A 460968-nucleotide genomic window follows, 5' to 3' on the forward strand; every position below is an offset into this window, starting at 1 on the left:
ATTGCATGGAACTATTTTTTAAAATGAAAATGAGGGCCGCCAGTGTTCACTATAACCTTCAAATAATCTTAGTAATCATTTTAAGTTGTTGGATGTGTCCCATTTCTAAGCTTCAGTGATGTCGACTATACAACGAGTTTCAAGCTTCGACCGGATTCGAAAAAAAACAAACTGTAAGTAGTTAAAAGTATGCTAAAAAGAATGGCCTGTTAATAAAGCTCTACTCTTACTCCTGTGAGGACTCATTTATTTATTTATTTTCTATTTCACAATCATCGTTCCAATTTTCTGTTTTTATTTAACTTCTTCTATAACCGGTGTTGATCAGCCGAATTCGATTCTGAGTTTACAACTATCAATGCTCAACTATAGTGCCTTGTAATTTTGAGCCCAACACAAAAGACAACTCCAGGATCAAGCATCGGGACAAACTTGCCTTCGCGTGGACTTTTTGCTGTAACTAACCCGCATATGCGTACATGGAGAGGAAGACGGTGAAAACCTCTCACAGTTAGTCCATCAGGAAGGGGATTTTATTTTATTTTATGACCGCCGTTGAACAGCCGACCCAATTTTTGGGTTTACGACTACTAATGTTCAACGCCGTAGCCTTGCAATTTTGAACCAATCCAGAAGACAAGGAAACTCCTGGATCAGTACCCTCAGTGGTATTGATTTGTTATGGGAACATGGAGGATTTTGAGACTCGACAGATTTAACGACCATCAGTTACCATTTACTACACGGGGAGTCTTCGATCGGCGGGGACCGAACCGACGAACTCTTAGATATGGGCCCGGCGCCCCTCCGACTAGACTATCTCGGCCTAGTAGCGACAATTTATCAGAATGATTGTTGCACCACATCTGTGGACCTGTTACAAGGGGAGTATTAATTGATTATATAGTTGGTTATGGCAGTAAATGGAAATCATTCGTCATGATTGGATGTTAATCTGTCAAACCATCGTTGCTTTGGTTAGATAATGGGTTTGGTGTTTACCAAGATCTTCTAGTGGTTCCATCATGGTGTTGTTCATCGCCTGTAAACTATTGAATTTGAAAAATTAGTATCATGAGAAACAAACTTTCAGGAAGGGGATTGTAACCCATAATCAGTCTACTCTTGAGGATATTTTACGTCAGCACTGTGATCGGTGCGAACCGAGAGAAGAATTCGCATCAATCAGCCACTGCTAGGATTTGAATCTGGGTCCTTCATTAGAAAGCGAACTCTCAATCCTCTGAGCTACCTTGGCTCTGCTGTTTTTATTTAAATAAATCATTAAAACTTTTTAATAAGGTATGAAAACTCAAAATAAAATTTTATTATAACTTAAAATAATATTTTTCTGGCAACTAATGCTCAGATATATGGTCCAAGACACGGCAACTTTTGAATAATTTATGCCTGGTAAAAATAGATAAGAATATATTCGTTACTGGTAAGTTAAAAGTTACTCATGATATTCATTCTAACATTCATCATTTTCTACTTTTCTGCACAGTAGCTAAATGATTATTGAGAATAATCAGAGTTATTTCGATTTTTTAAGGACATTCATTAAAGCGGGATATCATTTCGTATACAAGAAGCTGTAAATCGAGCTAGTGGATGCGAATGCAATTTACACTCTCAAGATTTACTAATATAAAGATCAGCTTTAGTTATATAATTGAGATAAGAATTCGAAGAAAAAAAAAGATTGTGATCATTTTCGTACACTGTTAGAAATTTCTCGAAAAAAATAGAAGAATCGCAATTCATTTGATTATTATTCTATCATATTCAACAAAAACATTGAAATAGCCACAAAAAGAGCGGTACTCAAACTGTAGTGAAAATCGTTTACTGACTATTTTCATCTAATATGGAGTTTAACCAGAATCAACCAGAATTTTATCCACGCCAACTATGCCCACCATATGAAGCCAATTAGTTTCTTGCAACTGTTTACACACTTTAACCGTGATGACCGACTGAACTGGGGATCGAATGCCAGCGTTGACGCCACAATGTTTCTTCAACACATAGTTTCCAGTGCCTTGCACTCAATTGATGATCTTGGACTATTGGAATATACAATTCTCATTCAAGCATAGATGGCAATGCCACAGAGCTGCTTATACAAAAAGTTCTGTGTTTTCAATTTCTCAAGGTAGATGGCATCACCAGATAAACTAGTTAAGTTGACACTTTATTTGTCGAAATACAATTAAACAGCAAAGTAACTCCAATGTTCAGATAATTGTAATTTTCATGATTTTGAAACCATGCTAGTTGTAACTGGCTACGTGCCGTATAGTTTTGTTTCCATGTTTTTTTTTTTTTAACCATAACGATTTTCAACGGTTTCAAAACTGTAAGGATAAAAAATGTTCTGTACAAAATATTCTGTGTCAGTAAAAGAAAACCCATCTATGGTATTTAGTTCCCAAAATTGTAGCATTAGAAACAAGATTAGATGGTATGAACAGTAAATCTTAAGGGAATCAAAACACTGACGCAGTACCAAGAAAGCCATATATAGTACTTAGTTCCCAAAACTATGACATTAGGGACAACAAGGGTTATTTAAATTCAGAATCAATTTCTATATAACATATAAATTTGAAAACAATAAAAAATAAAATTATAAATATCTTAACTTCAATTACTTTAAGACACTAAATTAATAAATGCAGTATACATGATTATTTAATATGCTTACAAAAACATGCATGTTTAGCAAACGAAATAATTGTTATTGTTGATTATTTTTATATTGAATTTTATACTATTGATTATTGTTATTGTTGATATTGAACCTGCTGGAGCTTAACAATAATCAACAATAGGGAAGTAATTTTGCACAATAACGTTAGTAAAGGTAATAAGGCAGTAACCTATTAAAGTTTTCATAAACCAATTTTTATTTTAATTAGCTCACTTTTACCAGGGATCCAAAATTCTGAACATTTTTACAGGACCTGCAGTACAGTTTAGTCTGAAAGATACATCACCGACTGAAATATTTACATGACCGAATATCTCTTTCAATTGCATATCAATGAAAACATGAATATATCTACTACTAGCTTGTACGAAAAACAATATTACATATGACAATAACAATACATCGACACCTTTATTTTAAGCATGTGCTTGAGGGATTTAAATAACTAGGTCCGTCATGGAAGGATAAAATGTGCTCGCCCGATTGGAATTTTATGCGCCCAGGTCATGCCAGGGAGTATTATCGTCTTGCCCAGCTAATTATGCAGCCTTCTTTAGGTAAACATGTATATTATATAAACATATTAGACACACATATTGGAGTTATTTTTACTTCCTTGTGTTTAAATACTTTAATTTTCGTAAAATGTTGATATATTTTTAGAAAATATTTTTCTGCACAGGACAATTATTACATTAATTACAAACACAGGTAATTACATTATTGATTTTTGAAAAGAAATATTTTGAAATTTATGCATTACAATTTGTTGTGGAGATATTGAGATATTAGCAAAATATAAAGAATTTGTGGTATAGCAGCTCAAATTTGACCTTATTTTGAAAAATAGTTTATAAATTTTTAAACTTCACTTTAAATTTATAATATTAGGATCCCTAGTTACCAAATATAAAATAAAAATTTTAAATTAGCCTTTTTTTAAAAAAAATAATTTTTTAAACCAGTACCTAACTAACCAGTATCTGTATCTTAAGAAGCAATTATGGGCTTGTTTTAAATTTCTACTAAACGTATAACAGTATTAGTGACTGTAATTGAATAATTTTAATCGACCTGTTTGGTCAATAAAATAATTGTGTTACGTAAAAAAAATATAAATAAATGGCAAAATAAAGAAAAGAGAGGAGGTATTTTGGCGCAAATTCAACAACTGTATTTCTTCGATACTTAAAAAGTCCGTTCAATCACATTCAAAAGCGTTGAAATTATTTGTGTTACTTGGGAAGCTTATAATAGATTGGTTTAAAATACTGGTCAAGACTCAAAAGTAATGGAAATCTACCTTTAATAATTGCTAGTCTTTTCTGTGCAAATACATTCTTCAAAGTGGTTAAAAATACGAACTAGAGCTGATTAAAACACAACTCGATTTTTTAAAAAAAACTGCCAATGCCAACGTTAAAAAACTTAAAAATTTTTAACGAACATAACAGTGATAACAAAAAAGAACATTATACCAATAAACAAAACAGAAGAACATTAGTGGCCCAACAAGATCACCCATGGCTTTTTAATTTATTGTCGTTTTCAAATAAATGATCTAGTTCATCGCTTTTAACATCCTCCCACACTTTGATTATGCCTCATAATCATTTTGTTTATTGGTAAATCATCATACCAATAAACAAAACAGAAAAACATCAGTGGCGTAACTAGATCACCCATCGCTTTTTAATTTATTGTCGTTTTCAAATAAATGATCTAGTTCATTGCTTTTAACAAAAGTTGCATGTGCATCGATATTCAGACTCTTCGCAAATGGTACTCATCAAAAAATAGCTGAATTTCATATGATCTTTTATATGCTTTTTCAGCTTTTTTTTCTTTTTTTATGCTATATGTCGTAGATACAAAATTGCTTTAAGTATAATCTAGTGAGGTACATATAGAGTGATGATATCAGTACCGGTTCAGGCAAATCAGTCGTATATTTCACATGGAGAAAGAATTCTGATGTAATTACTGCACTGTATGCTAATGAATGACGTTTATAAAATAAAATAAAAACATATTTCCGGTTAATAAAACCAAAATATATGACATTTAAACCAATTATTTGTTAGTTTTTCCGTACGTATGGTAATAGTTTACCGGAAATTTTGGTTTTCAAAATTATAGTTCTTATTATCACACATTTAGTACCAAATACAAAACTGAAAAGTAAATAGAACCGAATAAATGGTTTTTGTGCCATTGCTAAAAGGTATTATGATTAAATTTCAAAATTTCACCATATTTACTAAATTTAATAACATTGTCTGAAACCATATTTTTTAATTATTTTAACAAATTTATTACCAAAGCGCTTTGGTAAAAACTACCTAGGTTCTTATTCTTCCCATACAGACAGAGACACGGTAAATTTTACATTATTCATGTAGTTTTGACCATACTTTTTTCTCAGTTTAACATTCACTGCAAAATAATTACTAGTTATAAAACAAAAAAATAAACACTATTTAGTAATTTTTCCGTTTATGGTAAACCGTTATCTTAGGACCACACATTTAGTAAAAATACAAAATTGAGGAGTAAAAATCTTATAAATGGATTTTATGCCATGTTCTAAGGTATCATGATAAAATTACGAAATCCTTCCTCATTTACCAAATTTTATCACATATTATGAAACCCTGTATTTTTTTTAAATTTTTCCAAAATCATTACAAAAGCACTTCTGTAAAAATTATGGATCTTTTTTTGTTCCCATAGAACCAGAGACACAATAAATGTTATTTCATTCAAGTAGTTTTGATCATACTTTTTTCTCACTGAAACGTGAAGGACACTAAGTTTCGATTCAATTATTGTAATTTTTATTACGAATTCAAATTTTTTCATAAATAACTATTTTAACGAACTGTATTATATTATGTATATTATGTAGAAAATAAGTCATATATATTATGTAGAGAATTACAGACATATTTTTTAAAATTTTGGATCGATAAAATTTGTTATAAAAATTAATAATTTAAATATTATTTAAGAATTAATAATTAAATATATTTTAAGGAAATAATAAATCTTTTAACTCAATTTTTTGCGCATATTTACAAAACAATGGGTTTGAAAAAGAGATTTGTAATTTTATGGCTGTCAATACAAATTTCTTTTTCTTTCCTTCAAAGGAACTAAATTAGATTTTTTCGCCGTGATTACACAATTTTTTCACTCATCTAAACGAAGAGTTATCTTCTAACTTCCCCACACCTCTGTTGTGTGACACTGTGAAGATATAAACACAATTAGTATTTAATAAGAAGTATTCAAGTATTTTATGAGAATCTTGGTAAACGAAAAGTGTCTTCGTTGGGTCACTCTTAACGGTTACTTTTAATTGTCGTTCGTGAAATCCGAATTCAGGGTTAGTTCAAAACATTTAAATCTGATGTTCGGTTACTTTGAAGAATAGTTCATTTTTATTTTCTGAATGACGCAGATTTTTTTGTTGCATTTATTATAATTATGGACCAATTTTTTTTAGAAAATATGAAAGATTGGTAATGTACTGTGCGTGTTTTATTAAATTAATTTACACCACTTCTAAAAGTATTCTTTGCTTCTAAAATTATTTTGTTCTTTAAATCCGAAAATGATTTAAGAAAGGAGTGATGCTAAGAATACTTTTTTTTCTTTCTAAATTGCACCTATGTTTTTTTTTTGTTTTTATTATATTTATGGACCAATTTTTTTTAGAAAATATGAAAGATTGGTAATGCACTGTGCTTGTTTTATTTAATTAATTTTCCCCATTTCTAAAATTATTTTGTTCTTTAAATCCGAAAGTGGTGAAAGAAAGGAGTAATACTATGAATACTAAGAATACTTCTTTTTTTTCTGAATTCTCAATTCTTCAGATTTTTTTTCCGCATTAATTATAATGATGTATCAACTTTTTTTTTATATAATTTTAACCGATTGGTATTGTTCTGCGGGTTTTTTTGAAATTATTTTTCACTTCTTCAGAAATTATAATATGCTTCTAAAATTATTTGTGCTTCTTTTATCCGAAAAAAAAGTGAGAAAAAAGTAATCCTTACTAACACATTCTTAAGAATGTATTCAATGAAAGACTCCGTTTTCTTCTCTCTATCCGGAATCTCGTTAACTACGAGTTCGTTTAAAAAAATATACTATTAAAATAGAAAGTAACTTAAAGTATTCTGTTGATTTTGTGGATTTTTTTTATATTTATTCTCTAAATTAATTCCGATGAATTGACTCGTTTTATTTTTTACTTCTTTCCATTTTAATAGATTTTTAAAAAAAAAACTAAAAATTATTGATAAAAAGTTTCATTTTTATTGGTTTATTTATTCATTTATTTATTATTACGCACTCTTTACATAGACAACGAAACATGGATAAACTAGGTACTAATAAAATCGGCTTAAAACCGTTAGTTAAGTTAATTTTCTTTAATAATGTTTTACATTTTAACATCAGTTTTCCAAGCAATTTTTGACCATTAAGTAGCGCCATCTACATTTAAAATGCTAAAAATATATGTCTTTTCACAAGAAGTTTGAAAAATTTACTGTCAGAAATTAAAGCATAGAAAACACAGAAAACGTAACGTTCATATTAAATCAGAAATAAATTAAAATTGCAGCGATGAAGTTTGTAGAAAATATTCATTTTGTTAATACATCAAAACGCAAAAAACTTCTCTATTTTAATGAAAAAGTAATATAACATAAAAAGGATGTATTTGTTTTTTTTATGAGAAAATTCGCTTACACTTCTAAATATAGAAAAAAATGACACCGTTTAATAAAATTTATAGTTGAAGTCTTTAAATACAAGAGTTTCGTATTTAAAAGCATAGTAGTAAAGTTGCTTCAAAATATGCATTCAGATTTACGTAAAACACAAGTAAAATGATAAATATAGTAGTAAATACAGAACAATTTTCCAAAAATAAATTATGAACTGGTTCAAATTTAATTATTGATTATTATCTTTTTTTACATCACATCAATGAGTTATGCTTGTATTAACCAATTTTTTTATAATCAATTACCATATTAAAAAAATGTAAACACACAGAAATGAGTCTGCTCAGGTAGCAAAACTATATTATTTTATATTAGAAAGTGATAATACTGCCATGCTAGAAAAAAATAGACTCCTGAATCCTAGCTACTAATATTATAGCTAATATTGTTTAAGATTAAGTAGTATTTCTAACATTCGATCTAACTTTCGAACTTTTAAAATTATCATCAATTTCATTAATTTAGGATTGGGGCCACTTTTTGGGGAAAGGGCACTTCAAATTATTACTGAATAAAATTTTATTTGCAGAAGAAAACAATAAATTGAAATTTTTAATAAACTATTGTTTTTCACTTATGCAATTTTATGCCAAATAACGCCAGAAAATCTTGGTGAAAGTAAATTCGGTTCACGAATAATTAACCAGAAAAACTATTTCGACTGTAGAATTTTTTTATGATTGTTTGCATCGCTACTGCATCTAGTATGAATCGCTTCAACTTCAAAGGTATTTATAGTTTAGTAATTCTTTACTAAACTTTAGAAATTTCAATAATCGTTACATAAGACATTAAATTAGTATCGTAGATGGGTAGTGTTTCTCCTTCAGTTGAAAATCAACTAGAAAAGTAACGAAAAACACTTCAAAGTATGAAGTGTTAGAGAGGATGATATTATAGAAACATCCAGTGTACTTAATACTGCTTAATAAAAGCATTTGCTTAATCAAACTGTTTAATCAAAACAATTGCTTAATCAAACATTTGCCTAATCATCTTGACTGCTTAATCAAAACATTTAAGCATTAATTTAATGATCATGTCTATATTAATAAGTATATAAAGTCAGTAAATATTATGAATTGTGTTCATTATTGACAACGAGTAGTTCGCGCGTAGTTGTTGACTTCTCTGTTAAAATATATAGTCTAACTATAAATTATAAGTACTGTAGTTCGTTCAGAGTAGGCTTGTAAAATAATGTTTGCCTAGTTATCCGCCCGTAACAGAATTTTTGGAGTTTTCTACTAAAAAGGGTTAGAGGGTTTTGTGAGATATTTTTTTTTAAATATGTGATTGCTTGGGAAGATTTATTAGTTAAACTCTTTTAGTCAATCCCCTTTCCTCTGTGATGTTTCTTTCTTCTTGTGTAACACTACCGGGATTTTTTGATGCACGTATTGATACGGGAATCAACCACTGAATTTCATTGTAAAGGATATTATGATTTTTTAAAAGCATTTTCGATTTAAATAATTTTGTTTTCAGATAAATATTCGATGTTTAATAGTTTTAAATTTACTATGAAGGAACTACTTTTCGCTTTCAATGTCAGAAATTTTAATTTTCGGGGCCGATGAGAAGAGCTGTCGGTCACTGCAAATGGAAATCGCACGCTCTGATGAAAAACTAGAAGATAACAGTTCGATTCTGACTTCAAACTAAGCAACCAGTGTGTATATGCAGCAATGTGCACTTACAATCTGCCGGTGCCAGAAAGTCCTCTTGTTGATTGTAATGTGGAGGTTATGGTGTGTAAAGAGGGGTATCCGTGAGATTCATCCCAGTTGTGTGGGCACACATTGTTAACTGTTGCTGATCATTTCATAAAAACTTTCAAAAAACGTTTAAAGATTGAATGGAGATATAATTTCAAGTAAACAATGACTTACAATTGAAGGAATTAACTCAAGCTCTACCAAATGTTCTAAAGTCATTCAAAGTGCTCTATTTAAAAATAATAAAATGTAAAATCAAAGCACTTAATCCAAAGGGACTTTTTTTAAATAAAGAATGGAAATTATTTTATTTACTAACAAACATGTAATTTTAATTTGTTTTTTTTCTCTCAAAAGATTATCGCTTTGTTTATTTTAAGCAAAGAAGGAGAGAATGTTTTGCATTTACAATTGGAAGAAAAAAATTAAATTGAAAATAAAATAAAATTGAATAAAATTGATGTGAAAAAATATTAATGTTTATTATGATTTTCTTTAATACTTAATTCCTGTAGAAACTAGCAAAAATAATTCTCTAAACTGTTAAACGATGAGAAAACTTCCCATGGGACAATAAAATGAGATTTATAAACTATCAAATTGTAATCATTGGTAATTTAAATGAAGAAAATATTATGTAGATAATTAAACGTCTGTAATTAAAACTATTCTTTCCAGAACCATCTAACTTAGTTTTATGTCAGAAAGTAAATGGATGATGCTGTCATCTAGGATCGAGAATTCGGACTAAATCAAGATTTCATCCGTTAATTCTACGTTTTGGTCAATTTCAATTGTAACATTATACACAGGGGTGTTCATAAACGGATATCAAGTGAAAAAACTCATCATAGTCATTTTAAGGAGGGGGAGACTCTTCTTTTTATTTTAAAAACATTTTTTAAAAATTTTTTGAAAAAGGTTTCGGTAGTTAATTTTATATTTGAGGTAGTTAATTTTAATATTTGATATTTTTAATTTTTTTTCTTGCGGGATGAAGTATATATATATATATATATAGGTAATATTATACTGGATAATTTAAAGAAGTTAACAATAAATAATTTTAGAAAATAAATATTTATTTAAGAAAAAAAATATAAAAATAGAACGAAATAGAAAAGAGGAGGAATGCCTATATATATATATATATATATATATATATATATATATATATATATATATATATATATATATATATATATATATATATATATATATATATATATATATATATATATATATATATATATATATATATATATATATATATATATATATATAAAAAGTTCAAAATGTAGAGAAGACAGGGGGAAAATTACAGAACAATGAAAAAAGGGGAAAAAAGAGAAATAATAGTAAAATTAACAAAAAACCGGTAAAAAAATGAACAAAAAATTTCAAAAAATCCGGAAAATAAAATATACAATCCTTTCATCAGCTCACACGATTATATCCGCAAGAAAGAGTGCTTTCTAATATTGCATCAATATAGCCATGGCAAAATATATCAATACAATAGTGCGAGAAGCACTCAAAAAATTTTACAAAAAAATTGCAACAAATAAAATAAAATAGAACACAATAAGTAAAAATATCACGTAAAAACAAAAAATAGAAAATAAAATATATAGAAAAAGCAGAATATAACATGAAATGAAATCTATAAAGCGAGCAGCGAATTCAAATGAACTTACATGAACGGGAAATTTTTCAAGAATGATTTAAAATATTGCCAGATTGTAAAAATTGAAAACAGAAACGTAAATTGAGCGAAAAGCGTAACTAGGGAAGTTTTGTACTAAAGTACGTTCTTGCTGCATTACTGTAGTGCGTTTGATTTGTTAGTTACCAAGGATGGGCCCGAAAATGGATGCGCGTAAGGTAATATTATACTGGATAATTGTTGACAATATTATACTGGATAAAAATGTTGACAATAAATAATTTTGGAAAATAAATATTTATTAAAGAAAAAAATATATAAAATAGAATAAAATAGAGTAGATATAAAATAGAAAAGAGAAAGAAACATGAATTGCCTATATATATATATATATATATATATATATATATATATATATATATATATATATATATATATATATATATATATATATATATATATATATATATATATATATATATATATATATATATATATATATGTAATACAAAAATTAAATATATATATATTTAATTATTTCTTGACAAATATATATTTCTATATATTCTATATATTTCTTGACAAATAAATCCACCCCTTATATTAGATATATATATATATATAAACACAAATTAACATGAAAAACATGAATAAAATAAAAACTAAATGGTAGAGAAACAAGAATGGTAAAAGCAAATAGTCGTTGTCAAGACTCATCTATTGCTATAATTTATTTATATATATATATATATATATATATATATATATATATATATATATATATATATATATATATATATATATATATATATATATATATATATATATATATATATATATATATATATATATATATATATATATATATATATATATATATATATATATATATATATATATATATATATATATATATATATATATATATATATATATATATATATATATATATATATATATATATATATATATATATATATATATATATATATATATATATATATATATATATATATATATATATATATAAATAAATTGACTTGAACTTGAACAGCGTTGGGGGGAGGAGGTTCAGATATCATTGACATGATTTGAGACGAGAAACTTCGAATCGAACGTTTTTGGATAGATTCGAAGTGTTTCGTCTCAAATCATGTCAATAATATCTCAACCCCCTACCCTGTGCATGTTAATTCATTTTTTACCATTGCACATAAGTTAACGCTATAAATTGGACTTAAGATAATTAGGTGAAGAAGCTAGAGTTCCCGATTTTTAATTTCGTTGCGGGTAACATTCTCTGATTGGTCGAGAGCCAAAATTTAACCGATATAAAGCGAAACTAACTTTTTTGTATGCTTAACATGGAGTGACGGATGATGTATTTTTATTTGGCAGAATCTCAAAATTATACATTAGCTCCCAAAAAATTTTGGTCAACCGGTGGAAGACATTTCGGCTTTCCACCGAGTTTCTTTTCAGTTTTATTGTTCTTATAGCTCTTAATCCAGCCAACATACATGTTACACTTGATTTCGGAAATTGTTATTTTCTTTCTATTTATTCGTAAATGTAATATTCTTCGAAAAACTTTGAACCTTTGCACGCTGATATATTAATTCATGTAAGAAGAGATTCTACGAAAGCAAATGTCAATATTAAATAAATAATACACACATAAAATTACAATTTTGACTCAGTAATTGAATAAGCAATATCTACACAGTGAAAAATTCCGAATTAAATTCCGGATTAAATTTACCGAATAAAAAATCTGATGTATCGGAATTTTCAATGAAATATTGACTGTGAGCCTATGTAATTAAATAAATTTTACTGCCAAAAATACGGAATAAAATATTGCGGTAAAAATGAATTTTACGGTAAAAATTTTTTGGGTGATGCACTCAGGGTTCAAATAATTATTTCCGTTACTTGATACGAAAGTTTTAACAGTTTATATAATTTGCTGAATAATATATTTTATCAGAATAATATTATTATAAACGAAGAAATTCATCCTAAACTTACCCTATGTACGAATATCTCTAAACATAGAAAAAACTGTACATTTAATACCTGGCTAATATAAAATGTTTTTATTTAAAGTGTCTTCAGAGCGTTGACTTTCTTTTCATGTTTGATAAGCATACTAAGCGAGTTTAGAAATAATATTATATATTATTTTATATTTCGAATTAATAATCAATAATATTGAGGTTGCTAGTTAGACTTTTGCGCATAAGTGCTTATATACATACTTTTTATTGTCTGTAGAATTAATGTTAGCTTTTAAAGTACCTATTATACGTAAAGATAATGTTTTATTTTATTTTTACTCTATAACCGTCACTGCACAGCAGACCCCATTCGGAGTTGTCGACAACCAATGATCCACTCTGTAGCCTTGAAATTTTGAACCCAATGTAGAAGACAAGGAACTCTTTGATCAGTACCCCCAGTGTTATGGATTTGTTATGGGAACTTGAAGGACTTTGTGAAGATTTAATTAGCACCAGTCACCATTCAATGCACTGGGATTTTTCAGTCAGCTGGAATCGAACTCCCATCCTCTCGCACGTGAGTCCAACGCCCTACCAACTAGGCTAGCCCGGCCCAATGTTTTATTTTATTTAATTTTATATCCGTCTTTGAACAGCAGACTCAATTTTTGGGTTTACGACTGCTAATGTTCAACACCGTATGCTTGTAATTTTGAACCTAATCCAGAAGACAAGAAAACTCCTGGATCATAACCCTCAGAGGTATGATTTGTTATCGGAGCATATGTAGGACTTTGTGACTTGACAGATTTAACTTGCATCTGTCACCATTCACTACACCGGGAGTCTTCGGCAGGCAGGGATCGAGCCCACGACCTCTTGGACATGGGTATGTTTTATTTTGTGAAAAATTAGATTTTGCAAATTATCATAGTTCTACTTGTACCTTAAGTTATTTATGTCATCAAGTAATTTATGTTATTATACACCAAGTAAATTGTTAAATATTTAATAAAAGTTAGTTTTCTTGCAAAAAAAATATTTCTAAAAGAAAATTTTGCAAACAAATAAAAATACAGTTATATTTTCATGTTTAAAGAGTTCATCTTCAATTTGCTATTCTTTGGCGTAGTTTTGTGTCTCTTGGCTAGAAGACGGAAAACGAAATGAAAAGTATCAAAATATTGGTGCTATGGCAACAAGGAAATCGTTATATTTCACTCTACAGATTTTCGAAAGATAATGTTTATCAGTTAATTCTATTTAATTATGATAATTTCTTGTCGTTTTGATTTATTAGTATTAATTACTGTTTCTATTTTTCTTTTCCTTTGAGTAGTTACTTTTAGTTAGTTTTTAGTTTTAGTTAGTAGTTAGTTTTTAAGTATTTTCTCGGTGCCACTATGCGTTCATAGGAATATTGTAGTTTTTATGACTGTTATGTTAATTGATATTGCGTCTTTTTATCGAGATTTAAACTCGTTTTTTAAGGCAAATTTATTTTTAAGTTTAAAAGCAATTGAATTAAATTTTGAATAAACTATTTATGCATTATTGAATTAAAAAGTGCTATTTATTATTTTAAGTTTTAATTAAAATATAAAAACTTGTATTGGGCGCATTTTCGAAATTGGGATAAAAATCAAGATATTTTATGAAAATAAACATAGAGATGCTGCATTAAATTTTTCTTTAACGATCAATTTCATGATACTTTGCTGTACTATAAAATTATTTTCTATCCAATTCACCAAAATTTCATAGTAACTTTTATACTATGTCAAGAGTTGTGCAAATATAAATTTTTTAGAGTTACTAAAACTGTTGAATATAGTTGTTGAATATAACTGTTGAATATAGTATGTTGAATATAGAATAATTGTTGAATATTTAATATGCAATATCAATATTTTTATAAAGAAATAGTTTCTTTGTTACGATCTCTGCTACAGGTATTCGACTAGTTTCGACACCTTTTTTTAAATATTAATTTGAAATTATTAAAAACTAGCTTATTTGTTTGATTATGAACTAACAAAAAATTATTATCATTATTTTTTAAATTTCCATTTTTGGGTAAAAATTAGGCCTTTTTTGCATCTACGCTAAACACTGTAAAAATAATTTATCTCATAAAACAGAATATCCTTTGAGGAGTTTATTTAGAACGCTATCAACTCTGTTCTGAAATATTATTTTAAAAACAAGTACATATATTATTCAGTAGGGAATCAATGTTTAAAAAGTAAATTTTTAAAAAAATTTCTCACTTGTCTTTGCGAAAAAATATGCATAAGAAATGAAATTCTACTTTGTTTTTCTTAGTCAGCAGTTCAAAACATGTGTGCTGTAATCATAAACACTCATGAAAAATTGTAGATAATTATTTTGAAAGCAACATGAGATATCGTTTTTAATGTGGTGATAAATGTAAAGAATCTGAATTTGTGATAAACGCGTTTAAAGACTTAAAATCATTCGTCTATTCACTGTTATCACCTACCGCAAAAACTGCTATAACTTTGTGAATAATCAAAATACAATTAAAAGTAAAGTATTTTTAGAAAGCTAAAAGTACAGTTTTAAATTTATAATAAGCTCAAATTCAAAAATTTTTTGCGAAATCATGTTTTTGTACTAGTCAGATAATAATAATTGTCAAAATGATGATAAATCTTCTATATGTGACGTATTAAATATATTATTATAATCGAAACTATTATTGAAAAATGGAATCACTCTGAATCTAAATTAATGTTTTTCACAGTACATATTTCTTATTATTTGTATTAAAAAATAAAAAAAAGTATTGTTACTATTCGTTTTATCTGAATTTAAATGTTCTTTTTTTTGGAAATGAGAACCATACAAATATTTTTTTCAAAGAGAGGTACCTATTCAATAAGTAACGCAATATGAGAATTATGTTGCTTCGATTGAAATAGAAATTTGTGATAAAACGTCTTCTAAATAATAAAATATCATAATAATTTTAAATTTAATTTTTCCAAGGAACTAAAAAGAAGAAATCAATTTTAAAGTTTGCCACACCTGAACCACATCACCTCTCATCAGACGATGCTGATTAATCGGTAATGATAGATGTGTATTACGAGAGTGATGTGCTCCACAAACACAGAGATTATGTTGAAATTTGAGCACTCTAGCCAATTGGCAGGAGGCAATAAATTTATTTGGTTACATAAATTATTTTTAAGAATGATCAATTATAGCATTACCATTATTACTTTTAAGAAGTTGGAAAAAGATCTAAAATTTCGATTGTCGGAAAATTATTTTCGGTAATAAAATGGTTACAAGATTTGTATACAATGACCAAGAAATTATTGAAGTTTGAGGTGTCATCCCGTTCCATTCGCAATAAAAGCACTCTCGCTAATCGAACAGTAGTCGAAATTTCTATTAATCATAAATGTCCTGCTGTAATAATTTTGGCGATAATTCTGCTTGTGACAAAGTTGAAATTTGAGCACTCTAGCCAATTGGCAGGAGGCAATAAATTTATTTGGTTACATAAATTATTTTTAAGAATGATCAATTATAGCATTACCATTATTACTTTTAAGAAGTTGGAAAAAGATCTAAAATTTCGATTGTCGGAAAATTATTTTCGGTAATAAAATGGTTACAAGATTTGTATACAATGACCAAGAAATTATTGAAGTTTGAGGTGCCATCCCGTTCCATTCGCAATAAAAGCACTCTCGCTAATCGAACAGTAGTCGAAATTTCTATTAATCATAAATGTCCTGCAGTAATAATTTTGGCGATAATTCTGCTTGTGACAAAGTTGTCAGGAAATAATAATTATTTATTTTGTCATCAGGACCAGATGTGGTTTGAACACAACAGTTTTTTTGGAAAGTGGTAGAAATTTTCCCCAGTGGTCATTTTACTTTACGATAATACGGTGAGAAAGTCCGGTGATCAGGAAATGTTTGAAACTTGCATTTTGGCCCGAGGTACCTTTGTAATGCGAGCACTCTACTAAGTTATGATGCAACGTCGATATTAGGAAGTCAGGATTGGTGGATATCTCTTTCGTATTTCTTACCGTAGTAGATTTCAATCATCAAAAAAAAATGTCACACCTTTATATTCTAACATATATTTTTTTTTTCACTTTACGCTACACTCTGAAAAGAAACGTTTGTTTTTTCTATTTTTCTAACATTCGTTAGATTCATTAACATTCGTTAACACATTAAATAACATTCGTCTAAATCTATGCTAAAAAAAAAATACTAAATTGAAAGTTTGAATATAAACATTCCGATTTTTTGTTTGTCAATTTTAAGTTTATTAAGACAAAACACATTCAATTTTTTACGATTAAATGATATTTTTTAAATTTCAAGAAAGGGTCTTATGATTTTTTCCAAGCACTCATATTATAAATATGAGAATTATACAAGAAACGTTTGTTTTTTCTATTTTTCTAACACTCGTTAAAACTTTATCTAAATCTATGCTAAAAAAATACTAAATTGAATGTTTGAATATAAATATTCAGATTTTGTGTTTGTCAATTTTAAGTTTATTAAGACAAAACACATTCAATTTTCTATGATTAAATTATGTTTTTTAAATTTCAAGAAGTGGTTTTATGATTTTTTTCCAAGCACTCATATCATAAATTTTTTGTTTTCATTTTTATAAAAAAACTATTTTACTTTTCATATTTTTTAAATATATTCTTATGCAGTTAACGATTTCAAAGCTCGAAACATTATTTTTTGCAGTAATAAAATTGTATATAAAAAATTATGTGGTGATCTTAAACTTTTCTCTGTCCTGTACCGCCAAAAATCTAATATAAATTTGTTATCCAATGTCGCTGATAAATTTAAATAAAATTAATGTTAGGGATACTCGTATAAAGAGTTATTAGCGGTACAAATTGTAAAATTATTTTAATTTCTTTTAAATTTAAAGTGTCAAAAATATCGACAAATACATATGTATAGGATAAAAATTAAATAAATAAATAAAATGAACACCTAAAAAAATTATTTTACTATGTTTCACAAAACAACATTCTTAATTTAAATTGCTGACAGAAACAATATTCAAATTATATTACTAAATTACATTCGCAGAAGTTATGAATAATATTGATATTGAAAAGGATACCGAGCTCTTTATACATAAGTCATTTTTCCCAAATTCAACAATGTTAGAAAAAAAATACAGTGCATGGTTTTATTAATTACCCATAAATTTCAATTTGTAAATAAACTGTACTTAATATAACAAATAACTTTTTATTAAGTTTTGTTCAGATGTATTTAGATAACAAATACTTAATATAATAAATAGCTTTTTATTAAGTTTTGTTCAGATGTATTTATAAAAGTAACTCTTTATAAAAAAAAAATTTCAAAAATGAGCACGCTAAAAACTCTTCAAAAGCTTTTAATTTTATTATTTTTTCATTGAAAAGTAGGTCAATCCTAATTGTGTTATCTAAGTTTCATTATTCATGTAATCTTTAAAAATAAACGTTTTTTTTCGAGAATAGCATTTTAAAACTTTTTACGATGCATTTAAAATTCATGAAAATTAAACAGAAAAAAATGAATGAAGAAAAGAAATGAAACAAGAAAATTTTGTGATTCATTTAGTGTGTTTAAATAAACCCTTACAATCTTCTGAACTTATTTACGTTTAATTAAAGTCTTTTGTTTAGTTAGAATAGGAAGAAAAGAACAGAGCAAACAAACTGAACTAAACAAACACAGCTATTAATTTTATTTATAGATCTATTCATTGGCTGTTTAACTCTGAAACGTTAACAACAATGGATTTTGTCTAACATCGGGGTGCGCATAAGAAATAAACATTTTACCAATTTATTTATGAATAATAGTGGAAATAAAAAAAAATTATTTTATTTTTCTATCAGAGAGTTAAAATGTGTTTCCGTTTGTAATAAAATTTGAATTAAATACTTACAGTTTCAAAGTTATTTAGTAAATAACTTTGATTTTCGGCCAAAAACAATCTTTAGTTTAAATAATCTTATATTTTATTTTATTCCTTAGCTTCTATTGTTGAATTAAAATTGATTATATTCTTAATTTTTGAAGAAATCGACAATTTTTTTTCAAATGCTTTTTTCATTTCGTTAAATTAAAATAAAAGATAATTGCTTTTTAAATCTTTCATTGGTGTTATTTGTTAGAAGCAAACAAATGAAAAAAATGGAAAATTACACATTTCATAAGTTTAACTATTTACTAAAGCTCCATACGAATTGTCAGAATTTTTTAGGATCAAGTAGTTAAATAACAATTCAGTTAATTGTTATCTATCTATATATATATTTCTCTTACACGGCACCAAAAAAAAGCCTCATTACAACTCCCCGAATGGCAACGTTAGAAAATCGACCAATGATTGCTGCTAAAAATGTCACATGGCGAATCTAGATGAGGTGGCTCAACATATAGCGCTTTTTTAAACGGAAATAATAACCAGAGTGAGCATTATCAGGTTGTTCAATTCAGATTCATGCCCTAAAAACATAATAATATTTCATTTAAACTGGCTCAACATATAGCGCTTTTAAAAACGGAAACAATAACCAGAGTGAGCATTATCAGGTTGATCAATTCAGATTCATGCCCTGAAAACGTGATAATATTTAATTTAAACTCAATTAGGAATTAATTAATTAATCGAAGTGAGAATGCTTTAAAAGGCCGCTGTTGAATTGATATGTTTCTACTGGGAGCTACCTAAACGTCTAAAAAACGTCTAAGTGTTTGTATTGAATGCATTGAATCTATATATATATATTTCTCTTACACGGCTACATAAAAAAGCCTCATTACAACTCCCCGAATGGCAACGCTAGAAAATCGACCAATGATTGTCGCTAAAAATGTCACATGCCAAATCATGCTGAGATGTCTCAACATGTAGCGCTTTTAAGAACGGAAACCGAAATAACCAGAGAGAGCATCAGCATGTTGTTTAATTCAGCTGCTGCAATCTCATACTATTAAGCTAGGCAGAAGTGAGTAATCTTTGTCGATATATCTCTATTTTAGTATTTTGTCGAAAGCGCTTTTTTTCACGAATTTATATAGACTAAACCAGTTGTTAGTCATGGACAACTTAATGTTGGCCTCTCTAGGGTTAGGTCATTTGACAGCCTAACAATGATAGCTCCAAGTCCGGAAATTTATAATTGTGTGTTTAAGGAAGTTCTTAATCTTTAATAGTAACTATTTTTTTGCTAAGCCCTTAGCATTTAATATTTATTGCAAATTAATGCTTAGTTTCTGCAAGTTTTTCTTTTGTATGTCAAACTTCTAAGACTTATACTTACGTTTTCAACAAAGTTGTGAATCGTTCATGGTTATTAACGTTTTGTTTATGCAGGTTTTTCCATTGCAATTCACTTATTTCAATTTTTAATAGACTTAATTATAGCCAAAATTTTAACATTTTTGAAGAGATATCAGTTTTAGAAATTTTATCTTAAGATTTTATACTATAGCACATTTCTAATAGGTTTAGCGAATTACATGTCATTTATTTTAATTCAAATTTATTTTAATGACTTAGTATTTACTAAAAAGATGTATTTTTTTTAAAAAAGAAAGTTGTTATATGGATTTGAATGATTGTTTTGAATTCTTAGAATTTTGTGCATTTGCAATGTACCTAAGTTAGTAGCGAGCAAAGCGATCTTGGTTTGTGAAGCAAACCATATAAGATTGCGTAACAATATTTGGGGGTTGGAGAGCGTTAGCCAGCAGGGGGCGCAGCCCTCTAGTATTATATATTATACCACTTATTGTACCATATTTATCCAAAAACAGTCGATAATCCTAAAAAAGATGGCATTCAAACTGTTGACTGTGAGAAAAATTGTTTATTGACTGTTTTCTCCTAATAAGGTTAAACAACCAGAATTTTATCTGCGCTAACTAGGCCCATCTCATGAAGCCACTTAGTCCTTTTCAGCTAGGTGCATACTATCAATCAAATGGCTGGCTGAACGAGGGTTCCAAACCCAGATCTGACACCACAATATTTTTGCCATTCTTTAGACTCATGAAGAGTTATTGCACGAACTTATAGAATACGAAGCACTTAGTTGCGCATAGCACCACAGAGCTGCTAAATACAAAAAAGTCTAGTTATTCTCATTTCACCCGATAGATGGCACTACCTGACAAACTAATTAAAAAATATTCCATGGTTCATTAGGAAACATTAGACCACAATCTAACCCAAATGTTCATCACCTAACAAAAAGCCTAACTCCAGTGTCTATTTAATTTTCTATTTAAAAAAATATGTAACCATGATAGTTGTAAGCGATTTCAGAACCGTAAAGGTAAAAAATATTTCCAACCGTAAATTTTACGGTTAATTGGATGAACAAACTACTACCATTTATTTTAACGTAATTTTGATTGATTTTAACTGTGAATTTAAATTTTAACTGTGTGGTTCATACATGTTATAATTATCACCAAAATCATTTAGTTACAAAAAACGATTTCACAATTTTATTTTTATTCGAAATAGATATAAAATTCGACATCAACTTCAACTAATTAGATGAGAATATAGTTAAAGAAAAAAAAACGTATCTAAGACTTTTGATCTAATTATTGGATTTTCCCTTTAATTATGTCATAGAATTAGTTTATTTCATAATTTTAAAGACAAGAAAAGAAGTTTGTTTCCTCCGTGTTTACATAACGAGACTTAAATGTCCGGAATTTCGTTAATTGTGTAGATAATCAATATATTTGAATATTTTTGATAATCAATATATAAATGTTCTCTATTTAACTTAATTGCAAAATTAAATATTAAGGTTTTAATTTTCAAAACCTTCTCAAAATTCAAGTTTTAAAAATACTCGTTACCTAAAAATCGAAAGTTCGGTAACTAAGTTTAATAAAACACATCTCAATGAATAAATGAAACAAAAAAATGCTGAAATGTATTAATTAGTAATCGATTAAGTAAGAAAAATCTGGAAGAATAATTCTCCATGGGTTAACAGACACAAAACACACATTCTCTGAATATATCTATTCATGATACAATTAAAGCCAAAATGAAAGATTCATATTGGTTTAACTAGTTAAGGTGAAAATTACCAACTTTATTACAGTCGGTTAATGCCCAAGGTATCTTCAACACTTCCAAAGTTAGTCGGTTAAATCTGCGAATAACCATTCATAGTCGGTTTAAGTCAAAAGATACATATAATGATAAAGCAATATAATATTGCACAGTGCATAAATAAGCCACTATAGCACTTACAAGTCCTGTGCAATATCAGGATTCACTAAGCAAACTACTTTTTTTGTTCAGAGATCATTGCTCGGTATTACTTACACAGATTTTTTAGATTAAAGTCATTGTCTGGTATTCCTTATACTGATGTTTTCCTAATAATTCCTTTTGTTTTTAATGGATTCTTATTTCTAAATTTGAAAATATAAGGCAGCATCACTCTAAAAAATATTGTCCTAAACGTTAAAAGCCATATCATTATTTTTACTTTTAAGTAAATATTCGAAATTAATAGCACGAATTTAAATATAATTTAAATTTTTCATTCCGCTTGTATGAGATTGGGAACTATTGATGTCTTGTATCTCACAAAATTTGGTAGAAATGATAAATAATATCAAAAACTTAAGAAACCTTATCGCCTAAACGTTAAAGGTTTTATCAGTTTAAACCTAAATGTCAAAAGTTTCATCGCCATTTTTACCTTTACGCAAATCTCTAGAACAAAAGCGCAAATTTGAGCATTTTTTAATTTTTTTATTTCGTTTGTGTGACACTAGAAGCTGCCGATGACTTGTATCTTATAAAGGAGGTTAGAACTGGTTAATAAAAAAAAACTTTTAGTGCATAAAAGGGAAGAGTTTTGAATTAATATAAATTAAAATACAATTCTATTTAATACTAGAAAAACTAAAATTTTATTTCAAAAACCACATTAAATTTAAAAAGAATACTTAATTAAAACGATCGCCTTGGTTCTTCCTAGTTCCAAGTTTTTAATGCTATATCTGTAAACCAAACTCATTTATCAAAAAAGCTTTCCTTGCTCCTATGAAATGGTATTTATATTTCTCATTCTAAAGAAATTGCAAATAATTTGTGTAATTGCCTCTTCTAAAGTTTCTTTACCTTAATAATTCTTTTTAATTTTTAACTGAATTCGAGAAAATATCATAAACATAATCACCAACTTTCGTTTCAGAAAAAATTTCCCTATAAAAAAAGCCCCGTCATTATCTTAATATTTAATGAAAGAGATATCTATGCAACAACGACAGTTAATCAATAATAAAAAAAAAGAAAATTCTTCATAAGCGAAAGAACTTTCTTCAGTATATTTTTAAATTGATGTTGAATTGCTAGAAATAAAAATTTTTAAAACATAAAACTAGCATATTTGGAATTTTGTATTTTCAAAACGTATCATTAGTTTCATTTTGTCGTAAAAAGAGGTTCTGAAAAAACATAGAACTGGAATAGTTACTTCGAGAACTTGCTTTAATTTAGCTTTCTTAATATTGTTAAAATAAATATTCTGATTTCTGAAATTTGTTTCAAGCGCAGCTCAGATTTTATTTAATCAATTAGCTTTAGAAACAGATATAGTTACCAGGGTAGATAAAAATCTTTTTCTTTCCGAAAAAATTTAAATCAGATTTTTTTTATTTAAATAGGATTTTTTTTTAAATATTTTTACATTTACCAATCAAAATTCACATTAAATACTGAATATTATTTAAAAACAGTATTATAACTAAGATAGTTAAAATTTCCAAATAAAATATTTAAAAACCGAAAAAATGTTAAATTATTTAAATGTTTCTACGTGCAGACTGTCAGAAATTTTTTGGAAAAATTGTTAAGTAACAATTTATTTAATTGTTATTTTACCTTATTCAACCAAAAACAGTAAAATTATCATAAAAAAATTGTCTACAAGCTGTTAAATATAAGAAAAAGAGTTAGTTGACTGCTTTCAGACAATAAGGTTGAATAACTGGAATTTTAACCATACTGACTAGGCCCATAGACAGTAAGAATAAAGCTCTCGTTTTTCGAAAGCTGGGAAGTTAAGCCATGCGATAAGAATTGAATAATACTTTTATTTTCTATCATTGGATGCCTAACAAAACCAAATAATCTTATATTAATAAGTGTGTGGTGAGCACCTAATAAAGCAACTTATCTTTAGCGTGGTACATACTTTTTCCAAAAGGGCTAATCTGTCAATTGCATGAACAGAACAGGAGTCCCTACCCAATCAATGACACTACAATATTTTCTCAATTCTTTCATCCTAGGAGTAGTTTCCACCGTCCTGTACTTTTCAGTTGGTGACCCTGAACTATTCTCATTCACACATAGATAGTAGTACCCCAAAGCTGTTTAATACAGAAAGTCCAGTATTTCCTATTTTGCACAATTGGAGACACTACTAGATAAACAAATTAAGCTACATTCCATGGTTCACTTTAAAAAACACAATCGAACCCCAATGTCTATTATTTAGCGAAAAGCCTAGCATAGCATACTTCTATTTGAATTATTTACAATGTGTATTTTATATGTGTTTGAATAATATAGAATGTATGATATGTTAAGTTAAGTTTGTCTCACACTGCCAGTGGAAAGTTTGAGATAGTGACTTTGATCCTGAAACCACAGAGTACCACAGTAGTATCACAGAGCTGTTTGATATAAAATCTCTAGTATTTCACATTTATCACAATTGGAGATACCACTAGATAAACAAATTAATCTACATTACATGGTTCAGATTAAAAAAATACACAACTGAACCCTAATGTCTATTATCTAATGAAAAGTCAAACATAGGTTACTGTTGTACTTCTATTTGAATTATTTGCAACGTGCACTTCATATGTGTTTGAATATTTTAGAATATATGATATGTTAAGTTAAGGTTGTCTCGCACTGCCAGTGGAGAGTTTGAGATAGTGACTTTGATCCTGAAACCACAAAGTACCACAGTAGTATCACAGAGCTGTTTGATATAAAATCTTTAGTATTTCACATTTATCACAATTGGAGATACCACTAGATAAACAAATTAATCTACATTCCATGGTTCAGATTAAAAAAAAACACAACTGAACCCCAATGTCTATTATCTAATGAAAAGTCAAACATAGGTTACTGTTGTACTTCTATTTGAATTATTTGCAATGTGTACTTCATATGTGTTTAAATATTTTAGAATATATGATATGTTAAGTTAAGGTTGTCTCACACTGCCAGTGGAAAGTTTGAGATAGTGACTTTGATCCTGAAACCACAGAGTACCACAGTAGTTTCACAGAGCTGTTTGATCTAAAATCTTTAGTATTTCATATTTATCACAATTGGAGATACCACTAGATAAACAAATAAATCTACATTCCATGGTTCAGATTAAAAAAAACACAACTGAACCCCAATGTCTATTATCTAACGAAAAGCCTAGCATAGGTTACTGTTGTACTTCTATTTGAATTATTTGCAATGTGTACTTCATATGTGCTTGAATATTTTAGAATATATGATATGTTAAGTTACGGTTGTCTCACACTGCCAGTGAAAAGTTTGAGATAGTGACTTTGGTCCTGGAACCACAGAGTGCCACAGTAGTATCACAGAGCTGTTTGATATAAAATCTCTAGTATTCCATATTTCTCACAATTGGAGATACCACTAGATAAACAAATTAATCTACATTCTATGGTTCAGATTAAAAAAAACAGAACTGAACCCCAATGTCTATTATCTAATGAGAAGCCTAGCATAGGTTACGGTTGTACTTCTATTTGAATTATTTGCAATGTGTATTTCATATGTGTTTGAATATTTTGGAGTATATGATATGTTAAGTTAAGGTTGTCTCACACTGCCAGTTGATAGCTTGAGCTTGTGACTTTGATCCTGGCAGTCAACTAAGCAACCAACGTGAATACGCAGTTTGTCGCGGCTGACTCCGTAATCGCGATAGGTCTTATTGTTTCACTCCGCTATTACGATAGGTCTTATTGTTTCACTCCGCAATCGCGATAGATCTTATTGTTTCACTCCGTAATCGAGATGGGTCTTATTATTTCACTCCGCAATCGCGATGGGTCTTATTGTTTCACTCCGCAATCGCGATGGGTCTTATTGTTTCACTTCGCAATCACGATAGGTCTTATCATTGATTGCGGAGGGAAAAAATGGAAAGAGGAGTACCTACTATGGCTGTTAAGAGATACAACCCTAAAATAGGCTAGATGCTTGGCCAAGGTTGGGTGATGTGCGTAAAATCGAGAGTATTGAGAGAATTTTGAATACTCGGCTCAATATTTTTAGTCCAAAATAGATACATTAATTTTTTCCACACTCCAATTTTCCGAACATTTCCAATGAATTAGTCAATTTTGAAACATATTAAATTCAGAAATATATGATGTTTTTTCCCGCTTTTCTTACAAAAAAGATGTAGTTAAATCACATAATTAGTTAACTGGTACACTATTTTTTCTGGTGGTTCTGCTTTTTGCGTCTAAAAGTATTTATTGTACCGGCTTTGGTAATCAACAATTAAATTTCTACAGACATGTAGAAAGAAACTCTTGTAATTCTGTCGAGTGGTTTTTATAGTTTTTTGAAAATGAAGTTTTAATTATAATCACCCTGTATACAAAAACGATTTTCAATAGTAAGTGATTATTTCTAAAGGATACAAGATTCTGTTTGAATTATAAAACAGAAGAAAAAAAATACAGTATTTGGATAAGCAGTCAATAACGAAAAATAAAAAAGCACATTTTTTGATAAGAAAATAAATATTTTGTAATGAAGAGCGTCAGAATAATATTGCACTTCCAAAATTCATGTACGCAAAATCCATGTGTCATGTCAATAAAATGCAAATTATTGCAGAATACTTTCGTCCCCTGTCGTTAGTGTTATAATTTACATGGTGCAAAAGATTCAAATTTGTATTTAATTATTCATAAAAGAGTTCTATTTCCTATTCACTAAAAATCGTTTTTAATAGAGGTTATGAAATATTTGAGTATGATTAGCTATACAAATAACTCATTAAAAAATTAATCAGTGATGAACTTTTATGAAGGCTGCAAAAGCAACATGTTAAGCAATAATGAAAAATTAAACTTCTTGATAATAAACCTTAAATGAAAACAATGGAACAGGCTTGTGGTGGTTAGAGTTTACATTATTTTAGTACTTATTAACATCGAAAATGTTAAAGTATAACGAAAAGGAATATCCACATCAGCTTAGAATCATGCCACAGAGACAGCTTAGATTGTTCTGACGAATGAAAAGTTAGAGTTCAAGTTCTTGATCTTAACTGCCGCGATTACGATTAAGTTGAGTCGCAGCAAGCTTTACACTGATTCGGAGTTTGTTGAAATATAATATCACTCAAATTTTCTGCGTACATAATATAGTACTAAACTGTACCATTTCATACTTGATTAGACAATTCACTATGGCTCAACTTGAAGAAAAACATTATTCAATAAAGCATCTTCTTAACTTTCAATTAGTATTCAGCAATCAGCAACGATAGCATAGCATTTAACAATTAGTATTTATCCATTAGCATTTAACAATTAGCATTCTGCATTTAGCAATTAGCATTCAGAATTAGCATTTAGCAATTAGCATTTAGCAATTAGCAATTAGCAATTAGCATTTAGCATTTAGCATTTAGCAATTAGCATTTAGCTATTAGCATTTAGCAATTAGCATTTAGCAATTAGCATTTAGCAATCAGCATTAAGCAATTAGCATATAGCAATTTTCATCGTATTTGCTGCAAATTAGTAGGATAAATTCATTCCGAAGGATTTTTTCTTCCCAACTCAAGCTTTAAATGGTCTTGTCTAAATAGCGGAAGTGACAACTCTTTATGTTTTAATGAATTTACTTAACATCGTGCTCATAACTAATGTAGTGTTCATTCCCTAATTGCTTTTAATATTTTTCAATTATGCACATTCAGCCACGACAACGAGTTGTTTAGGCACTTACCTGTCATTGTGATGAATTGGAGTTCTACATCTAGCGGTAGCTTGAAGCACACCCAGCTTCAATCAATAAAGCTTAAAAGGAAAGTAAAAGCAACTGGTGTGCAATGCTGACCCCATTGCCGTCATCATGCTGTTGGTCAAAAAATTGCGGAGCCTCAATCTATGCACCCTCTGCCCAATGTCAACTTTGGAGTGCTTTACACTTCTAAATGTATTGCTACTTCAGCTTTTAAATTGTAATATATATTTTTATAAATGTCATATTTAATGCATAAATGTATGCTCAATATTCCACAATTTTTCTAAAAGTATTCTTTAAATATTCATGGGGTGAAAACTAAATTATGCAAACTAATAAATCGGATAAAAAACAATAGGATACATATTGTTCGTCATTTTCAAATGCTTTTGTGAAAAAAAGATCTTTTATTATCCCTCATACGGGTGTTTCTTTTTCACTATTTATTTTTATAACTGTTTTAAATAAAGTTTTTACGAAATTTAGTCTTTTTTATAAGAAAATTGCAGCCGTTTTCTTCCTCTAATTTGTAAGCTGTAATTAGAAAACGAAAATGTATCATCATATTCCAGTTCATGTATATATTTTTTAATTTTACATGAAATTGTGTTGCACTTTCTTCTTTTGTAAAAACTCATATTGCAACTGAAATATTTTTTCTTCGAGTACCATGTGAATTCAAACACTATCGTTTCTCATCAATAAAATATCTAAGCTTAAAACCTTCTTAAATATTTTAGGATATGTTTTTAAACATACCCGTAGCATGCCTGAAAATATATGTTGAATGCCTAAAAATTTATCTGGAAATAAATTAAAAATTTTCATACGGGAATAGAAATAATAAACTCATAAATTCAAGAACGTGAATATACGGATAATTTAGCTTTTATCTAATTTGCTAGCTTTTTAAATTCTTTGCAATACTTACTATTTTAAAATACATTTTGTAGATGTATTTATGTAGGAAATAAATATATCAAGTTTAATGATGCGTTCGAAGATTTTAGGAGACAACTGATATTTTCCTTTTTTTATGTAGACGTGACTTTGGAGATGCATTTATCAAGTTTCTTTTGAGGTCAAGTCAAAGATAAATTTACTATCGATACTCAGATGATGCGAGCACAATATTGCCTGGCTATAAATTTGGCACAAGAAGAAAAAGAACATAGCAATCAGGGTTATTGAAAAATAATGCTCAAATTGTGAATATATAACTACAATTACACTATTAGAAATTTCTTTAAAAAATAATTAATTTACAGTTTATTTTATTGTTATTTTACCATACTGAAGCAAAGTAGTCAAATAACCGTAAAAAAATGGTATTCAAACTATTGACTGTGAGAAAAATGGTTAATTGACTGTTTTCACTTAATACTGTTAAACAACCAAAATTTTATATCCAAACACCTTATGAGGCCACTTAGTTCATTGTTTCTCGGTACATACTCCATCTGAGAGGGCTAGTCTGTCAATCTCATGAACGGGGGTGCGAACCCCAGCGTTGACACCCCAACATTTCCTTCCTTTCCTAAATACATGAGAAATTTCCAGTGTCCTACGGAGACTGATCTGATGGAAAACGAAACTTTCCTTCATGCAAAAGGCACCACAGAGCTGCTTAACGCAAAAATTTTTTTCCCTTGATAAATGTGCCACTAGATTGACCATTAAGCTACATTACAAGGTACACTTAACAAAAAACAATTCAACCACAACCAAACTCCAATGTCCAGCTAAATTTCACTTTTACAGTTTTGAAATTATGGTAGTTGTAAATAGTTAAAAAATCCGTATAGTTCATAATAACGGTTTTTTTAACTATATCAGTTGTAAATGGTTTCTAAGTCGTAAATGTAAAAAAAAAGTTCTTTACCTTCAAACTTTATGGTTAATTGGAAGGACAGACTGTTGCCTGTTATTTTACCGTAATTTTAGAATGAGAATTCTAACAGTGTAATACCAATGTTAAGATAAATAACATGCTAGAATCTAAAAAATTTATAGTTTCCAGATACGGCTAGTGACATCAAATAAAGAAGACGAAAACAACATTATTATTGCTGAACTTAAATAAAAAATTCTAGAGTTTTAGGAAATTTGTAGCCATACTATTGTTTAAATTTGCTATGATAAATTGAAACATGTTATGGCACTTCTTAAACTCGATCGAAAAAACGTAGTTTGAAGTAACATCTCTTTGCATTTGCAGTAAATGTTCAGAGAATTATAGTTTTTTTTTTCTACTAATTCTAATTTTTTTAATTCTAGCTATATTAGAATTGTTTCTATGTTTTTTTTCTTTTCAAAACGTCATTGAGTCAATCATTTAAAATTTCTACCTGTTCCTTTTGCTTCCTTTTAGCAATTCTCTGTAACTACTGCTTCAATTAACTCAAAACTACAAATTGAAACCCAAGAAGAATATTTCTTCATAACTACAGCTCCAATTAGCCTAATATTTATTACTAATTAGTTATACCTAAATTAAACTGACAGGAGCAGCATTTTGTAAAAAGGGAAAAGGATGAGGATAAAAACAAATCCTTGGAGTAAATTTATGAGACATGAATACATTTTTAAGACAAGGAAATAGTTTAATTCTTAGAGTTTTTCATATAAAACATTTCCGAACGATGGCATTGCAGATAGTAAAATCGAAAACTCAAAGAAAAATAATTGAAAATGACATCAAAAAGCTTGGAAATTTTTAATGAATGGATCAAATTATATTTTCAAATCAAATTATTATATTTTCAAATATTTTATAACAAAGCGTGACCACTGGTTTTAATTGAAAAACGGAATAAGCAAACGCAACAGAAAGAATAGTAGAATCGACTTGCAGTGCCACCTACCGAAGAATTTACAAAATACTTTACATTAAAAACACTTGAATAACTGCCACAGACTTTATGAAATAGTATTAAATGCAATTAAAAGAAATTAAGCACTGTTACATAAATTTACTCCCTGTATCGTTTTCTTAATCATTTATTTTAGCCTTAACTGTTTTCTGAATACCATTTTTTTAATACCGTCAGTCTATTTTAGGACACTCTTTGTCTTTACACCATAAGAAAATGCTAATTTTTTTCTGACTTTCCCCATATATTTGACTGGTTAAAAGTTGTTTTGCTAAACTGATAAAACGGTTTTTAATGTTTTCAACTTCAAGACTTTCAGTTCCAATTTTAGTTTTCGCCATATAGTTTCGTTTATTGTTCGATAACTTTGCCTTTTTTCAAATCATTTTATATTGTTGTTGTCTTACTCTTACTTTTCAGCAATTATTTTATGAAAATTATATAAAATATTGAATATCATATAAATAAAACAGTGACTTTTCTTTATTGTCAAATTGATACTCTACTAGAATATTACCTTACTTTAGAACCAACTTTATTGAAAGTTAAGTTTATAGTTTCTAATATAAGACTATAGTTTAAGACATTTATACAACTAAATATCATTTCCAGTATTAAAGCTTTTAATGGAAACCACTTTTCCTCATAGCAAACCACTGGAACTGTGGTTGCGCAGAGGACACAGTGCTCATCTCTCAACAAGGTCCAGGTTCAAAACCCAGCAAAGACTGGTCGTTACGAATTCTAATTTCCGTTCGTACAGTGATAAAAAATCAATATCTGGTGCAGGTAGAGATATACATCGTAACTTTTCTAGAGGAAAGTTATTTCTGCATCTTCAGTTGTGACTACGGATTTCCTTCTTAATCTTTACAGAAACAAAACTTGATGTTATGCTTAAAAACCAGCCTGTCGACGTATTTTCATTGCAATTTTTAAGCAACAAACTTCCTTGGGTGTTGTGAAAAACCATTGAGGCTACTGACTTATTTTATGAGTTTTATGATTTTGAAAGATCAACCCAGCTGCTGGTTTAAAACTGAAAACATAACTTTTTTTTTACAAATTTATTTAAGAATTTCTTTTTCCCTATAAATAGATGTTTCCTTTCTTTTTTCAAAAATCCTGGACACATATTTTTAAATCAATATTTTTCAAACAGCTCTCAACAAATTTAAAAATTTTAATTTTTTTATTTCCAGTGGCAGACATGAAAGACAACTTTGTAGCTGAGAGTAATATAAAGAAAGAACAAAAAACGGAAACAAGAGCTACAAAAAGAAGGAGTCTATAGGTCTTAAATAATGTATCTCGCTCGCCAATAACGTTTCCACAAGGGCCCAGGAGGAAGTGCAGGGCAGCGTCTCAGACGGTTAGCGTCCATTTCTTCTTGCAGACAAAATTAAAAATAGAAAGTATATACCTATTTTAAACAAAATATTTTTTTTTTCGAATGGCAGGCACTAAACTTTATTCGTTTCGCCTTAGAAGATGCCAGAGTTGTTACTCATTTCGCGTTACCCAGTGGGCACCTGTGAACCAAAGTCATGGAGGCGAGTAACATTGCCCACGCCACACTGCCACAAACCCGTTCAGAGGGTGGGCCACAGAGGACAACACAAGAGAGAGAAACATCCTTGCCCAGAGCGGGATACGAAGTCGCGACCATTGGCTTCGCAGTCAGGTGCACTAACCGCCCACCTGGTCGGCTTTAAACCAAATATATATAATATGTGTTTAGTCACTTCTATTTTTTTAATATTATGGGAATTATTTTAATCTTCAGCTACCTGAAATGATTCCTTTAAAATTGCAAGGTTAAGGAATTGCAAAAAAAAAAAAAAAAAAAAAAAAAGAGTTCTTGGCCCTATTTCTTTTTATAGTCTTAAGTGACTGGTGTTAAACAAAATAAAATATTGCTCGACTTACTTTTTTTTCACTATTATAAGAAAAAATAGATTCGTATACAAAAGTCTTAAAAATAGGGGCAAAAATGCAGAAAATAGCCGTTTTCGTTTGAATTATCTTAAAATACTGTATGACATTTTTCTTATCATGAATAAATTTGCAGTTTATAAAAACGACATTTTTCAGAAACATAAACTAGGAATAAAAAAATATAATTAAAAAATGCTTCCCAAGAGATAGTAATAAAAACAACCTAAACTATTTTTTTAATAAAAAAAAACAGAAGAGGAAAAAATCTTAGTAAACGAGATTCTTATGCAAATTAGTATTACGAGATTTATATGACTGCGAGTTATGATAGAGAAATGAATAACGGAAATTTATGGTTAAAATAAACAAAAGTTTTGTGACTGTTGATAAAGAGTTCGGGAACTGGATGAATTATTGTTCCAGATTTGTTTTCCTGGATTTTTTTCCTATCTATTATCGATTTAAAGTTTTTTGTTTGTTCCTGTTTCAGTCAAAGATATGGAATTCAGATATTTTTCATGTGTTGTTTGAAATACCAATACATTTTAGTTCAAAAATGACTGATGCTTTTTTTTAAGATAGCAAATTCTTAAACGTATAAATTTAAAAATCATGCATGGATAAAGCAGTTCTGGTAAAATTATGGCATTGTATGGTAATGATATTTTTGGGAGAAAACAACAACACAATTTTGGTTGATAAAACCAAAATATATGGTATTTGAACAATTCATTTGGTCATTTTTCCATTCGTATGATAACGGTTCTTTGAGAAATTCCATTTTTTAAAATTATAGTTTTACTACATTCAGTTCTTAATATATTTTAAATTTCTGGTCTTAATACATTAAGTAAAAAATACAACGCTGAAAAGTAAATTTAACTGAAAAAAATTGCTTTTATGCAATTCTCTAAGGTATTTTGATAAGGTAATCAAATTTTACTACATTTCCCAAATTTTATTACACATTATAAAACTGCATTTTATTGTTAATTTTACCAAAATCATTACCAAAGTCTTTCGGTAAAAATTAGCAAGATTTTTGGCGTTCCCATAGAGCCGGAAACACAATAAACTTTACTATATTATGTTAGCTTTGACCATACTTTTTTTCTCAGACAGAATAAATTCGATCTTCTTAAAAAAAATTATTATTTACTTATATGATCTTTAATTTTCGTCGTATAAATACTGCGTTGATTCCACTGTATAATATTGCACGGGAAATCCTGAAATTTTTAATTAAATTAATTTTTAGATTTGCGCTGAATTTGTATTTTTTAAAATTTTCGATTGAATGGCTTAAAACTTTTAGGACAAATTTAGCTTATGTGATCTATTACCATCCTGTGAGCAAATATGTATCAATTCGAACAAATTCTATTCTAATGGTCGGGATTTCAAGCGTTAAATATCATTCTGAATAATTTAAAGTGTTAGCTCAATATATTAAGTAATTTGTGAAAACTATAAGTGATGTGTGCCTATAAATGTGCTGTTTTTAGAGGGCATTTTTCATCAAAGAACGGTGCAGCAGCAATCAGGAAAATATGGTCTAAATAGCCTAATTGGGAAATCAGTTCTTTGTTTGGGCCACCTAGTTTTATGCAAAATAAAAAAAAATTTCACAAGGAATATTAAAAATATTATTTGATAACTCAAAACTCGGGAAAGGGTTGAGTCATAAATGTTTAATTTCTTAGTATTTTATATGTTCACTACTCGATTATTTCACATTTTGTATGCCTCAGGTAAAACCTTTTAGAAACTTTAATTTTAAAGTTTTTACGAATTAAATAATTCTTATCGTTAAAACAGTTTCAGCAAGAACGTTCATTTTCTCAACTTCAAAACTTTACGTAAAAGAACAATATTAATCAGAAAAAACAGCTATAAGAAAAACACAGAAAAAAAATCAATATTAGTCAGAAATTTAAGATTTAAAACATCCAGAAGCTAGAAAGGAAAGCTCAATTGAATTAAACTTATTCTCTAAATGAAGTTTTGGACTACTTTTGCAAAGTTTAAGCTGTCTTATCTGGAAGCTATATTCAAAAACTTATTCAATCAATGGGACGCATTTATCTAGAAGAAATATCCAAACATCTATACAGTCCATGAAAAATATTATTTGACGGCAGTACAGAATATTAAAAACAGTAGTTATTATTAAATGCATTTCTTTTATTAGCCTGAATTTATATTTAGCTTAAATTGAAATTCTTTTCAACTGAAAATATTTTTGACTTAATACTTAATTGAAGGTCAGATTTACTTTAAATGCTTACATTTATGAGCTTAGTTAAGCTTAAGCTTTAATTGAGCTTAAATTTAATTGGCTTTACACTAAATCTAATAAAAAATGGTAAAAGAACTAGCTACTCTGTTAAAATTTTTGGGACATGTTTAACCATAATATCGTTTACATGCCATAATATGCGTAATTGTGATCGAGCTTTTTAAACTTGATTACACAATAATATGGCTCAATTTGCGCTGAAATACGGTTCAATTTCACATCGAATCAAATCAGTAGAACATTCATGTAACAGCGTGCTCAATTTCACTGCCTTCTGCTGCTAAAACAACACGTGTTCAATTTAACAGCGTGTGTTGAACCCTAATGTTTGGTTTGCTGCTTTTTTTTTAATATGATACTAATTTGAATCATATTACTGTGCTTTTTTAACTTGATTACACAATACTTCCTAACAACTTGAACTAAAACGTAGTTCAATTCAACGTCACTTCAATTTAAAACCGAGTTCAACTTGACAGCGTTCAGATCCTAAAACAACACGCTTACAATTTAGACACCGGCTCAAAATTATTGGAAACATGTCTACATGATATATGAACAAAGTTACTTCCACTTTAGTTTAAAGGTAAAATCGTTTTCAGTTTTAGAACTAGCTACTTTTACTGATATTGTTAATATGACGTGGTAATTAAAATTTCCTATTTAATTCAGAAATCGGTGAAAATTATCATAATTCTACTACCACTATTTTATTTTTCATACAACGTTTACAATTTTAACATTTAAAAATCAATTTTTTATTCTTCTCTTAACCGAATCAGTATCATTCCTCCATTAATTTTGCTTCTAAGTACGTACCTTGATTTTATTTCAATTTGAACCTATAACTGAAATTAATTAAGTATTGACGTCAATAATAGAATGGCAATTATTTACGGTTTCCTTAAACCAATAAGTAACTTTTTTCCATTAATTTTGCTTTTAAGTACGCACCTTAATTTTATTTCAATTTGAACCTATAACTGAAATTAATTAAGTATTGACGTCAATAATAGAATGGCAATTATTTATCGTTTCCTTAAACCAATAAGTAACTTTTTTCCATTAATTTTGCGTTTTAAAACATACCTTATTTTTTTTATTTCAATTAGAATCTGAACCTATAACTGAAATTAATAAAGTATTGACTTCAATAATAGAATGGCAATTATTTACGGTTTCCTTAAACCAATAAGTTCCTTTTCTCCATTAATTTTGCGTTTTAAAGCATACCTCATTTTTTATTTCAATTATAATCTGTTACTAAAACTAATTAAGCTATACAGACGTCAATTATAGTATGAAAATTTTTCATTTTTCTCCTAAATGAATTTAGTAGCAACCCCAATAATTTCACTTTTTAGTAAATTACTATTTTAATTCAATAGCTTTTTTTATTTCAATAGCTATTACCAAAATTAATCAAGAGTCACTTGCATCAGTACTACTATGGCACTTTTTGAGTTTCTGTTAAAAGAAAAATTGGTATCGTTTCTCGATCAGCACACTCCTGAACTTTTTTGTTTTATTTACCGTTAATTTTAATATTTGTGCTTTGTTTAAAAAACAAGTTTCAAGCGAATAACAAACAAAATAAACACATGGTTTCAAACAACTTTAAAAATTTAAATTTGGCGATAGTTTGAAAATACATCATTTTACATTTTACTCGCCATCTCTAAGTATTCCAGACACAAATGGTGATCTGGAAAGAGAAAATTTCGCGTTATGTAATAATTAACCAGTCATTAATAAGAAAATAACTTATATAAAAATAGTTAATACAATCTTAAAACAATGAGCGAAAATTCTGCTATCAATGCTGTGATTTAGAGCAATGTAAATATCTTATAGTTATTACGAAATACATGTAGTTCTATTTGCACCATAAACAATCTAAATTATAAGAAGCTCGTGATCGTAGTCAAACTATAGTGTCTTCGATTCAATAAAAATGCATAATATGGAGTTATGTTTTTTTAAACAATTTTAGAAATATTTAAACCAAAAAAGATTGAGTTTCAAAAATACAAAAAAAAGAAACAAATAAATAATAAAATACTTTCTTTAAATCATTTTGATCTTTAGAAAAAAATATTTTACATATCTCTCCTATTTAAGTCGATCTTTTTAAAAAAAAAAACATTTTATCCGATAACAACATTTCCCAAAAATTCACTGTGCACTTAACTATTTTCTTACTAAGGATCTCCAACCAAGAAATTTGCATATTTATCAAGTTTCTCTTCAACTTGATATCATCATTTTTTAAAGTTTTGGAATCTTTTGATCCAAAAAGATTATTTCTAAATTCCGCTGTAAGTCCCTTTATCTATATTTATGGATAAAAGAATAGCGTTTAGATATATTTATTGAGACGCTAGAATTTTGTCTTGCTATTTTCTCTTCATAAAAGTAGAGCAGCCTTATTGTAAAAGCAGAAAGTTTATTTTAGAACCCAAACAATGGCTAGTGAATAAATAGATTATTTTGAATCTTTACTTTTTTTTAAAAAAAAACTGAGTAATAGAAAAACAATTAAATTATATGAGTTAGATGGACCATAATTAATCCTAATTTAAAGTTTTGGTGAAATTAATGGCATCCTGAGTGCGAATTTCGTAAAATACATTTTACCGTAAAGTTTTAAACCATCATTTTACCGTAATATATCTCCTTAATTAAAGTGATTCAGTGATTTTGCAGTGAACGAAATTATTACTACGAAAATTATGATATAACAGATTTTTTTGTTTCGTAAAATTTGATTTGATGATAAAAAGTACCGACACTCTGAATGTCGGTACTTTTTACCAATTTGGTTAATCAACTTGGTGTATGTGCTGTTTTTAATCATTAAAATAATTATTATTATGAAAAAAGAACAATAATTTATTGAAAATATATAGGTGAATAAAATTATTTAATTACAAAAATTTCAAATCTTTACTTCTGTTCTTAAAACATTTAATATTGCTGCACAAATTTTAGTATTTCTTTTAATTTCCATTTGTCAAACTTTCTTCATAGTTGACCAAATTAGCCTTTAGAAGACATTATATCACAGGAGAAATCTATCAGAGCAAATTCACTTTCAATTAAAATAGTAATTTAAAATTTTAAACATCGCAAAAACGACCTTAACTATAAAATTCAAATTCCGAATTCATTTTTTCAGAATCAATTTTTCTTAATTTTCAAAATGTCAAAACAAATTTTATATATATATATATATATATATATATATATATATATATATATAAATCGACTCACCACGAAGGAGTTGTTCGATTCGATTGAAGCGAAAATTGGTGGATAGGAAGACAATGTACAGAATAGTAAATGATTAAAATTTCAGAACAATTGAATAATTTGTTGCGGAGTTACAATAACAAGTTCAATAAGGTGTTGACCCGCCTCTAGCCTGGATACAAGCTGCCACACGGCTTGGTATAGACCGATAAAGCTCCCGAATGGTCTCTTGCGGTATTTCCTGCCAAATTCGATCCAATTGTCGAACGAGGTCAGCAACATTCTGTCCAACAATCGCCTTCCCATCATATCCCAGACATGCTCGATGGGAGAGAGATCTGGTGATCTGGCAGGCCAAGGAAGAGTTTGACAAGCTTGCAGACAGTTCACAGCAACACGTGCCGTATGTGGTCTGGCATTGTCCTGCTGAAAAACCAGCTCAGGGCACTTCAAAAGGAACGGTAGCAAAAAGGTCTTAGGATGTCGTCGACGTACCGCTGCGCAGTAAATGTACCTCTAATGACGACCAAAGGGGTCCGGCTGTCAAAGGAAATTGCACCCCAGACCATAATGCCTTGTTGAGGGCCGGTGTGGCGTGCAATAGTGAAGGCAGGATCCCTCCTCTGCCCTGTGGGTCTCCAAACACGTCTTCGATGATCGTCAGGACACAGTTGGAAGCGGGATTCGTCGCTAAAGACTATACGTCCCCAGTCTGCATCATTCCAGCTATATCTGTTCAAAACATTCATGCATACGAAATTTCAAAGCAATCGGATGATTGCTTCTTGGTGTGTCGATTTTTTTGTCATAGAGTGTATATATATATATATATATATATATATATATATATATATATATATATATATATATATATATATATATATATATATATATACTTCAAAAGAGAAGTTATTTTAAGATCTTTCACTTCCATATAAGGAAAGATTAAACGATTTGCTATGAGTAATAAATAAATTTGATGAGGCGTAAGAATACAAAAAAGGCAATAGTGACTGGCCTCTTCACAACTTGCAATCATCCTATAAAACGCAGGACCGAATGTTTTTGCGTGGCTTTTTGGTTGTTTATCATGCTTAAATAAAATCCGTCAGTTTAGACGGGACATGGGTCTCCCCCCCCACCTTCAACTTAGAGGAGACCAGCTTGGATGTATGCTTTCTTTCACCAGCACTGCTAAATAAAAAGATAATGCACAACTGGACTCTTTAATCATGCTGCTTTCACGTAATTAACTAAAAAATATCGGTGTGGAAACACCGAATATTTCATATATATATATATATATATATATATATATATATATATATATATATATATATATATATATATATATATATATATATATATATATATATATATATATATATATATATATGGGATATAAAATACTGCCTGCATCAATTACTTTAGTCTTATTTTTTCAAATGACCCATATTATTCACCATCTTATGAAGTTATTAAAATTCTTTTAATTTTATAAAAATTGTAATAAAAGAAAGATTAATGTTTTGAACAAAATTGGTCAATTGAAAACAAAGTGTAATTTTTTGAAATCAATAAAGATTTATTAGTTAGATTACTCTCACAAACAGTATTATAAAATAATCATCATAAGTTCATTTTAAAACCATAAAAATGATAAACACCATAAAAATGAAAAAAAATGATTGTTTAGAATACAAGTAAATATTAAATTGAGAATTTTTGCTTCGTTAATATGGAATTGATTCATTTGTAAATTGATTGATTTGCAGTTATACATCCAATTGCCTTTAAAAAAATCTTTTTAAATAATATTATGAGAAGACATTAGAAATGACAAAAAATAAATATTAAAATAATTTTTATCAGAAACGCTGTAATGGAATTATACATAATAACAACGCCAAAATATTATTTTTCTTTCATAAAAGTAACATATTTTCGGTACTAAAACAAATAAATTGCATTTCCCGTCTTCGAAGTAACTCTTGCATGAAATTTCTAAATGCTCCACAGGTTTTTCTGTTGGAGACGTTTAAAAAAAGACATTAAGTTTCTTATCTTTTCCAGAAACTTACATTAAGCAGTCAGATGCCTCTCCTATGCCTCTAGACTAAATAAGAAAACTTATACATAGTTTGATAATCGGATGCCTATTTCTGATAAGCAGTCACCCGTCTATAATTGATCTGACATTATGAACCGGTTAGACCACGGAGTATCTAAATTGATTGTACTATCTCTGTTTTGGATGTTTGGATATATGCCAGGGAAAGATATCTTCACCGCAAAACCATTTGTATTAGTTCACATCAGTGTAGTTTAAGCTGACTAAAATTGTTCAACTAACTAAGTTTTTGTTTTGAAAGCATTAAAAGATTTTTGAGTCTGGGTTAATGGAATGGATCTTACTCTTGGTGCCAGGAATATAAATGTGTTTTCTGTTTATATTTAATGAGTGAACTATTTGAATATGGCAACTTTATTAATTAAAAGCACAGTAATGTTAAAATCCAAGTCATGATTGTAAAAATAAAGTGAATGAATTGGTAATTTTTTTAATAGACAATTTTATTAATTACAAGTTTTTACAATTTTGAAGAAATTACAATTTTTAAGAATTTTGACAAATTTTTAATTAATTTTAATAATTAAATTTACAATTTTTAATTAATTTTTAAAATTTTTAAGAATTTTTTTTAGAAATTTAAAAACGTTTCAATTTACATGGAAGAATATATAAATACTAGTGGGCTGTGCCCCCTGCTCGCTAACGTTTGCCAACCCCCCGAAAATTGCTACGTAATCTTATATGGTTTGCTTCGCAAATCCTAGCTGGCTTCGCTCGCTACTAACTTAGGTATATTGCAAATGCACAAAATCCTAAGAATTCAAAACAATCATTCAAATCCATATAAAAACTTTTTTTTAAAAAAAATTACATCTTTTTAGTAAATACTAAGTCATAAAAATAAATTTTAATTCAAATAAATGACATGTAATTCGTTAAACCTATTAGAAATGGGCTATAGTATAATTCGTGATAAAAATCAAAAATCGTCAAATAAATTCGTAATATATTAATTTGTGAAAAAAGCGCTTTCGACAAAATACTAAAATGGAGATCTATCGACAAAGACTACTCACTTCTGTCTAGCTTAATAGTATGAGATTGCGGCAGCTGATGCTCTCTGGTTATTTCCGTTTCCGTTTTTAAAAGCGCTATATGTTGAGCCACCTCAGCTAGATTTGGCATGTGACATTTTTAGCTGCAATCATTGGTCGATTCACCATGTAAGAGAAATAGTAGCGTACACAAAACAAAGCAAACGTTTCCACTGGCGGAAAAGAAATACAGCCAAAATTTGGGAACCACGTAAGAGAATTATATATATTAGATAATATAATATATAAATGATTATTAATATATGAATGTTTATGAATATATGAATGATAATGAATCTGTAAAAGATTATGAATTTATGAATGATTCTGAATATATAAATGATTATGAATCTATAAAAGATTCTGAATAAGTAAATTATTATGAATATATGGGTGATTTAAAAAGCAAGAGCCGTCAGTAATCATTTGAATGCATTTTTCAAAAACTTGCTAATTATGTTTTGACTCTATTCATGTGTTTAACTTTATAATTGATAATTGGACATCGAGAGACATGGTGATTCATGGGGTAGAGTATTCACTTCCCAGCGAGGTGCTCAAGGTACGAAAGCCAACGGTGATTGGTTTATATGAATTCTTCGTCCGGCTCGCACCGACCACAGAGCTGACGTAAAGCATCTTTAGTTAAAGACGACTTATGCAGAACCTCCGTGTCTCCGGGATAACCTAAAAAGGCTTTCGCGTTTTTCTTCCTCACGTAACGCGATCATGGGTTAGTTTCATCAAGAATTCCACCACAAAGGCAAGCTTGTCCCAATGCTTGATCAAAGGGTTTCGTTGTCTTATGGGTTCTGTTCTATACTACCATGTTACGCAGTTCAGCAATGATAATCATTGATATTCTCAGAATTAGATTGGTTGTAAAACGTAATTATGCAATGCTCAAAAGAAAAACACTCTGAATTATCACAGTAGAGTTCAATTCTCATTTTCTCGCAGTAGAGTTTAATTCTTATGGTTCATAGGCTTTACCTAAAATATGCTTATTAATTAGTACAGAAAATCATCAGAACAACTTATCATATTCATTAGTACAAAAACTACGCAATTAGACAGTAAAACATACCTTTTTCCTGAATATTTAAGACATCTTTAGGAGTATTTGTATTCTCACCTCAAAATATGGATGATATGTAGCTGCAATCTTGAAAATATAGCACCAACAGTTTGAAAAAGTAAGCTGACGAAAGTTCACACCACTTAATGCTAATTTCCCTTTTTGCATGTTTAGCAATCTCAAAGTATTTTTACTCGTACTCGTAAAGTAGTACTCTTATTTTTAAACTGTTATCTCTTAAAAACTAATCTATTGATTCCTCTCAAATATTGGATTTTGTCAATAAAAATAACGAAGATAAAAGTGATGTAAAAACTTAAATATTTTACTTTTCAAAATTTTTTCGACCACTGATAAATTTAACAGATAAATAAAAAAAGATTTTTACGTACAACTTACTTTGCTCTGCTAGAATTTTCATAATAAAATTACTGAAAAATAACCGGCAAATGTCGATCCCTTCAATTAACCATAAAGATTATACTCAAAGAAAATTGTAAGAAAAAGCGAAATTGATCTGAAGATTGGAGTTAAGCTTTATGTTAAGCTTTTTGTTAGTTCCTGTTGATAAAATCACTCGTGTCCTTTAATTAAAGCTTTACGAGTACTCGAGGTGGAACATGGCCTAGAATTTATTATCTGCGTCGAAAACCTAAGCGGTATACCACTTACCATTTATGCAGCTTTAAATTTTTGTTTGACTTGCACTTCATCGTAGGACAAGGGTGACTGCCTGCCTTAGTGCCAAAGCAGAGAGCATTAGACCGAAGACATCTCACTCAGCATGCAGCTTACCTTTTTTTGAAGAAAAAAAAAGTTTGCATTCATTTCGTCTTTGAAAATTTATATTTTTTAATGGATTTTGGGGGTAACTTGGTGAGCCAATGAGAGACAGTAAACCAAAAGACTTTGACTCCTAATTAGATGAGTCGAAGTCTTTTGGTCTTCCCTTGAAGAGCAACAGAAATCGTGCGCAACCTTAGCAACTTTCCTAAGCACTGTAAAGTAGGACACTCAAATTTCATGAAACTTTCTGGTCCGAGCGAACATTTTGTCGAAGTGACATGCACAATTTTATTACATTTTTATATAACGTGCGTTTAACAGCCAACCCAATTCTGAAAATATCAATGACTATCAATTTTAAATTTCGTAGCCCTGTAATCTTGAACACGGCCCAGAAAGCAACGGAACTCCTTGATCAGGTATTGGGACAAACTTGCCCTCGTGGAGGACTTCTTGATAAAACTAACTTGTTTCATGGAGAGGAAAACCTCGGAAACCTTTTTCGGTTATCCCGAAGGCAAGGAATTTCTAAGCATTAGTCATCTACGACTGAGGATACTTTACATCAGCTCTGTGGTCATCTCGAGCCGGACATTCCGCTCACAGTGGTTGCCACAAAATAATAAAGATTGCTAGACCACGTTCGCTATGCGACACGATGGGCATACTGCTGCTTTCTTCTAACATCAAATCGCATAAAACTGGCTTCTGAGCTGATATGTATATTTTTTCGAATTCTGCTTCTTCTTTATAAGCTGCTCTTCTGTCAATTCTATTTATCGATGCTAGCTTTCTTTACATATAATCGGACGTCACACGTCTCCCTAACATATTTTATTTGATTTTGAAATGATTCGCACTACGTGATAGGATGACTAAGAGGTTAGTGAATTAATTTGTTAAGCAAATCCCACGTGTTTGAATGTAAGAAACAACAGACAAGTCTATTGTTCATGCTTTTTCTATTTTTTCTTCCATATTTTTTCTGTATAAATTGGAATGGAAGTAAGAAATACTAGCAAATTGAATGCCTTTAATTTTTTTATTAAACTTTCAGATTTTTTTAACAGAGAAAGAAAAGCAACCGAAAATGGTTAACAAAGTTCTTCCTGTGATTAATGAGTTTAATTTTACTTTTCAAAGAAAATATTCAAAAGAGAAATAATTTACAGAATTTTTGGTTTTGAATTTCACTTAACGCATTAAATATTCAAACCCAGATAGATATTCCGTCGGGAGCAATAAAAATAATAGAAAACGTTGTATTGAAATATTCTCTTCTATCGTTCTCTTGACAACTACTGAAGCATGCATTAAACAGACCATTTCACGTTATTTTTTCCTTTTCTTAGCCCCCCTCGCAACTCTTGCCACAAAATAAAAACGATACTAAGATCACGTCCGCACTACGATACAGCGCTTCAACTGAAATGTAGCTCTCGTCTAACATCAAATCCCATAAGGACCTGCATTCTGGGCTTATATAACTTTTCTTCTTTCCAACCCTGCTTCTTCCCTGCAAACTGCTCTTCTGTGAACTCTATTTTTGGTCCAAAGAAAAATCTTGAATTTTTAATGCGTTCAAAAACGTGCTTTTTGGGCTTACCGAGCTGAATGCTGATGAATCACTAAAAGATCACATGACAGTTAAATGGAAGAAGAGAAAAAAAAGAAATAGAGTACAATGAAACTGGAGATACTAAAGTCTCTATGAAATCGGTGGAGTGTTACGGTTTGAGATCAAAGAGATGTATTTCTCTTTATTTTGCTTGAGTTTGCCGATATTATAATGGGAAATCTAAATCGTTTGTAATGTATTTGTTTAATGATTTTTGGTTGTTATGGCAACGAGTTAAAATTAAAGAATTTTAAGTTTTGATCTCAGCCATTTTAATTTTTATGTTTCCAAGGGGAAAGAAGTATTCTATGTAATAGTTTATAATTTGTATCAGAATAAAGAGTTTATGCCATATACCTTTAAACGTTTTTATATATAGGCATTATTTTTCAAATTAGATTGTTTTCCAATACTGAATTGCAAAATAATTAAAGAACAGCAAAATGTATCAAATTTGGCGTTAGCTGAAATTCATATTTCTCTATATATTCTAAAAACAATGCCGGCGGTAGCTTAGCTACTGGCAGGGTCACCCAAGCCGGACAGGTCCGAGTGGAGACATCAGACAAAGAGGAACACCCTGGCCTTCCAGCTTGGGGGTTTGGCGTGGGGCCAACTACCCCACACTGTAAAAAACTTCCAGTTCAGAAACCTCAACAATACGTGGAAATCAGTCGAAAAACTCAAATTGAAATTTTTAAGACTCTTATTCTACCTGTATTGCTCTATGCAAGTGAAACATGGACACTAAACGCAGACACTCAGCGTACTCTTGGTGGTTTTGAAAGGAAAATCTTTAGAAATATTTTTGGCCCAGTACAGGAAAGAGGCTGTTGGCGAATCAGATACAACTTTGAATTATATAGACTCGATGGATCGCCACAGATAGTGCAGGTCATCCGAAGGAATAGATTCAGATGGTTTGGCCATATCTGGAGAGGTCCAGAAAATAATGTTGTCCGAAACGCCACCTTTAAAAATCCTTCGGGATCTCAGGCTAGAGGAAGACCTCCAACTAGATGGCTGGATGACACTGCTAAAGATCTAAAAGTATTAAAGATAAACGACTGAAAGAAGTCACCAGCCTGGACAGAAGGCTTTGGAGGCTATGTGGGGTTGAGGTAGCCAAGGCCTGTAAGGGTCTATCGTGCTGAAGAAAAAGAAGATTCCAAAAACAATTGTTGTCATACTGTTTTGTGTATTAGCATATCACATAAAAATATCATGAAGTGACCCTTAATCTACAAAGAAAGTTGCAGACCTACCGTATTTTCTTTCTTCCAATGCCAACCTGTAGAATGACCTTTCGTCACACATGCATCTGAAAGGCAGATTTGTTGACCCCTCTTTCAGGGCACCATATAAGATGGGCCAACGTTGCTCCCACAGTAAGGATAAATAGTACAGAGAAGGAAAAACATCCATGCCTTGCCCGGTATTCGAACCCAGAAACTTTCTGGCATAAGGTTAGTTCCCTGACCCCTGCACAGGAGGGTCGGCATACCTAAGTGCAAAACTAATAAAAGTTATACCGGTATTTACTTTGAAATTAATGACACTGTAAAAGTTTTCGTATACCTGATTTGCGAAAATGGGGTGGCAACCTCCTTACACCACGTGGTGTTTCACTGAGTGTTCCACAGTAGAATAGATCCTGTTATTCCTAGAGAGTTCCTTTATTTTTATATTTTTAAGTAGCAGCCCCCATGTTTTTTATTCAGTTACACTAAAATTTATAGTGAGAGCAAGATGTGTCTATATATATATGAGAAACAGTAAAGTTACTTTCAAAATGCGATGTAAAGTAATAATCATACATTTACGATTCGTACACACGAAATTCCTTAAAATAAAATTAGTCTGCAAATCAAATACACACGAAGTACAGACACATTATTAATATGAATTTGAACAAAACTGAACCGACTAGAAAATAAATATTAAATAAATTTTTTACAATTTACATATTTATGTAAATCTTAGAAAAACATAAATATCTTTACTATACAACTAAGAACATACACGCACTTTATAACAGTGTATAAGAGCAGTTCGTTAAATCAATCCGTAACGAAAAGCAAATTACTTGGCAGGTAATCGTCAACAATCAATATCTATTATCAATTAGTAAAAAGGATTGAAGCATGCTTGGTATTAAACATGCTATGACCATTTTGAAATTTCTATCTGAAAAGAAGAACTCATATTTCTCCTGTACATTTCATGTAACTAAACCGTCATCTTGGCCGCCATATTGTACAAATTTTAAAATTGTGAAATTGTACATTTGTTAGCCTTCAGACTTCTACTAACGACCCAAAAGCATTTCTTTTTCGTTTAAAATATGTCGTTCCATCATTTAACATAAGAATTAAGTTAAAATGTTTAATTATAAAATAATTGTTCATCAAACTTGCGGATCACTGAAAAATACGATGTTCTACACAAAAATAAATACGATGTAAAAATACGATATAAAAATACGATGTTCTAACGAGCTACATCTTGATATGAGTTACATCAGCTTTTGGTGTTAAGATTTAGCCCTATCCTTTGAAGTGTGTAAGAACTCTCGATTTGATATTTACTTGAAATAAAGTAAACATTTATATAATGTTCAAAGTTTTTGAATATGAAATTGAGATAGGTATCACACCATAGTTTTTACGGTGTATTTATCTCTTGTCTGAAAGTATTTACAAGCAATATTTACTTACCACCCTATCTTAAAATTATTCTCTAATATTATTACGTTTCGATTTCGTTCATTTTTCAAAAATTTAAAGTTTAAAATCAAAAGTATTGGTCCTTTAGTTAGTTATGAACAAATAAAATAACATTACCTTAGTATGCAATGTCTCAATAAATGGTTCGCACAATAGTTTTTCACTGTCAATATATTGAAAACCATCTTATTTATGATTAATTGACTGTTTTGCTTGAATATTATGAAATAAAAATTAAATAAATTGTTGTTTAACCATTTTTTCCGAGAAATTTCTAACAGTGTATGATGAATAATTGTTGCCGTGTTTTAGCAACGCGACCAATAGTTTTTGTGATGTTCTTATTTCTTTGCTTGTTTTTGTGTGCACATACGAAAACGGTTTCTTTTTTAGGCAATAAAAAACGACTGCTTGGAATTTCTTTCAAAAATAAGGATTCGGTTTTATAATCATTTGTGTCACGACATATGTTACAAGAAACTGAATTTGGAAAATGGAATATTATTGTCTTAAAGGAAATATAGTTACAGCATACATTGCATTTCGAAAAAAATTCTTGTAAAATTACCGTTCAATATTGTAATGACATTTCTGGGGAAACACCATAATTCTGTTTAATGAAACCAGAATGTATGGTATTGAAACCATTCATTTGGTAATTTTTCCGTTTCTAAAGAAATAGTTTACCAGAAATTCTGGTTACCAAATTGTATCTCGTATTTCCAGACATTTAAAAATAAAAATAATAAAAACAGAAAAGTAAACTTAAGCAAATAAATTCTTTTTATGAAACTCTCTGGTATCAAGATAAAATCACAAAATTTTACTACATTTTCCAAATTTTACCACATAGAAAATCATATTTTATTGTTCATTTTACTAAAATCATATGAAAAGCTTTTCAGTAAAAACTGCTGAGCTTCTTGATGCTTCCATTGAGCCAAAAACATGGCAAAGTTACTTTTGACTATATATTTTTTTCTCTTCGTAGATCAACTGTGGAGAAATATTTTAATTTTATAAATTTATACTTCAATTAGTACGATATATCTTTGAAATTATTGAATGAAGTATATAACAATGCTAAGACAATACTTGGAAAACTAAGCGGCATAGTTGCATGAATGAAGCAAAAAATTCTCACATGAGAAGTAATAATTGTTAACTGCATTGATAAGCTCTCGCACTAACGAAAAGACCCGAAAAACTTAAAAAAGTACTTTGATAATGTTAAAATCCTAAATTTTATCAAATGAAGATGAATAAAGATGAAGATGAAAGTTTCAATGTATTGAGTGAAAGTATAGGAAGTTTATATAAAAGACTTCTGCAGCGGGTTTATCTTAAAGAAAAGTATTGACAAGATTTTGAGAATTAAAAGATAAAATAAGAATTATTATATGCCAATATGCACTTTCGCTATTACGCACTCAGAAATTAAATATCACAGTTTAGATTCAGAAAATGTGTATCTAACATTTACTTTTAACTTATTTCAATGAGCTCAATACAACGGACAACGAACAAGTATCACTATTACAAGGGTACAAAAAAATTGAGAACACTTTCCTAAAAATAAATTATGTGCAGATAATATTGAATGCTTTCCTAATTTGCATAATATTTTACTGGACAGTAGCGCTAATTTTTATAAAAATGGAAAAATTAGTTCGGTCCTGCATTTATCAGATCTAAAACAGAGAGAAAAAGAAGAAGAAAAAAAACATCGTTTGAATATTTTCTTGTTCAAAAAGAAAAATTGTTTTGGATCCAAATTTTTTGAAGATTGCGTCCGCTCTGTACTTCCATTTAAAAAAAGAGAGAATCAAGGTTATATGTCGACCGACTCTCAATTGAAACAAAAATTTAGTCGAGTTGACATTCTGCATTTTTGTGTTGAAATAAAAATAGAATATCTAAAAATTGTTAAAAAAAAGCTTCGAAAAATTCAGTATCATTTGTTTCTACTAGTGTATTTGAAAAATCTTTCTCTTTGAATATTGCAACAAAAACAAAATACAATAACAGATTGGATGTGTAAGATGATATTAGATTGCATATTTCGATAATGATTCCATATATAAAAATAGTTAGCAATTAAAAGCAATCACCGTCAATTCAATAAAAAAATTCCTTTGATTAATTTATTATAATTTAAAGCATTGCTGTTTCGTCATAGAATAAATTTTAGAATACCAGAAATTATCCCTATTAGTTACATTACCATTAATTTTTTTAAGATGCTTGAATAGGGATAAAGTAAAGATGCAGCAATAATATTAATATAAAGCTTTTGAATAGGATAAATCTTTAAAATCCAATTTTTTCTTCTCTTTGATGAAGAGGATCTTTAAAGGAAACGGTAAACTCAAAGGGTTCCCCAAAGTATAAGAAATTGAATACCACTAACTTAATGTAAAAAAATAATCAAGCAAACAAAACAATTATATAATATCAAAGAATTCCATAAGTAAAGAATTTTAAAGCAAAAAATTGTTTTCTAATTTTCCTCATAATTTCTTGATGTTGAATAAATGAACATCGATTTGCATATTGTTTAAAAAACAATCTATTCTGTAGCAATATTTTTATTTTGGGAAAAATTTGAAAACAAATAAGTCTGTATAAAATATGTTTCGGAAAATTTATGAAAATAAAAAATGCATGCAGCAACACATGCAATTTAACAGTATATGAGCACGATCGCAACGCTTGAGTACACCCTCTAGCGGGAGCCTGAAAATATCTGGCATTTATTTATTAAATTTTAATTTAGTTCCATCAGAATCATTGGCAGAATCAGACGCCATTTTCTAAGCAGCAAATAAGAAGCAAAATTTCTCTAAGAAAAAGGCCGAAGAACTTGAAAAAACTCTCTATAACATTGGAAAATCTTTCAGAAACAGAACACAGAAACATTTGAAGAAAAATTCCTCAATAGCTTTTAACTTCTATTATCAATAAACTTGCAACTGATAACTTCCGATTTCGGAATCGCATACTGTTGTTGTAATGACGGTGATTGTTGTAATGTTACAGATGTGTGTATTACGGTAAAATACATTTTTTCTATCTCACTTTAATTCATTACAAATTAAAGTGATGTCAACATTGCTTTCTTCATTCCAATGAATAAATGTGAATTCAGAACGTACAGAGCTGTAATAGTTATAGAATATTCTTCTTCTTTATAGAATAGTATATATTTCGGTAACTATATAATTCGGAAAACAACAATAAGGAATCATACGAATTACTTGAAATAGTATCATCTGTGCTGATTATTAATGCATTTTTATCGTTTTCTTGGTAAGTATTTTTTAGTTTTGAAGGAATAATTTCAACTAGAATTCAGCTATTCTGTTTTCAAGTTACATATTGAAATTCATATCGAGATCATACAATTATAAAATTTTGCTGCGTGGTATGTTATCTAAAAGTAATGAAAGGATAATCTATGTATATATTATTTGAAAATTAAAGTTTCAAACGAAGAACATTTCATTTGGAATTCTCCAGATTTATAAAGCAGGTGAGTGTTGTGATTTTTAATTAAAAATTTGCTTGTAAATATTTTTTTTCCTTATTTGATCACAGTTCTCTGCAGAATAGTTTTTTACGTCAGACTGAGAAGTATAAGAATAAAAAAAGAAACAATATGAAAGTTTTTTATTTCAATACGAGGAATTTTTTAAATCATTTTTTTATCCTAAGAATTCTTTATTTTACGTATTTTAGTTTATAATTTTTTGATAAAAATTGTTATCAAAAAACTTTTTTTACAAAATTAAATTATATAAAATTATGAGGCTTATGTATACTTTTTGATTGTCTTAATGTTTGAAGCAATATGATTCCTAAAACTATGGAATGTAAAGTTTAAATAGGCCCTTCATGTTATATCATTAAATTTAGTAGAACTATTTCCCAGGCATTAGGTTTTAACTCTAATAGGAAGATACATATTTTTTTCTGTTTGTTTACAAATATTTTTCAGATGTGTTTTGAATGTTCCTTCTCCAGAAAAAGAGATACCATTTTGTTTTCGTTTGCATAAGAAAGAATATTAAACATTTGTCTTTTTTAAATTTAATAAGCCACAATAAAGAAGGAACTTTACAATGCTACACGCTACGTTAAAGAAGTCTCCAGAGTAACTGAAGGACTGGTCATACAGAAATCGCAGGTATTCGTCTCATACAACAACGCCCCCTATAGTTCGTTGCGATCACGAATTACATTGTTAATCTTCAAATTAAATATCGTTCTTTTAAACTCAAATGTTTTAATTTGTTTGGTATAAAATACTGTAATTGTTATCGTCTGCTACATTTTAAATTCAACTGAATCATTTGATTACATAATCGTAACCGTTTTTTTAAAAGAAATACGTTTTCTGTTATTCTAGATTTGTCACAATTTTTGGCTCAAATTATTTTTACACATATATTAAGTTTTGAAAAACTATTTTACTATTTGGCTAAATTTGACAGTTTCAGATGGTCGGGCATGGTAAGCAACTGGACTTGGTTTTTGAATACGTGTTATCAAAAGTTCTATCTAGAATTTTCCTTCTTTATGCACAAACAGTTCAAGACATTTTTAAGAATTTTTGAATACTTTTGCATTTAGAACAGCTTTAGTTAGCGCAAAACCTCATTAATTCAAATATGGTAACTATTTGCTTGATTTTTTATACATTTTTTTCACCTTACTTGATCTTTTGTAACTGATGTTTTATTCATAAATATAATGGCTACGTTCTCAGAAAGGATAATAGTGGCACTTGCCAAATTGCTTTGTTATTTTTAACCGGATGAGCTTTTGTGAACTACTACGTGTATACAATGTTCAAAATTGCAGGTAATTATCATTCGCCCCAATTCAATGAACTCGGCATTTGACATTTATCTCTAACTATGTTACCAATTTCTTTGTAATGTAAGATTTATTATAATTTAATTCTAAACTTTTTAGCATAATGCATTTCTGGACAAGATTTGTAACCTGGTTTTTTTCCTTGCTTGAATTGCAATCAATATAGTCGCATGAGTGAATTACTGGTGGTTATTTTTTTCAAAAATGACAGTCATTAGGAATTTTAGATACACACGTTCGGTACGAAAAAAAATGGAGCAGGCTGAATAATGAATTTTCACTCATTCAGCCTGCTCCATTGAATGCAAATATGCAAATGAGGTTTCGAAACTTTTTCTGACCTAATCTTAATGTTTCAAAGGATTGACCTTAAATAAGTTAATTAATTAGTGTAAACAATAATTTAAGTTATGAAATCACATACACATACTTTCTTTGACTAAAACATACCTTTCTCTCCACTGATTTCAAAATTATTTTAAAGATTGTAATTTTAAATATCAAAGACGAAAATTTGAACAAGATTGTTAGAATTATTTCTAAGTAATTAAATTTCGAAAACGTATGTTTCTTCAATTTCTCCGAAACGTTCAAATTTGATTTCGTTCAAAATTTATATTTTCCGTATAATATACGTTCTAGAAGATGATTTTGAAATTTATATTTCCAGAATGAACAGTCGATGCAATATTTTTTGACTATTATTAAATAAAATAAAAAAATAGTTATTGAAAATCCTTTTAGGCACCATTTTTGGATAAACATATTTCATAATTATGAGCAAAAATTTCTCAATCTGCTCAAAAATCTTGAAAGATAAGGTAAAATACTCCTAAAGTGAAATCAACTTTAATTAGTCTAAACTTTTGGCCGCACTACTGACCTAACTATTGGGTTCCAAATTAATTAAGAAAAAAGGTATGTTTCAGTAGAGAAAGTGCTTTATTGTGTGGGAAATTAAAATATCTGCACTAATTAATTTTCATTGTCGCTGAACCATTAAGGTTGAGTCCTAGTATGTAAAAATTCAATTATTAAATCAAAAGTTACTCAGGATCTTCCTTTTTTCGTGCAAGATTTATTTTGATAAAAATATGAGCTGACTGTCTGAAATTGATTTTAATTATTTAAATCTATAGTGAGCATGATAAAACTTTAAACTCTTAGTGGCATTTTCTATAACAATTTTAATGTTATTTTTTCTTTTTCTTCTTGTATAAGTTATGATAAATAAAAGCAGGAAATATTTAATTAAATATTTAAATAAAAGCACAACCTAATATTTGCAATATTAGATTATGTTCCATAAATTTAAAAAAAAGAAAAAAGAAAAAGAAATGAGTTACTATAATGTGATCCTTTTTTTACACGATTTTAGATGATAAGTTGTGAATGATTTCAATTAATAATTCTGCATGATTAATTTGTTTGAGAAAAAATTAATTTACGTTTTGGTAAGCTGTCATCCCTGAAATATTGACTAATTATTACATTGTTTTGGTGTTTTTTATGAAATATTAGATAAATGATTTATATGTTTATTTAAATTTTAAACATGTATTTTACGTTGTGGTAATGGTAATTAGTTATACAACGTAAGACAAACCCTACCAAGGTGCAATACCTAAAATACCTAGTTTCAAATAATAAAGAACTAAATTTAGAGTACATTTGTTCAGTAATTATTGTTTTAATTATTAATTATTTAAGTTTTTTTATTATTTCATAAGAATGATATTCAGAATCAAACTTAGATAATATATGGATCTTTTCCAATTAATGAAAACTTATTACTAATATCTTTCTTCAAATTATTTTACTTTTGTTTAGAAATAAAATTAAAAAAAATTTATTTAAAATAAAGTGGTGGAAAAGTTGCAATTACATTTCAGAATTTCGTTCATTAATTGAGATGGAATCAAATTAAAATTATAATGAAAATAATTTTTAATTAAAAAAGTTACATTTACACTCACATAGCTAGACTTATTAGAGTACAGGTTTTTGCAAAAAATTACGAATTATGAGTCGAAAAGAATGGATTTTTTTTAATTAAAAATATTTCTTTATAAAAAAGACCTTTTTTATTTTCATAAATCTATAGCTTCGACTGTTTAATTGTTAAAGTTATAGCACTATTGGAATTTTCTTTTTAAATTTACGGATCTATTGCAGTCTATTCATCCAATTAAAGTGCACGGTCAGAAACATTTCTTTTTCTTTGCGGTTTAGAAACCTTTTGCAGCAGGGGTGGTTTAAGAAAAAAACATGAAATTGAAGTTTAACTGAACATAGGCGTTAGGTTTTTCGTTAGGTAATGGACATTTGAGTTAGGTTGCGGTTGAGTTGTGCCTTGTCAAACAGTGTTATCCGTGGGATATGGCTTATCTGGTGTTGTCGTCTATTAAGAGAGAGGGGAAATTTTATACATTTTAATGGTTAGAAGCTGTGAAGTGCTGGCATTTATGGGTAAAAATGAGAGTACAGTATTCTAATTGTCCAGAATAGGCAATTGAAAAGTTAAAACTTTTCAAAACTAAAAACTTTTCATGTATAAAAGGGATGGAAGAAACATTGTGAGGTCAGCACGGGGATTCGAACCCCCATTCAGCTGATCATGAGATTGAATGCCAAGCCCTCTTGGCTACTAAGGAGTTAAGTGGCTTAATTAGCTTGCCCACCCAAGTTGGTGGGATAAAATTTTTGATTGTTTATCCGTGTTATGTGAAAACAGTCAACAAACGACTTTTCTCACAGTTAATAGCTTGGATGTCACCTTTTTTACTATCATTTGACTGTTTTTGTTAAATAATCTGAATAACAGTTAAATAAATTGCTATTTGCAATTTTTGTTTCGCGAAAATTCTAAAAGTATAAAGACCAAAATATTTTTTAACTTCATTTAACTTTTAAACTGTTGCAGTTAAAAATTCTTTTGGCAAATCTAAATTAAAAATAATTAAATTGCAGTGAAGTCTTTGAAAAGTATTTTTATCATACTCCTATCTGTTATGAGAATAAACGCATTTTAATTCATTTATTCAAATATTCACTCAATTTGAATCCGGCGCAGCAAAACAAATATGAATTCACGCTTCATTTAATATGTATGGAAAATATTTTCATCTAAACTCATCTGTCCAAATGTGGTATTAGTGGCATTAACAATTTAAATCCTATTCCATAAAAGCTGAATCATAGTGAATAATTTAACTTAATTCATAAATATTTATTTGCATAATATCTGGGCGAGGTGAATTTTTCCAATAGTAATTTTAAAGATGTTCTTCGTCAAAGATTACACATTGAGGATTAAAATGCATTTAGAAAGGATTCGGTATTTAAAAAAATATTTCGTCTCAACTAACGCAGTTTGCAATGGTAAATTTATCTGTGGGATATCTGTATTGCGTGATACCTCATCATTTGGCGGTTAAAAATGGATATATCTAGGGATACTTTTATAATGTGTGGTTTTTTATTTGGAGAGTAAATTTAGAACCTTCTAAGTGTAAAAGTGTGGAGAGTTTAATTTTAATTTTTTATGTTGAAATTTATAGTTTTGATATTAATGGTTGCTTGAGATAAAAAAAAATTATAGTAATATTATCTTATTATTCATTCACTCACTCCGTGGAGCTGCAACTCCTTGGAGCTACAACCCCTGAAAGATGTTGTCCTCTCTCACTCTCTTCTTTGCGCTACAACCCATGAAGGGTCTTGGCCTCACTCACTTATTCCTTGGCGCTACAACTCATGAAGGATCTTGGTCTCAATCACCACACATTTCTAAACATTTCCGTCTTCAGCTTTCTTTTTATAGCTTTTAACCTTCAGGGTTTCAAGTCTCGCTCAACTTTAATATCTAGATAATGCGTAAAATATTAAATAGAAATAAAAACTATTTTCCTCTTGCTAATGCTCTCCAGCCCTAAAGATTAATCCTTATAAACACCTCTAGTCCTTCATAAAAATGTAAATTGTTAAATTTGTGCATAAGCAACAAATGTTTTTTTTTAGCATTTGTATGATAAAAAAATAAGTACTTTAGCTCTAAATGATGATATATTAAGAAAGAAAATCAACTATTTTTCTCAGCAAGCACCAATTCTTTTATTCTCTTTATGATAACTCAAATTTGAAAATAAAATTCGGCCAGGTTTTTTTTCCTTTTCTTTTCTTTGTGAACTTGCAATTCTTAGAAATATCTCAAAAAGTTCTGATGCCAATGTTGGAGTGGTTTTTGTTTAGCAGATAACGTCTACTAAAATCTTATAATTCAATTTCGAGGTTGAAAGATTTATGTTTGATAAGCTCTAAACGAAATAAATAAACTTTATAGACAAAAACGCTGATTTAAGTGACAAAAATTATCATATAAATGAGTTTCCAAACTTCTGAGATATAAATGATAAAAAATTCACGAATTTCTCATACCAGAAAAGATCAATACATAGTTAAAACATATTATAGGTGGAAATTTGCGGCTACATCAATAAAATGATAAATTGAACTCTGCATCTGTTCAAGTTGTCAAATTTAAGATTCACCGTAGTATCTAATATCATAAATATGATGATAGAGTCAAATTTAAAATTACATTAATATTGCAGCAAATTTAATGATATAACGGTTCAAGAAACTTCACAAATTCTCGAAATGTAGAATCGAATAGGGGTTTGTTGGCTGATCGGAATAAATTTGTCAGATGCATTATTTCTGTTATTTACCTTTCAAAATTTCTTCGTAAGTTTTGGAAAATTCCAAAACTGCACTATTAGGCATTTCTCGGTAAAAAAGGTTAAATAACAATTTATTTAATTGTTATTTTTCCATCTTCAAACTAAGCAGTAAAATAACGATAAAAAAGTTATTACTTAAACTCTTAACTGTGAGAAAAATCATTTATTGCCTGTTTTCAAAAAATACGGTTAAGCAACCGGAATTTTATCCGTGCCCACTAGGCCCACCTTTTTAAATTATTTATTACATTGCAGCCGGGTTGATACTTTAGCCAAGAGGACTGATCTGGCAACCTCGTGACAGACGGAATTGATGTTTGAATCCCAGGTTTGAGAACACAATATTTCTTCACTTCCTTCAGTATATAAAGAATTTACAGAGATCTGCCTTCCACAATTGGTGATCATGATCTACTGGAATACGAAACTCTCAGTCACGATTAGATGGCAGCACAAAGCGCAGCAAAAAATTCCTGTTTTTTTACAGACTTTCTCAGTATATTTAACTGTTTAAAGATATTTTTCACAACACACTTATTTTCTGTTTTTCTCCCTAATCATAAGAGTATAAATATTGTCAATTCAGATTCCTGTTTTTGCCAAGCAGTTTTGCTCACCGTTAAGTAACTTCAACTGTTTTCAAATTATTTTACGATTAGTTTCTGTACTTCCTTTTAATATTCAGAAATTATTTTATTGTTGCGCTCGTCTCCCAGTGATGTAATCCGTGTTCGACATCCAGAGTTTATTCGTCACGAGAATTCTGCTCACTGGTTGCTCCGACCACAATTCTGAGATAGTTATTATTTGTTCGTTTTTTATTAAATTAATAGAGTGTTTTTATTAGTTAAAATAGCAGCATTTATCTGCTTAAAAATCAGGCTCCCATTTTTAAATAACAGTGTTTTTTGTAAATTAAACGATTTTGTACTAGCATACCAGTTGACAGTTATTTTCTATAAATTTAACAGAATTGTTTTACAGTGTAAAACATTTCCTACTTAGTTTTTTTATAAAGTTTTCTGTTTATTCACATTTTTTAAGCATTTTATTAAATAAGTTCGATTCATTTTTAAACAGTAAAAAATAAAAAATAAACAAATGATAAAATGCAAATTTTTTTTTCTAATTAAAAATGCTGATTTACTATGAAATTTTATTATTTTCATCGAAGCTGTGAAATGTTTAATTCTATTACATTTTCTGTTGCACAATTAAAACATATTTCAATTATTAGTTATAAATAAATATATATTGATATTCTGTATTAATTAAAATAAACTTTGCTAAGATTTTGGTTTGGTAAGTTTCACTTTTTGCTATTTTTTAATTAGTTATATTTCTTGTAATTAGCGATATTTTTCATTGTGGACTAAAAAATTTCATGCTGGTTAAAAAAAAATTTACCGAATAGCGCTTTTTCAAAAAAGAGAAAAGGAAGAAAGAAGAAAAAGAGAAAAGGAAGAAAGAAGAAAAAAAGAAAAGAAAAAGCAAATTTTTTTTAAAATAACTTATTTATTATAGAAAAAATCTTAATAATTCAGTATGTTTTTTTTAATTCAAAATGAAGATAAACATAGACTTTTAGTTAAACTTTTAGTTTCAAAACATGCAAAATCTTATTTCAAACATCTCAAAATGTAAGCTATTTAGCGCGATAACAAAATATCAAGCAAAATAATAGACACGTACATGTTTTAGTACAAAGTAAAAGCCTCAAAATTTAAATAACAGAAAAAAGAACAAATAGCAGAAAAGCAAAACATTTATTTTTATATTCTTACCCCGAGAAACCAACTTTTATACCTCACATTTTTCTATTTCTGTCCCCCAAAAAAGAATATATATCACTCGTCGAGCCAAAATCGTCAAAACAGGAGTTTTTCACTTTTATCCCGAAAATAAGACGAGGAAAATGCATTTTATTCCGGGTATCCTTGTTTAATCGAATGGAAAACGGAATGTCTTTCGGAGAATTTTTGGAAATTTATACTTCGCATTTGGAAAAGGCAATGTCGATATTAAAGAGGTTTACTAGTGATTTATTTCTTATATTTTGAAGCTACAACAAATCTGTAAATCGCGTACAGAATTTCGCTCACGGAATTACTGTTTTCTATCGATTTTAATGAAATGAAGTCGGATTTATGAAGTTGATTTGTTAAAGCAAAGCTTTTCAGTTTTACAAGCTTAACTTACGCTTTTTTTCAAAGGCAAAATTCTCTTCTAAATTTCTAAATGTTCTCCCCCCTTACAAGAGATTCTATTTTAAACTTTTGGGGGGAAATGTAGAGAAATTTGTTCTATTGTTTTTCTTAGTGTAATATGAATCATAAGGAATGCAAACATACACTTTACTTTTGAGATGAATTCAATAAAAAAGTACCTTTTGTGAATATTTTGCAACTATTTTTGAGTTAAAAAGCAGAAAACGATGCAGTTATTTCAATTATTCCTGAAAAATATTCCGAATCAAATTATGGTGAAAAGTCCCGGCATTCAAGTCGACGTTACTTTTTACCAGATTGTTACGGAATAAAAATTTAATATACTGCTATTTTTCCGGAAATAATTACTGTAAAATCACTGAATCACTATAATTAAATAAATATTACTGTAAAAATTACGGTATATTATTTTTAAATGAAGATGGATTTTACAGATGATGTACCCAAAGAGCTGGTACTTCATACCGTATTTTGATGCAGAATTTCTTACAGTGCACACTGTTGTCAAAGTACAGATATTAATAAAAATTTCTACAAAAAAAGACAAAAAACATTCATTATTCAAAAGACATTCACTCTACAATTTACATTGTAATGTTAGAATTTACAATTATCACGAACAAATACTTTATTGAAATTTTATTAATCTCTAAAAAGGTTCAATTTCTGTCCAGATAAAATTTGAGAATGCTTAGTTCTAAACTATTATAAAGTACGTTATTTTAAACATTTTTAAAGAAATATTTAAGATTAGAGGTTTGTAGTTAAGCAGTAGTGAATATCTAAAATAAAAATCGCCTGATTTTCTGCAATTGAAAAATATTTTATTCTCAGTTTTTATTTACACTATTCACACTTCAGATCTAAAATTAATTATTTTCCTTAATCTTAATGAACATTTGCCTAAAGCACTCACTATTTTAACAATTATAAAGTCATTTCACATAGAATCTAGTTTAAGGGTGAACAACACAGTAAAAGATTGAAGAAAGGAAGTATTCGTTAATGAATTTTGAAACGATTGAGATAAACTGAACTTAATACATTGCTTTTATCTTATTAAGCTTATTTTAACCTTCCTTTTATCATGTTACAAATACAAATATATAAAGAATTACCTCTTTTATAATGCAATGTTTATAACTTATCTCTTAAACTACCTATAACTTTCTGCACTAATAAGTTGAAAAAAAAATAATTTTAAGTTATTTCCTTTTGATTTTTTTAAGCTATATGAATATAGTTTTCATTCTAATTAGGAGTCTTAAATTTTTTTTTTTCATAAAATGGTGATGTTTTAAAATATTTAAAAAATGACATAAAATAAGTTACAAATTCGGGTATTACTCAAAAACAGTTCGCCCAGTAAAAAAATTCCTATGTGCAATGAAAACCATAATTAATGCGAACATTGTGTCAGAAATTACATTATTTAGAGATACAACAATTAAGAGAAACATAATTTCAGAACAATTGTATTTAGCATTTAGTGATATGTAATCTTATAAATACCTAAAATTTTGCAACAAACAATAATGCATCAATACCAGGTCCATAATATGCCTCTTATATATCGTTTTTAGCAGTCTGAAGTTCAAGTCTATCCCTTTTTCTTTCAAACCTACCATCATGTGACACCTCATACGTTTTTAGAGTAGCTACCGAAATTATATGGTCATCTTCATCTTGCATATTGCTTGGTTGCTGGGCCTATATTTACTTCCAATTGTACAAAACTCTCAATAATCCATAGCAGCATTCATTAAAAATACATCACCATGCATAATAAATACATCACCATACATAGAATACATAAACATCACCTTTAATACTTTTTCTTTCATAATTTAAAAAAAATATTTCAACTAAATAATTAAAGTGATTGAATATACTAAAATTTTTTGATAGATGTGAGGAAATTCATTTATCATTTAAGCACACAAATTCACTTGTACATATATGTCATAACGTGACCTGCACCACGCTCAACACATTATGCTGCAGCTTTTACATTTTTACAAAATTTAAATATTTTGGCACAATAGGAAGAATAAACAATTGAAAAATGAAATAAATGATTTTTTTTAGAAACTTTGTTGTTCATCCTTTAAAAGTCTGGGTGGTTTTTATTTCATTCAGAAAAGCATCAATGTATATTTTATTTGACTTTCTTTTATTTAAAATTTAATTTAGGATTCCAATTTTTTTACAGGAGTTAAATATTAAGAAAGAGACCTTATTTAAATGTAAATATCTTTCTGAAACGGTACAAATAACTTTTATAATTTATTTTTAAAGCTAAAATCTGAGGGAAAAAGGAAATACCATGCTGTCCTGCGCTCTTGATAAAAGTCATAAAAATCTGAAATAAATTTTAATGGGCAGTCAAAATTGCTCTTTTTAAAACCATTCTATCTAGAAAGAAATAGGAAGTAAAAAGTATTTTTTTTTTATTTAAAAAAACGTAATTTTTCGGTTTATACGAAATAAACTTATTCTTAGCAAAAACACTTTAGCCAATGAAATAATTTGAATTTTCACAACATATTATAATCGCAACTAACTATCAAGTTTTGGCTTAACCGGATAGTTGAAAGTCAATTAATCCTGAGTGCCAGGTTCAAGTTTGCTTAGAAAAAAGACTAGTCGTAATATATTCTTTTTCAAAAAGAAAAAAGAAAAATCAAAAATTCTGTTACGAAAAATTCTCTAGTCTCTTTAAATTTACTCAAAAATCTCTTCAACCCTCCAGACTTAAAATATATGAAACATAATTTTTTATAATTTGTTTTTCACTATTTTGGAATAACTTAGAACTAAATAGGTGAAAAATATTATATTTAATAATTTAATAATTTAAGCTTAAGAAATACACAATGAAACACCAGTGTCTTTTTCTGGATAAATGATAAAATCTTTCATACACTTCTTAATGATAAAATCTTTCATACACTTCTTAATGATAAAATCTTTCATACACTTCTTAATGATAAAATCGTTCATACACTTCTTAATGATAAAATCTTTCATACACTTATTAATGATAAAATCTTTCATACACTTATTAATGATAAAATCTTTCATACACTTATTAATGATAAAATCTTTCATACACTTCTAAACAATAATTTTCAGTTTGCACTTATTTGCAGTCATTTAGATCTAAAAGAAACTGTTAGTCACCATTGAAAATTTCTTAATTTGCAAAATCAGTTATTGATACATTTTTGAATATGAATTTGAATAAATTTTTGAATATGAAAAAGAAATTTTTTCCCACTACTTCTATATTTTATCAAAAATACAATTCCGCTAATCCAAAAAAGTTTTTCTAAATGTTAGAGTTTTTTCCTATTAAAAATACTAAAATATAATTTTGTTTGTAACTAGAGGGTCAGAGAATGATACTACTGATCAAATGCTTAAGAAATGTAACAAGCTATTTACCATGAATTTTAAATAAACAAGCTAATAAATTAAAATTTTGAAAAATCTTTTTATTCTATATCTCTAAAGGTTTTTAACATGATCGATTGAAAACTTTTTATATCTTTTATAACCTAACAAATAATGGAACGAACTCTCTTTTAAATAATGAAACAACTGCATTTTTTCGTTGACGAGGAGGCATGATGTAATTTACCCATTTGAATTTCAAGTGATGGTGACACTTCGAAAGCTTTTTTTCACCTAGATCATTTTTTCATGTTTTGTACAACTTTAAAGCGATGTATTTCAATGCCTATTAAAGAAAGATAAGAAATATTTGAAATAAATGAATTTTAGCCTATTTACTTTAATTTGTATTCAAGTAATTCGTCACACATATTTTGAAACTTAGTTGATTTCTTTTTTTTTATAAAAAATATATTAAAAAGTAAAAACGCGAAATTTTATTTTCGAAATTTTTACTTTCCATACTTATTGGAAGTAAAAAATTCTGAATATAAGTTAAGATATGAAGATTTCTATTCAAAATAAACCATAAAAGTACTGATATTCAAACATAATATTTTTAGTTCAGCAATAAATGAGAAATATCAATTTTTATAATTTTTGTATTTATGTTTCTTTCAAACTTTCTCATGGAATATTATAGAGTTTTTTTTGTGTGTATTGATTGTATTTTAAATCAGACCAAAAGATTTAAAAATACATGCATTATTTAAAAAAATTCAGTTATGTATTCTTGAAAAAATTGAACAATAATAAAAATTTTTAATTTTCAGGAAACTGAAATGAGTTTTTTTCTGAAAATCGTAATCATTTAGAACTTTTTTCTTCATAAAAACATCAACGAGCAATCAAAAGTAATTGCATTTAATTTTATCATCTAAGTATTTTAACTTTTTAATAAATAGTTTTCAACTTACTTTATCAACATCCACAAAATGCTTCGAAATAAAATCAATTACGTAAATTTTCCTGTATACAACAAATCGCTACTAAATCAAATAAAAGTATTTGCTGCAGCAACAAAAATAATAATAAATTTTATGTTTCAAAATATATTTGATTTATAGTTCCATATTCAGAGGAAAAAAGCAATTTTGATTTCTCATAAAAATTGATAATGGTTTTAACTACAACCGTATAATAAAAAAAATGCTCTCACCAATTTCCAAAGGCGTTCTCACTTTAGAATAAAAGAAAATTCAAACCCATCATATCAAAGCGCTAATAATTTCATGCATTCCATACTTCAAAGAAAATCTGAAATAAAAATGATAATTTCTAATTAAAGCGTTAAGTGAAAAATTAAATTTATGTTATCATCTTGTTATTTCTTTTCTATTTTTAAATCTTCTTAGTAACACGATTAAAAAGATATTGGCTTGAAATAATTCCCCTGTTATATATAAAAAAAGATTAATAAATTTTGTTCGTAAAAGATTCGATAAGATTAGAAAGTTAATCTCTTTTATACATATCAGAAGGAATGAAATATACTTTTAGTTCTTTTTTCATTAAATCCATTTATCATATCCTTAAGATGGCGCTCAGAAACGATTACGGAATTAGCCTCGTGAGCAGATTGCTTTTAAGATTCCTGGAAAAATTTCCATCATCAAAGTTTACAGAAGCTATTAGTATCTATTAAAGAAAACAGCCAAAAACAAGATCAGTCGATTTTAAATTCAGTCCAAATATTCTTTGTTCCTTTTTTTTAAGAAAGAAAAAAAAAATGAGGTAGAGATTTACGTATTGAAATGGACAAGGCACAAATATATTTGTTGATGTTTTTGGGCCCAAATCGTTTTTCTTGAATTTTTATTCCTGGTTTTGTGAATACTTTTGGAGAAAGGAAGATTTCATACATTCCTCCCACTCCCTCCACTGATTCGTAACTTCTGCGTGACGTCACAGTTTCCGGGGCAACAATAAAAGAATCGAGCTGGATGGAAATTCGTGCGTTTGTTCTGGCTATGTTCCCATATACAACTCTTTTTCATTTTTTTTTTCATGTCTAAAAATAATCTCACAAATATTGATATGATTCCAATTGATTTTTCTTCAGAAAAATAATTTTTTTTTTGAAGTTTATAGAATTTGTAATATATAAATAAAATACTCCTTTCATTTAATGCCAGTTTTCTGCATGCATGTTTTTTTTTAATCGAAGAGTTGCCACCGGATTTTCACATGAAAAATTATAATTTTTTAACAGCAATGAAATAATTTTATGCATTTAAAATTTGAATATTAGTTGAAAAATCCTCTTTGAATAAAGAAAATGTTGGCGGCAACCTTCTTTTTTGGCAACTAAATTGTGTCTGTAGTCCTTTCGACGCCGATGACGTAAAAATATGATTTTTTTTTCAACAATGAATATGTTTCGAAACTTTCGAAAACACCAAACTTTGGCAACTGAAGAGTACATTTAGTTGTTTCGAAGTCATGGATATCAAAAGGAACTGTACTTAAACTTTTTGAATGAAAATTTTCGAGCCACCAATTACATTCTTATCAGCGAACCTTTGTTCAATAGCAATTTAATTATTTTTTTTAATTAAAATTTTAATCGTTTTCCTATTATAGTATTTGGGATTACATTTTTAAGAAAAAGTTTTTAACAAAATAACTGTGCAAAAAATACTTTAGAAATAAGACTGTTTTTAATTAACCAAAAGCTTAAACCAAGATAGTTAATAACCTTACTGCCAGCAAAATCTGCGTTAATATGCATTTAAATATTTTATTTTATTTTATTTTTATTTTTATTTTTATTTTTATTTTATTTTATTTTATTTTATTTTATTTTATTTTATTTTATTTTATTTTATTTTATTTTATTTTATTTTATTTTATTTTATTTTATTTTATTTTATTTTATTTTATTTTATTTTATTTTATTTTATTTTATTTTGTTTTGTTTTGTTTTGTTTTGTTTTGTTTTGTTTTATTTTATTTTATTTTATTTTATTTTATTTTATTTTATTTTATTTTATTTTAATTTAATTTAATTTAATTTAATTTAATTTAATTTAATTTAATTTAATTTAATTTAATTTAATTTAATTTAATTTAGTTTAGTTTAGTTTAGTTTATTTTATATCATAATCATCGTTAAACAACCGACCCAATTTTGAGTTTATGACTACTAGTGTTCAACTCTATAGCCAAGTAATTTTGAACCCAATCCAAACACAAATGAATTCCTGGATCAAGTATTTGGGATTAATTTGCCTTCATAGAGGACTTTTTGATGGAACTAACCTGCATTTGCAATAGACAAGAGGAAAACCATTAAAGCCTTTCACAGTTAACTTGATGGCTAGTGAACTGTAGCCCACAATCCTCGTTCCAGCCAGGTCGGTCCAAGCCAGATGCGGAATTCGTATCGATCTGCCAACGCTGCTTCACGAACCCGGGACATTTCATTAGGAGGAAAGCACTCAACCTCCTGAGCCACCACGGTTCTGCAATTAAATATTGAAACAAATTCTCGAAACCAAATTTCGTCACCTTTTTTCGAAATAAACTGCAGTTATAGTTATTAAAAACAAATGTTCTAGTGATAAACGTTACTTTTAAAGGCGCTACTCGACGCTTATACTATGTAAGAAAATTCCTTCATTTTCCCTATTTGTCAAACGATTTTAAAATAATACCATTTTTTGAAAATGTTGGTTTCATTTTCTGAGTGAGGAGAATGAAACAAGATTAAATGAACCATTTGGATTCATGTGCCTAAAGCAAGTTATTACGCTAAGCGACCACTTGATTGCAATGAAGAGAGCTCATTTGGGACATTTTAGTAATCCAACCCCTCTCCTATGAATGGATTCACGACGTAGCTATTTAGAGAATTAATTGATGTTTACAATTGCTTGAACACGACAGGACATGACATTTTAGAGAGCAAAAGGATTTTACATAAATTACATATGGTTAGAGAAAAGCTGCGCTCTATTGTGAAAGAAATTTTACGAATTATAACACTGAAAACAAAATTATTGTTGCTACTAAGTCTTGTGGATATATTAATAAAAATTTCGATTGAAAACTTTTTTTCTATACAACTTGTGTTTTTCTTCCTAGTATCCAATAATAAAATAACTAAACTTTATGTAATTTGGGTGTGCTAATTAATTGGTCGAATTATGGCTGTGAAATAATAAGAAAATACGTCATTTTCGCTATATATATATATATATGTAATAACAGGGCTCCAACCCTGTTATTAATGTTGTATTTAGCTTGAAATAATTGCAGTCATAAGCCATCAGACGTTCTAAACAGGTTTATTTAAATATAGCTGATATCGATAACAGTCACGTCCCCACTCCTGCAAAGGAGGGGGAGTGGACAAGACTCCGGACAATTCCGGCACAGCTTATCAGGATCACATTATGATGAAAAGGACACGCAAAACTATGCGTTCTTAGGTTTTATACCAACATAGATTTTAGGTAAAAAGGCACACTGTCGTACATTCCTTGTAACCTTACGCATTAAGGAAAATCATTTCTGCTTCCTTATATGGAAGTGAACGAGGGAACGATTCTAAAAATAACTCTTCCCTTGAAATATAAATCTATTTATATTTCAATGGTATGTTTTCAGCCTTGAATTCCCAAAATAGAATCTCTCTACGCTTATTCTTTAACAAAGACATTTTATGAAACCGAAAGAGTTTTAATTCTTTTATTAATACAAAGGTATTTATTATTTTTGTATTACATCCCCCCCCCCAAAAAAAAAATTTTGGTGAGCCAAAAAAAATTTTGAATACTTTAAATTTAAAATTTTTAGGTTGGTACGATTGTTCCTTTTCCCTACTACAAACAACATTTCTTCAATTATGTAAAGAAGAAAAAATATTATTTACAATGACAAAAATATGAAAAACATGATTATGCAATTTATCTATTTAGTAACTAAACAGAAAGAAATATTAAACATTTATAAACTATTCTACTAAAATTTTCAAAAAAATTTTTCACACAAAAATATACAACTTTCTATGGAAAACGAACTGGACAACATGTGTCATTTATTCAGAATTTAAGATTCTGTGTGGTTAAATGATTATTTACTTGATGAAATATAACTAGTCTACTGAAATTTTCAAAAAAATTTTTCACACAAAAATATACAAAATTTTTATGCAAAACGAACTGGACAACAATTGTCATTTATTTAGAATTTAATTTCAACATTTGTGGGTTGTGATATTTCCTAAGCTTGGATACATGTACTTTTTCAAAATTTTGTTTACTTAAATTTCTTTTTATTTATTTTGTTTTTGTAATCAGTTTCTTGGTCATTCTTTCCTTTTCCTATTTTTCCTTTTATTTTTTGTTTTTGTTACCCTTCACATATTTTTTTCGTCGATATTAACCTGATAATGAACGCATCCATTACCTAGATCTATCTTCGAATCATTTGAACTTTTTGGACATTCTTTCTTTCTATTTTTTGATGTTTACTTTTACTGAAACATCCTTAACATTCATTTTTTCGATGCTTATTTTTTTGAAACATCATTCTTTTCTTTTTTCAATGTTTACTTTTTTTGAAACATCTTTTTCACCATTTTTAACCTTAACATTTTGAGAATTCTGCTGTTTAATGTGCAAAGATAAGTTGTCACTTTTAGAATTAGCAGAGATGATCAGTCTCTTACCAAACAGAATAACAACTGGCCCGACACAATCAATAAACAAACAAAAATCCCTGCAAGTCTACAACCCTACTAAAGCATATGGTAAATCAGTATCAAGTATAAAAACTTTGCTGATTAAACAATTTCGCCTATCGTAATAAGGGAGTCTCACAAATTTTGTTAAGTGTTAACTGTCCGTTTGTTTGGGTTTCACATTTTTTAAAATAGGAATATTTATTTTTGACCAAGTCCGAAAAAGTAAAAGAATTTCTTTAAGTTTATTTGAAAACTCTTCATTGTTTGGTTCAAAAGAAAGTTTTGAACAATTTAATTTTTAATGTGGTTAGATCTAGAAAAATCAGTAGGAAACGAAAGTTTGAGAAAAAAAAACTTAATTTTGTTTGCCGTCACTAATTTAATTGACGTTTGAACCATAAATTTTTTTTTTTCCAAAAAAAAAAAAAAAAACATTTTAAATGCACTAAAGACCAATATTATATAAAAAAAATATATTTGAACACAAGAAATTCAATCTAATCATTAATAAAACTCTATTCCATTATTCAAAATAAAATATTTAGATTACTACTCATATCTAATATTACTAAAATTTTTAATCACAACATTGAGAAAGAAAATAAAAATGAGAGAGTAAAAAAAATATATCTACAGTAAATCCTTTCCATTTGACCTTCATCTATTTTCGTTGACGAGAGACACAAAATATATCACTTTTTTTTTTCTTTTTTCTTTCGCGCACTTAAATCTTAGCAATTCATGAATATTCATGATTAATATTCGCGCACATTCACTTTTTAATTCACAACTTGAGTAGTAAGAATTGTAGGGTCATCGGATGGGACACTCTCCAGCATTCCAGGCGCGACGAGGTACCAGTAGTACGGGTGGAAATCGCCCTTCCTTCCTTCAACGTTTTTTTCACTGCCGATTTTTTTCTCTTCTTTTAGGTCCAAGGGGGGAGAAGCTTTCCGGATGGGATGAGGTTTCAAAACGGATGGGATGAGGAAAATTTCAACGTAGCCGTCACAGCCGGTCCAAAGATTTCCTCAGCAAGCAACTATGCTGCCGGCTTGTAATATAGGCTGGTATTGATGCCAATTCACGTCCCCACTCCTGAAAAGGAGGGAGAGTGGACAAGACTCCGGACAATTCCGGCACTGCTTATTTGGATCACATCATTATGAAAGGACGCGCAAAACTATGCGCTCTTAGGTTTTATACCAACATAGATTTGGAGTAAAAAGGCACATTCGTACATTCCTTGTATCCTTACGCTTTAAGGAAAATCATTTCTGCTTCCTTATATGGTAGTGAAAAAGGGAACGATTCTAAAAATAACTCTTCCCTTGAAATATAAATCTATTTATATTTCAATGGTATGTTTTCAGCCTTGAATTCCCAAAATAAAATCTCTCTACGCTTATTCTTTAACAAAGACATTTTATAAAAACGAAAGAGATTTAATTCTTTTATTAATACAAAAGTATTTACTTATTGTATTACATCCTGCCGGCTTGTAATAACAGGGCTCCAACCCTGTTATTAGTGTTGTATTTAGCTTGAAATAATTGCAGTCATAAGCCATCAGACGTTCTAAACAGGTTTATTTAAATATAGCTGATATCGATAACAGTCACGTCCCCACTCCTGCAAAGGAGGGGGAGTGGACAAGACTCCGGACAATTCCGGCACAGCTTATCAGGATCACATTATGATGAAAAGGACACGCAAAACTATGCGTTCTTAGGTTTTATACCAACATAGATTTTAGGTAAAAAGGCACACTGTCGTACATTCCTTGTAACCTTACGCATTAAGGAAAATCATTTCTGCTTCCTTATATGGAAGTGAACGAGGGAACGATTCTAAAAATAACTCTTCCCTTGAAATATAAATCTATTTATATTTCAATGGTATGTTTTCAGCCTTGAATTCCCAAAATAAAATCTCTCTACGCTTATTCTTTAACAAAGACATTTTATAAAAACGAAAGAGATTTAATTCTTTTATTAATACAAAAGTATTTACTTATTGTATTACATATATATATATATATATATATATATAAAGATTATCTGGTTTTCATAATTATGATGAATGAAATCGAAATTTTCTAAACACTACTCCTCATTCATACTAGTTAGTTACAATAAGTTAAGACTATATTTTTTTCACAAATAATGCATTTCTACTAGTTGAGTAAAATAAAAAGCAATTTACTGCACAAAATTACAGTACTTAAAATTGCAAATTACTCCTTACTATATCTCTATCCATCGTCCAATTTTTCACCGTCCAATTTTCATTCAAACTTCGTTTTAACTTTTGTTTTGCTATGAAAATCACGTTCTGAGAAAAAAAAGTAATTTATTCTGTTCGAAAACTTAACAATTTTGTCATTAAAGCCTCAACCGTGGAAAATCTAAGAGTATATAATCCTATATAAATCTTAATATAATACAATCCTACATTCAAAACCAGGATTATATATCCGTATATAATCCTATTTTTGAATTTATTCTTCAAAATAAAAATTCCGTTTCGTGCTCACCAAGGGATTTAGGAATATTGACAAGATCCCTTTTATATTTAACCTGTATATAAATAATGTAGAACGAGAAATAATTTTCAACATACGAGAGCTGTAAATAAAACATTTTTCATGATTAAGCAAAATAACATTACATCCCTTCATTATTATTTAACAGAACAGCCAAGTCTTTTATTCTTTGCCAGATGTGGGGTACCATTGGCAAAGTGTTGTTAGTTGATGTCAGCAACGGAATTCCTTACTGCTCGGATCACCGAATTAATGTCAGAAAGCTTGTTGTTTGGAAAGCTATTTCAGCTTATGAAGGAGCTCATTGTGATTAGGGATACATATCAGTTGAGTAAGAAGTGTGTTCTAATATCTTCCAACTCCAACGTCATATAAAAATATTCACGGATTGCACAACTTGATATGACGCTTTGACTTATCGTACAACCATCTTATACGATTAAACATTGCCCCAAATCCTTGATAACATTCGCATGAATTTTCGCTATGAGAAACGACTGTTTTAATCACCAATCGTTGATTACTTTTTATAAGCAAAACTTAAAGTGATGAATTTGACATTGTCCATTTCAAAGCCATCTTCTGGATGGACCATTTTATGCACTCCATCCACGGACAAGAGCGCCTTATCACGGATGCCTGATATTTTGCAATTTTTTTGGGGTCACATTGCCACCATTTTGTAACACCCTGAGTGATTAATGGGTGAGAAGAATTTTTAAAACAAATAGCCATTTCTCCATAAAAGTTATAATGTGGTTGCGAGTTACCGGGACAATTGAAGTTAAAATTGCTAAAATACGTTTTTAAATTCTTTCCATAATAATTCGATTATCGAGATTTCCTTTATGCGCAATTAAGGATTTTACGAAAATTGTTTTTAATTATAATCTCTTTGGACAATTGTTCTTTTTCAAAGTAAAATTTTCTGTTAGTTTCGAAAATAAATTCGTTATTTAATTTAATATTAAAGAACCTAATCTGCTTAATAACAGTTTGAAATAAAACTTAAAAATAGCTTATTATAAAACAAGCATGCATCTTTTAAATTGTTTTGCTACATTAAGTTTTCGAATCCTTTGAATAATAATCCAACTTCTTACTACGTAATACTTAATAAGATATTCGTCTAATAGGATTTAAATTAAAACTAAGCTTAAGAATTCATAAGCCGAAATGCTTTCTAACTTTGTAATAATATTTTTTAATTTATTTATTAAAAGGAAATTATTAATAAGTTTTGCTATTTTCTTTCTTCATCTTCTTCTTTTACAACTAGTTCTTCATTTATATTTTACATTCTAAAATAGAAAAAAACAGTAAGTTCCTAATTCAAGGAACATTTGACATTTGATAATTCTGAGAAAAGTTCTTATTCTTCTCAATTTTCCAAATTTTAAAATAAATCAAATTTTTCAATTGATTTTTATAAAAAAATTATATTGTAACAAAATTCAACTTTTGGGGATAATAAAACATAATTGTTTTGCAGGCATTGCACATACGAAACTATGATTTTGACATTTTTTGTTCAATATAACTGCATTTATTTACTTACTTTTTTTAATTTTCATTTTAAATTAAATTGAGGTTTTAATTCTTAAGGAATCCATTTTTTTGCTAAATTTTGCATACAAAAATAAAACTTTTTGTTTCAATTATTTGATTTTCTTTATTAAATTAAAGAAATCTTACTCTTTTGGACAGTTTAATTATGGAATACTTTCGAATTGATTTTAGATCCTTTGGTGAGGGAAATGAGTTTACATTTCTGCAAAAACATGCTCATTATGTCTTGTTATATGCAACAATTTTTAAACATTTCTGCAAATCTTGTTCAAATGTAATACTCAATATTTAATAGAAAAAAATATAGAATTAAATAGCATATAGAATTACATTTAGATTTATTTTATTAATTTATAATTGTTTATTGAACTAAGTTACCAAATTTTAAGTATTTAAGTATTAAGTATTAAGTATTAAGTATTTTTGAAACTTGAACTTTGAAGTTCAATTTGAACTTGAAGATTTAAATTGTATTTATAACGTAAACATTTAAAATTCGAGAACAAAGTTCAATTAAACATATTTCAATGAATAAAATAAAACAAAATTTTAATAGTTACTGAATAAATAGGAAAATTCCTAACATAATTCTCAATACGTTAGCATAGAGGAAGTAAAAGAGGAGCTTTAAAATCTGAACTTTTCCATTATAGGTCTCTGTAATGGTACATCAAATTAAGAAAATATTTTTATTCACTTAAGCATTAATTTGTAACTCTTAGTTTGCAATCTTTTTTTACCGCAATTTGACGGAAGGGTCGTGTATTTTTTACCGAAAATTCCATTTTTACCGGAGCATGTTACGGAACAAAAAATCTGATATATCGCAATTTTTACTATAATTACCCACAAAACACTGAGTCACTTAAATTGAATAAATATTATTGTAAAAATTTCAGTTTAATATTTTGTGGTAAAATTTACATCAAGTGTCGGCCCTTTTAAAGGAATTTCATCCGGTTTTCTTACAGTGTAGGAATATTTGCTACTTGTAAGGAAAAGTAGGGTAACACCGGGTAACTAAGTTTCAAAAGTTTTGTTGGAGCTAATCTGCTCGACGAAGAAATTGTCAGATTTACTCAAGATATTCATCGTTTAGTTGTGTGCAATACGAGGCTCATCCAGAGAGTATGTTTCCCTAATTTATAAAATAAAAGAACTCACACTTTCAGGAACATATTTATTGGCAAAAGGTACAACAATGTTTCAGCTATTTCTCAACATATCCACCGCCAGAATTGAGACACTTATCGTGTCGTGGGATCAACTTTCGTATCCCTCTGTCGTAGAACTCTGCCGCCTGTGAATGGAACCAGAGTGTAACAGATGTCTTCAGCTCTTCGTCGTTGCCAAAACGCTCACCGAAGAACAGGAATTTCTTGAGGTGCAAGAAAAAGTGAAGATCGCTGGGAGCAAGATGAGGGCTGAAGCGACCAAACATCTCCCAGACAAATTCCGTCAAAACAGCCAGCTGCTGTGCGTCGTGCCGTATGCGGACAAACATTATCATGGAGGAGCGCAACACCTGCAGTAAGCATTCCACGACTCTTGTTTTGAATGGCACGTCACAATTTCCGCAGTGTTTAACAGTAACGGTGAACGTCTGTCACACGCTGGTTCCATTCACAGGCGGCAGAGTTCTATGACAGAGGGATACAAAAGTTGATCCCACGATACGACAAGTGTCTCAATTCTGGTGGTTGCTATGTTGAAAAATAGCTGAAACATTGTGTACTTGTTGCCAATAAATATATTCCTGAAAGTGTGAGTTCTTTTCTTTTTAAAAATTTGGGAAACTTACTTTCTGGTTGAGCCTCGTATATCATTTCTGACACAGATATGTCATATAGATGATATGCATTATAAATGAACTACTTTTTCATAAATGATTTTGCCGAATCGCCTGATCTTAGCTCACTTGGATAAGACCTCTATATATAAACTCTATAGAAAATTCCCAATTCTGCAAGAAGTTTAGAAATACTGGAAATTCCTTGATAAAGTAGCTGATTTTAATATTTTGTAATAGAATTTAAGAACATTATAAACGAAAATCGCATAGAAAGTAACTATCATTTTCCTACTCTTCCTGAGCCTAGGAAATGCACTTTCCACATTTAAACCGCCTTTTTTTATCTTAGAAAATACTCCATTACAATGTAATCAACTGATGTGTTTTTATCGTCTTCATCAGCAAAAACCTCAATCAACGATTAAGGTTTTTTCGATGAAACTGTTCTGTTATACTAATTCTTCATACACTTTTCTTTTTTCATTATAGTCATTTTGTTGCGACGTTTTCCTTTCTTTCTTTCTTTTTCTTCTTATTTACTGTCTTTCTCTCTTTTTTTCTGAGTCCCTGGACTGTTTCCTTTTTCTTCCTTGATACCACATTTTTCATATTTATTTCCTTTATCCTAGAGCTCTAAATTGGCCTTATATGGTGATGATAGTAGCCAACCATAGCCCCAACTTGCCGGTCTTACCCTGAGAGCAGAGGTTATCGAAGCGAAACGAAACCATGCTACAACTGGACTAAATCCTTTCTGTTTGTTAGAGTATGAATTCTTAGTAAACACATAATATGATGGACTAAAGAGATTTTTTATAACTATAATGACCAATAAATAAGAATATTTTTTTTAAAAAAAAGAACGTTATAGAGTTGACTTTGTAAAACAAACTTAACTACCCAGACGCTATGAATTTACCATAAGCCAATACGGCAGCACCGTCTTCTTACTTAGAAGAGTGTAATTCAGAGTCTGTTCGCTAAGAAGTAGAACTAATTTCACCAGAATTAAGGCACAAATTTTTACTCCACTACCCGATTATACCCCACATTTCCCTAATTTATTTAAAATTTATCATAATGTAATTGGGCTGTAAGATAAAAACAAGCATTGAAAGTTATTTGGGCCACAAAAGATGAACGGCACCTATAAATATTTAAATAGAAAGTTTAATACACAACTACTGTATTAAGAAAAAAAATCTTTCTTTGGATACCCTCTCTAAATAGATCGGCTTAAGATTTTTCTTTTTCCGAAATCGATCACAATTCGCTTGAATCTCCCCTGAGATCGCTTATTTCTACAGTTTTGATGCGTCATCAAAATTTATCAACTTAATTTTCTCGAGTCTCGCTCGATTTCAAGTTTAATGAGATATCACTTCATAACGTTTCACTTGATTTTCTTTGATATAGAGCTTCCTAAGTACACACTTTGGACCGTTTTGGGGGAGAGTTTCGATTGCATATGAGAATGAAAAGTACTTTACTTTTCGCTTTTCTTTATATCTTTGAATGTTGAGAAAATATATATTAATTTAGAAATAAGTAAAAAGTAATTATAATTCTGTCAATAATATAATAGAATTTACATTACGAAATATAAAAAACATGGAAAATATGGTTTATATTTTCAAGATTATTGTTTAGGATATAAAACATATAAATAAGTTCTCACTTCGGACCATTATTGTGGAGAGTTTCGATTGCATATGAGAACGAAAAGTACTTTACTTTTCGCTTTTCTTTATATCTTTGTTGAGAAAATATATATTAATTTAGAAATAAGTAAAAAGTAATTATAATTCTGTCAATAATATAATGGAATATCCAACTACGAAATAGAAAAACATGGAAAATAATGGTTTATATTTTCGAGATTATTGTTTAGGATATAAAACATATAAATAAGTTCACATTTCGGACCATTTTTGTGGAGAGTTTTGATTGCATATGAGAATGAAAAGTACTTTATTTTTCGCTTTTCTTTATATCTTTGAATGTTGAGAAAATATATACTAATTTAGAAATAAGTAAAAAGTAATTATAATTCTGTCAATAATATAATATCCAACTACAAAATTGAAAAACATGGAAAATAATGGTTTATATTTTCGAGATTATTGTTTAGGATATAAAACATATAAATAAGTTCACATTTCGGACCATTTTTGTGGAGAGTTTTGATTGCATATGAGAATGAAAAGTACTTTATTTTTCGCTTTTCTTTATATCTTTGAATGTTGAGAAAATATATACTAATTTAGAAATAAGTAAAAAGTAATTATAATTCTGTCAATAATATAATAGAATATCCAACTACAAAATTGAAAAACATGGAAAATAATGGTTTATATTTTCAAGATTATTGTTTAGGATATAAAACATATAAATAAGTTCACACTTCAGACCATTTTTGTGGAGAGTTTCGATTGCATATGAGAATGAAAAGTACTTTATTTTTCGCTTTTCTTTATATCTTTGAATGTTGAGAAAATATATATTAATTTAGAAATAAGAAAAAAAGCAATAAGATAATAGAAAGTATTCCATACAGCTAATAGATAATAAGTTCTGTCAATAAGATAATAGAACGTCCAATTACAAAATCGAAAAACCTGGAAAATGATTATTTATACTTTCAAGATTATTGTTTAAGATGAAAAAAATATAGGTAAATATATAAGTGCACACTTTGGACCATTTTAGTGGAGAGTTTCGTTTGCATATGAGAATGAAAAGTACTTTATTTTTCGCTTTTCTTTTTATCGTTGAATGTTGAGAAAATATATATTAATTTAGAAATAAGCAAAAAGCAATAAGATAATAGAAAGTATTCTATACAGCTAATAGATAATAAGTTCTGACAATAAGATAATAGAACGTCCAATTTTAAAATCGAAAAACATGGAAAATTTTTATTTATATTTTCAAGATTATTGTTTAAGATGGAAAAAAATATATGTAAATATATATACATACTTTGGATTATTTTAATGTAGAGTTTCGTTTGCATATGAGAATGAAAAGTACTTAATTTTTCGCTTTTCTTTTTATCTTTGAATGTTGAGAAATTATATATTAATTTAGAAATAAGTAAAAAGTAATTATAATCCTGTTAATAATATAATAAAATATCCATTGCAAAGTAGAAAAACATGGCAAATAATGGTTTATATTTTCAAGATTATTGTTCAGGATATAAAAAAAGTACATAAGTACACACTTTGGACCATTTTGGTGGAGAGTTTCGATTACATGTGAGAATAAAAAGTAGTTTACATTTTGATTTTCTTTGTATCTTTTAGAAAATATTTATTAATTTGGAAATAAGTGAAAAGTAATCGCAATTCTGTCGATTATATAATACAATATTAAATTACAAAATAGAATAACAGGGAAAATAGTGATACATATTTTTAAGATATAAAAAATTATCTTGATATGACATGCTCTTATATCTGTCATTTAACTTATGTCTAATGAATGCAATGTGTAAATTTCATGCGAATGTTTCAGTTAATCCTCTAATTGATTTAAAATGCATTGAAAAATGATTTTACTTAACATCTTATTAGGTTTTCGAAAAGTGCGCAAGATAATGTAGTTCGAAGTTCCAATTTAACATATTTTTCTGAGATGGTACAACTGTATGTCGAATGTTGCATCATACAAATTGTAATAAACTCTACATTGCATATGAAATTTAAATTTTTAATATTTATGCACGGAATCGCTATTTTCCTATTACAAAAACTTTTATATCATAAAAATGTTATGGTCAAAGTACGAAAAGTAAAATTTGGAACCATGCCATCATATTTGAATGCTAATATTTTACCTCAGAAGAAATTAAATATTTTTTCTTCACACAAACTCCATTACTCAGCGAAGATCAGAGAATGAATATTTCATCATTTAGCTATCAAAACCAGCTGTTGCAAAGGACTTGCTACTTTATCACTTTCTTCTAATGTAGTTTGCTTTGGGTAGTTGTCGTCTTGTACCACGGACACATTTTAATTTTAAAAATAATATTTTTGAGCAGTTAGCGTTTTAACTTTTACCTAGAAGATCTTTTTAAAAATAAATATTCATCACTAAGTATCATTTTACTGCTTTAAGTAACTGGATTGACGTAATTAATAATTTCTGTCCCAATTTTTATTTATGGGTTTTCTGATTACTTAATAAATTAAAAGATTTAGGGAATAATTATGTTTACATTCAGAATGTATGGAAATAGAGACTACTTTGGAACGCCATTGTTTTGATAAAAGATTACCGATGACTTTTTTTGTCTTATCTTCGCACTGAATAATTCTAAATTAATAACAATATCCAAATAAGCTTTAAATATATATGAGAAGATTTAGAGAATAATAAATTAAAAGATTTGGAGAATAATATGTTTAAGTTCGGAATATATAGAAATAAAGACTACTTTGGAACATCATTTGTTTTGATAAAAGATCACCGATGACTTTTTTTCTTATCTTGGCACTGAATAATTCTAAATAAATAATAATATCTAAATGAGCTTTAAATATATTAAAAGATTTAGAGAATAATAAATTAAAAGATTTGGAGAATAATATGTTTAAGTTCGGAATATATAGAAATAAAGACTACTTTGGAACATCATTTGTTTTGATAAAAGATCACCGATGACTTTTTTTCTTATCTTGGCACTGAATAATTCTAAATGAATAATAATATCTAAATGAGCTTTAAATATATTAAAAGATTTAGAGAATAATAAATTAAAAGATTTGGAGAATAATAAACTAAAAAATTTGGAGAATAATAAATGAAAAGATTTGGAGAATAATACGTTTAAGTTCAGAATATAGAGAAATAAAGAATACTTTGGAACACCATTTGTTTCGATAAAAGATCACCATTGACTTTTTTTCTTATCTTGGCACTGAATAATTCTAAATGAATAATAATATCTAAATGAGCTTTAAATATATTAAAAGATTTAGAGAATAATAAATTAAAAGATTTGGAGAATAATAAACTAAAAAATTTGGAGAATAATAAATTAAAAGATTTGGAGAATAATATGCTTAAGTTCAGAATATAAAGAAATAAAGAATACTTTGGAACACCATTTGTTTTGATAAAAGATCACCATTGACTTTTTTTCTTATCTTGGCACTGAATAATTCTAAATGAATAATAATATCCAAATGAGCTTTAAATATATTTAATGTAATTTTTTTAATTTTCTAATGGGAAGAGGATGGAATGTAACAAGATAAGGAATTGGATAAGGTGCACAACGTAATAAAATAAACCATGACACCTCCCAAACTATATTTGAGAGTTAAAAACGCAAATCTCTCAATTAAAGGTATATTTTATTTTTAATGTATTTCTGATAAAATTTCTGATAAAATTTTCTAATAATATTTCTGATAAAATTTTCTAATAATATTTCTGATAAAATTTTATTTGTGATTATTCCAAATTTAACAAATGTTAACCTAGTCTACTTCAAACTATTTATAAACAACAATAAATGTTGATTAATTCTTGAATTAACACATCCAAGTGTGTAAAAGATTTATTAAAATGTAAATTTTTTATATTATTGCAATTAAAAAAAATTAGATGGCATTAACTAATTTCATAGCTGTTGCTCAAGGGATCATGGATGTTAAAATTATACACGAAGAAAAGGAATTTACGCAAAAGTACTGAAATAAATGTTAGTGACATTTTTGGTAAAAAAAAGGAAATGACATTTCTGGTTTATAAAATCCAAATATATGGTTGTTAAACCAATCATTTGGTAATTTTTTTCGTTCAAATGATAACAGTTTTCCGAAAATTCTTGTTTCCAAAGCTACAAAGCTGAAAAGTAAATTTAACAGAATAAATGGTTTTAAAGCTATACTCCAAAGTATCCTGATAAAATTGCCAAATTTTACCACATTTACCAAATTTTAACACATATTATAAAACTACATTTCATTGTTAATTTGACCAAAAGCATCATCAAACCGCTTCTTTGGAAGTTACCGTTCTCTTTGGCGTTCCTTAAGAACGAGAAACACGGTAAATTGTTCTGTTCCATATTCCGGTAATTTGGACCTTGTGGTTAGCACTGCTTATCAGCCGTCAATTTCTAATGAAGCTGGTACTCATCGATTTGAAATCTGGATATATCTTCAGCACTTAAGAAGGGTAGAATCTCAATCTTAATCAAATAAAGCTCAATACCTTAATCGCTGCGTCATTAAAACTCATATATAAATTCATAGACATTATTAACTTAATTAATAATTAAATCTGAAAATAATTAAGTTAAATAGGCGATAGCAATCTTCTGTAAAAAAGTTGTTAGTTAATAATTTTGATTATATACGCAATTACACTGTTAGAAATTTCTCGGAGAAAATGACAGTTTATTTAATTGTTATACCAAAATAAAAAAACTGCCATATAACCAAAAAGATGATAATAATCAAACTGTTAACTGTGAGAAAAATAACTTATTTACTGCTTTCAATTAATACGGTTAAATAACCAAAATTTTATCGCATTAACTAGGCCAACCTAATAAAACAACTTTACAATTGCGACAGCATGTATGTTATAACAAAGAGGGCAAATTTGCCAGTCTCATGATCGACAGAACTGGGGTTCGATTCCCAGCAGTGACATCTCAATATTTCATCCATTCCCTTCAATACATGAAAAGTATCCAGTGTAGTTCACTCCTCATTTCGTATTCTGCACTCTCCAATACCCATTATCTAATGATAGGTTGAATTTTAATTTTTGTGAGCTATATTTTTTCAACCATGCTAGTTGTAAATGGTAAAAAAAATCTTTATAGTTTTGTATTCACCGTATTTATTGCATAACCTTATTAGCTATTAACGGTTTCAAGACCGAAAAGTTAAAAAATGGGTTTTACCGTAAACTTTACGCTGTTAACCGGAGGAACAGACTTCTGCCGGTTATTTTATTATAATTTTAGAATGAAAATTCTAACAGTGTATCTAAGCAAACCAGTTTATGAAACAATAAAAAAGAATTTTAAAATTTGAATCAAAATACAAAATTTCATTTGAAAAGACTTCATAATTTACGCAACTATAGATATAATAAAAAAATAATGCTATTTTTGAAATAATAGTTACAGCGATAGCAGTCTTAAAGTGAAGTTCACGAATAGTTTGCTGAAAAACAGAATTCAATTATATATCTTGTCATTCATTCACAAGCCTTAATTTCCGTTTTCTTCCTTTGACATTATGATATTATGAAAATGTAATGAAATTGTAAGAACATCCTGAATTGACAAAAGCTTTAAATAGAGGTTAGATTCTAAAAATAAGACGATTATTTCCTTTTTTTATTATTCTTTTATTTTTCCAAACAGAATTTTTCTTTTACTTTAGTGATAGAACTAAAATTGGTAATTTTACGAAAATGCTGATAAAAAAACAGTTAATGAAAATATTTTATTATTTATAAATTTTTATATTTAACTTTTTGTAATCGTGAAGAATAATCAAATATATTTAATAACCCTCACATAAGTATAAATTAGTATTTTTGAGAAAAATACTGGTAAAAACGTTATTTTGTACACAATCTTTTTTAATCCTTTTTATGTTCAGAAAAATACACTAAATAGTTTTGATGTCTATTTCAGAAGCAACTATAAGTATTTTTAAGAAAATACTTACAGATATACTGAAAAAATAACAATTATTTCATAGAGTTTGTATACAATAACTTTTATATCTTATTTCTTTTTATGTTAAAAAAAGCATTAAAGTGGTTTTTAAATCCATTCCATTATCATCCATAAGGAATTCTTTTTTATAAAAAAACGCTGATAAAAATTCACTGAATTTATTTTGTTCACAATAAATTTACATATTTTCTATGCGTCGAGAAGGACATTAAAATATTTTTAATGTCTATTCCGTAAATAACCATAAGTATTTGTTTAAAAAGATCTTGATAAAAAACAACTACAGAATGAATTTTGTTAACAGTAATTTTCTCATCTTGTTATTAATTTTATGCTGAGAAGAGCATTAAAACGGTTTATAAGTCCATTCCATTTTTATCCATTTGTAATTTTGCAAAAAATACTTATAAAATGTACCAAATATATGTGGCAATGTATTTTATTCACAGATACTGTACTTTTACGAACGCTTTTGTGATAGAAAAAACGGTAAAATATATTTAATTTTTATTACAAATATTTAATTTCTTTTTTTATTTTTGATAAATAAACAAAAAATACTAAGCATCTGAATATTTTTTAAAACAACTTTCTATTTGGATAGGTTACAAGTCGACTTCGAAACAATATTTCCCCATAGAGCAAGTAATTCATTCATTAAAACTGAGCATCTGGATACTTTTTAAAAGAACTTTCTATCTGAATAGGTTACAAGTCGACTTCAAAACAACATTTTTGCATAGAGCAAGTAATTCATTCATTAAAACTAAGCATCTGAATATTTTTTAAAAGAACTTTCTATTTGGATAGGTTACTAACCGACTTCGAAACAACATTTTCACATAGAGCAAGTAATTCATTCATTAAAACTAAGCATCTGAATATTTTTTAAAAGAACTTTCTATTTGGATGGGTTACAAGTCGACTTCGAAACAACATTTCCACGTAGAGCAAGTAATTCATTCTTTAAATACTAAGCATTTGAATATACTTCAAAAGAACTTTCTATTTGAATAAGTTGCTAATCGATTTCGAAACGACATTTTCTCATAGAGCAAGTAATGTATTAATTCTTTTCTTAATAGAAAAAAATAAACGAAGAAAACCAGCTTAGATAAAATCTGTGGTTAGGAGAAAAGCAGTATTGTTTCTAACTTAAGAAAAGGGAGTTAAAAGATTCCAGCAGCATCGAATCAAAACTAGGTGTGAACTGTTTAAACTTATCTAACCTACCTTTGTAAGTGGTTTAAAACTTTTGTAACAAAAAAAACCGGGACTTGTTTGCGTTAAGTTATCTATCTATAATCAGAATAATTTAATCATATTCAAGTGAGAAAGTAACTTACTAGAAAATTCTTGAATTCAAACAAGAAAGAAAACTATTTCGCCAAATTTTAATTCCTGATGCTAATCTTGGAATAATTAAACAAATCTTAAAAAAATTACTTACTAAATTCGTTAAAAAGGAGAAGTAAATGTTTTGAGAGTTTCACGGCACGAAACATTTTTGATAAATACAGTAAAAAAGAAGCATACTTATATCCTTAGATTTTTCTTTTGTTTCGAAAAAGCCCGAAATAATTTAAAAACTTTATATTTTCTCGAACAAATGTAGACATATGATTATGTTTTTTTTTAAAAAAATTTCAGTTCAAACTGTTTTTTTTTAAACTTTTTTTACGCTCTAGTTACTTTTGTATGGTTAGTTACTGCTAAGAAAAAATATCCTGTGAAAAAGTTTCACGTGTTTTTTTTTCTATGGGACAAATTCGTTGATTGATGATACTAAAATATGTTTCTCTGTCTATTATTGGAGTATTTAAGAAAACGCATTTTTTAGAGTTTTGAGGAAACGCATACTTTTAAAAAAGTTAGTTGCTTTTGAAGCAGAGAAGAAGTGTAAATAGGATTCATATAAATATTATTCACACTTTTTCTCTTGAACAAAAAATACATATTCTGAATAAGTACTCATATAAAACATATTACTCATACCACTCTTAGAAAAAAAGAATGATCAAAACTACCAAAATATGATAAAATTTATAGTGTTTCTGGCTCTGTGGAAAAAATAAAAAAATCATAAATTTTTGACGAAGGTAAAATTAACAATAAAATATAGTTTTATAATATGTGATGAAAGTCGGTAAATTTTAAAAAATTTGGCAATTTTATCATGCATTGCATTGTAATGTTACCATGCATTGTCTACAAACCATTTTTCGGTGAAATTTACTTCTCAGTTTTGCAGTTTTTACTAAATGTGTGGTAGTAAGAAATAATTTTGAAAGCCAGAATTTCCGGTAATCCGTTTCCATATGAATGGAAAACTTACCAAATGAATGGTTTAAATATCAAATATTTTGATGGTTTTTATAGAAACGTCATTACCATACCATGCTGTACTTTTTCTAGAATTTTTTCCCCGTGCAATATTCATGCAACCAAAATTACACAGAAACAAAGGTTAGCCTTTAATATAATGTAAATAAAATTTGAAAACATTCTTTAATAGGAAATATCTTAATTCAAAGACTGAGTTCAAAGTATTTAATTTGTAAAATAAAATAAAAGTTTTTTCGTTATCATTAAAATTTGAAGCTATGTATTAATTTTTAGATATGATTATACAATCCCAGCAAAAACATAAGTTCTGGCCATCTTCGAAATTACTGACGGTACTGATTGAAAAGTGAAGGTGCATATTACTGTCAGCTGGGTTGATTGCTGGGCCACCCTATGAACTTTTGCCAACATTGTAGGAAGTGTTGGGCCTGTACATTACAAACACCCGCATCCCGTCAGTCTGAATCTACCCAATGGGCCACCAAGTTAAAGTTGTCTGCTGCCGCCAGTGAAGCGGTCGAGCGAGTAACGACTGTAACTGTGAATTTATTGTTTAGAAAAAGAAGCACGTTGGATTCTTATAATTTTCAAAAAAGGTAAGGTTTTATTTTTTTCTATTACATTGAAGTTATTATGTTAATCATTTTTGATTTACTATTGTTCAAATATGTTTACGACGTGCAGATTTCGGTTTACAAAGAACCGCGTTTGAAGTGCTGTTTTGGCGCTATGTTTTAGATTGGCAATCATCTTTATTCAATTAATACATCATAATTAACACCTTTCTAAGATAGAATAATAAAAAATATTAAATTTAATTCAATGAAAATGTACAGACAAATGTTTTATCAACACCAAGATCGCCGCCAAATTTTTAGCGACAATCGAGCAGTAGCACGCCAAAAACAAATATAAATTCTGTTGTATGATGACTCTTTAAGTGCAATTCATAATATGTTGTAGCATATGATATAAATCAGGTTTATCTAAGTATATTATGAAAATAGGTTTGTATAATAATCAAGAATTTTCATTAAAACTTATTTCTTTATGTTAAATAATATTTAGATTTTAGTTAACTAATTGCTGTTAGTAATATTAAAAATTGTTTCTGTTATATGTATTTCATTTTAATGAAATTTTTGAGCTAAATTCAAGTGTAAAAATAGGTAAAGGTTTAATAATTTATACTAAATAGTTTAAATTAAGATGAAAAATTTATTTGTACATGTTAATATAAATAATTGCGAAGAATCGTGCTGTGAATTCTTAAACAACCTAAAAAAAATATAGATTATGGAAAGTTTTTTAGCACGCAGTTGCTCATACTTAATTGTATATTGGCTAACCCCACTTATACAAAAAAAAATATTACAAAATTCTTTTATATTTTGAAATCAATGTTAAGTTACTTCATAATTTTTGTTAAGAGTTAAGTGAATAATGTTTTTATTGTGAATTTCAAGTTAATATTCATATAAAATAATGCCCAATTTTTATAGGGATTACAAAAATATATAAAAGTTCAATACAATATGAAAACAAAATTCATACTCAATAAAAATAACAAACAACTCTTTTTCTATTAGTTTTAAAAATGTTAGAAAACCTGTTAACGCTCTCCATGAATTTCTATAGGTTTTCTTATTTCTTGCTGTGTTTATTATTAATTTAATGAACTCGCACTCGTATTGGTAACATGCGATCAAAATTTCTACTTTTCGACTAGTTAGAGTACTAAAATCTACAGGAGCTCTGTACTTGTTGACAATTTAAATTACAATCATTTCCTGACTGCTATAGACAGAATATAATACCATTTTATTTACAAGTACAACTTCTTAAAAGGATGTTTGACCACTTTCGAAGTAGCCGAGGTGCTTCAAATTTAACTTGTATTCTATTGAGAAGACAAGTTATAACTGCTTCCAAATCACTGAAAGCTAAATTTATAATAATTTTTTGCAGAGAATCTTTCAGTGGAAATAAAAGTTTTTCAATTAACTCCTTGAAAGATTTTCAATGCTAACCTTATATTTTGTGATCCTAGAGCCGAACTTAGAAAATTTTGTTGTTTTATTGTTGACAATTCTGTTAAGAAAATTTCCTGACCTACAAGTTATTTTTCTCATTCTAATTTCTGAAAAATATTATTCTAATTTTCATTCAAACGTTTTGAGTGCCCGTTGTGTAATGCTTTTTAAATTTTTGCTGAAAGTTAAGCGAAATTTTTTTTACTGTATATCTCAAGTTAATATTCACATGAAAGTAAGACCTTTTTTTTTCTTTTACCTCTTTAAATGTTAGAAAACCTGTGCCAGTCCTCCATGAATTTCTGTAAGTTTTATTACTTAATATTATTTATTATTTATTGAATTATCTCGCTTTCATGTTTGTAACAATGGTAACTTGCAATTGAAATTTCTACTATTTTCCAACTGAGTGAAGTACTGCGTCTCTGTTCTCATCAACTTCACTTTCCAAGTAGCTGAAGTGCTCCAAATTCAACTCTTATTCCATTGACAACTTACATCTTATCACTTAAAGGAATTTTTTTTTTCTTAAACTAAATATCAAATCCTTATATTGAGCTTTGTATGGAAGTGCTAGACTAATATAATTATTAATAATAGTTTATTAGACACAATATGCTTTAATATTAGATTCCATTGAACACTAATTTAAACGTAAATTTACGAGTAGTTTGAAACACGGCTTAACGAAAAAATCTAGCCGCTTTTTTTTATTGATAATTTTCTTATTTTATTTTCATAATCTGTTTTGGCTTGAGCAAAATAGTTGTTGTTTGCCTGTCAGTCTGACCACAGCAAAGTGAGGGTTTAAACGCACATATTTTAAATTATTGTACTAGGGGGCGAACCATATGGAAACGACAAAAATTTGATTATAATCAATTTGAAAAGTTATTTTCAAAATAAATTAAATTTCAAAAATGACTTTTATGTGAAACTGTTCTATTTTACATAAATTAAATTGAGAAAAGCAACTATTACCAACCAATTCCCCTGATACAAATTTTTAAATTTATTAATAGTTAAAATGATTTATCAATTAACTTATTTTTTTTTTCATCATCTGCAGAATCTTTGATGTGCATAAATAATTTAATATTATTTTGAGAAGTAATATTTTAATTATTATTTGAATTATGATTTTAAAGAAGGATTAAGGACATTTTAATGTATTAAGCGAATTCATTTATAAAGTACAGTGAATTCTCACTTATGCACCAGTCTTTGGGACCAAGAGAAAAAGCGTATAAGATTTAAAAAACAGTAAGTTCATGCAAATAAGAAAAGCTTCAGATTCAGCAAAAGATAAATTTACAATAATTTTTTGCCGAGAATCTATTAGTGGGAATAAAAAAATAAATTTCAATTAACTCTTAGGAAGATTTTCAATGCTAACCTTATATTTTGTGGGTTTTTTTTATTGTTGACAATTCTGTTAATAAAATTTCCTGGTCGAAAAGTTATTTTTCTTATTCTAAATTTCCTGGCCTACAAGTTATTTTTCTCATTCTAATTTCTAAAAAATATTTTAATTTTTATTTAATCTTTCTGGGTGTCCATTGGGTAATACTTTTTAAATTTCTGCTAAGAGTTTACCGTAAAATATTTTTACTGTATACAAGGTAATATTTACATAAAAATATGACCTTTTTTTTCCTTTTAGCTTTTCAACCTGTGCCAGTCCACCATGAATTTCAGTAAGTTTTTTAACTTTTATCATATGCAGAATCTTGGATGTACATAATTAATTTAATATTAGGTACTTTGAGAAGTAGTATTTTAATTATTATTACTTGAATTATGATTTTAAAGAAGAATTAGGGACATTTTAATGTATAAAGCAAATTTATTTATAAAGTGCAGTGAATTCTCCCTTATGCATCAGTTTTTGGGACCAAGAGAAAAAGTGTATAAGATTTTAAAAACAGTAAGTTCATGCACATAAGAAAAGCTTCAGATTCAGCGAAAGCTAAATTTACAATAATTTTTTGTGGAGAATCTTTAAGTGGAAATAAAAAAATAAATTTCAATTAACTCTTTGGAAGATTTTAAACGCTGACCTTATATTTTGTGATCCTAGAGGCGAACTTAGAAAATTTTGTTGTTTTATTGATGACGATTCTGTTAATAAAATTTCGTAGCCTGCAAGTTATTTTTCTCATTCAAATTTCTAAAAAATATTATTCTAATTTTTACTTAATCTTTCTGGGTGTCCGTTGTATAATGTTTTTTAAATTTCTGCTAAAAGTTTACTGAAAAAAATTTTTACTGTATATCTCAAGTTAATATTTACATAAAAATAAGACCCTTTTTTTTCCCTTTTAGCTCTTCAAATGTTGGTAAACCTGTGCCAGTCCACCATGAATTTCTGTAAGTTTTATTACTTTTATCATCTGCAGAATCTTTGATGTGCATAAATAATTTATTATTTTGAGAAGTATTATTTTAATTATTATTATTTGAATTATGATTTTAAAGAAGGATTAGGGACATTTTAATGTATTAAGCGAATTCATTTATAAAATACAGTGAATTCTCATTATGCTTCAGTCTTTGGGACCAAGAGAAAAAGTCCATGAGATTTTAAAAACAGTAAGTTCATACAAATAAGAAAAGCTAGATAGAAAAGTTTCAATAGCTGAATAAAACTACAAATAGTCGTGAATAGCGGCTAAACCTTCTAATTGTTTTTAATGATTTCGAGTAATGTTTTTGTCATCTCTGTTTTTGCGTAAACTGAGTAATAGTAATCGCTATAGCTTTACATTCGTTGACCAAAAACTAACGTTTTAATTGGTGGTGGGAAAGACACTGCTAGATAAATTTTGAAAGCATATGGGTGGTATATATGGTGGTTTCAATGTGGGTGGTGTGATAGATAAGACACCTTATTCAAATTCATATAAAAAAATGTCTTCCTAGAAACAATAAAGGTGAAAAAAATCCCATAGGGAAGAAAAATGAACTGTATTACTAGATCCAGTAACTTATTTCCTTTTATCTGTAACGAAGATTGTTTATTTGCTTTAAACTGAAAACTTTTTCTAAAAAATGGGATTATTTTTTTCTATTTAAACAAAAAATAAAATCACAATTTTAGACTTTTAAAAAAAAAATTGTGTGCTGAATTGAAATATTTATTTTCTGAATGATGCATAAAGAATTATAATTATTATTATTTTCCTATATAATGATCAAGGGCCTTTGAAAACCTTTGTATATATGCAAAAGGCACATAAAAGAGGTGGCGCAGAAGTGATTGGTCACTGTATGTAGTTTTATATTTTAATAATGGTTATTAATTTTCATTTTAATCGTTCACTTCCCTATTCAATGAAAAAAAGTGTTATATTTATAAATTTTATTGATGTATATAAAATATTTTTTTAAAAATTTTATTAAGTACAGTAAGATTTTGATTGTGAAAACACAATCATATTTAAAAACCTACCTTGTTAACATAGCTTAAAAACGTGTAGGTTAAAGAGAAAAAAAAAAAGTAACGACAAAGTACTGATTTGAAGCATCTTGAAACTAACCTGTACAATATTGAATGCCTTCTAAGACATTATTTGGTAGAAAAAATTTTTGCGATAAGAACAATTTTTTAGTCCAAGCAAATAAAATGCCCCGTAAAAGTTAAAAAATTCTTAATAAAATGTGTAAGTAAATTTAATTTATGGTAACTAAGAAATAATGTTAATAACACCTGCATTTCACTTATTTATCTATTCTTCAATAGTACAAAATATTTTTATTTGGCAAAAATATATACACCTGCCTTTTTAAAAACAAAAAAGTTTTCTTGAAACAGAAGTTTAAAATGTAAACACATTAGGAATCTAAACTAACATTTAAGTGCGACAGAAGCAAAAAGATTATAGAAATCTTACGATTTTATGAGTTAAACGAGATGAAAAACATCAGAACCAGTTTAATTGCATATTGAAATTTTGAAGTTTTTAAAGATTCTTTTTTAACTTTCCGCCCTATAAACGGGTTGTGGTTGTGTGACGTGGGCGACCCTGCTTCACCACAGGTGCCCACTGGGTAACGAGAAGAAAGTAGTAGTTCTGGCATTCCTGTGGCCAATGGGACAACCCCCCAATGCCTGCAATTTAAAAAAAAAGGGGGGAAAAGTCTATAATAAGGAAACGCCCATTGTAACGCTCCTGTCCTTGGGCAATCAAACAGGTTTAAATGTTTTCAGTCTAATTTTTCTCTGAATTATTCATTAGATTTAAATAAGTTTTGTTTCTTTTTATTTGTGGCCCATAATGTGTGTATCCTATTACAGAGTTTATTTGCTAGAATTCGAAAAGTATATGTTGAAAGTGGTTAATGTGCAACTCCTGCTATTCTAATCTACAGAAAATGACAACTAATTTTTCTGTATCAAATAAAAATGCAGTGTACCTCCTCGAGAAGGGCCAACCGTCCTCACTGCCCTTTGACGACACTGTCTGATAATATTCCTTTTAAAAAATTTAATGTGTAAATGATGATTACACACTTTTAAAATTATTCGTGTTAATAAGTTTGATTCAGATACCATTACAAATATTTACTTTGTTAATTCTCAACTGGTTAAATTTTTAAAAGATTTTTTTAGTATCAATAAGTTTATTAAAAGATTTTTTAAAAAAATTGAAATGAATATTTTTTTTAAAAAATATGTACCTTTCAATATTTATTTTTAGTTAATCGTTTATTAGTTAATAGTTTAAATTATGGAAAAAGCCTTCAAGTTTAACAATATTTTTTTCTATTAGCATGTTTTTTTTCTTTGTAAGCTACAAATTTTTCTCATTTTGATAATGGGTGAGAACTACTTTTTGAAATATACATGTAAAATAGTAGGTATAGGATGGTAATTTTACAGTCGTTAAGAATCGAATTCAGCTGTTACATAATAGTACACATTTTGTTAACTATTTACGGTGTTAATTAAAAGCCCTTTAAAAACTCGGTGTACCCTTTTTTTTTTTAGGAAGCACCTTTCCCTTTTTTATTCTTAGGCATAGTAATGGAGTATTTAACAAATATTTTTTGTTAAAAGAAGGAACTAAATTAATAAAAAAATTTGAAGAAAAGAAATTTCATCAGAGATGTAAACAATGTTATTAATATTTATGTAAACTTTTCATTTTTTGTCTTACATCTATACCAGTTATATAAAGACATTACGGAAATCGTGACATTGGTCAAATCTGTCGTTATTCTTATCTAGTTCTTGTGTTTTTTATATGAGGAAAACATTAATTTCACAAAGCATCACCATTAAAGTAATTTAAGAATTTATTGATTTATAAAGTTATTACAGAATTGTAAAATTATCTGCCTTTTTAACTAGCAAATTTTGAGCAACCTTTTTTCATATGGTTTCAATTCTGGTTTCAATTCAATACATATTATTGTTTTGATGCCTATTTTAATATGAAAAATGTTGTAAATTTTGAAATTTTTTTTGTCAAGGGTATACAATTAAAAATTTAATCATAAAAGTAAAGCGAAAAAGAAATACTATTGATACATTCGTGCATGTAAGTAATATATATTTAAAAGTAATTTTTCTTCTATACCTTTCCTTGAAACAATAATTTACATTAGAATATCATAATTGTTTTAAATATTAAATGCAATAAAATTGAGCACCATAAAATTAATGAAGAAAAAACTGCATGTTTTTTAAAATTAAATATTTTCTGAGAAAAGGTGAGCACAAAATTAAACACCCTGAATAACTTTTCATTTAACAGTTAGATTTTCATGTACTAGTTGTCAATCTTAATGGGTTCGTGAGTCAATATTCAATAATTTCATTCAGAAAGGAATTTTATGTTCAAAATCTTTCTAAATTATAAGACAGGTGTATGTTTTGCATGGTGTTACTAATTTGAAGACTAATGTGATGAGTCAAAATTTATCAATGAAATGATAAAAGCAAAAACTTTTCGATAGAAATTTTAGTTTTAAAAGCTCATTTTCACAAAAATACTTATGTTTTTAAAATATACGATTTGCATAATTTTTATTTTATTATCCTCTCTTTCAGGAGAACTCTTCTGTGCTATTCCAAGTGATTCTATGTAGACAAAGATATGATTTCTCTGTTGTTTTTATTTTTAAAATTAAATTGAAATTTGTGTAATATTTGTATTGATTAAGGTTATGTCTTTGTATTTATATGTCTTTGTATAATAAAATGTTTGCAAGAGACAATGTTGATTATTCATTTAACTAATTTCAGGGTACATTCAATTCATTACATGACTGGCTACATTAGTACATTTTTGTCCAATACACCTATTTTTTGTTAAATTTGCTGCAAGACTAAATATAATCAGTAAAACATGAATTCATGATCAGTATCGCACTAAATGATCATCTCTGGACAGCCTCTTAATATTATCGGCTGTAGGTTGTATTTATTTTTGTATAGGGTACAATAGTATCACTAGATTCCTTAAGAACACAGCTTTTATTTTAAAACATATATATACTGACTACAAGCTATTATAGACATATAAAACTTGAAAAATTACTTGTGAGATACAGAATTTTCATAATTCTGGACAGCAGTTTTATTATTCTGCTTTTAAGTAGAATATCACTGTAAAGAAAAGATTATTACATATGTTTACCTAGTTTAAAAATGTATTGATAAGTGGAAGCATAGATTGTGCACAGCAAATCTTTAGGACTAAGGGGTTGAACTGTGTAAAAAAATATTCTTTGCATAAAACAATTTAAATGAAAAAATTAACCTAGAAATATTTTCTTAGTTCATATATTAATAATTTATTCAGAAATGTATTAGATAGCTAGATATTTATTTAGCTAATTGAATTAAATAAAAATTAGGTTTGTGGGTTTTAATTACTCCTGTAACTAGGTCAATGACCTCTCGTAAACCTCTATAAACTAAAGGGATGCTGCTGGGTGTATATAAATTGCTGGCCCTCAATTATTGATTCATTGATTACCCTCTACTGGAAAATGTCGGGCAATCACTCACCCAGCGCGTTTTAGACAGTAACTGCTGGGTTAGGTACTACCGGCCATCGATAGGCCGGTATTGTTGGCTCGACAGAAGGCCAGCCATTCACTTTAGTACAGTTGAAAGTGACTTTTGCCGGCACAGACCCGTCGCTTTAGCTGGTGGCAAACAGCAGTTTTGTGGAGCTGGACCTACAGATTTGTTTTTGCTGGGATATGAAAGATTAGAATTATACCTGAAATTGAATATTTTATTCTTTATTTGTCTGATATAACCCATTTAATTGTGATAATTCTTTAGGTCGTTAAAGTGTTTCTTACTTGTTATAGCTACAATATAGTTTTCTAATCATATGTAATAATATTTCGATTTTATTTTAAAAGACAGTAATGTTTACACTTTACAATACAATGTTTTCAAGGAAGGAAAAGGTTAATACTTTGTGCTACGCAGATAAAGTAAAAAACAACATGAATAAAGCACAAATAAAACTACGTAAATTGTAATATAGTTTCCCTTCAATAAACAAGAACCTTCGTTGGTGTCTAAACATCAAATAAGGGTAGAAAAGTGTGAAGGTAAACACGATATTTTACACTATTACAATATTTTGTACACGATTACAGTAGTTCTCTAACGAAAATGAGCTCTTTAAATACAGGGTGTCCCAAAACGATCGTACATACTTTGTTTTTCTTATTTTTCTCGTGAACTATGGATCGTACAGGAACGCTTCTTTGGGCAGTTTTTATGTACTCCCAACGAGGAATCTAGCTGTGAAGAGTTTATGCGGTCGTTTTGGGACACCCTGTATATTAATCAATGCAATCAGTTTATGCGTCTTTTTCCTTGCTTAAGATTTATGCGTTTCATTGTATTCGTTTTTGTGAATTTTGTGAATAATGTAAAGAAATATCTGCTATATTTTATTTTTACTTTTTCTACTCCTTAGTATTAAAACTTGAAAGATCCAGAAATAACATGTTCAATAAGAAAACGAAAAATTACGTGTCGGACTCGAGTTTAAAAATAAATTACAATTTATAATTAATTAATTTCCAAATCTACATAAGCCTTTTAAATTATGATATTTGTAGCTTAAATAATGAAAATCCAGTATTTACATCAAAAGTGTTCTGAGTTATATTGTTTTTCATATAAACGAATGTAGGTTTTGTGCTCCTTAAAATGCTATTGAACTAAGAGATTTAATATAATTTATGCTTCTGGCGCTTCAATCTTTAATGTTCTCTAAAGCCCCTGTCTGCTTTAATAAACACAAGGATAACTAAAAAAATATTTTTACTAACTAACAAATGGAATAATTCAAACTTCATTTATCCACGTTTCTTTTAAAAGATTTTTTGATTGTTCAATTAACTGAAATGTTCTGATATTTACTGTATATTTATATAAAAAAAAGCATTGAGAATACTCTCTACCAAAGAGTTTTTAAGAAAAGGAAATTGAAACACTTTAAAATCAATTTTAAGTGAAGCAGGATATAAACGCTTGTTATTATGGGCAAATGAATAGTACAATTGAATTTTAGTGTAAAAGGAAGATTTATAATTTTTGCCTTGCACGCAAAACATGAAATTTACGCATATATTTAACAAAACTTATTTTGTAACCAAATATATATACATAAAATTGCCTTTATTCATAGTTTTATAAATTTAAAAAAAAGTCAGAATTATAATTTTTGACAATCCACCTTAAAACTCCCTTAAAAGTTTTCTATGTTAAAATAGCTTAGATAATATATTCTTTTTGTCGTTTGAATAACAGTTATTTGTTTCCATTCTTCCGTAACGTCCCTAGAATTGTTAAAAGGCGCCATTTCTGTTTATTTTCTTTTAACTATGGTAGATAAAGGAAATGCTAAATCGAAAAACGGATTAAGTAAAATTTAAGAAAATTTGGGAACATCAATTTAAGAATACTGTAAAGAAACTCAGGCTAACAAATTGATGTTTTTCATAAACAAATCCCATACTTGGTACAATAAATTCAGAAATACCAAGCGATTATTATGTGTTTTTAATATATAAGTTTCTGTTCTTAAATTATTACATAACCATTCCACAAAATGTTTCATTCACGAAACAGTGAAGAAATTATGAAATTGTATAATGAATTGCATGAAATTTTACTTCAACTTTTTTCAACTATTTAATTCAACTCTTTTAAATTGTGCATTACATGTAATATTAAATCAAACTTTATAACAACATAATAGAAATTCTTGTCCAATACTGAACAATTTTCCACGAAGAGAATTTTGAAATAGAAACATATTTATTGCAAATTCCCGAATGAAACATTTTATGAGAATATGTTTAACACACTTACATTATAAATACGCATATTAATGAATTGAAATTGACACACAAGACGAATCATGATCCTTGGAACTTTTGCCTCCGTTTTTTTTAATTTGCCACCACTTTTTTCTAATTTGAAAAGATATAGCAGTAAAATAAAATTGTACATAACTAAATTATAAAACATGGCAGAATAAGATACATAAAATATTTTATCCAATGCATTTTTTTGATATTTAAGAATAAAGAAAATAATTTGATATTTGACTTGTGAAAAAAGAAAATTAATATTAAAAAATATAAATATAATTATTTTTAAAATTAAAAAATGAAAGATTTTAGCTTCATTTTAACTTCATGAAGCCAACAAAAGTTTTTTAATTAAAAATAATGTTAGAAATAAATTAGTAATATTAAAAAAAATAGTCTCATCAAAATAGCATACGAAATTGATAGTAATAAACATTTTGTTTCGAATTAGAAACTATAAAAGCACTAATTATTCCAATTTAAGATATTTTAAGTAATTTAAAAATTTATAATCATCTAACAAACTCTTTTACTATTAAACTAAGTTTTCTTCAAATTGCTTGAAACTTGCTAATCATTCAACGTTAAGAAATACTGTACAATTTTCATAAACGGAACTCCAAACCCCTTGAAATTTCATAATTTGCAAGATTTTAGATTTAGAATACGTGAAAAATAACAGTGGTTCAGTTTAAGCGTAAATGCATACTATTAAATAAAGTTTAAAAAAATTATACTGTCTATAATTAAGGTTTGAGAAAACATTACGTATACAGCTACTTTTAAGTCAAGAAAATAGAACTGATCGCATGGATTATTTCATAAATTATTGGATAGATTATCGAGAAAGAGCGGCGAAATATGCAACCCCTTCAGCTCGTCGGCGGAGATTTCAATCTTCCCTTCTGTGAGAAACGGCGCTTTGGCGAGAGTTCTTGGCGACGCCCCGGCCTCCCGTAACTGTGCAGGGGCGCCCACTCTCCCAGACTCAGGAAAGCGATGCTTCAATGAAGACATGGCGTCTGTGGCCGCCTGGCTGCCTTTCGCCAGGGCAGCGGCCATAGGCTGGGTGCCCATCGCGAACAAGCCCTTACCCGCGCCGCCCGTTACCAAAGAACAACGGAAAAGAGAAGATGAAAAATTTGTTATCAATGTGAGTGGACGGCGATTTGAAACTTGGCGGAATACCGTCGAAAAGTACCCGGACACACTACTCGGTTCTAACGAACGCGAGTTTTTCTACGACGAGGACTGCAAGGAATACTTCTTCGACAGGGACCCGGATATCTTCCGGCACATCCTCAACTATTACAGGACTGGCAAGCTACACTACCCTAAGCATGAATGCCTAATGTCGTACGATGAGGAACTCGCCTTCTTCGGCATCATACCGGACGTGATCGGAGATTGCTGCTACGAGGACTACCGTGACAGGAAAAGGGAGAACGCGGAAAGGCTAATGGACGACCGGCTGTCCGAAGCCAACGAGGCAGATAACATGCCACACGCCAATATCCGAGAGCGCATGTGGAGAGCGTTTGAAAACCCTCACACAAGCACTGCGGCACTGGTCTTTTACTACGTGACTGGTTTCTTTATTGCTGTCTCGGTGTTCGCGAACGTATGCGAGACCCTCCCCTGCAGCATGAACGAAGCGACCGGCGACACGATGTCGTGCGGCGAGACGTACAAGGCGGCCTTCTTCTGTTTGGACACGGCCTGCGTCATGATCTTCACTGCCGAGTACCTCCTGCGGCTATACGCCGCTCCCGATCGTTGCCTATATATGCGAAGCGTCATGAGTGTCATCGACGTGGTGGCGATCATGCCATATTACATAGGACTCGGCATAAAGGACAACGACGACGTTTCAGGGGCCTTTGTCACCCTCCGCGTCTTCCGGGTCTTCCGGATCTTTAAGTTTTCGAGGCATTCTCAGGGACTACGTATCCTGGGATATACGCTCAAGAGTTGCGCCTCAGAGCTAGGCTTCCTTGTTTTTTCCCTGGCCATGGCCATCATCATCTTTGCCACCGTCATGTTCTACGCGGAGAAAAACGTCGAGAATACCACCTTTACCTCCATCCCGTCGGCCTTTTGGTACACAATTGTGACCATGACAACCTTAGGGTAAGTACTACACTTTATTAATATACTGAAATCCCTATAAGTACAGTCTGACCTACTGTCTCATCACATCTGGATAACTTAAAGGGTAGACTTCCTTCGGTAAAGAAGAGTTGTTCAGGCTCTGCTTACAACAGTTTTAAGTTCTACATATATTTTTATAAGTTATAAAGGATGAAAATGCTATTTCATATATAACTACGCTTTATAAAAGAACGATAGATCAGACACTTTATTCATGTACATTCCTTTAAGTAAAGTCGAACCAGCTGACTCATCACATCTGGAAATCTTCGAGAACAAATACCTGAATCGGTAAAAAAAAACAGTTGGTCAGGCTCTACTTACAAGAGCTTTAAGTATTACATATATTTATGTAAGATTTTAAAAAAATAATATTTATAAGTAAAAAGGTATTCATAGGTTGTAAAAAGAGAAAGAAAACGCAAGTGTTTGTTATTCTATATGTAACTACGGTGTGTAAAAAGACAACAGATCGAAACGGTGGATTTCCCGCTACATGACCTGATTTTATTTAAAATGTGTTGGATTTCAGCTTAAAAATCAATAACTTCTTGCTGATAGCTTGCAAATAGTTGTGAAATTATAACAGTAATAATGTAAAATGGTCCTACGTTTCGGTGTTCATGGGATTTTTCCAAATTTAATATTTAAACATTTATAATTATAAAATTTCTTCGACAGGGAGGTTCTACTGTATATATTACATTCTTCCTCTAAAAACTCGTCTTATTATAAAAGGAGTTTACTTTTTTATCTTTTTTTTATTGGACTTCTTATTAAAAAACTTATAATACTATAAATTTTTAACTCGAAATAACAAGAAATAAAAGTTGTAAGTTACATGAAAAACGTGACATGAAAGCGCATATGAGAAGTGTAAAGCAATCTTTATTAAAAATCCTTTTTTAACATTTAAGCTTTATTTTCGAAAGTTGAGAAACTCAAGTTGAGCTTTAAGCTGTTAGTTCGTTTTTATTTTTTAAACTTAAAACTAGCCTTAAAAATAAAAAATATTTAGAGATAGGAGCAAATAAGATGTCACTTATTAATAAGTCTAATATTCTAATTTATTTTTCAAAATTGTCTTGAATACTTAGTAAAATAAAATTTTATAGTTATTTTTTAAAATTATGATTCGTTTTATTATTACACTAATTGTATTAATTAAAAAAAATAATTTAATTTTTGAAAGGTTTTAAGATTTGAAAAAGTTTTATTACTATTTTCATATTTGAAGTTTAAAATTCGGCAACCATGCTCTAGGAAACGTATTTAAGTTAATCAAATTAAATTGAAATCATTCAAAAATTTTAATTAGTTCTTTAACAAAAGGCTTCAGGACCTATAATTCTCCTTAGGTTAAAACGCATGAAGTAAAATAACTTTTTATGTCTGAAAGGGACCTTTAATGTCTTATGTAAATTTCAACTAATGTCATTAATAGCCATCTATATTATTCGTTTATTTATCAATGGGACTATTATTTATCTCTCGTTACCATTTAAAATTTAATCTAGGAAATATAACAGATACATTGAAATGTTAGAATATTTATACTTTGAAGTAAAAAGCACCCATATAAAATCAATTAATGCATCTTTGATTTATTCTGAATTCATCATATAAACGGACATCGACAATGTGTTTGCCTTATTTTTTTGACCCAGGTGAAATATGTTTTAAAGCTATATTTGTATCGAAATAAATTTGGTGAATTATTTATCAATATTGTAAAAAATTAATATAATATTCAGTTTTGAAACAAAAATTATTATATTAGAGATTATTACAATCAATATTCGTGAAGGAAATAAGCAGTAACAAATTTTTTTTTTAAAAATATAGCAAAAAACGTTTTCTTTTTAACTATATAAGCTTGAGTTGACTAAAAATATTTATTGCAATATTATTTGATATACAAAAAATATGAAATTAATATGTATATTTTATACATGTTGCAATGAGAGAACTGCAGATCATTGTCTTTGGGTAGGAATAGGCTATTATTGTTATTAAATTATTAATAATTTTTTATTAAACTATTTCAATAAGTTTGAGATACGCAAAACGGATGAAACAAACTAGTCACCGCTATTACAAGTTAGAAATTAAACTTTTACTACACGTTCAAGCTTTTGAACTGGAAGGCAATCATTATTCTCAGTGATTTAGCGTTTTAAAACATGACAGACATTATTATTTAAAATGCTTATTTAAAATGCTTCACTTACGCTATTTACCTTCACTTGTGTTAAATATGTATACTATTATTGTACTCTATTAACAGAATAAAGTTTAAGCATTTATAAACAAACAAATTTAGTAACAGAATCAGTGATGCAATATATTTTCTTTCAATTTTTAAGAACCGTTTCCAGATAAATAACAAAACGTGTTATAAATACAGGGTTGTTAATGGGGCAAAATTAGTTATTATTTGAAAATTTCTCTCAATATGAAATAATAAATTAATCTCTGTTCACACAAATCAGTATTTCTTTATCTAAGAGAATTTCAATTAAGCACGAATTAGACAGAATTAGACTTCATATTTAGCTACTCAAAGAAAATTAGGATACTTTTTTTATAGGACGCCATTCTTGTAATATTTGACGTTGGTATAGTATTAAATACTCGCATAAAACATGCATATTATATGGTTGAATTACATATAATGTATAGAATATGTAAAATACATTGATGCAATACAGATATAAGCTACACTAAAAAAGCCAAAAAAGGTATTTTTACATAAAACGTTTCCTTTGTATTGTTTCGAGATAGCTACTTTACAAGTTTCCAGAGCTTCACTTCGATAACATCACAAAGCAAAAAAAATATTTATTGTTGCATACAAGAAAATCGTAGTGCTTTTCGCCAACTACGCTCACAGATCAATATGAAATTGTGGCTTATTATGTTGACTCAAGCACTTCATTTATAGAACTGTTTATAAAAAAGTGCAATTATTTGTTAGAAGATAAGAAATAGCGAACATAATTAATACTGTTGTCTTTGTTTTCAAATACAAGAAAGGTAAAGTGAATAAAAATCTAACTGTAATCTCCTTTAAAGATATGAATGCAGCATTTTTCTACGTAGTAAAAATTTTTTTCTTTATCTAAAAAACCCAAAATGGTTGTTTACTACTTTACATCAAGTGCTGTTCTAAAACACCAGATTTAAATGAGCAGATTTAAATGAACACCGATTTAAATGAAATTCTTGCTTTCACAATTATAGCTCTTATCACCATGCATTTAATTAAAAATGCAAAACTGAAAAGTAAATTTTACCAATTAAATAATGTTTATTCAATATTATCCATGGTACCATGAAAAAAATACCGAATTTTACAACTTTTGCCTAATTTTATTACATATTATAAAACCGTATTTTATTGTTAATTTTACCAAAGCACTTCGGTAATTGTTACCGATCTTCCTGGTGATTCCATAGAACCAGAAAACACGGTAAATTTTATGAAATTCTGGTAGTTTTAACCATACCTTTTTTTCTTGTTGTAGAATGACTCATTCTGGCTAAGTATAATCTCAAACTCAATTATGTGATATAAATTTTATATAATTTTAAATACAATTTTTAAGTTAAGGGACAAAATAATAAAACAATAATAAGTAATTTTCTAAAAAAATCTGTGTCAAATTGTTTTTACATTGAAATAGCTTTACTAGTCAGTAAGTGCTAATCCAAAATTTAATAAATTTCTTTTTCACAATAGTTCTTTAAAAACGAAAAGCTTTCATTCTACTAAAGAGAATAAGCTTTTAGTTTTGAATTATTTTATCTTTCAGGGCTGTTAAGCAACTCTTAGTCAAGCGTTATTTAATCTCTTAAAAGCCATTTATGTACCTAGTAATAAAAACTAGCTTTTTGGAACTATGATCATAAATATTTTTATGGAAAGAGAGGAACTAGATTCAACTACAACGCTTAAAATCATTATAAAAAAAAATTAAAATAAGAAAATGTGTAAAATTTTTAAACTGTTTCATATTTTGAAAGCGCATTTAAAACATCTTACAATAATTATCAACCTGTTTAAATGAGTTTTTATACCTCTTCAAAAAACCGATTAGTTTTAATTATTATTTTATAGAATGATAATATTGTGAAAGATATTATGACGTAATTATTGTTCGATAGAAATGAATGGTAACTTGAATATTGATACTGCGTTCGTAAAATCCATTCTTCGACAAAAATCATTTTTAGCGATAAATTTTATACTGTAATTACAACGTTAATATTCATTTAAATATAGTTATTCAGAATTTACAGTAAATATTATTGAAAAAAAATATGGTATAATCAATCTTTATTTCTGTGAAATGTTACAATAAAATTTTAAGTTGAAAGTACGAATTTTAAGTCAAAAGTACTGTTACCCTGACAGCTGGGACTTTATACTGCAATTTGATTCAAAGTCTTTTTTTATAGTAAAAAGACTAGCAATGTTAACGATTGAAATATTTCTGTAAGTCACCAAATTAAACATCTTTGCAAATTTTAGCAAATTAGCAAAATTGCCCCCCCCACTTTCATTTGCAATTGCCTGACTACACAATTGATTATTCAATGGTAAATAAAGAAACAAAGTTTTAATGGTGGAAAAATAAGTACTTACTTTCTTTTTAATTGATAATTAATCTACTCTTATTCATCTTTTTAATGATAAAATCCCTTATCTTGTAGATGAATATGCTCATGACATAGTGTAAGAGTTATTTTTAACTTGCTTTTTAACTAGCCTGCTTAAACAGATAAATGACTCTATGAGGCTAATGTACGATCACACTGGAGAAAATTACAGTAAAATTTTTCAGAAGAAAAAATCTAATACATCACATTTTTTTCAGTAATATTTACAGTAAACCTAAATACAATATCATTGATCACTGTAATTAAATAATTATTACTATGAAAATCACGGTATACAGTTTTACGATAAAAACGTATTTTAAGGATGCTTCGCCATTTAATTTAAAATTATTTGATCAAGAATTTTTTATAGTGTGTTTTTGTGTTACTGCAGGCATAACAATGTTAAACTTTCTGTTTTAACGCTACGGGTGAATTGATAATATATATTAGTATATTTATTTAGTGAATTAGATTAATTCTTATAAAGTGAAAAAAATTAATTAAACCCTTAGAATTTTATTATTTCACAGCAGATATATATATATATATATATATATATATATATATATATATATATATATATATATATTAATATAGATGTGTCAAAGTACAGTTGTTAGTTATACGAAAGAACCAATTTTAATAAATATTCGAATCATAATTTTTTCATAAGAAAAATATAAAGAATAGTCTTAAATTCTAGTATATTACCTTTGAAGCAGTTTTTTTATATTATTGAGAACTACGTTCAATTGTTAATTGAAAAATAATATTTATTAGGCCTCAACATTAAGGAAAATGTCCAACGTTTAAAATTCTTACTCAGGAATGTTTGCTTTTGGGGGAAATTTTTTTTTCAATTTTATTAAAACCATTTTCTGTTTTATTAGCTGTTTCACCTGAAATAATAAGATAAATACTAAATTTTAAGATTTTTCCCATCTTAACTAATATTACAGTGCTTGCGTACACAAAATCATTTTTTTTTAAAAAATGATTACGAAAGATCACCTGCCGCAGTTATCTTATGCATCATTCAAAACTAACATAAACATTGCAACCACTAATGAAAAAAAAGGCATGATATTTTAGAAATGATGATCACTAAGCTGTTTTGACAAATTCATAAAAAAATATTCCTAACTCTTCCTCTTTCTCTTACGTCAAAAATACACATACTCACTGAAACATTAGTTCCATTAAGTAGTCCTAAACGCTTTTTTAATTTTTAATAAAAATTTAACTAAAATAAAAGGAAAAAAAATTCTCTTAATTATTTTGGCAATTAAAAAAATGTTATATTGGCTCGATTAAAGATCACTTACGAGTTTTTTTTTCAAGTTCTTTTACCCATTTAATTAGGCTTTTCATTTTAAATTTGTTAAGCTGTTTAAATGTGAGATTTTACTTCGTTTCACTAATAGGGTAAGTTCTAATTGCTTTTTATGAAAAAAAGGAGAAAAAATCGATAAGCTTCATTTGAAATTTGGCATTGCTTAAGTGCATTAGGACTGATAGAATTTATTGAATCCAATGCAAATAAAACCCCGATTTTTCTCTTTCTGTTTTGAATGTTTTATGATTCTTCCCATTCACTTATGTTTTCGATACTTAATTTTCAATGTATTACTTTTGATATCTGAATACATACAAGGTATTTGTTTCTGGCTCTTCTGTAATTTTTTCACATTTGTTTAAAAAAATTTTAAAGTTAAGAGTTTTTTTGTTTTTTATAAAAATACATTCCATAGCAGAAGTTTCAACTGGTAGTCTCGGTACACAAAAAGTATGCTCTAACTGTTGCTCGTAAAAGTGTAAGACAGTTTATTTATTTCTACAGTACGGAAAAAATCGAACCCCTCTGATTAACTTTTGATCTAAGGAACTGATCTTTACGTTCTAGGGCTCAATCTTAATGGTTTCAGAGGGTGGCCTCAAAAATGTTAATTAACTAGTTTAGACGATATTTTAATCTACGAAATCAGATACAAAAACATAATTTCTCTGTATAACTTATTTAAAAAATTTATCATGTAAGTTTTTATGATGTCATGTAAGTTTTTAGGAATTTTTAGGAACTATTTGACCGGTTTTACTCAAATTACCATGCAAAATTATAAAATTACACTTTTTAAAACGATATAAAAAAGTGCATACCTAACAATTAAAAGTTTTTTCGACGATTACAAAATAAAAGGAAAAGATAAGATTAAATATTTGCGAAAAGTTATTTTACGCGTGGAATTATTTTTAAATGAACGAATTTTATAATAGTGTGCAAAATTTTTTCAATGCGCTTAGAAAGTCCACGAGATGTGGCAAAATACACAAAAGAAGTTACAGTATGGGGTTCATACTTTGGACAGCTTTTATGATCTCTTGACTAAATTATTGGTACCATATGTCCCAGATTGCGGGATCAAAAATCCAAATCAGTCAAAAAGAAAGGCATGATTATTCGAAAAGTGCGTTTCGTGACTGATTTCGTAGCTTACACTATCGCCTGTACTAATTTATTAGCATATCTGCTGTCCCTAAAGTGAACGATGAAGTCCTAGAACGGGAAGTCCGATCATTAGATAAAGAGTTATTCAGAGTGGTCCATTTTTTAGCAAACTTCAATGTTTATTTTTATCGTAAAATTTTATACCGTAATTTTTGTAGTAATAATTAAAAAACAAACTCTCATGCTTGTATGAATCAAAAAGAAATTTAGTTTCAAAGTAATTTTCAGAATTGTGAGATTCAACTTATTCGTTTAATATTGAATCACAGTAATGAATTAATAGTCTTGCCATGAATGAAGTAATTGTTTAACTTATACTTACACATTCTTAACGCAAAAATATGAACTATTTAGAAAAGAAAAAAAAACAATTTCCATTGGTTGTAGAAATTTACGAGGAAACATTTAGAATAATGCCAAGGATTCTAAATAAGCTTAAACTTACCAGTCAAAATCACTAAAATTAAATTTCATTGATATGCACATATTGATTTGCAATTACGAATAGATTTCATGTGCTATGTTTTTCTTTTACTGTAAATGAAGTAACCGGGTATTACTTTTTAGAAATACAATAAAATCTACAATATCAATTAGTTGATACTAGACTGCATAAATAATTTTTAGTTTATTTACTTTGCTTTATAAATGCATTTGTAGGATTAATCAATTTAAACTCAATCGTAAAATTATGCTGACATTTTTAATTTAAAAAAACAGAATTTTTTATAGAGTTGAAACTAGTTGAAAATATGCCGACAGTATGAACAAAACGCTGCAGCAAGTAAAAAAAACAGTATTATGACGCTTGTGAAAATCATGCCAACATCTCAAACCTCTTAAACCATCTAACATCATTGTTAAAATTAATTATGAATGATAAAGTAGTAAAATTTCACGGTAAACTCTGTGACTTTCTGAATGCAATCTTTATTCTAATATGTTGTGTAAAAGGTGTCATGCAAGTTTTTATAGGGTTCAGACTATATCAAAGCATGCCAACAGCATGAACAACTTGCTGTCGTAAATAAAAAAATATATTGAGTGGTATGACGTTTATAATAAACATGCCAACATGTTAAATTTTTAAAATAAAATGCAGGTTAAATTTTTAAAATCGAATACATTTTTTACACGGTTAAAACTAGTTGAAAATATGCCGAAAATATGAACAAAATGCTTCAGTAAATTTTAAAAAAATAATCAGTATTATGACGTTCGTGAAAATCATGCCAACATTTCAAACCTCTTAAGCCATCCAACATTATTGTTAAAATTAATTATGAATGATAAAGTAGTAAAATTTCACGGTAAACTCTGTGACTTTCTGAATGCAATCTTTATTCTTATATGTTGTGTAAAAGGTGTCATGCAAGTTTTTATAGGGTTCAGACAATATCAAAGCATGCCAACAGCACGAACAACTTGCTGTCGTAAATAAAAAATATATTGAGTGGTATGACGTTTATAATAAACATGCCAACATGTTAAATTTTTAAAATAAAATGCAGGTTAAATTTTTAAAATCGAATACATTTTTTACACGGTTAAAACTAGTTGAAAATATGCCGAAAATATGAACAAAATGCTTCAGTAAATTTTAAAAAAAATAATCAGTATTATGACGTTCGTGAAAATCATGCCAACATTTCAAACCTCTTAAGCCATCCAACATTATTGTTAAAATTAATTATGAATGATAAAGTAGTAAAATTTCACGGTAAAATCTGTGACTTTCTGAATGTAACCTTTATTCTAATACGTTGTGTAAACGATGTCAACCTTTATTCTAATATGTTGTGTAAAAGGTGTCATGTAAGTTTCTATAGGGTTCAGACTATATCAAAGCATGCCATTAGTATGAACAAATTGCTGTTGTAAATAAAAACAGAAATACTGAGTATGACGTTTATGATATGACGTTTATAATAAACATGACAACATGCTAAATTTTTAAAATCTACAAGCACAATTGCTAAACACAATTATAAATGATAAGATGGCAAAGTTACACGATTTAATCTGTGACTTTCTGAATGCGGGCTTTTATTCTAATATGTCGTGTAAGAGGAATAAATTATGTTAATTAGACTGTTTCACTTGACGTACTCGCTTGTCTGGAACAGAGAATAATTGAATTTTTAAACTAAGTTTTAATAAAATTTTAAATGTAAGCGGCGTCTCTAACACAATGAAGAGCTTCAGTACACATAATTGTTACCCCTTTTAATGAATAAGGAGGAAAGTTTTGCAAATGGCAGCATAATAAGGCCTAAAATCTTCTCTTATCGACAATGTTTGCTAAAACGTTACATATAAAAGGTAAATATTAACCTAAGTTATACGTAAACGAGATACGCGTCGGGAAAAAGTTGAGCTGTTTTAAAAACTGCGTTTAAATGGTTAATATTAGTATAAGAGAGCAGTGTTGCAATTAATACTGTTGAGAACAAAGATGATGTTGCAAGATAATTAGCATCGATTGTTTCACTTCGTCGGATACTATTATTCGTATCCCCATATTTGTAAGAGATTCTTATTTATATCGTTAATAAATTGATTTCAAAATCAAACAAATTAAGTTTAAAATATATATATATATATATATATATATATATATATATATATATATATATATATATATATATATATATATATATATATATATATATATATATATATATATATATATGTATATATATATATATATATATATATATATATATATATATATATATATATATATATATATATATATATATCTTGTAAACTAAATATTCATGAACTAAAGTTATAAAAATGGATAGTTTTTTATAAAGCAAAGAGCCGACATTAATTGTATTTCTGGCTATTGATTCCATTCTATTGTGTCATAATTCATGTGACCACAAGTTGATTTTATTTTATTTTACAACTGGTGTTGAACACTTAACCCAATTCCAACTTTGCGACTATCAATGCTCAATTTCGTAGTCTTGTAATTTCTAACCTAACCCAGAAGTCAGAATTCCTGGATAATTCATAGGAACAAACTAACCTTCAAAGAATATTTTTTGATGAAACTAACCTGCGTTTGTGTTACATTGAGAGGAAAACCTCCCACTGTTAGCCAGACTGAAACGGGATTCTACCCCATGATCCGTCTACCACAGAGGATATTTTACGTCAGTACTTTAGTCTGTAAGAGCCGGGAGCCGAATTCTTACTAACCAGCCACAGTTGGGATTCGAATCTGGTTACATCATTGGGAGGCTGACACTCTATCCCCTGAGCTTGAGCGTCTATACCACAAATTTATTATTGTGTACTTCACATAATTATTTAAATTTTCAAATTAAAGATTAACACGGAATGTGCAACTACATCCATTAACGCATTTAATGCAAGAATAGCAACAAAATACGCATAATCAAACAATGAATTTAAACCAAGAATGCTAAATCAACCGTTTAAAATAAATAATGCATATATAAGAATGGTTGAGACTTCTTAGTTAGTATGATAATAATTTACTAATATTAATTGAAAATAATCTCTTTTTGCAAGTTTCGTTGTTCTTTTTTAGAAAGGAAAGCTTGGAGAGCAGTTTTTTATATTCGGTATATATTATTATTAATAACTAGAATAAGCAGTATAATAATAAGGCAAGTTTGTTCAGGCCATATTCCAATATACTGACGTTATTTTCGTTATTGGATAATAAAAATAACAATCAAATAAGTCAATGAGAGTGAAAAATTGATTTAAACAAATGAAGAAAATATTATTTTTCATTATTCCATAATATACTAGATACATAATATATACTTGAATTATTATATACTAGGTTAAACACATGGTTTAAAATTTGTGAAGATTTTACCTAAAAACATTTTTGTTCAACGTGTGCAAAATAATTTTACCTTCTGCATCACCAATTTCCCTTGTTTTAATAATGAAATAGATAAATTTGTTTTGAACTATTTTTACCTCAATATGTTAAATTTATTTCTAAGATGCATTCACGTTTAAAGCTTATCATTAAAAACATACTTTTAAATATCACCGCCATAAAAGTGTATACAATTCCTATCTAAATCAAATGGCCTTTAAACTAAAAATAAAGCATTCATCGTAGATTATGACCCAATAAATGACTTCTGAAAAAAGGAGATAAAATTTAATAGAAGGCTTTGTTAACTTGAAGGAAGTTTTAAATATTTATGGATAAGTATTCTTTAATAAAAATATTTAATGCTTGTGGAACGTATTTATATTTCCCAAAAAAAGAAGTTTTTTTTTGTTATTGGAATTTGAAAGCTTAAAAAGCTTGCAAAATATTGTTTTTTGATAAAACAGTTATAAATTATTTTTTTTTAAATGCATAAAATGGGTTTCGAAATTTTTCTAATACTTATTAAAAAGCTTATCATAAACATATATGAAAAAAAATCGATACTGATCTATAATTTTTCAATATTACAAACATTGAAATATCTATTATAAAGCTTATATAACAAAAAAATTAGGAAGAAAATTGGTTTTAATAGTTTATGAATTTAAGTATTTATGAGTCTTAACAATCATAGCAGTTTAATATGTTTTCTTTCTTTGAAATCCTTATCTTTTATAAATTTATTTCAAAAATGTATTTCATAATGTGTTACATAGTAATTTAAGCTAAGTTTAACTTTAGTGCTAAAATTTTAAGGCTTACATAACAAAAAATGCAAAAAACAGTCATGTCAATAAGTTATTTCACAAATTAAACTTTCCAATAATCATTGCAATAAAATATATTTTATTTCTAGAGAAACGCATTTTTTTAGATTGTTATTATTAAAAATTAATACTTTCTAACCTGCATCAATTATAAAACACATTATTACGTTTGTTATTTATCAGTTTATTTAAAACCCTTTAAAGTAGAATTTTTGATAAACATATTTTTTTCATACTTTTTTCATTATTTTATATTAATTTAGCTCAAAATAAGTGGAAAATATTATATTTAGCATTTTAATAATTTATAGTTTTGAGTTACAACACGAAATACGGGTGTCTTTTCTGCGTTAAAAGTAAAATCTTCCAATCACGGCTCACTTCCTTTTCACATTTGTTTTTGCATACCGTTATTTAGATTTAAGAGAAACAGTTATTCATCATTGAAATTTTTTTCATTCACAAAATCAATTATTGATAATTTTTTAATTTAATATCTTTGCATAAATATAAAACCGATAATCTAACAGATTCTTTAGAGTTAGTATTAGACTGTTTTTAAGAATTAAAAATTATCAACATATAATTTTGATTGCAATTAAGATGTCAAAAGAAGTGCATAAAAGGTACACCGGTGTCTCATCTACGTCAAAAGGTTATATTTTTTATGATGGTTATGCAATATAAAATTATGGAAAAAAACATCGGTATAATATTTAGTGCCCACATTTAAGCATTTTACAATCGAAGCAATGTATTTTGTTTAATCAGCATTTTTTGTTACAAAATGATTATTAAAAATGCGTTTTTTCTTATGCCACAAGCATGATTAAGTTACACTTACATTTATTTTTAAAACTGTATTATAAATCTGGAGCTTACGTTAGGAAGAAAATAAATGTTAATAGTTAGTTTAAGAATAATTTAAGTGTTTTAGAGCTTTACACTCTTTGAAATAAAATATCTCTTATTAATTTGCGTTTTTTTTAATTGAGTAATATATATATATATATATATATATATATATATATATATATATATATATATATATTTAATATATATATATATATATATATATATATCCTCATGTGTGAAAATTAACCTACCGAATTTTTTTAAAGTTATTGATAGATTTTTAATTAATTTTCTATATAAAACGTATTCCATTGGAATAAAATGAAGTAGTTTTTTCCAGATATCATTTTATGGAAGGAAGGTAAATTTTCATTACGGTATAAAACACATACTATTTACATAGTTTATGATATTAAATGAAAAATGTTCCTAAAAGTGAAACAGATGGGAATTAGAAAATTACATTGCAGTTTTTGGCATTTTCTGTCTGAATAATCATTTAAATACAAATTCTAGTTCCACTAAAAGGCTGCATTCGAGGGAAAATTATTATTACATTAAAGATGCATTACTTGTTAGGTTTGTCATACTGTTGCTGGTAATGATTAAACATTCATGTTTGAAACATCAGGAAGAAAACAATTACCATGCAAACACAAAATAATGAATTGAGACAACTTTAATTTACACAAATGTATGCGTTTTTAATTATGCTTTCGTTACCTTTCTTTAGAAACAGTTCTATAACTGTCTTGATATGATGTTTGTATATTTTATTAATGATATTTTATTTACGAATACTACAGTCTAGTTGTTTCATTTCTATTAACAATAATGCGTTAAAGGCTTCTAAATATTCAACAATTATTCTCATTTGAGTAAAAATTCCGTAATTCTTTTATAATATTTTAAGTTTTTGTGTACATTAATCAAGAAATAGATTTTTAAAAAACAGCAGATTTTTGTAATAAATACGATTAAGTTAGTTACCGTATAATTACGTAAATAGTGACAAACAATTAAAAAGGTCTCTAAAATAATGAATGAAATACTATTAAAACATTTTGACGTAATTTAAACTGAATTTATTATTATTATTATTATTAAGGAATCAGAGATGACTGCAAACATTGTGTATTGTCACCAAAGATGTAAAATTTTACAATAATATTAATAAGAATATAATCAATCAGTTTTGCACCCTAGTAGCGCAATTTACGAAGTAAATCTACAGTACTATCCTTATAAATCCAAGTTTGTCTGTCATACAAAGATTACAGTAATAATTCAGCTTAAACTAACCTGCAAGAAGCAAAATTTGAAAACATAAGAAATATACATAAAAACTGTATAATGTTTAAACTATAGTTTAATTTAATACAAATATATTAAAAAAATGGAATGAAGCCCTAACAGTTAAGTTTGTAATCAAGTAGCTGAAAGTAATGCTGGACTTTTTGTTCTTTGCTGCGTGCTACCAATTCAGTTTCTAATTTTTATTAGAAACAAGTAGAGTATTATCAATTGCTAGATGTTTCAAAAAGGAGTCTGCCATGCCTTAATTTTTTAATAATGAAGAGATAACTAAGATGACAAGTAATCTTCCGATTCTGAAACGTTCTTCTGAAATGTAGTTTGTTTTCGTATTAAGAAATTCTGAAAATTCTGAAATGTTTGTTTTTTAATAATAAAAAGATAATTCTTATGACAAGTAATCTTCAGATTCTGAAACATTCTTCTGAAATGTAGTTTGTTTTTTAATAATAAATTCTGAAAATTCTGAAATGTAGTTTGCTTTTTAATAATAAAAAGATAATTCAGATGACAAGTAATCTTTAGACTCTGAAACAATCTGCATTGTTAGCTGTGATTCCAGAGAGTATCTGATTCTGGCATCTTGAGTGGAGTACTTTAGGATTTTAGAACTTTTCTTCAATATTTAAAAAATAAAACAAGTTTTAAACATTCGAAGATCTGACATTTTATATCGTCTTCAGATGACATATCTTTTCCAATTCACATTGCCTCAAAATATTGTCTACAAAATATGCATATTTTTGCAGGGTTGATTTAAAATTTGCATATAAATATATTTGTCAGTTTGGTGTCTAAAAATATGTGTTGGCATAGAATTATTTAATGCTTGCAATCAAAAAATCTATTGAGTGAAACTTACGACAAATGATCAAAACATTGTATGTTATCTGCAAAGAAAAAAAACCAGGCCTCCGGCCAAGTTTTCTTTCAGTTTTGTGATGCTTGTCAATTTTCCTTTTTGTCAATTTTTGATTTATGATTAAACATAGCTTTAAAAATGTCCACATTTTCAGTTTTTAAGAAGTTTGCTTTTACAGTGAGGAAAAGAACTTTAAAATTATTACTGTTCTTCATTGCGGTAGGGTTTTAAGCTATTTAACCAATAAATAATTTGAATTGATTTATGCCATAGTAATGTAAATACGGTTCCTAATTTTAAGTATTAAATTTGAATATTAAAAATTAATTTCAAGTATTAAAAATTTAGTAAATACAATTGTATGAATTTATTTAGTTGTCAATTTAAATAGCTTTCTTTAACTTTGGTTTTTCTATTTTTTTAAATGGATATTTTTTACATTCTAACTATTGAAGATTCTTTATCATTACTATCTTTTTTATGCATTTTGGATACCTATCTTTTCATTTCATTAATTCAAGACAACTTTAGTTATCACAACTGAGACTTAATTTTCTTTCCTTGAAAGAAATAACCTACTTTTATATTTATACTTAAACGATTATGTATCTAAATTTGACTGAAAATGAAATTTCAGTTTCAACTTAAATATTTTTCTAATCATCAATAAAATATACTAGTACAGTTTACCAATGTTTGGTATAACTTTAATTTCAAATTAAAAATAAAATGAATCGTTATTATATTTTAAGAAATTAACGAATATTTTAAGAATGAAAATCATAACCTGTCCCCTTGTTATTATGATTTCGTTCGAATTTCCTAAATAGGAAGCATTATATTTACTCTTACTAATATTTGATGTTGGAGAAATTGAAAAAGTATCTAAGTTACCTATAGAAAATAAACTATAAAATCTATTTTCACCAAAAACCTTTAGGGATCAACAAAATCTCATTAAGAGTAATTTTTTCAGTAATATTTAAAGTCATGAAATCACTGCAATTTAATAAATATTACTATAATATTTACTGTTTAAAATTTTAAGGTAAAAAAAAAAATTCTGGAAAGTGCGGTCAGTGTACAGTCCGCAAAAAAAAAAAGATATCACCCTGAATAACTTTCGTTCTAATGATCCGATTTTCACGAACTAAGTGTCAATCTTAATGGTTCCTGGGGGTGACCTCAAATATGCTAATTAATTAGTGCTAACTATTAATTAAGTTACGAAATCAGACACAAAAACGTACTTTCTCTGAATAAACATATATTTTTTTTTACATATTTGGAATCTAGACACTTGAATTAGGGGGGGTAGACAAAATTTTAAAACAATTGGGTCGTAAATTGGGTTGCAATAAAGGTTTATATATTTGGCGATAGTCCAGAAAACCGCCAAAAAAAGTCGCCTGCGCAAATAAATATTTTAAGATAACCCTTGACTGATTCAAAAGAGAAACGCTTAATTTTACTAGGTTGCTAGGCAACCAATTTCTGACTGTAAAAAAATTGAAATAATGTTTTGTGATTGCTCTGAGAGGTTTAATTAATAGTTAATAGAAAACACCTCGAAGTTTCTAGGCAATAGACAATTTTTAAGTTCATTTATGTCCAAAAAGCAAAATAAATAAATAAATAAATAAAATAAAAAATTATTTTAATCTCTTTTGAAAAGAAAATTTGAATCGATTTATAAGTTTTCAGAATTTAAATACATGAACTTTTTATCTGATATTATTTAGATTATGCTATTTTTACTATGTTTATTCGAGGATTTCATACTAAAATCAAATTAACATAACTTATAATAGCTATATACAAAATTTTAGGGATAATGATTTTTACAGCTTTAATCGAGTCTTCTAGGCATGAAAGTTTGAAGGAAAAAAAAGTGCATGAAAAATAAAATGTAGATTGTATAGTAATTCTAATGCACATTCACAAGGTTTTCTGTAATTTACGATTTCTTTTTTCTATAACTCAATGAATTGCTGAATGTTTAGTGGCATTTTAAAAACATTGAAATATGTTATGTTTAAGAATAAGATATAGAAATAATATGTTGCATATTGTATGATTCATTGTTTAAAAAATTGCTTCATTTTGCTAGATATTTACGTTACATGGTTTTCTTTGGATAAAGATGATTAGCAAATAGCATCCACATGTTTCGATACATTCTGAAACTTACGTTCGCAAATTCACCATAAAATGTCGCACAGCATATTCTTCAATTACGATAAGCTACATTTACCACCAAATACTGCTACTATGATTATTTTTGTTATATATCAGATATATATATATATATATATATATATATATATATATATATATATATATATATATATATATATATATATATATATATATATATATATATATATATATATATAACGTCGTTGCCGAGTGGAAGGATTAAAACAGGTCATAGGTCGGGAAGGAGGGTACAAAATTTATTTATTAATTATTAGACAAGAGCAGTCTTGAGAATGAGTGAAAGTGCACATGAAAAGTTGCGCTCCTTGGTTATATGTTAGGGAAAATCTTGCAAAGTAAAATCCGTAATATGTCTTAATTTAGGGAAAGAGGGAACTCTTAGTAGTTGCTATTGGTTTATGAAATAGATCGAACGTTTCCCACACAAGAGCAAAGGGAAAAATGTCCTGCTCTTAATTAAATGCATACTTGAGCCAAAAATAGATTTAAGAACAGGATGTGGTTTTTAAAAGTGTGAGAAAGTATTTCGTTTAGAATAATTAATTAGGATGAAGTTTTATAGCAAAGAAACTAACATAAAAAGATTAATTGAAGCTTTTTATGTTATATATATATATATATATATATATATATATATATATATATATATATATATATATATATATATATATATATATATATATATATATATATATATATATATATATATATATATATATATATATCTGATATGATACTCTCTTTTTAAACAGAGCTCGTAAGGCCCTTAAGATACTGAAATGGGGGCACGAAAACTTAAAAGATTTTTTTTTTCCTAATGCCCGCCTGTGTTAACATCAGTCAATTCAGGCATCTACAGGGCGACAGATATCTGTGTGGCCTAAGGATTCCTAACGAGCATCAAACATTCTCAAAATTAAGTGTTCATTCACTGGAAAATTTAGTGTTTATTCAATTTAAGAACTGTTCCTTCACTTGGTTATCTTACTACTTATTATTTAAACCACCAAAAGCTTAAAACAATATTATGTAAGTTATCTAAATTTTTTTTACATAATTTGCATTTAATAACAAATATGTCGACATGCATTTAATAACAAATACGTCATTTAGCTAAAATTACAAATTTTGAAATTTTTATGATTTTTTTTTAAAGACAAGCTAAGCTTAAGTATTCCTTCACTGGTTAGTTTACCCTATAAGATTTTGAGAAATTTGCGATGTTGTGAGAGATGCTTAAAAATATTGACTACGTATTTTTATTAATATTTATAAAATATATATTCAAGAAATTGATGAATATTTTATTCCAAATTTATTCATTCGTATGTATATTATTGAAATTTTATCAGTTATTGAGAAAATAAAAATAAAAAAAAATCACATTAAAGAAGCACAATCTGTTGTATAATCATATTCTATCAGAAGCATGCTTTTATAAAACTCCACATTCTCTGAATAAAATGTATTTTATTCAATAAAATGTTTTATTCAAATTTCTTTACTAAATTGCAAATAGAATTTTAGACGACTAAAGAAACATCGTATTTTATAGCTTAAAAAAATAAAAATGAAAAGATAAGCAAACGATTTTTAGCGAAAAAAATATGAATGAAATTTTATGCTAAGCGCGCGAAGTCAAGTTCCTCGCAAGTTTATCACATTTTAATATTAATCGCTCCATTTAATCATTTCTTCATTGTCGCCAAATTATTTTTTTAAAAATAATTAATTTTAATTTTTCTCAGCTTCTAATAAATAAAAACAGTTGAAACTTTAGATTTTTCAATTGAAAAATATGTAGATTAATATGGTATAAAAAAATTCATACCTTATAATTCAAAAATTTTTCATCCTTAATTTAATTAAATAATAAAAAATAATTAACAATTATTAAAAATTATTTTTTTCGTGAAATTATCTTTGGGTAAATGAGTTTTATGACTGGGTGAAATTTTCTTCGAATTGCTTTATTAGTTTTTAAAATATGACTAAAAACGTAAAAAGTGAAATTAACATTAAGGGGTACGAACTTTGAATCGCTCTCCTGACCAAACTATGGGGACCATATTTCCCAGATTGCGGCTACCCCCTATATTTTGAAGGTTAAGAATCCAAATATGTAAGAAAAAATATATGTTTATTCAGAGAAAGTACGTTTTTGTGTCTGATTTCGTAACTTAATTAATAGTTAGCACTAATTAATTAGCATATTTGAGGTCACCCCCAGGAACCATTAAGATTAACACTTAGTTCGTGAAAATCCGATCATTAGAACGAAAATTATTCAGGGTGATATCTTTTTTTTTTTGCCGACTGTACCAGTACTTTAAACCGCAATTTGAGCCGGAAATCCAGAGAGGGGCTAACTACTGTATTCTTATTCATCATCTTATCATTAAGAATTTTTTTAATACTTATCTCTCATTTTATTTATTAATTTTTTGTAGTTTATTTTATTTTTACTTTTTACCTATGCAAACGTGCATTTTTTTAGAATCAAATTCAGATATTGAAATATCACATTATAAAATGTATGTATTAGTTGCTATAAAAATACATGAACCGAGGCTGTTTTATTTTGAATTAATGTATCTTAAATACTGTATCACATACACCAGAATGAAACAGTCCAGACATTATCTTAAGTGTAATATTTAGGCATTTAATCTAAAATTACCACCATAAAAGATCAAAGAAAGGGTCTTGTTTGCATTTACTCCATTTCACTCGAGGATTAGTTTGCAACAAATATAATATCAAGCACCGTAACTTGAATCTTGTTTAAAAAAAAGCCTTGATTATGAATTCACACAAATGACCTAAAGTGGAAAGAATTAAATTTACTCTCATCAATGTTTGGTGAAATTAATAACCATTATTTTTCTCTAGCCGGCACTTATCTATCAAATTACCGACACTCAAAATGTCATTAGTTTTTACCGTAAAATCAGATCAATAATTACTGTAAAGTTACTAAATCACTGTAATTAAATAAATATTACTGTAAAATCTAAGGTATAAAATTTAACGGTAAAAATATTTTTTACAAATGCTGCACTCAGGATGCCAATACTTTTTGTCATAGTTTTATTCGGAATTTTTTACTGCTTATAATGTAAAAAACCATTGTACCCTCTATAACTACTGCACATTTATTTATCTTCTACACATTCAAGAATTTTTATTTACCTATCTCCTTTTCATTTTATTTTTTAATTTTTTGTAGCTATTTTTTTATTTCCTTTTTATTCGTGGAAATGCAGAGGAAAGTTGTCTAAATCGTACTTTTCCTAAATCAAACCGCCTTTGATTTTTAAGAACGTAGTGACGGTAGAATGCCCTTGCGGATATAATTGGAAGCTTTTTTCCTGTGGATCCAGGCAGAGGAATCAAGTCATTGCTTACACCATGCGTTACGTTTTTATGATTTTACAAGTTTTCAATGTAATTTTCAAACATCCTGTGTAAGGATATATCAGATCTAATGTTGTGTGCAAATTATTAAATGCATCAGATAATTGTTAAACAACTTATTCTGTTATGTTCCTTCTGTTTCTTATGTAGCTAACAATTGCTTAAAGCTAGGAGTAACGCTTTGTTTAATAACTGACGTAATTGACTAAATTGTACTGGTACGATTTAGAAGCCTATTCCAAGGTCCAACTGTCATATAATTTTAATATCTTTTAGTATCAGTTTAATTTATTTCAACAATTTAGTGAGCAATAAGAAGAGTCACACAATTCGCACACCATTGAAATTCACTAAATCAAGTATCACTTTTGATTACTCATTTAATGACATGCAAGTTTGCCTACCTGTTCCCGTGTAATACAAATTCTATTTATTCTGGATGCTTATTAACCTAATTCAGAAAATCTAGACGCTTTGGAGTGGGCTAAGAATGCTGTACTCTCAGGGCACACGGCGTATATACTCCGATATCTGGAAGGGTCATTTTTCAAGCCCCTTAAACTGCTCTTTATTTAAGTGGTTGAAAATGATTGCCAAGTTATCCTGGCCTGATTATCACATAGTACCAAAAATTGAATCCAGTGACATAGGCTTACAATAGGGCAGCGACAATTGAAAATTCTGTTCAAGGATTTAAGTATTTTGATCCACCAATTTTCAATGAAACTGACTTTCAACTAGCTGAAATTGTATACATCGAGACGAATCAGTTGGATCCAAGTGACAAGCTTCCTGTCGATGCAAGTATCATACGTCTGGTGGAATTTAACAGAATCAATGCCTTCCTATGCACCGAAGGTTTCAATAAAATCAATTTCCTTGATTCCAATACCAAAAAGGAAAAAAGTTCTAATTCACAAAGAGCTGAAACCCTTATAAAAATAACAAGCAGCCGTTATAAAAATCGATTATCGATATCGATTGAACTTAAACTCGCCAAAGAAAAATTTAAGGAGCTGGAGTTGAATGTAAAATTAAAGAAGTAAGATCAAAAATGCCTGAATTCAGTGTTACAAAATCGAAAGAAATAAACTGAAATCTACAAAAAACAGTTCCTCGCAGCATGGAATCGAAACACGTTAGATGTATTCAATAAATAATCTCAAGAAACTGAACCGATAAGATATTGCTCGATTTAAAAAAACGTCATTGGCTTCAAAAATATGCAGATGGAACTAAAAGTCAACATGTTTCAAGCACTCAAAAATGGGCACCCATTCTCAAGATTTGGCTAATGGTTTGCTTTGTGTGTAAGATTCATTCAGTTGAAAATATGGTGCAATCTTTGCAATATTGAACTTGGGTTCATAAGAAATGTGTCGGACAAAATTAAAAAAAAAAAGTTTTTTACATTGTACTCAAAACATCACTAAACCAGAAACCTATCCAATATTGAATGTAATGATTTGCATTATAAGTTTATAATTAATTATACTTTTAATTCCAAATAAAAGTCATAATTGAGCTTTCTAGTAACAAACTGCCATGTTGTATGGCAGTTTTTTTTAATTGTAATGTCATTTACTGAACTCATAACAGTCCATAAAATGTAGTACTGTATTTTACATTATGATACTAAATACTTTCCTAGCAGCAAATTAACTTGGGTTCTCACTGAATCTTGGTTAAATAAGGGTTTAAACGGCCTTTGTTTTCCGATATTGGCCCCCATATAGAATCGTCCCATTCATCCGATATTTTACAGCAACTTTACAATCAATATCGGTCCTATCTAAATTTGTCTGATTCACCCTATATCTTATTGTTATTATTCAGTCAATTTAAGCCCTATATTGGCTGTATATAGGCCGATATTGACCCAAAATAGGAACAATATTGAAAAATCTGGACATCCATTATTGGTCCCTCGGTGCATGTTCATATAGGATCCATATTGAGCCAATTTTGAGCCCAACTGGTGCCATGGTAAAATTGTTGCTAGGGTTGTTTCGGATTACTTATTCACTATACATTTGTATAGTCGTTTTTGCTCTAATTTTCTAGGTCAGTACGATTTAGGGAGCTGGTGATACGAATTTGGCAACTGGTTTCCTAAATCGTACTACTTGCCGAACTTACCGCAAAAATATTTTTACCAAAAAAAAAAGTAGCTGAATAACTATGTGCTATCATTAAAATATTTAAAATGTAATGATTTTTGATTGATAAAAACTAAAATGTGAAAATTGTTACATTTTAAGCAACTCTCCTCTACAATTTTTTCAAAATCAAAACTCAACATTTATATATAACAAATAGTTATCTCAAAATATAAATATTTACAACTTTGTCATACATAATGTGAATTTTATAAATTATTTAATATAAAAATACATAAAATCGAAGTTGTCCAAATTTGAATAAACTAATCTTAATTGCTGTATCACATACTCCAGAACGAAACAGTTCAGGCATTATCTTAGGTGTAATATTTAGTCATTTACTCCAAACTTACCACTGTAAAAGATCAAAGAAAAGGTCTTAGTTTCATTTACTCCATTCCACTCGAGGTTTAGTTTACTACAAATATAAAATCAAGCACCGGAACTTGCATCTTGATGAAAAGCCTGGATTATGAATCCACTCAAATTACGTAAGTGGAGAGCATTAAATTTACTCTCACCAATGTTCGAGGTTGGCGAAATTAATAACCATTATTTATCTCTGTCTACTTTTGGCGAGAAAGAGGCTTTAAGCCAAAGAAAACTAGTTTCAAGGAAATTTTACTGATATTACTGTGATTGAAGATGACGTTAGTGGAACGGAGTAAGTTGTTCGCGAAACAATACATAAAATATTTTCTATTTCTTGAACTATTTATTTTTATGTAAATGACTTCTAACAAGCCAGAAAATTTATGATTCAAGCAAAGCAAAGTTTGTCGAAATAAATATTAAAAGAACATAAATCTTCTAACGCTTTAAAATTCTGGTTTTATAAATATTAAAAGATGATAAGCACTTCAGTTTGAAAATGTAAAGAAGCATTTCGAACTTGAATATGGGAAACGAGAAATTATGTATAAAAACTTAATTACATTGCACAGATACTTGCCCTTATTTTATTGCAATATTTGCACACAGCTAAAAAAAAGTATGCTTCGGTCAAAATAACCAAAATATAAAAATTAACGTGTTTCTGAAAATAAGGGAACACCAAAAATTTCGGCAATTTTTGTCGAAGCGTTTTAGTAATGTTTTTCTATTACCAAAAATACATCGCTTTATAATATGTGATAAAATTTGGTTAACTTGATCATGATTCCTTAGGAAACCAGAATTTCCGGAAAACCGTTAGTATATTAACTGAAAAATTACCTAATGAATTTTTTAAACCCGCATATTTTGGTTTTATTAATCAGAATTCTGTCGTTTTTTTTACTAGAAATATCATTACCACACAGTACGGTTATTTAAACTAGAATCATGGAACTGATTTAAATTAAATCAATCTGATAATTTGATCAAAAATTTCAATGTTAAGATTAATGTTTTGTTTACTTTGACACGGATTCTTTCTGAAATTCAGAATCGCTAAGATGATGACTAACGATAATTATGCCTGTAATTGAAAGAGAAGTGGAAATATTAGGGAAATTTTGACGTATAACATATTTCAATGTAAATTTTCCATTTTCGTTTATTAAGGTATATTTTAGCGGATACTTAATAAATAATTTTTTTGTAAATAATCCATTTCCTTTGTTTAACGTTTTCGCAATTCTCTGCAACATTCTTCGCCGAAATGTTTTTCAACACCAAGTTTTCGTAAACACTATTTTAAAAATTAAAAAAGTTAATTAAAGAATTTTAAATTTAAAAATTAAAAATCAAAAATTAAAAAATTAAAAAATTAAAAAAATTAAAAATTAAAAATTACAAAGTTAAAAAATTAAGAAATTAAAATTTAAAAATTAAAAATTTAGAATCTAAAAATTTGAAAATCTAAAACATTTTTTATGTGAACACTCATTTACTCACAAAAATAAGTTCGCTGTTTAATTTCTTTCAATTTATTAAAACAATACTACCATTTGGATAGTTTTTTTCAAGCATAATATTTAAAAATTTTAAAACTATTCAGGAAAAATATTTTTGCAATATGCATATTATATCCATATTCTTTTATTCTTTATAAAATACTTTATCTCATTCAAGTAGAAGAAATTCAGAATTTTCTCAAATTATACCACATACTTAACTTTACATCAAATCGTACCTTACAATCTTATTCTATTTACCACTTAAAAATTTTATTCTTGTTAGTTTTTTATCAACTTGTATAATTCTGCAATTTATTTTTTTAATGTAAGATTTTATATGTTTTGATTAAAATACTCAAAATGAGTTTAAAAGTCTGATTTCCTCATTGATAATATTAAATTGTAGTGATCAATTAACTATTAATATTGGTATGGTCATCAAATATAGAATTTGTGGACATTTGAAAACTCTAATTAGTAATAAAATAGTCAAACATTTCGCTTGCAAGATCTCACTCCGACAGAGACATAAATAAATTTTTGAAAAAAGTGATAAAACTAACTTCAGTAGTTAATTATTTTTAAAAGATATAATTTAAGTAATTGTTACATTTTAATAATTCTAAAAATCAGCGCAACTTGAAAGCAGCATTAGAAGTATTAGTAAAGATCTAAAAATTCTAGTTGGTCTGAAAAGTATCAAAAGTTTCATTATACACAGAGAAAAAAAATTATGGTGAAATGACCGACATTTCAGGCAAACAATAGAACTGATTCTGGTTAATAAAATCAAAATATATGATATTTAAATCATTAAATTGGTAAGTTTTTACATTCATGTGGTAATAGTTTACTTTCTCAAATTAAGTTCTTATTGCCACTTATTTAGCAAAAAATGTAAAACGGAAAAGAAAAGTTAACCGAAAAAGTAGTTAGTACGCCATGCTTTAAGGCATCATGATAAAATTACGGCATTTTTCCACATTTACCAAATTTTATCACGTTTTATAAAACTATATTTATGGTTAATTTTACCAAAATCATTACCAAAGCACTCCGGAAAAAAATACCATGCTTTTTGGTGTTAGCATAAAACCAAAAAAGTGATAAATGTTATAATATTCAGGCAGCATCGACCATATTTGTTTCAGTATAAGATCCCACTCCCCATAGACAAGAAAATAAATTTTAAAAAAATTCAGTCATAAAGTTATCTTTTGTAGTTAATTAATTTTAAAAACATTTAATATAAGTAATTGTTACACTTTCGTAATTCAAACTTGTCAAACTTGAAAAAAGTATTAGAGAATTTCTAGTAGGTCAAAAAAGGGTCAAAATTTTCTTTATTAGATCCCACCCCCAAAGCCAGGGGAATAAATTTTTAAAAAAAAGGTAGTTGTAAAGCTAACTTTAGTTGTTAATTAATTTTAAAAGATGTAATTTAAGTAATTGCTACACTTTCGTTATTCCAAAAATTAGTTCAACTTGAACAAAGTATTCAAAGTATTTCGTTTGAGTATTAGTGGATATTTCAAAATTCTAGTTGACCCGAAAAGTGTCAAAATTTTTATTGTAAGATCCCACCCCCTCAGACAAAGAAAAAAAACTAACTTTTGCAGTTAATTGTTTTTTTGAAAAAAATATCATTTACGTGACTGCTACACTTTTGTAATTCTATAACTCTTGAAAAAAAGTATTAGTAGAGATATAAAAATTCTAATTGTTCTAAAAAGTGTCAGAATTTTCATTGTAATCCCACTCACAAAGCCACGGAAATAAATGTATAAAAAAAAGATTTTAATGAAACTAACTTTAATATTTAATTATTTAAAATAAAGAAATTAAAGTATTTGCTACGCTTTTGTATTTCTAAAAATCTGTTCAGCATAGAAACAGTACAAAGCTCTTAAGTCACGAAACTCTGGCATAACTAGTAAAAGAATGAAGAGTAGAAAGTGTCATAAGTGACTTTTATCTTCTTTGTAGAAGTCGAAGATTAATGTCTCACGCCAGAATGCATCTCTCTAGCGTTTGCATCCCTTTGCTTCAACGGCAGACCATTCAGAGCTCAAAACGAAAGAGAAATGAGGGAATCTTTGAAATGATGTCTTCATACGAAACAAAATATTATATGTCTCACTATTTATAGTAAATACTTGGTCGCTTGTTATAGTAAATGATTTTTGTTCGCTTCATTTTACCTGCTGGCGCTTTATATGTTTATACATATCTTTAAAATATTTTAGACGTCTTGCAGAAATTCGTTCCAAATCTTAATTTTTGAAGACGTACATAATAGTATTGAGCTTATTATATTAAGCATTATAAGGCTCTTTGTATTTAAAGAAATATAATATTATACGGTGCACTATATATAAGGCCGGGATAGCCAGCTCGGTAGGGAGCTGGGCCCATGTCCGAGAGTTCGTGGGTTCGAACCCCGCCGGCCGAAGACTCCTCGTGCAGTAAATGGTGGCTGATGCATGTTAAATCTGTCGAGTCGCTAAAGTCCTCCATGTTCCCATAACAAATCAATACCTCTGGGGTTACAGGATTGGAGTTCGATCGTTCTCTAATTCAGATCAAAATTACGATCTGTGAAGGGATGAATGGATGTATGAAAGGGTCCGCCTTATAAGCGGGTGCAAAGTTTGGGTGTGGCAGAAGTCGAATTCCTAGCCATAGATGGCGCCACTGAAAAACAAGAAACGCACACGCTGCCTTAAATTTGCTTGGTTTCACCAAGCATGCTAGTCCATGTGTCAAGTGGCATTAGAACTAACCAACTATATATAATAAATACTAAAGTGCACTCTCAGAAACAAAACTCGCACTTTTGACGATTCTGAAATTCTTGAGCTGTATTTCTTTAATATTGAGATTCATTTCTTCATCAAATCGCGTGATTTGTGAGGAAACGTGAACTTCCAAATATGTGACAAAACTATTTACTAAACACGGAGCCACATCGCAGTGCATCGTGGAAGATTCTTAATTAGAATGACAAAGCTAGAATGAAGACTAGATGATCGAAACTATACTGATGACAAAAGTCATCTGGACGTATGGTGGTCAAGGAGTTGGCCTCTCACGAGGAAGATCCCGGGTTCAAATCCCGCTTCATTCGTCGATTTAATTTATTGGTCTGCTTCAGTTTGGTGCTCAATCTATTTTTTCCTTTAAATATGTTTATTTATTAACTCAAAGTTGTTAATAATTTCTATTTAGATTTTCATAGCTTGTATTGACAGAATGCTATTTGGCTTGTCTATCTTGTCTCACCATTAAATATTATCGATAATATAGTAAATATTACATAAAACTCTACCTTAATTGATATTTGGTCATTCTATTTTATCATTTGATGTTTATTTGCATTTTAATTTAGAATTATTTTGCTTCTTTGTATGCCTTTATTACTGATTAAATCATCACAAAACTGTTATATCAGAAAAGTTAATTGAAACTTGAGTAATTACAAATCAACTGCGACATTAGTATTAATGTGAATTGAACAATATATTTCTGTTAAAATTGAAACTTCGTTTAATAAAATCAGGTGTTAAAGGAATTAACTTGCATTATAGAGGGATTCAGAAATTCAAATTCACTGAGAAAATATCGTTATAGGGCAAACCGACCAATGAATGAACTACCATGTATTTTTTTCGAAATGTTTACGAAATGGCAGTTTTAACATATTAGTTATAAAATTCAAGTTATGTAAACAAAACGCGGGTACATAAAGTATACATATAAAATATTGTTTAAGGTTTTGAGGATTTAAATAACAGGTAGTAAAATAACCAAGTGAATGAATAGTTTCTATTAGTGAAAGAACACTTAATATTTTGATCATATTATACCCTTTTAATAACTTGTATCCCAAACAGTTTTCGATAACTTTCTGATTAAGAAATTTGTAAGATTTTAAATATGCATTGTAATTCTCTTCAGATTCAAAAACATGCTCTTACGTGCAAAACAAATCGTAGAAAATATTTTTAGAGGTTTGCCAATCAAGCAATATTTTATTGAAAAATGCATATTGGTTTTTTGGGATAAAACATATTTGTCAATATTTTTTCAGAAAAAGCTGTTTACAAAATTTTAGCCTCTCAATTTAATTCAAACTAAATAGGCTCTGGTATTGCTTATTTATTTGTATTATTTTAAATTTAAATTGATTTAAACAGCTGCTGTGAATGATTATGAGGCGCGTGCAGGAAAGCGTTACAACACAGAATATCTCTATTTTTAGTGTTTTTTCAGTATTGTGTGTTATTTTGTTCACTGTTAAAACTTTAGTGTAATAACTCTTCGAATTTGATGTTAAACAACATAAAAAAATTCTTCAAAAAAACTCGTTATTTTAAGTAAACACCAAAAAGAGCTTCATAGTACAATTTAAAGGGTGTAATTGAAATCTAAACACCTGAAGTGGAAAAAGATTATACTTCACTCAAACTCATTCATCCATTGAATAAGTTATTTACGCTTCATACACCGAAGAGCCATTACATTATGACCACCCTCCACCTATAACAATGGGCTCGCCCAGGTTTTCATGGTTCTCGCCCAGGAACAATGTTTTCATGGGGCACATTAGAACCTATAATCTTCATAGAACAATCCGTCTGTAAGCTACTTGAACATAGCTGCAGACCAGATTCACCCATTCATGGCAACAGTTTTTCCTTCGGGGGATGGTGTTTACCAACAGGATAATGCACCATGTCATAAGGGTCGGATCGTCATGAATTGGTTCGAGGAACATTCCAGTGACTTTCAAGTCATGTCTAGGCCAAATTCGTGCTGCCGCGCTACCCCCTCGCAATGTGAGGGAATTGCAGGACCAGTTGTTGAGCGCTTGGTTCCAGATACCTCAGACTACCTATCACCACCTTGTGTAATCAATGCCACCGCGGGTGCTAGCAGTTTTGAGGGCTGAAGGTGGTCCTACATGTTATTAGCAGGGAGGTCATAATGTAATGGCTCTTCGGTGTATATACCAATGTTGTTGTTATATTATTTGATCAGGGCTAAAGTATGTCTTCTTTAAAAAATATTGTTAATATTGTGTAACTTACAATAATTCCAAGTCAAAAATGTATGGTAATGAATAATGAAAAATTTAATTTGGTTCCTAAGAAAAAGTTTTTTTATTATAAATGTATATAAATCAAGCATAAAAAGGAAAATTTAAAATTAAAAAAAAAATGCGTAATGATAAATATTGAAAAATAATATCATGTTACAATAAATGAATAGAATTAAAGTAGATTGATTATCAGTAGGGATGTAATAGTTAAAATCAATACTCAACTATTAAATAACAATGAAATTTAAATGATTCAATGAAAGTAAGTGAATATTAAATATAAAAAAATATCATTTCAAATGAACTGTTATTTTTATTTACCATAATCATATTGAAATTATTTTTTTTATAATTTAATTAAAATTTTACTTAGTTACTCCTAAATATTTAATATTTAATTATTGAACCAACTAAATTTTGTTTAATTCTCTTTGTTTATTCGTTTAATTTGTTTTTTTATTTAACATTTTTATTAATTCATCATAATTTTTATTTTATTTTATTTACTGAACAATTATGTCATCATTTCAAACATTCCCAGCTACTGATACAAAATATAAGAAATAATTTTTTTTGAAAACTTCATAAGAAATTGAAGCTTCATGCACTGTTGCAAATTTTTATTTGAAAAATGGTTAAATAACAATTTATTTAATTCGTATTTAACATAGTCAACCAAAACAGTTAAATAACCATTAAAAAATATTCAAACTGTTGTCTGTGAAAAAATCATTTATCGACTGATTTCTCCGAGCATGGTTAAATAAAAACAATTTTATCCTGCACCAACTAGACCCACAACCAATGAGAATCAAGAGCACGTTCTTCAAAATCTGAAAACTTAACTTTGGGATTAGGAATTTATATTTTTTATTTTCATCACTGAGTGCATCATACAACAGGAAAGAGAGCAAAATATTATGAATGTCTCACATAATTAATCTTTTTTTTAATGAAAAAACAAGAAATTTGTTTTTATATGATGCATTTTTATGGGCTTAATATAAATTTAACTAAATTATTTTTGTTTCGATATTTATTCTTTGCATAATGAGAGTAATAGTTTTTTTCCTAAACATTGGACAAAACTAAAATATTGGGAAACTTTCCTTTTGAAGCCAAAGTATTGTGTCAAAAAAATTTCTTGGTGACAAGTGCTTCTTGTTTTATATTCCCTGTAAAATTACATTATTATTTCCTTTAAAAAATTCGTAGGGAAAATTAAGAATAATATGTTTCAAACATTTCACGTAATAAAATTTCATCTTCTTTAGTGCTTACTCAAACTAAAATAAAATATTAAACTAATAATTATTAGTATTTATTTTTATCAAGAAGCAAAATAAAAAGGATTATATCATACACTTTCTCTGTAATATTCACTTCTTATTTGTATTCTTACTACAAGAAGAATCTTAATTCCTTTCCCAAATATTTGATGAATGCGTATAAGAATGAAAAATTCCATACTAAAGTCGAAGCTTTGTTTAAAAATGAAATTATTGATCTTTTTTCAAATTGCTTCAAATCGAGAGAGTCAAATAAAATGTAACTGTATCCGTGCTCACTCGATCGAGAAGTTGAAGTACGTGATTTATCCATCCAAAGGACAGCCTTGGCGATTTGCCAAGATGTCCAAAAAGAAAGTAAGAGCCTGGGGGTTATTTCTCATTAGTCACCTTAGAGGACCTTCCAGTCTGTCCATCTGTCATGGACATACCTCTCTGCCGAAATTCCGTCTGCAACTTTTTTTCTTCGCCAATCGATTGACTAATGACAGAATAGGGTGATTTTTCCAAATGAACTTTCCATGAAACCAGTGCTGCCTTGGCTACGGATATTCACTTGATTAAAAAACACAACTTAATCACGTTAGGATTTTAATCTTGCGAATATATCACGTAAATGAGAAAATAGTTTGATAGTTTTTCTTTTGTGCAAATTAACCGCTTGCTTGGTTTCAGACCCATTTAAGCTCACTGAAATTCCTCGATGACCGACTACGTAAATGTGTTACTCTGTTTAAAACTTCATCATCGTTTTATGGTTTACGAAAATGTCTTTTAATAATGTTCAGTCATCAACCGTCTGATCCCTTTTTGCAAAGAAATATTACGTGCGCAGCGAGAAAAAAAATATATTCGAAACTTACAGAATATAGCAAAATTTACCGTGTTTCCGTTTCTGGTGCATTAAAAGCTCGGTAATGACTATAGCTTTAAGCGTTTTTACACTTAAATATTACTCCAATCAGAAAGACTTTCAAAATAAAAGCAATTTAATTTTTTTTAACTGAGACACTAGACATAAGATAACACAAGAGACAGAGCGCTCGCCTCCAAATGAGGAGACTCGAGTTCGAATCCCAGCAACAACAGGTTGTACTTTAGCATAGTTATTTTATAGAGTTTGTTTGCTAAAATATCGGTACTTATCTACTTAAAAAAGCAGGCGTCTTTTTTTAAATAACAGTATTTTCTGTGAAATAAACGGTTTTCTAACGGCACACCAGCTGACAGTTTTTTTACGTAAATTTAACAGATTTATTTTTGCAGTGTAACACCCACGAAGGGAGAACTCAAATCAGCAATTCTTCTGCCAAGATAGTCTCAAACATTCCTTATCATATTTAAATCAAAAGAAGTGATTTACCAATCGCTCTGGTGAAGGCATCTAAACATTGCACACATTGCAGAAACTACACATTGCAGAAAATCCTCGGCATGATAGGGTTTGTATGGCTGAGATAGGCAATGATAAGGTTTATATGGCCGAGCACTACCGAACATTAAAAAAGACATCTTACCCAACTGAATTTTTAATAGACCAAACATGGGGCTCTAAGAACACACCTCTGCATTTAAATTAAAAGATATTGGAAATTATGCACTCCCAACCATTCACCGCTATGAGTTGACCACCAAACTTTTGTTTCCATAAAGATCAATTCCTCGCCCATTGCAAGGAAGTTATCGTGACCTTGGGTGAGAAAAAGAAAGCCTAGCGTCCTTTATCTACCCTTCACTGTTCAAGAATTCGATCATTGTGTCGACGTATCAACTACTATGTCTTTAACCCCCATGTAGAAAACTTTTTGGTGGTTTTATTTTGTTGTGGTGTGTGAGGCTCTCTGTTTGCTTTTTTTAAAGAATCGATTGTTTCTGATTTCATTTCACCGGGGTAAAGCGCAAGATCACATTATAACGAGAATATTTCGGAATGCACATATATAAATTTACCGGAGGAATCGATCTCCAGAGCTGAATCTGATGGAGAACGTTTGGAATCACTTTGGCACACAAGGTACTGCTTTAAGTCCTCGGTTATTACACGTGTTGGAATAAGGGATGCTCTACGTTGAATCTTCATTCCATATTTCGCCTTTCGATGACGTGCTAGAATATTAAATGTAAGGAATATCTTGTGGCAATAAAATTGTTTAAAATAAACTTATTTATAAGCGCTTTTGATTTCGTGGATTTCTTAAACAATTTTAGAAAAATTGATTTAACGATGGCTTATTATATAACCTTGAGAAGTGATTCCATCTAATCCCGTTCCATTCAAATTTAATAATATTATTATGTTATTTTTTTTCAAAAAGAAATGGTTTATTAGCATGTTAAAAATGTTTGACTTGTTACCATGTTAAAGTTTTAGTTTCTGTAATTTTTTTCTAAATTTTTAATTAATTAATTTTTTAAAAAATTTCATAAAAATGTTTATTTGCACGTTAATATTGTTTGACTTGGTGCCATATTAAAGTTGCAGCTAATTTTAACGATATTACGGCTCTAAATGCTCAAATATTTCAAGTGGTGTAAGCAACAACAATGGTTTCTCAATTTAAAAAAAATAATTAGTTAGATTGCTTTATTGTCATTTGGGGTACTTTTGAAGTCTACTTTTCTGTTAACTACGTTTTAGTATTGATTTTCATACATATTTTTTAATGGTTTAGAAATATTGGTATAGAGTTGATATAGTGACATAGGTAAATACAATCTATTTTATTCATCAGTTAACTTGTATTAATAGGTACTTTTAGAAATATTGGTATAGAGTTGATTTAGAGACATAAGTAAATGAAATCCATTTTATTTATCAATTAACTTATATCAATAGGTACTTTTTGAAATATTGGTATAGAGTTGATATTGTGACATAAGTAAATAAAATCTATTTTATTTATTAATTAACTTATATTAATAGGTACTTTTAGAAATATGGGTATAGAGTTGATTTAGTGACATAAATAAATAAAATCTATTTTATTCATCAATTAACTTATATTAATAGGTACTGTTGGAAATATTGGTATAGAGTTGATTTAGTGACATAAGTAAATAAAATCCATTTTATTTATCTAACTTATTATTTTTGAATTCACCTCGCTCTTAATTTCACTTTAATATTAGTTTTTTTTTATTATCTGTAAACCATTTAAAATTATTGATTTAAGCTTTAGTTAATGACATAAGAGGAAGGTAATATAACTTATTTACTTGTTTATATAATTATTTGTCATTACTGAGATAGTGTTAGGGGCACTGGAAAGTAATGTCGTTTCGGAGCATTAAATATTCTTTAGTTTTAAAAACTAATTCAGTTTTTTCGATCTATTTCCGATCCGGCATTGAACGGTTGTTAACGAGGGTGAATACATCATTGATTAAAAATGAAATCTTGATAACAAATATGAAATGCACCGAAACGACATTACTTTCCGGTCCCCCTAATATTTTTGTTAACCACCTTTTTCAATTTTTGTTTTTATGCTTCTTTGCTAACCACTAAAATGGTTTAATGTTTTTTTAGTGGTAAAATATTTCTTTTGTTTTTATTAGTTTACTTCCATTAATTAACTTTTATTTATTTATTAAATTTATTTATTTAATTAATTTATTTATTTTTATTCATTGACTTGATATTTTCTTTTACGATGCTTTCAAGCTGATGATGTTTGTGTTTTCAAATGAAAGAAAATGAAAAATAAAACATTTGAAAAACATGAAATACGTTTAATTCTAATATAAGTATAATAAGAATAGAAAAACTGGGATTCAAATACAATTGATTGTAAATTTAATAAAACTAACATTTTTTTTTTACTGAAAAAAACCCAAAACAAATGGGATTTTTTTCTTCATATAAACAATAGTTCAAGTTCAAAATAACAGAGTTATTATTTATTTCCCTAACATAAGCAGTTGCGTAAAAACAACTCTATCTATTATCTTTTATCTATTATCTTATAATCTATTATCTTTTTCTTTCAAAATATCTCGACGACTTCTATTAATATTTTAGTTATGGAATGTAAAGACTTTCCTAGTTAGAACGTTTATTAGTGTGTTCCAGCTGTTTACGCGCACTGTTGTATCTGTATAAATGCTACTAATGATTTGCATCGCGACTTATTATTTGTCAACACCTTTAGTCAGGAAAATATATTAGTGTATTCATCTTGTTTACACTTTACATATTCCCAGCTATAAGTCTTTTGGGAATAATGCACCTTTTCTTTTCGGAACTAAAGTTTTCCTTCATATTTAATAGGGTCTACCATTTCATTAGTTTTAAAACATCATGAAGTTAGCTGTTGTCGCTGGAGATATACATTAAAATATAATATTTATTTAATATAATAATATTAATTTAATATACATATATAATAATTATAATATGTATTTGTAATAACCATAAATAAACATTGTTCGTTTATAATAAGTTTTTTAAAAAATATCAATAATTTAAAAAAAAATTCCATTTAGAATTTATTTCTTAGAGTTTAAATGCATTAAAAATTCAAAAGTTAGACTCACATTTAGTGCGATGCCAATTAGAACATAAGTGCCTAAGTAACTCTTCAGACAATGTAAATCTAACGTGCCGCCATCGAGGGTGGGTAACTTTGGTTTAGTTTATCCCTATAAACTAAAAAAAAAAAAGAAATAGGCAAATGCTGTATTTGGGCAAAGAAAAGTAATTATCACTTAGTTATTGCAAATAATACACTGAAAACAAATAAGATCAAAACTACCAAAATACGGTAAACTTTACTGCGTTTGTGACCGTATGGGAATACCAAAAAGCTCGTTAATTTTTACCAAAACTCTTTGGTAAAATTAGTTATATAATATGGTTATATAATGTGTAATAAAATTTGGTAAATGTGACAACATTTGGTCATTTCATCCTGTTACTTGAGAGCGTGGAATAAAAACCTTTAGTTCGCATAAATTTTCTATTCCGGGTATTTTCATTACTAAATGTGTGATAATAAGAATTATTATTTTAAAACAAAAATTTCCGATAAACCACTACCATGTAAACGGAAAAATTACCAAATGAATGGCTTAAATACCGGATATTTTGGTTTCATTACAAAAATAAAGGTTTTTATAGTACGAGAAATATTATTACCATACAATACGGTAATTGTTTCAGAAATTTTTCTCCATGTCAAAAGTGTACATCCAAAATTACTTTAGCCCCTTCCTTCTGGCTCCCATGAAAATGACTCGGTGAAGTTTCGCCCTCTATTTCTAGCTGCCGTGATATTGACGGGCTGGAGTGTTCAGTTGCAACGCGCCAATAAGAATAAAACTAATTTATTTCTTTTTTGCCCGGAAAACATTTTACTTCTCATTTTACACACCAGATAGCAGCCAGGATATTTTTTAGGTAATTGCAGATAGTTAGTTTATTTTAAATTAGATGTCAGCACTAATTAAGTACGTAATACAAATCGGCACTTTTATGACCGTTTTCTTGAAAATTAACCGATCGTTAAGGGGTTAATGGCACATTTGTATGACTAATATGAGTTGCCTCTCATTTAATATTCAAAATTGATTTATCGAATGACTTCATGAATAACCAAAATTCAAGTTAATTAATAAAAATATTTTTTTTCACTTCCAATTGAATATTAATTATAGTTCTATCGTCAAATTATGTCTTTGAAACAGGTTAATGCATAGTTGGAATATACTTCAATTTTCAATTATAAATTGATATTTATGAAACCCAACATTCATTGAAACCAATTTTGTTGCAATAGATCTTTCAGGATTAAATTAGTTCTATTTTGATTTTACTTTTGTGATTATTAATCTTCATGACTTGGCTACACTAGCCTTTATGACTGTGTGGGTAAAATTGAAATTTTTTGTAAGTAAAGTTATTTTAATAATAATTTTTTGGAAATAAAGTTATAAAAAATTATTCATCCAATTTGGCTTAAGTGTCACTCAAAGTGTAGATTATAAATTTAAAAAAAAAATATTATTTATCTTATAAGTGTTGCTTTGCAAAATGTTTTAGCAATTTCATAAAGATTTTTCAAACTAACCCCCAAATAATAATAATAGATAAATTATAAACAAAACAAATGTAGTTTTGCAATTTAAGACAGTGTGTTTCAGGATAATCTGAACAATACTTATTTTCTCTACATTAGAATTTGAACCAAATGTTGACAAATTCTTATCCTCTTTATTCATTTTTTAATCCACACTTTTTGAAAAATCTTTTAAAATGTGCAAACTAAAGAATAATCAAAAGACAAAAAATTAAAATTGATTTTCGTTTTTAAAACTTTCTTGTTGTATTACTTGTTAAGCTCAAACGTAAGCACTCATCATATATACATAAGTGTATCATATATACATACGTGTATCATCTATACATACCCGTATATAGAAATCTCCTCATCTATCTACCTCATACATCTTAAGCCAACATATTTAAAAATATTATTAGCATTTCAGTTGCATTTACATAACATTGTTTGCGTTTTATTTAAATCCACTTTTTTAGTAATATGTCAATTTGTTCCACTGTAACTACATTGATATAAAAAAAAAATTCAAAGTGCATTGATCGAGTAATAGCCAAAGAAATAAAAAAATACTCGTTTTTTAAACAAAATAAAAAGTAGTTGAATTATTCTATGCGCTGATCTGTGTAATTGAAGGTCCATACTAACATATTAATTGCTCGTAATTTATTTTTTATAAATATAAAAAATAGAATGCTATAAATAATTACTATACATTCTTGTAAAAAACCTTTTATTAGAAAGAAATCTGCATTTTTTATTGATTATTTAGCTCCTAATAACTCAAGGGCTCAAAACTATTCGTAACGATTAAGCCCAAACAAAACACATTTAGAATAATTGCCCGAAGCTCATTAATACCCAATCCAACAACTGCATTTACCATATGACTCGTTAACATAACCATTCCCCATATCTGCAAGCTATATTACTTGGCGACTATTAGCAAAAAGTCGCCATAATCTATTAATCCAATCTATATTCATTATTGCAACTCTTCAACTTGTCTTTCATAACCCGCAAAAAGAATTCCGCCGAGAAAGGTTTTTCTTTTGCTCTGCTATCAAGAGAATGGTTTCTCCCATCATCATTTCCTGGGGGATAGGAAAAAAAATATTCCATTATGAATGGTGAAGATTGTGGCCTTGGACAGACTACCTGCAGTGACCAGTGGTCATTTTTATGTCATAGACTGGTGTGGCTCACACCTTAATTGACAATACATGTGTCATTTGTTTCTTTTTGGTTTCCTTTATGTAGAACAGATATTGTGTCTTTCCAGACTAAATAAAAGCAAAAAGCTTTATATGAAAGTAGAGCTGCTGTGTTTTTTCGAGATGAATTTACTAAAGGTATTCTCAATGCATAATTATTATTTTTAAAGTAAATTGAGAAGTCTTATTAATTTAAAGTCATCGAGTGGTGTGTTTAAACCTATCAAGTTATAATACCCAATAATTGTGTTTTACTCATGCATTTTTTAGTATAGACTTAAGAATTCTCCCAAATTAAAAATGTATGCAAATATTTTAAGTGATATATGTAAATATATGGAGGTCATAGTGGCTGGCAATAATGTTTCGTTTATGTATATTTTAGTATAACAATAATTCGGAATTATAAAAAGAATTCGGAATTAGAAATATAGCTAAATATTTAAAGTTGTGTAAATTAATTGAGGTTATAGTGACCAAAAATAGTTTTTTTAGAACCCATTAATTTAAAAATTAGAATTAATTTTAACTGGAAATATAAGTTAAGTTTTAAAAAGGAGTCTGGCATTCATTTTTTTTTATTATAATGCCGAGCAATAATGCTGCTTAAGTAAATTTCAATATACCCTTAAACATTCCAATAAATTGATAGATAGGTAGGTACTTTATTTATGTCACATTAGAGCTGCTCAATGGGCTATTGGCGACGGTTTGGGAAACATCCCTGAGAATGATCCGAAGACATGCCATTGCAATTTTAATCCTCTGCAGAGGGGATGGCTTCCCTTCTTCTGTAGCCCAATGACCTGAGCGCGAAGTCTAGCACTTTACAGTAGAACAGTTTAACGAGAACCGATATCGCGCACCCTCGGTCTCTGCGCAGGGTGATCAAAGTGGTCACCCACTTACTAACCGCAGCCAGTAATGCTTGAATTCGGTGTTCTACTGGGAACCCTGTCCTTACGATCAGTCCACTGCGGGATCCAATAAATTGGAAATACATACACTGAGTGGCTACTTTATTATGACCATCTATCTCTTTGTGCTGTCTTTTTCCATAATCATGCAGCCTTAATTATTTTTTGCCGTATACTTTACAAGACGTTGATCTGTGAAATGTTCACGGCGCTTTCTAAAGACTGAACCCATCCTGTGATGGAATCAAGCTTGTCCGGTAAGTAAAGATATGTGGTCTGCAATGCTGACCACTTTGCCACAATCATGATGTGGAAGGCTTTTAACTCTATGTACCCCTAACCTACAATGGGCTATTACGGGAGAGTTTTACTCTCTAAAAAATGAGATTGGATGGTTATAGATCAAAATGATGGATGAAACTCTTTCAAATTCATTCTGAAATAATCCAGTAGGATTAAAATCTGTAAAAATGCAACAACGTGATTTATTTGTTATATCTTTCACTCAAATTCTTTTCAATACTACTTATACTGCAGGACGTATTACACAGTTGAAATTACACCTGAACATTGAGATAAATAACCAGCATTAAAATGTGTACTTATTAGAAAACTGTAATCTAGCATGACCTCTTATTCATACTACTATGCCTAATAAACAGAGATGCCAGCATGCATGATAACAACACTAAGACGCCATATCTCATTTTGATATTCTTAGGAGGCCATAACAAAGTGGCCAAGCAGTGTATGCAAACATTAAAATTAGTTGAAAATCCAAAACTTCAAATAGTTAACTATTTATATAGTGTTTCTTATTGATATTTTGATATACCATTAATAATTCCCCTGCATTGGAAATAAATATATGCATAAACGTGGTGTATCCAAATATAGTGTGATTATAGTGACCAATGATAATGTTCTACTTGTTTGTATTTTAACATTACATTAAGCATTCCTATAATTTAAAATATGCGTAAACGCTTAAGGGATGAATCCAATTCTATTCTCGATAGTGATTGTCATAAATTGTTTGTAATGACTTCGTTTATGAGTCACTTGTTATCACTTAATGTAACCAGAAATCCTTTGTTTGTAACTATATTATCAATGCATTGTACATTCCTTGGAGGAAAAAAAGTCGAGAATTTAAATAGAGATGCTTCTACCTTATAGTTTCATGGTAATTGACTCTTTTCTTTATAATTTTATTAATAGCTCATTGCAATTTTCTTCTGAAATTACAATAGAAAAAAACTATCAAATTAAAAAGAATCACATTTAAATCTATTGCAATATATTGATTGATAACGCAAAAATAATTTATTATTAAAATACGCAGTTATTATTTCAATTATTTAAAATAGATACTCTGTCTCAATTGTTTTAACATATTTACCTAATTTCATGAAATTCAACTTTACACTTTTTTCTTCCTTAATTTATGATAAAATTAGCTCTTTCCGTGTTTAATTAATTGTTAACACAAACAATTTAAGACGAACATTGAAAGAAAGGAATATTTTGTTTATCCGAGAAACGGAATGGGCAATTTTTCTAAAATATTACTTTATACTGCAATAGAAAATTATTATGCATATTTTATTTTTCTCACATTTTTACAAAACCTATTCCCCCTTTTAAATTTTTGAGGCATCTTGATGAATACAGACACTAATATTAGCATAATATATTCTGTAACCCTTATAAGAATATTTGTCAGTGGAATTTTAAACAAAGAAACGTATCTTGAAACTAACTGGTTTTCTCACTTAACAAAATTATGTTTCGAAATAGTGTTAAAAATCTGATTTGCATTTCAAATTTTATCCCAGACATTTCTTTTCAAACACAATATCTGCCTCTTTCAACAACAAACATATCAGCATATATCTGAAAGTTCTGGATTCTTTCACAAACCCTTGAGTTATTTTTATTCAGATCAGTCAAATTTGTGCAACTTCAAATTCGAACAAAAAAGAATTCCTTCGCGAGATTTGATTATATTCAATGGTTGAACCATTTTTATTATTGTATTTCCCAAAGTTTCTAATCAAGTGTTTAATAAGAAATTTACAAATTAACTGAACGTATCTTGCAAACTGGCTAATTTAAGTAATTATAATGAAAAATTTTTGCATAATTATATGCTTGCATTCAAATATTCAAATTATTTACTAGTTATAATTTAAACATTATAAACATATATTAATTTATGTTAATTTTATTTTATTGATCAAGCCTTGCTTTCATCAAATTGAACAGTATTGTTTTTCTTCGCTACAAAAAGTTATAATTTGAATTTGCATATTTTAAATTTCAGATTCATTATTTTTCATAATTAGGCGCAATTATGTAACTCAAAAAATAGTATTTACATGAAAAATTTTATAAGTAGGTAGGTTTTTATAAGCAGTTCATAAATATTGTTGCATTTAGAAACAATTACTTATGAAAACAATCGGTCGCTAATTATAGTAAGTTTCCATTATACAAAAATAAGGTTAAATTAAATATAATTTTCCTTACTTTAGCTTGACGAATAAATTTGCATTGCAATTGTCATGCTTAGTAATTTTCGATCAACTAATTGATTTGAATTTAATTAGTTGAACAAAAGGACACCATATAAAATGCTTAAAACAAATGCTTAATATGCTTAAAATGCTTAAAAAATTATTGGTGAAATAATCATTGAAAAATATGATCTATTAGGCTAAAAAATATTATAAGAAGTATTTAATAACTCATTATAGCAGCATATTTTAAATTACGAGGAGAATTAAATGACAATGTTTCAGAAACAACATCAAAAAAAACATTGTAAACCCGTTTAAAAAATTAGTTACAAGTTTCAGCACGTATATATATTTTGCGCTAAGTACTTTTAAAAGATCTATTGTTAAAATTTTTAAAATTTTATTTAGTTTCCTTAATATATAACTATTAAACTGTGCTCTTTTGTTAAGCTGACCTCAGGTCACAATAGCATCCAAAATAAGAAATTTTTAAGGAAATAAATCTTAATTTTTTTTTTATGTTTCAAAACTGAAATGCTTCTAATATAACAATATTTAGGGTACATAGATATTATTTTATCTTACAATAAAATATTGCATTCCTTACATTGATAAACTTTTTATTCATAAATGAAAGGCATCCGTTCACTTACAAACTTTTTATTCATAAATGAAAGGCATCCGTTCATTTACAAACTTTTTGTAAAATTTCTTTTACCTATTCCAATTTGACTAAATATTTTCGAGATATTAGTATGATTCATCTTATTTTATCATTGTATGTGCTATTTAGTTTGCTTAAATTTCTGTACGTTTTCCCGGCGTGAAATAAATTTACATTTTTCTAAAAAGAAAATACTATTTAATTAAATAATTTAGCAGCACCTGGAGAATTTTTACGTCAACATAAAGAAAAATTAAATATTTTTCGTAACAAGTCAAGCGTGCTGTTATTGTTTAATACAGAAATCTTGTTAAATGCCAAAACCTGTAATGTTTTTTTTCTCCTCCTGAACTCCTGCAATTAACTCCGGAAGATTAGCCCTCATTTTCTGAGTTAATAGAATGAACATTTTCTGAAACTGGGTATTTATTAAGAAAAATGTAGTAGATGACTGAGAATTGTAAAGGCATACAGCAAAGAAAATCTCGTTTTCTTATTTTTTGATTTCGTATAAATGAAATTCAACCCATATATCAAAGTAATTATAAGTTTGGGAAATAAAATATATTTAATTACTAGGAAAGCTGAATCCCCTGTTTGCTGCCATTCACCATCCCCGATAATTGCTTCTCAAATAATTATTTCGTTTTAGCCTAAAATAATTTATTCTATAACAGTTGAAAATATTCACTTAAAATATATGTAATATAAAGAACCTTGTTTGCTTACACTTGCCACCTGCCGCCACTTCAAACGCCCAATACTTATTTCGTTAAATTAAATGCTTATTTTGAGTCAAATTTTATTGGTAAATAATATGAAAGATCACCTATATTTTTATTTCTCTTATGATTTTATTTCTCTTGTGATTTTATTTCGCTTATGATTTTATTTCTCTTATGATTTTGTTTCTCTTAGGATTTTATTTGTCTTAGGATTTTATTTCTCTTATGGTTTTATTTTTCTTATGATTGTATTTCTCTTATGATTCTAATAAAGCCTATAAGTGAACATAAATAATTTTTCTTCGAAATCCTTTTAAAAAAACATTTGAAATAAAAATTTTATTGTTATAAAAAATTTGGTGAGTTCACAACCATAATTAAATATTTTAGCCTCTCTTAACTTTTAGCCTCCCTTACGCCCAATATTCATTTCTTTAAATTAAATGCTTATTTTGAGTCAAGTTTTATTGGTAAATAGTATGAAAGATCACATATATTTTTATTTCTCTTATGATTTTATTTCCCTTGTGATGTTATTTCACTTATGATTTCATTTCTCTTATGATTTTGTTTCTCTTAGGATTCTATTTGTCTTAGGGTTTTATTTCTCTTATGGTTTCATTTCTCTTATGATTGTATTTCTCTTATGATTCCAATAAAGCCTATAAGTGAACATAAATAATTTTTCTTCGAAATCCTTTAAAAAAAAAACATTTGAGATAAAATTTTTATTGTTATAAAAAATTTGGTGAGTTCACAACCATAATTAAATATTTTAGCCTCTCTTAACTTTTAGCCTCCCTTACGCCCAATATTCATTTCTTTAAATTAAATGCTTATTTTGAGTCAAGTTTTATTGGTAAATAGTATGAAAGATCACATATATTTTTATTTCTCTTATGATTTTATTTCCCTTGTGATGTTATTTCACTTATGATTTCATTTCTCTTATGATTTTGCTTCTCTTAGGATTCTATTTGTCTTAGGGTTTTATTTCTCTTATGGTTTCATTTCTCTTATGATTGTATTTCTCTTATGATTCCAATAAAGCCTATAAGTGAACATAAATAATTTTTCTTCGAAATCCTTTAAAAAAAAAACATTTGAGATAAAATTTTTATTGTTATAAAAAATTTGGTGAGTTCACAACCATAATTAAATATTTTAGCCTCTCTTAACTTTTAGCCTCCCTTACGCCCAATATTCATTTCTTTAAATTAAATGCTTATTTTGAGTCAAGTTTTATTGGTAAATAGTATGAAAGATCACATATATTTTTATTTCTCTTATGATTTTATTTCCCTTGTGATGTTATTTCACTTATGATTTCATTTCTCTTATGATTTTGTTTCTCTTAGGATTCTATTTGTCTTAGGGTTTTATTTCTCTTATGGTTTCATTTCTCTTATGATTGTATTTCTCTTATGATTCCAATAAAGCCTATAAGTGAACATAAATAATTTTTCTTCGAAATCCTTTAAAAAAAAAACATTTGAGATAAAATTTTTATTGTTATAAAAAATTTGGTGAGTTCACAACCATAATTAAATATTTTAGCCTCTCTTAACTTTTAGCCTCCCTTACGCCCAATATTCATTTCTTTAAATTAAATGCTTATTTTGAGTCAAGTTTTATTGGTAAATAGTATGAAAGATCACATATATTTTTATTTCTCTTATGATTTTATTTCCCTTGTGATGTTATTTCACTTATGATTTCATTTCTCTTATGATTTTGTTTCTCTTAGGATTCTATTTGTCTTAGGGTTTTATTTCTCTTATGGTTTCATTTCTCTTATGATTGTATTTCTCTTATGATTCTAATAAAGCCTATAAGTGAACATAAATAATTTTTCTTCGAAATCTTTTAAAAAAAAACATTTGAAATAAAATTTTTATTGTTATAACAAATTTGTTGAGTTCACAACCATAATTTACTATTTTATCCCTTCCCCTAACAGGTTGATACATTAATTGCAATTTGAGTATGAATCATACTAAAATATAATAATTATAAAATGGTTAATAAATTTAGACACTGGTGTAAATAAATCTCAAAATGTAGCGTAACAAGGTAATAACATAGAATTACGGCATTTTAAAGAAACAATTCTTTTACTTTTAAACTCTTAATTTCGACGTTTTAACTTTAAACTCTTTGAGATTTTAGTTTTAATCTCTTAATTTCTCTAAGGTATCATGATGAAATTACCAAGTTTTATCACATTTATAGATTTTATCACGTATTATAAAACAATATTTTATTGGAAATTTTACTAACAACAGTATCAAAGGGCTTCTGTTATAATTACCGAGCTTTACGGTGTTCCCATAGAGCCAGAAACACGATAAATTTTAAAATATTCTGATAATTTCGGCTGTAATTTTTTCTTAGCGAACTATGTACTTGTATAAAGTAATTTATACTATTTACTAAACATAAAGCTAGTTTTTATTTAATGAAACGTCAGTTTTCTTACTACGAAATTATGTCACATATAAAATGTTGTAAGCGAACTAAAATTATATATTGATATTTCAAGTGCTGAATCAGTTTATCACTAACTTTCGCAACTTTGGTATAATTTTTCATGTTCTCGGCTGGTTAAAAAGTTTAAATGTCACGTCTAGGTACAAATAACATGATCTACATATCTAGGTACAAATCTAGGTAAAAATAGCGCAATTTTGACGCAGAATAGGAAAACGAAATTCGTATGAAGCTTCATCAAGGATGGTAATCAATTCCGACTTTGTTCTTTTGCAGGCATTTCTGATGATGCAATAATTTTGTGTCACATACCTGTAAGCTAAAAAATTTATCTATAGAACTTTTACGGAGAGTTAAAAATATAAAATTATCGCAAAGCATTCACAACATTATAAACTCAGCGATGTGTAATTAATTCTAACTTATTTTGCGCTATAATAGAATTTAAAAAAAATGAAAAATGTCTAGACGGCGGGGATTTCTGTACATTGTTCAGAAGCATGGGTTTTGAAAATATCGTTTACAAATGAAGAAAAAATACTTAATTTAATACTTAAGCAAAATATACACATAGGAAAGAAATGTTATAAACCTGCTATTAAGTGATGCCTCCTTGCAAAATGCTCATAAATGTTATATTCACTGTTAAACATTTCTCGAAAAAAATTATTACATAACAATTTATTTAATTGTTATTTTTCCATGTTCAAACAAAACAGATAAGGGGAGGACTAATCTGTCAATCTCATGAACGAAAGAACGGGGGTTCGACTCCCAGCGTTGACGCAAAAAATTTTCCTCCATTCCCTTTAACACACAAAGAGTTTCCACTTTCTCGCACTACCCAATTTGTGACCCTGGGCTATTAGAATACGATACTCTCATTTACGTATAGATGGCGGTATCATAAAACTACTAAATTATTTCCGATATCCAGTTCTAGTTCTTTTTAACGGTTTTGAAATCATGCTAATTATAAATGGTTAATAAACCGTATAGTTTTGTATTAATGGTTTTTTAACCATACTTGTTCTGATTGGTTTCAAAATATAAGTTAACTAAAAAATTTTCTCTGCAGTAATCTTTATGGTTCATTGGATTAATAGCATAGCATAGCATACAAACCATTCAAGTTGTTAAATATAATTTTCAGCTTTGTACTTTTTAATAAATGAGAGGTAATAAGAACTAAAATTTTGGAAAATATAATTTTGGAAACCAGAATTTCCGGTAAACCATTACGATGATTGAAGAAATTACCAGGTGAATATTTTAAATTCAGTATATGTTTTTATTATAAGAATTAAGGTAGTTTTTTACAGCAAAAATGCCATTTCAATAGAGTACGGTAGTTTTAACAGAATTTTTTTTCCGTGTAATTGAAAATCACTATTTTATTAATTAACTAAGTAACTAAGTCAAAAGGTTTTGTTACAATTATTTTTCAAAATTCCCTTTCTTAAAATTTACACTTGTTACTTTTGTCATATTTTTTTTTTCATTTTTGTCGTTTGTTTACATTTTATATCAACTCTTAAACCTAGTTTATTTTCTCTTTATTAACGTAATGTTTAAATTCCGAGTTAATTTAATTTAATTTAATGTTCAAAAATATCGATTTTTTCCATTTAAGTTGTGTTAAACGAGTTTCTTTTTTGGGGGGTAACTGTTGAAAAAAAATACTTATTTGTGAATAATACTTAACTTGAATGGCATACAGTGAACTTAAATTACACTTTTTCATTTATTTATTTAAAATTGAAAGTTGTTTAGACTATATTATTTTCATGTTTTATAAAATGTGTATTGTGAGGGAAAAGAAGGCCAGTCGAAGTTTAGAATAGTCTTTCAATCACAAAATTAATTAATTAATGAAAATTCTGCGTTTTCAAACATTAAAATTTTAAATTGGTTGCAGCATCTCTTGTTTCTATTCTTATTTTTATTAGATGGTTATGTATGCTGTTACTGTCTATAATCTGATATTGGAAATTAAAAAATTTTTTAATTGTGTACAGTAAGAAATTTGTTCCAAATGCAATTTCTAAGTACTTAATAAAATGTATATGAATCATATAGTGATGTTTAAATTAAAATTAGCTTACCAAATAAAATAAAAAGAGAGTATATAGGTGGCATAATATCATAATTTTATTTTAAAAATAACACTATCACCCATACAAAGCCAGACTAAAAGGGACTTGAGCTAGCGATAGCAGATCTGATGGTTGGCAAGCGCTGCAAGCAGGGGCGGTTCTCCCAATAGTTACTATTTTTTGACAACAGTGCCGAATAAAGCATGCACATGTCATGAATACATCATTTATTTATGGATAAAATATCGCGGCAAAAGTTGAAAATCAATGGTTCTAGTTAAACAAAATATAAATGTTCACGCAAGTGAATAACAAATATTTTTAAGTTTCTATGTTTTAATGTAATTTACTGTATTTATGGTTCAATTATGGTCTTTTCCAGTAATATTAGTAAAAATAAATAAATTCATGTTTGAGATGCCTAAAAAATGTTTTCGAGTCTTGTCTGACGAAATCAAAACCAAACGCATCTACTTGATATGAAAGTTATGGTATACGTTCTATGCGCATTAGACATTAGAATACATTAAACCGAAATATGTTAACCATTATAGAATATATAAAAACATTAATCCGTAATTTATTAAACATTAGATAATAGATAATGACAGTTGTTCGTGCTCGATTTGATAATATATGACAGAGTTTCGTGAAAAAAAATATTGATTCATCAATAGGGTAATTTCGACTGTTTTCTGTAAATGTCTCACTGTGTATTACCCATTTTCGAATTTGTCTAAGAGAAACATTTAGAGAATTGAAGTATTTCAAATTATATTAATTACTGAATATATTCTAATTTAAATATAATTTAATATTTAAAGTAGCATATATTTAGGGGTTTTCCTTCAAATTATATAGAGAAGCAATTTTTATTTTTTCTACAGAATGATATTTTTCCCTATAAAAATTATAATGCACAAAAGAAAATTTATAAAATTCTGAACGGACTAAAGGAAACAAATAACAAATTGGAATCCTAAAGCGGAGAGATTTTTCCATTTAAAAGGCATGAAATTTTACAATGTTTGTAAAGTGACTTCAGACGGAAAAAAAACATTCCATTTTTGAACAAATATGAACGTTTTATTTGTAGTTCTACAATAAGTTAAATTAGTTGCTCACTGTACTTCTCATGAATTATTTGTTGGTTAAATCTTCTACATCCTCAGTGAAGATGCATAAAATTATTTTATCATTAATATTATTACAGTTATGATATGACACTAATTTATACAATCCACGGTACTGTAAGAAATTCCACACCAAATTAGGGTATGAAGTACCAGCAAAATATTATACCGTCTTCCGTAAAATATTATACCGTAATTTTTACAGCAATATTTATTTACCTAAAGTTATTCAGAGCTGTTACACTAACTATTACTGTAAAAATAAAGATATATCAGATGGTTTGTGTTCAGTAAAAATTTATTTTGCGATAAAAAAAATACCAGTTTCCTGAGAGACAGTGCATTTTTACCGTAATTTGATCGGGGAGTTTTAGCAGTGTGAAAACAAACATTAGAGAATACATTAAATAAAAAGTAGTCTAAAATATATTGAACATTATTGAAATATATTTAACGTTAGTTGAAAATATACTAAATATTAATCGAAAAAATATTACACATTAATAAAAATTCATTTAACATTAGGCTAAAATATATTAAGCATTAGTTCTAAAAATTTCCTAAATTTATACCCTATGAGAGTTGGTCTAGTCGAATTTTATACAGTCAAATCAAAAGTGTAATAAAAAAAACAATACAATAATATTCAAATAAATTAAACATTTTACAAAAATACATTAAACGTTAGCTAATGTGTTACATATTGATACTAAAAAGCAATAACAATAGTTTCGGCTTACTTTGCATTTTGTAAGATAAAAAACTGCAAAAACTGTACACGAACAAAAAGTACACGCAAAAAAAAATTATTTTAAAATCTCCTAAACATGTAGTAATGACATTCGAAGTAAAAAACCATATTTCTGATTAATAAAACCAAATTATACGTTATTAAGATTCCGAAATTCTGGTTTTCAAAATTACAGTCCTTATTACCCCATATTTAGTATGAAATACAAAACTGAAAAGAAATCTTAACCGAATAAATGGTTTTTATGCTTTGCTTTAAGGTATTATGATAAAATTGCTAAATATTACCAAATTTACCAAATTTTGAGATATATTATAAAACCATATTTTATAGTTAATTTAACCAAAATCATTATCTAAGCGCTTCTATAAAAATTATTCAGCTTTCGTAGTTCCCATAGAGCCAGAAACACGATAGATATTTCCATTTTCTGAAAGTTTTGCCCATATTTCTTTTCCGCGATGGCTAAGGGGATAGAGCGTTCGCCTTCCAATGAGCTAACCGGGTTCGATTTCCATTCATGGCAGGCTTGCACCGACCACAGTGCTGACGTGAAACATCCTGAGTGGTAGGCGGATCATGAGTTAGAGACCCGTTGCCATCAGGCTAACCGTGGGAGGTTCTCATTATCTTCCTCTCCAAGTAGCGCGAATGCTTGTTAGTTCTGTCAAAAAGTCCTCCACGAAGGCAAATTTCTCCCTATACTTGATCCAGGAGTTCACTTGTCTTCTAGATTGGGTTCAAAATTACAAGGGTACGGAGTTGATCATTAGCAGTCGTAGATTTGATTTTTACTTGAATCTTCTCTTAAAATGTTTTTTGTGCTTTAATTTCAAGCTTTTGTCAATCTCTTCCCCTATGTGATTCCTCATTTTGAAAATTTTAATCACTCGTGTTCCTAGAATTTATATATGTATATGTCTTTCTTGTTAAAAAATCCTGGAATTTGATACCTTTAGTACTGTTGTGCCAGTTGTAATTATATTCTGAGTTACGAATATCCGATATTTTCCATGTGAAATTGTTTCCTTTTATTAACTTTGCACCCCTACTGAAGATGCGACATCAATATCTCTTCTGATTGTTACTGTTTATTTTCCTTCTAATGTTTGTTTGCATTTAGTTTATCTCTGAGTAGCACTGTTTTCTGGATTTCATATTTAATATTCTACCTATTTGTTAAAACTCTAATTTGAATATGTTTGCTTATTTAATTGAACTATTGCGCTTACTTTGAACTTTTAGAGTGTCCGCGGATGCCCCCTTACGGGGGCGGGACGGGGTTAAGCTTGTTATTAGTAGTCGTAAACCCCAAAAAAGGGTCAACTGTTCAACGACGGTTACAAAATAAAATAAAAAAAAGCCCCGCAGTGGACTGATCATTAAGACACGGTTCCCAGCAGATCACCGAAGTCAAGCATTACTGGCTACGGTCAGTGTGCGGGTGGGTTACCACTTGGATCAGTCTGCGTAGGGACCGAGGGTGTGCGGTATTGGTCCTCGTTAAACTGTTCTATCGTAAAGTGCTCGACTTCGCTCTCAGATCGTCGGGCTACCGAAGCGGGGGTGCCCTCCTCTCCGCAGAGGATCAAAATTGTGATGGCATGTCTTCGGATCATCCTCCGGGATGTTTCCCAGATCGTCGCCAATAGCCCATTGTGCATCGCTAGTGTGACGTAGATTAACTACAACAACAACAACAAAATAAAAAATAACAAAAAGTATTTCTTTTCTGGGTGAAATATAAAAACAATGAATCGAATACAATTAGGAAGGACATAAAGTGTCGTTTAGTCTTTTTTTTATAGTTGCACGAAATAATATAAAAACATCAACTTAATCGTTTTGACACTGTAATTCATCCAACAACAAAAAAATTCCTTAAATTGACTTCTAGTTCACTTTTAGATTGGTAGTTGTCAAAAATAGACGACAAGAATGTTACTTCATTTCGTTGAGTAGTTGGAATAATTTCGAAAGTAAGCCAAAATGACAACTTTCATACGACAAATTATCCATCGACGGCCGTGTCATTTTGCCTTAATTAGAGCACTTCTGAAAGAGTCGTTATAAATCACGCCAAGTGAGCATCACAAACTGCATTTTCAGCCAAAAGTGCTCTCCCGATCTTGTAAATGTTTTTATTTTAGTGCTCAAATGAAAATGAAGATTTAGCATTAGAGCAACGCTCTTTTGCAGCTGTTTTTGAGGTTCCGTTATTATTTTAAATGGTATTAATGGTGTGTGGTTCGAACTGAAATTTTTATGGAGAAGTTGAAAGAGGTGATTAATGTTTTTAGTCTCGGTCGTTAATATTTTGAAATATTTAATATATTTAGTTTCACAAATTAGCTGAATAACTCAAACCAAATCATCAGGCATATCGATGACTAAAGAGAGGTTGATCAGTTTGATAACATTTAAATAAGAAAAATATTAAACTATCGATACTATTAACGAAAATCTTTGCATAAAGAAATTTCGTTTATTTCACATAATTAAATTGCCTCAATGTTCTTGAAGAAAAAAAGTTCATTATATTCCGATATTTCAATTTTTTTAGTTGAATTTAAATAGATTTTCATTTTTTCCATTAATTTAATTAATTTATTTTCTCTTTAGTTCTATTTCATTCAGTTTTTAATTTTATCAGTTTTATAACATTTAAATAAGAAAAAAATTAAATTACTATTGACGAAAATATTTGCTTAAACAAATTTCGCTTATTTCACATATTTAAATTGCCTTAATGCTCTTGAAGAAAAAAGTTCATTATATTCCGATATTTTAACTTTTTTAATTGAATTTAACTAGATTTTTATTTTTTGCATTAATTTAATGAATTCATTTTCTCTTTAGTTTTATTTCATTCAGTTTTTAAGTTTATCAGTTTTATAACATTTAAATAAGAAAAAAATTAAATTACTATTGACGAAAATATTTGCTTAAACAAATTTCATTTATTTCGCATAATTGAATTGTCTTAATGTTCTTGAAGAAAAAAAGTTCGTTATGCTCCGATATTACAATTTTTTTAAACGAATTTAAATAGATTTTTATTTTTTCCATTAATTTAATTAATTTATTTTCTCTTTAGTTTTATTTCATTCAGTTTTTAATTTTATCAGTTTGATAACATTTAAATAAGAAAAAAATTAAATTACTATTAACGAAAATATTTGCTTAAACAAATTTAATTTATTTCGCATAATTGAATTGTCTTAATGTTCTTGAAGAAAAAAAGTTCGTTATGCTCCGATATTTCAATTTTTTTAAACGAATTTAAATATATTTTTATTTTTTCCATTAGTTTAATTAATTTATTTTCTCTTTAGATTTATTTCATTCAGTTTTTAATTTTATCAGTTTGATAACATTTAAATAAGAAAAAAATTAAATTACTATTAACGAAAATATTTGCTTAAACAAATTTCATTTATTTCGCATAATTGAATTGTCTTAATGTTCTTGAAGAAAAAAAGTTCGTTATGCTCCGATATTTCAATTTTTTTAAACGAATTTAAATAGATTTTTATTTTTTGCATTAATTTAATTAATTTATTTTCTCTTTAGTTTTATTTCATTCAGTTTTTGATTTTATCAGTTTGATAACATTTAAATAAGAAAAAAATTAAATTACTATTAACGAAAATATTTGCTTAAACAAATTTCATTTATTTCGCATGATTGAATTGTGTTGTTCTTGAAGAAAAAAAAGTTCGTTATGCTCCGATATTTCAATTTTTTTTAAACGAATTTAAATAGATTTTTATTTTTTGCATTAATTTAATTAATTTATTTTCTCTTTAGTTTTATTTCATTCAGTTTTTGATTTTATCAGTTTGATAACATTTAAATAAGAAAAAAATTAAATTACTATTAACGAAAATATTTGCTTAAACAAATTTCATTTATTTCGCATGATTGAATTGTCTTGTTCTTGAAGAAAAAAAGTTCGTTATGCTCCGATATTTCAATTTTTTTTAAACGAATTTAAATAGATTTTTATTTTTTCCATTAATTTAATTAATTTCTTTTCTCTTTAGTTTTATTTCATTCAGTTTTTAATTTTATCAGTTTGATAACAATTAAATAAGAAAAAAATTAAATTACTATTAACGAAAATATTTGCTTAAACAAATTTCATTTATTTTGCATAATTGAATTGTCTTAATGTTCTTGAAGAAAAAAAGTTCGTTATGTTCCGATATTTCAATTTTTTTTAATCGAATTTAAATAGATTTTTATTTTTTCCATTAATTTAATTAATTTATTTTCTCTTTAGTTTTATTTCATTCAGTTTTTAATTTTATCAGTTTGATAACATTTAAATAAGAAAAAAATTAAATTACTATTAACGAAAATATTTGCATAAACAAATTTCGTTTATTTCACATAATTAAATTGCCTTAATGTTCTTAAAGAAAAAAAAGTTCATTATATTCCGATATTTTTATTTAATTGAACTTAAATAGATTTTTATTTTTTGCATTAATTTAATTAATTTATTTTCTTTTTAGTTTTATTTCTTTCAATTTTTTATTTTATTTGTTTTTGAGAATATGTCAATTTCAAATTATTAAACACAAAAAAAAGACTTAATACACTCTCAAAAACCAATTATATCATATTAATTACACCATAAAAACGAGCAAATCTCACATTATCAGTGCTAAAAACGAAACTGTCAAGTTCTCAAATTGCATTCCACATTTTATTTTTGTTTAATTAAAACAGGCGGTAAGAGAATAATTTCTCAGTTTTTAGCCATTGAAACGTTAAACCAACCATATTAGGGTGCAAATGTAGACAACTGAATGAGACGTCAAGTTGAAAACAAGTTTCCCTCCAAATTAAACTAAAGTTTTGTATAATCTATTTTAATAAGTATTCTAATATGGTTAAATCAATTACTGTATTAAGGGTATTTACAAATTTGAAGGATAATATGATTAAAATGCTCTAATTTTTCTGAAAGTGTAGAATTAGATTATTTTGATAATATTAAATAAGAAAAATTTGCCATAACTGAATTATTTAAATAAATAAATTTCGATTATTTTATATAAATAAGCTAACCTTTTTTTCGACAGAAAGAAGATTTATTACTGCACTGTGTATAAAATGTTGGTGTAATCTCTCTCCAAATTTTATGTTGAATAACACAAAAAGTTACTAGAAGGAACAATTTTTTTTTTCAAGTTAACACCAAATTGAGCTTTTATATGCAATTTAAAGAGACTAGGAAAGCTCTAAACACCGAATTTACAAGAAGGTTACACCAAAATCGCTGGTCTTTACACCATGATTTAAATATTTACGCTACTTAAACTTTAAATTTGTGGGAAAGAACAATTTTTTTCAAGTTAACACAAAATTGAGATTTCATATACACTTTAAAGAGAGTGTGAAAGCTCTAAACAACGAATATAGAAAAAGGCTACACCAAAATCGCTAGTTTTTACACCATAATTTAAACATTTACGCTACTTAAACTTTAAATTTGTGGGAAAGAACAATTTTTTTCAAGTCAACACAAAATTGAGATTTCATATACACTTTAAAGAGAGTGTGAAAGCTCTAAACAACGAATATAGAAAAAGGCTACACCAAAATCTCTAGTTTTTACACCATAATTTAAATATTTACGCTACTTAAACTTTAAATTTGTGGGAAAGAACAATTTTTTTCAAGTTAACACAAAATTGAAATTTTATATACACTTTAAAGAGAGTGTGAAAGCTCTAAACAACGAATATAGAAAAAGGCTACACCAAAATCGCTGGTTTTTACACCATAATTTAAATATTTACGCTACTTAAACTTTAAATTTGTGGGAAAGAACAATTTTTTTCAAGTTAACACAAAATTGAGATTTCATATACACTTTAAAGAGAGTGTGAAAGCTCTAAACAACGAATATAGAAAAAGGCTACACCAAAATCGCTAGTTTTTACACCATAATTTAAATATTTACGCTACTTAAACTTTAAATTTGTGGGAAAGAACAATTTTTTTCAAGTTAACACAAAATTGAGATTTCATATACACTTTAAAGAGAGTGTGAAAGCTCTAAACAACGAATATAGAAAAAGGCTACACCAAAATCGCTAGTTTTTACACCATAATTTAAATATTTACCCTACTTAAACTCTAAATTTGTGCGAAAGAACAATTTTTTTCAAGTTAACACAAAATTGAGATTTCATATACACTTTAAAGAGAGTGTGAAAGCTCTAAACAACGAATATAGAAAAAGGCTACACCAAAATCGCTGGTTTTTACACCATAATTTAAATATTTAAGCTACTTAAACTTTAAATTTGTGGGAAAGAACAATTTTTTTCAAGTTAACACAAAATTGAGATTTCATATACACTTTAAAGAGAGTGTGAAAGCTCTAAACAACGAATATAGAAAAAGGCTACACCAAAATCTCTAGTTTTTCACCATAATTTAAATATTTACCCTACTTAAACTCTAATTTCGGTGCATTTTGATTTTATCTGTGCTTTTTAGTAATTGATACGAGAGTTTGCGGCTGATTTCAATGTTGCTTTTGATCTGCAGAAACTAACTTTTTACAGTGTGTATTAATATTTATTTATTATATTAATTTTACTTTGCTTGTTGTTTTTCGGTTGTTTTTATTGATTTATTAGTAAATTTTGGGAAATAATACAAACTAAAAAATAAGACTAAGAAAAGAATCAAAGTATACGGTTATTAAATCATTAATTTGGTAATTTTTCCGTTCATATGGCAACGGTTTACCAGAATAGATAAGCGGTTGCACAACTGTTTTTCAAAATTATAGTTCTTCTAATCGCCCATTGTCCCCATAAAGATAAATTCTGAAATACGGTAAATTTTACCGTATTCTGGTAGGTTTGATCAGACTTTTTTCCTAGATCAATGTCAATCCACTCATGCCAAGGATGCGAATTTTGAAATTCTTAAATATTTTCAAAGCATAATTTTTTTCTCTGAAAATACAGATGCTGTTTTAATTTTCTTTTTATATTTGATTAGTACACAAAAATCTTAAAAATAATGCTCATTAATATCTGATGAGTCATATATAAAAAAAATTCACATATCTTCTTCTAATTTTTGACAAAACTGAAAATATTTTGCTTCGATACTAAATTTCTTTAATTTATTTTAAGTAAAAAGGTTTACACTTTTTTTTCTTCTCTTCAGTAAATTTTGCTATTAGTGTTTAAAATAGTTTGAAAATTTCTGAAGAAAAAACTTTAAATTTTAAAGTTACTATCGTTTTTTAATAAAACGTTTTAAAAAAGTTCTACAAATTACAATTTCCTAATATTAATTTTTATTTAAGTAGCGAAAGCAATATAGTATTTTATGCACTTACTTTTAATTGGTTTTGTGTTAGATCGTATAAAAAATAGAAAAAAATGTGGAAATAATAGAAGATTAAAGAATCTTTAAAGTGTAACATTAGTTATAGTTGAATTCGCGGACGTCATGAAACTAAGATTTACCTCACAGCTTAACGGAACAAAGGGTTCAAATCCCAGCAATGACTGGTCAATACGAATTCCGCACACAGCTCGCACCGACCGCAATGCTAACGTAAAATATCCTTAGTGATAGACGGATCATGGACTAGAGTCCCCTTGCCGTCAGGCTAAGCGTGGGAGGTTTTCATGGTTTTCCTCACCATGTAACGCAAATGCGTGTTAGTTGTATCAAAAAGTCCCTCACTGAGGCAAATTTTTCCCAATATTTGATCCAGGAGTTCCCTTGTCTTCTGAATCAGGTTCAAAATTATAAGGCTACTAAGTTGAATGATGAGAAACCTAAACTCAGAATTGGGTCGGCTGTAAAACGACGTTTATAAAATAAAATAATATACTAGCTGTATATTTAAGTATGTATTTTAAAATTTATGATGAGAGTTTGATATAAGAAATATTGGTTGATGAAAAAAATAATGCTACATTAGATGAGTAGTTTAAAATATTTAATTTTTATCTTCATTGTTTTGTTCCATTGATTTTGTATTATTAATTTGTATAAAAAATATTATTTTACGCAATCAAAAATCAATGATTTCTCATAAATTAGTTTAACTTAAAGATTTTTTAACCACATTATGGGGAAAAGATAAAAAATTTTAATCTTTTTCATCTTTGTTCAATGATTAATCAATGATTTTGGCTTTGTAACTCATTTAAAAAATACTCAAAAAATTCAAAATTAATAAACTACTAAAATTTTTCTTTGAGTAAAGTGTTATTGGTGATACTAACTATAAGTTTCTTAACAACGTAGAGATGATCGTTTTTAATCGGAATTTTGCATTTTTTTTTGTTTATGCCATGGTAAGTGTAGACCAATTTCAGTTTACGAATCCAACAAACACAATCAAGATTCAAACTTGAGTTGAAGCCTTGAGCAACAGTCTTATACTAGATTTACCGTTATCCAAGCTCAACTCAACAGTTTTGTAGTTTTGAACTCTGCTCAGAAGAGAAAAGAACTCTTGGATGGGGTATTGAAGCAAACTCGACTTTGAGGACGACTTTTCGAGTGAAACTAATCCCAATTTGTTAGAGTGAATACGAAAAACACGTTTCGTACTGATTACCGAAGATCAGGGAGCCACTTTGTGCACGACTTTTCGAGTGAAACTAATCCCAATTTGTTAGCATGAATACGAAAAACACGTTTCGTACTGATTACTGAAGATCAGGGAGCCACTTTGTGGACGACTTTTCGAGTGAAACTAAAATTAGCATGAATACGAAAAACACGTTTCGTACTAATTACCGAAGATCAGGGAGCTACTTTGTGGACGACTTTTCGAATGAAACTAATCCCAATTTGTTAGCATGAATACGAAAAACACGTTTCGTACTGATTACCGAAGATCAGGGAGCCACTTAGTGGATGACTTTTCGAGTGAAACTAATCCCAATTTGCTCGCATGAATACGAAAAACATGTTTCGCACTGATCATCGAAGATCAGGGAGATTCTAACTTTGGAAGCACTTTACGTCACCATTCTAATCACCACAAGGCACGAGGAGCTGTATTCGATTTGGACAGTTGTCAGGAATTTAACCTAGAAAGCCTCATCAGGAGGAGATTACACTATCCTCTGAGCCATCACGATCATCAAAATATTCATTGTAAGACACATATTTAACTTTAATTTGCCTCTACTATTTTACTTTTCAGAAAAATATTTCACAGATTCAAATAAGAGCCCTTGTTTTAAATAGAACATAAATACATAAAAGGATCCAATGTTTTTAAAACATCAAACATTAAAGCCAAAATTAAACAACTAGTTTTTAATTAAAGTTAAGTGCAGAGATTTACAAGGGAAAAAAATATCGCATTTTGGTAAAGTAAAAATACTGGTTTCAATGAAGGATATGAAAAAAGAATACTAAGCTGTTTTTCAAAAGAAAATAAACTAATTTAGTGTCTGTGTAATTAGTAGATATCGGCAATGTCAACCTTCATCTATGAAAAGGTATCCCGTCATAAAATCGAGTTAACGAGTCTTATATACTAGTGAATTGGAATTGACTAAATGTAGTGGTAGATACACTACAATATTCCCCCACCAGAATTATAGCTGTGATAGAATTCGATGAATGGATACCACTAAATGATTCATTGCTGTTTTGTGTGAAGGCGGGAGAGCTGTATTAAGTTCACCGTACTTTTGAGTGCTGATCGTGAGAGCTGTATAAAGTTCACGGTATGGTCACTACTGTGTTGCCATTAGCAGTCGAGTGTGTACGTTGTGTGTTATCGAGACTGAGTTGCTAACGTGTGAGGAGGAGGATAATATCGCAGTCACAAGTAGCAAGTAAACTATTCAATGTGACCATCCATCGAAATAGGCTTGTTCAAATCGAAGAGGGAGTTTCTGTTTAGGTAGGCGTGTTCAGCTCAAGCACGCGTTACTGAGGTGGGGCAAGTGTTCTCGACAATGTCAACCTTCATCGATGAAAAGGTACCCCGTTATGGAATCGAGTTAACAAGTCTTACATGCTAGTGAATTGTAATTAAATAGTTGTAGTGGTAGACACGGTACAGTGTTATCTTTCTATTAAAAACTAATTTATGTATTTTAAAGAAACGCGTGAAATAAGGGAGACTTTAGATATTGTGATCTTCAAAATTAAACCAAAATTGCGACAGAATAAACGACGTGGCTTTTGCAAAATTTATTTTATGTGGAATTTTTCTATTACTTTGCAAAGTGTGTTGAAATAAGCTTTATCATCTTTCCGCTTGAGAATTTTACAAAAAAAATAAATTTCATCGATGCAATTCAATTATATTTAGTAACTATTTTTTACACCACAAACTATATAGAATAAATATTAAATGCTTCCAGGAAAAGAACCTGAAAACAAAAAGACTTGTTATATTATAAACATGTTTTATTTAATTATTGCGGTTATAAGAAAGAGAAAATAACTGCACCAATTCTTTTTTACTCTGACACTATTCATGTTCTTAAATTTTTAAATGTTTTTAATTCAAAATATTTGCCTATTCAATTAATTTGACAAGAAGATTTAAATTTGAAGGATCTTAAAACTTTTTATAAAGCAATGTTTTTTTAGAAAAAAGAATGAAACATAACTATCATTTCAGAATTGAATTTTTTGCATTTCGCTAATATATATATATATATATATATATATATATATATATATATATATATATATATATATATATATATATATATATATATATATATATATATATATATATATATATATCATAAAATGTTACAATGATAGATATAATACAAATAGACATTTTTTAAGAAAAATCGAAACAAAAAATTTTGTTGTACATTCATGAGAATTTCAAAGTTAATTTTTTTATTAATGAAATCGATAAAAAGATACCAGAATACATTTTTGCACCATGACGATGTAAGGACAAATTCAAGCGTGGCATTCAGGCTTCATATTATCCAGTGTTCTCCTTAAGGGTTTTTTGAAGGGCGGCATGTCCTGCTTGACCTTCGATCCCAATAAATGCGTCTCATTTGCCCTTTCTCTAAAAGTGAGCTACCATTCGGTAAAACCACAGCCTTTTTATTCAGACTCCATTTTGAAAAAAATTAATTCACTGTTTATATAATAATTACACAATGGTAAAATTATTGGTGTTTGTAAGTTTAATTTTTTTGAAAAAAGGATCTGCACAGAGACTTCCTTTTAGCTTACCATTAATTATTTTCATAAACTACATCCATGAACTACATTTATGCTTATTTTGATAATGTGAGGGAATCACCTTTTGTATGCACTCATAAAAGAGTATGAGAAGATAATTTAGAAATTGTTGAGCATAAAATTCATTTATTACATGATATTACACATTTTGATAATTATTTACCCCGTTATTTAATATATTCCCCTTCCAAACTCAAAGAGCCCTTTTCAGAGAGGAAGCACGCTGCCTTGTTTTTTATTCCCCGGAAGAACATCATCACATTGTAATTTCATCATATTTAGTTAAAAAGCCCTGAGCAAAGATCAAAAAAATAAAAAAAATTAAAGCATAATTGTAAAAGCTTTGGATATTTCTTGTAATGTCAAGACAAGTTGAAAGTAAACACTTTCCATCTTACAAAAGGTTTGTTTACTAGAAGTTGAGTGACAATTCCCTCCCTCTCATTCAGATAACTGAACTAAAAGTGAGAAAAAATAATTAATAAGAAGTCGCTGCTAATATGCAATGAATTTTTATCATAAATCATTGAATATGCTTTAAAAAATTCATCTGATGAACGAACACAAAATATGAAGAAAAAAAAGTAACACATTCAGAATACAAGAATGTACTTATATAAATATTTGATGAATAATACTAAGTAGCATTTAACACATTGACATGATAACTCTTCTAACATATTATATGTGTGCAATTGTTGGTCAACAAAGTATAAATATAAGTGTAAAATTGTTATAATAAATTTGGTTTATTATCTAGCATATTATCTGTGTGCAATTGTTGATCAACAAAGTATAAATATGAGTGTAAAATTGTTATAATAAATTTGGTTTATTATCAAACATATTATCTGTGTACAATTGTTGGTCAACAAAGTATAAATATGAGTGTGAAATTGTTATAATAAATTTGGTTTATTATTAGAAAAGATATTTGTAACGAAATTCTTCAGGGCAATAAAACCCGAATGCACAGTAATAACAATTAATTCCTCAAAAGCCTATATTATTGTTCCGCATTCCAAGCCATACATTGAATCATTTACAAACTAGAATTTCATTTTGTTTATTTTTGTAAATACGAAAAAGTAACAATTTCAATTGTTTCACTTTATGGTCAAGGAGACTGCGGCCCGAAACTAGCCTAAGTCCCGGCTAAAATACCGCAGCTGTAGAGCGCCTTTGACGTCATCATCGATTCCTGGATTTCCAGTGACGTAACTATCTCCGCCTATCTGTTCCCGACATGCATTTCGTTTTAGGGTCATAGTGACAAATGAAATGGCTCCAAAATTTGACTGTCAGAAGTGGGACCATTTCTGTTTTCCGATTTCTTGTTTTCTTTTAAATCGTTTCGGAACACTTTGGTTAGTTCAATAAAACTCTTCACGACTAAGAAACTAAAATCAATAGCTCACTCGGACATAGTACTGTAAATTCAGACTTTTCAATGTGCACATTTGACGTGAGAAAAAATAATAGTTTTACGACTTTCTTTTGAAGTTGGAGTTTATTTATTTGTTTATTGTCCTTATGGTATACAAACTTATTTTACTACAATTGGACTTTATTTCACTTAAATTGCAGTCAATTTATCATACATTACAAAGTAAAAGTTTCAAAACTCCCTTCTTAAGTTCAATTTTATTTATTTGTTCTTATACTGTACAAGTTTATTTTACTAAAACTATGAACTTTGTGGCAAATTTCCAGAGAGCTAATAGATTTTTCTGTATTACCGAAAATTCCATATTGTCCAATATATAAAAAAAAAATTTAGAATTAATTCTGTTGAATAAAAATTAAGAGTTAAGTCTGTTGCTAATTCAAATAAAAAATAATGGGACTATTTTAAATGATTTAATTTGAAAATGCAAAAATTTTGTTCCAAAAATTCCGAATGAACAAAGTAAAGTAAAAACAAATAATTGATCAGAGATATTAAATAATAAAACTTTCTAAAATTGCTTTTCGATGTTATACAGACCTGTCTTCCTACCTACCTATCCTATTCACTCCAACTGGCACATAAGGCCTCAAGTCTCTTTTACCTGACACCCCTGTCCTAGGCCAGCCCTCTTGCCTCCATTAGTTTTGCTTTGCACAGATCCTGATACGTGTATCTTTGCCTTCTTTCCTGTAGTGTGTATCTTTGTCTTGGCCTTCCTCTTTTGCGTTTTCCATTGAGTACTCAAGTAAGTGCCATGTTAGCAAGGCTATGCCGTTTTAGACGAAAGATATGCCCAGACCATCTCTTCCAAATATGTCTAGATCTTCTCTTCCAAATTACCTCATAAATGGATGGAGATAATTTTGTCTTTATTAGTAAATCCTTTTTAAAAATAGAGTTAGGCCAGAATTTTTTTTAAAATTATTCTTAAACATTTGTTCTAGAATCTTTCCAGTTGCCTTATTTCGATCTTGTAGAGGTTCCAACATTCAGCACCATACAAAATTATGGAGCGAACAACAGCTTTAGAAACAGTTATTTTGGTGGAGAGGTTTATGTTCGAATTCTGAAAGCTTCTGAAACAGTTTCTAGTTTTTATGTTTCTTTTGTTTACATCATCGTTGCTGTCTCCTTGTTCATTTACTATTTATTGTTCCAAGGTATGTGAAACAATCCATTTCTTCTACAAAATTTATTTTTATTTTATGATTAGATTTTTCAATTATTCTCGTGGTTTTTGCTTTATTCTTATTAATTTGGAGACTGATTTGATTTGCATATTTATAAAATTTCTCAGTTTTCTTTTCAAGATCGATTAATCTAGATGAAATGAGGACTATGTCATCTGTATAAACAAGATCTTCTAAGGTGGTATTAAAATTCCCTCCGATCCCTCTTTTTTTTCATATGCTTGTGTTCTGCATAATCCAATCAATGGCAATTAAGAATAAAAATGCAAGCAATATCCTTGTCTTATTTCCTGTTTGAACATCAAAGGAGTCAGTAAGTATTTCTTCTACCTCAATGCGAGCTTTACTTCCATCATAAATACTCTTAATGATGTTAATAAATTTTTATGTGGTTTTGTAATTTTTTAATATTTTCCACAACTGATCTGACTAACTATGCAAAAATACACCGTTAAAAATTTCTCAGAAAAAAGGTTAAGAATATTTTATTCAACCGTTATTTTTCCATAATCAACGAAAACAGTCACACAACCATAAAAAGATTGTATTCAAACAGTAAACTTTGGGAGAAAAACCTTCTTTGGCTATTTTCACCTGATAAAGTTAAACCAGAATTGTATCCACCTCAACGAGGCCCATATTATGAAACAACTTAGTTCCTTGCAGCTAGTTACATACTTTAACCGAAAGACTAAAAGCATATCTGATAATCTCATGACCGGCTGAACAAGGGTACGAATTCCAGAGTTGAAACCACAATCTTTCTTTCATTTGTATAACAAAAGTAGCATTACAGAAATGCGTAATACAAAAATATCTAGTATTTACAATCACTTAAGATAGAAGGCACCATCTGACAAACTAATTAAGACACACTTTTTAGTTAATTTGACAAAACACAACTCATCAACAACCTAACTCCAACTCCTTTTGGTGATGGGGGAATCATAGTGTCAGAAACACGGTGAATGTTTCCATATTCTGGTAGTTTTGATGTTAATGTTTCTTCAGAGTACCATAGGTCTTGAAAATTTAGGACCTTTATGTTCATGGCCCATCTGGACTACAACGGGTTGTTAAAAGACTGCTTTACTTTTTACCCTTTCACAACGACTACCAATTTTAATTAATCGCTAGTAAAGAATTTATACAAAATGCTTCTCACGACAAAAATGGAAAATAAAATTTAATAATATGTATTCCTTTGTATCAGTAGTAAATAAACGCTCCATCTCCTCCGCAGAGGATCAAAATTGTGATGGCATGTCTTCGGATCATCCTCCGGGATGCTTCCCAGACCGTCGCCAATAGCCCAATGTGCAGCTCTAGTGCGACGTAAATTAACAACAACAACAACAAATAAACGCTCATCGTTGTTCAAATTAAATCGATCTGATACAAATTCTCAACACCTATTTTAAACAAATAATAATTTAGCTGTTCCTTCATTAACGTTAAACGTTTGCACTTATGGCTTTTTGATATATTATCAAAAATGAGGATTTCTCAAGTTGTTGTCTACCGCTTGCTGCTGAAGGAGGTTGGAAACTTCTTCCACTCTGAAAACAGTTCCATGATTTTCACTATGGAACTCCATCCACTGAGATATCCAAAACTTATTGATTTTGCAAAAATAAATTAGCATTTAATAGTTAAATAAAACCAGAAGGAGCTCTAAAAAATAAAGAAATTTCAAACATTGTATCAACAATCACTTATGTTTCTTCTTTCAAATTTACTCATTTTCTAAGAAGTGGCATAAATCATTCCAACAAATTGCAACATAGATTAACTAAATAAAAATACGACAATTCCAACACAGATCCTTTTCTAAATTAAAGTTTAATCCCAAAGAAAGAATGTTCAGCAATCGGTTAGTCTATTCATTTTTCGATTAGTTGTGAAGCGTTTCAAAGTAACAGCAATATACATATTTGTTTAATTTCCCAGGAGGAAAAGTTTATAAAATAGCTTGATTGGTTTAGATAATTGTAATACCATAACATATCGAACTGCATAACTTTTCCCAAAATGTTGAAACTTCCATTTCTAAAGTAAAGTTACTGTTTAGAAAACTGATGTAAGAAAACACACATAATATCTTTCATAATATTTGTGTGATAAAAATTTTAAAAAAATAAAGAGATTATTAAAGCTTAAGTAAAAAATCATTTTAAGATGATTAGATCATTGTAAGTTCGTGACTGATTTAAATCCGAATGTTTGTAAGCAAATGGCCTTTATCCATCTATTATGCATTTTTCATCTTTGTCTGTTACAATTTGAGATTTCACAGAGTATTTTTTTTTTCATTTGACTTATTAACAGTGTATACGGAAAAATAAAAACACGTAATAAACAAAGTTAGTACACAAAGATTACAAACAATGCAAAGGATTTTCCATTTCAATGTCCCCAAATTTTGTAATTTTTGAAGCACGAGTGATGAATGACAAGTCTTGTCTTCACCAAAATGTGGTCATTTAGCTTGAATTTCAACAGTGTTTTAAATAAGTTTGACCTTGGTTACATCGGACACCAGACACGCTTGAAAATTTAGACTTAAGGAATGGATATGTCCGTTATAAGGAACTTGATAAATCATCAATTGCTGCACATTGTTGGAATCTTGATCATAAATTCAATTTTACGAAAATCATTTCCATCCTAACCACATCAGCTTATCTTGATGGCCTGAAATCTTGTTTCATTCATAAGAATGGTGATTCCCTTATTAACGATATTAGTTCCTCACCACCTCTTCATAGCCATATTTTACCCAGATTTGCCCCTCTCTACCATAATGGGTTGTTATTGTCTTTGTTTTTTTCATCTTTTATCTTTTTCTGTTTCACTCTTTCTTTAGATTTCTTTTTCACTCTAATTTTCAATTCTTCGTAGACAACTTCAAGTTTTAGAATCCCTTTTGCTTCTTCTCATTCACGTCTAGCAAGTCTTGAGAGTAGGTGCCTATTTTTGAGCGCTAGAAACATATCCACTTTTATTTCCCTCTCCATATTTTTTAAGGCAAATTTAGTTTTTTTTTTTTAATCAAGTATCAATTTTGTTGCAATTAAAGCCTCCTTTTTTAATTAATATTTAATACCTGACTCTGACAAAAACCAACCGATAACGCACCAATAAATTAGAGTGTTTTCAAACTGTTACTAAAATGCTTTTCTCTTCTTCTTCTTTTTCTCATTGGAACGACAGCCCAGGATGGGCCTTGGCCTTCTCAACAAGCCTATGTCAAGACATTCTTCCCTTAGCCAAGGTTCTCCAGTTTATTATCTTTAAAACTTGTAGATCCTTTTCAAGGCAGTCTAAAAATCTTAGGTTTGGTCGTCCTCTTTTTCTTGTACCTGTTGGCCTGGCACTGAAAAACTTTTTTGGTTGTCCTTCTATCCTCCATTCTTATAATGTGTCCTGCCCATTTAATCCTTTGAATTTTGATAAATTTAATGACATCAGGTTCTTTATATGCTTTGTAAAGTTCCGTGTTTGATCTTCTAAACCAGAATTTTTACTTATTCCACCAAAAATGCCTCGCAGTATTTTTCTCTCAAATCTAGCTATCATATCACGCTTTTTTCTAGCACAACCTAATTGTTATGCTTATTACTTCAGCATGGAGGCCGAATAAATCACAATAGTTAAGAAAAGTTCTCTGAAGAACATATGTTCATTTAAAAGCTATTCAAGTATGTAATAGGTATTAAATATTTCTAAATATATTTGAATAAATAAACAAAGGTCAATTTTCTGCTGTAGATTTAAACATATTTTAATAGAGCTACTGAACAATAAACTTTTGAAACTTAGAGAAAGCCTAAGAAATCTCCCCTTGCTGTTCCCACCATTTTTCGGGCAGCATATTTGTTTTCCTTTTGAGTTTCCACAATCTAAAGTACTCCTTGCGGAACTTAAAAGAACACATTTTGCAAGATATATTCCATATCTTGCATGAACGAATATTCTCGAAGCTCTTGAAGGCTTCATTCTCCAGTTTTATCTTTGGAAATGAGGAAACCAACGTCTTCTTGGATGACACGGTAGCGTTCTTAAAATTCTACCCCATACTACAAACTCGCACAAAAGTATCTTTTACATATTTATGAGTAACCTTCAAGTATTATGAATATATTATAGCCAGCAAGGTTTTTTTTTCGACAATGTCTCTCTGATGTACAGTAAAATACCAACTTTATTTCTATCTTTACTGATATGAAATAAGACGATATACTTGAGGAAATTTCTGAATATCATACATTAAACTTCATAAACAAAGATTAAAAGATTTGAAAATCATAAATTCCTTGAAAAGAAAAAACGCCGAAAAAAATTTTTTTTTAATCTGGTATCCTTAACCGATTACAACGTTTAAGAATAAAGTTTACTATCGTACAGTTTTTTCTTTCAAATAACATTAGTTGAGCCGAGATTGCTCAGGGGATAGAGCGTTCGCCTTCCAATGAGGTGAACCGGGGTTCGATCCCGGCGATGGCTGGTCGATACGAATTCTGCATCCGGCTTTCACCGACCACCATGCTGACGTGAAATATCATCAGTGGTAGATCATGGGTTAGAGTGCCCTTTCCGTCAGGCTAACCGTGGGGGGTTCTCGTGGTCTTCCTCTCCATGTAACGCAAATGCGGGTTAGTTCCATCAAAAAATTCTTCACGAAGCAAATTTCTCCCAATACTTGATTCAGGAGCTCCCTTGTTTTCTGGTTTGGGTTCAAAATTACAAGGCTACCGAGTTGAACATTAATAAAGTCGTAAGCAAAAAATTGGGTCGGCTGTTCAACGACGGTTATAATATAAAGAAGAAAGGTAACATTAGTTCAATAACGTAGAGATTTCCTCTGAAGAGAAGTTAATATCTCAAAGTCGAAGATTAAGAGGCTTTGACAATCGCGAAAATTTAGAAAATATTTCTGGCTAAAATACCTTGTGAGAAAATAATTTTAGATTACATTAACCCTCGAAGACAGTGGAAAAGTTGAAGTCCAAATTTTATTACCATAGCATGTTTTCAAAAAAAACATAACACAATTGGCTTATTAACAAGGGAAGTTTACCTTTCAAAAATCAAAATTAAAAAAAAAGGAAAATATTGAAAATTTTGTTGGAAAAAATCTTATTAGCGTCCAGCTACTTCGAAAAAATTACGCACAAATTTTACTATCTCATAGTTTTCCCGATAGAATAATAGTAGGAATAATTAATTCGTGCTCTATAGAAAATAATTAAGTCTCTATTACGAACTGGTACAGTTAAAAGACAAAACCTTAATTAGACATCTGTGAAGGACAAAATTTTGATTTGTAAACGTTTCCCAACAAAAAAAAAATTATATTCTAATTATTAATTACCTTTGTCAAAGTTATGCATTATCTCCTACTAGCAGAAGATCTATTTTATTCTGCAGAATTGAGATCTTTTTGCATTGCACGCTCATGAATCTTCAATAAGCAACTGGTTTGTCTATAAGTAAGTTTACTTGCTCAAAAAAGTAGTTAAAAGACGAATAATAATATTTATATACTTATTATTATTTATATATTTATATACTTATTAAACTTTATTTGCTTCGAGATATAATTTTGGTATATTGTATGCACATTTAATACTTTGAAGCATACAATCGGTCTAATAAACTCTAACCTTAATTTGATATTAAATTGCATATCGTTTCCGTTCAAGCTGAACATTATAACAGGTAATCAAGTATAATGAGGATTATTAGTACAGCTTCTAATAAATCTTTAGTACAGTTACTACTCAATTACAGTTACTAATTTGCAATTACAATTTGGTACAGTGACTAATTTGTAATCCATGCTCATAAACCTTCTATAACCTATTGATTTGCCTCTTAAGTTACTTTGTCACTCTATAACATTGTTACTTTGAAGCACACAATTGGTCAAATAAGCAGTAATCTTCACTTGATGTTAAACTGAATTTCGCTTCCGTTCAAACTGAACATTAAAACATATAACCAAGTTTAGTGAAGTTTAATTAATACGGTTACTAATTAATCTTTAGATCTGTAGTACAATTACTAATTATTCTTTAGTACAACTACTAATTAATCATTAGTACAGTTATTAATTTTTCGTTAGTACAGTTACTACTTAATCATTAGTACAGTAACTAATTAGGATTATTTAGTACAGTTACTAATTAATCACTAGTACAGTTATTAATTTATCATTAGTACAGCTACTAGTTAATCAAAAGTGCAGTAACTAATTAATATTAGTTAGTACAGTCACTAATTATTAATTAGTATACTAGATACATTAATTTTTTTCACGATGCTCTAGTTCCTCGTACTCTATTATTTTAAAAATATGGTGCAAGCTCTGGTGTTGTTAGAATCAATGCAGTGAGCTCATCAAACTGATGCAATAGCATACAAACTCCAACAACTGTACAATAGCATCTAAAAGTTCTGAATCAATGAGAACATTTCTGGATTTTACGATACTGTCATATCTAACCATAGTATATCTAAGTATGTAATGAGATTTAAAAAAAGCACATCTGATCAAAGAAAAACATGCCTTACTCGGAAGTTACTGTCAGCCAGTCACATTTCTGGTAAAAAAAAAAAAACATAATTTTGGTTAATAAAACCAAAATACACCATATTTAAACTATTCATTTGGTAAATTTTTCACTTCATATGGTAACTGTTTACAAGAAATTCTTGTTTTCAAAATTATAGTTTCTTATTATCACACATTTATTGAAAAACACAAAACTTAACCCCCTTCCTTCTCGCTCCCGTGAAAATGACGGGGTGAGATTTCACCCGCTGTTTCTCGCTCCCGTGATATTGACGGGCTGGAGTGTTCAGTAGTAACGCGCCAATAAGAATAAAACTTATTCATTTTTTTTGCCCGAAAAACATTTTATTTCTCATTTTACATACCTGATGGCAGTACCAGGATATTTTTAAGGTAATTGTAGATAGTTAGTTTATTTTAAACTAGTTGCAGCATCAATTAAATACGTAATACAAACACAAAAGTCAAAAAATAGGCACTTTTATGACCGTCCTCTTGAAAATTAACCGATCGTTAAGGGGTTAAAAGTAAATTTAACCGAATAAAAGAATTTGAAAAAGAGCTTGGAATAATTTTTATTCCAAACTCTAAGGCATCATGGTAAAATTAACAAATTACAAAATTTAATCAAATACTATAGAACTATATTTTTTTGTTAATTTTGTAAAATTCATTACCAAAGAGCTTCGGTAATAATTTTCGAGCTTTTTCGTGTTCCCATAAAGTCAGAAACAAGGTAAATTTTACTGTTAGTTTTGATAATTTTTTTTTCTTAGTGTCTCATATTTTTGAAATAGTACTAATTATGTAACTCGGTACGATTCTTGCTTGATGAGTACTTACAGTTAGTTCTCTTTAAATAACGTATGACGTACCATTTCATAGAAAGTTTGCTTTCGGTTAATTTTCGTTGTTATATTTTTCTCAGTTACTCTAGGGTAAAGCATGCTGTTTGCTGCAGAACAACTTATGTTATAAATCTTCTTTTCTAAATTTATTAGTCATATTGTTTTTTTACGAGTAATTGATTTTGCAGTTGAAAAAAAATCCTTATTGGTTTTTTTTTTAATGAAACTCCTTGTCGTATTTTCACTACTAAAGTGACTTCTAAATTAGTTTCATCTTTAAATATAAGAATTTCAACATATATTCCAACAAAAAAAACTTTGAATGGATTATTTCTAGAAATATAGAGAAGTGCTCTCTTACATATTTATGAGTGTTTCTCTTGTATAATAAATGTGTATACCATTCTAATTTGTTTTGCTCCTTGCTAATCTCATTTGATGCAAAATAAAATTATGTTTGCGTGTGATCATTTTACCACTGCATTTAGTCTAAGGCAAATTTGCGATGCGCACCTCATTCATATTCATCGAGTTAAGTTTGATGTGAATTATACTTTATCGATTATCAATTTAAACGGTTTGCAAATTTTACAGTAAAACACGCTGAATATACTATGATTAAAAATTACCTTTTTTTCTCCATTAACATTTGGTAAAGATGCAAATAAATAGTCGCAAAAATTAATATTTCGATTCTATTTTTATCTTATGTGTGTTTTACACTGTTAGAAATTTCTCGGAAAAAATGGTTAAATAACAATTTATTTAATTGTTATTTGACCGTATTCAAGCAATACAGTCAAATAACCTTATGTAATATGGTATTCAAACTGTTAACTTTGAGAAAACCATTTATCATTTGCTTCGAAAAATAGAGTTAAGCAACCAGAGTTTTATCGCACCAACAAGAGCCATCTAAGAAAACTACTTAATTCCTTACAAGTGCGTACATGTAGCCGAGAGGGGTAATCTGTCATTCTTATGACCAATAGAACGGGAGTTCGAATCCCAGCGTTGACACCACAATATTTTTTTTCATTTCCCTTACAACACATGACGTGTTTGCAGCGTCTTTGCACTGCCTAATTTGTCCCCCTGGTCTAATATAATACGATACCCTCATTGCTGCATAGATTGTAGCATTATGAATCTGAAACTAAAAGTATTCCCCATCTTTTACTATATTAAAACAACCAGATAAAGTAATTAAACCATATTCCACGCATCATTTGATAAACACAACTCAACCACAACCTTACTAAAGTCTCCATTACCTAACGAAAAGCTTATCTCCAATGTCCAGTTAAATTTCTTTTTTAAGGTTTTTAAATCATGCTAGTAGTAAATGGTTAAAAATCCGTACAGTTTTGCATTCGTGGTTTTTTAATCATACAATTAGTGAAACAGTTTCAGAACTGTAAAAAAATGTTTTTATCTTTAATTTAACGGTTAGTTAAATGGGCAGACTGGTTATTTTAATATAATTTTAGAATGGAAATTCTAACAGCGTAGATCATTCAGACTTAACGGCTTTGTGGTGGAACTGAAAATGACTGAAATAATTGATAAAATGAACAACTTAGCTATTCCTTTAATATTAAGAATTTTTAAAATCTCCAATTTGTTAATGAAAGCTCATTTTTTGTTTAAAAATCAGCACCTAGTTTTTAAAAAATTATTAATTACAGATTGGCGCTTTTGACACTTTTTATGTTATTTACATCGTAATAATAGCGTTATTATTATGCATGTAGACTTTAAAATATAACTATAGGAATACGAAACAAATTAAACAGATAAACGTTTAGGAAAGAATATTTAACAAGTATAAATAAATGTTATTTTTTCTAAATTTTGTAAAATAAAAAGATAGTAAGTTCAATAAAACTTTATGAGATTATGATTAACTTTTAAATTAATTTACTTAGGAGATTATATTTTTAATAATAACTGCTTGCATTAAATTTAACTCAAAATTACTTTGGAAACCTAGACGTCTTTATTATAAACAGATATAAAATCACAAAATTTGTTAAAAACATTTAAAGAAATAATTTAATTAATATTTTATATTCAAATTTTGTATAATAACAAACATTTCAAATTATGATAATTAATCACCGCGTAAAACAGGCATACCAATTGTTTTAGTACATAAATAGTTCAGTTACAAAATTAAATAGTAATGTTTATGAATATTCTTATTCGCTTTTGCAACATATTAAGGCTAAATTAGAAAGTAAAAAAAATCAAACAAAATTTTTTTAATTTATTTATAATGTTCACAATTTAAATGCTTTACGTTAAACAAGAAATATGAGAAAGCCTTAATTAAAATGAAAACATTCCTCTTAAGTGCTTTCCTTAACTTTATGTAGTTTAAAAATATCAAGAAACGGCGTAGTAAGTAATTGTTTTTGCAAAAAATTAATTAGCATAATAGTTCTTTCCTTCTACAGAACTCAAATGCAAAGAAGAAATTAATTTCTAATTTTGGAATAATGTTTAAAATTTATCTTACTTGTTGGAAATATTAGCTTTTTATAAATATAATTTCACTTCGTAACATTAAAAAAATAGTAATTATTGTAAGTTAAGATATGTTTGAATAAGATCGATGTTTCACATTTAATGTTTATAATAAGTTTGCTAATCCTAACTTTTCAATAATTAAAATTTTAAATAAATTATTCTATCAGAAGGATTTTTTTTATTTCGTACCATTAAAAAACTTGCCGCTATTCAATGAGCTTTTTTAAATGTTGACAGATAACAAATCAAAGACAAACTTCTGGCAATCCATGTTTTATTTACATAAATAGCAAAATTTAAAATTCTAATGAGAAGGAGCAATTTTAATTAAAATTTTTGGTAATATCAAGAAATATTAATTTTAAAGAAGATTACTATTTTCAAAGAAATTAATGTTAATAATAATTTTTTTAATTGCTAATTTTCAGTAATGCAAAATTTTAAAGAAATCTTGTTTTAGATACTTCGATGTTCTGTGCGATCTTATTAAAATACTAGGTGTTTCATGCAAACTGCTTTTAAATATATTCCTCAACTCCGCTAAGACACAACGAGTACATGATATACACTGAAGAGCCATTGCATTATGACCACCCTGCTAATAACATTACATTAGGACCACCTTTAGCCCTCAAAACTGCTAGCACCCGCCGTGGCATTGATTCCACAAGGTGCTGATAGGTAGTCTGAGGTATCTGGTATAAAGCGCTCACCAACTGGTCCTGCAATTCCCTCACATTGCGAAGGGGTAGCGTAGCAGCATGAATTTGGTTTTCCAAGTAGGACCACAAATGCTCTGTTAGATTAAGGTCGGGTGAATTTGGGGGCCAAGACATGACTTAAAAGTCACTGGAATGTTCCTCGAACGAATCAATGTCGATTCGACCCTTATGACATGGTGCATTATCCTGTTGGTTAACACCATCCCCCGCAGGAAAAACTGTTGCCATGAATGGGTGAACCTGGTCTGCAGCTATGTTCAAGTAGCTTACAGACGTCAGGGGATTCTAAGAGGATCATGGGTCCTAATGTGCTCCATGAAAACATTGTTCCTGGGCGAGAAACCATGAAAACCTGGGTGAGCCCATTGTTATAGATGGAGGGTGGTCATACTGTAATGGCTCTTCGGTGTATACGTGCTTGCAAAACCCATGGAATCGAAAGTCCTGTGGTCAATCGCTGAGCAGTAGATCTATGTTCCTCTTCAGTTTTATGTCTAAACTGAGATTTGTCGAAAATTCTGGGTTCCAAAATTATAATTCTTCTTATCGCATATTTGGTAAAATATGCAAAAACTGAATTCTATATTATACCCAATAAATGGTTTGTATGTCATATTCTAACGTATCATAATAAAATAATCAAATTTTACCACTTTTACCAAACTATATCACATTTTAAAAGAACCATATTTTTTGTTAATTTTACCAAAATCATTACCGAATCCCTTCGGTAAAACACGGTAAATTTTACCGCATTCCAGCATTTTGTAATCTTGATGTCTAGTGGAACTAGTTATAAGCGTAAGTTCGGTGTTTCTCTGTAATGCAGTGTTAATATGAAAAATAGTGGAAACTACTTTACACTAAATTGATGTTTCACTCAGTGTTTCACTTCACGAAAATCAAGGATAGTTTCTTGTGCTGCGAAACACCAAGATGTTATTTTTCACTATTTGGTGCAAAGTAGCTGCCACCTACCATATTGTTTGTTAATAAGTAACAATAAAGTTTATAATTGAAGCATAGTATGAAATTATGACACAAAAACTTATAAATTATCGATCTGGAAACATTACCAAGGAAAAGTGCTCTAAAATCTGCAATAGTTGAAAAAAGTGAGGTTATTTATAAAATACCTATCTCTCTCGAAGCAATACTAATAATTAGTGTTAATTAAAAATACAACTTCTGGAGAAAGTGTGTCTAAACAAAAAGTTCTCGTTAACTAACTAAACTAAAAGCTCGCGTTAATTATGTCGAGCGAAAATATTGATTGTTAAAATTTTAACGCTTGTATGCACTGTCCATAATATAGATAAAAGGATATATTTTCACTATTATGGGATTATATTGTACTAAGAATACCCTTTAAAAATGATTTTAATGAACCTAAGCTTTAACTAACCTTTTATTAAGATCAAATATTTAGACTTAAACAACAATTAATCTAATTTTCATCTACATAAAACTCCTATTTTAATGTTAAAAAAATAAGAATTTTTAGCATACTTAATTTTCGGATTTTGTTGTGTTGTAAATCCCCTTTAAAGGTAATATTTTAGAGAACATATATCTTAAATTATATCCCTTCAATTTAGATCAAATATTTAATATTTTACAACATTAAATCTACATCAAAATCTTATTTCAATGCAACTAAAATAAGGTTTTTTCGCATTACAAAATTATTGGATTATACTGTATTAAAAATCGCCTTTAAAAATAATTTTAGTCAACCTACACCTTAATGTTACCTTTTATTCCGATTAAATATTTAAACCTTAACAAATTCCCACTGAAAGAATCTTCAGCTTTCGTGCCAACCTTTTTCAAAATTCCACGAAATGTTACTACCAATTCTAGCGTAAACAGCGCTGGTCTTTATTCCTTTCGAATCATCCCTTCACAAACACTTTAGAACTATTTGATTCCTGTAAGAATCGTTTCGCATCAGTAATTAGGTATCAATCGGAAAGACTCAAGTTTTAGAATCGTGCCAAACCTTTTCCCAGAGGAATGGAAAACCAATGTACCAAGTTCCTGGCTCTCAAGTTTTACTGAAACAGAAATAACTTCCCAGAGTGTCTTGAATAATATGTTAAAGGCAACGAAATTTAACTTCCGTTTAGCATTTTACCACTCAGGAAAATGTCTGTTAATGATTACTCCTAATTAGAATATTATCTTGAGAATCTAAAGTAACTACTGAAGTGCAGACTTCCGATATGACTTTATTATCTATGATGAAGATGTTACCAAGTTTTAAATGACTATAAGGTTTTGAAAAGATCCTTTTGACATATTCATCTTTCGGTTGGCTATAAGAGAACTGTATGACTTTCAATTTTAATGGTATGCATCTAGCCTTTGCAGGAATGAATTATAAATTTGTTTCTGCCGCATATACATAATTTTCTTTCTCGCTTTTCAGATCATGATCTTTAACAAAATAAAATTATATTTGTTTAGTAGCAAACTGCATTTTATAGTAATAATTTTACTAAAAATGAAGAAGGCAAAAAAAATAATCATAATGTTAATGCAGCTCTCAAATTGTTTTAAAAAAATATGATTATTCCCAATTAGAATATCATGTTGATATTCTAAAGCAACTACTGAAATGCACACTTCCTGAATGACTTTATTATCCATGATGAAGATGTTACCAAGTTTTAAATGACTATAAGATCTCTGCGTCATATTCATCTTTTGGTTGGTTATAACAGAACTGTATGAGCTCTTCAATTTTAATGGTATGTATTTAGATTTCGTGGGATTGAATTATAAATTTGTTTCGGCCTCATATTTATATTTAACAATTATGATCTTTAACAAAATAACAATATATATTTTTGTAGAAAAGCTACTTAACAAAATGCAATTTATAGTAATGATTTTGCTAAAAATGAAAATGTTCATAATGTTAATGCAGCTTACAAATTATTTTCGAAAAAATATGATTACTCCTAATTAGAATATTATCTTGAGAATCTAAAGCAACTACTGAAGTGTAGACTTTCGATATGACTTCATTATTTATGATGAAGATGTTACCAAGTTTTAAATGACTATAAGGTTTTGAAAAGGTCCCTTCGTTATATTCATCTTTCGGTTGTTTGTAACAGAAATGCATGACTTTTACAATTTTAATGGTATGCATGTAGCCCTTGCGGGATTGAATTATAAATTTTCTTAGGCCACATATGTATTATTTTGTTAGTCACTTTTTAGACGAACAATTATGATTTTTAACAAAATAACATTATATTTGTTTTGTAGATAAGCTTCTGAACAAAAAGGTCCCTTTGTTATATTCATCTTTCGGTTGTTTGTAACAGAAATGCATGACTTCTACAATTTTAATGGTATGCATGTAGCCCTTGCGGGATTGAATTATAAATTTACTTAGGCCACATATGTATTATTTTGTTAGTCACTTTTTAGACGAACAATTACGATTTTTAACAAAATAACATTATATTTGTTTTGTAGATAAGCTTCTGAACAAAAAGGTCCCTTTGTTATATTCATCTTTCGGTTGTTTGTAACAGAAATGCATGACTTCTACAATTTTAATGGTATGCATGTATCCCTTGCGGGATTGAATTATAAATTTTCTTAGGCCACATATGTATTATTTTCTTAGTCACTTTTTAGACGAACAATTATGATTTTTAACAAAATAACATTATATTTGTTTTGTAGATAAGCTTCTGAACAAAATGCATTTAATAGTATTCAGTTTACTAAAAATGAAGAAAGAAGAAAATTTTCACAATGTTAATTTAGCTCGCAAGTTGTTTTCGAAAAATTTAAAATGCGAAAAAAGTTATCAAAAATAAAAGGAATTTTATCAAAAGTCAATTAATTTTATGCATAAAAAATGCAGTGGCAAAAATTGGTGTTGAGAAGACAACACTGCATAATATTATAAAAAATATAAATATGCAAATAAAAAACTAAAATTATAAAGACATGAAATATAAGAAGTAAATATATACACGACAGCGTAACAATATTTACAGAATTCGAATACTCAAAATAGATTTGTGTTTTAAACATATCGTTTAGCGTATTATTTTCTTTCTTTTTGGTTGTACAGAAAGTATATAGAATCTGTTTAAAGTTTAAAAACCTCCAAAGACTATCAAAACAATGTATTATTTGGTATATCAATATCTGAATCCCATAAAATGTTAACAATCATCACTATTATATTATAATAAAATAAGCATACTTTTATTTATGACACGTTTATGAAATGATTATCTAAAAATTAGAAGCAATGAATAAATTAAAGCTAAATGGAAGGTTTAATTTTTTATAAGACCTTCAAAGTACGTAGGAAAGTCTTGAGTTACAAATGCTTTGTATATAAATATTTTGTTGTAAATAATACTTATAGTATTATGTCGATGATACTATAAGTAACGTCTTGAGTTATAAATGCTTCGTATATAAATATTTTGTTGTAAATAATACTTATAGTATTATGTCGATGATACTATAAGTAACGTCTTGAGTTATAAACACTTTGAATATAAATATTTTGTTGTAAATAACACTTATAGTATTATGTCGATGATACTATATGTATGAATGATTCGTCCATGTAAAACAATATTGAGAAATGTTCCAATTTATATAAGAATGCTTTATTTCATCACATGCAATGACAAACCTGGCTTATTTACTAAAATTCGTCTAAATTCTTTCTCCAAAACTTCCTGAAGCTTACGAAATATTTTAAGAGTTTATGTAAAACTAACTTAAAGTTTTAATACGCTTAATTAGTAAAAAACTATCTGGTTCACTGAAACTAAACTTTATAATTTATTTTTACCTTCATAAATATATTCTGAACATGGTTTTCAGATTTTATAAAAATTTTCAGTGTATACTTTCAAGAAGGGAGACTATTATTTAAGAATTCAGTCTACACGGAGAAAAATTATGCAGTTACGGTATTTAAACAATTCATGTGTTAGTTTTCCGTTCATACAATAACGGCTTATCGGAGATTCATGTTTTCAAAATCATAGTTCTTATTACCACATATTTAGTAAAAAATGCAAAACTGAAAAATAATTTTAACCCACTGACGGTTCTGCACGTAAAAAGTCGCATTTTAAGCTGCATTCTTCTCTGCATAGCAAAACCGGTTTTCCCATGTTAATAGATAGGGGAACTGTGTGTAGGGGAGAAACATTCTCCCAATTTTGCCCATTTCCTTAACCGCCAGTGGTCGAATAACTGGTTTTGATGTCATGCTCTAATATATAATGGTTGAGAGAACAAATCTTAATATATTTACCAAGTTTTATCACATGTTATGAAACCATATTTTATTGCTAAATTAAACACAATGCTTCGCTGAAAATTATGGAGGTTTTTGGTGTTCCCATAGAGCCAGAAAGATGATAAATTTTGTCCTATTTTGGCAGACATCAAATTCTGCCATAAATTTTATCATATTTTATCATACTGTTTTTCTCAGTGTAAACGGATAATGTTACTTATCATTAGAATATCTTTATTTGAAAAAAAATATTTTATAATTCAATTATTCTCAGAATACTTAAAGTACACATTTTGCTTAAATGAAACTTGTCACATTACCGAACTAGCATTGAACAACTGATTTTTGGTTAGGAGAAATAATATTTTAAAATATGTCTTTTGAACTAAATCTAGTTTATTATAATATTTGAAAACGAATCTATTTTTGGAGCCAAAGGATTTATTTGAAAATGTATATTCTTTAAAATCAAATATATCGTAAAATTTTGAAGAAATAATATTTTAAAAATTATTTCGTTAATAAACTATTTTATTTATTTTTTATTTTTTTCATAAATTGCTATCTGCTTTTTAAAAGAATTTTGTGTAAGTTTAAGAAAAACTTTTTCTTATCTGTTCTATAGATACAATCTTTGCGAACTAGAATTTTTCTTCATACCTGAGAATATTATTTTAATAAAATAAATTTTAATATCATCTGAAATAGAATCTAAACTCTTAGAAATGTTATACTGAAAACTGTACTTTTAAACAAAAAATGTATTTTTTTACGAAAAAACATGGAAAGAGTTTATATTTAAAATATTAAAATAAAAATACCTTATTGCACCCTTTATAAAATATTTCATTAATTATCATGATCTATTTTTAATAAACTTTTTTTCCTTTTCAAAATTTTCCGTGAACATGTTTCGTGTTCGCTTTGAACACAATTCCCTTTCAGAAATTTCTCTTTGAACTTATTATTTGAAAATCAAAATAGAATAAATACCAACAAAACCTCTTTTGCAAAAAAACGTTGAACAATAGATTTAAGATTAAAACGAATAATATTTTGAAACATATTCTTTGAACTCGAATCTATTCTTGGAACTAAAACTGCATTTCAAAATTGTTAGCAAGAAAATATATTTTAAAACTTATTCTTTGAACGTGTACTGTTGAATTTGAAAAGAAAGTGTCTATTCTAATAAAGTCTCATTACAACATTAGAGTTGAACAATTGAGGTTCGGTAAAAAGAAATAGGATGTATATTAAGGAAAATAAGAGCTTTTTATCGCTTTCACAAGTATCGATAGTCGTTGTCGTGCCAGCTAATGTAGGTGAATTAATTTTTTGTTATCTAGTTTTCCACTTGTTGTCATGGTAGCTTCCGGCCCGTGCATCACAAAACAGTCGATTTTCTTTGACGTTTGTTTGTTTTTATCATGATTGTTTGTGAGAAAAATCTGCTCTATATTAAACAAAAAAAGCAAGTCATCACTGCATTTATTTACAAAAAATAAAATATTTTTTTCCCTCAAAATTGGCAATAGACATTTTATAAATTAAATTACATTTTTCCCAAAAATAGAGATATGTTGTTGTAATTTTATTATATAATTTTATAATAAGTGATAAAATTTGGTAAATGTGGTAAAATTTGGTAATTTTATTATGATAACTCAAAGCTTGGCTTAAAAACTATTTATTCGGGTAATTTTCAGCTTTGCATTTTTATTTTATGAGGGTAAAAAAAACAGTAATTTTGAAAACCAGAATTTCTAGTAAGCAGTTTTCATATGAACAGAAAAATTAACAAATGCAAGGTTTAAATACCGTAAATTTTGGTTTTATTTATCAGAATCATGTTTTTTTTTTCCATCAGAATCATGTTTTTTTTCCATCAGAATCATGTTTTTTTTTCATTAGAATCATGTTTCTTTTTTACCAAAAAAATCATTACGATACATTACGGTAATTTTACCATATATTTTTGTACAGGCTGGTCTAGAGATGCTGGTGAGCCAATTTCAACTCATGTGCCGTAGTTTGGAGATAACTGTTTTTAGTAAAACGAATTACGCTGCTTTAAGAAACAAAAATTTTTTAAGAAATGAAATAAATGAAGCATTATAATATTTCCATAAATTTTATTTAGTATTAAGTATTTGATTATTTAGAATAATGCAGGTTACGTAAATACTTCACTCAAAATAAATTTTGATTGCATGTATACCCAACTTAAAACCACTAAATAATGCAAAAATCAAGAACCCCCCCCCCCCAAAAAAAATAAAGAGTTATGTAATGTGTAGCATCAAATAATCAAGGGCACAATATATAGCTCTAAATATATAGCTCTAAATATATAGGTACAATATATACAATAAATATATGCAATATAGAGGTGCAAGGGTAAAAAATGCAACAGTATTGGCCCATATTGTACCTTGGGCTAATACTTCTTACTTAAAAACGAGTACTGAAGGGCAGTACAGAATTTGTTCACGGAAATTTATCACGAATAATAACGGCTAATATATATTGTATTTCTCAAACGTTATGTAAATATTTAATTTCTGTGTAAAAAGAATACGATAAAAATTGTCCAAGGTACAACACTCTATTTTAGAATAAATTTCTAACAATATAATATAAGCAACTTTCATTATAACAGTTCTTATTCCAAATCTGCATAATTCTTAAACCATACTAACCAAATAATTCGAGAATAAACCCGATTTAATCTGTAACCCATTTTGAAATAATTGCGTAGGGGAGAGTAGGTTCAATTGTAAAATTTTTTACTTAATTATTTTTAACTAACAAAAAATCCAATATATTATTAGTATGAATTGACAGACGAGTAAAGTAGACTATCCTCTAATAGAAAAAAAAATAAATATCTTATTTCACATTTTATTATATTAGTTATTAACAATTTTTGACAGTCGTGCACTTGTTACAATTGTCCCCACTTACGGGGTCAACTGTAACAGTTCCTAAATTCAACTAAAACGTAGTTAATCATACTTATTATCATAGTTGTGAAATATTTTTTTATTGATCAAAATAGTAGTGATAGTTTAGGAGTAAAAATAATAATGAGCAGAGCCCTAAAGGGTTAAACTTTTAACTTTAAGGGGTTAAAAAGTTTAATTTATGCTGTGAAAGGTGACAAATAAAATAATGCACATGCAACATAATATAAATGATATAGGAAACTTATGGTGGTAAAGAGTTAAGTAATGGTTTGTAAACATAAGATAATTTATTTTCAGCTGTTACAATCGTCCCCAAGACGCCATTTCAACCTTATTTGTTAAAAACAATGCTAGTTAATTAACAAAACTAATCTTTTTTTTTAAATGTTAATTAAGGTGTCCACTTACATATTCGGTTAATAATTTTATATTTGTTTAAACAAAATTACTTTGTCACAGTATAATATTCTAATACCAAAAAAAGTACTTAGGTAGCGTGAAAATATCTTTTGCGATATAACTCTTTCAAAATGAAATAAAAATGGTTGCCAGAAGGGGTGTACATGCAGATTTATTAAATACACCTTATGCGCCACCTAGGATCCAAATCTAGAACCCGACACTCGAAAGTTTTGCTCTGTTACAATCATGCCCTGTTACAATTGACCCCACTCTCCCCTACTTATGTATAGCCTTGTTAGGTTAAAATGCCTGAGTCAAAAATATTAAAAATATCTCCTCTTTTCTGTTGCAAAACAGTTAAAAAATTATTCAAATGAATAATAATTGGCGGTCGCATATATTTACGAAAAGAGTCACATATATTTTAAGAAAAAAAATCATTATTTCCTTGTGGTTTCTAAAGACTCCACAACTCTATTCATTTCAGTTAAGAAAGTTCACGTGTGCTTGTTAAAAATGGTGTGTGCGTCGGTTTTCCAACACATTTGCGTGAAATTTTAAGATAGGGTATATAACAAATGATATTCGAAACACAACTCATTAATAAATCTATCAATTTTAAAATTCAAGTTTTTTATTTCAACTTTATGGAAAATAAAAAATTACTCTTTATTTAGGAAGAGACAATTGTAAATCAAAAAAAAATTTTCTTTGTATCAGAATTTCTGTATTATTTTATCAGCATTTTGTAGTATATCATAAATTTTTATTTTAAATACAGAATTCTTTTATAGTTAAGAATAGAAATTTTACCTTTCATTTTTCATAAAAATAGATTTCACTGTAACTTTACATAAGAATAGATACATTTAGATTCAATAAAAGATAGAAATTTGAACACAGAAAACAGATATAAACGCAGCTTTTGCACGATAAAATAATACAGAATAGAAGTTTTATCTTGTTCAGACTCTCATAGTCAATAAAGAAATTTTTACTTTATTTTATGCAAAATTTAAATTTTTATAAAAACAGAAATGTTATTTAATTTCTTAATTTAACATAAAAAGAAAAAATATCTAACCTTTTATAAAAAAAGAGAATTTTCGCCCTAATTTATGTAAAAATTGAGATTTTACCTTGACCATATGTAAAAATGGATTCGTCATAAAAGAAAGTTCAATTCTATCTTAACTTCATACAAAAGCAGAAACTTTGTCCTAACATTTTATAAATGTAGAAATTCTACCTTAGATTTGAACAAAAAAAAAAAGAAAATTTTATATTGCCTTTAGATATAAATACCAAATTTTGTCCTAACTTTAAATAATAATAGTCATGTTCATGACTTCATTTTATTAAATGAAATGTACCATAGCGCTACATAGTAACAAAGATTTCCTTTTTAAACTATAATAAAATCGTTATTGCCCAAAAATCAATGCTTCTCAGATCATTCAAAATACTAAAAAGAAAGTTCACCTTAGTATTCTTTCCTTCAAAATGACAAGCAGTCTGCAGTTGACATTTTTTCACGAACATAAGATATGCTTTGGATCGTTAAGAATGTGGAATTGATTTCAAAAAAAAAAGAAAAGAAAAAAACTTTTTCAGTTTCTTTGGTTGATGAAAGAATACATAACAAAACACAGACAAAAGCTTAGATGAAAAGCAATGGGATGCTTTTTGCGATAAAAAGAATGTAGGGAAAATTTGGCAGGGGTTTTTCGAGATTCTATTCTTTGTTCTCTCTTGGAAGGAATCGTCTGATAAAGGATGAATAGAGTGTTCTTTTTAGAAATATTATGATGGGGTAGGGAAAAAAATAGCTGCACTCATGATACAGCTTACTTATAAAACTGCTTCTGAAAATGTCTTACGTAAAATAACAATGAAATGCTCTAATGTATGCTCACCTGCTCCTTTTTTTACCATGATACACTTTATGATCTCTTTAAAAGCTAAATACCTGCAGTAATATTTTACTTTACGGTACGTTTATGCTTCATATCTTAAAAAAAGTACTGCTATGATATAAGCATTAAACAGGAGGTTAATTTAATATTTTTTTTATTTTATTTCCCTTTAGAATCGTTGCAAGTCAAAGTAGCATATTTTTAAAGTCGAATGAAATTTAAAACAATTAAAACTGATTTTGTTTTGATTTATTGCTGAATATTCTGTAATATTCATCGATGAAGCTATAAAAAATGCTTATAAGGTAGGGGAGAGTGGTGTCAATTGTAACATTTTTTACTTAACTATTTTTAACTAACAAAAAATCCAATATATTATTAGTATTAATTGACAGACGAGTAAAGTAGACTATCCTCTACTAGAAAAAAAAACCTTATTTTAAATGTTATTATATTAGTTATTAACAATTTTTGACAGTCGTGCACTTGTTACAATTGTCCCCACTTACAAAATCCAATTGTAACAGTTCATAAATTCAACTAAAACATAGTTAATTATACATATAATCATAGTTGTGATATATTTTTTTATTGATCAAAGTAGTAGTGATATTTTAGGAGTAAAAATAATAATGAGCAGAGCCCTAAAGGGTTAAACTTTTAACTTTAAGGGGTTAAAAATTTTAATTTATGCTGTGAAAGGTGACAAATAAAATAATGCACATGCAACATAATGTAAATGATATAGGAAACTATAGGTGGTTCTTAAAGAGTTAAGTAATGGTTTGTAAACATAAGATTATTTATTTTCAGCTGTTGCAATCATCCCTTTACTTATTGTTACAATCGTCTCCAAGACGCCATTTCAGCTTCATTTGTTAAAAACAATGCTAGTTAATTAACAAAACTAATCTTTTTTTTTAAATGTTAATTAAGGTGTCCACTTACATATTCGGTTAATAATTTTTATTTGTTTGAACAAAATTACTTTGTTACAATATAATATTCTAATACCAAAAAAAGTACTTAGGTAGCGTGAAAATATCTTTAGTGATGTAAATCTTTCAAAAGTACGTAAAAATGGTTGCCAGCAGGGGTGTCACATGTAGATTTATTAAATACACCTTGTGCGCCACCTAGGAACCAAATCTAGAACCAAACACTCGAAATTTTTGCTCTGTTACAATCGTACCCTGTTACAATTGACCCCACTCTCCCCTACTAAAAAAAATAAAACTTTTATTGCGCGTCTTTATTGATGTAGTTCAGAAAAAATCAAAACTCAAATCTTTTTAAATACAAAAAAAAACTTAAATTAAGAAAAAGCGCAATAAGGTCATTTTTTAATTTAAAAGTTAACTGCAGCAGTTTATACTAATAGTATTTTATCGTACCCTGTTACAATTGACCCCACTCTCCCCTACTAAAAAAATTAAAACTTTTATTGCGCGTCTTTATTGATGTAGTTCAGAAAAAATCAAAACTCAAATCTTTTTAAATACAAAAAAAAAACTTAAATTAAGAAAAAGCGCAATAAGGTCATTTTTTAATTTAAAAGTTAACTGCAGCAGTTTATGCTAATAGTATTTTATCGTACCCTGTTACAATTGACCCCACTCTCCCCTACTAAAAAAATTAAAACTTTTATTGCGCGTCTTTATTGATGTAGTTCAGAAAAAATCAAAACTCAAATCTTTTTAAATACAAAAAAAAACTTAAATTAAGAAAAAGCGCAATAAGGTCATTTTTTAATTTAAAATTAACTGCAGCAGTTTATGCTAATAGTATTTTAGAACTATTCTTGGAAATTATCGCTTTATAAAATATTAAAATTAAAAGAATTTTTATAGTTAAAAAATTACTGTGATGACGACAAAAAATAGTAAATATTACCAAAATTTTTAAGCAAAAATATTTACTGTAAAGTATAATTCAATAGCTATGTTTATAAAATACAATTGGAGAAATATATTATAAATAATACGATTAATTAAGAACATTTTAGAATTTATAAATATATGGTAATTGTTAAGTGTATAAAATAATATAAAACATGAAATTTAGTGGATATGTTTAAAAGCACATGATTTTATGGTTAAAATTTATGTTTTATACACATGATATACTATCGAGTATAGTTGTCCATATGAATGTTTAAACAAATCTTATATAAAAGGAATAAAACAAAAAAAAACTCTTATAAAAATGGATGAACAAAATTAAGGTTCAACTATTCATGTTACATGTAAATTGTGATAAAGGTCCTGAATCTTATGGCAACATAACCTTATCTTATTTTGTTTTTATTCTGTTAATTTATCAAGTATCTCTTCTTTTTGTTCTGCTACCTTCTTTTTTAAAATTCTGTATCTTTAAGATTACCTTTTGTTAAACATAGTCTGAATTAAATGATGAATACGTCCTGGCGTCATAATGTTTTAAATGGCATAAATTTTCATATAAATCAGTAAAAAAAGCTTATTTATTCAGAAAAAGTACATTCTTGCGTCAGATTTCGTTACTTAAAACATTGTGTGCTTAAATCTATTAACATAGTTAAGTTTAAACCTTCAAACTACTGAGATTGCAACTTAGTATGTGCTAATCTGATTTTTAGATCAAAATGTATTTCAGTGTACCATTTTTGCGCCCTTTACCAGCAAGACTCATAAATAAAGTCTTTAGCTATAAATCGAGACCTTAAAACTTAATATTTTAAGCTTATTAGGAAAAAAAATTTTTCACTTGTTGCGATACTAATAAAATTAGATGCCAATAATCACGCTTAAACCATAATATTGTCTAAATCTGATGCTATACTAATATGAAACCAACATGAACCACGTTATTATGATAAATAATCCTTCCTAAACTTGATGACATTAAACTATGTTTTAACTAGAACATGTTTTAATTCAACATGATTGCAGCATATGTATACAATTGTTTAAGTAAGTATTTTTAAACTTTAACGAGCGATTATGCTGTCCCCACGCTTTAACAGAGCAAAACAGTCCTCATAGGTAGTCCCTGTGACTTTGAAGTGGGTAGTAAGAATTTTATATTTTTTAACCCCGTATTTTTTCGCATAGTTGGTTTTGATCGAAGGTTGGTTAGTTGCTCAAAGTTTTTGTTTCGAAAAAGTTTGAGGTAATAAATTTTTTTACAGTATATATAACTGGTTCTTGCTATTTTTTTTTATTCTAAATGTAAACGCAGTTCAAATTATGTTATATTTAATAATAATTTTATATGTTACTTTGGTTCAGATATTAATACAAATTTGTGTATTAGTGAGCAGTTGTGTGAAGTTGCTGTGTACATACCTATATAAATATGGACAAAAAAAATAGTTCGTGGGTGAGCTTTTTATACTGAACAAGGCCCAAAATGCGTGCTTAAGAAAATTAATGTAGCCCAAAATGAGTGCTTATTAAAATTACCGTTAGTATATTCCTTAGAAAAAAAGAAAAAATTTCACAAGAGAAGTGTGAAAAACGGGATCAAATGCTGTGTTAATTTTCTTAAATAGTTATGTAAATTTTTGCCCATTAGCATTATGAGCCATATCTTAAATATGCATTTCAAGCTATGTACAATTTTTTAAACACACATTTTAAATTGTGTTTATTTTTCTAAACACATATTTTGAACTGGATGTATTTTTCTTAAACTCGCATTTTGAGCGATGTATATTTTCTTAAACACGCAACTTGAGCTGTTTCTGATTTCTTAAACACGTATTTGAGCTGTGATTATTTTCTAAAACATGCGATTTAAGCAGCGTCTATTTTATGAAACACGCATTTTGAGCTGTGTCTAATTTCTTAAACACACATTTTGTGCTGTTTCTATTTTCTTAAACAAGTATTTGAGCTGTGATTATTTTCTTACATGTGCAATTTAAGCTGTGTTTATTTTTTAAACACACATTTTAAACTGCGTCTATTCTCTAAAGCACGCATTTTGAGTTATGTTTAGAATAAAATGCTCGCCGACAAATTAAACTAATATTAAAATTTAGCATAGCGTAACTTGCTCCTAAGAACACAGTAAAATTCCATCCAACAAATTAGTCTCTTAAGTTCAAAATTTAGTTACTATGTGCATTGTTCTATGTATGTGTATATTTATTGAAGAATAATATTTACTAAATTTTTATTTCTTTTTTAGGTAAGTTATGTTTCAAGCTTTACACCAAAATTTCATTTATGCTGTTGTTTGTGTATGTAACAAGCTTCATAAAGATAAGTAATTTTACATATATGTGCTTCTTTTCAGATTAAAATGCTTAACTGAAAAGTAATTTGTAAACAGAAAGTAACCAATATACAGCCAATTCTTATTTTTTGTAAACATTCAAAACTTATTTCTACTTCGTTTAAAATAGACTTTGTAGAAATATTTCTTCATCTTACAGCATAGACCAAATCTTTGATAATTGAATTTATCTGTTTTTGGTGGTTCACTGTGATTCAGTTTCAGAGCAGAAAATATTATTTTCATTTATTTCGTTATAATACCGTCTGAGTATCTTTGCTCGATTTTTCTAACTTGTAGTATGTTTAAACCTAATACTATTGGGTAAGAACATTTTGTCAAATTTTTATGTCTTCCTTTTTTCTGTCAAGATTTCTTTTCACGATGCGTTTATTAGTTTAAAAAACTAAATATTAGGTCAAGTAACTTTTATAAATATCTATGTACTCTAATTGAATTATAGTTCTTTAAATATATATTTAATGTTAAAATTAATATATTTAAATTATTTTTTTAATATCAATAGAAATCTATTTTCTTATCAATGATTCGAGAGGCTAATTACTTTAGAAAATATGATAAAATAAAAATTTCAAAGTCTTCATTTACGTAAATGTGGGTGACAGTTAAGGTTAGCCTGAGGTCATGGGGAAGGCTGACACTGATTTAGATTATTCTATATTTTTTGAAAGAAAAAAACTACTTGATAATATTTTCAGTTGCATAATCGTGATTATTCCCAGTACGTAGACAATTATCCTTTTCTAGAAATTAATTTTGCAATTTATTAATGATTAAGTTACACCATTCACTATTGAAAAAAAAACATAATAATTTGATTAAGATTATTCTACATTTTTTTAAATAAAACTATTTGTTATTTTTCCCAGTAGCATAATCTTAATTTTTCCCGTCCATAATTAATTCTCGTTTTCTAAAAATAAATTTTATAATCAATTACTTATTAAGTTATACCAATCACTATTGAAAAATGTAGAAAAAAAATTTTAATAATAATCGTATTAAACAATATCTATTTTATAAATATAAAAGCATATGCATTATAATTAACCATATGCAGCATTTTGATTAATTTTATTCAATATTTTTCTTTAAAAAAAGTATTTGCTATTATTCTTAGTGCATAATCCATTTTATTCTAAAAACTAGTTTCACAATCAACTATTGCTTAAGTTACACCATTCACTATCAAAAATATAAAGCATAGAAATAATCATATTAACCGAAATCCATTTTGAAAATATTAACACGCATGTATTACAATGTATCATAAATTAGTTTCACAATCAATTATTGATTAAGTTACACCGTTCACTATCAAAAATATAAAGCATATAAATAATCATATTAAACGAAATCCATTTTGAAAATATTAACGCGTATGTATTACAATGTATCATAAATTAGTTTCACAATCAATTACTGATTAAGTTACACCTTTCACTATCAAACTTATAAGGCATAGAAATAACCATATTTAATGAAATCCATTTTGAAAATATTAACACGCATGTATTACACTGTATCATATTGTATCGTATATTATATTTTGATTTATATTATTCTATATTTCTTGAAAACAAAACTCTCTGTTATTATTCACAGTTGTATAATCATAATTATTCCCAGTTGAATAATCATAATTATTCCCAGTACATAATCAGTTCTATTCTTATTAGAGAAATTAATTTCACCATCATTTACTGATTAAGTTACACCATCCACTATCAAAAAATTATAAGAACAGAAATAATTGTATTAGACAATATTCATTTTATAAATATAAAAGCGTATGCATTATAATATACCATATGTAGCATTTTGATTCATTTTATTCAAAATTTTTTTAAAAAAAGTATTTGCAATTATTCTTAGTGCATAATCCATTTTATTCTAAAAATTAGTTTCACAATCAACTATTGATTAAGTTACACCGTTCACTATCAAAAATATAAAGCATAGAAATAATCATATTAAACGAAATCCATTTTGAAAATATTAACACGCATGTATTACAATGTATCATAAATTAGTTTCACAATCAATTATTGATTAAGTTACACCGTTCACTATCAAAAATATAAAGCATAGAAATAATCATATTAAACGAAATCCATTTTGAAAATATTAACACGCATGTATTACAATGTATCATAAATTAGATTCACAATCAATTATTGATTAAGTTACACCGTTCACTATCAAAAATATAAAGCATAGAAATAATCATATTAAACGAAATCCATTTTAAAAATATTAGCACGTATGTATTACAATGTATCATAAATTAGTTTCACAATCAATTACTGATTAAGTTACACCGTTCACTATCAAAATTATAAAGCATAGAAATAATCATATTAAACGAAATCCATTTTAAAAATATTAACACGTATGTATTACACTATATCATATTGCATCGTATATTGCATTTCGATTTAAATTATTCTATATTTCTTAAAAACAAAACTCTCTGTTATTATTCACAGTTGTATAATCATAATTATTCCCAGTTGAATAATCATAATTATTCCCAGTACATAATAAGTTCTATTCTTCTAGAAATTAATTGCACAATCATTTACTGATTAAGTTACAACATACACTATCAAAAAATTATAAGAACAGAAATAATCGTATTAAACAATATTCATTTTATAAATATGAAAGCGTATGCATTATAATATACCATATGTAGCATTTTGATTAATTTTATTCAATATTTTTCTTTAAAAAAGTTTTTGCTATTATTCCTAGTGCATAATCCATTTTCTTCTAAAAATTAGTTTCACAATCAATTACTGATTAAATTGCACCGTTCAGTATCAAAATTATAAAGCATAGAAATAACCATATTAAACGAAATCCATTTTGAAAATATTAACACGCACGTATTACACTGTATCATATTGTATCGTATATTATATTTTGATTTGTATTATTCTATATTTCTTAAAAACAAAACTCTCTGTTATTATTCACAGTTGCATAATCATAATTATTCCCAGTTGCATAATCATAATTATTCCCAGTACATAATCAGTTCCATTCTTCCAGAAATTAATTTCACAAACATTTACTGATTAAGTTACACCATACACTATCAAAAAATTATAAGAACAGAAATAATCGTATTAAACAATATTCATTTTATAAATATGAAAGCGTATGCATTATAATGTATCATATGTTGCATTTGGATTAATTTTATTCAATATTTTTCTTAAAAAGAAGTATTTGCTATTATTCCCAGTGCATAATCCATTTTCTTCTAAAAATTAGTTTCACAATCAATTACTGATTAAGCTACACTATTCACTGTTGAAAAACAATAAGCATGGAAATAAACGAAATCCATTTTCAGATCATAAAAACGCCCTGCTCATTATCTTACTCCATTATAATTTTTCAACCAATTCATTCTCTAAATTTCTCATCATAACTCAGTGATATTGGGATCTCATTAGATCTGACATTTCACAGATAGTCAAGGCAGATAAAATATTTCACTCCATTCAACCTCACCTTTTTTTCCTCAAAAACTTTATTGCGAAGCATCGCAATATCACTTCCATTTATTAGGGAAAGGTATTTGGTGAAAGTATCAAAGAAAATCGGGATGGAGAGAAAAATAATAAATCTCCCCTCCCTCAAAACGTTCCACGTGCTCCCTCAAATCTATAATAGGCTGCAGACGATCGCTTACAAAGGTCAGGGGTCATACAGAGCTAAAAATAGAACTCGCGTCTCTCTGAATTCTCTTCCTGTATCTTCAGAAGTATTAATACCTAGAGTATTAAAATGAGGGAAGTATTTTCTCTCTGGTAACTAACTCTCTTCGATATTGAATACACTCTCTCTCTCTCGCTCTACAATAGCCAGGTTTTCTTGATAAATTCCTGTATGCTAATGTCATTGTGGTTCTAAAATATATTGCATTTTTATGCCCGCGGCGGTTTCATCTAAGGAAGTTTTTAAAATGTCATCACGTAGTTGGGTAAACTAGTTTGTAAAGGGATTTTCCAGTAAAGGTTACGGGGGTAAAACTTGATTACAAAGTTTTGGGTTTATTAGAGAAATGATTTTCTGGTAGGTTTATTTCCCCGTTGGTTTGGTTTTTAGCTTGTGGTTAAGTTGTTTAAAATCTTAGGGGTTAAGATATGTCTCGATGAAGAATTATATTGTAAAAATTTATATAAATATTACCTAAAAAATGATGAAAGTTTATCAACAATTATAAGAGGTCAATTTAGAATTATTAATACCTAGAGTATTAAAATAAAGGAAGTATTTTTTTTTATGGTTACTCTCTTCGATATTGAATACACTTTCTCTATTATGGCTAGATTTTCCTGATAAGTTCCTATATTCTTACGTCATTGTGGTTCAAATATATTGCATTTTTATGTCAGTGACGGTTTCATTTAAGGAAGTTTTTAAAATGCCCCCAGGTAATTGGGTAAACTAGCTAGTAAAGGGATTTCGAGGTAAAAGTTACGGGGGTAAAACTTGATTACAAAGTTTACTCGAGAAATAATTTTATAGTGGGGTTATTCCCCATTAGTTTTAGTCCCCATATTTTAGTCTGATATTTACTTGTCAAACATTTTGAGATTTCATGCTTGAGGGAAGAATTTTATATTTTGAATGTTACAGAATAAGGGCTATGTAGAAACCATAAATAATTTACATTGCAAAACATTTAATTTTTGTATTTCAGTTTTAAAATGTTAAGTAGACTAACAGGTATCTTTGTCATCATGGATCTAAAGCTATTTTGTTTTTTGATTGTGGTGGCTTCATGCAAGGAAACTTTTTTAAATTTCCATCCGCAGTTAAGTAAACTACTTTGTAAAAATTTTGCAAAACATGTTACGGTGATAAAACCCGATAACTGAATTTCAGGTTCATTTGGTTAATTTCAGGTTTTGTAAATATTTTAGATGTAACAAATATAATGAACGGATTCCATAATTAGAAATCCATATCATAAAAAGTTATGGAAATAATGCCTAAAAATTCTTATTCAATAAAAATTTTAGTTTATGTTACATAATATTAGAATTATTCAAAATTAACTTTATTTTTTCAAGTTTAAAATTTTAATAATATGATATAAAGTGCGCTATAAAATGAACCTCCCTGAATAACTTTTGATTAAATGATCGGAATGAATTTCAAAAAAGTCAGATATTTAAATCTGAATTTATCAAGAACTATTCGACCAATTTTGCTCACATTTCGCTATTTGCCATGTAAAATTATATTCTTTAAAATGACGCAAGAATTTGCATACCTTACAATTCAGCATTTGTTCGACAATAATTAAATAAAATAATAAATATTTAATAAATATTATTTTTTGCATGGAATAATTTTGTAATTATGAGCAAAAATTTTTCATTTTGCTTCAAAAGTTCTCGAGATATAGCGAAATACGTAAAAAGTAAAATTAACATTAAGGAGTCCAAACTTTAGAGCGCTCTCCAGACCAAACTATTGAGACTTTTTTTTTCATTTTGGGAAGCTGAAATCCGAATCCTTCAAAAATTGGTATGTTTATTCAGAGAAAGTATGTTTTTGTGTCTAACTTGCTAACTTGAAATACGATCAGCACTAATTAATTAGCATATTTGAGATGATTGTTTTCAGTCATTAAGAATGAGTCATAGAACGTGATGATCCGATCATTAGTTCAAAAGTTATTCAGGTTCTGTCCATTTTGATGTGCACTGTACGTTTGGCATTGTAGCTCTTAAATATAAAATTTTGGTACTAAAATGTATTGCATTGTTTTACTCGGGGCGCTTTCATCCATGAAAGTTGTTAAATTGCTATCACATAGTTTGCTAAACTAGTTTATTAACGATTTTTCGAGTAAAGATTGAAAGGGGTAAAACATGATTACTAAATTTTAGGTTTATTGGAGAAATGGTTTTATGAGGTTAGAATGTCATTTCTCGAATCAAGATGAATTTGTGTTTTGTTTCAGAATGAAACTATTTCGTCAAATCTTAAAGAGTAATAAGATACGCTGAAGCTGTTATTTGAAATATTAAAAGGTAACAATTCTATGGAAAAGATTTCCTAATTTGATTACTAAGGTTGTAAAACCTTCAGAAATATTGCCGATAAAAAATCATAATACGATATGGTGAAGCACTAATGTATGAAAAATAATTATATTAGACTTATCTAAAATTTATTCTAATTTAATGGATTTAACCATGCAATTGGATAAGAGTGAATATTTGTCATCGTGATTTTAATATACATTCTTGTATTTCGAAATGCATTGAAATTTTATATCGCATGAGTTTAAGCAAAAGGAATTTTCAAAATGTCATCACATTAAAAATTTTTGCAAAGGCATTTTTCGGCAAGTGTTATGTTTTGAGTTATTTTGAAAGATGTTTTTCTAATTGCTTTAATACCACATTGATTTTATTTTAGCCAGAAGATACTGTATGAAATTTATAGGGTTAAAATATTTAGGCGAAGGCTTCCATAAGAAGTTCAAAATTTTTAAATTTAAAATTTTATTTTAATTTTATGAGTTAAAACTTGTAAATAAGAACATGTACGAATTATATTTTAAGGGTTTAAATTGGGAAGATTTCCTATTAGTAATGTTTTAGTTTAAAATTTGTAAAAGAATTTTGCTGATAAAATTTGAGAAATTACTTTTTGGAGTAATTTCCCAATTGCTTTGTAAAATCTAAAGGGTTAAAATGTTTATTCGAGGGATTTCAAAATTTGAATGTTAAAGTTTAGCAAATCATATGAATATTGCTGATAAAGATTGCTGATAGAGATGATTTTCCAATTTGGATGAAATTGTTTATAAGAAGATTTCATAATTTGAATGTTTTTTGTTAAGTGTTTTATAAATGTTTGCAAATAAAATTTGCAACTCTGTTTTTATGTGTATCTCCCTATGGTTTCATTTCAGCCTGAAATTGACTTGTATACAAATGGTAAAAATAATTGTTGGACGTATTTCATAATTAGAATATTATAGTTAAAAACTTATGCAAATGTCGATGATAAAAATTTGAGAAATGATTTCAGCAATGGTTTTAGTTTGGTAATAATGCAATTTCTATTAAACTTTTTCATTGTAGTTTTATGATACAGTTTTAAAAATTTAATTTCCATTATTAGATTTAAATATCCAAAAATTAAAAAAAAAATATTACATAAGATTATTTTGATCAAAGCAAATTTAAATAACTTTAGATATGTATGTTTACTGTAATAGTTCCAATGCTTCTTTCACTTACTTTATAAACCCAAATAAGTAGGGAAAATTACTTAAAAGCTAAATTACCATATAATTGAAAAAAATAAGTATGAAATTAATAAGTTAATTTATTATTCACCTTTCTTTTCAAATCCTTTAACTGAATGTTTGTAAATATTTTTAGAATATCAGATTTATAAAGTATTCCCTTATTTTCTGAATTAAGGTGCAATTTATAAGAAGGTTTTCAAAACTTAATGCATCAAAAATTTGTATTTTTAAATTAAATTAGCATTATTAGCTTTTCTATCCCCAAAAATCAATTTATACACATGTTTACTTTTTTTTTCTTGAAATAGATTATTTTCAATTATTACTAACGCAGTGTATAAATACAGCATAATTTACTAAAACGGCCACAATTTTCAAGTTTTTTTATGCTCCATATTTCAAAAAACGTCATAAATCTTTCAGAATTCATAATTTATATCATAAATTGCAGTAAAAGTAGTTGCTTCCTAAGTTTAAAATCATTTCCATGTTCATCTTGAATAATTAATGTTGAATTATCGATCCGAGTAAAGCGAAGAATGGAATGTTTGAAATGAATTAGGCGATTGCTTTAAAGAAAAAAAGATAATGATTGAAAAGTATTTTTTTAATGTCCTAAAATTTGTATTTAATCTAAATCCTATTATTTCGTGAGTTACTTATAATTTTTTTTCAAACCTGTAAATCTTTTTTTTATCTGATCGTTCGCCCAAAAAATAGTAACACTTATTTACTTTTCTCATTTTAAAAAGTAATAATAGTTTGCTAGTTTTCTAATAATTTTTTTCGAAATTTTTTTTAAAAATATACTTAAAACTTTTTCCTTGTTTTTAAAAGTGTATCAAATTTGAGAAAAAACCAATATACGTTCGTTTTCGTAATCTTGACTACACACTAAAAGTAAAATTCATTATCAGTAACATACGCGACTGTTTTATTTTACGAAAGTGTTTCTCACCTCAGATTATGGGATTTAATTTGTGAAGAATTTAAAAGTTATGAAATTTCTAATCCTGAAATTCAAAAGTATATTACATGTTGCGTTCAAACCTAAAAATATTGAAATTTTATAATTGAAGTTTTATATTGAAGTTTTATAATTTGCTTTTCAGCTTTATAAAAGTAAGAATATAGAATAAAAATAAGAAAAATTTAACGTCTTGTACAGCAAAACAGTAAAACTTGCTCTTAGTCGTTGTTCTATTTCATCTCGTATTTGTTTACAGTAACGGAAATAAATCAATAGCAAACCCTCAAAGACATTTTTCATGCTTCTCTGTAATCCATACTGTATCTTTCTTCCATAACTGTGCCCTTTTCAATATTTCTCTATGTATCTCTAATTGTTTTCCTATTATTAATATTTTAATGTAAAATTATAAATCTATATCCAATTTTCTATAGATTGGCCGTTAAAAACATTAGCTATTGCGTTATATTGTACAAAAATATAAAACACGGACACCAAAAAACTATTTTATATCAATTATTATTTGCTGAAGCAACTCTTAAAATTTAGAATCTCAAATCATCATATTTGTTTCAATATTTCATACTTGTGTCCCATGTTTCATATCCATGCATTTTTTTATATACACTTCCTTGTTTCTTTCATATTGCTTACAGAAATATGCAATTTCAAAGACTTCTTCAAATTTCATACTTGCCAACAACATTACATTTTGGTATTTCTTGTTCCATATTTATCAACCTTGTTCCATATTTTTCTACTTTGTTCCATATGTTCCATATTTATCCACTTTGATCTATCTTGTTCGATATTTATCTACAATATTCCATACATATCTATATTAATCATATTTATCTACTTTATTCCAGAACTGTTTAACTTGTTTAATATTTCCTGATTAAAAACTTTATTCTCTTCAAAAATATGCAAAATGGAAATAATAGTCAACATGTTTTGAGCCCTCAAAAATAGATGTCCATTTTCAAGACTTGCCAGACGTGTATGAGAAGAAATAAAAGTGATTTGAAATATAAATGCTAAGTTAACCAACAAAAGGCAAAATAAAAATGAGAAATCAAACTATTTTACTAATTTTTACCGAATTCTGGTAGTTTTCACCATATTTTCTATGTGAAATTCATATGTTATGATTTATTTTTAAAAAAATTAACTTTCGAGTTTTATTTTATAGCAAATATCAAATACAAATATTGATATTAAAAACCAAAAGATGTTATATATTGTTCCTTAAAACAATACTTGACGTTCAGTATCTCAAAAGTTCGTCACATCATTTATCATGAAGCGTTAAATCTTGATCTTATTCGTTAACTTTTTACGAAAACAGACCTTTTTCTTTTAGTCCCATCGAACTACGTCAGCAAAAGCTGATCTAAAAATAGCAACTCTCAAAACCCCTTTCATATTTCTCCAGAGATTTGTTCCAAATGTTATTAAATAAATGACATAAAAAAAGTTTTCTACGTGTGTTCAGAATGGATAACTCAATAAACAATAACTGGAAAACAAAACATTTCGAACGCTACACAGCAATTTATCACAGTCGCTCAACATTTCAACGTCCACTCGAGTTTTTTTCATTCACTTCATTTTTTTATTATTCATTTTGGTTTTTTTCAAGCACATGACAAGATAGACTATTGAAAGACCTTCAAAAAAAGGTCAAATCGCATGACGCGAAGGAAAAAAAAAGGTCATAGCAAAAGAACAAAAAGATCTCTCATTCGTTGAATAAAGGAAATACTGGGCTTTTTGCCAGAATAACCCCCATCTCGTAGTAGCCTGTCCCCTTTTATGCCAGAGAAATACGTTCCAATCGATCTGGCAACAGTACGTGCTCTGGACTACCAGCGATAAGAGGATTCTCACTTGCAGACGATCTTTTTAGCCAGGTAATCGCAACTGTGCTTCCAAGATTGGAGATCACGAAGTCTCATGTCTGGTGACGTGGTTGTAGCTTGCGTGAATAAAATGTCAGAAAAGGCGTTGTGATACCGATATTTTTTGTGGTTTCTGTTAGAGCTTAAAGCAGCGTTATCAAAATATAAATCGTCTGAGATAAAAAATAAAATTATAGAAAAAAGACACCGTTATCAATTTTAGATCTTTCAAACATTTAAATAAAAGATCAAATTTGAAATTTTATTCATTTACTAAATTAACATTATTCATTTTTTCTTAATAAATTCATTTATTTAATTTCCATTCCTTCATTTCGGTTATATTTATTCATTTCTGTCATCTACATTCGTTCCTGTTATAATCGTTTATTTTTTCATATTTATTCATTTCAGTCATACTCATTCCATTCTGTCACATTCATATTCTATCTCTTTCTTTTTCAGTCAACTTTCAACTTCAATTGACGAAATTAAATATCTTTTCAGCCATTTAAGATAGACCTTATATGATTGTGCGGTTTACATATTAGCCCAATATGTATATGGTGGTAATATAATAATTTTAAGCCATCTTTAAACTAAGAAAAGATTTTCTTCTCTGAATTACCATTCTAATATTAAAAATGCCTTAAATGATTCATTACACACGCAAAATTTGATCTTAACTTTGATGATGTATGTCCATGGATTATCTTAAATTACTTACACTAATTTTCATTACTTAGATTAATTTTCATTACAATACAAATTTCTTAGCCCTTTTAACGTTTTGAGCCATTTATACTATATCTTTTTAGCCCTTTAAGAAATCCCTTGCACAATTGTTTGGTTTGCATAATAGTACTTTTCATTGCATCAGGTCTTAAAGGGTTAAGCATTTTTAGAACAATTATTCATTCATATATTTTCTCGAAAAACAATAAGAATTCGAGATTTTTCTCTCGCTAATCTGTAAAATATTTATAGTTCTTTTATAGTTCATCTAAGAAAAATTTAGAGTTTTAAATTTTCATTCAGTTTATCAATGAAAATTCAAAATTTCAGACTCTCATTTCGTTTTTCCAAAAAATATCGCGTTTTTATTTTGTTAACAAGAATCTTAGGATTCACATTTAATTTATCTGAAAAATTCCAAACATTTCTTTTTCAAGTAAGGAATTTTAAAATTTAATACTTTTCAGATTTGTAAAGCAAAAATAATATTTAAGTTCAGCTTCTGAAAAATTCCAAAAGTCATTTTTTTCTGAGAATTTTGTTATATATTTTTTTTATTTTAAAAAGATATTTAACTGAAACATATAATATATTCTTGACTCAATATATCATTATTTCGCAAAAATATCAAATGAAATAAATGTAGCTAAAAACATTACGAATATTTTTTAAAAATTCCATATAAATTTTAATTCATTTTTATTGTTTTAAAAATAACATGAAAATGCTTAAAAAATTATGCTTAAATAAACCATAAATTGTAAACTCTTTTTCATTCAATTTTACAGTTGCGAATTTTTGCTACACTAATTATACACGAGCTAATTATAATACAAGCATTATAATTAGCTCGTGATCTTAATTTATTTAACAAATCTGATACTTATCATCTTTAGTTAATAACGCATCAAATGACTATTTTAATAGTTAATTTTAAGTTTAGTTAATAACATATTCAAGTATTAATTTTATCAGTTAATTTTAAATTTAGTTGTAGCACATTAAGTTACTAATTAAATTACTGGTGTGTTAATAATATATCTTAATAATGTAATTAAACTAAAGTTAATTAAAAAAAACTTAATTAACTATTTTCTACATACCTTAGGTTAATAAAATAATTGAGTGTAAAAAAATTCTTTTTTCAAATTCAGTTTTCAACTCGATCAAAAGTTTTCTTTAAGCATTATTTACTAAAAATCGTTTTAGTTAAATTGGGAAGTACTTAGATTTCCCAAAACAGGACAAAGATTCAATTTTTGGTTAAGATTCGTTTTTTTGGCCAAAGATTCGTTTTCAATTTACTTTAAAAGCATGAATTTAAAAGTAAGCTTTATTTTTTAAGTTTAAAAATTCAAATTTTGTAATATTATGTAATGATAAAAAAAAGTTATATATGAAATGTGATATGCAGATTTTCCAGTATCATTATGAAAATCTTGAACCAGAATTTAAATCAAAACCTAATCCTAAGAAAGGGTTGAAAATTGAAGGTTAAGTAATTAAAATATTTCTAGGAAACGAAAGTTTATCATCTTATATATAATTTAATATATTGCCACTTTACATTTTAAACTTTACAACTGTAAGAATAAAAATTATTTTACTTTTCTTCTCTATTTTACATTTATTTCACGATTTAGATTCAGGAAAATTAAAGTTTTGGTATTTCAATATTTTTCAATTCTTCAATATCGTACAATTCAGTTTGTTAAAAAACATCAAATAGGTAACCACGGCAATAACTTTTTGACACGGTCATTTTTTGAATTTCAATAAACAGTTTTTGATATGAATCTTTTTTAACGATGGATATCATTTCAAGAAAAACATGACATTATAAATTCTGCTTCATTTCACTTGATTATTAATGATTATTAATTCCTTGCATCGGAAAGGTTCTGGGTTCGAATCCCGGGGTAGGCATGGATGCTCCTTTATTTTCAGTACTATCTGTCTTTATTGTGAGAGCAACGTTGGCCCACTTAATACGGTGCCCCTGAAAAAGTGACCAACAAGTCTGCCTTGTAAAATTCCCGAATTAACTAAATGTTAACACAGGTAGGCATTGGCAATAAAAAAAAATTTAAAAGATGATTAAAGTAAATATGCATAAAAAAAATTTAATTGTGGTGTGATTAAAATTATAATATGTAGAAATATTTGCTTAATTTAAACTTCGTTAAAAACTAATTTAAAATAAATTATATTTCAGCCAGTTTCCAGAATTATAAAATTAACGCAATGTACTGAAAATAGAATCAAGCTTCACCAAACGGAGATTAAAACCAAAACTATTAGACTCTAAAATACATCGTAGTAATAAAAAAAAGTATTAATCACATTTCACTATTTAGTTTATTTCCTTTTTTGTAAACAACATTCATCACTATTCTATGCTACTGTTGTTTGCTAGCTGTAAAAGGAAAGGAAAAATGTAAGGGTTCACCACATAGAGCTCTCTTGAAAGTCTGAAATAAACAAATACATTCAAGCGTAAAAGGTTAATCAATCATTTAAAATCGTAATTAAGAGATTAAAACATCTTTCGTTCTTTTAAATTTCTTATTTTTTATAAAAACATTGATTGATGAAGAACTTTTACTTAATAGAGTAAATTAAGTGTTTCGATATTGTTCGGCAGTTGAGATGGAGAGATCTTTAATGCGATGGATTTAACTACAGTTAAGAATGTTTTATTGTATAAAAAGAACACCTTAATTCAATTAGAATATAAAACAGATCTAAGAACAGTTCCAATATACGCTTATGAATCATGGTGGCTCAGGAAGTAGAGCGTTCGCCTTCCAATGAGGTGAACCGGGTTCGAATCATAGCGATTACTAATTGATTCGAATCACACACCCGTCTCGCATAGACTACAGTGCTGACATAAAAATATCCTCAATGGTAGACTGATCATGGGTTAGAGTCCTCTTGCCGTCAAACTAATCATGTGTGGTTTTCGTGGTTTATGTGGGTTAGTTCCATCAAATGGTCCTCCACGAAGGCAAAATTTATCCCAATACTTGATCCAGGAGTTCCTTTGTCATATGGATTGGGTTCAAAATTACAAGGCTGCGGATTTGAACATAAGTAGTCTGTATATATTGCAATGGAAATTAGATATATTTTAAAAGTGATTTTGTATGATTTCATTAACTTGAGTCAGCATTTAAACTTCATTAAAGTGAGACAACCAAAGTAAAGCACAAATTAAGGCAAACTGTAAAAAAAATCCAGTGAATTTTAACACTAAAAATGTTGGCAACTATTTTACTTCAACAGTGCTGTTCTCTAAAACACCAGTAATGTTTCTTTAAACTATTTGATTAGTATCTATCACCATATTTTGGTGTTAAGTAACACTAATGCTTATGAGATATTATACTCATAAGCAGTAAAGTTATTTTTACAAGACAAAAAAAAAGAATCATTAATTTAGGATGCATATGTACTTTAATTCAAAAAATAAAACTGCATAATAAGACAAATATACATTCTAAAAGCTGTGATAGAATACCTATCCGAATTCGGTGGTGAAAAGTTTCAAAAATTTTATGAATAATTACTTTATTTCAAGTTAGTCCCAAATTGAGCGTACATACACATAGCACAGAGAGTATATTAATATGAGTTCGAATTAGGCTTAGCAAAACTAAAGCGGATAGAAATTAGGCGTTGCAAAATTATTTACAACAGTTTACAGATATTTAAATATTTAAAAGAAAATTCTTATTACACAAGGAACTTACATACCTATTTTAACACCAAACTTTTTTTTCAAGAGATATTCTATAGAGGCGTGGAAAAAAGCAACAAACTTACGCCCACCATTACTCTATGTAAACAAATTAGTGGCGATATCTAACCTCCGTATAGTATTCATGTTTTCGGAAGTGAGAATAACTCATATATTTTGTGAATTCGTTTGAGTTTGGTGTAATCTTTTTACACTTTAGGTGTTTAGAGTTAAATTACTCCCTTTAAATCGTATATGAAAGCTTGAAATGTGTTTCTTTTAACAAAATTTCAGGTTGCCTTACATTAAAGCCGAAAAAATATTACACCAGGGTTTTTACACTCAGAGAAAAAATTCTGGTAAATTTACTGTACAATATGGTAAGGTCACTTCTGATTGAAAAAAAGTATTATTATGGTTAATAAAAAGGAAATATACTGTATTTTAGCTTTTCATTCAGTGATTTTTCCGTCCAAATGATAACAGTTTACCAGAAATTCTAGTTGACAAAATTTCAGATTTCAAAATTGTATTGCCACAAACTTATTAAAAAAATAAAATAAAAAACTGAAAAATGAATTCAACCGAGTTATCGGTTTTTATTCTATTATTTTAGATTTCATGAAAAAAATCACCGAATTTTATATCATGTACCAAATTTTACAGCATACTATAAAATCATTTTTAATAATTAATTTTATCAAAGCATTTTGGTTAAAATTATCAAGCTTTTTGGTGTTCCCATAGAACCAGAAACACGATAGATTTTTACCATTCTTTGCTTTTCTCAGTGTTAAAAGTAGGTAGATTACGCTATTTCTGCCCACCTTACCACCAAAAAAAATTTTTTAATTAAGTTTAGTTAATAATTTAATTAATCATTTTGTATGAATCAATCTTAATCCAAAAATATTTTTACATATCATTACGAAAAAATGGACCAATGCAGTGATTACGGGACACCGTGCATAATACAAAGAGATTTTTTTAAGTCCTTTTTTTAAATTATCACTGTAATGTTAAATTTTGAATAAATTTTCTTATAATTTGAACACCAAATAACATCAAATGAATAAAAACTTCAATCACCCAAGAAACATGTTTCAATCTCTAATAAAGATTTTCATATCGAAATCAATAACTTGAAGGACTAATGTGTGAGAAAGCTAATTGAACTTTTAGCCGCTAGTAGGCTTAACACGTACTTTGAAGGGATAAGCAGATATGGAAGTAAGTAGCTTAGGGTAAGTAAAGTGAAAACATTCGGGAGAAGGGAAATCCTATTGAATGTTTATGTTTCAGCTATAATCTTTTGTTATCAATTCTGGCAACAGTTAGAAGAGTGGCTTTTGACTTAGTAAATGTCATCAGGGGCAACTTGATGAGATTTATTTTCATTCCATAAATCCTTATTTTCTAAGAAAATAAGAACTTCATTTTCATCTTAGTTAAATAAAAGCGTGTGTTCTACTTTAGACCAACGGCTCCTAAAACACTTTTCGGAGAACCCTAACCATAGAAAGGATACAGTGTTCCAATGGATGGGATTTTATTTAAAAAATTAAAATATTTGAAAACTATAATTTCACTTGTATAGCCTCAAAATTTCAATATTTCTTTAATATTTTGTTTATTTTAATACATTGTAAAAATTTCTGATCAAAGTACGGTGAAAATTATCAACAATCGGTATTTTTAAGCAAAATTAAATGTAGCAATTAGATATTCAAACACATGCAAGTTTTATTAAAAAGTGCTCATAATTTTAATTATTTGCAAGCTAAACTTTAAGCTATTTATGTATATTCTGGATTAGACTCAAATTTTCGGATAAATTGTAGATTCCAGATATAATGTTTTTTCTTTATTGTAATTTTGAAACAGGAAATACAAGACTTTTTTTTACGCTTAAACTTTAAGGAAAATTTGAAACTCACGCTTTTGATCCAAAAATATTATACTTTCAATCTATGGCAGGTTATTTAAGTATTTATTTATTTATATAAGAAATTATAAATATGTGACATTTACTTGATTGAAATTTTGAATTTCAAAAATAAAATTTGACGCACCCTTTTATTAATTTATTATAATGGTTTTAGCACAAAATCCTAAACCTATCCACAAATTTTTGACCAAAGTCATAAAAAGGAATATTTTATTTCCTTCTAGTACAAATTTAACAAGTGAACTTCAGCAAGCGATCACATAAATCGAATATTCCTTTGAAAAAAACTTTAACCAGCTTCATATATCGTCAAAATTTTCTTGAGCAATTTACAATTTTATGGCAATATTTCAAATCGGTGAAGGAAGATGATACTACCAACAAATTTATAAGTCCTTGGACTGTTGAGGAATTGTGTTTATCTTGCTTACGTAGCCTAAATTTATCGATTATTTTTTAGTGATATTGGAGTCCTGAAATACACAATGACATATGAAGATTAATGCCTGCAATAATTTACCTATAATTTTCTTCTTCAAATCTTTAGAAACTGGAGATGGGAAAGAACTTCAACTTTTTTTATTAAACTTGTTCGAGAAATAAGTTTTATTTTTATTCGAAAGAAGAACTATTTGAAGAAAACATAATTGCTAGCTTTATGATTCACATTATTGTAATAATTTGAAAAGGAGAGATAAATCTGATACAGATCATTATGAAATTTTAAATACGAAGAAAATATTCAAAAAAATTGAGATCACTAATGAAAGCGAATACTATTAGGAGAAGCAAAATATTTACGAAGGATGCTCTGTAATCACCAACCTTGCTATATACTTTTAGACTCTTCATAAAAACATATAATAAAAAAGACATATATTAGCTGTCACAAAATAAATTTTAACGTTATCAATATCTGGTGAATCATTATCGAGGGCAAATTATGCCGAATCATTAAATTTATCTGGCTTATACAGCTTAAATTATCAATTACTTTTGGTGATATTGGAGTCCTCTTGAAATACGCAATGGCTATTAAAATTAATGTCTGCAAAAATTTATCTAAAATTTTGTTCTTCAAATCTTTGGCAAGTGTGAAACTTTGAGCTTTTTTTATTGAATTTGCTTTTGATATAGGCTTTATTTGTATTTCGAGAAAAGCTTTTTGATGAAAACATAATCATCAGTTATGATTCATGATGATAGCATCATATTTTCATGATAATTTGAAAAGTAAATATGACTCTGATTAAAAATAAAACATTTTGAAATGTTAGAAAAGGAGAGAAAAAAAATTTCGAAATTCATGAGATCACTAATGAAAGCAATCTACGATAAGAAAAAATAATATTTATGAAGAATGCTTCGTAACACCACCCTTGCTATATACTTTCATGAAAAAAAATTATCAAAATTATTTTTCACAAATTAAATGTTATTGTTTTCCGAATCTAAATAATTATTATCGTGGTCAATCTGAAAAAAACAATTGAGTAGTAGACTGTAGATTAGTTTTGGAGCTATATGTTTCTTAGATTTTTGTTTATAGCTCATGTGTGGATACCATATAAGCATTACATATATGGTACCATTTTAATTTCCTGGATTTCTTCAATTTACATTGATTTTTTGTCATTCCTAAACCATTTTTAAAATAAATAAATGATGCAACTAATTTTATTTTTATTCAATTTCTTTCATTTAAAGGACTAAATGCTTAGTTCTATTGATGTCTATAAGTTATATACTATATAGCTTATAGTAATCATAGAACTAAACAATTGATTAAAACTTTTCAAAAACCAGTTTATCTGGTTTTTGAAAAAACATAAAATCATAAATCTTCCACCAGTTTATCGGAGCAGTTTATCGGAGAAAAACATAAAATCATAAATCTTCTTTTCTTTAGAAACCATCTTAAGAGTATAAAAAACAACGGGTTTGACTATTTCAATCTCTACTTTGCGTCATTTCAATATTGATTCTTCAATTTTTAAATAATTATATTATTTTTAAATTATTTTAAATTATTCTATATTGCGTCGTTAATTACAATATAATCAATTTTTAAATTATTACATATTTTCGTCTTCGAATGCGAATAATTTTTGTTTCATTGCTAACTTGATTCTAAATATACATATTAGATTAGAAAATACTTAGTGTTTAATCTTAGATTGATAATTTCAAAATTGCAATTATCGGTGAAATTTTTTTATGTAAGTTTAATGAGTTAATTTACAATATATATCTGATGAAAACCACTGTTCATTTCTTTTGTTTCTAATTAAAATCTTTGATAAAGAAGTTTTTCAAAACAGTATAATCATGACATTTAGTTTTATTCTGTCTTAAAAAATAATTAAAAAAAGCCATTATACCCATTATTTTTATTTTAATGAAGATAATCTGTAAATGAATAATAAAAATAACAATGGCCGGTGTATGGTTCATTAAATGAAGATGATTGATATATGATAATAAACATAAAGGGCGGCTTTTGCTTAACGCTATGATTATGTGTAAGTCTGAATTTCATAATTTTCAAAGCACAAATATAAGTAAAAAATCTGTTATAAAATATGCCTGTCGAGTAGTTTTTACTATATATTTGAGAAAAATTGTTTTCTTTTTCCCTTTATTTGTCATTGAAACTTTTAACAAGGAAATGTTTAAAAAAAATAGTAAAATAGTGTTTGTTCCGAACATGATGATAATAGTTGATATATAATTCATTAAAATGAAGGTGACTGATATATGATTCATTAAAATAAATATGATTTGTATATGATACTAAATAAATATAATAAGGGTGGTTATTATGGAAAACTATATTTTTCTCTGCAAGGAAATTTTAAAGGAGCAAGTATCAATAAAAAATCTCCCATAGGAAAATTTGTCTGTTAAATATTCTTTACAATGAAAATGTAATATAATATTTTGATGATAATAGATTTGTTTCCTACTTCATTTATAATTAAAATTTTTCAAAACGGTGTTATCATAACATTCCATTTATTTCATTCTTAAAAAGAAATAGCAAAATAATTATTATATCGATTATATTTAATGAAGATGATTGGCATGTATTTCATTAAAATGAAAATGATTGCTCTATGATTCATTAATAAAAAAAAGATAATTTGTATTAGAAACTAAAGATAGTGTCCTTATTACGGAACATTATAATATTTTGTAAGTTTAATGTATTATCATATCAATCATATTTAGAAAAGATGATTGGCAAGTATTTCATTAAAATGAAATTTATCGCTCTATGATTCATTTAAAAAACTTATTTATATAAGAAACTAAAGAAAGTGTCCATATTACGGAACATTATAATATTTCCCAAGTTTTATGTATTATTATATAGATCATATTTAATGAAAATTGTGAGGAAATGAATAACAACAACAAGTATGAATTCATTAAAATGAAAATTATTGCTCTATGATTTATTAAAAAAAATTATTGGTATTAGAAACTAAAGATAGTGTCCTTATTACGGAACATTATCATATTTTGTAAGTTTAATGTATTATTATATCAATCGTATTTAATAAAGATGATTGGTAAGTATTTCATTAAAATTAAAATGATCACTCTATGATTCCTTTAAAAAAATGATTTATATAAGAAACTAAAGAAAGTGTCCTTATTACGGAACATTATAATATTTCCTAAGTTTTATGTGTTATTATATCGATCATATTTCATGAAAATTGTGATGAAATGAATAACAACAAGGATGCAATTCATTAAAATGAAAATTATCGCTGCATGATTTATTAAAAAAAATTAATTGGTATTAGAAACTAAAGATAGTGTCCTTATTACGGAACGTTTTAATACTTCATAAGTCAAAGTTTCGTAATTAAAAAAGCGCATGAAACTAATTCTGTATGAAAACATATATATCGAATAATTTTAACTATATTTCTGATGAAATTCGTTTTGCTTTTCCCTTCCGCTTCATTTGTAATTAAATTATTTTACTAAACATTTGTTTTGTATGATAAAAGCATACCCGTCTCTTCAGTCTTAGAAAGAAAAACAAAATAGCCATTGATGATACCGTTCATATTCAGATTAGGGAAAAATGATAGGCTTATAAATCATCAAAATGAAAATGGATGGTATGTACATTAAATTGATGATGAACGGTTTCTAAATTTTCAAAATGAAGACAATCGATATAAGATAATATGCGTGCGTAATAAAGGTGATTATATCGAACATTACATCCTTTCGTAAGTCTGATATTCGTAATTTTAAACGAGAAAATATTAATAAATTATCTCTTTTTTATAAAATATGTCTATCGGATAGTTTTAACTACATATTTGACGGAATTAATTTCGTTTCTCCCTGTATTTTTGATAGAAATTTTTTACTCAAAAATTTTTCTGAAAGATATAATAATATCCTTCTGTTTTCTTCAATCTTAAAACGAAGTACCAAAATTGTCATGATCAATATTTAATTCAACAATAATACCTGAAAACAAAAATTATAATATTCTAAAACTGCATGTAAAGGGTAGTTATAAAGGCACACTTTATACATATTTTTGTAAGTTGGAGCTTTTTAATTGAAAAATTGAAAAAAATCTTCAATTGATAAAAAAGATCAAATAAATAATTTTCAAAACATATTTGATGGAAATCTTTTTTTCTCCTTCATTTGTAATTAAAATTTTTCCGAACTATAAAATCTTAACCATCCATTTTCTTCAGTCTTGACAAGAAATAGTAAGAATTGTCATTATACCGATCATTTTCAGTTTAATGATTCTTGTTAAAGAATGAATGAAAATTATCGTTCCATAATAATTATTTTCATCACGAAAATGCTGATTGCATTCATTTCTTGTCAGCGTTAATGTGATTGATTGCTTCATTATGATCTAATGAGAACTTCTTGGAGAGAAAAAATTCTATACGAAGATTGAAATGAACGGAATTTATTTATCTTTTTTAATTTCTATGTTTAGAAAAAATCAATTTATATATAAATGTCTAAAAAAACAGTTCCAATTAACTTATTTACGGTTGCCACAGTTTTTAACTGAAAACTTATTTTAATATGTTTAAAAGATGATAGGATATGCTTTGGACAAGGTGTAATTCAACGTTAGATTTTATATATATATATATATATATATATATATATATATATATATATATATATATATATATATATATATATATATATATATATGTGTGTGTGTGTGTGTGTGTGTATATATATGTATATATATATATATATATATATATATATATATATATATATATATATATATATATATATATATATATATATATATATATATATATATATATATATATATATATATATATATATATATATATATATAAACCTTAACCGTTTTCAGCTTGAAGAAAAAAAGTAAGTCATACTTTGGATATGGTGCGCAATTCAACGTGATTTAAATACTAGATTATACTTAAACATTGATATTGTTTTCAGTTTAGACAAATTAAGTTAATTTATGCTTTGGACATTGTGTGCAAATCAACGTGATTTAAATACTAGACGATATATACATAAACATTAACCGTTTTCAGCTTGGAGGAAAGAAGTAATGTCGTATTTCTTTGGATATGGTGCACTTCAAAGTGATTTAAATACTAGATCATACATAAACATTGATTGCGTTCAGCTTGGAGAAATTAAGTTAAGTTATGCTTTACACATTGTGTAAGTCAACATGATTTAAAAACTAGATTATACATAAACATTAATTGTTTTCAGTTTGGGAAAAAAGTTTCATTATTATAATTTGTCACAAAAGCCATGTAATTAATTTTTTATTGTGAGATAAATACACTAAGTTATGCTTAAAGAAACTTATAATTAAGATGCGTGCTTCATAAAGATTCAATTTCTGTTAATTGCTTTCTTGATACCTAAGCAGAAATTGTTTTTTGTTTGTACAAAGGACCTATTAATCATGTAGATCAATCATGTCTTAGAACATTTAAGGCTTCAAAGCTGTATATAACAAAAAATATCTCCCAGTCTTTTTTTCCCTCATTTCATGAACATAAATTGTTTTTAGTTTGCGTAAAATACGCTAAGTCACATGTTTCAGTACTTATGTAGTTCCCATGGGTTTTATTTTAAAAATATTTGCTTTTATTTGTTTACGTAGCTCTTAATTGTTTTTAGTTTGGATAAAGAAAAACTTTAAATCATGTTTCAGAACAGATGAGGTTCCAATGAGTCTTATTTAAAAATAATTTTTGTTTTTATCTGTTTCTTTAGTTTGCAGGCACGAATTGGTTTTTGTTTTTCTAAAAAAAACATTATGTCGTGTTTTAGGAAACTTTGAGATACCGATACGCTTTTTCGCAATACAACAAATGTTTGCTGTTATTTGTTTCCTTTGTTCTTAAGCAGCAATTCTTTTCAGTTCGGGCAAATGACGTTGTGACAGATTTCAGGAAGCTCGAGATACCGAAAAATATCTAATTATGTTTTTTTCTTCATAAATTTGTAAGCATGGATAATTTTCAGTTTGAACAAAACACGTTAAGTCATGTTTCAAGAAACATGAGGTTCTGATGCGTGTTTTTTCAACCAAGACAAACCACTTTCTGTAATCTATTTCCTTTGTTCTTTAGCATTAAAAAATTATGCAATTTAGACAATTAGCAATTTTTTACTGTGGGGTATGCCTGGGAACAAACCAGGACAAACAAACAAATTGGAGAAAATTGCGCAAACTCTTTTTTAAACTCTATTTGCGCAAACTCTTTTTTTTTTCTTTTTTTTTTATCTGGCTTGTTTTTAATCGAAGTTTTAAAAAACAATTCTGGATTGAGTGAACATTGCAAAGAACATAAGGAAATTATTTTTTTCTTTAACTTAATCATAGGCTTAAATGCATTAGGATTGATTTCCTTTTTTTTTTTGGTATATCACTATAGTGCTCCAGATATACTCAGCAAATTCTTCTGCATAAAAGAACTCCTTTTTCTTGAATAAAAGTGCGAAATGACACCGATGCATAATTAATAAATGATATTTTGAGGAATAAATTTTCAATTTTTTTGGGTATCCATTCCATTTTATGGGGGGTATTTATTCCATTTTTTTGGGTATCACTGTATAAGATACAACTTAATTCAAATTATTAAGGTAGTACTCCGGATACACTCCGCAAATTCTTCTGTATAAAAGGATTCATTTCTCTTGGATAAAAGTGCAAAATAACAACGATGCATATATCTATTTTATAATTGATAATTCGAGGAATAAATTTTCCATTTTTTTGGGAATCCATTTCATTTTTATTCCATTTTTTGGGTATTTATTCCATTTTTTGGGTATCAATGTATTAAATACAACTTAGTTCAAATTATGAAGGTAGTACTACAGATACACTCCGCAAATTCTTCTGTAAAAGAAGGATTCATTTCTCTAGGATAAAAGTGCAAAATAACAACGATGCATATATCTACTTAATAATTGATAATTCGAGGAATAAATTTTCCATTTTTTTGTCTATCCATTCCATTTTTATTCCATTTTTTGGGTATTTATTCCATTTGTTTTGGGTATCACTGTATAAAATACAATTTAATTCAAATTATGAAGGTAGTGCTCCAGATACACTCAGCAAATTCTACTGTGTAAAAGGATTCATTTCTCTTGGATAAAAGTGCAAAATAACATCGATGCATATACCCATTTCGTAATTGATATTTCGAGGCATAAATTTAGTTCGCAAATTCCTGAAACTGAAACGATCTGTGCAATCAGACGTAGAAAATCATTACCTTAACTTGTGCTGTTGAAATAGCTGAGTACTTTTCTAATAATTCTACGAAGCAAAATCTATTATTCCAGGTGCTGATGGTACCCATGTATGTCAATCAAAGAGAAATAGAAAACAGAAAAGTCATTTATTCAGTCTAGGTTTAGTCGATGAGATCATTGAGATTCAACTGATGACTTAAGCTTTATTTCCTGATTTTTCTGTTTAATGTAACTATTTCCATTGATTAAACGTGACTGTTTTCAATCTGGCCAGGATATACCCTCTCTTTGGCGAGCATTACTTTTGTTTCATTCGCCAATCTGTAGCGAAACGTGAGGTTTTTACTCTAAAGATTAATCCATTCCGCGTTTTAGTTAGTGAGCCAGATTTACTCAATGGTGCATTAAATGAGTTGAACTGGTTTATTGCTGCAGTTTTTATTACTCTAATCCCTATTTTTCCCGCTGATAAATATTTTGGTATTTGTCTAAGTACATACACTGCTTGACAAATGATAAGAAACATTTACGCTTTTAGGAATAATTAATAATAGACCATAATTGTCTAACTAAGTACATATTTAGTGCTTAATTGATTAACTAAGTACATATATGAACTAAGTACATATTTAGTACAGACGATGTGCTTTTATTACTTTGTAAAATAGTTGAGATATCGACGTATCGAAAAATAATAATATTGAAAACAAAAAAGATGCTCATTGGACGATTTCCAAATAGCCAAGAAAAATGGGTCTTCTTGCCAGAATGAAACAGAAATGAGTACCTTAGTCAGATGTGTGATTACCTCGGGCACTAAGGCACATTTTGCGTCTGTTATTCATGCTGTCCACTAAACTATAGAGGAGTCTTTGGGAGATATTGTCCCACTCCTCTCTTAAGGCGGTTTTTCAGCTATGGCACGGTTAGACAATGGCATGTTCTTTGTGAAGCCCGTCTGCCAAGGACATCCTGGGCATCCTAGGCATCCATAGGATTTAGGTCCGAACAGAACGCAGGCCGTTGCAAACGGTTAATATCTTTATTTTCTAGTGTATCCGATACCTAAGAGCACCCGTGTGGGCCCTCATAGTCATCCATAAACAGAAATTCTGGACAGACTACATTCCTAAGAAGACAAGCATGTCCCAGAATAATCTGCGATACCTCAGCGATGTAATGCTACCTCGCTCGAAGATATGAAGCTGTTCTCAGCCATCGTGCGTGATGCCAGCTCATACCGGCATGCCTCGACCATACTGGTCACGTTCATAAACGTATTGTTATGCATAACGTGCTCCCCCCCTCTCTCTTCATACTAACCTGCATCCAGAATCACTCGTTATAGTGAACCGAAACTCGTCAGAGGACATAACTCTGAACCACTGCTGGTTACCCCACACAAAACGTTCCTTACACCAACATAGTCTTTCTCAGCAATGGCTTGGTTAAAGTGAGAAGCATCGAACAGCTTCCCTTCCTTGCAAACCAACTTGATTTTATCAAAACATGAGTAGTGGTAGTGGTTGCAAGTTCTACAGGTATCTGCCTAGGAGAGACATTTCTGTTACTGGTGATAAATATCATTCCTCTTGAGGTAGGGAGTTCCACCAATGATCACCAGTAGGCTGTCGCATAGCATTTACTCCCTTAGCTACCGGTTTTAATCGCGAGATGACACTTTTTGACACTCCCATTACTACGGCCAAAGTGGTGACATTTTGAACTGCTCCCAGTCGTCTAACTGCTCGCCCATAATCGTTAGATCTCAAATGATGTCTTGCTAACCTTTTACACTTAATTATTGCAACACCACACTGAATTTTATAGAAATAAGTTCAACAACCTATGGCGCTATTTTGGTCAAACCTAACATTAAGAATTTTCAAATGAATGAAGAAATTGCGTGCTCGGTCTTTTATACAGATAACGAGTACTGCTCTACCACGCCCTCTGCACATTCCTGCTATTAGTCGGCTGGCAAGAACGCATAAATCAGTTGTTCCTTAGCAATTGTCATTATAATTGATAATTTAACGAAGAAATATTTATTCATTATACATTTTACTATCTAATATATAATTTTAATAGTTTTAATGTATTTTCTCACCGGTGGTAAACAGCTAAGCATATTAAATTTTCAATTATCAATGTTCAACTCATTGATGCATTGATTGAATTATTCCTATTTTTGTAAAGAAAAATAAAATAGATTTCTAAATTAATATCTACAAAATTCTAACATTGTATTTTACATGTTCGTTCTATTACGTATAACTATGTTAAGAGAAGGAAACAAAAATATTTAATTTAAAATATTTTGACTTTTTGTCTGAATATTTTTGTTCTGCTTAGTTTGCCTTTTGTTCAGAAATATTTGAAAATATTTTGACTATTGTTTGGCTCAAATATGAAGAAAACATTATGTGTTGTAACAGCTATTTTATTTAATTTTATAACCGTTGTTGAACAGCCAACTGGATTTTTGAGTTTACAACTACTTATTTAATATTTTATTTTTATAACCGTCGTTGAACAGCTGATCCAATTTTTGTGTTTATGACTACTAATGTTCAACGCCGTAGCCTTGTAATTTTGAACCCAATACAGAAGACAATGGAACTCCTGGATCAAGTATTGGGAGAAATTTGCCTTCGTGAAGGACTTTTTGATGGAACTAACCATCAGTTGCGTTACATGGACAAGAAGACCATGAGAACCTCCCACGGTTAACCTTGACGGAAAAAGGACTCTAACTCATGATCCGTCTACCACTGAGGATATTTCACGTCAGAACTGTGATCGGTGCAAGCCGGATGCGGATTCGTATAGACCAGCCATTGCCTAGATTACAACTGCTTATGTTCAGTTCAGTTGCCTTGTAATTTTGAACCCAATCCAGAAGACAAAAGAACTCCTGGATTGAGTATTAGGAGAAATTTGCCTTCGCTGAGGACTTTTTGATGGAACTAACCGGTATTTGCGTTACATGGAGAATAAATCCACGATATCCTCTCACAGTTAGCCTGACTGCAAGGCGACTCTTACAAATGATCCGTTTACCACTGAGGATATTTTACTTCAGCACTGTGGTCAATGCGAGCCAGGTGCGGAATTTGAATATACCGCTATTGAAAGGTCTGGATATGTAAACTGTTTTTCGTTTTTATTTATATTGAATTATGCCAAATTTTCTAAAAAAAATTTAGTAGGTTTCGCTCCTAATTTGATATTGACGAAATTCCTACATTATATTTCGTTCCAAAATATGTAACTGTATGTTAAAAGAAAGGAAATAAAAAGAGATAGGTCATTTAACATGTTAAGACTCCATTGTTAAATTCAAATTTGAGGAAAAAATTTTCCTATTACAAAGACTGTTGAGAAGTCAGAATGTGTAAACTACTTTCTGTTTTAATTTTATATCTATTTTTATAAAGAAAATTGAAATAGGTTTCTATATTACTTTTGAAAAATGCTAACATAATATTTTACTAAATTGCAAGTTATTTTCAAAAACACATAAATATAAACTTTAAGAAAAAAAAGATTTAGACAATTTATTTAAAGTGATGTTATATTTACATTTTCACATCGCCACCGAAACTAAGAATACTAATTCGATAGTTTAACCGAAAAAAAAGAAAATAAACCGTGACGCAAATTAGATTAATAAAAACAAACAAAGTAAAAAAAATGCAAAAAAATAAAAACATGCTAACTGCAAACACTACATCAAGGAAAGAAAACTGATTTATTTCAGTTTTAACTTGAAAAATTACTCCTCCTGAAATTCCTATTAATGGTTATTCTTTTTCCTGAAAGAGCAAATCATTATTGCGTAATAATAGAGAAAACATCATGAATTATGTGTTACTTGGTTCATTGGTATTGACTATTATTCTGTGTTTTTCATTTCAATTCTATTATTATATTTGATTTGTTAGAAAGTATTTTTTGAGAATTATTTTGCTACATTTTGTATTGTTTCTGAAGTATGATTTGCGTGACGGGTAATTTAAAAAAAAATGAATTGTATAAATAAATGTTCCTTTTCTTTCGGTTAATTTAGACAAACAACTGATTTAATATTTTAGCAAAAGGATATTCTGCTTGGAACTACAGCTATAACTATACTGTTTGGAACTATAGCTAATAAAAACAGCTATACATAAAGCTATTGTTTCGGATTATTAAACATAGAGAGAAAAAAGTATCATCAAACATACTGGAAATTATTAAATGTACCCTATTTCTGTCGCTATGGGAACACCAAAAAGCTCGATAATTTTTATAGAACCGCTTTTGTAATAATTTTAGTAAAATTTACAATAAATAATTATTTATCAATGAGTTATAAAATACAGTAAATGTAAAATTTGGTAGTTTTTATTATGATAACTTAGAACATGGCATAAAAATCATTTATTAGGTTACATTTACTTTGGGTTACATTTACTTGTAATGGGATTTATAAATTTGAAAATCTGAATTTTCGGTAAGATGTTGAACAACAAAATTACCAACTGAATGGATTGAATACTGTACATTTCAGTTTTATTAACCATGCATAAATTTTTTGTTTGTTTTGTTTTTTACCAGAAATTTCAATACCAGAATACGCTAATTCTATCAGAATTATTTTCTCCTTGTATAAACAAAGGCAAACAAGATTTTTTTTGCCGGAAACATTAATTCGACACGTGTAAAGGCAATAGCACTATTGAAGATTTTAAGCAAGACATTTAGCTCTATGCTATTAAAATTCCATTTACATGAAACAAAATGAAGGTGGTAACAAGTCGACCTGCTTCGAGCACTCAAAAATAAAGCACCCATTTTCAAGACACGCCAGACGTTAATGAAGGAAACAATGGTGATTCGCAACAGAAGACGTAACGCTTCCAACGAAAAACAAAGGAGGAAAAATAAAACTAAGTGGAAAAGCTTGGTAGCTGAGAGTGAAACATAAAATGAAAAATAAGTAATGGTAGCTGAGAGTGAAACATAAAATGAAAAATAAGTAATGGTAGCTGAGAGTGAAACATAAAATGAAAAATAAATAATGGTAGCTGAGAGTGAAACATAAAATGAAAAATAAATAATGGTAGCTGAGAGTGAAACATAAAATGAAAAGTAAATAATGGTAGCTGAGAGTGAAACATAAAATGAAAAATAAATAATGGTAGCTGAGAGTGAAACATAAAATGAAAAATAAATAATGGTATCTGAGAGTGAAGCATAAAATGAAAAATAAATAATGGTAGCTGAGAGTGAAAATTAATATGAAAAATAAATAATGGTAGCTGCGAGGGAAACATAAAATGAAAAATGAATAATGGTAACTGAGAGTGAAAAAATTAGAAAAACCACAGTGGTTGAGAGAGCATATCAGAGCAAAACACTTTACGTGCTTTGCAAAAGTTGCGAAAAATTCAAACCTCTAACAAAACAAAATGGATTTTTAAAGCAAATAAAGTTTGACATTTTTTGAAGCAACTGAAGTTTTTACATTATAAAGTAGATCTCTCCGCTGCAGTTTCTTTGGTTTATTTATTTAGGACAGTTAACCGTTCCATGTGTATTATTAAAGATTGATGAAAGTAAAATAACAAATTTATTAAAAAACAACGGAAAGATCTTTTGAGAATTAACATTCTAGTGCTTAAATCACAACAATCCGTAATTATGTACAATTTAAATACATTTTTCAACGAATCATTTTTTGTAAATAAGTTTTTTAATTTTTAAACTCAAATAAAAAAAATTTATATTGATAGCTCTGAATATACATATTTTTCAAGCAGCAGTTTTCTTTTTTTAAGAAATTTTCAGTTTAACCTACACTGTTATTTAAGTAAGTAACTAGGATTCGTTCAATAATAAGAATTGTTTTTGAAAAAGCCTTATTGTAAAATTGGTTACACTATTCTAAATTTAATTCTTGAACCAATTTTATTTTTTTGAGATAAAAAACAAGAACCTTTTTTCGGTTCTTAAAATTCAACAAAATAATTTATTCTTTATATATTTGTTCTCTTAAAAAATTTTTGAAACTTGAACCTTTCCTCGAAAACCCTTTCGAAGAAGCGAAAAGCCTTTCTTCGAAACTCTACTTTTTTCTAAAAAAAAGCACTACATGCTTAATGATAGAAAAGATAGTTTTTCCAGCAAAGTAATGAGCTCATTAAAATATTTTAAAAAGTGCTTAAAAACTGATGTGCCCGTTAATCTAGATTCACATACTCTTGAGTAAAAACGATTAATATTAAATACGTGATTATAATATTAACACTCTGAGTGTAAACTTAGCGAATTTGAAGATTTTTAAAGCAGTCGTTTTGCGTCTTTATTCAAAATATTATTATATAGTCAGAATAAAACATAAAGTAAATAAATAAAAATGACAGACTTGACTATATTTTATAACCTGCAAAAAGACTCAGATTTAAGAAAAGTCAAAAATGAAGACTTTTTCAAAAAATCACCAAGACGTCGCAGAAGGAAAAAAAAACAAAATTGGAAACTACACTGCAAAAATGAATTCATCATCCGTAACATTAATTTTGCTGTAAAATTGGCATAAACTGCAAAATTTTATACCGTAAAATTCATTTCAACTATAAAATTTTAAACCGTAATTTTTATTTCATTACAGTGATTCAGTTCATATTTTTGTAAAAATTACTGTATAGCTATCATTTTTTTTGTGCCGTAAAAGTTTAAGGTGAAAATGAATTTTACTGTAAAAAGTACCAGCTCACAGGGCTTTAGTATTTTTTACCTAAATTTATCCGGAATGTTTTTCAGTGTAGTACTTGTAAATAAAAAGTAATAAAAGGGTTATATTTACACTCTAATTAATAAAGTTAAATATTAAAGTAATCTTTAATCAAGTCATAGTAATACCATCTGAAACATATAAAGAAAAACACCATCACAAAAAAAAATTTGATTAGTTTATATAACTCTGAAAGAAAATACAGGCTGAAAGTTTAAAGATTAAAGCATTTCTAATATAAAGGAAAAGTCGCTGAAAAAAATGAAAAAAGTTATAAAAGAGTTAATAACGTGTCATAGCGATTCATACTAAAACGAGATTTTCTTTTCTTTGTTTAAATGTGTGAATTTGCTTCATTATTTAAAATATTTACGCTTGCTTGAGTCGTGATGATAACATCTGAAAGTCATAAACAGAAATCGTAGAAAAAAAATTTGATGAGTTTTCATAACTTGGCTAGACTTAAGAAAAGACAAAGATAAAAACTTTTCCAATTCATAGAAAAACTCTACGAAAGATGTATGCAAAAGGAAAAGAAGAAGAGCATAAAAGAAGTATTTTTATATTTTTAGTTTTTACCGCAGCGGTTAACAGTGAAGAAAACGTTATTTGAAGGAAATTTGTTTTTGATTGAACAACAGCCGACCACCCTCTGAACTTTTTCAACTAGACGACTTCTTTAGACAGAGAGTAACGTGTTTTCCGTAAGGCACGTTTATTCAAGTATAAGTCACATGACCAAAAAATATTTTTATCAGCAAATATTAGCTGAAAGTTCCTCAGAGAATCAGATTTTTATAGATCAATCAATAAAATGGAATTCATTTTAAAAGCTTGCTTTGCTATGTAGCTTAAAATAATAATTAAAAAATGTATTCAAATTTATAAAAAATATTATATATTACGTTTTTACTATGAATATAATATTTAGTATAATAAAAACATAATTTTTACTAAAATTATAATATATAGTAAAAATACTATTCTATCACATAATATAAGAAACGTTTGATCCGTTTATTATAAAATCTTTTGTAATAAGACAATAGCATAGGACTACTTAAGAATATAGTGAAACCACTTCCACTAAAGCAAAATAAAATATGAATAAAACACAAATAAAGTACAGAAATGGCCGTACTTTAGTTTCGGTTCTATAAACAAGAACCTTCTTAAGTGTCTTAATCAACACATTTGGTATTTATTCACGTAGTAGAAAGATTACCCTATCCTCCTTTTGGATACCACTTTTAATTTTAAACCTTTAATTTTTAATAATAAACAAAATCAAAAACGAAGTAATTGCAGTAAAAAATCTGAAGAAATTATGACAAATAGATGCTAAAGGTAAACACCGTTAAATAAAGATCAACAATTTTTTTACGGGTAGTGTTTAAATGTATATAACTTATCCAGAATTGATAAGAAAAAACTGGTAGTAAAAACATCACATTTTTCTTCATTTCAATCGCACACTGAGAAAAAAAGCATGGAATATGGTAAAATTTACCATGTTTCTGACTCTAAGGGAATACCAGAAGGCTAATTAGTTTTTAACCGAAGCGTTTTAGTATTAAATTTGGTCAAATTAGGAATTAACTACGGTTTTATATTATATAATAAAATTTGGTAAATGTTGTAAAATTTGGTAATTTTATCATGATACCTCGGAGCATGACATAGAATCTATTTATTTGGTTAGATTTACTTTTAAGTTTTGTATTTTTAACTAAACGTGTGGCAATAAGAACTATAATTTTGCAAGCCAGAATTTTCGGTAAACCTTTCCCTTGCAAACGAAAAAATTACCATTTGAATGGATCAAATACCGTAAATTTTGGTTTTATTAAGCAGAATTGTGAGTTGTTTTTTTTTTACCAGGAATGTTATTGCCATACAGTTCTGTAATTTTACCAGCATATTTTTCTCCTAGAACGAAATAAACTGCCTAAGCATTCCACTACTTATTAACACCTATGACATATATTTATTAATAATACTTCTCCCAAGTTAATGCATAGCATATAACTAAGGAACCAAAATGTTAGTTACGAATAGTTACTTCTCCAAAAAAAAGGTAGAAATCTTATGTTCTTATCACAAGCATTTTATCATTTCTGGATGAGAAGCAGCCCTAATATACCTTTTTAAATTCTATGCATGAACTATAATACTTAAAGATGATCCACTCTGACGTCATCACAGCGCTTTTCTTAAAGTTTCTTCCGGCCGTAGGTGCCACAGCGCCGTCTAGCAACACTTACAGGAAACAGTTAGTTGATACAGTAGACTTAAATAGTTGGCATTTTACAGCATAATGTGTAATGTCTCTGCGTATTTTTGTTAACTTCTGGGTGATGATATCAATAAAGTTAATTGTATTTGTATCATGAAGGAATAACATGTATTTCTCTCAGTGTGGTTAGTTCTAAAATGAAAATTTTTGCTTCATTCCTATGAAAATTATTGAATAAAGATAGAATTGTGGGAATTTATGTTTGTTTCGAAATTATTTCATATTTTACATTTATGTAAAAACATAAAATTTTCTAATTAGCTTTAAATCTTTTATTTTAAATTATAGTTCTATTATATATAAAAAGTATTTCTGACACAATTTTATTGATTATTCTTTATTTCACTCTGCCATGAGATAAATTTCACGGAAACTTTTCGGAATTTATTCTTTAGTTTAAAAGGAGTACCGGTTCATGTCGTTCCCATAAATATGTGCTTTATTCACATAAATATCTGTTTTTAATCATAGAAACAAACTTAAAAATTTTAAGAAATTAAAATATTTAAAATAAATTGTAATTTACTTTGTTAAAAATATCCTTTTTTTCCTTCAGAAACGACATTTTTAAATAATTAACTTCTAAGCATTTCATGGAATTAAGTTATAAAAAAGTAACCAAACGATTATAGTGAACTTTATATATTTCATTTAAAATAATGAAAGGAAACAATTTAACTAGTAACTAAGCTTTTTGCTAGCGTAGAGCTGAAAATGCTACTATTCAATTGTTGCTCTTTTTGGAGCACATTTATACCAAAAACGCATTGTTTTTTTTATATGTTCTGGCATTTGATTGGAAACTCTCTATATATTTTTCTGTACATTTGCGAATTATATGAGGATGACTACCCAAGAAATTTGTATGTTCTTGGTTAATTAATCATCCAACCATATGATTTTATGGCCCATGAGAATACACTGACAACATTGGAAAATGAGCTTAGAGCTCTTTGTAAAAAAAATAAAAATATAACGTCTAAATTGACGTTACTTCACTTACATACCTACAGAAAATATATGATCAATTCGTTTCCAGAAGCAAACTTCGTTTCGTTTGAAAGTAAAGTAATGTAAACATCCATTAATAATCTCCATATTATGGCAATTGATCAAATGATAATAGTCAAGAGATATAGTTCAGCTCCTGGTTATAGAGAAACAAAAAATTAAGTAATATGAGCTTCTTTCCGTAACTTTTGCTTAATTATTAATAAAGTTTAACAATTTTTCATTTACAAAAATTTAATCTCTTTGTCTTAATACCCTGACGCAGATAGGACACCGGTGTTCCTTACATTTTTCTGATGAAAATAATTACAAGAAAAAAAATATTTTGATATTTATCAATCATAAAAATGCGTAGAATAGTTACTAAAAAAATTTGTTAGATTACCGGACTTAAATTTGTCATAATATATAAAATCCAAAAAAGTTGCTTAAAAATATTTTCTATTCATATTCAAAAGTCAATCAATAATTTATTTTGCAACTTAAAGAAATTTCAAAAATTAATAAATTAAGTCTAAATAACGGCAAATAAGTGCAAATCTGAAAAATTATTGTTTGGAAGTGAGCCTTGTTGAAGATTGACATAGCAGACGATGATTTTCAAAGACATGAAAGCAGACGATTAATTTCAAAGAACATAATTTAAATTGCTGTTGAAGTCATATTTAACCAGGTTTGCGAAAGCACGAAATTAAAAAAGGACATATTGTGTTGGTGATTCACGTTTTCGATTTGTTTTTTAAAAGAATCAATCGAACATTCTTTTTCTTCTTTTTAGTTGAACTTCTTTATGTTTTCCTCACAAGGTGAAATTTGTTTTGTCAAATTAAACATTTTTATTTGTTTTTGTTTCGCAATATTTTTTCTCCTGTTTTTGTAACTACAACATTTCCAACTACAACAAGCCTTGTTTGAAAGAACCATTAATGCAGAAAAAAAAACACCAGTGATAATGCTATATATTTAATATACCCAATTGATAATGCTATATATCACATCCTTAATTTATTTAAATGCTAAATATAAGATTTTTCACTTACTTAGGCCTAAATTAGTACAAAATAATAAAACAAAAGTATTAAAAAAGTGTTTAACGTCAAAGGGTAAAATAATTTTTTTTCTTCCAAAAAGCAAATAATTGTACCAACAAATTTTCTCATGATAGTAGAAAGAAAAAAAAACTTTAAAACTTTCTTAACGCTTGAAGGTTATTCAGATAATGACGAAACAAAGTTTTCTTCACACTCATGGGAAATCTAGTGAAGGTTGTTCACCACCTAAACTTCTTTGTCCTTTTTTTCACCCACCGACTTCCAAGGAAAAAAATCATTTATTTTCAATTACTCTCGCAATAAGGTGCATCTCCACAAACGGAAAGACCAAATACAAGTCTCTTGCCTTAGCGTCAAATTGGAAGCCATGTTTCTTGGCCAAGTCTACTATCATGAGACGTAATCAATGTCTTGTATCCATCGATAAATTGAAGTTTATTCCCTTTTGTTCAAAGGCCATTGGCGAAATTTTCTTAAATAAGATAGAGGAACTTCAGAGAGTCACTTAAAGGGTGTTCGAAAAATCCATTCCATTGTCATGAGAACATCGTTAAGCCTAAATTGGCATATTTTACCATAAGGGATCTTTCGAGAAAGTTGGATGGCTTAAATGGTTAACTTGACGTTCATATTAAATTTTGATTTATTGGGTGAGGGTAATAACATTATTTATAGACTATTTCCGGAATCTTTTCTGTGTATTTTATTGATATTAATATTTCGCTGGTAAATTATAAGTAGGACTAAAAGTTTGGATGTGTTGTGAGTGATGCAATATTTCGGGCACAACTATGCTGTCGCATGGTGATTACAATGAACAACTTTTTATATAGAGTGAAAGTTAATCGAAATTTATACTTATATAAAGTTAAATTTTTATTAACAGTATAATCATAATTAAGAATATATTTATTTATCATATGGGGCACCTAAACAGCAGGTTCTTTATCTAAATGGGCAACACTATAGTCATCTATAAAAATTTGTTTAGTTCGGTTGTCTTAATTAATAATTTTAGTAGTGTTAAATAATTAGTTAAATGCTGCGTATTTTTAAATTCCTTTTACTTGGTTGCTTTAAGTACTAATTTAGGTAGTGTTAAATAAATAGTTTTACGTTAAGTATTTATTTAGATTCCTTTCATTTGGTTGTCTTAAGAAATAATTTAAGTAGTGTTAAATAATTAGTTATGCGCTAAATACTTATTTAGATTCCTTTTGTTCAGTTGTCTTAATAAATAATTTAAGTTGCGTTAAATAATTATTTATATGTTAAGTATTTGTTTAAATTCCTTTTGCTTGGTCGTATTAAGTAATAATTTCAGTGGCATTAAATAATTAGTTTTACGTTAAGTATCTAAGCATATTCCTTTTGTTAGATAGTCTTAAGTGATAGTTTTAATTGTCTTGAGTAGCTAGTTGTATATTTAGTATTTTTTTAGAATAATTTTGTATTTTTATAAGGAAAGCAACCTTAGTTGCGAAGTATTTATTTACATTTATTTTTGATCGTTTCTAAAACTGTAGAAAAATTTAACGTAAAAGGTGCCTACTTTAATTTCCATGATTGGTGACGGTGATTGCCTTTTTCGAACAATAGCATATATGGGTTAGAGTCCCCTTTCAGTCAGACTAACCGTGAGAGGTTCTCGTAGTCTTCCTCTTCGTGCAACGCAAATGCAGGTCAGCTCCCTCAAAAAGTCCTCCACGAAAGCAAACTTTCTCCCAATTCTCTATCCAGGAGTTTCCTTGTCTTCTGGATTGATTTGAAAATTACAAGGCTACGGAGTTGAACATTAATAGTCGTAAGCCCATAAAATTGGATTGGCTGTTCAACGACAATTATATATATAAAAAAATAGCATATATATTATACAATACTCATCTTAAGGATCAAATGGTGCGTGAGTAAGTGGTACAGGACTTAATGGAACATTCTGATGAGATTTCTATCTTATCTCACGCAAGAAATGGAAATAATTCTGCTGTCCACTATGCTAATATATCCAGAACTCATACTTTAGGTGGTTTGTTTGCTTAAATAGGTGCCAGACATATTTCAAATTATTAATAAAATTTTAAAAAACTTTCACAATATCGTGAACATTTCTTGAAAATAGTTAAAATTAAAATCAAATAATTTGTCGCAGGCAAATCCTCGAGCAGCAGCCTTTTTAAAAATTATCAGTAATACTAAAAAATCTCCAAGTCGATAAAAGACCAATTTTCTCAACCTAGAAATAAAGAATCTGATGGAGGAGGATAATGAAAATGCTCTTATATGAAAAAGAAAGCAAATAAATATTTTAAATAAATAAATAATTTAAACAAATGAATAATAAGTGGTTAAGTTAATGACGGTGTCATGCCACAGTTTCAAGGCTTATAATCTTTTTTTTTTATCGATCATTATCTTCCCTGTTTTCCTGTGTTGAAAAAATACAATAAACTTTTAAGGCAAATATTTAATAACTTTTGAGGTAAATATCGCAGCAAAATGTGAACTTTGCAAAACTATTAAATTTTTATTGTAAATTTTATAAGGAAAATCGTCTGAAGTCTGCCTTAATAGAGGACTAAGGTAGCATTCCGCTAATTCATTACTACATTATGACCAGTTTCCTACTGTGTATTTTATCTGATCATAAAACTTTCCACATTCTAAAAGAGGCTTAGTGCATTTTTTTTTAAATTTCTTGAGTTTGAATCTTAGTGACGTGTGTAATTTTTGCAGAAAAAATATATGGTAGGAAAAAGATTGTTAATGTTTGAAAAAATTTATTAATCTTTAATTTTTACACAAATTTAATAAATTTGTGCATTTAAATACAATTTTCTCATATAATTTTATTCAAATTACTCTATTCAAAAATTTTCAAATTATTTGAATAAAATGTCAATTATTGCCAGTTTTAAAACTTTCATTATTTTTAAAGAAAATAATTTCGCTTTGACGAGTGTAAAAATTACTAACTATTTCTCTATTTTAAGAATGCAACATTATCTATTAACAATTACTAAATTTTGTTGGATAAATTCAATCTTCTGAATAGCATTTTCCAGAACAATTATTATTTTTAAAGAAAACAAATTTCTTTCTTAAACGTGTAAAAATTACGAATTATTTCTTCATTTTAAGAATGCGTCATCATCTATTAAAAATTTCTAAATTCCGTTGGATAAATTCAATTTTCTTAATAGCATTTCCGCGAGCAGAATTTTCTTCTTTATTGTAAAATAAATTCCTTGATTAAATTTTGAATAAGATAGGGATCAGAATGTTATCCAAAAAATAAAATCTTATAACTAAATTTAATTCCCAGACAAAGTATTTCTACCATTTGAAAGAACTTTGTACTAAAATATTAATAAGAATGTTTCTAGTTTAAGAGAAACGAGCTGAATTTCTGAGTTAAAAAAAATGCTGAAATTAAAGCCTTTTTGAAAAGTTTTCCCAAATAGTTATAATCAATTTATTTCCTTAAATCTGTTTTTGCACTGAAGTAAATTAAGAAAACAAGTAATTTACATTTATCAACTATGCTTGAATTAATTAACATATGCTTAGAGTATTAACTAAGAACCAACTATTTAGTTGTACTAACTATAAAATGTTTTTTTTTTTAATAATAAATATTCTATTTAATTTCATTGCAAATAATCAGTTTTAAATGCATTGACGGAAATAAAATGAATTTGGAATTAAGATTTGTATATAAAATTACACATTCCAAGCACCAACTCAGACTTTGATTTGAGGTGCAAGTTTGGTTTTAACTTTGATGATTCAAAATGGATGCAACAAATTCATGAAAGAGAGACAAAAAAAAAATTTTTTAATTTAAAAAATTTTAATGCATATTTTAGTGCAATTAATCTAGAAGAGTGCCCTAAATTTTTAAGATGTTTACCACAATGTAGACGAATTTTAAAAAAAAAATTTTAATCTTGAAAAACTGTATAATTATATAAATATCACATAAAATCCTGAGAACACAAACCTTGTTCCTGTGATTTTCATAAAATCTGAAATAAACCTTGAGAAGGTTTAATTTATACTTGGTTTGAGTCAGCTCCTGATCTGCGAATGATGATTCCTGCTCGATTTCAGAAGGTTTTCTAACCTTGTTTTGTAAAGGCATATACAATCTCTATTTAAAAAGGCTGTTTATGCAAAATTAATGCTGACCTCTTAGCGCTTAAATTAGCATACTTAAACTTAACATTGTTGATTGCTGGCATGATTTATTTGCAAATCATTTATAAACATCGTCGGTCTTTGTGATAATGTTTGTTGCTGACATCGCTGACTTACACTGCTATTTCGGTATAATTTTGAATATTATATTAAAATATGAAATATACATTTTTTAAAATTCTATTTCTAAAGAACTATTTAATAGATTTAACTCAAATTTTTCATTCTGCTATATAGATTTACATACTTAAAAATGATGTTTCAATTATATGACTATATTAAAAATCTATTTCTCAGGAACTATACAACCGATTTAGTTCAAATTTTCATTTCGCTTAAAAAGTTCATAAGATACGGCGAAATACGCAAAAAGTAAAATTAACATTAAGGTGTGAGCTAACTTTGGACAGCTCTCCTGACCAAACTATTGTAACCATATACCCCAGATTGAGATCAACCCCTATATTTTTGGAGTGAAAAAGCTGAATCCATCAAAAAAAGATATGTTTCATCAGAAAGAGTATGTTTTTGTGTCTGATTTCATAACTTAACTTGTCGTAAACTAGTATTTCTCGTTGCTCTTTTTAACCGTGTCTAGAGTCTGCTACGTAATTACTAACAAGAGAGTCCAAGAAAACATTCAGATACATTTTAAAACTGTCAAACGGTGGAGGCATGCTTCCACCTTCAGCATAGAGCTCTGTGAGATTTAAGTAACGAGTCCCTATTTAAAAGCGTCATTTTCCCGTGAAATTCCAAGAAATTAATGCAGATTCCAAGTATTCAAAATTGATACCAAATATCAAACTAATACCAAGTATTTTCGAGTGTTACATCCAGGTAATCCTAAGAAAACATGCAGATTCAAAAGTATTAAAATTGTTCGGAATTTTCATCCAAGTATTCAAAAGTATTATCTAGTATTCCCTATATTTTTGGAGTGAAAATGCTGAATCCGTCAAAAAAAAGTATGTTTTTGTGTCTGATTTCGTAACTTGTCGTAAACTAGTATTTCTCGTGGCTCTTTTTAACCGTGTCTAGAGTCTGCTACGTAATTACTAACAAGAGAGTCCAAGAAAACATTCAGATACATTTTAAAACTGTCAAACGGTGGAGGCATGCTTCCACCGTCAGCATAGAGCTCTGTGAGATTTAAGTAACGAGTCCCTATTTAAAAGCGTCATTTTCCCGTGAAATTCCAAGAAATTAATGCAGATTCCAAGTATTCAAAATTGATACCAAATATCAAACTAATACCAAGTATTTTCGAGTGTTACATCCAGGTAATCCTAAGAAAACATGCAGATTCAAAAGTATTAAAATTGTTCGGAATTTTCATCCAAGTATTCAAAAGTATTATCTAGTATTCCCTATATTTTTGGAGTGAAAATGCTGAATCCGTCAAAAAAAAGTATGTTTTTGTGTCTGATTTCGTAACTTGTCGTAAACTAGTATTTCTCGTGGCTCTTTTTAACCGTGTCTAGAGTCTGCTACGTAATTACTAACAAGAGAGTCCAAGAAAACATTCAGATACATTTTAAAACTGTCAAACGGTGGAGGCATGCTTCCACCGTCAGCATAGAGCTCTGTGAGATTTAAGTAACGAGTCCCTATTTAAAAGCGTCATTTTCCCGTGAAATTCCAAGAAATTAATGCAGATTCCAAGTATTCAAAATTGATACCAAATATCAAACTAATACCAAGTATTTCTGAGTGTTACATCCAGGTGATCCTAAGAAAACATGCAGATTCAAAAGTATTAAAATAGTTCAGAAGTTTCATCCAAGTACTCAAAAATATTATCTAAGAATTCAAAAAGCATCAGTCACAAACAAGAACAAACTTTAGATAGTTCCATCTATTTTAAGAATTGCATTTTATACTTCGATTAGACAAACTACGTGTTAGCTTGTTAGATTGCGAAGCACATGCGAGGAGAGGACCGTTAAAGTAACGAGAAATTTGTCAAGGGTAGAATGAAGTAATAAAATTCTTTCAGGATTAACAACAGATGATTGTCGTAAACTTGCATTTCTCGTCACTCACTCTAACCGTGTCTAGAGTCTGTTATGAAATTACTCCCAAGTAATTCCAAGAAAACATGCAGATACACTTTAGAACCGTCAAACAGTGGAGGCATGTTTCCGCCGTTAGTTTAGAACTCTGTTCTCGAAGTAAGTGCCCAGTTTTGATAGCATCCCATTTTAAAAGTGCCATTCTCCTTTACGATGGAATACTATTTCAGAGTCGGTAAAATAAAACTCGTTTATGCTGTCCCTTTGCACCTTATGCCATTTGGAGTATGGAGGAAAAAAGTTCCTCGTTCGCAGATACCTAGATGCGATAACTTTCTTTTTTTCTGTTTTCAAAACGTCATTTCAGCTTGATATTTAAGATGCAAGAAATGGTTTAAAATGCTTTTTTCCCTAGGGATATTGAATGTTAAGACTGTATAGATTTCCCTTTAGAACCATGTTATTGGCTTTTTTTGTTTTTTGTTTTTTTTAAGAGGAAATGCTTTTGAGTACTGATAATAAATAAGAATAAAGATCATAGTTTAAATTGCAACCATAAGTGCCATGGGGTTTCTTTTGATTCCTGGAAAGACAAATTTAGAAGAAGGCAAAAAATAATAATTTTACCTTCATGAAAATATAGGTTTGTTTCATCGTCATTGATTATGTGTTTTAAAAAAAAATAGGAAAAAAGGGTGAGAAAAACTCTCTTCTGTATAATAAATAGAAAAATTAGTAATTAATTTGTAAACACGTCAAAAAGAACACATATATTTATCACTTTTAAGAAATTTATTATACAATAAGTATCAAGAATTTAGTTGATAGTGGCGTTTTCTTTCTGAGTTGAATTCGAAAATGAATTTTCTATGTCAAGATTAATGACATTATTAGTAAGTAGTTGGTTCGATCCTGGGGCCGGGCAAGGTTGACTCAACCTTTCATCCCTTCAGTGGGTCGATAAATGAGTACCAAGCATGCTTGGGAACTAAACACTGGGGGTTCCGCGTTCGGCTGACCACCTGACCGACATCTGTTTCCGCACCCCAGAGTCCAAGGTCAAGAAAACTGAGATGGGCACAGTAGGCCTTGGCCCTCTTGGACTGTCGCGCCGCTGAGTTTTTTTTAGTAAGTATTAGTTTGGTAAATTATTTAGAAATTTACATTCAACAAATATTTTATTAAATTAATTCATATCCACATTTTGTCTTAGAATATTACAAAGGTTCTTAATTTAGTTTGCTTTGGAAGTTTACTATAAATTTTAAGTATTTAGTTAACTTTCTCAATTAAAATAAAAAGTTTTCGGTTGACTATTTTTTTTAGATTTAATAGTTAATTCGCAACGTTTTAATTAACATATTCAATCTTAAACTCCCAAACTATTCATGTCTGGCCCTAGTACGAGAAAATTTGATGATTAGATCAAAAAGTATTAAGATATATGCTTTATTATTGAGCTGTAGATTAATATTTGCGAATAAGGGTAAAAACGTTTCGAAACTCAGACCAATGATTATGGATCTCGGCAACAACAAAATGGTATTAAAATAATCGAAAACTGTTTCTTTTTCCTCTATAATGCATTGCCTTTCGATATGAATCCTCTTTATACTTTACCTTCAAATGAACTGATTTTTGATTACTTTAATCCCGCCTTGGCCCCAATAAATTCAAAGATGGGTGATTAGATTTAGTAAACTTTTTGTAAGTTTTCAAATTAATTGTTATCCTGCGATAAAACTAATTATTATTCTGAGTTATTATACACATGTATAGTTTTCTCTACTTCATTCTATGCAGAATTCAGAAAGATATACATTATGGGGAGCCATTACAGTACACCCTACCTATTCGTGAACTTCGTTCTATTCTATCACATGTTGAGGAATCTAGTTTGCGTGTGTATAGAATCAACTGACTGTAAGATGTCTTTTACTCAGATATCTCTATTATCAGTTTCGCAATAAAAGCTGCTTCTTTATTCAAGGTGAAAAATAATTCTGGTAAAACTACCCCTCTGTATGGTAATGGCATTTATGACTTTTAAAAAAAATCTGGTATAAAAAACAAAATATACGTATTTAAACCATTCATTTAGTAATTTTTCTGTTCTTTATGGTAAAAGTAGCCAAAAAAGTTTTCTGATTTTCAAAATTATAGATCTTATTACCCCACAATTAGCAAAAAATACAAAACTGAAAGGTAAATTTAACCAACTAAATGGTCATGCCATGCTCTGAAGTATCATGACAAAATAAGCAAATTTACCACATTTACCAAATTTTATCACATGTTATAAAATTATATTTTATTGTTACTTTTACCAATGTGCTTCGGTAATAATTACAGAACTTTTTGGTACTCCCATGGAGTTGGAAACACGGTAAATTTTATCATATTCTGATAATTTTAACCATGCTTTTTTTCTCAGTATAGTAACACCACCTCAGAAAATAAACGCCACTGTTGATTTAAAGCAATTTCGGTGTTAAAGTTGCATGACTTTATAAAAATTACATAAGAAAAATAACTCAAGCTTTGATGCATTTAGTATGGGACCTTAGAAACTATATATAGTTTCTAGGGCTTCAAGCATTTATTAATAAATATGTCTATATTTAATTAAGGTAATCATAATTGTTAAAAACTATAATATAAACTGATAATTGTTAAACATATGCTGTTGTAACCAACAAACAAGGATATTTTAGCGTATTACTTAAAAAATAATGCATATTTTATTAATGCATACTGAATATAATATGAAGCACAAAGCATATAAATAAGGCAGAATAAATATTTTGTTTTTTGTTGAATGAAATTTTTTACCAACTCTTTTGTATCGCTGATGATAAATCTGCATTTGGTTTCTCTCTCCATGCTAAAGTTTTTCTTAAATTACATTTACAGTCTACTTTTTTGTCGACATGTACAAGTTTTAAGGCGTTGTTTATAACATCATCTGGATTAAAATAGCATAGGAACCTATACCCGGAAATGATGTCATGAGCCTCAGGTTTTCTTACCTATTTTGAAACCCATGTGCTTCGGGACAAATCACTAATAGCAAAGCGCCCTCATCCGCATATACGATGATACTTCCGGACAAGGTTTCCTATGTAATTTCATTCCTGATGTTGTGCCTTAACTTCTCTGTTATGTATTTTATAACAGTCGTTGAACAGTCGACCCAATTTTTTGTTTTACGACTACTAATGTTCAACTCCATAGCCTAGTAATTTAGAACCCAATCCGGAAGACAGGGGAACTCCTGGATCAAGTATTGAAAGAAATTTGCCCTCGTGGAGGACCTTCTGATGGAACCAACCCGCATTTGCGTTTCATGGAGAGGAAGACCCCGAGAACCTCCCACGATTAGCCTGACGGCAAATAGCTATACATAATAGGAAAGCACCCCTAGTAGTATTAAAATAACATTTCCTGCCATGGATTCCTATGCAATTTTAATCCTGATGATGTGACCTAACTTCCCCATAATTTTGTCACGACTTTTGTTGATGACAAAATGTTTACAGTAACTGTGACATTAATTTGTTTATTTATTTTCGATTATAAAGAAACCTATAAAAGATATATTTTCCCTGCATTCTTGTATTGCATATTTTCGTGATTTACTCGAATTATTCGTGAATAGGATATTATGTATTAAGTTCCTAAAATGTCATCTCGATGTTCTCCTGTAATATTTGTGAAATTTACCAAATTAAAATCACTTTCTTCAAAAGAACAAGATTCACGTCTAGATGCATTCAATGGTATCGCCTTCTTCAGAACACTTTGAGGTCTTTATTTTAAATGCAGAGAAGTAAACTTTTTTACAACATTTAAACTTCACAAGCTTCGTTCATAAAGTACATCAAATAGGAACTGTTTCCAAATATTAATAAGCTGATTTGATAACTGAAACATTTTATTCCTGTTTGAAAGGAATAGAGACTATCAAGTTTTGCATTTCGTTTGAGCGAAAATTGAATATTGAACACTCCTTTTGAAGTTCTATTACGATATAATGACTTTTTCGATAAAAGTTCAAAAGCTTTCGAATTTCCAAAATATTAAAACATAAAACACATACTGTTAAAGTCATATTAATACTGCAGCCTTCGAATATTTAATAGTTTTTATAAAATAATGTGCAAAATCACGAAAAGAGAGGCGTCAAAAGTGTATACCATGTGATTTCAATAGAGATGCGATAATTATGTATACTGTAAAATTTCTAGTATAATTGCCACCATTTTTGGTATAGAGGAAAGCTAAATTTTTTTGCAGAACTCGTAGTCAAATTTTTTCTTCATTTTTTCACACTTATAGTTTAATTTTCTTGACTTATTCATTTTTAGATTATTTGTTTACTGTCAACACACATCTTCAGGAACATTAGAATCAATTTTCAGCTTCATTGCAGAAATATTTATTTTAAAAACGAAGCACGTTTTTAATAATATATTTGCATTAGCTATTTCAAATAATTGTTACTTTATTCTATTTTATATAATGTTTTACTCGATAAAAGCTATTCTGTAGTAAATATGAGCTTAGTTTACCTATCTTAACACCAAGAAGTGTGCCAACTCTACGCCAAACTTTTTTATAGCTCATGGCGTTTTGTTATATAATAATACATAAGCTATTATATGTATTATTAATCAAAGTCTGTACTACATTATGTTATAACACTGCATTATACAGGAAACATTTTTTTCCTCAGCACAAACTATATGCACTGTAGTATAACTCTCAGGGAGAACCAATATATATATTCCCAGAACAAATTAATAACTTTGGGGGTACTGAATAAGAGATTGATCATTCTCTGGTTCAAGTCAAAATTACGATATATGGATGAGTGACTGGAGTATTATTGGATCCTGTCTGTAAAACAAGCTATGACTAGTGTATGGTTGAATGTAATAATTCGATAATATTGTCATCCCACACAGAGATCTACTTAACATTTGAGTACTTGATAAAAACAGAAAGTGGTTGAAATTTTCTTTCTCAAAAATGCTACTCCTAAAGTGGTTGAAAATCTTGAATTTTTATCTGGTACATATCTCCTGTGGAAATTTGAGCACTCTAACTAGTCGAAAAGTGGTAAGAATTTTACTAACAGAATTTCACAATAACAAAAATAGGCATATTAATTGATGCTTGGTAACATTATAATTGCGTTATCTAATAATCCATTATTATGATGATTATATCAACATAATTGATTATATTAACACAACAATTTTGATATACTTTTCAAATTACAGCATTCACTTAATTTAATAACCGTAAAAATTGTCCTTTAAACTTATTTCACTAAAATTTATTTAACTTTTTTCTTTTGGAAATTATAAAATACAAAGATTTTTTAGGATATATAGGGATTTTTTTCTGGCAGAAATAATAAGAAGGAAACTAATAAATTATAATTTCCTTCCTTTCAAGTATGTCTGAAGATAAATTTTTTGAATTCTCGTGGGTACTCTCCATCTGATTAATCGCGTCGTTATTATCTTAGAAAGAATTTATGGTAGATGTCTGGACTACCTATCTTCTGAAACGTTTACTCATTTAAGCAGTTCTTTTATTTTTCAATCTTCATAAATATTTTTATAGGAAAAAAATTACAATATTTCACTTACTTCGAGAAATATAGTGGGTTATTATTTTTATAATTCTTATTTGAAAACAACATCAATTTATATAAGGGTAATTTAATTTGGAAATGTTGTGCAACTTTGGAGAAGCGAAACATTTTTTAAGTGTCTTTCAGAAATAAAACTTCTATCTTGTTTTATTTAAAGAAACATTGCAACATACAATTATAACAGACATTTATACGAAAATTATGCCAACATATATTTGTAAGAAAAAATAACAGACAATCGTAAGTTAAAAATTATGACAATTATGCTAAGACATTATTTAGAAAAAAAATATGACAATTATGATAGCAGACATTATTAAGAAATAATAGTGACAGTTGTAAGAAGAGACATTATGAAGAGAAAATTATGACAATTATGATAACCGGCATTTTTTTCTTTTTATCTTAATGAACAATTCTATTCAGATTTCAATATTTAAACAGAGCACCACCTTGAGTTTTTCACAAAATTATATGCACTTTTCTTTTCTGTAAGCTGATAACTTCTACTTAGAATACTATTCCTAAATTCAAACTTTTAGCGGAATTACATAGACTTATTTAAAGCAACATGAAGATTTTTTGCTTCATGAAATAATTTCATGAAATTTAAATATTCGAAGGAATTAAAGAGACCAATTTAGAGTAGAGCTTAAGTACAGCTTAGAGTACGCTTTATTGAAGACAACTACAGCACTTAAAATGTGTTTAAATTATTTTATGAAACCAAAATAAAATATACGCAACATAAAAAACGGACCACCCTAAATAATGTTTGATCTAATGATCGGATTTTCAAGTTTTAGAACTCGATCTTAATGGTTCAAGGAGAGGACCTCAAATATGCTACTTAATTAGAGCAGACGATAGTTTTAGTTACGAAATCATACACTAAAACTTACTTTCTCTGAATAGACATACCGTTTTTCAACGGATTTGGATTTCTGATCCCCAATATACTGGGGGTAGCAACAATCTGGAGTATGATCGGGAGACCGATCCAAAGTTTGGAGCTAAATGTATATCAATTTTACTTTTTGTGTGCTTCACTATATCTCGAGAACTTTTTAAGCGAAATTAAAAATTTTTGCACACAATTATAAATTTCTTTTATCCAAAGATATATCCTCTAAAAAGATTACTTTTAGTAAGTATTTTTTTTTTGTTATTTTATTTAATAATTGTCGAAAATATTTTGAATTGTAAGATACAAAATTCTAGCATAAGTTTAAAAAATTTATAATTTTGCATGAAAAAACACAAAATTTGAGCAAAATTGGTTCAATAGTTCCTGAGAAATCGAATTTTGAAAATACAGTTTTTTAAAAAATTCGATTTCCCAGTAACTATTAGACCGATTTTGCAGCTTTTCCATTTCAAATTACATTCTTTAAAATGATGCGAAAAATTTTATACGTAGCAATTCAATTTATTTTCGACCATTATTAAATAAAGTAATAAAAAATAATATGTATTTTCAAAATGTTGGTTTTTAATGGAATCTTTGGATGAACGAATTTTATAATTGCGCGACGTGCAAAAATTTTTCAATTCGCTAAAAAATATTCGAGACATGGTGAAATACACAAAAAATAAAATTAACGTTAAAGGGTCCAAACTTTGGACTGTTCTCCTGATCAAACTATGGGAACCATATTTCCTAGATTGCGGCTACCTCCTATATTTTGGGGGTCAAAAAACCAAATCGGTTGAAAAAAAGGTATGTTCATTCAGAGAAAGTACGTTTTGTGTCTGATTTCATAACCTAAAGTATCGTCTACACTAATTAATTAGCGTATTTGAGGTCATCCCCTCGAACCATTAAGAATGAGTCTTAGAACGTGAAGAGCCAATCATTAGATGTAAAATTATTCAGGGTAATCCTTTACTTTTCTTTCTTTTTTTTTTGGTGCACTGCACATACGACTGCATGTCATGTTAAAAAAAATAAGTAAATAATAAAAAAAAATTAAGAAATTTTAATTTTTAGAAAAATTACAGAGACCTTTGTCTTCTTTGAAAAGACAATGAACTGTCATACCAAAGGAAGGGTTATTACCATCAACAGTAAAATGCATCAGAGAAATAAGAACTACTAAGGCCGAGATTGGTTGGTTGGTAGGACGTTGGGCTCATGTTCGTGAGAGCATGGGCCCTCATGTTCTCACGAACATTCATGTTCTCATGTACTCATGTTCGTGAGAACATGAGTTTGAATCCTGATGGCTGAAGAATCTCCATGTATTAAATGGTGACTGGTGTGCGTTAAATCTCTCCAAGTTCCCGTGACAAATCAATGCCTCTGGGGGTATTGAATTGGAGATTCATCGTCCTCTCCTTCAGAATAAAGTTACGATTTGTGCAATAACGAACGGAGTATGACTAGGTCCTCCCCGTAAAATGGATTGTGACGTGAGTGCGATTGTTTAAGTCGTATTCTTGGCCATAGATGGCGCCACGGAAGAAAATAAGAAATACACACCCTGCCTTAAAAATTTGCATGATTTCAGGCAGACTTCATGGTATTGGCAAGTGGCATAAGTAAAAATAGCAATATTAGAAATTTCTCATTTTCTGCATGATCTAGTAACACTCGTTTTAAGTTTTACGGTGGTAATAAATTTTAAAATAGTGGTGGATAGGTTTTAAAAGTAGTTTTACATTTAAAATATCACCTCCAGTAAGTCTTACTTACAAAGCTCCAAACAGTGACAAGCTGGTTCTTATTAATGAATTTAAGTTGTTTGTAGGCTGCATTAATAAAAACATAAAATGCATTTTTCGGAACATAAACTTCAAACAAGCTATTAATACCTTCTTCTTTACTACCACGGTTTTTTCTATGCGTGGCAACCCCAAAAAAAGAAGAATGACAAAGAAAGGTCGAACCAAAGCAGAGAAATCAGCTGCTGAAAGTAATGATTGTGCTCTGTAAGCAATCACCACCAGCTGCGAATAGCTCCAGAGCAGAGAGAAAAAAAAGAACAGAGCATGAAGTAATGGGCCGGAATCTGATATGGTAGAGACTATAGCAAGATTATTCAGGGAAAAAAAATAATAGAACACTGGATTATTTTTGTGGAATTCTTAAGAATGTATAACGACTTGAAATCTGGGGTGAGAAAAAACTAAATGGTTGCAATTACGAATTGAAATGAATTGCTGAGAATTACTGTTTTAAATTCTTTAGTGTGTCTCTATTTGGCTAAATATTGAAGAAAACATAGAAGGGAATTTAGAAAAGTGAGGAATTAATTCCCTGCATGTAGTTTTGATCTCATTTATTTATTAATGCCTCATTTAATTGCTCTATAGTGCAATATTTTTTCTTAAATATCAGTGATTTGGTTTAGTTTTTCTAAAATATCTAATTGGTAAAACAAATCGGTGCAAAATTTATTGTGAAAATGTGTAATTGTTTATAAATACAGTAGTTTTTGAACAGATATTTTCCGATTTCTCATTGCATACAGTTTGAGAAAGTTTTTAACAGTAATTTTTAATGAAAACAAAAACAGTACGCTTTACATTTTTCAAGGTATAACTAAGATAGAAAACTTTAAGCTTAAAAATCGTGTTGTATAGAAGAAAAAAAATTTTAGTTTATGTATTCACTATTCAATTTTTTTAAAAATACATCAACAAAAAAAATTTCAGCTTTTTGTTTAAAATAATAGCTTTTTGCAAATTATTATTTGTTTAGAACTATTCAAATTATCAATTGCTCAATTCCTTTAATATAATTATTTTATTTTAAATTTTGAGATTATAAAATAAATAATAATTTTAATAAAATTAATTTTACAGTTTTGTGCAATTTTTTTTGTTCCGCTCATTTATTTACAGAAAATTTAAAGAAAAACTCAAAAAATATAACTAACAATTAAGAATTTAAATTTTCAATGACTTTTCATGATTAAATTTATTCAGAGTTAGAATTTTGAAAAAATAGTGCACTTGTGAGAATAAAATTCCATCAATAAAAAGCATGTTTATTTAGATGAATTGACTTGAATTAATTCTCTTTACGCCAGGTGGTGCTTGAGGCCACATGTTTGTTGCTTCATCTCTGCCAGTAAAGAGCCGATTTCCTTTCAGACCCCGAACTAAGCGATTCAATGCTGTTCCTTTCTTCTATTAACATTTTTTGTTGATTAGTTTCAACCACCCTCTTTTCCGTTTGTCATCCGGCTCCCATTTCTAAGCTGCTTTAGTTGGGTTCTTTCAAAATATTCTTAGCGTGTATCCTATCCAGGACCATCTTCGTTTTTTCAAAACTAAACTATTGTGATGAGTTTAGTTTTTGTTTTATAATAGAGTTGGCTGTTTGTGATTTCATTTGGCGAGTATATCTTTAAATTTCGTCTGAAGCATTTAGTTTGAAAAATTTATTTTCTTGTTGATTTCCGAGTTTGCATGACTCGCTACCATGTATAACCACAGAGTAAACTGTAGATTTAAAAATTTGTAACTTGAGTTACATATTTTTCTAAGATGATTTCCAAATTCTTTGATATTTTCTGAATGCATAGTATGCTTTTTTATAATTTTTACTGTAATGTCTTCCTTTGAGCCTTCCTAAAAACTTACGCTCAATCCAAGGTAGTGAAAGTGAGTTGTTTTCTTATAATTTTATTTCCATTTATAAATATGTCATCATTTTTATTGTTATTAATGTTTAATATTTTGTCTTCTCATTAATTTGTAATCCAACCTGTTTTGCCCTTTTTTCTAATCTACTTATTTTGGTCCTCATGTCCTCTAGTTTCAAGGACAACAATATAAAATCTACTGCGTAATCAAGGTCCTCTAGTTTTTCATTGAAATAATATTATACATTTAATAATTTACAAATTTAATAATTAATACAGATGAAATTTTTTTGTGCGCTTTTAGCAACTTTATTTGAAACTGTCTTTATTGTCAGTCTTGCGTTTAATTTGAATATTTTATGTGTACTCTCTTCAAAACATTAAGATTAGGATAAAAAACACTATCATTAGATCAAAAGTTAATCAAGCTGCTTTATTTTATTACCGAGTAAATGTTTCTTCTTCTTCTTCTTCAGCGCGACAGCCCCTTACAGGCCTTGACTGCCTCAACCACTCGTAGCCTCCAACGCCTCGTGTCCATGGCGACTTTTTTCCAGTTGTTTATCCTTAATACTTTTAGATATTTAGTAGTGTCATCTAGCCATCTAGTTGGAGGTCTTCCTCTAGCCCGAGATCCCGATGGATTTTTAAAGGTGGCGTTTCGGACGGCATTATTTTCTGGACCTCTCCAGATATGGCCATGCTATCTTAACCTATTGCTTCGGATGACCTGCACTATCTGTGGCTGCCCATAGAGTCTATATAATTCAAAGTTGTATCTGTTTCGCGAACAGCCTCTTTCCTGTACAGGGCCAAAAATATTTCTAAGGATTTTCCTTTCAAAAACACATGAAACACATTTTTGAACCTCAATTATTATTATTATTTCTATATTTTAGACATTTTCTAGCTTTCTTACTTCTGAATAGTTAAATGTACCCTACTTTATCACATCAGCTAATTATAATTTTATTAAACGTACGCAGTTTTACTCATCATACAAAATTATAAAGTTTTGTGCTTGACAGTAATATTCATGTGTAAAAAATGTGTCATTTGGAATGGGCCCAAACAAAACAAAAATTATGCTTTTACATAAAAAGAACCAATAATATGCATTAAGATTCCATATTTAAAATTGTCAAAAATGGCATGAAGTCGGACCTTTTACAGTCAAGTAAACATTTGCAAGAGCAAAACGTATGCGAGCTCATTCTATTTGGATTTCAAATGTCTCCTCAGCAATGCTCTAATGGTTTTGGCTCCGAGACTTGACAAGTTATCTGATTTTGAGAGAGCTCTACTGAATGCAATTCTCTTCGAGATATGTCATGGGGTCGTGTAATGATAATTAACTTGTTAAATATCCCGTGAAACCACCTTGTAACACGGATAAAACTATCTTTGCTCTACACAATTAAGTTAGTTAGGTTCAACTATTCCATCAAACGGGACTCCGGTTAACTTCAGATCATGAGGTTAATATCTCACATACCAGCTGTTTTATATCTTTTTTTTAGTGTTAGTTTGAAAGTTGCATTAGGTTGCGCAGTCAAAAAAAAAATTTTTTTTTCCTTTTTGTTTGTTAAAATTGTCTTTTAATAATGTCTAAGCGTCTGGAAATTAAAAACATGCTAAATAAAATCAAGTTCCTTTTACACAATTGTTAAATGCATTTTGTGATTGTGAGAGTAGGCTACTGTTACAAATAGGCTAATTGTATCTGATAACATTTCAGTTCCTTGACTACATTTCAACTAATGAGAAACGCTACTAACTGGAGTGCTTTTCTGTTGTTTTTTTTTCACAGGAGAAACATATCTGTTACAGATATCGAGAATATATTTATTAATACAGAACAACCAGTAAGCAATCGATAAAATATGCAAGTTAGTTTTCGTTATCTGTTACTTCGGAATAGATACTATATTAGAAACACTTTTAGTATTTTTATTCTTAAATTACTGCAAAATAATCAGCAGCAAATTGTCCATCCAGCTAACCGTAAAGTTTACAGTTACGAACATTTCTTTCCTTTTACTAGTTTCGAAAACATTTACAACTGGTATGGTGAAACCGTGAATGCAATACAGCACGGTTTTTTAACCATTTACAACTAGCATGATTCCAAAAATAAAAATGAGTAAATTTAACTGGACATCGATGTTACGCCTTTCGTTAAGTAATGGATATTGGATTAGGTTGTTGTTGAGTTGTGAATTGTCAGATGAACTGTGAAATGTGGCTTAATTAGTTTATCTAGTGGTATCATCAATCGTGAAAGATGACTTTTTGATAAGATTTTCTTTTGTATTAAGCAACTCTGGGGTACTCCTTATGTATTTTACGAAAGGAGAAAGTAAGTATGGTGGTGTCACATCTGGGATTCGAACCCCTGTCCGTGAGATTAATATATTAACCCTATTGGCTAATCTATGTGCCCAGCTACGTGGAACTAAAGGGAAACTAGGGAAGTGTGACTCGTCAATTTTGAAATAAACTAGTAGGATGTATGCCTTATGAAGAATAATTTTAGGGGGCAACATTCGTTTTGGCCCATAGAGGGTCCTATGAGAGAAAAATTAAGATGTAGAAAAATCGGTATTTCATTACTTCAATGCAGACTATTAGTTATTGTAATTATCTCATACTCCAATTAATTTTGTGCTACTTTCACGTACTATATAATGCATATTCATTGTCAAAATTGATTTCGAAAATTTTTTATATCTGTAGTTTTTCAGAAAAAAAAATAAAAAAAATTGGCATTTTTAAAAAAAAAAAATTTGGCATCAAATTTTTAAATTTTTTTTTTTTCAAAAAATTTTCCAATATTAAAACTAGTAAACAGTAATAAATTTCATTTATATGAGAGTCGAAATATAATACGCATTTTCCCAAACTGATGGAATTTTTTCATATTTAATGTGTATCCAAAAATGTGATTTATAAAAAAAAAATTTTTTTTTCTTCATATTCTTAGATCTTGCAAAAAAATCTGAAATAATTTATGTGATTGCATAAAATTAAATTGCATTTATAAAAATGTTTTCAAATTTGTTTGGCGGGAAATTTGAACTTAAAAAATGTTTAATATTTCAATTCGATTTTTTTCATAAAAGATCAACTGTACTGTATACACAAAATTTGAAGTGATATGTCACTTTAAGTGGAAAATCCGTTGATATCTATGTCCTGTGAATTGTTCAATATTTTGTCAAAACATTGCTATCTTTATAATATTATTTTTATATCTGATATCCTAGCTAATTTTTGAAATATTTAACTTTAAAAGTTGGCATTAGCTAGGATATCAGGTATAAAGATAATTGTATGAATAATATTTCAAAAATAGCAATGTTTTGACAAAATATTGAACAATTCACAGGACAATTTTTTTTTAATAATATGTTACTTTTTTGGCAAAAAATGTAAATTTTTTTTAAACTTATTTTTTTTTCCATTTTTTTACCAGTTGTGCAATAAAAAAATTAAGAAAAAAATGTGTCTATTAAAGCGACAAATACTTACAAATTTTGTTTATATAGTACGGTTGACCTTTCAAGAAAAAAAGAAAATCATTGAAAACTGAAATATTTTTTTAAGTTCAAATTTCCCGCCAAACAAATTTGAAAACATTTTTATAAATGCAATTTAATTTTATGCAATCACATAAATTATTTCTGATTTTTTTGCAAGATCTAACAATATGAAAAAAAAATTTTTTTTTTTATATATAAATCGCATTTTTGGATACACATTAAATATGAAAAAATTCCATCAGTTTGGGAAAATGCGTATTACATTTCGAAATGAAATTTATTACTGTTTACTAGTTTTAATATTGGAAAATTTTTTGAAAAAAAAAATTTTAAAAATTTGTGCCAAATTTTTTTTTTTTTTAAAATGCCAATTTTTTTAATTTTGTTTTCTGAAAAACTACAGATATATAAAAGTTTCGAAATCAATTTTGACAATAAATATGCATTATATAGTACGTGAGAGTACCATAAAATTAATTGGAGTATAAGATAATTACAATAACTAATAGTCTGCATTGAAGTAATGAAATACCGATTTTTCTACATACTTAATTATTTTTTATCTCTCATAGGACCCTCTATGGGCCGAAACGAATGTTGCCCCCTAAAATTATTCCTCATAAGGCATACATCCCACTAGTTTATTTCAAAATTGGCGAGTCACACTTCCCTAGTTTCCCTTGTAAGTGGTTTCATAAGATGTTCACAACACATTACTAAAACATTATTACGCTGTTGTGTTAGTCACAGGACCTAACTTAAAGTTTTCAAAAAACTTGCGTTTGATTCTCATTTGCTATAGGTCGAAATAGTGTGGACAACACTACGGTTGTTTAACCGTATTAGGTAAAAAAAATAAAAAAACAGGCAATGAACAATTTATCTTGCATTTTACAGTTTTAATACCATCAATACCATCCTTCAATAAAATAGTACTTATATAGCACTTCTTTCTTTAAATCCATATTAAGATGTCACCATTTGCATTCGTATTTTTTTAAATTTTAGGAATTAGAGTAAAAGTTTAACGACTACAATTTTTCTAACGCAAAATCTAAGTTGAACAAGAATGTAAAAATACTTCTAATAATTTTACTAATAAAATCAAATATTTGTGTTCCGTTCGTCAGTTGTAAAATTATTTTTATTTCAAAAGTTACGGTAGATAATTTTTCAGTAACAACTTTTATAACAATAATTTTCTAATTTTTAAAACGAATACTTATAGCATACTTTATTTAAAAATTCAAAATTTTATGAAACATTCTTAAAATTCGTAATTTAAAATTATATTTTGTCTCAGAGATTATTTTTACATAAATTTGAGATTTAATTATGAAATTAGCTTTATTAATTTTTTCTTCTTTTCATTATGACTTGATAATTAAATTTAATAGCTAATTTTGCGTACAATAAATGATATTGTATTTGAAGATTAATAAAAACTAACATATTTTTTAACTAATAAAAATGCATATTGCTCAATTATCTAATTGACCAACTTCTACTATAAGCCATTCACCTATGATAAAAATCATTAAGTATTCTGATTATATAAATCGAAAAGATTTTTCTACAAATGCATCAATGCAGCATTTTGAAGCAAGATATTAAAATGAAACAATCATGAAAAGAAATTCGTTTTATTTTACAACATTTCTCAATTGTATTGTTTTCGTTTGAATTTGTCCAATTTAAAGGGATACAGTTGTCATAAATGAAAATAAAAATTTATTTAATAATTAAATGCAAAATAAATATAATCTTAATTTAAACCGTTTTCTAAAAGTATATAGTCAATGTCCAAATTATTAGACGCACTATAAGATTCTATGTAAAATCCTAATTATCAGGTGATACTATATAGCATTATTGTTTGTACACGATTGAAACCGGTTTGCACTTGTTTACGTTCGTTTATCAGTTGGATTAAATAGACGATATATAATATAAATTCAACAGTTGTATAAATTAGACGATATACACTCATGGACAAAAAAAATTTAGCGCACCAAGAAGGAGTTGTCAAAATGAAACGAAATTTTACATACGTAATGAATACTTTGACATAAGTAAATGATTAAAAAATCAAAGATTATCGTTTTTCTTTGATTTTCTAATCATTTACTTATATCAAAGTAGTCATTACGTATAAAAAATTTAATTTCATTTTGACAACTCCTTCTTGGTGCGCTAAGTTTTTTGTCCATGAGTGTATTATATAAATATAGAATGTTTGTTATATCAGTTATTATATTAGTTAATACCAAATTATTGGACACAATGTAGTGTTTTGATAATTACATGTTTTGTACGAGTTCATATGCAATACTTTTATGTTTAAACCCGCAAGTAATGGGTTTTTATTCAGAAGATATTTACATACTTCCGATTTGTACTTATTTTTACCGTATTGCATTACAATGTTCACCAACTAATACACGAACATAAGCAAGTTTGACCAGGGCCGCCTCGAAAGAAGGAGGAGTTACAGTTGAATTAGGGGGCCTCGGTCGCCTCGGTACTGAAAATGTGAAAATGATCTTCAGCTCTGACGTCATGCATCACGATTCATGTTTCAGCTGGTTTGTGTTGTATGCTGTGTTGATCACATAACAAAATTGTTTGTTTTTTTTTTCGTGTTTTTTTTCAGAAAATAATGAATGCACTACTAGTTATTATTTTAATTGTCCGTGTTTTGTTCATATTCTTTGTTGTATGATTGCATTAAGGAAATATTAGCTTTTGGAATTTTAAGCATTTTCATTAAAATTCTAAGGAGTTTCTTCTAAGGCTTATTTAAAATTTGTTATTTTACCAGTGGTGATGAAAAAACAAATAGTTGGTTAAAGCATCTGACAACACTGTCAGGCTTAAAAACTTCCCTTTGAATGATTTCTTCTGTTTGGCTATTTTAGTGAAACACATTTCAAAATGTAATTTTTATTTATTTATTTATTTATTTATTTGTATAATACAAATTGTACGAAATTGTCAAAAATGCAATGCTATTGGTAAATACTTTTTAAGCTTTCGGTGTCCCGCAGTGGACTGATCGTTAAGACACGGTTCCCAGCAGATCATCGAAGTCAAGCATCACTAGCTGCGGTCAGTGTGCGGGAGGGTGACCACTTGGATCAGTCTGCGTAGGGACCGAGAGTGTACGGTATTGGTCCTCGTTAAACTGTGCTTCCGTAAAGTGCTCGACTTCGCGCGCAGGTCGTCGGCCTACCGAAGCGGGGGTGCCATCCCCTCCGCAGAGGATCAAAATTGTGATGGCATGTCTTCGGATCATCATCCGGGATGCTTCCCAGACCGTCGCCAATAGCCCATTGTGCAGCTCTAGTGCGACGTAAATTAACAACAGCAACATTAAGCTTTTGGTAGGAGAATTCAATGTATTTTTTATACAATTAGGGGAGAAAAAATATTTTTAAATATTGTAGTTACCCATGAAACTGGTTACATAATACTAGTACATAATAATTTTGCTCATTTTATTAATAGTACAGTACTTAAAATATGTTTCTAATACTTTTCTTTTGTTATTCTATGTATTTGTTTTTAACCATGACTGGTTTAAATTTTCTTTTGAATAGTTTCTTTTGTTTTGCTAGTTAAACAAAAATTATTGCAAGATAGTATTTATAAGAGCCTTCTTTCGAGGCGATCCTGGTTTGACCCGGTTTCAGCAGTGTAAAAACAATAATGCTGTATATTATCACCAGATGACTAAGATTTTACATATCTTATAATGCGTCTAACAATTTGTATAGCTTGTAGCAAGAAGACTTTATTAGTCCTTTTGTAAAAATCCTGCGGCAAATCTTTTGTAAAAACCTTTACACAACCTTCACTTATGAATAAAATTAAAATCCTGATAATGTTTGCATTTTATCACCCAATTCCATTTCTACATTCAAGTTAAAGAAAAAAAAACGCAATCAAAGTTGAAGTATAGTATCTCGAAATTTCTCACTTCAAAATGATAAACTATTCAAATCATTGGCGCAAAAACACCGAAACGAGGGTTTTAATGGCCGACTTTTAAATAAATAAAAAAAAACATTCTTTTGTGAAATTTCTCACAATCTACTTGAATAAATCAAAGAGACTGAATAAATATCCGTTTCATTTCAAAACATGATAAAATATGCACAGGTAATATTAATGAATTTTGAAGTATTTATTCTCTCTTTACAACCACAGTAGACACCATTTTCCATTCCCATAAAAGTTCCAAACTCGGAAGTACTTTTGAATGAAATTAATCGAAATATTACGGCTTCGAAGACGATATAAATTTTTATTAGGGAAAAGACTTTTCGAAACGTTTGATTTATATGAAAGTTTTTCCGCAATAAAATTCAGAAAATTTGATGATTATTTAATAAGTTTTACCCCTATGCTACAGTTTAGTTGCCGAGTAAGTGAATTTCGGTAAAAATTAATTCATTTTTATGAAAAATAATTTAAAAATAAATAAAATTTCGTTTTTTTTTTTCGAAAAAAAAAACAAGTATGGGGGAGAGTACTGAAGGCTACCGGACAGATAAACACCTTTGCTAATATTTTTCAAAAAATTATAGCTGTTTGTTAAAATTGTACTATTTTTTTAAACGTTTCTAACTTTAGTAATTCGCATGATTGATTTGTTTCAAATACCTTATTTTCGATTCTTAAACTTAATTTTAAAAATTTCAATTTACCAAAATTTTTTGGGATAAGAACCATTATTTTTGAAAGTAGAATAAGTCCACTTTTGGAAGGAAAAAAAAAGGAAGTTAATAAAATGTTTTAGTAAGACATAGTAATCTTCATTAAATATTTATTATCATATATTCAGTGAAACACGATTTATTAATGAATAATAGATATAGTTTAAATATATAGATTGAACTATAATATATAGATTGAACTATAATATATAGATTAAACTGAAAATATTATCGGAAAAATACTTCTCTTGAAAGTGGAATAAGTTCATTTCTAATAATCGACATCAAAACGATTTTCTATTTGCTTTTTTTAATTAATGTAGGGGAGAGTGGGGTCAATTGTAACACTTTTTACTTAACTATTTTTAACTAGCAAAAAATCCAATATATTATTAGTGTTAATTGACAGACGAGTAAAGTAGACTATCCTCTACTAGAAAAAAAATACTTTATTTTAAATGTTATTATATTAGTTATTAACAATTTTTGACAGTCGTGCACTTGTTACAATTGTCCCCACTTACGGGGTCAATTGTAACAGCTCATAAATTCAACTAAAACATAGTTAATTATACATATTATCATAGTTGCGATATATTTTTAATTGATCAAAATAGTAGTGATATTTTAGGAGTAAAAATAATAATGTGCAGAGACCTAAAGGGTTAAACTTTTAACTTTAAAGGGTTAAAAATTTTAATTTATGCTGTGAAAGGTGACAAATAAAATAATGCACATGCAACATAATATAAATGATATAGGAAGCCATTGGTGGTTCTTAAAGCGTTAAGTAATGGCTTGTAAACATAAGATTATTTATTTTCAGTCGCTACAATCGTCCCTTTACTTATTGTTACAATCGTCCCCAAGACGCCATTTCAGCTTCATTTGTTAAAAAAAATGCTAGTTAATTAACAAAACTAATCTTTTTTTTGAAGTGTTAATTAAGGTGACCACTTATATATTCGGTTAATAATTTTTATTTGTTTAAACAAAATTACTTTGTTACAATACAATATTCTAATACCAAAAAAAGTACTTACTTAGCGTGAAAATGTCTTTTGTGATGTAACTCTTTCAAAAGTACATAAAAATGGTTGCAAGCGGGGGTGCACATGCAGATTTATTAAATACACCTTGTGCGCCACCTAGGAACCAAATCTAGAACCTGACACTCGAAATTTTTGCTCTGTTACAATCGTACCCTGTTACAATTGACCCCACTCTCCCCTATTCTATGTAAATAATTACACTTTAAACAACACTGTCTGAAAAAAAGCATCAATGTGAGCATGCACATTGCAAGTTTGCCATCTTCTGCACCAATTCGTATCTTTCAGTAACTTACCTGTTTAACATTCTTTCGCAAGTGCAACTGTTTGATTTTTGTTTTCTATACTAATCAAATGCACGCAGACTTATTATTCAAATAACACATACGTTATCAAAACAAATAATCAAAAAAGAAAGAAATTGAAAAACTGAACAAGGTTACTATGTTGTCACTGTTTAAAACAAGACCTATAACAAAAGAGAGTTACAACAATATGATGAGTTTACTGCCTTCCATATCACTTACGTACCATCATGAATTGTGATTATTAATTAAATAAATTATTAGTGTATTTACATGTATATATTTAATTATTATTTTTACGTAAAAAATTCTATTTTTGTAAAGCAAATTTGTTTGTTAAGATATGTATTTAACTTTTCTCGTGTTTTTATCAATTCCTTATGAAAAGTTATAATTAAAAGAGGAGTAAATCCATTAGAAACCACAGAAAATTATATTTTTCTATGATTTTTAATTACAGCCATTGCATTTTAAAGTTTATATTATAGCGTTAAAAGCATCACCTAAATTTATTTACCTTTTGCCAATATTTTTAAATTCATTCAAACACTAACCCTTAAATACATCGATATATGAAAAAATGGACATATTCCACTGTCAAATGTAATGGTTCATATATTGGTCAATGACGCCGAAACAATTTGTATGAGGTGATTTTTTACAGAATTTTTTGCATCAAAAGTATATAAAAAAATATATAACTCAAGTATTAGAAAAATTGTCTGAATTAATTTGCACTGATATATTTTCTTTTATTTATTTGAAAAACTTAGCATCAGATAAAGTCCTTTACAATGTTTAAAAAAAATGAAATATTTCAGATATTTATGAATGTTTTATTATACTATGATAAATGAATTGTGTGATACAAACTAGTTACCATATTGCAATATAATATATTTAGTCGCAATAATACATTACTAATTTATGTGAGTCATAAATAATTGCGTTAAAGCAATCCATCAATATAATTATAACAGTAAATAGCATTTTCATCATCACATTTTGGAACTCTGAACTACAACCCAATTTGTTTAGTCAAATTTCTGGAATTCAGCGTCCTTTTATGAAGCGGACCACTACCTAATCTTGCTATCCCAGCATGTAGTCTTTAAGAAAAGCGAGACTCTTATGGTATCATCTATTATCTTCGCGGACTAAATGGCCCCCGCAGAGAAAGGATATTATCATTTCTGCCACGCAGTATGTGTCAAATAAAACGCAAGCCACAAGACGCTTTTGGAATAAATGGGTCGCAAAATACAGACAAGATATTCCATTATGAATATCGAAATATAAGATACAGAAATCATTAACTTTTTGCTTTGTGTCAACTTTTATTTTTTGGAAGAAGGGCTAAATTGTGTGATTTTATAGAAAAATGAAGATTTCGCATCGTTACACTTATGAGTTTCTGATAATACTTTGAGTAAATAAATCATATCAGATTAAGTATTTTGCAACGAAGTTGAAATGGATATTCCCCGGAAACTGAAGTGGAAAGATATATTTGTCAATAAAAGCTTCACTATTTTCGTATTTGAAAGTGGAAAAAGTTATGTTTAGAGGTCTGAAACACTGAAACACATAACATTTAGCAATTTCTCAATAAATGTTCCATCCCAACCTACGTTTTACAGGGAAATTTATCCTTTGAATTGCCTCTTTTGGCCACCACTGCTCCCACACTCACCGCTGTTTTTCTTGCCATTTTCCTTTCGTCACTTTAATTTTTTTGCCACTGTGCATTTCTTATATTTAACTTGTTCTGTTTTTAGCATTCACGCGTTGTTGTTTTGAGACAAGCGTCGAATTTAAGACCTCAAAAGATGTTGACTTTTCTTGATTTTAATTGTGATGAAAACGATGTTTTCATTGATAAGTCAAACTTAGAAAAAAAGCCTAAACATCTTAAGACAACTTATATGAACTTATAGTTGAAATTTTCGTTTGGTTGTTCGCTGCAGAACATTTTATAAGCACTGTTCAGTGTACTCTCTTCTACAGAGTCTTTATTCTATAGAGATACAATTCTCACTTTTGTAGAGTCAGCGTTCTTTAAGCTATTTTTTGTTGTTTTGGTAATCATTACATCACACAATCACGCTATACTTTGCTAAGCGTGAGATCTCATATATTTAAAGATACTGTTTCCTCACTCATAAATTATTTCGTTTTTCTGCTTCTTTTATGACGCTGCAGCCTAATAAGGGCATAGCTTACTGAGAAATATTGTTCAATGCTGTATCTAAGCCTGGAATTTCCGGTTGGTAATTTTTATTATGGTCATAGTTTTAGCAACCTAATCTAACCATCTCTTTTTTGAGTCTTCCTCAGTGTTTAGTGCGCGTTAGTTTCAAATTTAAAATTTTTCTCAGTCCCTTATTTTCGCTCTTGATTTCTATATCACCCAGTCAAGTCAAGCGTTTTATTTCTTTAAATCAAATGTTTTTATGTCAAATTTTAAATCAGTTTTTTTTTTTTAGATATTTAAGTTTATTATTTTTCCGAATTTTTCACTGCCAATTCCTTATAGTGTGAATTGTTATTAATTATCATAATTATAATTTAAGTAATATATAAATATGCGATAAAAAGCAAGGTCAATTTTGCATTATATTATTATTTTGTTATATGTAAATAATACAATAGAATACCAATGGGTTTTTACAGTAAAATATAGGAGAAAAGTTGCATAGTCTGGATAACATAGTGGGTTTCTTAGCATCCACTGTGACGTTACGATTGGTTCTTCAACTTTTGTCATTTGTATTTAAAATTTTTGAACTAAACGTAAAAATGGTACAAGTATTAGTGAGCACCCTTCACAAAACAGGCTATTGGATAATGCAAAAAATTACTTAGATCATTATCACTTACGTTTATTACTGTGACTGATTTTTCAATTAAGATCTTAATTAACAAAAATAACCTTTTTAAGCAAGATTAAAGTCAATTTACATTGCCACTCAGTTAAGAATGCTCAATTCAGCTTGGAAGTTAATTTTGTTCAAAGTAAACAATCCATTTCTGCGTAGTTCATTTAACAATAACAGTTTATCGTACGCATTAATTTACTTCTAAAGCTCGTGCACAATGAATGTTTGGCCAATTGTCAAAATTTAATGATGTATTTTACCAAATAAGCTGTCAATATATTTCGTTTTCTCAGTAAGCTTCAGAACACGGCATGTTAAATGAACTGCGACTACGAACTAGTGATTTTACACTTCTGGAAGCGTAAGTAGGTATCCAATATTCCATTCTACTAGTAGAAGTGTAGTAAACCCATAAATAATTTATAAGTTTTGTAATAATCATTTATTCCTTTGGTGATATTAAAAGAAGTAGAGATTGATTGAAAATTATTTATTTTAATGTAGATTATTTAAATTGAAAACGCTCACGTGAAAAAAAATATTTCAAATTTTATACTGTTTTTAAAAATTGCAATTTCAAATGTTGCATCTTAAATTCAGATAATCGGATCCAATTTGCATTTAAGAATCGAATAAATTTGCAATATAATAGATATGTTCTAGAGTAAAATCGAAGGTCCCCTTTGTTTGGCGGCAAATTTCAACTGTGCAATTTTTGCTGAAATCCCGTTTCTAGTTACCATGATATACTTTGGTTTCATTGACGTCCTTTTCGGGTTACCGTAATTTTTGTTTATCGATAGGTGATTTGTTCTGTATATTAGTTTAATTTCGAATTTTAATCTTCGTTATCCTTTTACCATTAGTTGCTTACTTGTTATTGTTGCTATTACTATCTTGGTGTCTCATCTCTACAAAGAATGTCTGGAAAAATAAATATCCCTTTTTTTTTCTTTTTGAAGCTTAGAAAAAGGTTAAGAAAATCTTTGTTAACTGGTGAAAGAGTGAGCGGTAAATATTTAATTGAATTCGTAGAAGATGCTTTGCTTGAAATTATTACCCGGGAAATATTGCTCGGGAAACTATCATATCAATCTCCTTGAAATCCAATGATTGTCTGAAAAATGAAGGGAAGATTTCGAATCGTGATCAGTGGCAGAATAATCGCCAAGTCTTGGCAAGCGGCCTGCAAGAAACAAAAAAGAAATTTAAAAAAACAACATCGCAGAAAGGAACCAACTCGAAGGATATAACTCGTAATTATAACAGGATACAGAAATATCCCCAAAATGAAGATTTCCTGCTTCTATCTGTTAATCGTTCTTCGAATTTTGGAGATCCCAAAGCTGTAACCACTATAATTTAGGGTATATAGTGCCACTTAGATCGAAAATTTTGCAGTAATTTATAAGAAACATAACCACAAATCTATTACTTTTTGGAGTCCACGGAAGAAAAAAAATCGCGTGAGGTGTCATGACAACCAAAATTCTGTTCCAGGACCCAGCGAATACACTTCGCAATATGTGGAGGTGCACCATCTTGCATCCAAACGATATCCTGTAGAAATTCTGACAAGACGTAATTTGGAAATATGGCTGCATAGCGTGAGCCTGTCACAGAGCATGTGATAAACTCCATTAGCGTCGCTTCCGGCTGAAAACAATTATGCCTGAAATGCCACCTCACACAGTAATGCGCCACATGATAACTTTGGAGTCATATAAAGTTGCTGGTACAACAGCATATGAATTCGTGTCTGCCCCAGTACACGTGATTTTTGCATGCGCTGAACATTTTGCGACAAAAAAAATTGGCAATTCCATTGAAAATTTTCAAGTTCCAGACTTTATAACCATAATCAGGAATGCGATTTTGTTGTCGCAGAATCTCTAGCTCATAACTCTGAATATCTGAAATCTCATCTTGATCGGCTGAACGGACCGACAGCAAGAGGTCCATAAGCAGGTCAAGTTTATTTTATGATCTCCCTGTACACATATTTTTATAAGGCAATAATTTGCTAATAATACAATAATTTGCAATAATTCATTTATACGTTACTCAAATGTTACGATTTTTGTTTTTAATGATAATAAAAAACGTTTACAGAACTCTAATAAGTCATAAAATGTCATTTTTATTTTGATAGTAAAATTCTTTATTCTGTCCTATGTAAAATATAATCTTTAGAAATAATTGTTTAATGCCAAGTAAACATCACAATCTTCGTCTTATGAATACACGAGTATAACTACAAACAAATGTGTTTAAAATGCATCAAAAATGAAGAAATACCATGATTGGAATTTATTTTTTGACCTTTAAACAAAACAAAGGCTGTAGAAAAGTGACAAAATAATTGAAAGTAAAACTATTTATTTGGTTAACCCCATATCTTTCTCATAGTATTATATCGCAGGCATGCTGACTAACCAATTTTACAATTCAATAACTGCAGCAAATTTTTTTGTATTTCTGTCTTATTTTGTTCGCGCATATTCTTATCCAATTGCATGCATCGATTAAAACATAACTCACCAAATAAATCATAGTAATTGATCCAAAATAAATAAAACAAATTAATTCTAAAATAGTTAACAATTTTGCAATAGAGAAAAAACTAATTAACATTCCATTTGTTATCTGCAAAGAGTTAGCAATAGGATGCTTTTTAAAAATAGTACTCCATAGTCTTCGGCTACAATATAAACACAATGCTGATCTGCAAGGTTCTGCTAAATTATCATTCTCTTCCAAAAAACATACGAAAACCGATTCAACAAGGATCACGCTAATAAGACAAAATATTTTTACGTAATGTTTTGCCTTCGAAAGTATTTGACGAATAATACTTTTAACTCTATCGAATGGCTTACTTAAACCAAGTAGATGTAGAAGTCCCAAAATAAAAACCAATTGGGTTGTAATATAAAAACCATTTACCAAGAAATAATTTAATTGAAATAGATAAGGCGTTAAACATTGACAACTTCTTATTATAATCAGATATAACCACCTGCTTGAGTCTGGGAGATATTTGGCGACATAATACAGTTCAAAATCATCATTCATTAATAGAGAACGGACGCAATCTGGTTTTACTGCAATATCAAGAACGTCATGACAATGCACTAAATCCTTTTTTGTACAGTAGGATAACCATTTCCATAAGAGTTTTTGTGGTGCAGGAGGCATTAAGAGATTGTCCAAAATTCCCAAAAGAATTCCATTATAACAGTTTGTTATGAAGTAAACAAGAGATCCAACTTTTTGAAAAGCTGTTAAAATCCCGCATATTGCAGAACTACAAAACTGAAGACTCATAATGTTATTAAAGTAAAACAGAAGTCTGACAACTGAAGAATGACGTATGCTTAATTGAAAATCCAAATCTGAGCTGGATCAAATCAATTTTTTCTAAGAAACTCTAAAGCTGAACTAGATCAGTAACTTAACTGTTACATTAGCCTAAAACAAGTTTTCAATCCAGTTCACCTTATGTTTAGCATTTGTAGAGGTTATTTCAACTTCCGGTATAAGATTCAGGTAGAAGAATTTCTGATGGTGCAAACCAAATTGCGTAAATCCGCATCTTAATGATCATCTAATTGCATATCAATTTAGGATAATTTCCCCAAGTACTTCTTTTTATATCTTTATATGATATTTTAAAATATGAGGAATAAATTTTTTCACAAAAAACACAGCACAAAAATTAAGCTAAGAAAAAAAAAATATTCCGAGTATATACAAACAAATCCGGAGCGTCAAAAGAAGAAATAGTCTCTTTAATGTCATGACGTCAGAAGAGGATCTTAAGACTTCCGTTTGTTTGTTTTTTTAGACGTAGCGTTTGTTTGTTTTTTTAGGATAGAGGGTGAATAGACAAGAACTAAATCACGCTTTTACTCACTATTATTTTTGTAATCATCAAAAAGGTAAGGAAAAGCTGGAAATATTCTTTATTGAATAAACCTTATTTTGAGGCTAACAACTTAATTTAACCTCTGGAGAGAGAGAGAGATAAAACGTGCATAATAAACTTGATAAAGCATATCTTAGAAAGAGACCACATTTTATAAAATTTACGCGTAGATAAGAGGTACTAAGGAGAGTTCAGTAATAAAAGGGGGAGCTGATAACATAAAAACTGATACAGCATTTACAAAAGCCTACTGTCCAAAATTGATATTATATAGAAATATCGATTTAATGTCCTCCAATCTTTAAAATTATGCAAATATTATCGAAAATGAACACGTGTTCTTTTTTCTTTTTTTTCAAAATAAATAAGAGACGTAACGTACTACAGTTCAAGTCCTCTTTAATGCAAGTCCAATATCTGATTCCGGATATCCTGTTGAAATTATGATGTATATATATATATATGAATATTCATATATATATATATATATATATATATATATATATATATATATATATATATATATATATATATATATATATATATATATATATATATATATATATATATATATGAATATTCATAAGTAAATAATAACAAACAGTTTATATAATATATATAATAAAAAAAAAGATGAAATTTTATTTAAAAAACCGGAAAAATAAAAACGGGAAAAAAAAGATATAATCTTTTCTTCAGCCCACACGATTATATCCGCAAAACAGAGTGCTTTCTGATATTGTATCAATAAAGCCAAAGCAAAATATATTAATACTATAGTGTGAGGAGCACTCAAAAAAAATTTTTATAAAAATAACAACAAATAAAAAAGATCACAAAAAGTAAAAATAGCATGTAAAAACAGAAAATAAAATAAAAAAACATTTAAAAGGGACTATAAAGCGAGAAGCAAAATCAGATCAACTTACAAGGACAGATAATATTTCAAGAATTATTTAAAAATGTTTTCGCAGAAAGATTGCCAGATTACAAAATATGAAAACAAAAGATGAAAACAAAAGCGCAAATTGAGTGTAACAAGAGGGTTTTAAAGTGTCGTTCTTACTGCACTGCTGAAGTGATTTGTTATTCTGAGCTTTGATTTGTTAGTTACCAAGGATGGGCCCGAAATGGATGTGCGCAAGGTAATATTATACTGGATAATTTTAAAAATTGATCATAAATAGTTTTAAAAGATAGATGTTTATTTAAGAAAAAATATAAAAAAGAAAAGAGAAACATAAATTGCCTGTTTTGCAAATAATTTTAGTCGCGGATTTGCACAATATGGTTTAGCACATAGAAAAATTATTTAAATTATCAAAGAAAAAAATTTTTAATAGATAATTTCAACACGGATTTGCCCGAAATGGATTTGCACATGGAAAAATTAACAAAGAAAATCCCTTCAGTAGATAATTTTAGCCACGGATTTGCCCGAAATGGATTTTCACATGGAAAAATTGTATAAATTAATAAAGAAATTTTTAGCAATCAATTTTACCCACGGATTTGCCCGAAATGGATTTGCACATGGAAAAACTGTATAGATTAACAAAGGAAATAATTTAGTAAAGGAAATTTTAGTAAATAATTCTAACCACGGATTTGCCCGAAATGGATTTGCACATGGAAAAACTGTATAGATTAACAAAGGAAATATTTTAGTAAAGAAAATTTTAGTAAATAATTCTAGTCACGGATTTGCCCGAAATGGATTTGCACATGGAAAAATTATACAAATTAACAAAGAAATTATATAGTAAATAATTTTGGCAATGGATTTACCTGAAATGGATTTGCACATGGGAAAATTATAAAAATTAACAATCAAAAAAAAATGTTTATTAAATATATCCACAAAAATATACGATTAATTCAGTGATTTTATATAAAATTTTATTATTTTAGTTGGGTATTCATTGTTTTTTATCAAATTTTGAAATAGTTTATCGATTTGTTTTCATATATATATATATATATATATATATATATATATATATATATATATATATATATATATATATATATATATATATATATATATATATATATATATATATATATATATATATATATATATATATATATATATATATATATATTATTGAAAAAAGGGGAAGAAAGAAAAATAATAATAAATAAATAAAGTAACAAGAAGACGGCAGGAAAAAAAATTCAGAATAAAGGGACAAAAAATTTTTAAAAAATCCAGAAAATGAAAGATATAATCTTTTCATCAGCTCACACGATTATTTCCGCAAAAAATAGTGCTTACTAATATTGTACCAATATAGCAAAGCAAAATATGGGTGGTTCTCTGGAAACATGTTCAAAAAATCACATTTTATTATTAACAATTTAATTATTATTCATAATTTAATTATTATTCATAATTTAATTATTATACATAATTCAGTGCTTAACTTACTAAAAATGCATTCACATTTTAAGTAAACCATACACTATATTTTTTTCACAGTAAAGAGTTTTATTTTCAAGCTGAAATAAATACTTTAAAAAGGCAACATAATTATAGTTTAGAAAACATTCTCCCCGTACGTTGTTTTGTCATATTTTTGGAAATTGCGTCATATTAGTTATTTATCGGCAATATATATAGACAAAATATAACTATATTTTGTTGAAATAAGCATTCTGAGAGGAAATCTGAAATAAAATAGCAATAAAACCTTTCAGAAGAAAATATTTTGGTGATGAGATTTTCTTTAATTGAAAACGATAATAAAACTTTTCTTTCCTTTTATTTGAAGTAATAATAAAAGTTATAAAAAGTTATTCTTTTCTTTTTTTCAAGACAAAACGATTGGCACATAATTAAATAGTGTTTTGAAAAGTTTTTTTGTGAAATGATGTTTATATTAATATATTAATTTTAGTTTCGTATAATTAAATACATTCATTATTAGAGTTTTAATCAAACTTTAAATCCTTTTTAAATAGCTGGCTTTTACTTAGCATTTTTCATTAAATTGAAATACAAGGAGTTTTTAATTTTTCTCTTTAATTCTTATTGTCTAGACGAATTTATTATCGTGCAATCAAATCTTAATTTTTGATTCTGAAAACAGTTTTCAAATATTATAAAACTTTAAATAGTTATTTCTTCCATTAATGTAGTGTCATTCTTGAAAAAATAAATCTATAATTATCAATCTTATATGAATAATATTTAAAGATTTTCCAGCTATTGACATTATAGTAGCACATCTTCAAAAGTTTCTTTTTACCCTAACGTTTCCTATTTACTTTAATAAGATTCTATGTTCCAAAATAAAAATGTCCTATTGTCTCTTTGTCTCCTTTACAAAGCATCCAAGCATTTTAAATTTAAAAAAATAACCAAACGACTTCAATAATTTTCCTAAATTAAATTAAAAATAATAAAAGAAAACGATAAATCACAGTTTAACGAGTAGTTCTGCTTACTATCGTAGAGAGGAGCTGTATGCGTGAGGGAAAGAAGATTTATACTCCGTTGCAAGTTAAGAAAACTCCATTACGTATAGGATTTCAGCAATCATTCGCAACTGCATATAGTTCTGTTTTATTTCATTATTAAAATATATAAATATGCTTTCAAAACAATATAAAGGCTTTTAAAAATTAAACACGTCAGACAGAAATAAAATTTTAGTATATTTTACGATATACATCATAAAATTATTAAAATTGTTATAGTTTCGTGAGCTTAATGGAATCAAAGACTTAGTGACATATTTCGATAAATAAGGAGAACATTCCTTCTTAAAAAAAAAACTATATGATGTTGCTGGAGCATTGGATTTGATTGGGCAGCCAAAAATGACTCGTCTTATGCTGACAGCTCTAAACTAATCAAATGCCAGATAAAGAGTTTTTACTTTTGTTTCGCAGTAGAAAAAAACCTTTAGCAAGAAACAATATTTATCATTCTTTCATCACTTTCTTTAAATGCGAACAGAGAAACGTATATTCGTTACGATTTTCAGATATCACTTTTATTAATTCTTATTACTTGTTTATATATTATTGTTGCTAATAACTGTTGTTATTATAAATAACAAAGCAAGCAAAACGGAGGCTATTGATATATGTTCGCGCTTGGAACTTCGCATCTATTTGGCGTGCACTTAAATGTAAACTGGTTTTCTTTGTAGGGATAATGGTTTTTTTCTTAACTCGCAACAGTGTATAGTGTGGTATTTAGCATTAGAGTAGAAGTTTTTTAATCAGCGTAGTAACAGTCCAAAGTAACAGTGCAAATAAAAGTCGTAATGAAAATTGTGTTTGTCATGTGTAGCTTGAATTGCAATTCATGAAATTTATCCCCTATTTCGTAGAATGTCAATTTTCAATTAGGTTAAATTTGTAAACCTAAAAGAAATAAAGGTAGGTTATTTAAAATTTAAAAAAAATATCGTCTATTGCTTTCTAATACTTGCCGAAATCTAAGTTTTTAAAAAATAGTAAAAAAAAAAAATATTCAGTGTCCTTAAGTTTGCGCCAAAGAAAAACTTAACAAAATTATAGGAGTCATGAAGCAAAGTGACCAGAGGCCCAAGCATTAAGTACCGTATAACACGTTATAATGAATTCAGGATATAGTGAACACTCGGATATAGTGAACGTTTCTGATAGTCAGAACTATTCCACTAATGTTATTTCATACGCTTAGTGGACAGTAGCTGAGAAGTGGGGTGTTTGTCTGTAGTAGACTCAAATTTAAATTTTGCAATTTCTTAAATTTTACTAAATTTTAATTAAAAATTTTTGATTAAAAAATAGCAATATACATTAAATTAAACAAATTATGAAGGAACAGTTGAAATCAGTCATTTTTCTTCGTGTATAGTTGGAATGAATAATGTAAAGCAATTCTGAATCAGTTACACAGAAGTTCCAACTTCCGATTGTAACTTTCTTCAAAAACAAAGGAAAGCAAAAAGGTAAACATTTAAAAATGTTGTTATAAGGCAACAATCACTTCATCATAGGGTGAATATTTTTAATGCTAAACATTTCAGTGAAAATTTCGTTTGCGGCAGCAATTTACTGTGAAGAAATTTCGATATAAGTAGCCTTTACTGTATTTAGTTAATAAGTTTTCAACAAATCATGTCGTAGCGCAATTATTGAATTCAACGATGGGCCAAAAAATTTTTTTTCAAAGAAATTAGGTATAGTGAACTAATTGCTGTGACTGAAGACTGTTCAACACTATAACGGGGTTTGATTGCATCAACAATTACATCAACAAAATCAGCAATTTACCACTATTTTAATAACAGCAAGCGATGTCATGCGTAGATCAACCAATCACGTTCGGCAAACATGTGACATCCCTTGCAAGTATCCAATTGAATCTGATCAAAAAATTGATTTAGCTTGCTTATAAGCCCAATCTTTAAAACTTAACAATAACAAGCCTATGCACATTCACGCGATTGGACACAACCATAAGATCAGGTTCAAGTACCCGATGGTCCATTCTATTTATGTTTTTAAGCAATGCTAATATTTTAACGTTGAATATTTTTTTTCTGCCCTTTTATTTATAAAATAAGTGAAAATTTCTTCCTCCTTCCTTCCGTGCTGTTTCAAGCAAAAATTGACTCCAATAAATGACAGCACAACTTTTGCTGGACTATTATTCAATACCATATTAACTTGTCACCAGTTAGTTCAAGCAACATTAGAAATTTTGAAGCCTGTTGAACAGCAGCATCATTAAAATTTGCCGCTACCTCAATATGGAACTATGTTGAACCATATTATCCTTATTCCTAAACTTGATTAGACAATTCAATGATTCAATTTGAATGGAAACGTGGTTCAACTTAATACCATGGAACGTTCAAGTTGCTAATATTATTTTCCAACTCAAAACAATTTTTATCGAAATTAAATATTATATCAGATTTCGGGTTGCGTACAACTAATTTACTCGAGAGTATTACTCATTTTATATTCATTTACTCATTTCAAACACTAATAGTTAATTAGTTTCAAGCGTTAAAACTATTCATTTTAAAATATAACAGTTTTAACCTTAAGTCCTATCATGTTATTTAAAATGAATATTCGTTGCTTATTAATATTAAATTCACGACAACAACGTAAGTTTGCTTATTCCCCAATATGGAAAATTAAATTGCTAGTCAAAACATTTAATTTCAGGAAGCGTAATCAACTTCAATACAAAAAGCAAGCATACTTCGCCCAAATAAATCGGTGATTAATTAATTTTTTATTTTGTGTTCCAGTGAACTTGATTTCTTAGCACTATGGTTCAACTTGAATGAAAAAAGGTTCGATTCATAGCCAATAGTTATATATATATATATATATATATATATATATATATATATATATATATATATATATATATATATATATATATATATATATATATATATATATATATATATATATATATATATATATATATATATATATATATATATATATATATATATATATATATATATAAATATATATATATATATATATATATAATAGCCAACCTTATCAGGATTGGATTACATTTTCAACATATGACATTCCAATTTTTACATTATACCAGAACATTATACCAGACTTTTAATTTTTGCTAGTTGCATAAATCTAATTAATTGCATAAAAAAGAGTCTAATCTTTTTTCAATTACTTTTTATCAGTTTTTTACAATAAATTTTTTATTTTAAAATATGGCATTTTTGACTTAAAATCCTACCGTGATATTTAAAATACTAATTTCGTGCTTATTAATTTCAAATTCTCGATAACAACATTTATTTGCTCATTGTCTCAGAAATATCCTCAATACAAAATTTAATTACCAATCAAAACGTTCAATTTCAAGAAATGTAATCTACTTCAACTCATAAGCACGCATACACAACACAATCACTCAAATAAATTTATTAAATGAATTAGTAAAATTGATTAAATGATTATAGTTCAATTTAAGTAAGCAAAAAAGAGTTCAATACCTTATTAGAGTTGTAGCAATTGAACGTATTACAGTCCTACTCTGAACCCGTGTTTCCAAAAGTGAATGCCATACCATTTTTTTTTAATTTTGCTAGCTGTACTAAGCTAATTTACACGAGAAAAAAGCATCTCTTATTCTTTTGTTAAATCATAGTTTTTAAATTATAATTTATTTGTTTTTTTTCCGTAAATTAAACATTTTTAAAAAATGGCATTTTAAACTTAAAATCCTGCCATGATGTTTATTAATATCAAAACCACCATAATAATAGCGTTTAATTGCGTACTCACTCCGAAATATCCACAATGGAAAATTAAATCGCTAATCAAGACGTTCAATTTCAGGAAACGTAATCGACTTCAACAAAATAAGCACACATACGCAACACAATCGTTCAAATAAATCGGTTATTGATCTTTTTTTATTTTCTGCAGAAAAATTGATTGAATGATTATGGTTCAATTTAAGTAAACAAAAAAGAGTTTAATACCTTATTAGAGTTGTAGCAAATTGAACGTATTACGGTCATACTCTGAACCCATGTTTCCGAAAGTGAATGTCATACCAATTTTTGAAGTTATACTTCTTATGCGACTTCCAACAACGAAGCGTTAAACGTTTAACGCTACATTTTTATTGGCAGGGAAATCACGTGGTAGGATCCAGTTTTCCCTCATTCATTTCCATATTGTTTTGGTTCTCACTAGCATAAAAATAATAAAAGTCATAAAACTTTTGTTTTTCTATAAATATTTTTTAGTTTGTTTTGATACACATATAATTTAATAGGGAACAGGAAAAAGAGTCGTTGAATAGAACCTTCTACGACTGCTGATTCTTCTACAATTAACGTCGCAAGTTACGAAGTTTAACTTCATCTGCACGGAGGGACTCCATGCACTTTTTTTTCTAGCTGTGCTAAGCTAATTTATTAGCGAAGAAAACATCTTTTATACTCTCCATAAATTATGCATTTCAAAAAATAGCATTTTAATCTTAAAATCCTGTCATGATGTTTATTAATATCAAAGTCGCCATAATAATAGCGTTTATTTACCTATTCACTCAGAAATATCCACAATGGAAAATTAAATTGCTAGTCAGAACGTTCAATTGCAGGAAACGTTATCGACTTCAACACAATAAGCACACATACACAGCACAATCGTCCAAATAAATCGGCGATTGATTAATTTTCCATTTTCTCCTGTGAAAAGAGGAGAGAATATCTTCCGGGAATTCTTCCCAACTTCTCCTTTTTAAATGCTGGGAATTTTATGGGAGAAACGTTCGTCCAATCGATACTGAAAAGTGTTAAAGAAAAGGAAAGGATGGCGTTGAAAAGGGACGTTCAATGATTTATAGAGAGTCGCGTTTTCAGAAAATGAGACCAGTGACAAAGATCACGATATATATCATGAAATGCTCATTAAAATATTCACTTTCCTCACTTCACCCCCATTTACTATCGTCTGTTGCTAAAGGAAATTATTTAAAAGTGTTAAACTTGACGCTTACTTTTGTGAAGATAAGCTAATTTTATGCCGCACGCTTGCTTTTAAAAGAGTAAAGTGATGCTCTGTCTTAATAAATTAAGCATAAGATACTTCAGATTGGAATGAACTTTCATATAAAATAGTACAAGTGAATATGTATATAGTGCACTCGATACAATGTAAGGCTCAATGTAAACATCAATTCTTTTATAAAGTGTTGGAATTATATTAAAATGGGGGAACAATTCCACTTGTCAAATGAATAATCCTTTGAAAGAAACTTAAGGGTGAAGATTAACTTATCAATAGAAAAACTTCAATTTCTGCAAATATAGAAAGGTAGAAAAAATCAGCAAATTTCGAGGACCCATTATCAAGACACATCCATAAGTGAAATTCTTTTTAATCATGTGTTAGTGTTTCGTGATAATGAGTATCTGTTTTGTATGCTGGAAACATGTCGACTATTTTCCACCTTAATTTCTGTAGCCAGTTAAGTTTTTTTTTCCATTGACAACTGCAACTCCATTAATATTCATTTTGAATTTCCATTAAGATTCATTCTCAGACCAGTAAAACTGCTTTCTTGTGTCCGACAATACTTCGGTACTATTTTTTAACGGCGCTCTTAAAATTAAATGGAAAACTGAAACTCGAGAAGAAGACGGCTGACATCAGTTAATAGTGTAGAAACAAGACGGCGAATCAATTTTTAGATCATATTTAATTGGGTTCATACAAGTGACGCCAAGCGTTGGTATCGAACCTAATGGGCTGCTGAATCAGGCATAAAAAATTGCCCTGATTACCCTGATTCAGCATCCTATAAGGTTGGATACCCACACATGACGTTGCTTTCACGTACCCAATGCTCTAAAAACAATAGAAACTACATTTAATTCAAACTTTCGTGATGTCTGTGATGACGTGACGTCATGATAATTACAACACTTAAGGCCTGGTTTCTTAGGACAGGACGCCGTCAGCTGGAAATCAGCGCTAACCTATGATTGGTCCATTTGTGAGCTTGATAGTATACGTCATCGAACGCTCATCTTGAACTACAATTGCCGTCCAACTCAACTGCAGTTGGATTACAACGTGACGTTAACCACAGAAGCAATGGCGGACAACATCCAACAGCACATTGAAATCAGCCAAGATTTTGATTTCGACATTAAACATAGCTTCTTCATTAAACATAGCTCTTCATTTAGCTCAGCTATAATGTGTTTTTTCTTGAACAAAGTCATTATTTGTTCTCTAAAACACTGGTAGACAAAAACAAAATCAATACAAATTCAAAATAAATATTTATTTACGTTATTAACGCATGCGCAATGAGAGATAATGTCTGCGTTGGACCGACTGCTCAAACTGAGCTAACGAAAAAGTATTTTTTTGGCGTCAGCTCTACGTCAACTTTCCGCTGACGCCCAGATAAGGCGCTAGTTCTAAGAAACCAGGCCTTGAGCTAACAAACCAGTATTTTGTTGGCGTCAGCGGGATGTTGACGTCCCGCTAACGCCCAGATAAGGCGCTTGTCCTAAGAAACCAGACCTTTAGTGATATGATTAGCTTAATTTTTAATAGTCTTCTCACAGCAGATATTGCTATTTATTTTACTATTAATATTTTATGTGATCTTGGATGCTTCATTTTCCTACTTCATGATGAAAAATAATTTGGCGCGAAAAATTTCGCCAAATATTATTGTGAAACAATGTAAGCCAAAAGTAACTTCCTTGTGTCTTTATATTTTAGAGCTTATTTCTTAATAGTTCGCATATTGATGTAAAATAACGATCCTGAAGCTTAGCTGACCTTTCTTATGTTTAAAAAAAATAAATAAATAAATAAATAATTTAAAAAAAATAAATAAAAAAAAAATCTGAAAGGTGTGATAAAAATAAAATCATTTCCACAGGTTTTTCACTAATTTTTTTCATTTTGGATTTTAAAAATGAAATGAGATATTTCAGCAATAAAAATCATCTCTTAGCGTGCAAGATCTATAGTAAATAAATGTTTATAAAATGGAGAAAGTTTTGACAAAAATATTTTTCTACTAAAAATATTGTTTAACTACATATGAAATTGTTGTTAATATGCAAATAAATTCTCATTTTTCCTCTCCTTCTCAAATAAGTTGTGCGAGTTGCGTGATGTAATACAACGACTTCCCAAAAGGGGAAATAGATATATATTTGTTGAAGAAGCTGTCTAGTTGTTGGTTGATTCAGATGTGTAGCACTGTGTGTGCGAACTATTGTTTCCTCATATTATGTTTTAATAAATACCTTATTTGCCGGCATTAGCCTCTGTGTTATTCAACCAAACAACAGAAATGACAAATGCTTTAAAATTTCCAAAAGGAAATTACACTGGTTATCATAAATTAAGGAAAATTCACAAAAATCGCGATAACTCAAGAAATTACACATGGAATTTTATGAAACTTACCCACAATATACAACACATAGTAAGGTATTAAACAACATAAAAAGAAATTATCAGACATTAATAGTAGTATAGAAATTAGCACATGTATAAAATAAACAAATTGGAAGTATCGGTTTGCAATAGAAAAAGTACCTTTAATATGGAATATGATTGCCTCTAGAAGCAATACAGCACAAACAGCGATGTGTGATGCTTTCAATTATGCGGTCTATCAGTTCAATAGGAAGTGAGAGCCATTGCTCTTGTAAAGCAGTTGCAAGCGTGGAAAGGGTCTGAGGGGGCGGATTGATGGCAGATACACGCCTCCCTAGAGCATCCCAAACGTGCTCGATAGGATTCAAGTCCGGGGATCGAGCTGGCCACTCCATGCGAGTAATTGTTTCCTGTTGAAGATAATCATCAACAATGCGAGCTCTGTGTGGTCTTGCATTATCGTCCTGTAACAGGAAGCAATCACCAATTGCCCCGGCATATGGGCGCACATAAGCATCAAGGATGTTGTCTCGATAAACCTGAGCATTCACGGTTCCCCTTGGAAAGACATGGAGGTATGTGCGCCCTCCTAAGGATATGCCTCCCCAAACACAGACACTGCCTCTTCCGTATGCATCTCTTTCACGGATGTTTGATGGATGATAACGGGTCCCAGGTTCTCTCCATATCAAATAACGTCTACTGTCACTTTCTAGACTAAACCTGGACTCATCCGTAAAGAGAACAGGCCTCCATTGATCTGACGTCCAGTGGACATGTTGTCGGGCCCACTGCAAACGGTCTCTCCTATGGCGTGATGTGAGCGGCACGCAAATGGCTGGTCGTCTCGCATACAGACCACCTTCGTGGAGCCTTCTGCGCACAGTTGACGTTGACACCAACCTTCCGGTGGCTGCAGCAAGAGAGGATCTAAGATGTGTCGGAGTAGCGGTTCTATTCCTGCGTGCACTTAATGTCAAATATCGGTCATCGGCACTGGTCGTAACAGTTGGCCGTCCTTGACTGAACCTCCTAGATGTCGAATCTGTGGTTTGAAATTGCCTTCAAAGTCTATGAACCACAGATGGACTCACATTTAGCCATCTGGCCACTTCTGATTGACTCTGCCCTGCCTCTAGTCTCCCGATGGCTCTCCATCGTAGTTCTTCAGGCAAATGATGCCTAGAGGTCATTATTACGAATTGGCTATCTCAGATTTTCAATGTCGCAATCACAGTAAAATTTGTGTGCTTTCTCTCAAACTTGGACTTTTATGCTCCAGGCAGATGCCGTAAGCCGAGTGCAGCGCCACTAATTTGCATATTGCAATTTTACTCAGCTACTCTTAGTGGACAACATATGCAAATTTTGCACGGTTTGGCTTACTTTTGAAAGAGTTATCGCTATTTTTGTGATTTTTCCTTAATTTATGATAACCAGTGTAGAAACTAAATAGCACTTCTTATTAAAATTACATATTTGATCATCTGCAGGGATTATGATTCGTATTCAGATGCTTAGATACAGCTGTTATAAAGCTAAAGAGGAACATCTTTCGCTTGACAAAAGAGCAGCACTAGGGTGAATGTGTGTCCTAACTCTTTACCCCCCCCCCCTCCAGTTGGATGGTAACACCACTCATTCGTGAGGTCAGTTTCCCAATTTAGACATAGATCTGAAGAGGAAAGAAATTTTTTCTAGATCCCTATACTCATAGTATTATTGAGCGACCGATCACAAGACTTTCAATTCCATAGATTTTACTAGCTAGCATATCGCATGTACTCGGCGAGGTTTGGAGGATCAAATTCCGGCCCCTCTAAACCATAGTTTTATACCCTAACCAATGGGCTACCATGTCCCAGTTATTTTCTAATAATTACACTTGGCCGGGATAGCCTTGTTGGTAGGGCACTGGACCCATGTCCAAGAAGTCGTGGATTCGATCCTTGCCAGCCGAAATCTCTCTGTGTAGTAAATGGTGACACGTTAAATCTGTCAAGTTTCAAAGTCCTCCATGTTCCCATAACAAATCAAACCTCTGGGGGTACTGATCCAGGAGTTTCCTTGTTTTCTGGATAGGTTCAAAATTACAAGGCTACGGAGTTGAACATTGGTAGTCGTAAACACAAAATTGGGTGGGCTGTTCAACGACGGTTATAAAATAAAATAATTACGCTTATACCCTGAATGGGTATAAGCGTATCCCTTGCAGCTAGGCTAACCGTGGAAGGTTTTCGTGGTTATTCTCTCCACGTAATGCAAAGGGGGGTTAGTTCCATATAAGAGTCCTCCACAAAGACAAGTTTTTCCCTCCACTTGATCCAGGAGTTCTCTTGTCTTCGGCATTGGGTTTAAAATTACAAGGCTACGGAGGCGAACATTAGAAGTCATAAACCCAAAAAATTGGATCTGCTGTTCAACAACGGTTATAAAACAAAATAAAATATTTACGGTCAGTAAATGCGTTCAAATCAGCTAGTTAATGGTTTGGCGACTAACTTCCAGAGATCGCCAATTAAGTAGCCAAATTACTGCTTTACAATAAAATAGTAATTTCTAGGTGTATCTGACAATAATTATATTTGACAATACATTTTTGACAACAATTTACAATATCTAACAGTAATTTACATTTGACAATAATAAATTTAAAATACCTTAGATAAATCATAAAGTTATGTTATCTTAGATAAACAAAATACTGGTTCAACTGCTAATCCATATCCGAATGTGCTTCAAATAAGCATTCGAGAACATTTCTAGTCATGGATTGTCTAAATTCTTAAAATGCGCCCAACCTCCCTTCGCAGTTGAACCACTTTGCTTTTTTAGTATTCTAAGATATGTAAATGCATCTTAGAATGTTAAAAAAAATCTGGAAAACAGCATTTACTATTATTTAAAGCTTGTTTTACTTTGTGTAAAACAGTAACAGCATATTTCAAATTTATAATGGCATTATATTTAAACTAATACAAAACTAATCGGCATAATTTAATTATCTTAATCAAAAAGAAATCTTAATTCTTCTCTGCAAGCATGCTTATTTTCCTTCATTCTAAATATTATTAACTCAAATAGTAAAGTTTTCTTACACAAATAACCAAGTAATTTCTGAAGAAATGATTAATTATCCTATTTCCAAGAGAGAATGGAATATTTTAAGACGGAAGCTTTTCACGCCGGAATCATATTAGTCTAGAATAAAACCGACTTTTATAATCAGAAAAGACATTTATTTAAAGAAAATGTTGTGCCGTTAGAGATTAATGCAAAACTAAAATACTTAGAAGGCTTTAATACCGTGCATATCTTTGTATCCTAAGATTTATAGACAGGTTTTTTAGTTACATGAATTATGAAGTACTGCTTCCTACAGAATTTGAAAGAAAGACAAAGGAGCATAATAAATCTTTAATATATCAAAGCTAATTAGTGTTAGTATAAAAGAAAATGGGAAGCTAAGGTAAAAATATTTTTGTTTTATTTACTGAAAAAAAAGTTACAAAAATCTTGATTAAAATTTTTTTGCTTGCAAAAAACCTACATCCATTTTGGATATGCAGTTATAAATGTTTATTCGGAAGATTTATAATTCTGAACTTTACTTAGATAAGGAATTTTATGGATCAAGCACAGTGAATTTCGCCATACTATTACTGACATCAATGCTGTTTGAGTAATTTTGATAGCAGGTACACTATAAAAAATTCCGAACGAAATTACGGTTAAAAAAACCGGGATTACGAGTGTCGGTACTTTTTATCGTAAAATCCACTTTTACCGGAACATGTTACGGAATAAAAAATCTAATCTACCGTAATTTTTACGGTAATAGTTACCGTAAAATCACTCTAACGATATAGATATCACTGTAAAAACCACCGTATAATATTTTACAGTAAAAACAAATTTTACGGTGAAATAGATTTTACGGATGATGAACCCAATGTGCTGGTGCATTATACTTGAATTTAAACTGGAATTTCTTTACTGTGTAGGGGAGAGAGGGGTCAATTGTAACAGGGTACGATTGTAACAGAGCAAAACTTTTGAGTGTCGCGTTTTAGATTTGGTTCCTAGATGGCGCACAAGGTGTATTTAATAAATCTACATGTACACCCCTGCTGGCAACCATTTTTATGTACTTTTGAAAGAGTTACATCACAAAAGATATTTTCAAGCTACTTAAGTACTTTTTTTGGTATTAGATTATTGTATTGTAACAAAGTAATTTTGCTTAAACAAATAAAAATTATTAATCGAATATGTAAGTGGACACCTTAATTAACATTTCAATAAAAAAAGAATTAGTTTTGTTAATTAACTAGCAATGTTTTTAACAAATGAAGCTGAAATGGCGTCTTGGGGACGATTGTAACAATAAGTAAAGGGACGATTGTAACAGCTGAAAATAAATAATCTTATGTTCACAAACCATTACTTAACTCTTTAAGAACCACCAATAGTTTCGTATATCATTTATATTAAGTTGCATGTGCATTATTTCATTTGTCACCTTTCGCAGCATAAATTAAAATTTTTAACCCCTTAAAGTTAAAAGTTTAACCCTTTAAGTCTCTGCTCATTATTATTTTTACTCCTAAAGTATCGCTTCACTTTTGATCAATAAAAACATATATCACAACTATGATAATATGTATAATAAACTATGTTTTAGTTGAATTTATGAACTGTTACAATTGACCCCGTAAGTGGGGACAATTGTAACACGTGCACGACTGTCAAAAATTGTTAATAACTAATATAATAACATTTAAAATAAGGAAATTATTATTTTTTCTAGTAGAGAATAGTCTACTTTACTCGTCTGTCAATAAATACTAATAATATATTGGATTTTTTGTTAGTTAAAAATAGTTAAGTAAAAAATGTTACAATTGACCCCACTCTCCCCTACTATTGGTAGTATGGTAATTGGTGCTGTTATAATAAGTGCCAAATGTTGTTTATTTTATATACTGAAAAAAAGTAAAAAATCTTGACTGAAATTTGATTAATATAAGGCCTACACTTATATTGGATTTGCTGTATTAAATGTTTAATCAGAAGCTTTGTAATTTTGAACATAACCTGGAAGACAAAGAGTTTTCGGGATCCCACATACTATTATTGACACCAATATTGCTTGAATAGTTTTGGTTACAGGTACACTTTAAAAATTTCCGGATTATTAATCTTAAAAGTACCGGGAATTAAGAGCACCGGTACTTTTTTTCGCAAAATTCATTTTTACCGGAACATACGGAACAAAAAATCTATGATATATCGTAAATTTCATAGTTTTAATTACAGTAAAATGTCTAAATCACAATAATAAAAGCTACGGTATAATATTTTACAGTAAAACAGATTTTACGGAAGATGCACTAAAAGTGCAGGTGCATTATACCGTAATTTGAACAGGAATTTTTTACTGTGTACTACTGGTAGAATGGTAATTGGTGATTATAATAAGTACCAAATAAACTAATATAGATACCTACTATATGTACTGGGATAATAGGATAAATACAGAGAAATTTGCCTTATTGTGATAAATTTTGACTATCATGAGTTGAACAACAACATCATGTGAAATAATTCTTAAAACAAAATATTTTGGTTTTTTAGGATGATCTTCTAAAAAATTGCAAACTTCTAAAAAAGGCCACTGGGAAAAACAATAAATAATAATAATAATGAAGGCATTATTAAAGCTTAGATAATTGTGTCGGTATATGCCTTTCAGTTTTACACTTGATTTTGTTGTGTATAGCTGGTGTTATATTAAACACAAAACTAATAAAATTGAGTTGGGAATGAAAATCTCAGACAAATTATGCTCAAAGTTATGAAGAAATTGAGGTACAATTGATCTAAATAATCTGCCCTATATTTTTGTTTTAATTATGCTGATTAATTTTAACCGCTAATATAATAATTTCGAACTATATTATAGTTTTAATTTATTTTAATAATAAACATATACGAGAAAAATTCGTTTTATCAATGAAAATCGTCCAGAAATACGTCATTCTTTTATTGAATCTAAATTTTTGTTTTAACTCTATACCTTTTGAATTTTTTATCAAATTTGTTATTTTGCTTCCATCAGTTTCTTTTCCTTTGTTTTTTAAACATTTTACTAATTACCGTTAAAATAAAAGACTTACAATTGTTTTTTCTCCACACAAAGAGTGTGAATGAATTTCGTGCGTTGGAAAATTCTATGAACTCTTTATTGCCATTCTGATTTCTAAGCAGATACGCAATGTATACTGGGTGCTCCATAAAGACCGCCCTTAATATGTATTTTCCGTTAATTATTTTTAAAAATGAATGATAAAAATCGACACATTTGGGATCATAAATTAATTTTAAAGTCAGCAAAAACAAAGACGTTATCGAAATGTGTCATATTACAGTAGAAGAAAGAGCAGATGATAAACCTCAAAACCTGCTTAATTGAAGGTTAAAACTTCCTTATGTTTTTTAATTTTTTTTTCGACCAATGCCCATCCAGATATTGACTTTCGTCATTCGGGTAAGAAGAACAGATAGTACAGAGATGAAAAGGAAAAAATATCCACATCTTATCCGGGATTTGAACCCCGAACCTTTCTAACTTGCGATCAACTCTCGGACCATCATACAGCCGGTTGGCTTTTTCTAATATACGTCTTTCATTTTTTTTTCTTTTTTTTTCTATATTTTAAACATGTTTTGTTATATATAACATTCCATTCTGATTTGTCTAATTCGAGAAAGTTTTTTTTTCAATATATATTTGCGACCCATAATATACATAATTTTTGGTTTCATTTTTGATAAGGATTCGATAAAATACATATTAAGACAGATCTTTACGGAACATCCTACATAGAGAAATCGCAAAATATAAAAATTGAATTCAATGTCAAAAAATCAAAAAGTTTCACGTTCAGTTTTACATTTTTATTTTAAAAAAAGTACCAGCATCCATTGAAAGCTTAAATTAAAATACACAAGTACTCATAGAGCGAGCTCGATTTGTGAAACAATCCAAAAGAAATAAGAGCTGGCCAGCGTATAAAGCAGGGTTTGGAGTCCTTCAGTTTATTGATAAATTAAAATCTACAACCTTCCAGTCTCGCAGACATCACTTAAAATGTTACATTATTCGTAATAAACTTTCAATTATTGACTTTGCCTTTTATCATTTTACTTAATTGCGACCAAAACATACATTTTGAAACAGTCTTATAATGTTACTTTACACGAACATTTTTAAATCTTAGAGAAGAATAAGTGTTAAATGTAAGCATTGTTTCAAATAAGTCATAAATCGTAAATGATTAACTGTTAAAATTTTAGGATGCAATCCAAAAGTCAAAATTAGAGCCAACTACGAGAATTCACGATGAAATACTTGTTTTGGTGCAATGCATAAACTCATTAGCGGCAGAAACAAAAAGACAGCATAAAAAATAAACATCTTTTACTCTGACGCTAATTACAATTACGCATCTTTGTTGCGACAAAAAACGTTTTGTTTGAATGGTTTTGTCTGAAAAATGCTGCCTGCATTGTTTATGATTTTAAAGAGCACTAGGTTATACACAGATATTTTCTTTGAGGAGAAAATTCTTTTCAGTGAGCGTGAGTAAGTATATTTTATTCAAATACATTTTTGAGGCAAATTCTGATGTTTTTCTTTCCTTTTCTAAGAAAAAAAAATGAATTTTACAAATTGTTGTTCATTTTTTAAAAACTACCAAATGGGTTTCCATTATAGGTTTGAATATTATTTCAATCTGTTTACTGTTCGACACCATACTTTTTTAATAGAAAAAACTTATTAAAAACTACACAGTAAAGGATCCAGGATCAAAATAAGGTACTTTGAGTGCATAATTCGTAAAATTCATTTTACCGTAAGATCCATTTTTATCGTAAAATATTATACCATAAGTTTTGAGTGATTTTGTGATTTTTCGGTAATTATTAGTGTAAAATTCACAGTATTTCAGATTTTTTGTTCTGTAACATGTTCCTGTAAAAATGGATTTGAAGGTAAAAAGTACCATCATCCAAAGTTCTGGTACTTTTTACCGTAATTTAATAAAGAATATTTCCCATGTATGCATCAAAATATACCAAAGTTACGTAAATTAATTAGTAAATAATTATAAGTAAATAAGTAATAAGTATTATTATAAGTAAATTAGTAAATAAGTATTTCAAAACGTAATTATGACTCCTTTTTTTTAAATTCGTAAAATTTTATTCGAAAATCAATTTGTGTATACACTGTAAAATATTATGGATCCAATAGCGGTAAAAAGTATCGGCCCTCAGGGTGCAAATACTTTTTATCGTAATTTGATTCGGAATTTTAATTGAAAAATATATTCCAAAAATTACTTTTTTACTATGCGTCAACGTTTTTAAAAGTGTTATTTTAACATGTTGCTTAATTTAATTTTTTTTTTAAAACAAGCGTACGCTATAAAAAAAGTCCGGATCAAATAACGGCAAAAAGTATCGGCACCTTGGTTGCATCTTCCGCAAAATTCATTTTGCCGTAAAATCTTTTTTTTCCTTAAAATAATATACCGCAGTTTTTAGAATGATATTTTTTTAATTAGAGTGATTTTGAGATTTTACCGTAAATATTACAGTGAGAATTACGGTTACAGATTTTTCTTTCCATAACATGCTCCGGTAAACATGGATTATATGGTTAAAAAAATCTACACCCTCATTGCCGGTACTTTTTCCAGCTAAATGTCCGTTCTTCGTACTAGTTAAATAAAAAAGTAAATAACGAAATCCTTGCTAAAATTGAAATACCTATACATTTAATAAAACTAAAAAATTCCTATTTATTTTTTTTTATTAGATATTGGTTGCCCTTCTTGGTGGTTCTGGTAATATTATATAAAGCCAAGAAATTTCTTTTAAGAATTTCGTCCCGTATAAATAAAGATAAACGATATTCAGTTTTCTTTGGCATGATACTATTGTTCTAAACTAACTCATCACACAAATTATCTTTACCAAAATCATGTACTTCTGTGGTACTAATCCCTATCAGGAATTCGTAAAATCGTAATAACACAATACCTTTTTTCGGTACTTTAATGTCTATATTGTTGTTAAGATCCGTATTACAGCTTTGCTAACTATTAAACTAAAATAGCACCAATCACCGTTGCTGAAATTAATCTGGCATCATTGGCGTCAATAATAGTTTGGCGATCTTTTAAGGGTGTCTCTGAATCTTTCGCCAATAATTTTGCTTTTTAGTTCAATTTTTTTTAAAACTTTATTTGCCGTTGAGTTTAAATTAGTTTTATCGAAGCACGTTTCAAAGGCGTAACTATAAGTAAAATACATACATGGTGTAAGATAACTTATAAGACAATAATTCAGTGACATAGCCCTCAAATTCCATCTACGGTAATCATTGAGCTCATCACGAGTCATGTAACGAATAAAAAATATTAAAATAAAATATTCATTAATATAAATAATAAATTATTAGTAATATAAACAATACATAATATATTTCGCTTTAATAAAAAAAAATTATTGAATTTAGAAAGGATAAAGTGAATTTATGTTATTACTGTATTTCGTTTTAATTTTGTGCATTTGAGAAGAAAACTAAAGTTTTCTAAATAACTTCAAGTTTTTAATATTAAATTTTAGTTTCTTTGTTTGTAAATAGTATTTCTCTTTTTTATTTATTTTTTATTTTATTCTGTTACATGGTAAATTTACAATAAATAAAGAAAACAAAAACAAATTTTTATTCGCATAGCATGTTATTATGTAAATCAAAAAGCATTTTTGTGGTAAATTCAAGCAATAACATCCTTATTTATTCCTCTATATGTTTAAAAGAGATAATGGTTTTTGTTAAGAATATTAATATGCATTCTATACATTTTGAGAGATATCGAGAAATTTAAGAACAGGAAAAATATAAGCTTAAATATTTGAATCAAATTGTAATTTGCTTTAGCTACTAAAACAAAAGGTACTTTGCCTTCACTAACACTAAACATCCTCACAAAAAGTCGGAATATTTTCAAAAATTAAAAAAAACAAAAGATAAATATCAGCTTCACTAGTCCAATTAAAGTTAATAACAGAAAGCGATAAACTCAGTGTTCTAGCTAGTAGTTAAACGTATTATCGCAGCGAGGCACCTAACCGATTTAGTAGGATAAGTTTACTATTTTGCCGCACTATAAAAAATAATTCGTCTCGTTTTACGCGTTATTCTTTATGATCGTTTTCGTCTTTTAGATTTTTGTTCCAAATTTATTGGTTTCCTTTGATCCTCTTGACCAACAAATTTCCCAGTCTACGGCTTGTCTTTTATTAGACTTATGAAATCATGCTTCAAAATCGTTTGGGCAAAATATATGAGTTAATACATTTTTCTATGAGCTTATTCCTTATTCATGGCATTTCGTTGGTATACTATAGAGCTGCAATACAAATAGAGCAAGCCCACTATTACATTTCCCCATCTACCGTCGTCCCAAACATCAAACTCTCCTCTGTCACGTGCTCCTTCTCTTTCGGCGATTTTGGCGGAGAGCGAAGGGCGTCGTGTGAGAGTTGATATGGTTCTCTTTTCTGGTAGATTCCTGTTTTGTACATAGTTTAATTCCTATTAACTTAGTAAAACTACTGTTTTGTACATTTTTAGGCAACGGAGGAGAGTTAAGAGTTTCAAGAGCTAAAGAGAGAGAGAGAAAATTACCGGAACAGTAAAGTAATTTGAATCATCTTTCCACAAGGCTTTGCCAGATTAAAAATTATTTTAGAATTCCAATTTTTAATATGTATAAACTGTACAAAATTCCTTACATTTTTACAAAATTGAGAATACTTTAATTTTTGAATGGTTTTAAATTCGGTAAAAATGCATCTTTTTATGAAAGCATATACATCACATGCATATTCCTTTTTACTCCGAATTGGAGCATAGTGCTTCGGTCACTGCTCTCCATCTCACTCTATTTGTAACCAGATATTATTTTGCCTCTTTCCATGTTTATCTCTTTTCGGTCCAGGTCGTCGGGCTACTAAAGCAGGGGAGTCATCCCCTCGGCAGAGGATCAAAATTGCGATGGCATGTCTTCGGATCATCCTCAGGGATGTTTCCCAAACCATCGCCAATAGCCCATTATGCAGCTCTAATACGACCTAAATAAAATTCCTACCTACCATGTATTTCCTATTGTTTTCAGTTTGCTTACAATCGTCATGCACCACGTATTTTCAGGTCTTCCTCTTTTTCTATTGCCCTGAGGGTTCCATTCGAAAACTTGTTTTTACCAATCAGTTTCCATTTATGTTTTTAATTTCCAGATCAATCAGTTTCTATTTTGCTTGTCTTTTATAAAACTTAATACAATTTGACTCAGTATTTTTCTTAAAAATCTGAAGTTAATTTGTAACATCACTGTACATAAATTTTTTTATTGAATTATCGATATTGAAGTGTATATAAAAACGCAATCTAACAAGTATTTCACGATATTACTGCATGTTGTAAAATTATGGATATTCTTTTTATATGTGGAATTTTTAAAAACATTTGCAATAAATGATTTTGAATACATCAAAGAAGTGAACAATAAAATAGAAATTGGTAAATAAAAGGTCTGTTGCCACCTTAAAACATTTTTTTACATCAGCTTCACTCTTTAGCGCCTGTCAATCTTATTTCAACTTTACACCTGCGACGATAGAATTAACCAGCTTTAATGCCCCTGCTTGTATTCCTAATTTTTTTTCTCATGTATTATTGCAATTGGGTACTTCAAGAAGAAAAAGACCACAATACCCACACATGTGACCTATGACGTCAGTTCCAGCTGATCGTTTATAAACAAGATAACGTGTCAAAGTTGGGTTAAGTTTCTCCACATTAGTCAAACTGTTAATTAACGTGAACTTGATTAAATACATTGCCTTATCGCAAGTTTAATTTGTTGAAATATAATTCTTTCTCGTCTTAATCTTTTACTAAACTTAGATTTTTGTTTGTGTATTTTATTGTAACCGTGATATATTTTTGTTTTGTGTACCTGTCGATTATGCACAATTAGTTTGTTTGTGTTCTACTTGGCTTTATGCCTGTATTTGTGTTAAATAAGAAATATATAATGAAAGAATTGAAATATTTATGAAAGAATATTTGTTAAGAATATGGAATGTGTCACTTAAGAAAACTGATACTTGACGGGCTTGGCTAACTCGAATTAAAATGGAAAGAATAATTGCTAATGTAAGCATATGCCACGTTTCAACAACCCATCAGGATCGATATACCCGCACTAAGTCACTTGCAGGCATCTCATTGAAAAAGAGCGGATGATTTTATCAAAGAACTTATTAAGTGTTTAAAAAAACTTTGAAATATTTATCAAATAGTTATGTACTAATCTTTCATAATCCCTCTTCTCTATAACAAACGCATTTTATTAATTAATTTAATTCAAAGCAAGCTGCTGAAATTAAAAAAACATTGAACAATTTATTCTTTCAAAAGCATTATAGAGAGTAAACAAATACAACGAAAATAAACAGAGAAGTAAGGAAGCAATGTTGCTATAACTTCACCTACTGCATTTCAGCAGTAAAATGTTCTAAAAAATGTGTATTAATAATGAATAATTCTATTTAGTCATTAGTTTATGATTAAGTTGTGCTTCTATTTGTTTTATATTTACTTGGTAGATAATTTTGAACGCATAAATTCTGAGTTTAGAATGAAAGAAAGGAATAATCGGTATTCATATGATGTTTTGTGTGAATAAAAAGTTTCACTTGCTAAAAGCTCAGTTATATAGCAAATATTACAAATGTAATACCAAAAAAGAACAAAATAACTTAACTGAGAAATGTATAAAAAAAAGTCTTCCTTTAGCAAATTTTTCTGTTCGAGATAACTTTCTCTTTTTCTGGATAACTTCAATAACTCCATTTTTATCGACACAATCAAGTTTTCAAACAAAGGTTTTAGGAATTTTGTCTCCTTCATCCATGATGGCTACTTCCAGGTCGTATACAAAGTCACATTGGCAGTTATTTGCATATACTTGTCTTGTCAAGTAGTCTCATCAAATTTCAGTAGGATTAAGGTCAGCTCAGAACATCGATTTTTTCTTTCTGAAACCAATTTCTAGTTGGTTGGGAGGCATGACATGCCGCATTGTCTTGCTAAAACTTGCAGTCTGACCCATCTAGATGAGGGCCAAAATGTATAAGGTATTAGTTAAGTAGTTGTTAATAACGACTGGAGTCTATTTTCCAAGAAATTCACTGTAAGTCGTACTTATCATCAAACGCAATAGCTCCCCACTCCACCACCAAGCCACCACCTATCTGCCTACCAAGGAAATCACAAGATTCTGTTTGCAAATCATGTCAGTAGTAATTATTACCTTCCGGTCCTTCCAAATTAGACTTTTTTCGGTTTGAAAAATAATATTTTTCCAAGCAGCACCCAAGTCATAAACTCCTTTGTCTACTTCAGCCTCTCTTTTTAATGATGCTTTAGCAGTCTTTGATTTCTTTCGATTTTTCAAAAAACAATATTTGAATTTGATCTCAAATTGCGCCAGAATGTTGCATGACAGTTCGTTCTTCTTTTCTGTTGAGTTAATCTGTGAGTAGACAAATTCTATTTCATTGCAAATTTGAAAATATATCCAAATATATCTATTTTCTCCATCTAATAATTTATGCTTTCTGCTGAATCTGTCATATTTTATTTAAGAATCTCGTTTGCTCAAAACGTTATAAACAGCAGTTATAGAATGCTTAATTAACTCACATATTTTACGAGCCTTTTCCATGTGGCATTGTGATTTTTCTTATGAAAACAAATAAATTAAGTTCTCATTTTTTTATAATATTATCGTTTGCGTTTTCTGCGATGCAAAATTATAGTTTGCAAACAATTTTCAAAGAAAAAATAAAAAGATTTCTATAAGACTCAAACAGTTTTGAAAAAAAGTAATAGCCAGATTTTTAAAAAAAATCGTTTGCTGTGTAAAAATAACTCAATTTTCTTTCACTTTTTCATTTCTTTATAGAAATATAAGTTATTTCAGTTGCTTCTCCATTTTAAAATTATTTATTTTATGAAGTATGCCATAAAAATTAGTGATATTTGGGGTGGCCTTCCAGTTTTGTAACAAACTGTAAAATAAAACGAATGACCAAACGATTATACAACACTTTATAAATCCAATGAGATTCGCGATCGCAACGCTCGAGTACGCCGTCTAGCGGGAGCCTGTAAATATCGGACATTAATTTATCACGTTTTCATTTAGTTCCATCGAAATCATTGACTGAATCAGACGCCATTTTTTAGCAGCAAATAAGAAACAAAATTTCCCTAAGGAAAAGGCCGAAGAACTTGAAAAAAATCTCCAGAATATTAGTAAATCTTTCAGGAACAGAACACGCCAAACATTTGAAGAAAAATTCCGCAATAATTTTTTATTTCTATTATCAACAAACTTGCAACTGATGACTTCCGATTTCGGATACTGTTACAGATGTGTGTATTAAGGTAAAATACATTTCTTCTGTCTTCAATTCATTACGAATTAAAGTGAAGTCAACATTGCTTTCGTCATTCCAGTGAATAAATATGAATTCAGAACATACAGAATTGTAATAGTTATAACATATTCTTCTTCGTTATAGAATAGTATATATTTCTGTATCCATATAATTCGGAAAACAACAATAAAAAATTATCCAAGTTACTTGAAATAGTGCCATTTGTGCTGATTCTTAATTAATTTTAATCGCTTTCTTGGTAAGTATTTTTTAGTGTTGAAAGAATAAGTTCAACTAGAATTCAGCTATTCTGTTTTTAGCTACATATTCAATTTCATATCTATTATAAAATTTTGCTGTATAGTATGTTATCTAAAAGTAATGAAGGGATAAACTATGCATCTATTATTTGAGAATAAAGTTTTCAAACAAGGAACTTATCATTTTGGAATTCTCCGGGAATTATAAATCAGGTAAGTGCAATGATTTTTACAATAAAAAATTTGACTGTAAATATTTTTTTTTCATTTGATGATGGTTCTCTACAGAATGGTTTTTTACGTCTGATTAAGAACTATAAGAATAATAAAAAAAGAAACAATATGAAAGTTTTTATTTCAATGTAAAGAATTCGTGAAATCGTTTTTTTATCCTAAGAATTCTTTATTTTCCGTTTTTTAGTTTATAATTTTTTGATAAAAATTGTTCTCAAAATATTTTTTTTGAAAAATTAAATGGTATAACATTATGTGTTTATGTATACTTCTTGTATATTCCAATGTTTGAAGTAAAATGATTCAGAAAAGTATGGAATAAAAATTCGGTACTTACTTATTAACGCCACCGCCGCTACAGATTTGGCGGTTTTTAAGTGCCGCTAATGTACACTTAAAACTTTTGCGACAATTCATAAAATAAAACACTTTATTTAAAATCAAAATAGTCAATCGGACTTCGGTGGAAAATGAGCCGATATAGAGTTTAGCAAAGATTCAAAACAATCATATCGCCATATGAACTCTGATAAATAAGATTCCAAATGAAATAACATTTCCAAAACGAACGTTTACCAAGATAAAGTTTTATGTTGTGGGAATTGGTACATTTTCGTTTTTTCGGTAAAATATTTCCCTCCTAAAAAAATACAATTGCATCTTGTTTTGTTTTTGGCAAATCCCAAAGACGAATTTTCGCAGCACTAAAAATGGCGACAAAAAAGAATTGTTTTTTCGTTTTTTTTTTTTTTCGTCAGCATTCTTTATTTTACGTTTCTTAGTTTCTAAATAATGATTTTTATTGAAACTTGAAATTTTTTGATAAAAATTGTTGTCAAAAAACTTTGTTTACAAAATTAAATTTCATAAAATTATGAGGCTTATGTATACTTTTTGTTCATTTTAATTTTTGAAGTAATATGATTCTTAAAACTATAGAATGTAAAGTTTAAATGGGCCTTTCATGTTATATCATTAAACTTAGTAAAACTATTTCTCGGGCATTAGGTTTTAACTCTTATAAGAATATGCATATTTTTTTCTGTTAATGTACAAATATTTTTCCGATGTGTTTTGGATATTCCTTCTCTAATAAAAAGAGATACCATTTTGTTTTCGTTTGCATAAGAAAGAATATCAAGCATTTTTCTTTTTTAAATTTAATTAGTCACAATAAAGAAGGAACGTTGCAATGCTACATGCTACATTAACGACGTCTCTAGAGTAACTGAATGACGGATCATGTAGAAATCACAGGTAAGCGTCTCATACAACAACGCCCCCTATAGTTCGTTGCGATCGCGAATACCTGCAAGTGACGTAGTATGGGTATCTCGAACGATTGGTTTTTGAATTTATGATTTGTTGTTTTTGAATTTATGATTTATGAGTTTTGATTAAATCAAGTTAAGTAAAAGACGTAGGCAATTATATTTCGAGCAAATTCGATGTGTAATACTGCACTGCATTTTAATAACTTCACATTAATTAACATTGCAACTTATGTAGAGAAATTAACTCGACTATAACACTCATTTTGCTTACAAACGATCAGCTGGCGCTAACGTCATAGGTCACGTGTGTGGGTGTCCGTGATATTCTTCTTCTTCTTGAAGTGCAGGAAGAAGATAACGGAAGAGGAAAAAATTGAGCAGGTGTAAATAAAAATGAAACAGATTTTTTTTTTACGAATAATCGAGCTGAAGTCTAAGATAAAAGAAGTGAAAGTGATAAAAAAAAATTGCTTCCACACATAGGCACAGTATGATTGAAAGTTTCAAAGACAAACAAAAATGTACGCAATCTTGTCTTGATTCAACAAATGTTATTGAAATAAAGCAACAAAGAAACATAACTTGAAAACTATATCATAGTAAAATATTATTCGTTCTTTTTATAACGAATAATATTTATCTTAGAGAAGTAAACCAAAATTTTACAGAGATATTAAACTATAAACCGTAGAGTGTCAACTTTTGAAATCTACGGGATCTTCTTACCATTTCCTGGTTTCCTGTTGATCGAGGAAACTGTGGCCTGTTGGGCGAGATAAAACGTGAATATTAAAGGATCCTGATGACGTTAAGTGTAATCGTTTGTGCTTTCAATATTAAACGGTCAGAAAAAAAAGTATTTTTTAATTCGTTTTCAGTTTTATATTTCCATATACGATATTTTTCAATATATTCTACAAAATGCAAAGGTTGAATAGATTTGATTAAAGTACATTATGCATTTTACAAAAACTTTTGATCCGCTTTTTTCATTTTTTATAAATATAAGTTAATTAAAATGCATCAACATTACATTTTCGAGAATTTACCTTGAAAGATAATTCAAAAATATAATCATGAGTTTAATTTAAAAAATTGAAAAAAATCGTCTGAAATAAAAGTTTGTTTTTTAAAAAACGGCAACTTTAAACATAATATTTAGAACTTTTCCACCGAAAGACTGCATGATATTGTGCAATAGAATTTTCTGAAAGATAACAAATGACTTAAGTATGTATTGCATTATATAGAAAGTAATTTAAATTATTTTTTCATTTAGAAATTCCGCATTCATTTTTATTTTAATTAAAACGTTTATGGGAGAATTTGAGTAGATTATTGTGCTTTGTATGATAGTTTATAGATGGCAGAATCTTTTAGAATACTGAATAATTATTCTTTTTTAAAGTTTTATGTAAATCTTAAGTTTACCTTGCAAGTATTGTTAAATAAAAATAATATCTTAAATTTATTTATTAATTAGTTAACAGGAAAAAACAACAATTATATCAAGAAGTAAGCTAGATAAACCAAAATTCAAAAGAGTTTAAATGAATAATAAAAAATAAAGCAAATATAAAGGAATTAATTTGACTAATCAATGTTCAAGATAAAAGTTTAATTCCATAGCTTCGAAATCCTTATACATTTAAAAATAATAAATCTGAATCACGTTTTAAATGGAACTTAATTTAAATGGAACATAATTATTTTATTTTTTGTTACAAATAGAATTAGATAAAATAATTAATAAATTGTTTAAGGGCTTATTTAATTAAAAACTAAATTATATTTTTGTTACATTTTTACAACGAAAGTTCTCACAATATTAAAACTTTTTTCATAAAGAGTTGGAAATGTTAATTTCAATTTACTTGATTATAAATGTGTACTTTTATTGATTTTACATCAATTATAATTCAAAAAAATTATTTTTTATGCTTAGTTACTTTTCTTGTACTAAAGATATCTAAAAGTTCAGTTTCTATTTCTTTCTGACTAAATTCAGATTTTATATCTATTTTATTTATAATTTTTTCTAGTTTTTCTTTAATTAATTTTTAAGGAGCTTGCTTCTATAAGTTTAACATAGTTTATTTGTATATAACCAATTATTTATAGTTATTTCTTTGCAAGTTAGTAAATTGTAATTGTATCTTTTTTCAGGAACAAATTAAAAAAATAATAACACTATTCTTATTAACAAAAATTTCATTTTTATATAAAGTTCTTTTCATAAAGCATAATAAAGTTACATGCAGTTATTAAATATTATTACCAACTACTTTATTATATTTAATTGTAGGTTTGTGTATTTTTATCAAGCTCTATTCTTTTTACCAATGTGGAAGCTCTATTCTTTTTACCAATGTGGAAGTTCTATTCTTTTTCATATGTGGAAGTGTTATTTTCGTCATATTTTGAGTTATGCTCTTAAAAAATGAAGAGATCGGTTTGTTCATTGCATATTCAAATTGTAAGTTTCAAAAGTTATCTAAAATTAGAAGTTTTGTTGATAAAATCTTACCTATGTAAAAAAAGTGTCCTTGCACCCCCACCCCCCAAAAAAACGTTTTCAAGGAGTAGTTGTTTTTTATTCCAAACGTTATTGAGCATTCCCTACTTATCTTTATTTAACTAATATGGAAGAAATTTAAACTAATAACAGTGGTTGAATTAAAATCTAAGGAAATAAGTTAGTCTGATTCCCACATATTTTTACAATAATATGCATTTTTCTTTGACTAAAATATTTTATTTAAATTTTTTTAATATTACTACTACTTTTTAAAAATCATAAGATTTAAAATACAACAGTCTAAAAAATAAATTAACTGGGAGTTTATTTTTAATGTATTTTAGAAGCCTTTGAAAAGTGGATCAGATAATTGATTTATCCCAAAAAGTAGGCCATAAAGATTTTTCTATTCCATCTTGAAGTACTTGAGAGGTGAAAGAGTTGCGGATCTTGCACCATGACAGAATTGCAGTCTGTGAGTCCAACTTACCCAGAAACAGTACGAAACTATAAGCTTGCAACTCATCCTGACAAACAAGAAAATTTCAGCGAAAACGATGGCAGTGTCTCAGAAAATAACGTAAGGGATGATATTAAAAAGGGTAGTAATACTGTAGTACATGACAAACTAAAGCTTGTCTTTCTGATATTTGTATTACATGGAATAGGCATTTTAATGCCTTGGAATATGTTCATTACTGCTAATTCTTACTTCGTCGACTTTAAACTTAATGTCAATGATCCCTCAATGGAACAAAACAGGAAAAACTTTTTAATTTATGTAGGTATAGCAGCCAATATACCTAACGTATTATTTAATGCCTTGAATATTTTCGTTCAGTTCGGTAGTAGCACATTAGGAATTCGAATAATTGGTGCATTAATAATAGAAATTATTATATTTTTCGTGACAATAATTCTCGCTATGGTTAATACAACTTCGTGGGTTGGTGTGTTCTTTGGTATTACAATGACTTCAGTTGTTATAATAAACATGGCAAATGGAGTTTACCAAAACAGTGTGTATGGTCTTGCGGCAATGTTACCTATGGAGTACACAATGGCTGTTATTTTGGGCACAAACATCAGTGGCACTTTTACTGCAGCAATTCTCATACTTTCCATAGCAGCATATACCCACCCAAGAACCGGAGCCATTTATTACTTCTTAACGGCTTTGATAGTTTTATTGTTTTGCTTAGATACTTTTCTGGCCCTGCCTCTTAACAAATTTTATCAATATTATGATAAATTATCGAAAAAATTTCCTGCAGAAAACGTGGAACAAGCGGTGACACTTTCACCATTTCAGACATTTCGCAAGATTTGGCCTCAGTGCTTAAACGTATTCATGGTATTTTTCGTCACACTTACAATATTTCCGGCAATGTGTGCAAATACAAAAATTTTCGATTATCGTTTTTTTATAGATGCGAAATATTTCACTGCAATTACTTGTTTCTTGAGTTTCAATTTCTTTGCAATGGTAGGTAGCTTTTTACCAAGTTGCTTTAAATGGCCTGAACCAAAATACTTATGGATACCAATTGTGATACGATTTCTATTGATTCCATTTTTCATGCTTTGCAATTATATACCTGAAAGCAGAACCTTACCTGTTTTGATTAAAAATGATTATGCTTACACTGTTATGGTTACTGTTCTCGGGTTGAGTAGTGGTTATTGCAGTAGTCTGGCTATGATGTATACTCCTGGATATGTTAGTAAAGAAAATAAAACAGTTGCTGGAATGATAGCAGCTTTTTTCCTTGTCTTCGGTGTATTTTGTGGAGTAAACTTTACATTTTTTGTCAGATGGTTAGTTCAAACTTTGTAACTTGCATGTTTTTTATTGTTATTACTATGTCACTGACTAAATTGTTTGAATGGAAAAGCTTTCAGAAATATGCATAGTTAAAAACGACGAATATAATGTTATATGTACTTTATATTTTTTATGTTTCTAATTATTCTAACTTTTTAATTTAACTTTCTAATTATTTTTAAGTTTTTCTTGAGTTTCAATTACCTTGCAATGGGAGGAAGCTTTTTACTAAGTTGCTTTAAATGACCTGGACCAAAACACCTATGAATACCAATTGTGGTACGATTTCTAATGATTCCATTTTTCATGATTTGTAATTATATACCTGAAAGCAGAAGTCTACCTGTTTTGATTAAAAACTATTATACTTACACTGTTATGGTTGTTGTTCTCGGGTTAAGTAGTGGTTATTGCAGTAGTCTTGCTATGATGTATACTCCTGGATATGTTAATAAAGAAAATAAAACAGTTGCTAAAATGATAGCTGCTTTTTTAATCTTTGGTATATTCAGTGAAATAAACCTTACATTTTTGTTAGATTGTTAGTTCACACCTTGTAACTTGCATGTTTCAAGGTGTGAACTAACATGTATTTGCATGTAACATTTATACTGTTATTACTATATCAGTTTGAAGACTGTCTATATAGTATGAACAGAAAAGCTTTCAGAAGTACGGATAATTAAAAATGAAGAGTAAAATGTTATGTATACTTACGAATTATTTTAAGCGAAATTCAACTCTTGATACGTATTACCTTAAAAATAGTTCATAAAGTTTAATTACTATCAAACTGTTTTCATAAATATCTACTTCGCAGTGAGATCATTGTAAAATATTTCAATATATTCCCCTTTACTTCCGTAAATTTTAATATTTGCTGTAAAAATAATTATTACGAATTTCCTTTTCATTGTTGCGTTTAATTCGTTATTAATATTTAAAATTATATGTATTTTACATCGTTTTTGGTAAATTACTTTTTTCCTATCGTAATACCTATATTTACTTAATAAAAATATAGTTTTAACGTATACTTTATATTTACTTGTTATTCATTAGGTGATAAAGCAGTTACCTATAAAGGTTACTTGTGAATTAAATTTCATATAAAATATAAAGCTGTCTTTTATTTATATATATTTTTAATTTCAAATGTCTTACAATTGATAATTGAAATTGCACAATTATAGCTATTACTGCTTAAACTTTAGAACTAGAAATCAATTAGATGCTTAGTAATTTAAAATAGGCATATTTAGTTAACGAGAACTTTTTCTTCGAATGAGCCAATAACACACTTAATACCTAACAAAATACAAACTTATGATCATCCCACGAAAAAGTGAACTCTCTGAATTTTAAACTGTTGGAGCTTTTTTTTAATTCCATAACTGACTAATACTACATAAAATTTACATGTTACTTCATACAACTTAGTTAAGTGACAAATTGTTTTTTTGAAAACCTTATCTATCATGTAAACAATTAAATTAATTTTCGAAATATCGTTATTTTTTCATTAAACTCCGATTGCGTCATTTTAATTATCTTTGAAAATATTAGCAAATGGATCTATCCATTAAAAATTGAGTACCTCAGTTCGTCTATTAAAAGTTATGCAGAATGCTTTCATTTTAAAAAATTTTAATACCTAAGTCATCAATATGTCACGTTATTTAAAGCTTAGGTTTATAAAATCCATTCAATACTTAATTTTTTGTGCGTGCATAAAGCACAAAACATCCGACATCAATTAACTAGAAACTTTAGCTGAGGCTTAGCTCATACTTGATTTGTTAAAACATATTTAGTAATGTATTCTTGCTAAGCAAGATTTTTATTTAAGGACTGAGAAGATAATAAGGAACATTTTTAGAAATTTAGTTGATAGTTTTAGCGGCATGACTTCGAAAATCCGTTCAAATGAGGCGAAAACTTTGGATGACTCATTAGCCTTAGATGCACATCGAGAAAAAAATACCAAGGTTGAAAACGAAAGTAATTCAAGCATTGAAAATTACCAAGAACCTAAAAGTTTGTCTAGCTTGAATGACTCGTCTACAACTGATATGTATCTAGAAGGAAGTAACAAGGGGGAAAATGAAACTTCAAGCATTGAAAGTGTACATGATAGACCAGAACCTAAAAGCTTATCTGTGTATGACAAATTTCATTTTGTCTTTCTAACATTTGTATTACTTGGAGTTGGTAACATTATGCCTTTTAATATGTTTATTACAGCTCAATCTTATTATGTTGACTTTAAACTAAGGGATAAAAACTCTAACTCCGATCACCGAAAACATTTCTTAACATATGTGGGAATAGCTGCAGAAGTGCCAAATCTTATATTTAACGCCGTTAACATTTTGTTTCCATTTGGCAGTGAATCATTTGGCACGCGAATTATAGGCTCTACTGTAATAGAAATCATAATATTTCTTCTGACAATTATCCTTGCCATGATTGATTCTTCCTCATGGACCAATGAGTTCTTTTATATTACAATAGCATCTGTAGTGGTACTAAACATGGCCAATGGAATTTATATAAATAGCGTGTTTGGCCTAGTAACAAGATTACCAATGAAGTATTCGATGGCTGTTATTTTTGGTACCAACGTCAGCGGAACACTTACTTCAATCATTCTCATAATTTCAATAGCAGCATCACCCAATCCAAGAACTGCAGCAATCTATTATTTTATTAGTGCAGTTGTTGTGCTGCTGGCATGCATTGATTCAAAACTAGCTCTACAATTGAGCAAATTTTATAGATGCTATGATAAGTTATCCAAAACTGCTGCCGTTGTCGCTGAAGACAAATCGGAGAAACCATCTTTGTGGCAGATATTGCGTAAAACATGGCCTCAATGTTTCAATGTATTCATGGTATATTTTGTCACTCTTACAATTTTTCCTGCAATATATGCAGAGATAAAACAGGTGGATGATAAGTTTTTAGTATCAAAACAATACTTCACTCCTGTTGTATGTTTTTTAAGTGTTAATTTCTTTTCCATGCTTGGTAGTTTTTTACCAAACTGGCTTCAATGGCCTGGACCAAAATATTTGTGGATACCAGTTGTTATTCGAATTGTAATGATTCCTTTTTTTATGTTTTGTAACTATAACCCACATCACAGGAAACTTCCAGTATTGATTAATAATGATTGGGTAGTTGTTTTTATGGGTGCCGTCTTCGGGTTAAGTCATGGTCATCTAAGTAGTTTAGCTTTTATGTATGGCCCTGGATATGTCAGCATGGAACATTCACCGATAGCTGGCATGTTGGCAGCATTTTTCTATGTGTTGGGTGTTAATTGTGGAATTGTTTTTACATTTTTTGTTTGTTGGCTTGTTGAAATTGAAATGAAGTAGATGAGATATATTTATAATATTATTATTTTTCAAAATGTTTTAACATTTTTTAGTAAAAATTACTTTAAAAATTCTTAAGGTAACTAAACCACATGAAGAATTAAAAAATACCTCACAGATCAAACAGTCTAACCATTATTATTTAAGCTATTTAAAATAAAATAAATTTTTCAGCATATTCTAATGTAACATTCTAAAATATGCAAATTTTTAATTTATTCAAAATTAGGATTTAGTTATGCTTCACATTTCAACATGATTAGCATACACCCAATGTATTCTTAAAATATATTTCTATGTGAATCATTAAGTAACATTTTGCAATTGTGATCGTATAATATTACTATTTACACTTTTAAAAGTATCTAACTATTATAAATACTTTGATTGATTTTTAAGTAAAGTTTACCAATTTTTTCGCTTATGGAACCCTAGATAGTCGACATTCATTTGCTGGAGCGCTGGCATTATAAAAAAGAATTCTTTAACAGCTGTGAATATACTAATAAAAGAATAAGACGTAGAAAATAAATCATTTTGAAAATATTTTCTGTGAAGAATCTAATATTTAATATTATGAATTTGTTTTTGGTGTATGCATATGCTGAAAATGACTGAAATAAAAATAAGAACTGTTATAAAAACTGTTAGTTATTTTATTTCGAATTGAAAAACTCGATAAGAAATAATTGCGGATTTCTTAAAAAATGCTTATCCTTTTTTAAATTTATCCAAAAGATTTTTATAGGAAAAAAAAAATTTTAATTTTGCTATTTCTTCAATAGCATTTATTAAAAATAAGTTTATATAAACAACAGAAATATTGAATAAATTATGGATTATTGTTCGAATATTTTTTATATTATTATTTATATGATATTGAAAAACTGGATAAGAAATAATTACGAATTTTTTAATAAACGCTTATCTTTTTTAAAATTTATTCAAAAGATTTTTATAGAAAAAATATTTTCTTTTGTAATTTTGCTTTTTTTTAATAGCATTTATAAAAAATAAGTTTATATAAACAACAGAAATATTGAATAAAGTATGGTTTATTGTTCGGATACTTTTCATATTGTTTTTTATATGATATTAAGAAATTATTTATATATAATTATTAATAGTTAAAAAAAGTCCTAACTCTTGGAATCCCTGTAAATCTTTCAGCTTAACCCTAAGATTTCGCTGAGCACCTACCGCTAGTTTAAACTATTTTGGACGTAATATTTGAATGTTTCCACAAGCTAAATCGTATCCTCAACTTTCTGTTGTTATAAATTTTAATTTTAATGCATTTGTATTTTATATCTCTGTTCTTAACAACAATATATATATTTTAAATCAAATTTCTCTAATGATAAGTATAAAAGCCTTGAACCGACGAATTGCTTAGCCATTTAAGTATACATAATTTATTTCAGAAGTATTTATTCACTTAATATTTATTTCATAGAGTTCATTGATTTGCTAGAGAAACAGTCATATAGTAGAATGAAGTTTCGAATTTTTTTAAGTCAACTAGCTTATATCTAACATAAACTATATTGATTTCATTGATTTCCAAAATAGTCATACCAACTACATATGAAATCTATAAAAGTTATTTTTTTTTAATTTTCAATATCACGCAACTTTGTCTTGCTGCTTCGATTTATTCATAAGTATAGTTACAAATAAAAAAATTATTTACGAATATAAAAAAAGTATTTTGAAATATCTTGTAAAATATATTTCTCTAACTCATAATCAATTATTTTCAAAACAATTACAGTTCCCTCTATCCTTCGAATAAAAATTGCGCGTACATTCTAAAAAAAACCACTCGAATAATTTTTTAAAAGCATGTTTTTATGTACCCGCAGAAAAATTACATTTTTAAGCAAATGCGAAGTTAATACAAATTTTGTGTCATAAAAAACTAACTCGCTTACTATTCCATGATACTTGTTTTACGGAGATATTGTTCTTATTTACGTTCATATCTAAAAAAATCATGGGTTCTTTTTATTATATTTCATTCAAATGATAATAATTTCGTGACGTTGCGTTGGGGACTTGTTAAGATAAATCTATAGAGAAATATATTAAAAGCTTCCACACAAATGCTAAAGCATGTAAAGAAGCGACGCGTCTCTTTTTTTCCAGAGCGCAGGTAAAATGGCAATTCTACTGTAAAATGCTCTCTTATCGTTTAATTATTTGACTTATTTTAGTTTTCTAAAGCTTATGAATGCTTAGTTCTCTAAAATGCTTATAAAGAATGCCGTAATTAAGTGAAGACAAAAGTACATTTTGTAAAATAAATTAAGATTTAATTTAAAGATTTTGGATGAAAATTTAATAAATTTATTTTCATATTGAAAAAATACATATTTATATGGGGGAGTTGAATCATTAGTCCTTTTAAACAAATGGAAAAATAATTATGTAAAAATGTTATTGCATAAAATTATTGCATAAATGCTTCCTGATAAATTATTTTTATAGATTTCTTTTCTTTGATTATTGGTCTCAAAACCTGTCTTTGGTGAAAGTTTTAAGGGTACTTAAAGTACCCTTCAGAAGCACGTTTTAAGGTTTCTTTTAAATGTATTTGGTCAATACGGATTTTTATTTTTGGATAGAATACAAATACGCAGAATTTATGTATGGAAACAAATTTTTGAAGGAAGGGAAGGATTTTTCTTTTTAAAAAAACGAACTTTTGTTAAAAGTCTAACCAGACTCCACGTATTTGTGTAACTAATATACCTAATTTTTTAAAACCCAATTAAAATTTGAATATTTGTTCGAATTATGAACCCATAAAACGCTTCTGAGTGCAGAAACGCTTCGAATAAAACACGAAGTTTGTTGTACGTCCGCAATTGACTAAGGAGCTATGCAAAGTTACAAATTCGAGCACTTAAATATTTTTCCTGTTCATAAACTTTGTGATAGATTATTTAATGTCATTAAGTCAACTTTTAAGCAAAGTAAAAGAATTTTCGGAAATCCTAAAATGACCTAACTCATCAAAATTTCATGGAAATAATGTGTAAATACACAGCGTAATTAAGATATGCGTATTAAGAACTACATTTTTAATTTCGAGTGTCGTGAGCTCTCTCAACAATAAAATTACCTGCAAAAAATAGATAAATTATTAAAACTTCAGTTAAGAAAAGCATAATTTAGCATACCTGTCACACATTGAATTCAATGTTGTCTTCATAAATAGATTTAATATTGATTTAGGGCTTTCTTGATGAAAGGAAATTATTCAATAGGGTGTGGCTCTTAATAGTAAAAATTTTTTGGATGAAATCCAGTTGAAGGAAAATGTATTGAAGACGTTTTAGTTTCTCCACCCCGCTTTGTGGTATCAAAGGTACACCCAATTTAGAGATAAAAACAATTACTTCTAGGCTTTTGCATTTTTAAAGAGATAAACAAGAGAACACGCAAACTATAATTGAAAGCATACATTTAAAAAGATACAATTAAATGTCGTATTCATGACAGAATTGTGGTGGATGAATGTTTAATCCTTCCTTATTTACGAGAAGAGATGTATTACACATTTTGAGACTATTTAGGTGCGACCACTTCGCATATTTTTAGATAATATTAAATTGAAAATAATAAATGTCTTTACTTAACTTTGTAAAAGCAAACAGCTCTTTCACTACAACCTACTTTTTATTCTGAATCATGCTAACTCCCAGAAATTTTATCTATATTAATAAATTATAATTTATTGATCGCTGTATATAGAATATGAAATCAATTTAGTTCCTTAACTATTGTTGTTTATTAAATTAAAAAATAATTTTTAATCAATTGCGAATCTCAAGAAAACACTACAATGTAAAGAAAAACACTACAGTGTAAAGAAAAACACTGCAATGTAAAGAAAAACACTAAAACTAAACTCAGTGGCGCGACAGTCCAACTGGGCCCATCTCAGTTTTCTTGATCTTGGGCTCTTGGGTGCAGGAGCAGATGTTCCGGTTAGGTGGTCAACCGAACACGAAACCCCCAGTGTTCAGTTCCCAAGCATGCTTGGTACTCATTTATCGACTAACTGAAGGGATGAAAGGGTGAAAGAAAAACACTACAATGTATTAATGTAAAGAAAAAAATAGAGATCCTAGGGTAGGGGACTCTTCTCTGCATTAAAATTAATACAATAGTACACTGTTAGAGCTTCTGAAATGTTAAGATGGTGCAAGTTTGCTTCATATTTTATTAAGTTAAAATTAAATTAAGTGCGAATTATATTTCTTTTTTTAATTTCAATAAAACTACATCATTTACATTTATTAACAATCTGTGAACATTCTCCAACATTTCATTAACACTATATTCATCATTTCATTATACTAAATATTTCATAGGTAAACATGATTCAAATGATCATTCCGTTAAAATTTTAGCAAATTCAAATGATATATCGATTCATGATTTTTTTTTTTTTTTTGAAAGCTTATTTGAAAACTTTACTTAACTCAGCGAGGTAGTTTATTTCTAGAAGAGTTCAATTCCTATAATACAGTTCGATATACTATCAAAAATATCTAAGCAAATTTCCAAAATTTTTCGCCAATTTTAGACAAGTAGTTGATAAATGAATTCTGAAATAAATTAAAATTTAATTACTATTCGTAATCGTACAACGCTGTATTTAAACTAAGATTCATTACTGATTTAAAATTATGTGTCAGTATTAAACTAGAAAATTTTTATTACCAGAAAAAGTTTTCAATTTAGATATTTTTATTTGACACTCAAGAAAGCTTATTCTCATTGCTCTAAAATTTGTATTACAATCTAAAGTAATTGGGTACAGCATGAAGTGCAATTTCGATAAATTAAACTACTAGAAGGTTCAAACCTCTGCTCGCTCCACTTAATAATACCGTAAGTGTTTCTTAGTAATCATTGATTTCTCTTAATATTTTCTTATAAAAAAAACAATTATTTATTAGCATATAATTTAATTAATAAACTTTTAGTCAAGAATATTTTTGTTAATGTATATTTTTGTTAATGTATATTTTTGTTAATGTATATTTTTGTTAATATAGAATATTTTGTTAATATATCATATTTTGTTAACATGTAATATTTTCTTAATGTGTAAAACGTAACGTAATTAGAAAATAGCTGAATTTAAAATATAATCAGTTTTAAATATAATCAATTTGAAGTATAATATGTATTAAAATATAATCAATTTAAAGTATAATATGTATTAAAATATAATATGTAATTGAAAAAAGAATTTAAACTAAAAATATACAGATTCTGTGACGCTAGACGAAGAATGGGAAGTAATTTTACTGCGTCATTATAACCCGATATCGTTTACAAATTAAAATTCATCAATTATTAAAAAAGTAAAAATAAATATTAAATAGCTTTTAGTATTAATGAATCATATTTTTCTTAGAATTTTGATCATTTTATTTGCTTAATTTTTCATTAAAATAAATTTTATCTCAAAAAGAAAATTATGTGACGAAGTTTTATTTCTGAAATAGAAAAAATTCGATAAAATAAGCATCTGATAAAATGCAAGACAACTTCGTATTTACGTAATGATTTATTCGAATTTCCAGAGAATATCTCTAAGAAAAATGAAATAATAATCTCTTAAACAGCATAAACAAGAAATTCATTCGATTTTCTTCTTTCTTTCCCCAAATCAAATAAATTCTTCCGAATATAGCGTATTAAGTGAAGAAATATAATAATAATGATAATCAAAACAGAAAAACTACTTCAAAAAAATCAGACTTACTTCAATCCAAAAAAAATCAGATGCCAGTTTGGAAAATAAAAAATAAATAAATAAAACCCACTTTTATTTCATTTCGCAACAGTGATCCAGAATAGTTGATAAAAGAAGGGGGATTTTTATTCTAAAAAGAAAAAAAACACGAGAATTTCCATCGATAATAACAAACTCAACTTCTCAGGAAGAACATGAGTCGAAATTCCAGATTAAAATAAATGAAAAAGAAATGGTTGAAGAAATTCTGAATCGAAAAGACTTGGCGAAGAAACTTGACGAGATGGCGAAAAAAAAATTACGCCACCAGTCTGAAGTACCGCTCTTTTTTTTCCAGGAGATATCGATGTAAGGATAAACGGAAGGAAGATCGAATGTTTTGAGGGTGGGGTGAAATTTTGAAATAAATGAGCAGTGGCAGGTTGGAAAACGAAGCGTTTTCGGTTTCTGAGATATTCTTTTTGCCTTTTTAATGTCGGAATCCCTGCCCGATTTATGATCCATGCTGTCCAAGTTAGGCATGATAGCTTGCATCATGCACTTATAGTTTATAGGAAAATGGCGCAGATTTTTCTTGATTTACTTATGGATAAGGAAGCGTAAAGAAAATATATAAATACATACTTGAAACAAGAAATATAAATATTGAGCAAAATATATTTTGAAAAATTAGATTATACGAAACTAATGATATATACCGAGCAATAATATTATTTAACTACACTAGTGTAAGAGAATTTGCAGACTTGGTTGATTATCTCTAGAACTACTGGGCCGATTTTAATGAAATTTGATATGTACATAAATTGATACAATACAAAACAAATAACCACTCAACAATTGTGATACACACGAATGATCGTGCGTAACACTCGTTTGAGTTGGAAGGTATGAAACAGCTGTTGCAGAATAAACAAAAAACAGGGATTAATATGGGGCATGGTCCCCTCTTACAGATATACAGACCTTGCCAGCGTGATTTCATACTTGAAATAAGGCAGTTTATTATTTCCTGTGGCAATTGGCCTGAATTGTCCTGCGGCAATTTCATACCTTCCGACTCCAACGAGTGTTACGCACAATCATGCGTGTGTATTACAATTGTTGAATGGTTATTTGTTTTGTACTGTATCAATGTACTTACATATCAAATTTGATTAAAATCGGTCGAGTAGTTCAAGAGATAATCAACCAAGTTTGCAAATTCTCTTAATTCCTTACACCAGTGTAATATGCAAAATTCATTTTCGAAATAACTGTGACCAATGCATGCACTTGAATAACTTCTAATTAAATGATTGGATTTTCACGAACCAAATTTCAATCTTATTGATTTTTAAGGATAACCTAAAATATTCCAACCAACTTATGCAAACAATATATATAATTTCAGAAATTAGACCCAAAATGTATCTCTGAACAAACATGCCTTTTATGCAAATGGTTGAGATTTCAGATCCTCCTGAAAATGGGGAGTGGTAAGACGCAATCTGAAAAATATGGTCCCAATAGTTTAATCAAAAAAGCAGTTTATAAAAAACAAAATCAACCGAAATCGGTAGAGTAGTTTCTGAATAATATTTTTTTTTTAAAAACGTATATTTAAATTTCGTTTTATTGAGAATTGTTAATAATTGGAACATCTTTTTCACATTTGTATTTTGAAAATTAAAAATACATTATTAATAAATTACATTATTACATACATTCAAATGATGCAAATTTTTCAAACCTGGTAACTCAAAATGTTTCGATTATTACATAAAAAATAACAAATAATTATTAAAAATTGCTTTTTGTGGGGAATTGTCTTTAGTTAAACGAATTTTATAATTCCTTGAAAACAAATTCGATTATATGGAGAAATTGGATTTTATTCTTGAGATGTAGCATAATACCAAATAAGAAAATTAACAATAAGACATCTAAACTTTCGACTGCTTTCCTGGCCCATCTATAGGGGCAACATTTCAATATTGCGGTCATCCTCATATTATGTAAATAATAAGAGCAAATCCGCCGGAAAAAAAGAGAGAAAGTGCGTTTATGTGTCTGATTTCAAATCCTTAAATATAGTCTGCTCAAATTAATAAGCATATTTTAGATTGGGCTCTCGAACTTTTGATTTTATCTGCACCATAAGTAGAACCTAGAAGGGCAAAGAAAATAAATAAACAAAAAGCTAAAACTTTTTTAAGCATATAATCATCACACACAACTTTGAAACCTTCGTTCTATTTCCTTCAAAATTTAAAAAATGTACTTTCTGATATCTATTAAAACCATTGGAATAAAGTACAGTACTGTTCTTAAACATAAGGAAGCATAGTAACATAAACAACTTAGTAAAGTTCATGTTGCTACTCGAATTTTAAACAATTTTTTGTAGAGGCGGCCATATTTATTCCAATATAAGCATAATTGCGAGATCATTAGCGCCTTATTGCAAAAACAAAGTAATGAATTTCTATGTCTTTCATCGCTGCTGTAATGATTTGAATTCATTAAGAATCAGGCAGTTCGTTATACATTCTTCGCCTATTCATCATTCGGGTAATTGTATCAACTAAAGAGTTAATCAATAGAAAATTTGATTAATTAAGAACTGTGCTTTATTTGAAGTTTCTAATTAAACTCAAGCTCCATGTTGGTTTTGAGAAACACCATTCCCGACGGTACTAAATTAAAATATACAAAGAAAGGTAAAGAATAAACTAAAATTAGAATAGTTACTGTCATATTTAGAAAACGTCTAGTTATTTCATACATCAAACTGAATGCAAATTAGTTTGTGGCGTAAGTGCCACTATAAATATAAAATAGCAATTCACTAGTATATAAGATATGTTAATTTGATTCTGACTTGAGGTACTTTTTGATAGATGAATGTTGACATTGTCGATAATTAAATCCCTGCAACTTCATAACAGCAATGCTTGCTATAGTTTCAGCATAGTTACAGGCTCTTGAAAATTTTAACATGCATGATATTGGCATATAAATTTTTTGCTTTAAATTGTATATTATTGTCATGAATATTGACACGTATTTAGCATGTATACAATTGACAAGTGTTTAATTTCCCACATATATTTCAGTACAATAGTAGAAATCGCTTCGTATAGTAAAATAAATAAATTATCTTCCGAATTTGAATGTTACTTCAAGCAAGGAAGACTTCTCCTGTCAAATACTATGTAATACAAAAATACGTGAGCTTTACGAAATTGCACTATAATTTGTTATGAAAAATTCTACATTGCAATAAAAAATTTAACGTAAGAAACTAAAAAATATCGAAATTTAGATTTTTATGTATAATTATATAAATATTTGGCATTTTCGTATAATAAGCTACCTGTCTCAAAATTTTTTTTTTGTTTTACCACATTTTTTATCAGTTTTTTAAAATTCTCTTTTAACGTTCTTAGCACATTAGCAATAGAAAGAAAGTAGTCGTTGAGTCACTTTTCTCGAAATCTATGGTGAAACATTTGCGTGGATTTTTTAAATTACGCGGCAGAATTGTTCTTTTCACTATATTTTTTTAAAGTAACAAAATTAGAAGACTTTAAACATTAATTGTTTTGCTTTATGTCTGCTGTTTTTATCCCAAAAGAGGAGTTTTCAAATGGCGGACAAAAAGGAAATTCAAAGAATGTTTTTAAAACTTAATCCGCAACGAGGAAAAGACTTGACTTAACAATCAAGGGATCAAACTTTCAACCATTCTCCTAAATAAACCACTTTTTTTATAACCGTCGTTGAACAGCTGACCCACATTAAAATCTGTGGTAATTACCTTACGCCAAATTTTTCACAGTGTAATTTTATATTTTATAACCGTTGTTGAACAGCTGACGTCAGTTTGGGTCTACGACCACTGATGCTCACATGCGTAGCCTTATGATTTTAAACCCAATCCAGAAGATAAGGAAACTTCGAGGAGGATTAAGTATAGGGTGAAATTTGCCTTCGTGGAGTAATTTTTGGGGAAACTAACCCGTATTTGTGTTACAAGGAGAGGAAAACCACGAACACCTCCCAAGGTTCGGTCGATGGCAGGGGGACTCCAACCCATGATCCGTCTACCACTGAGAATATTTTACGTCAGCACTGTGGTCGCTGCAAACTAGGTGTGAAATTCGTATCAACCTGTCATCGCTGCGATTCGAACCCGGTTCACCTCATTAAATAAACTATTTTATAATTTTATTACCATCTTTGAACAGCCGACCCAATTCTGTCCTTACGACTATCAATGTTCAACTCCGTACCCTTGTAATTTTAATCCCAATCCAGAAGACAAGGGGGCTCCTGAATCAGTACCCCCAAAGGTATTGATTTTCTATGGGAACATGGAGGACTTTGGACTCAACAGATTTAACGTGTATCAGTCACCAATTACTAATCGGGAGTCTTCGGCCGGCGGGCATCGAACCAACCGACTCTTGGACATGGGTCCAGTGCCCTACTAACCAGACTATCCCGGCAATAAATAACCTTGGAACCATACCATCCAGGTTGTGGATACCCCCCCCCCTCATTTTGATGAGTAGGAATCCAAATCTGTTGAAAAAAGATACGATTTCGCCTTATTTTGTAAACTTAATTGTACTTGCGTAAAACACCGACAACCGTTTTTGACAAAACCAGAAAATGCTGCCAAAAACAAGATTTTTCGCCAGCAATGGAAAACTATATACCAAATACCTGGTTATTCTTTTTAAGTTTTTCATTGAAATAACTTTATTTGGTTGATGTTAAAATATAATTAATTTAAAGCACTTTTGTGTTTAGTTATTTTTAAAAATGAACTGTGCAATATATTTTTTAATCGTATATTCTAAAACATTAATTTCACCGTCTTTTAAAAGACCAAATTATTTTTATTTAATTCCTAATAAGTATGTATTGGTAAATATATGATACTATTTGGTGTCAATCTGGTGGTATTTGCGCCTTTACCTGCTCGACGAAATTTTAACACATATCCCTTAATTTATAATTAACACGAATTAATAAAATTATTTGAGGTCAACCCTTCAATGCATCAAGGTTGGCACTTAATGTGTTGATTCCTACTGTTAGAAAATAAGTTATTCACGGAAATATTTATATTTTTTGTCAAACTGTATAATTGTAGATACGATGAGTGCTTTAATGAATCGTGCTAGCAATACACGATTTTTCGTTTAGAAAAGTTCTTTTTTTTTTATCTTCTATTTGACAAAATAGTTATCTTAAAGCAGCTATACTTATAGAAATCTTCAGATGATAATTTTGTGGATAGTTGTTACCAAGTATTCGTTTATTTTGAACTTTAAGTTATGCGTAGATTTTTTCCATGATTATCGTTATTTTATGATCAAAATATTCATCCAGTAGCAATTTGCTTACATTCTTGATCATTTGACTAATAACAAAAGTTTAAAAATAAGTATTATTTGTTTACCAATTTAACTTTTTCCATATTTTAACTTAGATACATACATCTGCATCGCTTCAAAATCAAAAGTTTAAATGTAAAACTTAAGATGCTAATAAACTTCACCAAAATAGTAAGGAATCCATGATTCGGCAGCATAATTATAATTATCAAAACGGGTACTTGCAACTCGAGAAGAAGACAATCACTGATACACAGTCACATGACCTATGATCTCAGCACCAGCTGACCGTTTATAAGCAAAATGGCATGTTAATGTCGAGATAAGTTTCTGTACATAAATTAGAATGCTAATTAACATGAAATTAATTAAATACAACGCCGTATCACACATTGAATTCGTTAAAATATTATTCTTTCTGGTCTACATATTTTACCTAGCTTAATTTTTTTGTATATGTATTTTATTGCAACCGAGACGTGTTTTTGTTTTGTGTGCCTGGCAGCTTCGATTCATAATTAGATTCATAATTAGATACTTCGATTCATAATTCGATTCATTCATTCTACTTGACTTCGTGCTTGTTTTTGTGTTAAGTATAGTGAAAGAATTGAAATATTTGTAAAAGAAAATATAATGTGTCATTTAAAAGAATTGATACTTGACAGGCTAGGCTTACTCGAAATAGAATGGAAAGAACAGTTTTTAACGCAAACAAATGCCATGTTTCAGCAACCAATCAGAACCGAGATGCCCACACTACGTCACTTGCAGGTATCCAATCCCATTCTCTCCTGAAGTTTTTTTTTCCTTTCTTAGTTGTAAAATTTAAAATGCGGTGGCATTGAGAATCACAAACGATAATCAATAAAATAAAAACATTGCAACAACGGTACGGTAATGTTTATAGGTCTTAAAGCCATAACGATTTTCGTGATTTATGTAAATGCATTAAGCAAGAGACTCTAAAACAGAACTGCTTTTCATTCGCGTGTTAAGGTTCCTGAAAAAAAAATAATAATGATTATACTAATTCGAAAGAGACTTAAAGTGTTGGTTTTGTTCTTAAATTATAAGAAATATGCTAATTATGTTGTGCTCATTTTTATATGATCTGCATACTTACGTAAAAATATCGACTTATATAAAAGAAATTACAATATCAGAAGTAAGACCACTTCTCGGACTACATACGTTCTAATAAAGAGAACAAAAAGGTATGATAAACCAATTTCAAGAATCTAGTGATCCAGTTTCAAAAATATAAAATACAAAGAAGTATTATTTTGAGTAATATTAGGCATTATTTTCAATGATATCGATAACGTCTACCTAAAGCTTAAGACAAAATTGTAACTAAAAAAAGGCATGTTGTTTTTAAGGATTTACCCGGAAGAAACTATCATTAAAGATGACAGGTTTATGATTTACTCCAGTACATTATAACGCCTTCTAAAAAAACTCTTATTTATTAGAAAACACCTCAAAATAGCGAACGTGTTGCTTAGATGACAAGCTAGCTCACGTTTAAGAACTCACGTTTCTTTTAAACTACAACGAGTTAGTTTTTTTTTTTCCATTTTTAAACATCAAGAAGGAATATCAATCTTAATCTACGGCATTTTTCTACGCACTACTTTAAGTAACTCTTGCGTTCTCTAAGTTTATCACCTAAGAACTTTCTTTAAGCGAGCGAAAATACCACGCAGGTTGTTTACACATAAGGGGTGAATTGACCGATTTTTTTTTTTTACTTCCAAGTTTTTATCTCTAAAATAGAAATGTTCGTCATTTTCTTCTGTTGAAATGATTTTCTTCAAAACGAAACATTAAGAAAAGGGAATGGTTCTTTTTCTTTCCATGTTTTTTTCCATATTGATTTTGTAATTTAGATTTTGGGGAAGCAAATATATAGTGAACAGTAGGAAAAGATAGCAGCTATAAGCAATATAAATAAGCTTTTTTTTCCTAAAAAATGGAACATTCTGCAAATAACACTTTGATTCAAATAAATCTTGGAAAAGATATTCTAATCTTGTTAAGTTGTGCGGAAGGAAAATAATTTTACGAAGCAATAATGCAATATATCATTTCCGGTTAAGCTAATAGATTTAAGAAAAGGTTCTTTCCTTCTTCAATTTTTAAGATTTATAAACAGCTTTGATTCTTTTATTTAATATACTTAAACCTTGTAGAAAAGTGATTGATTTATTGAATAAATGTAGCATTCAGTTATACTAAATAGTAATCAGAGCCGCTAAACTTAATTTAAAATGCATACACTAAAACGGACAGATGCCAATTTACTCCGATTTGTTTGTAAGTATGTATGTTTCAATGCATGTTTGGTATAGTAAATATACTTATATATATATATATATATGTTTGGTATGGTAAATTTGATTTGAATGTTATTTTGCCCGCAGACACATATAAATAATTCAAAAATTCATTTATAACCGCAGGTTCGTTTAAATTGTCTAAAATAACTAATATATATATATATATATATATATATATATATATATATATATATATATATATATATATATATATATATATATATATATATATATATATATATATATATATATATATATATATATATATATATATATATATATATATATATATATATATATATATATATATATATATATATATATATATATATATATATATATATATATATATTGTCATTACAATGATGCTCAAATTTATCATGTTAAATAAATAAAATTTCATGTTGCATGCATCAAATATTATGAATTTGTAAACATTTTTACTTGTTTAATCATAGTATCAAAATTTTAGAGAACATAATGGAAGTTGCTATAGCTCAGTAATCAAAGCATTCGGCTGCCATAATAAAGGTGCTCTAGTCAGTCATTATAAAAAAAATTGTGTGTCCGTGAATTTTCTTATTAATTTCCGCTTGTTAAATCGCACGGACTTAAAATAAGCTATTTTAAAATACATCGCTGAAAAAAAAATTTTAATTCTTATTTCAATTATATTTTTAAAAGGCTTTTTTTTAAAAATAAAATCGTGTTTGACAAGACGCTGAAATTCGAGTAAGTTTTTATAAATAAAACGAGAAGAAAAAGTTTTCCCTATAGTAAAAATTCTAGTTTATTAAATGTGTTAAAATATATAAATCCTTTGACATCGCATTTAAATATCGATGATTGTATTCATATTGCACGCAACCATTTTATTACCAACCCCTTTATCGATAACATAATATAATAATAAAACTTACCCAGGCCTCGACCGTTCTCTTGCCTAAACTATTAGCACCGATTTCTTCAAATTGAGACTGATCTCCGTATTTTTAGAGTCCACGATGTTTTTTTGCAAGATCTAAAATATATTTTCAAATCCGTTAAAATATATTTCAGGGAGAGAAAAAAAACCTGTAAAATTGCCGTATGCTCGCCAAAACCAAAAAATTGCAAAGAGAACAGAAGTCTGGCAAAATTACCGTTCTGTATAATAATATTTCTAGTAAAAAATAATAAATAAAAAAACATAATTCTGACATGTAAACAAAAAAAGAACTGTTTGTAATTTTTTCCGTTCAGATGGCAACAGTTTACCAAAAACTCTGATTTTCAAAATTTTAGCTCTGAATCTTTCTCAGGATCAACAGTTTACCACATTAAAAATACATTGACATGGAAAGATAATAACTTTCATACTTATTTATTTTGAATACTGTGTTTCAGTTTAATTTCTTGAAAGAAAGGAAAAAAAATCAGTACTATTCAATTTAGTTCGAATGCTGTTATTTTTGTAACTCTTCCAAGAGGTGGAACTTAACGACACATTACCACAAATTTAATAATAATTACAAAACTGAAAACTAAATTAACCGAATGAATGGCTTTTATACCATGCTATAAGGTACCATTATAAAATGACCAAATGTTACCTAATTTTACCTCATTTACTACCAAGCATATGCTAAAAAAAAGCATTTATGTTGTAAAAAACAATATTGTATTGTTAATTTTATCAAAAACATTACCAGAACGCTCCAGCAAAAATTATCGAGATTTTTGTGTTCACATAATCTAGAAACACAATAAATTTTAATATATTCTAGTAGCTTTGACTTTTTTTTCTTAGTGTTCAGATAAATCAATCTAAAGGGTAAACTTTAGATTGAGTTCTTGGATGAGAAAATCTTATCATTAGATCAAAAGTTATTAAGGTGTTCCCTTTTTCGTTTTGCGCTTTATTCATTAAATACAATATTTCAAAAATTAACTTTAAGATAAAAATTATTATTTAAAATTACAAAAAAAGTAACTTTAGGCTACAGTGGACTCTCGATAAGTTTCTCTTAAAAAATAAAGTTACATTGCTGTAACTTGCAAGGATTGTTTATATTTAGATAGAAAACATTAAAATGAAAATAATTTTATGCATAATTCATGCCATAACATGAAAGATGTAAATTTTTTCAAAAAAATTGTCGATTTATTTTGAAGTTTAAATAAGTTCCTTGCGCTAATTTTCCTTAAATTCAGAAATTATTTGTTTATTTCAACTCTATTTATATTTCTCTTCAAATTGTAGGGGGGGAAATTACACATTTTTCTGCTAATTTCCATATAGAGTAGAAAAAGCAAGGTTCGGCAAAGAAAAACATGAAAGTTGTCCCCATATGAAAGTTTTGGAACATTGAAAGGACTATAAAATATGTTGTGACACCCTATTTTGAAATTTTTTCTCTACAAGTTTTGTTATTGATATAGAGAATGTGTCAAGAAAGTTTCATGGAATAGTCATCGAAATTACAGTGCATGGAATTTCAATTTTCAGTTGGTTGTAAAATTTTCGTTTTGAGAAACAACACAAAACACTCACAAAATCATGCTTTTGTAATAAAAAAGCAAACTAATACTAATATTGTCTAATGTTTTATAAATTCTTATGATTTTAATAATTAATATGCTTTTTATATCAATTAATTAATATGAAAATGTCAAAATTAGAAAATTGATTTTAATGATTTCCACGATTTCGGGTGTCCACTACAGCCTTAAGATCCTAAATTAGTTTTAAATATCCTTTTTATTACTAGAGAAAAAATAGTTCCACGTCTTATTACTATAATTTAACATTAAACAATTCAGTAATCCCAGCAACTACAATTTTAATTTTTACCTAAAATATTTCCTTCATTTCTTTACGTGGGGTAAAAACATTTTTTCCCTTTAAATAAAGTATAAAAACATTTATTTTACTTTCTCCGGCATAATAACAGATGAAAAATAATTGAAAATTGCTATTTCTCATATATTTTTTCTTCATAACTGTCACAAAACTCAGACATGAGTCTAAAATGATATGAAATCGTTTATCAACTGTCTAAGTTATTACTTCCAACTCATTTATGATTATATGTTTTGCGAAGAAGCTTTTTGAAACCAGATACTTAATAAGAAAATGAAAATTAAATTACAGTAATACTAACGTTCGTTTGACATAATTCAAAGTTAAAAAAAATCTAGAAAAAAAAATTTCGAAGAAAAACTACAATATATTTTATAGTTGTTATAGTAATTAATTCGCTTAAATTCTAGACTTTATTTAACGATATTCTACAATGTTTTGTCTTGTAGCAAAAAGCTCTACTTAAAAAAAAAATTTGTCTGAACACTTCACTATGTCTAATCAAAATGTGGATAACTGCCTATTTAAAATACATTTTATCCCATTTTTGTATCATGAAAACCATTTATTGATTTGTTTCAAATATTTAAAAGTTATAAAGTGCTAAAATATTTCTAAATTCTATAAAGTTGATAAGTTTAAAAAGAACTTACTTTTCTTTTGAGTGATCAAAATGTTTTAGAGTTTCTACTCTTACCAGTTAGCTAGAATATTTGCAATTGGTTTGCAAACAAATAATTTTTTTTAATTAACTGGGAGTATACGCCACTGTTCACTCTGGTCTACACCCACCAGCACGGAGAAAGCAATTTCTTTTTTAATGGCGGGCACTTGGGGGTTGTTCCATTGGCCACAGAAATGCCAGAACTACTACTCTCTTCACGTTACCCAGTGGGCACCTGCGGCGAAGCCACGGCGGTGGAGCAGCGTCGCCCACGTCACACAACCACAAATCCGTTTATAGGGCTTGTCACATTCACACAATCACACACAATGGAGAAAGGACATAGAACACAGAGAGAAAGAAGCATCCATGCCCTGAGCAGGATTCGAACCCGCGACCAGCGGCTCCGCAGTCAGGCATGCTAACTACTCGGCCACAAGGTCGGTGAGAAAGCAATTCGAAATTCTGGTAAAATTACCGAACTCTATAGTAAAGTCATTTCCAGTAAGGAAAAAAAAAGAAGAAAGAAACATTATTTTGATCTATAAAACCATAATATACGGTATTCAAATTTTTCCTCCCATTCTTCTTTTCTTTTCGTTTGGTAACGATTAACCGGAAATTCCGGTTAACAAAATTATTGTTTGTATTACCACACATTAGGTAAGAAAATATGAAACTGATAAGTAAATTCAACGGAATAAATGGTTTCTGATGAAATCTTTCTCTTATACATTTCTCCCATCTCATTATTTCCAAAACCATGCATTTTGTTTAAAAATGGGTGCAATGCTGTTTCAATTTTGAGTACATGAGGTTTTGAAATTCGAATATTATTTGTTTGAGAGCTATTTTCGCACATTTTTGCACAATTTCGAGAGACCTTTTTTGCAATGTGGAATTGTTATTATATATGATAAAAAAATTGTTTACCTGTTTTGTGTTTGTATTATCTCCCTGATACCACCGTTACCAGATTTCAACAAAAGTGCGACAACATGGAGATTTCTTTGTCAAGTCACTTTTGACCTCTGCGACGTCGATGCTTGGGTTTTTGAAGGTTACTATGTCCGCCCACATTTTAACGTCACTCAGACGTCAACACGAGACCTGAATAAGACATATAATTGTCACAGTGACCTCACAGTCTGACAAAGATTTGACATATTTACGTTGCAACTTAGTCACACCGAAATCCTGTTGAGACGTAAATGTCATAACTTTGTCATACTGTGACCCTGTTTAAACATGAATATGTCATATCTTCGTCACTTGGTGACCCAGTTGAGGCGTGAATTGCATAAGTCACATATTCGTCACAGGGTGACCCTGTTAAGACGGAAATACGTCACAGTGTCGTCTCTTCGTGACCCTGTTGAATTGTGAATTTGTCATATTTTCGTCACACGGTAACGAATGTGACAATTAAATACCCCATTATGGTCTCATTCTTACTGACGTCTGGGAGTCGTCAAAATGTGATGTTACCATAGGCGTTCATAGTAACCTTTTTAGACCCACGCATCACGCACCTACGTCACAGAAGTCACATATGGCTTTACAATTGAGTCCCCTTGAATGTTGCATTTTTGTTGCAATGTAGTAACGGTGTTACTGAGGCGGATACTGAATATTCCTTATATAACTAATTTTTAAATTTTATTTTTAAAGCCTTCTGTTTATTTACTTTATTTTTAAAGCATTCCAACTTCAACTCATTTTAAGAATTATTACATAGTTTAAACTCCAGAATTTATTTATTTTTTATGTTCAATTATTTTAATTGTTGCTACACATATTTATTGCTAAAATATACTACGTAGCTTACTAGAGCATTACTAAATTACTGATTTTGAATAAAAATAAAAATTTATTAATAAATTAACAAGAAATCAGTATATATGAAACGCTACCATATTTCACTTTCTAAAAAACGCTTTTAAAGGCATGCAACTTTCTAACAGTTATTTGTTTTTGCATAGATAGATAGGCTTCAATATTTAGAAATTATGTCTATAAGGTATAGATTTCAAATACTACATACCAATGAACCTAGTTAATTTTGAAAAATCAGTAATGATAATGCTAACAATTTATTTATTTATAATAATATTAAATAAACAATTTAGTATAGTGAGAATAGTAAATTGAACCATCCAAATAATTTTGGAAGGACACAGCATACATTTGCCATTTAAAAAACAAGATTTTGAATTAAAATATTTTAATTTATTATTTATATTTCATCTATTTAGTGAAAAAAAATTTAAATATTAAAAAAATCTGCTGAAGAATTAGTTACTTTACAAAATCAATCAATCTATATTGGAAAATAAAAACCATGAAAAATATTGTCAATTGGGGTGCAGAAGAGAAAACTGAAAAATAAAATTCTATCAAAATGAAATAACATTGACTTAGCAAACGAAAACAAACACTAAAAAAATATTCAAAAACGGAAAAACCTTTAAACAAATAAATCAAATGGACTTGGAAAAAAGATCGAAAGTGAATTCAAAACATATCAATTTTCATTAACCATGAATCTTTAAGCACTAACTTATTCTAATTAACCTTAAATCACACATTTCTAATGCATTCTCTAATATAAAAGCTTATATGGAAGAAAGGAAAATAGGTAGTAAGTAGGACCTAACTCCTTTATATGATTTTTCTCTTTTTGTTGCTTGATTGAACAAAACGGAGCATGCAAAGTTGAGAAATCCCTTTCGATTTTTGAAATAACCACTACGAAAGCTCACAACTTCTTAAAATCACAGGCTTGGAATACAATGGTTATTAACAAAACCATAAAAGGATCAAAACTTCTCGACTTCCTTGAATACAACATTCAATAAAAATGATCTCATTTTTGAAATACTAAATTTTTTTGGGGGGACATCATTGTTGCTAAAACTATCATACGAGTTATTCGTTTATATATTCAAACGAACGTCAAGATACCATTTTTAAATATCAGGCATGGAGAATCTGGTTCTTCGTCCTTTTTCACTAAATAATACATTCCAATTAAGAAACAAAACATCTTTTAAGGTCAGTAGCAAACAAATAACATTTAATATTAATACAACAAAGCTTTTATAAAGCAAAAGCACTTATAATGGCTTTGAGCGGATTTAACACAAATCAAGGAATTTTAAACTTGCAGCATATTTTGTATACAGAATCTTGTACAAGTTGCAACAAAGTTGCTCAGAGACTTTGGTCTTATTAAATTATATTTGTGACTACAAAGTGACATAAGTTACAATAAATTGTCATGGTGACTTTCATGAGATATCACAAAACAGAGTAACATTAAAGTCTCATTATGACCTCCTTAGGATAATTCATAACGATCACATCTGTTGAGACCATTGCTTATTTTCTTATGACGTCACTGTGACAATCCGTGCTATATGGGTTATACATAATAGTTTTGGCTGCCATTAAATCTGTCATTTAATGTCAGGTTAGCTGCCGATAAACCATCAATTAAAATTTTGATGTGGAGTGTTGAAAGTAACGAGGAAAAATAAAGCACAAAATTTTCTCATTGTTTACTGCTAGAATTTATACGCTGTTATAATTTTCATTCCAAAATTTCGGTAAAATAAACGTGTTGATGAGAGTATCATATTCTAATAGTCCAGGGTCTCAAATTGGAGAGCGTTGGATATTGGAAACTCTATAGGAGTTTAACGGAATAGTATAAATATTGTAGTGTCAGCGCTGTTACTCGAATCTCTATTCTGTCGGTCCTGTAATTGTAGGAATAGCCCCCTGAGCTATAATATGTACCCAGCTGCAAGACACTAAGTGGTTTTATTATGTGGGCCAAGTTAACACGATGAAATTCTGAATGTTTAACCGTATTAGGTGAAAACAGTTAATAAATGGTTTTTCTCAGCAGTTAATAGAAGCTAATAAACTGTTAAAAGGTTGAATATCATCTTATTTATGGTTATTTGACAGTTTTGTTTGAATATGGTAAAATAACAATTAAATAAATTGTAGTTGAACCATTTTTCCCGAGAAATTTTTGATAGTGTACGATAAAAAGATAGGCAGGCATAAAATATTTGTATTACATAACCACCCTTTTTTATATATTAATAAATGAAATATAACGTTTCATATTAATGTCTTTCTTATGATGAATATAAAAGATAGACAAAAACATTATACTAATCGCACTTCATGCAAAACTGCTTTATTGATAGAAAAAAAATGAAAAAGTTTATTCCGTTGTGCAAATAACAGTTATTATGTCTAAAAATGCTTGAAACCAATTATTAAACTCTTTTATATGCTTAAATTCCTTTTAAATATTTGTCAGAAAAGCTGTTGTAAATAATCAATATTTATGAAAGATTAACGTAACCCAGAAAAATGCTTGGTAAAAAACCGCAAAAACCTGTCTGCAACAACAGTGTGTCAAATGCATTTAAATGTGAATGCGTAATGTATATAACAGCAATAATCTAATGTATGAAGTTCGAGGTCATGAGGTGACTTAGTAATTTAGTTTTCGTCAATATTAAAAATAATTTTTCAAAATGAAATTCATGTAACTTTGAAATCCATTTACTTAATTCAAACGAAAATCAATCTTAAATTATAAAAATCCGCTTACTTATAAAATGAAATAAACATTAGTCACTTCTAATCACGTCCAATATTCATTTTATATATTGGATTTTTGAAAACATAATTTATGAACATAAAGTTTTACTCGTTTCGATTCTTAATGGGAATTTTTCTGCTAATTTGAAATGTAACGTTTACAAAAATAAAAGTGCCTGAATATTAGTAGTAAGTTCCAATCAGCAGCATCAAATTGTTAATTTTTATTTATTTAATGGCACGCAAACATAAATATATTTGTTTAAAATATTGCGTCGAATTTTAATTACTAATATATACAATCTGCTGCTTTTAAGTAACGCATATCAGCGTATTATTTTTTATTGAGATAAAATTTCTTGATTAAAATTTATTTAATTTTTAAAGAAAACTAGTAGGTTATGCTTTAATTCATAAGTTTTGTATATTTTTAAATAAAAGATAAATATAGCTATTTATTTTAATATTATTAATATATACTATATATCTACCATCTATCTATAAGATTTCTATTAACTTATCTGGAAAAACAATTCCAGCAAAAGAACTGTATTTGCCTGGTAATGAATAAAAAAGGAGAATTCTGGTAATTAACACCAAAATTTATGGTATTCTGAAAATTTATATGGTAATATCAAACAGGGAACATTTTTTGTGCTATCCTAGAGTATATTAGAACCGTTAAAATTAATGAATCTTTTATTACACAAATTAATACAAATTGACTACCAAACTGCATGATAATAAAGCCATCTATTATTTGTAAATTTTACCAAAAGACAAGTTTTTTGGCTTCATTCCGTGAAAATGCCTGTCAGTCTTGATCTATGCACGGAAATATTTCTTAAAATACCATGCTGCAAACTTTTAAACGATCAAAGATTTCATTAACTTAAAAAAATTGAATTTTGAATTTTTTAATGTTCTTCAATAAATTAAAAATGAGGGTTACCATCACATTTTCGAAGCATTTTTCTCTAAGAAACGTTCTATAAATTTGATTACCTTTTATAATACTTTTCCATTATTTGTAGCAATCAATTGGAAAGCTATAACCTAGTACTAAGTGTCAATATCTGAATATGTTCAAACATATGTTTGTATTCATTTAAAATATTGTGACTATCAGCTGAAGTAGTTATTAAAACAATCTACAAGCATTTAAACGAAAGTATTTACATTAAATTTCTTGCTGCTATTTTTAACAAGAAATTAAAGGGTAAATAATTGGTAATTACTGCCTTCCACATTATTTATAATAAAAAAATTGGTTTGAAATGTATTTTTACTTCTATTTTATTATTTGTTTACAATTCTACGTATTGTCAAAAGGCGACAAAGAGCTACATCCCCTATTTCCGTCACTTCCCAAAACCCAAAACTGCAAAAAGTACAGAAATTCTGGTAAAATTACCGCACTGTATGGTAATGATATTTCTGATGAAAAAAACATAATCCCGATTAGTCGAACAAAAATATCATATACGGTGTGGCGTAACTACCACTACGAATATTAAACATCAATTCACTGGTATATAAGACATGATAACTTGATTCAATAAAGAGGTACCTTTAGATAGATGAAGGTTGGCATGATCAATAACTCCGCCCCCACCATACGGTATTCAAACCATTCATTTAGTAATTCATTGGTAACGGTTTATAAGAAATTTTTGTTTTCAAAATTATAGTTCTTATTACCTCCTATTTCGTAAAAAATACAAATTTTGTTTTCAAAATTATAGTTCTTATTACCTCTGTCGGAGCTAATAGAGTCAAATGGACTGTAACGTTTGGTAATTTTTTATTGAATGAAAAAAGAACGCTAGAAAGCTACGCTTGGCGCATTACAATTTCGCCAATGAGGGCGTGGACATCCCGGCCCCCATTGAAATATTCTGACATTTGAATGTTTCAATAATCATAAAAATAACAACAATCAAAATACAAATTTAAGCAATATTAATACAATTATTTTTTCACATTTTGAATTCAACATATAAATTTAAGTATTGTTAACAATTGGTAATACAGCAATATTTGAAATGCTTCTTTTGAAAATTCCATGAGGTGTGCGTACGAAAACCACACGGACATTATCATCCTTACCGGTGATAATTTCGGAAATTCGTCCTATAACCCATTTACATATAGGTAAATTGCTTTCTTTTACCAGAACCATCATACCTGGTTTTACATTTTGTTTTTGAAACAACCATTTTGATCTTTGTTGTAAATGACTGAGATAAGAGTTACACCAATTTTTCCATATTGTTTGAACAATTTTTTGAGTTTTCTGCCATCGGTTAAGCAAATTTTCTTTAAAATCAATCAAATTTTGCTCAGGAAGTGCATTAATTGCTCTTCCAATTAAAAAATGTCCAGGAGTTAAAAATTTCATAATTTTCTGGATCAGATGACATAGGAGAGAGAGGACGAGAATTAAGAATACCTTCTATTTGAATAGTTATAGTAAGAAATTCTTCTATTGTTAATTTCGTAGAACCAATGGTTCTTTTAAGGTGATACTTGAATTGTCCGACTCCTCTCTCCCATAATCCACCAAAATTTGGTGAACGAGGGGGTAGAAATTTCCACAGTACTCGCTCCGATGAAAGGAAACCAGATAAATTATCTTTTTTAGCATTTAAAGACTTTAAGAATTTGCTTATCTCAGCCGAAGCGCCAACAAAATTGGACGCATTGTCACAAGATATAGTACAACTTTTACCACGGCGGGCAAAAAACCGTTTAAGTGTAGCTATTAAAGCACTAGTTGTTAAATCAGACAATAATTCAAAATGCACAGCTTTAGTGACCATGCATATGAAAATAGCTACATATACTTTGTTATATAACCCCTTTCTCTGGTTACGATATTTAATCCAAAATGGACCACACAGGTCAAGTCCTGCGTTCGAAAAGGGTGGGCTAGGAATCACCCTCTCAGGAGGGAGATCACCCATTATTTGAGAAGACACTGTTGGTCTTATTTTAAAACACTGCACACAATCATGCACAACTTGACGAGCTAATTTTCTGCCACTAATTGGCCAAAAAATTTGTCTTACCGTATTTAATAGTCCTTGAGGACCAACATGCAAATCTCTCAAATGAAAGTAAGAAAAAATAATCTTAGAAAGTTTATGACCAGGTGGTAATATTATTTGATGAACAGAATTATAATTCAAATTAGAATTGGTCAACCGACCACCAACTCTGAGCAAACCATCCTGATCTAAAAATGGATTCAAAAATTTCAATTTACTATTTACAGGAACAGGCTTACCTTTTTTTAAGGCTGAGATGTCTGCAACAAAGTACTCACCTTGCACCTGTTTTATAATAACATTTCTGGCTTTATCTAATTCTTCTACTTTGAGAGGACCCCTAAATTTATTAACATTTCTACAATTTGAAAGAAACCTAAAAATAAAGGCTAAAATTCTTATTAATTTCAGAAAATTATTTGTAACACTTAGGCATTTATCAATAAAAGAGTCATTTTTTATAGTCATTAGTGAAGTCGCTATAGGTTTCAGCTCGGTAGAAAAGAGTTCATCACTGAAATGAGTTTCAACTTGAAAATTGTCTTTATTTAGAAAATCGGGACCTGTCCACCACAGTTTATTGGATCCAAGGGTTGTAGCGTCTGAGCCTCTGGAAATTATATCTGCTGGGTTCATTTCTGAAGGTACGTGTCCCCAATCACAATTAGACGTAAGTTGTTGGATTTGTGAGACTCTATTACTCACAAATGTTTTTAAAAGGTGAGGCGAAGTGTTGATCCACGCTAACGCAATAGTTGAATCTGACCAGAGTTTGATATGATCAAATTTAAGTTTCATAGCCTCTACAACCTTTTTCACAAGTTTTGAAAGGAGTAGACACGCAGACAGTTCCAATCTAGGAATAGTCATAGTCTTGATTGGTGCTACACGCGACTTGCTGCAAAGAAGCTGGCTGAAAGATTCATCAGGATCTGCAACTGTCTGTAAGTAAATTACCGCTCCAAATGCTTTTTCTGAGGCATCTGCAAAACCATGCAGAATAAGTGTGGAAAATGTCTCCTTCAAAACACAACGAGGTACTTGAATAGTTTCTATACTATGAAGTGTTTTAATGAACAAAGTCCATTCTTGGGCAATAGGGGATGGTAACCTTTCGTTCCAGTCTAGCTTGTGCAACCAAAGCCGTTGCATAAAAATCTTCGCTTTGCTGATGACTGGACCAAGTAGACCAAGAGGATCATACAAACGGGCAATTTGAGATAAAACATCTTTCTTAGTAACATCTGATTTTTCCGTAACTGCAACTTTGTAGAGAAATGTATCCCTTTTATTATTCCATCTCATCCCTAAAGTCTTCACTGTTGCATTACTGTCACGATCAAACGAAAAGTCTCCCAATTCTGTGTCTTGTGAATCAAAGCTAGTACACCATTTGTGTAATTTCATTCCTCCCCTTCTAAGTAGTTCTGTTAAATCTTGCTGAAGCTTAATACATTCATTTAAATTAGAGGTACCGGTAAGGCAATCATCCATGTAAAATTCTTCCATAACAACTTTCGATGCCAAAGGAAAATCCTTCTCTTCATCCTTTGCTAATTGTTGAAGAGTCTTCTGTGCCAAGTAAGGAGCACATGCTGTGCCATACGTAACGGTTTTAAGTCTGTAGGATTCAATAGGCTCACTTTCGTGATTTTTCCAGAGTATTTTTAGAAATTTGGTTTGTGAAGGCAGTATTTCGATTTGTCTAAACATTTTCTCAATATCTGCGGTGAAGGCATAGATGTGTTTTCTAAATCGAAGCATAATAGAGAACAGTTCATCTTGTATCACTCCACCCTTGCATAACAAATCATTCAAGGAACAGCCATTTGTAGTTTTGGCGCTTGCATCAAACACTACTCTAAGTTTAGTAGTTTTGCTATCTGGTTTTAAGACACCATGATGAGGAAGGAAATATCCATAACTGTCATCAAAATCAGAATTGTCTGCTATCTTTTCCATATGGTTCAAAAGTTCATATTCCTTTAAAAACGAAACATACAATTCTTTCATTGCAGGATTACTTGACAAACGTTTCCATAACTGATTAAGTCTTTTTTCAGCAATTTGTTTTGAATCTCCCAACGGTATGTTGTTTTCACTAATATCCTTCTTAAATGGCATCTGAACTACATATTTCCCATTAGTTTTTCGATAAAACGAGTTTTCAAAAAGTTCGTTGCAATAATTTAATTCTGAACTGACGGGAGTTTTTGTTTCGTTTACATCTTCATTTTCCCAAAAGGAAGTTAACGCCTTATCAAGATTTTCGGTTTCAACAAGTAAAAAACACGAATCGTTAATTTTCTCTAAATTAGAATTTAAGTTGTTCGCAACTCCCGATACAACATGACCAAAAAACGTTTCAATTAATATTACAGTTGACTCGCGTTATAACGACCCCATCGGGACTGTCCCAATCTGGTCGTTATATCAAATGGTCGCTATATCAAAATGAGCAAATTTCCTTTGAAAATCGGTCACATAATGGTTTTAAACGTCATAATGCATGCATATACTATTTGTGGTATACATGTTATAAACCAAAAAAGGATAGGATACATACATTAATAAAACATAATGACATTTTAACAATTGACTTACAGCTGTTAACAATTAAGAATTTTATTTTAAAGTACAGATTAAATAACATAGTATGACAAAAAAAATCTAGTTTCTAATGAATTAATTTTTTGATGTACATAATTTGTAGTATATAGTATAACGAATTTATTTTTTATGTACGTAACCTGCAGTATTATAAAGAAGAGTAAACCGAGGAACATAAACGAGGCTTCATTAGACGAAGACATTAATTTTTTGATGTGCATTAATTTGTTGAAGTTGCATGTTTTAAGTTTTTGTAAAATAATTGGAAATTGAAGTTTGTCGTAATTTTGAGCTCCGGAAAAGCGTTATTTCCAAACTGTTAATTTTCTCCAAATGGTCCTCTGAATTTAGGTCAAACTCAAAAAAATCCCTTAGTGTGTTTATTGCTTCTGCAGCTTGTTTAATTGAAGGCCTTTCCTTCGGCAAAACACTAATTTCCTCGTCGGATGAAGCCTCGTCCATATCTTTATTTAACAATCCGTTTAAAATCTCCTTCTCTGTTAACTCCTCTGTACATTGTACATCATCGTCGACTTTTGCATATTCGTCAAAGTTGTTCATGGCATCACTCAAATTTACATACGAGGAAAATTCCTTCAGTATTTCATCGTCTAGGTCAAGGTCATCTAAGTGATCCATGTCCACGCCACACGGATTTTCCTTTTTACAAAATCCTGCTGATCGGAAAGAGTTCTTGATGGTATTTTCTGAAACTTCCTTCCAAGCAGTTTCTACAGTTCGTAGAGCAACCAGCAGATCAACGTCAAATTTCATGTTGTTTTCCACATGAAATAAAATTTTGCGAATCAACATTTTCCTGTAGATTCTTTTGAAGCTGTGGATCACACCTTGATCCATTGGTTGGAGCTCTGATGTCGCATTTGGGGGAAGGTACTCCACTTTTATCGCCTTCAAATTTTTAATTTCCTTTGAATGCGCAGTGCAATTGTCGACAATTATCAAAATTTTTCTGTTCAGTTGATGCATTTTTTTATCAAGGATTCGAAGCCATTCTTCGAACAGCGAACCTGTCATCCAAGCCTTCTTGTTGGCACGATATGCCACAGGTAAAGATTTTACACCCTTAAAACAGCGGGGACGCTGCGAATTACCAATTACAAGCAATAGTAATTTCTCATTACCTGACATATTCGCTCCAAGCATTACAGTTATTCTTTGTTTGGACCGCGTATTTCCTTTGCATGTTTCACCTTTAAAAACTAAAGATCTATCAGGTAAAAGTTTATAAAAAAGTGCAGTTTCATCTGCATTAAAAATATCGTCCTCACTATAGTTTTCCGTAATTTTTTTTAAAGTTTCTTCCTTGAATATACGCACGGTATCTTTGTTTACTGAAGAGCTTTCCCCGCATATTTTTTTGAACACTATTTCATGCCGATGCTTAAAGTTCTGAAGCCATCCATCGGAAGCTTTGAAGGATTCATTGGGATAGAGTTTTTCAAAAAAAACTGTTGCCTTTTCTTTTAAAGCGTTTCCATCCAGAGGAATGTTCTTGCTGCGCATGCCTTTCATCCAGTCTAAAAGGGCTTTCTCAAGAAGAGGGAATTTTCCATCTCTGAGTCGCATTCTTTCTGGTGCAGCGTTTAAAATGGATTCTCTGTTCTTCACTATTGTGAACAGAGTGCTCTTAGGTATTCCAAATTTTTTAGCGATTTCAGTTTTAGGCATGAGTTTCTCGTCGATGCACTCTAAAATTTTTCTTTTCACATCAATAGATAAAGCACAACGTTTAGCTACTAAAGGTGGCATTTTTATCAAATGACAAATCAGCGTGTTGAAATGCAAACTTGCAAAATTAAGAACAGCACACTTTAATCAAATGCAAAAACCTTTTTCAGCTAAAAACAAAATGCAACGGAAAAGTAGAGGCAAAGTAAAGGAAAAGAGGTGGGGATGTCAGCAATGGGAGGGGGGGCAAGAGTAAACAAACTCACCCGATTCGACAGCTCGATGACGCTTGTTGTCTACACACCCCCATACTAGCCAACTGAAATCGCTTTGTCTTGACGCCGTGTGAGACCTTCGGATTCTGTGCTTGTTCAAGGTCAACCATTCAACCCCACTTTCCGATAGGAAGTTAGAAAAGAGTGATGTTCAAATTCAGAGAGGGTCGTTATATTAAGAGTTGAATTTTTTTACGGTCGTTATAGCAAGCGTAAAATAACGTTATCTTTTATGGATGTGAATTGGGACTCCTTCACAGGGTCGTTATATCATGTGGGTCGTTCTATCACAGGGTCGTTATAACACGAGTCGACTGTAATTGGGAATCTTTAATTTTAATTTTATTCGTACCCAATAGTTCGAAGAATAATTCTGCTCCTAAAAGAGCATCAATTCTTTTTGGTTTATTCCAATTATTATCGGCAAGTTTTATTTTTTCAGATAAACTTAAATTCGATATGTTTACAAATGTGGGTGGAAGAACCGCAATTTTTGGAACTATTAACAAGTCTAAATAATAAGATTTATTATTTTCTTCATTTGTTAACTCGGTACGAACAAATGATTTAGCTGTAATGCACGAGTCATTAACACCAGAAATCGGAACATCTGTTTTTTGTTTCTTTAAACCCAATAAATTAGCAGCTCTACTGCTTATTAAATTTGAACTTGAACAGCTATCTAAAGTGGCTATTAATGGTCTAAATATTCCCTGCCCATCTTTAATATAAACAACCGCAGTGTTTAAAATCACACAATTAGCATTTTCGTTTTTATTCGTAAACAAAGTGTTCGAAGGAGTGAAAGGAGGGGAGAGGGGTGACAAGATGTCTGTCTCCCTTTTCTCTTCTACTGCTGTATCAAATGTAAATGACTCATTTCTCATATTTTCATGAAGTAAAGAATGATGATCTTTGCTTTTACAAAAGCAAGTGTATTTAGACATGCAAGGATTAGGAAAGTGCTTATTTAAGCATGAAAAACACAAATTATGAGCTTTTACTATTTCAATTCGCTGATTTACACTCATTCGTTTGAATTTATCGCATTTATAAAGTTTATGACTTTCCCTACAACCTAATAAGCATGGGTTATTCAATTTCGATTTAATTAAATACATTTTCTCTGTATTTGGCCTTGAACTAAAATGGGGCTTCTTTCTTTCCTCTTTAATATTAAGACCTTGCATAATTCTAGAACGTTCTTCCAAAAAACTTAGAAAATTGTCTAGTTTGGGTATTTCGTTTTTCAACAATTTCATTTCAAAACTTTTTCTAACTTCTGGATCGAGTTTTTGGAATAAAATTTGCATAATCAATGTATCTGATAGTTCATTTGATTTAAATTCAAGCAAGTTTAACGCTCGTAAATTACATTTAGTGTTATCGATTAATTGCATGAGCTGATTAGGAGAGTCAGGGACTCTTGAAAAATTTAATAATTTATTAACATGGCAATCGATAACTGCTCGTTTGTTCTCGTATCTATCTTCAAGTGAAGACCATAAAGATTCAAATGTATCTTGGGCTGACTCAAGGCGTTTTGCTTCGCCTTTGAGGCAGCTTTTAAGATAGCACAATCGTTGCGTGTCGCTCAACTCTTTATTATTTCCAATAATAGAATTAAATTGAATTTTAAAATTTTGAAATTCTTCATATTTTCCGGAAAAGAAAGGTAATGGTAAATCAGGAATTTTATATATGTTGGTACATAAAGCATTTGATTCCGTTTCATTAGGTTTATTAATATCAATATTAGAGAGTAAAATGTTGATTTTTACCTCTATCTCTTCGATTTCATCTTCTATATCTTGAGCAACATCTAGATTGTCTTTTAGATCAATTTCTTCCGGAAGTAGCGTATATCCTTTAATCAGTTCTGATATCGATGCTTGCAGTTCCATAGCTACTTTCAATTTCTTTTTGAGAATGATGGCAGCGGCGTTTGCATCCTGCTGCGTTGAATGTTCTTCCAAAAATTTTTGGATTTTGTTTATTTTTGTTTTAATTGCCCCACGTTGGCGATTAAGACTTGTTATTGAGTTAATTGTGCTCATATTGAGCTGGTTCCGCTCCAGGTCGCTAGGACCAAAGATGTCGGAGCTAATAGAGTCAAATGGACTGTAACGTTTGGTAATTTTTTATTGAATGAAAAAAGAACGCTAGAAAGCTACGCTTGGCGCATTACAATTTCGCCAATGAGGGCGTGGACAACCTCCTATTTCGTAAAATATACAAATTTTGTTTTCATAATTATAGTTCTTATAACCTCCCATTTCGTAAAAAATACAAATTTTGTTTTCACAATTATAGTTCTTATTACCTCCTATTTAGTAAAAAATACAAAATTGAGAAGTAAATTCATCAAGTAAATGTTTTCATACTTTACTCTAAGCTATCACGATGAAATTACCAAATTTACCGCATTTCAAAAATTTATCACGTATTATAACACAATATTTTATTGTTAGTTTTTCCAAAATTATTAACAAAAGCACTTCGTCAAAAATTATCAGTATTTTTGATGATCCCATAGAGTTTGAAACGCGGTAATTTTTACCATATTCTTGTAGTTTTTTCCATACTTTTATTCTTAATGAGCTTTCGCAGTTTTTTTTTTTCAGATGCATTTAATTTCGATCACGCTTTACACGCTATTCGATTACTTTCCCATTTTAATCTAGATTGTGTGAATACGGAAATCTTTTTAAATTAAGTTCTGAAAATATGCATATGTTACCGTTAAAAATTAGATATCATTTATTCAACAGATTATCTGGCAAGTTTCCAGGTTAACTAGGGTGATCTATTAAATTACCAAAAAAATATTTTATTTCTTAAATTCAATCTGCAAACTACCTGCAATGTAAAAATTGTGGCGTAATATGATGATCCAAAAAATTGCGTAAAGGAATCTTTTTTTCGGTTTAACACTAAATAGAACCTTCATACACGATTTAAAGGGTGTAATTTAATTCCTGAATAATCTTAGACCAAACTCTCGCGCTTTTACACCACACTAGAATTATTTTCACTTCCAAAAACACCTATGTTGGCGATATGAAAAACTCAAAAAACGCCAAGTACAATATTGGCAGCAGTTTGTTTTCAATCTGGAATGAGCAGGTGAGAGTTTGTTTTTGCGTTCAACGCTGATATTCATCAATAAAGAAAAAAGTCTACAGTTAAATATGTTCTTAGTTGAATAATAAGGAAAATTATATTTAATTCTTTGAAATCTCTGAGAACCATACTAAATGATAATTGTATAATTTCTGTCCGTTTCCGTCCTGTTAAGCCTAGATCAAATTCGTCTTAATAAATTCTCCGTGCTACGTGTATGTTAGATTTGCAAACTAATTTTATTTTTAAAATTAGTGTAAATATGCATTCTCAATTAATATTTACTGACTACTATGTGGTTTTATCTTGCTGTAATTATAAAGTTTAATACTACTGAATACATAAAAAATGGCGGCTGTTGCTTTAGACCGAGTAGTGTAAAAGAACATTATTGGTGTTTTGGAACATTTGTGGCGCTAAGGCAAAATTTTTTACAGTATAGATAATCTGCATTTCACTTAAAAGCACTCGAGAAAGTGAAAATAAATTCTTTCCCCCAAAGAAAACAACGTTTCTGTACTCTTAAATTAACAAAATGATTTTTATTTATTTTCCGCTTTCAAAACATTCAAAAAACTTCAGTCAAAAAGTCAACACATAAGTTACTAAAATGAAGCAGTAATCGCTTTAAAAATGTTATATGAGGAATTAAAATATTTAAACTATTAAAACTTAATAAATTTATTCAAATAAAAAAAATGACATTTATTTTAAGTCAATAAATACTATCTAACAATCAACAAACTAGTTAATGGAATGAGAAAAACAAACTTTTAAACTTTAACAATACTGAAATTGTTTATACACACACAACTTTGGTAAAACTCTTGAACCGCCCTTTCACGCTTTACCCTAATTAATCTGCAGATCAGCTGGGTAATGTGCATATTAACTGTTTTCGAGCTTCAGCGTTAACATTTGCATACGCATTAGTAAGGCAAAAGTAGTATTATGGTGCATTAGTACACGCATTATCATACGCAAAAATAAGTCATAGTCTTAAACATCTGCTACAAATATCATATTAAGAGTAATTTTTTAAAACAAATTGTTTTTGAAAACGAGTTTCATTTCAAGAAATCCTCTTTTGTAAAAATAAAAATAAGATCCGAATTTCAATTACCTTAATAACCTGGAATTCGCCCAGCTCAACAATTGTAGTTAACGCTCATAAAATGATTTGCAAGATTAAAATTATGATTTTGTTTTCTTTGAAGAAAAGATGAATCTAAGAAATTTCTTAATCTTTTGATTAAATTTCCATTTCCGATTTAATTACTTTAAATGAAAAAATGTATTATACAATTTATTTATTTTTTTATTTACTCTATTTGCCAACATATTCTTGCGTCAAGAAATGAGAATTATGGTAATTAGAATTTTTGCCATAATACTTGCATAAAAGAAAAAATTCCATAATTCTAAGAAATGTGTAAAGTTGGTATTTTCTATAATTATAATTTTTAAGTTTAATTCAATTTTTTTAATAAATATAACTTTAATGATATATCTTATAATTTTTATCAACAAAAAAGAGCTGAAAGTTTCTCATTAATATAAACTGAATTTAAACGTAATTCTAGTTGATATAATACGTATGTATATATTCATTCTCGGCTTTACATTTCATAGTTTATTGTATTACTTGTAGATAAAAAGTAAGCATAATTAAGTTTTTATTATTTTACACTTAAAGTCATTTGAAAGTTGATGTTTTATTATTCTTAATTTTCAATTAATTTACAAGTCTCAAATGAAGCATGCCATAATATAAAAAACTTAATTTGTCCTAATCTTTGTTGTGAAACTTTTATTTATTTTATTTTATCAATGTGGTTCAACTGGTGATTTATGTCGGATTTGCGACTGCCAGCGTTAAACCTTATAATTTTGAAACCAACCCGGAAGGCAAAGGAACTTCGGAATCAAGTATTACGACAAAATCGTCCTCTTATAAGCCTTTTTTTAAATTCAAAACTACCAGAATTTGGTAGAAATTACCATGTTTTGGGCACTATGGGGACACCAAAAAGCTCGGTAAATTTTACCAAAGAGCTTTGGAAATTATTTTGGTAATATTAACATGAAAATAAGGTTTTATAATATGTGACAAAATGCGGTAAATGTGGTAAAATTTGGTAAATTTTTTCATGATACCTTAGAGCATATCATAAAAATCATTTTTTCATTAAATTTACTTTTCAGTTTTACATTTTTTGCTAAATCTGTGGTATTAAGAACAATAATTTTGAACACCAGAATTCCCGGTTATCGTAACGAACGGAAAAAGTTAACGAATAAATGATTTAAATACTGTATTTTTTAGTTTTTAATACCGGAATTACAGTTTTTGATTTTACCAGAAATGTCATTACCATACTGTACTGCAGTTTTACTGGAATTTTTCTTACGGTATATGAAAAATATGTTTCAGAAATTTATTTTGTTACAATAGTTGCTGAATAAAGCTTTTTGTCAAAATTAAAACTGTTCTTAAATCTTCATTAAAATATTCTACGCTTATAAGCTAATTAATTATTTATTTATTATGAACTGTAAGGAACATTTATTTACAATGTGGCAAACCAAAGCTTGCCTTAGATTAATTACTGGACATGACTACTACTTACAGGCCCATTTATTTAAAATTAACTTGGTCAATTCACCTCTTTGTGTGCTCTGTAACACTTCGCCTGTGACTGGGGAGCATTTATTTGATTGCCCCTCTCTTCTTGACATTCGTTCCTCTGATGACTTTTGTGCCCTCTCACCTTCTGGAGCTACTTCAGTATTGTATTGGACTGCAAGACGCCTTATGTCTGAGAAGACAATGGGGGGGGGGATTTAAATATATATATATATATATATATATATATATATATATATATATATATATATATATATATATATATATATATATATATATATATATATATATATATATATATTGTATTTAGAAATGCTTTATTAACTTAAATTTCTTAGTATTTAGCATTATTTTTCAATCTCATTGTATTTGCCAAGCTTTAAATTACATATTTTCTTTTAAAAGTGTGATTAATTTGATTTCATTAGGTATGTTTCTGTAAAATTTTTGGATTAAAAAAATAAATCAAAAACAATATTGAAATTAAAAAGTTAGCCCTTAAAAATAAATAGATCCTATACAAAGAAAAAAAAATTTTGGTATAAATAACGTATTGTATGTTAATGACATTTCTGATATAAAAATAAAAACATTTTTTTTGGTAACAAAAATCTAAACGTATGGTTTTTAAATCATTCAATTGCTAATTTTCACATGGTAGCTGTGTATACCGAAAAATTCAGGTTTTCAAAATCATATTTTTTATTACCACACATTCAGTAAAAAATATCAAACTAAAAAGTAAATTTAATTGAAAAAAAAACGGATTTTATGCCATGCGCTAAAGTACCATGATAAAATCATGATATTGATGATATCATAATCCTCATTTACTAAATTTTTTCGCACATTTTAAAACCAAATTTTATTTTTTATTTTGCTAAAATCATTACCAAAGTGCTTTGGTTAAAATTACCTAAAATTTCGGTGTTTTCATAGAGCCAGAAACACGAATTCTTTTTCCTTATTTTGATATTTTTGACCATGCTTTTTTTTCTCAGTGAATAGAAAAAAAAATGTTTTGTATTAAAAAAAATAAAGTTTTCCAAGTTCCAAAGATAAAATTGTTTAGTTTTAGAAACTTAGTTTTGATTTTTATTTATTGAAATTTTGTAATAAATACTGAATTAACTTTGAAAGTCATTAATAGCTCCCAGGCATGTGCCTTTAATGGCAACTTGTAAACTATTAAGACTTGCATTATTTATATTTTTATTAATTTTTTTTATTCTTCATTACAGGTACGGAGACATGGTACCAGACACCCCTACGGGTAAAATCGTGGGAGGTATCTGTTCCCTGAGCGGCGTACTGGTGATTGCCCTACCAGTACCCGTTATTGTCTCCAATTTTTCCCGAATTTACCACCAGAGCCAGAGGGCTGATAAGAGAAAAGCACAAAAGGTAAAAGAGTTTTTTTCTTCTCATAAATAGAAATTGAATTTCAAATGTAGATGGTATTTTTGATGTAGAAGTTTTATTGAAGTTGAGAGAGAAATTTTATAGAAATTACTATTACTGGCTTTTTTTTTTTAATGTAATGTATTTCAAAAAAATTGTTTATCTTATGAACGCAAAAATAGTAACCTACTTTTAAATAAATGCGCCCATTTTTTTCAAAACCAAATTATTTCAAAATATATTTCATATGTATATATATTTACCTTCATATATTATTTTACATATTTATTTTCATTAGATTTTTTTTAAACTTCTATACTTCCTTCTAAGATTTTTTAAACAATTACAGTTCTTTCTACTTTCTTTTTAACTTTTTACCAAAATCAGATTTTCTCTCTTTTTTAATCTTAATTCAATATTTATAAAGAACGGGGGTTCGATCCCCATTGACGGCACATAGCCCACTCAACTTCAGATCGACTACCAGCTTGTCTGAGAAGTAAACGCGGCCAGTGCGCAGTGCTGACTACATTGCCACAGCTATGTTGTTGGTCACGAAAGTGTTTAGTGTTAACCTCCATGAACACCCTGGACCATAGTGGGCTGTTGCGGGAACTCTTAATATTAAATAATATATCTATATAACATTAAATAATGTAAATATTAATAAAAAGTCGAATTTTTGGAAGTTTTCCTTTTTTTTTTAAATTTCAAAAAACGTTTAATTGTTATTTAACCTAATTAAAGTTAACAACTAATAATTGTGAACAAAAAAGGGCCAATCATTCTTATAATTGCTGATAAAATATTTCTAATAAAAGTTATCAATGAATTTCTAAATAATTTTTACGATAAAATTTATTACAAAAAACTCTTAATATTCTGGCAGCTGCAGTAGTTAATTTCCAATAACTGTGAACAATTAATTTCTAATAACTATTAACAATCAGATTCCAATAATTGTTAACAATAAATTTCTGGTTTTGAAATCACTATAATAAATAATTATTCAAAAATAAATCTCATTCAGCAAAATTAATATGTCTAATAAATATGTTGCTTTCCAAATATGCAAATAGCCCCATAAAGTGTGGATTTAAACAATATTTACGTTAATGTAGGTTTTAAACATTTGTGATATATTTCAACAAGGGATAAGATCTGAATTTTCTAGATGAACCTTTTCGTTTAGACTTCATAGATGATCCAAAATTATTATTTCTTAGATTTATATTTTGGCACTTTAAATTAAGCAATATACACTCTATAACAAAAAAATCGACGCACCAAGAAGCAATCACCCGATTGCTTTGAAATTTCGTATGCCTGAATGTTTTGAACAGATATGACTGGAATGATGCCGACTGGGGACGTATAGCTTTTAGCGACGAATCCCGCTTCCAACTGTGTCCTGACGATCATCGAAGACGTGTTTGGAGACGCACAGGGCAGAGGGGGGATCCTGTCTTCACTGTTGCACTCCACACCGGCCCTCAACAAGGCATTATGGTCTGGGGTGCCATTTCCTTTGACAGGCGGACCCCTTTGGTCGTCATAAGAGGTACACTTACTGCCCAGCGGTACGTCGACGACATCCTAAGACCTGTTTTGCTACTGTTCCTTTTGCAGCGCCCTGGGCTGGTTTTTCAGCAGGACAATGCCAGACCACATACGGCACGTGTTGCTATGAACTGTCTGCAAGCTTGTCAATCTCTTTCTTGACCTGCCAGATCACCAGATCTCTCTCCCATCGAGCATGACTGCGATTTCATTTGGCACGGAATGTTAATGACCTCGTTCGACAATTGGATCGAATTTGGCAGGAAATACCGCAATAGACCATCCGGGAGCTTTATCGGTCTATGCCACGCCGTGTGGCAGCTTGTGTCCAGGCTAGAGGCGGGTCAACACCTTATTGAACTTGTTACTGTAACTCTGCAATAAATTATTCAATTGTTCTGAAATTAATTTTAATCATTTACAAATCTATACATTGTCTTCCTATCCACCAATTTTCGTTTCAATCGGACAACTCCTTCTTGGTGCGTCGATTTTATTGTTATAGAGTGTACTATTTAGTAATATACAATTAGTAATATACAATTAGTAATATACAATTAGTAATATACAATTAGTAATATACAATTAGTAATATACAAATAGTTTTACCTAAATCCTTCTGTAAAATTAATACTTTGTGTTGTCATAATGTAAAAAATTCCGAATCAAATTACGGTATAAAGTACCGGCATTTTAGGTGCATCAACTGTAAAACCAGTTTTACCGTAAAATATTATACCGTAATTTTTTTACAGTATTTTTTTTAATTAGAATGATTTAGTGATTTTATGTGATTATCACTATTAAAATTACGGTATGTCAGATTCTTTTGTTCCGTAACATTTTACGGTAAAAATGGATTTTACAATAAAAAGCACTGGCAACCACAGTGACAATACTTCTTAACAGTAAGTTTTCACAGCGTGTTGATTTTCTCTTTTAACTCATTTAATTTAATATTTTTTAAATTTATTTTTAAAGTGTTTAGACTGGTCAAATCTATTGATCGCATGAAATGTAAAAAGGAATAAAGAAATATGTGACAGACCATTTATTCCGTTGTATGCAATCGATTTGTTTGTCTACGGATAATCAGGAAACACAGAAAATCCCGGTTAAAAGGCTTTGTACATAAATCCCCATATTTAAGCCCAAGTCTCAACACAGGGGAGTGGAATATAATATATTTTTTTTTGCTACCCATGCCAGCGATAGTGTTGATATCCTAAACGAAATATTTGTAGAAGATCACGCGAGGAGACCATTAAATGTAGCTGTTTGAACAAGGCTTGTACAGTACTTGTTCGTGTTGGTGGATAACGGCTGTTAAGGTTTTCTGACCTAGATGGTAAAAGCAATAAGGAATTTCACTGCAATATATAGCTATTCTGGTGAAAAGGTACTTTCGAATAATGAGTAGGAGGTAGTTGGATCGAGTCGTTAAGGCATACTGAATTAAAACTCTCTCTCTTTCAAAAATTAATGACGCACGGGTGAAATTAGTACGGAGAACGAAATGAGTTATGCATTAGTTTCCCATTTATATTTACACTTTTTATTTGGAATAATGAAACGACATCTAGTGGTACAAAACTGTAAATAGTTGATGAATAGTTCAATTTCATAATTGTAACCGTAAATGAAATTTAGACCAACTAAAAAGAAAATATTGGTGATAGGTTCTTCAGATAATTATTTGTCAAAAATGTAAATTTTTAATAAATGATATTATATTTATTTTAAATTTCAATGCCCATCAAAAAACAAAAGCATTTTAAGATGCTCTTCTTATAGCTGGGATACTTACAAAGAGGTGATTTTATAAAACCTGGGATGCCTATAGGGAGGTGATTTCTTAAAAGCAGGAATCCCCATAAGGAATGCCTACGGGGAGGGGATTTATTGAAAGTAGAGAAGAGATGCCTATAGAGAGGTGATTTTTTGAGAGCAGGGATGCCGCCGGGGAAGTGACTTTTTAAAAGTATAGATGGCTATTTCGATTTTATAAAATCAGGTATGCCTACATTGAAGGTGATATTCTAAGAACAGGGATGCCTACGGGGAGGGGACTTTTCGAAAGTAGGTATGCTTATAGGGAGGTGATTTTTTAAGAGCAGGGATGCCTACGGGGAGGTGATTTTTTGAAAGTAAAAATGGCTACAGGGAAGGTGATTTTCTATAAGCAGGGATGCCTACGGGGAGAGATTTTTTGAAAGCAGATATGCCTATAGGGAGGTGATTTTTTAAGAACAGGGATGCCTACGGGGAGGTGACTTTTTAAAAGTATAGATGCCTATACGGATTCGATTTCATAAAATTAGGTGTGCCTACAGGGATGGTGATTTTCTAAGAGCAGGGATGCCTACGGGGAGGGGATTTTTTGAAAGTAGATATGCCTATATGGAGGTGATTTTCTAAGAGCAGGGATGCCGACGGGGAGGGGATTTTTTGAAAGTAGAGATGCCTATAGGGAAGTGATTTCTTAAGAGCAGGGGTGCCTACGAAGAGGTGATCGAATCGAAGGGTAATTTATCTAATATTCTAAATACTTTATTTTCGTAGTAGTAGTTATAGTAGTGGTATTATGGCTGGAAATAGATTAGGGGTATATTTTATTATATTTTAGAGGTTGTGCTTTAAAAATTTATTTTGCTGGACGATACATATCCAATCGAATTAATTATTTCTGAAATTTTCAATTTCCTAATTTTTAAACGATAAATAAAAAATAACATATCAAAGACAATTGATTTCGTTAAAGAGGGACTGATCTCTTTTTGATTTTATTTTTGGGGTGTATATATTTTCAACCTTGATTTGTATAGAAATAAGTATTTTTCTGGCATCTTTATTCTATTTTCAATAAATACGAATTCTCAAGTTCTAGTTCAGAAGAAAAAAAATATTATGGTATTTATAACCAGTGATTTAGTTTGACTGTAACAAAGTTTCTAAATCACTATGTGAGATCCATTAAATATTTTTCGAATTTGTAACTCCGCTTCTAATAAAATTAATTAACGATTACTCATGCTTCTACTTTCCAAAAAAGTATACTGTTAATAATTGGTTTGGCATAACGTTAATATTGTTTTCTGAAAATAGTGCTTTACGAACTAGCAATGAGACAATCTGGAGCAGTGGTTCCTAAATTGCGTTCCCGGAACTCTAGGGTTCCGGGAATTATGACTTTTATTTAAATCACATGATTTTTTAAACCTGCAATCGGTTTGTATCCACCAATAATTCATTATATAATTAATACTGAAGTTATTTTCATGAAGTTATGAAAAATTACAATAAAAGAGAAATAGAAAATTTTTTTAAAAAATTGAAGAAAATATATTGAAGAAATTGCTAAAAGAATATGCATTTAAAAATGTTTGCATCAGTATTTCTCATTAAACTTTGAAATTGAAAATAAAATTTCCAAATTCAAAAATAAAGAATTATTTTTCTCTGATAACCGTTCACACCTTTTATTCAAACACTTTTTTCCAGGACATCTAAATGTTACATTTCTTATACATTTTTTATTGTTACTTTACATTCTTGACAAACCTTTTTTTCATCTGAAAAGTTAATATCTATGCCTTAAAAAAATTTAAAACTTGCTATAAAAAAAATAAATTTTTCTTTAAGCATATTCTAAAAGACTAATTTTTAATTTCTAATTTTAATTAATTTCTAATTTTTTATTTTCTAATTTTTTATTTTCTAATTTTTTATTCTCTAATCTTTTATTTTCTAATTTTTTTTCTAATTTTTCATTGGTCAACATGTTACCTTAATCATTTTTTTATCTATAGTAAATTTTGAATTTTTAAATTCTGAAGAATAAGTTTTCGTGATAGACTCTAATATACAACCGTCACTATGGAGCTAAACATAAGTATCATTGCCCATTTAAATATGTATTAGTATTAATATGAATTAATATTGATATGCATTAATATTAATATGCATTAGTGTTATTAAGTAAAATATTATTATTAATGTTTATATAACATAAAGAAATTTTTCTACTGTACTTATAGTTCAAGATACACAATGTGTATCGTAAGGACGTAGGACATATATTAAATTTAAACTTTCCCTTGCCTATAGTTTTCTTGCAGTCAAACAAATATCCAATATTTATATTGCATCAACTCGTTACCCTATAAATTTTATCTATCATGGCGAAATATCTGTATCATGGAATTGGGGAAACTGTTTCGAGAATGAGTATAGAGAATAATTGCGTCTGACTATTATAATTCAATGTAATAGGAATTTGTATTACATTATCCATTGGTCTAGACTAGATATCTGTAGTAAAATTAATTTTAATCTCAATCATTTGAGCTTACATGAAAGACACTATTTTAATACATAAATACATACTTTCTTGAATAGAATAATAATTTGTATAAGAAGTTTTGTCTATTTCAGCCTTGTTATGAAATTATATGTTTCCAAAATAGAGATTTTGAGAACATTACTTTTGGTACATCTTTGGTACAATTGTTTCCAACTCAGAGATAAACTAGTTTATTGCAATCAAATTTTGTCAGAGTAACCTGTGTCTTGAAACATTGGTCAAAATTAACTGTCACCTCCGCTGAAAAATGGCCATTTAAAAGTTGTCTGCCATGTACCACTCGAACACTGCTTTTTTGTCAAATATGCTCCCCATATCCATATAATTAGTTTTTCATTAATATGTACTTAAGCCGTTGTGGCTCAGGGGATAGAGTGTTTGCCTCCCTATGAGGTGAACCGGGTTCAAATCCCAGCGATGTAGGTTCGAGCCCAAGTGGTCTCCAAGTCCATAACTCAACTCTGTTGCAGAACTAATTTCTTGAACTTTAACTCGCCAGTCATTGTAAATTAGGTCACGAACTTGGTCTATTTTCTCTGTCGTAAGACTCGTTCTTGGTCGACAAGCATGAGACAAGTTTACAACCTTTTCACGGCCATGTTTAAATAAATTGTGCCATTTTCTTACTTGAGTCCTGGACAAGGTATCATTGCTGAACTGTACCTGTAATCTGCGCAAAATTCACTAGAAATATTACGCTCACTCATGATTCAAGCTACTGAAGAAAAAAAAAGAATTTACAAAGAACTAAACACAGTCAAACAATTAGTAAAGGGGCCGGGATAGCCTGGTTGGTAAGGTACTGGGCCCATGTCCAAGAGTTCGTGGGTTCAATCACAGGCCGGCCGAAGACTCCCGGTGTAGTAAATGGTGACTGATGCATGCTAAATTTGCCGAGTTACGAAGTCCTCCATGTTCCCATAACAAATCAATACCTCTGGGGGTGCTGATCCAGGAGTTTCCTTGTCTTCTGGATTGGTTCAAAACTACAAGGCTACGGAGTTGAACATTAGTAGTCGTAAACCCGAAATTGGGTCGGTTGTTCAACGACGGATATAAAAAAAAACAATTAGTAAGACTGAAGGTAAAGTTCTATTGTTACCATGACTACGAGAACAAAAAAAGTCTGCTGAAATTTTAAAAAGTCTCATTTATATTAGATCCACAGATGTATACATATTATAAATGTATAACATTATTCGCTATATGATAAATTAGAAAATTCATAACTTATTTCAAAGTTTAAAATTTTCAATATTTCTGCAACATTTTAGATATACAAATGTATAATATTATTCTGTATATGATAAATTAAAAAATTCAAAATTTATTTTAAACTTTAAAATTTTCAAAACTTTTGGAAAAAAAATTCACTTTTATATTAATAGAATTCAAAGAAAGTTCACATAATTATAATTTTTCGTCTCCTTATGTTAGTAATTAAAAAAACTTTATGTGTGTTGCGAAACTTCTTTCTTACACTATGAAATGAAAGAATACACCCTATGCTTCAAAGCACGAATAATGAAATTAGAGGCATAGTAAAATGAAAGTATTAAAATAAAAATCAGTGATCTTTCATCCTGTTAGTTTTCAAATCATGAAATAAAAATAATGCGCTGGAAGAATTTCATTTCATTTCTATAAAAAATCTATCTACAATAAGGTTCTGAACTTCTACATATTTAATTAGATTTACTAAATCTCTGGAACATGCTATTTTGTAGTTCGTTCTTAGTACCTTTTCCTTCCATTAATTTTTGGATATGTTTTGCATTTCATGCATTAGACCAAAATCTTTATTATGTTATAATATGTTGTACAGAACACATCTGGTATAAAATAGATAAAGAAATGTCTAGAATATATTTTTATCATGGAATTCATTCCATATTTATATTTAAAAATACAATTATAGAAATATCTCAAGCATATTTTTTAGGGAAGTTTCACGAAAAATATTACTTTTTTGGGTTATGTAAAATTTAGTTTACTTTTTATGTTTATGCTGCTAATCTTTCTAAGACGGAATTAATCGTTGCTGGAGAAAATGTATGCTTTAATCAATTTTTCGTTTTTACAATCGCACATTTTTATATAAAACTGCTTTGGCTGCGCAATCTATTTATTGTCTGTCTATGAAAAGAACTCCCATCGCCATTCCTCTGGAGCAGTGATGGTGACTATGGTTGTCGAGGCTTAACTATTTCAAGTAGGGTTCTTAAGTTAATATTTAACGCAAGTTTTGGCAAAGATAGGCAAGAGAATGGAATCAGAACAGGAAAAAAAAAGTAACCCTCTTTGAAATATGCAGCAGAACATAGCAGAAGCTTGTTTCCACAACAGCAGACGAGTTTCGATAGCATCGGGCGTGCTAAAGGGAAGTTCCTTACATAAACTCTCTGATTGGCTGTGGTGCGGAAGTTTGGAAAGAGAGCTACCAGCTAAAGCACTGAGTAAGTCGCCTGTTCGTGGTAAAAATTAGGTAGCATGGCTGTTAAAAAAATAGTTCTGGGAGTCGAAGTTGGGTGCTTGACCATAGTTGGGTGAAGTGTGCATAGCTTTATTACATATAAAAATAAAGATTCCATCTCATTAAAACACTTAAATATTTTTTTTAAATAAAAAAGAAAGACTTAAAGGATTGATAATCGTAGCATTTCCAATTACTGAGTTAAAAGTTTGACTATAATTTATGCAATAAGAAATATATTTTCCCAAGCTATCTTTTAGTTGGTAGTAAAGATAAAAAAATTCCTTCAAACCTGAAAAAATCCTTCAACCCTTTTATTTTCAATTTGCATCATATTTTGCTGTTGCACACTGTTAGTCCTTTGAAATGAACAATACCACCCCATCTTCTAAGTCTGAAATATCTTTGTTACTTAAATCAGTGCTCCCCAACCTTTTTATCGTCGCGGACCGATCAACGTTTGATAACGTTTTCTGTGGTTCTCTGAGGGAAGAGTGGACGTTGATTATATATTTTTCAGATGGTTTTGATTTAATAGTTTTAACGTAATGGTAATTGAACATAGCTGCAAAACAAAATACAGCTTTTTTCAAGAATTTAGAATTATACAAAAACAACAACGTGTTCAAGCAGCCTGAGAGATCACTGTGTCAGTAAGAGAACATCAATCGATAGTAACCGAACATTTCCGAACAAGTTCGTATACCCAATATCCCTCTTTGGTTCCTATCAATTGATACTCGCCTACCCGCACTGCAGTCAATTCGTCAATTTTCGGCAAAATATTCAACAAATACGAAGCTTATTGTTTAGATATGGCATTTGGTGACTATTTTTTATTCCTAAGGTTGAAGTTGCCTTCCTCGAAATTGCCTTCTTCATCCATTAATTCGATAACAGAAAATTCGACGGGATTCTGAAAAGCTACTTAATGACATGTTTTCATGTCTTGACTATTTGATGAAACGTTAACAGAAGTGTAACAAAATTGAAGGAGAGTACTTTGAAATAAAGGAAATGTATTTTGACTAATAAATTAATACTTTTTATTTTGTACCACGATTTCGAGTAATTTTTCAATTTTTTATGAAATAGTATTAACATCAAATAGTATTAAAGCATGTTGAAAGTTTTTTACGAGTCTAGTTATTTTTAGCATTATTGCTTAATTCGGTGTTTATTAATCCATGGGTCTTGACCCACAAGTGGTACTGGGTCATGAACGCTTGAGGTTAAAACTATCCTGTTTCAATTCATTTATTGATTCTCTCATGCAGGAAAAAATTTCATCTATCCTTTTGAGGCTTTCTAACTTTTATCTTTTGCTTTTGAGTTTTCTTACAGTTTCGGCAGTTAAGTGAGTACAATAAAATGATTTTATTCGTAAAAATAAAATATTTTTTAATTCTTCTATGTATATTATTTGCATATATGGCCAAGGATTGAAGACTTCGAAAATAATTCTCTAGCCTTTTTCTCACTGTACAGTGATCTGGTGGGAGTATCAAAACGTGAAACATGTTCCGCGAGTACGAAGATGGTGCCTTGGTGTTTCTCAAGAATAATAGCCGTGTAACATATGGACACATTTGCATATCAAGTTCATTGTGCAATGTTACATTCTTACTCCGAAGATGACGGATACTTTATGGACGATAATGCACTGTGCCAGTTTGGTTCAATACAATAAACATCAGTCTAACTTACAACAATTTCACAAAATCCGAATCATAACTTAATAAAAATGGTTGGGACATGTTGGAAGAGCAGATCAAACAGCAATCTATTCTTACGTCAGATTTTCAGGCCAATGCATGATATTCTCCGTACATAAATTCATTCCAGAAACCTGCAGAATACAGGCACAAAAGAAGATCCAAAAATATTAATCTAAGATTTCTAACTCATCATCCAAGTTGATGGGCTACGTATACTGTAAAAAATCCCGTATCAAATTACGATATAAAGTACCATCACTCTTTGGGGGCATCATTTTTAATATCTATTTTACCGTAAAATCAATTTTACCATTTTTACTCTGATGTAATTTTTATAGCAATATTTATTTAATTAGAGTGATTCAGCGGTTTCACGGTAATTACTGTTAAAATTACCGTTTATCAGATTTTTTTGTACCGGTGAAAATGGATTTTATGGTAAGAAGTACCGGCACCCTAAGTGCCGATACTTTTTACCGTAATTTGATTTGAAACTTTTTTACGATGTAGATTTAATAGTTAATGGGCTTCAAATTATTTTTTTTTTTAAATTGGTAGTCCGCAGACTTAAAAATGTTGGGAACCGATACTTTAATTAATACCAAATTACGAAAGTTATTCTCATATTTTTCGTTTTGCAAGTGTAAATGCTAAACTTCCTATGCTTCAGTTTGAAAATGGATTAAATACCTTGTGAAGTAGATAGAATTTAAAAAATGCTATTTTAGGAAATGTGTTTGTCGATATCAATCCTAATGTAGGCCTACTTCTCAGTTATAGAGGTTTTCCAAATATAAAAGGGAAAAGAATGAAATAAACAAAACACAACTGTGCTTTCAGATTGAATTGGCATCATGCCAAAAACCTTCCTCTCAACAATGAGCCAACGTTTTTATCTCCTGTACTCTTCGCTCGTATAATAAAAAAATTAGCATTAGAGCTGAAGCTCTTTAGAAAGAAATACCATTAAGAGTTATTAGCGTCCCCTGTCAGAAAAGAGTACAAGAGTTGTCTTAATTTTAACGACAAAATTAAAAAAAATCTCAATTCATTCTAGTTTCTTGAGAAAAAATGAACTCATTACGATAGCTCTAATTTTAGCTGCACGGTAAAAAAATTATTATCCATTGAAATGCATTTGCTGTTTAAAAACATTAATGCATAGAATGTGTGCATAATTTTATTTTGAATATCAATGGAATAAATCAATAAAAGTAATAATTTTCTTTGACAGTTTTTAAAATACCATAAATACGCATCATTGTTCTGTTTGTTAGGAAAATGCATAGAAGCATTGATTAATTTAACTCCGGATACAATTATTACAAAGTTAGGGACCATATATAAATTTTATAGTTGTCCATAGGGACCATGTATAAATTATAAAAGTAAGACTACATTTGTTTCAGAAAAAGTCATGGATTTTGATATTGTTATCTATTTATATCTACATTCTTTTAAATTAACTCACACAAAATCATGCTATCCCAGTTTATATTATAAGAGGCTGTAATATAAACGGATCAACATAAATAATGGAAACACTAAAATAAATATTAAATTATTATTTCAAACTACTTATTTATATAACTTTGAGCTAATGTAGTAAGTAATGTTCTCAAATAATTTTTTTTCAAAATATGCAATAATACTGTTTTATAATTAAAGTTCTAATAATTATTTTTTAATAATTACTACTCCTGTATTCATATCAATTTATAATTAATATTTTATTAATACATAACAATTGTTAGATTAGAATTATTTTTTATAGTTTTTTATTATATAATCTTTAATACTAATTCTGTTCATCATTTTAATAACTATTAATCTCGTAAAGTTTTAGATTTATTACTTGATATTTATTTTACTTGTAGTATTTGTAATTTTTATTTCTAATAATTGTTGTATTTATAATATTTTATAATTATAATTTGATAATTAATCTATTTTCATTGTTTTAATAATTATTTAGTAGCAAATAATTTAATTAATAAACCGCTGTAGATGTTACTATTACTATAATGTTGAAACTTAATTTATTATTGCAAAACTTCGCAATTCTTTAAGTTGTGCTTCCAACATTAATTAATATTTTAGAATAATAAAAATATTGATTAATGTTGCATTGTTCTTGTAGCTATACTCTAAAAATTTAACAAATACGCACAGAACATTTTAAAAACTAAAAGTATCATAAATATGCAAAGAACATTTTAAAAACTAAAAGCATCATAAATATGCAAAGAACATTTTAAGAACTAAAAGTATTATAAATATGCAAAGAACATTTTAAAAACTAATTGTATTATAAATATGTGCACGAATTCATTTTGTTATGAATATTTATGTCATACATTTGTAAAATTAATTGACATAAAATGGTAGATAAATGAATGAATGGTGTATGAAGAGATAAATAGATCGATGAATGAATAAATGAATGGACATTTAAAATAAATTTTAATTCTAATTTACTTCTGCTTCCTAAAGTTCAAAAAATGCCAATTTAAAGTGATTTATTTAAATTTTTTTAATCCCATCTTTCTCTTTCTATTTTTTGTCAACAATATGATATCATATTAATATGTGTACTATTTTATATTATGCATTACTTTTTTTACAGTGAAAAATTGTTAAATAACGTGAAAAAAAATTTCTTTTTTTTCGCAAATTTAAAAATTTAAAAAAAAAACATTTCTATGCACAAATTAAACAATTTTTTTAAAATATCCATGCAAAAATGCATTTAAAATTAAAAACAAATAACTACACTTAACTTATTACTTCTTGACTACGCAAAATTGCATTGAAATATAGAAATGTATAAGTTAAATCAATATTTATAACACAGATTCATTGACAGTCCTCAGAATTGAATAAAATGAAACGAACAAGTAATTACACTGCATTTAAATACAAAGATTGTTGTTAATGATGAGGATAATAATGAGGAATGTTGATTATTATTAGAAACAGAATGCCCTAATTTAATTTCAACAGGAAATTTTCTCATTTGATTTGCTCTCGTTCTACATTAATTTTCCCATTTGATTTGTGCCCATCTACAATATGTCTATTTGGTCTCAATTGATTTGTTAATAATTACTAAGTATTGTGATTTTTAAATAGATTTTTATATTGTCTTAAATTTTATCAACAAATATTTTTTTACCATGACCTATTGTAACTTTTAAACCGCTCGAAAATAGTCGTGTCCTTGCCCCGAAAATTTTAATGAAATAAAATGCATATTGAAATATAATATTCACTGCAAAAAAGTTATAAAGATATAATTTAAATAAATTTTAAACTATAGTAAAGGGAAATAAATAGAAAATTCTATAATGACTGCCTTTATATATTTTTAGAGTATTTTTCAAAAGAGAAAATTAAAAAAGTAGACTTATTAAAAGTCGCAAATTAATGTTTTTGATAGGACAGAAATTGTTATCGAAATCTAACGAAGTACTTATTACGAAATTGGAACTGAAGACACCAAAACTTGTTTGTTTGCCGAAAGTAACAGGAAAGTAAACGTGGAAATGCAATTTTGAAATATCTCGCAGTTGCTAGAATCAAACTGATTTTGATTACTGGCGAAAACAAAAAGGATTAGAAAGTGATAATTAGATGAAATTTTAAATTTCCTTCAGCAATCAGGTTTAAATGTTATTCATTTTGTCTTCCTTACTAGTAATTTAGCAGACATTTTAATTTGTAAATCTTAATGTGCGTGTAAATTTGGCTCTATTTTGATTTTGACAAAAATATTTAAAAAGTATATCTATATATTGATAAATCAAAAAAATGATTTCATTGTGATTTCAAAATTATTCAAAATGATTTCATTAAATGGGTAAATCAACAAATCAATGAAAGAGGTGAATGAACACATTGAGGTATTAGCAATAAACCGGTAATTTGTGTTAAATCATTACACAGTCATACTTCTTTCCACAATTTTAGTTTTAATATGCAAATTTTCAATCGAAACTCTTACTAATTCATATTTTGTTTGCTTATTAGAACTAATTCACTCAATCTATGCTATTCTTGCCGTTAAAATTTAAACTTTAGAAAGTTTTATTACACTGATAGAATTTTCATTCTAAAATTACAGTGAAATAACCGGCAACAGTTCGTTCATACAATTAACCGTATAGTTTACGGTAAAAAATATTTTTTAGCTTTATTTTTTGGAAACCTTTTACAACTAGTGTGGTTAAAAATTCCTGAATACAAAACTATACGGTTCTTTTAATCATTTACAACTGACATGGTTTTAAAGCCTTAAAAAATTGCTGGCAATCTGAGCAAGGCTTTTCGTTAGGTATTAAGCAATAGAGTTAGGTTGTGGTCGTCTTGTTATTTATCAAATGAACCGTGGAAACTGGTTTAATTAGTTTAATTGGTTGTTTGACCCTATCGTAAGGGATGAGAAATCTTTGACTTTTTAGTGTTAAGCAGGTTCATGGTGCTACCCTCTATGCGTGGTTTGAAGTATCGTATTCCAGTACTCCAGGGTCATAAATTGGGGGGGGGTGCAGAACATAGGAAACTCTTCATGTGTTGAAGGGAATAGTATAAATAGTGTGATGTCAACGATGGGATTCGAACACCCGTTTTGTTGTTCATAAGATTGACAGAGTTACCCTCCCGGCTGTAATATGTACCCAGCTACAAGGAACGAAGGGGCTTCATTAGGTAAGCCTAGTTGGTGCAATGAAAGTTTGGCTGTTTAACCGTATTGGTTAAAAGCAGTTAATAAACGGTTTTTCTCACAGTTAACAGTTAGTTACCATCTAATTTATAGTCATTTGACTGTTTTGCTTGATCACGGTTAAATAACAATTAAATAAATTGTTATTTATCCATTTTTTCTGAGAAATTTCTAACAGTGTATATGTAAGGTACCGCCATAATCAATTACAAAAAAATTGGATTAAAAAATTCTTTGAATAAAAAATCGTTTTATCTTCTTAGTTTCTGAAATAATTTTCAATACCGAACAATTTTTTGTTATTCTATAAGTTGAAATTCGCAAGTTAGAAATAATTAATTCAACCATTTACTTTTGATTTAATATTTAAACTAATTCGCAAAACACATAAAATATACTCCTATTTAACAAACAATTTATAATAAAAACAAAGCTAAGCTTCAAAGAAAATTAGTAGTTTTTCTTTCCATAAATGGTATATTAATCCCGAAACATTTCTCCTCTTTTTCCAGAAAATTACACTGAATAAAAGGCTAAGCAAGATTTCCATTTACATTACATCCAAACAATTACTCTAACAACAAAACTTTAATTTGTGTTTCCTACAAATGACCGATATTTTCTCGGAGAAATAATTTCTGTAATCAGATAAAATGAATAAATGCGCCAACAGCATAAATAGCATACGTAAATAGTTGTATCCCTTGTGAATACCCTAATATGTTTCCTTCAAATATATTCAGACTTGCCACATGAGAGTTTTCTTTTAAGAAAGGAAGATTTTCATCACCGAAAAGAGATCTTGAATGGTACTGTTGAAAACGTGAAAGAATTTAAATATTTGAAACTTTCTATTGTACTTTATACACGTCTTAGGATTTTATTATGATGAATATGTATGAACTAGAATTAACTTATATGAACTAGAATTAAATAGTATTTATAAAAGTTTGCTTTGAAAATAAATAAACTGTTTCGGATTTTTCCGGAAAGATAATTATTATTACTGTTAGAGTGCATAGTTTCGTTATTGCTGTTTCTAATGGCCCTTGGACAAGCCAAGCTTCACCATCCATTGTCCTTATGCGAATTAAGTCAGAAAAATGGGCCTATTCGTTTGATGAGAGAGCACCGCAAGGGTAACAATACGTCTTAGCTCAAAATCCCACGTATTCCGTGTGTACTCATGTTGCAGCTCAGCGACCGACCACAGGAATTTGGATTCCACAGTTTTTTCGAGCATGTACTCTCTGTGTCTTAGCGGAGACGAGGATCGAACCCAGGCCCTTCCGGATCGGAGTCTAACACCTGTGCATAGTTCTTATTATGATTTTCAATATTCTAGATTTTTGAGGAAGCAATGTTAAAAGAATGGAGAGCAATATATTTCGATAGTATTGTATATAGTTGAACAAACTCAGCCCTCCCAGCTGAAATGTTAAGCATAAATTCGAATCAATTCTCAAATTATTTTCTACAGAGATAATAATTTGTTTTAAATAATTATGCATTATAAAGAAGTGAAAAATAAAAAGAATAAAAGAGTAAAATATATACTTACACACATAAAATGCATTCAAAATTCACACACTTCTTCAGTTGATAAATCGTGTAATTAAGGTGAAATATCTTTACAAATGAGATTACATTAAAACTATTTGTTTATTTTTGTACATTTGAAAAACACGTGTAGAATAATATTTATATGTGAGAAAAACTTTAAAACACGAAAGAATTTAAATGTTTGTAAATTGCTGTAACACTTTGAACGCAACGGTGTTTTTCTTTTGATGAATATGTTTAAACTAGTAAAAATTTTCTATTATTTAAGCTGTTAATTAACAGGTTTAATTAACAATATTTTTTGACATTTTCTATATCAATAATTATATTTACCTAAAGCTCATATTATTATATGACACTCTTTTTGTATGAGTATATAATTACACGCTCCGCATTATAGATTATCGAAAGGAAATGTGAAAAGAAAAGGGAAGCACAGTTTAGTTAAGCACATAATTCTAAATAAGCACATAATAAGTGAGAGAAAATGTAACCTTGGATTGCATATATCTTGGTGTACTAGTGTGAATATTCGCGTTCTGTAGAGGAAAAAACCGTGCATTCCGTGTATAAAGTTGTTACCTGTAATAACATATATAATCAGCTGCATTGTGAACCATTTCAAGTTTACCAAGCATGTGCTAAAGTACCTTTTTTTTATTTTCAATTTTCCCAAGATTGGAAAATGAAATCCTTAAGTACTCACATTTGAAATCAAAACTAAGATCGGGAAGTACCAAAATATTGTACTCTATAAAATAGAATATTTCAAAGAGCAGATTATTTTTGTTTTTTGCTAGTCCTAACAAAATCAAAAAAGTGTTTGTATGTTATACCTTAAACAGATGCGCGATTTTCCAATCCAAGGGCTTTTAACGACCCCCTTCCCTGTTTAGCAATATTTTGAAGAAGCAATATTCTTGTTTCTTGATATTCTTTTAGTTCAGTTAACAAATTTTAGAATAAATAAAAGTTTATTATAATTGGGACCAACTACAGCCAAGAGGAAAAAAACAGAGCAAGTGGTTAAAGAATGCTGGATAGTAAATTAGCCACCGGTACAAGGAAAACAAAATGCTTTTATTTGTCCTCAAACAGTTCACTTAATTAAATACATTGAAGAAATTAATTATATTGTTTATTATAACATTTTCTGGAATGATTTAAAATAATTAGGCTTGCAATTAATATTCTAGTTTATGCTATAGAGCTATGGTAAAACTTGTTTTTTTCCTACAGGACTTTATGTTATTGTTGAATAACTGGTCAGGTTTTTTCCAACTTTTTAGTCAAAAATTTTTATTCGTGTACTTTACTTTATTAATGATGACTGTAATGTAGAAATATGTGTCAAACAGAAGCAACGGAGGAGATTTAAGTGTATCTCACTTTTGTGGACTTATGGCTGTTGAACTATCTTTACCCCCATAAGAAATCGTTTCTTAAAAATTTCCAAGTTCAAAAACATGTAGGGATTATGCAGAAATAATTATGAATTTATCTCATGGCATAGTATTGAAAGCACTTAAATAAAAAAGTACTCAAAGAAGTTAAAATCACAATTATCTCAGTAAAATTTTTAAAAAAAATTTCTGTTTTTCTTTTTATCTATTTACCAGCTTATTGAATATTTTTTATTTCTATGGAAGTTGATAAAAAATAAAACATTTACTCAATGTTCTTATAAAAAATGAAATAAACAAAATAAATAAATTTCAAAATTGCTTAAACATCTAAATATATGTTAATATTAATTTAAAAAGCTCCCTTTTTACTATTTTACCTAAAATTAAATTGTCTATAAAATTCTTCTTCTTTCAGCTCTCAAAATATTTAAGATCATGTTCCCCTTTTCATTCACATTTATCTTTATTAAGTTGATTTGGCTTGCAAACTTATGCTGGCATTTATCGAAATTTAAAAAGGAATAAATAAGGTTTCAATATTTTAATGTAATTAAATAGTTTTTATTTTGATATAATTCATTTAAATATCCATTTGATATTAGTAGTCATATTAATATTCATTAGCATTTAGTCAATTATTATTCATATGATCATTTGTTTGAATTATCGTTAACTTTGATTAGTCATTTTTTTATTTTTTATGCGTATTTTATTTTTAACAATGAGTTATCAACATATGTTAGCTGTGTTTACTTGATAAGAGAGTTAGAAAATATTTTATTGGCGTGTATAATACACAGTTGATTTTTATTTATTGTGTATTATTGGACATATTATTTAGTCATTCCCATAAAACATAATAAGTAAATACTAAAACGAAAGACTCGATTCATATAATCATAAAAATTAAAAATATACATGTAATGTTTCTCGAATTTATTCTTGCAAATATTTTTTAATTTTAGAAAATGCATAAGGGATATGCACGTTTTAAAATAAAAATTATTATATTTTTGTAAAAAACTATATATTAATTTTATCTTAATAAGATGGGAGAATTTCAGGTATGAATAGTAAAATGTGTTTAGCAGTATAAACAAAAGTGATTGATAACAGATTTTCTTGTTTTCTTTTATTGTTCTGTTTTTACAAGGTGTCGATTATAGAAGTACTGAAAACTAACAACCCATAAAAACTTTCTCTCTATACCCCTAAAATGGATGACATATTAACATTGAAATTCTAATGAATGGTTTTAAAAATAACTAAAATTTGATTTTTGTTTAAAAAAATGTACATTATTTATTTTAAAAAATGAATTTACTCTTCGAGCAACTTATTGGAATAGAATAATAGTTTTAAGAAAAAGCTTTAACTTTAGTGGCACACAATGTAAATACAAAGCCAACAAAAAAACTTTTGAAAAATTAATACAACTACAAGAGTAAAATGAAGAATTTTTTGAGCCTGCATAACAATCTTTAAAGTTTAATACATCAGTAAATGTAAATATCTTGCTCGTGAAAAACTCATGACAAGGTCAGTGCAACTACAAATGTAAAATATAAAGATTTTTTGTACAAGTAAAACAATATTTGAATTTTAATGCAACTGTAAGGGCAAAATGTAAAGATCTTTGCTCTTAAAACACTCTTGACAAGATCAATAACAATTACAAGTGATCAAGAATACATCAAAACAATTTTTAAACTTTAATGCAACTGTAAGAGTAAAATATGAGGATCTTGCCCATACAAAACTCTTGACAAGGTCACTGTAACAAGTGTAAAATGGAAAGATCTTTCTTGCAAAAAACTATCAATACAACTGTGAGTATAAGACACAAAGATTTTCTGTTTCCGACAAAATTATCTTTAAAGTTAATACAACTGTAACTGTAAAATGTTAAGATCTTGCTGAGGAAAAAAAGATCAATTTTAATCAATAGTTTAAAAGAATATTATTATACAATTGGAATATTATCTATACAATATTTTAGAATAGAACTTAAAGCCAATTTTATAATTAGTGTGACCATGACTGACAATTTCTTGTTTATTATTTGCAGAAAGCCCGAATGGCTCGTATTAGAATTGCTAAAGCGACTACAGGTGCAGCTTTTGTGAGTAAAAAGAAAGCCGTTGAAGCAAGAATAGCTGCCCGGGAGAGTGGACAAGAGGTTGAGGACTTCCCTGATGATATCTTTGAGCTACAACATCATCATCTGTTAAGATGTCTAGAAAAGACGACGGTATTACAATATTTATTTCATTTATTTATAGATAGAACGCGATCCAATCAAAGCGTTCGTATAGTAAGTAGGAATAAATACCAACATGCACTTTCAACAAAAAAGTTCGTTTTCGTTGTGTTTGTTTTTTTTTTCTGAAAAAAACGGAAAAAATAATGACTATATTGAGTAAAAAATTTTTGTTGTATTTATACAATGACTATATTGAGAAACAAAATTTTTTTTGTTGCATTTTTACAAATGCTTGATTTTGTCGAATTCGGTTGTGGATATTTGATATCTGAAATTAGTTTTACTCAAAAAGATTTTGTTTAAATGATAATTTTCTGACGAAATCTGCAAGCTTAGAAAGCCGACCAAGTGACCGAGTGGTCAGCGTGCCTGACTGTGAAGACAATGGTTGTGGGTTTGAATCCCGTTCAGGGCATGGATGTTTCTCTCTGTGTGTTGTTCTCTATTGTGTGAATGTGCCCCCCCCCCTATAAACGCGCATCTGTGGCAGTGTGGCGTGGTCAATGTTGCTCGCCTCCGTGACTTAGGTTCATAGGTGCCCACTGCGTAACGTTAAATGAGCAACACTTCCGGCATCTTCCGAGGTTAAGAACGAAAGTTCAATGCCTGCAATCAAGCTAAGAAACGTTATATGTAGCAAGGAATTACAAAAGTTCTGCGACAAAATTCTAGTGGAGATAGGACACCTTATCAGGATTGCATAGAAATCCATGACCATAGATGCCGTGCTACGCGGCTAGGGACGCTTCCCTATTATGACCTGTTCAAAAGCATTCAAAGAAACAGTTCAGAAAAGGGAAGAGCTCCTAATATCACAACATTTTCCGTCATGGTTCCAATGCAATTTTAATCATGATAAAGTGCCCTGACTCCCCTAGAAATTTTTCACTTTTTATGCGATCATTTGTCAAACATTTATGCTACTCCTCGTGATATATACGTGTTTAAGCTTGTACATTTCGTCAAAAACCAGACTTAAATGTCATTTTTAAAAAATCAGTAGCTTGGAGAGAGAAACCGACTCAGAATTAAAAACAGAAAAGCGAAAGTATCTGAGACATGAAAAAAAAATCTCATGCAACAGAAAATTTTAAAAAAAATTGCTCCCCAATGTTATCAGTTGCTGAGCACCAATGATGATTTTTTAATTAAGGTAAATAAAATTCAAGCCTTTTTTACGCCGAGCCATTTTCTACATTTTTTTAAATTCACCTTGTTTTAAAAAATTTTTAATTATTTTCAAAGAATTTCGTAATAATTATATATCCAAAAAAAAATTTAAGATGTTTTTTCTGCTTCTTTTTTTTAAACAAAAAGTTATCATTTGAACTTTCAGATAAATTATTTGCTTAAAATCTCTTACTTTCAATGCGATTTTGAAAAGGTCATAAATTTTTAATTCGATTGCCGTAGCTTATTTTACAAACAATGAGCTTCAAATTACAAACTCAGGAAACTTTGTGAATTTACGTACAAAGTTAGAAACTTCCAAGTCTCGGGAATTTATAATACTCCGAACATTATTTTTATGAAAAAAGAATTTTAAAAATATATTTGAAAGAAAACTACAGTTTTAAAAAGAAATTTTTAGAAAAATTTATGTATGCGAGGAAAAAAAGTAACAGGCTTCGAATCTAGGCCCTAGTATCAGAAGCACCTGCTCTATTCACAGTGCAATCATAGCTTCGAATGATTTATTACATTTACGTGGATAGGGAATATCTAAAACCATTACAACAAGATCTATATTGAGTTATTTAATAGTTGAAGTAAAATTTCACTGCATGGTAGTTAAAAAGAGACATTTTAGTGATAATTTAAATGAAATAATAAAAAAAATCTTACTCTTTTTAATATTTTCTCTAGAATAACCACAAATGTATACAATCCTGATGATTGAAACTAATTTTTTGAAATAGTTTCCAAGAAAGCAAGCTACCTAATTTTCTTTTCTTGAATTCCATAATTTTATTTCTAAAGGAATATTATTTAAGTGCTGAAGAACATTGAAAATACGTTAAAGAATTATTTTTTTCTCACACCTTCCCATTTGGTTTCAGGAAGAAAAAAAAACATTAAGGATATAACGACCAATTTCCTTAATATCACAAGTAGTTATTAAGATCAACTTAACGAATGTTGCTTTGCTAGTTCATTTTTAAATTGCTAAATTGTTCCAATCATTTATAAGAACGTTATGTACTACGTAATACTTAAAGAGAAGCTATTTAACATTAGTGTTTGTTTCAGAAATAATTTTTTTGCAATTATGTATACATCAAAACAAATGATTTTAAAAGGGAAATCAATCAATTTTGTATGGTAGTCTATTTCATTACTTATACAATATCGGTTTAGTCTGGGTATTCGCAATTTCGGTGTTGTTGGCAAAAATCCAAATTCTTCATGGATTATTAATTTGTAGGTTAGGTTTTAGAGATCTATTTAATAATGATACGGTATGAACTGTAATTTCAGATGATAAATTCTTAAATTTGACAGCATTTAATATGTATGTGAAGAGTCCACTTCGTTGCAGGAACAGTTACTCTTTCATGCATTTTAACCCTTTGTATCACCGCGTTACATATTTGCAGCATACATGAAAATTCAATCCTATAATGAGGTGGATTTACCTATAAAATCAAACTAAATTCAGGTAAAGAAAATATTGCAAACTCGGGGGAACCAAGTCTTGGTGCAGCTGCCAATATTATAATGCGTTTAGCAAGAATTGTTCCACGACATAATTGCAGGATATACAATTTTTTTACAACAATCCTCTTGATTGTATATTTGGCTAAGGAGGGATTGAAAAATGTGGTGTGAAATCTTGTTACCATAAAAACAACAATTTCAAAATTTTTCACATGAAGTTTTAAATATATTGGAATTTTTGTGCTATTTTTCACGATATTGGAGATGTTCCATAAATGCTTTTTATCAATAAATTTTTAATTTTAAGGTCTTAATTTTTCCATTATTTTTTACACGCTTAATATGATGTATTTTAACATCCGCGTAAATATTTCTTAAATCAGAGTTGCTGAGTAACAAAAGGTTAAGTGAGTTCGTGCAATACCTTCAAAAACGTTACAATTTCGGTTTTTGCTTAAATTTTTATTTTGATTTCCCAACTCCTGTGAAATATATTGCATTGCTTAAGGGCTATAATACTTTTCTGCCAATTCGTGAGAGGTGGAAAAATCTATAACAAAGTTTTTAAAACTGTTTGTTAAACATTGTCAGCCAAACAGAATCATTGTTATTATAATCAAAATTATTTATATCATAATTATTTTTATTGTAATCTCAATTATTTATATTATAATTATTATTATTTTAATCAAAATTATTGCATTATTAAGGATCGTTTTTAGGCAGAAAAGATATTCTTTGTCAACCTATGAATATATTAATGCTATTCGTCCTCAGACAGAAAGGATGTATAATGTCAACTGATGGGAAATTATATGAATGTTATTCATCTAATTTCCCATCCGAAAAAAAAATATTTTATCAACCCATAGAAAATCATGAGAATGCTATTCGTCTTCAGACAGAAAGGATGTATAATGTCAACTGATGGAAAATTATATGAATGTTATTCATCTTCCGGAAAAAAATATTCTATGCCAACCCATAGAAAACTATAAAAATGCTATTCGTCTTCAGACAGAAAAGATATATTATGTCAACTGATGGAAAATTTTATGAATGTTATTCATGTTCAGAAAAAAAATATCAACCCATAGAAAATTATGGGAAGTTCGTCCTCAGACAGAAAAGATATTCTGTGTGAACCCATGGAGAATTATATAAATGTTATTCGTTTTCAGACCGATTCATTCGTTCATTCGTCCTCAGACAGAAAAGATATTCTGTGTGAACCCATGGAGAATTATATAAATGTTATTCGTTTTCAGACCGAAAAGATATTCTGCGTCAACCCATGAAGTGATCAACCATGAAGCGTATTCACAGAAAATGTGTATTATGTCAGCTGATGGAAAATTATATGAATGTTATTCGTCTTCAGACAAAAAGGATATTTTATTTTAACCCGAGGAAAATTATGTGAATGCTATTTCTTTAAGTAACAAATTAACATTTTTGAATGTTTTCTTTTTTATTATATTCATTAAAATGTGTTCTATCGAGCTCAGTTTTCGAATATATAAAATTTTAAGTTTGTCAGTAGTTTTAAAACTTTTACAAAGTTATTATGATTGTTTGGAAAAAATATATCAAAAGAAAAAATTTATCTTTAAAACTAAAAATTTAATGCCTCGGTTCAATAAAACGCATTTGAAAGCACGAAATGAAACAAAAAAAATAATCACAAATATTAGTTTGTTACTTTTTAAATACTGAAATAGCGTTTACATATCTCCCAACTTCCTCTGTTTCCGAGAATGGATTTTCCAAGTGGTAGTAAAACAATTACTGAAAAATTATCTTACTCAGGTTGGAATTCGTTCGTAAAGACTATTATGATTTTGTATATTAGTTGTAATTATTTATACGTAGTGGTGGTGAAACTCATTTATAATTATTATTATAATTCAAAAAGTCTAATGGTGTGACATGAGTTTCGTTACCATTTTAAATATGAAAATAAAATCTACCGTGAAAACCGAAAGAGTTGGCTGCTATGCGTTTACATAAGAACTCTTCTGATAAAGTTCTTTGTATTTATCTTTTCTTGTTTGGAATAGAAAATAGAGGGTGAAAAAAGTAAAAGTTAATTATTACAGCGAGACCTACAAAGTAATCCAGAACACAAACAAAAATTTTTAAAGCAAAACATTAAATCTTTATATATTTAGAATTCAATTATTCATATTTCGTATAGACTTTGTACCATTTTATTGTGGAATTTCAAATACGTTTTTGTCATGTCTTTGTAATTTTATTTGTCGAATGATTCAGTATACTGATAAATAATTCTTTTTACTTCCTGTTACTCTTTATCAAATCTGAAGAGAACTTTTAAAACAATACAAGTTTAAATATTAGATCTGAATGAAACCTAAAGCATATTTTATTAAAAAATGAAGAATTAAAGAGAAAATAAATAAAAAATTATCTCTTTTATTTATAATACAAGTAATTTATAAATAAGTGAAATCTTAATTAATTTTTTTTCCTAAGTCATTTTTTTATTCCTAAATCATTTAATCCATTTGTTCCTAAAGCATATGTTTCGCTAAAATTAGAATTTTCAGTTTATTTTAAAGTATTTCAACACATCTTTAATTAGCTTTTTAACACCAAAAATTTCTGAAAGTAAAGTAATAAATCAATGAAACTTAAATTTTTTCTATTTATTTACTGATTATTTATCGAATTATGAAATAGCGATAAGCAATTCCAAGCAATAAAAGTGAATCGGCTCTATCTTCATTTTATGATTATTGTCAAAAAATGCATTCAGATAGACTCAAAAATAGCTGTTTTACTGTAATTTAATTATTTGGCGAGCTTGTCAAGTTAATATTAATATCTTGAAACATTATATTATTAAGTACCATGAATCGTTCGGTAATAATACTCTTACCTTTTCACTATATTAAAATTTTTATCAGCAGTCGAAAATTAGTTTTCAGTACTGTACTTAATTTTTTACGCTGTAATATGGTGGAATTGAATCATAATATTGAACAACGTTTCAATAAGTTTTGAATTCCCAATATTTAATTATTATACATTCTCTAAGCGATCGATCATACGTTGAACGCTGCCTGGTTTGCAAAATATGTTTAAGCTTAATGAGGTGCTAATTTAAACCATATTTTTACTCAAGTTTAACTATTGTACAGCACTCTCAGGAATAAAACTCTCAATTTTGACGATTCGGCAATGTTTCAGCTGTATTTCATAAGTTTTGATAATCATTTCGCCACGAAATTACCTGATTTTTGACAAAACGCGAACTCTCAAATGAAAGAGGAAAATGTTTCCTGAACTCGGAACCTTATCACAAAGCGTTGTGGGAGATTTTTTAACTAGAATGAAGACAAGACTAGAATGGCTTAATAAATCCAGCGAACAGCAAGGTGATCAGGGAGTTGACCTCATACCAGGATGATCCCGGGTTTAAATCCCGTTTCGGTCATGGTAATTTTTCTTTCTATTCAATCTGTCCTAGTGTTTTTGGGGCGACAACAGTTCACCTGTATGGTGCCCACGGAAAAATAATCAACTACTCGTTAGATACTACGTCGCACTACGTGTTTCTCTTCTTTTTTTCTTTTGGAAAAAAAATAGAACGACGAAGCATTTCTTTACTTTTGACGAAATTCGTTTTCGTGTCGAAGGGACAATAGTTATTCCTTCACTTTGATGAAATGTTTGCTCGGAGAATATACCAGTAAAGAAGCGATAGTTATTTCTTCTCTTAAATGGAATGTTTGCTTGGAGTTTTCTGATATAAAATTTGTGTGTCCATTCTTTACAGTGCGTATAGACGGATTAGTTAGAACGACAGTAAGGTTCAACTTTGTGAAGTATTATTTACACTAAATTTTTTAAGGATGTGCTATCCAATTATCTTCAAAATTTATAACATTGTAGATTGAGTTGCGCTTTTTTTATGCAAATTTTAACTTCTATATCGATAAGTATAACTAATTACGTTTGACTGTTTGCAGGACCGCGAATTTGTAGAACATGAAGTGCCCTACAATGGCCAACCTAACCGGCCAGCTTCAACACCCCCTCTGTCACCCCTTCCTTCCTTCTCTTCAGCTGAGAATATCATCCTTCAGAGCTGCTGTGGCAGAAGATGCAGTAAGAAATCTTACCAGGTGAGCTGCAACACTTTATTTTTAAAACCATTCTCATATGTTGCCTAAAGAAAGATTCATAAAGCAAAAACATTTCGTCTCACTTTTAAAAACAACTGTTTATAAATTTTTTTTATAAGATTTTATGTTACAAATTAACAATACAAATGAATTATGTTATACAAATAAATTGCGAAAAATTATAGAATTGATTGACTGACCAAAATGAATGAATATTATAAAAATACTATAATATTTTCTAGCTTTATTCAGTGCGATTTATTTTCCCGTAACATTCTCGGATATTTTATTAATATAATTATAGAGGCTATGCAAAATAATTTCTTAAAAATATTTTATTATTTATTTAATATTATTAATTCAATCTTATTCATTCAATATTATTTATTAAATATTTTTCATTTAATACTTTTCCCAATGAATGAATATTATAAAAATACTATAATATTTTCTAGCTTTATTGAGTGCGATTTATTTTCCCGTAACATTCTTGGATATTTTATTAATATAATTATAGAGGTTATGCAAAATAATTTCTTAAAAATATTTTATTATTTATTTAATATTATTAATTCAATCTTATTCATTCAATATTATTTATTAAATATTTTTCATTTAATACTTTTCCTAATGAATGAATATTATAAAAATACTATAATTTCTTCTAGCTTTATTCAGTGCGATTTATTTTCCCGTAACATTCTTGGATATTTTATTAATATAATTATAGAGGTTATGCAAAATAGTTTCTTAAAAATATGTTATTATTTATTTAATATTATTAATTCAATCTTATTCCTTTAATGTTATTTATTAAATATTTTTCATTTAATACTTTTCCTAAAGCAAAAACAATCCATCGTTTTTTGGCAAAACGGCCTCATAACATTTTTTCCATAAGATTTTGGGATACAAATTAAGAATGCGAATGAATTATGTAATACAAACAAGTTACAAAAATGACTAAAAATATTTATTCTTTTTTAGTGCTATTTATACGCTTTGAAAATTCCTGGTTATTTTATTAATATAACTATAGGAATAAGCAAAAGCATTGCTTAAAAATATTTCGCGAAACTATAAAAAGTACACAGAGATATCAAATTCTGGTAAAATTACCGTACTGCATAGCAATGACATCTCTGGTAAAATAAAAAGAAAATTAAAAAAAACATAGTAGATCCGATTAATAAAATTGAAATATACGGTATTTAAATCATTCATTTGGTAATTATTTCGTTCATATGGGAACAATTTACCGGAGATTCTGGTTTTCAAAATTATAATTCTTAATACCACACATTTATTAAAAAAATTTATTAGTGAAAAGTAAATATATCCAAATAAATGATTTTTATGACATGCTCTAAGAAATCATGATAAAATTACCAAATTTTGCCACTAATACCAAATTTTATCTCATATCATAAAACTATATTTTATTTTTAATTTTACCAAAAGTGGTTACCAAAATGCTTCGGTAAAAACTACCGAGTTTTTTGGTGTTCCCATACAGCCAGAAGCGCGGTAAATATTACCATATTTTGATTGTTTTTACCATGCTATTTTTCTCAGTGTACAAAGAACTCTAAAACAAAATTAAAACGAGCACAATAATATTGAAATTTTTTCAAATTTACTATATTATGCAAGCACTATATTATGCAAATACAGCACTATATTATATTATACAACACTATATTATGCAAATAACTAAAGTATTATCCATATTTTAGGATCACCAAACTGGAATATTTTCATGAGCTTAATTTAAAAATTTCAATTTTCGTTAGTTTATAATTTTGTTGTTGATTTAAACAGCAAAAAGCATTCCTCGAAAGCATCCTCAAAATAAAATTTGCATTTCGTATTTCCACATCCTTTCTGCTACTCTCATTCCTCTCTGGGATTTTGTATTTATTTTGTTTTGCAAATAGTTAAAACTAATTTAATAACTTGCCCAACGAAAAAATTTCTTTTAACATTATGAAGCATAAAATGAACTGTAAAAAAATCCTAATAGTTATAAATGTTTTTGCCGCGCAATATGTTTTTTATGTAGTCCTTTTACGTATTTCTATAAATATCTAAATGTATTTTAATTTGAAAACTTTTATTTTCATTTTGCAAAAAAATTTTAATGAACACAGTTCTATATTGCTAAACTATATTGTTAAAACTTTAGTTCTGTCGATACGAAATATTTTTATTTTGATCAATATATTTACTCTAATTTTTTCATGCTCTCAATTCATTAAGTTTTAAATTCAGAACTTTATTTAAATTTTACTGTTTATTCAGTATTTAGCTGATCCAAAAATTAATTTTGATCAAAATTATTTATAATTTGTGTATCCTTATAAATATTGTTTAAAAAATTTGGGTGTGATGGAAATTACATGTACCATAAATTACCTTTTAAAAACTGTTTAAAATTTCTGTAGATAAAATGGAGAACTTAAATTTTTATGAACTTAATGCATATATAGATTTCCATTACACATTATTTAATTGCTAAACACTGCAATAATTTTCCTCCTGTTTAAATATTTATTTCTTGAAATGATTATTAAGCTAATTAGAAATTAACACTTTATGTTTGTGCATGAAATTATCTTAATCTCGTAACTTGTGATAATATCAATAGAAAGCTTTAGTTTTTTAAAAAATATTTTCTACAATTTTTAATACAATACTAAATATTAAGAGAACTGCAACAAAAAACTAGATAAATTTTTAAATGATATTTAAAATACAGGAATTACAGAAATTAGATGGTATTTTCTTTCATAATTTTAGTTTTAATAACTTTATAAATAAATAACTATTTTATTAAGCTCTAATATCATCTTTTAAAAAACCTTTCTATAGTCATCTTTTTTAATATCATCTTTTTAAAAACCATTCAATTATAATAGTTATCTAATTTATAATTTCTATATTAAATACCACCTTCCTTTTAATTAAATTCTTCTATCATAAATTCAGTAAATTACGATATAGCACTACTTTACTTAAATAAGATTAAAATAGGCGTTTTAGTTATTCGTTATTTTTTCCGGAATTAAAAATAACTGAAAAATAAGCTTCAACCTTTGAAAAAACAGAAATCGACCTCTCTCCAATTTCCTTTGAAACCTTTTTGTTTCCGATCAGAACAAGAAATGTCACGGCATATTTCTTTTTCTTAAGAAAGGTGACACAATATATTTTTAGCTCAACTATTTGTTTTGTCATGAATTCTATAATCATGTCATTCACTTTTTTATGTTATTTGTGATAGTGTCTTAGGCGTTGTTTCATAGATTTCAAGCTTTCACGATGTATGTAAAATTAGAAATTCTATTTATGTCAATCATTCCATTTAATTTCATTTAACTAGTTTAATTATAAGTATTGTAATTTATCTGATGTTACTATTTAATTATTTATATGATAAGTCTTGGTTATTTGAATTTGAAAATTTAATATCAATGACTTCTGATTAAATATTAAGTCTAATAAAAAGTTCAAATGGTATAGTTTGTAGTTAATGACCAAATACTAAGCCCACTCAGTGGTTATTACAATTAACTTTTGTCAAGTATAACTGATATAATATTGCCTATTCAATATGTAGGTGTACCTAAAACTGAACTTACTTTAAATGATTTATGATCTCATTCGTTGATCGTTTATTGTCACCTTACTTTTGCTAATCAACTAAATCTATAATATTACTGGTAAGCCTTCAAAAGATTGGAAATTTTTCGATCTTGTTGTTTTATGTTGCCTATTTTCTTGTTTTTCATTTTTATGTTCCTCATTTTCTAGTTTTTCAATTTTATGCATTTTATTTTTAGTCATTTCATCTATGCTCTGAGAAAAAAAAAGTATAGTCAAAACTAGCAGAGTATGGTAAAATGTACAATTTTTCTTGCTCTGTAAGAATACCATAAAGCTCGGCAATTATAACCGAAGCGCTTTCATAGTGTTTGAAATTGATTGTGTTAAAATTTGACATTTTTATCATGATACCTTAGAGCATAGCATAAAAGCCACTTATTTGGTTAAATTTGCTTTTCAATTTTTTCTAAATATTTCGTAATAAGAACCATAATTTTGAAAAACAGAATTTCCGGTAAACCGTTATCATTGAATGCAAAAACTACCAAATAAATTATTTAAATACCGTATATTTTGAGTCTTATTACCAAAATTATGTTTTTTTTAACGAGAAATGTCATTACCATACAGTACGGTAATTTTACCAGAATTATTTTCTCCGTGTGTATAAAGTTTTTTCTTTAAATTTAATTGTTATCAAACAATTAATTTATGCATAATTTTATGACATGCTCTAAAAAAAGAATGACGTGCGTAAAAAAGAATGACTAAAATATAATTCGTCGACTCTTTTCTAATTTTGAAAGATGCTTTTTATTCAGAAACTTAAAGAAATTTTCAGAACAGAACCATATCAGTAATAAAACTAGTAATTTACAATTAGGTTTATACTTTTCAAATTTATTTACTGTGATACTTTTTATTTTTTGTATCTCAGTAAAACTTCTAATATTAAAAAAAATTTAATTAACTCAGAAATTGAATCTCTCAAATTCTTTTTCATTTCAAAGTTTATAAATATAGGACAGAACGAATTAATGTGAAATAATTTATAATTAGCTACTTGCAATTATACTTTCCGAATGTATTCACTAATTTCACAAGTGGTATTTCCGTAAATCTTCACATTTCTAAATTTTGTAAACAAACTGAAAAATTGTATCATTTAAATTGTTTTGATTTCAAAATTCAATTTAGTATATGGACAAAAATAAAACTAATATTAAAATTAATAATTTATATTCCTCTACTTGAGTTTATATTTTTAAATGTATTTATTGAGACTTAAAAATTCAGACTGAGACTTTTCAGATGAGACTTTTCTTAAAAATTCAGATTTAAATATACACAAATGTGTAAATAAATTTAAAACCTCTTATTCTACAAAACCTTTTTCAATTTAAAGTTAAAATAAAATCATATTTATTTTAACTTTCGTAGTAATTAGAAGTCTTTAATAAGTTACTTGCTTTTATACTTTTTTAATGTATTTACTGATATACGTTAAATTTATTTCTTATAATCTGCCAATTTCAGTACACAATTATGTAAAACTTAACAACGTGTGTCTTGAAAATTCTTTTTAATTTTGAAGTTTGAAATAATTTATAGAATTGTAGAGAAAAAAGAGTAGAAAATAAAATAAAAAATTAAATTAATTTAAAAGAGTAAAAAAAAAAAAAAAGTATCGACTAAATTAACATTGAAAAAAATTAAAATGCATCATAATAACTTGATATTAAATTTAATCTGCTTATACCTTTGTTCAGAAAGTTTCAGACTTTTTGTTATATCCCTTTAAGAAAAAGAGGCATGCAAAATTCAGAGACAATGTTATTTGTTGCTTGCATTTATTTCTTTAAAATATTTAAATTTATTCTTAATGTCCCAAAAACAATCACTGATTCCATCAAAACAAAGAAAAAATTTCAAATTGTTTTTTATCTTTGCAATGTTATTGTTTGTCTGATGCAAAACACCTGTTAAACGAATTATTTCCATAAGTCAAATCTTTTTAAACACATTCATGATTTCTCTTTAGAAGCAAAAATTCCTTTGAGTTTTATATTAAAATTAATTTTTTCTGAAATTAAGAAGAGTTTTGTCTTAAGCACCCCACACAAAAGATATTATTTCAAATCCTTTCCTAAAGCGTTACGTTGTTTTGGTTTAAAATGCTTTCAAAATAATTTAAAATATTCCAAAATTTCTAATAATGATTTCCGAATCCTTTTTAACGCTTCTGAAATGTCAAAAATGTTGAAAAAATTTCAAGCAAGCGTTCCTCAAAACATACTCAGATAAACATCATTTTCAGACATGAACACCAATTCTGAGAGCAAATGAGATGTTTTTAGATACAATTTTTGAGATTAAACATTCCTTTTCAACTAACAACAAAACGTTTGCATAAATAAATTAACCAGTATTTTCTTATTTTACGTCGACAATGAATCAAAATTTAATTTAAGGGTTAAATAATTAGTTAATTACCGCATGCAATGATAATTTTTTTATCAAATATTCTTAAACTTAAAAAATCAATTGACTAGCCCTATTTCGCTTAATGTACAAAATCAATTAAATTTCATTTATATTTTAAAATATGTCTTTATATTTCCATTAAATCCTCCAAATAAAGCATCAAATAAAACCTCATCTGATTTCAAAATTTATTGACATTGGTTAGTCCTTGAAAGATCTGAAATAAAGGAATCAATGAAGTGGAGCTTATCATGTTAAAGGGGGAGAGATTATCCGAGGATTTTGGCAGCATTTGGCTTGGCATTCGACCAAGGATTTTGTAAATTACACTCGATACTTGTACATAATTTAGGTGAAGAGAACTTCTCCCAATGATTTTTACTTCTACTTGTAGACAGTACTTTTACCACAAACCTGTGACTTAAATTTTCTCGATGTAATCTAGAATGACTTATTCTAAAAATAACTTGCTTTCATAAAACGTTCTTTTTGAATTAATGAACTTGATTATGTTATATGTGATTTTGGTTGAATTTAAAAAACTTCTGAACTAATTTAAGACATTATAAAGAAAAAGTATTTAAACATGTAATATTTTTGAGGTCAAGTTTTCATCTTCTAATCAAATAAAAATAATAATAATAATAATAATAACAAATGCTTAAATAAATAAATAGTACTAGTTTGTTTGTATTTTTAATGTATCATATTAGTACACTTTTTTTATTATTCTTGTTTCAATAACCGTGTTTTTAGAAAATATAAAAAAGATTAAATATTTATTTAATGCAATGATTTTTATTTCGCGCTCAAATTAATATTTTGTTCTAAATTTAATTTTAACAGTTGCCATTATACCTCTCACTAGTTACTGAGTAATAGTTAAATTTTGAATTAACGAAAATCCTTTCAGTGTAGCTTTTTATTAAAATGTGATATTTTAAAATGTGATATTCATAAAAAATATTTTGTCGTCAACATCAAAGAAATTTCAATAAATTAAGTTATATATAAGTGAAAAAGATAATTTATTCCAAATTTCTCTTTATTTTCAAATATTTAGCAATAATAAAAGCAGCAGTTTTAAATTCTCTTGGGTCCTGATGATATACTATCATAATAGTCCTGTAATGCACTATCCTAATGATAGTGTATCCATTGTGCATAGTCCTGACAATGCACTATCATCTTGAATTTTGATAATGATATACCATCATTGGAATTCCAAATAATGGCGCGATTTTTGTGTCTCTAAATTCCTTTTTATGTTTAAAATCAAAAATAATTGTATCGCATGAAAAAAATTAATTCATTTCAAAAACAAAAAAATTTGTAAATAAACCAGAATATAAGTAAACCAAACTCACAATTAAATTAATTTCAATGATTTTTTTTATAAGAAACCTGATTTCTAAAGAATTTTTTTGTGTGTTACATTATGGGCTTGTTTCAGAGTGATTAAAACATTAACGATAAATTATAAATTGATTTAATTTCAAAAACAAATTATAAAGTTATAAACAAATTAATTGAAGTTTAAAAAAATGCATTTGTGGAAATTAAATTTCTACAAATCAATGAGTTTTATTTTATAAATTTATTTTGAAATAAAACTTTTTTAGAATAATTATTTTTTAAATTATTAAAATCATTATTATTAAGTTCATAGTTACAAACAATTTTTAGCAATAAATTTTTTAAAAAAACTATTAAAACTTTCGAAAGCAAAACAAAATTACAAGAAAAAAATCAAAGAATTTAATTCATGTTTTCAAACTAAAACCTTTTACTTGATCTCTTCCCAAACACTTTTTTCTCGCAAAAATAAATCAATTCCTAAGGACAAAGACATCTATTAGACTCTTCTATTTATCACTTAAAAGTGTTTTCAACATTGCATCACCCCCTAGCGTCACCTCTAAAGCATTCTATCAATCCAATAGTTGTTTTCCTGAACTTCATATCTTTTGACACTTTTTTATTGATGCCATTCAACTGAAGAAACTTCGGTTTATCGGCGCTTCTAGCGGTCGATGAGAAAAATCATTCATCACCAAAAAAATGGCAGAAATGTTACCGCTGTATTTGTCATTACATTTCGATCTAGTAGGGGTTATCACTTTCCATGAGGTCCTTCTCTTGATCAATGGTATACCCGAAAATAATTCCATTTCAATTGCTTCTACATCTTCCCTGAATTATTATCGTCTGCTTTTGAAAAATTAATCGTCCTTTTCATTGCAAAAGTTCTTCAAGTGCTAATATGCTTCTAATAATAATGATTGTAGAAAGGTGACGCCTTAGGAAAGTAATGACTATTATTGAAAGCTGAAGAATGTAATTGAATGTTAATTGTTTTCACGATTTTATCATCATTTAATGCTGCAACATTATTCTCTTTATTAATCAAGTATTTTTAACTTTGTAAGAAAAATTATTATATGATTACAGCAATATATATTAAAGAACAATAAACTAGGTTAACCTTATAAATTGAATGATTTTCAATTAAGAAAAGTTATATCTGAGAATTTAACGTTGTAAATTATGAAAAGTTTTTTATACGATTCATAATTAAAAAATTGCACTAATTTAATTTAAAGTTAATTAAGGTTATATAAAATTGTGGTTCCATTCATTAAATTATAATAATATTTTACATTTACTGCAAGAGAAAAATATTAGTAGTTACTTTACAAAATTTACACTGTATTGATGACTTTCGAAATTTGTTTACTAATTTTATTTCTATTTCATTTTTATTTCTTTTTTATTTTTATTTCTATTTTATTTTTGTTTGATTATCAATTTACTAATTTTTTATTAAAATTATTAAATTCTTGTTATGTTCTGTTAAAGTTTTAAAACAATTGTTATCTTTTAAAACTACAAACTACTGTTATCTTTAAAACTTAAAAACTATTTTGATTTTAAAAATTTCAAAACTGAAAAATTATAAGCTTTAAAATTTTTGTAAGAATTTGACAAATATTTAAAATTAAATAAAATGTCATTGTCAAAATAATGAATTACCAATTCAGACTTTGACTTTGCCTTTCATGAATAAGACATGGAATATCTCCTTGCTAAATCTTATCTAATTTTTAAAAATGAACTGTCAAAAAGTTATTGAAATAAATCAAAAAACATTTTTATGAAGAAGTGTACAGATAAAATTTAGCATGAGAAAAATTTGTCTACATAGATTTTTTCAAGAAAAAGAAAACAAATTAACTTCGTTAATCCAAACATTCAAACTCGAAAGTAGAAAATTTCACATTTAGAAAAAGGTTTTTACTTCCTCTTTTGATGCAAAAACATTGTTTATTATTTAAGAAAATTATAATAAAAGCACTACAAAATACATTACATTGTTACAATTTTAAAAAATGTATGCTTCGAACTAACAGAAGTTTTTTTGGTTTGCATTAATGAAAAAAAAATGAAAAAAGGTTAGAGATATTATTGCCCTGGATTTACGAACTATCTAACCGTTATTGTGAAAAAGTGAACTAGCCAACTTTTTCTTGTTGTCAAAACTTGATTTTAATTACTTTAATCAAAGATTTCTGAAATGATTAGAAAATTCTTAAGAAAAAAGTAGCTAAGAGCTTTAGAAAGGAAAGCATGACTATTTGCACTGACAATGAAATGACAATTCAAAAAAAATATTACATAAAAGAAAAAAATCAATCTAAACTAACTTTTTTTGAGGGAAAGCTTTGTATTTTGAATCAAACAAATTAATAGTTTTGTTTTTCTCTTTTTAATGTCAATGTTTTTAATATTTTTCTCTTTTTAATCAAACGGACGTAAACTAACAAAAATGTTAAAAAAATACTTTATTCATTAACGTTTGTATATTTTTGAATCAACAAAGAGTTCTAAAAGGAAAACAAGATTATTTACACCAACAATGAGACGAGAATTTAAATGAATAGAATATAAAAGTCAAAAAATCATTTTGATCTGTTTTGTGATTATTATTATTATTGAGAGGAAAGCATTATATTTTGAGTGAAACAAATTAACTATCTATTTCGTTCTTCTTTTTTAGTGTATTCTTCTCAGACAAAAGTAAATTGATTTTAAAAAATGTTAAAATATGCATCATTGAATAAAATTTGCACATTTTTTTATCAGATAATAAAAAAAATTTTTGCTCTGAAACATTAAATGTTAATGTATAAAAATAATAAAAAGTTCAACAACGTGGTTTAGTAAGCTTTTCAATTTTTAACAAACATTTAATTAAAACATTGAACACTGTATCATAGCAATAAAAAAAAATCACGTTTCTTATTGCGCATGAAACTTTGTAAAAAAATATTAACTTTTCAAAACCTCTAAAAAAAATAAGGCTTCTAAAATCTAATTTCTCTAAAAACACCGAAACATTAAATACGACAGACTTGGCGAGTGTTTATGGAAAAAAACGCCAATAACCAATTAAATAACTTGGCAAGGAGCTGTTGATAAACACTCGCCAACCCCTTTCAATTAAATTAGGGTCTTTCGCCTAATTGAATTACCATCTGGGACTAGGGTTTGGCTTCGTCTTACGGATGACGTTTTAAGTTGCAAGGCATGAAGAGAGAAAATAAAATTTCCTGAAAATCGGCAATTATGCGAGACAACTAAATCAACAACTTTAGATCCAAGAATATTCGATTCTTTAGACTGTAACCTAATTAGGACCATAATTTCTACTTTTTTCCTCCTCTAACAAGAAAAAATGAAAGTCTTTCATGAGTTTGTTGTTTTTTTTGTTTCTTATTTTAGTCATTCTGATAATAATATCGTCATGGAACGCAAAAATTATGAAAGTTATATTTTTTTTTGTTATCTACTTAACTCTAATTGGAATGCACTATCATAAAAAAATATTCCTTTATTTAGTGTTACATGTATTGCTATATTGTTTGTAAATGTTTTAAATGTTATACATTATTTTGTTCATTAATTGAAGGCATACTTTTAAAATCGCTTTAATTATATTTAGCGCATATTTATTTTATAGTTCTGTATAAATATATTAACTTCACAAATGAAGGATTTTAAAATGATTTTTCAAAGTTTTAATATCATGTTTATAAAAAGAAATTAAAACTTAGTTTTTTTTCCTGTAGATTTATATGCATTAAAATTAGATTACTGCATAGTTTAATGCAAAAAAATTATGTAAAAAACTGATTCGTATTTTACGTTCTGATTTGAATTTAAAAAATTTGTACAAATTTTAAGAGTAAATAGTTAAATAAATGTCTGCTTTATGATAAATAGTTAATAATGTTAATTAACAGAATTTAAGTTATCTAAATTTAATAAAAAATGGAATTTTAATTCAATTTCATTTTGTTACTTTTAAATTGAGAAAGGTGCTTCAGTGCAATGAAAAAAAGAACTAAATAAAGAATAAATTTTTCAAAAAAGTGTTAAATCAATTTTATAATAATATAGTTATAACTTGAGTACTCAATGTTATAAAAATATGAAATTATTATTTCCAGATGTCGCATCATAAATATTTCATTGTTTTACAATTCAACCAAAGCTATTTGTTTTTATATTTTAACCCACAGCTACCATCTTTTAAGTTTTTTTTTACTTTATCTAAGTAATTTTTCCTGTTTTGTAGTAAATAAGAAGAAAGGTATTAAAATAAATTGTATTTTAAATAATTTAATCAGTACTTATTTTTTGCCACTTTATCATAAGATTTCTTACGTAAAGTTTAAAACGAATTACTCTGCACATAATACCTTAAAATATGTTTGGCTACTATTGTAAAAAAAAGTAAGTGACAAAATATGAATATTGATATCTATTCTGAACTTGGTTGCACCTACAGTCCTTCTTTAGAGAATGATCTAAAAATTAATCTTACGCTCACAGGAATCATTTTTAATATAATTTGACTAAGTTGCTAAATATTCCTCACATTTATATTTTATCCGTGACAGCACGAGCGTTTTGTAGCTTCTTTTCATTTTATACCTGACTCAGTAGTTCTTTTGTGTTGTCATGAAGAAAAGTTCTATTTTGTTTAGTTAAAAATTTGAGTATTTATTAAGAAATTCACTCCTAATAAAAATTGTTAATTTATTTCTGAATCTCATATTTTTTTAGAAATTTTCTGATTTAATTCACGACGTTTAATATTATTATGCAAACTATTATAGAAAAAATGTGAATTCAGCAACAATAGTTAATTAAGAATTTTCTCGTACTTCGAATTTCTCGAAAGAACAACAAAGGAATAACGCTTTGAACTTCACGATGATTTAAGCATTGCCATTTAAATGAAAGAAATTTGAATCAAGTTAAAGATATATATTTAGAATAATTGTAATTTTTTTATGCCGAATAATTTTCTTTTCTGAAATTATTAAACAATTTTTGTGTTCAGTTTATCACAAAGTGCACAAAAATCATTATTCTCATAAAATAATCAGAGTTGTCCTTGAAATAACAAAAAAAATATGTTATGAGCGCAAATATAAAAAATTTCAGCAAAATACAGCTTGAGTAAGATTTTTTGGAAATATTAATTTGTAACATTAAAACAGCTGTGTGCATTTTAACTATTTACATTCGTACTTTTTTTATTTGTTTTTGTTTCTCAATAATCGCAATAATCATAAAATGATTTCCAGTTTTCAAAAAAAATATTCATTAGACTGAAAAATAAAATTTATTTCACGTGGAACACATGTATTTCTTATAATTTATAAATTAAACTATGAGTTTCAAACAAACGTCAAATCAGACAATTTAACCTTCCGTTAGTCGCGCACTTGCTTCCGACATGGTTAATCGCGTTGCACCTATGAGGTGTTTCTGATTTTTTGAAAGCCAAATGAAATTTAGTCTAGTTTAAATAGTTAATTGTTTCCAATTTAAGACTCTTTACAGAGATAAATATCAAAAAATTTATTTAGCGAAGTACCGAAGATAAATTTTTCTTGCTCCCGCGTCGGATCTCTTCCTCCATCCCAAGATAATCAACCAATTGACGCAAGAAGGTTCTGCGGTTTTTTACTCCGTAACCATTTTCTTCGTATATAACTTGACCATTTATACCTGCTACGTTGAGTAGGACAGAAAATGAGATAAAATATATATATTTAATTCATAAAAATATTATATCCATAATACTTGCGTCAATGGTCGCGCTGCACCAGAGGGGTGATTTGAGCGGTTCCAACTCTCCATCGACATGTTCTAAGGTCGGTTTTACACGGACATTTGAGTAATCCAAAGTTAGGAACATAACATTAGGCTCGACCCCCGGAAAAATCTTTTGACGGCAAAGGAGGTGGAAATGCAGTAGGGATGCACCTGTGAGGTGCGCGCGACTAACGGAAGGTTATGTATGTAAAAATTTAAACAGCCGTTGCTAAGTATTGTGTTGATTAATATATTTTAATTTTTTTTAAAAATTTATCCTTTGCACATATTTACATTTAAACGACCCCTTACGAGATGTGGTTCCTTCTCCTACGCGTTTTATATAGCATAAAACTATCAAAAAGGAATTAAATTTAATTTTAAGTAAGTTAAAAATTTTAAAAATATTTAATGCAAAACAAAATTTATCAATAGAATATTTCTAAATACTGACTACAACGCAAAATAAGTTTTTTTTTTCAAAAAGAAAGAGAGAAATTTGAAATGGAAACTTTGTTTTAAAAAAATATTTTTAACTAAATATGTTTTTCAGTTTTTATTCTAAAAAATTTTTCAATTATATTAAAATTACCAATACTCTCTTAAGAGTAAAATAATTTTAAATAAGTAAAATTGCACATTTTTATCTTTTCTTACTTACAAAAAAATACGTTACAAATCTGACAGGAGTTCATTAAGTATATGTGAAAAATCTGACCTGAGTCAGCTAAGCTAGTTTAACAAATTTGACATAAGTGTTGCTTGGACATTGAGTAAGCAGAGTGCAAAGTATAATTGTTTTCCGAAACGCTCATTGCTCTAATTTAAGAAACATTTCCAGGGCTGTTGTCGGAGAGAAGAGTAGGTGCCCTCAGTAGTTCGGGGGACTTAGCAGTGGGGTAAGTAAAAATACCCCTTATACTACTCGCACCTTGGCTCACTTATGCATCCCTGCATTCAAATCTATTTCTCTTTGCATTGTGTTATTGTTGTTTGCTTTAAAAAGGCAGCTTTGCACTCTTCTTCCTCTTTGTTTCCTTAACCATTCGAAACTCTCTCTCTCTCTCGTCTGATCTATAATATTTAAATTATTTGCTTCGAAATTATCTCGGCTATTGTACACACGAACGCACTGAAGTTTCACGCAAGCTGTGGACGCATGCGCGATGACATTGAACTGCTTTGTGATCGCAGTAGCACGTAAAGATTTAAAATGGAATAGCTTAAAAATCGTGTTGCCAGATTCGCAAATCTCACTCTTTTATCGTCTGCTCTTTTTCTTGTGAATCAATCGATGTTTGTTGCTGCTTTTAAAGCTGAATTTCGTTTTTAAATACATTTGTTTTGTGTTCTACTAAATTACTATGAGTCAATGATTTTGTTCTTTTAAGTGAATAAAGTCGATGTTGTACTTAAAATACAAAAGATCTGTGTATTGTATTTCGTTTGAATTTTTAAAAAAACTTTAAAAACAAACACGTCCTTTAAAGTATTTTAAGTTGGTTTAAATATGCATCAAAAACATAACCAATGTACTTCCTGACATTTTTAATTTTATATACAATAAACATATTTCTTTTTGCACCTTTTTAAATTTACAAGAAAAAAGATAATAATACATTTTATAATATTTGTTTATAAATCCACACTTCAAAAAAGTAATTATGTACATCATTACGTTTAGACAGTTTATTATATAGTGTGTCATAGTTTCAATGAATAACTAATATTTCTTACATTAAAGAAAAAAAATTGAAGCGTCAAATAAAATTTTGAATAATTTTATTTCTGCTCAATTAGCGCTGAATTTTCAAAATGCATCTTTTTAACTGTTAAAACGAATAAAACGCTGAAGGTATTTATGCTAAAGATAAATAAACGAATTACCTTAAATAATCTAACTGTACAAAATATTTTTTTATTTTAATTTAAACAAATTACTTAGCACAAAAAGAGAAGTTTCACCATTTAATTAGTTATAATATTTTTTTTTAATTTTGCAGCATGTATATTTTTAATTTTTATTTTGTTTTATTCATCTTAACCTATCCCTAAATTTTAAATTTTTACATAAACATTTCTAGTGATTCATGTTTTTAAATAAAATATTTATAAATATGTTGCATGATTTTCATGACATATTTATTAATTAGTTGTGAAGAGTTTTAATTAAATATTTTATTTCTTAAACTTTGCATAATACAGCTCAACATCTAAATAAACATTTACTGCTATTCTGTAATAACATTTATATTAAATTCTCAATAAAGATTTGAATTGATAGATCTGTTTAAAGTAGAGTCTATAAAATCTTCTAATTACGAAATAAATTTCAGATTAAATAGATTGTTTGCGTTAATTAAATCGATATATTTTGCCCTTTACTTATTGATAAGTTTTCACCGTTGTAAATGCAGAATAAATTTCTGATGAGGTTAATTGTTTGATTAAATTTAATCAACTATATTTATCTATACGGATATAGGTTACAACAATTAACTTCAAAATGAATTCAAGATAATTCAGGTAAATACTGATATTCATTAAGCAAATATTGATAGCCACGTTTCGAAAATAGGAAAAGCATAACCAGTGTACTTTCAAGTATTTGTAACTTTTTTTACAGTAAATATATTTCTTTTTGTTCATTTTTAAATTTACAAGAAAAAAGGTAATAATGCATTTAATAATATTTGTTTATAAATCCATCGTATATATATGTATTCAAAAGATTATTTGAATCTATGAATATATGATTATGCAAAATAATTTAGTGTAACATGTCATATAATTTTAATGAATAACTAATATTTCTTACATTTAAAGAAAGAGAATTTAAGTTGAATAATTTTATTTCAGCTTAATTGGCGCTGAATTTTAAACTAGTTAAAGAAAACACTGTAGGTATTTATGCTAAAGCTAAATTCGTTTCGTTCGAAATTCGTTTATATATTAAGCCAAGTAGAATAAATAAATAATTGTTAGAAAGAATTATAAAACCGCTGAGAACAGAAAATTATATTTAAAATTTAGAACTTCTATATACATTATTTTTTTAGGGAAATTTTGCACAATTTAATATCAAGTCTCCCATACCTAAGGCTCCTATACTATCAGAGCTGACCTATCAAGCAATATTGGAGCAAACAAGTTCGCAAGTTAACGTTATGTTAGTATTAGTTATGTTATGTGCTTATGTTAGCTCTTTGCTCCAAAAATAAATGATAAGTCGGCCTGTTTAATTCAGGGGCTCTACCCATACCGAGTTGGCGTGGGCAAAGTGAGAGTAAAGCAAACCGGTAGAGTTTATTCCAGCGATTTTAGGGGGAAAAGGCAAATGAAATTTGAAGCGAAAGAGAAAAGGAAATTCAAGTGAAATTGAATATAGATATTTTATTCGGCGTACTGTAAAAAAGAAAGGAATAAAAAAAAACTTTTTTAAAGAGCTCTAAAAAAACTTATTTAAAGATAAAGAGCTATCGCAGTGAACCGAGGAATCAAAATGTTACCGGTTTAGAATTCTCGCCAAAAGAAATGCGCTCATATTTACCGCACTTTAACTTTCTCCACCCATAAACAAGTAAACTCTTCTAAGCTTTCGTGTCACCCTCCAACTTATTGTGGTTAAATAATAACTAAATAAATAGAATAAGTAACTGAATGAATAGCTATAATTTTAATTACACAAAAGTTTTTTTTTGAAAATTGCATAAGAAATAGCCAGGTAAATTTTCAAACAAATACAGATTTCCCAAAAATTAGAAAGAAAAATGCGTAGAACTCTTAAAATAAAATTATTTTTTAAAAAACACTAAGTTTAAATTAGGAATCTTACATATTTTACATAATTAGTTTTGAAAACATTTTATCAAACGTTTCTAAAATATTAAAAAGGAACTACTCATTAAAAAGGAATATATATATATATATATATATATATATATATATATATATATATATATATATATATATATATATATATATATATATATATATATATATATATATATATATATATATATATATATATATATATATATATATATATATATATATATATATATAATAGGAAATCGTAAGGAATAACAGGAAATCGTAAATAATCTAAATGGCATCTAAACATTACACAAAAAGAAAGGGAACAAAAAAATGGAAATTGAAATGGAAGCACTGACAGACATGGCAGAATCAAGAGGGAGGGGGGTCATTACTATGTCGTCAGCAGTTTCTGCAGCTGACAGTAATATACCATAAGCAACCTTACCCCCGACTGCCCCAAGAAGAAAAGCTAAGCAAGAAACCAAAAGCAAGTCATATCGCGATTATATACTGAGATCCCGAAAATCGAAGTAGAAGTAAGGAATTATATTTTATCTATATATATTTAACAGAATTTATTTATTTAATATATTATTAAGAATTTAATATATAATTAAATATTTAACAGAAGGGAAACTCAATTTCCCGGATGAGAGTCAAGGGTCGCAAGTTCGAGTATTAAAAAAGTTTAGATGCCAAAACAGAGAACAAAAAATCCACGATATTTTCAATAAAAATTAAATGGGACTTATTAATTAGAAATACTATTAAGGATAATTGAAAAGGGTGACCCTACCATAGTATAAAGTTAAGCATTATTTCGCTCTGGAAGGCAATCCTCTACTAAACCAGGTACCTCTCTGTAAATCTGATCGGGCACTCTTATTCAAGAAGTTTCCGTAAAAATTTACGATTATTTATAATATGCGTATCATGATTACAAATAAGCTTAAGGCGACTAATTTAAAATAAGATAACGTTTCTGTAAATTGTTACAGAAATGAATAAGTAAAGAAGTTCTGACGATAAATTAGACTGATTAGTTTTTAGCAGAGTCAATTTCTCTGGATAAATTGCGTTTGCAATGCCAATAAAATCTATACAATAAAATATAATAAAGTTATCAATAAATCCGAATCCGTTCCTAATGAAAATTGCAGCATTCTTTTCAAAGTAGTGTAAAAAAAAGATTAACTAGAATACTTGAAAAATTGGCACCTTTTGGTCTGTCAACAATCTGCAGAAAGACTTCATTTGAAGATAAAATTATTAAAAATACAGAATTAAGCAATATTTTGCCACTATTCAAAATCGATATCAAGAATATTTCTAAAATTATAAATGCATGAGAAAAGAACATCTTAAAGTTTGGCCAGTGGTATACTAGCAAAAATGTCCTTGATGTCTAAAGATTCAATGGGTGCAAAGTAATTATTATTCATAAAGATAAAAACTGGTTTATAATACTTAATAATCCTAATAAATTCCGATCAAGTAAAATATTCAAATATTTAGCAACAATTTACCTGGTGTATTCGTATAAGTATTAATACCAAAACTGATAAATCGAAATGTGATAGGTGTATCAGGGAATTTTGGCGTGATTGTAATATAAGGTAGTTTAATGTTGTCTTCTTTAATTTTACAAATTTTATATAAAGCAACAACAACTAACATCTTTGTAAGTTATGATTAACTCTATCTCTTTTTTTCCCTTTTTTTAATAACAACTGTTTGAATTTCAGCGATATTTAATTCAGGTTTTTTTTTTACAAGTTGCATAATCCGATTGAAAAATGGAGTAAAAAATTCTTAAATCTGTATTATTCTAAATTTTTAATAATTGTATTTTTAAATCTTTAAAACTAATCTTCATATCAAATTAAAAATATTCAGTCATTTTCGTTAAATTTTCTCAAATAATATATATCAAATGAGTAAGGTTATTCAATCTTTACTAAGTTTTTTTTCTTTATTCAGTATTTTCAAACAGAGAGTAAATAGTATAAAATGTCTAACAAAATAAGTAAGTGCTATTATCGTTTTATTAATATAAAAATCAAGTTCTCTCTACGTGTTTCTCTTTAGCTGTAATAAACTATATAATTTTATTTATAAATATATCGATATCTACGTTTATCGACACATATATGAGTATAGATATCTAAAAAGGACTTGGTATTTATAACTAAAAATTTCTAAAGTCTGATCGAAGAATCAGCAAGTGTATTTATACATTAATTGTATTTACCTTTTACTTCATGCTGATAAACTTCTTTCATATTCTTATGTAAAAAAAAAAGCTGTTTATTCCAACAACAAGAAAGCACAATATTTTTATTATATACAAATTGCTTGATCAAAAAACATGATTTTATCAGCAGAAATTCTTTAAATTAATATTTCAGAACGTGTTGTATACAAGTTAAGTAGCAAAAGAAGCATTCAATTTGTTTGAAACTCGTATTAACTTATATTTTACTTTCGATATATCATGCACTCTTCCAATTTCAACTGTCCTTTCATTTTGTAGATTGATTTAAACTGTTCTTATTAATGCAGTGCAACCTAATTTTTGTTCTTTTTACTTTCTCCATTTGGTACAGCATCACCGGGGTACAACATCATCTGACCACGAAGAGGAGCTAAACGATGTCCAAGTGCGGTTACAGAACCGGACCTCACCGGACGGCGGCCACTTCCACCGTCCTAGCCTGGGCAACGCCACCGTAGCCACCACCGTGTCCAGCTCAGGCACTGCTACGGTTGTCACCCTGCCTCACCCAGAATCTGACCGAAATCCCTCAAACGTCGGCAGTCCACCTGGTACCACCAGTGGCACCGGAAGCGGTGTTGGTGGTGGAGGAATTGGAAGTGGTACTGTTAGGATCAGCACTCTATAATGAAACTGAAAAGAGCCTTCTTAGGTTAGCAAAAATGAAACATTTAACAAAGGAAAAAGGTTCTACTTCTTCTTCCACGTGGCCTTCCGAGGTAAATCCGTTGGTTCTGGTTCCAGTTTTCGCACCAGAACAAGATCTTGATGAAAATATATCCCTTTGGCCTTATAACCATTACTCCAAGCATCAAAATAAACCTTGTCGGTTTACAGTCGAACAAAACAGAATGGAAACGATGTATCAGGACGTATACCACGTTCCACCGTACTGTCCCGGATGGAGAACCACAGATCATTTGATTGTTTGGTGCAGTATTATCAGCAACGCCATCGACACCAAACCTCTAATAGTTAAGCTCGTATCGAGTCCCTATATCCCAATTGTTAGTAAATAGTAGTTACGAAATGCAATTATTTTAAATCTAGTCAAATTATTGGGCTGGTTTGCGTTTAAACAAATGAGTATCGATTTGTGTCCTGAATGGTAAAATACATATTGGTTAGGTTTTGATAAGTTACGAACCTATCGTGGGCTTTCAAAGTTAGAAATTTTGCCGAAATGCCTAATGATTGTCTGTATTGATGTTGAGTACAGAAATTGTCTAAGAAAAATGAAAATGATAGTATTTCTACAAACAGAAAAAGACTAATCTTAATTTTATTTAGACAAAGACTAAAAATATAAATTAACTATTAAATTAAGCCTTTTTTTAATTTCCTAAGGCAACTAAATTATTCAGACATCAACTTCTAATTCTCATAAAATGTTATTTTTTTTATTCTAAAAAGAAATAAATAACACCATCATCATCTTTCATTATTTTGTTACAGACGTTTCCTTTTGTTAGAAGAAAAATTATATCTAAACCAATTTCCACTTTTTTATATGTCACAGAATTTATTTATTAATACGTTTTTTTTATGAACATAAAATTTAAAAATTCCATTTTATGACCAATAATCATTTTTGCATTATGCGAAAACACCATTAAGTTATAAAAAACAGTTAAATAACATTAATAAAAATATTTACATTGCAGAAATAATCAGAATATAGCATTTATGAAAAATAATTTAGATTAAAAAATTTAATTTCGATTTATTATATTATAAAATTCACTTCACAACAAAAATAATTTTTACAGTAAAGGTGTTTTTCGTAGTATAAATATTTTTCACGATATAAATATTTCTTACAGTATAAAAACATTTGGCAGAAAGAATGAAATTTCACAGTCAAAGTATCATTTTGCAGTGATAAAAATTAATTCTTGTTAATTATTAATAATTAATTATTATTATTAATTCTTGTTAATTATTATTAATTCTAGTTAATTAATAATTTCTTGTTAGTTATTTTGTCACAATAGTTGGCAGTCGAAAAAGCTGAGCCTTTACAGGGGCCTTAAAGAGTATGAAACCTGTGATGGTTTTACTTCTGACTCTTCATCCGGGACAGTATTTTTTTCCCTATGCAAAAATTCACACACCGTATACACACAAAATGAAATACTGAGTGATATTTATTTGAACGTTTATGTGTACTTTTGTCCCTTCATGTTGTTTGTTCAAAGACTTGTCCAACAAATAGAAAATGGTTTTGATGTCTGTTACAGCTGTGAAAGTCCAATACTTGCTGTTCGATCCTTAGAAGCTCAATGATGTAAGGCGAAGATGCAGCACTTATTCCAATACGAGACAATTAACCTTAGCGCAAGGATGCCAACTACAACGGTTTTTTCTTTCTATAGTCATTAATTCCCGACTACCAACTACAATGGTTCTGTTTCTATAGTGATTAATTCCCGGCTACCAACTACAACGGTTCTGTTTCTATAGTGATCAATTCTCGACTACAAACTACAACCGTTTTTTTTTTCCATAGTCATTAATTCCCGACCATTAAAAAGTATAACATTTAAAGCTTTTAAATCGCATATGATTCATATTAACATAATATGGGTGCTTGAAGATATAAAACTTAAACAACATAATATTAAAATAACGTTCAAAGACGTACTACTGTTTCGGTGCTTTCAAAAACCAATATTTTAAGTATCAAAACCCAGAATTTAAGATTCATGGCTCTGAAGAAACATGTAGAGATGAATCATATATTCTATGTTTAAGTACTGTAGAATTCTTCTGGAATCATTTCTACCGTGGTCCTGAAGAACTACATAGAGATGATGAATCATACGTTATGTGTTTTGGCTCTGTGGAATTCCTCTATGGGTGCATGATTCATTTTTAAAACGACCCTGAAGAACTATGAAGAGATGTCGTATCCTGCATTATGTGTTTCGATACCATAGTATTCTTCAAAGAATGTATGATTCATCTCTACAATGGCTCTGAAGGAGATGCTTTTCAAAAAGCACTGATACAGCTGAAGGGATAGCAAAATGAAATTGATATATAGAGAAGAGTCATATTAAAGTTACGATGCATTAGAAACGCAATGCTTTCGAACAAAATCACAGAAAGAATTATTCCTCTCTATCATGGCTTTGAAGAAGAGGCTTCTTGAAAGCATTGATAGAACTATATGACTCGAAATATAATATTAAAATGTTGGTTAGAGGCATAAATTTGTTTATATGGTTTAGAAAAGTATTATCTTCATTGCCAAAACATAGAATAAATTAGTCATCTCTTCCATGAATCTAAAGAAGATCTCTGCCATTACTCTTAAGCAAGCATCGATATGGTTGTATGAATTGGATGAATATTTCATTTATATTATTTAGTTTATATTATTTCATAACATAATAGTAATTTCGTTTGTTTATTTGAATTACTAAGTAGTGTTACTTCAGAAATAGCTTCAATTTAAAATGTAGTTTTAAGTAAGATTATTAGATCTTTTCAAAAATATTGGTTATCCATTATTTTTACCTGAATTCAGCATTTGCGTATTTGATTAAGTTTGATAAATAAATATCGTTACATGCACCAAAACTAAATAAAATGTTAATTTGAGTGCATTAGAAGAACAATGTACTTTATGTACCCGATAGCTATTTAAACTCTGTTTACGTATCGAAAAGATATTTAGATGGTTATCGGAATTTCAATATTCAATGAATTTTGCAAAAGCAAAAATATTTCCAAATTTAGATAAATAGTGAATAAATATTTATATTTAGGTACGGAAAAATCTAAAGTTGGTGTCCTTGCCTTAGAGCGATTCAAATCTCAACCTTTGCTGAACTTTTAGAAAATGCACAAAAAAATACACGTATATTTTATGTTGCAGAAATTTAATTATTTTGCTCTTTCTACCAATGGCGTGAAAATTTACCTATGACGTCATCACGCGAGACTCCAATTGCGTAATTAAAATACCTTATCACGAAAATTAATCTATTTCACGAAACTTTTTGTAATACACACATCTTAAACGGTTTTTTATATCCTAAAACTTGTAACGAAACCTAAAATCTTACAAAAATGTGTTAACATTTATAAATTCAATTTAATTTTTTTTTCTTGGTATTGACCAACTGTTAAATTAAAGTTTATATTAAAATGTACAATATCATTTTAAAATGTACAAAAAAATTATTTTCATTGATAACCTTCCCTTAAGAGTACAAAATTCCAAAATAAATATTTTAGATATTTATAGAAGATAAAGATTTGATTATTTTGAGCACAACCATATACATGTTTTGGTACACAAAGCAATATTTGGGTAACAAACCACGTACTATTTAAAAACGTGAGGATTAAACTATACAAGGTGGGTGTTTCATTATGGCCAACCTTAATATGTAATTTTAGAATTCTTGTCAAAAATGAAGAAAATATAAGGAGTCTCAAATTAATATTTAAATTTGGGAAACGCAAAAACGAAACAAAATCTTGATAATTTGACTAAGGAAAGTGAGAGTGAAAGCATCAAAACCTGTTTGATTGTCCGGAGAAACAAAGTAATTTTAATACGATGATTATAATTACCTTCAAGTTTCATCATGCAATCAAACTGCTTTTGATATTGTAATTCCCCTTTTTTCCTAGTCATTTGAGAGATTTTAAGAAAGTTTTTTTTATTTTTTCCTTGGTTAATTAGTTTGCAACCCTAAAGATATGTATGTTAACAAAAACAGCACTTCATATGGGGACACACGGTCTGTTAACATACAAGAGCAGACAATGTGTCCTCTGATGAAGTACTACTTTTGCTAACATACATATCTTTAGAATTTCGTTTTTGCTCTTTTTTTGGTTTCTAACTTTTATTTAAATTGTTTACATAAGACAAATTTAGTTTTAGCATCTTTTGGCATTTTTCCATTTTTACTTATTTTGAAGTTTTTTTCTTCAAGTTTGTTTCTCAAAATTTGTTCAAAACTATTTCATACTTTGATTGGATTAATTTGCAATCCTTAATATGCATTTTTTGCTCATTTTAAATTATTTAAAAGTATATATTAAGAGTATTCATTAAAACACACCTTTTATATAGAACTATTATTACAACTTTGGCGTGCTATAAAATGAAAAATAAAAAAGGAATCCAAGTTATTCTTATTAAGAGAATTAAGCGTATGTAACAGCAGCTTATGAAGTTCTGTTTGTGCATATAACCCAACATCAATAAATACCACTTGAAACTTTTTATAAACTTGTTATATACGTTGCTGCTGCATATGCAAGCCACATAATTTGTTTGATATTATGAAGATGTAAAAAAAAAATCTTCATACCCTCTCCCAAATAGGGCTTAGTTTTTATTTCTTACAAAAAAACTTAAAAATAATCAAATCTTTATTTTATTTTATTAAATCAGTATAATTTCAAAAATTTAAAAGGAGATAAATTAAATGTAACAAAATTCAAAAATATAATTATTCCAATATTTTATATATTACAAAATATCTCGCGTAAAAATTGATCGCGAAAGCTTTTAACATTTAAAGAATTTAAATAAAATGTTTACTTCAAATTCAAAAATGCTTTTACTGAGTTTAATTTATCTTTGAAGAAAGAAAATACTTTCAGATTAAATAATTTAGTTCTACTACAATGCTTACAAATAAAATGCTTAGATAACAGTTTTATAAAACAGTGAAATGCATATTGATAACGGCTAAAAACAATGCTTTTATTAAAGAATTAAGGAAAGTAAAAAATATGTATCGTATTTTAATATTAATTTTAAAATTTTACACTTCAACGGTTTATCAAAAGTATTTAAAAATATTACTGATATAAAATTTATTTTAATCAACATCTGTAGAGTTTTTTTTTTCGCATTTAAACTCAGAATATTTTTTCCAAGCAGTAACAATAAATAAAAATAATAATTAACGGTTTTATGTTTATGAGGCAAAAATATTAACTATATTTTAAAAACTTTATTTTGGTGTCTTATTTTTACGCATCAAACTTTTTTTTTACTAACTGTGCAACTTGACGAGTGAGTTGATTTGAAAAGTTTTGAGCATAACTAGAAAGCTTCCAGCCACCATTCATTTGGCGAAAGTCAACAGAATCGAGCAACATTTGGCACACTTATGAAAACTTTTTTTTTTTTTTGAAAAATGTCAGCAAAGCCTAAAAAAACACTAAAATATAGAAGAAGAAAAGAAACTAAAGCTAAAGAATGACTACTCTAATGAATGAATCATCGACTTTGTCATCAAATATTCAATAAATGTCATCAAATAATTATTACGTCAATTATTACATCTTCAAACAATAATTATGTCATCAAATAATATGTCATCAAATAATTATTATGTAATCTTTTCTTTTTTGCGTTCCAAATAAAGCGGCAAACCAACTCACACGTGAGTTCAAAATCGCAACTGTCTTAGCTTTAATTTTTAAGCGATTTTTATTTAATTTTAAAATAATATTCGCAGTTTTTTAAAAGTAGATGCAAAGCCATTAAAAATAATTTTTTTAAAAAAAATCTGCTTAACGAATCTATATATTTTATACTTTTCATTTATTGACTCAATTATAAATTAATAAAAGCATAAATATGCAAACATGAAGCGCTATTTAAACAAAAAAGAATTTAAATCTTTATGATGGCAATTTATTTATTTCAACTACTATAGCTGCTTTTATAGGATATTAAAACATACTTCTTGTAATTTTTTAAAATTTTATCATAAAAAATATTCCAATTTTTTTCACAAATATATTGTTGGTTAACTTATTGTATGTGCTACTATAGAAGAGTATTTAAGAGTTTTGAACTTTCTTAAAAATGTATCAAAAATTATATTTATTTATTATATTTTAATAATACAATTCGACAATTTTAAAAGTAAATTAAAAATCCATTATAATTTCGATTCTACTAGTTTTTTGACATTTTAATACATAAGATATTAAATTTTATCTTATATACTCTATTATCAGAAATAAAGTATTAAAAAACTTTCAATGGTTTGAAAGCAGTATTCCTTTGATCAAATGTTATAGAGGCGAACAAAATTTGAAAAAATCGCGTATTCCAATGTTTATTGTAAAATTCAAAGAAAATAATTTAAATACTAAAACTCAGCAATAAAGCATTTATACATGAATGAAACTCTACATAGCATTTATTGAAAAATATTATAAAAATTTACAGTTTAAGAAAAAGGAAATATTTTTTATTAATAATTAAGTTAATTAATAAATAAGTTAAAAAATAATAAGCTGATAATTTTTGGCCACAAAAACACTTATTTTTTCATTTAAAGCTATAATCATTGAAAATTAAACACATGCTGACAAATCAATTATGCATTTTACACTAATAGGTCAAAAAATGCCTTTAATTTTTCATAAGTTTTTATGTGCAAGTTGCACTCAAAATACTCATATTGTATACAAAAAAAAACATTAAAAAAGGGGAAAAAAACCCTAATTTACCAAAATTATTTTATTAAATAAATTCAGTAAACTTCAATATTTCAATTGAAGTTAACTTGAAACTAAATCTAGGGAAAAATTATGAAATTGTGACTGAAAAAAAAAATACTTGCAGTAAAAATTAAGAATGTAACATAAGATAACTTGTGTGTTTTCATATTTTCAAATATAAAACTTATTATAATGTAAAAAAATCCTAAAAATACTTTATAAAAATTTTTTGTAAATTTATATGTTTTCTAAATTGTATGGAACATGTAAAAATATATGTGTGTCTCCAATTAGTATATTAATTTAATTAATTCATTAATAATTCTCAAAACAATAAGCTATAAAAACTATTGTTGAATTTTGTTATAACTTTATCAACGTCAAAACACGTGCAGACAATCAAAACGACTAGCTCTTACGCCCTAGATATAAAGAAACTGCCGATATGTTTTAGTAATATATTTAAATTTGCATTAAAGCCTAGTATTACATAATTTCATGTATATGAGCTAATTTCTTTTTACTGCAGTTTTCTTGGAAAATAATATATTTCATTAAAAGCATGTTGTTTCAATTTATCGAATAAATAAATCTTATTGTCTTATTTTATTGCCAAAAATTTTATCATGATTATAACTTATCCTGTTGTTATAGAATATCGTATAAATATCAATGACCTTATAATTATAAATTATAATTATAATTATAAATTATAATTATAATTATAAATTATAATTATAATTATAAATTATAATTATAATTATAAATTATAATTATAATTATAAATTATAATTATAATTACAAATTATAATTATAATTATAAATTATAATTATAAATTATAATTATAAATTATAATTATAAATTATAATTATAAATTATAATTATAAATTATAATTATAAATTATAATTATAAATTATAATTATAAATTATAATTATAAATTATAATTATAAATTATAATTATAAATTATAATTATAAATTATAATTATAAATTATAATTATAAATTATAATTATAAATTATAATTTATAATTACGATTAATATAAATCCTTAAATCAACTCTTTTGTAAACCTTAATATTACTTTAATTTTGTGTTGTTAATTATAAATTATAATTATAAATTATAAATATAAATTATAACTATAAATTATAATTATAAGTTATAATTATAACTATAAATTATAATTATAAATTATAATTATAAATTATAATTACGATAAATATAAATCCTTAAATCACCTCTTTTGTAAGCCTTAATATTACTTTAATTTTGTATTGTAAATTACTTTATATCTATAAATGAAATTATTATTGTTATTTTTGCATATCCTTATTGTTATAAAATATATTTCCATTGTAAAATTGCTTATCAATGTGCACTATTTTAGATTTATAACCCAAATTCACATCAAGATTCGTTTTATTTTGAAAATTATCATATCTTATTATTTGTGTACTTTGTAAATTTTCTTAATATAGAAATTAAACTATTGTAAATATTTATCTGTTTAAAAACCCTATTATGTATTATCTTTCTACGGAGAATTTTTTATCATTGTCAATTACCTTTTAGTTTTAAATTATAATGATTTTTATCGTAAAATGTCTTATAATTATAAATTATCTTTTGATTATAAATTATCTTTTGATTATAAATTATCTTTTGATTATAAATTATCTTTTGATTATAAATTATCTTTTGATTATAAATTATCTTCTGATTATAAATTATCTTTTGATTATAAATTATCTTTTGATTATAAATTTTCGTATAATTTTTAATTATAATAATTTTTTTTTAATGTTCATTTTCATATAATTATCTTTTTATCATACATTATCTTCTATAATACAAATTATCTTATAATTTCAGAAGAAGTTATAAGAAAAATATGAAACCGATCTCGGATAAAGTGTACCGAAACGAGGAAATATTGTGTATTTTATAAAAAAAAATATTATTTTAGAATGATCAAGCGTCTTCAATTTTTTTTTAAATTATGTTATACCAAATTTGTATTAAAAACCGTGAAAAGACGCAAATAGAGATATGCAGTTTGAGTTTTGTTTCCATAAGACAGACAAATTTAATTTTAAAATCCAATACAATCTTATTGGAAGGCTTATTACGAAACAATAACAAGCAGCAAAAATGAAAATTGGAGCAAAAAATTTTAAACATATAATGACGAAATTAAATGGAGCATGTTTTATTCTTTTTCGCTACAACTTGTTTAAAAAATTTTAAGCAAGTTAAGCTACAACTTCAATTTAAAAGTCATGTTGAGAAAATTTTAAACCTAAGTTACGCTACAACTTTGATTCAAAAGTCTTTTTAAGAAAACACTAAACCTAAGTTAGATTATTAATTATTAAAAATGTTTTCTACAATAAGCTTTTAATTGTGTCATGCATCATTAATTGCTGCTCTTTTTTATATTTTTCAAGGTTTAAAGAAACATCAAAAATGTAGCATGTCGACAAAAAGCTCTTTAATTCTTTTATTTAGATATCTTTTAAGTACGATTTCTTAAATTAAACTGATATTATAACTGATGAATTATATTTTTGAAAATAACATGTATAGGACAACAAAAAAATTAAATACTTTATAAAAATACGATTGCTTTTTTTTAATTAAATTAATTACTTTTCGACTTCGTGATCTAACCCAAGTTACATAAATATTTTCAAAATTAATTTTGGAAAATTAAAAGGAAATTAAATGTATTTTAGTTCTAATTCTCTAACTCAAATGACGTTCTAAAATTCACGCTTTTAAAATCACATTTAACTGCGCAATAATATTTTACACTTTTAATTTATATTTAACTATACAATATTTTATGCTTAATTAATTTAATTTAAAATCTACTTATCAAAAAACGGCTTCAAAACTTATTTTCTAGGTAAAATATCATAAAAATTAATTCCGTTTAAAAATTCTGTTTCTAAATGTTGTTTGAATTTAAATAAAAATATGATATTACGCTGAATATTCATGATACAATTATATATTTTTTAAAAAATCTATGTATGTAAAAATATTATTCACATTTCCTTTTTTTTAATCGTTATTTAATATATCATAGTGCGACTTGTATTATGAAAATAAATAAATTTTTAGTTTCTAATGGATTATAATCTGAACAAAAAAATAAAATAATTTGTGCAAAAATAACAATTATTTTCGTTTCAGTCGCAGAATATTTTTGCTGTTTGTGTTATAAAACTTCGGATAAGTACGAAACGTCCGAACTTAGAAAGTATAAAATAATAATTTTTTAATGTGTACATATTATTAATAATTAGACATTTTTCTATAGTAATAGAAGTTTTTCATTAGCCTAAAACAGATGCAAATAGTTCATAGTATTTTTCCATCATAGATTATCACTTTTTCAGAAAATAATTACGTGTATAATGCTTACTCTGAATTTCTTATAAACATTTTAGATATTCTTACTAAAAAACTTCAACTTTAGAGTATTGAGCACATATTTGTATAGTAAAAAAGAACTCAGAAATTAAATAAATTGAACTGAAAATTTAAAAAATATATGGTTCGTTTATAAAACTAAGATGTTAGAGACCCTCCATTCGATTCACCTTTTGAGTTCAAAAGGTTTATTTAATGACTTTACGAACTCTCACATAGTTAAAAATTGTTAAGGGCCCCATATGTTTGCGTTGTAAAGACTTATGAAAATAAAATAAAATTTAAAATTAACATTTCAAACTTAGGTAAATTAATTTTAGTTCAAATTGAAAACATAATAGTTTTTAAAAAATAAAATAACTTTTTTTTGTAAGTGAAGAATTTTTTCGAATCATAAATCATTTCCAGTTACCTAATCTTAAATCCTACCTTTTACTAATAACGTTAAAAACAATTTGTAAAAACTTTGTTTTGGTACTACATAGTTCTGAATTGGCTTACCGATATTTCAATTTATGTTTTATTCCATTATATTTTTAAATGGTTTTAATATTCGAATATTATAATTATGAAATGTAATAATCAAAGTTTAATTTAAATTTAAATAATAATGCAAATTGATTCAATTTGAATAATATTAATTCGTTTTTTTATAATGCAAATAAACAGCGTATTAAATCAATGGCTTACAAATACTATTAAATGATTTTAATATTCGAATACTATAATTATAAGATTTAATAATCAAAGTTTGATTTCAATTTAAATAATAATGCAAATTGATTCAATTTGAATAATATTAATTCGTTTTTAATAAGCAAATAAACGGCGTGTTAAATCATTGGCTTACAAATACTTCAATTTACTTTTTATTCCATAATATTATTAAATGATTTTAATATTAATATACTATCATTTCAAAATGTAATAATCAAAATTTGATTTCAATTTAAATTTTCAATGCAAATTGCTTCAATTTGAACAATATTAATTCATTTTTTTTACTATGCGAATAAACGGCGTGTAAAATCTTTAACGTCATCCATTAAAATTGCTCAATAGACTCTACAAATTGACTGAGACTAGCAAAATTAATTTACTTCTCCCATTCTTTGAGTTACTTCTCAAAACAAATTAATGTTAATGTTAATAACCCTAATTATATAGCCCTAATATTCCGTGTTCAAACTATAGCAGAGATTGTATAAACGTATCATTACTATTAAAAGAAGTTTTACAAAATTGAAGAGAAACGCAAAATAAGAAAAAATAATTTCAAATTCCAGAGAAAACTTACCTATTCAAAATTATGTTTATAAATATACTTTAAGGTTTAAGTATTTAACGACGTCATAATTTGCATTAACATAATCACATGTACACAATACAGTCCTCGAAGTTTAAAACTTATTGAATAAGAACCGATGTTCCTTTGGATCAAAATTTATAAGTGCTTATAAAAAATGGTTCTCTTAAAATAATTTTTAAATTTAATTAGCTTTCTGTTAACCTATTTAATTTTTAAATTATCTCCAAAATTTCTATTAAAAAAAACTATCCCAAATGCGAGTTTAATTTAATCATAATTGCGAACATGTAATTTCCAATTAAAAATAACTCTTATGGAAACTATGGAATGAAACTATATTTTTGTTAACTCTGGTTTTCAGATGAAGTGCATAAAAAATATTACAAATATAAAAACGTAGAAAATTTTCAAGAACCTTATGACGAACTTATTCGAACAAACAAGCAACAAATATGTTTGCTAATACTTTGTTTTCACACTTGGCGAAAATGAAATATTACTCGAAGGGATTATTATAGGATGTGAAACTAAAGTTCTTTTTTACTATGCTTATATATTTGTGAATAATTCCCATTATATAAAATATTTAAACTACTTAACCGCAAAAACTAAAAATGCTTTTTAAATTATCTAGAAAATTTTGATGTGTAGAGGATTTGAAACATCTATTTATTAATTATTATCTGCAATTGGTGCTAATTTAACTAGTTAAGCTAAGTGCTTTTCCTAACACAAATTGAATAGGTAACCTTAACTTATTTAAGTGACATTTATATTAATAGTTATTTAAAAATAAAATTTTACATACACTATTAAAATGGTTTTGGAGTCCAAAAAATAATCAATAACATTAACTAACACTAGATGAACTAATAATTAAAAACTATTTTTGACAATAAAGGCGTTAAACTTTCCAATGTATTTTAATGTATATGTGTCGTGGTCATAACCTAAAGTTCAGATATTTAATGTATTATTTGGCTATTTCGGGAATGGATGAAATTCCAGTCATTGGCTAAAGTTCGAGTTGCCGGACTCTAAACTTTGGCCGAAGCACGAAGTAGTCGATTGCTACAAGAAATTATGACACTGGGCATTGACTGTAACATGTATTACATGAAATTTTGTTTTTATTTTTACAAATTAATACTTCGATTCAAAATTGAACAAAAAAGAATAAAATTATTAAAGACTGCATTCAAGTACACCATTTGCTTCAAGAGAGCAGACACCCGACATCAAAAAGCTTTCGGGGGCTTCTTTTTCTATAAAACACAAAGACGCCTTAACATCAACGCATCAATTTCTTTATAACGTTTAAAATAAACATAGAAATCGCTAGTTTAAAGTAGAATTTCCGAACGATGTTCAGTAAAAATGTAAAATGTAGTTGTAAAATGTTAAACGTACTCAATCATTTCCAACGTTTTGCAGAGCAACCTGATTGGTTCATAGGTAAGCCAAAATCGTATATTTACTTAGGTACTAAAAGTTACAACTTTTATCAGGGTTTAGGTATTAAAGTTCAAAAAATGAATAGGATTTAAACGATTCAAGACTGGGTGTTTTCTATAGATAAGTGTAATTTTAGAGATATAATCAGGTACAGGAAATGATGACAACAAACTAAACATATAGCATACTGTATGTATGTATATATATGTACATAATAATAAAAACTAACTACAGCATAAATGTCAATATACATTTAACATTATTTGTCCAAATACACAATATTTTAGGAAAAAAAAACTGAACATAAAGAAACACAAAACATGAATGTGATTGGCGTGTGCCATAGAATCCATACTTGCAATCAAAAGATTCGAGTATGTTAAATGGACCAATAAAATCTAATTATTTTAAAAAAAATTAAAAAAAAGGGTGCTTGTTTTCTAAAACACTGGTATAGTTAAATTTAGAATGCGATAATTTTTTTGTTAACAGAGTTTCCAGAATTAGACTGACGATTTTTAAAAATTTATAACAGAAAAACAGTTTATGTTAAAAAAAAAAAATTTTTACAAAAATGATTCTTGCAACAAATTCATGTGACAGGGCATAACTTATTTCTCCTAGTTTTCTAGTTCAATGTTCAAACATTTTCCAACAGATAGCGCTGCAGATAGTAAAACTTGAAGGCAAGTCGTGAATGAAAATCGAAATGTTTTACAAGCTTTCGATAAGTCTGCCATCAGCCGTAATGACATATCGTAATTGGAATTGGAATTTCAACTATTTATCTTTAATTTACAGATTTATCATACGCTTCGCCATCTATCGAAAGAAATTTGAACTAGAATTAGGAACCCTGGGAGGAAAATTAATACTCTGTCACATAAATTAGCAGACAAATTTTTTTTAACCGTTTCCATGCAATAATTTTTAAAAATCAGACAACTTAATGTAGGAGCATAGTATCCTTATAACATGTTAGTAAAAAAACATTCCAAAAAGACGATAAAAATTTCGGCTTTTTTCCAAGTCAATTTCTTTAAGACTACAACTTAATATCAGTCACCTAGAAAACAAGTACTATAAACCCAAACTTTATTAAAACAAATGCATGACGTTTCAAAAACTAAAAGTTTGGGAATTTTCAAATAATTGACTGCTGATATATTTTTTTAAGAAAAATAAAAAAATCATTTAAGGTTTGCAGTCCATGGTAATATTACGTTATTACAACTAAGGCATTGAAATCAAATATTAGAAAAATGTGAACCACTAATATTTTGATTATCCTAATTGTTGAAGCGAACGCTCGTTATCAAATGAATATATCTCATAAACTAAATGAATTTCGTTCAAAAACAGCTTTGTTTGGAAGTATGTAGGTAAACAAGAAAAGCTTTTTTGTATTCGTCCTATTACTCCTTTGTATGTATTTGTTTTTTATGTATGCATTCACAATATGAATATATATTTTAATACTCCACTTATTATTCATTGTAAAGTATAAAATTAACATTCACATTCCATTGTTATTGCATTATATATCCTTCATAGTGAGACATTACGTTTTATAAAATGTTCATACTGTACATTTTGTTACATTTCCAGTGTATATTAATTAGTGGTACAGAAAACGAAATACAGAATCATGTGTTCAATATCAAAGAACTAAAAAAAAATATATTTTGGTTATGAAATGTTCAGGGATGCTAACCACTATAGGTTTTTAGTAATTTCTTAGGATATTACTTCCGAGTACGGGATTGTGAATTTTTTTCAAATTGCATATAAGTCCAAGTAACACATTTTCTTATTGGTCCCTTATTTCCAGCTAATTTTCATTTATTTATTTATATTTTTTTTAAATATTTGTTTTGTGAGAGACCTAATTCTTATTAAAAAGTAGCATTTTTGTAATTTGGAAACACTCTTGTTTTTTCACATATACACGAACTTATTTAGTATTTGCTCTCTTCTTACATAAAATTTAAGGCAATTATTCCGATGCATTTATTATTGCGATGTTTGTATTCCGACACCTTTATTATTCCGACACTTATTTTCCGATATTTGTTATTCTAAACCTTTATTATTCGGATATTTGTTTTTCCGACACCTTTATTATTCCGACACTTACTTTCCGATATTTGTTATTCTAAACCTTTATTATTCGGATATTTGTTTTTCCGACACCTTTATTATTCCGATACTTATTTTCCGATATTTGTTATCCTAAACCTTTATTATTCGGATATTTGTTTTTCGTCACCTTTATTATTCCGACACTTTTTTTTCCGATATCTTTATTAAATCCGATATTTGTTTCTCCGATACCTTTATTATTCCGACACTTATTTTCCGATATTTGTTATCCTAAACCTTTATTATTCGGATATTTGTTTTTCCGTCACCTTTATCATTCCGACACTTATTTTCCGATATCTTTATTAAATTCGATATTTATTTTCCTTAATCTTTATTCGGATATTTGTTTTTCCGATACCTTTATTATTCCGATACTTATTTTCCGATACCTAAATAATTACAAGTTATCAAGGCTATGCTTCATTTTGTATTTTAGTATATCTATAAAAAAAAAACTATTTCATTTAGAATGGAAAATATGTCCATTACTATGCAAATTATCTCCATTTTTACAGATCTCCGTGACTATGGAAATGCTTCTATACAGGTTGACATCTCTGAATATTTAATATCCAAGCTCTGAAGCTTTTATTTCAATATACTTGAGAATCAAAAATAATAAAATTAATGTCCCATCTAATTCAAAAAGCACTGCCCTTACATTTATTGTTACAGCATCCAGCACTGCTTTTTTCACATAAATGAAAATTCTGTACTGGGTACGACAAAAAACTGTAGCACGAAATAGATTGTCCTTATTTAGATCTATGTCATACATATCTTGCAAATGATGAATGCATATTATATTCCAAAGCAATACAGTAAGGAATACATTTATTTGTCGTTATTTATTGAATTTTTATAAAATAAACTGAAGAAACATTCAAATATTGTCTGTTTGAAAGATATCTGATAGATAATATTTTACCTAATTAAAAAAAAATATTATATCTATATATATACTAAATGTATGAATACGAACGATAAAAATTCATTTAATTTAAATTTACGAATACGACTATTTGGCGAGTTAAATACCGATAATATACAGTCAATACAGTTTAAAAAGTAATAAGACTTTAAATTTAGGTTTACCAAAATTCCTTTACTTCAATAACACGTATTAGAATAAGAATTTACTATCTATCACCTACTTTCCTTTTTAAAATATATTTTACAATGAAAGTACATTAATTCATGCGCTATAAACGAATTTTTTTAAAAATTACAGTAGTTTAATTATGAATAATCAAAATATTAATCTGTTCTATGGTAAAACCTAATACGAATTTTATTAGAAATATTCTGATAAAAATAAAACTGAAAACGCAACTGATAAAAATGACTCTTATAAGCTTATTTCTTCATTTCAGAAATAAGAAATAATATGAAATTTTGTCTCAAAAATTAGTTTTCGTACTTTCAAAAAACCTTTTTTAAATTAAATAAATTTAAATTAAATAAATTTTAAATAAATTTTCAACGAAATTTCATTTTTTATAAGGCAAAATTTAGTCATTATGTATGAAAAAAATAGTTTTAACGATAACTAGGAACTAAAAGCTTTCAGTAAGTATAAAAAACGATAAAAAATAGTATCTTCACTACAAAGAATTTTTCATAATTCTTTATGTTATCATATAAATACATTAATACACTATCATGGCAAATTTAAACATAATTACACGCGCTTTGCTTAATATAATAGCTGATTTCGCTAAATATTTATAAACATGGCAGCATATAAAGAATACATGAATATATACTTGGCTAATATACATATGATAGTATACAAAATCTGCATATTCATATTCAAAATCATATTTACGAATTTTCGTCATGCACTTTACATTAGCTTCGCTAAACTTGTATAATACAAACTGCTTACGAATAATGTTCGAATCTTAAAATTTTTTCCAACACCGTTCACAGCCATAATAGTATAAACTCACTAAATACAACAAACGTCTTAAAAGTTTCCCTTCATAATTTTAGTCTAAACTGAAATAAGACAATGAAAATCGAAAAATAAAATTTAATTCGATTATCAAAACTGTTATTAAATGTATTTATAGTAACTATTATTCCATTCAAATTTAATACCTAGAAACTATCATAGAATTCAAATTTAAATTTCAGAAACAGTAATTGAATTTAACTTCAATTATCAAAAACAATTATTTAAATGAACTTAAAATTAAAAAAAAACTATAATTTAATTCAACTTCTATTGTCAGAAACTATTATTGAATTCAACTTCAATTGTCAGAAACTATTATTGAATTCAACTGTCAGAAACGATTGAATATAACTCCCATTGTCAAAAGCTAATATTCAATTCCATTTTAATCATGAAAACAATTTAATTCAACTTCACTATTGAAGTTGAATTACCTGTAATTTAAATCAAGTTCAATAGTCAGAACCTACTACTTAATTCAATTGTCAGAAACTAAAGGCCTAATTCTCGTATCAGGTATTACATTTTAAAAAATAAAAATGACGTCAGATACATAAAAACTATTTCGATTATTTTACGATAGTGCGATTATGAGATTTTCACTGACCAGGCAATGGTACACAAATTTGTGCCTTAAGAAGTCGCTGCTTCCTAAGTCACAGCTAAATGTTACAAATAAAAAAGCATTAAAAATTATTTGCAAGTTTACTTTCTAAATGTTTTGGTTAGATATTGCTTTAACAATTTATTTGTTTGCTTCAAAAACAAAGACAAAAGGGGGGGAACCCCATTTTCACAATTAAGTTATGACCTAGTGTTATAGCAGTCGATATTTAACACTTTTGTCGATATTTAACACTTATTTCAGTGACAATGAAACTGCTAAAACGATTGGTGTATAAAAGTTATTAAGCTGGATACATTGCTTAACAAGTGCAAGAGAGTCATAATAAAAATTTTAAAGATAAACAGTATAAGAATAAAAATGGAGCTACTTTTTTGCAGCTAACTTTGGTTGTGAAGAAAGAAAAATTTAAGAACAAAACCAATAAAAATTACGAGTAGCACTACTATTGAGAATCTAGCTGTAAGCTCTAGAAATTTCCAACGAATAACAAAATTGGACAGCCTATAATTGTTTTTTTTTTCTTCTTTTTTTTAAAGTTTTTAAACAAATTGGAAATCCAGATTATAAAAATATTAAAACCTATTATTCGGCGAATAAAAATGCAGTAACATTTCCGAATTTTCAATTTAAGATCCATATGAATTTCTCACAGCACAAGCTAATGAACAATAATGACCTGTTCAATCAGCAAGAATTGATTTTAAATATTGGCTGCATTTTTTAGTAACATAAAGCTACGGCATTAGCAACCATTTAACAAAAATAATTCCTGAAATTATAAATAAAAAGCGTAAACAGGATTAAGAAAACGTGTAAATTCAATATCAAAATTTATTAATCGAGGAAATTTTCTACAAACCGAAAAATTCTTAGATTGCAAATGGAATCCATATGAAGAGAAAAAAAATGTAAACAGTGCATAAGTATCAGCATCAGATGATAATCCTTGTTTCCATCAGGTTATGCTTTTAAGAAAATCTTACTTTGATAGGTCTTACTTGATATTTCAAAAGACATTAGTCTGATTTCAAATAATAATAAAAAAAATTCAAAATATTCCGATTTGTCTACAACAAATATGGGAAATTATCTCTCCCAGAAGCTTAAAAATGTGTTTTTGTTTTAAATGGGATATTTAATTGAATATGTTACCGTCAATATATGGTATCTGGTATTCTATAGAAAGCATAGACTTGTATAAAATGCTTAGAATTGTCGAGATAAGTATAAAATTATTAACATTTTAAACCTTGCTTAGGCATTTTACAGAATGACTAAAGAAAAACCTACAGACATTCAGTACAATGACTAAGCAAAGTAAATATAATAATTCTATTTCATACTTTACCTAAAAACACCAAGCATTTTATACTATGCCGGCATTCCATACAATGATGGTAAGCTATACAAAATTATGCTATGTCTATTGAGCCTGATTTCTTAAGCAAAATTTTCTGAAACACAGAGTAAGAACACTCATTTACAAAAATAAGCAGTATGTAATTTAAAAGCAGTGAAAAATAAGAGTTTTCATTTACTTTCCAGTTAAACGTGTATCTAAATTACAATAAAATTGCATAATATAAGCATAGTTTTAAATATACTTGCCACTATAAATATTAATAAAAAATAAAAAAAGATTAAAAAATTTTTCATAACGTAATTGAAAGAATTCGAAAAGCTGAGAATAAAATTTGATATTTATGAACGAATGTTTCTTCAGCGAAAGTTTCATTGAATTAATTACTCTCATAAAATCCCTTGTAAAATATTGGATCCCTTTTTCCTTATATTGTATTTTTTCTCAAGAACTTCTATGTAAAATAAATAATCAAAGTATAAATTTCAGTACTTTGCTTCAAATTCTATGCAAAATAAAACCTTATTCAATTTTCTTTACCCTAGTGCATTTTTTTCTTCTTTTCACATGCATCTAAAATAATAATTCACACTCATTTATAAGAAATAGGTAGGTACTAAAGTTGCACAATGGGATAGTGGCAAAAGTGTGGGAAACATCCCTGAGGATGATCCGAAGACATACAAATCGCAAGTTTGATCCTTTGCAGAGGAGGTGGCTCCCTTGCTTTGTTAGCCCAACAACCTGTGCACAAAGTCAAGAACTTTACGATAGGTATAAAAGGAAAGTTGATAAAATAATTACAAAAGTATCAAAGCCTCGACAAAATGTTAGAAAAATTACTTTGGAAAAGTATTTTGTTTATACTTTACGTAACATTACTAATGAAAGAATATTAAAAAGAAAAATGTGTGAATAGTAAGTTACAGGGTACCTGCTACATTTCAGATTTTCAAGTTCATGACTTTCCATGACTAATTCCAAGAACTTTTCATGACTTAACGAACTTACTATTTTCTCCAACAAAAACACAACAATAAATTTAAAAAAGCATTATAATAACATTAATTGAAATGATAGGTACAACCAAAACTGTTATACTCTTCATCTTCATATTAATAGATTTTAAATTTAAAAAACAGCGTAAAAAAAACTTGAAACAATAAAATAGCTGGAAAAAATACAAAAGCAAATTTTTTTTTCCGTTTTTTTCTGCAGAATTATATTCTAAATATACTTTTCTTGTTCATCAAAAAGGAAAAAAATAGTCCTGATTTTTCTGTTCTCATTTCGGAATTTAAAAAAAAAATTGCTAATGACAGGCTTGCTTCAGCTAGAATTTTAAATTGATAAAATCAAAAAAGTAAATAATAATAAAAATTCTGAAATCACAGAAGTTTAAAAGATAATTCGCTCTAGAAATTATGTTTTTTCTTTCATTTTTTTAAAGAACACCATAATTTTTAAAGAACAGGATAAAAACATTTTATATTTTAATAAAATATGACTGAGTGAGGATTTTGTTACAAATTCAGATATTCGGAACACTGTGAAATTGGGGTTTGGGGGGTAAATTCCATTTTAAAAATTAGATTTTTCGGAGACCTAAATCAATGACTTTCCATGATTTTTTTTTAAAAAATAGTTAAAATCATGACATTTCATGACGAATTTTGTTCAATACTGAAATTCATGATTTTCCATGACTTCCCAGGTGAGCGGTACGTAAGAAACAGAAACATATCACAAGTATACAGAATTAATAAAATCCATGCAAGTTTTGATGCTACACTGGCGTAATAATCATTACGGCACAATCCAATATATAAGAATAAAATTGCAGAGTAAAACTATGAATAGGATGTAAAAATAAGACTCAAACAGCAAATAAAGAGAAATGTTTTAATAAAAGACTAGAGAAAATGCATAAGTGGACAAATTCATTAATCTCCGCTATATTAAATTGTGCTCAACATAATGCCCCTGTTCAACATAAATTAAGTTCAGATATTTACATACATATTTAAAATGTATTAGAGATTTTCTCTTTATGTAGCTTGATCTACTTCTTAATGTGAAATGTTTGAAAATTTGCTAGAAACATTTCTATTTAATCCTGATATTAAAAACTTCTACTTATCTGAAAGTTCATTTAATTATTGATAAATGAGTATGTGATATTTTGAATTAATCCTCTAAATCTGAAATTAGCAACGATCGAGAGAGTTGTGTGATGTTTAAATTTCTGTAGATGGAGATTTATAATAATAATAATATTAAAATAAATAAAATGAAGATGTATATAGGATAGGCACTTATAAAAACAAAACATAGTATATGGGTGATATCTTTAATGAAAAAGTTAGAATCCACAATATATCAATTGTAAAAGTAACATATTTTAAAATATTAAATTCCGTTTGTATTCCGCACATTAACCCCTGAATTTCAATACTGAAGCCACATGAACAATGCTTCCATTTAAAAAGTAGTTATACGTTTACATTTAAATTAAGTGAATATTGGCTATCAGTTAAAATTAAAAATTAGCCACATAATTTCATATATATATGAAAGATTTCATTACAAATATTTTCTGAAGAATACAGACGATTTGCTTAACCAAGATGAACATAAATCATAAAATCGTGTTAATACAAGGGGCGTAGCCAGATTTTTCAACAAAAAATTAGCACCTTTTAAGTACTTTTTAAGAACTCAAAAAATATATTTAATCGCTTTCCAAAAAAATAGTAGTAATAAAAACTATTTTTTTCGATCGTTCTTATTTTATCGTTCTTATTATTCTTAATTTATGAACGTAAAATCAATAATATTTTCACAAACTTCACATAATCATGATAAAATAACTAGCTTTTAAAAAAAAGTGCAGAGAAAATTGTGAAAATCATTCAGTTTTTGTAATTTGGAGCGACAATCGACACAGCAAAGAAAAAAAATTTTTTTTAAAAGATAGAAAACACTTTTATAAACCCTGAATTTAAAAAAAACACCCTTAAAGGCTTTTAAAAATGTAAATCAAAAATAAGCACTTTTTAAAAACGCTATGCACCCTGTTAATAACATTACTTACCTTTTTAATAAAAACATCCTGTCATAAAAAGTTGACTTAGCAAGGAGTAAAAATTTGAAAATAAAAGTTCCTGTCTGTTAAATGCCTACCAAAGCCCTATTCCCCTCCTTTTTATTGATATAGAAATTCCTATATGAAAGGAATGATAATTATTATACGTTAATTATTATTAATGTGTATATTAAGAATACCTTTATGTTAGGTACCACTTAATCCTTAAAAATAATTAACCTCGTAATTAAAAATTCAAAGTCTTATATTATCTATCACAGCAATCCCACATACATTATATTATTTATCACAGTGATCCCCAATACTATAACACTATCCAATTTGCTTTTCATCATTAAATGATAAAAAGTAATCATGAAATAATTATACCAGTTTTTATCTTTAAATAACGAGCTCATTGCATTCAACATTAGTTTAAGAAAATATAGAGTTTTGTTTTTAATTCGTAAGTTTCAAATGAATAAAAAAAGAATATATAAGGAATGGAGTAGAATATTATATTAAAACATTGTTGATGGGTGTTAAATCGTCATTGCACTTGCATTACCTATTTCAATCTATGAACCCAGGACGATATAAGACATTCCAAAATTTTATTTTATTTCATTCAGCATAAATAAAATTTGTTATAGTTTATTTACAATGTTTTACTTTACTTTCATATTAAATAACAACTTTACAATATAAAATAAAAATTTCACAAGCAGATGCCATAAATTAAACAGAAATATTATCTTAATGCTCTGTAAACTACAGCATTTATCAACTAAAAAGCAACTCTAATGCTAGCTTCCAAACTTCTCATTTTACTCACATTTTCCCATTTCCTGCCATATGAAAAAGCTGTTCAATGTTAAGTGATTAAAAAAAAAAGGCTAAAAACATACAAATAAGTGTCTTTATTTCAACATATTCATGATTAGTTTCGCAATACTATAACATTTAAAATTACAGCAAATGTTTGAACTATATTTAAAAAAAAAAAAAACAATTTGAATAAAATCCAAACAAATAAATAAATAAATAGAGGAGTTTGACCCAGATATATAAATACAACATGAAAAATTACTTGTTAACAAATACAAGATTTTATCAAGCATAAAATTTCCTTTCAAGTACAATATTTATCAAATGTAATAGATGGAATGCCGAAAAGTTTTAAATGCAACTTCTGAATAGGTATACTGGAACATGCTTATATATCAGATGCTGAAGAAATAAAATATGTGGACCAATTAAATAAAATGAACATTCTTTTCCCTTTAAACAGATTTTAAAACTCAAGTCAGTTTTATATGTATTCAGCTAACCAGCGAAATCCTTCACCATAACCCTGCTTTTTTAGTACACTGCACATAAACAATTCTAATGGACGGCCTGGTATTTCTGATCTTGGGATTTTACTCTGAAAAAGAATTACACTATTTAGGAAAACAAAACAAAGTTGAGCTATAAAATAATGTGGGCTAGTTCAGTTATAAAATAATGTAGACAAAACTAAATAACTTTTACTGAGCAAGCAAGATAGGTTGGTACTTTGTTTACTTCACACTAGAAGTGCACAATGGGCTATTGGCAACGGTCTGGGAAACATCCCTGAGGATGATCCGAAGATATGCCATCACAATTTTGATCCTCTGCAGAAGGGATGGGATGGCTCCCCTCTTTTGATAGCCAGACTACCTGCGCACGAAGTCTAGCACTTTATGGTATAACAGTTTAACAAGGACCAATACCCCACACCCTCGGTCCCTTTGCAGACTGATCAAAGTGGTCACCCACCCGCTAACTAACTGCACCCAGTGGTGCTTGACTCCGGTGTTCTACTGGGACCCGTATCTTTACAATTAGTCCACTGTGGGACACTGAGCAAGCAATAAGTAGGGTAAGAACTAAATAACTTTAACCACCATCCTAAGTATGTATTTTTAGAATGCTTGTCAGAAAGTAAACAATCAGGCATAAAGCAAGAAAAAAAAACAAAAGTATCAAAATCCAAAGAATAACTGATTAAAACTGGACTGAAAAAATCTAAACTTGCTTGATTGATAGAGGAAATTTGAAAGTATTTCTAATATTCAATTGACTATTTCTTTGTTTCTTAGCACAATCAAACAGGTTGGTACTTTAAACTTTGACCTCCTCAATAGTGGTTCAATAAATTAAGGTTATTTTTTTTTATAAATTGTGCTCTAGTTGAATCAATTATGAAACTACTTAACCCTACAATAATTCTTACAGCATTTGCTGAAATTAATAAATAAGTATCTAACCACTGAATTCCTTGCCATATAAATTTGATATTTTAGAATTTTTAATTGAGTATTCTTTTTCCTAAAATGATTGAATTTACAAAAATCTCAATCCTGTGGGTAAGGTTACATGTTTTGAACTATGCATGTAATTAGTGGACGGTCCCAAAGTTTGAGCCAACAAGTCTTGTGATTTTTATTAAATTAAAAAGGTGTTCGATCCAAAATCCATTTTTTGACTCTTCAAATAGATTTTAAAATACACTTTTCTTTTTCTTTTTTTTTTTTTTTGCAGAAAATGGGATGTTCTGATCGCACACAAAAATCAGGTATATGGAGACAACTATGAACACCGGAATTATTAATTTTGTTTTAAATGAAAAAAATTCATATTTTTTACAAAAATTAGGACAAAAGCTAAAATTTTGGGACAACTTTTTCAAATTAGAAAATCTGAGGACAACTTTCACTATAAAACAAATGGTACCTCAGACAAAACAAAGAAAATGTTTTACCTGGCTGGAAATGTTCTGGCTTCTATGCAATAAAAGCCCCACTTTTGTTAGTAAGGTAAAACAGGTAAAACAATATCTTTGCCTGTGCCTATATTATAAATTTGTTAATGCCAACCACAACCTGAAGCACTTTAATAAATGTTGGCAACATTCTACTTTTTTTGTAACAGTAACAAAAACCAAATGAATAGAAAATGACAAAAAGCAAAACAAATGGGAAGCATTTTACCCAATGTGTTACCCAATGTATAGTCTTCATTACTATCCATTTATACATTGGGTAAAATGCTTCCTATTGTAGAAGCTAAGAATATGGGGAAAATTATACAATTGCATTTAAGTTGTCTGACTAGATTTGACACTTCTGACCTTGTAACTATGATAATTAATATGTATCCTGTGTTTGCTACTGAACAGCGTATTCTTTTTATAACTATTTACAGCATTTTAATTTCTAATTTTTACGTTATTTTTTACTTTTTCACTTTAATTTCTATTACTTATTCTTCTCTATAAGATGCAGTTAAATAAAAACTGGTTAGAAGGAGTCTAATACTCTTTTAATCTAATAAAATATTCAACTCTTTAAAGCAACAAAATACAAATGGTTGAGAACAAATTCTTGTAAATCGAAATTTTTATAAAATCAGAGCAATGTAGTTAATTTAGAAAAATATTATGACCCTGTTGATATAAAGAACCAGTTAAACAGAAGAAACCTAATGCACATTTAATCTTCTGAAACAGTTAGCATTTTGATGTAAACTCAATTCTATATGCAAGATACAAATGGATAAGAATAAATTCTTATAGATATCTTCATAAAATCAAAGCAATGTACTTATAATACTGAACTTTGGAGAAAAAAACTGTTTCCTATGACTTAGTTAATGTCAAGATCCATTGAAACAAAGACTACTTAAAGAACCTGATGCATTTTTGATCCCCTAAATTAGTAAACTTTTTAAAACAAAATAAATTCTATATGCAAGCTTTTATGAATAGATATTTCTATACAATAAAAATGAAGGAATAAATGTGATTTTTAAAAAAGTTTCAAAATACATACTTTTCCAGTAGTCTGTCCATATAAATTAAAATAAGCTCTCATTTCATCTTCACTTGCTGCACCAGGCTTGTCAATTTTATTACCCAGAATTAACACTGGACAGTTTGAAAGTTGCTCATCTGTTAAAAGACTCTAGAAAGTGAAAAAAGAAATACATCTATACATTATTTTAAACAATTCAAGATTATACTTAAGAACTAAAACAAAGTATTTATGGCACTAAACCTTTCCTTGCAGGCTCTCACTATCCTGCTTGAATTAGAAGTTAAATTTTCAATTTTGATTTTCTCATTGTCTTGCATTTACCAACTTTTGACGATAGTTAATCATTTAACAGTACAATACCTTTAAAAATATTAGGAAAACAGTTTTGGATTTTATTTGATTAAAAGGCAGTATCGCCATAGATTTAAAGAAAGGAACAGAATATAAAATTAGTAATTTTATTGGTTATTTAATATTGTACTTGTATCTGCTTTTAGATTTTTTAAAAGTTTGATATTTTAATTCCAACTAATGAAAACTGATTTGGATTATATAGAATTTCTATTTTAATTAAATTACTTTTAAAAAGTATTTTTAAAGCCAAAAATTTTATGAAGTAATTGAATTGAGCAAATTTTGCCAGAAAAAAATTAAAATATTTCTAGAATAGCCCCAGTTAACATCGTGCCAAATTCTGATTAAGCGATGACATAATATATTACTTTTTTTTAAAGATAGGGCTGAGTTGAGTAAATATTAAACAAATTTATTTGTAAACACTGACATAAAAGAAACATTTTTAGGAGATTTAACTTGCTTTCAATGCACACAGCTAGAAACTCATAAAACATGAAATTCCAAATACCAAAGAAATTCCAAATATGAAATACCAAAGAAATTTTTTTTTTTTCAAACTAATTTGAAAACAAAAATTCAACATTCCAGTGGTTTCAAACTAGGGGAAAATTTTTATGTTAAAAGGAAAATCGATGTTAGATTGACTTCCTGCAAATCTGGCAGTATTTTCAGAAAATGAAAAGTCTGGAATACTTCCCAGAATTAGGTGTTAAGACTAAGAAATTCGTCAGTAGCTTTAATATATTGAAAAACTTCAAGCCACTCTTAAAATAGATTTCTATATTAAAGACATGTTTGAAGAGAAATTAGTCCCAAAAATTTGGTCAACAGCATACCAGAGTTGCAGAAAGTTCCATCAGGGGATTGTTTTCATTTGTATTGATAGTACAAATACAGGACAGAAGTAGTATTCGAATTTAAACTTTTAGGGTAATTTACATTTTCCAAACATTTTAGTTACAAATCTATTGTCCTATACACTATCTGAATTTTATCTTAAAACAATTTTTAAAACAAAAGAAAAAACTTTTCAATTAACTCTCAAATAAACAATTGGCATTTGAAACTATAGTAAAATTGAAAAACATTTAATTTTCAGACACTTTCCCCCCCCCCCAAAAAAATTCACAGGTTCAAGTCATTTCTGTTATTAAATTTACTAATTCTACTATACCAGATTTAATTTATTTCGATAACACAAGTATCCAATTAGAATTTATCTTTAAGGTTGGAATTGAGTTCTAGACTCACACACAATAGGTCTCAATATTGTTTTCAAATTTTGCACATGATCAGTTCTTTCAGATATTATAAGCAACAGTAACTTTTATCATTCTTTCTGTTCTGTCCTATATAAAGCCTACAACTAGTTCCTTTTAACTCAATCTTTATGTCAATCTTCTTAATTTTCAACTTTCACTAATCTACACTAACTTTCCTTTTCCAATGTTTCTATCATCATTTGAACTTATTATTTTTTAAGATTATCTTCTTTTAATATTCATATTAAACAATTTACAGTTCTAAATAGTGCAGAACTAACATTCAGGAAAATATTCCTTTTATTATACTGTCATAATTTTTAAAAACTTTTGTGTGACATACTAATTTCAATAGTAGTTATAAAATTGTTATTATCAACTTTTAAATAACTTAAATCTGTGCCTTTCTTGGCAATAACAAGTCTGGTATGAACTAATTCACAACATACTTTATTAACTTATTCATTTCACTGAACAACAGGTGTAGCGTAAGTTATTCATTTTGAAGAGAAAATGTTTCCAAGTTCATTGGCAATAAAAATGTTTCAAAATGCTTGTGAGTATAAGCAATGAAAGTTTTGTTTAAAAAAAATTCAGTTGATGGCATCTTTCACACGTAAATTTATATCTAATTGAGTTGACTGTTAATTTAAACTTATTCAACCTTGATTTAGCTGTAAGATTAGTGCATTTATTTTAGTCAGGAGTTTTAAGAAACAGCAGCAAAATTTTAATAGATGTTTTGATCAGAAAGTCAAAGCTAAGTTAAGAAAATTATAGCTACAAATTTTCAGCTCAACAATAATGGCAGTTCTATTGTATGGCAACAGTATCTTGAAATTGACAAAAGGAAATCAACACATTTCAAATAAAATACAATAGAAAAATCTTAAAAATTTACTGTCCAACTAAAGTATTTAACTCCAAATAAATGAACAGTAAAAACACAAAATCAACAGTTAAACACAAATGAACACGAGTTGGGCACATTCTCAGAATGACGCAACACTAATGGTGCCGACCATGGCTCCAGGTGCTAAGAAGGAGATAGGGCGACTAAAACTAACCTGTCACTAAATTATACTAAAAGAAAGAAATGCTTTCAGGGGGCTCAGCTGGGACATAGGTGATTGTGATACAAAGAGAAACACCCAGAAAATTTCATGTGTAAAAACTCAACATCCATTTATATACCATACTTGTTTCATGTTTAACATAATTTTTTAGAAATAAGACCAATACTTAAATTATCTACCAATGAAAAATATCAAGAGATTATTAAAATCGCCCAATTATGAATTACCATATTAGATTTTAAAAACTCAAAAATACAACTCATGATATTCAACTTTAAATTTGCGTTAATATTAATCGAGGTGCACGATTTTTTTAACCATGTGAATATGAAAGCCAACATGTAACTTTTAAATCAAGTAAATATGGAAATCTATGTTTTACATTAAAATCTCAACACTAGAGGATTCCGCTGACTTCAAAACATTCAAAATTGGGAAGAATCACATGCATGTAAATGTCTTGTTAACAGGATTTAGCAAAAGTTTCAAAATTTAAATTTAAGACAGAAGTCTGAAATTTTTGTGTAGAAACATCCTTTTCTAGGAAGTCAAACCATCTGAATTTTTAATTTATTTTGCTTAAATAACTTGCAAACTTTAAAAAAATAATAATAAATTTGTTCAAAATTTTCTTTGCCTTTGTTTACATTTTAAAACATGTTAAGAAAAATCTAACACTGACTAAATACAATGCATAAATGCTTTTGAGTTTTTTAATGGGGAATGAGTCAAGGTGAGTTGGAAACCACTGCAATATTAATTGCAATAAATTAAATTTCTAAGAAAAGGAAATAAAACAAATCAATATACATTTAATTCAACCAGAGATTCTGGAAACCTTTCTCTGTCTTCTGCATCAATTAGAAAAACAATAGCATCAACAGCAGGGAAATAATCTTTCCACACCCTGCGAGCTGAAAACAAAAATATATATAAAAATTATAAAGAATACATGATTTATTTCAAGCTAAGAATGATATCATTAAAACTTTACAGAAGAAAATACCAATAATATGTTTTACTATAAGAAGAAACCCCACAGAGACCATCACAAAAGACCATGCACAAACATTAGGAACAAATACAAAAAGTGTAGAACAAAACATACAAATTGTTCTAAGCACTATGATTATGCATATTCGAGTAAACAGTCATTCCATATCAGAATATGTATGTATTTATCTCTGAAATACTTTTATACAATAGTAAATTACTTAAAATTTTGGAAATGAGTATTGGAGACAAGGAACAGTATTGATATTCAACCAATTTTTTAAATATATATATATATTATTTAAATGCATATTTTTTTTATTCCTTGTGAGTATTCTAAGCAAACTATATTATTAAATAATAAAAATACAGTCAGACCTCCATGTAACGAAATAGCTAAATCCCGATAAAAAGTTTCTTATATGAAAAATTCGCTAAATAGAAAATCCCCATTTGAAATACTTAAGCACAAAACAGGTTTTAAATTTATAAACACTAGACATAATTAAAAAAGCAATTGATTCACCCTTATCTTGTAAATTATTATCTACTATCGAATTGTGTCAAATGATTTCAAAATTTCATCATACGAAGGTTCGGTGATCTCTCCATCACATCCGTCTGTTAGCGCCTTGCCTTGTTACTTAATAATAGATGGCGCTGTTAAAATATATATACATTTTTACTTCTCTTTTTTTAATAAATACAGCCCATGTCGTCGTGAAGTGTGGTGCTCTTGTTTCTTTGTGTCTAGGTTTACTTGTGTGTGTACAAAACACAGTCTTCATCTTCCTCACAATTTAATGCTGTATTGTTTTAATTTTTCACACTGTCCAAAATATCAGATTCAGTTAATGTTTCTGTGATTGTAGCTTCAGAATCAATAAAAAGAGAATCAATAAAAAGAGAATCATTAATCAGTACATCATCATTAATTTTGTGGTTCTCTCTTAGCTGTACCCACATTTTTTTAAGTTCTTCTAAAGGAATATAATCCTAATCCTTTGCACTTTCCGAATTCTCCGAACTGACTAAGAATCACGATAAAACACAGTCGTCATCTTCCTCACAATTTAATGCTGTATTGTTTTTATTTTTCACACTGTCCAAAATATCAGATTCAGTTAATGTTTCTGTGATTGTAGCTGCAGAATCAATAAACAGAAAATCATTAATCAGTACATCATTAATTTTGTGGTTCTCTCTTAGCTGTACCCAGATTTTTTTAAGTTCTTCTAGAGGAATATCATCCTAATCCTTTGCACTTCCGAATTCTCCGAGCTGACTAAGAATCCAGCTTCAGAAAAACTGTTACGAATAGTAAGATCTGTAACATCTCAGTTCCATGCTTTAGAAATTTCTGTTATGGTTTCTCGTAAATTGATTTTTAGCATGAATTCCTGTATGAAATGCAAAGAAAAAGGGATTTTATTGATTTCTCTAAAAGTTAAGTGGCTGCGAAAATCAATTCAAGGTCATTTCCCCTATAAAATGCGTTAACAAGTTTGAAATGTTCTACAATATTTTGGGAAAGAAGGGAAGTGGGTCGCAAAGAAATGTTTGTTAAATAAAAAATTCACTTTGCTATTTGGAAGCTATTTTACAAAGAAATTTCCAAAATGTTTTTGGTTCCTCGAAATAGAGCAATGCGCAAAATGGAAGTTCGTTATATAGAAGTCCGACTTAACATATTTTACTGAGAAATATTGCTTAAAGATACAAAAATTAAAATATTATAAAAACAGCACTTGAATGAAACAAACCTTGGCTATGTCCACCCAAGTCAAAAGTAGTAAATCTCATACTTCCTATTGATAATTCTTCAGATGCTAAAAATTTAAAATTAATTAATTAGAAATAAAAATAACTCATTATAACTGCATTTTAAAATAGCAAAACAATAAAGTATCAACAAAGTTTCTAAGTAACTTTTGATGATTTAAAATCTTATCAAAACAACAATGTTTTATCCAATCAATGAACGCCTCTCCATCTAGCTATCCCTGAGTTTTTGACTTGACATTTCTCGTTTTTTAAATTGGAAATTTAGAACAATTTTTTATACATGTCGTAAAAATTTGTCAATGGATTTAAATTTTAGAGAGTTGAAGTATTTTTCAAAGTAATTTATTAAAATAGATCAACAAACATTCTCCGAGTGATTTTGAAAATTATTATTTATAACATTTGCATAATATTAAATAATAAGGAACATATTCAAAGAACGCCATAATAAGTAATGAAAATGCAATCAATGTTTATTTAAGAATGAAAACTGCAATTTTGTTTAAACACACTAAATTTATAATTTAATAATTTCTGACTGAACTTATGTAAAACAAATATTTACAAAACTTTTTAAATTAAAGGGAAGCATAAATTTATTAAAATTTTGCTAGGATAAAAGTTTCTTCCGATTCGGTGTGTTAGATATTTCGGTGTTTTTCAGATGAACACTTTTAGAAAAATTTCAACATATATTTCGATTATAAATACAAGAATTGAGTGCAGAATATATAACATAAAAAAAATAGTTTCATTTTTAATCATTAAATAAGTGAATATTCTGCAAGTTGTTCCTTTTTTTTTTTTGTATCGCCGAGAAGTAATAATGAAAAAAATTCGACATATCAGTAAAGATAAAATAGAATAAAACATTTTTACTACTCTCAAATTATAAATTTTAGTACATGAGACAGCTTTAAGATCCCTATAACAAAATTAATAAAATGGCCAACTGATCATACATTTCAGACTTAATTTATCATATCTTTACAATTACCTCAGACCTATTTATCCAACATTCCTTAATAATTACTTGCAATGTTACTTCTAAAGTATAACAATTTTAATAAAACTCTAAATGATTAGTTATAAACAGCATTAAAAAAAAATTTAATTGTACAGTAATTTTGCAGCACAGATCCAAAATCTTGGACATTGGAAGGTGTCTGAGAAAACAAATTACAACATCTACTAAATATTCACTTACTACAGTAAGCCTCTAGACTAAATTTGTGATGCATTCTTAAGAATAACAATTTAACATTCTTTATTTTTTTTTCTTTTTTTTTTATTTTCCTAATATCTTAAACATTAATTTTTATCAATAATATATCAGGATTGGGACTTTCAGAAATTAAAAATTTTGCATTTAAGAAACCCATTAAAATAATCTAAAAATGTTTAAATATATCTCTTCCCATTTCTGTGATTTTGATTAAAATGAATAGCTTATATGCTTAAATTATCTAATGATTCAAATAACAGAGAACAATTTCAAGTTTATGATATTAAAATTTTTTTTAAAAAATGAAAACATTTAGAAATATTGAAATTTGAATATCCTAAAAATGTGGAGACCTTGGGCAAATGCTTTGCTTGCTTTACCCTAAAAACCACTTAGTCAAACACTACATTATTCTTAATAAATAATCCCAAAAAGAGTGAAAAGATGTTTTCAATCATTGCAAAACTCTTTAAATTCAACGTTTGCTTCTATTCATCCTATTTTGAGAAGGGGAGAATGATTTACTAAGTCATTTTTTGTCTATTAATTATAAATTAATTAAAATTAATTAAAATTAATTAACTTAAACTTTTAATTAGAAAATTAAAATTAATTCTATTATATTAATTTTAATCATCTATTTTTAATAAAGAAACTTTTAAAAAAAATAAATTAAAGAAATATAAAACATTTTTAAAATGAAAAAAAAACTAATCAAACAAATGAAAAGTGCATACTTGGGTGAAGAGTTGGTACATGTTGAGCCATGCGATCATCTTTAAGCATGTGTAAAAGAGTTGTTTTTCCTGCATTATCTAAGCCTAAAAATAACAGCTTACCACTCTTTTTCCATAAGCCTAAAAATACAATTGAAATAAATTATAAAATTACAAAAACATACATTTCTTATAAAACTTTTTAACTATCTAAATAACAAAGTTAAAAAAAATCCTTCGAAAAAATTAAAATTTTACTAAACCAAATATTTTCTTTTTCTGATTTTGAGACATCATAAGACAAATAAGCTCTTTGACCTAACAATTTACCAATTTAATAATTATTTTTAGGACTGAAAGGCCACAAAGCTTTACATAAATTTAATTTCTTAACTAGAGTGCCTCAAATAGGTTCAAAATTGGAACATAGTTGCATTATAGCATAAATCAATTTACTTTTATGTTGTGCAAAAGAGAACATTCAAGAAATATTGTTTTAACCTTCCAGCAATGGCACAAATATTGAGAAATACACTCATGGTAGCTTACTTTAAAAAAATATATATGTATTAAAATTAATTGTCACTTTAACCTTAAGCTAAGAACAATATAATTGTAATATTCTTACATTTAAAAACTTATATTTAACAATGGCTTGTCTAGCAGGCATGCTTGAAATCAAAAGTTATTAATAAAAAAATTAAAATTGGTTGAAGAATGTCACACTTTAAAAATTAAAATAAGTTCTTTCTAATTATGTTATGACCATTTAATGTGCCAAAAAATTTTAATAAATTTTTTAATGAAAATTCCTTGAACAGCATTTTCAAAGCAAATGTTTAAAAATTCAATAATTATAAACAGCATAAAGAATATTAAAATGAATTTTCTTACTATGAACACTAAAAGTCAGCTACAGTTTACATTTTTTAAAAAAGAGCATCAAACGTTCTAAAACGCTTTGAAATGTTTTAAAGACCATCAGACTTTGATAATAGTATGCAATACTTTCTAAAAATCAAATATAATTTATTGTATGTTGCCTTTTAGTACAAAACAAATTGATATTGTTCTTATTACTATTAAGTTAATAATATTTAATATTAAAAATAATTAAATTATAAAATGGTACAAAAATTGAATTCATTATGATCATCATAGTCTACAAAAGCAAAATTAGTTTTGCTTCTAGTAGCCCTTTTCATAAAAAGTATACACAGATATTATATAATTTACTTTTGAATAAAAATCACGCAATTCTCAACTTCATCCACCCGTTATAAAAATTAAAACTTTGCTTACAGTGAAGCATTGAAGAAAATAACAATAGGCATTAAATCTTATCAACACTTACCTAAGAAGTTAAGAACTCCAGTCATCCAATCCACAATAAACATTTTGAATTATTCTAAATTCAAAGAAAAAAAGGTCTATTAGTCAAACAGTAAGGGCAATAAATAAGTAAGACATTATAAATGAAGATTTACATAAATGAAGATTTACATAAATGAAGATTTACATCTATGGAAAGATAACTGCTAAATCTTGGAAAGAACTAGGCAAAGGCATGAGAAAAACTAAAAAAGAAACATCGCAGAAGAGGTTAACTACAGGGAAAGGATAAAGTTTGCAGCCACTACAGTCAATCAGTTTTTTTTTTTTAAATTTTTTGCAAGAACAAAAACATTTTGGCTCCTTAACAAATGCGAAAAAGGATACCGAAATTGAAATATATCTACTATAATATTTAACTTATTCTAGACCTAATTTAATAAGAAAAGCCATTTAAATATTAAACTCCTTCTGCAAATCAATAAATAGTCGCATATAGAATTTTTAACTAATAATCAAAGTTAAAAAGAGAGGAAAAAGACATCAAAGTTTAGCTTAAAACTTCCTTCCAATCTCGCGGTCAATCAAGATATTAATATCAGATACCTACACAATATACAAGGTGACAAAATATTATCTGACTAACACAGACATACAAAAACATTTCAAAGAAAACTAACAGAGTGTGGGGACAGTTATCGACAATGTCAACCTTCATCTATGAAAAGGTACCCCAACATAGAATAGAGTTAACTTGTCTTATATACTAGTGAATTGGAATTTTGTAGTGGTAAACAAACTACAGTACTCGCCCACCAGAATTATAGCTGTGATAGAATTCAATGAACGGTTACTACTAGTTGATACATTGCTGTTTTGTGAGAAGCTGGTAGAGCTGTATTAAGATCACCCTACTTCTAAGTGCTGATCGTGTGAGCTGCATTAAGTTCACGATCATGGTCGCTCCTATGTTGCCTTTAGCAGTTGAGTGTATACATTTTACGTTGTGTGTGATAGACACCGAGTAGCAACAATGCAAGGAGGTGGACAATGTCGCAGTTACAAGTAGCAACTCAACTGTTTACCATCCATCGAAGTAATCAAATCGAAGTGAGTCTTACTGTCAAGATAGGCGTGTTCATATTGAAATGTGAGTATTTGTCAAGGTAGGCATGTTCACAACACGTCCAAAGGCGACCAATGTGGGGAGAATTGTTATCAACAATGTCAACCTTCATCTATGAACAGGTACCCCAACATAGAATCTAGTTAACATGTCTTACATACTAGTGAATTAAATTTTATTTTTGTAGTGGTAGACACACTACGAGTGCACAGAACAACAATAAACAAACGTATATACCTTTGTTTATTGCTGTTCCATGCACATGCACTGCTGTGCTTCGGTATAACAGAGAACTTAATTGTAAAATAAAATAAATATATGTAAAATCTAACAAACATGAAAGGAAAATATGTCCAAATTTTGGAAGATCTGTATCGGCATCAATACCAAAATAATCACCAAGTTTTGGAACTTAAAAGCAATGACCCACAAAAATCTATATAATAAAAAAAACATGTCCCAGAAGAAAACAAATTCCAAGGGTATGACTTGTAGCCATTCTCGGACAAACCTCAATATATAATTCTTTTTTATTTATAGCAGGTTTAAAATATTTTTTGTAGATGCAACAAACAGATACAATATGATAATATCCCTTAAAACATAGCCTAAAATTTTTTATTTCTTCTCCCCATTATAAGAGACAGGGTAAAAGTTAATTATCTAACTCTGATGCACACAAATATTTGAATGCAAACTAACAGTGCATGAAACAGATATAACAAAGCTAAAATGTATTTTAACATATATATGCAATAAATATTAAATAAAGTTAATTATTAGTAACTGCTTTTTTTATAAAAAGAAGTTTTATTTATAAAGACATTTTAGGGCCTGCCCGAAAAAAAAAAAAAAATATATCCAAATGCAAAACATTTAAGATTTTTTTTTTCTTTCTAAATCTTTAATGTGCAACTTCTCTGCTTATTTATGACCGATTAAAACATTTATCACTTGCATGGTTTCACAATAACTTATTGGCAAATTTTAATATCTTTATAAATGAGCATTCAGAACACTTTCAATGAAAAAAAAAATTTAATAAAACACCAAAAGTTTAAAATTAGCTTTTGCAAAATTCAGGCATAACTATAAAAAACACACAAAGGGAAACTATCAAAACAAAACCCTTACAGTAAAAAGTAACAATATTACCTTATGCTAGATAATTTACAATTAAATTAAATTAAATAGCAATTGCAAAATATAAGTAAAGAACAAAAAAAATTTATCTATTAAAAAAATTATTCACGATAAACATTTAATACATTAGAAATAAAAAGAAAAATTAAATGATCAATGAACATATTTAAGAATTTTAAGGAATTTAACAAAGGCTGGGATTCGGAATAAAAATATGCACTTAAGTTTTTATTCAATAAGCAAAAAAAGTTTCAAGAAAACTGACGTTTCTATACCACATGAAATTCTCACGGCAATATGTTGATAGAAAAGACTTCATCAAATAATAATAATGCTACTGCTCATCTGTCTAGTTTAAAATAAACACGTCATGCTTATTAAAATTTGATTATTTGTCATCTCAATCAAAGCCAGTAGAGGGCACAACACAACATTTGATAGAAGGCAATTGCTTGGCAGAACGACTTCTAAATTTCATAGACTAACTTGATTGGCTAAAATTATCATCGTTTGCATTAACTGGTATCGTTATCAATTGATCCTTGAAGCAGGTTACTCCATTTAGCCTCTTAATTCTTTGTTTGGGAAGCAAGAATTACTTCTCAAATTAGTTTTTTCAGTCATCTTTGAACATGAGGCTTCAAATATTTACATAGCAAAGGGGTATCTGTCGCCCCAGGACTGATGAACAGGTCCTCTCCCCCCTTCCAAATTTACACTCTCCATTTCCGAAAACAACAAAAATAGTAAAATTTTTATTTAAGCAACAATTATTTAGCTGTATCTCATCTATCTCAATTTTCACAGTTAGAAATATTTAGTGAAACATAATTTTCAGAAGTCAAGTCGAAATTAAGATTACTAAAAACAAATTACTTTAAGATCGCAATGCAAAATTGGCACTTAAACTGGTATTGTATTATTCTCTATAAAATTTCATTGATTTAAAGACATTCAAATAATTAATATTTGTATAGCTAAATCTATTAACGTAAACTAGGATTAAACTTTTTGATTGGTTTTCTTTCTTTCACAGGATGAATGGCTATAAGTTAGAGTCTAGATACATAGAAAGCCGCTTATGGGCTTTATCTTTCATTCATAACATTAAAGTCCAAATGTATTAATAGCATCAATCGGGAGTGTCCATTTATAGGTCAGAGCACCATTCATACCTACTAAAAAAACTGCTGGTTACACTGGGCTCCCGCAGTGAACTGATCGTTAAGACACGGTTCTCAGCAGATCACCGAAACCAAGCATCACTAGCTGCGGTCAGTGTGCGGGTGGGTGACCACTTGGTCTACGTAGAAACCGAAGGTGTGTGGTATTGGTCCTCGTTAAACTGTTCTACCGTAAAGTGCTCGACTTCGCGTGCAGGTCGTCGAGTTACTGAAGTGGGGGCGTCATCTCCTCTGCAGAGGATCAAAATTGTGATGACATGTCTTCGGATCATCCTCATGGATGTTTCCCAGACCGTTGCCAATAGCCCATTGTGCAGCTCTAGTGCAACGTAAATGAACTACAACGTTGGTTACACTGGACAATTAAAATTAAAAAGATTAAAATTATTTTATAAAGACTACAATTTGGAAGTTAAATAAGTATAGCTTATAAGAACTTAAAACAGTAAGTCGTTATGATTTGTTCACGTATTCTGTTCCCTCCTTTGTACAAGCGGAAAAAGTTTTTTTATTTGAAATATTCCCAATCACTTTGCTTTATCAGACGTTCATTTATTTTTATTTAAAAAAAAAAAAAAAAAAAAAAAAAAATTGTAGCAAATATTACCACCAACTGCACTTTTCAACACAAGTAAAAATTATATTTATACATTTTGTGTGATATCGACTGTTATTTCATTTTTACGTAATAAAAATAATTATGTGATATTTGTTTATTGTTTTTAAAATTTGCTTCTCATTTATTGTAGTTTATAAAAGGGTTTAAGAAACCATTTTAAGACTTAACATACATTAAAAGTCTTATGAAATCACTAAATATAAATGTCCTAAATTTAAAAATATACTCTTATATGCTATAATGCGCTGTTTTAGTTTGATCGATTTTAGATCCATATAATTTCTTTCATTCACATTTATATTGTGCAATTAAATATTCATCTTTTTTTTTTATTTTTTATTTTAGCTTAAGAACATTTCGGTTAATTTCTTTTAAAACGCACTTTTGTGATGCCATAAAAAACCCTCACTTTTTCTTTATGTAATACTTTTTCCTCATAAATCTATTTTTTAATAGAAAATGAAAAAATTTTATTTTGAAAAGTATCACTTTGGTATTCTGCGACTTTGAAGGAATCATAATACTGAAAAGAATTTAATTTTATGCAAATATATTACTAAATTCGACTGATAAGAAAAGGAATAATTAAAAGAATTGAGATGATAAAACAAAAGAATTATAATATTTAAAAGAATTTAATTTCTTGAAAATATATTACTAAGTTGACTGACAAAAGGAATAGTATCTGAAACAATGATGATTACATGAAAATTATCTTAATTGCCATCATAATGTTTAAATACTTGGGCACGCAGCCCTTAATTTAAAAAGATTGTTGCATCCTACTATATGAATTACTAACATTTTTTTTTTCATGTATAAGATTTTTAATTAATTTTACCTATAAAAATAACCTTTAAGTAAACTTTGAATATAACTATTGAAAGATAGTGAGTTATTTTCTCATATTTTTATGATAAATTTCATTCAATTTGTTAAGTGATTACACCTTTCCAATTTAATGCTTTTTCTTTATTTCGCATTTCCATCACAATTATTAAATTTTTTATTAATTAATATTAAAATATAATTTAAATTAAAATAATTTAAATTAAAATAATTTAAATTAAAATAATTTAAATTAAAATAATTTAAATTAAAATAATTTAAATTAAAATAATTTAAATTAAAATAATTTAAATTAAAATAATTTAAATTAAAATAATTTAAATTAAAATAATTTAAATTAAAATAATTTAAATTAAAATAATTTAAATTAAAATAATGTAAAATAAAATAGTTTAAATTAAAATATAGAAATTAATCTAAATTGAATTAAACTGAATGATTATAAACACCTAAAGGTTCATATTATAATTTTAAATTTTTAAATAAATTAATAAAATTGTTAAATTGTTTTATGTTTATTGCTGTGCGCATTTATAAAACTTGTAGAGGGATTCACCTAAGCCTATAAACGCCACTGATACTAATGATACTGTATAAAGTATTTTATTGATATATTTGGTAATTATCAAAACTGTTCCAATATTGAGCAGTACTGATACCAATAACGATACTGTGAAAATAAGTGTTTTAAGGCTCCTCGAAAGAGATACATATTGGAGAAAATTGCTTGAGAGAGATAAAATAGGACAATTATGAGTTGATTGTGAGCAATAGCATCTTGCCAAGTGAGTAATGACGAAAAGAGTTAATTTCTATTTTGATGTGATGAACTGCAAAAAACGTTTTTGCCTAATTTAATAACGTAAAGCCCCCAAGAAGGTATTTCGCAGTGTTGTTCAATACTGATTTTTTGATTATTTACCATTTTTCAAAGAATTTGTTGTTGTAGTTAATTTACTTCTCACTAGAGCTGCACGATGGGCTATTGGCGACGGTCTGGGAAACACCCCTGAGGATGATCCGAAGACATGCCATCACAATTTTGATCCTCTTCAGAGGGGATGGCACCCCCGCTTCGGTAGCCCGACGACCTGCAAGCGAAGTCGAGCTCTTCACTGTAGAACAGTTTAACGAGGACCAATACCACACACCCTCGGTCCCTACGCAGACTGATTCAAGTGGTCACCCACCCGCACGCTGACCGTAACCAGTGATGCTTGAGTTCGGTGATTTGCTGGGAACCGTGTCTTAATGATCAGTCCACTGTGGGACTCAAAGAATTTGTAAACAAAGACCTGAGGGATTTTAAAATGGAAATCTAAAACTCAATTTTTAAATTCAAGGCATTATTCAATATTTTTGACAAACACGCCATAGTGAAACTCTTCATACAACTCAACTCCAAGGCCGAAATCAATCTGATCAATCATCCTGAGTGATCATTTATCAATTTATCAGTTGTCTATTTTCTGGAAGAAGAAGCTCCTATTTTGTTTGTTTATATTTTCACTTGCCCCTGTGAACTTCTCTTATAGTTTTAATTTAATGCACTATTGTAATTAACAATTATATATCTTATAGTGTGATCACGTAACCTAACCTAGTTGTTTATTTCTTTTTTTGCTGTTCTAATTTCATTAGGTAAAGTAGGATACCTTTTCTTATAAACATATTACAATTTATTATAACTTTCATCTCTACAACAGCTATCATAATTTAATTCAAGGCAATTATAAAAATTATTTTATAGATCTAAGTGTTAGATTACTATCTAGGAATAACAAAACTTGACTATTTTGAAAGTTACTTTTGAATGTTCATTAATTTATCATATAGAAGATTATAATACATTTGTGTATTTGTATTATCCAATAGAAATTCTATTATGAAATTAATCATGAGTTTGGTGGGTGTCTCAAATCCCTTGTGTAACAATATAAGCTATGTATTTCTTTTAACAAATATTGTCGAAATTTGAGTGACATGTTTATTACATTTAATAATTTTTCGAAGACCTAATAAAATCCATGGTGATTTCTACAACGGAAGACGTTGTATTCTTTCATTAAACAAACATATGGGTTATTGCTACTGATCTTGGCGTTTGATTTGTGCGTGTGCACTTGTTGACTGTTTAGGTTGTTTATGATTGAGCAAATATTTCATTCAAAGAGCAATTGTCTTTTTTATTGAAATTTTAAAATATGTTTAAAGGTATTTGTATAGTAACATCAAGAATATTAATTCAATTCTAAAATAAATGTTTCTTTTCTATTTAAAGAAAAAATTAAATGATGGTCATCAGCTACTGTTTGAAGCTCGTAGGGGCATTTATCATCAATTTAAATCTGAAATTAAGTTCAAAAGTAGAGATTTAGAAATAGAAAATTAGGAACATATCAGAAAGCCAGAAACATTTGAAAATGTGAAATTTTAGGCTTCATTGAATAAAGGCTAATTTCTTGTGAATACAAGAAAAAATTCATTTTTTTTAAAAATAGATTCAGCCTACTATGCAATTACATTTCAAAGTCATGGGATTAGTCGGAAAGTTTGCAGTCATACAAATAAAAATCAAGTGAGAAAGAAGATTTGCTTTTGTAATTCAAACTTCTAAAAAATGCTCTCCAGTTGCATTGTGCAGAAATTATTCTTCCTGACTAATATTTTTTTCCATCAATGATTCAAGCCACTTCATTCTTTAAAGGAATTGAAATAAATAGATGGAGTGTTTGATTACTGTTAAAGATTAGTAATCTATTCTATGTGGAATTAATATTCTGCTATTAAAATGTAGAGAAGTAGTGATAAACTAGGGTCATTGCTTTGAATAACTAATCCTGTGATTTTGCTCGTTGAAGCGCACCTTTTTGCTTAAACTTCTTTCTTATAATTTACTTTCGTTTCTAAATATATTGAACATAATTTTAAAAATATATTTGTGAAATTTTGACTTTAGTGATAGTTTTATTAATATCCATTATAGTTTCATTAATAGAATCAATAATAGAATAGTTTGTATTTGTTCGCAAATACAAAGAAAAACAATGTTCTTTAAAATATTTTATTTTATATTTTAAATTTATTGTTTTTTTATGATAAATTGTAATTAAGAATTTAATATTTTTAATGACTTTTTTTTTTTCTAGTTTTAAATATTTGGGTCTAAACAAGATGGATAATGGTGATAATGGAGCAAGTGGTTTAAATGATCCTTATATGACACCAGGTGGGCAATTTATTGTCCAAACTGAAGGTATGCATTCATACTCAACTCTTTTATAAAATAACATGTTTTTAACATTATTTTTCTTAAATATTTTTTATTCTTTACATTTTTACATAATCCAGGGAAACTTCACTTTATTGACACACCTTATAAGTGGACACTTCATATTACAGTTTTCAAGCTGAGAAACAGTCTAATGGATTAACTATTTTATCTCTTCTTCACTTGCACTGTAGTCTGTGCACATTCTGTAGCACATTCTCTGCTGTCCTATTTTTGGCTAAGGTTTACCAGTTTGTTATCCTATTGGTTATCAGATCTTTTTTTAGACCGTCAACCTATGTAAATTTTGGTCTTTTTTTCTTTTTTTTCATCTACTAGATAGTTTAGTCAAGAAGATTTTCTTAGTGGGTCAACTGGCATCTAATATTATTAAATGTCCTGCTCATTCAAACCTTTGTATAGTAACAAATGTAATGCTGACTTGCACCTTAAATAGTTTTTAGATTTCCAAATTTTATATGATAGAAGCTGTGATTCTATTTTCAGGGTTGTAACAGCTGCTCAAATTGCACCAATGTGCCCCAAAACAAAATTTCTGTGAACTTGCACCAAACTGCAGTTTTTTTACCGGTGGCAAGTTGCTCAAAAACTCAAATAATAATCATTGAGCGAAAAATACTACTTCAGTTAAAATTGTTCCCAAAGTCATTTTTCTTTGTTGCTCCAATACAGCATGGGTTTTTCGTTTTTTTCTTTTAAATGCCGATTAAATTGCTTATCTGATAAAGTTGGTGGGTTTTTTCTCCCATTATATAGAGGACGTCAAAAAGTAGTTACTGAAGTCCAATATTTGCTTGCATATATAGACATCCTATTAAAAGTATCAAAGTTGAATAAATTATGTAATTGTGTAATATGTTTGTCAAAGCAGCAATTGAAAACTTCTTACAAACAATGTTTTTTATTGTAGAGTTTCATTTTCGAATTCAAATATTCCTTGTGTTATTATTCTGTGACTTAGTAAACTCAACAAAAGTTTTTATTTATTTTCTAGATCCAGATGAATTAGGTATATCAGGTGACAGCATGGATGCTGGTGATAAAGATGGGGAACCCCTGAGAGAACAGGTAAGAGAACAGGTATTCTAAGAGTTTCAATTTTAGTAATTTTATTTTTTATTCTTTTTCTAATTTATTCTTTTTCTAATTTATTATTATTATTTATTATTTTGTGATTATGTTCAAATAAATTTAAAACAGTGATGCTGACATTGTGGGTCATTCCTAGCATATAAGGCCTTTTAAATTTTCATGTGAACTGTTTTAATAGTTAAAAAAAAAAGATAAAAGGAAGTATCAATAAGAATTTTTTTTTTTATTAAGCCATGTTCTATTGCAATAATACAAGCCTAGAAATTGCAGCCTTCTCGGAATATCAGAGTGTAATAATTTCGGTTGACGTGTTTTGTTTATAAGCACAGGCTCAATGTGTGAACTGAAATAGAATTTCTTACAAATCTGTGCAAATAATCTCGAAAGAAAATACTAGTAGAAAGTTTTGAAAATAGATAAATAAAATTATACTTTCAAAATTTCAATCACAGCTATCACATTAATCTAATATTTAAAAAAAAAAAGTAAAAAGAAGTATTAATAAAAAAAACTTTTTTTTTTTCAGCCATGTTCCATTACAATAAGCTACAAGCCTAGACATCAACAGCCTTCTCAGAATATCAGATTGTAATCCTTTTGGTTTACAAGTTTTGTTTATAGCACTGGGTTCAACGCTTGCACTAAAATAGAATTTCTTAGAAATTTGTGCAAATAAAGAAGAAGGAAAATAGATAAAATTATAATTTCAACATTTCAATTACAGTTATCACATTAATCTAATGTATATCATTCAGTCAATGATTGAACAGGACTCCCATAAGATTATAAAGTTTGCAGTTGCTTAGGGGATTCGGTTTTTTTCACATACAATAGTGCATTAAGCCAAAACTTAGAAGTACATCAAGCCTAAAAAAAAAAAAAAAATCTTAAAATTCAGAGTAACACAGTCAGGTTTAAGATATTATGATTATTTCTTGTAACAATTCTTCAGGAACATGGTTAAATCTTCATATATTTATTAAAATTAGTATCTAAATTTCTACCAAAGATTTTTTTTGTTTTTTATAATTTTTTTTCAATTTTTTTTCTTATATCTACCATATTTTCAGTTCAATAATGTTATTCAATAGGTTAGTAAAGATTAATTTAAAAGCTAAGCTTACTATATAAATTAATTTGGTTCTTAGTCACAAGTAAAGATGATAGCTACATACCTGATGTGATTCTCTCATAATTTTAAGCGTCTGATTTTTTAAAAAAAAAAAAATGATGCAAATTAATAAGATTAATTTTCATGTTTTTTTTAGAGATGAGTAATAAGAGTTGAAAAAAAATCTTTCTAATGTAAATAACACAATTTACAATTTTTTTTTCTTCCTCACAAATTTATACAAACATAACATATTATGATTTCTAACAAACAAATAAAGAAACTCTGAACTTTTTTTTTTCAAAGCATTGCAAAGATATGTGATAAAAACATGCAGATTGCTGATATGATGTGCCTTTTAAATAATCTTGATTTGTATTTATTATCAAAATCTAACCTTATTTTTTATTTGCAGTATATATGAAAATGTCACGTTGGCTTAAAAGATGTTAATGGTTTGGATTTTGTAAATTCTTTTTTTTCCATATGTTTTCAAGTAATATCTTTGTAGCACTACAGCCGGCGCTGCAGAATTGTCAAAGTAATTTGAGATTATTCAGATTCATTTCTAGAGCTGGATTGTTAATTTAGATTGTTTTTCAGACAAAGAATCAGATGTTTAAAAAGTAAATGATTTAAATTAAAGTTAAACAAAGATTTTAGATTGATTTTTTAATTGAACCAAAAACTATACAAAAAGTTTATAATTTTGAAGAATTCTAATTATTTTTTCTTCATAAATTTTATTTACATAAGAGTATATACAACATATATTTATTCCCATAAATTTTATTTATCTGATTTGTAATTAAGAGGACTGTACAACAGCATATATCTTGAATTCATCATAACAGAGAGAAAAAAAATTCCTACCTCCCTTTTGCTTTGCTATTCTAATTCATTTTCATTGCTTTACTATAGAAATTATTATTTTAATTTAAATCTTTTATGTTTTAGAAATATTTCAGACAAAATCAGTTTTTGTGAAATTTTTTTTTTATTAAATCAGTCAATTCGAATTTATTATTGCTATATGTTACGATGTCCATAGATACAGAAAGAAGAAGAAGAAAAAGTTTTCAAATTAAATCCTAATTTTCTATTTAAAAATATTATTTAAAATTATCGAGACAGATTTAGATTGTCTCTTATCTGTATTTTTAATAACAGCTCTAATCTTGAAAATTTGATAAAAGTAAAATTATAGTACTTGATTTTAACTGTAGCTTATCTAGTCAAAAGAATCCAACCCACCAAGTTCCTTTTCTTTGTGCAAAATGTGCAATACTCATTCTCTTTTGGGTGGAAAAATTCACTTCATTCATTATGAGATGCATTGTTATTTACTTAGAAGTATTGTGGTAGAAGTAACCTATTACATTAATTGTTTACAATTAGTATTTAAAAGAAATAGCATAAAGATATACAACCTGTAAAACTTAGCTGAAAGTAACCAGATATCTCATCAATGGAAAATTGTCAACAAAGATAGTCCGATAGAAATAGCTTTTTATTGAGTTTCATCATTTTTGGAGGAGATCATGAGTCATTTGAAAGAGACATCTAAATGTTGGGAAGGATGAAGTGCTCTCAGAAGATCGTCAAAAGGAATATGGACAAAATGGTTCACTGCTGGCACCTCAAAATTCTCATCAGTTTTTCAATGAATTCAATATTAGAAGACCAGTCGCAGGATTCGACAGACATTCAATGAGTAACCGTTATACGTGGGAAAGCTCGTACCCTTTTTTGAATGATTAAGTTTTCATCATGCTGATGCACATGTTGAGGAATACAATTACAAGACGTTTAGTGTAAAGAGGAACATTAGGCGGTGGTGAAGCAACAGCTTAAGGTACCTGAATTGGAGAAGCAAGGAAAACAAAAGTTTGAAGAAGGTTGAAAGTAACATTCTGTATTCGGGGTGAAGGAAATCTTCGGTTGGTTTTTATACGGAGCTTGTCTTTGACAGCAAATTTTAAGTTTTTAGAAGGCCTATTTCTGCCCAAATTAAATACTAAAACCAGATTTTTATTAGTAAAAGTGTCTTTTACTAATAAAAACTGAAGCACTGACAAATTCGCACATCCAATAGGCCGACAAACAGATGTAGGCGACTGATAAGCAGAAGCTCAAAAGCGGCTTGCCCTAAATGTGCAAATTACAAATTGTAATTCAGTGACCCGATGGCTCACTCATTGTGCATTTTTAATACATATTCTAAACAGAAACGCTAGGTTTTATTAGAAAACTACAGTTATACTACTTACAGTTCTACTTAGCTGTATTTTTCTTTTAATAATATCATTTAGTAGAATTTTTATATATATTTAATACTTAGTATAATCAAGTTATTAATTTACATTAATGTCTTTTCTTCTAGGACCGTTTTTTACCTATAGCAAATGTTGCTAGGATCATGAAAAATGCTATTCCTAAATCAGGCAAAGTAAGTATTAAACATTCTGTTTAATGAAGCCACTTTACATACGCTATTACAATGTTGATATATTACATTACCTGTGCAATGTTGCTGATGGACAACAAACAATAACTCTTACCACCATTAATAAGTAACCACACAACAGAAGATTTAGCTTCATTCAATTTTTATACACATATGATTATTCAGTTATACAATAATACAATAAGCCACACATTTTCCATCAGATCCTCAGAGGACGAGGATGTTTTTTTTCTTCTTATTCTGGAGTGGAGCAAAAGCAATGCTTAATAAATAATTGAATTTATAATTTAATGAAGTTAATTTAAATTTAATTAAGTTTAAATTTTTTTTAAACTTAATGAAATCTTCAGATACATTTATTAATTAAAATTCAAGGTATTAAGGTTATCATAATTTTATGGTTATACTATTATTTTATTTATTAGTTTAATTTTTATTAAAAAGTAATAAAGTGCCTGGCTAAGATTGTTCAAAAAAAGTATATACTAAAATAACTTAAAACTGAACCTTCCTCTACCAGACCATAGCTCTTTGTAGCATTTTTTATAATCCTTTATTTGTTGTGAGCTTTCAAATTTATAAAAAAATTTCCTTTCCCTTGAAAAATATATAGCTTAAAATAGGTTTTGAGTGGAGCATTAAGCCATACACTTGTAGAAAAAAACTTGAAGCATGAACTTTTGATCATCGAAGAGCCCTACTCATCACACGTTTTTGCATTATTCAAGCATCCTCTTCTTAAAAATTATTTTTTTAAGATGATCATTGACTTTTCAACTCACTGTATTATATAATTCAAATTTTCTTAAAGTCTAATCTTTTGACTGTTTAGTAATGATTGAAGATAAAAAAATCAAATATTGGATACATGGATTTCAAGCTTTTTATCTAATCTTGAGAACTAAAATATTCTTTTGACATTAAGTCTAAGCAAAATATGCCATAATATTATCAATCATAACTATAATTTAATAATAATATAATATTAATATCAATGCTAATAAAGTCAGGTTTAAATGAGCATAATTTATAAATTCAAAATCAAATTTTGTCTTTTGTTCAAAATATTTGTGAATTAGGTTAAATTGCGAATATTTCCACATTCATAATAGCATGTTGTATCGAAATGAATTCAGGTATAAATTACCAACATACAAGTTGTGTCTAAAAAGTTTTGTGACTACGAGCAAGAAACAAATGTGACAGAAAAGTGGAAAATAATAGCAATATTCACCCTCAAAGTAACTCCAAGTAGACACAATGCATTTTTGTCATTGTCAATAAATCTGCTAACATGAGTTTATAAAGGTCTCCATGCGTCACCATCAACCAAAGCACAGATATCATATCTAAGTGAGAACAGCTTTTGTCGCTGTGTGACTGGTGTTTGTTACTTTACTGGGTCACTTGTTATATGGGCTCATGCACGCCTGTGTTGCACTCTTTAGTATGATTCTATTGTGATAAATGCCTTCTAACATTTTCTGTGAAGTCTAATGCCAAAGTTGGGAGCTGAGGATCTGAAATTCTTACCGGAAATAAAAGATAACAATAATTCTTAGAATTTTGGCATTCCATCTTTCCCTTGTTTAGAAGAGATTAATGCCTGGTTGAAAAAGTGTCTGATTTAATAGAAGGGTGTATAGTATTTAATGCATTTAAAGATATTGTATTGATGTATTTTGTACAATTTAAGTAACATAAATCTTCACTTAATCTCTTATCCATTTGTCTAAATTTATTACTGTAATAATTTATTTAAAAGAAGTTATACTGTGAAACTGGTAGTAGTAAAGTAATAAACTGATTTATTTAATTCTAAACTATTTCTAAAAGATCATTATTCTATAAAATTACAATATTAACTGTTGAAAAACTAGTAAATTTTCTGCTACTAGCACATAGTTAAGTATATAAATGTTTTTCTGATACAAAAACATAACAAAAGTATTATAGTTGTTTTACTACTAAACTGTAAAGAGTCAGCCTTATTTCTGCAGGCATATAGCTCACTTCACATTTGAAGTGTAACGTTAGAAATTTGTGATTCTCTTTTCATCATTAATGTTTTTTCTTAATTTTGTGAATTGAATGAGTAACTTATCACTATACCAGATTTGATTATGATTTGGGAAGATCCACTCAGTGTTTATTCTTATAATTTTTGGGTCATTTATTATGATTTTATATTTAGAATTAGATATTTTTTGAAAATATCTATTTTTTTCATTTACGCAATTGTAATTTTATTATTTTCCAGATTGCTAAAGATGCTAAAGAGTGTGTCCAAGAGTGTGTCTCAGAGTTTGTCAGCTTTATTACTAGCGAGTATCCTTTTCCACAATTTTTTCTTTAAAGAATATTTTCTTTCTTTTAATATTTATGCATTTAACTAAAACATTATTACTGTATATATATTTAGCAAGAACTTGTTAAAAGTTAATTCTAATAAGCTTTTTTAGCTTAATATAAAGTCTATTTCTTAGCTTAGAAGCATTTGTAATTAAGCTTTATTTTTAATATGTTTTTCAGTAACATGTGTTTTTAAAATCTTATGTATTTTTTCAATGTGGTTAACCATTATCTTGTGCAACTTTAATTTTTCTGTGCTTTTCTTAACTTTTTCACATGGCTAGTGATCGTTGCCATCAAGAAAAACGAAAAACCATAAATGGAGAAGATATTTTGTTTGCAATGTCAACATTAGGCTTTGATAATTATGTTGAGCCTTTAAAGTTGTATTTACAAAAATATAGAGAGGTAGGTTTGTTTTATATGTTGCTAGTGTTTAATATTCATTAAATGTTCTTAAATTTATTTTGCTTTATTTAATTATTTTCTGAAAAATTCTTTATATAAAATTTTTTTTTCCTTGTAAGTTGGTTACATAAAAATCTTGCATTATTTCATTTTAACAATTTAAGATTAGAAATATTTGTAAATCACTTTAGTGGTGCGATAAAACAAATTTATCTATAAATTTTTTTTCCTTTTTAGCTCTTTAATCAAGCGGGATATTTTTAACCAAAACAAAATTTATGTCAAATCAGCCAAGATCTAACCATGAAATCAGTTGTAGTTTTTGAAACAGTTTAAATTTATTGAAAATTACAAGTTCTGTTATTTTGAAGTGTATTTCTTAGAGTGCAAGATTTATTTTTTAAAAATTTTATTGATGTAGTTAATTTGTATCCCTGAAGTTTAATTTTATAATTACCATTGTTAGCAAAAATTATTTAGTTGCATTGCTTAAAAAGAATTGCTTTATTATGCAGCAAAATAAGAGCTGAGTTTTGCAGTTAATCTAAGAGTTATATGGGTTCATAAATTCCTTTAAACATTTTTAATGTGTAAAACTGTTTTAAGGCTCTATAAAAAGGCTCATATTTTTAATTTTTAGTTTTAAATTTTTTCCTTTAGACTTAGATAACTAAATTTTTTTTCTCAATTTTTTATTTACTTTTTTTAGTGTCCTTAAGGAAAATTATTGTTTTTTTAATTTGTTGACTTTTATCAAATTCAATGTGCACGTAATCTTTGTTCTTTTGATTAGCTCTGTTTTCTTTATTTGTTGGAAGAGTAATTTAGACTCCCTATTGAATATCAATTATTCATTCATCTAAATTAAACAGTATATAATAATTAGACTAAAAAAAATTTATGATTTTATTAGATTTAAATTTTTGTTATTTATATATTGTGCTTTAGTTTGAGTGCATTACTGAAAATTACTAATAAGTAAATAAATAAAATGAATAAAAAATAATTATTTTTTAAGCTAAATTTTGAAATTTCATACAAAGTAAAGAGAAATGTTTCATATAATTATGTACTAAACCTGTTTCAATAATCCTTTAAATAAATTAGCAATGATATGTAATTTATATTATGTATTTAATTGTGACAAACAAAATGTTTTCCCCTGTGCTCCCTGTGTTTTTTTATCAATTATTGCTTAGAATTTTAAAGTTCCTTAAAAGGGAATTGTTGCATAAAGAATTTGTATAAAATTTATATTTAGGGAAAAAAATGAACAGCTAGCAGATCTATTTTTATTCTTTGTTAAAATGTTGCTAATGTATAATATTCAATAAATGTTCTCAAATTTAAATTAGTTTTACCTTAATAATTTTTTTAAAAAAAGAACTTTTAATGACAGAACACATTTGAAATTAAATTAATAAATATAGTCTCTTACTAGAGAAAATAGAATTAATATAACATTTTATTTTCTAATTGTTCATTTTCAGCATGCTACCCAATCATTTCTAATAGTAATTTAAATTTTAATTAAGTTAGTACTAATTATAAATAATAAAAATTGTTTCTTTGCTTAAGAAAAAAAAATACTGTGTGCATGTGAAAAGATCTTTTAACTTTTGTTTATTTTCTAATTCATTATTATAATAATAATTTTTTAATTTAGTCCATGAAAGGTGAAAAAACTATAAGTACAGCTACTGCAACTGACTCATCTATGGATGAACTTGATGATGGATCTTATTGTGAGTAGTCTTATCTTCTTTTACATAGGATTTACTTATCTGTCATATTAATCTTACATTTTGAAATGTTTATTTATTAACTCAGGGCTCGAAAAAACTCAGAAATTTTACCTGTCCCCGAGGACGGCTTGTCCAACAATGTACCCTACCTCCTTTGAAACTAACTCGTTGCTTCTAAATATATAGAAATATAATTTTCTCTTATTTATTACAAACATTTATATAAATTGTACAATGAATTGATGGTTACTTGGATTACAAATACTAAGATTACATTATACAGTAATAAAAGAAATACTAGGTTACTAATAGTAAAACCTAGTATTTCTATTATGAAACAATTTATTTCTTTGATAAAATAATTTAAATAACAAAGGTCAAGTTATCTGTCAATTATCATGTCAATTTATCCGATGGTACTGCGTTTTTTAAATGAATCAAATATGACGTTTGCCAGTTCCACAATCAAGCCAATGATTTACAGATGTTTCTGCACAGAAATCTGAAAGAGGTTTTCCATTTAGGTAGATGTTCATAAATGCGTTTAATGCGTCTTATTTATTACAAACATTTATATAAATTGTACAATGAATTGATGGTTACTTGGATTACAAATACTAGGATTACATTATACAGTAATAAAAGAAATACTAGGTTACTAATAGTAAAACCTAGTATTTCTATTATGAAACAATTTATTTCTTTGATAAAATAATTTAAATAACAAAGGTCAAGTTATCTGTCAATTATCATGTCAATTTATCCGATGGTACTGCGTTTTTTAAATGAATCAAATATGACGTTTGCCAGTTCCACAATCAAGCCAATGATTTACAGATGTTTCTGCACAGAAATCTGAAAGAGGTTTTCCATTTAGGTAGATGTTCATAAATGCGTTTAATGCGTCTTATTTATTACAAACATTTATATAAATTGTACAATGAATTGATGGTTACTTGGATTACAAATACTAGGATTACATTATACAGTAATAAAAGAAATACTAGGTTACTAATAGTAAAACCTAGTATTTCTATTATGAAACAATTTATTTCTTTGATAAAATAATTTAAATAACAAAGGTCAAGTTATCTGTCAATTATCATGTCAATTTATCCGATGGTACTGCGTTTTTTAAATGAATCAAATATGACGTTTGCCAGTTCCACAATCAAGCCAATGATTTACAGATGTTTCTGCACAGAAATCTGAAAGAGGTTTTCCATTTAGGTAGATGTTCATAAATGCGTTTAATGCGTCTTATTTATTACAAACATTTATATAAATTGTACAATGAATTGATGGTTACTTGGATTACAAATACTAGGATTACATTATACAGTAATAAAAGAAATACTAGGTTACTAATAGTAAAACCTAGTATTTCTATTATGAAACAATTTATTTCTTTGATAAAATAATTTAAATAACAAAGGTCAAGTTATCTGTCAATTATCATGTCAATTTATCCGATGGTACTGCGTTTTTTAAATGAATCAAATATGACGTTTGCCAGTTCCACAATCAAGCCAATGATTTACAGATGTTTCTGCACAGAAATCTGAAAGTGGTTTTCCATTTAGGTAGATGTTCATAAATGCGTTTAATGCTTCTTGTTTAAGACCAATAAGTAATGCGTTTTTTTGTAAATTCATTGCTGAAGAGCCCCTTTCAACCGTTGCAGTACTCCCAGACAGAGAAAACATCAATTCCACCATGCGCAGTATGTTGCTGTATTTCGAGATTAGAGGGTCATTTTAGAAGTGAGGCGCTAGACTCTTGTAAGATAACAAAAATTGAAAATGCATCACGAACATTAACGGGAAAATGGCCGTCCGCGCGGACGCTGGATTCGAGAAATTTGTTGTCCGCGGGGAATTTTTGACCGCCGAGGACGGGCGGATGGGCGGTTTCTCGAGCCCTGTATTAACTGTTATCTGTGAAATTCTCTCTTTGTTATCATTTAATTTAATTTAATTTATTGTTTGTTAATTTATTGTGATTTTAAGCATTTAATTTTCTTTGCCAGAGAAATATTCTTTGAACATTGTGTGTGAAATTTCTAATCATATCATAAATATATTAAGTTTAAATTTTGAACTTGATTTTTTCATAGTTTATGAGCTGTTTTTCCCTCTACCGTAGATTCTTTAAAATCTTCTTGCCTGAAATTTGCAATCATAAAAAATCCACCATGTTTTTAAAATGTAAACAAAAAACTGCCAGTTGCATTTAAAAAAAATTATGTGTGCATTTTTTGTTAATTGAAAAATTTAAAAAGTCCTCTCAATTTCAAGCATTACTTTCGTTTTAAACTAATAAAAAAGACCATCATATTTTTAAGGTTTTTAACTTGGTCATAAAGGCAAATGCAAATGTTTTCAATTCCTAACTTTTACTTAATTTAACATCTGCTTAATAAGTTTCAATTCTTCAGTCAAATGTTTGACAAATGGGCAGAGTAGAAACTTTTGTATTCATTCATTCTACTTTATATTCATAAAATCTTTTTTGGTGTTATTATTTTCTTCTCAGAAAGTATAAATGACTTAATGAGTGAGGAATGTTCGAATAATATCAAATTTATTCACTTTTTTCTAATTTTATTTAAATTCAGGATTTTTTTTCATAATTTCTTTGCAAATTTTTAATATTTATTGTTTTATATTTAAATAAATCATTGTTTTTATGCTTTTTTAATATGCTCAGTGAAATTTTACTTCTTACTTTCTTTAAACCATTTGATTTTTTATCATATATTATCATTTTAATGATAAAAATGATGAACATTATCATTATTATCATTAAATGATAAAAAATGATTTTCATCTTTTTTTATATATATATATATATATATATACACATTTATAAGTTCAAAATGTAGAGAAAACATAGAAAAATCACAGAACTATGAAAAAAGGGAAAAAGAAAAATAATTAAAAAAATCCGGAGGGGAAAAAAATTCAGAAAAAAGAAAAAAATTTTATAAAAATCCGGAAAATAAAAGATATAATCCTTTCATCAGCTCACACGATTATATCCGCCTATAATTGCGTGATATAATCATGTGAGCTAATGAAAAGATTATATCTTTTATTTTCCGGATTTTTATTAATTTTTTTCTCCTTTTTTCGTATTTTTTTCCCCAGATTTTTTTTATTATTTTTATTACTATTTTTCTTTTTCCCTTTTTTCATTGTTCTGTAATTTTCCCATGTTTTCTCTACATTTTGAACATATTTTATGAGTTCTATTTACTTGCAGCTTATGCGCAGTAAATAAAACTTATTGTTTTTCTTAATTTTCTTTGTTTTTTTTACTTTTTGTCCTTCTTATATTTATCTTTCATGATATATATATATATATATTTACAATGTTTTTAAAACATTGCCATTATGAAGGGTTTGATCAAAATCCTAATAGAATAATCTTAATTGAATGGTGGGGGGAAAAATAGCCTTCCTTTATTTTAAGTTTTAGCATTATTTTGAAATAGCAGTTATAGCTTTTTCCAAACTTACAGTAAAAAAACTTTTATAAATGGAATAAAAATAAATGCAATCATTTGAAACAAATTACAGTAAAATTTATGCTTCTAAGCTATATAAAAATAATTAATTTTCTTAATTTATTTTAATACAAAATTTTTAATTATTATTATGTCATTGATTTCTTATACAAATGGATAGAAATTGAAAAAGAAAAATTCTGAACTAATGAATCCTAAAATTCACAAAGTATTTGGTTCCAAGTGATGGAGATTTTCTATTCTTGTGCTGATTTATTATGTTGTCTATTGGGCTGGAATATCTTAATTCATGCATCTTTATAAGCTGTAGTTCATCAAAAAATGTTTCTAAAGTTAGATAAAAGTCTAAAGCAGTGTACCTAATTTTACTCAATATTTGTTAGTGACTGTTTTACATGTCTATTATTATGTTGATTATTTTTTTTATTATTTGCAAAATTTAATTTATGTAATACTTTCAATATTAAAATCAACTATTCGCGGGCTTGTTATCTGATCTATTTTTTTAGAATTTTGTTCTCATATCTATTTTTGTTTTGATCTTGATTGTATAAAACTGTAACTTCCTATATTAGATATGAACAGCTACTCTAAACAATTTTTGGACCATGTAAATTAATTCATATTCTGAAAAAACGCTTAAAACTATTGAAATTTTTATAAAGTTATAATAATTTTGTAGTGAATGATTTAAAATTTTATTGTTAGATCATTTTTTTTAAACAATTGATTAACTTTTTTTTTAAAGATTATTAGTATCAACCAGCTGAAGTTTAAGTTGCTTAATTTGTATCTTGTTGGTACCCTTTTACTATAAAAAGTTGTATTTTTTTAAAAAAATGATTATTTATTAAAATATATAAAATTCATTTTACATAATATCGTATACTAATAATAAAAGGATTTAATTTTTCCATTTTCTTTTCTTTTAAGAATGTTTTTCAATGATTTTTCCTCTTTCTTTCATGTTTTCAATAACATGTTGAATTAATTTAAGTTAAATTACATATTTTTAAAAAAAGTTTAATAAATTAAACATAATTTTTTTTGTTTCTATTTCACTTTGAAACAAATATATTTAATTTCTGATAAAATTGGCCATATACAATTGCTGTTCATTGCCAAAGGGGTTTTATTTATTTACAATTTTTTTTAATCATTATTTACTTAAAAAATATTTTATTCATGTGCTTCCAAATTCTTGCTATGTAATAACAGATTTCTCTCACAAGTTGTTATTCGTATTTTAATACCACACATACAGGGCTCACGCTAATGACTTCAAATTTCTAGCCAGTAAATTACCCAAATAAAAGAAAACTTAACAAAAAAATATAATCAAAAGGATGCTTACATAATCTCTCTTGTTGCTTACATTATCTGGACTTAATATAAATTCTAATTAGTTATGCAATAAACTAAGGAATGAACACTTAGTTATGCGAAATTATTTTAATTGAATAAAAAATACGAGATTTGTTCAGAGAAAAATTCATATTTTTGTAATTTTTAGAATCAAAGGGAATGTATATTTTTCTTTTTTGTAAAAAATTTATTTGTAAAAATGCAATTTGTTTTACCAAATTTAGGATTTTATTGCATCTGACCAGGCAGCGAATGCTTAGCGTAAGCACTGCACATATGTACTGCATATTGTATATTTTTATTGTATAATAACGGCTATTAATTGTTATTTATTTAGCTTCCCAGACTCTTACAGCAGCTATGTTAACTGATCAGTCTGGACAGCAAAATGTTATTTATACAACTGCATATCCTGCTCAGGTAATTTTCTTATTTCCCTTTTTTTTCCCTCAAAAGAGTTCTTAATTTAAAGAAAAAAGATTTTTCAGAAATAAGCATATGCCTTTTTTTTTAAAAAAAAGAAAAAATACCTTTTTGGAATTTTGTGCATAGAAAATCACTTTTCAATCTGTATACATATTATAACAAAACTACTTTACTAGCGAGAGAAACTGTTTATAATAAGGTGGAATGTACGACCATTTAGAGTGAAGGACCTCTCCTTCAGCATGACCAACAACGGGCTGCATGCCAAAGTATTTATACATGTTGATGGGAATTATGGTAATTTTTATACAAACATCAATTTTAAATATTAAATTATTTCAACAGTCAAAAAAATTAATTACTTAAAAATATAAAATTCATTCAAAACTGGAGAATACCAAATTGATACTTTAACAAAAAATTTTTTCTTCATCTTATCAAAAAGTAGATTTATTGAAAAAAACCCCCCCACTAAAATGGAGTAAAAGCAATGGCTTTTTTTCTATCACATCACATATTACAAAGGTTTATTTAAAAATAAATTCATAATAATAAATAAATAAATAAATAAATAAATAAATTAATAAATAAATTAATTCATAAATGGAATAAATGTAAAATAAATATTTTATTGAATAATTTAAATGTTAATTGAATACTTTAATTTAAGAAATTTTATGGTTGTCTAAAATAAAAGCTAAAACAAATGTATAATAGCTGGAAATAAGATTAAAAATTTACTTGGGAACATATTTTTAACGTTAGGGCTTTATATTAAGTGAATTATAAGAAATTTTATGAATATGTAATCTTAAACAGTTTTTGAAGCTATAAAAATTGAGTAATTAAGTTAAAACACATATTAATGATAGAATCTGTGCAATTTGAGCTTGTTTAAAAGTGATGACTTAAATACCCAATTCGAAATTTCTGACTTTTTTTTCTTTTCAAAATAAATATTAAAAAAAAAAATTTTTATAATTTTTTTTTCATTATGTTCAAGTGCTGCCACGGGCTGCACTTCAAGAGCTGCGAGGTCACTGGTTGTGCAACCCTAATTTATACTGTGCTAACATATTCCTCAATAAAATAATATGGAGAGTTATCACCCACTTATAATTATAATTAATATTCAAATTTTTAATTGTATTGATTCATTTAAAGATCAACATATTTTCATCCACTTTTTTTAAGTTTTGCGGTACTTATTTTTAAAATGGTAAAATGATCTTTTATGTGTATGTTTTAACTTCATTTGTTTTTTATATTCTATTTATGATTTTTGTTTGTTCTGATGGTACATACATAACTTTTGTCATTGAAATAATTACGTGGGACTGTTGTGATTATTCCTTAAAAATTTATAGGTAGTAAGAGCTAGAATTGAAATATTTCTTAAGTAACTGTGAAGTATAAAAAGTTTTACAATTTTCTACTTAAACAATTTTTTTTAAAGTAAAAGTGTTCACCCTGAATTTTCATTAACAGTGACACCGGTTTCCTCTCTGTGTAAAAGAGAAAGTTTTTCCTTAAGTTTCATTTAAAAAATAGAGCTAAATTATGCTCATAACAACAGTGAGTGCTTACAAGTGCTTTTTAGCATCAACTCAGCCAACAAAATTCAAACATCACACGAAGAAAAGCTGTTTAGTACTAAAAACTTATTTAAAGTGCATGGCACATTTGTGTTAAAGATTTTCCACAAATCATTTTGCATCTGAATTTTTGCTTATTGATACATTATACATATTAGTATTTTATTGCCATTTATTTTTGCAGGATTTGAATCTTTTGCTGTACAATAACACATCTTAGTGGCAATATTGTAAGTATTATAAAAATTTACTGTATGTCATTATTTCCTGTATATAATGTTTTTTTCTCCCTATATGCACAAAATGAAATTTCTCTGTTCCTTATTAAATTTAAATTCCTCTATTTATAAAAATAATCATGCATAATATTTGTTTCAAACATTAGTTTGAAGCTGCAATACTATTGACAACAAATGTTTTGTAAATTTTAATCTTTTTTGCATTTTTCTAATTTTTATTCTGATTTTTACAATTTTAGTAAAGATTGTTTATTAAAACAGCTAAAAAAAATCTAAAGTACAGTAGAGCGCCGATTATCCGAATTGCTCGGGACTGAACGTGGTTCGGATAATGAAAAGTTCGGATAGTTGGAAAGTTGTTTAAAATCTAGTTTAAATGATTATTATTTATGCACTAGCTTCCCTTTACACTTTTTCTAGGCTTAGGACTGGCAGTATTATCTAAAATAGCTCTGCCGTGTTTAAAACCTTTTTTTTCTTCAAATTTTTAATATTTTTTTATTACTTTTTTTTCAATTTGAATTATTTTTATCATATTTCAGCTTTTTTATAATTTTTTTGTCAATTACTGATTTTTGCCACATTTTTCTTTATTTTCCATTGCAAAAGATATCTAACAAAAACTTTTGTTTCAAAGAAGATGCTCTTTTTTGCACAGCTATATCCCCTATTCTTTTTAAATAAATCAACTGAACTGGATCAACATCATTTTGACGTTCTAGCCAATTCATTGCAATATCTAATGAATTGCATGCTTCTATATGAGAAGGTCCACTATCTTGAACTTGATCACCTACTTCTTCCTCTTAGCCTGTGGAGTTCCGATTTTCATTCAAAATTTCAGCAACAATTTCATCATCATTTAAAATTTGAAATCCTGAATCGTTTTCAGTGTCTTGACACCAGTCTTCTATTTCTTCTGCTGTATAACCTGGCGTCTTTTCACCCCGAAAGATCTACTGATTCAGAAACTTCAGTTTCGTTTGTTTTTCTCTTAAGAATTTTATTCCAAGAATTAAGATTTCAAGCACTACTCATTAACCATAAGTGACAACTACCCATCCTCCAATTGTAGAACTTCAGCACTTATCTATTCATAAGCACCTTCCGCATTCCAACCATTGTAGATTGTCAAAATGAGGCTTGTATTCTTGGAAGATAATTTTCAGTTGAAGAGGGCTAAAGGGGTATGTAGTTTAAACTGTATAACAGTACATGTATGTATGGCTACTATAAGAAAACTTCTGAAAAAGATTGTAAATTAAATATGGTCTTCAGATGTTGTGGATATTTTTTATTCTTCTAAATTTAGAAAAATTGTCGATAAGTTAAGAAGTATACTAAACTTAACAAAAAAAAAAAAAAAAGCGAATTCGGACATAGTTCGGATAATTGGACGTTCGGATAATAAGGGTTTGGATAACCGGTGCTCTACTGTACTATAAACTGAAATACTATGTTTAGATATTGATGTATCAGATAGGAATTTAATTTAATTAATTCTTTTGGCAACTTGTAATTGCAAATTATTAAATTTTTAGTTGAACTTATAATTGATTGAAATTGTACCAAAAATATATTATTTATAGTTTTGTTAAAATGTAAAAATGGTGATAAATTTTATCCTAATTTTATTATGTTCATTCGAAGAAGGTGGCTAAGCTTTTCTTTAAAGATTGTTTTCTTTCTTTCTTTTTTATTTTTTTAGTTATACAAGAATAATTCAGTAAAAAATAAAGTAAAAAAAAGACATTAAAAACTAACCAGTTATACCTAACTTCGTTTTAATTTACATTTGGCTTCATTTAATTTAATTTCATTTACATTAGATTTAATTTTTTAAACTTTTTTATTACAATTTTGATTTATTTTTAAAATTGTTTTTTTTTCCTCTCTCATTTGTTGACATAGTTTTATAAAATTTTATTGAAATCAAAGTTCCACTGCAATATTCTTTTTTTTTTTCGCCTCAAAAAATGTTTCATTAGAAAGATAAATTTCAAAAGTTACAATCAAGCTAACGTGCCATTTTGTTAGAGCTTTCATGTTTTTTTTTTTTATCTCCCTGGGGGAAAAAAACGTCGCTGATAACGGGTTCCATTATAAATCTTTACTATTTTATTGAAAAAAAATTTTCTTTCTTATACTCTCTGTATTTATTTTATGTGTTTTGTCACATAATAAAAAGGTATAAACAGGTAAATAAGTAAATTTTTACTTGCATGTTAACTCTGTCATAATAGTGTTTAGACTATTCTAGTGCAAGCTTTTTAGCCAATAATATGTTATTTTTTTAACAGGAATATAATTTATCCATAGTTTTCCCAGTCTTCTTGAATTATTTAAATAAATAAACCAATATTCATTAAACATTTCAAAAGTATTCACTTCCCTCTCTATCCTTTAAATCAATGTATAAGTACTGTAGTAGTTTATTTTATTAATTTTTATTTTACAGAGTTTTCATCTTGCATCATCATTGCTGATACATACCAAATTATGCAGTTGGACCTTTATCATTGCATCTCATTGTTCTTTATCTGAGTGGTCAACATATTTATTATTTGAATACCTGTGTAACATAGTAAAACATATTGAATTTAAAAATAAGCTGTAATAAATTAATATTATAATTTTTGCAAGTGTTGGAGTTTTCTATTAAGTTTACTTGTCTGAGTTTAAATGCTACCTCATTTTGCAGGAGTTGACTCCTAAATTGCAATGATTGTTGAGGGTCAACTTATACAGTGTTAATACATTAAGCTAAGATTTTTTCCCTGAAACATATTAAAAAAGGCTTGTCTTAAAAATATACCTAATCTGTAAGATAAATATACTAAGACATGAAAAGTTATTCAATTAAAAAGGAATAATAAATTTAAAGTAGTGAAATCTCTCTTTACCAACACTCCTACAAAACGGATGGATCTCATTTCAGACTGATATTTTTTCCTTTGAATAAACCACTTCTACTTTGAATAAACCATTATGCACCCTCTCTACAAAGCAGAAGCTCATGTAGCTGGACATGGACAGTCAGCTATGCTCAAAAGCATTGTCGTCTTTCTCTTTAGCGACTCTTTTTCTTTAGCAATTTTATATAGATATATATATTTACAATTTTTTAGGCATGTAAATTTTTTGTCTTATCCTTAACTCAAAATATTGTTTAACTAATTTATTATCAAAGAATAAATCAGTCTCCTGTCATCTTCTTTTATCTTTGCAAAGAAAGGAGTGATAATACTGCTCATTTGTAATATTTTGGACAATGGCATCTATTGATCTTTTCATCTGGACAGCACAAGTTATGAGACTCTCCTAGTAGAAATGATGCATTAAATACTTTCAATGGCTTTCTCCATTAAAGATTCCTTCTTTCTTCAAATCAATTTAACCCCTTGTACTTAACACAGCTAAAGAAAGGGAACATAAATCAAGTCTTAGAGGTGTTTATATAAATCAAACATTTAATCAAACTCTTGAGAAATGATTCATTATGAAAATAACTCCATATGGCCTAGTGCCTAATAAGTAGATATTTTATTTGTGAAATGTCAGTTACATTAGCCTTTAGGCCATTAAACTTCATGCTTGCCAATAGCGTTAGGAGCCATCAGCAAGCGGCAAAGCTGTAGCAGATTTTACGTAACCCAGAGTGCACCAACGAGGAGGCCTGTAATAAGTAGATATTTGTACATTCTTTTTTCTATGCATCACAGAAGGTTTACTTTCAAGGCCTTATAGTTATGTTTCCTATAAAGTGGTGGAGAGATGTTAGGGGTTGTAAACCTATTGATTAGAACAGCAAATAATGATGTCCAGAGTGATCATGAAGAAATGGATAATCAATTGTATTGGGGTCAGACTTGTATCAAACTAGTATTTTAGATCTGAGATATTTTTTCTATTCAAAAATAATGTTAAATAGGTGACAAAATGCTAAATGATTTATAACTGTAACTTGAAAATATGGTTTGTTGCAGATGCTTAAAAGACACTTCTATGACATCTTTCTTTTCCAACTGAATAAATATAAAATAATGGCATGTATATGGATCAAATTTCTTCATGTCTTCTTTTTAACTCTAATTTTGTTAAGTTTAAATAAATATCAATGTCAATAGTAATTAATTTAATTATTTGTATATCAAAGCATTTATTTAAAAAATAATTTATGGTGTTCCCTCTATTATCATGTATCCTTCCCGTAAATGGACAACTTTCATGAATGGTAAATTTTTTCTACTCCAAGTATGTCTGCTTAGCCGAGATTTCTCTGTATTACAAAAATATTATTTTTTAGAACTGAAACAGTTCATCTTATAAAGTGGCATACTATTAATTTGAGAAATGCGAGCAGTCACAACTGTGTTAGTTTCAGACATTCTTACAATATCATCGTAACTGGTTTTGGAGCTGTTATAAAGTGTGAATTCAAGTATCCATTTATACAACAAATGTATGCAAAGTCCTCTACTTTGCAATGTAAAATAAGGGTTAACTTATAAATACAGGATTTTGACACAAAACATCTAAAAGGAAAGCCTAATATTTTCAAAATATAAGTAAAATCTATCGAAGTTAAGTTTCTTTAACTTCATCATCTATTTATTAATCTTAAAATATTATTAATCAAATGATAGTAATGTTTTTAAATTGATGTATTTTCAAATTGATAACGTGTTTTTACATTGATAAAGTATTTTTAAAAAAATTGAGATGGTCCAAAATAAAGTTAAATTAAAAAATGCCAGAGGATTATATAATTAGACATTTCAAAATGACAGCTACGATTGCAATCAGTAAAACTTATATATTAGTCTATAATATATTGCGCATTGATGTAAAATGTTCGGCGACGTAATTAGGGGTATATATCCTTATCAGGGAGCCACCAGGTGGTGATTCTGTGAGTGATTTTAATGTTTTCAATTTGCACTTAAAAAGCACAATGTCATGGATTTAGAGCCATGTTACCGAATGCATAGTCAATGTATAACATCAGAGCTGTGTGTGTTTGTGAATATAATTCATTGTTATCCAAAATTAATGCCACCAGCATGTTTTTCAAGATAATTCTAAATTGCTACTAGTAAATTGATCGAAGTTGCATTTTTTGTATTCTTAAGAACGAGTAGTACAGTATTAATCTTTGACAAGGAAGTTGTTTTGGGGTAGTTTTTGTAGCTCTACTGGAATTAGACAGTTTAAGCATCTGGGACTTTTGCATGCAGTTTTATGATTATTACATTAAAACAAACATGTTAGCCGGCTTGCAGTGAGATTGAGTTCTCATAGTCATATTGATGATTTCTTGAAATGGAGATCTGTTGGTGTTCAAGTTGTGGAATCGATTCCAAACAAGTTCTACTGTTTGGAATTGATTCCATGACGTGCCTGTGCACGTTGTACTTGCTCGGGACCTTGCTGCTGCGCCTGGATTAAGAATTTCTACCCTAACAGTATGTAGACGTCTAGCAGAGAGGGTCTTTTAAACCCAGCATCCAGTCGTGTGTGTCAGTTAAACTAACAGAAAAACAGATCCTTGATCTAACAGGAAGCTCAGTTGTGGAGCTGAATATATCAGCCTCAGACATAAGAAGAATGTTCTGGAGTGTGTCCCGCAGAAATAATAGTTCAAAAATTTCTCAAAAGATCACGCTGGTCGAATGTGCCATGCACAATGAAGTGGAGAACGTTCCAAGTGCCATATCTTTTCCATATCAAAAATACTAGCAACCATAAGACATTTTCAAGCATGCGGGAAATTGAAAAGAAAAAAAAATAGGTAAAGTATGTAAATTGCGCAAAAAAAGTGTCTCGCAGAAATAAATGCACTGCTGTTAACCCTTTACGGACCAATGACTATTACATATTAGTCCAATACCACGCAGACGATGGCTAAAATCATTTTTTTATCATACTCATTGTAGTCATATTTTAAACCAATTTAATTTTATCTAACTATTATAATTTACTATAATAAGTTCTTATAATTTATCATTATAATTATACCTGGTGGGAAGTAAACTTCAAATACTTCCAAATCGCTAAGGGTTAATAGCAAATATATCGACCATGTTTATACATGATCTGAAATTTATGATGTTGCGTATCATTTGCTAAAGCCTGGATGATATTAGTATCAATATTTCTCCAGGTTTCAATGGTGACAGCCTTCAATTCTGCCACAAACTGAAACTGCTTCGTTTTGGTAAAAATAATTTTACCGAGGAAAGCCCTTCTCGTTTTCTTGGATATTGAATTGGGAAGGAAAGGGCAGACTATTTATTATACGCACTATATTTTCCGAAAAACATTAAGTCTGAAGATTTTTCAACGTAAACTGAGGCCTTGTTCTGCTGGAATATCTAACTTGCGCCACCATTTTTCTCTACAAATGACAATGTGTTTCTAGCATCATTTGCTAATTATAGTATCCTATGTGCGGCACTATAACTGAAGTTTTCCCATAGAATCAATGAGTTTTTACTTTGCTGTGTAAATATCTTTTTTTCTAGTTTCAATGTAATAGCACGGAATACTGCTTAAGCCATCAAATATTTTTTCCTACTCTCCTTTTCTTGTGGATAGGTTGTTTTTTTTTATTCATTAAATTAAGATGCAGTTTAATTTTTTTATGACGCAAAATGCTTGTACTCTATGTATAAAATGAAGTAATTGGGTACAATATGAAAAAAGCACAACTACTTCCACTTACTAGGAATAACATTTACCTTTTAGTTTAATTAATAAACTGAGTTTTAAATATGCTTACTAAATTCATAAACTTCGGTAAAACAACAATATAAATTATTTCCAAAGGAACTAGACTAATACAATTCTAACCTGGCGAGGAGCGACTTATAACAAGACACTTCGTTTGATGCTTTTACTTGTTGCTAGAAATCAGGTTCGCAGAAAATGCTGTTTACTAGTTAAATTTAGTAGGAATAACACGATCTGTGACGTAGGCTATAGTATACCCAATTGATGAGTAGTAGATACTTCTTGTTAATGTGTCTTTGGACTCGGATTTTCATAATATACATGATAGGTTTTCATTGATTTTCTTTGCGCTCAGTTATGTCACAAAATCGAAGTCGTTTTATTTCATGAGACTCACTGAATCATGATGGCATTCTTATCTTTAGAGTGAATAAGCGTATATGAGATAAGAATAGAACCTTTGGTTATTAAAAAATAATAATAAATTAAATAAATTAGACTCTTAGAGAATAACCTAAATATTTTTTGCAAACGATTCTTCTCACTCTAAAATAAATTTTACTTGCATAAATTTTGAGACAAAGCAAACGATTGTTTTTTTAATTGTGAGTAAGTGCTTTTTTGACTTTTTTTTGTTAAAAATATCTAGTTAAGAAATAATTATTTTTAGAGAATAAAATAAATCTGATTTGATATTAATTTTGATGGAAGCATTTAATGTTCTTCAAGTGAGCAGAGTTTATCAAAACCATTTTGACAAAATCATGAAATTCTTTTAAAGAACTCTACTTTTTTCTCATTAACATTGAATTGTAACATTTTTACGAGTTGTTAAATTTGATTTATGATATATCGCAACAAATGATCTGATATTTCCATGGAATAAGTATAAGACACCTTAAGGGCGTACCATCTATTGTGAATGGAACTTGAACTGTGAAATTTCCTTTCCATTTTCATTTATTGGTTATTTGAAAGACAGTAGTCAAAGATGAATTTCGAAGTCTTCCGGTACTTGGAAAAATGAGCAATTCCAGTCGATTTATTACAGGTAAGAATTAAAACATATCTAGTTAAGAAATAATTATTTTTAAGGAATAAAATATTCCTGATTTAATAATTGATGAGAGCATTCAGTGTTAGTTTTTAGTGTTTTTCAACTGAGGAGAATTTATCAAAGTCATTTCAACAAAATTCTTCTTCTTATTACTTAAAGAATAAGCAAAATGAAAGACTTATTCTATATAATCTGAGGAAAGATGCCTTGTATAATTAAAATTTTTTCCCCTAAATATTAATTATTTTTTTGCGAAATAATTACGTAAATATTTTATTTATATTTTAGGATTTTAATAGCATTGAACATAGTTTTTGTGCTGGAATAAAATTATTATAACTATTCTCACCTGTAAAATTTTGTTTATGAATACTTATGACCTGGACTTTCTTTTATCGAAATTTAAACAAATAATACATTTTGTAGAAACATTTTTATAATATTGCATAAGATAAAATTGGGAACAATTATTCTGATTTTACCCACTATCACTATAGTTCATTAAAGATTTTTTCGATCAATTAAAACAAATAAGGACTAAAAAAAGAAAACGACCTAAATCCAAAAAAGAAAATTTTTCAGAAGAGCCGAAAAATAGAAAACACTTATATCTGGTACTTGGCGCGTTCTCCATTTCACTGATTCGCGTTCGTAGCCAACGCCTTACGTATTGCACCACACACTTACATTACCTGTTATTTTTTATCGTAAAAATTTACATACTTAACCAATTTTCTTTTCTTATCAATTTCCCACATGCTTGAAAATGTCTTATGGGTGCTAAGATTTTCGATATGGAAAAGATAGTGCACTTGGAACGTTCTCCATTTCATTGCGCATGGTACATTCAACCAGCGTGATCTCTTGAGAAATTTTTGAACTATTATTTCTGGAGTTCGCACTTCAGGCGTTATCTACTTTGTTTAGCTTGGTCATCAGGACATTTTTCCGTAAAAAAAAAAGACTTTCGATTTTTTTCTGTATTTAGGTCGTTTTTCATTTCTAGTCTTCAAATGTTATAATACTCGATCAACCTGTAGAAATTAAAAACTTGTTTTGAAATTTGGTATTAAATTTAAGTTAGATTTCTTTAGTTTTAGAGAAGATTTCCATGCCATTGAAGTCGTTCAGAAATTAATGTAATACACTGTACATTAAAACTTCACCTCATTTCCGGCAATGACAAACCTAGCATGTAAACCATTAATTCGCATTAGCAAACACATCAATTTCATTACTTGTATGTCCTTGAACTTTTTAAAAATTAAAGATATTTTCAAATCTGTTGAGACGATTTCTTTTTCAATGAATTTCGATAGAATATTACAGGTATTGTGTCAAAATATTTAGAAACGTTTTCTAAGCAAGGAAAAAAAAATTCCAAAAAAAATAAAAAAAATTTTAAAAGTTTCTTTGTGTCAAGATTTTGACAGCAAAATTTTGCGGAAACATTTGATCATATGAATGTGCTAATATATGCCAAATAGCCAGAATTCAAAAGAAATTGTTATGTTTTATAAAAATCCGTTACAACGTCTATTCACAATGAAATGTCTTTATAGCGTTGAAAAGAAACAAATTTCTACACATTTTGCAAAATATGAAAAAACGAAGTGCAATGATGATGTTAATGACAATGGATATGGACTTCAAAAGTAAGCTGTAAAGAAGGGAAATAAGGAGCTATGATTAATATGTGTTTAACAAAAATTATATTTGGAAGAGAGCAGCAGGATTTCTAAAAGTAGCAAAATATTTTTTCTTTCTTACAAAGGAAGATAACTTAGCCGATGGTTGCACACATATGTTTGCTTTCTAAACATAAATGGTTATGACAGTAAGAAGAAGATAAAGTTATATGATGTTCCTTTTTCTCTTTCCTGCATTGATCATCAGCATGACAGCCTAGGGTGGACTAAGTCTTTCCTTTCAAAATATTTTCTAGCAATCCTTTGAATCCACCAGTTCCAGTATCTTTAGGATTCCAAAATAGCTCTAAACTGCGTCTGTCCATCTCAATTCTGGGTTGTTCCCTTCTTTGCTGACCCTACGATTTTCCTAAACGAACCTGTCTGCATTGATGCCATAAATAAATAATATATATATAAAATATAGTGTTGCTCACTTAAACGACAGAAAAAATGCATTTCTCTTTAAGAAACACTGAAGCAATAAAAAGCTAGTAATTTTTGAATTGTTATAAATATATAATTTCTGTATCTCCAACATTAGAATTTTGATGATTACTTGGAAATTTGATGTAATAGCTGACTTCTTATAATCTACCATATTCGTCACATCGAGCTTTTATAAATCATATAGTTTCATAGCCGGAATTTAGTGTGATGTTTTTGTAAATATGTATCAGATTGGTGAAGAAATTATCTGTATTCTACCATGCAATAGAAAAATCAACATTAGATTCATAACAAAAAATTTAAAATTGAAATTTTTAAATATTTGGCATTTTTGTATAATAAGCTACATAGTACAAAATATTTTTTTTCCTTAAAAATAAATTTTGTTTAATTAGTTTTCAGAAATTTTATTCTAGCGTCCATAACATTAGCAGTAGATGCCTAGCTACTTGTCTCGAAATCTATCGAGAATCCCTTACGTTGTTTTTTCAATTGCGCGGCAGTATTTGTGGAAAGTAAGCAATATAAGCAGATTTGTTTTAACTGTACAGAACTAAATTTGAAGCTGAATTAAGATAATACGTATTTGAGTGTTTTTTAATAAGAAGTTAATTATATAAGACTGAAGTGAAGAAGTTAAATAAAACGTAATAAATTATTTTAAACAACTTGTTTGTTTTGCAATAAAATTTTTTTTATTACTAATAAGTACTATATTAAATATTTACTACACAATTGTTTTTCTTTTTACAATCCAAATTTTTGTATTTTGGCTTTTTATGATTTCTTTCGCCCAACTAAATCAAATATGTAATTATTTCTATTTCACATTCTTAAGTAGTTCTTAATTCAACGTAGCTGTAACACTTATAAACAAGATATAGGTATTTGGTAACTTTTCTATTATAGTTTTGTTTTGCTGATTTTTATTCTAAAAACCATTTTGCTTTATCACGTCAGGTTTTTAATTATTGACAAAAATTTATTTTCATGGAACACAGTTTTTTCATTTAATACTATTTAAATGAAAACTTTTTAAATTTTATTAATTTTAATGGAATACTGTTAATTTTAATGGAATACTGGAATTTCTTTGCAATGAGTGAAGCTTTATACTAGAACCACAGAAAAATAAGCGCTAGGAGAAGAAAGTTTTAGAAAAAAAGCAAGGAAGAATATCATTAGATAAAAGCATCAGGAGAAAAAGCACTACTTTAACAATTACACGAATTTAATGACTGATTTGATTCAGGCTGTCAAACATCAATTCAATATAATTAAATATTTATTCGAATATAAATAGAATCATTTTTTAAAAAGTTTGTAGATTGCGGAAACAAGCTTTCAATGCATATTCTGAATTTTCTTAATAATTCATTATACAATTAGATAATATGCTTAATAGCGTTAATATACAGGGTGTTTATAAAGTCCCGGACCCATTTTGATGTTTAATAACTCATAAAATAATTAAAGATAGATTAAAATTAATAACATAAATGGTTAGATAGACTCAAAAAGTTTCATGATCCTTGTCAGTGAACTTCCACGTGTGCCCCCTTCGGCGCACGGAGAATATCAAGTCGATAGTCAATTTCACGCCAGGTAGCGGTAAACATGTCGGCATCCACAGAGGCTATTGCGGTTTGAGTCTATCTAACCATTTATGTTATTAATTTTAATCTGTCTTTAATATTTTATGAGTTATTAAGCATCAAAATGGGTCCGGGACTTTATAAACACCCTGTATAATGTAACAATAAACAATAGTTTCACAGGAGGTTAATTTTGCGATAAATTAAAAATATTGCCAAAATTTATGCGACAATTTATTTTAATAAAAAATTTTTTAATAAAAATTACTTGTTGACAAAGTATTATTTGGACACAAATAGTGTAATTTTTGGAATTCAGAAAATGTTTGGAGCGGCTTAAGATTCCTAAACTTTTGTTAAATAGTATGAAATGCGTACAGATTCTTCCATAAACTTTAAATTTATACTTGTTCTTAAGTTTGTTTTTGTAAAAAATATCTAATTTAATTAGAATGAATGTTTAATTACTTTAAGGGAGAATAACGCAGTAAAAGTTTCAAAAAATGATAAGAAAATTATTGCATTTTTGGATAGTTTATTCTTTTAGGCTTTTTGTATCAAAATATTGAATTGATTTTTGCAAAAGTACATACTGCATAATATGTTGAGAGTAGTGAGAGACGGAGGAAGCGCTGTGACGTGTTATGATCATGTAAACTAACGCGCATAGTTGATTAATGGATTTGCTCACTCCTATCAAAACATTTTAATGAAGTACTATTATTTTAACTATTTTATTGAAATAATTTGTTTAAATTGTGTAAGAAAAAGAATTAATGGTACTTTCAATATAAATAGTTGAAATTGCAACGTATTTAGCTCTAATAATTTTTTATGATAGTTGCAAAGTGTTATTGACAATTGTGAAACAATTAGAAATAACTGCAGACTCAGAAGCCCAGCTCAAGATCGTTGTTGAGCAATATGATCATTATAAAAATGACTGCAGAATTTGACTGCTACTTTAAATCACACGAGGTGTCACATGATAGTAGATCGACGAGGAAGAGGATTGAACTAGCATTTCAGACTGCTGAAAATTAAGAATCATCTTATGGACCTGGTATTGCTGAATTATAGTTATTTTATTTTATAACCGTCGTTGAACAGCCGACCCAATTTCATGGGTTTACGACTACTTACGTTCAACTCCGTAGCCTTGTAATTTTGAACCAATCTAGAAGACAAGGAAACTCCTGGATCAGTACCCAAAGAGGTATTGATTTGTTGTGGGAACATGGAGGACTTTGAGACTCGACAGATTTAACGTGCATCAGTCACCATTTACTACACGGGGAGTCTTCGGCCGGCGAGGATCGAACCCACGACCTCTTGGATATGGGCCCAGCGCCCTACCGACCAGGCTATCCCGGCCCCCTGAATTATAGTTAGTAGTAAAATTTAATACATTTATATGGATTATTGATAGCAAAACTTAAAACGCAATATAATCGAAGCTATGTTTCTTTACTTGACGCCCGGTGGTTGGCATCGCGCTGTCGTGCCACAGGTCCCTGGTTCAATCCTCGGGCGGGTCAAGGTTGACTCAGCCGTTCATCCCTTCAGTGGGTCGATAAATGAGTACCAAGCATGCTTGGGAACTAAACACTGGGGGTTCCGCGTTCGGTTGACCACCTGACCGGAACATCTGCTCCTGCACCCCAAAGCCCAAGGTCAAGAAAACTGAGATGGGCACAGTAGGCCTTGGCCCTCTATGGGCTGTCACCCCTCTGAGTTTTTGTTTTTGTTTCTTTGCTTACTATATATCTAACTAATACAATTCTCAACCAATTTACTTCAAATTTTGACGCAATGTTCACAAGAGATATAGTAATTGCTGCACGTAGGGATTGTTTAATTGGATAAACTGGTTTTGAGTGATCCACAAATATGTAACTGCTTAATGTCATTTTTTAAAAATTTTTTTCAAAACACGTCATTTTGTAAAAAAAATAAATTTCTTTTTGAGAATACTACGTGCAAAAATCAAAACGGAATGACACTTGGATGATTTTTTTTTTCAATTTGTGAATACAGAAAGTTATGGATTATTTTAAAAAATATGTCAAAAGCATTGTATTATATAAGATCTAATTTTGTATTTTTGACATGATGAAATGAAGATTAAAATATGTACAATAAGATAAAAAAAAATGTATTAAGTTAATCCCAATCGTTGCAAAAGTAATTAAAAAATCCTTTTTTTTTTACAATAGGCTTTTACTGTATTATTCCTCCTTAAATTCAAGCTTAATTCACTCAACGACCCAAATCAAATTGGACGTGAATTCGTATAATTGGTAAAGTAAAATTTTTCTTCTCTGGCGCGTTTTTTAAAAGCCTTTTTTTTCGTGTTCTTTCTAATGCTTTTTTCAGAGCTTTTTCTCAAATTTTTTTCGTTTTTTTTCCGATGCCCTTTTTTCCACTTAGAATTCGCTACACCGTAAAAAAATTTGGTGTGTTGTTGCCATCATTTTTAATCTAATGGTGAAATAAGATTTTTTACAGGGCATGTAGTCACACTTTATATTTACCATCTTACTGTTGCATTAGAATCAATTATGGTTTCATTGCAAAAGCGATTGATTTTATACAAAAGCGCATTTTTAATAATATATTCGCTTTAATTTTTCAAGCAATTGTTATCTTATCAATTTTATATATATATATTTTTTTTTTACTATAACTACAGTTCTGTACTTAAAAATACATTTAGTACATCTCAACACCAAAAATGGGATCAACTATACTCCAAATTTTTTCACCGTGTGTTATGTGGAAGTTCAAGATGTGTACAACACTGAGAATTATCTTAAATTTAGGCTGTATTTTCAGTGTTTAAGGATTTTATGTGTGATGTATTTTGAACTATAGTATATACGTGATTTGACTTAATCTGTCTGTTTTCTTAGTTAGTGAAATGTTCATGAGTATTAGATTTAACAGTAAATGACTCTAGTGAAATATAAACGGTTGAAGAATATATAAACAACGATGGGTTACTAAAAGAAATGTTTGCTTATTTCAAATCAACACAGTTTAATTGTTTTAAAAAATGCATTGGATACTAAGATATCTGCAACTTTTTAAAATTTTTTTATCAGTCTAATTAATATATTCTGTTGCACTTATTTGAGCATATTTGCAAAAAAATAAATAAAATAAAAAGTATCATCAATATAAAAATGAAATAATGTACGACATACCATTGCATAGTTAAATTTTATTTTACAATTTTACAGTTTTGTGAGAAAAAGACAAGATTTATTTGAAATATATAGAAATAAAACATCTTGAAATAATCATAAAAATTTCATTTTTTTTTAAACTTTTACACTTGTAATATAGTTAGAGATTGAATTTCTCCGAAACATTAGAAAGTCAGGTTCATTGGAATAGTCAGTTTATCATTAAACCAAATGTTTCCTTTACTTCAATAATTTCTCGGAATGACACTTCCGCAGTTCTTTCAAATTTCTAAAAACTTAGAATCAAATTTTTAACTCATTTTGAAATGAAATTAACAATTGTAAAAGTTGATTAAATAAATACTTCTGGATAAAATAAAATAGGTGTGGAATGAATAACCCCTTGGTTTATTATTTTGTCAAATGATATTAGTTTACCTCTTAAAAATTAATCAAATGAATTATTTCATAGTTCACGTTAAACTAAAGCTGCGTATTTAATTTGGCTGAAGTATAGACTGTTCCAAAATGGATTGACTATTTTAAAAAATTGTAACAGACAAATTATTTTTGTAATTATTTTTTACAGTAAAAACAAAATAACGACAAGTTTAGGGTGTATCAGGAATTTTTATTTCTTTAAGTAAAATTTTATCACTAAGCTTAGCGTGACTTCTGATTTTGAGAATCAGAATAAAAATACTGAAAAATCTTATAGCAATAACTTTTTATTTTTATTTTACTACAATTCCAAATTGCTGTTAAAAACAAAATTAGATTATCATTCACCCATCAGGAGTTTGTAACCTGATGGATGATTGATTTATAATCTAACTTTTTATTGCCCTGTTGCTCAAAGCATGGGCTGAGTATGTTCATAACTTCGACTTATAATTGTGGTAAAATAATAGTAGTATTTTCATAAGTCTGGCTGTAAAATTATTTACAAGCAAGGATAAATGCTTGTAAATAAACACTCCTGTCATCACGTATTTCGAATTTTTTTTTTATTGGAATAGTTAATTTTTTTTAGTAAGTTTAAAACAATTGGTTATAATTTTTGTACATCCTGTATATTTATTCTAAAGCTCCCATAAAGTACTATAGACAAGAAATATTATTAATTTGATTGGGTAATTTCTTACATTTTCACTGTTATCCATAATTTTCAAATAATAGTTGACATATGCGGTATTTTTTTCAGCTATGTATAAATATAATAATTTTTATTATGCTTTCGTTATGAATAAAAGTCACCACTTTTAATTATTACAAATGATATACTTCGCTTATTAAAAAAAAATTATTGATTTCTTCAAAGATGGGACAAAGGTTTATTTGATTTAATGTTTAATTTGTAATTCTGCTAATAATCTAAAAATATTTACACATCCAATGAAGTATAATATAATAAAAATTATTTTAGTTTCTTATAATTAAAAAAATATTCAAAAATGGTAACCAAATTATATATTAAGCATTTTCCTTCCTCTTTAATACAAAATACTAATATAAGGGGTAATAAACTAAATTTGTTTCTTTAGTTCAAAATATTAAACCTTAGTTGAATACATTTTAAAAATTGAATGAACTTTTATTTGCCTTAATATCTTTCATTAATATCACAGGCTGGGTCTGAGTATTTTCAATTGGATATAAGAGCAGGAAGACAATGTATATATATAGTACATTATTTGTGTGTATATTACATAGTTTTCACTTTATAGATATCAATAAACCTGACTCCCTCTTTTCATTTTAATGCAAAATCCAAGCAAAATATTTTTATTAAAATGGAGAAGAACTAAAAAATACTCTAGTATATTTCTTTTTATTGCTGATACACAAATTTTCATGTCACAGGTCAAATCAAAAAACTCATTCAGTTTTCAATTTTGAAAGATAACAGTTTATTTGGCATTTGAGAAGTATTTTAAACTAAATGTTAACTAATCGTAATAATAAGTTTCGATAATAATAATAAGTTTCGATATAATAGATAAAATGTCGTTTATACAGAGTATAAACAAAGACAATTTACTATCATTTACGGAGACACTTTTTAACTATTGTTTTCAAATTTCAACAAAATTGTCAGAATCATTTGTCTAAAAATCTTTATACTTAGGGATTTTAGCATAATGCCTCATTGTTTTTTGATAGCTCTCAGACAGGTTTCAGATGAATTTCTTCAGTTTTTGGGGGGATCTTTCTTTTTTCCTTTCATTCTTTCTTCTTTTTTTTTGAATGCATTTTGATTGGAATTATCATTTTTTATATTTATATGCATTTTTTCCAATAAAATTGCATTTTTATCAGATATGAGCTTAAATTTACCCTAAATATAAATTATAATTACTTAGAACTATTCTGGTAATTAAATTTTTTTCAAAATTTTAATTTTTCAATCATTTACTCTCGACATTAATTTAAAATATTTGTATGTTCTATATAATGTATATAAAGTATGTAAGTTTCAATTTTACCAGTCTCAACATTAAAAATAGCAAAACCCTATGATATAGCTTTTTTTTTTACTGTTTTTGCATCATTTTTAGTTAATGAATCGAAATAAAACATCTATGTAGAAATTCTATTATAGTTTAATTGAATGTATGTCTAATCACAAAAATAATATTGGAACAGAGTATTTTTAATTTTTATATTAAGTTTGAACAGTATAATAAGGTAAGAGCATGCCAGTAATGAAATATTTTCTGATTGCAATTTTAAACTGAATTTTTCTTTTTTGACTTAACCTGTTATCATCGTTTTTAAAACACAACATTTGGTTACTTCTGTACCTGAGAACCAAGCAAGTTTCTTATTACATGATCAACTTGTATTTGCAATGCACTTATTAACATTCTTTTGTTTTATCTTTGGAAGGCTATTTTATTTTAGTACGGAATAGAGAAAAATATATTTAAATCCATAATTAAAATAATTTCAATCAAAATTAAATGCAAATAAACTTTTATCAGGATTGTCGATTTAAACTCCGCTTATTTCACATGAGTCTTTATTTCCTAGTAACTATTACTTTCAAGATGGTAGAAAAGAAGAAAACGATGCTCTTTGCCAAATTGGCGAGATTTTTTTGCGATCTTAAATTTCATTGATCTTTGATCTGATTTACACATATGATTAAAAGATAAATCGAGGTTTTTATTATGAGTAAGCATTTAACTCAAAAACTATAGAGCAACGTTTTCCAATTTTAAACCATTGAGTGGAAAAGTTCTTTCAAAAGATATTAAATCAAGTAGTATTTTTCAAGAATTAATAATAATCTGCATAAGCTGTGGGAAGTAAACATGCGTTGGAGCGACTCAAGTACAGATATATTTTTATATCTTAACTTTTATACCATAAGTATACTGACATGGATTGAGCAATATCTTGTATCAAATAAGCAATACAAGGCAGTACTTTTCACTTAATTATTTGTTCAAAATGCTTGAAAGCTTCAGAAGATAAATAACCACATTCTACTCTAAGGCAGGATTAGTTTAAAATGCCATTATTTCTTTTCGAATTCTTCACTGTCTAATAATGGATGAAATCCATTCATTACTATATGTTATTGATTATATCTAATGTTGTTAAATTCAGTTTGTGATGTAATTACAATTTAGTAAAGATAACACGTTTTAACCTTTTAATAATAGCGGTTTGTCTGCTTCTACGTATATGTCCAGTTCTTGATTTCTCAATGAAATTTAAAAAAAAAAAAAGAATCAGAGGGGAACGTAAAAAGTGACAGTTACAGTGGGCACTATATAAATGGATCGAAGTCACCAAACAACACAGGAAGGACAGATAATTACAATCATGTCCAAAGCAGGATTCGAACCCGGAATCTGCCTGATACGAGCCTAACTCCTTGACTACTATACAGGCCGACCGGCTTCGTTTCGTCACTTTATATTTCATCGTCTATTTTTTATCCTAGTTTCGTCATCCTAGTTAACAATCTCCTACGATGACCTACGATGAGGTTCGAGTTGAAGAAAAATTTTCGTCATATATTTGAAAGTTCACGGTTTGCCACAAATCACGTGATTTCGTGATGAATTGATTTTCAAAATTAACAGTGAGAGTTTTATTTCTGAGAGTGTTATAGTGCGGTAAAATAAAAAATATATATATTAAAAACGAGTAATAGCTTTTCTAATTATATTTTAAGAGTGTCATTGAAATGATTGAATTGGTAAAAATTTAATTATTAAATTATGATAAAAATTAGAAAGTTTCTGAGGAAGCAAGCACTGTTTTGCTACACAATTTAATGTTCACAGAAAAATTGACTTCCAAAATCAAAATAGTCAAGAAATAATTTGGAATTACTATAAAAAATAAACTAGTTTGATTTAGAAAATTTAACAAATAAAATAAAATTCAAGTTTCTATGATTAAGTTAATATTGAAAATTTGTTTAAAATTTCTTTTGAAGTAACAATACATTTTAAAATGCGAATGTAAAGACCATTTTAAACTAATACTGATTTTTCAAATGTTTTAATTATTTTAAATTATTGTTTGCTTGTAGTTTATTTGAAGCATTTTTGAAATCTGAAGTATTTTTATGGATATAATATCATGTATCAAATTGAAAATCTAATTGAAAGCAAAAATATAAATAAATTGAAGACATAATTTGTGCTTTTACTTTTATTAATTTACATTGAGCTAAAGCAATCAATAAATAATGTAGTACCGCATATTTTCATTCAATATTTAAGGAATAAGTTAGTAAAATTTCTCTAAATTTTATGTAGTAGATTTCAATTTTATTCACCTCTGTTTAATCATATTTAAGTTCTTTAAACAAGATATTTCTATTTTATTGTAATAGGAATATTAAACATATAAAGTTTAAATCATTTTCTTTAATTTGCAATAGCCAAGCAATTTGAAATCGAATCCAAACTATTTGAATAAAATTTCTTTCTTATTCATGACAAAAAATATTCATAACATGCGTTGTTTCGGATTTCCAAACTTCTTAGAAAAGTTGAAATTCCTTATTTTAATAAAATTTATTGCATTTATAAAACAACATTTGTATTTAATTGAAAATTAAAATTCTATTTTAAAACTTTTGTCCAGAAAATAAATGTTCTTTTTATTATTTTGGTTCCAAAGAAACTAAACTTTTAAGTATTCCAACCATTTATTCTTAATTTATAGGGAAAAAAACACGTCATTTTAAGAAATAATTTCGTCAAACGTATTAGATTTGCACGAACCCAAGCAATTTCAAAACTCACACTCTTCCATTTTTGCTTACATAAAATTCTTTGTTCACTGCGATCGATAAAGTTCTTTCGTTTGCTTTCTTCTCATAGAAGAGAAAAAGTGACAGCGACGTAATGAAATGAATTTTGTAGACTTCAAAATAAACTTGATGTTCTTCTTAAAATTTATTCAGTTTATTTTATCATAAGAATGTATATCTTCATTTCGAAAAAAAGAAGATAACGTTTTTGAAGGATTCATATACAAATCACAATTTGTTCGAAATCATTCAAAAATAATTATTTAATATACTGGCTTAACTACGAAAAAAATTTAAATTATAGGTGGTAAATAATGGAAAAACACATTTCCCTCTGTTGAAATATTTTTTTTCTGGGCATTATTTATAGTTATTGGATGACATACTTTTTGAAAGTTATTTTTTGCTGTAAGATGCGTTTTGAAGTTCAATTTAAATATTTTTTTTTAGTTTAGTAACAATCATAAATATTTAAGGCGATATAGATTATTATATATTCTAAATAATTTTGAACGAATTAAAAATAAACAAACTTCTATAAATTGATATTTACAATAGCATGCGAGATACGAGAGTCATTTATATACGAGAGGCATTCATTGTAAATTATGGTTTTTGATACATTTATGTTTTTTAAACAAAAAATTTTTTGATTGTAAAACTAAATTATTTTCTAATTCTATGCATTTTGATTTGTTCAGTAATTTATTTTGAATAAAAATACACGATATTAGCTGGGGTAAAATTTCGAATAGCAACGGATTTTTTTTGTTTAATAACTCCTTTCACATAAAAGAGTAAAAAAAAAAATTCCGTATTATTTTGTAATTTAACAAAACTTTAAAAATATTTATTGCGTGCCATCAATATATTGGCTGACATTGTTAGATCTTTATATTTTAACTAATTTAACCATAAGCAATTACAATATGATTGTAATATTTATACTCTTAAAAAATTACATTTTATAATAGTGCATTTAGTTTGCATGAAAAATGCACTTTCTGGAAGGTTAAATGGTGACTTACAGTAAAGAAATGGTTTTTTTACCAATGAATCCAAGGAGTTTTGATTTAGGAGAAATTATTTTTAAAGGTATTCTAAAAGTGCAACTCGGTGTATATTTTTTTTTATTAAATGATTATCTTATATTGTTTTATAAAACATCTGCATTTTGCTTAAATTAATTTTATGATTGAAAGGAAGGAAAGGTGACTCTTTAGTTCTCTTCAATACTGATTTAGTATTATTTATTGTTGCACTGAAACATTTTACTTTCAAACGTGATTACAAGCAAAACATTGATTTTCATTCCTTTGTTACGTATTTCCCAATAAAGTTTCATACAATGCGTGCCATTATTCCTCTAAATAGCTTGAAAAATGCTACAAGGAGAAAAAATAATCTGATAAAACTACCGAACTATATGGTAATAAAATTTATGGTAAAAAATATAATTCTGGTTAATAAAATCAAAATATACGGCATTTAAGCCATTCAGTTGGTAATGTTTTTCGTTCAAACGTTAATGATTTATCGAAAATTCAGCTTTTAAAAGTTATAGTTCTCATTACCACACATTTTGTAAAAAATATAAAGCAAATAAGTAAATTTAACCGAATAAATTATTTTTATGGCCTTCTCTAAAGTATCATGATAAAATAACTAAATCTTTACAAACATTTACCAAATTTTTATCACATATTATAAAACCATATTTTATTGTTAACTTCACCAAAATCATTGAAAAAGCGCTTCGGTAAAAATTATCGATCTTTTTGACGTTCCCATAGAGCTGGAAACACGATAAATTTTACCGTATTCTGGTATTTTTTACCATATTTTTTCTCAGTCCCAAAACTACTAATGATGCTGAGTAGAATTTTCATACATTTTATATCTGCAAAAGAAAAGAACGCTTAAATAATATAATAAAATAAGTTGCATATCAAGAACTGGATTTATAAATGTTGAAGCTTTCCTACATTTGCATTTATTAAACTGTGAATGAGATTCAAGAATTTCTAAATGAACTAATTTAAAGTCTATTAATTATTGCTAATGCTTCTATTTATCATTGAAACTATATAAACATTTTCAAGACAGCAAAAGACGAAGCTCTGCGATTGGACGCAAATGAATATTGAATTGCAAACACTAATTGAACAGAAATGTGTATCAGACATTTCTTCAATAATTTCTTGATTCCTTCTACAAGAACATCACATAAATTGTAAAGAAGACGGCACCCAATTAATAAATATATATATGTATATATATATAATATATTATTATTTAAAGCACATTTAGCATATTTTTGTTCCACTTCTGAACAATATTTGTTTCTTAATATTTAATACAGATGCTATCACTTTCATTTATAATTAGAATTATGCGCTAAATATAACAGGAGCATAAATTTGCACATAAGAGTATCTTTAATAGTAATTTTCATACAGAATGCCAAGCACTGAAAATGATATATGTTTCTCAAAACCTATTCTCTCATGAAACTTAAAGATAGATATTATCATTTAATTTTTTTTTAATCTTTTGATATGAAAAAAAAATCAGACTAAAAGTTAGAATCGGTGCATTTGTTTTTCTATTTTCGTTCAATAGGTTCAAGATTGCACAGTGCGAAATTTAAAATTAAATTATTGGAAAACATCGTGTATCACAGGGAAACAAATCAGTTCTTAAAATTTATTGATTTTTTATATATCAAAAGTCTTTATGATTTTTTCACGTATGGAAAAATGTTTTTATCAGCAATTGAAAAGATATATATATATATATATATATATATATATATATATATATATATATATATATATATATATATATATATATATATATATATATATATATATATATATATATATATATATATATATATATATATATATATATATATATATATATGTATATATATATAAATATATATATATATATATATATATATATATATATATATATATATATATATATATATATATATATATATATATATATATATATATATATATATATATATATATATATATATATATATATATATATATATATATATATATCGGATTTTAGACATTTTTTAATATTCGTTACTTTTTTCTCTTTCCGTGTTATTTTGTAATTAACTTTTTAAAAGAATTCTACCATTCTGTTAAACATGTATTTGCAGTTATACAAGTAAGATCTGAATTTGTTTGCACACATTCTTAATTAATTTTTATCTCACTGTAGAAAAATCACCAAAAGAACATCCTAAAAATTTTATCAATGCAGTTTTTGTGAATCCAAACAAACAAATAGTCTTAAAATTTTTCTCATACAAATTTTATTGTATTCGTATTTCTTGATTTGAAGGACAATGATTTGAATCTGGTTTTAAGCTAAAAAACGAAAGAGAATTATTTAGCAATATTTTGATGCTTTTCGAAATCCGAATTCTTTAAAAATTTATGCTTAATTCTTTACATTTTGTATAAATACTAATTTCTCTATTTTTTTCTCCAAAATTTCACAAAATTCTTAGAGTAACAAATATTGTCATAAATGTATACCTAACTTTTTGTTCCTTAAATTTATAATTAACTTCCCTGTTTTCAGTTTGCGAAATTATTAGAGATTTAAATCCTCTCATAAATGTTCACTTAATTTTCGTTACCCTCTTTTTATATTTATTTTTCTGTTTTTCCCATTTATGTAAATATATTATATTTTTATATTTGATTTCCTATTTGTGTCAAAAAATATAATTTCAACTTGCTAATGATGTACTTTTAAATAATACCTAAAACAGGAAGCTCTACAGTATTATGTTAGATGCAAAAAACATTTGTACAGAATTTTTTAAAATTTATACAGTTTTTACAGAAATTAAAAAGTGACATTGTTGCAGAAAAATTGAAAAATAAAAAACAGCGCTTTTTTGGAAAAGAGATATATACTGCATTATATTGCGCATAACATAAAACTATATAAATTTTCGAAAAAATAGAAATTTCAAACAAGACAATTCGTCAAGATCTTAAGTTTTTATGCTTTTTGACAATAGTTGGAATAAGAAAATTTTTTTTAATCCGTGTTATTATTTATGCAATAGGAATTAGTATAAACAAAAGTTTTTTTTTATTGATTGCGTTCTTTTCCATCAACATTATATCAGACTCTTAAAATAATGAAATACAGTTCATGTCTAATTCCTTTCTTAGAAATCACGTAACAAAATTGCTTGAAAAACCTTTTTTTTTTTAAACATTTTTTTTTTCAAAATTTATCTTTAGTTTAACCTTTTATTTTTGTTATAGTCTTTTTAAGTTCGTAGTTAAATTATTTTTGAAATCTTAATTTAAGCACAGCATTGAAACAAAAAAAAAATTATTAAATGAGTGTTTCCTGTTTAAGGCATAAATCTCCCTGCAAAATGTTTTTAAAAAAATGTGATCAATTCTTTTGTATTTTCCAGCAACCCCTCAACTTGGCGTGCAAGTAGAATTGAAGTAACTTAAAACGTAACATCTCGCAATGTCGCATGATTTACAGGCACCTCAGAGAAAAAAAAACTAAAAAGGAAAGAAAAAGGGAATAGACTAAAGTTAAGATTTTGTTCCTCTCTTAAATATCATTTCCAATATTTGGCATTCTCTGCAATAGGTTTAAACATTCTGCAAATTTGAATTGTATTAAATTCGTTGATTTAATCAAACTTAAGCAATGCATCAAATCTGAAAAAATTAGGAGTGATTTTTGCAGGTTCGACTATATTAAGTGCGCAAAAATTCTAAAAAATCTTGTTTTTATAGTTAATACTAATTGTATCTGTCTAATTCTTTTTATTTATAATTTTCTACAGATTTTTTGTTACTTTAGCTTTTAAAATGATGTTATTTGCAAAATTTCATAGTACTTTCTAATTATGTCATATATATGCACCAACAGTTAAGTTTCGATGTATTTAAATTATAAAAATTTCAACTTTCAGGTATTATATGTGTGTGGAATATGTAAATGTGCGTACAAGTATTGAAATATAAGGAGCTTAAAATTTATACAATCATACAAAAGGACGTTATAGCAAATAAAGTTGCCAAATAAAATTATTAGTATACCCAAATGTATATTAAAATATACAAATATTTTTAATGCCAAGCAAAACTTGCATCAATAGGAAAACAATTGCACAGTTAAAATATTGACGTATGAATGTTATGATACATATTCAATACTGATTCATTTATTTGGCTATTTTTTCTTCCTTGTATACAAGAGGTGTGATCCTTGTTAACATACATAAATGTATTTTTGTTTCTTACAATTTAAATATATTGTATTTATATTTATTTCAACATTAACATTTAGAGCTGCAACAGATCTTAATTAATTTTTTATTTCAAACATTTAACAATACGGCAGGATGTGATGGCTTAGAAATTAAACAACAGTCAACGTTTTAGATTAATTAAAAGGAGATAAAATTTACAATTAACTTAGTTTTAATAATCTGATAATTTATAAGCACTTTCGTTAAAGATGGTATTTCACTTTATAAAGAAACAGCAAGATAATACTTTACCTGGATACATATTTCAAGCAATACATTCAATATCTGCAAAAATATTGCGACAAAAATATGACAGCATACATTTTATTAAATTAAATATTTTAAAAATGACATAATTTTTTTCAATTCAGAGTCTCAAATGCTTCTCAAACAGTCAGTTTAAGAGTTTCTGAAATAATATATAGATTATATATTCTGAAATAATAATAGCAAAAATTAACTTTATTATTTAAGAATTTGTCAATTATTAATCATGACAGATAGTTGGATGAAACTTTTCACTGAACTCTATAGTATGCATTGTATGTGTAAAGTAAGTTTGGGAAAAATAATTTTGATGCGTTGCCATTAGAGTTGAATTTTTGATAGAAAAATACAAAATTTAGCACCAAGAAGTTATTTGGCTTTGATTGTATGGGAATTCAGTTTTAAGAGCGTTTCTGATGTAAATAATACTGTGGGAAATTTCGAGCATTGTTTACCACATTTCTAAATATTCATAAATTAAATTTTCGGGTTCTTTGGAAATGAAAATTACACAAAGTATTATTTAGTAATGAATGTGACGCAAATTTATAGGAAGCACAGTCAAACAGAAATTCTTAAGCTTTATCTTTAATTTTTTTGGGCTGTCAATTATAGAATTATAAAATAGATAATTTAAAAAAATTTTTACAATTGTTTCTTAACTGTTATAATATCGATGATTTTTAAAATAAATTGATTTACTTTCATTAGAAAAAGTTTAGCTAATGATTCTGAAGTCTAATGTAAGTTCAAACTATTTCAATGCATGTCAAAAATTAAGTTAATTAATAGCAATTTTTATCAAAATTTACAATCAAATTAAATGGATAAAAAATTCTCATAGAAGGAATATCATATCATTAATTTGAAAGTAATTGCCACTCCAACCCTTAAAAAATTTAAATGTTTAGGTTTTAACTTTTTGGAAATTTTATATTGGTAGTCTTTGTATTTCGCAACAGAGTTACTTAGGCATAACATAATAAATTAATAAGTTCTTCAATTATGAAAACTATATTTCGTTAGAAAATCTAATTATATATAATTAGTTGTGTAATTATACATAAAATACCAATAATTAATTAAACACATTTATGTTTGTTATTTAATTCAGTAATTTATTTTAAATAAACAGCAATATTATTTTATTAAGAAATTTAAAAACCATTTTTTTAAAATTTCAAATATTCAGTATTGATGATTTTTGCATTGAGTCAAAGAATTAGTAAATTTAAAAGTCATCATAAGTCATCATAAATTTAGAAGTTCTTAATACAATTCTTTAATTAATAATTTATTATTAAAAATCATTAACGAATCAAAGAGAAACTAGTAATTTTTATCTCGGAAATGCATTATACTGATTTTTTTTAATCAAATCTATGAGGCTATTTGATAAAAAACGAAGTAACCATATTCAAGATTTTAACCTAATAAATTAAAATCACAAATGCTTAAAGTTGATATTATGTAAAATTTTTCTTTGCTTTTGGTAGAAATATTAATAATATCAACAAATAATAAATGATTTTGAGCTGATATATTTTTGCATACATTTTTATATTAATTAAAAGCAAATAAAAGTATCTGAAAAGGGATTATTAAGTAGTTTTAAAACAATCAAATTCTTACTTTACATAAAAGTAAATGGATAGCACTTTAAATAATTAAATAGTTTTGTTATTTTTAATTTTTTATACATGACTGTTTTAGTTAAATTATTATATTCTTACATTGCAAAATATTTTGAAATTTTATACTGATACTTATTTCTTAATAACTGAACATTTTGCCATGTCATGATACGTCTCATGATCGATCGTTAATTTATTTTAAATATCTGTTAAATAAATTACCTGATAATTTCAACATCTGATACATTCTTTTATGTTTATTATGCATTAATGCAGGGAAGAAGAAAACAAATGGACGTCATTTGAGGCAATTAAAAGGACGGTTAACGTGGCATAAACTATAAGAAATAGCAAAAAGGACCACGAGACATTGCGATATGTTTTAGGAGTAGGAGATCTTTTGTAATTTAG

The 460968-nt window shown here is 28.1% G+C and overlaps 5 protein-coding genes and 1 long non-coding RNA gene across 14 annotated transcripts; 5 read left to right on the forward strand and 1 right to left on the reverse strand.

Annotated features, from left to right (window-relative positions):
• The first annotated feature begins 85016 nt into the window (after positions 1 to 85016).
• LOC147803486 (uncharacterized) lies at positions 85017 to 92983 on the forward strand. Of its 4 annotated transcripts, none has more exons than XR_015429124.1 (5): positions 85017 to 85324; positions 87036 to 87065; positions 88425 to 88458; positions 89087 to 89131; positions 92817 to 92983. It is a non-coding gene; the product is annotated as an uncharacterized LOC147803486 (long non-coding RNA). The 4 variants fall into 4 exon arrangements; XR_015429127.1 differs by lacking the exon at positions 85017 to 85324 and adding an exon at positions 85331 to 85735; XR_015429125.1 differs by lacking the exon at positions 87036 to 87065.
• Positions 92984 to 97009: 4026 nt separating this feature from the next.
• Positions 97010 to 374568, forward strand: LOC107436508 (potassium voltage-gated channel protein Shal-like). 2 transcript variants are annotated; one of them, XM_043047653.3, is made up of 6 exons: positions 97010 to 98248; positions 326941 to 327103; positions 346975 to 347157; positions 353823 to 353978; positions 368080 to 368137; positions 373664 to 373995. In XM_043047653.3, the coding sequence occupies exons 1-5, from the start codon at positions 97134 to 97136 to the stop codon at positions 368101 to 368103; spliced, it is 1641 nt and encodes a 546-aa protein (XP_042903587.1). In that variant the 5' UTR covers positions 97010 to 97133; the 3' UTR covers positions 368104 to 368137; positions 373664 to 373995. The 2 variants fall into 2 exon arrangements, with proteins under 2 accessions (XP_042903587.1, XP_021002196.1); XM_021146537.3 differs by lacking the exon at positions 368080 to 368137 and having other exon boundaries at positions 373664 to 374568.
• On the forward strand, positions 286069 to 287740 carry LOC107449179 (equilibrative nucleoside transporter 2-like). The gene has a single exon (XM_016064632.4). The coding sequence runs from the start codon at positions 286131 to 286133 to the stop codon at positions 287289 to 287291; it is 1161 nt and encodes a 386-aa protein (XP_015920118.2). The 5' UTR covers positions 286069 to 286130; the 3' UTR covers positions 287292 to 287740.
• On the forward strand, positions 289053 to 290781 carry LOC139426768 (equilibrative nucleoside transporter 3-like). Its single transcript, XM_071186666.2, has one exon. The coding sequence runs from the start codon at positions 289184 to 289186 to the stop codon at positions 290660 to 290662; it is 1479 nt and encodes a 492-aa protein (XP_071042767.1). The 5' UTR covers positions 289053 to 289183; the 3' UTR covers positions 290663 to 290781.
• A 22546-nt stretch (positions 374569 to 397114) lies between the features above and the next one.
• Positions 397115 to 411749, reverse strand: LOC107436516 (small COPII coat GTPase SAR1). 4 transcript variants are annotated; one of them, XM_016048264.3, is made up of 7 exons: positions 411332 to 411749; positions 408820 to 408873; positions 407487 to 407606; positions 405503 to 405568; positions 403557 to 403660; positions 400067 to 400198; positions 397115 to 397635 (listed from the first exon to the last, which is right to left on the reverse strand). In XM_016048264.3, the coding sequence occupies exons 2-7, from the start codon at positions 408860 to 408862 to the stop codon at positions 397522 to 397524; spliced, it is 579 nt and encodes a 192-aa protein (XP_015903750.1). In that variant the 5' UTR covers positions 408863 to 408873; positions 411332 to 411749; the 3' UTR covers positions 397115 to 397521. The 4 variants fall into 4 exon arrangements, with proteins under 4 accessions (XP_015903750.1, XP_015903751.1, XP_015903752.1 ...); XM_016048265.3 differs by having other exon boundaries at positions 411342 to 411498; XM_016048266.5 differs by having other exon boundaries at positions 411320 to 411414.
• Positions 411750 to 415132: 3383 nt separating this feature from the next.
• Nf-YB (nuclear factor Y-box B) lies at positions 415133 to 435976 on the forward strand. 2 transcript variants are annotated; one of them, XM_087151229.1, is made up of 10 exons: positions 415133 to 415359; positions 416868 to 416974; positions 418005 to 418090; positions 421597 to 421662; positions 423941 to 424008; positions 424311 to 424440; positions 426107 to 426185; positions 431417 to 431499; positions 433285 to 433330; positions 435798 to 435976. In XM_087151229.1, exons 2-9 carry the CDS (start codon positions 416893 to 416895, stop codon positions 433318 to 433320), a joined length of 630 nt encoding a protein of 209 aa, XP_087007355.1. In that variant the 5' UTR covers positions 415133 to 415359; positions 416868 to 416892; the 3' UTR covers positions 433321 to 433330; positions 435798 to 435976. The 2 variants fall into 2 exon arrangements, with proteins under 2 accessions (XP_087007355.1, XP_087007357.1); XM_087151231.1 differs by having other exon boundaries at positions 415139 to 415359; positions 418005 to 418078.
• Positions 435977 to 460968: the final 24992 nt, after the last annotated feature.

This window comes from Parasteatoda tepidariorum, chromosome 9 (assembly GCF_982258835.1).
Source record: "Parasteatoda tepidariorum strain Cologne lab strain chromosome 9, Ptep-v5.0, whole genome shotgun sequence".
In the NCBI taxonomy this organism is placed as follows: Eukaryota; Metazoa; Arthropoda; class Arachnida; order Araneae; family Theridiidae; genus Parasteatoda; species Parasteatoda tepidariorum.

Bases quoted from the DNA above. Each gene is read 5' to 3' on its own strand.
- LOC107436508 (XM_021146537.3), top strand. From the start codon at position 97,134: ATGGCGTCTGTGGCCGCCTGGCTGCCTTTCGCCAGGGCAGCGGCCATA. The intron at 327,104-346,974 runs GTAAAAGAGTTT...TATTATTTGCAG, and splicing joins ATAAGAGAAAAGCACAAAAG to AAAGCCCGAATGGCTCGTAT. The intron at 353,979-373,663 runs GTGAGCTGCAAC...CATTTGGTACAG, and splicing joins GCAGTAAGAAATCTTACCAG to CATCACCGGGGTACAACATC.
- LOC107449179 (XM_016064632.4), top strand. From the start codon at position 286,131: ATGCCTTGGAATATGTTCATTACTGCTAATTCTTACTTCGTCGACTTT.
- LOC139426768 (XM_071186666.2), top strand. From the start codon at position 289,184: ATGACTTCGAAAATCCGTTCAAATGAGGCGAAAACTTTGGATGACTCA.
- LOC107436516 (XM_016048264.3), bottom strand. From the start codon at position 408,862: ATGTTTATTGTGGATTGGATGACTGGAGTTCTTAACTTCTTAG. The intron at 407,607-408,819 runs GTAAGTGTTGAT...TTGTATTTTTAG, and splicing joins TGGAGTTCTTAACTTCTTAG to GCTTATGGAAAAAGAGTGGT. The intron at 405,569-407,486 runs GTATGCACTTTT...TTAAATTTTTAG, and splicing joins TGTACCAACTCTTCACCCAA to CATCTGAAGAATTATCAATA.
- Nf-YB (XM_087151229.1), top strand. From the start codon at position 416,893: ATGGATAATGGTGATAATGGAGCAAGTGGTTTAAATGATCCTTATATG. The intron at 421,663-423,940 runs GTAAGTATTAAA...ATTATTTTCCAG, and splicing joins CTATTCCTAAATCAGGCAAA to ATTGCTAAAGATGCTAAAGA. The intron at 424,441-426,106 runs GTAGGTTTGTTT...TTTTTAATTTAG, and splicing joins ATTTACAAAAATATAGAGAG to TCCATGAAAGGTGAAAAAAC.